The sequence below is a fragment of the Typopeltis vanoorti genome, chromosome 19 (assembly GCF_054136105.1).
Source record: "Typopeltis vanoorti isolate ZY-2024b chromosome 19, IOZ_Tvanoo_1.0, whole genome shotgun sequence".
Taxonomy (NCBI): Eukaryota; Metazoa; Arthropoda; class Arachnida; order Uropygi; family Thelyphonidae; genus Typopeltis; species Typopeltis vanoorti.
The window spans coordinates 32,611,275-33,098,861 of record NC_143567.1 but is presented as its reverse complement, the minus strand read 5'-3'; the positions used below and the strand labels follow the sequence as shown (position 1 = coordinate 33,098,861).

General features: G+C 35.2%; 3 protein-coding genes and 1 pseudogene across 3 annotated transcripts; 1 reads left to right on the top strand and 3 right to left on the bottom strand.

Moving 5' to 3' along the window:
* Positions 1-1,126: 1,126 nt before the first annotated feature.
* On the bottom strand, positions 1,127-234,313 carry LOC150095982 (mannosyl-oligosaccharide 1,2-alpha-mannosidase IA-like). Its single transcript, XM_090409444.1, is given in 11 exon segments — positions 1,127-5,545; positions 21,775-21,947; positions 32,785-32,895; positions 41,432-41,540; positions 53,406-53,521; positions 75,617-75,834; positions 96,453-96,547; positions 98,712-98,792; positions 108,144-108,362; positions 233,635-234,081; positions 234,083-234,313. Coding segments are annotated over 11 exon segments (2,037 nt in total). The 3' UTR covers positions 1,127-5,308.
* Positions 9,239-9,340, bottom strand: LOC150095983 (U2 spliceosomal RNA; annotated as a pseudogene).
* A 17,791-nt stretch (positions 234,314-252,104) lies between the features above and the next one.
* LOC150095981 (transcription initiation factor TFIID subunit 13-like) lies at positions 252,105-284,402 on the top strand. The gene is made up of 4 exons (XM_090409580.1): positions 252,105-252,152; positions 257,151-257,223; positions 270,602-270,699; positions 284,139-284,402. The coding sequence occupies exons 1-4, from the start codon at positions 252,105-252,107 to the stop codon at positions 284,310-284,312; spliced, it is 393 nt and encodes a 130-aa protein (XP_090265706.1). The 3' UTR covers positions 284,313-284,402.
* A 23,253-nt stretch (positions 284,403-307,655) lies between these two features.
* On the bottom strand, positions 307,656-430,150 carry Notum (palmitoleoyl-protein carboxylesterase notum). The gene is made up of 13 exons (XM_090409579.1): positions 429,810-430,150; positions 397,381-397,433; positions 396,972-397,067; positions 390,803-390,863; positions 388,055-388,113; positions 385,876-385,978; positions 385,521-385,709; positions 382,630-382,730; positions 372,946-373,084; positions 372,791-372,838; positions 363,443-363,589; positions 347,160-347,368; positions 307,656-308,436 (listed from the first exon to the last, which is right to left on the bottom strand). The coding sequence occupies exons 1-13, from the start codon at positions 430,148-430,150 to the stop codon at positions 308,114-308,116; spliced, it is 1,869 nt and encodes a 622-aa protein (XP_090265705.1). The 3' UTR covers positions 307,656-308,113.
* Positions 430,151-487,587: the final 57,437 nt, after the last annotated feature.

The following is a 487,587-nucleotide window of genomic DNA, read 5'->3' as shown; positions in this document are numbered from 1 at the left end:
TAATATTCTATCTTCAAAACTAGAAAATCAGGTATGTGTGTATATATGTTACCATGAGACATGCAATTATATCCTACTTCTCATTACGTGTTGGTTACCCATCTATTACTGATTGTCTTAGGTACTCTCCTTAACAGTACTGAGTGAATGTTGCGCTAGAAATTTATATAGAAAATGAATATCTTACCTGTTTTTTGTTGGCACTTTAGTGGTCACCGAATTTCCCTTCTAAGAGATGAAAAGTAAAGGAACATATTATGTTCCTTATCCCTTAGAACCAGAACCATTTTATTATTCTGGTAGAAATTACCATAAGAAAGACATCAATAAAAAAAGGAAAAAATAAATTTAAAAAAAAAAAGGTCTATATACTAAAATTCCCATCATAACATTAATTCAGTACTGTCAAAAAAACAGAAACAAAGACTAAGAGCATCTTTTTGTAAAAAATAAACAATTGTTGGCCAATTACCAATAGTTAACAGGTGAAGGATAAATCATGTTAATACATCACCTTACTGCCAAAAAAATGAAACCTGTGCAAACAAATGATTTCAATCCTTGCAATATGAAACAGAGTCTGCTACTGAAGAGAGTGGTTTAATTTTTTAAATATTCTCTTTGATAAATAGATTTGGATTTTTAATTTGAGGCCTTAAAAGTTTGAATTTTAAATTTCACATATTATGAGCCAAGAATTTTCCCTTGTCTGCTAAAATTATAGGAATAAAAAATATTGTGCACTACAAAGAAGTTTCATATAAGTCAGTTTTAATAATGGGGAAAAAAATAGGTGCCAAAAATATATTTCTTTTAGAACAATCAATCAATCCTTGATTAACATGCAAAATCTTTTCAGGCTACATAAATATAAAGTAAAGAATAATTATAACAATGCACTCTGTTATATAGTGGGAGAAATAAGATGCAACTGGTTCCATTTAAAGGCAGTGACTTCTGGTATCAAATAATAAAAAGTATGCATGTTAAAATACTCTAAAATTAATAAAAACTATTCTTATAAATATCTAATTGATATTAGAATGAGCAACATAAGTCTCTTATGAAAGTTTAGCAACTGCTAATAATGATAAAATTTTGAAAATAAAATTTCAGAATATTCAAAAGCATTTCTATTAATAACTTTATTTTGGCATTTAAACTGAAATAGTCACAGTTTATAAAGCTTGCAAGAATTAATTAATGATGATATAATGAAAATGAATAAATATGATGAAAAATGTAATAACAGATCAAATGTTTCATGGAAGCTTCTTAAAATCATGTTACTAGACTTTCAAAACATTGACCAACCTGAAGTTATAAATTTGTAATATACTCAGATATGACAATGACATATGTTTCTTTTAAGTCCTTAAAGAATAAAAATAACATTAAAAATAGGAATGTGTCCCTTTAACAAGAAGTCCTAACAATCTTTGTCTGCTTTTTTTTTTCGAGTTTTCCTTTAAAATATACAAAAAGAAATAACCAGTTTCTACTTTACTACAATGGTCCCATCAAAAAAATAAAATAAAATAAAAAATAAGCATACAGGAAATGGAATAATACAGTGTGTAACATACTATTAAGTAGTAGTATGTTACACAAATTTAATATATTGCATTATGCAGTGACACAACTGAAAGTGCAGCCTACCAAGTTCTCACCTATAAAATATTATAATTAATTATATAATCTTTCAGAGTGTCTACTGAGAATTATATAACAGTGTTTAATTAAATTTCATGTTTCTCTCATTATAAACTGTTGCATGGCATGATGAAACTAATGAAAGAAAAAAAAAATAAATGAAATTTTTTATAAATTTAAAACAGATGTTTTGTAGATATCATTATGCTAATTGTTTCCAAATATGGGCAGAAATGTTTAGGGGTCTTTACCTATCCAACTTAATTTCAATTTTACACTAATATACAGGGTGCCTCAGAAGTAATCAGACTGCTGCTGGAATAACAGTCACCACAATTTCATTATTAATTACTTTATAATTTATTATTACTGATTATTAAGTGATTTTTATTTAATGCTTTTAACTGACCATTATTTTGATATGTTCTGCTAATAAAATTTTTCTGCCTAAATGTGGATTCTCTGACTGCCCTTTTATTTCTGGGCCACCCTATACAGACCTCCATGTTTCATAAAAATGGAATAAATTAGGAAGAAACAGGTTGATTCAATTATAATACCATATAATTTTTCATAAACACGGAACTGCATGACCTTTCATTATACTATTAGAAAACTAACATTCTGAACACAGAAGCTTATCACTGTTTTACGAACAGTAATTCATAGTGAGGGAATCATATTTAACTAAAATGCAACAACATAAAAGGTCTTAACATAATTTATTCTGGAATTGGGGGGGGGGGGGGGAGTTACTATTGTAATTTAAAATGCACTGAGTTCCATGCTGGAAATAGCTTTAATGCCTTAAAGGTCTAACATCTTCCCAGTGTTTCATATATATGTGTGTGTGTGTGTGTGCGTGCACGCATGCTTCTTCTAAAGCAGTAAGTAGGGAGAGGGATAGTAGTCATGTTAACCAGATGTTTGGATTACCTGATTTTTCAAGTGTGATTCATGTACAAACTGTTTATGAATTTAAAAACCACAATTACCACTTTACTATGACTAGTGAATTAAATTATAATTTCTTCTCCTACAAAAACATCTCTTTCTCTCTCAAATTTTATCACAGGTATACAAAAATTGATATTAACAACAAATTATAATTGTATTTAGCAACAAATTTATAGATCAAGGAGAGAATCATGAAATACATTTTTCTAGGAGAACTTTAAAAACATAAATATGTTCTTCACTCATTTGCATTATTTATTTCAAGTAAAAATATATGAAATGCTAATGTTTCTTGGTCTTGTGAAAGAATTTTGAATTATCACTCCAATACAATTAAATATACAGCTCTATATAAAAAAAAGCATAATACAGTACTTTAGATAACCTATAAATTGCCAATAAAATTGAATTTCATTAATTAATAGTGAATTGGATCATTTAGTGAAAGGTCAACTTTCCCATATTACCTAGTGTAAATTATTTAATCATCTATGTGCTAAGTATTAATAGATAACATTTCAAAATGTGAAAAACTGCGAATGAAAATATTTTTAACCTTAATAAGTGCACAACTTATGGTATACAATGTTATTTTTATAACTATAAAATGCAGAACTTAGAAACTTGTGTGCTTATTATTTCCTATTAACAAAGTAAAAAATGATAGACAGTAATATCTTACTGTGGTTATAGAGGATTTGTAATTTTCTACTACCAATTTACATTCAAACTTATAAAATCTCATCATATTCCTGCTAGAATAAAAGACAAAGATATCTGTGTGTAGGGTGGAGGATAAACTTACCCCCCTCCCACAAATTAACACGACAATATTTATGAATCCCTTCAATAGTTTAAAAGTGACAAAATCTGATGTTGAAAATTCAGATATTAAAAGCATGTAAATAAAAAACATTTTTTTATTAATAAAAAAACCTGAAATGTTTTATAATATGCATAAAACTTCTAGCTGTTTTGGATTCTTCACTTTTGAAACAAAACGGTTTACAATTCCTTGGGTATCGTAAAAAAAACAAGGTGTGAAACGTATAGCAGGAAGTAATTTAATATATGCACACTTTTAAAATTTGACCTTCAATTTTATCAAAGCACACAGACTTGTCAGATTCATAACTATTTCATACTGTGTGAATGTTACTTCTATAACTATACCTTATTTACAAGTACTTCAGAACTATCTTGAATATATATATATATATATATATATATATATACCCACATTTGCATGGTTTATTTACAATGTTAATTTAGTTAGGTTTTTAATGCATTTTTATTTTTGGAGAATGTATGAGTATGTATACCAAAAAAGATAAAAATTATAATCAGTTTAAATTCAAAATTGGCAAACATCAAATTATTCGTTTCATGAGAGGGAGAAGAAAAACTATGTTATGCATTAAATGACATGCATGATTTTAGACAATTTCTCCCTCCCTTTATTTCCAAGAAAAAATACACATGCACATACGGAACATAAAAGAATGTCAAAAATTCATGCTGTCAGGCTACCGTTAACAAAGAAAAGAAAAGTCATTTCTTTTCATTGTTTTTTTTTTTTTTTTTGTACTAATTTAATGCACTGGCAACTCTATTTTGTACATTTGCCAAAAAAAAAAAAAAAAAAAACAGACAACAATTTGTACAAAGTATACACAATTAGTAACACATTATACTATGTAAAATTCTTTAAAAAATTATGTTCCTAAATGTAATGAACAATTATGATATTCTGTCTAGACCATACATTAAACTTCCCTGTCATATTTTTTGGCTAAAATGATGATTACACAGATGAACAGAAGGGGGGGGGGGGGAAATAAACAAAATTTTTATAAACAGGAAAGGATGGAATAGAGAAAAAGAATGCAAGAAAACCGAGTGTACTTCCTAACCCCTCCAATTATTTATTTTATTTTATTTCTTTTTTTGCCATTTGTTTTAATATTTATGTCTGAAGTGTATGCACCCCCTGGAGTGAATAGTAATTTTTATAAGTATTTTTAAACTTGTTCATCATATGAACAAGTTTAAATAATAAAAAAATGGAATGATGCAACTCTTTTTACAAAGCAATTATAGTCTTTCGTGATATAAATTCAATTCTTATCTTTGCTTTTATGAAAAAAGAATAAGAAACAATTTCAATAAAATTAAGTCACTTTAGTATTTCCACTGGATCAAACCTTCTGTAATCTATAATAGAGCATATGTAGGAACAACATATTTAACAAGGATAACTACATTTGAGTTACTACCTGTTTTTCTGGAAATCAGTAACTTCTGTACGGTTAAAAAATTTTTTGAAGGCTATATCTGCAGTCAAAGAACATAATGCCCTCAAGTATATATACACACAAATACGCACACATGGATATTAATAACTATCTATATATTTATATACAGATATCAATATGTATGTGTGAGTGGATAGGTATGTATATGCTTTAATAATGGAAGATTGATGAATCAGGTGACTAAATAATGCCTTAATTCACTTAATGAGATCGTTTCTATGGCAATAGATTCAGATGAAAGACATTATAATAACAGTTTTCATGTTGAAGTTTATGTACATCCCAAAAAACTCTTATAAGAAGAATTTTGTGCACATCATTTGCAAATCACGGTCTTTGAAAACTTTTTTGGTTGAATAAATAAGTTTGAGGTGTTATAGTTATCAGCTGTCAATCCGGAATGCAGGATTCTTTCCTTTCACTGGCAAAGGATGAGCCTCAGTATTTAACACCCACATATCTAAAGGAAGTAGGTCATCTTCAGAAAACAGCAAATACAGGTACTTCAAAGTTTCAGCCAGAAAAAAACTCTGCTGAACATCATCTTTTGGACTATCTACAATATAAACATTCTTGAGGCCTGTATATCCTCCTTCCACTCTGCAGTGCTTTTCTATTGCCTGTAAAATAAAAAATCTAGATAAACTTTTTAGTATATAAAAAAAAATTATCTGTTACTGCTGAAATTATAAAGAAAGGGCAAGAAAGAAAAATTATTATTATTATTATTCCTGACCTTTGTGGAGTTATAGGATTCATCATGGGGAGATCAACACTAGACAGAACAAACGTCTATTGTACCACTCCTTAACTCATCCACGGTTTGCACTTTTACCATCCTCTCAGGAAATGCATTCTATATACTCCTAAAACTCCTCTCCATGCAAAAATCTTACTTCTTACTAGGGATGCACCAAATATTTGGTTAGTATTTGACTGATTCAGTGTGTTTTTCAGATATTCAGCTTCAACTGAATCATGTGTTGAAAATTAATTTTCTTTCTTTATCTGTAAAGAAAGAAACTTAAAAAAATCCATGGTAGAGAGGATTTTAAAGAAATCCATCAAAAGAAAAATTTTGCAGGAAGTTCCTGGCATAGAAGAGAAAAATCAGAGGGGAAAAAAAATGGAGGAAAGCTAGGTATGTGTAGCAACATCTGAACAGACGTAAAGTGAAGATTTTGGAAAAAAACAGTAGATTATTATTATCCCAAGACCCCATGCAGTCAAAGACTCATCTAGGAGGTCCTTTTGTCATACACAGCTCATCACACCATGCCTTAATTAAACACACTCAAATTCTCTGCAGACACCACACTTTCAGGCAAGGCAATGGTGGGAGATCAGGGAAGAACAAGAGGACATCCCTGGATGCTGTATAAGGAGAGTGTGAGCAGGGAGTGAGAAGCAGGTTTTTTGCATGCATAGTTGTGAATGATTATTCCAATCATTCACAACTCTGCATGCAAAAAAAACCTGCATCTCACTCTCTTGTTCACACCCTCCTTATACAGCTTCCAGGGATGACCTTTTGTTCTCCCATTGTTTGCAGTAAACCTCTCCAACATTGATCCTATAACAACCCCTTACTAACTTGTAGGTCTCTATGATATTGTTCCTCTTCCTCCTATCCACTAGACTCTGTAAATTGCATCTTCTCAACTTTTCATCATATTTCACATTCCAGCGATCAGAAACTAGCTTAGTAAGTCGCCTCTAGACCCTTTCCAACATCTCTTCATGCTTTTGATAACCAGGTGACCAAATCTGTGCACAGAAGTCCATGTGTGACCTAATCAAAGCCTTATACAATGGAACAAGAATCTCCTTATTTCTATAAGTCAGTGTCCTCTGCATCATTCTCAGAATTCTTAGTGTTGTCCTCACAATTTTGGCAATGTGTCCCCCTAAATTTCAGATCCTTATCCACTATCACCCCCAGATCTCTTATTTCCTCCAACTCCAACAATATATTCCCACCAAGCATAAATTCTACATCCCATCTTTTTTTTCCCAAATTTTAAAACCTTACATTTTGCAACATCGAACTCATATCCCCATTTCCATGCCCATTCACTCAATTTATTCAAGTCTTCTTGTAAGGCCATAACATCTTCTGTACTCTTCATAGTTTGTCCCAACTTTGCATCATCTGCAAACAACTGAATATCCCCTCCAAATCTTTGCTAATATCATTAACATACAAGTTAAACAGCAATATCCTAAAACAGACCCCTGAGGCACACCACTAGAGACTTTCCTTTTCCTGGATGTCGCTCCCCCCATTCATAACTTGTTACCTATCAGATAGCCAGTCTCCAATCTAATGAACTAATCTAATATCCAACCCCATCTGCTCTAGTTTGACTATCAATCAAAATCTTTGTGAAATCTAAGTATACTACTGTGTATCCCTCTCCTCTGTCCAAGGAAGCTGTCACAATATTGTAATAAGTAAGTACATTACTAAAACCATGATGTCCCTTTAGCAAATCCATGCTGTCCATCAAAGATAATACCATTGTTGTCAACCCACTTCTGGATCCTAGTTCTATCACCTCCCTTATGAAGCAGCACAATCTTACCCTCCTTCTACCCACTTTGGAATTCGACCCAGTGCAAGACTCATATTAAAAAAATATGTCAACTCCCTGGCACATTCCTTCAGAATACATGGTGATATATTATTAAGTTCCACAGCCTTATTAATATTAAGTTTGCTCAATTCCCCATACATCTCTTGCTCACTTACACTCAATCTCTCCTCTCCATTATCAACTGCTCTCAATTTCTCAATGATGTCACATTCACAAGAATGAAAGACCTTTATGAACTGCTCATTAAGTATCTCCACTATATATTCTGCAGTAGTTGTCCTTTCTGTTAATCCCACAATTCTTCTCTCCAGCTCATCATATTATCTAAAAATAATTTTTGATCTGTTCCAGATCACTAGATGAGTAAGAGAATTGTCACTGTTAGAGTGAGCAGAATCTATAGGATGATCAAAATTAAAGTATCCCTGTTTAAGGCCTTGGGGAGAAACATCCAGTGATCCAAATGCTGCTAAATGTTGCAGTAATACATTGTGCATCATGCAGATGTGATATCTGAGAGAGAAGAAAAAAGTACTTCCAAAATTCGTCAGGGGAATTGTAAACACCAAAGACATGGAACTGGCATATCATGCAACTCAGCAGGTGCCAGGAGAGTTTAAAAAGATGGACATTTCCCTTCATTCTGGTTGTTAATACCATCCACAGTGATGAAACTAACCTGGCTCAATGTGCTTTAACAACTACAATGCTGTTGTTGCACTCCATGAATTTTGTTGCCTGAACAAATATCAATGAGGTACACTATCTCCATGTGCTCTGCAAAACCCATATGCAATCCAACAAATTCCTTTGCATTTCCCCAAAAGTTACTGTCTAGTTCAGGTTTACAGCTTTGTTTATCATTAGACCATTCTTCAAAGACATTTGCCAGTCAGGTCATTATCTGCTCAGTTACTGCCAAGAGGTATCATGATATGAAAAACAATTTTGTTATGCTACAGCAGTGCTGGTACATGGATTCAGTCATTTTTTTCATGCAGGATGGGGGCCCATCCACACATTGGTTATTCTGCACAAAAACATCCCAAACCGAGGTGCTCACAACATAGGTTTCCATGGTAGGACCACAATATACAAGCCCCATATTACCCAAACCAACATGCAGTGTCATCTTGGTGCAAAGATGTACAGTGGGACATGGAAGCTTGGAAAGTTGTGTTATAAATGATGAATCATGCTACACCCTCTACCAAGCAGATATTCAGGTTTGGGTGTGGCGAATGCATGGTGAATGTCTCCTACCAGAGCACGTAATTCCAACTATGAAATTCAGAGGTAGTGGTGTAATGGTATGGTTGTAATGCTTCCTACTTTGTGGGGGTTTCTATGGAATTGACCATTGTCTCTTTCAGGAAAACAATGCACCATGTCATAAGGCTGCTACTATAACTGCATGGTTTGTGGATATGAACGTCACCACACTTGACTGGCCTCCACTGAGCCTTGATATCGACCCCAGTCAAAGAGGTGAACTGGAAGTCAATGAATGTCCGTCCCACAACAGTCCAGGACCTCATTACATGCCTTCAAGAAGAAATTCCCAATGATCACTATCGTATGCCTGTGGAAAGTATGCCTTGTAAGATTGTTGCAGTCATCACAGTGAAAGGAGGTCCTACATCTTATTAAGGTTGATGCCATGGCTGTTTGTTCCTCACATTATAGTGTCCGTTGATCCTTTCAAGCCATGTATGAAATGTGTGCCACAAAACGTGTATGAAATGAACCTATATCAAATATTAACCTGATAAGAACAGTTACTACAATCTGATTTTAGCCAAAAGGCCAAGATACAAACACTATAGTACCCATTCACTAAACAATACATGCCCTTATTACATATAATAAAGTAAAATTAAAAACGTAACAAAGTTAATATCAAACATCATTTTATTAACATTTAAGTACAATATTGAAAAAAAAAAAAAAAATAAATAAATAAATTCTTCTCTTCAAGGATCAGGCATTTGTCTGTTTTGGTTTCCCTGGTCTTTTCATCTTGTTGCAGCTGGTCTCCCCCCCCCCTTTGATCTATATTTATCCAATTCTTTTGATACCCGATATCTTTCCATCAAAAAAAAAAAAAAAAATCGAAAATAAAAATTCGAGCAATACAAAAGCAGAAGTGAGGAAATATCTCACCAACAAGGATGTTAATGAGAAAATGAAAAAATTAAAAAATTGATTACTTTGGCTTATAAATGATGTCCAAGGTGAGAAATATGCAATGACAGAAGATATGAAAGAGCTTCTCATAGAAACCAAAAAAAGTGAGAATGTAAAGACTGTGAGTCTGCTACCTCGGAATGACAGTACTGAATTCAGAAGAAGGGTCATGATTGCAAATGAGTCAATGAGAAGATTGTGCAGGAGGAATGGTGTGCAGTTTATAGATGTATTCCTTCTATATATCTATAAACTGCACACCATTCCCAAATGAATATGATGGACAAAAGGACTTGTACATGCCTGATGGAGTGCATCTGAATGGCTTTGGAGTTAGATGTTTGGAGAGTGTTGTTCAGTAAAAGGCTGGAAGTACAAACTTGCAGAAATTAGACATATTAAGGGGAGGATTCAGTCAAGTGTGCGTTCAGCCATCCATGAGACAAATGACTGTGTACAGAAATGATTATGCAATGCTGAATGCAGTTTCACTGATTTCAAATCTGAATTGGTTGGTAATGACATTACATAAGGGTAGCTGTGGATGTAAGAGGATGTTGAAATATCAAAATTAAAGAAGAGGATATCTGGCATTGGCCAGCTCGACCTGACCTTCTTCGTTTTCTTCAGTTGCTCTATATGGGTTTGCTGTTTCTGATGGGTCTTCTCTACTGGTTTCTATTGTAGACTGTATCTTTGCCCAGGAGAAAACTCCTGGCTTTTTCTTTTCACCTCTTCTTTGGTCTTCCTCTTCTTCTTCTTCCTCCTCCTTGTATTTCCATCATCATAACACTTCATCATATTTTTCATTTTGCCTCATTACATGTCCATACCATCTTAATCGTGCTTCTTGCATTTTGTTTGTAATTGCAGTCACCTTTACAGTACCTCTGATGTGTTCATTCCTCACCTGGTCTTTCCTTGTTACACCACACAGTCATTGAAGCATCCTCATTTCTATAGTACTAATCTTGCTTTCATTGGACTACTTCATTGGCAGTCTCCAATCCATACAATATTGTAGGTCTCACCACCATTCTGTATATTTTTCCTTTTAATTTCACTGGAACTTTTCTATCACACAAAATTCCTGACATTTCTTTCCAATTCTTCCATCCTGCCTGAATTCTGTTATTCACTTCCCTTTCCACTTCACCTTTACTATCCAGTATTGAACCCAGATATTTGAATTTATCTACTTGCTTGATGACTTCTCCATTCAGCACCACATCTTTCTCAGTGGCAACATTTTGACAACACACCAAATATTCAGTTTTTCTTCTGCTAACTCTCAGTCTTTTTTCTTCTAATATTCTGTTCCATCTTATCAGCTTTTGTTCCACTTCATCTCTTGTTTCTGCACAAAGCACAATATCGTCTGTATATAGCATACTCCAGGGTGCTCTCTCTCTGACTTGCTCTAAGTATCTATTACTACTTTAAAGAGAAAAGGAATGAGTGCGGATCCCTGATGTAAACCAACTATTACCTGAAAACTCTCTGTTATTTCCAAACAGCTTCTAACTGTTGCTTGCACATTTCTGTACATTTCCTGTATCAATCTAACATATTTTGCTGGTACCTTCTTTTCTCTTAAACTCCTCCATATCCCTTTTCTAGGTACTGTGTCATATGCCTTCTTTAAATCTATAAAAACGACATGTAGTGGCCTTTGTCCTTCCATGCATTTTTCGATCATCTGCCTCCGAATAAATACTGCATCAATAGTTCTTCTTTGAGGCATAAAACCAAACTGTTGTTTTGCAATATTAACTTCTTCTCTCAGCTTTCCATCTATGATCTCCCTTTCCCTTATATATAGGTACCACCACACACTATCTCCATTCCTCAGGAATTACCGCTCGACTATAGATCTCCTTCAACCGATTCCATATTAATTCAATGCCTTTATCTCCTAATGCTTTCCAGCAGGAGCAAATGGTGGTCTTGAAATTCACACTTGCTCTTGTTATCATTCAGGGAGTGAGAAGTGTGATTGAAGTCTGATTAGCAGAATAATGAATTACTGACCATTTAAAACTATATATTTAGAAATTTATGTACATTTAATCATATAAATACAATATTTATTTTACAAATGATATTCTATCTTTTTCAATTTAGCTACTTGAATACAAATTCTACCCTACAGTTCTTCTTTATGAACTGGTCAATAACATCGTCATAAAAAGTTGGTTGTAACTTAATTTTCCCAAGCAACACACACACTTGTAAAGGCTGGCTGAAGCTCACTGGCTACAGCTACTTTGACTGCGTATGACCTGTGTTTAAGACGACATGAAGGGAGCAGAAAAAAGGAATGATGACCTTGATCAATGCTGATGGTAGGAAAGTGACAGAAACAAAAGAAATAGTTGAGTTGCTGAGTTATCATTTTGCCATCCAGGTGGAGATTTTGAAGTTGCTGAAGTGACAGAGATGCACATCAAAATTGATATTGGATGAATGGGACGCCTTCAGTACATTCAAAAATATCAATGTGAATACAGCAGTGGAACTGAATGGCATGTCAGCTTGTGTGCTATGCGAATGCACAAGGAAATTGACAGTGCCTCTGATGGAAGTGTTCAATCTAAGTCTCAGTTCTGGCTAGGTTCCAAGCGAGTGAAAAGAAGGTAAGATAGTTCCATTACATAAAGGTATCATGGCTCGAAAACAGAGGTAGCAAATTACAGACCTATCAATATTTCTGGAGTGATAGTTAAAAGTATTGGAAAAGTTGGTTAAAGGTAAAATCCAACAGTTGGTGGATGAGAATACGATACTATATGGTGAGCAGCATGGTTCTGTGAAACATAGGTCCTGACTTAGTAATTGACTCGCATTTTTATAATAGATGACAGTAGAATTAGATAAGCAAAATGGCTACATCATGAAACTGCTGGATTTTACAAAGCTATTTGACAACATTCTGTCAAATGTTAAGTTCCAGACCACTGTTGTGTAGCAAATCACTGCTGTTTATTTCACTTGTAGAATGCATGTAATGAACACAAAAACTTATTCTCATTATAAGACCATCAGTTTAATACACATATGTACAAGAATGCCAACTAGTTTTGCTAGCATTTTGTCTAGCTTTGTCAAGACTAAAAAAGGTGAAAAAATAATAAATGCAAAAAAACGAAAGAATACAGAACCGTTTACAATGGTTAGGCAACCACATTTGACAGCATTTATTATTTTTTCACCTTTTTTAGTCTTGACAAAGCTAGACAGTATGCTAGCGAAACTAGTCAGCGTTCTTGTACATATGTGTATTAAACCGATGGTCTCAAACACAAAAACTTATTCTGCTTATAGCAGAATAAGTTTTTGTGTTTGAGCTGTCAAATCTGGTTGCCTAACCGTTGTAAACAGATCTGTATTCTTTCATTTTTTTGCGTTTATTATTTTTTCACCTTTTTTAGTCTCGACAAAGCTAGACAGTATGCTAGTGAAACTAGTCGGCGTTCTTGTGGATATGTATTAAATGGATGGTCTTATAATCAGAATAAGTTTTTGTGTTTATTAAAGTATATAAAGACCAAATATGAATAGTCTAAATGCATGTAATGGTTTAATGACATTTTTAAGCAGTCATATGTATGTGCATAAATGGTGTAAATAAATAAAGCACTAATTTACATCAGTTATGAAAAAAAAAATAATAATAATAAATAAATTCTGAGTGATTTTTTGCAAATGTAAAAGTAATTCTTAACTAGTTTGGTCATTAATTTACATTATTAAAAGTTTTTTCATTTGGGAAATAAGACTGTCACCTTTATTGATAAATGCTGTAGCATGGCCTCTGTTTTGTAACAACAGTTGTGCAGCCTATGTCAGTGTTCGATACACCATCATCACTAAATTTAGTAATTTTAACATTGGTATCTAATGTAATTGGTTTATGCATTGTCTTCTTTTCAGTAGAAATTACAGCACCACCCTTACTTTGAATGTTATATGCCATTATTAACAATGATGAAATAAAATAAGAGTTATAAACACTTAATAATTCATAGCAAAACCTCAAACAGAGAAATGCAGCAAGTAATGACATCTTTAACAAACAGTTCATGAAAACTTTGCATCAGATGATTCATGAGAATATCATGTCACTAAAACTGTAATATGAATGAATGAAGCATCATATAAATGAGCATCGAACATAACTGAAAAGCATCTTGTGAATGGACTGTTGTAAAGAGAAGCATCATAAGTCAGGGTATTACTGGAATCCACACTTTTCATACATCGTCTTCCCCGTCCACTCTGATTCCCCCTTTATCCCTGTCTGTCTTGTATTCCTACTCTCTCTCTCTCTCTCTCTCTCTCTCTCTCTCTCTCATTCCCTTCACTAACACTACAAAAAGTTGAAGCAAATGAGAATAGATAAGAAGCTGATAGTATGGATAGGGGATGGCTGAGAGACAGACACCAGAGAGTAGTGTATGGTGGAGCAGAATCTAGGAAAATGAGAGTGACTAGTAGAGGATCTCAGGGTTCTGTACTAGTGCCACTACTCTTTAATTTGTATATTAATGATGTAGGGAAGATTTAAGAGGAGATATTCAGTTATTTGCCAATGGTGCAAAACATGGGGGGGGGGGGCAAGGTGCAATAGTTGATAAAAGTGATGCAGATATTCTGCAGAATGATTTAAATAAATTGGTATTGTGGCCAAAGGATAATGGTTGTCAATTTAGTGTTGCAAAATGTAAGGTCATGCACTGTGAGTTGAAAAGGTTATATACTGTGTATCACACTGATGGTACTAGATCACAGAAAATTGATGAAGGGTAGGGACTTGGTGGAAAAAGAGTTGAAAGTTCAGAGAGCATACTGCAAAAATTGATAAAATAGCCCAAAGGATACCTGGATTTTGAAAAACACATTATTATTATCCCCCTTTATAAGGCTATGTTTTGGCAGCATCTTGACTACTCTGCACGGATTTGATCACCTGGGTTTCCTGGGGACCAAGTGGTGGAGAGGATTCAGAGACAAGTGACAAAAGCTGCTGATAGGTCTATGGAATGCCCCCTATGAGAATAAGTTGAAGTCATGTTGGTTGTTCAGTTAATAGACAGAAAAAGAGGGGATATGATAAAAACGTGTACATTATTAACCTTTTAATTGCTGAGATACTAAATAACCAGTACGGCCCTCCTTGCTGAGTTGTTTTCACAACTATAAAATATTTTATAATTATATAAGATCATGAAAAAATGAACATAAATGATTCATGATGTAGATGTTTGTAGATGATCCAAATTTTCAAAAAATTCTCATTTTTAAATATTAAAATTCCATGTCAAATAATGTCACACACAACTTCAAGTGAGAAACACCTCCCCAAAAATACTTCAATACTTTAGTAGTGTGTGGTAATTTTGAAAGTGTACACATAAGGCTATGCCACATTTGGCACACATATACCAGCTCTCTTTTCTTTTTCTTTGCTCCAGTGTGGTATTTGAACACACATGACAATGCCTAGTGGGATTTGCTTTCTTGGGTGTGGGTGGCACAGGTATTAGGAAATGTCTTTCCCTCAGTCTGAGGGGTTCGTCATCCTGTGATGGTCATCCAGATGTAGTGGTTGGTCTTGGCATGTGGAACTTTTGAAAAATTTCTCTAATGAAAGTCAATTGAAAATTAGCATGTGTAATATTTTCATCAGTATGTACAATTATACAAAATATGTGAATTGAGAAGAGTGAAATCCAAGAGATGGAAAAAGAATTTTCTATACCATTTGAAGGCCTTTCGCACACATTCAAGAGAACTGACCATCATGTCTGTCCTGTCCACAGCCCCATATTCCTATTATAATCCATGACACATTCAGGTTTCATTATTGATGTGTTTGTTGTCCTGTCAACTTTCCCTGATTGTTTCATAGAGTCTGTGTGGAGTGTGGTCAACATATAGACTCTATGAAACAATCAGGGAAAGGAAAATGGATTGATAAACTTCTCATTTATCAATCTAGTTTACCACCATCATATTATCTGTGTGTCTGGATTCTACCTGTCCTTTGTCTAATTTTTTGTTCAGTTTCGGCAATCCTTTCCTCTTTTTCCTAACAGTCCCACATGCATTGATACCATTTTTATGTAGCCAGTCGTACAGAAGAGGGCCAGAATACCAATTGTCTAACCACAATGTGTGCCCTTTCTGCAAATACTTTGTCACTAGGGTTTGCACCACGGCCCTAGAAATCCCAAATCCACGTTCTAGAATAATGTCTGTAGTTGCCCCTGTGTACATTACAAAATCTAACACATATAGTCTCAAGTCACACAACACAAAAACTTTGATCTATGTCTTTTCAAAGGAATGTACTGTTTGAAGTGGAGGCGGCCCTTGAACAGTATATTTTGAAAAGGGATAAATACTTCACTGTAGGTTTTTCTCAGATGATTGATAATTGGTTGTAGTTTGTGTCGTCTTTGTCCTGAAACCTGAGTTTCATTGCCATTGAAATGTAAAATAAGTAAAAGGAATCTGTCCCTGGACATGTAGTCTATGAACTGTGGAGTAGCTATGAGGGGATCCTTAGACCAATATTCTGCTATTGTTAGTTTTTTTTACCCTAGCCATAAGCATTATGATTCCAAAAAATATATATAATTCCTCTGGGGTAGTATTTTTCCATTTTTGCAAATGAGATTGGGGTGCTAGTGGTAGTTTCTGAGTCAAAAATACATAATATTTATTAGTTTTGTCAACAATATGTTGCATTATATGAAGGGGGAAAAATAGTTTGAAAAAATAAAATACAGTTCAACCATCATCTATAATTGCTGAAATACCTGAATTATCATTATCGAATTGGTGAACTGTTGGATGAAAATTTGTATTACGCCACTGAAACAATGAAGCATCAATACGATTTCTTTTTCGCAGATGCACTGGTGCTGGTTCGTTATATGAACTTTCAGTATCACTATTTTCACTATTTTCTAAAAAATAAATATCATCATTGTCACTGTCACTCAAATCTGATAAATCGGAAGGTAAAGTTTCTACTACTTCTATTAATTCCACCTCAGTAAGAGAACGCTGCTGTCTGCTTGTCGAAGCCATTTTTACTAACCCTGGAATCACTGCATTATGTGATCGCCTGGCTCCTATTGTCAAGGACGGCTCTGATAACATTGTGCATGGTCTCACAATTTTTTTACGACGATAGCGCCACAAAGCAGACAGAAGCTTGAAAATTAGTTCCTTCTAATCTAAAGAGATGGCACTATAAGCCAATTCAATTCAAATGCCTTTCACAAACTAAATTAAATGAGTATTATACATTGAAAGTTCAAATCGAGTTAACTCGATCGTAGCAAGGTCGCCATTTTTTCCGCACTCGAGTTAACTCGACCATAGCAGTTAAAGTGGTTCTATAAGATTGGCACAAAGGAAATTTTCAACACGTGATAGAAAGGGAATAACTACAATCATTCCTGAAGATTGTGTAAGAATGTGGTTGGTAAGGGTATGCGGACTAGGTTTTTTGCTTGGGGAATGGTGAATGAGCAGGATGGAATGCCATAGTTGAGAGTGCCCTGACAGTGAATGAAATTTAGGTGAGGTGTGTATAAAGGTTAGTCTGGATCTCTCACAATGAGCCTTCTGACTCTATGGAGTTACCTGTATAATAATAATAATCATCACACTGAGAAGCTCTGTTTTTGCATGCAAAGTGCAGGAGATTTCATTGGTCCTCTATGATGTTTACATCATCTGTTGTTAATGACAAGAAGGTTGCTGGATGCTCGCTGATGTTCTTCTAATGAGAAGAAATATTTTGTGGGTGCATCTATGAGGTTTATGTATTTGCATCATAATCTTGTCCCTCTCTTGTAAAAAAAATTATTATGGTTTCTAAAGAATGATATTCCTCTGAACCTAGCTGACATACTTGGTATTGTTGCTTCAACTCATGTAAGGCTAAATATGGATGAAGCATTTTCGGGTGAACACCTTAAGTTTGGAAGTGAAAAATGATAGTTTGACATATGGAGTGGGATATCATTGTTTAGATCAATTGAAACCAACTTGGTTATGAATCGAGTGTATTATGTCTGTATATATATCTGGCTGTACATTATGTATATGTATGTATATTATGAGTGTACACACACACACACACACCGTTTCACAAATATATAACACCATACCCTACATATCTTTGGTATAATTCCTGAGATTATAGTCTACTGAATGAATGCTGGCCTGGTTGGCTGAGTGATTAGCGTATCTGCTCTCCAGCCAAAAGGCTGTGGGTTCGAGTCCTGCTGTGGGCATGGATGTTTGTGATTGTCTGTGAAAATGCTAATGGTGGTAGTGGGCAGTAGATGGCGTTGGTGTGGATGACGATGGTAGTTGCAGTTCATTGTAGTTAGTGGATTGAGTGGTGGAGACAAAGAGTTGTAATGTGGGTGCTCTCCCTCGATGAGGCTTTGGACTCCCTGGAGGTGTCAAATAATAATAATAATAATAATAATATGGTATGTGATCATGAGATGCCAGAAAGAAGAATAAAATATAGCATACAAGACCAACAGTTGGTATTCAATAATTAAAGTCCACCCCCCTCTCTCTCTCTCTCTCTCTCACACACACACACACCCTTACACAAATATATAACACCATACCCTGCATATCGTTGATATAGTTTCTGAGATTATAGTCTACTGCAGTGTTTCTTAAACTTCAGATATCCATGTACCACTTCCTAAATTTTCATTATTACCAAGTACCCCCCTTATGAAAATAAATAAATAAATAAAGTATATTGCATTGTAAATGTCTATTTTATTTGAATGTATATGCTCATAAACAAAAAATATGCTTTATTTTTAATAGAACAAAATTGATTCATATAATTACTTTTTATCAGTCGCTATCGTATGCTCTTCGCGTTGTTGCAGGCTTGCAATGTACATTCATATACGAAAATTCACGAGTGATCGCCCGTGAATTTGCAAACTATTCAAATGAAGCAGTTATCACAATTTGAGTAGGAGAATTCATATGTAATATATAATTTATTGAGAAATATATACGTTTAAAATAATTCTTTTTTTTCTTAATAATGATTCCATGCGTTAATGATGTATAGATGAAAATTGCCACGTATCCCCTGAAGACCTTTCACGTATCCCTGGGAGTATGCGTACCACACTTTGAGAAACACTGGTCTACTGAATGAATGATATTTCTGTCTGAAGGTTTATGTATAAAAACTGCAGTTTCTTTGGAAGCACTGTGCTTTCATTAACACACCACATAGAATATGTGGTGTGTTAATGTAAGCTGTGTAAGCTGGTGTGTAATGTAAGCTGTGTAAAAGGCACATCAGAGAGTCTTCTTCTTCTGCAGCTTTTCCCACTTAAGTAGGGTCGCTGTTTGTGGTGAGTCTCGTCCACAACTTCCTGTCTTGGGCTGTAGCCACATCCAAGTTCTTCATCCTCAAGTCCTCCTCCACCATCTCCCTCCATCTCTTCTTTGGCCGTCCACCCTCCCCCCAACACACACACACACACACATCCATCTGCATTACCTTTCTTCCCACATACTCTTCCTCCCTCTCATCACATGACCAAACCATCTCAACCTTGTCTCCTGTAGGTTTGCTCCTAAGTTCGTAACTTTTACCGTTCCCCTTATATAGTCATTTCTCAGATGATCCTTTCTGGTCACACTGCACATCCACCTAAGCATTCTCATCTCTGCTATCTCCATCCTGCTGATGTTATTTTTCCTCAGGGCCACAGTTTCCATAGCACACGTCATAGCTGGTCTGTCCTGTAGATTTTGCCTTTTAGATTGATCGGCACCCTCTTATCACATAGCACTCCAGCTATCTCTCTCCAGTTCCTCCATCCTGCTTGTATCCTGCATCCCACTTCCTTCTCAGCCTCACCATCCTCTTTCATTGTTGAACCTAAGTATCTAAAGTCACTGACCTTCCTGATGACATTTGCAGCTCCAGATCTGTCTCCTGGCTGCCATCTACTTTGCAACACATATACTCTGTCTTAATTCTGCTCAGTCTCATACCTCTCTCTTCCAGTACTTTCCTCCAACTTTCCAGTTTAGCTGCCACTTCTTCTCTTGATTCTGCACACAGTATGAGGTCATCTGCATACAACATAGTCCAAGGTGCATCTTCTCTCACCTCCTCCATCACAATATTAAACAGGAACGGACTTAATGCTGACCCTTGATGCAAGCCAACTGTCACTGGAAAACTTTCTATCTCTCCCAGGCAGGTTCGAACTCTTGTCATACATTTCTGTGCATCTCCTGCACCAACCTGACATATTTCTCCGGTACCTTCTTCTCCCTCAGACACCTCCAGACTTCTTGCCTTGGAGTGCTATCATATGCTTTCTCCAGATCAATAAATACCAGCTGTAGCTCCCATTGTTTTTCTCAAAACTTTTCCATCATCTGTCATAACCCAAAGATAGCATCTGTTGTCGATCGACCAGGCATGAAGCCAAACTGCTCCTTTGCAATCTCCACCTCCTTCCTCAGTCTTCCATCAAGAACCCTCTCTAGGATTTTCATTGTGTGAGACATCAACTTTATTTCTCTGTAATTATTAGTCTTGTGCATCCCCTTTACTCTTGTAGATGGGGGACAAGTGTACTTTTCCTCCATTCCTCAGGTATATTTTCCTGCTGACAAACTTTTATTAACAGGTCCCACAGCAGGTTAATTCCCTCTTCCCCCAGTGCCCTCCATGCCTCCACTGGGATCCTGTCAGGGCCCACCGATTTTCCATTCTTCATCCTCTTTATGGCTTCCTTCACTTCCACTCTACTAAAGTTCTGCACCATCCCCTCATAAGGCTTCCCATCTTCTCTGTGAGTCCTTGCATTTTCTTCATTCAAAAGCTCTTCAAAGTATATTCTCCATCTGTTTCTTATATCCACATCCCTCCTTAATACCCTTCCTCCAGAGTCTTTGATCTGTCTCACATGTACAATGTCCTTTGATACCTTATTTCTACATTTTTCCAAATGATAAATCTTTCTCTGTTTCTAATTGATCATAAAGGTCTTGATATGCCATGGCCTTCGCCTGTGCAACAACTCATTTGGCTTCTCGCTTTTTCTCTCTGTGTCCTCTTCCACCCCTGACTCGTCCCACTTCTTCTTTGCCTTCCTCTTAGCCGTCACTGCTTCTTGTACATTATTATTCCACCACCAACCCTCCTTCTGCTCTCTAATCTTTCTGGATGTTTCACCGAGCACCTCAATTGCACAGCTTAGAATTGCCTTTGAATTATGTCTCCACCAATCTTGTACACGTTCTAGTCCATCCGAAATCCTCTCTAACACCTTCTCCCTAAAATGGTTCCTCACACTCTCTTCTTTTAAGCAAAACCACTTAATTTTCTTCCTCCCATGGCTTCCAAAGGTTCTTATCTTCGACTTTATTTTAAATTCTGCGCACAGCAGCCGGTGTTGCTGAGCCACTTGATCTGTTGGGATTACCTTACAATTTTTTACTGCCTTAAGATGTTTTCTTCTAGTCAAAATGTAATCAATCTGTGAACTATTGTTGCTACTTCTAAATGTTATCAAATGCTCTTACAGAAAAAGGAGTTCACAATTGCCAGATCAAACGCAACTGCAAAGTCCAAAATCCTCTCTCCTTCCTGGTTCATCATTTCCACTCCATGGCCACCATGCACCCTTTCACAGTCCCTATTCTGTCTCCCTATGTGTCCGTTCAAGTCTCCTCCGACAATCATCATCTCGTTTTCTTCCAGTTCCCTCATTTCTCAGAGAGTAAATTTTAATAAAATTATAAATTAAAATACTCAACTGAATATTCAGTTATCTTTAATGCCTCCCCTCAATGAACAAGATTATAATGTTCTTTTACTGTTATCCATGACATATTCTACGCTGTGTTTCTCTTTCAAAATTTTACAGCAGGATGAACTCTATTAATTAAATCGCATTATAAAATGTAAGACATATTGCAAACATTAAAATAAAAAGCATTTCGATTTTCATAAAAAATTTGAAGGTTACCTCAGCAGCTTCCCAACCCCAGTCTCGATATTTGGAATCTCGAGTTATACGCCATAAATAGAAATAGGTTTCAATTACTTCTGGTCTTTGAATATAATATTTCTCATTTTGCTTCAAAGCTTTAGCTTCAATGCTGTCAGTAAAACGAAATGATTCAGGTCCCAGCTTAGTGGCTAAATGCATAAAACAAGGATAAAACACAGTAAAATATCTAGTAGCATAAAATTCTGTGATCAAATAAGCATTAGTAAACCATAACTATTCTACAAACACAGAAACTTAATTAATTTAATTCAAATATTACAAAATAAAGAAAGCCATGAAAACTTAACTGTAATCATGCCAAACAGATTATCAGAATCAGATTTTTCAGATGAGAAATTATGGGAATATAACAAGGATCTGTATTTAATTTTGTAGATATGGAAAAGACATATGACAAGGTGTGAAAAGCCATTCAAAACATTATTACATGGTATAAATGATATTTCAAGCAATATATAGTCTATATGTCAGCAGTTAGAATTGAAGAATGTATAGAAAGATGATTTGATGTTAAATCAGGTATGAAACAGTGGTGCACTATCTCAACTGTTATTCATCATCAATATGGATCACATTATGAGGGAAAATGGTATTAGGCCTGATTTCAAAATTAGAGATAATCAACACAGCTCTCTACTTTATACAGATAATGTCCTAAGCAAATCCAGTAATCTTGACTAAACTGAATAACAGTTGTAATAAATTTGGTATAAAAATCACTGATGATATTAGAGTTCTTAGAGATAGCAGATTAATTTGGACAAAAATTGTCAATTATGAAGTTTGTAACAATGTCAACTTTTCATGCAATACTATCATAATATCCTGTATACCCTATGAGGATACATATCAGGAATTTCATGACAAAGATGATGGTGAAAACTTGACTTAAGTAGGACCGTCTTTGAAATACTTTTTTTTTTTAATTCTTAATAGCAGTATGAAAAGTAAATTATGACTGTGGTATATAATTAATTAATTAATACACTGTAAGAAATAACAAGCCATAAATGTGGTTCAATGAAGAGCTTCTAGGCAGGATTTCATTTATTCTTTCTGGTACCTTTCCAGTGTTCTATGTTCTTTATAACATGATGTATCTGCCTTTTCCTCTTCTTTGCTGTAGTTTGCATATGATGAATACCTTGGTCAATCATGCCTCAGAGCATACCTTAAGAATTTCATTTTCCTCTTTCCAATTTCATTCAGTAAGTTTCTTTTAGATCTACTCTTTCAAGTACTTGTTTGTATTTAACCTTTATGCATTTCATCCTATATCATAAGAACTGCTTGCTTTTGTGTCTATCAGGTGGAACCAAACTTGCCTCATTCTGTGTCATTCTGCTTAGTAACATCTTCAGAGCCATCAGTCTTTTTCCATTTCTTTTCCAATATATAAAATTTACAACTCTAAAATTTGAAAAGGCTTGAGAAGTCTCTGTAACAAGACTTCTCAAGCCTTTTCTCCTTTGTAGTACAGAAAACTAAGTTTAATGAGTACAGTCCTTGAAATCAAAGTGAATGACACAGAGAATAAATACTTCAAACAGCAGATAGATCAAAATAAGCACTGAATATACTGCATGGATTGGAGGAGTGTTTTTTTTTTTTTTAAATAAAAGAAATGCCAATATACACACACGGTCAAAGAAATTAGCACACTAAAAAGGAAGCATAAAATTCAAATTTTATTGGTGTAATGATACAGATGAGTGATGCACATGATGACAAAAACAGAACTGAAGGACAATTTCAAAGGGATCTGTGGTACGCAATCCGGTCATCATCAATAGTGCGTTGCACTGCCTCGTGTGGCATTACATACTGCAATACGGTCCGGCATGGTGGCGAACAGATGCCTGATGTTGTCCTGCGGCAGACTGGCCCACACGTGTTGGACGCTGTGCTCCAAATCCCGGATATTGCGGCACGGTGGGAGCTGCTCCCAAAAATGCTCAATATGGGGACAAGTCCAGGGAACAGGCAGGCCATGGAAGTGTCTGTACACGAGGTAGGCAGGCCTGGGCAACCCGAGCCGTGTGTGGACGGGCATTATCCTGCTATATAGCGCTCCTGGTATCCCAGTCAGGAATGGGAGAATGTGGGGCCATAGGATGTTGTCCACATACCGCTGCCTCATCAATGCACCACGTACCACTATAAGGGGTGATCGGCTATCGTAGGCTATGGCTCCCCAGACCATAATGCCTGCTGTGCGGGAGGTGTGGTGCTCAATAGCGAGGTCGGGATTGTGTCCTTTACCAGGGATCCTCCACACCCACACACGATGAACATCTGTCCCCAAGACAAAGTGGCACTCATCGCTGAAGACCGCACGTTGCCAGTCTGTGGTGTTCAACGTTGCTCTCGCCTGGCACCACTGCAAACGGAGTCGGCAATGTTGTGGTGTTAATGGGAGCACACATAAGGGAAGCTGGGATTGTAGATTCGCCTAGATTCGGAAAATGGTTAGTGGGCACACAGGAGCCCCTACATGTATAGTGGACTGGGTCACTGTGGGATCCCTCCGTGCTTGCCGCACGATCCGTTGATCCTCTCTAGCGTTGGTCCTCCTGATCTGACCAGTGCCGCTCTGCCAAAACGTGTTCACAGCTCCCAACACTGTCGGACGGCATGGTCAGAAAGGTTCATGTGCACACCTATACGGTGCACCGACCACCCTCCGGTTTTCAGGCCAATGATCATGCCTCTGTCAAAGTCCATAAGTTGCTTAAATCGACATCTCTGGCATCTACCCGGCATTATTGTCACTCTGTACTCTAGCTTGCGTCAGCCGGTGCTTTTCGCTTTAATCGGCTATCGAACTACACGCCGGCTTTATAAGGCTGCTGGTTCATGCTTGCAGTGCCACCGCAGGGTGTGTGGGCATGCGCAATCACACCAAAATTAGATCATTTCCATACCACCCCACACTCTAGCTATCTGCTTAGTTTCGCCGTTGTACCATGTTTTCTTCCAGGTGCACTAATTTCTTTGTCCGTGTGTGTATACATGATTTGCATTTTAATGCAAAAAAATTTATGTAAAAATAAATCTTTATACAGTAATTTAATGTCAACAATGCATGAATAATACAAAGGAAACAGCATATGGATATTCAATGGAAGGTATCTGATTGCATTCTCTGCCCCCCCCAAAAGGAGGACATAATGATCCTTTTAAAAAATACTTTAAGATTCAAAACATATGTAAGGGAAATTAGAATTTATTAATAACTCCTGTCTATTTTGCTCACTGTAACATGAGAATCATTCAGGGAGAAAGCAAAAGAATTGGTTACAACATTCAAAATATTAACACATGAAAGAAAGAATGAGTCAAACAGTAGGAATCATACTTTCATATATGACTCCTGCTGTTGAGCAGGAGTGTCTCATTTGCAGCTGAGTGAATAAGCAGCAACCTTATTAAAGTTCCAGAGAATCAGGCCAGGTATAGTTGTGTAATTCAAGAAATATAGAGTGAATAACTAATACAATAATAATAGTTTGGGAGGCATTTCTAATTTCTTCCTCTAAGCTTTGCAGAGCTTATCTGAGGAAGATAATAGATGGCGGTGGTTTCGTGGTTAAGTTTCTATACTGGTCACAAGCCAGGTGTTGATTTTACTGTTTGTTGGTATGTGCTTGGAAGGCTTCAACCGCTATTACACATTTTAACCTTTTTTTTTTTTTTTTTTTTTGCAAGTAGGGTTGGATTTGGACATGGTGTGTTTGTTTGTGTCCTTGTAGTGGTGTTTTTGAGAGGGGTTTGTCATAGGTTGTGTGTGCATGAAGGAGAGAGGGAGAGAGAAAAACAGGAATTTCTCTAATTTTCTTTCTCGCTATATATTTATATAGCGCCTGTTTCAGCATTCTCTGTATGTCCCTAGGTTTCTGTCGTCGAATTGCAGTTTGTTTATCATGTCAGGTACGTAGAAGTTTCGGGTGGCTTTGCCATAGCGATTGTTGTACTTATATGTTATATACAGGAATACCTCGATTATCGCAATTCTCGATTTATCGCGGTTTATAATTTGATACCAAAATTCCAATTATTGCGCTCCAAATTCGAATTATCGCGGCCGCGAGATGTAGCCCACTACATATGCAACCAGTTCGAGTCGCCACTCTCCAGGTATCGCTCTCTTGTAGCACTTCGTTTTTCTCCGACGGCACCTTCTCACCACTTACCAGTAACTATCCGCCCTTGCCTGAAGTACATGTGGATATTTATTTCTCTTGTTATTTACCCCTACAATGAATGCTAAAAGAAACAAGGATGATTTCAAGTCTACAGTTATCAAGAAGAAACGTAGAGTGATCAGCTTAGAAGATAAGTTGCATATGATAAATAAGTATGAAGCAGGCATAACCAAAACCAAAACTGCAAGAGAGTACGGTCTAAATGAATCAACTGTTCGCCATATTTTAGACCACGCTGCAAACTCTAGGGCTTCAATCTAGGATTAAAAGAAATTGAAAAAGGTGATGTTCAGGACCTGCTTCAGTCACATGATAAGGAGCTGGATGAAGAAGACCTAATTAACCTCGAGAGAGAATGTGCTTACAATGCTCAAATCGATCATAACGACGAACAAATTGACTTGGCACTGAAAGAATTTACCCTTAAAGAAATGGACGAAATGTTTAGAATTGCTGTTTAGAATTAAAATTTTAAAGAAAAAATCTTGAACGGTGATCCTAATCTCGAGCAATCACTGAAAGTTCGTCAGGAAATTGAAAATTCCATCCATTGCTACCGAGTTTTATACGAAGAAAAAAGAAAGAAAAAATTCCACCAGACAACTCTACACCAATTTTTATCCAAGAAAGAATAATTGTATGTACTTCTTATATAAATAAAGATTAAAGAATAATCTTGTAATGAACCTTCATTTTTTACTTAACACGTTTAACACATTTCTTTTTTACTTGATATATAAAATTTAATTAATAGATTTGAAAAATCCTTGGCATTGATCACCCATTTTACACGCATTATTTATCCTGATTATTGTGGATTCGATTATTGCGGTATTTTTCGTGGTAACAATAACCGCGATAATCGAGGTATATTCCTGTAGTTTGTTGACTGTGGTCTTGTTATCCGATATGTTGTTCTAGTTACTCTACAGGTTGGGCTGTAATGGCATAAGTGTTTCACCTTAAATATTTTGTGTTATGTCTGTGCTGCCTGCATAAGTGTGGGTTGTTCCCAGAATATCAGTTTTACCATTTTATTTTGCAACCATTGTAACCTGTTAAGTCTGTAGTCTGTGCAGAATGCATATGATGTGATTGCATTTCTTAAAATGTTTTCACATAATGCTTTATAGATGTTTATGTGTGTTGGGACTATGTCTTTTAATCGGTATAGTTTGCTTGCTATTATCCAACATTGATCAGCATCGAAGTGAAGTCCGAGATAGCATGTTGTTTTCACCTGTGTGATGGTTGTGGTTTTAGGTTCAGCACTTTGTGTATAGGTGGGTGAATGTCGAATAGTGAGATATTTTGTTTCTATGGGCAGGGTTTGGGGGTTTTTGAATATCACTTGCTTTGTTTTTCCAGGGTTTATATATATATGCCATTTTTGGTTAACCACTTAGTGATTTCATTGATATCATGTTGCATATTTGTGTAAGCGATATTTGCATTGTTGTGAATAATAATAATAATATAGGGTATTTAGCTTTGAAACTGCTTCTGTGGGAGATGTTGAAAAATTTAAGTTTCAGCTAAATTTGATATCTTTCAAGAAGAATTTTCAAATTCAATTACATTTTCAAGGAATAGTGAAGCTCTTTGACACCATGCCAATCTTAATCATAATAACTGTCCAGCAATGGTCTCTTTGTTATAATTCTAAGTGCTCATGCATCCTAATAGTGACAATCACATAGCATCCAGTAGTCTATATGAATCACATGCCTAATTCTATTTAGATGCTGCTGTTTTCAAGCCACTTCAGGCTATCAATAAAAGGGTGGTGATTTCATACTGGACACTGAAAATCATACTATCTAAGCATTCACAAACATCTGCAACACATAGCAGGATTCAAACCCACAGCCTGTTGGTTGCAGAGTAGAAATCCACTAAGCCAAACATGCTAGCATTTGGAGGGTATATGTAAAACATCAGCAGAATGCTGTTGGCTGGTCTGGTTGGCTAAGTTAGCATATTTGCTCTCCAACCAACAAGGCTGCAGGTTTTGAATCCTACCATGTCTTTAGGTGGCTGGTGTAAGACCACCATCCTGATTACTGAAGGCCTGAGGTTGTTTGAAATTTGTTTGTTTGAAAAAAATTATTGGTTGTTTGAAAAAAATTATTAGCAGAGTTGTGCGAGTAGAAAGCGGCTAATTTTTTGAACATGCAGGACAAATTTGAGGGATGGACATATAAAAGAAATGGGATACATTTAAATGGATTTGGTGTGAGTCAGCAAGAGAAATTGTTGCTGCAAGAGAAAATAATGACTGAAGTGAAACCTGAGATATAATAACTGAGATGAAAGTAATGACTGAAAGGAAAACCTGAGGAAGCAAAAGGTGATGTGGAAAAGCAGGAGAGTAGGGTAGGAGAGTTTGTGAATGGATAGGTGAGTGAAGAGAATGAGAGAAAAGGAATGAAAGATGGGGGCAAGGTGAATAGGGGAAACACTGTGTGACAAGTGCAGATGATGGTTTCAGGAGTAGATCTGTGAATGTGCAAGAGGGGATAACATTTAGTTCTGGGGAGAGGTATAATATCAGCAATGATAGAGAGGAATGTATGGAGGAGTCATATCCAAGAAGTGGAGTCAGTGGTACTTGTCACAGAAATGAGACGGTGTGTATGTTTATGAATGCTACAGATATTCAAAATAAGAGTAGTGAAACTGTAACAATGACAGCGTTCATTCTCCCCAAAACTGTCAGAATAAGTGAGACATTGTTGAATGAGGATGACGTTCTGACAGGAATTGAAATGGAGGGATATGTAGTTTTCTGTGAAGACAGACAGGGTGAAAAGGGAGGAGGAGGAGGCTGTTGATGGTAGCAGAGGAGTTATACCCATCCAAAGTGGAGACACAAGGAAAAAATAATGATAGCAGTTTTAAAGAAGTATGGTGCGAGGTGGACAGGATGAAATTTTTAGTAATAATTTTTTATAATTTTTAGATTTGGTAACGTGGAAAAGCAATGAGAAGAAAATGTTAGGCAAATTGGTCTGTAAGAAAGGGGTAATCATTATGGGTGATTTCAATTATGGTAATGCACTCACGTTCATAGAAACCGCATTGCCTGCTGTAACCATGTTTGTTTGTTTGTTTGATTGTGGGGGGGAGTTAAATTTGAATACCTATTTGAAAAGGGATAATAACACAATAATTGTCACTAATAATGAAGGTAATATAACATTTTTATTTCTGATTAATATTTGGTTCTTTTTAGTACAAGATGTGACATAATTAGGAAATGACAACAAACTTCTTGACAAATTTGCAAATATTTCAAAATGGAGGAGACAGTGATATTTTCAAATAATAAAACATAGATGAATTAAATAATCAAAATTTAATTCATCGACACAGTTTTACTAACCTTCAAAACTAAAAATTTACTTTTTGCTGTTTAGTACTTCTTTATTATTATTCTTGTGTAGAGGCTTAAGTGCTGTGAGGACATTATGTTGGAGGTTTAATGGATTTTTTACAACACTCAGAAAGAATTAAATTAGAATTTAATACTCCTATATTTCGTCCTAGTCACTAGGACATCTACGGGGATTACAAAAACAATTAATGTAACATGCACATAAAAACTTACAATACTAAACCCAACCACGTGGGTGACACTAAAGTCCTATCTAGGTGGAGCGCCCTCTAAGGGCGGTAGTAGGTGGCCTGGAATGTAAGGTGGGACCTCTGGTGATGAGTGTTTCCCAAATCTTCGGAAGCTTAATCCAACCGTATTTGTTAAGATTTGGTTGGTTTCTGAGAGCTGCTGCTGCTTCTAAGAAAAGTCTCTCTTTCTTGAATTTGCTGTGGTGGAGCATGGTGGTTTTCTTCCATGATACTCTGTGGATGGTGTCCAAAACATGGGCAGCCAAGCTTTGGGAAACACTCATCACCAGAGGTCCCACCTTACATTCCAGGCCACCTACTACTGCCCTTAGAGGGCGCTCCACCTAGATAGGACTTTAGTGTCACCCACGTGGTTGGGCTTAGTATTGTAAGTTTTTGTGTGCATGTTACATTAATTGTTTTTGTAATCCCCGTAGATGTTCTAGTGACTAGGACGAAATATAGGAGTATTAAATTCTAATTTAATTCTTTCTGAGTGTTGTAAAAAATCCATTAAACCTCCAACATAATGTACACAAGAATGTTTAGTACTTTGTGGGTCCTCCTCTTGCCTTTATTACAGCTTCGCATAAACGGGGCATTGACAAAATTAATTTTGTGATGAATGCAATTCTCAATTCATGGTTCCATATTCTTACAATGGCTTCTTGGAGCTCCTGAAGTGTTTTCATCAGCTTCTCCTTGTGTATTTCAGTCTCCATTTAGTACCACAAATTCTTAATGAGGTTGAGATCTGGGCTGTTTCCTGGCCATGATAGTCGCTGAATCGAGTGTTCATTGAGTCACTTATTAACCCACAACAAACTAAAGCTTTTTTTAAGCCTTAGTATGGTATATATGGTACATTTTAGGGTTATAATAGAATTACTTACACTTTTTGCTCTATAACAAGAGGCAGAGTCATCCTGAAAGATGCAGTTCATTGTTACAATAAAGAGGTCTCTGATAGTAGGCAGCAATTATTTTTATTCTAAAATTTTCTGGTACACTTGTGCATTCGCTAAACGTTTTGTGAAATGCAAGTAACTAACATCATGATATGACGTGCAACCCTAGATCATCTGAGTGGCTGAGAATTTGACTGTTGACACCAGACAATCAGGGTTGAATTCTTCCCCCGATCGTCCTCAAACTGTCTGAGGTCAGCACCCTGCAGGTTAAACTTTTTCTCATTAGAAAAAATTACTCTTTTTCACTGATCAAGGGTCTATTTGGTATGTTCTCTGCACCAATTTAACTAACTGAGTCAATCACTTTTTTTTTAAATAACAAGGGCTTCTTTTTAGAGTGCCTGGCTATCAGTCCCTGCCGAATGAGTCTTCCTGACAGTTACAGAGCTTGCCACAACTCTTGTTTGTTCTTTCCAGTCCCGTGTCAGTTCTCTGGATGACCCACAGTGATTTTTGAGACTGAGCCACATCGATCTTGGCATGATTCAGATAGTGGTACTCTTCCTGTCCCCCCTTCTTTCTTTCAGCAGATCTGGTTTCCTTCACTTTCGACAGCAGCTGTACCACAGTAGATTGACTACAGGACACTCTTTTAGCTATTTCATGAGAGGAATTGTCTTCTCTATTCAAAGTTGGAATCTCACTTTTTCTGTGAGGTGTTAACTGCACATAACTAGCCATTGCGATCTCAACAAAAATGTGAAAACTAGCTCTTGCTGTCTATTTAATGCATAAAAATTCTGATGTAATAGCAGCGAACTATTACATTACACAGAAATCCATAGAAATGATAGATGATGCAGTACAATGAAATAGCTAATGACAAACCAATGAAAATGACAATTTAACTACTAAAAACAATATTTTGTAAAGTGATGTCATTTCTATGAACATGAGTGTATATCAGAATGAGGAATTAGATGGAAAGGAAATCAATGCTGCTCAGTTGCTACTCAGGAACAATCTTATCAGAGACAATAGTTGATAAAGGTGATGTAGATATCTTACAAGATGATTTAAATTGGCAGTGTAGGCAAAGGACAATGGTTGTCAATTCAATGTTGTAAAATGTAAGGTAATGCACTTCAGGATGAAAGATCATATTGATGGTATTAGTTTACCGGAAATTAATGAGACTAGGGATCTGGAGATAATGGTGGATAGAGATTTGAAATTCAGTATTGCAAGAGTTGGCAAAATAGCTCAGAGGATTACTCTGAGGATGCTGAAAAATACACTAATAAAGATAGGGAAGTTATTTCTCTTTATAAGGCTATGATTTGGCCACATGTTGACTACTGTGCACAATACAATTTTCATTGGTTTATCATTAGATATTTCATTGTATTGCATCATCTATCATTTCTACAGGTTTCTGTGTAATGTAATAGCTTGCTGCTATTATGTCAACTGTGTTTCTTGGGGATCAGGAAGTTGTGGAGAGGAGTGACCAAGCTAGTGAAAGGTCTGTGGAATGTTCCCTATGAGGATAGATTGAGGGTGTGTGTGTGTGGGTTGCAGAGTTTAGCAACAGGCAGAGAGGAGATATGATAGAAACTTATAAGTTACTAAAGGAATACTATAAGATTGACACAGAAAAAATTTTTCAATTCATGGGGAATAGAGGGAAAACAAGGGGTTGCACTTGGAGCTGTCTAAGACTGTGGTTAGCAAGGTTGCACATACTAGAGAGAGTGGTGAATGAGTGGAATAGATTGCCGGAGATGATTGTGAGTGCCCCAACAGTGAATAGGCTTAAGGAGAAATGTATGACAGGTATTGTGTTAATGAATAGAGTGGGACTCCTGCAATGAGTCTTTTGTCTCCATGGAGTGCCCATATAAATAATAATAATAAATAATTTCCACTCTTCAACCAACAGACTGTAGGTTTGAATTCCATTATGACACATATGTTTGTGAAAATCTTTAGATAGTAAATGATTTTTATCACTCAGTGTCAGGCTACAACCTGCTTACTGGAGGCCTGAAGTACTTTGAAAATATTTTGTTTGATCTCTAGAGCAAGGTTGCTCAAGCTTTAGACTATAACTTCTCAGAAATTTATAATAGTAATACAAACTAAATAAAACAGTGTTCATTTAATATGAGCCTAGAAACTAGTCTTTAATTAATACCTAATTAAAATTTATACCAAATTACCAGTTCTGTCATATGATTCATGACAAGTATGTGCAACATCTTTTCCCAGCTGAATATGCTGCTGCTTCTGTTCTTCTGGTAAAAACTGAGCTCCATAAGCAAAGAGTCCACCTATATTAAAAAAAAAAGTATTTTCTTAAAAAAAAAAAAAAAAAAAGTAAGAAAAATACATATAAATTGCATGTAAAGGAAAAAAAAGCTTTTATTTTGTATGTTATATGCAGTAGCATACTCAGGATTTAATCTTGGGGGGGGGGGGGGGTCAAGTAGACGATTTGAGAATGCACACTATGCATCGCATACGACCTATGACTGAGCATCTGCAATGATCGCTAATTCATAAGTAGTATAGAAATAGAAGACATGACAGAGCATAAATAATAAAAAAAGAATTTTAATTAGAAAAAGATTTTTGGAAAATTTTCTATTGTTTTTTTTTTTCTTTCTTTTCTTTTTTTGGGGGGGGGATCTCCCCCACCCCCATGGGTGCACCATTGGTTATATGTATATTATATAGTGTATTTTTACAATAAAGTAGGCTAGAAAAAAGAAAATGTTATTAAGAAAATCATAAGGAGGAGAAAATAAATTTACAATACTGTACTGTATTTATCGATACCATAAGTTTATATCACCTGTTTACAATATGAATCATCTGTCTGTCAGTACCTAAATCAATATTGTCTTATGTGATACAAAGCACTATAGACGTTATACATATTACTAATACTAGACATCAAAAATGAAAAGATAATGTGAAAAAGAAATTCATATTAATTTGCATGTATAACGATTCATGCATTGATAATAAAGAAGCTTAGTGTAATTGATACGATTGCTTAACAGTGAATGAATCATATAATTTTATGCAGTCATGATTTAATACTGCATCTTTACTTTGTTTACATTTCTCTTGACTACGAATGGTGTCATGTATGGTCTGCAAGTGTTTGTGTGCATAAGTTTTGATAAATTTTAAATATTTATAATATATTTGTGCATTTTATGGTAGTAAATGATAAAATACACTAGTATCTATATATATTTTATGTATTTGTGACACACTTAAATTTTTCTTAATTTTTTCAATATTTCCAGGTTCATCTGTAAGTTTTTTCAAATTGTCACAAATCTACAAAACATTTTCCAATATATTTATTGAAAAAAAAAACTACATATAAGTGGACCCATGCAGTTCAAACCTGTGTCATTCAAGCATCAACTGTATATAATAATGTGATCTTTTATGAAGATGCATAGTATAATAGCTATGAAATCTTCCAGGAAAAAATCACAAGTCAATACAATATGGTAATGTTAACAAACACTTCATGTTCTGTACATTAATATAACCCCCCCCCAAAAAAAATGAATGTCATATGGAATATTTCTTAATTCTCACATTCTACTGATCTCTCTCTCTCCCTCCCCAACCCTTTCATGTTCTTCCAATCATGATATAGCCTTAGTTGAATCTTAGGTCTAGCTTAAATTGCTTGCTTTATAATTCCACACATCTTAAATTGCGTGTCTTGTAATTACAATTCAGAGGTCTTATGATCAGCAGTCCACTGAATTGTAAGGAGGGAAATATCAAAGATGAGAATGTAGTAATTCTATTCTACTGGTCACCTGGATTTCAAGGGTTGTAGAAATTTAGAAAAGGTATATGGATACAAATATGGACAACAAAGATGATAACAGGATTCTGAAGTAAGATTATAAAGACAAACTAATGAAATGCAACAGTAACAGACAGGATGAGCAGAAAAGGACGATATGACTGAAATAAGTAAGTTGTTGAGAGTTGAGGTTTTGATGGAATTCAAAGCAACTAATGCTATAGGACCAGCATAATTTAGTCTGTAAACTGCATGTATTCTTTTTCTTGCAGCTAGTTTGCCTGTTTAGTGGGACAAAAAAAACCCGAGTTTCAAGATATTGAGAGGGGTACTCGCCCAATAAGCAATGGAGAGATTTTTCAAAAGATAGAATGGAAGAAGGGGAAAAAGAGAACCATAAGTTGCATAGCAAGTTTATATTTTCCAATATTCATATTTTGGTACTCCAAATTACCCAGAACTCCTTCTGTTACACAGCTGTGTTGTGTGATTTTGCAGATGGAGTGAGAAGTATGGTGTGTGTGTGTGTGTGTGTATGTTTATGGAGGTAATTTATTTACAACATGCTACATTGCATATATTACATGTAACTTCTAAATAACTGATTAATATTTATATTAAATTTATATTTACATTTTTCTATCAATATTCATATTTATATTTATATTTTTACAACTATATGTATTCATCTCCACATTTACATTTTTATATCTACATATATTTACACTATATAATTCAAACATTATGGGTAGCTTATATTAAATTATAATGATTGGAAGTTGATCCTATTGGGAAAATTAAATAATTTTGAGTAATACTTTTGGATAAGTATCTGTTTTGACAATGGTCACTTGTCTCCCAAAGTGATGATGTGTTGCATGAGGGACATCTGGATGGAGGCCAGTAGCTGACAGTCATACAGAAAGTGAAGGTGCAGACAATAAATGCATAATGACAATTTCAGAATATTTTATCTGTGTAGGTGGCATCTTAATTTTCCACGTCCCGTTAAACCTGGAGAGTTGGTGTGTATTTTCAGCAGGAGTCTGCTTCTGATACTCGGCAAGAATTTTTTTTGTTGATTCATTTTTAGATGTTTTCCATTCTTCTTCCTCCCACAATTTTAGGTTTATTTCTTCTGTAAGTGTTTTTATAGCAGATTTTGAGTACTTTTGGTAACTTAATTCTAACTGTTCATCTACAGCTGCTTCTTTAGCCAGCTGATCAGCTCTCTCATTTCCTGCTACCCTACTATGCAACCTCACACCCAGCAGAACTTAATTTCTCATCCCTCTAGTGTGAGATTTCTTACAAGATATCTGCTCTATTAACAATAGCTGGTTGCTCTGGTTTTTTATGTTGTGTATAGTGCTTCTGCTTTCACTGTAAATTGTTATGGTCTTTTGATGAGAGGTGTTGAGTCCAATTCCCAGAGATATGTAAGTGAACAAACAAGTTGTTCTGCTTGGTTGTTGGAACAGAGGGGATGTAGTCTAAAGCAATGTTCTTGTATAATGGACTGTCTGTAATATGATATAAAAGAACAACTGATGTTTCCTTCTGTTTTGCTCCCATATGTGGTATATGTGATATTCATCACTTTCAGAGTTTTCCTTCTCCTTAATATGTGTTTTCTTTGCTGGGCGAGGTCACCTACTGTAATGAAGCAGAAGTTCATAGAAGTTTGGATCGATGCTGGCATTTTTGTTATGCGTTACATCTTTCAGAAGTGACTTCACATATAACATAGAATAGTTACATTTTTAGGCAGATCAGATTTAGACCAGCAATAATGCAAGCTGCCTCAAAAGATATTGTTCTATATCCTTTAATTATTTGTATGCCTCTCTAAGGCACTTTTATCTGTTTTTTTAAGTGCATCTATCAAGAGGGAACAGCATAAGATTCTTAAAATTTAATTAATTTTTTAATTGTTTATTAATTAAAAAAGATAGCTGCTATTAGAGAAGATGAAGGGAGAGGGATGGACTCAAAATAAGCTCATGAAGTTCATGATCATTATCAAATTCCTGATATGTATCCTCAGGGGATGTACAGGATAATTATGATAGTACTACATGAAGAAGTTACACCATTATTAACTTCTGATGAATAATTTTCTGCCAAATTAATCTTTTACCTGTCAAGACTCCAATCAGATCTTATATTTCTGTCTTTTAAGGTGCTTTTTTACTCTATCAATCCATCTACATCTTGGTCTTTCTCCGGATCTTTTCCTGCCAACCTGGCAAAGAACACTTGTTTTTCAAATCTTTCCTCTCCATTCTGTTTAAGTGAACATACCACCTGAGATTAGCTCTAACACATTCCTGAATGCTAACAACGTCAAGTTGTTTTCTAATATCCTCATTATTAATATGATACTACAACTGATGCCATCTGTTCACTCCACTAAACTTTCTCAGAACTCTCATTTCAGATGTCTCTAGTCTTTGATCAAGTGTTTTGTTTCTAACCCAGTTCTTGGATACATAAGTTAAAATTGGTTTTAACACTGTCTTTATACAGCTAATTTAGTGTTTTGACTAATATCTTTCTTATTCCATATAAATTTATTCAGCTGACTTCCTACCATACCAGCTTTACTAATTCTGTTGTCTATTTCCATATTTAATTTACCATCTTCACTAAATATTGTGCATAAATAGTTAAAATGTTTTACTTGTTCTATAGGTTCACCAATTTGGCCTGCCACCTGGTTAACGCATCACCTCTCCTACCAACAAGTCGTGGGTTTGAATCCCACCCTGGGCATGAATGTTTATAATTGTCCTTAGGTGGAAGATGAATTTGGCATGCCGGTCTGGCTGGTCGAGTGGTTAGCACCCACTCTCTAACCAACAAGTCGTGGGTTCAAATCCTACAATGGGCTTGGATGTTTCTGATTGTCCTCAGATGGAAGATAAATTCCATTGACTGGTGTGAGACCACCTCCCCACATATTGGAAACCTGAAGTGGCTGAAAAAGTTCCATGTTTGGTCTCTAGAGCAGGGTTTTCGGACAATATAAATATATATATAATTGACAAAAATTAATTTTTTAAAAAAATCCTTGCCCACCCATGGTACAAATGTACTACAGGTTTAATAATAACCTTTTGTGGATAGTAACCACATTATAAAAAAAAAAAAAAAATTTAAAAAAAAAGTTGATGTTTCCAATATTTCTGAATTTTTACTGTCTTTGTCATTTTAACCAAAATTATTACAACAGTTATTCAATTTAGTCAGGAAATCTTGCAGACTGATACTGGGTTTATTCAGAAATATAACATCATCTACATAAAGTAAAGCTAAGATTAATATCACTAATTTTGATATCAGATTTAATACCACTTTCCTTCATAATGTGATCCATATAGATAATGAATAACAGTGGAGATAATGTGCACCCTTGTTGCACACGTGATTTTACCTCAAACCATCTTCCTGTACCTCCTTCAATTCTAATTGCTGACTTACAACTCAAACAAAGACTAAGTATTGCTTGATATAATGCCCCAATGACACCATACAACTGTAACTTTTTGAATAGCTTCTCTCTCTTGACACCTTGTTATATGCCTTTTCCAATCAACAAAACTTAAATACAAATCCTTGTTATATGCCCATGATTTCTCAACTATTTGTCTTAAAGTGAAAATCTGATCCTGAACCTGTATTTGGCCTGAATTCAGCTTGTTCTTCACCACACAATTTTTCTTAGCCATTTCTTAAGTATGCTTGTATAAATCTTACCAGGAACACTCAGTAGGGAAATACCTCTGTAATTCTCACAATCAGTTTTATTTCCCTTTTTTATAGATTGGTACTATGAGAGATCTGCTCCAATCTTCTGGAATTAGAACCTCTGACCAGGCCTTCTGAATTATGCAATGCAGCTCATGAAGTTAAGGATTTTAAAATAAATATGCACAAAAAAAAAAAAAAAAAAAAAATATTTACTAAAACAAAGATCCATAAAAAAAAAATCCAAAATGCCACTCCACAACCTGAACATTGCTACACCTTTGTTAACTCTACTATTATGAAAATAGAACAGATAACTAATTGTTACCTTCCTTTTGCATTGTGGTTATGCAGTGAGATTGATTGTTTCAACATGGCTTAGAATTACCCGCATGCAGAAAATGAAGTCAAAGATCACAGTGCTTAATTTTTCTAATGACTTTGATATTTCTTTTCAATTTCTTTATTCACTTACATAGTGTCTTAAGGTACATGGAGAAATGATTCAGGCTTTTGACCTAACATTCACTCTGTTAGTATATATCTTCCTGGATACCGAACAAATGTAGATGGGCAGGTAATTTGTAGTTTAGCTGACCAGAGTGTATTCTGTATTTGTTAAACAAATTTGTCAATGATGATACAACAAGACAAAATGTCATAAAAGCTGGGAAACTTCCTCCTGGTTAAACAAGACCAGTTGTTTTTAGCAGAGAGCCAGGACAAACAGTGAAAAGTCACATAAAACAAACTCATACTCAACAAAATCAGCAGAATTCAAGATAGGCTTTATCAACATAAGAAATATCAATGGAAAAGAATGAGAACTGGCAGAAGAACTGGAGAAATGCCAGTCCATGCGACTGATGTTACCAAAACAAAAAAACCAAAAACAGATGAAATTCCTCTAAATAACAAATACAAGATGTTATATTCAGAAATGGTGATAAGGGAAAGGAATAGCTATAAAATTCAAAACTAAACAAGAAGATAATCTTTTAAATAGAAGGCAATTTGGAGATGGGTTTGTGTTTGAGACTTAATGGAGTAAAACAGTACTGGGAATGCAATCCATTCAAATAAGGTTAAGGATACCTGATAGTATCTCAAACAGTGAATTCATCTTCCATGGTGAGTTTAATGATCGACAACTACCAGCTGGCTCCCTTTTTCTATTTCCAATAATCGAGATGGATGCTGAGTAATTTGCTATAAGCAATCTTCTTCTTCAACCTTCATCAGTCCACTGCTGGACAAAGGTCTCACCCAATTATCTCCATTCCATTCTATTTTCAGCTTTTCTCATCCATTGCATTCCAGAAATCCTAACAATTTCATCTTGCCATCTCTTCCTTGGTCTTCCCTTTGTCTACCACCATCCATAAGGCTCCATTCTGTCAATAATTTAGGTCATCTTGAGTTGCTATATCATGTAATGTCCAGTCCATTTCCAGTCTGAATGCATGATGTAACTGATGATGATGATGTCCTGTATGCCTGTTCTCAACTTTATCAAATAGGAATGTATCTTGTCTTTAAGTGTCACGTCAAACATATTCCTTTCCATTCTTCTCTAGATAACTTTCAATTTGTGAATTATATTTTGAGTTAAGTTCCAGGTTTCACTGCCATATGTAATTGCAGGTAAGACATATTGATAGAAAGCTTTCCTCTTTAAACTAATGGAAATAACACCTTTGAAGATATCTTTCATCCTCTCAAAAGCCATCCAACCTAGCTGTATTCTTCATTTTTTATTTCTCCTATTTGTTCATCTTTAATTTTTATTATGGGTCACAGATAAGCATATTGATCTACTCTCTCCACTTCTCGATCTTCCAGTATAAATCTTTTTGGTGTTAAATTGCTATTCATCATTATTTTGTCAAATTGGATTGAAGATGCATTTAAGCATCTTCAATCCAATTTGACAGACACTTCAGCTAATTCTCTTAATTTTTATTCTAGGTCTACTGCATCTTCTTCTTCTTCCAAGAGAACTATACTATCTGCAATTATCAATCCTCTATTTATTGGAAAATTTCATTTTTCTTATGCAGTTTAATAACAGACAGGACTATATATGTATTTCAAGGTTTTTATGTATGTTTCTTGTTTTAACAGTGATTCTAAAATAGCTAAGATTTTGATGGAGTCAAATGCATTTTCAAAGTCCACAAAGGCTAAACAGAGAGGTTTATTATATTCATTTGTCTTTTCTATAATTTGCCTAAGACTATGAGCAAAAGTACTGTAATTACAGTACTGTTGATTGAGGTTGTTGCAACTCAAGCTGTTGCATTATTCTGTTACAACAGCTTGAGTTATAAGCAGTCACCTAAAGCAAATTGCTCATCTACCAGCCAAAATACCTGATAATTTTCTCTCACTCAACACTATGGATCTTTTCTTAACTAGTCATTCTTCCAGGTACACTGTTAAGGTGATCACTCATCTTGTTAATTCAGATCATAACACATCATATAAATTTCATCTCTAGTGGAATATCCTTCCCTCAGCCACCTTATATTCTACTCCAGTGATGGCCTCTTGTTCTATGCCCCTTTCCCATTCTATGAAATAGTTAACTGATGAAACGGATATAATTGATATTGATAATATATATTTTTACTATTTATATATTTTTTTCCTATTTTTTTATAAATCAAATTTTAAAAAATATCTAATTCCACACAGACAATATAGTATATTAAATCTTAATAGCCTTAACTTTTGGAAAATCATTGCACAGTTTCTACCTCTCACCATCATTAAGGTAAGTGCATTCCCACAACATGCCTAATAAGAATCAATCCTAATATAGACTAGTATTTATTTGGAGTTTTGGTATCAACATTTTGCTTAGTCACTGGGTTAAAAATCCAAATTTATTCCAGGAGAAAAATCTTGCTTGCCTACTCCAAAGATCGACTAACTCTGGATTAATTAAAAAATAGACCTAGAAAAAAGTTTTTCTAGTAGATAAGTGACTAGAATTAAACCTATAATGGTATTTATTTTGCAGACTGTCACAAGCTATGCAGTTTTATAAGATATAGAAAACTTATATGTAAACCTTAACCAAAACTTTGCAGTTATATATATTACTTAGAAATTTGTTAAATTGATAGGTCTATATAGCATTATTCATTAATATCAACTAATTATATAACAACTGATTGCTCTTAACACTAACATGTAATCATTTATTTGGATAGGGAAAAAATATATGAATCACATTTACTTTATAGCAATTCAATAACATAAATACTTGCCTGAAAAACAAGCTAAATGATCCATCTTGTGTTCTATTCGATCATATTTCATATCTGCCAAATATTTAAGACCACTTTTGGAAGTCTGCAATAATTTCTTTTCTATTGCCTGTAGTTTCAAAAATAACTGTCAGCATATAATTTATTCAAGAAATGTAGTGCATTCTTTATTTACAACAAAGTACCCATTAAAATGCAAAAAATCTTTTAAATTTTCATGTGGAATAGGAAAAAAAAGTATGCAAAAGAGAAGTATTACAAAAAAAAAAAAAATTTACGAGCAAAACTAATATTCTTAAAACTGCTTGTATTTTAAGAGCATTTTTGGATTATTATATATATAAAATCCAAAAATGTATATAATAATTTTCAAATTAAAATGTCTAATTCAGCAAAATCAACCACAGAATGCACAGGAATACATACAAAGAGATACTAGTTAGGATTATGAACAAAAGGTGGCAGAGTTATCAGCTGTATTCTCATTTGCTTTAATCCAGCATGCTGCAGAAATACATTTTATGCACTTCTGCAACATGCTGGACCAGCTGTTTAATGATTTCCAAAGAGTCGACTGAAAGAGTTGACTTTCCATTTTCCACTTTGGTAAATGGAAAAGCATTATAGAATTTATTCATTTTCTAGACAAATTCACAATGAATTATGGAAATCATTAATATTTTTTACTTAATTATGTAACTCCTATTAATGAAGGATTGCAAGCCTATAGTACATTAGTATTGTGAGTGGATTTTTCTTTTCTATTTTTATTAATTTTTCACATAGTCTGGAAATTGTGCTCTAGAGACTGAACATGGAACTTTTTTCAAGCCACTTCAGGCCTCCAATAAGCAAGATAGTGGTCCCACTGGCTGATGAAATTTATCTACTGTCTGTACGACAACCACAAACATCCATGCCCATGGTGGGATTTAAACCCACAGCCTTGATTGAAAAGTAAATGTGCTAACCACTTCGTCAACAAGGCGAGTGACAGTAATGTTACCAATAATACAGCTTCTTCCTGTCCTCTCTCCCTTCTCTTCTTGCCTAAAAAGTGTGGGCTGATTCCATTAAGACACTATAAAACAGCTCCGAGCAGAACAGATTACTGCATTCAGAAAGTAATCATGAAATAATTTAAACATGATCTTTATGTTATCATTTTCAACTTTCTCAATCCACCATAAATTAATATTAGGTTTTACAGAACGACAAAAATTAAAATCTCGGACAAGCAATATTATTATTATACAGTATCTCCATGGAATCCAGAGCCTCATCGTGGAAGACGAGACTCAAATTAACTATTATACACAAAACCTATTATACCTATTATCTCCTTAAACTCATTCACTGTCAGGGAACTCAACTAATTCTGGCAATCCATTTCACTGATTCTGTTGCAAACTGATTCTCTATGCAAAAAATTGGGTGTGCACAATTCTACTAACCACACTCTTACACAATTTTCACGTATGACCCCTGGTTCTCTGACTATTTGTCATATATTGAAAAATTTCCTTTGCATTTGATTTTATAAAACCCCTATAACATCTTAAAAGTTTCTATCATGTTCCCTATTTTCCACATATCAACTAAACTTTGTAACCCAAAAATTTTCAACCTATCCTCATAGGGAATCCTTTCCTTCATGGCTACACAGTGATCAGAATTCATCATAAAAATTATTATTATTATATTAAGAGAGACCTCTAGAGACTCATCGAGAGAGGCCACATACTACAAGCACCAGCTATCATACTTATTCTTCAATTCATTCACACTGCTTGCACTCACAACATCCAATGGCAATCCATTCCAATCATGCAACACCCTATGAGAGAAAAATCTAGCCCTTATCCCTTTCTTAGCATCATTCATTCTCAGCTTCAAAGGATGCCTTCTTGTCCTTTCCCAACTCCATAAATTGAAAAATTCCATCAACTGAAATCCTATATGACTCTTTCAAAAGTTCGTAGGTCTCAATCATATCATCTCTCTTTCTCCTGTTTGCAGTCAATAAATTCTCAATCTGTCTTCATAATCAGTATTCCACAATCCTGATATTATTTTTAACACTCTCCTTTGCACTCTCTCCAATATATCAGAATCACAATAGAAACCAGGAGACTAGACCTGCACCCAGTAGTCCAAGTGAGGTCTCATCAAGGCCTTGTAAAGAGACAAAATGACATCCTTATCTTTACATGTGAATGAATGTTCGTTTCAGCATTGCAATTATCTTTTGAGTTGTATTTGAAATCTTTGCTACATGGCCCCCCCTGAACTTCAACTTCCACTAACACTCCAAAATCCCTAGCTTCGTCAGTTTCTTCTAGCATAATCCCACCAATATAATACGACATTGGATATCTAATCACGCTGAAGTGAATGACTTTGCATTTACTCACACTGAACTGACACCCATTTTCCCATGCCCATATTTCCAGCCTATTCAAATCATTCTGCAAGTACTGCATATCAGCAGCATTCCTGATTATCCTATCTATCTTTGCATCATCAGCAAATAGCTTATGTTGCTTGTCAAATCCTTCCCAATATCATTAATGTACAGAGTGATAGATCCTTGTGGTACACCATTGGTTACCTTAAATCTTGCAGACTCACATTTCCCGTATACCACTTTTTTGATATCTATCAGTCAGTCATCCTCTTATCAATGCTAATATTCCATAACCCAAATGCATATTCTCCAATTTATGCAACAGTCTATCATGCTGTATTCTATCAAAAGCCTTAGCAAAATCCAAAAGATCATGGTGTATCCATTCCCCATGTCTAGTTCAATGGTAACATTGTTACAGAAGGTGAACAAGTTGCTAAAACATGACTTTCCCTTAGTAAACCCATTTTGCTCGCAAAGTACAGATTCACTGTCAACCCATTGCTGAATGTGAGCCCTAACCAATTTTTCCAAATCTTCACCACATTCCTGAGATAACTAATCGGTCGATAGTTGGATAAATCGGTCTTTGCATCCCACTGTGCAATGGAATTACCATACATTCTTTCCATTCCAGTGGAATCTTCCCTGTTCTGAGACTCATATTAAACAGCCTGGTCAAAGGAATAGCCAGTTCAGCTGAACACTCTTTTAGCACACGTGCTGATATCCCATCAGTCCCTATTGCTGAATTCTTATTCGGTTTCTGAAACTGCTCTAATACCTCATCCTCACACACCTGAGTTTCTTCATCCAGTGAAGAGGTAGCAGTGAGCTCAATGTCATGTATACCAGGTTGATAGCTTTTAACAAAATGCCATGTCCACACTCATTACTCGAACAACATCTTCTGCATCTGTAACCCTCATGCCATCTGCAATTAGAAGAGTTATTCTTTCATATTCATTCTTTCTTTTACTTGCAGCATATCAATAGAATTCTTGTGAGTTGTCTTTAGCACACAGAGCCAGTTTCTTTTCATACTCAGACTTTGCTTTTCATATAACAGTTGTGACTATTCTAGCCTGCTGCTTATAATTTTCATAATGCACATCATCCTTATGTACACGGTATTCATTCCACATCATCCTTTTCCTACAAATCTCTTGTTTAATAAGATTACACATCCATTTGACTCCTATCCTATTTATTCTTAGAACTCTCAGGACACATTCTGATATCGCGTCATTTAAGTATTGTTTAAATGCTTTCCATGCACTGTCGATATTCTTCCCATACAGCAACTGATCCCATTCCACTGAAGTCAGTATACTCCTCAGTTGATCATAATTTCCTGCTTTGTAGTTCAGCATGTAATCTTTTCTGAATGGAACATTCATAAACTTAGTCACTTCCCAAGTGAGTACTGCATGATCACTGTCACCAAACAGAGGCAAAATAGTTACATCTTTAACTGAAACACCCTCTGACACTATAATCAAATCCAACACTCTTTGCCCTTGAGTTTCTTCTGTCACATGCTGCTTGAGGAAGTTCTCCCACAACAGCTCAATAAATGCATTTTCATTCTTCTCATGAGATTCTACTGCTACCCAATCAATATTTGGATAATTAAAGTCTCCCATAATGATTACTCTTTTCGCACTCATCTTTTCCATTTGGTGATGCATTTGTTCATCACTAGCAACTGAACCACTAGGTCTGTAACAACATCCCACTATCTAATTGATCTTGTTAGATTCCACCTCACACCAGATGGCTTCAATCTCACTGCCACATGAAATACTGCTGGTAGTAGTACTACAATCACAGGTCTCAACTCTAACTGGATTCAAATCATCCAATATCATCAGCAGCATGCCCCTGCTCTCCTATTCTCTCTATCCTTCCTAAAAATAGCGTACCCTTTACACTCGATACCAGTTAGTATGTATGATTATATGTATTTTACATGCATAATTTTATGAAGTTTTATGAAAAACTTTATTGATAGTATTTTTGCTATAGCCATTATTTATAAATGAATTGCTAATAATTTGGTCTTGTTTAAAAGCTTGTTCATTAGAGCAATATGTTATAGTCTGTTTTTGAGTGTTAATGACTCCAAGTTTTTGTGAAGGGTGGTGATATTAGTCGGTGTGTGTAGGCTTGTGGTAAACAGTGAAGGATAGACTGCCTGAGGGAAAACTGTGACCAGTGTATCCAGGAAAGGAAGCAAGTTCTAATTTTCAATTTCTGTAGTAAATTGTATGCACTCATGCTATTTGTTCAGATGGCTGAGGAAGGTGTTTAACATTTGGCAGCCATCTAGAGGAATCTAGAGCACTTTGCTCAAAAGCTTTCATATGAAAGTTAGGAATTGGGAGGGATAGCGATGAGCTATCTTCTTTTTCATGGCCTTACCTTCTTTTTTGTAGGTAAAAATTATTTTGCCAAACAAAGTAACTCGAACGTAGTAAGTGGGCAAAGAGAGCTGTAACGTTGGATGGAAATTGGTTCTGTAAAAGAAGAATTGTGTCACTGATTAGGATATTTGTGAGAAGGGCAGAAACATCAAAGAAAAGTTAAACGCAGATGATGACCTTAATATCAAGGTCAAAACATCGAGTGATTATTTTAGTCTATATTAAACTGAGGTTTTACTCTAACAAGGTAGTTGTTTCCATAATTTTTATGGTGAATTCTGATCACCGTGTGACCATGAAGATTCTCATAATCTATGGAGAAGTTACAAGCGTTGCAATTATTATGGTAAGCTGAAGATATGTGTTTCACTTTTGATCAGATCAGCTAGCATTTTTGAAGAGATGCAGAGACAGCAATCTTATTCCTGCATCAAGTGCATTAACATCCTGCATTAACTGAATCAAGCTGAAAAAGAAATTTACTTTCACCAAAGTACTTTGTACAGTTCAACACATAACTGTGTGTGTGGATGAACTACAAGATAATTTATACCTGATGCTGGTATTTCAAATGGGAGAATGGGAGGATTCATGTACAGAATAATAATAATTATTATTTTTTTTATTATTATTATTATTATGTGGCACCTCCAAGGAGTCCAAGGACTCATCGCAGGAGGGCACTCTACTCTAATTCGCTAAATACATCTCACCCTCTTCACTATTACTTAATTCTCCTGTTACGACACTACTACTATCATCAACTCCATCTACCACCCATCAGCACCATCAACAGTATTTTTTGTCTGTAAACTGCATGTGTTCTGAAGGTTGATATTATAGCGAAATTGAATTAAAACTTTTTACAAGCTCAGCTTTATGGATAGGCTCACTGATTTACTTTCGATATCTTGTCCAACTCCAAATATCATTTTTTTTTTCAACATTTGTTATCAACCCATATCTCTTTCCTCCTTCAATTAACTTCAGCATTGTTTGCTCTTCATCTTCAATAATGACTAGATCATCTGCAAATCGTAAATTACTGATTTCTGTACCATCAGTATTATCATCATTGTCATTAAATTCCTGATTGTCATCAAATTATATCATAATAATATCCTGTACATCTCCTGAGGCAGAGGCGTAGCTAGCAGGGAGCGGAGGGAGCAGTCCATCCCCGAGCGGCACTTTTGCAGTTAATTCTAAAATAGTCTTGAGAACTCATTTCTAAATATTGTAATACTACTGCAAATTTTCCTCACAATTGCTGTAAGTGTCACTAGTTGTGAGAGGAGTTTTTCTAAATAAAATTGATTAAGAATTACCTACATTACTATGAAATAGACTTCGCCAGTGTCATCGACAATTTTGCTAACAGAAAAGCAAGAAAAATAACAGTTCAGAATGTTGAAATTAAAGTTTTACTTCAAAAATAAACATAGTGTTTTAATTTATTTCCCTATACATCATTATTTTGACTTTTTGTAGTATTTTTGATGTGCGTGTGTAGCTACACTGCTGCCCTGAGGGCATGTACAGGATATTATTATGGTAGTACAACATTTTTTTCCTATGATAGTCATACAAAAAAAGCTATGTTAAACCTGACAAAAATTAGATTTGTCAAAGCAATGGTATTTCCAGTAGTGACGTATGGATGTGAAAGTTGGATTATTAAGAAGAAAGACAGAAAGCGAATTGATTCATTAGAATTATGGGTGTGGAGGAGGCTATTAACAATCCCATGGACTGCAAGAATGACCAATAAGAAGGTTTTAGTGAGTATAAAGGTAGAATGTTTATTGGAGGCTATGATCACTAAACAGAAGTTGGTGTACTTTGGACATATTATGCGAGCTGATGAATCATTGGTAAAGGCAGTTATGTTGGAGAAGATTAAGGGAATGAGAAGAAGAGGAAGAGTGCAAAAGAGTTAGATGGACAACATAAAAGAACTTACCAACTTGAACTTAAAATTGCTAAAAACAAAGACAAGAGGCCGAGCTAGATGAAGAGCCTTTGTTCATGAGCTCACCATGAGTCGGGATGGCACATAACAACAACTACAATAGGAAAAAGTTACATCATTAATAACTTCCTATCAACAATCTTCCTCCAAATTAATCTGTCAAGACTCCAATATTATCAGATCATATATTTTTGTTTTCTAAGGCACTTTTTATTGTATCAATTCACCTAGATCTTGGTCTGATAATTTTTCCTGCCATCCTGGCAAAGAATACTTGTTTGGCTAACCTTTCCTCACCCATTCTGTTTAGGTGACCATACCACCTGAAATTAACTCTGCTAACAATGCAAAGTTCTTTCCTAATATCCTTATTTTTAATATGATACTTCCATTGATGCTATCAATTCACTCCCATAATCTTCCTTAGAACTTTCATATCTGTGGTTTCCAGTCTTTGATCAAGTGTTTTATTTCTAATCAAGCTCTCAGATCCATAAGTTAAACTTGGTTTAAAGACTGTCTTGTGTACAGTTTAGCATTTTCATTAATTTCTCTCTTATTGCATATAAATTTATTCAGTTGAGTTCCTACCATAACAGCTTCACTAATTCTGCTGTCTATTTCCATTTTTAATTTCCATTTTCACTAAAAATTGTACCTAAATAGCCAAAATGTTTTACATGTTCTATAAGTTCTCTATTCAGGATGAAGTTGAAGTTTTCATTGTTTCTGCCTATTTTCATTGTTTTTGTCTTTTTATTGCTTATTTTCATACCAAATTTATTACAACAGTTATTCAGTTTAGTAAGGTAATCCTGCAGACTTGTACTTTATTTAGAAATATAACATCATCTGCATAAAATAAAGAGCTGAGATTAACATCTCCAATTTAGATATTGGATTTAATACCACTTTTCTTCATAATGTGATCCATCTAGATGATGAATAACAGTGGAGATAATGCACACCCTTGTCTCACCCCCTGACATTTAACATCAAACCATATTTCTGTACCTCCTTCAATTCCAACTGCTGATCTGCAACTCAAATATAGACTAAGTATTGCTTGATATAACATGCCATTTACACATATAACTGTAGCATTTTAACAGCTTTTCTCTTGTCACATGCCTGTTCCATTCTACAAAACTTAAATACAAATCCTTATCCCATTCTTTCCAAAAGCAGGATACAGATGCTTGGGGATGCTGGGTCTCCCTGATGGAGAATGTTCAGTATTATATAAAAATAATGAGCAAGATTTTCAATAAAACATAATTTATGCATCATAATTTTGGTTAACCTTGAATTGAAACAAACAGTCTAAAGTTCTGCATGTTACTTTTTTAATTGAAATTATGAAAAAAATAAATAAGTCAGCAAAGAAAGTTTGGCTGGCTTCAATCTTTTCAACTACAAAAAACTTTGCAATCTTCCCTAAAAATTGTACCTAAATAGATGAAATATTTTACTTCTTTTACAGTTCTCCAAATGGCACTGGACAGGACATCTGATGAGAATGTCTGACAACAGATGGACAAAGAGAGCAACAGAATGGTCACCAAAACTGGTTATAGGAAATCAGATAGACCAGCAGTAAGATGGAAGGATAACAAATGGAAATTTATGACAGAGAGATGAACAAGTTCAGTCAAAATGAAAGAAGCATCAAGAGACATTCATCCAGTAGTGGATTGAAGAAAGCTGTTGATTATGATGATAATGATAATAGTTCTCCATTAAAGGTAAAATTTGTACATATGTTCACTCTTATATACCAAGACAGAGAATTTCCAACTTAGAATCTCTGTTTTTGATATTTGGTTAAAAATCTCCCTTCTTCATTCTACAAACCTCATATGTTATTTCTATCACTCTCCTAATGCCACAACTATTCTGAACTTTTTGATTTTCTTTCTTTAAATCTTGATTTTCTCCAGCACAACTTTCATAATAGTGAGGTCATCTTGATCTGTGCATTTGGAAAAGGGAGGTCAACTGATTGCCCTTTTCCAAATGCCTAGATCAAGCAGGCAAAGACAGTGGGACATTTGCTATCATCATTAATCTTACACAAACTGTTTACATTTTTTTTATAATATCTGATAACTCTAACCACTCACTAAACACTACATCTTTTAAACACTAGTAATCCTTCTAAGTATGCTATGAATATTGTAACTTCATGGGGAGGAGAAGAAATCAGCCATCCACATGTCTGGTATGAGATAATCTTCCTAACTTTGATGCCTCATTTATTTGCAATGTTAGGTATTATTGTTTTCAGTCTTCGAAACTAAACATTTCAACAGAAGATATCACTGAAACAATTCTTAATGGTATGAAAACATTTCTCATTCCACATTATAAATTCACATACTTAATATAAACCTTGGTGCTCCGAGAAGTATGCCAAGGTTGTACAAGAGAAAAATTGATATATCACAACTGCCTTTCATTGAAATCTCAATCTTCCTTTCTGCTTATACCAAAGCTCGAAATAATTGCAGGCAAAAACTATCAATACATCTAAAACTTATTGTGAAAAGGCTGAAAATAGAAAACTTGCTGAATGTTGTTCAAAGCAGGCAGGGCCGTCACCAGCTTAGATCGTGCCTTGAGGCAAACAATTAAATATCGCCCCTGATGGATTATAAGACAAAAATATAAGAAAATACAAGAGAAACATTAATGCAAAATGATTGCATAATAACATTAATTAAATGTTTGCTCTATGGGAATATCACACAATAAAACTGTTTATAAGCTCTTCGATATAGTTGCTAGACCAACCAATCTTTCTTGGGTCATTGCTGTTCACAAATAACTTTTAATCAGATTAAGCTTGGAAAAACTTCTTTCTGCACTTGCCAGTCTAACAGGAATTGTTAGCGCAGCGAGGGCACCTACCACAACATGGCTGAACACCCTCGTTAAGCCAGCCTGTGAGGCAAGCTGACTCTATGCTACACCCTGTCGAGGGTACTGAAAGCAGAATGTGTGGAAAGAGAAACAGAGGTGCTGGAGAAAAAAAAAAGGAAGGTGTGAAGACCAACTGAGTAGGCTCACTGGAGAGGTTACAAGACTTGAGAGGTTAACTGGCTCAAGGAAAACAAGAGTATGAAAGGGGTGTGACAATGAGAGAGCAATAGAGAGAAGAAGGTGAGCAAATGGGAGAGCTACAGAAAGAGAGGGAATGAAAAGAAGTCATGAGGGCATAGGCATAAAGGATAGAGAGATGAGATGAAGAAGGGAAGTGTGGAAACTGAATGTGTTAGGGATGCTAGTAAGAGAAAAATGAATGAATGGAGCGAGAGGAACATTGATGTATGGAGATTCAATGATTATGAGTGTGCAAAGTAAGGAAAACAATAGAGATAGAGTATAGTGAAGGCCATAAAGTAGAATAAAAATATGAATGAGATGACAGTAATGGCTGTACAAATAACCTGAGGCAGCTTGAATAAATAGCAAGAAATTTGAGGTGGATGTCAGGGATTGTGCAGCAGAAGAAATGTACACAATCTCTAACATTCACCTCAAATTCTCGCTATCATCCCGAATAAGATGATAAGAATTTGTGGGAAGAGAGGTCTGAAATATGTGGATGGTTGGAGTGCAATGGATGACAGAATAGCTGTGTGCAAGAGACGATGGCATGTGAACACAAAAGAATGCAGGCATTTGTACATTATATTGCAGAGCTATGCACTGAATATACAATATACAAATGCCAGGTGCATTTGGCATTGATTGGTACTGACTGACCCACTCTGTCCAAAGATTATTGGTATCAGTGAAATTTGGTGGACAGAGAAGAATTAATTTCTGTCCTGACGGGGACAGAAATTAAAGGGCATAGAACAGCAGCAGAATAAGAAAGATAAACAGGGTGTTACTTATAGTAAGTGATGAACTGTGTTCCTATGAGGTAAAGAAATAATATTAATGGCTTTGAAAGTACATAGTGAGAGTCAGAGATGGATAGGATAGTATATTTAGTGGGATGTTGCTATAGGCCAGGAAATAACAGGGTAATGAGAAGGAAATGTTCAGCCCCTAGATGATATACCACTGAATTGAATTCAATGGTATTATCATTTAGCGTGTCAAAATTTTCACGAGGCATATCTGATGTTATGACCAACTAACGCAATCAACATTTCACAAATAATTTCCAGTCAGATCCTTCTTTCAAACTGGTATATTATTTATCAGGTATCTTTCTTTCTTTTGAGGATGTTGATCAACTCCCATCCCCTTTCAGTTTCAAGTGCATATAAGGGTCCTTGTTTTTGCAATGTGCCACATTATCAACAAACTGGAAGATCTGCCAACACCCATTTTGAACACAATATATCTTCCACAATTTTGCTCAGGCAGTTCTAGCTGGACCATACTTTGAATACCTTGCACAGAATCAAATGGAAAAAAAATCTATGCTTTGTTCTAAGAAATACAAACATAACAGACTTTTTTTGTTTTGGAATAAGCAGCAGTAGCAGATTTGAAACACAAACTAAATCTTAATAAATGTCATTATGTGTGAAACTTCCCAAAATTTGGTAAACAGTAGTTCTTGGACCTCTTAACCAAAGACTACCTATGCCCCGCTTAGGATTTCAGGATTACAGTCCAGCTTCTTCCACTTATTTTCAGTTGTGTGCATTATTACAATTCTTACATTGTATCCCAGATGATGTTTAAAGCAGAGATGAAATATCAGAACCATTAAATTTGTGTTTCATTTGTTCAATATGCTGTTTTCATTCCATTGTACCTTAACATGAGCTTCAACCATCATCTAAGCCTAAATACTCAATATTTCAAATGGATGATTGGGTTGATTTGTTTAGCTCAGAAGGCAACAAAGATGAATTACTGATGGTTATAAGTGATACATATATCATTAAAGGTTCATTTGCCTATTATTTGGAGCAGAGTAGGATAGAACTGGTTTCCCAGTAGAAAAACAATCTTATCCATAACAACTTGAGATTAACTAACTATAAAAGGTAAAAAAAAATTTTCTATTCATCAATGGAATTCAAGCCTGTCTACATCCACTTTTCACTCAAAAAGACATAATTATCAAATAAATCAAAAAATCTCTTCAAGAAACAAGTAAAAATTGATGTATTGCCTCAAATGATCAAATAATACACTGACCTGTGTTGCATCAAAATACATCTGACGAGCTTGTTCATCTTCATTACCAGACATAACCCATGCTTTCAAAAGGTATTCATAAAAACTATCACCTAATGCTCCCATGGACATGTGATCTGAAATGTATTCAATTATGTTTATTAGATACACATTTTCTCAAAAATATATAATTTTTTAATCATTTTTTAAATTAAATTTTCAATTTAATTCAAATTTTAAATCATTTATTTTAATTAAATCCAAATTTTAATTTTAAATTAAATATTTCAATTTTAATTAAATTCAATAATTTTCTTTAATATTGCAAATATCAACCAGAAACTAACAGCCCATTATCAGTGCATCAACATAATCAAAAGGTGAAGCTAGAACAAAAAATGCTCCTGAAGCTGGTAAACACTATGAAGGGAGACTGAGGAGAAGGAGCTGTTTATCTTTTGTGGATGGCAACCAAGAGGAGATTCTGTTGACAGAGAAGAATGTAGGAACTAAACTATTATTTTGAGATCCTTATCATCTTCATTACCAGACATAACCCATGCTTTCAAAAGGTATTCATAAAACCTATCACCTAATGCTCTTAATGCCGGCCTGGTTGGCCGAGTGGTTAGCATATCCACTCTCCAGCCAAAAGGCTGCAGGTTCAAATCCTGCCATGGGCATGGATGTTTGTGATGTTCTGTGAAAATACTACTGATGGTGGTGGTCGGCAGTAGATGGCACTGGTGTAGATGATGAAGATAACTGCAGTTGGAGTGGTGGAGACAGAGAGCTGTAGAGTAGGCACCCTCCCTCGATGAGTCTTTGAACTCCCTGGAGGTGTTATGTGATAATAATAATAATTATACCAGATGTTTCCTATAACAGAGACAGATGGAAAAACTAGTGATGGCAGCATTAGACCTAAATGGTCCATTAAGCTGATGAAAGAAATACCAAAGATATCAATATATAAGATACTAGGGGGCTCTGCCCCCCCCCCCCCCCCCCCCCGAGTATCTTATATATTGATATCTTTGACTGGTAGACCGATTCTACTTGAATTCTGATGACTCAAATTTTGAAGACTCAAAAGGAGGGGGGGATTCTGCCCCCCTGGCATCTACTTCGATGTTGAAAAACACTAACAAGTAAAGATAGGAATTATTATCCCTTTTTATAAGCATATGATTTAGCCATATCTTTGACTACTGCACTCATATTTGGTCACCTGAGTTTCTTGGGGACCAGGAGATGGTAGAGAGGATTCAGAGATGAGTGACAAGATTGTGACAGGTCAGTGGAATACTCCCTACAGGATAGGTAGGGATATTAAAGGGGTTTTATAAAACTGGTGCAAGTGAAATTTTTCAATATATGACAAACAGAGAACTAGCAGCCATGTGCAAGAGTGTGGTTAGTAGGGATATGAGGACTAGATTTTGTGCGTGGAGAGTGGAATGGATTGCCAGAATTGGTTGCAAGTTCCCTGACAGTGAATGGATTCAAGAAGAGGTAAGATAGGATTTGTGTGTATAATGGTTAATACTGTAAAATAATAATAATATTACAGAACCTTGATTTGAATTTAGATGGTATAACAGCTTGAGTTTTACAAGAAGGTGCTAGGGAAGCAAATGGGGAATTAGCATATCAGAATCACTGTCAAGGTACTGCAAAAGTTGGGTTAAGAGCAAAATACAGGAATGGATAGAGAGAAATGGGATACTGCATGGCAGGGGGAACATGATTCTGTGAACATGTCTCGGCAACCTGCTCACGTTTTATGGTACAGTAACAGCTGAGTTTGATAAAAGTAATGGATTTACAGTGTTACTGCTAGACTTTGCAAAAGCTTTTAACTGGATACCACATGAAATCAGTAAACTGCAGCACATGGGGATGGATATAATGTTGGTGAAGTGCAAAAGAGCATGGTTGATGGAAGATATCAGAGAGTAGTTTATTAAGGAGTAGAGTACAGTAGATGGCCTGTAACTACTATAGGAGCTCTGTTCCTGGGCTGTTACTATTTAATTTGTACATTAACAATATAGGAAAGAATCTGAAAGGAACTATTCAGTTGTTTGCTGATGATGCAAAATTGGATATAGCAATAATTGATATGGATAATGTTAAAAAAAAAAAAAAAAAAAAACTGACATCCATTCTCCTTAACCTGAGCAAAGGAGAATGGATGTCAGTTTTGGGGTGAAAAGATTACCCAGCTGTGTACTACATTGATGGAACTGTACTTCAGGAAACTGATGAAGCAGGGTTTTTTTTTGGGGGGGGGGAGTTAGTGGGCACATACTTGTTTTCTGAAGAATGCCCTGATGAGCAGAGACAAGCAGGTTATTATACTTCTTTATTGAGCCTTGGTAAGATCCCATCTTTATTACTGTGCAGATCTGGTCACCTGGGTTTCTTGGTGATGAGGGAGAGGATCCAGAGGCGAGTGACCAAGATGGTAGCAGATCTATGGAATGAACCTTATGACAGGTTGAAGATTTGTGGGTTACAAAAATTAGTTGACAGGTAGGAAATGGGTGATATGATTGAGAGATACAAATTACTGCAGGCTTTTTACAAAATTAATATGGAGGAAATTTTTCAGAACAGGTCTGGTTGTGGGAGAACCAGAGGCAATCCTTGGAAACTGAGCAAGAATGTAGTTAGTAGGGATGTAAAGACTAGAATTTTTGCTTGGAGAATGGTGAATGAGTGGAACAGGTTGCCAGAGTCTGTTATGAGTGCCATGACTGTGAATGAGTTCAAAGCAAAGTAAGATAGTTAATGCACAAATGTTGAACAGTGCTTGCCATGATGTTTGGGGCCTCTCTTGATGAGTTTAAGAACTCCATGGAGTAGTCCATAATAATAATAATAATTCATTTTTATAAAGCCTCAATATGACCACATCTGGATTACTGTGCTCAGGTCTGGTCACTTGGGTTCTTGGGGATGAGGAAGAGTTGGAGAAGATTCAGAGGCAAGTGATCAAGATTTGATTATATAGAGAAACCTGTGGAGAATTCATGACTAAATTTAACACACGTGAACCACAATAGCAGGTTTTTATTGCGTAAATATTTCGTCCTAGGTATCTTAGGACATCATCAGTACAGTAGAACAATACTAGGAATGACACAAAGGATAGGGCACGTATGTACAATGGAATCCAAATTGTATGCAGTGGCACATTGCGGCCTGAACTTAAATTAGATTAAATTGAAATAAATTAATTTAATTAAATTAAAATTAAATTAAGTTATTTTTACACAATTTTGTATGACAATTTCCCATACTTTAGGGATGGAAAGAACATCATTGCAGTTTAGATTTGGTCTGTGAAGTAGGGCTTCAGCACTTTCTTTATATAAGTGTTCATATTTATATGAAGATCTGTGTAGAAGTTTTGTCTTTTCCCAGTGGATCTTGTGGTTTGGGTTTTCAACTCCGTGTTGAGCAAGGCTTGATTTTTGTGGTTTGATGAGGCAGATATGGTCTTGATGTTCCGAAATGCGTTTAAATACTGATCTGCCTGTCTGTCCATAATAGGAGAGTTTACAGGAGCACGGAAACTTGTATACACCAGGTAGTAGCATAGGTGAAAGTTTGTCTTTGGCTGAAGGTAACAAGTTGTGGATCTGGTTGATGGATTTGTAGGTGGCAGCAAGATTGTGTTTCTTCATAATTTTCGAGAGCCATTCGGAGATGCCTTTGATATAAGGTAGGGAATCCTATGGGCTTGTTCTTGTCTAGGGTCTTATCTCTACACATCAACCTAGATGTGTAGAGACGTTGCTGATGATTTTTTGAGTTGTTTTGAGATTGTATCCATTTAGAGTGGCTGTGTTTTTGATTATTTCCAATTCTTGTTTTAGAGAATCCTCGGAGGAGCAAAATCTGTGTGCCTCTGGTTACCAATGATTTAATGATGTCAATTTTTGAGAGGGATGGTGAGCAGAAGTATGGTGAATGTAGCGACCTGAAAATGTCAGCTTGCAATAGACATAGATGGAGATGGAACTGTCTTCTTTTTTTCTGGATGTGTAAATCCAGAAAGGGGATGATGGGGATTCTTTTTCTAATGTAAATTTGATGCGTGGATGAAGAAGGTTGATTTTATCTAAAAACTGAAGTAGCTCTTGTTCGGAATGACTCCAGACTGCAAAGATATCGACATATCGAAGTCAGAGTTTTGGTTTGGGTTTAAACGCAAGAATTTTTTCAAGTGATCAAGATGTTGAGTGGTCTGTGGAATGCTCTCTCTGAGGACAGATTAAGGGTTGCAAAAGTTGGCTGATAGGGAAAAAAAAAAGAAAAGGAAAAAAGGGGGGAGTAAGAGGGGTTAGAAAGGGTGTGAGGACTAGATTTTTTTGCTTGTAGATTAGTGACTGAATGGAATGGGATGCCTGGGTCAGTTGTAAGCACTTTATATGTTAATGGTTTCAGGGAGAGGTATTGATAGTTTGGATCTCCCACAATGAGTCTTAGGACTCCATGAAGGTGCTCATACAATAATAATCAACAGGGAATCTGTTTACCTATGTCACTCATCTCTAGATAAATAACATGAAAAAGTTAGAGAGTCAGGTTGTTCCTCTTAATATCTAGGATTCTGACTAGGTCTGGCATAAGGTTTTGTCAATTAAGCTCCCTTCATTTGGTCTGTTCCGTGACTTCAACTGGATTTCCAGGCTTTCTGACTGAATGCACTCTATACATGATAGTGGAGGGTTCCTTATGTTCTAACTATGCAATTAATGCTGAAGGTCCATAGGGCTCTATTCTTTCCTCCACCCTATTCCTTCTATATATCAATGATCTACCCCAGTTAACTGCTAACCCAATACACACAGCTCTGCTGATGACAGCACACTATACACCTCCTTCCCATTTGACAAACATTGCACTACACAAATCATGATAACTTTATCACTCTGAATTCCAAACTATGCTATTCCTGTTCTATTGATACTGACATAGTTATCTGAATGCAACTCAGATAACTTTGTCAGTTTCAATCTCTATCATCAAACCTCCCCTGACAAACACATTACAAATATGCCTCTTTGGCATTAAAATAAATTGGATTTTCTCTTTCGCTCAAAGAATTACTTTACTTCTGAACAGCTTTAATGCTATACATATCACAAATCTGTCCACCCACTGAATACTATTCTGACATCTGGATGGTGCTCCTGAGTAAGCTCCTTAAAAATACTTGACTCAATACAAAAGAAAGCAGTCAAGTTAATTAACGATCTATCTTTTGCCAAATCACTCCACTCACTCTCAGACAGGCATTCAGTTTCTGCAACTTGCATCTTCTACAAATACATCCACAACCAATGTTTATCTGAACTGACATCAATAAAAGCCAAGTTTTATTAGTGCTTTTTGAAACAGAGTGTTTCAAACTGGTGATTCTCAGTGAGATCAGAGTAGCTATATGACAGTCATAACATTCTCAATACCATGAAATCACATGGATTCTCATGCATGACACTTAAGTACTGAAAAAAACAGCCTAAAAAGCTTTCCTTGGCCACCACTTAGGACTGGTTGAGCCTTCCTAATGAAGAATTAAGTATGTATTTTTTGATTGTAGCAACGTGTGTATGTGTTCATGGGGCTGGTTTTCATGTTCTGAGGGATGAAAAACCCGAGTTTCTGGGAGAAAAAACCTCTACCTCCGTATGAGACTGGCTAACTCAACCTTTAATCGAAAGAGACCAGATAAAGGTTCCTCGTGTCATGGACGGGAATCTAACCCAGGTCTTTCCAACCAAAGGGTTGGAAATCTACACCGACTAAGCTATGAAGGCTCAATTAAAAAAATAATAATAAATATATGCATTGCCGTCTTAATTATATATCCATTCCCCTTGTCTAACTCAGTAGCAAATATTATTATAGTTTCTATAACATGCCCTTCCCTCAGTAAACCCATGCTGTTCATTGCAAAGTAGAGATTCTCTGTCAACCAATTTTTGAATGCAAACCTTGACCACCCTTGAGCAATGGGATTACCATACATTCTATCCACTGCTGTGAATCTTTCCTGTTCTGAGACTCGAATTATATAGCCTGGCCAAAGGAATAGCCATTTTAGGTAAACACTCATTTAGCATCTATGTTAATCATCCCATCAGTTCCTATTGTAGAATTCTTATTCAGTTTGTGCAACAGCTCTAATACTTCCTCCTTATACAGTGAAAAGGTAGTGTTAGTTCAATGTTGTATATACCAGGTTGATAGCTTTTTAGCAAAATGGTTACTCGTTAGTCATACAATCACTTCTGCATCAGTCCCCCACATATCATCTCCATTCAGTAGAGTTATTCTTTCAAATTCATTCTTTTGTTTACTTGCAGCATAATGATAGAATTCTTTTGGGGTGTCTTCAACTTGCAGAACCAGTTTCCTTTTATACTCAGATTTAGCTTTCTGTACAACACTTGTGGTACAATTAGCCAGTGCCTGCTGCTTATAATTACCATAACTGAAAGCATCCTTATGCACACAGTATTCTTCCTTCCACATCATCTTTTTCTTAGGAATCTCTTACTTAATTAGATTACACATCCATTTCACTCCTATATTTATTCTCTGAACTCTACAGACACATTCTGATATCACATCATTTAAGTATTTTTTAAACACTTCCCATGCACTGCCAACCATCCAACAACTGATACCATTGTGCATACTCGTCAGGTAGTCATAATTTTCTGCTTTGCAGTTCAGCATGTAACCTTTTATAGATAAAACATTCATAAACTTAGCCACTTCCAAGTGAGTACTGTATGATCACTGTCACCAATCAGAGGCAGAATAGTTACGCCATGACAGGATTGTGCCCCAGCATATTCAACAGTTGCCAGATGGGTGGCCAAGTTTAAAATTGGGCATCCTGAGACAACATATGCTTCCACAGCAGTCACACCTGAAAACATCGATGAAGAACATGCCATGATCCTTGATGATAGATAAATACCAGCCAAAAACATTGCAAAGACTCTGAGGATATCCAGGGAATGAGTTGAGGTCATTATCCACCAACATCTGAACATGCAGAAGCTCTCAGCAAAGTGGGTCCAAAATATTTGAAAGCTATCCAAAAGAGAGAACGTGTGCTGTCATCTCAAAGGAGTTTGGATCATTTTGAGAAATCAGGTACAAATTTTTTGGCTCGTATTCATGACTGTTGATGAAACATGGCTTCATCACTATGACCTAGAGACCAAACAACAGTCAATAGAGTGGAGACACAAAGATTCTCCATGGCCAAAGAAGTTCTGAACCCAAAAGCTAACTTGCCATTGTCTTTTGGATATGGATGATGTAATCCTTAACAAATACCTCAAAAAAAAAAAAAAAAAAAAAAGCTGGAAACATTTACTCAACAGCTCTGAAGGAATTGAAGAGGTATTGAAGGAAAGACACCATGGGAAACTGAGCAGAGGCATGTTGCTTTTGCAGGACAACAAACATGCTCATACTGCTCGTGAAACCCAACAGACAATATACAACTTAGGCTTTCACTCTCTGCCTTACCTAATCTATTTGCCAAACTTGGCCCATCTGATTATTTCCTATTCCCAAATTTAAAGAAACACTTGAAAGGAACAAAATTTATCACAGATGATGAAGTCATATCTGCAGTCAAGGACTGGTTTGCAACAAGGGAAAGAGCTTTTTCTCAGAGGATTGCAAATGATAATGCAGCAGCATTGTAACAAGAGAATAACACTTCATGGGGAATATGTAGAATAATGTGCAAGTTACATGGTTCTACCTCAATTCCTTCATGGTGGTTATCACAACTTTTCAGCACACACTCTCATATTTAATCTTGTTAGACTCCACCTCACACCAGATGACTTCAAACACACTACCACTAAAAAGCTGTTACTAGTATTACAGTCATAGGTCTCAACTCTAACTGGATTCAAGTCATCTGATATCATTAGTAGCATGCTCCCCCCCCCCTTCTCTCCTATCCTGTCTATCCTTCCTAAAAATACTGTACTCTTTGCACTCGATACCAGTTAGTATGTCTCATTCCGATAACTAGGCATCCCTAATGCCTAACAATATGAAGTCCCAAGGATAACCATTTTGTGATAGTGCTGTAGCTATTTGAGACAGTTCTGCTTGAACTTCTTCCTCGTCAGAGATAAATTTTCTAGCTCGATTTCTCAACATGTGGATGATGCTATGTTTCTGTGACCTATGATGGTTTGAAGAGTAATGTAGATATCGTCCGGTGTCCGTTGGTTTTTTGTAAATTGACAGTTTGATACTGTTACCTTGACATCATTTGTTAACATCAGGGTTGTATTTAAACCAATAAATAATAAATACATATTGGTTTAAATATGTATTTAAACCAATATATTAACAAAGGCAACAAACTCTACTCCTTTGTTTCTGATACTCCTGATATTCATGTTATTGTTGTTATGTGCCATCCAGTCGTTTGCCTCTTGGTGATTCTGTGAATAAAGGTTCTCCATCCCACTCAGCCTCCTGTCCTTTCTTTCAGTAACACGTTGGTAAGTTCTTCTATGTTGTTCATCCAGTTCTTTTGTAGTCTTCCTCTTCTTCTCATTCCTTCAATCTTCCCCAACATAACCACCTTTACCAATGATTCATCAGCTCACATAATATGTCCAAAGTACATCAACTTCTGTTTAGCAATCACAGCCTCCAAGGAGCATTCTACCTTTAAACTCTCTAAAACCTTCTTAGTGGTCATTCTTGCAGTCCATGGGATTCTTAATAGTCTCCTCCACACCCATAATTCAAATGAACCAATTCGTTTTCTGTCTTTCTTCTTAATAATCCATCTTTCACGTCCATACATCACTACTGGAAATACCATTGCTTTGACAGTTCTAACTTTTGTGGCCTTACTCTCACCTCCAGCTTTAGACAAAGTCTAAAGATGGAGGTGAGAGTAATTTTTGTCAGATTTAACATAGCTTTTTTTTCCCCCCATAACTATCCTTTTAATTTAATCTTCACATCTGCCATCATTTCTGATTCTGGATCCCAGTAAATCATAACTTTTAACAATTTCTATTCTATCTCCCTTTAAATAAATTTGTTTAAATTGCCTGAAGCCATCATTTTTTTTCTGCTGATGTTTAAATTAAGCCTGGCTTTGTTACTTTCCATCTTAACCAATAGATTCAATCGCTCCAGATCTTCCTTAGTTTCTGATATGAGGATTGTATCATCTACATATCATAAATTAATTGTTTTTCTTAATTCTTAATTAATCAATCTTAATTCTTAATTAATCAATCTTAATTCCAGATGGATCTTTGTCTAAAACCCTACTTTCTTCACAAAGTGAAGAAATTAGCTGAAGTTATGGATTAAAAATTATATGTACTAGCTTAACAGAAATATATATAAGTGTGTAATTCTTATTACAGAAACGGGGAGTTCTGTTCAGTGTACAGAACTCCTCGATTCAGTGTATAGAACTCCTCGATTCAGTGTACAGAACTACAGCCAAGATAATGGTGTTAGAAACAGTGATCATTAAATCTTTATAGAATTCAAAGAAGGACGGAGGAAAATTAAAATAACTTTTGTTTCCATAATGAAATACCATGAGTTGGAATAATCATGAAATATAAAAACAGAGGAAAACTAAAAAACTCGCAAAAAACTTTATCAATGTAGAATTTTCGCCTGAGTGCCACAGGCATCATCAGCACAGGATCACAGAACAGCAATTAAACAATAAGAAACAATTTTAAAAAGCACCACCTGAGTAGCTAATGTAAGATAACTAAGCAAGTTAACTAAACAAGATAACTAAATAAGATAATTAATTAAATTTAAAAAAAAAAAATTAAAAATATATGCATATACATTATATGATGCAACAGATTTACTTGGTAATATGATATGATTATAAAAATTTTAATGACTAGAAGACGAGATACCAAAATAGAAAAAAATACTATTTATTATAAATAAATAATAATTAGTATAAATAATAAATGAATAATAAATAGTATTTTTTCTATTTTGGTATCTCTCAGCTTTTAGTCATTAAAAAAAATTTTTTAATCATATACACATATATACACATACAAAATAAAGTTAGGAAAAATTAGGCAATTAAACATAACAGACAATTCTAAAAAGTACCACCAGAGTAGCTAATGTAAGATAACTAAACAAGGTCAATAATTTCCTAATTAAAAATAATAATAAAAAAAGCATACACACACACATATATATATACAAAAGAAAGTTTAGCAGATTTAAAAAGCACCATCTCACATAAAGGAGATCTGTTTAAGTTAGGACAATGAAGTAAGGTTTCAAATGTATCTTTATAAGATGTTCTATGAGGAAACGCCTTTTATGAAGGACTCTTGTCTTGATTCAAAAACTCTATGTTTAGTGCCAATAGTATGCTCTGTAAGTCCAGACTGTTCAGGCTCGGTGTATTTAATCTAAGAATTGTGTTCTTCTAGACCAGGGGTCTCCAAACTACGGCCCGCGATATGATTTTATCTGGCCCGCCAATTGGACTAATTTTTTTAATAAGAATCCACAAAAAAAAAAAAAAAAAAAAAAAAAACATGGGGTGTTGATAGATTTCAAATGTATAATTAAAATTGTGTTCAAAATATATTCCTGAATAGCAAAAAGTAACCGTAATCCAAGTTACGGTCTTTCTGACTGTAAAAGGTCGTTTAAAATGGACTAACAAAGAAAAAAAATTTGAATTTTACAAAATTTTACAAGCAAATTTGAAGACATTTGCATGTAAATTTATCTCTATTTTGGGGACAATGTATCTTTGCGAACAAACTTTTTTCCGAATGAAATATATCAAGTCAAAATACAGGGCAAATTTATCTGATGAACATTTGAAATCACTACTTGTAATTAGCTTCAAAATTTGAACCTGAGTTTAATAAGATTTTAAAAACACAAACACAGTTACATCATTCACATTAATGGTTTTATTATAATTTGTGATAAAAATATGAGAATTTGCTGATAGTGTTCGTTGTCATTAATATACAATAATTTAATCTCACATACTCTGTAATCAGTTTTTATTTGCTTTCAATAAAATTCATATATCTAGTTCTAGAGTTTTTTTTTTTACTATGGCCGGCTGAACAGTGCTGAAGTACCCAATGTGGCCCTCACGGCGAAAAGTTTGGAGACCACTGTTCTAGACAAATAAAAGTAGATCCTCTGGTTTGTCCAAAATACGATAACCCACAAAGGTAGATGTCTGTAAAACTTAGAGGTGGAAGCTTGTCCTTAGGAGAAGAGAGAAAGGTGGAGTTTTTTTCAGATGGGGCCCAAAGCCCCAGTTGAAAATATTCAACAAAACAAAAATATTCAGTGGTTTTAAAACTGTTGCTATGGATTCTTTGCACATGAGGGATAAGAATGCAAGTAATTTCTTCTACATTGGAAAAGGTGGAGATACCATAATTATTAAAAGCTTTTTTTGATTAAAGAATCCTTAAAACCATTAGATAAAAAGATGGAATAAATATGTTGTAATTGTGGTGGAATTTAATATGTTGTAAACATATAGCCAGTATGCGTCTTCTTCCGAAAAACTGAAAAATTTAAGTTTCCATCCAGTTGACGAAGAATTAGAAGATCTAAAAAGGCTAATTGGTTATTTACTTCTTCTAAAGTGAATTGGATTCTGAGATAAAATGCATTTAATTTGGAAAGAAACTGCTGTTACTCAGAGGAAGAGCCATTCCAAACTGCAAAAATATCACCCATATATCTGTACCAATGTGTATGTAGATCTAGGTGAAATGCTATCAAAAATACATTGTTCAAAGTGTTCTGTGAAAAAGTTGGCAATAGTAGAAGAAATAGGATCATCTAAATAGGGTTGCTGTTCTTTCTATTTGTTGATATAATTTGCTTTTAAAGGAGAAATAACCAAAATTTATTACAAAATCAAACAGGTCAACAATATCTGAATGAAATTTCTTCTTGAAGTAATTCAATGATATCAGATAACGGAATATTAATAAACAAGGATGCAACATCTGATCATACTTTTAATATCGGAAGCATCTAGATGCAGGTCCGAAATTTATTTTTAAAATCCATGAGTGTTTTTTTATATATGAGTAAGTAGCAATTCCAAATGAAGCAGCAAGTAAACTGGATAAGAATTTAAATATCTTATAAGTGGAATGCAGCTTCCTCAAGGGCTCACTTTAGTGAGTACGGGCATGGCAAACCCGAGGTACCTGATGCTGGACCATGCCTTACTTCATGTAATATATATCTGTTATATTATTCTGTAGACTGGTCCCTCCTCTTCTTTCTTTGCTTCTTTCTCCTCTCCTTGCTCCTTCCCCCTGATGCTATTAGAGTATTCGAGGGCTAGGGGTGAGTCTTTCCTATCTTGCTAAGTCATTTCGTCTTATGCAGCCACCAAAGGAGGCAAGCTAGCCTCAATAGGTGCCGGTCCCAAGCCCGGATAAATGCAAGGGTAGACGTCAGGAAGGGCATCCGGTCGTAAAACTTCAGTGCCAACTCAAACTATGATTATGAGTCGAAAAGAAAATGATATAAGGGCTAGGGCATACCCCTTAAGCGACGCGCAGCCACATCGCCCTACAGCTGTGAGAAGTGGACGAGGGCTACCGCATCAAGGGCGGGTGCGGTTAAAGAAGCGAGCCCAGCAGGTGGAGAGGATGTTGCAAGTGGGAACACTGAATGTTGGAAGCATGACTGGAAGGGGAAGAGAGGTGGCAGACATGATGAGGAAGAGGAAGTTGGACATTTTATGTGTGCAGGAGACAAGGTGGAAAGGGGGAAAGGCAAAGGAACTGGGAGATGGATATAAATTGTTCTACTCTGGAGCGAATAACGAGGGAAGAAATGGTGTAGGAATTGTGGTGTGTGGCAGAATGAAGGGTGAAGTACTGGACGTGGGTAGAAGGAACGACAGGATCATGCGAATGAAATTGGGTCTTGGAGAAGAGCGGGTGGTCGTATTATGTGTATATGCCCCGCAAGTTGGTTGTACAGCAGAGGAAAAAGATGAGTTCTGGAACGTGTTAGATGAAGAAATGAGGGAATTGGAAGAAAATGAGATGGTGATTGTCGGAGGAGACTTGAACGGGCACATAGGAAGACAGAATAGAGACTGTGAAAGGGTGCATGGTGGCCACGGAGTGGGAATGATGAACCAGGAAGGAGAGAGGGTTGTGGACTTTGCAGTAGCGTTTGATCTGGCAATTGTGAACTCGTTTTTCTTCAAGAGGGAAGAACATTTGATAACATTTAGAAGTGGTAACAACAGCTCACAAATTGACTACATTTTGACTAGAAGAAAACATCTTAAGGTTGTGACAAATTGTAAGGTAATTCCAACAGATCAAGTAGCACAACAACACTGACTGCTGTGCGCAGACTTTAAATTAAGATCGAAGATAAGAACTTCTGGTTGCCATGGGATGAAGACAATTAAGTGGTTTCGCTTAAAAGAAGAGAGTGTGAGGAATCGTTTTAGGGAGAGAGTGTTAGAGAGGATTTCGGATGGACTGGAAAGTGTACAAGATTGGTGGAAACATAATTCAAAAGTAATCCTGAGCTGTGCAATCGAGGTGCTTGGTGAGACATCTGGAAAGATTAGAGAGCAGAAGGAGGATTGGTGGTGGAATAATGATGTACAAGTGGCAGTGACAGCTAAGAGGAAGGTAAAGCAGAAGTGGGATGAGTCAAGAGTGGAAGAGGACAGAGAGGTGTACAAAGAGAGAAAGCAAGAAGCCAAGAGAGTTGTGGCACAGGCGAAGGCCATGGCATATCAAGATCTGTATGATCAATTAGAAACAAAGGAAGGACAGAGAAAAATTTACCAACTAGCGAAATGTAGAAATAAAGCAGCTAAGGACATCTTACATGTGAGGCAGATCAAAGATGCTGAAGGAAGAGTATTATGGAGGGATGTGGACATAAGAAACAGATGGAAAATATACTTTGAGGGACTTCTGAATGAGGAAAATGCAAGGACTCACAGAGGAAATGGGCAGCCTTCTGAGGGGATGGTGCAGAACATCGGTAGAATGGAAGTGATGGAGGCCATGAAGAGGATGAAGAATGGAAAAGCGGTGGGCCCCGACAGAATTCCAGTGGAGGCATGGAAGGCACTGGGGGAAGAGGGAATTGACCTGCTGTGGGACCTGTTCATGAAAGTTTGCCAACAGGAAAATATACCCGAGGAATGGAGGGAGAGTACTCTTGTTCCCATCTACAAGGGTAAAGGGGATGCACAAGACTGTAAAAATTACAGAGGAATAAAGTTGATGTCCCACACAATGAAGATCCTAGAAAGGGTTCTTGATGGTAGGTTGAGGGAGGAGGTGGAGATTGCAAAGGAACAATTTGGCTTCATGCCTGGTAGATCAACAACAGATGCTATCTTTGGGTTATGACAGATGATGGAAAAATATCGAGAGAAACAAAGGGAGCTACATCTGGTATTTATTGATCTGGAGAAAGCATACGATAGAGTGCCAAGGCAAGAAGTCTGGAGGTGTCTGAGGGAGAAGAAGGTGCCAGAGAAATATGTCAGGTTGGTGCAGGAAATGTACAGAAATGTGAAGACAAGTGTTCGGACCTGTTTGGGACAGACAGAAAGTTTTCAAGTAACAGTTGGCTTGCATCAAGGGTCAGCATTAAGTCCGTTTCTGTTTAATATTGTGATGGAGGTGGTAACAGAGGAGGTGAGAGAAGATGCACCTTGGACAATGCTGTATGCAGATGACATCTTGCTGTGTGTAGATTCAAGAGAAGAAGCGGAAACTAAACTGGAAAGATGGAGAAAAGTACTGGAAGAGAGAGGTATGAGACTGAGCAGAAGTAAGACAGAGTATATGTGTTGCGCAGTGGGTGGTGGCCAGGAGACAGACCTGGAGCTGGAAGGAAATGTCATCAGGAAGGTGAGAGACTTTAGATACTTAGGTTCGACAGTGGAAGAAGATGGAGGAGGTGAGAAGGAAGTGGGATGCAGGATACAAGCAGGTTGGAGGAACTGGAGGGAGATGGCTGGAGTGTTATGTGATAAGAGGGTGCCGATCAATCTGAAAGGCAAAATTTATAGGACAGTAGTGAGGCCAGCTATGACATATGCTATAGAAACTGTGGCCCTGAGGAAAAATAACATTAGCAGGATGGAAGTAGCAGAGATGAGAATGCTTAGGTGGATGTGCGGTGTGACCAGAAAGGATCATCTGAGAAATGACTATGTCAGGGGAACAGTGAAAGTTACGAACTTAGGAGCGAAAATACAGGAGGCAAGGTTGAGATGGTTTGGTCATGTGATGAGGAGGGAGGACGAATATGTGGGAAGAAGGGTCATGCAGATGGATGTGCAAGGAAGGCGGAAGCGTGGGCGGCCAAAGAAGAGATGGAGGGAGCTGGTAGAAGAGGACTTGAAGATGAAGAACTTGGATGTGGTGACAGCCCAAGACAGGAAGGTGTGGAGGAGACTCATAACAAACAGTGACCCCACTTAAGTGGGAGAAGCTGCAGAAGAAGAAGAAGAAGATAAGTGGAATGCAGCCAACGACTGGTCTTAATGGAATACCTGGTTTGTGAACTTTTGGAAGACTCTATTAACATAGGCAGCCAACCAAACAAGGTTTTAAGTCCTTTCTTTTATTCTTCATCACAATTAATAACATTATCAATAAGAGAATTAAGTCTGTTTATCTGACTACAGGTAGGATCAGATGTGAGAGGCCTATAAGTTGAATAGTCTCGAAGTAATGAAGATATTTTAATCTCATATTCTCTCCTATCTTGAACAACAACACATCCTTTCCTTTGTTAGCCTTAGTAATAATTAAATCTTTGTTATTCTTCAATGATTTACACACTTTAAATTCAGAAAAAGAAAGATTAGGGCAAGGAGACTTGGCACTAAAAAGAATTTTTGCACATCTTATAAATTAAAGATACCAAGAAATTATATACTTGGTTTAATCCTTTATCCAAGCATAAGCAAACAAAGTTTGCACTATGTCTTATTAGCATTAACCACATCTGTAAGGATATGTGCTTTGCATTATGGGATACTAAGGCAAGTGATGTGAAGTTATTAGCTTCTATATATGAGTTGCCCCAATCCTGAAAATACTTCAGGTGCAAACTCTGTTTGCTTACACTTGGATAAAGGATTAAACCAAGTATATAATTTCTTGGTATCTTTAATTTATAGTATAACCAAGTGAAAAAACTTCCAACAACTTTTACACATCTTCTAAAACCCATCGGATTTGTTTAAAAGCTAGTAGGTCAGTTTTACTGACCTACTAGTAAGTCAACTTACTAAAGCTAAAAAATCTTTAGCACTCTTAAATAGGGAAATCAATTCTATCAAGATCGCTATAGAATCTGTATTAGTGGCTGAAATTTAAATTTCTAACCCTATTCTACACATTTCATCAACTTATGTTTTAATTGCTTCTCACGATAATTTAAAGTTAAGTTTGATTCACCTGTAAGGCACTCTAGAACAGTGATGGCAAACCTTTTTACCAAGGTGCGTCAAACATCTTTTTGTTTTTTAAATATTGACGTTGTTGATGTGCCACTTGCATACATGCATTATAAATTTAACTACATAATCATAGATGGTGACTTATACATATCATATTAGGCTATTTATTTAATAGGACATTGATATAAAATCTATGAATTCATATTATACAATTAATTTAATAAAGTGAAATTACAAACTTACATTACATTTAATGGCTTTTCTGTTGCTGATTACTGGTAGAAAGTTGCTTTATAGAAGGGCTAAAGTGTGCACATTTTAATGCTACACAGGCAGTGCTCAAATCATTGCTCAATCTATTTCTCCCTTTCGATTTGATATTATTTAAGGCAGAAAATAGTTTCACAAGAGTATGTAGAAGAGAAAATTGTTAGAAGAGTTTTAGCAAAGATTTTAAGAGCATGAAAGTTTTTGGGAAGGCTATTCCATACGCTTAGAATTTCACAGTCTGAATTTTTACACGTGGTATCATGCAGACGTTCCCTCTCAAGTTCTAATTCATTTCTAAGAGCAATAAACTTTCTTTTCCAGATAGGATTACACTGGAAGTCGGCTAGGTGCATTTCTAGATCTTTTAAATCCAACCACTCAAAGCCATCTAATTTAAGATCCATGAATTCTGTTTCTAATTTTTCTAAGCCTTTTTTCGACCGGTTTCCGAGTTAGTCGATCTCTGGCACGGGCAAGCAGGTTTTTCCTCCCGGAAACTCGGGTTTTTCGTCCTGTAAACTCAAGAAAATCGACCATAGAACCCACATTATTTCAGACATTAAATATATTGTGTTAGGGTTAGAGACCACGAGATGGCGGCACATTTGAGCCGTCTCTCTTCACTGCGTACCGCTTAATTAGTGATAGCCCTGGGCCATCTGTCTCTGATTGGGTACCAGTGGAGATTGAATTGCCCACTCAGTCTCCAAAAGTTAGATAGGGCTAAATGGCCTCGCCTACTCCCGTATATACGGGAATAAAAAGGCGTTAGCTGATTTTTTTTTTTTTTTTTTTGAATTCTGTTTCATCAGAATACTTTATGAATTGGATTGTTTGTTCCAACATTCGAAATTGCTCAAATCTGTTCAGTTACTGACTTTAGAACTTCGATAGATTGGTTGATATGTTGTTCATGATTTTTGGGGCTGGTTTCATTAAAAAAAATTTTCACTCTTGGGAAATACTAAGAATGAAACATAACATCAACAGATTTTCCAAAACCTTGCAATTGTATATTAAATTCATTCAGGTGCAATGAAAAATCTGTGTAAAACATCAGCTTACCGAGCTAAGCAGAATCGTTCAACTGAGAAAATTCATGCTCCATGCCCTTCGTATTTAAATATAATTTAATTTCATTTAAACATTCAACAAACCGTTCTAGTACTTGGCCATGATTCAACCATCGAATATTATTGATACATTAATGTACACTAATTCAACTTTGCTTAAAAGTGAATTAAATTCTCGTTTGTTTAAAGCCCTGGCAACAATAAAATTAGTTACCTTTGTCACAATTCTCATCACATCATCCAAATACTTTAAGCCTGATTTCGCACATAGTGTCTCCTGATGTATAATACAATGGAAACAAAACCAAGGGATGACCAACATATTCTGTAAATTGTTTGATAAAACCAACATTACAGCCAACCATATTAGGCACGCCACCAGTTGTAATCGAAAATATTTTAGATAAATCTATCTGTTTCTCACGGAACACTTTAACAACACAGTCGCATATGTCTTTACCTGTCATGTTTTGAGGTAAATTTTCTAACTTTATCAATTCCTCATGCATAGAATCACTGTGAACATACCTTGCAATAATAGCCAATCGAGCTGATGACGTAATATCTGTAGTTTCGTCGAGACAAATGGAAAAACAATGGCATGAGTTCAAGTCTTGTCGTATTTGATTTTCTATACTAGCATTCATTGATATAACTCTGTCTCTTTAATAGTATTTCTACTTAATGGTAACTCTTTCATGCGCTTTACAATAGCTTCCTTATTATGAAAGTCCTCAAATAAAAATGGTGCACACTTTACGAAAGCTTCTTTAATATAATCACCATCACAAAGTGGTTTCCTATGTTCAACAGTAGTATGTGAAATACTGTAACTTGCATCTACTAAATTTTAAGATCCTGAAACAACTTTAATTAAAGTCCCTGATTGTGATTCTGGCAGTTTTAGATGTTGCGATATGTATTCTTTGCGTTCTTCAAAAGTTTTTTCTAGGAGCCATTTGTGCTTAGTTTCAAAATGTCTTCTTACATTCCAAGTTCTACTCACAGATAGCTCACCACACAATTTACAGAGAACTTTATCGCCTCTATCAATAACACCATATTGTTCAGTCCAGGCATCTTGGAAGTTTCTTCCACTTCTTTTCTGTGATAATTTTAGTTTTTTATTAGTGCTAGCTGCCATTGTAAAAGGGTTCACAAATTAAAAAAGAGCACAATTATATACAGTGGTAATTAAGCAGTAATAATTAATAAGAACTAACAATTACTGGAAATGAATTATACACCAGCAACTCAAATTACTTAAGTGGCAAACCATGCAAGACTATCACTACTTCATTCAGCAGGGTTGCCAGATTTATTATCGGTACGTTCGTAGCAACCTTGTTACATTTTACTCTCTATCATGCTACTAAATAGCTGCTATTTAGTAGGTTTTGTTGCGACGTCATCGTGAGTTGTTACTATTTGCATTATTTAACAAAATTTACTGAATTTATTGCAACTATAAAAATGTTTTCATTATTTACTCAGATAAATTCAATATATAATGCTGCGAATTATATTTTCTGTTAAAGTGGTTTTAAATATGTTTAGAACTTGTATTACTGTTGTGTCCCATTCTTGTTTATTTATATATTTCCTTTATACTTTACTTTCCTTTATATATCTTATCTTTTTCTTCGCATATCATCACCTCAGTACTAGAAATCTAAGCTCTTGCTCCTCTTAGTATCCTAAAACATTTATTTTTTAAAGCTGCGCCATTTAGGATATTTAGTTTATAAAGAAATTTAAAACAAGAAGCAAAATCATAAATAAGTCTAGAAGTGAAATAATCATGCAGTCGTAACCTTGATCTCGTAACTTAACTCCCCCCCCCCCCCGCCTAGGTTTATACGTTGTTACAAGCGGTGCATTGAATGGCAATTTCAGATAACTGATTATTTGATAAGCAAAAGTATATTAAACTCATAAATACAGTACAATACACTAAATTCTAAAAACTCCAATTCAATACTAAATTAATACAATGTTAATAAGTCTAGCAAAATACAAAAATGAAAAATTTACACTAGCACGTGGGATAAACTGTTATGCCTCCACAAAGACTACACACACACAAGATAAAGGGGCTTTCCTGTTTTAATTTAATTGAAAGAGTTACGCCAACTTAATCAATGATTAAGTTGGCTTAAATCTTTCACCCGCTTAAGCACAATAATATGACACAATAATTCAATTAGACACAATTGGATTATACACATTAATTTACAAGAGTTATGTGGCCTTAACAATTCCGTTGCTACAATGAACTCCACATTCAATTCTTTTGACCTTTCTCAGTTAAGGGTAAATCACATATACTAATATCTATACACATTATCTCTCGTTCAGTAACACTGATAAACTATCAAGTGAGCTAAAGTCCTAGTTCAAGTCTCATTCAAGTCCTTCAAATTGCTTAGTAATACGAACTACAATTACAGCCATATTAAATTAACAGAATTAACATAAAGTGTTAATTCTGTTAATATCACAATACCGTTTGATGAAGCTTTTCTACTAGACGTTACTTGTCTGTGATTCCTGAAGAAATATTCCTTTTGTAGTGGGGCATATTTTGGGTACTTCGGATTATGAGGGCCATCTCGAATGCAGCATATCAGGATTCTTCTAAGGAAACACGATCTATCTGCTGTTTTGCAGTCATCAGATTCACCATGAGGATTTCCACAATTTCTATTGACAATCTCTTTCTTTCAGAGCAAGGTTGGCTTAGTATACAGTAAATACCTTTCTTCCCAACCATGTGGCGTCCTTTGTTCTCGATGGTAGGAAAACGGCACCTAAATCTCACTTACTAATATTCCATGTCGTGGTGGACAGAGGGAGACTCCTGACCGTCACTCAAGAAACTCATAAGGTAACCTCCAAATGAAAACTGGCAAAAGACCTCGTGGGGGAGGGGTTCCTAACCCTTTTATATTATGACCCCTCCCAGCACCTCGTACAAATAAATCCCCCCCCCCCCCGACATTAGGATACGTTTATCGTAACCTGTTAGGGTGGCGTCTCCCTGCTGAAACTTCTACCTTTGGTGGGCCGTGTGCATGCAACTGACCTGTGGCAGTGTCTAAATCGGGAACCGTGACCTTGGATTTTACTTCGGTTCTAGGTAATCCTATGAGTCAGCTTCATCAAACTCTATCAGCTCACCCGATTTTTCTAAGAATTAGCATAACTTACAATCTCTTGTTTCAAGTGTATAACAAGCAAGCCTTTAACATGCACAACTTTTATAACTAAATACTTTTAATTAAATTAATTATCTTATTTTTCTAATATTATACAATCAATGTTCTTATACTAGCTAACAATTATTCTTTTCAATATATTTATTTCATTAATACCTAGATGCAAACACTATTTTCTCATTAAGGTTTCTACTTGTTAAATTGTGATCAAGTAAATTCTCTTATGAAGTTTACAAGGATCACAACTTTAACATTACACAGTCGAGAGACTTGGAATGCATGCATAAACGAATTTCACATAGAAGTCAAATGAAAACTTTAAGTTTAAAATACATAAAGCATGTATTTAAAAGTTTGTATCGTATAATATTGATAACAATTTTTATAATTTTTTATATCATATGACTATGCAGAAATAACGATTAAGAAAGAAAATGTAAACTTAAAATGCTTGTTGTATATAGGCTAACTACAAAATAAAATAGAAATAGGCTAACTATAAAATATAATTCTTTCAATGAACCGAAACCTACCTTCACCTTAACTGAGAGTGATCTTACATGATTTATCGTAGTTTTTTCATCAGAATACCAATATCTTTCAACATCCAAAGTGTGTCACCTGAAACCCCTCAAGTGTGTCAGTGCTGACACGCATGTCATAGGTTCGCCATTACTGCTCTAGAACCAGTATTCATAATGTCTGTGACATGAATAGACTCATCATCAATATTTCTGACTGTCCACTAACACAAGATGAAATTTTTTGTTTTATTAAAAAGGAATGATTCTGCCATTTCTCCTAATAAGGTACCTCTTATGAACTTTTTTCATAGTTGATAGAGGCCTTCAATCCTGATCTCTAAAAACAGCTAACAGGATTCATTTCGAATGTGCAAAAATTCTTTTCAGTACCAAGCTTCCTCATCCTACATTAATTAAGATTTTTAAATGAGTTTCATAAATATTAACAATGGGATTATTCTGAAGTAATATCAATATTAATTAGCATAAAAACTATACACATGGTTGAAAATAAATTACTGTCTTATCAGAGCAGAAATTTATGATATTAGATATATACATAAATCTACTTTCATTAAAACAGAACAACCAATCTACTTACGTTGTCCCCATCTCCCTGTCTTAGGATTTAAGTAATTAGGATAGAGACCTTGAGGTTTTTCCATTTTAACCAGGAATTGACGTATATGATCTACTTTTTCTTTATACACAGGATTATCTATAATGTTACTAAGATATACAAATTCCAAATGTAGTGTACCAAATTCAGCTAAAATAGAACTTGAACTTGATGCCCAGGCATAATTTTTACTGGCACCCCTAAACAAAAAATTCATATCTCAACAAAAATAAGTGAATAAACAACTAAGTTTACAATATATATACAGAGTTACTATAGTCTTTTCTATTTACTTACTAGATTCTACTGAATTGTAATAATTATAATTTCAAATCAAATGATCAAACAAAACATTAATCAAAAACAATTCTGAACCACTAACAGAATTGAAGTCATTATTCCTCACCTGCTCACAGTGCAGGTGAGGAATAAGAAATTTATTGTCATTTTTCTTGAAGAGGTGGAGGGTGTAGTTGGTGGATAACACTTTATGAGGAAGACTGTTTCCAGAGGACAGAGGTAGACAGAACATGTGAGGAAAAGGAGAAGCAGGTTCGGTATGTTTGCAGTAGTAGTAATGAAATGGTACATTGGGAAGTTGTTGCTTTTGTTTTTATAGGTCAAACAAACTGTAGGAATGATTTTTCCCAGTTTGGTGAGCCATAAATGGAAGTACCTGTAGAAAAGACAGAGCAAAAACAGTGAATCTGTGAGACAGTTGAAGTTGAAGTGAGTTCTGTGAGGAAGAGAATCATCTATGAGATGAACTGCTCTCTTCTGGACAGTATCGAGAATTTTTAGGAGCACTACCTTAAACAGGTGAACAGTGTTCTAAGGATGGATAGATCTCCCATCCAGCTACTATAGAGTTAATAGCTGGATGGGAGAAAAACAACATCTTGAATGTAAAAAAAAAAAAAAAAAAAAATTGTTTTTTAGAGGATGATGAAACTAGTGATGTGACTGGATAGGCTGGAGATAAATGTCAGTCGAAGTGGAGAGCTGATCCTGTCTGATGATTTGTGTATTACTGAGGGTAAAGGAAGGTGAGCTAAAATCCTTTTTGCAAGAGAAAGGCAAGACAGCATTTTGATGGCACTGAAGCTGACCAGGTTATCCTTATCCCATTGAAATTTGATATGGAGATCAGTGTTTAAGGCATTGGTTCCAAATGATTGTGAGGCTTAGGATGTCAAAGCACTGCATGTGTTGAATCGGTAGAATGAATGAAGTGTACTATCATCAGCAAAGCTGTGGACAGGATTAGTGATGATTGAGAGTAGGTCATTTATGGGGGGGAGAAGGGTAAGGTGACAGAACAGAGCCCTAAGATACTTCTGCATTGGTAGCAAAGCTTCAAGAGAGGGTGCCATCCAGCATGGCACACAGTGAATGATCAGAGAGAGCCGACTCTTGATTACAGAGGGTGACAGGTAGATCAAAAGAAGGCAGTTTGCATAACAGACCTCAATACCAAACATGATTAAAAGTAATGAGAATGTAAAGACAGCACATATTTCTCTGAACCTTTGCCATAGAAAGACAAAGTTGACCCTTATATCATCACCATTAGACACATGCCATGGATATATCCAATGGTGGGTGATATAGAAGTTAGCTATGGATCTTTTTGGCAGAATCCATACTGGTGGTGGCTGATTAAACTAGTAGGCTTTCAGGTAGTGTAAAAGTTGAGGTGATGGCAATCAGTACATAGTCTGACCAGCAGACTTCTGGCCCTCTTTTCATGGAATACACTGAATAAATGCTTACTCCCCCAAATACATTGGAATAAGTACCAGTTCAGTACAGAAGAGTGAAAAGACATAAAGGATAGGTGTTGCTCTGGAAATGCCATTGTTTGTTTGCAGAAAAACCACAGGAGTGTAAAGTGCTCAGTATCTGGTATGGCCAGAGGCTATTTGCCTTGGTCACCTATGCAGGAACTGAAGGAAAAGAGATGCCAGGAGGACAGCTTTATCCTTTAGGTGCAGTAAGTGGTGCCACACGGATGTATGCAACAGAGTGGAAGCACAGATGAGCAGAAGAGAGGTGGGAGCACATATGAACAGAAAGAGAGGTAAGAGCACAGATGAGAAGGAAAATATATATATATACAGTAGCACTCGGTTATAACGAATTCCATGGGACCGCATATATTTGTTCATAATAACCGTTATTCATTATATCCAAGAAGGATATAACGAATAACAGTTTGAGCGAATTAAAAATGTTTTCAGATTTTTCTCAGCATAGTTATATTGGGTAACATAAATACATATGTGCATACATACATATAAAGAACAAAAATTTATTTTTAAAACTTCACATTTTTATATAAAAAAATCATCAAGCGTGCTTTGCTTTGCACAAGACGCATATTTCATATGTTTTTGGAAAATCGGCAAAGCCTAGATGCTTTAAAAACATAAAGAAACTTCCCGTTGATTATAATTATACAGCGAATAAGAAGGCATGGATGACATCTTCAATTTTCGAAAATGAAATTCGCAAGTGGGATAAAAATCTTCACAGTGAAAACATGAAATTTTTGTTATTGATAGACAACTGTCCTGCCCATCCTGTAGTGGCTAATTTAACAAACATCTAATTATGCCTTGATCAAGTGGTTGCAAGACAGATGTCACATTCAGTGGCAAAAAAAACAAGTTTTATGTTTGTTAAATTAGCCACTACAGGATGGGCAGGACAGTTGTCTATCAATAACAAAATTTTCCAGTTTTCACTGTGAAGATTTTTATCCCACTTGTGAATTTCATTTTTGAAAATTGAAGATGTCATCCATGCCTTCTTATTCGCTGTATAATTATAATCAACGGGAAGTTTCTTTATGTTTTTAAAGCATCTAGGCTTTGCCGATTTTCCAATTACAAGAAGCTTTCTTTTATCGCTACCGGTCACGTTCGCACAAACTAAAAGCGTGAGTCTATTTTTGATACGTTTTCTGCCAATGCACTTTTCGTTTTTAAATTGAAAAGTTTTATCGGGCGTTAAATTATAAAAAAAAAACCCTGCTTCGTCTGCATTATAAATGTTGTTGTATCCATACCTTCGTTTGATGTCCAGCCATACATTCTTGATCCAGTCAGAAACAATGTTTTTGTCAATGGACAACGCCTCGCCACTTACTTTTGCGTAGACAATATTGTTTCTGTTCTTAAAGCGATCAATCCACCCATTGTTGCATTTAAAATCGCTATAACCAAGTTGAACAGCAAATTTTTCGGCTTGAACTTTCAAAATTGGTCCGCTAATAGGTAAGCCAGCGGTTCTTTGCACTTTAAACTACGAACGAAGTGCCTTGCCAACGTCACTTTTATTACACTTCGATAAATTGTTTTCAAAAGCATTCAGAGTCAACTCGCGATTCTTCCAAATTGTTGATATTGTAGATGGGGACAAACCATACTTCTTTGCTACTGTCAGATTTGATTGGCCACTTTCCACCTCCCGTATAATTTCTACTTTTTCGGAAACATAAAATTTTCCATTTGACTCCCGACATTTTTCCACAACCAGAAAATGCATACATATGAAATGTCAGTAAAGGAATGACTAACATGTATTATTCGTTCATTATTCCCGTGAAATGAATTCGTAATAAACATGAAATACATGCATTAAATCAAATGTAATTCAAATATACTTTCAAAATTATTCGTTATAAACATGAATTCGCTGTAACCGTGATCGTTATAACCGAGTTCTACTGTATATGTATGTGTGTATATATATATATATATATATATATATATATATATATATGAAAAAAATATAGATTTAATGACTATAAAACCGAGATAACATATAAAGATTTTAATGATAAATACTACTAGTTTTGGCATATAGCAGCCTTCTTCAGGTATTTATAAAGGAATACTAATAAACATTGAATTATCTAAACAAACTGGAAATTACAGGTACAAACTGCCTCACATAATCGATACATAAAAACGTTGTATTTTTTCAAGTTGTTCCAACTGGCGGGCCATTGTTTATTGCAATTGTGCGTGCAGGTTCACGTGAACACCAATATTGAATAACTGCATCATGGCTATCTGGGATGTTATAACTTAAATTGTTGTTTAAGTGGACCGGATTCAGCAGGATTTCTCTTGATTCAACAATTTTCCTCTCAAACTCATCATCACAGCGAAAGATATTTTCTGATCTATTCCAGCAAACGGAGTGGCTTTGTTGGTCATCATTAGGATTATTTGAAAAAAGAACATGACTGGATAACACAGTTGCATGAGATCTTTTATAAGATATGTCTCTCTTATGCTCTTCTATCCGTTGTTCAATAGATTTGTTTGTTTGTCCAAAGTATGGGATATTGCACAATCGCACCACAATTTATATACTCCAGGGTACTTAAGGTTGTGATGAGTAGGTTTTGGATGGCTGATTAGAGAACGGATTTTAGGAAGTGTGGTGAAGAAGGTCCTGATATTATATTTTTTAAGGACTTTAGCTATTTTTTTGGAGACTGTGCTAAGGTATGGAATGGAGATGCTACCTTTAAAATTAATAGTCTCTGTTTGTGCACTGCCTAGGAGGATCCAGAAGAAATTTCCTACTTGTTTTTTCGGAGTATCCATTTTGTTTAAAAATAAGAGTGAGGTGATTCATTTCTTTTTGTAGTTCATCTTGATCATTTAAGAGAGAACGTGCACGTTCTCTCTTATACTCCCTGGAGTATATAAATTGTGGTGCGATTGTGCAATATCCCATACTTTGCACAAACAAACAAATCTATTGAACAACGGATAGAAGAGCATAAGAGAGACATCTCTTATAAAAGATCTCATGCAACTGCGTTATCCAGTCATGTTCTTTTTTCAAATAATCCTAATGATGACCAACAAAGCCACTCCGTTTGCTGGAATAGATCAGAAAATATCTTTCGCTGTGATGATGAGTTTGAGAGGAAAATTGTAGAATCAAGAGAAATCCTGCTGAACCCGGTCCACTTAAACAACAATTTAAGTTATAACATCCCAGATAGCCATGCTGCAGTTATTCAATATTGGCGTTCATGTGAACCTGCACGCACAATTGCAATAAACAATGGCCCGCCAGTTGGAACAACTTGAAAAAATACAACGTTTTTATGTATCGATTATGTGAGGCAGTTTGTACCTGTAATTTCCAGTTTGTTTAGATAATTCAATGTTTATTAGTATTCCTTTATAAATACCTGAAGAAGGCTGCTATATGCCGAAACTAGTAGTATTTATCATTAAAATCTTTATATGTTATCTCGATTTTATAGTCATTAAATCTATATTTTTTTCAAATGTACAACAACCGAGTAAAAGCTGATCACCACATATATATATATATATACTTATTTTATAATAAACCAACAACTGAGATAGACAAGATGAATAAGTACATGATGATGTTACTGAATTTTGCAAGGTAGAATACCACATTTTGTACAAACTGAAATAAGAGAATGATTGACTAACAGGTATCAGAAAGTGGTATGTGGAGGGTGAGTGATCTAAGAGAATTAAGGTGACCAATAGAATATTCCTAATTTCTGTCTTTGGGCTATATACAACTTGTATATTAATAATCCTGAGAATTCAAAGATTCTTCTTCTTCTTCTAACCCTTTTCATAGCCACTTCTGGTTATAGGTGTCTCCCAATTCTCTCCATCTGTTTCTATCCTGAGCTTTTTGATACAAGAGTTCCAATGACCATCTTCTTTCATGTCTTCCAGCTGAATATGGAAGACCTGAAATATGGCCATCACACCAGTAAAACTTTTGCCCATCTATTGTCCATAAGTCATGCAATGTGTCCCATCCATTTCTATTTCTTTCGAAGTCTGTTTTCTCCAATATCTAAAAACTTTGTTTTAGCTCTTATTTCTTCATTTTTGATTTTATCTCTGAGTCTTATATTTAGCAGACATCTTTCCATTCTTCTTTCTGTTTTTTGCATTTTATCTATTATTGCCTTTTTGATTGCCAGGTTTCTGCTCTGTATGTCATAACAGGCAATACACATTGATTGAACAGTCTTGCTCTGTTCTCAGGTTTTATTTTGCTGTTTAAAAATCTTTAATTTTCAAAAACTGCCCATCCCATTCCTATTCTTCTTTCACTTCTTCTATAACTCCTTGTTTCTTCATTGTTAATAATTTTCCTAAGTAAGGTTAGTTGATTGGTAGAGCCTCTGCTACTAATGGCACAGCAAAAAGTTAAGCAAGTTTGAGTGTGGTTAGTAGTTGGAAGGGATCAATAGTTCGATGCTATTGACACACTCTCCCTTGATGAGTCTTTGCACTCCCTGGAGGTGTCACATAATAATAATACATACTCATCTACTATTTCAAGATTTAAAAATTATTAGTGGCTAATCAGAAAAAGTGATAGACCATTAATGAGAAAGATGGATACTGTGTCCAAAATGACTGGTCTTCAGTGAGTTGAAGTCTTAAGAAAAGCCCACAAAAGAGATAAGAATTTGTGTGACACATCACTGAGGTGCAGATCATCCAGCAGTGAAATTATGGATGAATGTTCGAAGTGCCAGGCCTGAACACACACTCTTTGACCACTTCCTATGCACTAATGACATTCATTCCATGCAGTTTCTTATGCCATAGTACTACTCCAAGTTGCTTCCTAAGTTTGTCATAATTGTCCAGCTTTGTAGTTCTACATAAACCCTTTTCTTTTCTTGACTGAAATTTCTATATGGTGAGCAACCTCCCAGGACAAGACATGGTCACTTTCCCCGATTAGTTACTTCATGTTGGCTGAGAAAAGCAGAACCTGTTTAAGAGGTGGGTTATATATTAATTAGAAGGAAGAATGAAAGTAAAGGGCACAGGAACAGACAAAAATAGGAAAGAAGAGTAATGTGTTCAGTGGTTGGGCTAGAAATAGAATGGAGAGTTAAGGAGTACTTCATCCTTTTGCTTTACAGAATTAAATGTGGAGATAAATGAAAAACGGACTATGTGTGCCTATAACATGGTAACTGAAAGAGAAAGGATGGGAGAACTGCCGTTTTGAAGATGGGATGAAAATTAATATTTTCAATGTTCTAAATTGGGGTTAAAATATATAAGTTCCTCATATTTATGTATTTTAGTTATTCTGCCAAGGACTGCATGAGAAATTTGTGGTTTGAGTATATCCTATATGGAAACTGTTTCAATTTTTGGTTGGGTTTGCACCTGGTTTCAGTTAATGAGCTAACACAATTGTGACATAACTGCCACAATTTCTTCTTCTTTCTCATCTGTCAGATGACAGGTTGAGACCCTATGAATATGTATTTACCCTAATATAAGTCGCACTTTTTCCCCCCAAATAAAAGTTTAAAAATCGTGGTGCGAGATATATGCAGGGATTTTCAGAAACTAGTTTTTCAGGAAAAACTAAATTGACTATAATTTATAATTACTCACATTATTTATAAAATGAATACATTTAAATTTTAATTATCAATGTTATTTATGTGATCAGCTGCTCACTTTTGTCACGCGATATATTGAATTTTTTTAGCAACAATGCTTCTGAAATTAAAGTGCATATAGAAGAATGACAGTATGTTGTGCCCTTCGACTGGAAAAGGCCTAAGTTCGATTTGCAATGTGAGGAGAGGAATCTTTATATGTTTGCCAACCTGGATGGCTCAGTGATTAGCATATCTGCTCTCCAGCCAAAAGGCTGCAGGTTCAAATCCCGCCATGGGCATGGATGTTTGTGATTGCCTGTGAAAATACTAGTGGTGGTGGTGGTGGAGGACAGAAGATGCCGTTGGTGTAGATGCTGCAGCTCGCTGTAGTTGGTGGGCTGAGTGGTAGAGACGGAGAGTTGTAGAGTAGGTACCCTCCCTCAATGAGTCTTTGGTCTCTTAATCCACTCCCGCGCAATCCAAGATCAAGTAGAAGTCAATGCTTTCACTTCCACATTTCTTCAACTGGGTCGTCGTTTCATCTCTATGCATATAATCGGTGTGGTATTAACAAAAGATCACACGACTCAGCAAAAAAGGCAAACCAAAGATTGATGAGGTGAAATGCTAATTCTCTTCAACCAAATTCCAAAATATCTGAAACTGCCATAACAACATTCACTATCTATTTCTTAAATTTTTACGAGAATCTATTTCGTAAAGTTTTAAATTTTTACGAGAATCTATTTCGTAAAGTTTTAAATTTTTGTGCGCGAACTATATGCAAAACGTTTTAATTCCTTTTTTCATAAAGTAAAATCAGGGATGTGAGATATTACGTGAGAGCAAGTTATATTCGAGTAAATACGGTAAGAAATCTTTGCCGTCTGGCTCTATCTCTGGTCATTTCTGTCATCTCTCTGAAGCTTGATAATTGACACTTCCAGAGAATTCAATATTCTCTGGAAGTGTCCAAACTATCTTAATTGCCGTTTAAGAAGTAAATCTATGATATCTTCTCTATAGTTTAATTCACTTGTGACTTGCATATTTGTTTTGTGTCCTGACCAGTGAGTCTTTTTCTTAAGCATTTCATTTTGAATGCTCTGATTTTCTGTATTTCTTTCTAATTGAGTGTCCATGTCTTGGCTCCATATGTTGCCATAGGTACAATAACGATTTTATAGTTTTAGTTTGAGGTTTTTTGAAATGATGTAATTTTTTCCATATTTTGTTTAATTTGTTCATATTAGACCATCCTATGCTAAGTCTGCATTTTGCTTTTTCTGATTCTGTGTTGTCGAAGACTACCAAGATATATAAATTGCTTTACACATTCAAATATAGATTTTCTAAATTTATTGAAATTTTTTCCTCATATCTTCCTATTTTCTTGATTTTAGTTTTGATTAGATTGATTTTCATTCCAAAAGTTTTGCACTCTTCATTTTAAATTTTTATTGTTTTTCCAATTGTGCTCTAAATTTTGCAAGAAAAATAATATTGTCTGAATATTTAATGTGGTTGATATTCGTGCCATTTGTTTGTAGACCTGCTTCTTCAGCTATGGTTTTGCATATTTCTTCAATATAGACAGGAAATAAATTAGGTGAGAGCAGGCAACTTTGCATGACTCCTTTTTCTACTTTGAATTTGTCTGTTTTTATTTCAATAAATTTGACTGTTGCTTTGGTATCTTTATAATAATTCATAATAAAGGTTTGTATTTGTATTTCTGAATTTCATCATCATCATCAGCTAACACCATTTATTCTCCTGTAGGGAGTATTTAACTTTTGGAGACTTTGGGGGGGGGGGGAGTTTAATCTCCACCAGTAGCCAATTAGAAATAGCAAGCCCAAGACTATCATTAATATACCTGGCATATGAAGAGAAGAGGCTAACAAGTGCCACCATCTCATGGTCCCTAATCCTAACACTATGTTTACTGTTTGAATATAGTGTGGGTTCTACAGTTGATTTTCTTGCATTTACAGAATGAAAAATTCAAGTTTCTGGGAGAAAAAACCCACTTGTCCATTCCATAAATCGACTAACTCAGGTGCTTTTTCTCTTTGTCTCTTCATCTGTCTTTTACCAGTCTTCTTCCCTCTGGAAAAGTATCTAGTAATATTCTTTCCAATTTTTTTTTTTTTTATCTCTTGAATTGTTCCAGTTTCAATATTATTTTTATCTTATTTTTAGCAGTCTTTGTTTTTGTTAATTATTTTATATAGTCTTGTTATCGTTATTTTCATTGGCTTCTTTATACATTTTTGCTTTTACTTCTTACCAAGCACAATTTATACACAAAAAATACTCTACTTACATGCAGTAAGTAGGTGGTGTGCTGATGGTGGTCAGTGCTGTTATGTATAGACAAAATATTGAGTAGCAAAGATAGTTGGGTGTATGGAATGGAGTACGCTCAAATGATGAGTTACTGGACTTCTTGGAGATGTCACATAATAATAATAATCAACTAATAATTCTTATTATTATCTGCCTAAGCAGTCACCTGATATAAACCAAAATATAAATGGTCTATATGTTAAAAATATTTTTCTGAAAATGTTACTTATATTCTAATAAAATTCCAATTTTCTGCCTCCTCCTCCTTTCCAGTTTAAAATTCTCTTCCATTTTCCTTTTTTGAAAGACAAAGTACATCTTTGGTCTCTTCCTGATGCATACTGTATTCTTTGCTTATACAGCCTCAACTACTTGAGTCAAACTAGTCAATCATTCAGCTAAGGTTAAACATAAGTTTTAAAAGAGGTAAACCGTGAGTAGACATAACTATACATAATAAATAACGGAAAAACTCACGTAGAAATATTATTTAATAGTATAATTTTCGCCTGTGTGTCACAGGCGAAAATTATATTATTAATGTTTAATTTTTGTGCCTAATTGTACTGAAGATACCTGTGACACACAGGCGAAAATTATACTATTAAATAATATTTCTACGTGAGTTTTTCCGTTATTTATTATGTAAGGTTAAACATAAACAATATATATGAATTACATTTGTGTCCACCAACTTGATATGTCTGGATTAGATGACAATGCTATTAATACAGATCACTGTATTAAACAGCAGGACATAACTTTTCATTAAAATTCTATTAAATTTGCAAAGTGTTCAGAGAATTCTGTGAAGACTTTCTGCATTGATCTCAATAAAGGTGATTCTATGTTAATCCTCAGTTTCAGAAAACAGTTATCTGGAAAATGAACTTTATTTAATACCCTACTATAATGAACGAATACTATAATGAACTAACAAAGAGAGATGTCACTTTCAACTTTAATTGTCATTATTTAACTGATTTGAAAAAGTTTTCATTTGCTCTTAATGATGCTAGTGTTATATTAGAAAAATATAAGCTGTATAATGTATCTTGAATATAACCAATATAACCAAAATTAAAATTGTTACTAAGCTAATATTTTGGTGAAAGAAGTTTACAGAATGCATACCATTTTAGAATGCATTCTAAAATTACCCAATAATTTAAAGCAATCCCAAAACTCTATTAAAATAGGTAAATTTTGTTCTCAGGTGGGAATTCTTCTTACCTCAGTCACTCCCAGCAGTGTATATTATTACAGCATTCATGCTTCCCATTCTCAAACATTATGCCAAAACTGCTGACCTACTGATACAGTAGATCATCTCTTGCCCATCAACTGGAAAATTAAGTGGCAAAAGATGATTATCCCCTTTGAAGCTCATTCAAGTTTACCCATCATTTTAAAGAACTCCTTATGTTATTTCAATAGTATTCTCTTTATTCTGATACAAGTTGTGATGATGGTAAATGTTACTTTCACTGAAATATTACCTTAGTAAACAATTTTACTTTCAATACTGTTTCATGATCAGTTTAGAACAGTTTTATATTTGCATAAAGCACTTTACTTCATGCAGGTGATAATGTACTCCTTAATACATCCAGTGCATCTCAATAGGATTCTCTAACTAAACTAAACAACAGCTGTAACAAATTCTGTGAGGCTGTCTTATGAAAGCCAAACTGAAACAAAATTAACTTGGTATCCATCTCTGACTTCTGAGAAATAATTATAAAGAATAAAAACATTCAGAATTTGTTTCTGTTACTTTTTATAAATATATATATTTTTTTCTTTCCTTTGACTGCTTTAAATTACTGACACTTTTAAAGTATTTTACATTTTACTACTGAAACAACATTCATCATCATCAAATTCTGGACATGTACCCTCTCAAGGGGTGTACAGGATATGATAGGATATGAAAAATTTACATCATTACTAACTTCCTATCTCTAATTTTTCTCCAAATCAATCTATTACCTGTCAAGACTCCACATTGTCAAATCTTATATTTATATCTTATAAGGCATTTTTTACTGTATCAATCCACCTATATCTTGGTCTTCCCTAGGTCATTTTCCTGCCAACCTGGCAGAGAACACTTGTTTTGCTAATCATTCCACTCCCATTCTGTTTAAGTGACCACCATACCACCTGAGATTAGCTCTGCTAACACATTCTTGGATGCTAACAATGTCAAATTCTTTCCTAATATCCTCGTTTTTAATATGATATTGCCATTGATGCCATCTGTTCACGCCTATAATCTTTCTCAGGACTCTCATATCTGTGGTCTCTAGTCTTTGGTCAAGTGTTTTACTTCTGACCCAGCTCTCAGATCCATAAATTAAAACTGGTTTGAACACTGTCTTGTATACAGCTAATTTAGTGTTCCGACTAATTTCTCTCTTATTCCATATGAATTTATTCAACTGACTTCCAACCATACCAGCTTTGCTGATTCTGTTGTCTATTTCCATATTTAATTTACCATCTTCACTAAAGATCGTGCTTAAGAAGCTGAACTGTTTTACTTGTTCTATAGGTTCTCCATTCACAACGCAGTTGACATTTTCAATGCTTCTGCCTATTTTCATTGTCTTTGTCTTTTTATTGATGACCTTCATACCATATACAGTTATTCAATTTAGTCAAAGAATCTTGCAGTCTTCTAGCAGAATTATTTAGAAGTATAACATCATCTGCATAAAGCAAAGAGCTGACATTAACATCTCCAATTTTGATATCAGATTTAGTACCACTTTCTTTCATAATGTGATCCATATGGATAATGACTAACAGAGGGGATAATGTACATCCTTGTCTGACACCAGATTTAATATTAAACCATCTTCCTGTACTTCCTTCAATTCTAACTGCTGACTTACAACTCAAATAAACACTAAGTATTGCTTGACATAATGCCCCATTGACACCATATAACTGTAGCATTTTGAATAGCTTCTCTCTTGGATAACTGTAGCATTTTGAATAGCTTCTCTCTATTTAAGTTTTGTGGATCTTTCCAGATCCATAAAACTTAAATAGAGATCTTTGTTATATTCCCATGCTTTCTCAACTATTTGTCGTAAAGTGAAGATTTGATCCTGACAGCCTCTATTTGGCCTGAATCCAGCCTGTTCTTCACCAAGCTTCTCTTCCACAATCCTTTGCAAATGTTTCTCAAGTATATGGCATAAATCTTACCAGGAACACTCAGTAGAAAAATACCTCTGTAATTCTCACATTCGGTTTTATTTCCCTTTTTATATATAGGTACTATGAGAGCTCTACTCCAATCATCTGGAATTCATCCCTCTGTCCAGGCATTCTGAACTATGCAGTGCAGCCACTATAAGACATACTTGAGCATTTCGGATCGAATATCATCTACTCCTGCTGCCTTTCCACATTTCAGGCTTTTGATGGCTTTTTCTTCAAGTATGGATATGTATTCCTGACTACATGCCTGGTCAGTGTTTTTTAACACTGTGCTATCATCACTACTTGTTTAATTTAGCAATTTTTCGAAGTAATTACTCCATATTTCAAGGATATCTTTTTCTCCTGTTTTCATGTCACCTTTATCATCTCTAATTCCTTTTACAGCACTCTTTCTCTGTTTCTGAGCTTCTTCAACAATCTCCAGAATATCTTAAGAATTATAAACACGTTAACACAAGAATATTTTAATGTTTGCCAAATATTTCAGTCTGAAATTAACAGACTCTCCTCAGTGACTTGATAAGAACAGTTTTTACAAGGTGGAATACAAACAATTGATCATTCAAAAGTAGAACGAGCCACGTGATGTTACATTGCTAAGCATTAAAGAGAGGTAAATTTTATCAGAGTGATGAATAAATTATAGGTATTAATTCACAATTTCATATAACAATCTTAATTTATAAATTCAATTAAAGATAACATTAGACTAATGTAAGAATTAAAGATTCTTTTTTTAAAAAAAAAAAAAGAATGTCACAAATGTCTCTCAATAATAGACTCCAGAATATCTTGCCACCTTGATATTTATTTTCTATGTTCTTACCAAAGTCCTCCCATGACTTTTGTTTAGCTAGTTTTACACAATGTTTAGCTTTCTTACATTTGTCTCTGTATTCTCTAAGAGTACAAGCTGACTTATTTGCCAGGAATGTTTGATAAGCTTTCTTCTTTTCCTTCACTGCCTCTTTAACTTCCTGTGTCCACCATGGAGTTCTGATTTTTCTATCCTTGCAGACAACTTCACCACATGCCTCTCTGGCTGAATCAATCAATATTTTCTTCCGTGCTTGCCACTGAATCTCCAAGGTTTGGTTCCTGTTCACAAACTCTTTCATTTTTTCTTGAATAATGTTTGTGTATAATGTCTACAGTTCACATCTGAGAGCTGCTCAACTTTTATTCGCTTTAAAACTTTCTTACATGTTTGTCTTTTCAATATGAAATTCAATTTTATCCTGCTCAACACTAAATAGTGATCACTTCCAATTTCAAACAATTGAAATAACATATTTCAATAGTAAATAAAACATTTCACTACTGAAATAACATATATCATCCATGCTATTTCAACAGTATTCTCTTTATTCTGATACAAGTTGTGATGATGGTGAATGTTACTTTCACTGAAATATTAGCTTAGTAAAAAATTTTACTTTCAATACTGTTTCATGATCAGTTTAGAACAGTTTTATATTTGCATAAAGTACTTTGTTTATGCAGATGATGATGTACTCCTTAACACATCCAGTGCATCTCAACAGGATTCTCCAACTAAACTAAATAACAGCTGTAACAAATTTGGAAATAAAACAAAATCAGCAATAAAAATACCAAAACTATGAAAATATGCAGGAACATAAAAAAAAAAAAAAAAAAAAAAAAACTTTGGTTGCATTTTCAATAGAGAAACTACAGAACATGTAAAATATTTCAGCTATTTAGACACAGTTTTTAGTGAAGATAACAAATTAAATTTGGAATTAAACAATAGAATAAGAAGCTGGTATCGTGGGCATCAAGTTGAATAAATTTATATGGAATAAGAGAGAAATTAGCCAAAACACCAAACTAGCAGTATACAAGACACTGTTACCCAATTTTAACTGGGTAACACACAACCCAGATTTTAAGTTAAGGATGTGAGAGCTGGGTTAGAAATAAAACACCTGATCACAGATTAAAGACCACAGATATGACAGTTATGATAAAAATTAGAGGCCTGAACAAATGGCATCAATGGCAGAATCATATTAAATATGAAGATATTAGGAAAGTACTTGACATTCTTATCATTCAAGAACGTGTTAGCAGGGCTCATCTAAGGTGGTATAGTCACTTAAACAGAATAGGCAAGCTAAGGTCAGCAAAATAAGTATTTGATGCTAAAACAGTAGGAAGAACCAGAGGAAGACCAAGATTTAGGCAGACTGATTTGGTCAAATGTGCCTTAGAAGACCAAATTAGATATAACAATACTGGAGTGCTGACAAGTGATAGACTAATATGGAAGAAAATTGTTGATAGACGATTAGCTGGTTGTTTGTTTAGGATTTACTGGTGAAGCAACTCAGGTTATGAGGCCAGTACATTATGGCTATTAATTGCATTTGTTTCTATGGCTGGTTTGTCTATTTTGTGGGATGAAAAACCCCCAATTGAAAAACCCTTCAATTGCATGATAAAGGTTCTTCACATCTAGATGGGATTTGAACCCAGATCTTTCTAACCAAGGAAATCATTGATACTGAATGAGCTACTTAGGAGATTAGTAATAATGTTAACTTAATCATAAAGATTGTCATATTACCCTGTAAATTCCTTGAGGGTATATATATCAGGAAATTTATGATGATAAAGATGATGGATATTCCAGTCAAGTATTTCATCCTGATGTTTTCAGGATGAAATACTTGACTGGAATCCAGCTAGCTGACTTTCAGTTGAAAAAGCTCTCATAATTATGTCCAAATTGGATTAAGGCCATTCAATCTCTGGTGGTTGGAAATTTGCATTAAAGTGACTTTAGAAATAAAGATTTACAGCAACTAATTTTTCTTATTAACAAAATGCTTATTCAAACTTCTAATAAAACCATCATCATCATCATCATCATCATCAAATTCCTGCCATGTACCCTCAAGGGGTGTACAGGATATGACAGTACTACATGAAAAAATTACACCATTACTAACTTCCTATCTACAATTTTCCTCCAAATCAGTCTGTTACTTGTCAAGACTCCAACATTATCAGATCTTATATTTCTATCGTCTAAGGCACTTTGTACCGTATCAATCCACCTATATCTTGGTCTTCCTCTGGGTCGTTTTCCTGCCAACCTGGCAGAGAACACTTGTTTTGCTAATCTTTCCTCTCCCATTCTATTTAAGTGACCATGCCATCTGAGATTAGCTCTGCTAACGCATTCCTGGATGCTGACAATGTCAAGTTCTTTCCTAATATCCTCATTTTTAATATGATATTGCCATTGATGCCATCTGTTCACGCCTCTAATCTTTCTCAGGACTCTCATATCTGCGGTCTCTAGTCTTTGGTCAAGTGTTTTACTTCTGACCCAGCTCTCAGATCCATAAGTTAAAATTGGTTTGAACACAGTCTTGTATACAGCTAATTTAGTGTTCCGACTAATTTCTTTCTTATTCCATATGAATTTATTCAATTGACTTCCCACGATATCAGCTTCTGATTCTGTTGTCTATTTCTATATTTAGTTTACCATCTTCAGTAAAAATTGTGCCTAAGTAGCTGAAATGTTTTACTTGTTCCACAGGTTCTCCATTCACAACACAGTTGACATTTTCAATGATTCTGCCTATTTTCATTGTTTTTGTCTTTTTATTGCTGACCTTCATACCATATCTATTACAACAGCTATTCAATTTAGTCAGAGAATCTTGCAGACTTGTAGCGGATTTATTTAGAAGTATAACATCATCCGCATAAAGCAAAGAGCTGACATTAACATCTCCAATTTTGATATCAGGTTTAATACCACATTCCTTCATAATGTGATCCATATAGATAATGAATAACAGAGGGGATAATGTACATCCTTGTCTCACACCAGATTTAACATTAAACCATCTTCCTGTACTTCCTTCAATTCTAACTGCTGACTCACAACTCAAATAAAGACTAAGTATTGCTTGATATAATGCCCCATTGACACCATATAACTGCAGCGTATTGAATAGCTTCTCTCTTGGCACCTTGTCATATGCCTTTTCCAAATCGACAAAACTTAAATACAGATCTTTGTTATATTCCCATGCTTTCTCGACTATTTGTCGTAAAGTGAAGTTCTGATCCTGACAGCCTCTATTTGGCCTGAATCCAGCTTGTTCTTCACCAAGCTTTTCTTCCACAATTCTTCTCAACCGTTTCTCAAGTATACTTGCATAGATCTTGCCAGGAACACTCAGTAGGGAAATACCTCTGTAATTCTCACATTCAGTTTTATTTCCCTTTTTATATATGGGTACTATGAGAGCTCTACTCCAATCATCGGGAATTCGTCCCTCTGTCCAGGCTTTCTGAACTATGCAGTGCAGCCACTGTAAGACTCTTATACCACCATACTTCAGCATTTCTGGTCGAATATCATCTACTCCTGCTGCCTTTCCACATTTCAAGCCTTTGATGGCTTTGATGGCTCAAGACTAAATAGTGATCACTTCCAATTTCAAATCCTCTGTACACTCTGGTGTCCTGCACCAGGGAGAAAACATCACTATCAACAATAACATAGTCAATGAGACTTTTCTTATTCCTAGCCTCTTCTCTCCATGTGAATTTGTGCACATTTTTATGTTGGAACATGGTGTTAGTAATAACCAGTCCATGTCCTGAGCAGAAATCCAACAGATATTTGCCATTATTATTAGCTTTGCTCTTTTCTCCAAATTTTCCCAAAATATTTTTGTATGTCTCACAATCATTTCCTACTCTACTATTTAGATCCCCAACAAGGACCAACTTTTCCTTTTTCATTGTGTCAGTTGCTTTTTCTAAAGCCTCAAAAAATTCCTCCACTTCTACCTTAGTAAAACCTTCTGTGGGACCATAGGCACAAATAAGTCTCATTGTCCAGTTCCCCATTCTCATATTTGCCCACATTACTCTACTTGAGACTGACTGCCATTCAAGAAGATTAGCCTCGTATTTTGTGTTGAATACTATGGCTACTCCTTCTTTTCCTTGATTGTTATTGCCTGAATATAACATTTTGTATTTATTGCTCAGAAAGATCTCACCAGTTTTGGTCTTTTTTGTTTCAGTCACCCCTATTATGTCAATCTGGTACTTATCTAATTCCTCAGCTAGCTCCATTTCTTTGCCATTCAGGCTTCTTACGTTGATAGTACCGATCTTTAACTCTGGTGATGTTGAGTTGGGGTTTGTTTTCAGATTTGTTCCAGTAGCTGACTTTTTGCTGTTCGCCCTGGTTCCCTGGCGAAAACAACGGGGGACTTGTTTAACCGGGCGACGCCCCAGCCGGCATGAAATTTCTAATAAAATAAGAAATACTAATAACTACAAAATATTTCCATATCCATGTCTGTAATTGACATATTGGATTATATCCAACATAAACAAAAAAACAACAACAAATAAACAGGAAAAATTATATTTTATCAGATGTTTTTCTACATACAATCAGAAAGAGCAAAAGATTCATAACTAGGATTTCTTTTTCTTATGCTATATTTTCTCATATATACAGTACTTCTAAATGAGCTGCATACCTCTATTTGAATAAAAGGGAAAAACACTTTTACATGACTTAATAAGTTTTTTTTTTATTTATTTTTTTTTTTTTTAACAATTCCACCCATAAAAGGTTGTAAACCTATAGCATATTGTCACTGGGACTAAGAGTGAGAAAATCTGAGAAATCTACTACAGATACTGAACCTCGTACTTTTCTTAAACATTTCAGCTCCAAGAAGCAGCAAGACAGTGGTGTCACAGCAGGCAATGACAGTCATATACAACAGACACTACCATGCATTTAATGTCATGGTGGGATTAGAACTCACATTCTGGGAATTGGAGACCACTGACAGATCTGTTCAGTTAACCACAGTCTTGTATACAGCAATGTATACATGTTAAGCATAAATTTCTGTGTAATTGTAAGCATAAATGTACATACAATTACACAGAAATCTGAATATTATGTTCTTTATCAGTTTTTTCTTTATATGACTCCCACTTATAAAAGGTTGTACACCTATAGTGCATTAGTACCGTAAGTATACAGTATTTTGGTATTAGTACCATAGGCATAATAAAATAAATAAAAAAATCTAAGGCATTTTTCTCTAATTTCATTAATTTTTTTTCATATTTTTTTCTATTTTTACAATGCTTTTTACTTATTTTTACATTACAACTGCAGCTAAAGCCTCATTCTTTTCACAACTTTGTAGAAATCATGGTTTTCTTCTTCCACTCCCACAAAAGTGTACTTCCTACCAGCAGCATAATTTCCAGTCTCTTCTGCCTCTTTATCTCTCATCCCCTTAGTAAGATAAGAAGTCCACGAAAACTTAAAAACTACTGTCCACTCAATACACATGGTATATGGGAAGAACTTATAAAGAAGACAGTAAATGAGCATATTAGATGTTTAGCAGAAACAAATAGAACCATGCAGAAAAACAGAATGAAAGAAAAAAAAGGGCAAAATGGTGCCGAGTGATTTGAGAATAGCAGTGTATGGAGATTCCATTATTAGAGGACTGGTTAATAAGAGAGTCCATAAGGTCTGATATCCAGGAGGGAGAATGAGCAAGATAATTCATGCTTTGGACAAGATGAGGAAACCAGCAAGAGAATTAGTGGGGACAAATGATTTAAGTGAACTTAAGGAGAATGTAAAGGTGAATATTAGGTGGTTATTGAGGAGAGTGAAAGACAACAGTATAGTGGGAAAGGCTGTCAGTGTGTGGAAGTATAATAATGATGAGTCGAGAGGGAGAGCCAGAACCATGAATGGTATGATAGCAGAACTATGTGAGGAGAAGGGAGTACAGTTTGTGGACATATGGCACATATTTGAGGGAAGAGTGGAATTATACAGACATGATGGATAGCTGCAACCCTCTCAAAAGAGGAGGCCACAGAATTAGATTAGATGGATAGCATTTGAGCTTTTGGAGTGAGTGAGCCAGAGAAACAATGGCCAGATGGAAGTGCTGTGTGTAATGCAAGAAAGAGAACGGAAGTAAGAGATGAAGTGAAAGATTGGATAATGACAACGATACAGAGATCCCTGACGTGCAGAAATAATTTGGTTGATACCATTGTATAATGCTTGATCAGGCCTCATATGGATTACTGTGCACAGATTTGGTCACTTGGTGTTCATGTGATGAGGATATGTTAGAAAGGGCCCAGAGAAGATTCACAAAGGTATCAGTGGTCTTCGGAATGTAGCATATGAGGAACAATTGAGAGAATGTAAATTGCAAAGCCTTGTGAATAGGAGGATGGGGATATGATCAAAACATATAAGTTAGTCAGAGGTTGTTATCAGGTTGACATGGAAGAGATTTTTCATAGAATGGGAGAGGCAAGTAGAACAAGAGGATATCCCTGGAAACTGCATAAGGAAGATATGAGCAGGAAAGTGAGAAGCAAGTTTTTTGCATGGAGAGTGGAATACATTGCCTGAGTGTGTCATGAATGTAGACACATTGAATTAGTTTAATGCATGGTTGGATGAGATTGGATGTATGTTAGTGTACCTCCCACAACAAGTCTCTGACTCCATGGAGGTCAGATGTTAATAACAATGATATACAAAAAGTTAGTCACCTTCAGTGACCTTTTTTTTTTATTTTGAATTTCTGCTTGTACTGTTTTTTTTTTAAAAAACAGAGTATTTAAAAAATGTAGTATGCATTTTTATTTAATAACCAGACATTAAGGCACTAAAATTTAATTAAAGTGAAAATGAACAAACTGCAAACTTACGTTTTCAAGTTTACAATTGCAAATGGAATACCAGTTGGAGTGTTGAAAGCTGGTAATAACTTTTGTGCTATTTGTTCTGCTTTTTCTTTGAACATCTGTATAAAAAAAAATAAAAATAAAGAAAAAATTTAAGGCAATTTATTTTTAATAAATAAATAAATCTTGTCATGAATTGTTCAATTTTTGAGCTTATGTAAATTACTAAAATACCAAGAATAAATATTTGGTTTAAGTCTTGATGTCCTTAAATAAATGAAATGAATATCTGGCTGCAGCACTTGCTCTTTTCATTCATTTATTCTTAAAGAGATGTTCAGATAGGGATGGGGATTTTTTAGACAATAAATCAAGAGTATAATGTCTACAACTAAATGCAGTTCATCTTTCCTTTTCTTTACTCATAAATATTTGGTAACTCAACCATGGAAGATTCAATCAAAACCTATAGTACCAACAGCATTGTGGATGAACCAAGAGTTAAAATAATTACCAGAAGAATGCTCTGTAGTCCACATACAGTTTTTGCCACACTAGTGTAAATTAAAGATACCAAGAAATTATATACTTGATTTAATCCTTTATCCAAATGTAAGCAAACAAAGTTTGCACCTGAAGTATTTTCAGGATTGAGGCAACTCATATATATATAGAAGCTAATAACTTCACATCACTAATATGACTAATATCACAACAAAAATATGACTTCTGCATTACTTCAACCTTAGTATCACCTCTGGGTCTGGCTCCCACTGATGAGACCGCAATAAAGGTTGAAACCGGTTTGGGTAGTGACCCTGTATAATGCATAGTATTATTCATGTCCGCAAGGATATGTGCTTTGCATTATGGGATACTAAGGCAAATGGCTTCTATATGCGAGTTGCTCCAGTCCTGAAAATAAATAATTTCCTCAATCAAATTTGTAGTCTAGCTACCTGAATGTCTTAATAGGTGTCCTATCATGTTACTTCTCCTTTTTTTCTAATGTATATAGTATGTCATCTTTTTTTTCTGCCTTTCTTAATACTTCTTTATCTGTAACTCTTTCTGTCCATGTGATCTTCAGCATTCGATGCCAACACTACATCTTGAATACTAGAAGTTTTGATTTGTCTCTTTTTTGGAGGGTCCATATCTAATCGCAGATCATCCATGGATGTCAGCTTTGTGAAGTGGCTCTGTAGACTGTTTTTGTAGAAATAGGGGTCTTCAAGGTAGATATTGAGTACAGCTGTTACTTTTGCTGGAGCAGCAGTTCTGTGTTGTTTAGACACAATCCTTGTTAGTGTTCATGCAATTTTGGTTTTCAGCCACTATTCTTCTTTGCCAAAGAAGTCTTGCCTTTGTCTATGCAATCATAACTGGAGACTGTTGCTCTTAACACACTGACCAAATGGGTTGTTCTGGTTACAGATGCTCCTACTAAATGAGCTCCCACAATATGTCCTCTTTGAAAGTCTGACAAGTCACCCATTTCACTGACGGATCAGACCTAACTGCTGAACACAACTTTTACTACACCTACATACAACCTAGAGAACACAAACAAAGAAAAACACAACAAATGATATTCATATTTTTGTTTGTGTTTAACAGTGTAGCACACACTAATAACACCCCTATAACAATGGTGTTCACATTATTTTGTCCAAGCCCATATGTATATTAACATATGAAATTTTTATTTTAAAAATTGATAAACACTGAATGTAATAAGAAATATTTTTGAGTGACATGTCGATTATATATTTCAAATAGCTTGGGATATTATATAACATCTCAACTATTTGAGCAGCTAATAAAAAACAAAAAAATTTAAAAACTTACAAAGTCTTCATAAAATCATTCTCTTTCCTGTAGGCAGAAAATTTCTTAAGCAACTTGTTTTGCCAAAAGTACACTGGGTACTTGTGTTATCTTTTTACTAGAGATGAAAATAAATCACTCGCTAAAATTTATATAGAACTGTGGGGGGGGGGAGAGATTACTTAAAATATCTGCACTCCTATAGCAAACTAACAAGACCATTGAAAAAGTTGGCTATAGTGAATTTCCTTTAGAATATCATGGCACCTGTAAGATGCCAAGCCAACCACGCTAGCAAGCACACACTGCTAACATGGATAATCCATTTTCTTCATTTTGCATATGACAGATTCTAATCCAAAAATGAATTGATTTGCTTATTTCATCATTTCTTCTATCAGAAATACAGGAAAGGATGTAATAAAATTAAATTAAAATAAATATTATGCTTACCACATCTCCTGTCAATGCATAGCATGACAAAAGTCCCCCAATAAAGCGGATATTGGTCTCGAAAACAGAAATTTCAGAATTCTGAAAGTAACAAGAGTAAGAATAACATTAATAAATAAGTATAATACGGAATGAAAAGTAGTTTTTCTAAGATAGAAAAAAACTACAGCAAACAGATTAATCAATATTAGGCCAGATAATTTTTTTTTAAATCTCATAATATATTGTCCATCCCTGCACTCATAACTCTCTCACTTTTTCTTCCTCCCCAGTATTCATCTATTCTTTTTCACTCATCAAAATGTTTCAATGAACATTGATGGAAATTATCCATATCTAATTTATGTGTGAATAACTTTCAGAACATAAATATTTACATGCGATATCTACTAATGCTTTTGTGACTATATTACAAATGTCACCAAGTAAAATTGCATGTGCTGTGAGTTATATAAAATCCAAGAACCAGTTATCTTCAAGGTTAGCATTTAATTTCAACTTTTCTTGTAATATCTGATAATTCTAAATCAAACAATCTTCCACAGAATGGAGTAATAAAATTCACTTTAATATCAAAATATGCAAAAATGTGTATCTCTAAACAAAGATGCATCCACTGACAAAATATCCAACTGCAATCAAAAGTACAAAATAAAAATATGCATATGTATATAATACAACAATATACATATGCCACAGTGCAATACTAATTTATTAATCACATTAACAAATTAAGGGGATAAAAATCCCTTATTGTGTAAGGGATTTTTATCCACTTAATTTAATTAACTTTGCCAGAAAAAATAGCTGTTTGGCTTTTCATCTTATACAATAAGGGATTTTTATCCCTTAATTTAATTAACTTCACCAGAAAAAATAGCCATTTGGCTTTTCATCACATTAACAAATATTTCCTTTTACATCTTCAGCATTAGATGAAGAACAAAATACATAAAAACAGTGAAAACACATGTTAAAATAACTGGAACCATTTTAGACATGCAACTGTGTAGTGGCTAAGATAAAATACTAGTGTGCATGTGTGGGTGGGTGTTACAAATAATTATTTAATGCATTTGAGAATAATAATTTCTCAAACTTCAGGATCTGAAAGGCAATCATTATGATTTAAGGCTTCAGCACTTTCTTTGAATAAATGTTATAATTTATAATTAGAGTTATGTATGAGTATTATCTCACTGGATCCTGTGGTTAGTACTGTCAATTCCATGTTGAGCCAGACCACATTTTGAGATCTGATAAGCTGAATATGTCTCTGAAATTCCCAAATTAAAAATTTACCAATCCTGCAACAAAGGTGATATTTCATCTTTCGGAGAAGATAAAATATTGCACATCTGGTTGATAAGTGGGAAGGAGGTGGTGGCGAGTTTGAATTTCTTCAGAATAAGTATTACATGCTCAGAAATGACCTTTAGATTAGGAAGAAGTCTGCAGACTTCTGACTCCTTGAAGGATGGTAAAAGAAACTGCCAATAATTTTTATGTATAATTCTTAGGTTATAAGTGCTGAATAGAGACATTTGTATTGCTTCTGACAATTCTTTCTCCAAAGTAAATTTGAATCTGATGTAAATTTTTAATTTTATATAGAAATTATAATAGTTTGTAATTAGATTTAATGGAATCAATACTGCACAGAGAAATAATTAAACAAAGGTTTAATTATTCCAGTATTTCATTGCTTTTACAGTGTATCTTCTGGGATACAATATTAAAATTGTAATAACCACAAAATAAGTGAAAGATGTTAGGCTACAAGCAGAAAGTTCCAATGAGGAGCACCCTCTATGGGTACTGGTGGCTAGCCTTAGCTGTTGGATGTGAGGTCTAAGAATTAATTTTTCCCAAATCATGGGACGTTTAAGACAAAACATGGGAAACATTAATTCTTAGACCTTCCACACAAAAGCCAATACTAGCCACTAGCATTAGAGGGCACCATCTCTCACACGACATTAGGCTTCTAGTCTAACATCTTCCTTATTGTTTTTGCGTGCTTATGTGAGTGTTATTACAATTTTTACATTGTAATGTACTGAAATGAAATTTTACATTGTACTGAAATGAAGGGATAACATTTGAGACTAAAATATGAATTTCTCAAATTCCTGAGAGACAACTATCTTAGACAGCATGTAAAGGAGGGGACATGAGGATCAAGAGTTTTAGATCTGATCAATTCATCAGAGGATGTAATTATGAGTGGGGTTTGCACCCTCTTCCATTTGGTGAGAGTGATCATGAAGTGATTACTTAGTCTGTGGCTAGCTGTATGAAGACTTCAGTGAGGAAAGGATATATGTAGAAGTACAAGGTTGATTATGACAAGCTTAGGAGAGAGCTTGGAACTATAGCATGGAATGAGAAGTTGAGCAGTAAGGAAATAAATTGAGAACTGACAAAAAAATACTTGACAGCAGCAATGTGTGAATGTATTCTGTATTCTGAAGGTCAAAAGGCTGAATAAGATAGGTGTAAAATGGATGAATGAGGGGATTAAGCATGAAATCTGGAAGAAGAAGGAGGAACTTTGGAGGCAGCACAAGATGAAAATGATAACAATCAGATGCATGAAGCACATAAAGAACAGGTCAGGAGAGCGATTCAGTTCGTAAGGATAAAAAAGTGCAGTATGAGCAGAAAATTGGCAGATCAGGCAAAAAAAAAAAAAAAAAAACTTGTGAGTTTTTCAATATGTGGCAAGTAGAAAGAAGAATGATTATGGTAAGATGATGTAAATGGATGAAAGTGGAAGATTGGTAACTACTGCATAGGACATAATCGGGGGTGTTCAGTGAGCAGTTTATCAGGGTGTTTCATTCTCAGTGTGAAATCAATAGCTCTAGTGTAAAGAATGAAATGAGAGAAGACTTAATGATGAACAAGTAACAATTATATGAGGAGTTAAGTAAACTAGATGTCAATAAAACAAAAGGACTTGATGACATATCACCACATCTCAAGGGAATGTTCAAAGAGTTACCATTAGCCTTGGCCTACCTGTTTAACAAGAGTCTTGCAACAAACAAGTCTCAAAGGAGTGGAAAAAGGTAAAATTGTTCCACTTCACCAAGGTGGTGATAAGGCTAAGGCTACAAATTATAGGCCAGATCTGTATATCTGGAGTTGTAGATAAAGTATTGGAGAGGTATCCTATTTCTGAGCAATAGGATACAAAAGTAGATTGATAGGATGAGTCTTTCCACTCCATGGCGGTCTGGTGTTATTACCATATTTAATCGAATATAACTCTCACTTTTTCCCCAAAAATTAAAGTTAAAAAATAATGGTGCAAGATATATGTAGGGATTTTCAGAAACTAAAGTTTTACAGAAAAAAACTAAATTGACATTTATAACTTTTATGACATTTATTCCTTGGTATTCATTAAAATTTATAATTGCTCACACTATTTATAAAATGAATGCATTTAAATCTTAATTATCAATGCTATTTAGAGATCAGCGGCTCACCTTCTTCATGCGATGTATACAAATCTTTAGTGACAATGCTTCTGTAATTACATTTAAATAAACAGTTTCATTATTGCTTGTCCTTTTATCATTTCGGAATTATATGATCTTTGAGTTTATAACCAGCACTGTAACTTGAACATTCCTCCATATTTCAAGCAAAAATTACCAGTAATTTACAAGACTTGAGATACTTTATGTACAGTCCTTCACAAATGACTAATGAGAAGTGAAAGCAGAGTGCAAAATGGACAGCAATGGTAAACTGGTAGAGAAAGTGCAGCTATGAAGACGTGCATATGATTGGTACAGTATTAACAAAAGATCGTGTGACTCAATGACAAAAGCAAGCTGATGATTGTTGAGCTGAAATGCCAATTATCTTCAACCGAGTTCCAAAATATCTGAAACTGCCATAACAACATTCACTATCTATTTCTTAAAGTTTTAAACTTTCTTTGTGTGCGAAGTATATGCAAAAATTTTTCATTTCTTTTTTCATAAAGTAAAATCAGGGGTGCAATATATATGCAAGGGCAAATTATATTTGAGTAAATACAGTAGTAATAATAATAATTAGTCACATGCTTTTCAAATGGTTCATTATCTTTTTCAGTGTCTACAGAAAGCCAATACACACTGGAACACACATAAACAATCACACTATTATGCAGCAAATATTTGGTATCCTTAAATTACTAACACTCAAAGCAATATATTCAACTAGCTAAACAAAACTCTTGGAAAGACATTAGGTAAGAATATAAAAAATAAATATCAGTAAGGTGACAAAATGTTCTGGAGGCTATTGAAAAATCTCAGAAACTTTTTAATTTCTTTTTTCATAAAGTAAAATCAGGGGTAAAATATACACGAGAGGGCAAGTTATATGAGTTGAATGAAGAGAGAGTAAAAGGAACCATAGATGATAAAGGTGACATCTAAGGTATTTTTAGCTGCATCCTAAGGATAAAAAATATTCTAGATGTGTTGAGTAAGTACTTTAAAACACTGATGAATGAAACATAGAGTGAAAGAACACAATGATAGAAAATATTCAAGAGTAATGCAATTACAGGAGTACATATCAAGAGTTGAGGTAGAAAAGAGTATCAAAGGCCTGAAATGTACACACGTAGATGATATTCGACTTGAAATGCTCCAATATAGAAGTATAAAAGTTTAACAGTAGCTGCGCTGCGCAATTCAGAAGGCTCAGCCAGACAGTTCAATTCTAAATGATCAGTGTAGAGTACTCTCACAGCACCCATCTAATCTACACAGTATTGCTATAAATATTGTTACAACTTCTGCACACCATGAGCTGCCTACAGAATTGCATGAGCCCAGTTCCATTAGTGGCACTGTGAACCACCTATATTCACATATTTATTAGTAGAGAGAGAGATTTGTCTAGCTGTGCGAGTTAACATGCAGTGGAAAAATTATGAGAACCGTGTAGCTGTAATAACACTTCACAAGGTTGGAATGCAGTCAACTGTTATTTTAAACAAGCTAAAAACACTTGAGATCAGTAGGATATTTGTGTATCAGACTATTAACTGTTATAATGATATAGAAGACATATCTGACCACTGCCAAAGAACAGTCAGCAATACTGCTTTAGGACAGCAGGTGAGGATTGTGAAGGCACGCCTCTGCCATAATCCTGTGAGAACGCAGAAAGTGATGTTGAAAGAGACGAACGTTTCACAGAGAACAATGTCACATTGATATATGGTCCAGCATATCACCAATCATATGATGATATGCTGGACCACATATCACCATGTGATTGGCCATCTGGAAGTCCGATCTGAATCTTCTGGACTTGTGGTTGGAGCTTGAGAGAGTAGCCTGCAAGAACAACATCTCAGCATTGCAGCCTGACAGTGGATTTGAAGTGAGCAGTGGCGGTGTTTCCATTGGATGTTGTATATGCCACCATCAATATGTGGCCTCACAAAATTCCAGTGTGCGTGAAAGCAAAAGGGGAAATTTCGAACATTGAATGCCATTATATGCACGTTATACAAGTGGTTTGTATGTGCTGAAAGCTGTAAATCATATAGTTTTCAGCTAAAAACCACATGCAGAACGTGCATATTGCAGCAGTAATAGATTAAAGGTTTATGCACTGTTCAAGTTGTAACAGTATTTATGGCTAGACTTGGTAAAAAGAGGGAAATAAAACAAAATATGAGAATTTTTTTAAACGTAACTCCTATCCAAAAAAAGGTTGTCAACTAACAGTAACTGAAGGTGGGCTCAGGATTTTTTATTTTTATTATTTTCTATTTTTATTATGAAAGAAAATAGCATTAGGCTTAATATCAAAATTGGAAATATTCAACTCAGTTCTTTATGAAGATGATGTTATACTTCAAAATAAATCCAGTGCATGTCTTCTCGATTCTTTGACTTGACTGAATAACTGCTATAACAACTTTGGTATGAAAGTAAGCAAAAGAAAGACAAAGACTATTAAAACAGACAGGAACAATGAAAGCCAGCTGCATCATGAATGGGAAACCTATAGAACAAGTATATTTCAGCTATTTATGCACAATTTTTAATGAAGATGGCAAATTAAATATGGAAATAGACAACAGATTAAACAAAGCTAGAATGAATAAATTTATAAGGAATAAGAGAGAAATTAGTCAAACACTAAAGTAGCTGTAATATCTTGTCTTGTGACAAGACAATACATTATTGTCATGTATCAAGCATTGTCTTGTGACAATGTTCAGGCTAATTTAAACTTATGGAATTGAGAGTTGGTTTAGAAATAAAACAACTGATCGGAGTCTGGAAATGAGAGTTCTGAGAAAAATTAGGGAAGTGGACAGATGACATCAATGGCAGAATCACACTAAAAAGAAGGAAAGAACCTGACATTGTTAGCATTTAGGAATGTGTGAACAGAGCTAATCTCAGAATGAGATGAGCAGAATGAGAAAAGAAAATTTGCAAAGCATATGTCTAATTGCTGGATGACAGAAAAAAGATCTTATGGTTTGTATGTGCTGAAAGCTGTAAATCATTTACAGTTTTCAGCACATAAAAACCACATGCAGAACGTGCATATTGCAGCAGTAATAGATTAAAGGTTTATGCAATGTTCGAGTTGTAACAGTATTTATGGCTAGACTTGGTAAAAAGGGGGAAATTAAACAGAATACCCTAGAAAACTGAAATAAAATATCTGACAATATTGATATCACAACAGATATCCTACTGAAGAAAGATGGTTGTTAGGAAGTTTGTAATAAGGTAAGCTTTTCATGTTGTACTATCATAGTATCCTGTATACATATCTGGAATTTCAGAATGACAAATAGCAGCTTAATATCTTACTTATTTTATTCTTATGATGCTGAGAGTTAATGCTCGTAAATAAATGGAATAAATTATTTCCTTTTTAATAATGTTAATTATGATCTGTTTTTGTGTGATATCTAAAATCAACCTGGACATCATTTTTGTGTTTTGATTTTCCATATCAGTTTCCACTGTCTTACTCATAATGTTATTTATTGTTCTGATCTCTCTCTCACAGGCAACAATTTTTTAAATTGTTGCCTGTTGCAATCATCTTTTAAAAAAAGAAAAACCAAAAACTGTTAATAGGAAACTAGTAGTGAAATACTGTTTCGGATCATAATATCTGGTATATCTGCTGAAGGTATAAACAAGAACCATTAAGCATAATTACTCTAAGACAAAAAAATAACAATAAAGTAAAATAAAAACATCCTAAAATTAAATGCTTGAATTCAAGGAGAGATTGTGTAGATAGTTTGGATCTCCTACGATGAGTCTTCAGACTCCATGGAGGTGGCCATATAAAAATAATAATAATAATAATAAAAACATCCTACAGATGATAAAACCTATCCTGAAATCAAACAAACTCACATCATGATTATTCAAGACCACAAATTATTCACTAGAGACTATTCAAGAAATTTCCAAGTTTCTCATGTCACATCCAAGAGACTTTCATTTATTTATTTATAAAGCATATGTACATCACTTTAACAATGATGAAGAATTAAAAAGAAAATATGTTAGGATGAGTGGTTCAAAAGTGATGTCCCTGCATTTTCCAAAAATGCTTTTGATGCCTAAGTTCAATGTTAGGAAAAAAAAAAAAAAAAAAATTATCTAGAATCAAAATAGATACATTGAAAACTAAATGTAAGTAACTAGTATCCTCTAATATTTGTATTTGAAATTTAATTTACTTAAATATTTTTAGTTTTATCCAAAAAGAGAAATTACTTTTCAGATCCATCTTTGTACCTGGAAATTGAAAATTTGAATGTTTTCAAATTTTCAATTTGAAAACATTCAAATTGAAAGAATTTGAAACATTCAAATTGAAAGAATTTGTCTATAGACAAAGCAAAATTGAAAATTTTGCTTTGTCTATAGACAAATAGAGGGAACCAGCTAGAGGCATCCCAATTTTCTGTATATAACATCATTGAAATATGAGTCCAACACATAAAAAAAAACTCCTATTTATGGCACACCACTAGTAGTTAACATCTCAAGAAATATATTCAAATATGAATACCAGAATGGTGATTAAAACTGATCTTGCCACTTAATAAAAGGAAACAGATCTCTCTGGAATAATAATTATGTTGAATTTAATTAATACTTGTATTCTGTCTATGTCACAAAATCATTGTCTTCAACACAATCAACTAACAAGCATATACATACAGGCTAACAAAAGAAAGTGGTGAACAAAAAAACTATATTCTCAAAAATGCTTGCTTTGTATCTGTGGACACAATTAGATGTTTTCATCATTGGCTGAAGGTCTCATGGTAACTCCTGAATGTCTGGAAGAGGGAAAATCATATTTGTATGGGTTGTCCAGAAGTTTTTCAGGGATGAGGCAAATTACACACAAAATTTTCTCTCTCTTTCTCCCCACACTCTTTGTGCTTGATATCTGTTTCTTTCTAGTAGTTTTCTTCTATTGTAATCTGTAGCAGAAATCAGTGGCATGGTCATCTATTCCTAAGACTTTATAGCAGAAGTACTACTATAGTTCCTATTTTCATCTATCAGAAGAATGTTTTAAGCCATCTCCTAGAATGGCCCAGTTGAGCCATAAGTCAGCAGTCAGTGGAAACTACACTCTCTAAATTATATTTTGTTTTTCCTTAACTTAAAGATCATGTTTAAAGTGGTCATCCTTGGCTTATCAACATTCCTAATTAAGCCTAAAATTAAGTGAATGGTAAACCCTTATATATGTGTCAGAGAGAAAAATTGCTTCTTCAAGCAAATAAATTAAAAATAAATTAATAAAAAAAAGCAAATATATGAACCTTACAAAGCAAAAGTTAAGCAAGCATTTGTTGTTTACTTAACTCATTGTTAATTTACAGATACAGCAAAAAATGAACCAATATTGACTGAAAAGTATTTATTTAGTTTGCAATGCTTGCTAATTTTTTTCTAATAAAATATGCTTAAACTAATAAAACAGAGTTTAATGTTTTATTAGTTTAAATACAGTTTAAACTGAAAATTTAAACTGTATAATAAATGCTGCAGTTAAACGTTTTTATCATAAAGCATAAAGTTTTATCATATGTTAGGGAGACAGTAGGAGAAGAGGTTTTAAAGTGTATATCATTTTTAATTCCATCCTCACAAAAGAAAGTGTAGCAATATATTCATATCCAATGTCCTCACAGTCAATATTTTCTTTTATGTGTGTTGCAAATAATGCTGTGATTTTATGAATACTAATTAAATATAAATAAATAAAACTAAGTTTTACAAGAATTTTAGGTTACAAATCTCTGCTTAATTCAAACATCACATAACTAAATATCTTTATATATAGGGGTGGGGGGGGGGAAAGGATGGAAAACAACCAAGATGAAAATCATTATTGCCTTACCCCTTGATCAAGATTTAGATTTGCTGCAACCCAATCTCGACCTTTCCTATATTCATCCATAAGACCCATAATATATAGTGTATCTAAGCCATCAACAATAGTTGCACCTAACACTGTCTTTCCAAAGATACCAGCTGAATGACCTCGTTTTGAAAGAGGACGTAACTCATTTTGTCCCCAGGCATACTGTACATAATTGTCCCATGCATGCTTCATCATCTGAAAAATAAATAAATAAATAAACACACACAAGCACAGCACAGGTGCATATTATGTGCATAAAGAGTTTCTGTAAATTAACATTAAATTATATTCAGTTAAAATTTTTAATTTAAAATGAAAAAAAATTAAATTACTTTAAATTTTATTTTTTTATTTAAAAAATAAGTCAAAATATTTAATAGTAACATTAAATTTCAAAACATAAAAAGCACTTAAAAGTAAAAATTAACCATGCAAAAAGTTACTTATGGATTTCTACATAACACAATAGCTTTTCTAGTTAGTGAAGGCCTGAATTTCTAGAAATATATTATATTGTATATTAAGATTAGGTACAAAATTAAAATGTACTAATACTGCAGTATTAGGATTTCTGAAATTTCAGGGTCTGTTTTTCTTGTCAGTATTTTTTTTCATATAACATTTTAATTAACTTAATTTTAGGTTTTCTTTTTGCTTATAGGTCTTGTGGTCTTTCATGTGTGGAATCAGATATAAAAAAAAATTCTTCAGAATTTCTTCAAAACCTCTGACTTTTCTTATATATCCTAAAAGAAAAAGAGCAAATTATGACAAATTGATGAAACATGGGGATTAAAGAGTGGTGATTAAAAAGGGATTAAAGAGAGGTCATCATAGGGTGGTGTATGGTGGAGTGGAATCAAGGAGAATGAAGGTGACTAGTGGAGTGCCTCAGGACTATGTACCAGGACCACTACTCTTTAATTTGTATATTAATGACATAGCAGAAGATTTGAAGGGAGGGGTGGGGAGACATTCAGTTGTGTTTGCCAATGATGCAAAGCTAGGGAGGGCAATACAGGAAAACTTCACTTAACATGATTAATTAATCCATCAATTAATGCATGCAAAGTGCAATTGTGTTAAGTGACTACGATAAGCAATAGAAATAATTATAATTCATCCATCAGCTATCGTAAATTTGAAAGGAAAAAAAATAAACTATATTAGAGATAAAACCATCAAAATTAATAAAATTCGACTGCTTAAATTTTTATTTAATGTCAGAACATCTGATTGAGTTACTTTTTAACAAAAAAAATTAAGTAAAGATTATAAAAATCAAATGGATATTAAATCCAGCATCATTTCAAAGCCGAATACAGAAACTATAAAAGTTTCATATGAAATTTTACCAGAGAGCTTATCGGGGAATACACTCGCCAGCATTTACGAGTTGCCCTAGCCAGACCTTATAGGAGACATGATTGCTATGCCCAAGTGTCCCTATATTTGCCTCCTATTGGTCCATTCTGATAGGTTTCACTGGCCTGACAGCTATTTCAAACTGGTTAGTTTTTGTCAGAGACCACTGTTTAAGAAGAGTCTTTTTATAAATTAGGCAACCTGCAGACCAGACCAGATCAGATCCTATGAGTGACCAAAAGATTGTCCAACTCAAAGTTGGTACCACTCAGTAAAGGGCTTACCCTACCACCGAACAGAACCGCTCATATTCCAGGGAAAAGCATCCACCAACAAGGCCCCCCCCCATGGGCCATGCCGGAAAACACTTTCCCAGGAGACACAAAATGCTCTCTCAAGGCAATCGTATCACCCCTTTTCTGCCTATCAACCAATTTCTGCAACCCACAAATCTTCAATCTGTTCTCATAAGGTTCATTCCATAGACCTACTATCATCTTGGTCACTCGCTTCTGGATCCTCTCCACCTCCTCCCCATCTAGAAGAAACCATGGCACCCAGATCTGGGCACAATAGTCAAGATGGGGTCTTATCAAGCTCGGTACAGAGGAACAATAACTTGCTTTTCTCTGCTCGTCAAAGTATTCTTCAGTAACCAAGTGATTTGATGAGCTGATTTAGCCACTTTTGCAATGTGCCCCCTAAACTTCGACTCCCTATCCACCAACACTCCCAAATCCCTGGCCACGTCAATCTTCAATCTCCTGGAGTAGAGTTCCACCAATGTGGTATACTGCTGCTAATCTTTTCACCCTAAAATGCATAACCTTACACTTTGCCACATTAAATTGACATCCATTCTCCTTAGCCCAGTCTTCCAATCTATCCAAATCATCCTGCAAAATTTTGACATCATGTGCATTCACTATTGCTCTACCCAACTTTGCATCATCAGCAAACAAATGAACAATTCCTCTCAGATCCTTTCCTATATCGTTAATGAACAAGTTAAATAGTTGTGGTCCAAGAACAGAACCCTGCGGCACACCACTGGTCACAGGTTGTCTTTTGGACTCTACCCCTGAATAAACTACTCGCTGATATCTCTCCATCAACCACCCTCCTATCCATCTCGCCAACCCTATATCCGTCCCCATATGCTACAGTTTACTGATTAGAATTCCATATGGTATCCTGTCAAAGGCCTTAGCAAGGTCCAGCAGTATCACTGTATACCCAGTGGTGAGCTATGGAAATTTTAACAAAGGGCTCGCATCGTCGAGCAAAAAAATAAATAAAATAAAATAAAATCCGTATTTCACACCAAAACTTTTATTAATACAGCTTGTGTACAAATTCCAATCAAAAAGTATGAGAGGACAATCAACCTCTAAATTTAGGCTATCATTTTTAAACAAATATTTCATGATCTAAACATGAAAATATTTGCACACAATCAACTGTGTTAATTTATCTTACATAAGAAAAAGATTTTTTAACTATCAAAATATAATAAGAATGAAATATTTTATAATCTTTTATAAAACATTTGATTAGCTACTGGTTTTACCATATGACTGGCTACCAGAAGGCAGAAGGGTATAAAGATAGCACATGGGCTTATTTTATTTTCAAACTTGGGTGCATTCATTATAGAGGAGCTGGAACAATAATTCCAAATAATCTGTTCACTGTCGAATAGACTAATTTTTGTTAGGTTACCATATAGTTTGTCGCTTAATATGTTTCAAAAAAAAATTTTTTTTTTGGAAAAAATAAAAAAAGTAAACAAGAAGAATAAGGGGCTCGCAAATTTGAAAAAAATTTAACAAGGGGCTCTTGCGAGCCACTTATAGCTCACCACTGTGTATACCCATTATCCTTATCCGTCACTGTGTTAAAAAACGTAAGCAAGTTAGTGAGGCATGATCTACCCTTCACAAAACCATGCTGACCCCCCATACAGTATCCCATTTTCATCTATCCATTCCTGTATTTTTCTCTTGACTACTTTCTTCAAAACCTTGACAACGACTCCTGATATGCTGATCATATCAGGAGTACTCCTGATGTTGGTAATTTGCAACAGCAGTCTTGGAACCTCCTTTATGCAGTGGAACTATTTTCCCCTCTTTCCACCCTCTCGGGACTAACCCATACCCGAGACTCAAATTAAACAAAATGGTCAAGGCACTGACAATTCTTTAGTTGCTTCACGTAAGATCCCAAGCTGGTATCATCCAATCCCACAGATGTATTCAACATTAAGGTTTTGTAATATACTATTCACCTCCATTTCATTCATCTCAATTCCCGTATAAGCTATTGGTTCCTTCATTCCTGCAATATCACCATCTGGATAATATACTCTTGCAAAGTGCTCGCTCATTAATTCCACTATATCAACTGATTCAGTTACCTCCCTACCATCGGCATTAATTAAAATCATTCTGCCATAGACATTTTTTCTTTTACTTGCAGCATATCGAAAAAACTGTTTGGGATTCTCTTTAGCTTGCGTGGCTAATTTCTTTTCATAATCGGCTTTTGCTTTTCTTACCACACTCGTTACCCTTCTGGCCTGTGCTTTATACTGTTCATGAGCCTGCATGTCACCTTTCTCCTTAAATTCCCTCCACAGGTGTTTCTTTTTTTGCAGTTCAAGCTTAATGGTGTTATTCATCCATTTAACCCCTACTTGATTTATTATTCAGACTCTAGGTATACAGTCAGCCATTGCTTCATGCAAACACTTCTTCACTGCCTCCCATGCACTATCCCATGGCACTGAACCAATCAAACTCCTAAGCTTGTCATACTTAGGAGTTTGTGTATGTGCACTAGGCATACTGACTGTATACCTAGTGTACAAGCTTGTATACGAGGTATACAGTCAGTCATTACCTCCTTCAAACGCTCCTTTACCACTTCCCATGCACTATCAACCTCCAGCCCTTGCAGTTTTACATGCCATGGCACTGAACCAAGCAATCTCCTAAGCTTATCATACTTATCAGCCCAGTAATTCCACATGTACCCTTTCTTAATTGAAAATTCCACACATTTAGCCACCTCCCAGGTCAAGACATTATGATCATTCTCACTATTTTGGTGGCAACATGGTAATATTCATTACAGTCAAATTCTCAGATGCAATTACTAGGTCAAGCACTCTCAAACCCCTAGTATATTCCATTACATGCTGTCTCAGGTAGTTATTCCTTAATAACTGTATAAAATCCAATTCCTTCCCCCCATGTGTCTTCTCCTCCTTCCAATCAATATTACCATAGTTGAAATCCCCCATAATAATTACCCTCCTTCTACTCATTGCATATATTTGTCTGTGCATACTATCTCCACCATCTATTCCATCACCTGGTCTATAGCAGCACCCAAATGTATATTTTGTTCCACTAGTCTCAGTCTCACACCAAATAGCCTCAAATGTGCTCTCTTCACTATCCTGCAGTTCAACTTCAATTCTCCTTGGCTGCAGTTCATCAGCTATCATTAATAACACTTCCCCCCCCCCCATTCTTTTCTCTCTGTCCCTCCTAAACACACTATACCCTTCACATTCTATCCCACTAGCTATATCATCTTCTGTCAGCCATGTCTCACTAATGCCAATAACCTGTGGCCAGGATGAGCCAACCAAGGCCAAAAATTCTTCCTTCTTGTTCCTAATACTCCTGGCATTAGTATACATGAAGTGCAGAAGCCTGTTAGTCTCACCCCTATCTTGATGCCTTATACTAACTATCCCATTCGGATTTGTTGTCCTTCGTACTAGCTCAGGCATATTATGCATATTCTTACACTCAACTGATGTCTGCATATCCACTTCCTTCCCCTAACAGCTCTAGTTTCCCTGATTCTGCACATCCACTTTCACTTCATTCAGCAACACTTTTTCCAGTCTCCGCACACCAAATCCATTCAGATGCAAACCATCCATCTTATATAAGTCCTTTCGCCCATCAAACTCACTCCATACGTCCACAAACTCCACACCACTCCTCCTGCATAACCTGCGCATAAGGTCATTTGCAATTATGATCCTTCTTCTCAACTGTTCTCTGTCATACCGCAGCAACAGATTTGAATTAAATTAATCCCAAATTCACAGTGATTAATAACCTCAGTACTATTTACAGTTGACTCTATCACCTGCCTCCCAAGCAAATCCCGTTTCCCTGTTTTTGACCATTTACTCTATCCTTTATCAATAAATGTTCTAAATGCCAAGCACCCAATCCATTTAAGTGCAAACCATCTCTCTTAAAATACTCCTTCCTTTTATCAAACTCATCCCAGACATTCATAAAATGAATATTCAGTTTCATTTCATTGCAGAAGCTTTTACACAATCTTGACATCATTCCATTTACTATAATTGCTCTTCTGTTTAATTCATCACTATCAAATCTTGGTAGCACACTCATGATCTTTTCACTCTCACTCTTTGCATTCATTGCTATCATTAAATCCTTCAAATCCTGTCTCACAGAAAATCTTTCGCTACCTAGATCATTCGTCCCTATAACTGCAATAATCTCACTCGTTCTATCTTTCTGCAATTTCACAGCATCAGTTATATCCTTAATCTTTGACACAGGATAACACACTTTAATTACTCTACCATCCTTCACACCCTTAATTATAGAATCCCCATACAGCACAATATCTTTTCTGCTCCTTTTTAACTTGACATCCTTTATCCCCACAGATGCTTGTTTTTGTCCCTGATCTTCTCCCACATGCTTTTGTATATTGCTCAGCAATCTCTGTGTATATATTTCTGCACTATTTATTCCATGTACACACTCATTTAATTTGTTACTAAATAATCTGTCATTCTCATTCCATGTCATTCTTAATCCCCCCCTTACTTTCTATTCCATAAAAAACATTAGAACATATTGGAATGCTGAAATATAGACTATACAATTTGGTCAGATCAAAATTATAAAATATATTAGTCATTTAAAAATGTCAGTTCCTTTGTCTCAGGAGAACTTGCACAACACAGTTTACTCCCCATGCTTCTATCAGTTACATTGGGATATGGCTGAATAAAAAAGGAACGTTTCCTATGAGACTGATGGCTCCTAACTGTGAACTCTTGATGATCACTTAAACTTGGGACATTAGACAAACCAGATGTATCATCATATATAACACTAAAACCTCGGTGTTTATACGAGTCAATTAATACAAGCAAAACAGTTGATACATTAGAAGATGTGAAATGAACTGCATTATCTTTCATTTCTACCTTGACATCAGATTCAAGAAATGATAATACCATAGATACACAAGATGATAAAGATGTTAAGTAATCTGGATTGACATCCCTAGCAACTACAGAAGAAATGGTTGACTCAGATGACATATCAAAACCAGAAAATAAAGGATTGATGTCATCACTACCCAAGATTTTGATTGGCAGTTGAGAATTAACTGTAGCATCAGAAATTGAATGGGACAATACACTGGTATGCACACATTCATCTGAATTGATGAAAGGATTGTTGTCATCACTACCCGAGATTTTGATTGGTAGGTGAGAATTAGCTGAAGAATCAGAAACTGATAGGGACACTTATATACACCTCCATCTGACAGTTGGCCTTCAGCATCCAGATCAAGGCCACTTGAATGTTGATTTAGATGACCATACTCATTTGGCAAGTCTGACTACTTATCCTTTAATGATACCAAGTCATCTATAACAGTGTTACTTGAGTTGTCAGATGTTGTTTTCAATTATTTACCCAGTTTAATTTTATTAAGTGGGATAGAAACCATCGTTTCAAGATGTTTAATTTTTGACAACGGCTGCCTTACATTACCTATAGACTTTTTTGGCCATTTGATACTCTTTGTAACGTTCAGATCTAAGTCATCACAGGACTTTTTGACGAACCCCTTGCTGACTCTTACTTATCTGTGTTTCCTTCTTTGAATGCCGTTTTCTTTGGCCAGACACAATATAACTATGCATGATCGGTTTCCCTGCTTCCTAACATTCATTACCTGAAGCTTCCTGCTGTGTGCTTTCCACAGAATCATAGTGCTTATTAGCAACTTCCAAAAAATCTTTCACTTTTAGCAACTCTGCAGCTTTTAACAATGGAAGCATATCCTGTGAAATATTAATTTCTCCATGGTACATATATTGGACCATCAACCTTAAGTCATTAAAGTTTATATCATTTAATGTCACAACAGGATGATTACTTGAGTTCTATAAAAATAAACTGTATAGAAGAGAGCTGCTTGCAGATAGAACTACTCTTTGAGCCTTAAGTCATTCCCTCACACGATAATGTTACACCCACCAAACTTTTACTAGCAAGTAATTTATCAAAAGCACTTAATATATTATCTATGCGATTATGCTCTTTCAAGCAAATTTTCTGTGATCATGTTATCATATTGAGTTCTGAACTAGCATTAAAATAATAAATTCATATTAGGATTCTTTAACCAGAGAATTTCGATTCTTTAAAGTACCATGCCCCTAACTACTTAAAAAACTGCAGGAACTGCCAAAATGCTTCATCAAACACATCATGACACAGACAACATTAAACAATAAAAATACATTGCTTCAAATAATCATCTCAGTATTATACACTTATAATTAATAGTTTTCAATATAATACCAAGTACACATGCTCAGAGAATGACAAGATTAGGCTTAACGACTACCGATACCAATAGCAAGATTTGGCTTAACACCAACAACACAATACATATAGTACATATACATATACACTAACTATATACATATAGTATTTTCATGGAGAACAATAATAAGATTATGGAATTAAATAAATTTGCTCTCATTGTGCTAATTATTACTAAGAATATTAATAAAGTGTAGTCTTTGTATACTATTTATGGATATTTTTCGTTTCAAATCGCTTTGCAATTCTCCAGCATTTGTGAAAACAAAACAAAACAAAACAAAAAATGAATAAATAAATTTAAAAAAATAAATAAATAAACTCATTCCAGGCCTCAGTAACACACCGATTTTTTTTTTTTTTTTTTTTTTAAATACGCTGAAAAGAACGTTACTGTTACGTATTGTTTGGCTGTTATCTCTGGAGGAAAGGGGGGGGGGGAGATGACTGATGGAAAAAGTGCAGAATAGCAGTAGACATTAAAGTAGGTCATGTTATATGAAAACCCATTGCGACTTGCATAGTTGCAAATTTGAAAGACTCTTTATGGAATCAGCCTCAGCCCTATGAAATTCTCCAAACCTCAACAAATTTGGTTGTATGCGACTGCCCCAAATTTGGGAGGCCTACATCAGCAGACCTTCAGCCCAACGGCCAAGAACACCTATTTAGCCCGCTAGAGGGCACCATCTGCACTGTTAGGAGAACAATAGCTTCATCTCTTCATTCCCAGTTTCTGTGTTGTAGTGCCTACGTGCACGTAACTTTTTTTGTAAGTTCCTTTAGAAGATGGCAACGTGACGTTGCCGAAATATCGGAAAATATTTATTAAAGTTTAATTTAATTTATATCCTTAACTACGTTGCTCAATTCCTTAAGTGTTTTAATAATGCATAACCAACGTATAAGCCTGTCTACGAGAATTAACAAATTATTATTACTATGGGCAACTCCAAAAAGTCCTTAGACTCATCAAGGGAGGCCCTAAACATCATGTCCATGACAACTATTTGACATACACACAGTATCTATCATACTTTGCCTTGAACTCATTCACAGTTATAGCAGCCACAACAGACTCTGGCAGCTTATTCCACTCATTTACCACTCTAAAAGTAAAAAACCTAGCTCTAATACCCTTACTAACCACACTCTTGCCCAGCTTCCATGGATAGACCCCTAGTCCTCCCACCACCAGCCCTATTCTCAAAAATATCCTCTGAATTAATCTTATAGAAACCCTTCAGTAATTTGAATGTCTCAATCATATCCCCCCCCCTCTTCTGCCAATCAACCAATTTCTGCAACCCACAAATCTTCAACCTGTTCTCATAAGGTTCATTCCATAGACCTGTTAACTTCTTGGTCACTCGCCTCTGGATCCTCTCCACCTCCTCCCCATCTAGAAGAAACCCAGGTGACCAAATCTGGGCAGAGTAGTCGAGATGGGGTCTTAATCAAGGCCCGATACAGAGCAACAATAACCTGCCTGTCTCTGCTCGTCAGAGACAGGCAGGTTATTCTTCAGTAACTAGGCGATTTGATGAGCTGATTTAGCCACTTTTGCAATGTGCCCCCTAAACTTCAACTCCCTATTCACCAACACTCCCAAATCCCTGGCCTCGTCAATCTCCTGGAGTACATAACTGGTAATTAGTTCACGGAATTAACAACGCATATAAAGTATATTAATTAAAGGTAACTTTAATGAATAACTTTTATATTTCGGCAACGTCACGTTGCCATCTTCAGGAACATAAAGATATGGTATGTGCACGCAGGCACTAACAAAAGCAAATGAGGAAGAAAGCAAGAAACTAATATTGTTCCTAAAGTCCTAATGGTGCCCTCTGGCAGGCTAATTTGGTTGTCTTGGCAGTTGGGCTGAAGTTCTCATAATGTAAGTCTCCAAAATTTGGGGTAGTTTCATGCACCCAAATTTGTTGAGGTTAGGAACGTTTTTTTAGAGCTGCTGATGATTCCTTGAATAATCTTTCGTATTTAAACTTGCTGCGGTGTATTATTTTTGTTTTCTTCCAACGAATTCTATGGTGGGTATCTAAGGCATGGTCTGCCAGCCCAGAGCGGCTGTACTGGTGAAACCGAATGTAGTCTTTGTGTTCTGAAATCCTGATATTTGCTGTTCTGCCTGTTTGGCCAAAGTAGGACATTCCACCAATGTGGTATACTGCTGTTAATCTTTTCACCCCAAAATGCATAACCTTACATTTTGCCACATTAAACTGACATCCATTCTCCTTAGCCCAGTCCTCCAATCTATCCAAATCATCCTGCAAAATTTCGACATCATGTGCATTCACTATTGCTCTACCCAACTTTGCATCATCAGCAAACAAATGAACCGTTCCTCCCAGATCCTTTCCTATATCATTAATGAACAAATTAAATAGTAGTGGTCCAAGAACAGAACCTTACAGCACACCACTAGTCACAGGCCGTCTTTTGGACTCTACTCCTGAATAAACTACTCTCTGATATCTCTCCATCAACCACCCTCCTATCCATCTCATCAACCCTATATCCATCCCAATACGTTGCAGTTTACGAATTAGATTTCCATGTGGTATCCTGTCAAAGGCCTTAGCCAGGTCCAGCAGTATCACTGTAAACCCATTACCCCTATCAGTTCAGCCGTCACTGTGTTATAATACGTGAGCAAGTTACTGAAGCATGATCTACCCTTCACAAAAACATCCCCCATACAGTATCTCATTTTCATCAATCCATTCCTGTATTTTTCTCGACTACTTTCTCCAAGACCTTGACAATAACTCCTGATATGCTGATCGGTTGGTAATTTGCAACAGCAGTCTTGGATCCTCCTTCATGCAGTGGAACTATTTTCCCCCTCTTTCCACCTCTTCGGGACTAAACCAGACCCGAGACTCAGATTGAACAATATGTAAATCAGTAAATGATTATAATTATTTTGATTATAATCATTTACTGATTTACATTATCATTACATATAATGATTATAATGTACACATCTAAGATCATTTCATAAAACATGCATTCTTATTTTGAGTTAACTACCATCGTAAATTGTAAAAGTATAGTTTTATTTATATTCATAAATAGAGTTGAAACTGATTTAATGGTGTTGATAAAACACTGCACACAGAATAATTCATTCACCATAACTATACGACAGAGAAAAACAAGTTCAATATTTTATTCAATGAATAATTATTAACTTGCCAAAAATATTCATGTGCCTAAACTAAAAGGCAGCTAAAACTACTAGTCTTTTGTCAAATGCATAGAAACTCCCAATGAAGAATCTAAATGTGTTTCACATCATTCTAAATAGGTTATGTTTGGTAACAGAAAAGTGCCATTAAAAAGTATACGGCAACTTGGGGTTAACACTAAGCAGTGAAACTGACAGTCTGCTATGTGTGGCTGATACTGATAAATATGTGACTGATATAATTTTCACAGATCAGTGCAGGAATGGATATACCCCTAATAACACACTATTTTGTCGTCCCTAAATTCAAGAAAATGTGTAAAAATAAAATTTTTTAAAAAAAATGAAGTGTTTTTAATACAATATTTTTGGGATACAATTTTGCCAGGTTCCACTGCTGCTAGGCAGTGCCTTGGTTGCTTAGCATGCTACGAAGGCCATGGATTAGTGGCCTGTGGGTGGAAGACACAGGTATACTGTATACAGGTTTCAGAAACCAAATGTAACGGGTTAATCAGACTTCGCTGTTGTCAGCAATTTTAATAGTGAATACTTTCGATAGTATTAATAGTAATAAAGCAGCATTAAAGCTAATTTTCAATTATACTGGTATTTTATCTACTTGGCTGACAGGAAGACTAAATATTTGGTGGAGTCTCTTCATAATGTTATTTTAGAACATGCGAAGAAATCATAAAATGGTGCATTTCACAAGAGCACTCTTATATAGTGATGGCTACTTATTAAAAACAAATATAACTATAGATCTGATTTTGTTTTGCCATAGAAATGGTCCAACTAAATCCAAAATTTAAACTGCCTTCAAACTTTAAGAGATCCTAAATGGAAAATTTATTAAATTCTCCAAAAGCCTTGAAAGAAATTATCATTTCGCCAATAAAACCGATAATAAAAAATAAAATAAAAATCGACTAGTTTTCAACTTACGAGTAAAAATTAATGAAACGCTTTATGAAACTTCGACTTATTTTTTTCTTTATTGGTTTGTGTACTATACACACATCTTCTTTGTCTGATTTTGCTGCTACAAGTAGTAAACTCAATCCGAAATGACTTGACAAATTCCTGTTGAGTTCCAAACTACCACATTTTATTAAAGTCTATCCATTCTGAATCGTTTTGCTTTTTTTTTTTTTCACCAATGTCCTGCTTAGTGGAAGTGTGAAGTGGCTACTGCCATGTTCTTTTCAGAATAATGTCCCAAGTTTCTCCCACTTCTTAGATCGAGTAAGAGTAATCACATTTAACTGATAACCGTTATAAAACCAGGTTTTTTTTTTTTTTTTTTTTCCATTCTAAGACCAGCCCATCCTGGATTCTAACACATTGTCCAGCAGTAGTAACTAGAAATTTCACATGAAATATGCCGATATTTTCAATGCATATATTTACTGAAAAAATAAAATAAAAATTACGATACATAAGTCCAAATGCTGTAAATTACAGTTCAGATGGTCAATAGTTTTTGTTTGCTTATCGTAACAAATTTAATGTACGTTCCATGTATATTTTGATGTGTGTGTGTGTGTGTGTGTGTGTGTGTGTGTGTGTGTGTGTGTGTGTGTGTGTGTGTATGTGTGTGTGTGTGTGTGTGTTTAAAAAAAAAAAAAAAGAAAGAAAATAAAACTTTAGATGGAGCTCCTACTTCTAGCCATCCCGATGCCTGCAGATACAGGCATCGAGATGGCTAGATTGAATTTTCGAAATTATAAACCACGATAAACTAAGTTTTGGCTAGATGGAATTTCATCAACTTTGGGATTTAGAATGCCTATAAGATATCCATGAGATTCGATTCGATTCCGATTACAACCTGCGCAATTTTAGTGGCAAAATTATTCGAACTCATTAATATTTCGAAATTCGTTGAATAATTTGGTATTTAGGATAATTAAAATTAGCCAATCGTTTAAATTTTGTTTACAACTGGACCATTTCTAGACCTGTCGACGTGCGATCTAACTTTTGAAATATTTGGTTTATTATAAAAGTACCACCACTCGACCAAGTCTCTAAATAATGTAACTTGGTCAAAGACATCATGATAATTCTAACGAAAACAACAACAATATCGACAATGGAAAATTCAACTTGAAACTATAAATGCTCTTTGTATATAAACAATTGTAAGAGGTGATTACCCTCACCTATCAGCCGGTGGAGCGGCACATTAGCAAGTAGCCTTGGCTTTTAAAAAATTTGGTTCAAAAACCTCCTGAAGAAAAGTTTCTTTCTTTCTTTTATTGTCATAATTGAACATTTAATCGTAACTCAAGTAAAATTATGTCTACAATATACATATATATGCAAAAAAAAAAAAAAAAACAGCTCTAGATTTAATTATTGCGATTACAAAAAATCAGGAATTACGAATGATGTCACCATACATCAATACACTGATAAATTAAGCATCGCAGATCAGCATCAACTGGGGTGGGGAATTGCACGAAAGCTATCATGCAATGGAGAAGTGAAAAATAATTTATTGTCGATCACCGCCCATCCAAATCCTACTAGATGTGAAATGGAACAAAACGCAGCAACCAAATGGTATGGATAACGTTTCCTACTCATTCAAACAAATGAATTAATAACCGTGACAGATATAGATGATAAACCATTTTGATTAAGAAAAAAAAATCTAAGGATCTGTCCGTTAATCACATGAATAGACATGCAATGAATGTCACCAGGTCAAAAGAAAGAAAAAATAATAATTGTTAATTTGTTAAAATGCACAAAACAGCTACTGAACGCCCTACAAAAAAGTTATGGAAGTTTCTAGGAAAGTGAGTGTCGCCAAAGTACAAGTACTACGAACCAATTCTAAATATCGATTCCATCAAAGATAACTTGCTAAACCATCAAATCGTGCGTGTCATAGATGACTATTTTTCAGTTCATTGACGATTTCTACTTCCAGCCGGCATAGTTTCCTACAAACTGTGTTCATTAAACAGAACTTGGAGCTTATGCGATATGGTTATTAAAAAATAAATAAAAAAATCTTCGTTATCAAAGCAATGTAGTGAATATGAAACGTTTGCATACAAAATGAAAGTAACTGCAAAATTTGCAGTGAATTGCAATTACTAACTGCAATTCAGTTGTCGGTAAAAATATTATTGCAGTTGGATGAAAAAAAAAACTGATTTAAGATCACACCTTGTTTTTTGTAAATTGATTAAGCTATATTTTTTATATGTCCGATGATTATTTGAGTGCTCTAACAAAGAAACTGAAATTAGTTTCTTTCAAAATATTCAAAGAATCATCTGCCATTTCTGTATGCGGCATACTTATACTTAGTGATTTTTATGTTGTATGTGCTACTAGTCCTGAATTTTATTTATTTTTCCGACGTCCTTGATGTGTTCTGACAGGTCTGTGTGTCCCACACTGCTAATTCCACAGGAACAAGCAATCCTGTATATTACCGGTATTTTGAATAGGGAAAGGGGGGGGGAATAAGACTTGAGATCTTGTTTTCCGCGGAGAAAGTCACTTTTATTCCTTGCTGACGCAATATTTTTGAGAACTTGTCTGTGATGTACGTAAGGGAACAATACCGCTCCTCTATATTTCTGTCCATCTATTCGTCTAGGGCAGCGATTTTCAACTGGTGTGCCGCAAGGGGTCTTCAGGTGTGCCACGAGATTTGTAAAAACAAATTAATTGAAAGAAATAATGTAGCGATTTGTGCATTTGTTTATTAGTGTCTGGTCTTCCATCTGCACCTGAATCTCCCTTATTTATATTTTACGAAACTTACGTTTGGTGAATCGGTTTAAAATTCAGTTAAATCGATTAAAAATTAAAAGAATATGTTTTTAGTGTGCCACAAAATTTTAATAATTAGTCAAGGTGTGCCATATTATGAAAAAGATTGAAAATCATGGTCTAGGGGAATCTTTTAGGATGTTCTCTACCATTTTTCTTTATTATTATTATTATAATCATATTCGGAAAAATAAGACCTAGGTGAGTTCATGGCTTCTTTTCTCTTTTATTGCTCATATGCATGTGTGGACTACCGAAGGAGACATTATAAACCCTACCTAAAACCTTATCAATTGCATCGCCAAGTGATTTAAGATAATTTCCCCTTCCTGTATTATGCCATTAGACAAGTCTTCGCCCGCAAGCAGTATTTTTTCTTCTAACTGACCGGTGATCGCAAATATGCTGGATTATATTTATTAAATTCTTCTGCAACGACATCTGAATCCTTCAAAATTGTACACTAGATGAGATTATGCTTAATTCGTTTCTGTTATCCGTACTTCTCTTCCCTTTTTACATATCTATAATAAAAAAAATAAAAAAAAAATTTTTTTTTTTCAGATCAATCTTTGCCTTCTACCTAGTTGCAATTCAAAGTTTGCTTTTATGGTCATTAATTAACAGCTTTCAGTTAATGCTAGTTGCTACTTATATCTAAAATTCTTAATAATTATTTTATTATATCAACACTCTCTCTCTCTCTCCATAGCTTTTTCTTATAATGTTTTTCTTTAATCCAGGTTAATTGCGAAATTTATTCCTAGGGATAAACTTAAACATTAAATTATGCAGGATGTCCCTCGGTACTAATCATGTTGTATTAGTGTCTCTGTCATTAAATAATGTCTCCCAGTTAATACTTCATAATTCTCTTGGGATACTTTCAAAGTCAACTCAGTTTTTTTTTTTTTAATTCCACCCCTGATGCTTTATAATTATTATTTCCTCTTTAGTCTTAATTCCCCTTTCAAGATCAAATGATCTTTCTCACAGAGTTCTAAGTAATTAATATGGTACATCATAAATTCTTTTGATGTTATTATGAAATCCTGGTAGGTCCTCGTACAATATTGCTTTAATATAACTATCACGAAGTCGTTCCAGAAATTTACTATTCGTTGTATTCAGCAGTATTCAGTATTAAGCTCTTTCATTATACCATATTATAATTCCCAATGAATAATACTTTACTTTTCCTTATCTCTTTAAATAACTAGTCCATAATATCACTACTTCACCCACGACAATAACGAACGTCCATCCTCAACTATACAGACTCCATGCTTATTATGAATCACACAGTCGAAATTCCTGTCCTGAATTAGGAATTCAATGCATCATCGACCTGACAGTCTTCCCTGATAGGCAATAATATGCTCCCTCCTCTTACCAATTTGCCCTCCTTCTGACAAGTTATAATTACCACTGTGCACTTCAATGTCATGAACATATTATTAGCCTTCCACGAGGATATAAATCCATGAGAGGTGGCAAAGGCATGAACTCCATGAATAATCCAAATACTTACCTTTACAGTTCATGTAATTACAACTAAATGTGTTCCAGAATATCATGAAAAGAACAGAAGTACTAAGAGACTGTCAGCTGATCATAAACCATTCTCGTAGTGGTTGTGATCGACTGATTCAAGTGCTGTAAAAAAAGGTTAAGTAAACTCTCTCTATATACATACACTGAATAATCATCATTAACGCATATTTGGCTTACTTGTACATATTCTTTCTTTCTCTCTCTCTCTCTCTCTCTCTCTCTCCCTTCATTCTTTAACACTCTTTTTTAAATTATTATTTTATTTTCCTACATACACTTTGAAGGTAAATAACAAGAATTTGATCATGGTGATGATTTTATTTGACACACATATTTACCAAAATACTCAAAATCTTTATTCGTTAAGTTTTGTTTTAAAAAAAAAAAAACCTCTCCATTCAACTTATATAAATCCATCAGCATTTTTTTGCAAATCTCATATCCTTGCATTTGTTTATATTAAATTTTAATCATCTTTTCCCTGCCGTTCTTTCAATCTTAAAATATACAGGATGATAAAATATCATCCTGTAACAAAAGTGACGATATACGATCAACTGGCTACTCTTCCCAGCAAAGAGAGAGAGAGAGAAATGTTAATATTTGAACCCAAATCATTTACGAATATATTAAACAACGATGTCCCTAACTCAAAACTCTTGGATGTCCTCCTCCTAAACCACCTGGTTCTTAAAAACTCCTCTAAATGCCACTTTCCGTTATCTGTAAACCAATTTCCTACCTACTTAGATGGTCATCAATTTGGGGACATTTAATTGGTAAGGTCTTATGTGAAACATGATCAAAGACTTTGCGGAAATACAAATAAAGCACATCATAACCATTATCTTAGTCTATTTCTTTCGCGACCTCTTCATAAAAAAAAATAAGTAGGCTTGTCATAATCAATCTTTCTTTGACGAAACCATGCTGTGCCCTGCGATCCCTATCAAGGATATTCTGGATAAAATTCCTGATTGATTTTTCCACTGCTTTGTCTATAATATTTATTAATGACTAATCTTAGTATTATAAACTGATATTACTAATACTAGTATTGCAATAAGACTCTTACAAATTTCTGAATGTAATATTTCAAAGGCACACTAAAGACGATCAACAGTAAGTTAATTAACCCTGATATATATATACACACACACACACACACCTATCACCAAGAATATACAAGGGGAGGGGCTGATAAACACTTAGAACAAAAATGATATTAAAGCAACTGATATAACACAAGCAAGAACATACTAGTAGCAGAGTTATGAAGGTAACTTATGTTCTTATGTTCTATCTTGTGGTTATATCAGTTGTTTTAATATCATTTTTGTTCTAGGTGTTTATAAGAACTTTTCAGACTCCACTCATATTATCATCATCCCTACTTCAAACCTAATAAATTGCCAAAGCAGCTTATTTACAGTCTTGAATGAATAATTTAGTTAAAGATAAATCTGTTAATAGTTAAACGTCTTCGTTAAGCCAAGACTCAAATTCCCACAATATACGGTTTAATATCTCCATAAAGTCGTTTATATTATTTATACTTCTTCCATATTTGTTTACTAAAAACATTTTTGAGAATTTTATCAAACCTTACATATTTATTATGAAATTTACTTATAGAATATACTTTGCGAACTATTATCATAGCCCTTAAATTTAGCTTTCTTGGAAATTCCTTCTCTTATGTTTTCTAATTATCATTTCCTCCCCTTTAGTCTTAATTCTCGTTAAGATTAAAGTTCAAAGTTCCGAGTTCAAATGATCACATAGGAATTCTAAATAATTCATGTAGTCCGTCACTAATAGCAGCCCATACATATTGCTACAGATAACTAACTGCATATAGCGAAGTAGCTCCAAAAGTTATTATTCGTTGTCAGCAACTCGATCCTCCCAACCATTAAAATCCCCATTAGTGCTTACGTCGCTTATTAAAGTAACAGGGCCCAGAACATTACTACTTCCTCTAATATCATACACGCTTCCACCCCTCAACTTTACAGCTGATGTTTATGAAGCACCACAATGTCCCAACTCCTATCTCGAATAGGAATTCAGTATATCAATAATGTCACAGTGTATTTTCTTCCCCTGATAAACAATACCACCCATTCCTCCTTACCTTATTCGATCTCCTCTGAGAACATAATAATTATCATCACGCACTTTGATTTCAAGAATATCTTCGTTAAGCCAAGACTCAAATTCCCACAATATACAGTTTAATTTCTCCAGTTAATAATTAAAATCAAGCGAATTCATTATTTAAGCTTCGTACATTACTATATAAGAACGTGATATCATTCAAATTACACTAAACATCCTCTTTCTCCTTCCGATTATTACTTGGAATACCCTTCAATCCTATTTCCAGTCTTATACCATAAATTTTCTTCAGTGTCGTTTCTAAATCTTTAAAGACGTTAAATATTTTATGGCCTTACTCAACTCAATGGATGCACCAGTATTAGAACGGATACCACCGCCGTGAAACTATTTTCGATTATACAAACTAATCTATAAATTTGTGAATGAATTCAAGAACAGGTATGACAGCTGGTGTGAGTAATATGTGGCATCCCTCATGAGCCCCTGACTCCTCTTAATAATAATAATAAATTAATAAAGTCATAATGATGTATAGCAAATAGCCTACTTGGAATTCAATTAGCTACCGCTACTCTGACCATGGATTATTCGCTGTCTAATAATGGTATTGCATTAATGAAATTAACATTTTAAATTCAAATTAAGTGGATATCGAATCCAACATTATTTCATAGCCGAATATAGAAACTACAAGAGTTTCATGCCGAATATAGAGACTATACAAGTTTCGGCGGATACAAGCGCACGCCAACCTTTCATGACTCGCAACTCGTAGTAAAGGTGGAGCAAGCTCAGATCATTGTTCTTAGTATTTTCCCATAATGTAAAACACATCACATAGGAGATGTATGATGTTATACATTATGGGGGAGATGATAACATTAGTGAGTAGTGATAACATTACGATGTTATCACTACCCAGACCGGTTTCGATCTTTTTTGAGGTTTCGTCAGTGGGAGCAAGACCAAGAATACTCAGAATGAAGTAATGCGGAACTTGTACTTTACGATACGAGTTGCTAAAAAAGGTGTCACATTACAAAAGGCACCAAAAATTACTAAAAAAGAGAGCTAAAAAGCTTCACTTCGGCAATGCAAAATTATTCAAATTTGAATAATTTTGCATTGCTGAAGTGAAGCTTTTTAGCTCTCTTTTTTGTAGTTAACATTTTTAATTTTTGATTTATCAGCTAATAAGAATAGAATACCAAAAAAATCCTCCTACAGTATTTTAAATAATCCCATTTTTAAATCATTCATTCTTATTAATATAAACATCTCAGAATTAATTTTCAACTTCTTTAAATTTATTATACTGGTTCCAAGAAAACATACTCGAGTAAAATTCTTATGATTGGAATAATATTCCCTCTCTCGCTACACATTTCACTATCAACATTCAAAGAGGGATTAAAAATCTCTTTATCGAAGTCACCCATTTTCACGAGAATCATGACTAGATTTGTCTACTGCCAATAACTTCCTTTCAATCTCGGAACAATTACTTATTCTACTTCTTAAGTATCTTCTACCGAATACTGCACAGCACATTCTAACCCCAAGTAATTTTCTATAGTTTACATTTACATAATTTGTCATCAACAGCTCACTTTCAGTGACTTCCACACAAAGTTTACACTTAGTAATAAATGTGTGGAATAGTGCAGTGCAGCTGTAGTATTCTGCTTTAATTTAGCCCTTGCTAAGCTGTGCTTACAACCTTAATTATTCGTAACTTTTTATTCCTGCAATCATGAGATAGACGTAACATTGCATTTACAATTATCACACGCCAGACGTCCCACCCAAATTCTAATTCTTGGGAATTAACTTCGGTGTGGTTGCTGTTTGATTCCTGCTCATGCCAAGTCAAATAAAAATTTATTGTAATCCTACAATAATTACAATACAGAGAGAATGAAGCATCCTTCATATAAATTCGGCACCACTTTAATAAACTACTTACAAGCTAACTTGATAGCTTGTAAGTAGTTTATTAAATGTGTGGAATAAATACCTTTATGAATCCGGCAAAGTGGAATAAGTTCAATATTTGTTTTCTCTAGCTTAACAACGAACATCCCATATTTTGCTAACAAAATTGAATCCCATTAAAAATAAATAAATAAATAAAATTCTTTTATCAACCAGCCTTGAACTTAGGACTGGTTCGAAATTAGAGGTACACTATAGTTATCTTAATTGCTTACAAACCAATTTGTTTTTAAAATTCTTCTGCCGAATTTTCGACTGCCGATATTTCAGTTATTTTCGGGAAGACTATCGAGGTGTCAGTGATAATAGGCGCTGTTCAAATAATTCTGAGTAGTGCTACTTTGAAAATTCGATGAGAGTGCATCAACCAGTTTTTGGATTATGTATTCAAGACAATTTTGTTTGCCTTATTTTATCATTATAAGTAGATTGCAACCAGACTAAAACGATTCAACAAATCTTAATACAGATCCTAAATACCAAATTTTATTAACTTCCATCCAAGCAGAGCGAATTACTGCAATATATATATAAATAACGGTTTGTCCTGCTCACAATATAATAGTAAGAAAAATTCTTAAAAAGCAAAATGGCACAAATTTCGATACAATTTGTTCAACCAGAGTTTCAGAATAACTTCCTATGGAGTTAGAGATAGACAGATGCAACGAATCTGGAGGTGATTACGCATTTTGCAAAACGCACCTAAAAGTAATCCAACTGAACTCATTAAACTTCTTTCAATCGCAAAGATTATTAAATTCAATCCAACCAGCGTGAAGTTATAGATAGGTATAATTTAAAAACGTTTTGCAACTGCAAGTCAGACTGAAACAGAAATGGGTATGGCTCAACAAATTTCTGTTAAAAGATTCCAAATACTGAATTTCAAGAGGTCACCCAGCCAGGGTTCAGGAATAGGAATAACGTGAGTACGAAGGACAAATAAAATGAAACAAGTTTGCTTATGTATTTTGCGAAAAGCAAAGATAATTACAGGTTCGATGCTGAAAAAAAATCGTTAGAACGGAAATGAATAAATGCATCCTAACAAGAATGCAAAGTCGGAGGAATGAGTCAGCTGTAATCAGGTAAATATTGAAATCTGATAAGTTAAAATACCTAACTGAGAAATTCCAAATGTCATTTAACATAAGTCCTATTAGAATTGTTGCTCTTTTCAATGATCGCAACATCAGAGTGACTTTCAAACCGTTTGATGCATTCTCAAATCTCCTAAGGACAGCAAACACGCGGGAGAATTACAGGATATCATGCTCAATAAGGTTTGGCCTACATAGGGCGGAGACAAGCCGTGGTTTTGAGACGAGAAAGAAGGAATATGTTGGAGACGTTACGCACAAAAGAACGGTGATCCGGTTCACCAGACTTTAACTACTAACAACACAACAAACCGGGATATATTATCCACCATGTCGCATTTAGAAGAAAACTTTTACTCTGAACTTCTCAAAGAATCCGTAATAGTTATCCATTCACACGTGTCTCTGAACATTGATCTTTTAACATGTCGGATTTCAATTTTTCCAACAATAATCTCCAATCTTTGAAGGCTGACAGCTGACGCATACCAAGCGACTTTGCATTCTTGTTAGAGTGAATTTATTCATTTTAATTGTAAAGTTTTTTGGGTTTTTTTTTTACTTTTGAACTCTAGTCATATATTTTTATGCGCTTTTGATGTGACTTACATAAACCGCGAAGAAACTACCAGTTATGTGTGAGCGAAACTAGTTGGTACCAGTTTTTAAATTGATAACTAATAAAAAACGATCTTTCTTTTAAAAAAAATGTTACTTTAGTTGTAAAAACTCAATTCTAAAAAAGAAACGCAACGCACCTTATCAAGATTCTCTTTTCGAAATATTTCCGTACCCCTCCTCCCCACCCCCTTCTTCAGCGGTTGTACAAATGAACTTGCAGAAGATGTTAAAAGAGCAAGCTTTCAAAATTTGGGAAATGCCTAGTTTGTAAATATCGAGCACAAATCTGGCATTCTGGAAAAAATTACAGAAAGCAAGTACAACTATCCTCGTTAATTAATGCTACAATTTACGATGTAAGCTCAATTATTCAGTAATAACTAAAAAAATAAAATGTGTGCGCTGAAATATAATACTGAGCTGATGTGTCATTAATTTTCGGTTACTAAAAGGTATCAACACAACATTTTTTTTTCCTTCCATACAGTCACCGAGAAAACTAATTAGTGATCTTCGCTTTAAATACTCTCGAGTTTATGTTTTGTAATCTGATTACTATAATTTTGCCCATAAAAAAATAGGGAAGTCTTAGTTGTCTCATGGTAAACGAAGCGTTTAGCATACGAGAAAAATGAATATCTTAAAGTTGTTGTTTTTTTATATATTAAAAAGTATTCCCTATTACATGCAAAATGAGCCATATAATCCTAATACAGGATTAGAATATCCGAAAGTACGCCCCACACACACACACACCTACGAGAGAACTTATACACTATACACATAGGCTGTACACACAAAATAAAATATTGTAATTCTTCTGTTTTGTTTGGGTAATATTCTTATAACGAATTCCACTTGTTAGATAAATTATATATATACGCTCTGACTTATTTAATTTAACTTATTTAATATATAGTTTATTTTAACAGGCAGATTAATTCAGGTTGTTTGAAAAGAGAACGCGAATCAAAATACTTTTTCCCGGTTATTAAGTTCTTATTTGCATTGTGCTATGTTAAATCGACATTAATTCAAAATTCTACATGTGATTGCGTGTAGTGCCAAAAACCTCAACCACATCCCGTTTAGATGTACACATCCTGCAGCAAGAAGGTTTACGCCCACAACATAAAGCACGTGTTAAACAGTGTAGGTGCTGTCATCGCAATATTTTTCGCTGGGCACATTTCGCAGAATGCCTAAGTCTATATGTGTCAGTCATCCATCATACATACCACATAGCATGAAAGCGAGTGTAGCAAACAGTAATTTCAGGAATAAGAATCTTCGGAGTTATCTTACACACTTAAATTCAAAGAATAAGACTACTAGTACTTATGACTCCGGATCAATATAATTAGTAAGTTGGAAACGGACATCTGTGGCTATAAAAGTGAAATGATAACATTAGTTTCTTGAGAAACAATAACTGAAATTCAACCAAATTTGTGATCCATTTTTTATTTATTTATCATCCATTACTGCGGCATATACGAAGTTTAATCCAAGACTAATATTATTAGCAAAAGATAGAATCCGAATGGGTAGTACTGACAGATATTAGAGAAGAAATAATAAAGTAATATGAAAGAAACAAGTAATGCATCATTTAAACAAAAAAAAAAAGTGTTCGATTTCGCTAACGAGGAACATTTATCTGAAATAAAAGAGCTTTTCAAGTAAAGGTAAGTCAGCTGGTCCCTAAGTAGGTGTAAGAGATAGTCGTCTAGGATAACTAGGGATTTTCATACCATACACTGACAAACAACGAAAGAAGTGTCAATATCGTAGAGTATAATTGGCTCGCAAGAAGTAATCTGAGTTCAGAGGGCTATTTAAGTGTAGAATAAGGGAACGTCAACGTAGATCTCAGGAGATGTTTAAAGTAGGACGTGAATTTAGACGCTGATAATATAGAGAACCCAATCTACGGTTGAAATATCAAAACGTAGATGGAAAATGAAGCTGGCCGCAGGGACCAACCCAAAAGCAGCACAATTAAGATTAGTAACTATAATAACCTCAACAATATAACATTAAAATTTCTTTATCTCCTTCAACATTGCCTGTTAATCTGGAATCATCCCAGGGAAAATATCTCTCGTATGATGAGTACGATGTAAATACGAAGAGATCCACATCCGACATAACTTGGGAAAGCAAACCCTCCCGGACAGGAGGAAAACATGGTGATAGACATGCAAGCAAAAAACACATCAATCATCCGGCAGTCGCTCAATATGCCATCATATTCATATTCTAGAAATCCTATTACACCAAAGCATTATCTTGCAGCCGTATTAAAAAAGCATAGAAGTTCTCAGCCAACTATAATAAGAGATGGCTTCAAACTGAATAATATCAAAAAATTCCGTCTATGAAACTAGTACTCAAAGATTCTCCATCCCTTCCCCGTAGCAGTAGAAGAAGTGGTGTATCAGTTTCCATTTCTTATATATAACTTTATTCAATAAAGGAACTCGAACTTAGCATCACGCATTTCAACCTGTGTGTGCGCGCGCGCTGTAGTTGTCATTTCAAACAACTGCACCACTTCTTCGAGTGAACACGAAAACAATAATAACCTTAAACTTAAGTTTTCCCCTAACTCACATTAGGCACCAATGAATTATTTAATGACAAGAAAGTAACTAATATTTCTTTCTTTCAAAGAAGAAGAAACACATCAAAAATGTACAACAGAGAATATTTTGTCACCTGTTTTTGTTTTACTAGAGCTTCCGTAGGTCAGTCTGTTTCGACAATTCCTTTAGTTGAAAAGAACTGTGTTCGAATCCCGTTTAGGACACGAAGAATCGTTATTAGGGCTTTCCAATGGAAGGTGAGTTAGTCAGTCTCATACGGCGGTGGAAAAACTCGAGTTTCTCCTCCGGAAACACAGGGTTTTCATCCCACAAAACATACAAACCTGCCAGGAGTACATATACAATTTAAATACAAAATATACTAGAGCCACAGAAGTGACACAGACTACCTTATCCTGGAATAATGGTTAGGAAATCCAAAAGTGATTAGAAGGTTATAAGCGCGCGAGGGCTTATCAAAACCATAGAAAAAAAGATTTTTGTTTTACTTACGCTAATATTCTTGGTAATTCAACCTTCATTATTCATTTTCGCAATGAACAGGAAGGGATAGTATGTTTTACATACTAAATAGATATTTTAAAAGTATAAAATATCTTTTATAAAATATCACACTTCAACGAGATCCTCCATCAATAGATGAAACTGCGACAGGCACCAAGGGCTCCGTAAGGCAGCCTGCTGGTAATTGTGTCGGTAAAAATAACTAAATTAAACGTGTTTATTCAAAAGGTTTCAAGATAAAGCGGATCACCCCCTTCCTAATTCCTTCACTTAACGTGTATAAATGTACAATATATGTATAGGTTTTTCAAATATTACTCAATATGACAAAATTACTTAATATAAATCTTTAAATTAAAAAAAAAAAAATCTGATTATAGCACAGTCATGTATAAGCTCAAGCTTGAATATAACATCCTTTCTCAATTTTCTATGTACAACTTGAGCAAATGTTTAAGAAATCTTTTAAAAAATGGTCAGCCTTCCCTTCCCTTCCCCATAAACGTAATTCAAAACCGTTCATAAAAAGTTTCACACCTGGGGAAGTTCTTTATTTCCCGTTCATTCGAAAAGCGAACATCGAATTCTCCTGACTGACTTACACGAAAATGCTAGTTTATCCCCTCGGGGTATTCTGCTGTCGAATATTGTCCTCATAAGAACACTACAAGTCTAGTTAGACGAGAAAGTAACATGCCTACAAATGTCCGTAAACGTAAACTGCTTTATCGGACAGAAACAGAATTGCTATCTGAAAGAGTAAAAGAAGCAATGGAAGTGTGAGAAAGACGGATGAAAAGCCATCGCAGATTCCGATGAAAGTCAGAAGTACATCACAGCAAAGAAAATAACATTCCAACAGGACACGCGCGCGCAACAGCAGAAAAATAAAGACTGCAGCACAGCAAACATAGTGTGCTTTTTTATTCGTTGGATAGAGACATAAATCGACTTTATTTCAGCTAAACGTTGATGGGATCAAAATTAAATCGGCACTATTTGCAATATTACGTTTGAAATGCGTATTATCTAGATTCAAATCAGAAATACATTATACTGAATGTCAATGTTTGCATACCTTTAAGATATACCGTATAATAGACCCAAGCTATCAGAAACCACGCCGATGAAAAAATTTGTTTAAGTTCTACGCCACACCATCTAATTAAATTACCTTAAAGGAATTTAAAATATTTATGTTCCAAACCGACTACATTTCGAATAAGAAGTTCAAAACTTCTTTTTTTTTTTTTGAAAAATTCAAGAATACTTAATCGTGACAGAGAGCATACATAGAAGTTCGAGGTGAAGTCATCCAATTTCCTCCACAGATTTGAGTGACTTCGACTTGAACATTGAGAATTATCGAGGGTACTGTCGTAAGCGTTGAAGGATGTAGGTAACGGAAATGTCTACTGTTTTGTAATTTGTTTTCTTCTTCGAGATATATATATATATATATATATATTATTTCATCAGCCATATTATTATTCCGTGACATATCCAAGGACACATCGCAGGAAGACACTCAATGCCACGTTGTCTATATTACTTAATCCTCCATCTACATACTGCGTCACTGTCACTATCTCGCCTTTCATGCACTACGCCATCTCACGCCCACTAATAGTATTACTGTCCTAATAGTATGTGATTTCTGGCTGATTTGTCTGTACGCGAGATGAAAATCCTCACCTTCTACTGAAAAAGCTTCAAGGATTCCTTTAGTCATGGCTAGAATTGAACTCAGGTCTTTTCCAATTGAAGGTCACATGTCCCATCGTTCTTCCTACTGTGTTACAGAAGTGCTATATATTTGTACAAATGACGAACACCCTTCCAATCAATTGCAGTAAAGATGACATCACGAACGCTTGGTAAATCACGGAGGTAACCACTTTCAGACTGAAAACACTATGACGCTGTAAATGTATAAGCACTATGAATGACTACAAAATTCCTCTTGAAATATTAACAGAATTTGGCAAAACAACTCTGTCGCAGGTAGAGATTAATCAAATGTAATAAAATCAAAATCATCAGCCGTGCTGACAAATGAGTTAGCTAATAAATGACGATCATCTTCCTCTTTGGAATTAAGATATTGGAAGAACAGTAGAACATGTGAATTTCATATTTTTCCTAAATAGTCGATTAAATTACGAAAAATGCAAAAAAAAAAAAAATCCAAATCTCAATATATCAGTTATGTTGTTGTTATTGAGCCTGATATTAGCATCCTAGTAGACACAAGAAAACTATACATAATGGCTGTAATGGAAGCATATTTTCTCATCGAAAAAAAAATTTAAAAAAATACTGCGATCAGTTTAGTTAAAAATACATGAAAGTGATAAAAATGGATAAAAATCCTTAGCCTACCCCACAGTACAAATGTACTATTGGTTTGCAATTAACCTTTCGTGGGTGGAAATCACATTAAAAAAAAAAATCTCGAAACAAAAATGTACCTTGTGTATAAACAATAACTGATTAACAATAGTTAGGACTCTTGTATTGTGTTATCATTAGCAAATTGCGATAGTAGTTGTGTTATTGAGCCATTAACATCAAAGCAGACACAATGGTTATAACAGAAATATGTTTTCCCAAGCTTCTTGCCCAAAAATGGATAATCCATTCTCCGACCAAAACAGGCTGCGAGTTTGAATCCCGGCGTGGACATGTATTGAAAAAGGTCCATGTTTGGTTTCTAGAGCAGAATTTAAAGACTATATAAAATTAATAAAAAAATAGGGGGGGGGAAAGTCTTAGTCTATCTATGATACTAAAGTTTACAAAAAAAAATAAAAAATTACGTGTGTGAGAGTCGCCCACGAAATTAGGGCATGCTTGACATTTGCTGGAAATTCAATAACACAATATCCGGACACCAAGCTTTTGCGACAACGCACAGGTCAGAAATATCTGTTGTTATTTTTCCACGTTCTTAGTTTTGAATCACTGTAGTAACTTTGCTAAAGTTTCGACTACAAACTTTTGATATTAATAAATTGCAAATAGGTTTCAATGTGTAGTATCTTATGATTTTATTTCTTTTAATAATATTAATCTATAACCACTTCCTATTAAGCAATTCGATGAACCAACAGTCTCGTTTTACCACTGATGGGTTTTATACGAATTTGGGGCATATTTTATCTTCCCATTATATAGATGAAACGGTTCTTTTCTACCATGTAGAATCGGTAAAAGCTGTCTGACACGGAATGACGATTCAATCTTGCTCTGCTTCCTGACAACGCCAACTGCCCGTGCAGAGATTTAGTCGGTAACTTTTTCTAGTTCAGTGAACTTAAATATAGATAACTACAACACATTTTATTTCCGAATGCATTATAACCGCGAAACGAAAATGATAAACATAAACGTTCTTTTCCTTTTAGATGCGCTGCGTGCTACACACAAACAGGTTCCGTGTAGACATAATTCTTGCCATTTTTTCATACATATGCATACAGGAATCCTCAAAATTGTTCTTAAGACAATTTTTATATGAATAATGAATAACGAATATTGTGTTATAAATACAATACAAATAAATACAGATTTACGATCTGCTAGACGAATGGCCGTTGTCAACTCTGTGCATTACATGTTTATTTCATCTACGAATCCATTGTAAACCAGGCAGAATAACAGTCAAGAACAAACATTTACTTCGTCTACACCGAACTTTACAACCTGCTTTCCCTTTACTATTAGTAATAAAAATATATGACTACATTTAAAACAAAAACATAATAATAAGACAGTTAAAAGGTCACATTATACTGAACATCAAAACCTCATCGCAGACTGCAGAATATAAACGATTGACTGCATGTTTCGAGATGCTTAGTCAACTCTTTGTACCCAACAGGATGTGAGTGCGAATTGCGCTATGGCAGAATGGTGGCAACAGTGTAGTGGCACCATCTTACTTATCAGAAGCCTAAAGCAGCATGAAATAGAACTACGTCTTGTCTCGAGTGCAAACTGTTCAGGATATCTAACCGTTGGTCAGTTGAATTGCATCCTTGATCGGGAGCTCTTCTGCTCCTAAGTTGTGGTTAGAATCCCACTGAAGTGGGTAGATGTTCGTGAATGTCTTTGGATGGTAAATGGTCTCTCTCTTTCTCTCTCTCTCTCTCTCTGGTATGATGCTATCACCCTGTATATCAGAGGCCTGGAGTGCTTTTCTTCGTGTGTTTGGTCCCTGGAATGGAGATTCCGAATTATGCAACTCTTAGCTTACCCTACAATACTAATGTACGATAAGTTTACGACCTTTCATAGGTGGAATTCGCATTAAAACAAAAACACGGTCTAATGTGTTAGAGGTTTTCTGCCTTTTTTTGGAAGAAATTGCCATAAATTTAATTATAAAACCTGCGGGCGCTGAATTAAAAATCCTATCTTTCCTCCAATCCTTGGAAGTACTAATTATAATTTTACAAGTACTCTTATTATATAGAGTACTGTGTTGTCAGAAAAAACAATGGGTTTCAAAATGTCATATTTTCGAAATAATAATAATAATAATAAAAGTTATTCAATTCCACGTTGATGGATGTGTTAGCGTTGTTTATTGTGAACACAGATAACAAAAATAGCTGTATATCAATTGTATATTAACTTACAAGAATTATTATTTATTAATTGTTAAAATTGCGTTACTGAAAAGTAGCTGAATTTTCTATAACTATCTCGTTCCCACTAAATTTATGCATGTCTGTTTAGTAACAACGGAGATGAAAACCCTATGAAAACAATACAATTCAAAAACAAAAGTGTTGTATTTTAGTATAACAGCAGACGAGGATGGGAGAGATAAAACATATAAGCACTATCGGTGTCAGAGGTGTAGGATATGATATAGCTCAAAACGATTCACAACCTTGAAGATTATACTTTAAGGACTGCAGGTGGCTAATCACGTTAGTTGTAATCGATTTTCGTAATGCAGGTCAAAGGAGAAGAAATGCTCCATCTATGAGCACTAATTTTTTTAGAAATCAACAGAAACTTTTTCTAACCATTTTTTCAGGCCACCAATAAGAGTATGTGGTTTCACAATGGGGATGAAATTCATCTCCTGCCTAAACGAACAGAGATGCTTATGGCAGGATTCGAACTCGCAGCCTGTTGATTAGAAATCGAGTACGTTAACCACTCAGCCAATCAGGCCGATAAAAAATATGTTGTTGTTGTTATATGCCCATCCAGTCGTTTCCGACTCTCGATGATCACAGGCAAAGGCGCACCCCCATCTCACTATGTGTAAAAAACGACATATAACACAAAAAATCATTATACACTGTGATAGTCTCCAATTTATAAACTACATCGAAGAAGATTAAATGGTCACATCTCTTTTGTTCTGGCATTATTCTTATTCATTTACGTGAAGGGTTGATAGCACCAGTGAAAGTGATAATTACAACCTGAATAGCGCCGGCAGTCTTGCATATCTGCACGTGATTGGAAAATTATATTTGACCGCACAGCATGAGAAACGACAAAGGGTCAACAATGAACTGCGGTTAAGAGTCGGTATTCTTGTGATAGATGATAATGGCAAAACCGACAGTATGGAACGAACTAATACGCTACAAAGTTTCCCACCTCGCAACCCAAGAGAAACCACATGTCCAGGAAGTTTTTTTTTTTTTCTTTATTTCTGTTTGCAGGCTTTCGATGTTGACAGCTGAACAAGGCAATTAGCCGTTATTGAATTTTTTGTTTTATTCCCCTAGGGAAAAATGCTATTTCTTCGTGCCTTTCCACTTTTTCTATCGATTTAGGTGATGCGAGCTGAATGTATAATTGTGTTCAATTAATGTACTAGTTTTGGCGGCGCATTAAATGATCAACTGAATTATGCGCCTACCAGTTGCAGCCAAGGGTGCAGCATTAACAATTATTCACTGGCCAGAGAGTTTATATATTACGGAGCATAAATGATAGCTAACAACAGTTGCAGACGACACTAATGTAAAGTCAGTGAAATTAATGAACCTTCACGAATTTTCGTCTGTCAGTCACCAAAGAAACTTTTGTTAACTGAACAACGAGGTAGCAGATTACTTTCAGTTAATGATTGTTAACAACTTGAACTGCTCCACACACATCCATAATAATACTCTTAGACACCTGGATTTTTTTTTTTTTTCCCAAATATATTTAATCATTCCCATGTAATGTGGAAATTCAGTTATCTACAACTAGGTACTTTTCCACTCAAGCAGACAACAGTGAGCAGCATAAAAGTGAAATCCTAATTTGCTATATCGAACACGCAAAATTTACTGCATTACTTTTTTGGAATAAATTTGTGTGGTAACCTGTTGCAATAATTAGCTATTTCTGCGCGAACTGTGCAGAAGAAATAGGATCAATTTGAATATAATCGGAAGAGATTAGAATAAGTTCGGTAAAAGAAAGAATATTATTGGTGCATTTGTCCCAGTTATTTGTTTACTAACTATATCAGGATCTTGAGGCGATATGAACAATTTAAGCGGTAGCTGAAACTTTAGGCAGACCTTGAGTTGTGGAGAAAGTTGAAAATTAAGGTCTCGATAAATTGTACTAAACAAAAAGTAGTTGGCAAAGTTCCCATTTAGTAACGGGCAGAATGACATGTATTTCCTTGTTGTATCTATAGCTGACGGGGAAAGAGGAAGCAATAAACTCGTCTTTCTTTTGAATTTAACAATTTATGAGTGGTTCTGCACGCGCAGGGTCTCCGCTCTCGAGAGCTCAGTTCTAATATTTTTATATTCAGCATTTAGAAGGGTGAAGTAAACAAAACTGACTTTGGTTTCATTTTGTCATTCGGCAAGAAAATATGTAACGACCGTTACCTCCTGTCGGTAACAAAAGAAATGCCTACGAGATTAAATATCTCAAGACGCAAACGGCACATTTTCGAATTGCATCTTAGGTATCAATATGAAACATACTTTATTATTCCCACATGCTTTATTTTACTAATGCACACTCTGAATTTATTCTGTTTAATGGTTATTTTTTAAAAGTAGTATGGAGGAGGAACTGTTTCTGCTACGAAAAGGCAATAAGAATTTCATAAAATATTTATGTGAATAAGCAAGGTTATGAATGATTAAAATAAGACTGACTAAAGAACTATTATGAATTTTGAACTATTATGAATTATGAATCAAAATGATAATTTAAAATTAATTCTTCTCCTAAATCATAATTCGATGGTCGAGTACATTAAAAAAAAAAAAAAACTCTCTATATAATATAAAAAAAAGTTTTGTTCTCTCTATATATATAATCTGACATCATGCTTTTACCATGAACACAACATATTCTACGTGCAGTAATCAGTGCGATAATCGGTAAATATTTCTGCTTATCATCCAGAAGATATCGTCACTAAATGCTGCTCTTTTTTAAGGCCATGACAAGAAAAACAAATAACTAAAGAGCAGCATTTTAGCGCTATATACGCGCGCTAAGTGATAAACGATACTGCGCAAACACTTGCGGACCTAATATACGACGTCAATAATAGTTTGTCTTTCACTGGGGTATAGAAATGTAAACCTTACCCCACTTACGGCTAAATTTTGCATGGATTCCCATTTGAATATGAGGCGAGACTAGAGATGCTTTGAACTTCTGCTACCGGAATGGTTCACAAGAATTCTAATCGCTACTGGTCATTTTTATTGCGTTTATGGCAATTATCATGTAAGCAGTTTGTCGTAGAAGTCCGTTATGTTTCTTTCCTGTTGCTTTTTCTTTTATTTTGTCGCTTTTTCCAGTCGACAAAAATGACAAGGCTTACTGTGTATGGATTGCATGCATTGTCATCAAAATCTTATTCTTAAAATATATCGTTGAAAACTTGGAATTTACAGTTAATTCATGTAAGCAAATGCCACTACAGAATATTTTTAAGAAAATGGTATACGGAGAACAAAAATGCCAATCAATATAAATAAACATTTTTATGCTCGCGTTAAAAGACTCGTATTGCACCACTCACAACAGGATAGACCGCTAGGCGTGTGCATAAATATATCAGAATATATACATTCATGAAAGGTTGTAAACCAATAATACATCAGTACCATGGGCGAGCTAAGAATTTTTTTTATTACTTTATTTACTTATTGTATTTTTTATTATTTATTTTTACATAGTTAGGAAACCCTGCTCTAGATACCAAACATGGGCCTTTTCCAGGCCACTTGAGACTTCGATTAAGCAGGCCAGTGGCCTCACACTGAGCAACGAAATTCATCTCCCACTTACAACACAGCCACAAGCATTCATGCCGATGGTGGAATCGAACCCGCAGCCTATTGGCTGGAGAGCGGGTATGTTAACCACTCGCCCGCCATTTTTTGCCCAACATTTGAAGTTCCCTAATGTTCTTCCTCCACACTCGTTACAGTTAGTCCCAATAAACATGGTCACCAGCAATTTTTTAAAATCCTATTGAGGCACAACGGTAATAGCAAATAACGATTTAATTATTAAGCTGACGTTATCAGAATGACTGTAAGCAACAACGTAATACTTCTGTCATGCCGAGCATTGCCTACCGAAAGTAAAGTTCATGCAGTAGATAAATTTCGTCGTCCAGGGTTAAACCAGCATCCTACTTATTGGAAATTGTCTAACATGGTTGGAGAAAGTTCCATGTCTGGTCTGTAGAGCTGGGTTCGCGGATTATTCAATACTTTGCCCGTCCGCAATACTAATGTTAAACTTTCATGGGAAAAATCACAATAAAATAATAATAATGTTCTCAACAATTTCTACGTAGTAGCAGTGGCGTAGGAGAAAGCGCCAGGTGCAGAGATTTGCATAAATGTTACTGTAATAAATTTCTTTCCATTACAGATTTGTATGTTTCACATCGCAGTCCACGAAAGAATGCAAATCTAGATCACAAATAAATATAAATAAATAATAGAAAGAGTATATGCTTGCACCTGGTACACCAGAGTCAACGTATTACCTACCAAACACTAAAAATAATCTACGATGGATTCCGACTTAAAATTAAGAATATTGGCAAATGAACTTTGTTTACATCAGACTGGTTTTTATAATTATACATATTTTCATTACATACAATTCGAGTATAATTGTTTGATATATTTAATAATAGCACTACAACAAATATTATTTGAATATAAAATTGAAGTTATTTGCCGAATTAATACATAAATAAACATCTTCCTTAATCAAGAGTAAGCCCCGACATACTACTCATGACTATTATTAAGAGAGACTCAAAATAATGATTGTGAAGTCAACGCGGATATTTTTTTTAATTTTCATTAATCATCATACCACAAACTAGGATGAAAGTGGATTTGAACCGCGATAGACTGAAACGTATGAAGCAGATTAGACCTCTAATAAAAAAAAAACCTTGTGTATATATATATATATATATATATATATACGGTTATAAATTAAATTCTAAAACGATTAATCACAAGGAAGAATTTTTAAAAATCGGTTTACAATATTATATACACGTTCTTTGTTGCGTCCGAATTTTTTAATACAAATACATACAAACAGAAAACTGTTAACTGAAAATTATTAAAACTTCCTAGTTTATGGAATTAAGCCAACAGCTAGAATAAATTATAAGGCCGCTTAAAATAAATGAACAATTTAATGACTGAAGATAAAAATGCACGTAACAAATACTCATATTCTCGAAGAATTTAATGAAAGAAATAAGATGCTTCAGCAGCACACGTATTAATCATTTTATCTGATGACAACAGGCTAAATACGTGATAGTCTAAATGACACCATGAAAGAATTGAGAACAGCCAAAAGAACCCAACCCTTTCATTACTGAGTCCATTCACGCACACTCATCTATTATTCGTTTACCCAGCATTAGTTAAAGGTAAAGATTGCTCATTAACGGTAGAGGTCTGCTAACGAAAGTTTCCCAGAGAGAGAGAGTGAGAGCGCAAATATATAACAGAATACAAAACAACGTTTATCACTTGTATCTACCAGTGTTAGAGTCCAATTTGTTTCAGCTGAGTGAATTTAAATCTCCAAGGACGACTCTTATCAAGTTTCAGCATGTGGAGTATTAAAATAAAGACATTTCGTTCATATATTCTTTTCTTCCCAAATATTCATAGGGGTCACTTATACTGTACGTCACTTATTTCGGTCTATCTACACATGGTGGAGTAAGAAGAAACAGAACGTCTGAAATAGCAACCAACTTACCAACACTAAGCTACGTAGCAGATGACCTATTTTGTTTCCCCCTTAACTATTTGTTGTCATGGAAACATCATATCCATAGACAGACGTAACTATTCTTATTTTGGGGAACGTGATGTTCACATTAACTTGGTATTAGCGAAATACCAAGTGGAGAAAATAGTATCTTTCTCCTATTGCACATTCTGTAATTTAAAGAGACAGAGGACTGGCGCATTATTTTATTGTTAATATCGGAACAGACAGGAAATCGAGATTGCATGAATAACGAGGGTAGTGTCAATTTCATCGTGTCAGTCCAGATATGAGATAACAGGCGCGCTCTGTATGGATGAACTTTATATATATAAAGCATTATATTTCAAGCCATACATTTTAGCATTTTGGTTTAGTTTCAATATGAATCCCAACTGAAGCAACCAAGGCGACAATATATTACGTGTATATGTGCGTTCTCTGGTTGGTTTATCTCTGTTTCGCGAGATGAAAAAAAAAAAAACTTAACCGTCAGATATGATAACCACCACCTATCTCGATATGACAGCTGTTATTAGACACCACATCACTTTCAAAACATATTTAATAATATTATAGTACATTGTATCACATATACTTAATACCAGACCATATCCGTTCACTGGAGAAACAAAAATATCACCTTCCGTTTCTATATACAGTAAAATTCGCAATAATTACAACAATTCCAAAATTGTTTTGAAAACCCGTAAAAGAAGGAAACTTTTATCATATTGTTCAAATGACAATTGTGAAAAAAAAAGTATAAGTAATTGTTTTCTAAAGTTGAGCAAAACTTTTGATGATCATTATTACTATCATTAGCAGAATCGTTATCTAATAAGCAATCTTAGTCTTTCCAAACGTTAATATTATAACAATTTTTATTATGGACGTGAAATAATAACAATACAGTATTCTATTTATTATTACCTATGATCTAGTAATAAACTAAAAACAACAACAAAAATACAAGGTATAATTGATAACATGGGTTGTATCTCTGTTGCAGTTTACTGTTTCTGATCCACAGCAATACTTGCATACATCACTACTTTGAGCAAATGCCATAAGGCGTTCGAACAAACTTGGTACTGTTTCTATTTTCATAGGCATGCGAGTGTGCTTCTATGCATATTGGCCTTCTAATTAAACTCACCCTTTGGTCTGTTTGCAACTAAGTAGCATCCAACATCATAAACTATGAGCAACAAAGAGCATTTGTCTCTGCTGCTGCTCATATTTTATGATGTTGGATGAATGTTGTTAAATGCGCTAGCGAGTTCTAAAGCCCATTTCCAGACAATCTACAATTTAGTAGCAGCCCTTTTTTTGGCATGAACATATCACATCTGCCTCCTCTGCATCAAAAATAAATAAATGAAACAAAAGCTCAATATTGGTTCTTTTTCTATCAAGATTCTCTCACGAAGAGATCCGTTCTGCCATAAAATATTAGTCTCATATTTGCGAAGTGCTTGTCCCTGAAAGCTTAAAATTTATAGGGCCACTCAAGGAAAGCAGTTGTTCGATATTTTTGAAATATATCCAGAATATTTGACTACGTTGGATATTCATTTCGTAAACCGATTAAAATTAAATGGGTCATCTGGTCTTCTATTAAATGATTTAAAATATATATATAACTGTGTTCAATGTGAAACGTGTTCCAAAACATTGACGTCACTGACTACAGCAAAATTCACGATGATATTTTGAAAAACAATACGAAACTCTATAACACATATTATGTAAGTAGAGCACGATGATTTCCTTTAACAGAAGCAAATGGAACTATCGCCTAAGGACCCTCGAAAAGTAGAGTTGCGCAAGAAGAAGAAGAAGCAATTTAGCTCGTCAGGCGTTTGCGAAGAGTGATCATATACTTTTCTGGAACGCTCTGTAATAACAGTGCTGTATTGCATAATTCAAAACAAGGTTTCAAATCTGATTATCTCCATGTTCGAAACGAAAATTCTGTAAGTGGTTACGTACATATTATATAACTCCATGTGTGAAATATATTCAACTTGTGACAAGTAAAAGCAGTATATGAAATTTTAAAAATAACCGTTACGTTTTTAGTCAGAGGTAAAAACATGGGTTTTTTAGTCAAAAACCCATGTTTTTACCACTGTTTTTATGAATATCCATCTCCTCGGTTTATTTTTTATGCGACTGTACAAACAGCTAGATAACAACAGTCTCATGATCCATTCTGTTTATAGCAAGTAGTCTCAGATCGTGTTAAGCTTTCCTCACCCCCCCTTCCATTGAGAAGGAAAACCAACCTGAAATACACAATCTTTTCATATAACAAAACAGTTTCCTTTGTTAGCCAAAACGGAATGACGTCACACTTCCATGAAATATATAAGAAAATGAGGTGTGCAATTTAATTAAGAATGAAACAGCAGAGAGAGAGAGAGCGTGACATTTTCAGTTTATTATTATTATTATTATTATTATTTTGCTGACGTAACTACACATTTCGCGGTTCATACGAGTGACGGTCTAGCTTGGTATGTCTAAAGACAAATTAATTTAAATAATTTTTCTCTGGTTTCTATATAGAATGAGATGCGATTTATTACAACAAACTTGAAAAAGTAGTGAAAGTGTAATACAAATGAGGCAAAACGCAAATCAAGTTAGATATACAAATGATGATGATTTAGTGTGCTGGAGTTTCAGTGTCTGGGAAGCTTCGTCTCTTCTCTTCGGAAAAGTAATGTAGCACTATTATCGATTGGTCGCTGTCTGAGTTTCTTGGTAACTTAATCTCATTCTGAACGGTTATTAAAAATTTAAAATTGTACAATAAAACGCAGAATTCCGCAGCAGGAAAAGAGAGATTTTCAACTAGTTAAGAAAGCCAACAAAATATTATGCGACTGTTATACTAATATCATAATCATCCTTCATAAGACTATCAAAAACAGATATAGTGAAACCCGTTACTGTCAATGTTCGTATCTAATTAGACCAAATGATCATTTGCGTGGAGTGGGAAACTGCTCTGATAATACAATTTATTTGTTAATCACACACTTCAGATCAATACAAAATGAAAAATTTGATTCAAAAGAAATATTGTCTTTAAAAATTAATGAACGTCTCAAATCAGCCATTCAGTTCAGTTAAAGTGGGATGATTACTATCTTGCTAGTACTCGTATTAACGTTATTTTCCGTATGTTCAATTCCAGGTCAGACACAACTAGATGTATATTGTCAAACTTCATCACGCACAGCCTGCTTCATTCCCTCCCACACAACTACGTCTGGAAATAGTAGGAAGTATCACTGAATGGAACACCCCCGCCCCCGTTTTTCATTCTTAACAACAAAATGTAAACTAATTACTTTTCCATATAAGCAGAACCTATTGTTGTTATCGGAACATTACGAGACATGGTCTCACTAAACAAACGAATCCCTCATTATACAGATATAATAATTTTTTCAGCGCGCTGGTAGTTGAAGATGTTTGCGAGTTCTTTGTCATTAATATAATTCTAATATCATGATAGGAAACGATGAATTATACATTATACGAAAATAATAAGTTACTATGATTTCTGTGAGAAATCAACTAGTACGTAAAAGTAATATGCATAACGTCATTTCCGTCTCAAACACGGCATCAAAAGCTTTATATATATATATATATATATATATATATATATATGAAAGATTCATGTCATATATTCTAGGCACAACTATTTCAGCTTCTAGGAGAAAATATCGGCACGCAGCTTACTAGATAAACGGATAATACCCTTGGAGAACTACAAGGTCAATTGACGCACGATATAAGTGATAGTGCACGACTTTGTGGCGGGAAAATAACAAATTGTTCCAGACAATAATTTCCGAAACATTATTCCCGAATCCCATAGGTTCCACAAGAAAATTCGATAAATGTTAAGTTAAAAAAATAAAAAAATGAATAAACACTGCGATATTTTTCGACACAAACAAGTGCATGCTCGCATTTTAGGGTTACACGTCATTTGTATGTGTGCGCAAACGCATTCAAAAAACGTATATATGCATATCTGTTTTTTTTATAAATAAAAAAAAATCAAAACCACTTCTGTAAACAATACGAATTAAATAACATCTCATTTAGAATTGGCGCGTGTCAATCTTTAATAACAGAAGTCTTCTTGATTTTTTTTCTCCCTTTGAAAACAAGGCTGTATAGTATTATCAATCATTCCGATTTCCAGTTAATGAAAATTAATTCTCGATGGGTAAATAATGTTAAAATAAATGAATAACATTGAATATTATAAATGGGAAGAGAGTCACTGAGCTCATATTATAGTTGGAACAACAATGAAACCGAATCACTTCAAAAATTATGGAAAACTGCAGCCTTCAGATAGATCATATGCGAGGGAAGTGCTTTATTTAACTTCAAAGGAAGTTAAACAAAGTTAAACACTTTAAAGGCAGTGTTTCTCAACGTTTTTTGGATCATGACCTACCTCAACGTCTCAAAGATCTTGATGTCCCCCCTCCAGCATAACAGTCAGCCAAGTTCTGAAAAAGTATTTATAAATATGAATAAATATGTACATTTTCTAATTGCCCCCCCCCCAAAAATATTCAAATTGCCCCACGTTGAGAAACACTGGTTTAAGGTTAAAAACAACTACGTCTGATTCCATTAAATCAACACACCATAAACGGCCAAGAATGATGAAAGAGACTCATTTGTCTTCAAGACGCTCCTGATGCTGGTGCGTGCTATGTAGCAAAATATTGATAAACACTTGTCTGGAATTTACTATTCTGACGATATTTTACAAATAAGTCATTCCAAATATAAAGAAAAAAAGGCTACTGTTGTCGTTTCCATTACGACCGAAGCAATTATGACTATTAGAACAGCGTATTATCTAGTTGTGTGTATTCTTCTAGTTTTTCTTCTTCCTGTTTTTGAGAAGATAAAAAAAAAACACCTCTCAGGGTTTTCCAAACAAAGAGCATTCATTGTCAATATCGAAAACTCAGCTGCGGAGCATAAAGATAAAGGCATCGGTTTGCCGAGCGAAAGTGGAGTAGTTAACAATTTATAAATTCTCGATCATGAAACTTGGTTAAACCAACAAATCGGAGAATGAAAGCACAAGAGACACACATTACAGAGGAAACTTTACTACCATAACCGTGTTCATTATAATATTTCATGTCTACATATAAAAATACTTTTAAAGATTACGTCAGGATATTTCAAGAATTAAAAGGATTCCGCGGTCAATCAATTTAAGAAACACTGATCCGGACGCTCAGCCTATCATTCACTTATAAAAGAATAAAAATAATGAATCTAAAAATAATTCTCTGACGTCTCTTCATTCCCCAAAGGGAGTAAGGCGACATTGTTTCAGCCATAACATTTTGGAAGTCAAAGAGACACCAGTGTCCAACTTACATCACCACCGCAATTGAATATATTTCTGCAGTGTACTTGACAAAAGACGATGTTACTAACTTTAAGATATTTAAAGTCGATGTTGCAGAGTCGCAAGGTTAAAAAAACTGCGTCTACGTCTAAGAATGATTAACTCTGCGATTTGGGAAAAAAAAAAAAAAAAACTAAAACGGTTCCTGTAGTCAGTGAACAGAATCGAATTAGTGTGAAGACCGTTATTACGCATGCACCAAAATAAGATTATGGTCAAGCTTTTTGATAAAATGCGATTGTGAAGCGAGTTTTATGGTATGTCAAAAATGATCAATCGCATACTGTGATTCACAAAAATTGTTCTCTTTATTACATATTTAGAAATATGCAGACAACCAAAAATGCGATAAAATGGTTTGCTTTTCAGCTAGAAAGCAGCAGTAATCGTAAGAAGACATATTTAAGATTTTATAATACGATAAAAGTTTTTTTCTTTATTTTTTAGCTTGCTTGTCATGAATTCAGTATAAAATTGATAACTACTATTGAATGATATAATCATGACGCAGAATTGCCCCCCACCAAAAAAATGAGGGAGACAGAAGTAGTGAGTGAAACGAAAGAGCTCAAAAATTAAGAAACGTGAAAAAAAAAGACTCAAAAGTCAGTGAATATCACATAAATAAATAAATAAAAATAGCAATAAATAATTGTACCAAACGATTGGAAGGAACAGCATGGCCTGCAGATATCTGTTTTCTGAAGAGAACAAAGAATCTAAAGGACTAACCATAAATTACAGAACGCGCTTCGGGGAAATGGGAGTTTGGATTGGTAACAATATGTAACAATAAGGAGGATGAAGTTTATAAGAAAGTGGTTTATAAAACGGCAAGTTACTCTGAAGAAAGTGGACCTAATTACATAATGAAAGATAGAAAAATGAATCTGAACACTGTTTTAGGTGAGCTTCATAAAATGCGTAGGCACTTTGTTTCCGTCATTTCCGTATGCAATACGGAAATAACAGATTTAATCAAAAGATAATAATTAGTATGTATACAAAAATATGCTTATGTTAGTCAAGAGAATCATTTTTATAGGCAGAATAATCCCGCACTGAAAGGATTTCTTGAAATCTGGAAATATTTAGGATCGCTATTAAAAGTTCGAATCAGTGCAATCGACCCATTTCTAGCGCCGAAATTAACCCCCCCCCAAAAAAAAGTGGGGGGTGTTATCACGTGACACCTCCGAGGGGGCATAATCCTCCACTGCATGTAACTCATACTCCAACTTCCACACCACCATCTACCGCCCACTACTACCACAAGTTTTTTTTTTTTTGTCTGTAAATTTCATGTTCGTTACCGATTTGTCTAGATGGATTTCCGGGAGAAAAACCCCTCCTGCCTTTGTGTGAGATCGAATAACTCAACTTCAATTGAAAATGCTCACATGAAGATTCCCCTCGTCACGACGAGAATTGAATTCAGATCTTTTTCAGCCGAAGGCCGCAATATCCCGGTGTTCTTTTCCAACTGCGCTACATAGGCGCAATATGTCTAGACTACATACGTTCAAAACATATCGATTTCAATATACGCGCTCAATTTTTTTTTTTTTTATACACATCGGGTTTTGCCTTAATTCAAAAATACTAATAAGTAATTTGGAATACCAATAAGTGGTTTATTAGAAGAGTTCTTTGAAACGCAGATCTATCAGAGACATCATGATGATAATGAAAATGATGAAAATATTGACAATAAAATTCAACTGTGAACAATTTCAAATTGTATTGCAGGTAAACAATCAAAATATAACACTCTCTTTTATCCCATTTTTATTTACGAAACAATTTCAAGTGACGATATTTCTTTCTGGCCTAGTGGGGATTTAATGAAAATTTGTATTCTGAATCACTGTTAAAATGTGTTGCTTCGTTTTTTTTTTTTTTTTTATGCGACTCTCATCCAGTAAAGGTGTAAAGTTAATAGTAATATTAACCGTGGGTGGTTTTTTGTTTATTTTATATAATCAAGAAAACCTGTACAAGAAACCAAACCTAAGAATTCGAACCTATACTGCAACTTGTTGGATGGAGAACAGTTACGCGAGGTACTCAGTTAGGCCGACAACTGTAACTAATGGTAAAATGGGGCAGAGCAAAATTAAGTTTACTGATAACTATATACTATAACCGCTCGAAGTTCAAATGTTGGTGATAAGGAATGGTGTTATATTAGTATTATAAGAATGCTACTGCGAAACGCACCTTTTTAATCTTATCTACAACTAGTTCCTTTGCTGAGATATTTTGATATACAGTTCGTATATCATGGGTTGTATTTATCATGACTGGAAATCATCTGCTGGCCAAGTCCAGTAAAGGCAAACGTTACACACACACATATTCAATATTTGTTTTCAATTATTAGAATCTTAACCAAACATTTTCTTATAAATGTTTTGAGAGACATGTTTATCACTGAAACACTCCAAATCTTTGATCCCGATCTGTATTATCTAGAGAAGGATATATATTATGAAGATAACGTATCCTTGTCTACAAAGAAGTTTAGGGATACTCTTCAAATACTGTACACTGAAAGTAAGATGGAAGTATTGTTACGTTCTTGAAATATTAGTGTGGATTATTTCATATTTAATGCTACAAAAATAAAGTGTTTATATTTCGCATCCGACAGACTTTCATTCAAGGGAGGTACTTATGTTTTGAGACTTCCCTCCCTTCCCTTCTCCTTAAACTCTTAAAAATCGTTTTTCCTGGAAATACTCCCATCCCCCGCACCACTTAAAGTGCATACTAAGCAATTGTATTGATTTCATACTCTCTCTCTCTCTCTGCTTGCTATGTTTTCAATTCAGCAGGTTTCACAAAACTTCTTAAAAATGAACATATCAATAAAACTCTGAATAATGGAAAACATATAAAATTTCTTTCTCTGAGAATTTGAAAATATTAAAAGAAATACGACTACCATCGATGACCTTGGCAGAAGTCTAAAGCAGCTGCTTCTTTAAAATCTAACATATCTTCAATACGATCCAAATGCTTCTAGTTACAAATATCAATAATAAACCAGACATATGTGCAGTCAGGAATTGGAGAAGGAATAAAAAAATATATATCTCAGGATAGCATAGGAGAGGAAGAATACCAGACAAACTTTCTGCTACGAAAAAAAAAAGGGGGGGGAGTAAAATTCTGATACATTTAAGGATTTTAAGAGCGGTATTATCCCCTCTTAATTAAGCTCGTGAGTTCACATTTTAAATTTAAATGAATATATTAATTTTAAATAAGTAATAATGGGCATTACATACGCAGAGCTACTGCCAATGAATACTCTGAAAACTAATAGTAATGAATTCAGCGGGATTTTGAAACAGTTTTCCGTTTGCACAGGACAGATTTTTCAGTTGAGAGATTGGTCATTTATTTGGTCAAAAGTTAGAACTTAATGGTTGACTCAAAACCAAAAACAGAACTGTGTACGACGATCGATGCATCTTATCCAAGACAAACTGGTAATTAGCTGTATAACTATAATTACTATAATTAGCACTGAAGCAGTATCACTTTTATGCAGCAAAGGAATTTATTTTTTGCCAACTAAAGTAGCAATTCTCCTACCAGCCGCAGATTGGCGCTGCATACGCACCTTACTCCACATAGACCTCTTTGTTGAGTTGACTAAATTGCTGTTACGGTTAATTACATGTGTGCTACGGAGGATGTACGGGACATGTTTTGCAAAATAAGCTTACATTGCCTGTAAACCTGCACGAGAACGACAACTGACTTTCAGCTCAAATGCCTTTCCACGCGTTTTAGGAGGAATTCAAATCCAGACCCCCTCTAAGCAGATGCCGCATTGTTTTCAACTGCGCTAGGCATGCACCCAGATCTCGTATGGGTATGTCAAGGAATTGGTTTATAATCCGAAGTTAGATGAGGTTAAAGGATGTATTTCAGTAATGCTACACAGGACCCAGAGGAGTCCGAATACAAGCTGAAGATATGGTGTGTGTGTGTGTGTGCGGCATGTTACAGGAGGTGTACTCGTATAATCCATATAACTTGTAACACCTTAAAATAATAATAATAAACCTTGTATTTGCTCCTGCTATAAAAACAATTGGGTTATAATCTCTAAAATAGCTCTAGCAATATAAGTACTGTATATGTAATCGGGAAATTGCAATTATAAAATTTAAGAAATACTTCTACGAGTAAATAAATAGTCGTGAATAAGGTAACAAGACCAAACCTTGAAGACCCTCCGTAGCTTAGTCGGTAATGACAATGCTCTTCGTCTGGAAAGACCTAAGTTCGACCATCTAGGACGCGAGGAGTTTTCATCCGGCAAACCGACCAGAAAAACACACAAAATTAAGACATAATACACTAGCCTCATCACTTACTTGCTTCAGCTATGATTCAAAACAACCCCATCCAGATCTTGAACCTGACCAATATTCTTGATGTCCTATAACTGCAAGAAAATGTAACGCAATAACTTGAGACACGCTTCTAAATGCATTAAGTCCCCTACAATACTGCACTCCTACTAGGAATGGAGTACAATGTACTCCATTCCTAGTTGTGATTCTCCTACCAGCAGCACACAACTAACGACTGCATTCAATTTAAAAAACCATGGCGAAATGTATTCCATTCAGCAACTGCATGGGAAAAAAGTAAGTGGAGAAAACAAAACTACATATGGTAAAGGATCTGCAATTCGAAAACAAGAATCATGTTTTTTTTGTTGTTGTTGTTTTTAATAGTGACAGCATGGGTGGGCACTAGTCACTCCGGCACCAAAATCCCGCTTCTCCTCCCCTTTTATCATCACATTACCATATATGATATAACAGAATCTACTGTGACAAAAGCTAACTTCAAATGAGTTACATAATTCATAAACCAGTCCTAATTATTAAAAAAAAAAAAAAAAAAAAAATCAAATAACTTCCGATGACAGGTCAGCTAACAGCAATACTATTGTGAGTGCAAACAATGGAAAATAAAAACAACGAATTGCAAACTGTAGCAATTTACTCAAACAGAAACATAAAAGGAGATTAAAAAATGTCTTTGGTTTAAGATAGTATAATTATTATTATAATTATAATAATTATATTAATTATAATTAATTATGGTTATAGTTCATACATTATTTCAAATACAGATGAGAGTATTTTTGTAGTCATTTTGCTAAAAAGATTTCAGACCAAAGTAACTCGTTACGCCTTATTTGAAAATCGATAAGAAAAATGAATTCTGATGGATCCTCAAGATTGGAACCAAATTTGGTGGAACCAAGATTTCTCATTTTGTCCTAACAAACGAACCGTGTTATTTCGAAATGGCAAGTTATTTCTGCTAAACGTTCGTACGCATAAGAGCATCCTCTACGATTAATACGACGGTATAGTAACAACAATGATAAAAGTAGAGTTCGCAGCTTAGTGAGCCCACCACACATGCGTGACTTACATTTCGTTACGGTCCAACAAGGAAGTAATTTCAATGTGTATTTTACAATTCTTGCTTCCAATTGCGTTTTTGCCAGAAATCTGATTTTTTTTTAGCTCTCTCTCTCTCTCTCTCTCTCTCTCTCTCTGTGTGTGTGTGTGTGTGTGTGCGCGCGTGTGTGTGTGTGCGCGTGTGTGTGTGTGCGCGCGTGTGTGTGTGTGTTGACAGACAGTTAAACAACATTAAGCTCATTTTTCCTTTTCATACATAGGAAGAATAAAAAAAACGAACCATAACACAAATACCTCCATGATGTTAAAGCTTGACTATAGAAAAGGTAAATTTTCAGTAGTTTTTATAAAGTGAGCGATTACAAAAATTAAAAATATATATAAAGTATGTTCTGTATCTTGTAAAATGAACACAGACACTCCAGTCATGGAAAAAACATACTCAAAAATTATTTGATTATACTAGGAGCAAAACGGTGATTGTATCTTTTTAATAAAATCTGGACAGGGTTGGTCTGGATAACATCTTCACTGTTCAACCAGTAGGTCGTGGAGGTTCAATGCTATTGTGGCAGGGCTAACAGATAACTAAGAGGCAGAGAATCTATCTGCATACTTTTGTTGCTTCTAGTGCTGCCTGATGCATCTAATTTTCTTTACTTTCCAGATAAATTAAGTAATACTATTCAGTAATAATGTAGCAATTATATAAATATTACCTTATAAAATTATTATTACATAAATACTAAATATTAATTAACCTTATAAGATCCTCTGAATTCGATGTGATGAGGTCTATCAATCAATGAAGGTCCACCGGCCGTCACTGGTCTCGGGGACCAGTGGCGGCCGGTGAAAATTTTAAGTGGGAGTGCTGCACATACAAATAAAATTTTAAAAAAATTCTTTTTTTCCTAATCAGTAACCAATTTATTAATAAATAAATTTACTTATTAAAAAATAGCTTTATTAAAAATATTTCACCTTCACCACGAACAAACACCAATAATAAAAGTTTCGTATCTCACAGAAATAACGAGCGCAATCATACGATATATTGCCCAAAGAGCAGTGTCAAGCGTAAACGAATATCGGCGAGTCGACCTGCAATTAGCGCGATCATTCTCACACTGCGTTAGATCGCAGTGTATTTGTTTCGTGTAACCATAATTGAAAAAATATAATTCTTTTCATATTTTCAACAGTGACAATCGTCATAATTCAGCCTTGTATTTATAATAAATAAATAATTATATGTTATTTTAACAAAATAAAATAAGATTGCAAAAAATAGTTCACCCTTTCGTATCTCACAGAAATAACGTGCGCAAACATACTATACACTGCCCAAAGAGCAGTGTCAGATTCACTAGTTACGTGCAATGAGAAGCGCAAACGAATATCGGCGAGTCTGGCTGCAATTGGTTGAATTTGATAATTCCGACACTGCGTTAGATCGCAGTGTATTTGTTTCGCAATCTAAAGCGTTAATCGAACAATTCCAGTTATTAACTATTCAATCAATGTCGAAATATAAGCTGTAACCTTTAACATGTTGTGTTGCATTTATGTAATGTCGTAAGCACTGTTATTATTTATAAACAAAAACAAAATTTAATTTTTTCATTTTTTCCTTGGGGGTGCTGCAGTGTCGCAGTGCTTATGTACGGGCCGCCACTGCGGGAGACTAACCCTCAGGGTTAAATTCTAACCTTCAACTCACCCAGTACTACAAATATGTTCAATGGCTTTACAACCGTAAGAAGTCTATTAATAAGTGGATACTTCAAACGTAAAAACATTTGAAGAAATGTAAGAAACATCTCGTCAATCGAGCATTAATTCGTTGATACAATTTAACTTTCGGGAAAATCACCATTTCATAACAGAATTCACATCTCTTGCATTCTTCAATAATATATTTATTGATATAACACTTAATATTCATATTATATATATATATATATATATATTTTTTTTTTTTTTTTTTTTTTTCGTTAAAGTGCTTACTGGCGACAATGTTGTTTGGTAGAAAGACCCAGACGAGAAGAACAAAGTAGCGTGGATTTGTGACATTCACAATCAGAAAAGGAAATACTGCTTGACGTAAAACATGTGTCTAACGACTGAATATAGAAGGACGTGATAAGGCTGGAGAAATGGATGGAAATGGATAAGCAGAGGCATGTCAGGGATAATCAATCTCGCTTTTAGTCATCTTCAGTGGCTGAGATTGAGAATCGTGCCTTCTGACGGGAAATTTATAAGCATAGTTTCATTTCAAAAGGGCAATTTATTGCATAAGTGGAAAATTATATACCAGTTAGTATTACAAACAAGGTCATACAAAAACTGCGAATCGTATCTAGGATAACCTTGCTGAGGATCACTTGGTGAGTAGGGCATGGCATGGTTTCTTTAAAGAGACATCAATTATGACAGAACTACTTATTTTTCAGGAAAAGGTCACAAAGGAAATAGACTGAAGTAATGGCTATGATGTGATTTAACTGGATTTCACAGATGAAATCCAGCTAAAATCTGCTGCGCTGGCCTAGCTGAGCAAGTGGATAGGGTACCAGCTCTCCAATCAAGTGGTCCGAATCACCCAGTGAGCATGGACGACTCTGAATATCTTTAGGATGTATAATCTCATAAGATAATCTCATCATGCAGTGCGAGACAACCCTACTTACTGCAGACCCAAAGAAGCTTGAAAACGTTCCATTTCCATCTCTAAAGCAGGTTTCTGGATTATCTAATCCCTCAGAACGACGACCACTAATAATGTAATATGGATCTGCAATTTTTCGTGGGTCTGATTCACATTAAAAAAAAATGTTCGATATAGCAGAATCAGGGAAACTAGATTTATTAAGAAGAGGGAGGGAAGTAGATATGCAGACCTTAGGGAGGCAGTTGAGTGTATGAATGAGTATAATATGCCCGAGCGAATAAGAAGGACAACAAATCAGGATGGGACTAACGGGCTTCTGCAATTCATGTATACTAATCTACATCTAGACTACTGTGCCCAGATATGGGCGCCAGGGTTTCTTCTTGATGGGGAGGATGTGGAGAGGATCCAGAGACGAGTGACCAAGATAATAGCAGGACTATGGAATGAACCTTATGAGAACAAGTTGAAGATTTGTGGGCTGCAGAAATTGGTTGATAGGCGGAAAAGGGGTGATATGCTTGAGACATTCAAATTACTGAAGGGTTTCTATAAGATTAATTCAGAAGATATTTTTGAGAATAGGACTGGTAGTGGGAGGACTAGGGGCCATCCATGGAAGCTTGGTAAGAGTGTGGTTAGCAAGGGTGTTAGAGCTAGGTTTTTTACTTTTAGAGTGGTAAATGAGTGGAATAAGCTGCCAGAGTCTGTTGTGGGAGCCATGACTGTAAATGAGTTCAAGGTGAAGTATGATAGATACTGTGTGAATGTTGAATAGTTGTTCTTGACATGATGTTAGGGCCTCCCTCGATAAGTCTAAGGACTCCTTGGAGTTGCCCGTAATAATAATAATAACTGCTGATGAGCAACCTACGAAACGAACATTAAACTGGCAGTTTTATTAAGAGTCAAAACACCGCATTGATTCATGACAAATATTTAAATTTGTTCCCTTTGATGATGCAAAGCCGAGTAGAACAGTTAATTGTTCTCAATGTTTACGTTCTTTACAATATTAAAATACTGAAAGAGTAGATAAGAAAGTTTAAAATTGAATGTGAAAAAAATGCAAGTATGCATGATTTCATAAAAATTCACGAATTACAAAGATTTTGTTATTTTTTATATAATAGGAAATTCAAGTTCAAAAATCATATTAGTAAAACTCAACAGACTGTAAGGCTTAAGTTAAAATAAGTTTTATTTGTAGGAGAAATGATATTATGATACCGTTTCTCCGGTTAGCATCTAAAATCGCCGATATTTTTAATGGATGTCAAAGTATTCAGATTCAGATAATTAAGTAGGCGGAAGGACTCTATCATGATAATTATGAGAATCGGGTAGTTCGTTGTATTGACATGAGAATTACACACACAAAAACACACGGGAATGGGTGTTTTTCGTGTTACGGAATTGGTCCAATGGTTTTTATTGATACTACCATGAGCGGAAAAGTGTATCCTCTGGTTCTGGATGCAGTTTCATAATGACGGATCGCATCTGTTGCAGCAAGACAATGCTTGCTACACAACAGCTTACTATGGCTTGGTTTAAAGATAACAACGTGCTTAATGAACTAATCTCAAATTCCTCACCTAAACTCTATTGAAGCTGTGGGATGAAACAGAATCATGCGTAAGAGGAATCTTCCCTGCAGACAATATGACTGGCAGATGTCCAAAAAATCCTGCATGAAGAATAGAGATTACTGATGACCTTCTCCGTTCATGATACTATCATGAACGGTAAAGTGTATCCCCTTGTTATGAATACAGGCCAAAGATGGATCTACACTTTAAAAAAAAAAAAAAATGTAACACTTTGATCTTCGTATTTTGTCTTTCTTCTAATGTTGATCTTTTTATCTCTTGCTTCTCAAGCCTCACACCTGCACTTACACACGGCACTGATGTGCTGTAGGTTTTTCCACCTCTCATGTATAGGATCGATCTAAAAATAAATGAATAAATAAAATCTCTCAGGTGTTTCATACTTTTGACAATCCAGTGGATTGTCAAAAGTATCAAATATCAGATGGGTAATGAGTGTTCCATCTTAAATGACTAATCTGGCATAACGAACAAATATGACATTTGACACTATTAACCCTCACTAACAACATTCATTCAAATATCCACGGCTCCAAGAGTTCCAAATCTGGTGCGCGCGAGCGCACACACAGAATTCTGTAAATCGTTTTCTGGTCAGGAAAAACTATGAACTAAAGAAATCGCTCACAAAGGAGGCTGACCACTTATTATAAAGCACGTTTGCTTATAAGCATTTCCTCGGAGATTTCCCAAAACAGAACGATTAACAGATTACCCATACATGACAGTGAGTAGAATCTGTCTAGTGATGAAAAGGAAGTAAAGATCCTTGCAAAGGAAATAAACACATAAAACACTCGACTTAACAACTTCAAACTGGTAAACGGACACTTTACCAGGACCTGAATTATAGTAACTGACGAAACTTCAATGACTAATTACTCATTAAATCCAATGTCCGTTTACTACACGAAGAGAATGTGATGAAAGTGCGGGGAGAAACGCATCATTTTCGAAAAATGGGAGAATTAAAAGAAGTCGATCCAGTAGTTTCAATACCGGAATAGGTAAAATCGATTTCTCCATAGTCTCGAGATCAAACTGGAAACGTATACTTTTAGATGATACTCGGATAAAATAGATGTACTTTCGGCCGAGCAGTACTACCGATGATATTAACATTAAATATTTACTAACAACTGGCAAGATCAAATTAAAACAGTGGGGGATTTCATTTAAAACAACAACGGGAAAAAAATTTATATATAATCTTTTTTAAATATCTTATATCTATTATATATACTGTATAATAGTTAAAGTATTTTGAACATGCCGCAAAAGCTATATGTCAAGAATGGTCTCCAGTATAACAGGTGGCGCTGTATGTAAGGGGGAGAATCTGCTATGAGAGTCAAAGCATGCTGAATATGTACATTATTTACTGATTAAGAATGTTGTGTTTTTTCAAACAGATTCAAATGTTTTAAAAAGAGGATGGCAAGCTATCTTAACATTTTATTCGGTGGTTTACAGATATTGAGTAATTTTACTGGAATAGTGGGAATGTAGTTTTAATGGGAGAGGAAAGGGAGGATTACGAGAGGTAATCCTCCCTCTTCGATACCTTCTGCAATGAAAAGTAACCCTGAATGATTATTACCAGAGGGTGCTACAAAAGTGACATCCCTAGAGAGTGTCATGCAGTGAAGTCACCTACACTCCTGAGACTTTTTAAAGATTACAGTATTTTCGAGATTTTTCTGTAGTAAACAGTTTTAAACTGAGTATGGCCTGTACCTAAAAAGTAAGCATCTATTATTTGTTATTGTCTTTTTCATTTCGTAGTAAAAAAAAAAAAAAAAAAAAAAAAAAAGACTATTCATGTATTTTGTAAATAAATGCAATTAAAACTGCATCTTTTCAGGAATCCCTCTAACGAAAATAATTAAACGTAAACAGATAAACGTAAACATCACTTACGCAGTGAATATACAAAATACTTAGTCACATGCATCATAGGCAACTATTTAAGGATGATGCTGATCACAATGGGGAAAAAACAAAGGATCTTTCGGAGTTCAATAAAAGGCATAATGTGGGTGCCCGTCTGGCTGGAATCACGATTTTGAAAATAATAGAGCTCACTACTGATTTCTCAAAATAGGTTTCTCAAAAGGCGGATATCTCAGGTGTTTAATCAGTGAAAAAATAACTCACATTGCTTATCTAAGAGGCGTAACTGTGGTCCTAAGACAGTCTGTCGGGAACGAGATCGCCGTGGTCTGAGAAGACGTACGGACAAACAGAACTTGTTTGCGGCAATTGACAGAAGCATTTAATGAAGGCTGTCCCCGATCCATATCTCACCGAACTATGCGCAGGGAATTTAAGAGGATCGTTATTGGCAAGTCGCATACCTATATGAAAACCACTGAGTTTCGCGAAGAACCGGAAAGTTTGTCTACAGTCGTGTCAGGAACACCCTGACTGGACACTGGAAAAAATCATATGGCCCGACGAGTCACGGTACATCTTGTTCGGTACCGACGGTAGGCAGGGAGTTTGGCGGAAGCGTTATGAAGCAATGAACCAAGCTTGCCTTGTAAATACAACTCAAGGTTCTGAGGGTGGTGTCATGTTCTATTGGTACGGAACGGGTCCCCTGATATTGCTGGAAAGTTCGGGCGTCCTCCAAGGAATATTTGAACATTGTTACCGATCAACTCCATTCAGCAATGTTGATTTTTTATCCAGCGGGTAACGGTTGTTTCATGGACGACAATGCTACTGTCTATCGCGCAAGAATTGTTGAGCATGGTGGTTCAGCGAGCATGACAGCGACTCCCATCATCTTCCCTGGCCAACACAAAGCCCGGATCTAAACCTCCCATTGAGAATGTATGGAATATGTTAGAAAAACAGATCCGGAAGCAAAGTCCTTTTCCGTCAAATCCGAGCCAGTTAAAGGACTGTCTGGTGAATGTCTAGTATGTTGTAGACGTAGATGCAATCCAACACCCTGTGAAATTGATGCCAAACCACATATGTACTGTAATTCGGTCTAAAGAAGGTTCAACATGGTATTAAATAAAAATTTCTAATCAGTGGCCAGTACGTGTATTTCCTCCTAAATAAATTCTATTACTTTTGTCGTTTTCAACCTAAATTTCTATATTAAATCATGTTCAGTCATTAAAATTATTATAGTCTTATATTCAGCCTTTTGGCATTATTAACAATTGCTCTGGTGCAGATTAACTAGGATACCAAAATAAATAACACATTTGGGTATGATAAAATATATATGTAGCAGATGAATTTCATCATCTGATGTGAATCCATCACACCATGCTTAATGGAGGATTTAAGTGGTTTGTAAAAATTTTGTTTTATCTCCAGAGAAGGATTTCCAGAATATTTTCGGGATGATTTCACTTAGCCACCCACACTATTAATGTACAATATATTAATAATCTCTTTGGTGGATGAGATTCATATAAGCTTATATACATTGTTCTACTCCAACTTACAGAAAAAGTAATATTTTTTCAAGTGGAATGAATCACATCGCACTAATAATAATAATCCTTATGTTTCGTTTACAAAAGAGTCATTTATTGACAATGTCAATAAATACAAGATAACCAAAGATTAATAGCAGCTGAAATTAAAACAGGAAAATATACCCTATTTGATCATAAATGAAGAAATGATGATAAAAATCAGGAACCAATAAAGAAGTATAAATACAATTGGATGGAGTATGTTAAAAAGTGCAAATGGAAAAACTACCCAAACAAGTTCTTTATAAACCATCAAGGAAAGAAAAAAAAAAGACTAGGTCGCCTCATTAAAGAGACTTTGAGGCTGGAACAGGCCATTAATAGGCCTAAATCCTTGAAGCATATGATGATGATAAAATTTCATTGTAGTCTCTTTTCTTAGTTATACACGTGGAGATCCTTTCTAATGTTTTCATTTGTATGACTGTGTCTGAATCAGAAACAAACTTTGGAAAATAGTAAAGAATGATTTTCCTCTTCCCTAAAAATGAGAGTCTACGAAATATATCTCCGAAAGAAATCACAGACCATATCAAACAATATCGTAATCGTGCTCCGTGAAATTAAAAACATACATGGGGGGGAGACAAAAAAATAAAATAAACAAATCATATCAGTTATTTTGTGCGTCTTAATGACAAAAAAATACCTAACTTGGAGTAAGATATGGAATTCTTACCAATGGACAACCTTATTAAGATTTCTGAAACTACTACATCGCGCAAAGGGAAAAAGAATATATTCGGTGTGTACAAAAAATACCAGGATTGACGCGATTGTACAATTTCCTCTAATATTTTGCACAAAGTAAATTTTCGATTATTTTCAATAAAATGGGGGGATAATACGCAGTTTATTTCGTATTTTGCTCTCCGCTTCGTTATTCTCTGATACTGGCATTCTTCGTAGGGCGAATCATATTTCTGATTGAGGTTCATCCTTTAAATCAACACTCAAAAGACGTAACATTTGCTGCATCCATAGGCAGAATCTGCAAATATTATTTTCAGTAAATCATGTTTCGCTAACTATTTTGCGAATTCTGAAACAAAATAAAGAAGAAAACAAATCTACATATGAATGCTTTAATGTCCAATTGGCATATTTTTTCAAGTTTAGTATTAACTTTCGGGTAACCAATCTCAGGTTTGGTTAATCGATTCTGCTGTATTTTAATGGCACGTAACTTGATGAGATACTTTTTTTTTTTTTTACAAATAATTTCTTACTGGCTTGCTGTTCAATGTTTACCTACTATTTCATATAACGTTTTTTTTATTGTTGTGTTTTAATTAGATTCTCTCTTGTTCGTTTTTCTATCAATAACTCAAATCAATTACACGGTCGCATCTTTTTTAAGAATTGAAATTGAGTCAATTTTTTGACATACGCATTTTGTAACACTTTTCTAAAAATTTTGCTGTTTGTAGTATGCTACCGTCGATAATAATAACAATGGCATTTATGTAAACAAGCAAAAAGCGTCTGGTAATAACTGCCTCTTATTTGATTTCACAAACATTGGTGTTGGTTATAAAAGGTGTATAAAAGGTCCTCGGCGTTACAGATTTATTTTTTGCAATTTGAAACACTTCCTCATAATAAGGCAAATGATTTAATTACTTCCTTTTTTGCTTTTCTTTTTTAATGACTGGTATGACCTAGTACACGCCAGGTGAAAACAGCCTATATATAGTGTTCACCATTTCAACATTCTGGAAGGGGGAGGGGGATGCGCGTTATAGCAAAAGGAGGAGGAGCTGATAGAAAAAAAAAAAAAGCTTCTCTTTTTTTGGTTTCAGGAAGCCGCTTCCGCTAAAAAGTAATCATTTTTCCTCTTTGTTCGAATCATCTGATGTCCAAAGAAGGCGGAGGGTTACGGCCTTGTAGGTTTCACAGCTCACTACGATTTCACGCCTATGCTCCGCAAAACAGACCAGGCGTGTGTTATGTAGTGGAACTTAAACATGGATAGTACCCAATTAAGTTCTTGAGAAATTTCTCGGATATAAGCTAATGCATCGGTCCCGAAAGATGACTGTACGCGTGTTCTTTTTCCTGGTGTAATCTATAAAAAGTGCTAATCGCACTATAACATAATAGTTGAGAAGCGTAAATGCATACTGGATATTTTAAGCAGAGGAGATTCAATGATAAAGTGATTTCTATATGATAATATTCACATTCTAACCTAGAAAAAATTCATAAATCGGCTTGAAACTTTAAACTTGAAAGTCCTCAGTGGAGGCCAGTATTAGTGATTGTCCTCTAGGACAAAGTGTGGACATTATGAATCAATGACTAGAAAGTGTTGCAGAAATGTTTCTGAACTCTCGCTTAAAGCGGACATAAAATGATAAAACGAATACCAAGAAGAATGCATGAAATGTAAACTGATGGAAAGAGACCAAGAGAAAGACAACGAAAAAGGTGTAGACCAGATAACAGATTTAGCAAAATGAAAGAAAAAAAAAGAGGGGGGGGGGAGAAAGATCTCTGAAATGGAATAGTTCATAAAGAAAGAATTTGGAAGAATGGGAGAAAATGGACAAAGTTAATCCACCTGCCTGACTTTTCCTGTTGGAGCAGTTATTGCTAAGGCGTGCAAAATAAAAAAAAAATTGGCTAAATTTATTGCTACTGTTTATCAAGGCAAAGTAAATTCAAACAATATTCAAAAGATTTGAAATTATAAAATACGTAAGAGTTTAATGAAGCTTTCGGATTTTTTTCTTCTTATGTTTCATTTGCCTAATAAAGGTTCTCGAACCCCTTCTTGGTCTAGGTGGTGAAACTAAATTATCACTGACGCTCAGAGCTACATCCAGTGATGTGATCTCACCAGTGGAAGCACTCTTACGAAATGTAATTAATGGATAAATTGCTGTTTAATCGAAATGGAAATAACGTAGGCTTACATGCTAAACTGCTGTGTACAAGTGGTGGGAAAAAAAAAAAAAAAAAGCTGAGATGATATTTTAACGTACACGCTTTCATATCACATTCGCAACTCATATCACTGATAACTAATGATATACATACTTAGAATTATTTATAGCACCTGGAAGCCAGGTGCTATACAAACATCCAGTACGTGGGACTCAGTGTTTTGTCAGTATGTAGTACTTCACATCATCCCAAAATTACGAGTATTTTTATTTTTATTTTTTTTTTTTACCTCCTATTTACATGCAAAGAGCAACGACCGGGAACTCAAGTAGGAAGCGCTTTTGTTACAGCACAATGAATACGGCTGTTTCTAATTAGTCCAATCCCCTGAGAGATTCGTATCCTTCAATAATTTCAATGTATAAAAAGAAACTACTCCAATGCTACAACAAAAAAATTAGAGGAATCAGAGCGTCATTTTCTGAAATTAAGTTACTTAAAAAAACAGATCTTCAGCCTAATAGCCTGAGGTTTTTTCTTTTAATTCCTGTCCTGGATGAACTAGTGCTAAACGTAATTTCTGGGAAACAGTTTTTTTCCTGAAGTACTGAAGCTATTTGTACGGCATCAATGAAACTTCACACCATAAATACTTTTTTACAGCTCGCTTTCGCATGTTAACCATTACATCAACAATTCTATGTTTCTCGTTAGATGATTTAACGACAACCATTATCCTACACCATCTGAGCTTCAAGACATAAAAAGCAAACTCACGGTGGAAAAAAATTGAGTGAGAACTACTCACTATCTAGAAATTCTGCTTACTGTATTCTCATAAAACCTGCATCCAAGCACCTTAATTCTATTTTTAGAAGCGCCAATGGCAGAGAAAGACGAAAAAAGATGACCAGTAACTATGCAACTCAATGTCTATTGGCGATGTTATTTACTCAATCCAGTCGCAGCACTTCAGACGGCCGTCCAAGATCTATCAGATTTTTATTTATAATTGCCTTTACATTACATTTTATCCTTTACTTGAAGGATCCAATCAAATCTTCCGTTGAAATTACCGGCGAAAATCACATTTAAATCCCCCCCCCAAGATATATATCTAAAATTATGCTCGAAATTACTGATACCTGTTCATCTTGAAATATGAAAATCATTTTTAAATGCAGCCCGCCAAAGGCGGGCTGCATCTTTGGCGATATACTGTTCTATCCTAGGCAAGACGCTTTCTTAACAAAACTCAGTATCGCGAAAAAAAAGTTTATATTATTCACGATATTTTATAGTAAAAACATTTTTCAAAATATCCTAATACCGCTATTAGTAAATGTTTTTTACAAGCTAAACAGTGTACAAGCTAAAATAAACTTATGAAATAAAAAAAAGGAAAAAAATAGTAAGTAGGTCTATTTTTCAACATAATGACCTTCTCTTTCAATACATTTTCTCCACGGAGTAACGAGCTTTGAAAAGTAGTAAAAAAATTCCTCAGTCTGTTTTCGGAACCATTTTCTTTATCTCTGTATTTTCCTTGGTCATTTTCAAAAATATAAATACCGTGGAGATCTTCAATTTAGGAAATAGCCAGAAGACCAACGTTACCAAGTCCAAACTTTGAGGAGGATGGTCCACAGTTTCATTCACTTCAACGGCTATCAATTCGATCGGATACGGCCTGGACTGGGTAACAAAGAACATAGATGATCTGGTTTATTTCCGAAAGTGAAGGTAAATCTCGTGGACATTCATTCAAAAAATGACAAACAGGTCAAACAGAGATTAAAAACTGCAGAGTTTTACTGTGAAGATTTTGAGACACTTATGCAGTAGACGAAATGTATTCGGGGGGAGGGGGAGGAGAAATTATGTTGAGAAACAGTAAATGAAAATAAATCAGATTCCAAACTATCTTTTTTTTTTCTTTGCTACTGCTATATCTCTTTTTAGATGGGAAGTTATAAGCTATCATAAATGAAAGCATTATTTGCTGACGTCCTTCGTAAAAGGAACAAATGGTAACAGAGTGAGGAAACACTTCTCAGCATCAAAACAGTATCTTTAATCAAAATATCCCATTTAAGACCCATAAAGTTTACTCTATTTTCCAGGAACTTATATAGTATTAGCATTCGATGAACTTATATAGAGCTATCGATGTAGATCTTAAACACTCTACGCAAATAGAAAGAATTTCCTTGTTAAAATAAAATAAAAGAAGAAGAAAAAGAAAAAAAAATGATATATATATATATATATATATATATATCAATGACTGGAAATAAGAGATCTAAGCATGTCATTGAATCTGGTCGTTTTATTATATACAGGAAAGTGATTTCAGCCTGAACAAGTTTTGACACAGCTTGAATAAATCTGCAGCCTAATCGGCAAACACGTGAGAGGTCACTTCGCCGTGTATGAACGACGCATCTCCACACATGGGATCGTTTTATTTAGAGAACATTTCGTGATGTCTTAGTGAACTATTTTATACATCTTTGATGCCGTAAATAATGCAGCTTACGACGACGGCTTTGTCCGAAAAATGTCGAGTACGACCTGTTAATTTCATAAATTTAATTTTAAAAATTCACATTGCTTTACTATGTAAGTTTTTATTCTACAAGTATGAGATATTAAAAAATGATCCGACACAATCATAAAACGGCGTGCTTCACAAAATGCATAAGAACTATTAGAGTTGTTTTGGTCCGTCCGTATAAGATACTGTATTCTTGTGAACCAGAGAAGTTGGCAACTATGGGAAATATTCTAGGTAAAAGTATTATTTCAATATTGAATTTTATTTGTAAACTTGCATTCCATTCTGTGTAAGAAGGATTAACAAGACCTACATTTAGTTCCCTATAGAATAGCTTTCAAATGATTAATATCAAAAACATGTAAGATTTTTTTTCTTTTCTTAAAAAAAAATCGGGCTATGGCATTAAAAGCACCGCATATATAATTGCTTCAGATCATTTCCATACTTGTTTTATTCGCCAAAAGTCTCTTTGAAAATATGCAACGTTTTCGATTAATTTATAAACCTAAAGCACTGCCGTTCGATTATCCGACAAATCAATTATCTGCACTTCGTCTAGCGACGGTTGGTTCGGAAAATGGACTATGCTGTTCAGGATATTGTTTTCCTAATGGCATGCCGTAAACGGGTGGAGCAGGTGAAAGAGTTCAGCAAACATAACTGGGCGACCTGCAGACAGTACTTTCGACAAGACCATTATCTAAATTATTAAAATTCTAGTGCTCTGTTTGTTGCGTAACATAATATAGCTGGTGTCTTGCTGAAGACACTTTCACAGTAACCCAAATGTAATTCAATAACTGCATTACGGTTTAATGCACAGGGTATAAAAAAAAAGAATTTTTAAAAAAATGAATGGTCATTACAGTTAACTCATTAATATAATAGTAAAAAAAAGGATCTGATTATTATTCGATACTTGCATACACTATATTCAAAAGTATTCCAATACCATAATGCTAAAAACGAATTTTTAATAAGAAACCATGGTTCTTCCTCAAACTCATTAACCTCAATCCTTTATTATATAGTTTGTTATTATTTTTTTTTTATCCGCTTACCTACTTGCATTCGCTCGCGTTAATAAGAAAATACATAATGGGTTAGCAGTTGAGTGACTTTTTTTTCTTTTTTTTTTTTTAACCCGACCGATTTAGATTTCTGTATCCGTATAAATAGCACAGACAATTTTTTAAAAAAATTGACCATCTATAACATGACTTTATTTTGGTGCGTTTTGCAAAATATGTTAGATTATATTATAACTGGGATTTTGGATTTAGAGATTTCATTCAAATTTTGTTTGGCGGGGATGGGAGATCTTTATTAAAATTTATTCAGTCGTCCCAATCTTGGTTGAAATTGGACCATTTTTAACGAAAAATTAAACAACTGTATACAATAATTGTTACAAATGCCAAGAACTGTCCACAATACTTAAATCACTGAGTAAAAAAAAAAAAAAATTATAACAGACATTAATACAAAACTAAACTATATTCATAAGAGTATTTCTTGTATAGTGACAATAATTATTCACGAAAAAATGAACTTACTCATTTTGAGTAACGAGAAATGTTTACTTTATTTTATTTATTTTTTATGCTTTGTTTAGCTCTACGTCACTAAAAACTACCCGACTGAGATCATTTGACAAAGTTTAGTAGAGATCCTCAACATCTCCATTAAAATTTCCTGAAAGAGAAATTACTTCATTTCGAATTATTTTTGCTGATGAAAATGGTCCGACATTTTGCCAAATACTGAATTCCAGAAAATCCGTCTAGTGCAGTCAAGGGCGATACGAGTATGAATGGACGGACAAAACAATTCTCAAATATGATCATGTATTATTATTACGTGACACCTCCAGGGAGTCGAAGGACTCATCGCGGGAGGATACTCTACTTCGCTAAATACATCTCGCTCTCTCCACTACTACTTAATTCTTCTACTACCATCAAATCTATCTACCGCCCATCATCACCAACAATAGTATTTTTTTTTTTTTTGTCTGTAAATCGCATGTGTTCTGAAGGCCGATTTGTCTGTACGCGGGATGAAAAACCCAAGTTTCCGAGAGAAAAAAGTCCTGCTACCTCCATATGAGATCGGCTAACTTACTAATCCTTATATGACTGTTTCAATTGAAAAAGCCATATAAGGATTCCCCTCGTCACGACGAGAATTGAACCCAGGTCTTTTCCAATCGAAGGGGCGCAATGTTCCGCTGTTCTTCCAATTGCGCTAGCACTTAAATGGCATCTTACGAAATACATCAAAAATTCGGCTCTGGGTTCTTGTTCTGATACTGAATGATCATCATACAAGAATGCTATTAATTATAAGCCTAAATTTATGGTTGTCTTCAATCATTTCTATACTTTTATTACAAAGAGATTCGAATGAAGTATAGAATGTGTAGTGACTCCTTTAAATCTCTTTAAAATTCCATAAACTACTTGCTGCTATTGGTCTCGGGCATCCCTGTAATCATTAATGTCTATTTTTTTTTCTCCCTGTATAAGTCCATCAGATCTTATAGTTCAGTATTTTGGAAGGCGTCACAATATTGTGTGTGTTATGTGAAATTTGGGCAACATTGAAAAACAACCACAGTCACTGCTGCTTAGGCAATGTTGAATGACGTATTCAGAGACATTTAACACGTCTTTTTATATTTTGAAATGTGGGAAAGATTGGAGAATAAAGAAAACAAGCTATAATTTATCCAAAAGTGAACTTGGGAAAGTGCAAATCAGAATCACACGGAAGGGGGAACCTTGGGGTATCTAAACATGTCGATCATAAAACATCGAAAACACTTCTCATAAAGTGTGCAAATACTTCTTTTTTTTTTCTTTTTTTTTTTTTTTTTGCTTCACCACTAATGTTTGTGTTTCAATGGCAAAGAGAGGGAGTAATATTTCTTGCTTTAATGGACATACGAGAAAAGCAATTAGAATTGACAGTACTGTTAGGAGGAAATAAACCAAACACTTGTCGTGAAATATGTGACAAACACGACGGGGATACTGTTTCAGTAAAAAATTTTACGCACAATAATTTATCGTGTTTGTCACCCTGTACATTTCAACAAGAAAAACTGCACAGAGTGTTGCTTGTAATTAATTTGTACAAATTTTGAAAAATGAAAGAGGTGCATATTGTTTATTGAGTAATAGTAGGTGAGTAACAAAACTTAATAACAAACGCGTGAGCAATGTTACACTGAAGGTATTTCTTAACTTCAAAAGTCAGATCAATTTAAATAGCTTAAATTACATTTAAGGCATCCTTTATAATTATTGCCAATATTACTTTGGGAAAAATTTCTCATCATGGGAAATTTTCATCATTCCAAACAGTTCTTGTTCATTGACTAGCAGCACGTTGAAGAAAATAATGACTGTTCCACAAAGTATTTTCTGTGTTTGATCACAAACTGTCCTTTTTTAACATCTGATATGAAATCCCCTTTTCGGCTCAAAACCAGTTTTGACATCCGGAACAAAAAATTAAATCTTAATCACTAACACCAGGACACTGTACCATTTAGTGCAACTGTATTGGGTTTAGATGCAGCAGTGTTACACGCACTCGTAAAATATACATTTTCATATTTCATGTTATGTTAAATAAGTTGGGCGCCAAAAAAAAAAAAAGAGCAATTTGGCCAAACACATTTTAGTAAAAGTCCGAATAAGAAATTTTCATCATAATCGATCCAACCAGAGTAGCACTATTATATGCGTCCAAAGAGACAAAAGAAACAGGCACTTATGCACTGTTGCAAATTACATTGAAAGGAAATTTATGTTCAAATAAAAAGCAGTGCATGTGTAATTTACAAAATATTCTTTTATAGGATGTAATATCAAAATCCTTAATAACTTTAATAATTTTCTTTCTTCCTTCAATCAGAGCTAAGTGACTCCATCTCTGGTACACCACGCTTTACTGATTGCTCAGGGTAGTTCATATGAACACAGAACGGCACCAAAAGGATGAAATCATCTTCTGTCAGTAACTGTTAAGGAACGTAGAAAGTGTCTGCTCTTAGTGATCGAAAAATGCAATACAGGCTAATCGACAGATGATGTTTCTACAGCTGATATCAAAACACAAAAATAACAATTTCCCAAATGACAATGTGCCGCACTCTCGCCGTATAGGGGAGAGAGCTTCCATAGCTAAAAGAACACAAACATTCGCTCCTCACTGGAAGTCATCGTGGAAAGCACTCCAGTTGAAGAGTACAGTGTAGAAAAGTCGGTGTTCGACGAGTTGCGGTTTCTGCTGCACCAACTCGGTGAACTTCTCATGAATTATTTCCACCGTACAGACCGGAGGAAATCATTAGAACCACCTGCTGTATAATGAAATGTGTGACTGTTGCATCTGTTACAGACGAAGTCTTCGTGTGCAATGTCATGGGACTAATCCATAAGGAACACACTGAGGTCTTCGTAGAGGCCGCTATCTGCAGAAAAGGTTGTTCCAATACGATATTAATTACATGGTCATAATTCAATGTTATATAAAAATACATGCCCATAAGACAGTAAGAATTCCCACTAATATTAAAATTAGACGGGCTGTAAATAGAAAAAGAGTCGGATCAGGGGAAATTCGCTCACAGATAAAGCATCTCGTTAGATGCTGCCAACCTATTGGCTGGGAATGCATATATCACAGATTCACAGTTCAGTATAAAGAACACTGTCATTTTTGGTTTGCTGAATTCAAATTTCCAACTTTCTGCAAGAAGGAAACAGGAATACGGAATTTACCCACCACACACACATGGCAGAGTGACAAAGATAAGTGGTTGTTGGAAATTGGTTCCATGCTGAAGAAAGAAAGAAAGCAATAAAGAGAGAGAAGATAAAAGAGAGCTTATCAACGTATTCCCTAAATCCATTCGTCAGGCCAGTAGTGAACTGAATCTCTCTCCCTTAGACACGATGTACACAAACTTGCAGCTCGTGGAGTACAAGATTGGATTGGCTCACAAATTCGTACAAATAGCAAACTTCACTGAAACGTTTGCTTAAATGTTATCGCAGATGACAAATGTCTCGATCATTTCGCCTTCTCTGATGAGGCTACTTTTCACGTTTCTGGTAAGGTAGCACGCACAGCTAAGGTATTTGAGGAAGCGAAATTCCACAAGAACACAATAGTGCCCAACAATCCCAGATTCTTTTTATTGTAAAAATCACATAATAAACAAGTTGCTAAATACGATGCAAGAGTTTATATGCTAACTCAATGAAAACATTCCTGAATTAGCAGTTTCCAGACGGACTGGAAAAGTAGGTCCGTCCTTGTGTGTTGTTAAGTGCAGGTTAAGCACGTGGGTGAACTGTTTCAGCGAATATCTGTGCTTGCGATTCCATTCCACTAAACAGAAGTTAAAAGATAGGGCTACACGGGGCGAGAGGTTAAACAGCCTTGATACTTGTCGGGTAGCAATAGACGAACAAATGGAGAATTACTGAAAGCCATTGAAATTTTTTAAGATTTTGTATAGTTCAGTGAAGTGAAGTGAAGTGAAGTGAAACCTGGAGATTCTATATGTTAGTTTTCGAAATATATAACTTTAGTATTGATATAAATCTGCAGGGCACTGTAACAGATTGTCCTTGCAACACAAAAATATTAGTATTTCCCTGTCAGTACGATGATAATGATGCCATTTTTGCTCTTACTGCACCTATGGACTGTTGCTTTCATCTGTGTTCTTAATAATGCAACATTGCTTCTGGCCTAATGTCTGAGACCATGCACCAAATGAACCGAATCTTAAAGTGATTCGAAGATTTTTATCTATGAATGCTCTACAAATCACATGTTCGAAAGCAACACGAAATAAATTGATTCGAAGAATCAATTTATTTCGTGTTGATTTCGATCTGTCTCCCTACACAGATAGAATCTGTCGGAATCCAGATCAAGAAGATTAAGGGCAACTCCCTTTGGTTTTGAAAAAGCCAGGTTTAGATTTTAGTCATAATACGGGAGGAATATGTAGGTGGTAGATTTTCCCTCTTAGAATTTTCATCTCACAAAACATGTAAAATCCAAAGAACGTAATCAAAATACATTTTAAGCAATTTACTCCTCAAGAGGGGCAAGTTGCACATGCGAACTGATGTGAGGAATAAGGGAAGAATTTTGAAACTGACGCGCGAATACCAAAGGCGAATAAATATCGATTTTTTTGTGTGTGTGTAGGGGGGGGGGGTTGCTGCATTTTTTCTTCTTTTTTTAATAAACAAAAGAATGCCAAAGGTGGTTTTCACAAGTTTCTATTCATTTGTTTTTGTTTTGCGTGCTTTACTTAAAATTTCGATTATGCTAAGAAATATATACACATTGTTGTAACATAATTCAAATCTGCTGAGATATTAGGGGTAGAGGGAGAAAGATGGTTGTATGACTTCTACTTTTAGACGTGACATCCAACTTGTTGTGCATCAAAAACGTTACGTCAAAAGCAGTATCTGTTTGGTCAAGAACTCATCCTAAATGGAATACTGAATTTGGCGTAGTTTCTTCTGATCATAATGTAACAGTCTCGTTGTTTCCGGGTTAAGGTTGTCCAGTACAGTATGGATGGTGATTAAAATGTACGTAACTACACTTTAATCACTATCCATATGAGGAACACATTCCGCGTTATATTTTTACGCACAGAAAGTGCTTATTTCGTATACCGAGAAATGAATTTTCTAAAAAAGAGTCCCCCCCCCACACACACAATCAAATTTACTAAAAATTGTACCTTTAGTAATTCTGAATCAAACGAATTAAAAAAAAATCTCGAAAGATATTTTAATAAAACCTCTTAAATGCAATGTGAAATTGAATTCGACTGAATTCAATTTCACATTGCATTTAAGAAGTTTTATTAAAATAAAACGCGCTGTTAATCACACACTTGTCTGATTAACAGCGCGGGAGGAAGGGGGGGGGGAGTATTGCAATCACGCTTAACAGGAAGTGGAGTATATGAAACCCACCCTTTATTTATTAGTTCATCTCCTAGCATATTCATTTCACTGAGGTTTACTTGCAGCAGGTACCAGACAAGCACACAACTTACCCTGCTGGAAAACCTGTATATCAATTAACTAGTTTCTGCAGCCTTGACCTATACCTAGAATATCAGGAGAAAACCGTGTCACGTACCCAAAAAGTTTGCAGGTTACATGAAAGGTTCTAAATACCAATATGCAAAATTACAATGCGTGTATTCTTGAAACGTTTTTATGTAGCATTTATTTAGTTTACATATTGTATAAAGAAAAGGGAGAAAAAAAGAATCCTACTCCAATCCAATAATATAATATCCTGTTTATATTGTTGCTGCTACTTCCTTTGAATTTACTGACTCGCGGAAATGTGTCTGACATACTAGTCAGATAACGGACACAACTTGCGAAATACAAATGTCCTGGAATATTTACAAGCAGAGCTGTTGAGCCGGATCCCGGAGACAGAAGTTCTGTGGAGCCTGTACTCGCATCCAATAAAAAATTGGCTCCGTGGCTCAAACTAACTTGGTCAGTCATAATCATGAGGGTGGTATATGCTGTGATGCTTCATGGTATAGTTTTCGTTTCCCTGTTCTTTCTGTTTACTATAGTATTTTAATGTCTAAACCAGTGAGTGGTTTTTCGAATAATACATTTTTTTTTTCTAGAAATGTCCAGTGGTTGCATTGCTCCCTATTCAAGCCAGTGTACAGTGTTTATTTTCAGCTCTAAAAATCATTAATTCAGATTTCAGAGAATCAACGAGGGAGGACTTGCTCGAGTCAATCTTGTTCTTTAGAACAAACTGCTATACATAATTAAAAAATTTGAAAATTCAATTTTTAAGGGAATTAAAGTTAACTTGCATGTTTCAATATGGCAAATATAAGTCAATGTTTTTTTTTCCATAACGTAATAAGTTGTTTTCAATTCATAACTCGTTCATTTTTGTACCTTTTGTTCATTAAGCTAAAGGTCGTGTATTTTTAGCTTATAACGCAGACGTCATTGATTTACATTGTGAATTAGGTAACCATTGCTGACTTCAACAGTTCAAAACTAAATTAGGATTTTGATAATTTAAATGAGCCGGACTTTACCTGTGTCTGTTAATCGCGTGTGTTCACCAGCATGTTTGCCTAGTTGAAAAAAATCAGAAGTAGAACGAGAAACCCTCGAACTAAGCATGAAGTTGGCTACCTCGGACAATAATATTTTTGTCCGAGGTAGGGGGGATGCTACGAAATGTGTGCCGCATATAACACAGAAAATAACTGCATTTGTTGGCGCGCCACCGTATCAAGCACGATACTGAAGCAGTTTACCTAGTTTAGCGGCGAGCTTTCGCAGTTACTTTATTTTGAAAGAGGAAGCAGTATACAATACTATGGGTATGACATTAAGAGTTGCAGTTAGTCAATGGATGCAAAGCTATTCCTTGACACAGTCGCTAAATGTCGTGTCTATATATGAAAAGACTGAGTTCAAAACCCTCCTAGGATGCGGGACTTTCCGCTATAGGTTTTAGTTATCAAGTGTTACGCAGATGGAAGGTCTTTGCCTCCCGGAAACTCGGGTTTGATTTTTAAATCACCTAAGTGCGTCCGTAGATCAGATATATAGAAGATGCCCTTTAGTTGGAAAGACCTGGATTCGAATCCCGTCTAGGATGTGAAGAACCTTTATAAGGATTGAAAAGTTCTTAAAGATTATTCAGACGAACAGGCCAGAAAAAGCAATTAACAGGCAAATTATGATGGCGTCATATCCTTAGTTAACATTTGCCTTAATTTACAAAAAAAAAAAAAAAAAAAAAAATCAATTCGACAAAACAAACTAGCCAAAGTCCAAAAAGACGTGCAATTACCAGAAGTAATATATTGGACTAATAACTTTAGTGAATTCGAGTACAAGTTCAATCAAGCCGAAAGAAGAGTTGTGACCTGCTTTCATATACCGCCCTTCAAAGGAATGGCATAAACGTAACTATCAAAAAGTATTAACTTGCAGTTTAAAGTGGTGTTATATGAGAATATGCCAGTACTGATTTTTTTTTCTTCTTCTTTCTCTTGCATATAGCCTAGCAGAAAAATTGCAAGGAAACAATAAAAACAGTAAGAAATAATATGACAGAAAACAGTGAAAGGCCATTTTTGAAGTATATCATAAATCTGTGAATACAAACAAATATTTATAGGTCAACTTTAATTAACCTCTGAGCTAAATACGAGTATTAGGAATTTTACACTAAAAAGAAGAGGATTGTGTCTACCATAAAGATTCCGTTATTCCAAAATAGGAGTCATTCAAAATCAACTAAATGATAATTTACGATAGAATAGCAACAGCGACCGGGTAAATAAGAACGAAACATGGTTAGGCCCTTTCTAACACCTCAGAAGTATATGAAGTCAAATATCTGTACTACATCCCATATTGGAAGTGAAAAGAGACAGTGCTAAGGTCAAGCCAAACTACAGAAGAAATAATTTTCGTAAAACGATCCATACTGAACAGCAATAAATTCATTCTAAGCTCGCCCACATTACCTCCTATAAAGCATACTTTATGTACTAGTATTGGGCAGCAAGCTTAAACATTATTAGGTGCACGGCAAACAGGAATTTAGAGATAATAATAAAATTGTGATACTTCAAACAGCAGACAAACACATTTCGTGTTCGAGTGTATCCTTGTAAGATTTCCTTTTGTACATAAATACTATAAATGAATTATACGAATGAATCATGGTTATTTGCATGAATCTGGAATCTCTACAGTGCAGCTGGAAAAACGACAGGACGTGCTGATTTCAGTTCGATTCTCGTCACGCGAGAAATTTATATGGGCTTTAGCAACAGGAGGTGAGTTAGATGGTCTCATAAAGAAGTAACAGGGTTTTCCGTCCCAGATAGGCAAACTGGTCAGATAATACACGCTATTAACAGATAAAAACACTGTTTTTATCTGTTAATAGCGTGTACACATTTATTACACGTACATCTATTACACAGTGTAATAGATGTACTTCTAGACGGTGGCGCTTGTAGAGTTGTCTTCCGGATAAATCATGGAATGCCGTGGAGGTATCATATAATAATATTAACATGACGCGTTGTTGTTTAAAGAAAAGTTGCTCGAAAAATTGCTTTCCAAAGAAGCAGGAACTATTTTAATGTGGAAAAAAAAATTGCGATATTTTGCTGGGATAAAAAAGAAGAAAAGAAAACCGCAAATATAGCTGGCAAGACCTTCACTGTTCTCAACTGAGAAATAATCTGCTTATTGTGCAACTTTTTTTTTCTGCACGTAGCATGCGTTAAAACTTTTTTTTTTTTTTTTTTGGTCTCATTATAAAGAAAATGCATACTTGAATACGGGTATTATACAACTGTACGAGAGCTGGTGTCCTTCGATGAAAGAGACAAACCAGTTATGCTTCTTTTCCATGCCAAATTCCTCGTCTTCCTTCGCTACCACCAAAATCACAAATAAATGATTCAGATATTGGCAAAATTCACATTAATCATCGTGGTGACGTGGACTGTCATTCTAAGCAAATAACCGATATTCTCACTGATGTCATTAAGAATAAACAACCAAGGAAGTCAAGAAATTTACTGTAGTAGAAGATTTTTTTTTTTATTTTGTGATCAACTAATTTTCTATGCTAACTGCATCCTGATTTTGTATATCTGCGTGGAATAGTTGTACAACCGTTTATATTTTCAATTCTGTGTTACTTCACCACGTTACGAAAGGCATGCGATATGCGAATGTACTATTGGATGTTTTCAAGTGAAGGCAATAACACAATCATAATGCTGCAGCTTTGAGGGAATTATTATTATTATTACTGAGGAAAATTACGTAAATTAAAAAGTTGTCTGGAATTAACAAATTAAACGATTTTGGACATTTAAATTTCAAACTATTGCACTTAAAAAAAAATCTCTTTAAATGTGAAGACAAAATTTAGTATTTTTGTTACAACCAAACGAAAAGCCATAAAACAACATGTTTTAGAGGGGAGAGTGTGTATTACTTTTTTAAACATTTCCTGAACTCACAATTTATTTTCTAAAATGAATTTTTATGCGTTAAATGGGCTGTTTAAGTTAAATGAAGTATGCGTAATCACAATTTTAAAAAAAAAATGCTAACATCATCGAGATGGGCAGAGGTCAGCAAATTTTGAGCCCTCGCCCCCATTTTCCTACTCTCAAATACAACACATAATATATTGTACGCACAAGCAGCAAAGATAAGCATTTCAGCTCAACAAAGTTTTCGGTAAGAATTTGAGAAAGGGGAGAAAAAAAAAGTACTTGAAGATTTTATACACATTTTATTAATGCGTCTTGCAAAAAAAAAAAAAAAAAAAAATTTCTCCTTCCATTTTATTCTACGTAAAAGTTTCCATTAGCTTATTATTAATAACTATCTTTTGTTAGTAAGTACAATGCACTAATGACGAATCAGAATTTATGCTTTCTGTTTATTAAGTACTAGGCCGAAGCCACAGCAAAAACGACTACGCAGTGACTTTTTGTTTAAGACTATTGCACACTTATTATCGATAATCGTTTCAATATATTTATTTGCATTTGTTTAGTGGATTTTTTTTTTTTCGACTATCGAAATCACGATGAAACTGAGGGCGTCTTTCTGCAGCAAGTAAACCTGACACCTGAAACTTGATGACCTTGCGAATTGCATTTCGTCCTCTGTTTTAGCTCATTTTTTGTGTGTTTTACGACAATTATCTCGCGGATTTTCGCTGTATTTGCAAAGACTTTTCAACCGTCTGAAGGTCAAAACAATGCTTTCGATTTTTAGCATTTCTTTCTTATTAAATCCACGATCACCACATAAAAATTTTAGTCATCAAACATAAGCAGGCTACATTTCTGGAGAAGAATTCAAAATTTCCCGAAGGAAATAACTCGTGACTACATTCCCTGCTCTCCAACCAACAGGTCGCAGATTAGAATCCCACCATGGATGTTTAAGAATGAAAGTCTTTTAGGCCGCCCGGAAAAATTAAAAACCCAGAAGAATCAAGGAGATTTCTCTGAAGCGACTTTTACCTTTGAATGAATAAAAAAGTTCGTCATCTCTAATATAGAATATCATAAATCCAGATATTCCCAAGACTGATGCGATTTCAATTTACGAATTTTAAGATTCGTACACGAGCAAGATGAGTGGTATTAGAGTTAATTGAATTTCGTATTTTACAATGAAAATTTAAAGTAGCTTAAAACCGGCTGGTAGAATATATATAGCATCTCTTCTCTGTCCAAACCTTTGCTGTTCTTGAGCCAATAAACCAACCAAACAAACAAACGCACGCACACACGCACACTCCTCTCTCTCTCTCCCTCCAACAGTCTGTTTTCAAAATCCCACTGAGTTGTAGGTGGTAGATCCACCCTACTTATTTGAGGCCTAAAGTGACTTGAAAAAAAAAAAATAATAATAATTGATCATAGAGAATAGTTTCCTGATTATCTAACGTTTAAGCCCCATCCACAGTGCTAATGTAAAACGTAGCGAGTGGGATTATCATACAAATATATTAAAATATCCAGACAACAGAACAATAATAACAAATTAGTATCAAAATCACAAATGAAGTTACAAAGGGAACAAAATGCCGAAGATTTATGTAAGGGACTCCGCAGTTCATGTACACAATTCAACAAGCATGAAATGCACAAATAAGCTGTTCAAATCCCATAAAAAATTGAGAAAATGAAAATGAGGATTCAAATAAAATTCATTGGTAACTATCTATCTCGATTTTCTTCTTCATTCCTTTAAGTAAAATTGCATGTAATAAATAAATAAATAGCAATTCCTTATTTCTGTTTAATGCTTTCAGCCCAAAATAGCAAATAATAATGTTTTAAAAAATCATAAAAGTAGATCGACGTAAAAGTAGATCGGTATCGACGATGCGCTTTGATTGGGGAGACCTGGGTTCAAATCCGGTTTAGGAGGCCAAGAACTTTATCGGGGCTTTGAAAGTGATTAACAGGTCTCATGTGGAGGTAGTGGATCCCCTCCGGAAACTCGGGTTTTTCATTCAGCAAACCGGCCAGACATAATACACTAGCACCAGAGCCTTAGGTTGCTTCGGGCGTAAATCCAAATCAAAGAAACAAACTATTAGAGGAGAAAAAAAAAAAAAGTGACTGAAAATGTATATATACCGCATATGTCGCAGGTTATTTAAAAGCTTTATAAGTAAAACTATGTATTTTAAATTATTATTTCTTGGTACACCTGATATGTACCAAGAAATAATAATGGGGACAGGACTCAAACAGGAATATCAATTTAATTTATACTTAATGCGTATCAACTTCCAGGAGTGAATTTATAAATATTATAAACATAAAAAGCGAAACTAGAAGAACAAGATATCCCTCTCCTTCGGTTGGAAAAGACTTACGTTGAAATCTCGTTCCATATTATGTTATATGTTCCGTATATTATATTATGAAAGGAGAATAATGTTAACACAGTTAAAATACAGAAATTAAAATTTTTAAAAAATTAATGGTCTCGCGAAGTACACTCAAGCTTGAAAGATCACAATTTACTAATCAAAATAATCTGGGCCTAATATTTGCACAGGACCTACTGAGAAAACAATAGTTAATAAACAAAAGAATCTCTCATGGAGAAAGCGAGGTGTGTGTACAAAAAGAATGGAAAACACAAGGAGAGGAGCAAAACGTGACTGAATTTGATTACTGGTTGTTGTTTTGTTTTTTTCTGAAATTTTCCTGCTAATTGAAGAAACCATATCAGAAAACAAAAATGATGTGCAGGTAATATAAACAGTTTTGACACTTCACAGATAATGAGGATGCGCTTCATTTCGACAAGGCTCAAACAAGTAAACATCTTTCTTAGGTTAGCAAACACACGACAAAAAAAAAAAAAAACTATGTATTTAAATTATTAATGAGATAATAATCATATCCTTTTTAGAAGTTATTTCTATGGAGGCCTTTTAAAAATGAAATATAACAAAGGTGCTTGTTATAATTTATACGCCAGAATGATGGGACTACAATATTTTAAGTATTTTAATCCGATTTATAGTAGAGTCAGAATATTTAAAAATAAAGTGATCCTTCGTAAAAGAAAATAAATTATATATATAGATTTCGTCAAAATAATTAAAAGAATAATACACTGCAACCTAATCAGCATCAAAAAGCGGTTCTAAAAGGGAAAGAGGTGATGGATGCTGAATCATGAAGTCGCTAGTTGGAAAATTAAGAAAGGGACAAAGCTGCGTCTTTATAAAATAACTTATGTAAATATGACCATTATCATAAGCAGTTTTTCAAGTGCTAAAATCATGCGACTGGACTTTATTTTAATGGTTATTGCATCTTCTGCAATAACTATTAAAAGCTCTAAAGATCCAATTGCATACCACTTTTAGGCCTCGGGTAACCGGTAGTGTCACACCAGGATGATGATAATCATCTTCAAAATAAAATCTCAAAAAGAGAAAAGAAATAGTCAACACGTTATCCACTAAGCTACCAAGAGTTGACGGGGGAGGGGAGATTTCAGGCCTGCACTATTATTAAATTCAAAACAAACTCAACAGTTTTAGCTGATAGGAGTAGAAAATATCAACTACTTATTTTGATTCTGATATGGCTAAAACATAAGCATTTTATCTTGTTTTAGGAATGTCAAATATCTGTTTTCTTTATAAATATATAATAAATTCTACAATAAGAAACAGTACTAAATATTATATCCAAATACGCTTTTAAAATGCCTAGATAAAAATATAGTAGTGTAGAGACCCCAAAGAAACTTAAATCCAGAAAGGGTACAGTCTCATTCAAAGATATACACCAGATGATAAAATGTTACTCGCAAGATTCGAGATGTCAGGCGATCACCAACAATGTCATAAATGCAGGAGTCATATAATACAATCCTATTACATATATCAGTTTCGGTGTTCCTTAAACGGCAATTAAAAAAAAAAAATACACTATTAAAGATAGACTAATAACAGAGACTAAGCTTCAAATAAGCTGTGTCGCAACCTACGAAAGCCTTGTAAACCTACAATCTAAGGATTTTTTACTCATTTTATCTTCACAGATTCCGATAAGTGGGGGGCGGTGGTCTCTACCGGTCGATGAAATTCACCTACTACCTAAAGACAATCACAAACATCCACGCCGATAGCGCGATTCGAGCCCGAAACCTGCTGGTTGAAGACCAGATACGTTAATCGCTCGGCCAACCAAGCAGACCAAAGACTCTGAGAAGAAGACTGGGAAAAAAGAGAAATAGATGAAGGCAACATCATGCTAATGATTAGCAATAGAGGAGTTTGAATACTTACTGCTTCGCCGACAATGAAATGACAAAGTATTATTTTTATTTTTATTTTTTTTGTTCAATATGGAAAAGCTAAATGATTTATCCTAAGCATATGTAATCTCGTTTAGAAATAAAAGAATATTATTTTTAATAGCAAAAAAAAAAAGATTTTTTTAACGAACAAGGGAAAAAAATTTAGAGGCCATGTTTTTACTTCAAAACTATAGGACAATACTTGGGTATTTATTAACGCGTTACATGTGAAATGATTCGAGAATAATTGGTTAAATGAGCCGAAATAGCACAGTTATATCCGACTTAGCAGAATAAATTTTTTTTTAAAAAAAAAGTTGTTTTCAAAATATTTTTCCTCGCAAGCTTAACACCAATAACTACTAAAATTCATAAATTCTATTTAAATTATAGCAGAAGCACACAAAAGTTGCTAACTGAATTAACTTCACTCTCGCTTTTGGTGTACCGACAGCAGTTGACTTCCCTACAAATTGCTTTATTCGCTATAATTTAAAGAACTTTTGCATCCGAAGTAACTTCCTAAGAAACTTTTATGGTTGGCTATATATCATGCAAGAATGCACATAGCTAAAATATGCAAGAATATGCACAGTTAAAATATGCAAGAAAGCATCATCATGAATGTAATTTCTTATCAAGTATAATGAATAATCAACTCGGTGGAAACTTCCGACGACTGTTTAATAAATTCAAAGCAGAAATAATTGAACTGTATGAAAAGAAATTAGTCGTGGAAAATTCATAATATTTATATAGACATTACCTTTTAGGGATTATGAAACAAACTAATTTCGATTTATGTTTTTTCTTTTTTTTTTTTCTTTTTTTTAATGGTCACAACCATTGTGTCCTTAAAAATTTTACGACGATTCATCCCTCCCCTTTCAAATAAACTTAGTCGTTTTAATAGTTCTGGCTTAGGTTAGATTTACAGAATCGCCTCGTATATGTTCAATTTTCATGTTTTCGATTAAAATATATGCGCTATCTTTATACGAGGGGGGAAAAGTACACAAATGTTGATGTTATTTTGACTTTTCCAAACTGTAATCTTAGTAACATTACAAAATATCAAATGAAACATTTATTAGAATTACCTGATGCTAAAACAAAAAATGTTTAAATTAAATACAAAAATATAGTCAAATACATATTATCAACAACAAACAATTTATACTCTAACTTAAAAACTACTAATAAATGCATAGCAATACTCCTATTTTTTGTCTCTCAACCACGAAACTTATAGCACACAGTAACGTGGGCGGGCTGAGGATTATCATTTTGACTGAGATTCGCTTTAAGGCCTACATAAGTTTCTTTTTAAAAAAAAAACAAAAATCTCTAGAACATAAAAATATAAATGATTAAAATAAAGGTACGATTAAAAGAATCAATCATATTCCAAACGCACCAAAACCCTTTTGTTTGCAATTGTGATGAAACACAACGATAAGCACGTTTTGCAACATGAAAAACGCCATATCAGTGTTCATACCGATTGCTACAATCATCACTGCTCTTTCTGTACACCTCCTCATTATTTTTATCTTTAAAAAAAAAATAATAAAGAGAGTAACATTCCCTTGTGCAATGAAAATGCAGTTTCTGAACTATATATATATATAACTTCACTGCTTTCAATTACAAACAGGTTTCTGGTTACAAAATGTTGCATACTAAGTACACAAAATTCCTAATATCTAAAATGACAGGTATTAAGATGCGGTTGGACAAGTAGACTAGAATGATGGATCGACTACAGGTTAAGAGTTGCTCTCTCACACACAGCCATGCGTGTGGGATGAAGAACACGGAATGGGAGAGAAAATTAAACCGATGAGACTTTTCTGAAATTCCCCTCCTTTTCAATACCAAGGTTTGGTACAATAAACATCGTGCAGTCGCTTTTCATATAAGGATGATGAGATCTAGATCGTCGTGAAGATGGGTTCATTCCACTCAACTAGTTTGGAGGATGAGTGGGTTTGTATTCCATAGCGTTCAGCTAAGAACAACCTTGCATTTCATTAGTCTACATCATTACTTGCTCATCCGGTTCAGACATAGGTAACTATGCAGTCTGGATTATAAGTCAAGGATTATAAAGAAATGTTGAAATATAAGCGTACTTATTAAGAAAGACGATGATTCCATTATAATAGGAATGGCTGTGAGAACAAATGTAAGAAATATAATATTCAGGACTATGCAAGTAGAATTGAGTAAAGCAAGCAATATAACAGAAATTCAGAGATACAAACTACATTTTATCCCAAATTAAGTGGATATTGAATCCAACATTATTTCCAAGCCGAATAGAGAAACTACAAGAGTTTCGTGCCGAATATAGAAACTACAAGAGTTTCGTGCCGAATATAGAAACTATAAAAGTTTCGGCGGATCCAAGCGTAAGCAAACCTTTCATGATAGGAGCAACTCGTAGTAAAGGTGGGGTAAGCTCTGATCACTATCCTTAGTATTTCCCATAATGTAAAGCATCTCCTAGCGGACATGCATGATATTATACATTATGGGGGAGGGGGGTCACTACCCAGACAGATTTCGTAAGCAAACCTTTCATGTTATGGGAAATACTAAGGCTAGTGATCAGAGCTTACTCCACCTTTACTAAGAGTTGCCGCTGTCATGAAAGGTTTACTCACGCTTGGATCCGCCGAAACTTTTATCGTTTCTATATTCGGCACGAAACTCATGTAGTTTCTCTATTCGGCTTGGAAATAATGTTGGATTCAATATCTACTTAATTTTAATAATTTTGCATCGCCGTAGTGAAGCCTATTGGCTCTCTTTTTCATTTTATCCGTTCTTTTAGTTGACAAAACCGTTTACAGATGGCATTCCATCGACATAATGAGTCTTGTATGTATGGAAGTACCCCGAAAGCAAAACTACCATTGCCCTTTTTCTTTATTCTATGTGAATTCAAACACAAAAGGTAACAAATATAAGCTACCAGAAAGTATGGACTCAACCAAATTAGAATATTCCTCCTTCACATCAAGTCAATATCTCAGAATCCAAATCACTACAGAAAATAACCGTCTGGCCTTTCTATATATCTGATTGATAACACACTTTCCCTTCCCCCTTTCGCAGTATGTAGAAAACGAATGTGTAAAGGCAGGTGCATTCACAAGTTAATCCCACTCCAAATAACGTGATCTTATAAAAAATATATAAAAAGCTAACTGAGTCATCGGAACCTCAGGAGGTAACGACGTTTCCCTCCGGTTGGAAAGAACTGGAATCGAATTCTATCTACACGCGAAGGATCATTACAAAAACTTTTCAACTTAAGTGAGTGTCTCATAAAGTGGTGGATTTTTTTTTTTTTTTTTCTCTCGGAAATTTTGTTTTTTCTAGCAGGACACAATTTACGGATATAATATACTCACCTCATAGCCTTAGTAGCATCGATAGTAATGCCAAACAGACCAACCTCACAACTGAATTAAACTATATCCGCTGCATCTTATCTAATGACTACTATAATTCCGACAGAATTAGCAAAATACTTAGTCCTTCTTTCATACCACAGCCTGCTCAACAAACAAGTTATAGTCTTTGTACCGCTTTCAAACCCCATATCAAGCAGTCTATCCGTTTTCCCAAAAGGCCAGCATTTCTTCTTTCTAAGTTTCAGATTTAAAGGCAAATTTCTTGCATCTGTAAGTTGTCATGTTATGGACAGAGAGGAAGATCTACCAATGTCCGTCTGAAACAACAAAAGAAATACAATGAGGTCACAATTATGGATTGTCAGATCTAGCAGACCATGACACAGGTACCACCCACAAAACCTTTTTGGAAAAAACCTACTATGCTTCATCGCACCAAGTACAAACAGTTTTTTTTTTTTTAAATCATCAACTGCTACTAAAAACAATCTCAATAGTTATGGTTCTGTGAAACTCCCCATATGAACATACTCATTGGTCCTAACGCTTAACAACCGAAGATTCTTACTAGAGCCCATTTTAGGACGTTCTGGATTTAAAGTCTAAATTTTCACTTTTTGTGTTTCCTGTATATTACAGATTTTTATATTATGCTACCCAGTGATGTCCATGTGACGGACGAAATGCCAAAGTCATTAAACAGGTTTAAATCATTCCTATGTGCTGTCTTCGTTCCATTAAATCATAAATAATCAGTTTCGATCAGCACTTAGGCCTAAATACATGCTTCTACTAGATAATGTTGCCATTCAATCAAGGAGTAGATTATCTCCACCCCCCAGTAAGTAGAGGGCAATTAGTTTGTCCTCTACTTACTGGGGGGAGGGGGTGTCAAATGGGATTTCACATTATCAGATATCAACCTAGGTTTATTTGCAAATTTCGGTGTGGTGCCACTTTTGACATGCCATGGAAATTCGTTTCGCCAATACTGATGTACGAGATAAATCAACGCTGCATTTGGTCTAATAAGATTATAGATGAGATGCTAAGTATGAGGTTTATAGAATTTAGAGAAGCATATTTCATACGTGAGGAAAAGGTATAGAATGGTGGTAGTGTGAACAATGGTCAGAGGTAGATTTTTGCGTGGATAAAGGAACGTGTTGCCAAAATAAATAGTGAATGTACCAACGTTGAAAGAGATTAAAATGAGTAATAACAGGTATTGTAGTACCTAGAATGAACTTTTCTTTATATGAATCTCAACCAAGAAAGGTTGTAAATTATATCAGTACGGTGGGTGGCCTAAGGATTGGGTATTTCGGAAACCTGCTTTGGAGACCAAACATGAAATTTTTCAAGCCGCTTCAGCCCTCCAGTAAGCCTGGTTGGCGAAGAAATTCTGCATCCTAAAGGCATTCACAGACAATCATATCCACAGTGGTATTTCTGTTGATTGAAGAGTAGAAAGTGCTAACCAGCCGGCGAACTCGACCAGATGAATCTGACTCTTAATACTTAATATTATTCAGATACTTTCTATAATAACAGAGCTCAATGTCCATTTTAAGCTTTCTTTCGTTTCTTGCATTCATTAACGATGCTCTTGTCATAAAGAAAAACTATTCCTCACACCCTTGCTAACTACACTCATACTCAATTGCCAGAGATAACCCCATGTCATCCCCTCTTGGCATGCATTTACAAATCTGCCGAATCTATGCCTGTAAAATTATTTTCATAACCTGTAGATCTCTAACATATTCGCTAATGTACTCAACTTTGCAGTCCACATTTTATTAATCTCCTCTCATCGTGCAGTCTTGATACTGTGTGAAGCTTTTCCAACTTATTTTTCAACAAACGATTGAATATCCCCTTCTCATCGTTTCCAATATAATCAGCATACTAAATAAACAGCAGGCGATTCAAGGCCGGCAGAACCGTAGGCGCTTTGTCACTCTCATTCTCTAAGACTACGTTCATCCATACCTTTCAAATACCTGTCACTGCCACTCTCGTAACCACACGGCCAGCTTTTCATCTCTCTCTATCCATTAATTTATTCAATAACTTTCCATGTGTTATTTAATTTCCATGATATTGCTCGGCCTCGGAAAGGATACGCCCAGCAATATCATGGTATATCCATTTCACTTATTCAATTCAACTGTCATCTTATTACAAACATGAGTACCAACTCGTATAATTTAGCACTGTTGGACATGTCGCTATTGTTCTTGTATGCGTAATATACTTTGTGTGTGTGTGTGTGTGTGTGTATTGATTTTTATTCCGCGAGTGCTATAGTTCTCTCCTAACAAATCGATCTCGAACACATTTGGTAGTGTAATACATAAGTTATTAGCTAAAAAGTAGGAACTTGATAATTCAGGGAGTTCATCCATTGCTGCTACCCTAGATAAATCTCTGAAGGAAACCCAATAATCATAATTACTTGAACAAGAGCTTCCTTTAACAAAGTCACGCTTCCATTGCATATGTCCCTGTAATCGAAACCGAATCAGCTCCAAGGTCTTAACCAAAACTCCAGAAACACTAATCAGCTGAAAATCTGGTGCCTCTGCTTTAGCACTATTCTTAGGAACTTTGCACGGCTTCCTTTGAATTGTGTGCGCGTTTGCAAGAATTCATTAATTTCCAGACTTTTGTATCTGCTAATGAAACCATGTTTGAAATTATCACTTACAAATATATATATATATATATATATATATATATATATATATATATATATATATATTTTAAATGTCATATAATGAAACAGTAATTTAAAAAAAAATGTTAGCGAAATAGGTCAAAGCTATTTACATTTGTATGACTTAAATTTACAGTATGTACAATCCAGATATACAGGACCTCCTGCTATCTAAAGCTGAGAATTATTTAGAACTGTACCTCAGATAGCGCCACGACCTGTAAAACATATATGAACCGGAAAGCGATCACATTAAGATTGCTTTCTCACAGTTACAATTTTAGAAATTAATGCCCGCACACAATCTATTTCAAAAGAAAGGTACGTCCAAAATGTATTTATAGTAGAGATCTACAACTTGCAGCCAGCCACTTAATTTACTTTGTTAAATGCTAAATTCGCTGATGTACGAAGTATCCGAAAAAAACAGTTAAATTCACATATGCATACTAAGATTAAGAATGCAGCCGGTGATCATCTAAGTTTCGGACGGCTGAGTTAAAGATTAAACGGAAAAATGCATTCCCTCCTCTTCTCTCTCTCAGCCGAATCGAAACATTATACTTCCTAATGAGAAAAACCATATCACACATATAAAAGCCCTAGATCAAGTACAGGAAGTGTCGCTAAGAGCTAAATTAAGAATACATATAAAAAACTTTCAGCCCGAATTAGAAACCCTCAGGCAAAAAGACTAGATAAACTAACTCCTCTTGAAATAAATAGTGGAAATCCATATGCCCGAGGTCACAAAATACGTCAATGCCTAATCTAATGAAAACTTCCAAATGGATGCTCGCAGGTGTTAACGATTCTAAATATCTGAGAAATGATAAGGAAGTGTGCTTTATTTTCGATTTATTGCCTTATACTTCATATTAATAATTAAAGGCCGTTTCTCTCCCTTTCACCTGCTAGATAAAAGCAGTTCCTGAGCCCAGAGAAATTCGTCGAATAGTTAGATAGGTAGTCTACATAGCAAGAATCCTCTATTTCTGATTAGAAAAATTCCTCGAAGCTTTATTCGATTTAAGAAAGATAAATATTCCCATTCAGTGGTTTCGGCATGTATTAAGATAGTATTCCTTCATGTTTCGACAGCTGATCGGTTGTTGCTATCGGAAAATTCTATACACATGATTATATGTCGATCTACTAAACTTCCTATATAAAGTACTTCTATTTGTACTTAAATCCAGAAAACAGAGTATAAGGAAGAAGAATAGAACATTTAGAATGCCGTATATCCGAAATCCCCAAAAGAAAATCCAAGTAATTTTCCCAAAGTATAGTAACGTATGATAATCTTACGGATGGAGAACAATGATATTAAATAAACTGATTAAACGAATCCTTCGACCGGCGCTCCATGGAAATAAAGTTTCTCTTAAATTTAAAGTATTAACGACAGGGAGATTCATGGTGGCTGTATCACTAGTTTAATTATATTTTGGAGAAACCGGTATGGGCATGCCTATTCCCACTTATCTGTAGTACCCAAAAAAAAAAAAAAAAAGATTTATATAAAGAATACACTCATTCGAACACAGTTATAAAAAGAAAAGAATCCACGACGATCACGCCATGTCGACCAATAAACTAACTGCGAATCTACATCGGATTAACAGAAATCTCCCATTAGTTGAAAAAAATACATATATCAAGAAATTGATTAAATCAAATGTAACTGAAATAAAGTGTATTTTGGGTAGACCGGGAAAGCATCAGAAATACGAGCAACGTACAGATGCAGACAATGGCAGAAGATAAACTAAGCTTGGTGAAATAAAATAGATTGAGAAGTAAGACCTTCATTCGGACTGCATGTACAACCGACTCCTGATGCAAAGCATCCAATAACAAGTTTTCATTGAAAACTTGTTATGAGAGAGCCAAAAAAGTGTAATAATGCTGATGCAAAGAAGCAAGGACCTCGATAAAGAAACTAAAACAGACTAAAATGAAATGATAGAAAATTCACTTACATTCAGTCTGGTCTAATGGGGAATTTGTTATTTCTTTGACATTGCGAAGAGAACAGGCGCATGCAGTTATACATCTTTGCTAAAAATCTGAAGCTAATTTCATTCTTCCTCAGTGAATAACCAGTGATTAGTTCTTCTATTTTTAAAAAAGCAAAGGCTAATGCCATGCTTTCTCTTTAGGTATACATTAAACGCATATATTTTGCCATTTTTCCCCCTTTGTTGTTGTTTCCGAGAGCATTCGGCGGTGTCAAAGACGTCAATATGACTTCCTGTGACATGTCACGTTTGTACTTACGACACACCTGTCAAAAGGTGAATAGGGGGAAAACTTCCTATTTTAGAATTTTGAAAATCCAGACAATTTTAAGCTATGCTGCTTTTTTTTTGCACATCACGTTATGCATCATAATCCAAGTTTTTGTACATATGACCGCTTTTCCGTTAAAAGCATCAAACGTTTCTCGTGCACATGCGCGCACAAAGAACTGGAAACCAGGAATCTTTTCCCCTCCCCGTTTGTTCAGGAGTTTCTAAGAATTTAACAATAAAAAGGCCTGAGAAACTAATGATAGCAAGTAAAATAAAAAAAATAAAAAATGAATAATCTTATTGGTAAAGATAATGAAGTATCTGGTGGTGATATCCTGGATATCCTAGTTTTACCAGTGTTGATTATTTTTGTCTTAAAAAATATGACCGCTCGAGGTGAATCCGCTATTTCACTTAACAAAAAACAGTGAATATGAATAGTCTATACACATACGATTTCCGACGTGTTTGATTAATCCAATTACAATAAAAAAAAAATGTTATTTTAAATGTGTCAGTTGCACAAAAATACTCTGATAGCTCATTCTGGCACAACTGATTTCGTGTGCAAAAGAAATTCCTCTCTCGACCCAGCATTTATAAGAAATACAAGAGTGAAAATAATTGCACATATGATAATGAAAAAAAAAATATTAGTTTCACAATAGCATTCTTGTACAGTGATATCATTCGTTATCATAAATAAACATGAAGCCGTTTCAGATGCGTTTCGCAAAAGGAGTAATCATCTATTGAATTTCTTTGTTGTATTTTCTCTACTAAATTTAATCTGCCCAGTTACTAAATGCTAATATTCTGAATAGTTTTTTTTTTTCCCCAAAATATGGAAGAATATCCATCAGATCATAAAACTTACAAAAGTAATTTATTTATAGATTGACAAACGAATTTTCACATTAAGGCTTAGTTTAAGCAGCAAATTTACGTGGAGATTCGTTTGTCACTCTATAAATAAATTAAGTTTTGAGTTTTGTGATTTGATAGATATGTTATAATAATTCCCATGAAAAGTTTCACCTAAATATTACAGTATGACAGATAAATGCGTAAGAGTCTAGTATATATTTACTGAAATCGGAGCCTCTGTAGCTCAGTTGGTTTTGACGGAGCACTTCAGCTGAAAAGAAGTGTGTTTGAATCCAGTCTATGACGAGAGGAACTTTTATCAAGACGTTTTAATCAAATGTGACATACTCAGTCTCATACGGAGGTGGAGAGATTTTCTCCCTTCAAAACAAGCTAACCGGCTCCGTGAACACACATATCTACAGATAGGATGCTACTGCACAAGGAAGGCAACAGGAAACCACTTTGTTATAATAATTTTCTAGTAAAGTACCAGTGCTACCCAACCAAACCACTAGGTTAAGGGAAAATGCAGATACACACGCTGAAATCGAGAAGCAGCAATTACTTTTGAAGGTGAATGTTACATCGCTTTCATGCCGATTCACTGCTTTGATCTACAAGCAGTATTTTTGCGCTATCGATTATAACTCATTTATGGCTATGGAGAAAAGTTAAGAATTACATAGAAAGGTAATAGCTTTTTCATTTTTCTCTAACCCCAATTTCACCACGTGCGCGCGTACACCACACCCAACAACACATATTTACAATCAGGCAGTTCTGTTTGTCCGTACAAGTCTTCGCAAACGACAACGATGAAAGACTGTTTTAGGATCACATGTAAATATGTTACCTCTTAGACAAGCAAGTGGGTTATTTTTTTCCACTGATTAATCACCCAGGATATCTCATCTTGAGAAGCCATTCAGCTCGTCTGCTTTCAAAATCGTGACTCCGGGCACACCCACAATAAGCCCTTTATCGAACTCGGAAAGATCCTTTGTTTTTACCATTATGATCAACCCTATTGACAATTACTGACCAGCAGCAGCATTCTTAATAGTTGCCTAGAGCACGTGGTGACGCAAGTGACCAAATATTTAGCATATAAGCTGCGTAAGTGACGTTTACGTATATCTGCATAAAGGTTTTTAATTCAGTGGCCCGTATGTGTATCTTTCCTTCTGTTTGCAAACGACTGATCTGCCTGTTTCAAGGGGGCATAAGTAACTTCCACTATCTCGCTATGAGATTGGCTAACTCTCCCTCAATTAAGAAAAATAAATAAATAAATGTCATATGACCCTATTGCCTGGTTGGCCGAGTGGAGCCAGAAGGCTGCGTGTTCGAATCCCACCGTGGGCATGGATGTTTGTGATTGTCTGTGAAAATACTAGTAGTGGTGGTCGGCAGTAGATGGCATTAGTGTAGATGATGAAGGTAGTTGCGGTTGATGGAATGAGTGGTGGAGAGAGAGGTTGTAGAGTAGGTGTCCTCCCTCGATGAGTCCTTGAACTCCCTGGAGGTGTTATGTAATAATAATAATTATGCGACATCAATGTCCTAAAAAATGAGTTGGCATTAATGAAAACGTCATCGGTACTTTTGTATTCACATACAATAATGTCGTATACAGGACCATTCATAAGTCCTGAGTGAGATACTGAATCCCTGAGTCGGCACCCCGTAAAAGAGTGAACTACAAATTCACAAAAACTACAATTTAAGTTAACCAGTGATTTCGTTCAGCATGCTAATCAGTGGAAGAGGGTGTACGCTAGTTAAAAAATATTTTGGAAACCTCTATTACTCTCGTAAGTGAAGATCTGAAAACTTGTATACAACTCATGATTCTCTTTTGCTATTTGTTGCAATTCCCATGCTGTAATAACATTCATAAATAATACATTTATGAGTGACTTAATAATGATATTTTGTGAATTGTTTATCTATAATCTCTCATTTATGAATACCTAATCATGATGTTCTTAAAATATGATTAAGAGACAACAGTCTTCAATGAAATTGTAATTATGCCATCCCTTTTTGAAACTTCGGTTCCTTATCATCAACACTTGCCTGTCCTTAATGCTTGGTTTTGAAATATCGGGATTTTCATATAATTGCACGATCTGCTATGTTTAATGAAATCCCTGCTTATATACATAAACGTTTTCCAAAGTATATGTAACAGCATCTTTATTTCTTTCGATTAAATAAATTTTTGTTCTACAAATACTAAGATTTTATCACGATATATTTAAGTCCAATACATAAAAATTTTTTAAAAAAATTGAATGTGAGACTAAGTACGTTTCATTTACAATTGAAAAATATACGCCGTTAGAAGCATCTAAGAAGACACTTAAATATAAGATATCATATACTAGTTTGAAAGAAAACTGTTGACAAGTAGCTCGTACATATCAAGAATTTGATGATGATGATGAAAAATATACGATTATTCAGCATAAATGATATGGAATAGTTTTTCAACAGAAAGCCCGTGCTTCCTCGTATCACGTTATTTTTAATATGCTAATTCACAAAAATAGCGCTGACATACACGGATGAAAGCAGTGTGAACAATAAACACACACACACACACACACACACACACACACACACAGAGAGAGAGAGAGAGAGAGAGAGAGAGAGATCATCTCATATCGTTCCACTATATTCGGATTATTAACTGTTATATGCTAACTGTTTTTATTATTAACTCTTTTGCTAATAAACACAAAGATGTAATTCTTAACCACTGTTTAATAATTAAAAATTAAACCTTATTTTGAAGAGCATTTTATTGCCCTTGAGGATACTGTTGTATTATGATATCGAGTATATTGTGTTCAAGTTTGGAGCCTAATTCTAATCTCCATAGCTGGAGAAAGTGCGGAGAAGAGCAACCAGATTGGGTATGAAATAACGAATAAAATATGTTCAGTATAATGGATGATTGTGACATCAGAAGACGCAGAATTCAACAAGGCTGAGGTCGAACCCAACAAGAAATGAGTTCGAATCCCGCTCTGATCTGGATGTTTGTAAATATCCTTAAAAGCGATAGATAAACTTCATCCTTCATCAAGTGCGGAATCACCATCTTGATTACTGAAGGTGTGAAGTTGCTTGAAAAGTTTCGGAATAGAACTCGTCGACCATATGTAGGACAGGTTTACCATTAAAAGTGTGCAATACAATGCCTTTAATTGTGCATGGTTGTGTTATTTACGTTTGTACAATAGACACTTAAGGGCATTTTGATGACGTTGAGGATCCTTCTGTATTTTGATAGCGATCTTACGTCAATATGCGTTCTTTGCATTAACTAAAATATTTTTGAGAAGTAAAAGAAAATATCTGTTCATCATAATTTCTATATGTACGCTCAATGAGAAGGCAACATACTATGGCTATTTCTACATAATTAGGTTTACATTATTATTAAGGGAAATATGTCAGATACAAGGAAATTACAACTACACGACAACTTATGGGAAGTAATCTAAAATACAATTTCCAAATGGCAAGACGCCTTGCAACTTTTAAAAGTATAATGTACCAGACATACAGGAAAATACTGGAATTCTGCCAAATATACACTACTTGCTAAAGCACATATTAAACAAAATGCCTTGAAATATTAGAAATGAAAATAAATTTTATCATCAACTAATGTAAATATTATTTTTAAAAAATATAGATTTCAGATTTCTGGCTGTTCGGAGGACACTTAAAAGCTGGGACGTCGTCGCTTTCCTTTTACGGTATTAATGCGCTAGTGTCCTGTTCAAATATATTCAACACCATCAGTATCACACCATCTATTTAAAGGTCTTCCTCTATTTCTTTTTTCCTTCTGGTAGTTTAGTGTTATTGTTGTTTTAAGTCTATTCGGTGACGTTTTGTTCAGGTATTGTTATTATTAACATTTTCCACTCTTCATGTAAAGAACTTTTGCTCACTCCTCTGCTCACACCTTCCTTATAGTTTCCAGGAATGGCCTATTCTTGTTATACCCCCCATCTCCTACTCTATGAAAAATGTCTTCCATGTTAACCTGATAACAACCTCTAACTTATATCCCCACATCCCCTCCTATTCACGAGGCTTTGCGATTTACATTCTCTCAATCTGTCCTCATACTCCACATTCCAAAGACCACTGACCACCTTTGCGAATCTTTCTTTCTAACATATCCTCGTCACCAAATCTGTGCACAATAATACATACAGGGTGTTCGGGATAAATTTGACAGTTTCGTAAGGAAAAAGAAAATCTTCTTTGTATCTATTAAATTTAATGAATTGACAAAAAAACATTACAGGCAGAGTTAATTACAATACTATCAACAAGATTTACTCAAAATAACCACCATTAGCATCGATCACAGCTTCAATTCTGCTTCGGAACCTCGAACAAGCTGATGCTACAGTCTCCCTGGGAAGGGCCGCAAAAACTGTTTTAATTTTATCCATTAACTGGGCTTTTGTATTACTGGAAGTGCGATTGGTGTCTTTTTCAACTGCGCCCCATACAAAATAATCCATGGGGTTAAGGTCTGGGGAGTTTGGAGGCCAAACATTTGGACTGGTGAAGTCGTAGAAATTTTCAGACAACCATTTTTGACTTTTCCCAGAGGTGTGGCAAGGGGCCGAATCCTGCTGCCATACATACGGCCTACCATTGCCTACCCTTGTTATCCAGGGCTTGACTACAGTTAGCAACTCCACGAACAAAGCCCGAATTCCAATGCCAGGGTTCTTCAACACCTGTTCCTGCAGATTTGCGAGGAATTCTGCTGTACGAACGCAATCAGATCGTCTGCTAGGGATCTTTCTTCTTGCTACATCCTCGTAGTCACCATTGCAAGTCTCTAGTTCATGCCTGATTGTTTTTACTGTATTCAGGGAGCATTGGGCAGCAGTCGTAATATCCTTATTTTGATGGCGGGCACGAATCATCATGATACAAGTTATTCTCTTCCATGATTCAGGTGGGTTCCAGCTATCCATCCTTTCTGACATCTTGTATGTGAATGAAGAAGGGTCCAAACTTTTAAATGAAGAGAAGTGTGTGTTAATACATGTAACTTACGGAAAAATATAATTAATTACAAATATGTCAAATTTATCCCGAACACCCTGTATAAGGCCTAATCAAGGACTTATAGAATGGCATTATAATCTCTTTATTTCTGCATGTCAGGGTCCTCCGCATCATTACCATTATCCGATGTGACGTCCTCGCAACTTGTAGCCTGAATTTCAGGTCCTTGTCCACTACTACTCCAGATCTCTCATTTCCTCTACCTACTGTAAAGTTTCCCCACCAAGTGTATACTTTGCATCCCATCATTGGTTTCCAAATTTCAAAACTTTCCACTTTGCAAAATTGAACTGACAGTTCCACTTACCTGCCCAATCATACAATCCATTCAAGTCCGTCTATAAGGCCATAACATCTGCTTGACTCTGCATTGTTCTCCCCAATTTTGTGTCATCTGCAAACAGCAGCATATCACCAGCTAAACCCATCCCAATATCTTTAATATACAAATTGAACAACAATGGTCCTAAAACTGATCCCTGTGGCACATCTAGTGACTTTTCTCTTCTGGGATACTGAATTCCCATATACAACTTTCAGATACCTATCTGACACCCAGTCACCGATCCATCTCAAGCCTATTATCCAATCCCATCCGTTTCAATTTATTTAACAGGTTGTCGTATGGCAGTCTATCAAAAGCTTTTGCAAAATCTAAGTATACCACTGTATGTGCATCACCCTTGTCCAAACATTTGTCACCTTATTAGAGTCTATAAGTTAGTAAAACATGATCTCCCTTTAATCAACTCATTCTAACAACCACAGAGAATACTGCTGCTATCAACCCATATCTTTATCCTAGTTCTCACCAATCTCTCTAGTGCCTTCGAAACTTCAGATTGGTCTATAATTTGAAGCCACACCTTTATGCAGTGGAACAGTTTTACCCTACTTCCACCCCCTTGGAACCTGTGATGTTGTAAGACATATTAAACAGGTAGCCAATGCTACTGCCAATTCCCTGGAACATGCCCTTAAGACAGTGATATGTCATCAAATCCTATCGCCTTATTGACATCAAGGTTATTTATTTCCTCAAATACCTCCTGCTCACTCATAATTAAGCCAACCTCTCCTATGTCCTCTACACTTAAGTTCCTCATGATTCCACCTTGATCAGGATGAAAACCCTTATAAATTGATCACTGAATACCTTAACAATGTCCTCTGCAGCAGTTACCATTCTACCACTTTCAGCCATTGAAATCAACTTACCATAAGCATTCTTCCTTCTACTTGCCACATATCTGAAAAACTGTCTAGGATTTTTCTTCGCCTGATTTGCCAATTTCGGCTCATACTACACTTTTGTTGTCCTTACTGAGTCACTCTCCTGGCTTGTTCTTTATACTCTTCATGTAACTGATTATTACCATTATTCGTCTTGTATACTGCCTCCATAGTATTCTCTTCTTCCGGATTTCATGCTTAATCCCTTCATTCATCCATTTTTACACCTACCTTATTCAACCTTTTGACCTTCGGAATACATTCGCACATTCATGCTGTTATGTATTTCTGTGTCAGTGGCCCAAAGAGCATTTATTTCCTTACTGCTCAATTCCTCGTTCCGTGCTATAGCTCCAAGCTGTCCCCTAAGCTTGTCATAATCACCAGCCTTGTACTTTCACATATATCCTTTCCTCACAATTGGCTAGTCTGCATAGGGCTAGCCACAACCCTGGCGATCACTTCATGATCACTCTCACCAACAAAGTGCGAAACCCCACTCACAATTACATCTTCTGATGAAATGTTCAGATCTAAAGCTCCGGATCTTCGCATGCCCTCCTTTACATGCTGAGAAGTTCTCTCTCAAGAACTCGAGAAATTCATTTTCCTTATTCTCGAATGTTATCTCTTTATTCCAATCTGATGATATTCAGCCTGTTTTCTACCCACTACTGGGTGAAGACCTCTCCCATTGCGGGAGGGTTGGATCTACTACCCCCCCATGGTAACTCAGTCCATCATGGGGGAAGTGTTTATGCACTTGTATGAATGAATGTATGAAGGTGAAAGACAATCGTGAACATCCATACCTAGGCGGATTCGAGCCCGCAGCCTCTTAGCTGTAGAGCGGATACGCTAACCACTCGGTGCGTATCCAACCATGCCGGCATCATTCGAATCTATACTACTATAATTAAAATCGTCCATAATAAATCACCCTTCCTTTGCTCACTACCTAAGTTGTGTATACATTTCTTCATCACTACCCTCCACATTCCCTGGCCTATAGCAACATCCAATTAAATATCTCCTCCTGCCAACCTCACACCACACTGCCTCATAACCACTGCCACTATTTTTCTCTTTCATGTCTACTTTATGTAGACATAATTCCTCTACTATCATCAGCAACACTCCCCTCTCTTCTTGTCCTTTCTATCTTCGCGAATATATCCTTCCATTTCTATTCCCATTAGGATATCATCTTCATTCAACCATGTTTCACTGATTCCAACGATTTGGAATACTCAACCAGTGAAACCATTTCATCTCCCTTATTTCTGATACTTCTGACGTTTGTAAATAAACACAGCAATTCACTTTTAGATTTATAACCAATCCTACCGAAGCCACTTGTTAGTTGTGTTTTCCCCAAATCTGCCCTTGCCCAACTACCTTTATCACCGCTTACCACATATCCCTCAGTCTCAATTTCTCCACTCGCATCCCGATCTATTCCATTTCTATGCAGATCATTCCCATATACATACATTCACTACACTTCCAACATCCATTCTCCCTATGCCGTGTCTCACTGTACAACCAGGGGCCCCGCGTTTCCCTGTTCCTCTTGCTTTCCCGTTCTCTCTTCATTTCTTACACTACTACTGATTCCACTGCCAAGCACTTCTGTCTCTTCAATATCACTCTCCTGATCTTTCATTTCATCTCTTTCTTCTGATACTTCCACTTTATCTTCAAACATATACCATACTCGTACATCCACAAACTGCACTCCCTTCTCACAGAATGTATTCGCCCTTACATTCTCTTTATGTCCACTTAAATCATTTGTCCCCAACAATCACAACGAATTCTCTTGCTCGTTTCCACCTCATGTCAAACACATGAATTACTTTGTTCAATTCTTCCTCCTGGGCAACAGACCTTATGGAGTCTCTTTCATTGACCATCCTCTAACAATGGAATCTCCATATACTGCTGAATAAATTTGTTTCTATAATTATCTATTTTTTGTAAATTTGGTTATTGCCATAGTGCTTGTAAAATTTCAGTGTCACTTATCTAGTTGAGTATAATCTGCTGTTCTCAAAAGTTTCGTTTCTGCCGATATTCTTCTCCCCCCCCCCCATACAACAACACTGAATAAGCTTTTATTTCTTTGTACTAAATTTAGTCTAATATCATTAATCATGACTATAATTATAATGTATTTGTGATTTTTTTTTTTTTTCGGATGTATGTTTCTTCAGTGCATCTTCAGTTGCACACAAAATAATTAAAATTATTGACTTGTCCAACTGGTTTGTTATTTAAAATTATTCTGCTTCTTAATTGGCTCCCTTCCTTTACATACCATAGGTTTTATTTTGTCAGAAGATATTTTCATACCATATTTTTGTAACAATCTTGTCAAGGCTGTATAGAGTTCATTATAGGTTCATTTCTGTATTGGCAATTAAGATATTAAATATTTAGTCAATAATAACTGCATATAATTTATTTATTCAATGATTTGATTCTAACTGTATTCTTATGTTATTTACCTCATTTATATATTAAAAAAAAAAAAAATAGCGACAAGTAATATCTCTGCCTTAATACCTCGAATTTTTTTTATCCATTCATAAGTCAGATCACTGGTTTTTACGGTTATGGTATTATTTTCATATATATTACCAAATGCTTTTATTAATTGTGGAAATAATTCAATTTTAGCTTTTCTTTCATGAAGTTTATTTCTTTTTTAATAAAGCAAATACTTTTTTCACAATCTATGAACATGATATGAGTATTTAAAGTGAATTCTCTTGTTTTTCAATTGTTTTAAAGTGAAAACCGAATCAATACATGAGCAACCCTTTCTAAATCCGTTTTGTTCTGCTACGATTTTCTATATAGTTATTTTTCTTCTTAAATATACAAGCTCTTCACCTTGTAGTACAAGGCTGCACGTCAAGCTCCCAACAAAGTCAGTTGTATTCAGATAGTAATTTTATGGCAATTCATACACCATTACACCACATGTATAACTCGGCTTTTATTTCAAGATCCAATGTCTACAAGCAAGAAAGAGGTTTAGTTCTTTCCTTCTTTTTTTCTCTCTCTCGCTCAGACAACAAAGCTAGCGCTAATCATAAGCAGTCATCTTAATTTTCACAAGTATGCATGCACCTTTACGTGGGATGCGCTACGGTAACTTTCCCCTCTCTCGAACCGCTCGTAGTCAAGGCCAAGAAACAAGAGAGATAAGGTCTCCCCTCAGATCCAAAAGCTGACAAAGAAGCCATTCTGCGCAAATGTATGCTCTTATCTCAAGAAAAGCTGTGAACAAAACGTGGGAAGCCCAAGAAGTTCAATGTTACGTTTTCAAAACAACTAAACAAATAATCGCGAAGTTCAGGATTTCAAGTCCGGTTCATTATTATTATTATTATCTAACGATGAAACAAAGGCAGTCTTAAATAAATAATGGCTTCTGTCTGCGGTACCATATGTGAATTCCTGAAATTAAAATAATTTCTTTCACCTTAAAAGATAAAAGTGTTGTTTTCGCAAAACGCATTACACCAAAAATGCACTCAAGAAAAACACATTCTCAACAATAACATGTTGGGAAAATTCCAAATCTTCGATGTGAGGAATTTCAATGACAGAAACACATAAAAAAGAAAGAACAACAGAAATTCAACCAGGTCATTAACAATTTAACTCCTTAATTCTGATCCTGAAATTTAAGAAAAATACATCATTAAAAGCAATCTTTTTGTAAACAAATGCGGATAAATCTGTTAACTAATGAAAAAGTAGCAAACAGGGTATCGGTAAAATATTTTAATAATATGGCTCGTTTTTCCAAATTTTCCATGTAATAATTGGCAAGAGGGGGTGAGAGGGGAGAACCTATGGTAGTTCCCTCTATCTGTCTGTAGATTTTGTTCTTCCAATTTATAAATAACCAGAGTTGATGGCAAAGGAAAAGAGCTCTAAGATATCAGAAGGAAAAACATTTTTTAAAAGTGTTAAGGTGTCAATTAGGGGAATATTTGTAAACAAAGAGATGATGATGTCAAAGCTGACCAATATATCTGTATTATTTAAAGTAAGATTTTCAATTAAGTTTTTAAAATGGGTGGAGTTTTTTTACATAAGATGAGGTAAGACCAGTGAGGGGGGGGGGTCAAAGAGTTAGCTAGCTGCTTTGATAATTTGTAGCAAGGTTTCTTAGTGCTGTTAATATTCCATTAAACCTCTAACATCGTGCAACGATAATTGAAAAAATATAATTTTTTTTCATATTTTCAACAGTGACACTCGTCATAATTCAGCCTTGTATCTATAATAAATAAATAATTATATGTTATTTTAACAAAATAAAATAAGATTTACAGAAAAATAGTTCACCACGAACACACGCCAATAATAAACGTTTCATATCTCCTTATCAAACGTTTGATAAGGAGTCAGACTTGCCAAATGAGTATGGTCATCTAAATCAACATTCAAGTGGCCTTGATCTGGATGCTGTAAGTCAGGTGAAGGTGTATATACCAGTGTATTGTCCCTATCAGTTTCTGATTCTTCAGCTAATTCTCACCTACCAATCAGAATCCTGGGTAGTGATGACATCAGTCCTTTATTTTCTAGTTTTGATATGTCATCTGAGTCAACCATTTCTACCGTAGTTGCCAGGGATGTCAATCCAGATTACTTAACTTCTTTATCATCTTGTGTGTTTATAGTATCATTTCTTAAATCTGATGTCAAGGTGGAAATGAAAGATAATGCAGTCCATTTCACATCTTCTAATGTATCAACTGTATTAATTGCCTGTATTAATTGACTCGTATAAACACCGGAGTTTTAGTGTAATATATGATGATACATCTGGTTTGTCTAATGTCCCAAGTTTAAGTGATTATCAACACTTTACAATTAGGTGCCATCAGTCTCATAGGAAACATTCCTTTTTTATACAGCCATATCCCAATGTAACTGATAGAAGTGTGGAGTAAACTGTGTTGTGCAAGTTCTCCCGAGCCAAAGGAACTGATATTTTTAAATTATTATGGGGGATTTCAACTATGGTAACATTGATTGGAAGGAGGAGAGGACACATGGGAGGAAGGAATTGGATTTTATGTAGTTATTAAGGGATAGCTTCCTCAGACAGCGTGTAATGGAATATACTAGGGGTTCGAGAGTGCTTCACCTAGTAATTGCATCTGAGAATTTGACTGTAATGAATATGACCATGTTGCCACCAACTGGTGATAGTGATCATAATGTCTTGACCTGGGAGATGGCTAAATGTGTGGAATTTTCAATTAAGAAAGGGTACATGTGGAATTACCGGGCTGGTAAGTATGACAAGCTTAGGAGATTTCTTGGATCAGTGCCATGGCATGTAAAACTGCAAGGGCTAGAGGTTGATAGTGCATGGGAAGTGGTAAAGGAGCGTTTGAAGGAGGTAATGGCTGACTATACCTAGAGTCCGGATAGTAAATTAAGTAGGGGGTTAAATGGATGAATAACACCATTAAGCTTGAACTGCAAAAAAAGAAACAACTGTGGAGGGAATTTAAGCAGAAAGGTGACCTGCAGGCCCATGAACAGTATAAAGCAAGGCCAGAAAGGTAACGAGTGTGGTAAAAAAAGCAAAAGCGGATTATGAAAGGAAATTAGCCATGCAAGCCAAACAGTTTTTTCGATATGCTGCAAGTAAAAAAAAAAAACGTATACGGAAGAATGATTTTAAGGAATGCCGATGGTAGGGAGGTAACTGAATCAGTTGATATAGTGGAATTACTGAGCGAGCACTTTGCAAGTGTATATCATCCAGGTGGTGATATTGCAGGAATGAAGGAACCAACAGCTTATACGGGAATTGAGGTGAACGAAATGGAGGTGAATAGTATATTACAAAACCTTAATGTGAATACATCTGTTGGATTGGATGGTATACCAGCTCGTGTCGTACATGAAGCGGATAAAGAATTGTCAGTGCTCTTGAACATTTTGTTTAATTTGAGTCTCGGGTCTGGGTTAGTCCCGAGAGGGCGGAAAGAGGGGAAAATAGTTTCACTGCATAAAGGAGGTTCCAAGACTGCTGTTGCAAATTACCGACCGATCAGCATATCAGGAGTCGTTGTCAAGGTCTTGGAGAAAATAGTCAAGAGGAAAATACAGGATTGGATAGATGAAAATGAGATACTGTATGGGGGACAACATGGTTTTGTGAAAGGTAGATCATGCCTCACTAAAATGTTTTATAACAGAGTGACGGCTGAACTGGATAAAGGTAATGGGTATACAGTGATACTGCTGGACCTTGATAAGGCCTTTGACAGGATACCATACGGAATTCTAATCAGTAAACTGCAGCATATGGGGATGGATATAGGGTTGGTGAGATGGATAGGTGGGTGGTTGATGGAGAGATATCAGAGAGTAGTTTATTCAGGAGTAGAGTCCAAAAGACAACCTGTGACTAGTGGTGTGCCACAGGGCTCTGTTCTTGGACTACTACTGTTTAATTTGTTCATTAACGATATAGGAAAGGATCTGAGGGGAACTGTTCATTTGTTTGCTGATGATGCAAAGTTGGGTAGTGCAATAGTGAATGCACATGATGTCAAAATTTTGCAGGATGATTTGGATAGATTGGAGGACTGGGATAAAGAGAATGGATGTCAATTTAATATGGCAAAGTGTAAGGTTATACATTTTGGGGTGAAAAGATTAGAGCAACAGTATACCACATTGGTGGAACTGAACTCCAGGAGATTGACGAGGCCAGGGATTTCGGAGCGTTGGTAGATAGGGAGTTGAAGTTTAGGGGGCACATTGCAAAAGTGGCTAAGTCAGCTCATCAAATCACTTGGTTACTGAAGAATACTTTGATAAGCAGAAACAAACAAGTTATTGTTCTACTGTGCCCAGATCTGGGCGCCAGTGTTTCTTCTTGATGGTGGGGGGGTGAAGAGGATCCAGAGGCGAGTGACCAAGATGATAGCAGGTCTATGGAATGAACTTTATGAGAATAGTTTGAAGATTTGTGGGTTGCAGAAATTGGTTGATAGGCGGAAAAGGGGTGATATGATTGAGACATTCAAATTACTGAAGGGTTTCTATAAGATTAATTCAGAGGATAATTTTCAGAACAGGGCTGGTGGTGGGAGGACAAGGGGTCATCCATGGAAACTGGGAAAGAGTGTGGTTAGCAACGGTGTTAGAACTAGGTTTTTTACTTGGAGAGTGGTGAATGAGTGGAATAAGCTGCCAGAGTCTGTTGTGGGTGCCATGACTGTGAATGAGTTCAAGGCAAAGTATGATAGATAATGTGTGGATGTTGAGTAGTTGTTTAGGGCCTCCCTCGATGAGTCTAAGGACTCCTTGGAGTTGCCCGTAATAATAATAATAATAATAATATAAGGATTATTGCACGATCATCTGATACTGTACACCAATCAACCTTTATACCTTTTTGTCGCAAATACATATAAAGTTTGATTTTATCAGTATGTGATGCTAGGAACGAAATGGCATTCTTTTACTATTCTCTAATAAATAAATAAAATAAACGGAAGTTAACATGAAACATCCTGTTGTCCATCTCTATACTTTGATTACGCAAAGATGTTCTTAATTTATGTATTTACCTAGCTTGTTCTTAAAAATGTTCAAATTTAAGTAATTAAATATGAAACGCAGGTACAATGCATCAGTAATTGAAAACACATTTCGATTACGTTTTAAGTTTTATAAAGAGGCATAAGTAATGCAATGTCCTTCGCAAAGGATATCCGTTTCAATTTCTTTCAAAGTAAATTAATATAAAAAACGGAAATTCAGTCTGTAAGTCGGACTGAATTTAAATCCTCGTTTTACATGATAAAAAAACATATATTCTTCTTCAGACATAAGCTATAAAGTTTGACCATGATCTCGTAGAAAACTTCCCCGAAGTTTGACTATGACTCCATGCAGGGCTGACGCTACCATTTAGGCAAACTAGGCAACCACCTAGGGCGAAAGCCATGAAGGGGCGCAAAACTTCAAGCTATGCTTTATTCATACTTTACTAAAATATCAAAATTAAATAGTGATATATGATTTAGGTATCGATTCTTTTTCCTTATCCCTCACACATTACACTATTTTACTATTTAACTTTTGGTTCTTTTTTGTTCCTTACCTAAAGGATTTGAACTTACCGCTATTTAAAATTCAGTTAAGATAAATATTTTGACACGTTAACATTTTAAAATATTAAATTTCAGTAAATTTTTTCTAAGCCTTTTTTCGACCGGTTCCCGAGTTAGTCGATCTCTGGCACGGGCAAGCAGGTTTTTCCTCCCGGAAACTCGGGTTTTTCGTCCTGTAAACTCAAGAAAATCGACCGTAGAACCCACATTATTTCAGACATTAAATATATTGTGTTAGGGTTAGAGACCACGAGATGGCGGCACATTTGAGCCGTCTCTCTTCACTGCGTACCGCTTAATTAGTGATAGCCTTGGGCCATCTGTCTCTGATTGGGTACCAGTGGAGATTGAACTGCCCACTCAGTCTCCAAAAGTTAGATAGGGCTAAATGGCCTCGCCTACTCCCGTATATACGGGAATAAAAAGGCGTTAGCTGATTTTTTTTTTTTTTTAAATTTCAGTATTTTATAACTTTTTTTTTTTTGTAAATGAATTATAACAGAGAATTTTCAAATTAATTAAAAAATAAAATAAAAAAGCCCTATTAACTTAACCTGAAAGACAATTATTTTGTTTAATGTCAATTAGAAACATTTTAGTTTATGAAATAAGGGGCGCAATTGTAAACTTTGCCTAGGGCGCAAAATAACCTGCCACCAAAGTGACTCCATGCCATAATCCATACAACGAGGAACCATTCAAGTTCTGTGTTCCGCAGGGTTGTTTGGAAACTATGATTCGCTCACATTTATAATTTTACTACATGACACTTGAAATCTAAATCAAATGGCTACTCTTTTGTTAATACACGCTCTAATATGATTGATCCAGTCCAGCTATAAAAACAGTACTTGAATGTAACTGGCATGCCAGCAGGGGCGGACAGAATCGGCGAGCTACCAGGAAGTTTCCTGTGGGGTGCTGTGCGAAATATCTGTCATCATTTTTATTCAGAAAATACGATCGAAAATAAAAATGCTTCTCAAACTCGACCGTCGAATGCAAATAAATACAATACAATGTAACGAATGCTGGAGTAGCAGCGAACGGCAACAAAAGTCGTATCCCTCACTATTCAAGCACTGATCTACGCATTATTGTGCAATTGGCATAACAAGTCGAATGATAAGAATAAGACATTAGCAGATATGTTTTCACTAAAATCACATCATACTTTAATTATGAATATGGTAAGCCATTCTTCCTTGTCACGGTCAATAAATGCCAATGTTATTGGTTCCTCGCAGTTTGAAGAAACTCAATCATTTAATGCTACAAACATATCTGCACCACAAAGTTCTGTGTTAACATCATTAATATTACCGATAAATAGAATATAAAATATATTGTGAATGGTTAACAGATCATTCAATGAACTTCACGATGTTCTGGTATTTCCACTTACAAACCCAGCGTTGTTAAATTTAGAATCTTTTACTGATAACCCCAATGATTTTGTTTTTGTAGCATAGTTCTTCTCATATTGAAATATGAATGCGAAAGCAATTGTTTCTAGTGCTCCAAAACAATGTCAATTGTTTTTCCAAGTTTTATCCCAAACAATCCAATTTTAATGGGAAATTAAATGACAAAAAAGTTACGTTTTTCGTCATTTAATAGAATAAGAACATTGAAATGGAAAAATTATTTTGTTCATTTTGTCTCGCATTTTTCAACGATTCAGATAATTCTGTATTTATTGCTAAATTCAATGTCAATCACACTAAACATACATGTAACCAGCAAATTGCAGAATACGAAATGTGTACAATTCATGCAAATTCCACTGAAGCGTATATTTTAAAAACTAATCAGCGATCCATTTGACTTTACTCACAAAAAAAGCAAACCGAAAAGTCGCAGCGAAATCGTCAAATTATGCTGAGTATAACTGAAATGATAAAACTGATCGGGAACGAGGGCTCAGCTATAGAGGAAGCACCAATGAGTACATATTACTCAACGAAAATATTGATCACGGTAACTTCTTGGAGTTGCTTTTACTTATTAATCAATTTGATCCGATACTGAAATTACATACTGATGACGTCGCACAGAAAAGCAAACCTGCAGACTTTCTTGTCCAAAACTACTGCAAATTTAGTTATTGATTCCATCACAGTCATGTTCTTAAAGAAAATGTTAGTTGATGGAAGAAAAAAAAATAATGTTCAACATATAAATAGATACAACGTAGGATATTAACTTCATGATCAATGTTCGATTGTGTGAGATTCATGACAAATGCTGTCCACGAAAGTTAATGGCAGTAGTCAACTGGAAAGACTGTACATCGATGTAAAAAAAATGTATTGGTAACTCTACTAATGGAGCCTCCAACATGTAAAATAAATGTAATAGGTTTTCTGCATGGCTTGACAACGAGACAGCAAGATAAAATTCATGCATGATGTGTGTGTGTGTGTGTGTATATACAGTATATATATATATATATATCCATCCTCCGTAGCTCAGTCAGTATAGACGAAGCCCTTTGATCGGAAAAGGTAGAATTTATTTTCACCCGGAAATTAGGTTTTTCGTCCTCCCGAACATGCAAACTTGCCGGTGAACACACACACACACCTACAGACATAGGACACCGGAAGGCATAGAGCTTAAATGTAGAAAAAAATCCTCGACACCGCAAGGTAAAAGAGGAGGGAAGGAATAATAAGCATACATACATCTTCAAGGTCCAGTTTTCCTAATTGGGTTGTGGGGGCAGCAGCTGCAAGAGGAACTTCCAATGGTCACGATCCTCAGCCACCAAGCTCAAGTGTTCTGGTGGGATTCCCAAACGTGTCCACCCAAGGTTTTGGATATAATTTATCCAGCGAGTCCTTGGCCTTCCACGTGGCCTCCAACCCTCTGGCTTGGCAAAGAGGACCTGCTGACGGAGCCTCTCTTGTGGCATTCTGACCAGGTGCCAGTACCAACGTAACTGCGATCTCTCAATAATAAGAATATATATTTTAATTAACTCCCGTACGTTTTTCTTAGATGATCATACCTAAAAATACCTACGTATATTTCTGTGCTCGAATGTTACATTATGATATGCTACATGAAATTTCAGAATCCGATACATTTAACAAAGATGCGAGCCACAAAACCAAAACTATTTTGGATTCTCTCGCCCGTTTTGAAATGATCGAAAACGGTAAATTATTTTTGCAGATTTTGGGGCACATATCTCCATTATCCAAATACAGTATTTCGAATTTAATACGCATTATCAAAGCGTATCAGAAACTTAAAGAAACTGCAAATAAGTGCTTGTGGTATCAAAAATGTGTATCAATGGTAAATAAAGTCTTAGAAATCAGAAACGCAGATATGTTTGTCAAAACAAATTTTTAAAGATAAATGGACTAAGATTAAAGATTATGGATACATATAAAAGAAACTTATCGTATAAATGTGTATACTTTAACAATTGATAAAGTACTTCACTGTTTTAATGTATTAAAAACATTATATTCTTTACAAAGAATCTTCATATTTGGATCCCAACAATTTTTGAAAATGCTTTCCAAAACTAAGGGAGCTATTTAAAATAAATAAATAAAATAAAAAATAGCAACGATATCACAAAAGAAACATTACAAGCAAAAAAGATGCATTTTTCTAAAAAAAAAATTCAGTTCAGCTCTTATTGAAGGTGTACTGTATGAAATAGTCATGTGACAGTGATTAGGACTGCGATGAAACTGTTAGGGCTAATGAAAACTAAATCCTGGAGAGAGAGAGAGAAGGGGGGGGGGGGGAAGCCTACATGCCATGCTATTATTAGGTCTCAACTAAATTTAATTTACACATTGGCATGGTTCAGTCACATTTTTTTTAAACTATAAATATTAAACTTATCTTCAGCCCAAATCCTGTAAAAGATATTTCTCAGAACTAAAATACATTCTAAAAACAGACTGAGGAATTGTCTCACGTAGTCACATTCTGAGTTCGTGTTAATATCATGTCAGGACTTAATAAAATAAACGAGGAGGTTCTTAATAAATTAGCGTCAAAAAATGCAATGTTAAAATTGAGTTCGTAAACCCGTTCTCAAATAACTTCGTCTTATTCTGGTCTGCTGTGTGCCCTAGCAGTAAGTCTAAACATTGCACTTGTTCGGAGTCAAGTCAGAAACTGTAATTAATTGTTGCAAGTCAGTGGGATTTGCTAATAACAAGTAATACAAGAAATGGAGTTGATATAAAAGGTTGATTTGCAGATTTCTACACATGTAATCTGAAGAAACCAACTAAATCGGGGGTCTTCAACGCATGGCCCATGGAGCTCTGTGCCTTGGCCTGCCGGCCATGTTGAAAAAAAAATGGCTACTTAACATTAAAACACGATTAAATAAAAAAATAATTTCAATGAAGCCCGCAGGCCACTAAGCTATACTGCAGTATTTAGAATTGTAAGATGCTTTCCAGATTCACAAGGAATGCTGTGCATTTGATACTTTACATAAAATCCTATAAAAATAAATATTAAATAGACATGCTTCTTCAGCCATCTACCAGCGCCAAGCAGTACTTAAGTACTAGTAGTAATGTCCCAGGTAGATGGCTGAAGCAGTAGTTTGTTCGAGTGCGCTGTCTAGTGTCTTCCAGATACATCTCGAAGGTTCTCGATACTTCGTTATTTTCATATAAATACAAGAGGATCTCATCCACAGTCAGTCATGAACAGTGTGATATTCGTGTATAAACGCACGCAGGTTCGTCGTGTCAGCCATGGCCTATTGTGGTTTTATATTGCCAGACATATTCAGTGGATAATAACCGTTACGCGGCCATTTTGGGTTCACCTTCCATCGCTATGGCGTCTACGAGTAAAAAGCGTAAATCAAGTGATTCTTGTCGGGTTTTTAAATGAAAAGTGGTTCAATTTGTACTTTTTTTTTGTGCTGATCGACGATAAGCCAGTGTGTTTAATTTGTCGTGAGTCAGTGTCAGTATCAAAAAAATACAATAAAAAACGACACTATGAGACAAAGCATGTGTCCAATTTCGATCACCTTCAAGGGCGGCTTCGTGTGGACAAAGTGGAAAGTCTCCAAATTGATTTTAAATGCCAGCAAGGTGCGTTTAAAAGGCAGAGGGAAGAGAGCGAAGCGTGCGTCAAAGTAAGTTATGTAATAGCTGAAAAAAATTGCTAAAAAATCAAAAGCCTTCTTGGACGGCGAGTTTGTGAAAGAGTGTCTCATCGCTGCCGGGGATATTCTGTGCCCAAATAATAAGGAAGTGTTTAAAAAGCCGAGTTTGTCTGGGGTAACTGTAGCACGACGTGTCGAAGAACTTGCCAATGACATTGAAGAAACTTTAAAAAACGGTCGTCCGAATTCACTTGCTTTAGATGAGAGCACAGATGTGAAGGATATAGCACAACTGGCTATCTTTATCCATTGATCCATACTGATCAACAATTCAATGTGCCAGAAGAACTGCTAGCGTTCGTATGAAGGGAACGACGAAAGGCACTGATATTATTGAAGCCGCCAAGAAAACGCTCCAGCATTTCGACCTCAGCTTAACCAACCTCGAGGGTATGGTAACTGATGGTGCCCTTGCTATGGTGGGAAAGAACGAAGGGTTTGTTGCGCTGCTACGGAAAGAACCGGAACTAGAAGGAAACGTTTCGTCCATTACCACTGTTTAATCCACCAGGAGAATTTGTGCACGAAAACTATTGGATTTGAGAATGTCATGAAAGTTATTGTGACTGTCGTTAACATTATTAGAGCAAGAGGATTGAATCATCGTCAATTAAAAGAGTTTTTGCTTCAAAAGTGCGAAGTGGATCACAGTAATGCGGTTTATTATAGTGATGTGCGTTGGTTGAGCAGAGGGAAGGTTCTTAAAAGAGTCTTTGACTTAAGGAGCGAAATACAGCAGTTCATGCAAACCAAGGGGAATCCGATTGCGGAATTTAAATATCCGTAGTTGATGACAGACGTTGCCTTTGGGACCGACATCTCGTTGCATATGAATGACCTAAATACGCGGCTACAATCCAAACATCAACGCACACTCTGTTTGATCACATCAAAGCTTTTGTGGCCAAGCTCAAACTTTGGGAGGCACAACTCGCAAAAAAAGACAACTCATTTTCAGCTTCTCACTGAGTCCAACTGTCCAATTAATTTTGCGAAGTGAGCTCGAAGAAAGATGAAGTGATTTTCGTAACCAAGTCTTCTTTAGATTTATTTTCAATGCCATTCAGTGTCAATGCTGCAGAAATGCCAGGCTCAGTAAAATGGAGCTGCTTGAACTCCAAAACAACTCTTTGAGAGAAAAATTATTCAATATGCCCTTTTTTACATTTCTAAGGACACGTTCCCTAATCTTCGCCGGCATGCTTTAAAGATGTGCGCTTTGTTAGGAAGCACATACTTATGTGAGCAATTCTTCTCCAGAATGAAGCATGTGAACTCTCCCTCGATGAGTCTTTGGACTCCCTGGAGGTGTCAAAATAATAATAATAATAATAATAATAATAATAATAATAATAATAAGTTCAAGACAGGAACTCAGATTAAGGACCAACATCTCGAGAATACTCTGCGCATAGCGACTTCCAACATTGATGCCAACATCGACAAGCTGGTCAAGGAAAAACATTGCCAAGTTGCCCAGTGACATTGTAAAAAATTAATGTTTTCTTCATTAAATTATCTTTTTTCAAGTATTGATTGTATTTACTTATCATGAACCCGACTCCTACCTATGCTCTTAAAGCTGAGTTGTTTATTTAAAGTATCCAATGCACAGCGTTCCTTGTCAATCCGGAAAGCATCTTACAATTCTAAATACCGCAGTATAGCTTCGTGGGCCGCGAGCTTCATTGAAATTTTTAATGCGGTCAGCACTGTCTGAAAGGTTGAAGACCCCTGAACTAAGTCATAAAAAGTGCTTCGGAATGGGGGGATAACGTAAATAACGAAACAGCAAAAAGTTTAAAAAAAAAAAACTCTTAGCAACTTATGTTTATGCACAATCGGCATTTTCATTTCCATCGATTTCTTTGCGGTCGTTTATAAACAGCGAAGAAAGGTGACTGGAGGATTTTTTTTTCCCAGTACATATGTATAGCTTTACGAACGAGAATCAAGTCGCAATTCCTTCATCGTAAGAAACAAGGAACGTGCTTACGGCACATCAAAATGGTTACCCACTTTCCGCGGGATTTGGAAAATCGAAATTTTGCATGGAGTTAGTTTTCGGTGTGCAACCAATGGAAAAATCGGTAAACGGGATGTAAAGTAGTCCCAAATGTTTTTTGAATTTTACTGAGAACTAGAGCCATCTTTGCCAGAAGTTGCCACAATATGCATTACTTTAGTATAGCATTTCTTAACTTTTTATTTTTTTTAAATCCATGTCCTCCCTTTTTCATAAATATAAAATCACCCTACAAGCTAAATCCCAAAATAAAATCCCCCTACAAACTGCCTTTACCAATCTGAAAATTTTATCTGAAATTTCAAACTGAAGGAATGAAAAAATAACGATTAAAATAAATCAAAGCAATAGTAAATACAGAAAATAAGCGATTTGATAATTTTTCCCTAACATTAACCATACATTATTTATTATGTAAGCAATGCTTACATATTACATATAAAATTATAATGTTGAATGTCTTCGTCACAGTTTTGGCAGACCAGAATTATGGTATGCTTTTACAGTATGTAACTAAGGTCACAGATAGCATACTGTATTATAAACATATTACAAAAATAAGAAATTTTACAAGTGAATACTAAGAAGACTAATTTTTGTGCAATTTTGACCAAAAAAAAAAGAATAAAATGGTATAAAAATTGTAAAAGTACCTAACTATAATTCTCTGTTCTAGTTAAATCTCCATGGAATCAAATTCATTGCAGGAGGTCTACATTATTATTCAATGGCAATTTTCATTGAATAATGGAATGAGGATTAACATACTTCTCCTTAAATGTATTCACTAACAAAGCACTCAACCACCTCTGGCAAATCCATTCCACTCACCCTCCCCTCTTCTGCCTATCACATGAATGAAAAGCAACCCACATAAACCTGTCACCATCTTGGTCACCCACTTCTGAAGTCTCTCCACTTCCTCATCCTCAAGAAACCAAATCAATAAGCAATAATTAAGTATCCAAATAAGGGATTACTTTATGCTGATTCCAAGAAAACTACTGGCATTTCTTACTTTAGGACTTATTTTAACTGATTACGTGCCAATTTTACAGCATGATTTTCACTAGATCACATTAATGTGGCTGTAACTGGTCCATACAGCTGATGTGTGAGGAGCAAGATGTACTTCAATATTTACTATGAATAATGAGATGCTACTAGATTCTATTCTATTACACATTCCGAGTGAGGGGCGACCATGATAATGAATGAAAGCAAGAGAAAATTTGTTTCAAAAAATGTCTTCTGTTTAGCTCTTATAGAAAAAGGTGTTACTGTCTGAATGACTCACTATTCTCAGAAATTAACATCACAAAAAATACATTCTACTCTTCTCTTGCCATTAATTGGCAGAATACTCAATCAACTTAACAGCATCCATATAAATAGACAGCAATGCATTAGAATAAGTGAAACAAAATCATTTACATCACTAAAATATTATGGTACTATTCACACACACTAAATATAAGATTTCTAGTCTCGTGTTTTTCCTCTAAGAATGAGAGGGATCTGTATTGGATTCGATTTACACATTACAGTATGAACATAATATAATTTTCATTATGGAAACTCTGGAAAGGGTCCAGAAACAGGTGACTATAGTGGTAATATCAGACTTTGGAATGTGGGTTATGAAGAAAAGCAGAAGAAACGTAAATTGCAGAGTTTCATCATCATCATCAAATTCCTGCCATGTACCCTCAAGGGGTGTACAGGATATGACAGTACTACATGAAAAAATTACATCATTACTAACTTCCTATCTACAATTTTCCTCCAAATCAGTCTGTTACTTGTCAAGACTCCAACATTATCAGATCTTATATTTCTATCGTCTAAGGCACTTTGTACCGTATCAATCCACCTATATCTTGGTCTTCCTCTGGGTCGTTTTCCTGCCAACCTGGCAGAGAACACTTGTTTTGCTAATCTTTCCTCTCCCATTCTATTTAAGTGACCATGCCATCTGAGATTAGCTCTGCTAACGCATTCCTGGATGCTGACAATGTCAAGTTCTTTCCTAATATCCTCATTTTTAATATGATATTGCCATTGATGCCATCTGTTCACGCCTCTAATCTTTCTCAGGACTCTCATATCTGCGGTCTCTAGTCTTTGGTCAAGTGTTTTACTTCTGACCCAGCTCTCAGATCCATAAGTTAAAATTGGTTTGAACACAGTCTTGTATACAGCTAATTTAGTGTTCCAACTAATTTCTTTCTTATTCCATATGAATTTATTCAATTGACGTCCCACGATACCAGCTTTGCTGATTCTGTTGTCTATTTCTATATTTAGTTTACCATCTTCAGTAAAAATTGTGCCTAAGTAGCTGAAATGTTTTACTTGTTCCACAGGTTCTCCATTCACAACACAGTTGACATTTTCAATGATTCTGCCTATTTTCATTGTCTTTGTCTTTTTATTGCTGACCTTCATACCATATCTATTACAACAGCTATTCAATTTAGTCAGAGAATCTTGCAGACTTGTAGCGGATTTATTTAGAAGTATAACATCATCCGCATAAAGCAAAGAGCTGACATTAACATCTCCAATTTTGATATCAGGTTTAATACCACATTCCTTCATAATGTGATCCATATAGATAATGAATAACAGAGGGGATAATGTACATCCTTGTCTCACACCAGATTTAACATTAAACCATCTTCCTGTACTTCCTTCAATTCTAACTGCTGACTCACAACTCAAATAAAGACTAAGTATTGCTTGATATAATGCCCCATTGACACCATATAACTGCAGCGTATTGAATAGCTTCTCTCTTGGCACCTTGTCATATGCCTTTTCCAAATCGACAAAACTTAAATACAGATCTTTGTTATATTCCCATGCTTTCTCGACTATTTGTCGTAAAGTGAAGATCTGATCCTGACAGCCTCTATTTGGCCTGAATCCAGCTTGTTCTTCACCAAGCTTTTCTTCCACAATTCTTCTCAACCGTTTCTCAAGTATACTTGCATAGATCTTGCCAGGAACACTCAGTAGGGAAATACCTCTGTAATTCTCACATTCAGTTTTACTTCCCTTTTTATATATGGGTACTATGAGAGCTCTACTCCAATCATCAGGAATTCGTCCTTCTGAACTATGCAGTGCAGCCACTGTAAGACTCTTATACCACCATACTTCAGCATTTCTGGTCGAATATCATCTACTCCAGCTGCCTTTCCACATTTCAAGCCTTTGATGGCTTTTTCTACTTCAAGTATGGATATGTATTCCTGATTGCATGCCTGGTCGGTGTTTTTTATCACTGTGCTGTCATCACTGCTTGTTTCATTTAGCAGTTTTTCAAAGTAATTACTCCATACCTCAAGGATATCTTTTTCTCCTGTTTTCATTTCACCTTTATCATCTCTAATTCCTTTTACAGCACTCTTTCCTCCATTCCTAAGCTTCTTCAACAACCTCCAGAATATTTTGCCGCCTTCTTGATATTTATTTTCTATATTCTTGCCAAAGTCCTCCCATGACTTTTGTTTAGCTAGTTTTACACACTGTTTAGCTTTCTTATATTTGTCTCTGTATTCTGTAAGAGTAAAAGCTGACTTATTTGCCAGGAACTTTTGATATGCTTTCTTCTTTTCCTTCACTGCCTCTTTAACTTCCTGTGTCCACCAGGGAGTTCTGATTTTTTTATCCTTGCACACAACCTCACCACATGCCTCTCTGGCAGAATCAATCAGGGTTTCCTTCAGAGTTTGCCACTGAATCTCCAAGGTTTGATTCCTGTTCTCAAACTCTTTCATTTTCTTTTCAATAATATTTCTGTATTTTAGTCTACAGTTCACATCTGAGAGCTGCTCAACTTTTATTCGCTTTAAAACTTTCTTACAAGTTATTCTTTTCAATATGAAATTCAATTTTCAATATGAAATGCAGAGTTTCATGGATGTGTAAAAAAGAAACGATATGACAAATGTTTTAGTTGGAGAGGGTATTTTACAGAATATAGAACTGTATTTTACAGAACTGTACATAGCATGAAAGGTGAGATGTCAGAGTGAGAAGTTTTTTTATTTACTTGATAAGGTGAATAAGTGAGTGTTATGCATTACCAAAATGTGTTGTGAATGCTAGGAATACAAGTGAGTTCAATATGACAGATTACTAAGTGGGATTTCCCATGATATAAGCCTGCTGGTTTGTTATGATAATAATGTAAATAATCAATAAAAGCAGCTTCAGTTTAGAAATGTTACTTTTTTTTTTTTTAATCTAAAAATCACTTCAATTTCTTATGTAAATCTCATTGTAAATATATTACTTTGTAAGTCTTCCTCTTAGCCTATCTAGAGTACTTTGATATGCTAAAGTACCATGGATAAGCTAAGGATAATTCAAGAAGCTCACTCTGGCAAATGGAACTTTCTTTGAGCTACTTCAGGCTTCCAACAAACAGGGTGGTGGTGGTCTCATACTGGATGTTGAAAAGTATCTCTGATCTGAAGACTTTCCCAAATGGCCATGCCACAATATGATTTGAAATCCATAACCTGTAATTGTAGAGCAGGGATGCTATGTAATCAACCAACCAGGTCTGGTTGAACTACCACATCTCAGAGTCACTTCAAAAACTCTTCAGCCCTGTTTGATATAAAATAATACTTTATGTTTTCTAATATCTTGCCTATGTAATCTGTCTGATGCAGATAAAAACTTTTAAGCTTATGGCTGAACAAAGCCACTCTTACTAATGCTGAAGTTATTGCAAAATATGTGCACTCAAAATGAAAATAATTCAGTAAAATATTTTCTCATGCTTTAAAACTCCTGTGGATATTTGCTGCACACTCTGAAATAAGTTATAATACACTCAGGAATGGGCATTTCTATGACTTACAAATCCATAGCTGATTGATATATGCAGTAACTTTTATTAGTGAAAACTGAAAGTATAAACTGAACATTTTCTCACAAGAAATTTTATCATATCCCATTCATTCAGTTCTTCATCTTCACAGCAAGCTGATTCCTTTCTGCTTGGGTGAACTTGTATAATTAGTATTAGGCCAGAAATTAATTTAAAAAAAAAAAAGGATTTCTCTAAGTTAAGAGCATAAAAAACAATGTAACTGTTCAGCATACAGAGCTTGTGGTGAAATCACTGTCATAAAAATAATATATTAAAAAAAATTGCCTTCTTAGAAACCTTCCTGCTATACCAAGATACCAAGAAGATACCAAAAAATTATATACTTGGTTTTAATCCTTTACCCAAGGAAACAAAACAATGTTTTGCATATGAAATATATTCATGTCTGAGCTACTTGTATAGAGAGAGACTAATGACTTCACATCACTTGCCATAGTATGTATCTCATAATGCAAAGCACACACCCATTTGGATATGTAAAATGCTATGCATAATGGGAAGGGTCACTACCCAGACTGGTTTCGACCTTTATTGAGGTCTCATCAGTGGGAGCCAGACCTGGGAGAGAGATACCAAGGTTGAAATAATGCAGTCTCATTCAGAGATTTTTATTAATAAAGTGTAGCACCTTTTGGCTACTTGAATATGAGATATACATGACTTTTGCATTATTCAATCCTGGTATCTCTCCCAGGTCTGACTCCCACTGATGAGACCTCAATAAAGGTTGAAACTGGCCTGGATAGTGACCTTCCCATTATGCACAGCATTTTACATGTCCAAAAGAGGGTGTGCTTTGCATTATGGGAAACATACTAAGGCAAACGATGTGGAGTCATTAGCCTCTATATACAAGTAGCTCAGACATGAATATTTCACATGCAAAACACTGTTTTGCTTCCTTGGGGAAAGGATTAAAACTAAGTATATATTTTCTTGGTATATTTAATGTATAATAGAACCAAGGCAAAAAACTTTCAACTTCCTGCTATACCATATATAGCTTCAGTATGCTAAAATCAGACAAATTAATCATGTCTTTTTTTTCAATAGTATATTAACTTTTATGTTTGGATATACAAACATTTTAAAACTTTTTAAGGGTATTATTACAATTTAAGGAAATTATGATAATCAGAAAACCGATGTTATGAGCTGTTATATCTGTGAACTGCTTGTGTTCTTCTAGTGTGTTTCCTTACACTGTAAGATGAAAATAATAATAATAATGGTAAAGTTTCCAGGAGGGAAAACTCTGCCCTATATGAGACTTGCTATCCTTCAACTGAAAAGCCTTAAAAGACATTCTTTACATCTTATGCAAGATTCAAACTCAGAGCTTTTGAAATGGAGAACAGCAAATCTGTATAGCATTCAGTTAACTGAATTTTAACTTGGAGTTGCAATACACCATAACACAAATGGAGTACTTGATTAGCAACAAAAAAAAAAAAAAATGAATAAATCGTGCCCACTGTTCTACATTCACATATAACAAAGTATTTCTGATACTGGTTATTGTCATGGGACTTATAATGCAATCTGCCAAGGATGAATATAGTTACTGTGGCATATTTAGCAATAAAGCAATGCTGATATGTACTGTATTAATTATGATAATATTTTGTTTGTTCGTTTGCTGATTCATCATTTTTAATAAATCAAATGGTATATAACATATAATTTGGGGATTCTTTTTTTTTTTTTTTTCAAACTTGGAAAAAAGAAGTTATAAAGAGTGCCTTATCTCACTAATTTGACACTCATATTTATCTGAAAAGTCCAAAATTGGAAATTCTAATGAATACTGAAAGTCAGATCTACAAATCTGTTTATCACAGTTACTAAACAATGTTAAGCTGGATGTGAGCTATATTCTTGGCTATGCTAAGCCTCAATATTACATATAAATCTACATAGCATCAAAAATATTATTATAACCAAACTGGATATAATGGTAATGTTACAGTAATAATGAATCAAAGAGATATAACAAAATGATAACAAAAATAAATAAATAACCTGTTAAAACATCATACTACTAAAGAAAATGTCCCAGCTAACACACAAACAGAAGGCATATATAAAGAGAAATAAGAATACTTAGAAAAAGGTTACTTCATAGTACAAAGAAATCACTAACAAGCTGATAACAGGGGATAAAATATTCCTTTCATGCATTAGATGACAGGATTGGAATTCTCTTATAAACTTGCCAAGCAGATAGCAATTAATCTCTTTATAAAAAAATTATTTCAAGATAAGTCTGGAAAATTTTATCCAAAAAATTCACATATCATGATCAACTGTGACATTTCCCTAATAGAGTTTCCGTAGCTCAGTCAGTATAGACAAAGCCCTTTGATCGGAAAGACCTGGGTTCGATTCCCTTCCATGACATGAGGAACCTTTATCTGGTTCTCTTTTGACTAAAGATGAGTTAGCCGGCTTCATATGGAAGTAGAGGGTTTTTTCCAACCAGAAATTCAAGTTCTTTGTTCCTCAGAACCAACCCTGTGAAACATACACAGATCTATAGTCATAAAATACATACTTAATCCCTCATTACGAGGGCTCAACCTGTCCTAAGGGATAGGAGAAGAAAGGGAAAATAAATAAATAAACAAAAAAGTTTATTTATTTATTTCCCGTGTGAAATAAATAAATAAACTTTCACTGTTTACAAATATTCATTAAAAGAAACTCTTGATCATACTAACACTTCTTCATCCTGACATTTTTGAATTATTCAAATTAACTATTGTTTTTGTGCCAATTACTTTATATAGAAAGGAAAATTAGATTGCACCACCATAGGCGTCTTCATTTCCTCACTGTATATTCCCCCCCCTTTTCCTTTAACTTTTATACAGAAAACTTAGAGACCAAAGCAATTAGTGATATATGTTGTAGAGTAGTGCCCTTCCTCGATGAGTCCTTGGACTCCCTGGAGATGTCATATAATAATAATAATAATAATATGTATAAAGTACACATTAAAACAAAAATCCTTTATAAATTCATAATATATAAAAATTATAAGAGAAAAAAAATTATTCAAAGTTAAAAATCACAGCTACACGCAGGAGTTTTTATTTTTGTTGTTGTTGCTGTTATCATTTTTTTAAAGTTGATATGAGTTATATTCCTGATGAGACCAAGGCTCAGATGCATTTAAACATCCAGCATCTAAAAACATACTTCACTGTAGAAAAGGAATCTAATGACTACTGACACTTTCCAGACATTTAGTCACACAACTTTTCAGTGTCATTTACAGAAGCCAACACGTACACTTGAAGATATATATAACAAAAGTGCATATTCAACCAGCCCAACAATACAGTGTCCTAAAAAACACTAGCATATAGAGCCAATGACACAGTTCTAATCAGTGAAATTATCTAAACCATTTCTTTGGCCAATGGGCACAAACCCTGTAAAACGGATAAAATATTAAACACCTCCCTACCTTCATGATATACAAGATCACAGCAAAACTATTCCTATCCTCTGATATATTATTGAAAGACTGCCAAAGTACTACATAAATATAATTCCCACATCATTTTTAAATTACACTAATAACCCTTATCAATTTTCCTAAGGAAAAAATCCATTCTTTAGCAGATCCATGTATGTATAAAGTACTTGTACATATTAAACCCAAATTCCTTTATAAATTCATATTATATAAAAATTATAAGAGAAATAAAAAGTATTTTATCTGATGTTAAAAACCACTGAAATATGTCTTTTTTTTAAGTGTAATTCCATAACTGTATTAAAGTGAATGCTAAAACACCATCTCATGCTAAAACAAAGTGCATAATGAAATTCATAATTGCACATTCTTTAAAAAAAGTAGAGTTATACATCTCTTACTTAACCTTAGCATATTCAATTCTTCAAAGCAACAATGGGAGTATGCAAATATTGTTGAAGAAGAGTGTTCATTTTAAGACAAGCTAAAAATTCAATTCAAATTGTGCATGGTAAACCTAAGCAAAATTAAAGTCAAGAAGTTTTGCTGAAATAAAAACCAAAACACCAATAACATAAACAGTTACGTAAAAACTAATCTAGCATTCCCTTAGTAAGTTTTCAGGTTTATTTTAGCTGATAAATGCAACTTTCAAAGGAATCAAATGATAAGTCACTAAAAGTGACTAAAGCTTTCATCCCAAAGGTACTGTATTAAATGTGCATTTTAAAAAAGAACCAAAAAAAAAAAAAAAAAGAGAAAAGAGAGAAAAGTAAAAAGATATTGAAATTGCAGTAATGAAAAAAAACAAGAAAAATTAATTACAGTTTTGAAAAAAAAACAAGAAAAAAAATTTTTATGCTGGACAAATAACATTGTAAGCTGTAGATTATCTGTAGAAATGTTCTTAGAATATCTTAAGCACTTATTCTTGAATTTCAGAACAATCAGTTTAAGCAGTAAACAATAAAAATCAGCTCAGTGTACCTAGGAAGCTTCACGTGTGAAGAAAAGCTCTGCAATTTTGTAATGCCTTGCAAAGGGAAATGCAAAACTGATTTTATCAGTATTATTTTAAATATTTCATTCTGACCTTGCTTACTGGAGGATCTGAAGTGAATTGGCTTAAAAAAAACCATTATTTAAATTAAGGGGATATTAAATCCCACATATATTAAATGGAAATGGGATATTAAATCCCACATAAATAAAGAGCATATTGAATATATTTTTTACATAGTGAGGGATTTTGCAGAATTTGTAAAGATAATAAGAACTAAATTTAATAAATAAATATAGATTTTTTTGCTATGTTTCTTTAAGCTTCATCAATGATGAAGGTCAAAGATGAGGCCCAGCACATTTAACTTAGGCTTTAACCAAAACATTATTAGGCACTTAAGAATTAAAAATACATGAGTATATTTAGGCCTATGAGATTTAAAAATAAAAATAATTACAATTTGATATTAGGATATCCTAGACTTCTGTTACAGAAATTCCATCACTATAAATTCAGATCAGGTTGACATAATCTGAAACATTCATCTTTAAGATAATTCAGTAGTCTACAGATGATTAGTGTTGTGATTATGCTGATTCCAACCAGAATGGTGGTTTTCTAAGCTTAATATAATTTGGATATTTAGATATCCACTTGTCTGCTGAATGACCAGTTTGACCAAAGTAGGATAAAATGCACAAGCATGACACCTGGTAATAGTTAGATAGAAACAAGTCTACTTAGAACACTGATTGTGAGCAAAACTTATAATGCCATGCAGCTCACAGTTTTTAGTACTTTCAGCCCTGGTACTTCAAAATGGCATCAAGTTATAATATACTCAACAACTTTTTTTTTCTTTTTCTTTCCTGGTGCTTGCACTAGAAAATTAAGTATTTACTTAAAAACATAATGGACATAAAATTTACAGTGTTAAATGGTCATAAAAAGTATAAGTGTTAATCATTATGGTAGGCTTTTAGACTATAGTCCTATTAATGCTTAATAGCAGGTAGTGCTATTAAGCAATTAATGCTTAATAGGTTTCCAACCATTCGTTTGAGAGGGCCTAAGTTCGATTCTTGTTGTAAAGAGAGAAATATATATATGAGTTTTTCAATTTAAGGCGAGTTAGCCAATCTCATACAGAGATAGAAAGGTTTTTTCTCCTGGAAACTTCGATTTTTAATCCGTGTACAGATAAATCAGCCTCAAGAACATGCAATTTCAGACAAAATATTAGCGGCAGTAGGCAGTAGATGGTGTGTAGATGATAATGGTAGTAGAAGTTCTGTGTAGTTAGTGGATTAAATGGCAGAGACAGAGAGTTGTAGAGTGCCCTCCCTCAATGAGTCCTTGGAGGTGTTACTTAATAATGATAAATGTTTCAAACACTGCTGATTGTCAATTAAATTAAAACAAAAAACAATATACAGTGGATTCTGGTTATCATATAATTTGGAATTTGGAATAGCATAATTTGGCCCAATTAAACAAAATTGTATGTCAAGTGTTTAAAAAGTATACATTACTGACATAGATAAACTTAAAAAATTGGCTCTAATTAAAGTAAAATATTTGCCATAAGAATAACTTCATTTATATACTTATTAAACACCAATGCTACTCTGCATTGGTGTTTGATAAGCAGTGAATGATGATCGAGCATAGTCTGTCTGGAGTTTTTTTTTTTTTCTTTTCCTCTCTAACTGACTGTCATTAAACAAAATCAGTGTGTACATATTTAATGTAGATATAGTATTGCTTCCCTTCATTAAACAGAGTTGTAATCAGGTAATAAATTTTCTAGAGTGGCATCTTCATCACTTTTTCTTCTAATGTCCTCGGATGTTTTGCTATAATTTTTTCCTCAAAATCTTCATTTTCATTATAGATTGAAGACTACAGTCAATGAATGCAAACACTTCATAGTTTCTGATGTGGTTCATGTCTGAATGGGACATGCATCATTTTCACCATAGGCCATATCTGGCATATCCATGATTGAATGCTTAAAACCAGTGCGCAAAAGTTTTAAATGATCTTGTTATTCCCCACCAGCTATTGGTGAGGAATAAGCAATAAGCCAGCACAAGTAACTTTTATGCTAACCTCCTCAGCAGTTATCAAGAACCAGTAAGTTTTTTCTTGATTTCTGTTGTAATTCCATGTCCCAATTCATAAGCAAATTCTTAAAAAATTCATGTCATACACATTTTTGCATCCACAGTACTAAACTAGTAAACTCTCCTTTCCTTTAAAGCATTGAGGCCTGGCCCTTATTTCCAATAACAGCTTTCATTTATCAGTTCCTGAGATATCGGAACAGTATAGCACCGCTTCTCGATCCATTGCTTTCAATAATCCAAACAACGTAATGTGTTTATAACATCAGGAACAATCCAATGTGACATGATAAAATAGTCTTGTTTTGTCAACATGCAGTGTTAGAAAAATTATGTAATCTTGCTTCAAAAATTTAGTGCTGGTGACATTTGCAATGCTGACAAAACAGGATTTGGCTGGACCAGTTAAATGGCATTGTGTCCCAAATAAACAAAGGAAATTCTTGTTATATTCTTATTTTGTGTTTGTTCCTTCTAACTTGTCCCAATAAAATGGCTACCTGGATTAACCAATGGACCGATTAAACAGAATCCACTGTACTTACTAACCTCAGCGATTCAAAGAATTCTTCAATATCCTTTGTCATTCTGCATAAAGAGAGGCCATACGTTTGCAAAACAAAGCCGGCCTGGTTGGCTAAGTGGTTAGCGTATCCGCTCTCCAGCCAAAAGGTTGTGAGTTCAAATCTAGCCGTGGGCACGGATGTTTGTGATTGTTTGTGAAAATACTAGTGGTGGTCGGCAGTAGATGGCGTTAGTGTAGATGATGAAGGTAGTTGTTGGTGGTGGATTGGTGAAGATGGAGAGTTGTAGAGTAGTGCCCTCCCTTGATGAATCTTTGGACTCCCTGGAGGTGTTATGTAATAATAAGAAATTGCAAGAAAACTGGATCTATAAATCAATATTATCGATATAGAAATTTTTAACAAAGGTATAGCACATTAGTGGATGGAGTAAAGATTAGATAATCTTTAAACCCTGCTTTAGAAACTAGGCATAAATGTTTTCAACCATTTCAGGTCTCCTATAATAGCGTGGTGAGCTTACACCAGGTGATGACATTCAACTACTACCTAAAGATATTCACAAACATCCATGCTACTACAATAGGATTGAACCTACAGCCTACTGACTCTAGAGCAGATACTATCCACCCAACTAACTATATCAGCTTGTGTCAAATGTAAAAAAATTAAGCTTATAAATATGTATTGAAATAAAACTAATAAATAATAAATGCCCTTTGTTCTGCAAAAGTATGGCAGCTCTTTATTCAACTCTAAAACTTTAAGCTTTGAAACTCCTCTATGATCTACCTCTAACTCAAATTTACCATACTTTGCTACTCTTCTACTTATAATAATCTCTAATGCCTGTGTGGCCCTCTGTTAATGTTTCCATAACATTAAACTTCTATAAAAATCATGAAAGCTAAACTTTAATCACTGACTAAAGGAATTATTATATGCCTTTATCTCTCTCTCTCTCTCTCTCGCTCTCCCCCCCTCCCCAGCCATTTTTCTGAAGAGTTAATCTTTGGCACAAAGTAGCTTGTTTTCTTCAGAGAGGACTGAAATAACAGGATGAAGGGAGGGGTTTTGCTAATGATAGCAGACAAACTGAAGCCAAAAAGAGTAGAAGGACATCAGGGGGACAGGGATGCAGAGGGCTGTTCATTTGAGGCTATCTAGTGTGAGATAAAGGCCAACAGGATGAAATATATAATTGGTTGCTGTTATAATCCAGGAGATATGAGAAAGAATGTAGATGACATGTACTGGCAAATTAGTGAGTGCAGGTCAAGTAATTATTATTATGGGGGATTTCAACTATTGGGACACAGATTGGGAGGACGAATGGTCACAGGGAGGGAAGAAAATGGAATTTATACACCTGCCAAGAGAATTACTTGAGGCAGCATGTAAGGAAGGAGACAAGGTTTTGAGTGTGCTGGATCTGATCATAGCATCAGAGAACTTAGAAACCAATCTAGCTACACTATATCCACTTGAGGAAAGTTATAATGTATAGTCTTGACCTGGGAGATTGCCAGACATGCAGAACAACTTTTTATTAAAAATGGGTGCATGTGGAATTACAAAGCAGGTAATTATGACAAGCTGAGGAGTCAGCTTTCAGCAGTGCCATAGCATAAGAATTTAGAGGGGAGAGAGAGATGGTGGTGGTGCATGGGAGGCAGTCAAGGGTGTTTGAAGAAAGAAGTATAAAAATGTCTACCTAGAGTCCGTAGGATAAATCACATGGGAGTTGGATGAATAGTTTCATTAAGCAGGAGCTGCAGACAAAGAAACAGTTGTGGAGGGATCATAAAAGAAAATGTGATCAGCATGCCCATGAGCAGTACAAGGTACAGGCAAGAACAGTGTCATACAGTAAGGAAGGCCAAAGCAAATTATGAGAGAAAGCTAGCTGATGAGGCCAAAAGAAATCATTAAGAGGTTCATTTGCTATGTGGTAAGTAAAAGAAGGAATGACTATGGAAGGTGACTTTAATAAGTGCTGATGATGAAGAGGTAACAGAAACAAACAAAATGATCTGTGCTTAAGTTTTGTTGAGCTGGAGAAAACATACAAGGTGCTAAGAGAAAAGGCTTTCAAAATGGAACTGAAGGAAGTAAAGAAAAAAATGATTTGATGTAAAATCAAGTATAAGACAATCTGGAAATATCAAAACTTAGCTCTTTGCTTTATTCAATTTAGTTCAGGAATCCTGCAGGATTCCTGAAATAAACAGAATAACAAATTTAGCATGAAAATCCGCAATAAAAAAAAAGATTAAAATTTAGAAAACAGTCCAGAACATAACTTGAGCTTCATTCTAAATGAAGAGCCTACAGAAGTAAAATATTTCACGTATTTAGGCACAGTTTTTAATGAAAATGGCAAGTTAAATCTGGAAATAGACAACAGAATAAGCAAAGCTGATAAGGCAGAAAGCCAGCTGACTAAATTTATATGAAATAAGAGAGAAATTAGTCAAAACACTAAACTAGCAATATACAAGACAGTGTTCAAACCAATTTTAACTTATCGATCTGAGAGTTCATTTAGAAAGAAAACAGCTGACCAAAGACTAGAGACCACAGATATAATAGTTCTGAAGAAAATTAAAAGAGAACAGATGTCAGAATCATTAAAAATGAAGATGATAGGAAGGAACTTTACATTTTAGCTTTCTGGAATGTGTGAGCAGAGCTAACTGCAAGATAGAAGAAATTAGAGCCTCACCATCTTATCTTTATACCGCAAATTGTAAATCTCAGGTAGAGATCCATAATAGTCAACATCCTGGAGAGTGATGGCACTTGATAGGATAAGGCAGTCCTAATACCTGCCTAAGTTTAGAACCATTACATTTATTTATGACAATAACACCAACAAAAGTGTAAATCTATGGCACAACACTGAAGGTAGAATTAACTAATATGAAAATCTTGCTCTCAAGACAAAGCATACTATTTCAAGCCATTTCGGGCCTTTAAGTAAGCAGGATGATGGCCTTACATTAGGTGATGAAAATTATCTATCACTCTATGACTTTTATAAATATCCATGCCACAGTGGGATTTGAATGCATTATAATGCAAGCATAATAATAACCCTATTATGTAAAGTGATCATTATTGTAATAGTCATTATTAGCTCAAAACTCAAACTAAATAATATATATATTTTAGTCTAATTCATTATAGCAAAATTAAACATTAAAATAAATTCATTATATTAATGTGCTTTTGCTGTCATTTATCTTTATTTTCTAATGTGTGGATGAAATGTTCATAAAAGTGCTGCTGGTGTGAAATTAGAAACAAATACATATTTAGAAATTTACAACATGTTTTGGATTGAAAACTCAACTAGCACCACATCTATCATGCTTAAACTTATTCACAGTAAGCTCTGGATATTGGTCAGAATAAAATATATATATATTCTGACTCTTTTTTTACAGATCCCAAGAATGTTCTTTTCTATGCCCTCTTGCTCTGCACTCATACATAATTGCCTATCCACTAAACTCGGGGGGGGGGGTGCTTGTCAGCAGTGTGCTCCATATTTTCACCACTGCTCTCTCAAGTACTGACTGCTGAATTTGCTGAGAAATAAGGCTTGCAAACAGTTCTGGCCATAAATGAAAAATCTTCCATCATGCACTCTTGAGCAGAACAGGATTAATGAAAACTACTGCATGATACTCATTCATCCACACTGACTGTAATCATGGAGTGAGTATATATATATATAAAACAGGGTACTAAAAGAAAGAGTTAAAACTTGCAGTGCGCTGTTATAAATGGCTAAGTTACAAAAACTTTAAATAACAGAGTAATATGGCCAATGTGATTTTGCTACAAATGGATTATTTCATGCCCACTGCTTTCAGAAGTGAACTATAGACTCAAATACACAAACATCATTCAAGAAAAGATGAAAGAGTTTAAAAACAAGAACCAAACCTTGGAGATTCAGAGGTAAGACCTGAAGAAAACACTGATTCAAGTCAGAGAGACATGTGGTATAGAAAAATCTGAACTCCATGGTGGAATCAAGAAGTTAAAGAGACAACCAATTAAAAGAAGAAAGCATGTTGGAAGTTCCTGGAAAGTAAGTCAGCTTGTTCTCTTGGAGAGTACAGAGAAATATGTACAAAAGCAAAAGTACTGTGTAAACCTATATATCAAATCAAAATCAGCTAATGCCTTTTTATTCCCGTATATAGGAAGTAGGCAAGGCCGTTTTAGCCCTATCTAACTTTTGGAGACTGAGTGCGCAGTTCAATCTCCACTGGTACCCAATCAGAGATAGCTGCCCAAGGCTATCACTAATTAAGTGGCACACAGTGAAGAGAGATGTTCCATTCCATTCCACAGCTCTACAAGTGCCGCCATCTCTTGGTCCCTAACACTCGTATTTAATGTCTGAAATAATGTGGGTTCTACGGTCGATTTTCTTGAGTTTACAGGATGAAAAACCAGTGTTTCTGGGAGAAAAAACCTGCTTGCCCGTGCCAGAGATTGACTAACTCAGGAACCGGCCAAAAAAAGGCTTAGAAAAATTTCTTCTAGTCACCGACTAGATTCGAAACCAAGAAGTCTTCCTTCGTGCGGTCAAGCACTGTGGTGTGCAAATGCCACATCCACTGAGCTACACAGGCTCCTAAAAACCTATATACATATAAATACACACACACACACACACACACACACACATAAATCAAGGGAAGACTTTGGTAAGAACATAGAAAATAAATACCAGGAAGGTGGCAAAATATTCTGGAGGTAATTGAAGCAGCTTAGAAATGGAGGAAAGATTACTAAAGGAATGAAAGGGATTATTATTATTATTATTTAGGCCTCCGTGGAGTCAAAAGACTCATCGCGGGAGGTCCCGCCTAGGAAACACAAAGTCTATCATACCACTTCTTAAACTCATTGACCATTCTTGCTCTCACCACTCTATCAGGAAATGCATTCCACAGTTCAACCCACCCTCCATGCAAAGAAACACTCCTCACCCTCTTGCTCACAGATGATAAAGGTGACATGAAAACTGAAGATAAGGATATCCTAGATTTTTGGAGTATATTTCTAACTAAATATATTTTATATTATAATATTCATAAAGAATATGCAAATATGATGAAAAACAAACTCACTGCAATCCCAGTATAATCCTGTGAAAAAAATTCTACAACTATTTCATATCTAAAGTATACCAAAAGCATAATGCACCATACTGTTGCATGTACACATTTCTCACAAACATACTGTTGCATGCGTGTGAAAAATGACACTTTTGCTATTGAATTAGCTCCAGTATCTACACAGGCCCCATTGTCCTAGAGATGAGATATCAGTAAACATATAACTAGACTGGAGAGTGAAGCTTCATAAGCATCCTAGAATGTGCTTTGCATTATGGGATACCTAGAGCAACTTGTAAAAATCAAGTATTATTATTATTATTATTGCATAAATGTCTGGTCATGAATACTTCGTATGTAAATTTGTTTGATTCCACTAAAATGAAAACAAGAATATATATATATTTTTAAACTATTATAGACTATCCATTTCAGTGGAAAAACTCTGCCAACTACTCAAGTTTCTATGTTTGCAATATCATTGCAGCCATCATCTCATCATAGAAAATTAGTTAAAACTGTTGCTACTCAAAACAGAATATTTTTTCTTGTACTTATGCAAGTTCAGGATAGTATTTTCACTCCTGTCTAAAACTGCTAAGAGTTTTAAACCCAAATAGCATTGTAGTGACTTGTTGCTTCACTTTATGAGGCCTACAACAGGTGCTTAATCAAAATACAGACATTAAAACATATGAACAAAAAAGTGCAAAAATCTTCAAAAGGAATCAAGATTTAAATGTTATCTGAGAATGTAATGTTATCTAGTAATGTTGACAATATGCAGTACAGTATATGCATCAGTGGGGAGATATGCCAGTGAACAATGCAGCAGCACTCTTAATATGAAGAATTTAAGATTAAACACAAAAACTAATATATATATATACGAATTTCTATATTAGAAAAGAGTTTTCCATGACAGCAAGATTTTTTAACAACAGTGATAATGCCCATACAATAACGTAGTTAGGAAAGGTGATGTAGCACTGCTTCTTCTAAGAACAATATAAAATTAAAATTTATCTATATGTATATGTGAGACTCATCATTTTCAACAGTGCATTAAATTTTTACTAAATATTCAATATTTTAAATGTAAATTTGACAAATTCAATAAACTATATATATGGCAGTTCGGTGCAGGGGGAAGGGGTTCAAGTTGTTGAGCTTCTAGTTCACACCTAATATACAAGCGCTAAATAAGGATCAACTGCTTATAATAACTCAACTTCAACTATACTTATATTTGATATATGCAATCAAAATCTGACTAATTGTCATTTATTAAAAACACCTATTAGGATGCGAAAATTGGAAATGCAGAAGTCGCTAAGGATTCACTAGTTATAAAATAAAGTATAATCGAATAACAAGTTGATATGACATTGTGCTTCCTTATAAATGCAATGATATATGAAACTAGTATGTACCGCAACGAAATGCTCGATCACGTAACGGGCGCGTCATTCATACCAATGATAAACGTTTTCGTGTTTCATCGTTTCCTTGTCTTTCCCATAGCGTCGCTCTTTTTAAATCTATTGTCTGCTTTAAAAAGAACGCATTCCCTAGCTGTCAAACGATATAACATATGGCAGGCCGGCAAAGTTGCCGGCTTCAAATAAGAATAATACTTTCATATTATGCTAGAGCTAACCTTCATTTATAAACAATATGCATATTTGTATACATATTAACAAATGTGTATAAATTCCACAAAATGTTTGCCATATAACTTCCTATATATTTAACTTACCTCTCTAATTTTATTTCTCTTCTCTCTAATTACGGGATCTTTTGGTTCTCCTCCTTGTGTTCCAGGGCCGCCCGGATGATCGCGAACAATATCACCAAAGTTTAAAGCAATTTCATTTACATTTGTATCTACCTGTTTTGGAAGCAAACCATCGGCCAGTTTGTCTATTCCTTGATCCTCAATATGAGGGCCCGGTTGTTGCAAACCGTCTGATAATGAACTAACCTGCTTTAAGTTTTCTTTTCCTTGGCCTTCAACTTTTAATTGCGGCCTTTCTACCTGAGCTTTATCCATATTTTCTTTCAAGTTTTTTAATCTCTCTTTTTCAAGATCTTCTTGAATTTTAATTATTAATTTAGCTCTATCTACAAGTTTATGTGGATCTATATTATTCACATCGTGATGCCTTACGACATTGATGCCTTCTTCATTCTGCGGAGGAGGGGGGTAGAAGAAGATCCGGACCTGCATCTCTGATGTGACGATAAGCAGTATTGATAGAACCAGATCGCAGTTCTGGAAGGAAAAAGAATGTTCCGATGCAAACTGTTAAAAATGTTGCCAACACTAATAAAACAATATATTTTTCACGCAGACGTAACGTTTTCCTTCCAGATGATGTAACGGGAGCACCATTTATATACCTATGGTAACTAGGCAGTATAGAACCCGCCGCCATCTTACATGTCTGCGTGTAATCAGACTATCAACGTGTTTTGCCTAACGTTGTCTCATGATCAACGGCGTTCGTTCTGCCCTCTTGTACTCAAGGTTACCATGCATAAAAGACAAGTTTTTAAAAAATATATAAAATTACAATAGAGGGCACCATAAATGAACTGTTTAAAATCTATATATGTTTCAAATATTTTTAAACTCTCCGATAAAAAAAAAATACAAAATGAAACCCTCTGAAAAGCAACTAGTTAGCCATATCTGCAGGTAGATCTTATAAATATCTGTTACCACATTATACGAATCCAGCACAGGATATGTTTCTTGAGTAATAACAGAGAATCTTGCGTCCACAAAAAAAAAAAAAAAAAAAAAAAGCAGGAAGAAAACAGGAAGACTTGTAATAAATTTTCCAATTTTTGGGTGGATTCTTTTTAAATCCGTATAACATTCTCTTGCTATATTCTTTGGAATTAGGGTTGATAATATTACCCTCTCCTTATGAATTTTGCATTTCACAGCATATCAAGTTATATTTATTCTCTCATCCAGAAACATATGTACTAAGAGTGCAAAATAAATGAAAAGTAACTGCTAAGGAAACATTCTAAATAATGAATGAAGATAGGCTACAGAAAGCGAGTAGCCATATCACTAGCAAAGATTGGATGCGTAATGTTGCTTAGGCCTATACAAGACTAAGTGGCATTAAATAATCGTAATGTAAATTCCAATTACGTGCTATCCAATGAGTGTGCGAAAAAGTTTTTTTTTTTTTAAATCTCCATATGTCATCAAACAACTCACCTTCAGATGAAATAAAATTCATGATCTCCTAGAGAGAGAGTTTAAGCCACAATCTTCTCATCCAATGAAATATCTTATTTTTCCAACTGCACCTGTTAAGTTCCTTTCCTGGAGATTAAATAGTTAATCAATAACTTAAATGATATTCTTCAAGATCAGTGCGCAGCACATTTTGACTGCATTTATATATGGATGTAAATAATGGCATACACGGTAAGAAAATCAATTGTTGCTGATTCAGTAAATAGTGTTTATCTTATGCAAAGGAAAATCAGTTAGTTCTTATCTTATAGCATTATTTCATTTGGTACAGACATAGAAATTTAAGCATACCTACGTCAGTTCAACAAAAGGGCGATATAGAACTATGTAACTATCTATGCATAATACGGGACCTAATAATTCTGTTATTTAAAATATTCATCTCACCAAAAATAAAAATAATTTCCAATTGGCAAATTTCTAAATTACTAATTTCCAATGAATTAGTACAGGATCTTTTCTGAGTTTCTTTTTCTCAGCTGTTTCCAGAAGTAGGCCTGTGTAGGCCATTTCTCGGTGGAATTGATGTTTGCATTCTCTGCGCTAGGCCGCCCGAATATAGACTTAAGTTCAAGTCTAGTCGCCGAATCATGGAAATTTTTCCAAGCCTATATTCGATTGGTTCCCGATTAGTCGATCTCTGGCACAGACAAGCGCGTTTTTTCTCCTGAAAACTCGGGTTTTTCATCCCGTAAACTCAAAAAAATCAACCGTAGAACCCACATATAGTAACATATCCTGTTAGGGTTAGGTACCAAAAGATGGCAGCACTTGTTTGCCAGTCTCATCATTGATGCCACCTATAATTAGTGATAGACACTGGCCAGCTATCTCTCATTCGATACTGGTGGAGATTGAACGGCCCACTGAGTCTCCAAAAGCTAGATAGGATTTAAAGGCTTCGCCTACCTCCCATAAGATAACAAAAGACATTAACTGATTTTTTTGCTTAATAAGTCAGGCTCTCTGTGATGCAGAATGATGAAAAATGAAGATTGGGTGTTTACTAATTTCCAAAAAAATACGACTTATCCTATTGGGAAATAAAACAAAAAATGTTGCAAATTTATCAGATAAATCAATACCACAAATGTAGGTGTGTGAAAGTGACGTTTACACTCTCACTGGTAGGCCGACCAAAGGAAAGGCATTTTACGTTCGATTCTATTAGCGACTAGAAAAACTTTTTCGCCTTTCTTCAACCGATTCCCGAGTTGATCTACCACTAGCGAGGACAAGTGGGTGTTTCTTTCTGGGAAAATCAGGATTTTCAACCCGTGAACTCAAAAATCTCGACCATAGAACTTGTATTATTTCAGACATCAAAAATATGTGTATCAGAGCCTATGTAGCTCAGTGGAAGTAGTTTTTGAATATTTTCTATGCCTTTTTTCGACCAGTTCACTAGTTAGTAAACCTCTGGCGCGGTCAAGCGAGTTTTTTCTCCCGTAAATTCAAGCAAATCGACAATAGAACCCACACTATTTAGAACATTAAAAATATTGTGTTAGGATTTAGGAACACGAGATGGCGGCACTTGTAAGTCATATCTTCACTGATTACTGCTTAAAATTAGTGCTTAGCAATCTCTGATTGGCTATCAGGGATATTGAATGCTAAAAAAAACTGCGTTGCCTATTCACTATAAGGGAATAAAATGCATTAGCTGATTTTTTTAATTAAATAAAATAAATCCGCTAATGAAGACTAATTGGCAACTAATCTCCACCCTTAGCTTCTCTAAGACTCTCAGTGACTTTAATTGCTATCTAAGCAGGGTATTATTATTATTATTATTATTATTATTATTATTATTATTATTATTATTATTATTATTATTATTATCAGCTAACGCCTTTTTTTTATTCCCGTATAGGGAGTAGGCGAAGCCGTTTAGCCCAATAACACTTTTGGAGACTGAGTGGGCAGTGCAATCTCCACTGCCAGCCAATCAGAGATAGCTGGCTCAAGGCTATCACTAATTAAGCAGCACACAGTGAAGAGAGACGACTCGACAAGTGCCACCATCTCGTGGTCCCTAACCCTAACACAATATATTTAATGTCTGAAATAATGAGGCTTCTACGGTTGATTTTCTTGAGTTTACGAGACGAAAAACCCGAGTTTCCGGGAGAAAAAAACCCGCTTATCTATGCCAGAGATCGATTAACTCGGGAACCGGTCGAAAAAAGCTTATAAAAATTTCCTCTAGTCGACGACTAGATTCGAAACAAAGTCTTCTTTCGTGCGGTCAAGCGCCGTGGTGTGAAACGCCACATCAAATGAGCTACACAGGCTCTCATATCATTATTATTTTTTATTATTATGTGACACCTCTAGGGAGTCCAATGACGCATTGAGTGAGGGCTCTATTGCTCTCTCTGTCTACACCACTCAATTCACCAACTACAACTACCATCATCATCTATACCAACGCCATCTGCCGCCTTCCATCACCACTAGTATTTCCACAGGTAATCACAAACATCTATACCTACGGCGAGATTCGAACCCGGAGGCTTTTGGCTGGAGAGCTGATATGCTAACCAGTTGGGACTTGAACCCATGACCTATGGAATAGAATTCCAATGCACTCTCCACTGCACCACAAGGATGAGAGAGAGAGAGAGAGAGAGAGAGAGAGAGAGAGAGAGTGTGTGTGTGTGTGTGTGTGTGTGTGTGTGTGTGTGTGTGTGTGTGTGTGTGTGTGTGTGTGTGTGTGTGTGTGTGTGTGTGTGTGTGTGTGTGTGTGTGTGTGTGTGTGTGTGTGTGTGTGTGTGTGTGTGTGTGTGTGTGTGTGTGTGTGTTTGGGTTTTTCTCAACATAGTAACCCTACCAGGAGGTAATTTATTCCTACATGCTCCATTGCATTACAATGCTTATATTACATGTAGCTTATAAGTACTGATTGACATTTCTATTTATATTTTTGTATCAATTTTCATATTTATATATATATTTTTTTATGTACATATATTAACACTATACAGTATAATTTTCATATAATATCGGTATTTATGTTAGATTACAAGGACTGGAAGTTGATTTTATTAGCAAATTTAATTAATTCTATGTAATACTTTTCGTTAAGTCTCTATCTTGACACTATCCACTTATCTCCGAAGTGATGACGTATTGTATTAGGGGCATCCAGATGGAATCCAATAGTTGACAGTCGTAAAGTATGTGGTCAACAGTCTGTTGAAGGTGTGGACTGTAAATGCACGATGGTGAATCTAGGATATGGAATCTGTGTAAGTAGTGTCTTAGTTTTCCGTGTCCCAGTTAGTAGAGCGGTCAAAAACCTGGAAAAATGGCGTCTTTTTTCAGCCAGAGTCGGCTTCTGATGATAGGAAAGAATTCTTTTGTTTGGTGATCCGTTTTTTGATGTTTTCCATTCTTCTTCCGACATGTCTAGGCTTTTCTCTTTTGCAAGTGCTTTTATAGCAGATTTCGAGTACTTCTGGTAACTTGTTTCTAGCTGCTTGTCTAGCCAACTGATCCGCTCTCTCGTTTCCTGCTATTCCAGTATGCGCTTTCACCCAGGAGAACTTGATTTCCCATCCCTCTAGAGTGAGATTTCGAACCAGATTTCTTGTCTGTTCTATTAATGCAATATGGTTGTTCTGGTTTTTATGCCGTCTATAGTACTTCTACTGTCACTGTAAATTGTTGCCGTCTTTTGCTGAGAGGTGTTGAGTTCTAATTTCTTGAGATATGTAAATGACTGAACTATAGCAAGTTGTACTGCTTGGAACAGAGAGGATGCAGTCTAGAGCAGTGTTCTTGTATAATGGACTGTCTGTTGTATGCAGTGAAAGACCAACCGACGTTCCTTACGGTTTTGCTTCCGTCAGTGTTTATTTGGAATTCGTCACTTTCAGAGCTTTTCTTCTCCTTAATATTTGTTTTCTTTGCTGAGTGACGCTGCTTACTATAGTGAAGCGGACGTTCGTAGCAATTTGGATCGATGTTGTAACTTTCAATATATCTTCCGGAAATGACTTCATATATAAGAGATAATTCTTGTATTTTCAGGCAGATCGGTGTTAGAGCTGCAATAACGCAAGAACGATAGTGTCCTGTATCCTTTAATTATACGTATGGCTATAAGGCGTTGAACTTACAGTATACATTGAAAACAATGTATATCGGAATACTTGCAGTATTCCTGTATACTTTGTTTTCAGCGCTCGTTGGCCTAACCCCCACTTAATCCTTGCCGACTTAGCTAGGAGGTTTATTATTTGTAATTATCGCGTGCCCACTCTGCAATTTTAAAGAGTTCTTCGTTGACCGTTACTTCAAACTGTAAGTCATAGCGTCCCCGAATCATTATCATCGGCGAAGGCTATGACTTTTGTTTCAATAGTTACAGGAAGTCTTAAAACCGAGTCGTAATGGATGTTATAGAAACCTGATCCACAGCAGGAACCTTGCGAACAGCCTCTTTTGACTTTTTTTCGTTACTGTTGTGGTTTTTGTCATAGTTGCTCTTCGGTCTGAGAAATAATTTCTTGTAAGGTAGAGTAATTTTTTAGGGCATTTTAAATCTATTAGTTGATTGTTTATGGCTGGCGACCACGCAGCATCGAAGGCTCCTTGTACATCTAGTGAGATCAGTAGTACGTCTTTTTTTTTTTTTTTTATGTAGACTGTGTTCTGCGAACTCTTTCACCTCCATAATTGCGTCTACTGTGCTGGTCTGTGGTCTGAATGACTATTGATTGCTGCTTAATAGGTTTCTTGAGTAGACGTGGTGCATTATCCTGTTTATTAGAAGTTTTTCTAGTACCTTACCAGCAACGTTTATGAGGCTGATTGGTATGTATTTATTAATTTCGTCGGATGTTTCTTTCCCTGGTTTGATTATAGGTATAATTTTTGAGTGTTTCCATATTAATAGAAATCGTCCTCTTTTTAAGCATTTGTTGTAAACTGTTTTTATGAATTTCGGGAATTCTAGAAACGCTGTTATGAGTATCTTGCTGCTTATCCCGTCTTCTTCAGGAGTTTTTCTTGGATCCATTGATCTTAATATTGACTCGATTTCATTACTTGCAAATGAGTCGTCGTCAGGAATGTTTATATCTGACCATTCTTTGTGTGTAGTCTAATTTATATATGCAATTCCAAGGATTCGATACGGTTGAAACTGTACAAAATTTTTTCCATAATTCTGTGTTCGCGTTTGTAATTTTGGACTGATAGCTGTATTTGGCTTTATAGTAGTTCTGTCTTCTGCTCTCTCTTAAATATTGGTTATTGTATGTCCTTTGATATAGTCGTCTGAGTGCGTTGACACGTTCTCTTAGGACTGTTAGTTCGTCGTTCCATCGATGTTTAACTTCTTGGTTGTTCTGAGTGTTTGATCGCTGGATTTTTTCAGACCTGATGAAAATACAGAAGCAAGGAAGTCTATATCGGTTTGTGCTATGTTCAGATGGCTAGGTTTTTGTCTAAGCTGAACTGTTTTTCGCTGTTCGCATTGAAGTGATGTTCTGAGATTAAGCGTGAAAATTCTCTTTTTAAAGCTTTTATAAATTTCTGTAGGTTGGTTTTCTAGGTGAAGTATTTGACGTTAATGCGATGGTTTTTGTTGTCTATTCCGTTTAAATTTTTGTTACTGATAATGAAACTCATTATGTGATGGTCAGAACAGCTTTCCTCTTCTTCGTATTTCCATTCAGAAACGCTGGGTAAAATAGCGCTGTTTGCCATTGATAGATCGATGAAGCTGCTTCCTATGGTATTTACGAATGATGGAGTGTTACAGTCGTCGTTTAGTATGTGTAGGGAATTCGATGCTATGAACTCTTTTTCAAATTTTTCCCTCTATTGTTTCTGTTTTCTTTAAACCATAATACCGAGTGGGCGTTGCTATCTATTCCAAGTATTAGGTCGTGGGTGGTGGTAAACTCCGTGACCTTGCTCATTTTTTCTAAATCGTGTTTTATGTCTGTGTGATTGTCGGAATACATACTCGCAGCAAAAGTTTTAATTCCTCTGTACGCAATTTCGATAAGTACCGATTCCTCGTTGCTGTGCTGGGTAATTAATATTGCCTCGACTTCGGGGTTTACCTATTGCAACTCTCTTTCTTTCTGATCCATTGGAAAATATTATATAATTACTTGGAAAGCCGCATATTTTGTTGCTGGTGTTGTAGGGTTCTTGTATTAATGTTAGTTCTATATTTTTTTTTCTGTTTATGAGTTTTGTTAGGTTATTTACAGCCTTTATGGGGCGTTGAAGATTTATTTGAAGGCATGCCAGGGAAGAAGTGCTGTTTTTGCTAGCTCTGTTATTGCTTTCTATAATCTGTATTTTGAATTTTGAGCTGTCTATAGTAGTTGTATGTCGAGCAGTCTTTGCTTAGTGCCATGTGTTTGCAGTCGTTTTTGGTTTTGGCAGGCTTGTTGTGATTTTCGCAGTTTATGCAGTTCATCTCTGACTTATTTCGTGGGCACTCACAAGTGCCCACGAAATATTGTTTCCCCCCTGCATTCTCGTGTGTGATGGTGGAATTTATTGTAGTTAAAGCACCTCAGAACACCAACGTACTCTGCAAATTCTCCACAACATTTTGACACCGGTTTTCAACAATTTGATCCTCACCATTGGATTGACTTCAATAAGTAAGTTTCTCTTGTTCGTTTTTTATTTGTCATGAAGAATTTTTGTGTCAGCTTTGTATCGTTAGTGAAGAGTTCTTCATTCTGCATGCGGATTGAGTCAATTCCATTGTTGGTATCAATTTCACTGGGAATGTCATATATAATTAATCTTGGAAGAAATTTCCTACTGGGATTTGCTATTAACGTGTCTTTGCATTCCTTCGTGGTTTCATTATGTAGCAAATCTATGTCGATCTTTTCTTTTGAATCAATTAAGACTCCTCTTTTATTAAGACTTTTCATTTTTGTAATTCCGATTTTGATTTTCCTTGGGTTGACTTTTCCTTTGATGATATTTTTAGTTTCCTCGCTGTTCAATTGAGCTCGGTTTCACTATTAGTTTATAGCATGGGTTGTTTTCAGAATCCTCTTTGTTTTTAGCATTGTTTTTAATGGCATGCGAGTATAGCTGAGTAGGCGGAGATGTGTTAGCCTGTTCCTGGTTGCTTGTAGCAGTCTGTAGTTCCATTAATATTTTAGTTTCGTTTTTCATTTTATTGAAAACCTTCGTTAATTCACTCACTGCGGTTAGTATGTCCTTTTTTAAACCATTCCTTAATTTGCCGCTTACTTTGGCTACGTTGCGCAGCAAATCTAGGGCTTTTTCGAATTCTAATTCGTTCCGTGACGCCATCTTAGTTACCTAAAGTTGCGTTGTTATAGCTTTCCTATTGAACTGCTACGTTTACTAAGGTACAAAGTTTAAGATAATGTACTTACAGTCTCCTGCTTGTTTCTAGAAGTGTCGCTTCCATTGAGTTAGGCTTCAGAGGTTTGTTTCGTGTGACCTTTGTACCTCCCAGTGGCAGCAGTTCGGAGAGGGGAAGGTTTCTGCCCTTTCTGTAGCAGCTAATCCTATTATGATCGCACGTTATCTTTCAGTTTGCTGAACAATAGATAGTCTGACCAGCAGCATTTAGTCCATAAAAATAGAATAAATTTTTCACTCATACGGGCTTAGATATATGAAACAATAGAGTAAATTATTCCCTGTTAGTTAGATCACTGTACAAGCTCAGTCGATACTAGATACATCCAGTTTTCCTATTCAATACCGTATAAAATTAAGATAAAACCTGGAGCGATTTCAGGCACGCCAGCTTCTACTACCAATCTCCAGTGTGTGTGTGTGTGTGTGTGAGAGAGAGAGAGAGAGAGAGAGAGAGAGAGAGAGAGAGAGAGAGAGAGAGAGAGAGAGAGAATGGACAGTTGACATCGTCTTATAGTCTCTAACACCATACATTATAGTTTGAAATAATCTATGTCTTCTAGGATTGATTTTCTTCACTTGTCCACGTCAGGTATTGACTAATTTGGAAACCAGTCGAAGAAAAGGTTCGAAAAATTTTCCCTAGTTATTAAATAGGATTGAACTCAGAACAGTCTTTCATTGAGCAGCCTATCAATAATGGATGCAATGGTCATTTCTATACGGCTTCACAGACATTAGAGTTATCGTTTATTTCAGTATTTTAAAAAAGAAATCTGGTAACGTTAGCAAATTTATTTCCCCCAAGAGGAGTAAACGAGCCATTTATCCCTAACTAATTTTTGGAAACTGAGGCAAGTGGACAGCCAAGCTCTACTCTTTGTCAATCACATCATAGCTGGCCCTAGATTATTAATGCCTTAACCTGACACAGAGAGGAGAGTATGACTGACAACTCCATCTCATCTTATCCCTAAAGCAATATATTTTTCTATAAAATAGGGCGGGCCCATTTTCTTGAGTTCATTAGATGGATAACCCGGCTTTCCTGCAGAAAAACCCGCTTGTCCGGACCCGAAGTCGACTAATTGAGGAACCGAACGGGTGGAAAAAGGCTTAAACAAAAATAATTTTTTAAAGCATCCCGAAATATAACCATTCTAATTGAACTTAGAATGGTGATTCTTCGAGAAGTCTAGTGCTATTGATGAAAGCTCTGTTTCCACAGGGCTACAAAGGCCTTTTTTAATATATATATCAAATCTCTGTCGCTCTCTCTCTCTCTCTCTCTCTCTCTCTCTCTCTCTCTCTCTCTCTTTCTCTCTCATACACACACGCACGTGCGCACACAAAGAGAGAGTATTCCCAAATATAAAGTACCATGTATTTTGCGAAAGACTCATTTCCCTCTCTAACGATTCGTTCTTTTTGTTTAGCTTCACTGCATGAAGAGATAGTTGGTTCAAAATAGGCTAAAACAATATAATATACAGTAATATAACCATTTTATCGCATCAGTTAATTCAAATGCAATATTTTTTTATTGCAGAATTTCTGCGACGCAAATTTTTGCTATTACTGTTTATATATTATGATATATGGAATATATGATATTGGGAGCTGTGTAGCTCACTAGAAGTGGCATTTGTACTCCTTCTCTATGGCGCTTGACAGCACGATGAAAGATTTATCAGTTCGATTCTAGTCGCCGACTGGAAGAACATTTTTCTAAGTCTTTTTTCAACCGGTTCCAGAGTTAGTCGATCTCTGGCACGGGCAAGCGGGATTTTTTCTCTCAGAAACTCGGGTTTTCGTCCAGTAAACTCAAGACAATCAGCCGTCGAACCCACCCTATTTTCAGACATTAAAAATATTTTATTAAGAGATGGCGATAATTATTAGCCGTCTTCTTCATTGCGTACCGATCAATTAGTGATAGCCTTCGGCCAGCTATCTCTGTTTGGTTACCAGTGGAGGTCGAACTGCCCACTCAGTCTTCAAAAGTTAGATAGGGCTTAAACGGCCTCGCCTACTCCCTATATGGAACAAAAAGGCATTAGCTAATTTTGTTTTTGTTTTTGATATTATGATATATTAGTTCAATGACATAAAATCGAAAGTTCGAGAATATACTTTTTTTTTCTCTAATACTAATATATATATATATATATATCACTTGCTATTCGATTCTCTGATCAAAGTGGTTCCTTTAAGCTGCTGTTGAAAATGTATAAAGAAATCGTCAGTTATATGCTTGACAAGTAACGTGATTGTAAAAATGTGATCTTTATTATTTTTTAATTATTATTTATTTTTTTCTTTATTCTTTATCAGAAAATCTGCTACATAATCATTTGATATTTCTGTTGATACATTAAGGAATTCAAGATAGACAGGATAGGATTAATAGTTTCAGTTTGTACTTTTAATCCCTAAATTAATACCATTCACCACTCACTTACTGTTTGTTTTACTCACGAAGGGTTACCTTGCAAGTTGTTACAGGCGATTTAGTATTTAGTATTTAATACTGTATTGAAAATATTCATAGAGGTCATTAGTTTTTCCCTTGACAAATAATACACCTTGTTTTATTTCTTTTTAGCCTAATCACAATCACATATTTATCCCTTGAGATGTAACTTGATAACTTGATTTCTAAACAAATAAATAAACCAATAAAATTGACGGGTGGGTGCGAAATATGGGTGCAGAGAGTACGCAGAACATTATTGCTATCCTTTTATTGACATAAATGCTTCACCCTCACACACACACACACACACACACACACACACACACACACACACACACACACACACACACACACACACACACACACACACGCACGCACGCACGCACGCACGCACGCACGCACGCAAAAAAGCACAGTTTCTGTTAAAATCACTCGCATATTCAGATCTTGTGTAAAATGTTCTGGCATGATTCAAATAAGATTTCCGTCCTCGGATATCTTACATATTATACGTCGGATAATTCATACAGAATTTTGTTTACCACACCACATCTTATATTTGGCTCATTCGAATCTTAGGCATCATTACTTGACGTCGTTCCATTCTAAAAAGTAATTATATATTTTTCAGCAACTTATTTGCTCTCTGAAAGTAAGCTTTAACGTTTCAAAAGTTTATGGGGAAGCTTTTGCATTTGATAAAAACTAGTTGCACGTTTTCTCGAAATCGATCTACCATTTAGTGATCAATTGCAGATGTCAGAGGATAATGAACATAATCACGCTTTAAAAGGATTACTTCCTGATAACGCAAGAAAATATAAAATATCTCCTAACAGATTCTATTAAGTTCCCACTTTCACATTTAGAGCAGCATCTTAGTAGCTACAAATAATATATTTAGTTTAATCCTTTATCGAAGTGTATTGCTCCTGAAGTATCTTCAGGACTGGTGCAGCTCGTTTCAAAGGTGTACTGACTTCAACTCACTTGCCTTAGTGTCCGATAATGCAAAGCGCATCTCTTTGCGGATATGTATAATGCTGTGCATTATGGAAGGTCACTATAAGACCGGTTTCGACCTTTATTGAGATGAAAAACTAAACTTTTGCTCATCATAGGCCTAGAGTAGTTAGTACAGTGGTGCAAGAGAGCCTAATAGTATTAGGAGAAAAAAAGACAGATAGATAGCATGAGAGAGGCAGAGGGGGGGGAAAGGAGACAGAGAGAAGGCCTCAGCTCTTTTATATCATCATATAGCCAAAAACTATCAGTTTTCCTTTTTCACCAATCTGATATAGGTGAACAACCAAAAAACCAATTGAAACTAAAGCGCAAAGATGATTGATTCCCAGGTGGTTAGCCCCATCTAGGTTAACCACTTTGAGTTGGCCTTCTCTGGCTGGGATTGCTTTCCAGTCATCCCTGCAATTCACCATAAGACTACATTAATTTAAGAGGATGGAACCATTTAAAAATTCCTCTCATAGCAAGAATAGACAGAATTTTATCTCCCTTGGTGAATATTGCATAATGTGGGTGGTCTACACCATCATGTGATAAATTTGATATCTCCTAGAATGCTTCTTTCTGAATATAAAAAACGTCTGAATAAACAATAAAATTTCCACAATACAATATTATAAAGCATTTGGACCTCATATTGCTGGTTTTCGAATCCATGTTTTTTCCTAATCTTCCATAAATGGTATTTTAATTCATTAATTATAAAAAATTAAAATTCTCTTCCCATTGCTCACAGGTGGTGAGTATTGTAAAAAAATAACCTGTTCTGTTGTTAATAGTAGCATTCCCAACACATTACATAATCTGTCCCAAATACGCAGTGCAAGAGGGCAACTGTAGGATGAATGTTCTACTGTTTCTAATTCGTAACAGATGTCACAGATTGGATCTCCAATGCTAAAGTACCTCCATTTGATGGCATTGACTGGAAGGCGACCATATGCAATTCTCCAAGCAAGATCCTTCCTGTTAGGGTGAAACAAAAATATTGTTTTCAGTACCCGACTGTGGAACTTCGCAGCGAAAGAGATTAAAGATTACTTTATACCAAATTTTAATTCTTTTCATGGAAAGAATGTCAACAAAGTTTGCACTTGAAGTATCTTCAGGACTTGGGCAGCTCGTGGCAAAGGTGGACTGACTTCGGATCACTTGCCTTAGTATCTCATAATGCAAAGCATATCTCCTTGTGGACATGTATAATGCTATGCATTATGGAAAGAGTCAATACGCAGACCGGTTTCGACCTTTATTTAGGTCTCCTCAGTGAGAGCCAGACCTATAGGTGACACCAAGGTTGAAGCAATGCAGGTCATATTTCCATATACAAGTTGCCAAAAGGTGTCACACCTTATTATTCAATTACTCTGGATTAGAGAAAGAAGGCAAGTGATGTGAAGCCAGTCCCCCATTGCCACGAGCTGCCCTAGTCTTGAAGATACTTCATGCACAAACTTTGTTTGCTTACACTTAGACAAAGGATTAAACTAAATATATAATTTATAGCCTAACCAAGTCAAAAAACTTCCAACATCTTTCTCTAATCCAGAGTAATTTAATAATAAGGTGTGAAACCTTTTGGTAACTTGTATATGGAAATATGACTTCTGCATTGCTTCAACCTTGGTATCGCCTCTAGGTCTGGCTTCCACTGATGAGACCTCAATAAAGGTCGAAACTGGTCTGGGTAGTGACCCTTCCCATAATGCATAGCTTTATACATGACCGCAAGGAAATGTGCTTTGCATTATGAGATACTAAAGCAAGTGATGTGAAGTCAGTCCACCTTTGCAACGAGTTTCCCCAGTCCTGAAGATTCTTCAGGTGCAAACCTTGTGTATCCACAGCAGAATTATGAAGCAAAATCAAATAAAAAAAAAAAATCAACTAAACGCCTTTTATTCCCTAATAGGGAGTAGGCGAGGCCATTATACCCTATCTAGCTTTTGGAGACTGAGTGGGCAGTTCAATCTCCACCGGTAGCCAATCAGAGAGAGCTGGCCCATGTCTATCACTAATTATAGCAGCCACCGATGAAGAGGCTGGCAAACAAGTGCTGCCATCTCTTGGTACCTAACCCTAACAAGATATGTCACTGTCTGAAATAATGTGAGTACTACGGTCGATTGTCTTGAGTTTACGGGACGAAAAACCGAGTTTCCGGGAGGAAAAACCCGCTTGCCTGTGCCAGAGATCGAATAACTCGGGAACAGGTCGAAGATAAACTTAGAAAAAGTTCCTCCAGTCAGCGACTAGACTTGAACCTAGGTCTAACTTCAAGCAGCCAAGCGCAGAGGACGCAAGCGCCACTTCCACTGAGTATATTTTTTATTAACACTAAAGCATCTATGTACAATCAAAATAAATATATATACAACTATTTACAATGTATACATTTGTACATAGAATGCTTATTCTAATTGACATTTTGATTTACATTTCTTGAGGCTACTTCTACTGAGGTTATTTGTATCAACAACAGCACATGTGTACATTTAAAAATAAATATATATACAGCTATTTACAATTTGTACATAGGCTGCTAATTCTATTAGGCATTTTCATTTACTCGTTACAATATACTTATGACACCTGTTTTACAATCGCTGTTTAAATAAGATACAACATCACATGCTCAATTTCTATTTTCCTTATTGTCCTATTGAATTGCTTGAGCTGTTATTTTTGTTGGTATATGTTACATAGTGATTTCAGTCAATTTATAAGTTCCATTATCAGATCAGTCTATTCTCGTTTATATATATATATATATACATACATACATACATACATACATACATATACACCCCCCCCACACACACACATATACATATACATACATATACTGTACATATATACATACATATATATATATATATATACACACACACACACATATATATATACATACATATATATATATATATATATATATATATATACATATATACATATACACACACGTACATATATATTTACACTTAGCTATTTTTTTTTCTTTGGGTTTTGACTTCCGGCTTTTGGTGATGTTAGGCGTAAAATTCATTTTTGCTCTCTTTACTGGGGTCTGTTTAGTATTCCATTCTGATTTCTCTATTTCGTTTTCTAAATCCGTTTTACTTTTTTCTGTAATTTGTGTTACCGAGATGGTTTGAATTATTTCACTGTTTGGAAGTTCATCTTCAACCGGGCAATTATTATTCTTCATTTGTGTTATTCGGAGTGATTTTTTTTTTCTCTGTGGTTTCAGGTTTTGTTACTTTTTCTGAATTTGAAACTGACCTTTGGCTGTTAGTCTCCTCGCCCGCCCGGATAATCCCTTCGTTTGCCTTTAGCGGAGAGTTATTCTCATTACATTCCGCGTGGCCGTGGGTGTTAAGCCCTGGGGTACTGCTCTCATTGACCCGATTATCTGCCTCAAATGCAATACTTGAGGTTATTTCCTGGAAGTCTTCTGCTTTTTCAAGCTCATCGCATGTGTTCTGTTGACTGCCCGAAGGGAGCGCGGCCAACATGGAGGCATATGTCTGCCCTGGACACTGTTTAATATCGTGTCCGATTCTCTAGCATCGCTCACATTTAGATGCTGTACATTCTCTTCTTAGATGACCTACCTGCCTGCATCTGAAGCATACAGGAGGTCTTCCTGGAATGATTACTAAGCCTGGCATTTTAGAAACTTTTATAATGTACGGGATATTTTCTATTCTGGCATCGTCATTCAATGTAATAGTCGATCTTTTTTTGTTGGATAATACATGCGCCCATTCTTTATCTTTTATATTGGATACATTTTCAATACATTCTATTTTACCGAATGATTCAAAGTGCATGCCAACTAATCTATTAGATATTTGGGGGGGGCAACCAATGAATTAAAATATCTAATTTTCTAGATCTCACAATGGGGATAATTTCACATGTATGGTTATTAACATTAAGCGATTTTAATTTGGCAAATTTTTCTTTCAAAGAAACATGTTTAAATGAAATTATGAAAACATAACTGAACTTTAAGGAGCCAAGGTGCCATACATCGGAACCTCTTACCTTGCCTTTCAAACTTTCGATGATATTCAGTTCTGTATATGGGGCGCCAGAAGGATCACACTTTAGGATGCAGGCCTTGCTCCAATCTAGTTCATCTGGGAGATTCAACGATGAGAGAACATCTGAATTGAAATCCTTCGTTGTACTGGCAGCAGGTGACTGAAGGACGGTCGCTGATGCCTGTTCCATTGTGTTATGTAGATTTGTTACTGTAGAGACTGGGAATGTATCCTTCAGAGATCCAGTAGCCTTGATACTTGAAGAGGTATTGTCAGTTGAAACATTTCCTTCTGGTAGTTGTTGAAAGCTAGTAGCCTTAATGCGCCACTTCCACTGAGCTACACAGGCAATCTAAAGAAAGAAAAAAATAAACTCTAAAGGACATTCTGGGTTAACCATTTTATAAATAAATTTAAAAATAAATAACTAGTCGCCGACTACAGGAACTTTCAGTAAGCCTTTTTTTTTTTTTTTTGATCGGTTCCCGAGTTAGTCGATCTCTGGCACTGGCAGGCAGGTTTTACCTCCCGTAAACTCAAGAAATCGACCATACAACCTACACTATTTTCAGACAGTAAACACAGTGTTAGGATTAGGGAGCACGAAATGGAGGCACTTGTCAGTTGCCTCTCTTCACTGGATGCCATGATATTAATGATAGTCTTGGGCTAGCTATCTCTGATTGGCTATCGGTGGAGACTGAACTTTCCCCCTGCAGGCTGGGCCATCCCAGGTCAACAATCAGTGACACCATACTGAGCTTGCAACGCAGGGAGTTAACTTCAAGTGCTACCCACAGTGGACGACCCATCACACTTACCGAAAGCGATCGTAGGGTTCTGCGAAGGATAATATGTAAAAACCGCCATTCGTCAGCCGATACTTCGAATACGGAGTTCCTGACATCGGATGGAACACGAATCTGCACAAAAACATTCAGAACTTAGGCTCACAACATCGACTTCTATGGGAGAACCGCAATATGCAAGCCCCACATTATCGGAACCAACATGTAGCGTCAGTTTCAGTGATGTGAAGAGCGTGTACAGTGGGACATGGAATCTTAGAAAGCTGTATTATAAAGCGATGAATCATACTACAACATCTACCGAGCAGACGGACGGGTGAGGTGGATACCCGGTTAAATTCTCTTACAAAGTGCAAACTGTGGAATTCGGAGTCGGCGGAGTAAGTGAATCTGTTCTTCTGGTTTGGAGTCAGATGTAGTGCCACGAACAATGAACTCTGAGAGGTATCTGAATAATGCAATGCTTCCTACTTTGTAGCGTTTCTACGGAACTAACAATTGTCTCTTTCAGCAAGACAATGCACCGTGTCATAAGGCTGCTACTGCTGTAACTATGTGGTTTGTAGTCATTAACGTCACCACACTTAACTGGTGTTCACAGAGCTCTGATCTCAGCCATATTAATCATCTGGAGGATGAATTGGAGCGTCGGGTGAGGTCAAGGGACGTCCGCCACACAACAGTCCAGGATCTCATCACCTACCTACAGTAAGAATGGTCAAAAATTCCCATTCATCGTTATCGTACACTTGTGGACAATATGCCAGCATTGGATTGCTGCAGTAATTGCAGCAAAAGGAGGTCCTACGTATTATAATAAGGTGAGCGCCATTGCTGTTTGTTTCTCATACTATGGTGTTCATTCGATTATTTCCAAGCAGTGTATATAGTGCTTGAGTTAGAGGCCAAGAGATGAATTGATTTGGCAATCAACTGCCGTCCTTCACCTACACACCCACACATCCTATCCCATGAAATCATAGCTAGCTGTGACTAAGAACGAGGGTGGCTGCCTATCGCTTTTCAAAAGTTAGCACTAAAGAAGTTTCGTGTGCTCCCTTGGGATATAAGGGTTTAGAAGATTTGTTGTATTTATAATTATTAAGTTAAATTATGTACCCAACGGGGGATAATATCAGAAGCAATGCTACATATAGAGATGTTTTCAGCAGAGAGGGCGCTTATATAATTCCAAACATTATGGCTTCAGGATTAGATGATAGTTACGAGCCAGTGTCCACAGAAACGGTAATATTATATATGGTTATTTTTATTCTCTTACATAATATTGAATACATGATTCATTCCGAAAAGATCACCGGAAACACTGTAAGGTCAGTCTCTTACTGATTTTACAGTGATATATAGTCATCCATTGTAGCCAGTAGGGAGAGATATTGAGAATGTAACAGTGAGAGAGATTACGTTCACATTCAGTGGAGGTACTAGGTAGGAGAAAGCTATTTTGATGAAGAGAAATATGTATAGAATAATTTCAAGGATTGGTTATTTCATCTAATTTTTTGTCCGATAGGAAATTGTTTAAAACTTTTAATGTGGTTAAAAATAATGAAGGGTTTCTTTAACGGTTGGTAGCGAAACGTAATAAATTAATAATTTTTTAAAGTTAAGTAGTCTTAGGATATCGCTGAATCTTAAAGTAAATTCAACTGTGGGATTAGATGGGATATCAGCTCGTGTTTTGCGAGAATGTGCAAGGGAGCAGGCAGTGTCTTTGACTAGATTCTTTAATTTAAGTACCAGTTTTGGTAGAATTTCAAGGGATTGGAAAGAGGGCAAAATAATTCCTTTGCATAAAAGAGGTTCTAGACTTCATTAGTAAATTATAGACAAATCAGTATCTCAGGTATGGTGGTAAAAGTACTGGAAACATTGGTCAGAAAGCGAATTCAAGAATGGATGGATAAGAATATGAATCTCTGAGGGGCAACATTGCTTTGTGAAGGTCAGTCATGCCTTAATAATTTACTTTTTTATAACAGTGACAGCTGAAATGGATAAAGGAAATGGCTACACGATGATTCTTCTGGATTTTGCAAAGGCATTTGACAAAATACCACATGAAACACAAACTACAACAAATAGGGGATGGATATGACACTAAGTATGTGGATGAGAGCCTGTGATAGAGGAGCAGAATCAAGGTGACAGGTGGTGTACTGCAAGGTTCTATGTAGGACCACTACTGGAAACATTGGTCCAAAATTGAATTCAAGAATGGATGGATAAGAATATGAATCTTGGGGGGGGGGGCAACATTGTTTAATTTGCACATTAATGATATAGGAAATATTCAGTTTTTTTTACTGATGCAAAATTAGGTAGAATAATAGTTAGTCAAGACAATGTAGAGAGCTTACAGGATGATTTAAATAGGCTGTCAGTCTGGAGAAAAGATAATAGGTGTCAGTTTATTATGCATTTTGAGATGAATTGATTATAAGCTGTGTACCACTTTGATGGAACTGTACTTTAGGAAGTAGATGAAGCTATGGATTTAGAAGTGGTGGTAGACAGAATTGAAGTTGAGGACATATTGCTAAGGTAGCTCATAAGATTATTTGGCTATTGAAGAACACACTGATGTGTAGAGATAAGGAAGTTATTTCTCTTTATAAGGCTTTGATATGTCCACATCTGGATTACTGTGTTCGGGTCTGGTCATCCTGGGTTTCTTGGGAATGAGGAAGTGGAGGAGAGGATTCAGAGATGAGTAACCAAGATGGTGAGTGGTCTGTGGAATGTTTCCTATGAGAATGAGAGTGTGTGGATTGCAGAAGTTGGTTGGTAGGCAAAAAAAAAAAAAAAGAAGAGGGGAAAAGATAGAAGTAAGTTTCTTAAAGTGTATAGGATTGGTGTAGGGGAAATGTTTCAGCACTTGGCTAGAAGATGCATAACAAGAGGTCAGCCCTGGAAGTTGAATACAGGTGCAATTAGTAGGGGATGTGAGGACTAGATTTTTCACTTAGAGTTGTGAATGAATGGAATTGGTTGCTATTGTCAGTTGAGCGCTTTGTCTATGTAAAGTAGCATAAAATGTAATGTAATTCTGTTATTTGACACACTTAACTTTGATTGCAATTATATCTACTGCTCATTAGTTACATTTTTTACTAATTGTGGGATATGTGTTATGCCCATCCATATCACCATCTTCTGGTTCCCATCTGCCATACGGCCGGGGGAGAGTAGCTATATGCTACCATTCTAGGGAGAGATGATTATGAGCAAGGTGGTTTCCCGTGGCCTTCCTTGCCGTAAGTATTTATGACTGTAACCTGTGTGTTCACGGGGCCGGTTTGCCTGCTTGCGGGATGAAAAACCCCAGATAAACTGGCCGAAAAAACCCTGCTGCCCACGCCAAAGACCAGCTAACTTGGCTATGGCTGAGGAAGATCCTTTAGCTCCTCGCGTTGTGGATGGGAATCGAACCTAGGACACTCCTTCCCCAGGCATATGGTTGTTTAAAAAAAAAAAAAAATTAAAATATGAACTCAATTTTTTTTTTTTTTTTTTTTGAAGTTGCATTTTTTTGCTATTGCATATGTTAGATAAAATCATATGGAAGCTGTAGCCGAAGAGTAGATCAACCACTAAAGTAATGTGGGGCAAGATTATGGTAGTAGAACCACTATCTCATGATTCTAAACCCTAACTGGTATTGTTTCTTAAAATGGTGGAAATTCTGCAGTGAATTTTATGAATTGTGGATTGGAAACCTGGGTTTCCAAGAGGAAAAATCCTACTTGCCTGCAGCAAGAGTTTATTGCACTTTGGAACTGGCTGAACAAAGGCCTAAAAAAGATTCCTCTTGTTGATAACTAGAATCAAACCTATAAACCTTTCTGATGGTTTAGTATTACAGTACCAGAAAGATTGCCACAAGGCTGCTATGATTTGCAATTATTTCATAATTCTTCTTCTTTCACTCTGTCTTATCCCATGTTAAACAGGGTCGGCGCACCAATCTTTAACCTTCCTCTTCCAAGTTCTCCGGTCCAGGGTGTCCTTTGGACTCCATCCTTTCTCCCTAAGATCCTCTGTCACCTTATCCCTCCACCCGAGCTTGGGCCTGCCTCTTTTCCTCCTTCCCTCCAACTCCATATACTCCACTCGTTTACCAACATACTATATAATACAAAATATCTGAAATCAGTGTAATAATTAGTTATTGAATTTTATATTTCTCACTGTGCATTTAGGATTCATCGGCATGTACTTCAGGGAGCCCTACAAAGAGAAAATGAAGTGCAAATCATCTGTCCAACTTAACTGTGTGTGTGTGTGTGTGTGGTGGGGGGTGCTTAGTCACTGGCCTAAGGATACAACGGCTTTGGGGCGCCAACATCATTAAAAAAAAAATAGTATTAGTTGAAGTAGTAGTCTAAGCATTGGTGGTACAAGCAGTGACCCCCAAAATGCTCTATATATTCACTTTTTTTTTGGCAATAACTATAAACTGCTTTTAACAATAAACAATTTTATGATTCCTGTCTTGTCTTACAATGCATTGATAAAACTGGCCTAGGGGCACTACATATTGTTATTATTTGACCCCTCCAGGGAGTCCAAGGATTCATTGAGAGAGGGTACCTGCTCCACAACTTCATCTCCAGCATTCAATCACCAGCTGACTGCAACTACACCAACACCATCCGCTGCCAACCACCACTGGTATTTCCACATACAATCACAAACATCCATGCCCATGGCAGGATTTGAACCAGCAGCCTTTTGTCTGGAGAGAAGATATGCTATCCACTTGGCCAACCAGGCTGGCATACCCTCAAGCCGGCACTGTGTGTGTTAGCTCTTTTTATACTAATCATACCAACTTCAGTTGAGAAAAACTGTCATAAAATGTGTAGAAAGCTGCTTAGGTGTTGACGGTTTAACTTTTTTGTGGTATTGACTCTCATCACCACAAGAGCTAAATACATGTGATAATATATTAAACTATAACCTGCTTATAAATAGACAAGGCAGTAACAATCAAATTAAGGAACAATTCAGAATTGTAATGGATGAAAGAACTATGTTCTATTATGGCACTTTAAAGGTGCTATGATAGAACAGTAGTTCTGTGTTTAAATAATCTACTGGAGATCATTTTGCAGAATATTTATTTCCAGTTACTGCCTTAAATAAATTCTTAACAGACAGAAAATTTTATTTTTGTTTTAATCTTATACCCAAGTGTAAGCAAACCAAACTTGTATGTGAAGTATCTTTACATTAGGCTTTTGTATAAAAGCTGTTGACTTCACACCAGTTGCCTCAGTATCCCATAATGCAAGGCACTTCATTTCCGACATGTATGTTGCTATGCATTATGGGAAGGATCACTACCCAGACTGTTTTTGACCTTTGAGTGTCAGAGGGAGCTAGAATGAGGAAGATACTTTTACTTGCTCCCATATGAAAGTTGCAACATATGGGATATGTGACTTCTGCAGAAGTCATATGTCAGACTTTTTAATTGAACCTCAGTATGTTACTAGGATGTACTAAGGAGATCTCAATAAAGGTTGTCTAGTGACTCTTCCCATAATGCATAGCATTGTACATGTCCAAAAGGAAGTGTGTTTTGCACTGTGGATAAAAAACCTTAAGCATAAAAAAAAAAAAAAAAAAAAAAAAAAAAAAACCTTCTACTTTCTACAGGTGCAGTATGCTTTATTTTTTGTTCTGAGGATGCTGGTTTGAAATCCAGCAAAATTATCATCAGCTTATTAAAGTAACATATTCATTATTTTATATATTTATTTATTACATATTATTTTTATTATATTTATTATATTCTTGTGACATGGTGAGTCAATTTAAAAAAAAAAAAGCTATTATGAATTGCTTCTATTTTCTTTTTTAGTATTAAAATAATCAGTATTATAATGGAAATAAACACAAGTGTATTAATTTTTTATCTACATATTTTAATTTCTTATAGAAAAAACACATGTAGATAAATTTTGGGCTAAGCGGGGTTTGTAGCATGATTGCCATTATGATTGGGGAAGGAATGAGTTAGTTTTGAGATATGCAAACACTCAAATTCGGTATGTTTCCAACTTGAACAAAAATTACTATTTAGAAAGCATGTTTGCATATCTCAAAACTGTATTATGATAATTGAAGAAATATACTTGATTTTAGAACTAAAATAATTTTTAAATTCATTATATTTATTTATAATGTAATTATTCATTGTATATTCTATGTCTGTAGTTTGATGATGATTTGATAGAAAATCAGGAGTCTCAAAGTGGGGATAAAAGAAAAAGATTATTTTCCAAAGAATGTGAGTATTAATTGCATATGATATTATTAATGTAATCACCCTCTAACAGAATAAGTCAATCTAAGATTGGAATATTATGGACTATAAGAACTATTCAATTCCTACTTTCTACCTACGTTATCCCTAACATTGCTACCAGATGTATTAATTTTATGCAATTCACCAAGTAGCTTATCTTGAATGATGCATGCTAGTTAAAACTTGGTATTTTTTTTTTTAATTATTTATACTAGATATATATTCTCTACATGTTTTTTGCTGTCTGTTGCTCACAGCATCATAACAGAAACATGTAGAGCAGTGTTTCCTAACATTTTTTGGATCATGCCCCACCTCGACGCTTCAAAGATTTTGATGCCCCCAGCATAATAATCAGCCAAGTTCTGAAAAAAGTATAATATAAATATGTACTTTAAATAAAAAAGGAACATAGGTAAAACTATTTTTAATTTGATGAATATAAATTTTATATTACACTTTGTATATTATAAAACATAAATCGAACTGAACTCGGGAAAATAAAATCCAAGTTAATGTGATCCTTGAGCTTGATGTCTGCTGCAAAGAGTTTTTATTTAAGGTACTGATTTAGTCATTTTCAATCTCAAATCCCCATGGTTTGTGATATCCAGATGATTTCTTTTTTTCAGTAGCAAGTCATTTACAGCACTAAAGCCACATTCAACTAAATATGACAACGGGAAGGGCAACAGTATTTTTTTTTTGCAAAATTAGTTGAATTTCGGTCTTTCGTTTCTGTCTCATCAGAAAGCCATGCCATTGTTCCTTTTATGTTGAATAAAGTTCTAATAGACTCATCATTTTGCTTTTCTGAGAGTTCTTCTTGATACTGTATTTATGTTGACTGCTGTATTAATGATGTCAGCTTTTTTCTCGGAAAGTCAGGGTTGCAACATCGACAATTTATTGCTGACAATGGCGAGTTTTTTGAGTATATCGGTGATGAGGTGACGAATGCAGCATCATTTTCTAATTCCCCCCCCGTGAGGCGTACGTCATGTTGAGAAACACTGATGTAGAGGAAATACATCTAGTATATATTAAAAAAAAAATATATATATATATATATATATATACACACACACACACACAAACACATGCTAGTTAAAACCTGGTATTTATCATTCAAGATATATTCTGTAAGCGTTACATTTGGTATCAAATGTTATTTGATTATAATTAGCATTCAGTTAATCAATGATCGATTACTAGCCTTTCATTACAATTTCTTAGTATCTATTTAGACATAATTCAGACAACAAATCCAAAAAAAATTAATCAGATATCAAGTGCATTGCTTAAGAAGCTGTCAGTTTGCAAGTTATTTTCATTGATACTCTAAAACTTATGAGGATTCCATATTTCAATATACTGCCCAAAATTATGAAGTGTAGGATGAAAAATCATTTAACGTTGTGAATACTGAATAATACCAATAATCATTAACAAATTCCTGCTGTATGCTTTCAAGCCATGTACAAACTTTTTTTCCACTAGAGGTCATGCCAGTAGAATAATGGTTGATCAAATTATTGTCTCTTTGGCATACTGTTTGAAATGTAATACAGAGGTGCCTCGTAGTTCGTATTTAATTTGTTCCAGAAACCCATTCGAACTATGAATCATTCGAAGTCCGAATCAAGATTTTACATAAGAAATAATGGAAAGCGAAATAATCCATTCCCATATCCAAAAAATTTCAATAATTTTTTTAAATTTTATCTATTTTAGGTTTTTTAATGTTAATAACTTAGAAAATAATTAAACAAAATAATCTCATATTTAATTATTACAACATAAAAATAACATTGAATTATATTTTTTTAATATAAAAATCACAAAGACGAAAATAATGCTCCCATTGTTAAGAATCTTCTTTCTGCTTGACTGGAGTTGAGAATGCTGATTCACGTTCTCTTTTTTCTACAGAGATTAATCTATCTAATATTGTATGGCACTGACGATTTTCTTTGATATTTTTAAAATAACCCATCATGTTGTCATTGAATAAGTCGATATTCATGGTCACTATTGTCTTATTAGGGTGCCATTTTTCCACAATAGCTTGTGTTCTAACCTAAACAGAGAACAATTCTTGAAAGGTCAGCATTGGAAATGCATCCTTTGGCATCCTTCTCTTCCATAAAAATTTCTTTTTCCACTTCTTTTTGTTGTTGAAGTTCTTCTGTGCTGAATTCGGTTTTATGATCATCTATTAACTCCTCTACATCCTCATCACTTACCTCTAATCCCATAGCTTTACCCAAAGACACAATTTCATTTACAACAGACTCTTCACAGCTTACTACTTCACTGACTGAAATACAATCTGGCCAGAGTTTTTTCCAAGCAGAAATTATTGTTTTAATAGAAACTTCTTTCAATGCCTTATTGACAATCCTTAAACAATGAAGAATATTGTAATGCTCTTTCCAAAATTCTTTAAGAGTCAGTTCTGTGGCATTGGTTATTTCAAAGTGTTGAAACATAGTCTTAATATACAGTTTTTTGAAGTTTGAAATCACTTGCTGGTCCATGGTTTGTAATAGGAGTGGTATTGGGTGGCAAAAACTTTAGCTTGATGAAACTGAATTCACCAACTAAATCCTCCTCTAAATTTGGGGAATGAGCAGGAGCATTGTCCATCACTAGAAGAGCTTTTAATGGTAGATTACTGAAATAACTTTCAGTAAGATAAGCTTTTACAGTGAAAGCAAATTCTTGATAAATCCACTCAGTGAAACTCTCTGGTAACCCACGCTTTCATGTCGGCCCTTCACATAACACTGAATTTGCTTTTTATGACATTGTTCTTTTTAAAAATGCGTGGATTTTCAGAATGGTAAATGAGCAAAGACTTTATCTTGCAGTCTCCACTAGCATTACCACAAAGCAGCAAAGTAATTCTATCTTTCATGAGTTTATATCCTGGTGCCGTCTTTTCTTCTTTTGTGATATAGGTCCTTTTGGGCATTTTTTTCCAAAAAAGACCTGTTTCATTGCAATTAAAAACCTGTTGAGATACAAATCCCTCACTATATAAGTACTCCTTAAAGGTTTTTACAAATTTCTCTGCTTCTTCTACATCGGCACTCACAACCTCTCCGTGCATGACAACACTATGGATCCCAGTTCGTTTTTTGAATTCATTGACCCAGCCTCTATTTCCTTTAAACTCCCCATTTTCAGTACTGGTCTCAGGTGTGTGTTTCTTAAGTTCACTATGCAGATGTTTGACTTTCTCACAAATAATTCTCTCAGTAATAACGTCACCATGTAATCGCTTCTCGTTTATCCACACTAAAAGGAGTTTTTCCATCCTTCAATAACATATGATCTCCTGGAGGTCAATGTTGTCACACCTTTAGCCACATTTGCTGCTTTTATTGCTTCCTTATTCTTAAGAATGCTATATATTTAATGCTACTTTTAAAATGTTGACTTTGACATTTTAAACATCGTCGCAAGATCCGTCAGACGTGTACCGCTTTCGTGTTTCATGATAATTTATTTTTTTGCCTCAATTGTCGATACTACACTTTTCTTTTAGGTTTTGTTCTTTCTACATTCTTGTTGGATGCCATGGGCAATAAAAAAAAATGCCAAAAACAGTTAAAAATTCTCTACACAAACGTATCGTGCAATGACTAGGCTGTGTAAAGTAAGGAACAATGCACAGCAGACTGAGACAGACACACACTGCGCAGGCACGGGGAGGTGAGTGAGGGAAATTAGTGGGGGAGAAGCATGCCGAAACTGTCTAATGCTATATGACTCTGAGTTCCTGGACTATAGTTCGAACTTAGAAACTCTGTTCGAGCTGCGAATCAAATTTCTTGCATTCTCAAGCGTTTTAACTCTGGAACGTTCAAAGTTAGAAGCGTTCGAGAGTCTGTGTGTGTAATGTGTATACGCCAGATTATGACCTTAATATGAAGGTCAAAACGTCAGGAAATGAAAGTAATTATTTCTAACACAGTTGTAGTCTCCATAATTTGTCTGAAATAAATAACTTGCCACCAAACACTTGTTTTGCTAATCTTTCATCTTCCATTTTGTTTGTTACCGTCAATTAGTCCTGTTCACACACACATACACACACATTCTTAAATGCTAACAGTAGTAAGTTCCTTTCTAATATAATTTTTATTATGATTTGGCTGTTGACATCTGTTCATTTCTCTAATTCTCTCAGAATAATCATATCTCTTCTATCTCTTATCAGTTCTGTTATTTCTAACCTAATTCTCAAATCCATAAGTTAAAATTAGTTCATCATCATCATCATCATCATCAAATTCCTGACATGTACCCTCAAGGGGTGTACAGGATATGACAGTACTACATGAAAAAATTACATCATTACTAACTTCCTATCTACAATTTTCCTCCATATCAGTCTGTTACTTGTCAAGACTCCAACATTATCAGATCTTATATTTCTATCGTCTAAGGCACTTTGTACCGTATCAATCCACCTATATCTTGGTCTTCCTCTGGGTCGTTTTCCTGCCAACCTGGCAGAGAACACTTGTTTTGCTAATCTTTCCTCTCCCATTCTATTTAAGTGACCATACCATCTGAGATTAGCTCTGCTAACGCATTCCTGGATGCTGACAATGTCAAGTTCTTTCCTAATATCTTCATTTTTAATATGATATTGCCATTGATGCCATCTGTTCACGCCTCTAATCTTTCTCAGGACTCTCATATCTGCGGTCTCTAGTCTTTGGTCAAGTGTTTTACTTCTGACCCAGCTCTCAGATCCATAAGTTAAAATTGGTTTGAACACAGTCTTGTATACAGCTAATTTAGTGTTCCGACTAATTTCTTTCTTATTCCATATGAATTTATTCAATTGACTTCCCACGATACCAGCTTTGCTGATTCTGTTGTCTATTTCTATATTTAGTTTACCATCTTCAGTAAAAATTGTGCCTAAGTAGCTGAAATGTTTTACTTGTTCCACAGGTTCTCCATTCACAACACAGTTGACATTTTCAATGATTCTGCCTATTTTCATTGTCTTTGTCTTTTTATTGCTGACCTTCATACCATATCTATTACAACAGCTATTCAATTTAGTCAAAGAATCTTGCAGACTTGTAGCGGATTTATTTAGAAGTATAACATCATCTGCATAAAGCAAAGAGCTGACATTAACATCTCCAATTTTGATATCAGGTTTAATACCACATTCCTTCATAATGTGATCCATATAGATAATGAATAACAGAGGGGATAATGTACATCCTTGTCTCACACCAGATTTAACATTAAACCATCTTCCTGTACTTCCTTCAATTCTAACTGCTGACTCACAACTCAAATAAAGACTAAGTATTGCTTGATATAATGCCCCATTGACACCATATAACTGCAGCGTATTGAATAGCTTCTCTCTTGGCACTTTGTCATATGCCTTTTCCAAATCGACAAAACTTAAATACAGATCTTTGTTATATTCCCATGCTTTCTCGACTATTTGTCGTAAAGTGAAGATCTGATCCTGACAGCCTCTATTTGGCCTGAATCCAGCTTGTTCTTCACCAAGCTTTTCTTCCACAATTCTTCTCAACCGTTTCTCAAGTATACTTGCATAGATCTTGCCAGGAACACTCAGTAGGGAAATACCTCTGTAATTCTCACATTCAGTTTTATTTCCCTTTTTATATATGGGTACTATGAGAGCTCTACTCCAATCATCGGGAATTCGTCCCTCTGTCCAGGCTTTCTGAACTATGCAGTGCAGCCACTGTAAGACTCTTATACCACCATACTTCAGCATTTCTGGTCGAATATCATCTACTCCTGCTGCCTTTCCACATTTCAAGCCTTTGATGGCTTTTTCTACTTCAAGTATGGATATGTATTCCTGACTGCATGCCTGGTCAGTGTTTTTTATCACTGTGCTGTCATCACTGCTTGTTTCATTTAGCAGTTTTTCAAAGTACTTACTCCATACTTCAAGGATATCTTTTTCTCCTGTTTTCATTTCACCTTTATCATCTCTAATTCCTTTTACAGCACTCTTTCCTCCATTCCTAAGCTTCTTCAACAACCTCCAGAATATTTTGCCACCTTCTTGATATTTATTTTCTATATTCTTGCCAAAGTCCTCCCATGACTTTTGTTTAGCTAGTTTTACACACTGTTTAGCTTTCTTACATTTGTCTCTGTATTCTGTAAGAGTAAAAGCTGACTTATTTGCCAGGAACTTTTGATTTGCTTTCTTCTTTTCCTTCACTGCCTCTTTAACTTCCTGTGTCCACCAGGGAGTTCTGATTTTTTTATCTTTGCACACAACCTCACCACATGCCTCTCTGGCAGAATCAATCAATGTTTCCTTCAGAGTTTGCCACTGAATCTCCAAGGTTTGATTCCTGTTCTCAAACTCTTTCATTTTCTTTTCAATAATATTTCTGTATTTTAGTCTACAGTTTACATCTGAGAGCTGCTCAACTTTTATTCGCTTTAAAACTTTCTTACATGTTATTCTTTTCAATATGAAATTCAATTTTATGCTGCTCAAGACTAAATAGTGATCACTTCCAATTTCAAATCCTCTGTACACTCTGGTGTCCTGCACCAGGGAGAAAACATCACTATCAACAATAACATAGTCAATGAGACTTTTCTTATTCCTAGCCTCTTCTCTCCATGTGAATTTGTGCACACTTTTATGTTGGAACATGGTGTTAGTAATAACCAGTCCATGTCCTGAGCAGAAATCCAACAGGTATTTGCCATTATTATTAGCTTTGCTCTTTTCTCCAAATTTTCCCAAAATATTTTTGTATGTCTCACAATCATTTCCTACTCTACTATTTAGATCCCCAACAAGGACCAACTTTTCCTTTTTCATTGTGTCAGTTGCTTTTTCTAAAGCCTCAAAAAATTCCTCCACTTCTACCTTAGTAGAACCTTCTGTGGGACCATAGGCACAAATAAGTCTCATTGTCCAGTTCCCTATTCTCATATTTGCCCACATTACTCTACTTGAGACTGACTGCCATTCAAGAAGATTAGCCTCGTATTTTGTGTTGAATACTATGGCTACTCCTTCTTTTCCTTGATTGTCATTGCCTGAATATAACATTTTGTATTTATTGCTCAGAAAGATCTCACCAGTTTTGGTCTTTTTTGTTTCAGTCACCCCTATTATGTCGATCTGGTACTTATCTAATTCCTCAGCTAGCTCCATTTCTTTGCCATTCAGGCTTCTTACGTTGATAGTACCGATCTTTAACTCTGGTGATGTTGAGTTGGGGTTTGTTTTCAGATTTGTTCCAGTAGCTGACTTTTCGCTGTTCGCCCTGGTTCCCTGGCGAAAACAACGGGGGCCTTGTTTAACCGGGCGACGCCCCAGCCGGCATGAAATTTTGTCATGTTGTACCATCATTTTTTATTTTGGTTTAACCAATAAGAATACAATTTGGTCGGCTAAATCCCAAATTGCCAGCCCATCCTCGTTCGTTCAGTATCAAAGTAGATACCCAACAGGGTGCACCACGAGAAGGTGAGGATTGGACATTAGGTCAGAAGCCCTGGTCGGTTCTCCGCATTCCTTTAAAGGCTATGTGGAGGTCTCCTCTCAGTTATACAGCTTTGACCCTTAAGCACCCCGTTAAAATTAGTTTTAAATACTAAAATAATAGTATACTGTCTTGTATACTATTTGTTTAGTATGCTGTGGCTAATTTCTCTCATTCCATATAAATTTATTCATCTGACTCCCCAGTGTAGCAGCTTTGCAAATACTGTTATCAATTCACTGATTTAATTTAGATATTGGCAACTGAATATTTTACTTGTTCTTTATCAAGCAGTCAGTGTTTTCTGTTCCTACCTATTTGCATAGTTTGTCTTTACATATTACAGCAGACATTCAGTTTATAGTTCAAAAGACTGGTGGCAAATTTCTTTATCAGTATAATGTTGTGTGCATAAAGTAAAGTGTTGAGTTCAATATTGCCAATTTTGATATCAAATTCTATGCCACCTGCTTTCATAACGTAATGTGATCTGTATAGATGATGAATAAAGTGGAGATATTGTATATCCTTCTCTTACATGATTTTACATCAAACTATTTTCCACCTCCTTCAATTCTAACTGTTGTTGATCTGGAAAAGGCATATGACAAAGTGCCAAGAGGAAAGCTCTTCAAAATGCTACAGTTATGTAGTGTAAATGGGACATATCAAGCAATATATATATTCTCTATTTAAGCTTTAAGTTATCAGTTTAGAATTGAAAAAGGTTTCAGGTAAAATCAGGTGTGATAAGGTGCACATTATCTCCACTATTATTCGTTATTGATAAGGATCACATTATGAAGGAAAGAGGTATTCAATCTGATATCAAAATTGATGTTAATCTTAGCTCTTTACTTTATGCAGATGATGTTATACTATTGAATAAATCCAGTATGAGTCTGCAAGATTCCCTGACTAAATTGAATAACTGTTGTGATAAATTTGGCATGAAAATCAGCAATAAAAAAGATAAAGACAATGAAAATATGCATAAACATTGAAAAATTAATTATATACTGAATGGTGAACTTTTAGAACAAGTAAAACATTTCAGTTATTTGGACACGATTTTTAGTGAAAGTGGTCAATTAAATATGGAAATACAGAAAATTAGTAAAGCTGGTATGTAAGAAGTCAGCTAAATAAATTTATATGGAATAAGAGATAAATTAGTTAAAGCTACTTTTAAACTGTACTTGCAGAGCAATGTCCCTAGTCTGTCTGTGACATTTTTGATGTATGGCAGTGAGATTGTGTTCTTGAAATTTTGTTTTTCTACATTGATTGTGGGAGCTGTGTTCATGATTTTCTTGATTGTTTTTGGCTCAAATCTATTATCTATTAAGTATGAGGTTCTGTGTTAAGTAGTGTAATTCCTCATTCCGCTTTTTTTTCCATGCTGGATATGCTCTGTCTCTCAACGTTTTTGTTATACCTATTTTTTGTGAGGGGTGGTGGTGTGCACCTGAATTAAGAAATCTTCCTGTAGTTGTTGATTTTCTGTAAACAGAAAAGTTTAAACTTTTTTCATTTTTTTCTATGAGCTAGCTGAGGAATTAGATAAGTACCAGATTGACATAATAGGAGTGACTGAAACGAAACAAAAAAGAGAAAAACTAGTGAGATCTTTCTGAACAATAAATACAAAATGTTATATTCAGGCAATGACAATCAACATTCAACACAAAATATGAGGCTAATCTTCTTGAATGGCAGGCAGTCTCAAGTAGAGTGATGTGGGCAAATATGAGAATGGGGAACTGGACAATGAGACTTATTTGTGCCTATGGTCCCACAGAAGGCTCCTAAGATAGAAGTGGAGGAATTTTTTTATGCTTTAGAGAAAGCAACTGACACAGTGAAAAAGGAAAAGTTGATTCTTATTGGGGATCTAAATAGCAGAGTAGGAAATGATTGTCAGACATGCAAAAATATTTTGGGAAAATTTGGAGAAAAGAGCAAAGCTAATAATAATGGCAAATACCTGTTGGATTTTGCTCAGGACATAGACTGGTTATTACTAACACCATGTTCCAACATAAAATGTGCACAAATTCACATGGAGAGAAGAGGCAAGGAATAAGAAAAGTCTCATTGACTATGTTATTGTTGATAGTGATGTTTTTTCCCTGGTGCAGGACACCAGAGTGTACAGAGAATTTGAAATTGGAAGTGATCACTATTTAGTCTTGAGCAGGATAAAATTGAATTTCATATTGAAAAGAATAACATGTAAGAAAATTTTAAAGCGAATAAAAGTTGAGCAGCACTCATATGTGAACTGTAGACTAACATACACAAAGATTATTGAAGAAAAAAATGAAAGAATTTGAGAACAGGAACCAAACCTTGGAGATTCAGTGGCAATCCTTGAAGAAAACCCTGATTTATTCAACCAGAGAGGCATGTGGTGAGGTTGTCTGCAAGGATAGAAAAATAAGGACTCCATGGTGGAAACAGGAAGTTAAAGAGGCAGTGAAGGATAAGAAGAAATCATATCAAACGTTCCTGGCAAATAAGTTAGCTTTTGCTCTTAGAGAATACAGAGACAAATGTAAGAAAGCGAAATGCTGTGTAAAACTAGCTAAACAAAAGTCATGGGAGGACTTTGGCAAGAACATAGAAAATAAATATTAAGAAGGTGGCAAGATATTCTGGAGGTTGTTGAAGAAGCTTAGAAATGGAGAAAAGAGTGCTGTAAAAGGAGTTAGAGATGATAAAGGTGACATGAAAACAGGAGAAAAAGATATCCTTGAAGTATGGAGTAATTACTTCGAAAAATTGCTAAATGAAACAAGCAGTGATGACAGCACAGTGGTAAAAAACACTGACCAGGCATGCAGTCAGAAATACATATCCATACTTGAAGTAGAAGAAGCCATCAAAGGCTTGAAATGTGGAAAGGCAGCAGGAGTAGATGATATTCGACCAGAAATGCTGAAGTATGGTGGTATAAAAGTCTTACAGTGGCTGCACTACATAGTTCAGAAGGCCTGAACAGAGGGACTAATTCCTGATGATTGGAGTAGAGCTGTAATAGTACCCACATATAAGAAGGGAAATAAAACTGAATGTGAGAATTACAGAAGTATATCCGTACTGAGTGTTCCTGTCAAGATCTATGCAAGTATACTTGAAAAACGGTTCACAAGAATTGTGGAAAAAAAGCTTGGTGAAGAACAAGCTGGATTCAGGCCAAATAGAGGCTGTCAGGTTCAGATCTTCACTTTACGACAAATAGTGGAGAAATCATGGGAATATAACAAAGATCTGTATTTAAGTTTGGTCAATCTGTAAAAGGCATATGACAAGGTGCCAAGAGAGAATCTATTCAATATGCTACAGTTATATGGTGTCAATGGGCATTATATCAATCAATACTTGGTCTGTATTTGAGTTGTAAGTCGGCAGTTAGAATTGAAGGATGTACAGGAAGATGGTTTAATGTTAAATCTGGTGTGAGACAAGGATGTACATTATCCCCTCTGTTATTCATTATCTATATGATCACATTATGAAGGAAAGTGGTATTAAACATGATATCAGAATTGGAGATGTTAATGTCAGTTCTTTGCTTTATACAGACGATGTTATACTTCTGAATAAATCCGCTACAAGTTGGCAAAATTCCCTGACTAAATTGAATAACTGTTGTAATAGATATGGTATGAAGGTCAGCATTAAAAAGACAAAGACAATGAAAATAGTGAGAATTGTTGAAAATGTCAACTGTGTTGTGAACGGGGAACCTGTGGAACAAGTAAAACATTTCAGCTACTTAGGCACGACTTTTAGTGAAGATGGTAAATTAAATATGGAAATAGACAACAGAATCAACAAAGCTGGTATGGTAGGAAGTCAATTGAATAAATTCATATGGAATAAGGGAGAAATTAGTCTGAACACTAAATTAGCTGTATACAAGATGGTGGTCAAACCAGTTTTAACTTATGAATCTGAGAGCTGGGTTAGAAGTAAAACACTTGACCAAAGACTAGAGACCGCAGATATGAGAGTCCTGAGAAAGATTAGAGGCTTGAACAGATGCCATCAATGGCAATATCATATTAAAAATGAGGATATTAGGAAAGAACTTGATATTTTTGGCATCCAGGAGTGCTCTGGCAGAGCTAATCTCAGGTGGTATGGTGACTTAAACAGAATGGGCAAGGAAAGATTAGCAAAACATGTGTTCTCTATCAGGTTGGCAGGAAAATGACCCAGAGGATGACTAAGATATAGGTGTATTGATACGGTACAGTGTGCCTTAGACGATAGAAATATAAGATCTGATAATGATAATATTGGAGTCTTGACAAGTAACAGACTGATTTGGAGGAAAATTGTAGATAGGAAGTTAGGGATGATGTAAATTTTTCATGTAGTACTATCATATCCTGTATACCCCCCTTGAGGGTACATATCAGGAATTTGATGATGATGAGCACTCATTAAGGTTATTCTTTCTCTTACCATGACATGTTTACCCACCATACAAATTATAGATCAAAGCTCACCGTTTAATTTGAAATACCATGGAGATACCATTGTAATAATATGAGTACAAAGGTCGTTGTCATCTGAGCAATTCAGGTGTAGGCTTTTATGTCCTGTTCCTCCTCTGCAGATGAAGTTGATCTTTCCACCTTAATCTTGGATGTCCGTGATCTCTTCTTCCTGTAGGTTTTTATTTATATGCTAATTTTGGGATCCTATCATTATTCATCCTTTCTATGTGGTGTAGCCAATTTTGCTGATATTCTTCTATTTCTTGTATGATGTTTTCTGTATCTAATCATTCTCTTATTTCTGTGTGTTTCTTTTTATCTAACCTAGTGAGTCCCACGAGAGGTCTTAGAAACTTCATCTGTGCTGCTTCCAGTCTTTGTTTTAGAATTCAAGTTTCACTTCCAAATTTGAGAGATGGTTTAGAGGTCGTGTTATGTGATCTTAATTGAGTTTCTTTAGTCATTTGTTTTCCAAAATTTCTTTTAATTATGCCATTCATTCTATTGTAAATTTGTAGTCTTGCTTCCAATTGTAAATCAGTATTGTATTGCAAGATTGTATTTCCCAAGTATTTGAATTCTGTAACTTGTTCTATTATTTTATTGTTAAGCATAATTTTGAATTTTTGAATAGTGTTTCCACACATTGCCATAGCTTTTGTTTTTGTTTCAGAGATTTTCATTTAGATGGTTAGTTGCAATTTGGAGTTTATCTTCTGAATTTGAAATTATTACTTGATCATCTGCATAAGGTATTGTATTTAGCTGTATATTATTTGTTAGTACAAAGATATATTTGTGGGTACAAAGGTTAATATATAAATTAGTGAAGATAAGCAAAGGTTCTCTGCTACTAATGGCTCACGCAAAGTTAAGCAAGTTTGAGCGTGGTTAGTAGTTGGAAGGGGATCAATCGTTCGATGCTGTTGGCACACTCTCCCTCGATGAGTCTTTTGACTCCCTGGAGGTGTCAAATAATAATAATATATTATTTACCATGGCTGGTTGGTTTGTTAAAGTTGCTACTAAGAACATTATTAGCAAACATCTAGCAAGTAGTGGCACATTATCCTGAAGGTAAATATTCAGAAGCATGATATGGTGTTCCACTGTAGTTGTAGAAATGTACATATATCTTCTTGTTGGAAGGAATGGAGAATGGGTGGGAATCTGATATCCTTTGATATTAGGTAGATTTTTTTTTTTTCTATAAGACTAGATATTTTAACAGTAATTTGTTGCTGAATGAATAATTTACATTGGTCTTGATTTGATTTATTTTACATTTAAATTAAATTTATATGTTTATAGTGAGATGTATGATGTATGGATTTGGAGATGATCAGAATCCTTATACTGAATCTGTTGATCTTCTGGAAGATCTGGTAATTGAATTTATCACTGAAATTGTAAGTATTTTAATACATCTAATCTTTTTAAAGTATAGATATGTTTTCTGTGTATGAAATCATTTTATACCTTATTTTTTTATGCTACATACACTGGTGTTATTTCTTTCCTTTCATACTTTCTTCTGTCTAATATTTGTAAGCAGTGTAGTCACTGATATAAGAAAGAAATTTTGATTTTTGTCAACAAAAAAAGATGTAGTTTATTTTGCAACCCCGATTGCTCTTCCTTCTTAGTACCTTCTGAAAAGAGGATGTGAGGCAAGGCAAGCCAGAGTATAGTACTGATTAGAATCTTTTGTAGGAATAAATAAAAACTTAGATTGGTAATCTTATACTGTTATGTTTTTATTGTACTTCAAATGCATTTTTTATTTTATATTATTTTATTTTCACCTAAAATTGAAAAATCTAGCTTTTGACCAACTGTGTGTGAAACTGCATTAAAAGTTCAACTGTCTTTTTTTTTAGTCTTTTGTTAACTTTGAAACTTGATTTCAGGAATATTTGTTTTTTAGTAATTATATGAAGAGCCAAAGGCTTCAATTTGGTGACATGAACTTTTTTAAGTTAAGGGATATTACATCCCATATTGTTTCTTAACCGAATAAGAAACTCAGAGTTTCATGCCGAATGTAGAACAGTAATACAATTCCTAGGAGCTAAGTTCACATTACGGGAAAAATACCAAGAATAGTAGGGTATGTAAGTTCTGTTCGCTATAAACTTGGTATTAACTAGGTCTACCTATTCACTGATGAGACTCAATAAAGGTTGAAACCGGTCTGGGTAGTGACCTTCTCTCATAATGTAGAACAGTAATACAGCTCCTAGGAGCTAAGTTCACATTATGGGAAAAATACCAAGAATAGTGATCAGTGCTTGCTCCACCCTTACTATGAGTTGCCTCAGTGTTCCACTACCAAATGGGTCAGTTGCACTATCCAGGTATTTGCTTACGCTTGGAATCACCAAACTTTATATAGTTTCTATATTCGGCATGAAACTCTTTGAGTTTCTTATTTGGCTAAGAAACAATATGGGATGTAATATCCCTTAACTTAAATAAATTTGTATTTTAGATTGCTTGTTTGTTTGTTTGGACAAACAAACAAATAAGCAATAATTAATAATAACATTATAAATGTTGGAAAATAACCAACATATATGATGTTATTAATGTTTAAATATACTACAAAAGGGGCCATTTTTCAAAGCATAGCCAGTTGGTTGGCCCAGCTAAAATACCTGCTCTCCAACTAACAAGCTGTGGGTTCGAATTCTGCTATGGCATGGTGAAGAAAAAAATTCAAGCATATGAGCATAAAGCAATTAGAAACCTTGTGAATAGGGAGAACATGCAAATGTAAACATTGATAAACTAATCAGTTTTAACTAGCTTCTTTGTTTGTTTTGTAATTATTTTTTATTCCATGGTACAAATTTGGTTTGTGGTATCTACTACTTCAGATTTCTTCATTTAGTGATATAAGTTTAAAAGGATGAAACAACCTTTAGCTAAAATATTTTAAGAACCAGTCTTTTAAAAATTGAGTAAAAATTAAAACTTTTTGATATTCTTATTATCACCATTAAGACTCATTGCAGGAATCCACACTTTCACACAAAAAGATAATTTAACTGTGCCTGAAACCTGTTCATAGGTTGCTGTACTCATCACATTCTCAGGCAATGGATTCCTCACCAGCTACTTTCTGTGCAAAGAACCTGCTCCTCACTACTCCTTCATTCACATCCTTTTTATAGAGTCTCCAGGAAGGGCCTCTTGTTCAATCCTTCCCCTTCTATTCTAGAAAAACATATCTCCATGTTAAACTAGTAACAACCTCTTGCCAGTTATGTCTTAATCATATCCACCTTTTTTTCTGATCACTAGACTCTGCAGATTGCATTCCTTTGATCTGTTTTTACATTCCAGAGCTATACTACCTTAGTGAATCTTCTCTGATTGCTCCATCTCTGAGATATTCTCCTCCTCCTTGAAAACCAAGTAACTTGATCTGTGCACAGTAGTTCATATGTGGCCTGATCAAGGCCTTGTACAAGGCAATTCATAACCTTTTTCTACTTCTACATGTTAAGGTTCTCATCATTGCCATGATCTTTTGTTATTCTCCTTGCAGTTTTAGCAAGTGATCCTAAACTTCAAGTCTCTGTTCACTCACCACTCCCAAATCTTTCATCTTCTCCACCTCCTTCAAAATTTCCTTATTAATTGTATACTATGCATCTCATACTGACTTACCAAATTTCAAGATCTTACACTTTGTAACACTGAACTGGTAGCTCTGCTCACATAATCTATTCAGATCCTTCTCTAAAAACTTCACTCCCTTTTTGAAGTGGAATAATTTTACTCTCCTTTCACTTCTGTGGGACTCTTCCTGTTGCAAGGCTGTTGTTAAATAGGTATGCTAAGGGCTCTGTTAACTCCCTGGAACAATCATTCTGCGAATTCCCACTTCCTCTTTAACATGTCACATTCATGAGGATGAAATACCCTGACAAATAGGTCAATATCTCAACTATATCCTCTGCTACAGTTACAAATCTATCATTTTCATGTTATTCTCCCATAATCATTCTTTCTTTTACTTGCCACATATTAAAAAAACTCTAGGAATTTTTTCTTGGCCTGATTGTCTAATTTCTGCTCATACTGCACTTTTGCTGCCCTTACCAACCGAGTCACTTTCCATGTCTGCTTTTTGTACTCTGTATGCAACTCATTATCATTATTCATCTTCTGCTGCCACCTCCACAGTGCTTTTTTTTTTTTTCTTGATTGCATGCTTAATTTCTTCATTCATTCATTTTACACCTACTTTATTCAGCCTTTTGTCATTTGGGATACATTCAGACATTGCTACTGTTAATTAGTTCTTGATTAGTGCCCAAGCAGTATCTATCTCCTTTTCACCCAATTCCTCTTTCCACACTATAGTTCCCAGTTGTCTTAAGTTTTTCATAATCACTAGCCTTGTAGTTCTACATATATCCTTTTCTCGCAGTTCTCATGTGAGCAGCTACAATTCCAGGTGATTGCTTCTTGGTCACCCTTGCCAACCGGGGTAAGATTAGCCGCTCCATTCCCAATCACAATCTCTGATGATATAATATGATCTAAGATTCTTAACCATTGTGTGTCTAGGACACACAAGAGTTAAGTCTTTACTCTGAGAATAAATTTATTTACACAAGTAAATATTGCCTAATATAGCTGTCCCACAAAACTCAAATTCATTCTCCTTATGCCCAGATGCTACCTATTTATTGCAATCAGCATTACCATAATTAAAATCACTAATAACATACTCTTCTTTTGCTAAACTAATTTGCTCCACATTTCTTTGTCTCCACCCTTCACATACCCAGGCCTATAACAACAACCAATTAAATATCTCATCCTGTCATCCTCCATCTCAAACCATGCTGCTTCAAAACCACTGCCACTGTTTTCTACCTTGGATCTCAACCTTGTGCAGGCATAATTCCATACTACAGCAGTTCTTCCTCTCTTCACAAAAAACATTATACCCTTCCATTTTTATATCAGGACATTTGTATCTTCATTCAACCATGCTTTGCCTATTCCAACTTGGTGAACTAAATGAACTCAGAATGTTTACATTAGTAATAATATTTTTCTAAGATTAAGGCAATAGATTGTTATTTCTGAAAGAAGAAAACTTGATAGTAGAGTTTTTTTCATAATTAGAATGAGTACAGGAAAACCACGCTTAATGCGATTAATTAATCCATCAATTAATGCACAGTAAGCAAAATCATGTTAAGCAAATACAATAAACAATAGGAATAATTATAATTCATCCATCAGTAGCGTAAATTTGGGAAAAAAAATTACGGTATAAGCTATATTAGAGGATAAAATCATCAAAGTTAATAAAAATCAATTGTTTAATTTTACAAAAAAAATTCATCATCATCAAATTCCTGACATGTAACCTCAAAGGGTATACAGGATATGATAGTACTACATGAAAAATTTACATCATCCCTAACTTCCTATCTACAATTTTCCACCAAATCAGTCTGTTACTTGTCAAGACTCCAACATTATCAGATCTTATATTACTATCATGTAAGGCACTTTGTACCGTATCAATCCACCTATATCTTAGTCTTCCTCTGTGTCGTTTTCCTGCCAACCTGGCAGAGAACACTTGTTTTGCTAATCTTTTCTCACCCATTCTGTGTAAGTGACCATACCACCTTAGATTAGCTCTGCTAACGCATTCCTGGATGCTGACAAAGTCAAGTTCTTTCCTAATATCCTCGTTTTTAATATGGTATTGCCATTGATGCCATCTGATCACACCTCTAATCTTTCTCAGGACTCTCATATCTGCGGTCTCTAGTCTTTATTCAAGTGTTTTACTTCTAACCCAGTTCTCAGATCCATAAGTTAAAACTGGTTTGAACACTGTCTTGTATACAGCTAATTTAGTGTTCCAACTAATTTCTCTCTTATTCCTTTTGAATTTATTCAATTGACTTCCCACCATACCAGCTTTGTTGATTCTGTTGTCTATTTCCATATTTGATTTACCACCTTCACTAAAAATCGTGCCTAAGTAGCGGAAATGTTTTACTTGTTCCACAGGTTCTTCGTTCAAAACACGAGTAATATTTTCAATGATCCAATCTATTTTCATTGTCTTTGTCTTTTTATTGCTGACCTTCGTATCATATCTATTACAACAGTTATTCAATTTAGTCAGGGAATCTTGCAAACTTGTAGCGGATTTATTTAGAAGTATAACATCGTCCGCATAAAGCAAAGAGTTAACATTAACATCTCCAATTCTGATATCATGTTTAATACTACTTTCCTTCATAATGTGATCCATATGAATAACAGAGGGGATAATGTACATTCTTGTCTCACACCAGATTTAACATTAAACCATCTTCCGGTACTTCCTTCAATTCTAACTGCTGACGTGCAACTCAAATAAAGGCTAAGCATTGCTTGATATAATACCCCATTGACACCATCATAACTGTAGTGGATTGAATAGCTTGGCATATGCCTTTTCCAGATTGACAAAACTTAAATAGAGATCTTTGTTATATTCCCATGCATTCTCAACTATTTGTCGCAAAGTGAAGATCTGATCCTGACAGCTTCTATTTGGCGTGAATCCAGCCTGTTCTTCACCAAATTTTCTTCCACAATTCTTTTTGACCGTTTCTCAAGTATACTGGCATAAATCTTGCCTGGAACAGTCAGTAGGGATATACCTCTATAATCCTCACATTCAGTTTTATTTCCCTTTTTATATGTGGGTACTATGAGAGCTCTACTCCAATCATTGCGAATTTGCCCCTCTGTCCAGGCTTTCTGAACTATGCAGTGCAGCCACTGAAACTTTTATGCCACCATACTTCACCATTTCTGGTCGAATATCATCTACTCCTGCTGCCTTTCCACATTTCAAGCCTTTGATGGCTTTTTCTACTTCAAGTATGGATATGTATTTCTGACTGCATGCCTGGTCAGTGTTTTTTACCACTGTGCTGTCATCACTGCTTGTTTCATTTAGCAATTTTTCGAAGTAATTACTCCATACTTCAAGGATATCTTTTTCTCCCATTTTCATGTCACCTTTATCATCTCTAACTCCTTTTACAGCACTCTTTCCTCCATTTCTAAGCTTCATCAACAACCTCCAGAATATCTTACCACCTTCTTGATATTTATTTTCTATGTTCTTGTCAAAGTCCTCCCATGACTTTAGTTTAGCTAGTTTTACACAGTGTTTAGCTTTCTTACATTTGTCTCTGTAATCTCCAAGAGCACAAGCTGACTTATTTGCCAGGAACGTTTGATATGCTTTCTTCTTTTCCTTCACTGCCTCTTTAACTTCCTATGTCCACCATGGAGCTCTGATTTTTCTATCCTTGCAGACAACCTCACCATATGCCTCTCTGGCTGAATCGATCAGGGGTTTTCTTCAAGGTTTGCCATTGAAACTTCAAGGTTTGATTCTTGTTCTCGAACTCTTTCATTTTTTTCTTCAATAATCTTTGTGTATTTTAGTCTACAGTTCACATCTGAGAGCTGCTCAACTTTTATTCGCTTTAAAATTTTCTTACATGTCATACCTTTCAATATAAAATTCAATTTTATCATGCTCAGGACTGAATAGTGATCACTTCCAATTTCAAATCCTCTGTACACTCTGGTGTCCTGCACCAGAGAGAAAACATCACTATCAACAATAACTTAGTCGATAAGACTTTTCTTATTCATGTGAATTTGTGCACATTTTTATGTTGGAACATGGTGTTAGTAATAACCAGTCCATGTCCTGAGCAGAAATCCAACAGGTATTTGCCATTATTATTTGCTTTGCTCTTTTCTCCAAATTTTCCCAAAACATTTTTGTATGTCTGACAATCACTTCCTACTCTGCTATTTAGATCTTCCAACAAGGACCAACTTTTCCTTTTTCATTGTGTCCGTGGCTTTCTCTAGAGCCTCAAAAAATTCCTCCACTTCTACCTTAGTAGAGCCTTCTGTGGGACCATAGGCACAAATAAGTCTCATTGTCCAGTTCATCATTCTGATATTTGACCACATCACTCTACTTGAGACTGCCTCCCATTCAAGAAGATTAGCCTCTTATTTTGTGTTGAATACTAATTGCCTGAATATAGCATTTTGTATTTATTGCTCAGTAAGATCTCACCAGTTTTTGTCTTTTTTGTTTCATTCACCCCTATTATGTCGATCTGATACTTATCTAATTCCTCATCTAGCTCCATTTCTTTGCCATTCAGGCTTCTTATGTTGATAGTACTGATCTTTAACTCTGGTGATATTGAGTTTGGGTGTGCTTTCAGATTTGTTCCAGTAGTTGACTTTTCGCTGTTCGCCCTGGTTCACTGACGAAAATAACAGAGCCTTGTTTAACCAGGCGACGCCTGAGCTGGCATGAAATTTTGTAATGTTGTACCATCATTTTGTATATCAGTTTAAGCCAATAGGAATAAAATTTTGTCGGCTAAATCCCAAATTGCCAGCCGATCCTTGTTCATTCAGTATCCAGGTAGATACCCAACAGAATGCACTGTGAGAAGGTGAGGATTGGACATTAGGTCAGAAGATCTGATCGGTTCTCTGCATGCCTTTAAAGGCTATGTGGAGGTCTCCTCTCAGTTATACAGCATTGATCCTTAAGCACCCCCTCAAAAAAAAATTAAGTAATGATATTTGAATCGTGTCGTGCTCGATTTTTTCATTTTGTGATGCAATTTGTGATACCTGGCAATTGCTTTATCAAGATTTTGAAGCTTCGTTTGATATCAGGATCAGCATCAAACAAAATTTCCTTAGCATACCCAATGTTATTGAAAACTAACTCAAGCTGTTTTGCAGTGAGCTTCTTAGTTGTAACATTCTCTTCTTCGCACTTCTTATCTTCTTCATGTGCCCTCTCTTCTTCTAGTTGAACGAAATCATTCCCGCTTAACTGTTCTGAATTGGAATAATGCAAGTTTCTCACATCTTCATTATCATCATCAAATTCCTGCCATGTACCCTCAATGGATGTACAGGATATGATAGTACTACATGAAAAATTTACATCATTACTAACTCCCTATCTACAATTTTCCTCCAAATCAGTCTGTTACTTGTCAAGACTCCAACATTACCAGATCTTATATCCAGTTCATTAAATCCAAGTTCTTTTCCAGTTGTGCTGATTTCTTCAATAATGTTAGATCTTGGATTTTGTGCATGATAAACTAACATAGGCTTGAGCTTAAAGGCTATGCATTGCTTCCTAATAAAAGCGTAAAAATAAAAATAAAAGACAGTCTTTAGATACTATGTATCCTGGTTGAGATACTTCAATCAGTTTTGGCTAGGAAAGTTTTGGTTGGCATATGCTTCCAAAAGAGACCGTTTTCGTCGATGTCGAATATTTGCCGATCATCATAATCACCCTCCTAAATTATCATTTGCAATTCTTCAGGAAACTTGGTCACAGAATGTTTGTCAGCACTAGCAGATTCTCCAGTTGTTCTTACATTATGCAGACCAGCTCGATTTTTAAAACGGTCAAACCATCGTAAACATCCAGAGTGATAGAAGATGGCCCATCTTGATCATTAAATGGCTTCTATTTTGAGTGATCTGCATGCTTAAAGAACCATTAGTAACTTTTACTTGTTCTTTATATTCTTTGCTCTTATTTAATATAGTCCATACTGTAGAATTCGCTGTATCCCAGGTCTCGCACAGTCGTTGTATTAATTAGCACCACTTTCATGTCTCTTAATGACTTCCAGCTTTTCCGCTTGCAGCAGATAGGCAATAAAAAAATTTTGCATCGCGTAAAAATATCCCATTAACTGATTGATCGCTCGCCTAAAGCGGGAAATAGTATCATTTCACTCAATCGCACTAACTGATTATCACGCATATCGAATTCGCGTTAGCGAGGTTTTCCTGTATCTTATTGTCATACTATATCATTGTATTCTTTTTTTCTTGGTTTAGTTTTTATTATATTTGGTGAATTTATATATGAATGTTTATGTTTGCTGTGACATTATGTTAACTGTATTTTGGTGTTCTCGGTATACAGATTTCTACTGCTGAAATCTGTTATCAGCAGCACTATTGCTAGATGAAGTAGTAGCACTTTCACCCATTTTTGATTTTTAATGCTGTGGCAACTTTTTTCATACTTTTAAAAATGTATATAGAATTAAATTTCTATTTTAATTGCATTTAATTCTGTATAAATTTTTTATTTACCAAAAAAAAAATGCTCTATAAGTCAGGAAATATTTAAGCAAATTAACTTTGCACATGTGCAGCAGGTGCACATTATCGATTCAACTGAATATAGGAACATATGGTAATAAGGGAGCTCAATTTGTAAAATTCTTATAGTTATCTTAGAAGCATATAGTGGAAGAAACAAAGATCAAGAGTCATATTTCATTGTAGCATGAAAGAATTCAATTGTGATGTCATCTTTGTCTCTAATTAGTGAGAGTAATCACATCATCTTGATGTGGGAGTGAGTAGGCAGTTATTTGCAGTCTCAAGGAGAAAAGAATTTTTGTGGAATTACAAGACAGGTGATTATAATAGCCTTGAAAATCAGCTTGATGGAGGAACTTGAAGGAAGAGAGCTGAGTAGTGTATGAAAGCTAGTTAATTTTTTTTTTTTTTTTTTTTTTTTTTTACAACAGAGATGACTAGGGAAATTATGTAGGAATTACAGATGAAAAATACATTAAATTATTTAAATTTATAAGGAAATCGAGATTTCCTTATAAATTTAAAATGTATAATAATTTTAAATTTATAATCATTTTAAATCCGTGTAATCCTGAAAGAAATCCCAATTTCTTTCAGGGTTACATAGTGATCAGTATTCGTTATGAATAATTTATGGAGACACACTACCACATCATCATTATTATTACATACAGGCACCCCAATGGAGTCTGTAAGACTCATTGCAGAAGGTCCATTTCATAAACATTAATCAACAATTACAATATCTGTCATATTTAGTCTTCAAATCATTCACCAACAAAGCACTCTCAGTTGACTCTGGCAATCTATTCCACTCATTCACCACTCTCCAAGCAAAATATCTAGTCCTCACTTCCTTGCTTACTTCACTGTTACTCAATTTCCATGGATGACCTTTAGTTCTCACGTTATTCATGTACTGAAAGATTTCATTCACATCAATCTTATAACTCCTTTCTCCCAAGCAACTTTTATGTCCTCTATCACATCTCCCTTTATTTACTGATCAACTCAGCTTCTATAACCCACAAATCTTTGTTCTCTCCTCATATGAATCATCAAACAGTCCTACAATCTTTGTTACTCACTTCTAAATCTGCTCCACCTCATCCACTTCTCCAAGAAACCCAGGCAACCAGATCTGTACACAATCCAGATGAGTACTTATCAAAACCTTATGAAGTTAAATAATAACCTTCTTGTCTCTGCATGTCAGGGTGTTCTTAACCAGGTAATCCTCTGAGCTGTTTTAGCCACTTTTGTAACATGTCCTCTGAATTTCAACTCCACCAATATCCCCAAATCCCTGGCTTCATCAAGTTCCTATAGTACACTCCCATCAATATGGTACACAGCTAGTAATCTTTTCACTCCAAAATGCATAACCTTACACTTTGCCACATTAAATTGGCATCCATTTTTCTGTGTCCATACTGCTAGTCTGTTTAAATCATCCTGTAAAATATCAACATCATCTATATTGACTATTGCTCTACTTAAATTTTGCATCATCTCCAAAGAACTGAATACTTCCCCTCAGACCATTTCCTATATCATTAATGAACAAATTAAATAGTAGTGGCCCAAATGCAGAGCCTGTGACACATCGCTAGTCACAGGCCTTCTATAGGACTGTGCACCTGTATAAACTACTATCTGGTATCTCTTATTCAGTTCACTAGCTTCATGTCCATACCAATTTGATGGAATTTATGTATCAGGATTCTATACAGTATTCTATCAAATGCCTTTTTTGAAATCCAACAGTATGTCTGTATAGCCATTACCTTTATTCAACTCAGCTGTCACCTTATGGAAAGTGAATGAGTTACTAAAGCATGACCTATCCTTCACAAAGCTATGCTGTTTCCTCCTCTCCTCCCCATACAGTATCCCATTCCTAACCACTTATTCCTGAATTTTGTTGGTAACCAACTTCTCCAATACTTTGACCTGAAATGCTAATTGGCCTATAATTAGCTGCTTCAGTCTTGGAGCCACCTTTACACAATGGAACTATTTTTACCTCCTTCCATTCCCTTGAGACTCTACATGAGCTGATATCCTGTAAAACCTATAGCTCTATTGATATGCAGATTCTGTAATATGGAACATACTTTAATGAGATAAAATAAAACTTGATGTTTTGGCCTTTATATTAAGGTCATCCTCAGGAATACATACATATACACTAGATCACAAGCTAAATCGGTACGTACTACAGTGGGCTAAGTATAACGGCTTTAGTCAGCTGTTATCCATAGTCTGACCTCTGGTGGAGGGAAAAAAATACATAAACGAATAAAGATAAAAAACTAAATTAAAAAAAATACATTTGCAAAACTAGTTTTTAGTTTTCCATGTTAGTTTCCTATGGTCCTGTTCTATTCCCTTTTTTTGTTTGTTTCAGAGATTACGGGATTATTATCAAATATTTATTCTGATATCCAATATGTGGGTTAAACCTGCTTGAACAATTGTTGGAGTTTTTCTTTTTCTGGATGCTATGTGCGTAGATGAACCATCCAAATCCTTGGGACTTTTAAGCACGATTTTTGTTGAGATTTGTTGGTGTGAAATTAAATTATGTAAACTTGTGATCCTGTGCGTGTGCTCCTGCGCACACCTAAGGATGATGTTGATATAAAAGTCAAAACATTGGATCTTATCTTAATCTAATTAAAGGAAGTTCTATAACATGCTGTGTTTTCAGGATTGCATTTGTATGAGGAATATAAGGCTAGTGCAAATGCTATCCTGATGTGAGAAAAGAGGAGACTAGAACTACATTCCAAGGAAAATCATGAGGAGTTCTTTTGTTATGGGGCAAGTTCAAGGAAAAATAATTATGGAGCAGCTGGTCAGGTGACCAGAATAGATAATACAGGAGAGCTATTAAATTATTTTATCAGAGTATTTCTTTCTTGTGAAACAGTTATTATTCCTGCAGGGAGAATGGAAAGGGTCAAGGGATTGAAAGCTAAGTACTCTGAATATTAACAAAGCAATGGGGCACTAGATGATATTTCATTACATGCTTTAAGTGGATGTCTACAAAACTGACAATACTATTGATCTGTTTGTTTAATTTAATTCTTACAACTGGAAGAGTCCTTGAGAAGTGAAAAGCGTCTGCCATTGCATAAAGGGTGGTGGTAAAATGGAGGTGTCACGCTTCAGACCAGTTAGTATTTCTTCTATGGTGACTGAAAAATCAGGAAGGGCTGATATACAGAATCAAAATGAGGATATTATTTATAGAGGTGAGTATGTACTTCTTACCCCTGTTTTAGAGTAGAGCTCCATTCATTAGTCAGTAATGATTATGTCCTTTAGTTGGAAGAGACCTGGGTTTGAATTCTATCTAGGACGGTCTCATAAAAGCAGCCACAGTCATATGAAAGTCATAAGAGTTTTTTTTTGTCCTAGAATCTTGGGGTTATTTTTTCATTCTGATAAACAACACATTTAATTAGCAAACATAATACTGGCCTCATAGCCTTAGTTGCTTCAGGCCATAATTCATAACATTCCAATCCAAGGAGATTTCATATGTGATTTTTCTAGATTTTGCAAAAGCATTTCGAAAGGTTTCTGCACAAGTTAATGTTTAAGTTGCAACAAATCAGTTTAATCAGTTCAGGCTAGTGCAGGGATCAGCAATCTTTTTTTTTTTTTTGGTCAAATAGCCATTTTAGTGAACATGGCATTCAGTCGAATATTTCAAGAGCCATGCCTAAGAAAAAGTCATAGTAATAGAAATAATGTGATACTTCTGATTTAAATTGATTATATATTTGTTTACCTTGAAATCAGTTTTCTATTTTTATTAAAAAAAAAAAAAAATAGAAGTAGACTATCCTCCATTTCTTTTCATTTAACAAAAATTGAACTCATCTCTGAAGAGCACAAGTTGTTGACTCGTGGGCAACAGCTGAATTGGTGGTGTGACATATCAACAAGTTGTGTATGGGGAAAAGAATATTGAGAAGGAAGATTATAAGTGAAATTCCACAGGACTTTGTACTGGGACCATTACTATACAGCTTTTATGCCAGAAATATTGTCACTAGATTACAGGAAATTCGTTTGTTTGTAGGTGATGTGAAGCGTTATTAGGAAACAAGCCAGAAAGGTGAACAGATGGATTTAATTTAATGTAGTTAAATGTGAGGTTTTGAACTTGAGGATCCACAGATGAAAAGTTGCATATTGGTAGAGCTATACCAGAGCAAGCAAGGGAGGGATTTTGATAAGGAATGAAACAGCTTTATTATTTTTAGTATATTTGCATAAGATCTAGGTTCCAATCATAGGTTCTTCTTCACAGATTCTGATACAAACAACCTTTATAAAGGTTTTTCAGTTGAAAGTGAGTTAGCCACTCATACATAAGAAGCAGATTTTTTCCTTACACCCAAATACTCTGGTTTTTCATCCCATAAAATAGGTAAACCAGTCAGAGAGCACATGCACTGAATAGACAGCCTCCTAACATTAGTTGCTTTAGCTAGAATTCCAGCTAAATTAGTGAGTATATACAGAAATCAATTTAATCTGTATATGGTATGCATTCTTCATGTTTGCATCTTGACTCTTTTTTTTTTTTCAGACACATAAGGCTATGGAAATTGGGAGGACTGGAAGGGTACAAGTTGAAGATATAGTATTTCTAGTGAGGAAAGATCCACGAAAATATGCACGTGTAAAAGATCTACTGACAATGAATGAGGAACTAAAGAAGGCCCGTAAAGCCTTTGATGAAGTGAAATATGCGTCAGTTTAAAAATTGTGTTTACAGACTTTTGTAAGTTTTGATCAAGTGTACTTTTGTAAATAATGTTATTGCTATTTAATAAATTTTTATCAACTTCTAGACTAATTTATTGACAATTTTAGTTATCACAATGAAATATTGTATTTTTGCCTTCAGTTGGATCGTAATCTCTTAACAAACCTAAGTAGGGTTATTAAGATCCGGCAATAGTTTTATTTGCTTACATCAATCATTTGAGTTATTTTCTAGTAAAAATAATTGATTAACTCAGTGGATATGCATGTTTAGATTATAAGTACATGTCAAATGTTCATAACTGTTTCTAACTGATGAGATGAGAAAAAAACCAAAGCACTACCAATTTCATCCTATGTAATTCTTTAAATATTCTATAATAATTATTATTTAGAAACAATCAGAATTTTATAAATTTTTTGTAATGAGGTTACACTTTAAAATGTTATAATAAAAGATAAGGCTTGGTTTAGCTCCTTAACTATAGGCTACTCATCTGTGACAAAATAAATTTTGTTTTTATGGTGGCTTTTTTTGCTTTGTACTCTGTTTCTCAGTGCCTTCAAATGGCTTAAGGCTCATTTCTTTCACATAAGGCATCTTAGTACACAATTATGTTAGCATTAGGAATCATCTGAGTTTTTCTGTTGTCTGATAGATGAGTCATTTAGACAAGTTTTCTGTTTTTTGAGATTCAGCTAGGTGCTTTCTAGTTGGCTTAGTGGAAAGCCCTTCCACTTTCCAGCTAGTAGTTCATAGCATGAGTTTGAATTTTACTTTTTTAACATGTCTTTGAAAGTCTTTTGGCCCAGTGTGAAACCATTCATCCTGCCTTACTGAAGGCCTGATATGGCTTGAAAAGTTCCATGTTTGTTCTCTATTGTAGAGTTGCCTTTGGATAATCTAGCCATCTAGCCTGTGGTACTAATGTACAACAGGTTTACAACCTTTTGAGATTTGCATTAAAAAATTTATATGTGGGAAACTTTATTTGCACATATGCTTGAAAATATCTAGTTTATAAGAGCATATCTTATGAAACAGAAATAACAAAAATAAGCATCTGTGATTCAACAGCTATTTTGTTGAAACTGCAATGAAAAAAAAAAAAAAAGACTGGTCTACACTTTTCTAAATCTTATTATAAGATTTAGAAAATGTTCATAAATTCTTTTCATTATATATTTAGGGAGGAAAAGAATTCTACAGACTTGAGCGCGAATAAACAAGATATAGAATAAGGCAATAGCTTTATTCTAGCTCTGAATGAATTTATAAGGCAATTGCTATATACTGATTGCTATCAGAAATTTTTGTTTCATAGTGCAGACATACTTTTTAACTATGATGTTTAGTTTTCAACTTAATAAAGATGTTATCTGGAAGGAATGGTTTAACAATAAAAGAATGAAAGTATAAATATAAAGTATTTTAATTAAAAAGGAAAATTATAAAATATAACAGAATTTTAGAGGCTATTATTCTTTTAAATCTATTGCACTCCAGTTGCTTTACAGTTCCAATAGATTTTGTTCCATTTTTGATTCATTCAATGTTAATGATTGACTTAGAAGTTCTGGAATAACTTTTTGTATTTAAATAAAAATTTTAAAGAGCTTGTGCTACTTTAATAAGTGTATGATTATATAATTTATGATCAATTCCTATGTTTAGGACTTTGTTTTGAAATTATGTATACATACATACATACATACATACAGGGTTTCAAAATAAAGTATCCCTATTCAGAGCAATCTCTAGAGAGAGAACTAGTAGATGAAATACTTTCAAACTTGTGGATACCCTAATCTGATCATGGGGAAAAGACTTATAATAATACAAAAAAAAAAAAAGTTTAAAAATGACTAATAGGGGAAGTATTTTGGTTTAACCGATAAGAATACAATTTGGTCAGCTAAATCCTAAATTGCCAGCCCATCCTCGTTCGTTCGGTATCCAGGTAGATATCCAACAGGGTGCACCATGAGAAGGTGAGGATTGGACATTAGGTCAGAAGCCCTGGTCGGTTCTCCGCATTCCTTTAAAGATTATGTGGAGGTCTCCTCTCAGATAATTGATGATGACGATAATAGGGGAAGTTTGGCCTGCAACCAAGAGAAAATTACATTTACATGAACCAAATGGTATATGATCACGAACTGATTCAGCGTAAATGACAAAGTTATTCGATGATGTTCTATTTTGCTCATTTCATAAAATAATGCAATACAAAAAACATATCACATAGAGCTGCCATATTGCAAGGAGAGCTGGATGAACAATGGAGGCAAATGTGAGGTTCAATGTATTGGCCTTTGTGCAGAAGAGCTGACATACTGCAAGGAGCTGTCAAGGAGAGCTGGATGAACAATGGAGGTGAATGTGAGGTTCAATGTATTGACATTTGTGCAGAAATAATACTAATAGCTAATACTGCCATACAGCATTGACTACAGTGCAATGCAACTGATCTGTCAAAAGGTTTTGCACATGATGTGTGATTTTGTCTTTCATATCTACCAGATGAAGAACTTTGCCCTGATACACCATGCTTTTGAGGTAAGCCAAAAGTCACCAGGGTTAAGATCTGGTGAACACTGTGGCCATTTCTTAGCAAATGAGTGACTGATTACTCTATCCTCTATGAATTGTTGATCTTTGCATTCTTTGTGGGAAGATGCTCCATCTTTCATCAACCCTGTTGTGTTCAAGCATTCTCTGCACTGCAGTTTCTGGATGACAATGTTAGTGTTACTGCTCAACGTCCAGTAACACGCAGCCATGCCAGCGCAGGTCAGAGGTCTGGTTCTATAGATTTCTTCAAAGAAAAACAGCCCAATAATGAATGTGGCCATAAATTCTCTCTGCACTGTGGTCTTTGGTGAATGTAAGGGAACTGGAAATGCACAGGAATTCTCTGTAGCCCAGATATGGCAGTTTTGAATGTTTACTGTTCCAGAAACATGAAATTGCACTTCATCACTCTATATTATGTTCCAAGGCCACTCATCCACCTCCATGCGTGCCTGCCAGAAATGTCAACACAAATGTTTTTCAGATGGTGGCATCTCTTGTTTGCAACTCTTGGCTGTGGATCAGTTTATATGGGTAACATTTTATGCAAAGTTGAGAGAAAGCTAGCTGATGAGGCCAAAGAAACCCAAAAGAGTTCTTTTGATGTGTGGTAAGTAAAAGGAGGAATGACTTCAAAAAGTATTGGTAGGAGGTAACAGAACCAAACCAAATAGTTGAATTACTGAGTGAACATTTTGCAGGGGTGTGCCATCTAGGTGGTGACATTGCAATGCTAGATGTGACATTGACTGATAAGAGAATAGAGGTCAAAGGAATGGAGGTGCTTAAAATAATACACATCCTCAATACAAACAGGGGGATATTGGCTCATGTATTACAAGAACATGCAAGGGAATTATCAGCTCCTCTGACCAAACTATTTAATTTAAGCTTCGGTATTCTGGGAAAGGTACCAATGGAGTGGAAAGAGGGCAAAATAGTTCCATTGCATAAAGGAGGCTCCAAGACAGAAGTAGCAAATTACAGGCCAATCAGCATTTCAGGAGTGGTGATTAAGGTATTGGAGAAATTAGTCAAAGACAGAATTCAGCACTGGGTGGATAAGCATTTGATACTCTATAAGGGACAACGTGGTTTTGAAAAGAGTAGGTCTCTTAGTGATGTTGCTAGACTTTGCAAAAGCATTTGACAAGATTCTACATAGAACTTTATTGCATAAATTGGATCAAATGGGGGATGAATATGAATCTGGTGATTTGGATTAGAGGGTGGCTGATGAACAGATATCAAAGAGTGGTTTATGGAGGAGTTGACTCAAGGAGAAGGCAGGTGACCAGTGGCATACCACAGGGCTCAGTACTTGGTCCTGTGTTAGTTAAATTGTATATCATGATATAGGAAATGATTTGACAGAAAATATTCAGTTTGTTTGTTTTTTTGTTGAAGGTGATGCAGAGAACCTACAGGAAGACTTAAACAGACTAGCAATATGGGCAAAATAAATGGCTACTAGTTTAATGTGCCAAGTGTAAGGTGATGCACTTTGAGAAGAGATCAGAAGTTGTGTTTTATATTGATGGAACTGAACTGCAGGAAACTGATGATGTGATTGTGGACCAGGAATTGAAGTTTTGAGGGCATATTGTGATGAAGGTAACCAAAACAACACATCAGATTACATGATTGTTGAAGAATGCACCAACAAGCAGGGATTGAGAGGTTATTGTTCCCCAAGGCTTTAATAAGGCCACATCTGGACTACCTATGCACAGATCTAGACTAGCAGATTTTGTGGTGATGAAGTTGTGGAGATCCAGAGGCAAGTAACAGATTGTGATAGATCTGTGGAATGCTCACTGTGAGAATAGATTGACAATCTGTAGGCTTCGAAAATTAGCTTATAAGCAAAAGGGAGGAAACATGGTAGAAGCATTTAAGTTATTAAAGGGGTTTCCAGTAGTTAGGAAAGGTGTTATGACTAGATTTTTGGCTTGGAGGGTGATGGACAAGAAGAATGGGTTGTCAGAGATAGTTGTGGGTGCTTCATCAGTGAATGAGTTTAAGAAGAGGTATGATAGGTGTTGTGTGAATAATTGATCTCCCACAATGAGTCCTTCTGACTCCATGAAGATACCTGTAATAAAAGTTCTGCACACCGTTGTGTATGGCAAATCTAATTGTCTTGCTCGGGCATGTGCACTGCATAAAACTATAGCATTCTCATTTGAATGTTCAACAGCTGCAATTGCAACATCTTCAGTCGCTCAAAATTTCAGATTTACATCATCTTCTTGGTTGGACTAATCGAACTATCTCTTCAAATTGATGAACCATACATCGTACTGCATTTCATGCCATTGAGCCTTTTTGCAAATTCTTTAGACTTTGCAAAAAGTATTCAAATGCTGCTGCAGCATTTTCCCCTTCTCTATAGAAACACTTCACAAGTAAGGCATGTTCAGTCCAAGTAAGACCCATTAAGTCGAATGACTGTAGAGTCAGTCTCACTCCTTCGTTTAGACTGCCTTATGGCTCAAGTATGCAAAATTCCCTTTCTTGGTCACAGTGCCATATTTCTCCTAATGATCATTTTTTGGACTAATTTTTTTATTATCAAATTCCTGATATGTATTCCCAGGGGGTACCATTACTTACTTCCAGTCAACAGTTCCTCCAATAATCTGCTATCTGTCAAGACTCCAACATTATTAGATCTTATATTTCTATCTTTTGAGGCACTTTTTACTGTTATCAAACCTTCTACATCTTGGTTTTCCTCTGGGTCTTTTTCTTGCCAAATTGGCAAAGAACAGTTTGTTTTGCTAATCTTTCGTCTCTTATTCTGTTTAAGCAACCATACCACCTTAGATTAGCTCTGCTAATGCATTCCTGGATGCTGATAATGTCAAGTTTTTTCCTAATATCCTCATTTTTAATGTGATACTGCTATTGATGCCATCTGTTCACTATCCTAATCTTTCTCAGAATTCTCATATCAGTGTCTTGGTCTCTAGTCTTTGATCAAGTGTTTTATTTCTAACCAAGCTCTCAAATCCATAAGTTAAAATTGGTTTGAACACTGTCATGTATATATATAGCTAATATAGTATTTTGACTAATTTCTTTCTTATTCCATATAAATTTATTCAGTTAACTTTCTACAATACCAGCTTTACTAATTCTGTTTTCTATTTCCATATATAGTTTACAATCTTCACTAAAAATTGTGCCCTAAATAGCTGAAATGTTTTACTTCTTCTGTAGAATACAGTTGGTGTTTTCAGTATTTCTACCTGTTTTCATTGTCTTTGTCTTTTTATTGTATCAGTATTCAGACAAGATTTATTATAAAAGTTATTCAATTTACTCAGGGAATCTTGCAGACTTCTGCTCAATTTATTCAAAATTATATATTATAAAAGTTATTCAATTTACTCAGGAAATCTTGCAGACTTGCTCAATTTATTCAGAAGTTTAATGTCATCTGCATAAATAGCTAGGATTAACATCTCCAACTTTGACATCAGATTTAATACCACTTTCCTGGCATTAGATGGATGAGCAGTAGTATCAAGCTTGAATTGCAAAAAAAGAAAATGTTATGGAGAATTTACAAGGAGAAGGGCAATCAGGACACCCATGAGCAGTACAAGGCTCAAGCTAGGAAGGTTACCAGCATAGTAAGAAAAGCTAAATCAGATTATGAGAAGACCTTAGCCAAAGAGATCAAGGGTAATCCCAAAGAGTTCTTCCGCTGTGTGGCAAGTAAGAGGAAGAATGACTTCGGAAGGATAACCTTAGTGGGTGCTGATGGTATTGAAGTGACAAAATCAGATGTAATAGTCGAGTTACTGAGTGATCACTTCTCAAAAGTCTATCACCCAAGTGAGGATATTTCTATACCTATAGCAATACCTAATGTGAGAATTGAAGCTAAAGAATCAGAGGTATTAAATATATTGCAAAACTTAAATGCAAACACTGCGGTAGGCTTAGATGGAATATCAGCTCGGGTGTTGCGTGAATGTGCAAATGAATTGTCAACCCCTCTGACCTGGATATTTAATTTAAGTTTGAACTCTGGTATGGTCCCTAGGGAGTGGAAGTTAGGCAAAGTGGTTCCTTTGCATAAGGGTGGCTCTAAAACTGCGGTATTGAATTACAGACCAATCACCATCTCAGGAGTAGTGGTAAAAGTATTGGAAAAGTTGGTTAAAGACAAAATTCAAGAATGGGTGGATCAGGATATGATACTCTATAGAGGCCAACATGGTTTTGTTAAAGGTAGATCCTGCCTTAGCAATCTATTAACTATTCATAATAGAATAACATCTGAGTTGGACAAAGGAACTGGCTACACAGTGGTACTTCTGGATTTTGCTAAGGCTTTTGACAGGATACCCCATAGAACACTGTTACGCAAATTGGAGCAGATGGGAATGGATATTAAATTCGTGATATGGATAGGAGAATGGCTCATGGAGAGATACCATAAGGTGGTGTATGGAGGAGCCGAGTCCAGAATGAGGCAGGTGACCAGTGGTGTGCCTCAGGGCTCTGTGCTTGGGCCAATGTTGTTTAATTTGTATATAAATGATATAGGAAATGGCTTAAAGGGAGATATTCAATTGTTTGCTGATGATGCAAAGTTGTGTAGTGCAATAAAAAATCAAGCTGATGTTGAAAGTTTGCAGGAGGATTTAAATAAGCTGGTAAAATGGGCAAAAGAAAATGGATGTCAGTTCAATGTGGAAAAGTGTAAAGTCATGCATTTTGGGATTAAAAGATTACCAGCTGTGTACTACATCGATGGAAAGGTACTCCAAGAGATTGATGAGGCTAGGGACTTAGGGGTATTGGTAGATAGGGAGATGAAGTTCAGAGGACACATTGCTAAGGTGTCCAAGATTGCACATAGGATTACTTGGTTGTTGAGGAACACACTGATATCCAGAGATAAAGAGGTTATTATTCCCCTTTATAAAGCATTGATACTTCCACATTTGGATTACTGTGCTCAGGTCTGGTCACCTGGATTCCTTGGAGATGAGGAGGCTGTGGAGAGGGTTCAGAGAAGAGTGACCAAGTTGGTGAGTGGTATAAAAAATGCTCCCTACATTGATAGATTGAGAGCTTGTGGATTGCAGAGATTGGTTGATAGGCGAAGAAGAGGGGATATGATAGAAACATTCAAATTACTAAAAGGTTTTTATAGGATTGATGCAGGGGAAATGTTTCAGCTGTGTGATAGTGATGGAAGAACAAGAGGTCATCTCTGGAAATTAAAGAAGAGTGTGGTTAACAAAGGTGTCAGAACAAGGTTTTTTGCCTGGAGGGTGGTGAATGAGTGGAATTCATTGCCAGACTTAGTTGTGAGCTCTTTGTCTGTAAATGAATTCAAGAAGAGATATGACAGATATTGTTTTGCTAGTTTGGGTCTCCCACGATGAGTCTACTGACTCCATGGAGATACCCGTAATAATAATAATAATAATAATACCTGATTTAACATGAAACTATCTTCCTCTACCTCCTTCAATTCTAACAAATGAATTATAGACTGGGTATTGCTTGATAAGTGTCCAAATTACACCATATAAATGAAGCATTTTGAGCGGCTTTCCTCTTAACACCTTGTCATATGTCTTTTTCAAATCTCATCATCAAATTCCTGACATGTACCCTCAAGAGGTTTACAAGATATGATAGTACTACATGAAAAAGTTACATCACTACTAACTTCCTATCTACAATTTTCCTCCAAATCAATCTATTACCAGTCAAGACTCCAACATTATCAGATATTATATTTTTATCTTATAAAACACTTTTTACCATATCAATCCACCTATATCTTGAGGTCTTTTTCTGCCAAAATGGCGGAGAACACTTGTTTTGCTAATCTTTATTTTCACATTCTTTTAAGTGACCATGCCACCTGATATTGGCTCTGCTAACACATTCCTGAATGCTAACAACGTCAAGTTCTTTCCTGATATCCTTGTTTTTAATATGATATTGCCATTGACCATCTGTTCATGCCCCTAATCTTTCTCAAGACTCTCATATCTGCAGTCTCTAGTCTTTGGTCAAGTGCTTTACTTCTAATCCAGCTCCTCATATCCATAAGTTAAAATTATTTTGAACATTGTCTTGTATACAGCTAATTTAGTGTTTTGACTAATTTCTCTCTTATTCAATATAAATTTATTTAATTGACTTCCTGCCTTACCAGCTTTGTTGATTCTGTTGTCTATTTCTATATTTAGTTTACCATCTTCAGTAAAAATTGTGCCTAAGTAGCTGAAATGTTTTACTTGTTCTGTAGGTACTCCATTCACAATGCAGTTGATATTTTCAATGCTTTTGCCTACTTTCATTATCTTTGTCTTGTTATTGCTCACCTTCATACCATATCTATTACATCAGTTATTCAATTTAGTCAGGAAATCTTGCAGACGTAGCAGATTTATGTAGACGTATAACACCATCTGCATTAAGCAAAGAGCTGACATTAACATCTCCAATTTTGATATCAAGTTTAATAGCACTTTCCTTCATAATGTAATCCATATAGATAATGAATAACGGAGGAGATAATGTACATCCTTGTCTGACACCAGATTTAACAATAAACCATCTTCCTGTACTTCAATTCTAACTGCTGACTTACAACTCAAATAAAGACTAAGTATTGCTTGATATAATGCCCCATTTACACCATATAACTGCAGCGTATTGAATAGCTTCTTCTTCTTTTCCTTCACTGCCTCTTTAACTTCCTGTATCCACCTTGGAATTCTGATTTTTCTATCCTTACACACAACCTCACCATATGTGCGTCTGGCTGAATCAATGAATGTTTTCTTCAGGGCTTGTCACTTGTGTATTTTAGTCTACAGTTAACATCTGAGAACTGCTCAACTTTTATTCACTTTAAAACTTTCTTACATGTTCTTTTCAATATGAAATTCAATTTTATCCTGCTCAAGACTAATTGGTGATCAATTTCAAATCCTCTGTACACTCTAGTGTCCTGCACAGGAGAAAACATCACTATCAACAATAACATAGTCAATGAGACTTTTCTTATTCCTTGCCTTTTCTCTCCATGTGAATTTGTGTACATTTTTATGTTGGAACATTGTGTTAGTAATAATCAGTCCATGTCCTGAGCAGAAATCAACAGGTATTGGCCATTATTATTAGCTTTGCTCTTTTCTCCATATTTTCCCAAAATATTTTTGTATGTCTGACAATCCTTTCGTATTCTGCTATTTAGATCACCAACAAGGACCAACTTTGTATTTTTCATTGTGTCAAAAACATTAAAGTATTGCTTTCTCTAAAGCCTCAAAAAAATTCTTCCACTTCTCCCTTAGTAGAACTTTCTGTGTGGAATCATAGGCAAAATCATTGTCCAGTTCCCCATTCTGATATTTGCCCACATTACTCTACTCGAAATTGTCTGTCATTCAAGAAGATTAGCCTCGTATTTAGTGTTGAATACTATGGCTACTCCTTTTCCTTGATTGTCATTGCCTGAATATAAAAAAATAAAAAAAAATCAAAAAAAAAATCAGCTAACGCCTATGTTGTTCCCATATAGGGAGTAGGCAGGGCCGTTTACCCTATCTAACTTCTCGAGACTGAGTGGGCAGTTCAATCTCCACTGGTAGCCAATCAGCGAGAGAGAGAGAGAGATAGCCCAAGGCTATCACTGATTCTTCGGTATGCAGTGAAGAAGGCGGCAAGATAGGGCCTCCATCTCGTGGTCTCTAACCCTAACACAATATTTTTAGTGTCTGAAAATAGTGTGGGTTCTACGGTTGATTTTCTTGAGTTTATGGGATGAAAAACCTGAGTTTCCAGGAGAAAAAACTCACTAGCCCGTGCCAGAGATCGACTAACTCGGGAACTGGCTGAAAAAAGGCTTAGAAAAATTTCCTCTAGTCGGCGACTAGATTTGAACCACCAAATCCTTTCTTCATGCAGCCAAGTGCTGTAGAGTGTAAACACCACTTCTACTGAGCTACACAGGAGCGCCTGAATATAACATTTTGTATTTAATGCTCGGAAAGATCTCACCGGTTTTTGTCTTTTTTGTTTCAGTTACCCCTGTTATGTCGCTCTGGTACTTTCCAATTCCTCAGCTAGTTCCATTTCTTTGCCATTCAGGCTTCTTATGTTGATAGTACCGATCTTGAACTTTGGTGATGTTGAGTTGGGATCTGTTTTAGGATTTGTTCCAGTAGCTGACTTTTCGCTGTTTCCCTGGCGAAAACAATGGGGGCCTTGTTTAACTGGCTGATGCACCAGCTGGCACGAAATTGATGAGTTGTACCATAATTTAATATTGTGGTTTAAGCCAATAAGAATAAAATTTGGTTGGCTAAATCTCAAATTGTCAGCCCATCCTTGTTTGTTCAGTATCCAGGTCCTAACAGGGTGCACCACGAGAAGGTAACATTGGATATAAGTTCAGAAAGACTGGTCAGTTCTCCACATTCCTTTAAAGGCTATGTGGAGGTCTCCTCTCAGTTATACATTTTTTCAAATCTACAAAACTCATAGATTCTTGTTACATTCCCAAGATTTCTCAACTACTTCTGTTAAAGTGAAAATTTGTTCCTGACAACCTCTGTTTGGTTTGAACCCAATTTGTTCTTCTCCAGGCTTCTCCTTCACAATTTGTCTTAGCTGATTCTCAAGTATACTTACATAAATCTTACCAGGAACACTCAGTAGGGAAATTCCTCTAATTCTCATGAATCATCTGGAATTCGACCCTCTGACCAGACCTTTCTGAATTATGCAATGCAGCCATTGTAAAACTTTTATAATTATTATCATAATTATGATCCACATCTGAACAAAAATGATGGATTAATTATTCCAAGAATATGGAGGACCCATCTTTAACCCGTATAGCAACCAGAAGAAAATCTCAATACAAGTGGACTTTAGAAATTATTTAATGTAGTTCCATTTTTATTTTATTTTTAATTTTGTTAAAATTTTATTTATCTATTTATTTTATTTTATTTTTTCCACCAGAGGTCAGGTTAGGGTAAATGATTAACAAGTATTTAGATTCTTCTTACATTTGTATAGTGCAGTGTCATGTAGTTTGTATCTTATATATATATATATATATATATATATATATATATATATATACACACAGGGTGTTCGGGATAAATTTGACAGTTTCGTAAGGAAAAAGAAAATCTTCTTTGTATCTATTAAATTTAATGAATTGACAAAAAAACATTACAGGCAGAGTTAATTACAATACTATCAACAAGATTTACTCAAAATAACCACCATTAGCATCGATCACAGCTTCAATTCTGCTTCGGAACCTCGAACAAGCTGATGCTACAGTCTCCCTGGGAAGGGCCGCAAAAACTGTTTTAATTTTATCCATTAACTGGGCTTTTGTATTACTGGAAGTGCGATTGGTGTCTTTTTCAACTGCGCCACATACAAAATAATCCATGGGGTTAAGGTCTGGGGAGTTTGGAGGCCAAACATTTGGACTGGTGAAGTCGTAGAAATTTTCAGACAACCATTTTTGACTTTTCCCAGAGGTGTGGCAAGGGGCCGAATCCTGCTGCCATACATACGGCCTACCATTGGCTACCCTTGTTATCCAGGGCTTGACTACAGTTAGCAACTCCACGAACAAAGCCCGAATTCCAATGCCAGGGTTCTTCAACACCTGTTCCTGCAGATTTGCGAGGAATTCTGCTGTACGAACGCAATCAGATCGTCTGCTAGGGATCTTTCTTCTTGCTACATCCTCGTAGTCACCATTGCAAGTCTCTAGTTCATGCCTGATTGTTTTTAATGTATTCAGGGAGCATTGGGCAGCAGTCGTAATATCCTTATTATGATGGCGGGCACGAATCATCATGATACAAGTTATTCTCTTCCATGATTCAGGTGGGTTCCAGCTATCCATCCTTTCTGACATCTTGTATATGAATGAAGAAGGGTCCAAACTTTTAAATGAAGAGAAGTGTGTGTTAATACATGTAACTTACGGAAAAATATAATTAATTATAAATATGTCAAATTTATCCCGAACACCCTGTATATGTGTGTGTGTGTTTTTCCTGATGATGACCTCAATACAGAGGTTGAAATGTCGAATGTTACTTTCGTAATGTTAAGTAAAATAATTATTCTAACACATGTTGTCTCCATAAATTCTTCACTATGAAGGGTGTATTATCTCCACTGTTATTCATCATCTATATGGATCATTTTATGAAGGAAAGTGGTATTAAATCTGATATTAACATTGGAGATGTTGGTCTCAGCTCTTTACTTTATGCAGGTGATGTTATACTCTTAAATAAATCCAAGACAAGTCTGTAGGATTCCCTGACCAGATTGAATAACTGCTATAATAAATTTTGTATGATAATCAGCATTAAAAAGACAGACAGTGAAAATAGGCAAAAACATTGAAAACATCAACTACATCCTGAATGGAGGACCTATAGAACAAGGGAAATATTTCAGCTATTTAAGCACCGTTTTTAGTGAAGATAGCAAATTAAATTTGGAAATAGACAGCAGAATGAGCAAAGCTGATATTCTAGGAAGTCAACTGAATAAATTTATATGGAATAAGAGAGAGATTAGTCAAAACACTAAACTAGCTGTATACAAGACAGTGTTCAAACCAATTTTAACTTATGGAGCTGAGAGCTGGGTTAGAAATAAAACACTTGATCAAAGACTAGAGACCACAGATATGAGAGTCTTGAGAAAGATTAGAGGACTGAATAGATGGCATCGGTGGCAGTATCATATTAAAAATGATATTAGGAAAGAACTTGACATTGTTAGCAGAGCTACTCTCAGGTGGTATGGCCACTTAAACAAAATGGGAAGGGAAGATTAGCTAAACGAATGTTGTTTGCCAGGATGAGAAAAAGATCCAGAGGAAAACTGAGATGTAGGTGGATCGATACAGTAAAAAGTGCCTTAGAAGATAGAAATATAAGATCTAATAATGGAGGAGTCTTGACAGATAGCAGTTAAACTGGAGGGAAATTGTTGATAGGAAGTCAGTAATAATGTAGCTTTTCATGTAGTACTATCATAAGATCCTGTACATCCCCTGAGGGTATGTGTCAGGAATTTGATTATGATGATGAAGAAATGAAGATATCAGAAGAGTGCTAGATATTTGCAATGTAAATGAAAGAAAACAAAAATCTAGGAATATACAGAGAATGGAAAGAGCATCTATTTAGTATGGAAAGATATTAGCTACCAAAAGAAATGGGTAAATATAGACAAAGGGAAGGGGGGAGACCAGTGAAGCCAGAACAGGCAAATAGTGAATCCTTGAAGAGAAGTGCAAACAAATATGCTCTCAGTAGCAACTAGTACTAATACATTGTATTAGTGATATGAAAATATACACATTTTCATCTTTTCGAAGAAAAAAATTTACTGAAAAATTACAGTACATCATCATTGTAGAATGAAAATACAACAGTCAGTTTAACAATAAAGGCAATAACTGTGAGTTAGAAGAATAATACAACAATTATTATAGTCATAATGTTATTTTTGATATTTACTAGAGATGAGAATCTCAAGTACTTTTGCGATCAAAAGGCAATCATTCTGATTTAAACTAGTATGGTTTAAAAATTATAAGCCAGAGCAGTAACGTTAAGAAAATTTTTATCACATTGTACACATGAGGCATTCAAGCTTCATTTATTAAAAATTGTGCATATTTCCTCAGAGGATGCTGGTAGTGTGAAGATGAAGGTAACTTGTGTCACGAGCTTTTTAAAAAAAAAAAAAAAACGTAGTAGTAGTAAGGGAAAATATTGTGTTTATTTTATTGCCAACTGATTTTTAAGTTTGTGCTATTCAAATTGACTGTTTTTTGGATGTTTGTGTGGTATTTTGTTAGGATTTTATTGTCTCAGTATTGTCAGTGTTGTATTCGACATGGCAGCCACCAATTTTAGCAATACGTCCAATCCCCAACTATTTAAAGACTGTTATGCACAGCATAGTTGATGCTTTTGTTGCTTGCTATGCATGTGGTATGTACACATCCTGTTTTTTTTTTTTTTTAAATGTGGCAGTGCAGGATGGGAATGTGTATGTATGCATGAAATGTAGGCAGTGGGAGGTAGCAGGAGACATAAGTATCTTGATCTTGGCATATAGCAGTAGTGGAGATGGTGCTTTGGAAATGGGTGAAATTCAGTTTATGGATACCAGTAGTGTGTTGGAGGGCGTTGACAATATTAAACATGTACACATGGATTTAACCTTGGAAAGTGTAACAAATGGAGATAGTTTGTCAGATGGTCATGATTGTGTGAATTAGCAACATCAGAGAGAGAGAGAATAGGGGAGATGAGAAGAGTGGAAATTGCAGAAAGTTGAGAGTGTAGTGGCAAGGTATCAGAGGAAGGCAAGAGAATGGGAGAGAGGAAATTGCAGAAAATCGAGAGAGTGTGGAAGCAAGGGATAGAGAGTGGGAGAGATTGGAAGCTGTAAGAGTCCAGGATGCCAGTGAGAGAAGGATGAATGAATCTGTTTGGAGCCATTATGTATGGAGATTTGATGATTCAGGATGTGCAGAGTGGAGTGCCAGAAGAGTGCTTGCCTGGTAGAATGATAGCATGGCACCGGCAGTGAAGAGGGGTGAAAATGTGGAGGAGATGATAGTGATGGTTGGGACGAATGACCTGAGAGCTAGTGTGAATCACATAGCATGAGGTTTGAGGTTGATATTAGAGATAATGTAGCAGAAATGTGTCCAAGGAAAGATTATTATTATGATTACGAGCAACTCCAAGGAGTCCTTAGACTTATCGAGGGAGGCCCTAAACATCATGTCAAGAACAACTATTCAACATCCACACAGTATCTATCATACTTTGCCTTGAACTCGTTCACAGTCATTGCACCCACAACAGACTCTGGCAGCTTATTCCACTCATTCACCACTCTCCAAGTAAAAAACCTAGTTCTAACACCCTCGCTAACCACACTCTTGCCCAGTTTCCATGGATGGCCCCCTAGTCCTCCCACCACCAGTCCTGTTCTGAAAAATATCCTCTGAATTAATCTTATAGAAACCCTTCAGTAATTTGAATGTCTCAATCATATCACCCCCTTTTCTGCCTATCAACCAATTTCTGCAACCCACAAATCTTCAACTTGTTCTCATAAGGTTCATTCCATAGACCTGCTATAATCTTGGTCACTCACCTCTGGATCCTCTCCACTTCCTCCCCATCAAGAAGAAACCCTGACATCCAGATCTGGGCATAGTAGTCAAGATGGAGTCTTATCAAGGCTCGATACAGAGGAACAATAACTTGCTTGTGTCTGCTCGTCAAAGTATTCTTCAGTAACCAAATCATTTGATGAGTTGATTTAGCCAATTTTGCAATGTGCCCCTTAAATTTCAACTCCCTATCCACCAACACTCCCAAATCCCTGGCCTCGTCAATCTCCTGGAGTACAGTTCCACCAATGTGGTATACTGCTGCTAATCTTTTCGCCCCAAAATGCATAACCTTACCCTTTGCCACATTAAATTGACATCCATTCTCCTTAGCTCAGTTCTTCAATCTATCCAAATCATCCTGCAAAATTTTGACATCATGTGCATTCACTATTGCTCTACCCAACTTTGCATCATCAGCAAACAAATGAACAGTTCCTCTCAGATCCTTTCCTATATTGTTAATGAATAAATGAAATAGTAGTTGTCCGAGAACAGAACCCCGGCACACCACTAGTCACAGGCCGTCTTTTGGATTCTACTCCTGAATAAACTACTCCATGATATCTCTCCAGCAACCACCCTCCTATCCATCCCCATATGCTGCAGTTTACTGATTAGAATTCCATGTGGTATCCTGTCAAAGGCCTTAGCAAGGTCCAGCAGTATCACTGTAAACCCATTACCCTTATCCAGTTCATCCATCACTGTGTTATAAAACCTGAGCAAGTTACTGAGGCATGATTTACCCTTCACAAAACCATGCTGTCCCCCATACAATATCCCATTTTCATATATCCATTCCTGTATTTTTCTCTTGACTACTTTCTTCAAAACCTGGACGACTCCTGATATGCTGATCAGTCGGTAATTTGCAACAGCAGTCTTGGAACCTCCTTTATGCAGTGAAACTATTTTCCCCTCTGAAGAATACCTTGACGAGCAGAGACAAGCAAGTTATTGTTCCTCTGTATCGAGCCTTGATGAGACCCCGTCTTGACTACTGTGACCAGATCTGGGCGCCAGGGTTTCTTCAAGATAATAAGCATATCAGGGCATGCTGCCCTGATATGCTAATGCGGAGTGGAGGAGAAGAGCAGTAATAAGGAATGAGAAGATATTGAGGATGGGAAAAGAGGTGTCTGGAATATGTGGATGTGTGGAGCACGTCTGAGGATAGAAGAGTTATATGCAAGAAATGGATTACATTTGAATGCAGAGGGGTGAAGGCGTTTGGAGAGACTGTTGTTTTCTGGGCAAGTAAACATATTGAGGCAGGGAAACTAGATTTGCTCAGGTGGAATGTAGCAAGGATATCCTCATGGGAATAGTGACTTCAGAAATGAGAGAGTGCACACTATATTACAGAGCCAGGTGAATTATGAGAGGAGTAGTAATGGCTATAAGAATATTGGCAATGCACTGGTTTTTCTGTATACAAATGCTAGGAATATTAGAAATAAAGAGAATGAGTTTGTGGCATTGATTAACTCAGTCTCTCCAGAGGTTGTTGGTATCAGTGAAACTTGGTTAACTGAGGAGATTGTTCTATCAGGGATAGAAATTGAAGAGTATAGCAGGATAAGGAGGATAAACATAGTGGTGGAGTGTTACTCATAAGATGAATTGTGCCCTCTCAGGGTGGAGAACCACACTGGAGATAACACTAATGGCTTTGAGAGTATATGGTATGATATAGATGTTGATACAACAAGATATTTAATGGTATGTTACTACAGACCAGGGTGATGAGCAGGAAAGGTTTAGACAAATTAGTTTGGCAAGTGCAAAGTGAGTGATCATTATGGAGAACTTCAACTATAGCTATATAAACTGGACAAAGGAGACAGCATGCAGCAATAAGAGAACTGAATTTTTGAATTTCTTGAGGGACATCTATCTTAGACAGCATGTGGTGGAGACAGAACATGAGGATCAAGAGATTTGGTCATAGATCAGAGGATATGATTGTGACTGATATGTCATAGTTGTTCCTGTTGCTGAGAGTGACTATGTAGTCCTGACTTGGAGGTATCAAAACAAAGAATTTATGTGGAATTATAAGGCAGTCAACTATCATAGACTTAGAAACCAGCCTGCAGCAGTCCAACGGGTGAAAGAATTTGAAGAAAGAGGAGTCATTAGTGCATGGGAAATACTTAAAAGTTGACAGCAATAGCAGATTGTATACCTCGAGTGAAAAAGATAAAGCAATTTGGAGTCAAAGGGATGACAGTAGAAATAAAAGGGAAATTGCAAAAGAAAGAGATTATGGAAGACAGGTGGAGAATGTTTGCATGAGGAATATAGGACCCAAGCTAGGAAAGTGACTAGTATTGTAAGGAGAGAAAAATTAGGATACAAGAGACTAGTGCTGCAATCCAAGGAGGATACTAAGGAGTTTTTTTCACTATGTAGCGAGTAGGAGAAAAAATGGTAGTGAACAGATTAACTTGCTGGATGGAGGTGGGAATCGGAAGACCAAAGTAGATGATATAATTGAACTATGTAATGAGTGATGAAGTGTTAGAAGGGAGGAAAGAGGATGTATTCTGAATACTGAGTATGCTAAATGTTAACTTAGCACACTTAGAGGCCTAGATAGAATTTCAGCTTGTTTTTACAGGAAGGGCCATGAAACTGACTGTGCCATCAGCTTGGTTGTTTAATGAGTCTTGTAATGGGACAAGTTCCTGGAGAGTGGAAGGAAGATAAAATAGTACTATTGCATAAGGGTAGCAATAAAATGGAAGTGTCAAACTATAGGCCTGTTTGTATTTCTTCTGTAGTTAAAATTTTGGAGAAATTGATAAGAGCTCATATACACAATCTTCAGAATTGGATAGATGAGGGCAATATTATTTATGCAGTCTAATGTAGATTTGTTAAAGAGTGCTCTTGTTTTAGTAATCTGGTAATCTTTTACAATAGAATAGCAAGAGTAGTGGATGAGGGTAAGGCATACACTGTCATTTTTTTGGATTTTTCAAAGGCATTTGAGAGGTTGCCATATGACATATTGCTTTTTTTTAAGTTGCAACATGTGATTTTGGATATCAGGTTAGTGGATTGGATTGGTGATTGGCTCTCTGGTAGATATCAGAGAGTTGTGTATATGGGGAGCAGTATCAGGAAGTAGTAAGGTTACAAGTGGAGTTCCACAGGTATCAATATTAATGTCGATGATTTTGTCACAGGACTACAAGGAGATGTTAAATTGTTTGCAAGTGATGTGAAGCTTGGGTGAGTTATTAGTAATAATGCTGATGTTTCCAGCCTATTCAAATCTTCAAGAGGACTTGAATAGGCTGGAAAGGTGAACAAACAAATGGGGATGTCAGAATATCATAACTGAATGTAAGGTTTTAAAATTTGAGACTCGCAGATGAGATATTTCATACACAATTGGTAGGGTTATACTAGATGAGGTGGAGGAAGCAAGGGAACTCAGGGTGATTGTGGATAGAGATATTAAGTTTTGAGGACATTGCAAAGGTTGTAAAGACATCTCAGAGAATGCAGAAATGTTGAGTAGCACATTGACCACAAGAGAGAAATGTGGTGATCCCAATGTATAAAGCTTTGCATATACACGTATATCGCATCTGCATTTCTGTGCTCAGATCTGGTGACTGGGATTTGAAGGGGACGAGGTAACCTTGGAGAGGGTTCAGTTTCAGATAACAAAAATGATATCAGGACTGCACAATGTTGATTATGAGGACATGCAGAGTTTGGTGGATAGAAGACAAAGGGGACAGGGCATGATCAAGACATTTAAGCTATTGAAGGGTTATGTTAACACTGAGGAGATTTTTCATATGGTAGAAGAAAGAGCAAGGACAAGGGGCCAACCCTGGAAGAGTTGTGGTGAGTAAAAGGATAAGTAAGTTTTTGCCAGCGGTGGTAGGAGCATGGAATGCATTGCCTGAGAGGGTGGAGAATGTGCAGACAGTGGATCAGTTTAAGGAGTGGCGTGATAATTTTGTGTTGACCTTCCACGATGAGTCATGTGATTCCATGGAGGTCAGGAAATAATAAAAGAGATCCAGGACATTACTCTATAACCTTCTGATATTGTGGTCAGCTTTGACATCTGTTTTGCTGAAACTACTTGTCTCCTATCTGGAAACTTTCCTCCTGATGTAGCAATAATATTTGAAGGTGTTATACATTCAGATTATTTCAGCTGACAAAATAAAATCTATAAACAGATTGAAGGCATGGCTATGGGAAGTGCTCTGTCTCCTCTCCCGCTTTTGTTCTTGTTGAAAGAACCTGCTGACAAGTTCGTTTCAACTGGTGGATACCTCATTGTTATCATTATTATTATTCGTGACACGTCCAAGGGGTCCATAGACTCATCGCGGGAGGACACCTACTACTCTCAGTCTTCACCACTACACCGAACCTCGACTACCAATCATCTACACCAACAGTCTACTGCCCATCACCACAACTAGTATTTTTTGTCTGTAAATTGCATGTGTTTTGAAGGGCTGATTTGTCTGTATGAAGGATGAAAAACCCGAGTTTCTGGGAGAAAAAACCCTGCTTCCTCCATATGAGATCAGCTAACTCACATTCGATTGAAAAAGTCCATATAAAGGTTCCTCCCATCAAGACGAAAATCGAACTTGGGCCTTTTCTAATCAAAGAGCGCAACGTACCGTCATTCTTCCAATTGTGCTACGGAGGCTCATTTCACACAAATCAACCTCAGCCTTCCTTCTGTGTTCGCTGTGTAGATGATGTATTTGCTTTGTTGTCTCAATGTGAAAAATGAACTATTTTCTTATAAGTCAAAAATCAAAATTCTTCATCCATGAATCCAGTTCAACTAAGAGAAAAGAGTTCTGGGAGTTCATCATTCTTGGCTATCCTGCTTATCCATACAGCCTCCATTACTTTGTCCACCAGTGTTTATGATGAATACCACTAGTTTTTTTGTAAAAAAAAATTATGTTTATCCTGGCAGGTGCTTTTGAGTTCCAAACAAGAACACCAGTGCTGTATGTATCATAAATCTTGCAAGTCTGGTCACTCATAGCAAGGTTTAAAAATGATAACAAAATGAATAATATTATATATTCCATTCTTATTATAATTAATGAGGTGGAGAAGTTTTAAAGTATTTGTTCAAGTGAGGCCTTATTACTTTGTCCTAATTTAAATCAGAATGATTGCCTTTTGATCCTGAAAATATGGAAGATTCTCATCCTTTGTAAATATCGAAAATAATATTGACTATTTAATTGTTTATTATCTTTCTAACTTGTAGCACTTATCACTTAATAGATTGTTGTATTTGCCTTTTATTCTGTCTCATTTTAATGACTTGTTCATTCTACAATGATATGTACCATTTTCAGTACAAAATATTTGTTGCTTAATTTTCAGTAACTTTCACTGTTTGTATTTCATCCTCTGTCAATATGTCACAAGTTCCATTAAAGTTACAAATAACTGCTTCACATTAACATTTTTATGCTAGACGTACAAAATGTCACAAAACTCTTGATGTTAGAAAGTTATTGAAACAATCAAGTTTTAACAAAAACTGATTTTATTCTATTACACATTATGTATTCAATTTGGCTTTCAATAACTCACCAGAAGTATAATTCAGATATATTGTGGCAGTGATATAATGATGATAGTGTTTAAAAATTTTCACCTTAATTTTCATGGTAACTGTGCTGGTCATTATATCAGTTTTTTTATGTATGTGAATCCCACCATAAAAGGTTGTCAACTCATGCTGAATTAGCACTGTGAAGTGGAGACTAAGGGTTAGGTATTCCTGGAACCTATTGTAGAGACCTGAAATAACTTGATCAAACCACTTCAGGTTTTCATTACAGAGTAGTTAGTTCTCTTACACAAGACAAAGACCATCTACACTTACAGACATTCATTAACATCCATGTCTACAGTGTAATAAAACAATATTCTGGAGGTGGAACCTCCAGATTACTGCATATTAATTTTATGTATTTTGTTTATTAATTTTGTTATTTTTATGAATTTAAATAACACATCAGTATACTTGTCTACACTTGATATAAATATAATTACTTAGCATAAAGTTAATCCATGAGAAATACATGATTGCTTGCATTGAGGCGAGTTATAATGATACATTGAAATTAAAAGTTGCAGGATAGACATGGAACAGAAGTGCATATATTAAAATAGACATTTTTTAATGATATTAAAGGGCAAATGAATTCATTTATATTTATGTTAACTGCTTTTCATTTTTATAAAAAGCTATGAATTTTTATTTCATTTAAAAAAAATAAATTCATTAATTTAAGTAATGAAGAATGAGAAGTTATAAATAATTTAGTGAAATGCATTTATAGTTAAAATGTTCCAAGAGATTTTGGAACATTTTAAAAATTAATTTGGAGCTGCACTGAATTTCATGATGTAGCATGAAAAGAAAAATGACACTTATCTTCATTATCTTTTTGATGTTCACTCAGACATACCTTCTTACAAAGTCTGATGGGGGGGGGGGGGGAATAGCGTAACTTTTATTTTTACTCTGTCTAGATACAATGATGAGTTTGGATAAGTTACAAAATGAGACATATGCACAGAATAATATCTTATATTGCTTAAGTCATTTATGATCAACATTGAATATCAGTTTGTACCACATATGTGCACTAATTGTTTTGTAAATGTTGATAAGATGGTAGCCAAAATGTAGTGAGCCATACAAGTAAGCTTTCAAGTCCTTGGTTTACCACCAACGAAAACACATCAATAGCATGTCACAACCAAATAGTTTTAATTGTTTTCTTCAATCACAAAGGTGTTGGGACATTGAGTGTATTTCATAAAACTAAGCCTTCACTGACATTTATATTTGGAACTCAAAAGCATCTTTGCGAAGCAAACACCAGAAGTGGCTGAAAAAATGGACATCTGGAAAATAAGAATATCACCATGATAGCAGTATAGCTTATCCCAAGTTGAACTGTTATTTTTAGCCAAATACAAGATCCCACTTATCATCTGTAATCACCAAAAGCTCTTTCGTGTGTGTGTGTGTGCGCGCGCGCAAGAGAGAGAGATTTAGAGAAGAACTTTGAAAAACAATGTAACAAGGGAGCTCTCACGCAGGGAAAACTAAATTTGAAAGGTGTTTAAAACTTACTTCAATCTCATATTCTTTTTATCTGACTCTGTATTATATTTCTTTTGTAGTTCATACTGTAAACAAGAGTTAGTATTGTTTTTGAAATATGTAGCAAAGAGAAATAAGACAATTGGAACATCTAACTGTAATTTTATAATCTTGATTACAAAAAATATAACAACCAATATCAGTTTTTATCTGAAATGTTTATTATAGGAAAATTCTTTACTTAATTTTTATTCTTATATCTCCCAGATCTACACTGTGTTTTCAGATTTAAAGAATCATTTGACATTCTCCAAACATAAATATACAAAAGTAAATATAAAAATATCAGTACATTCAAATAAAATTCAAATGAGTACATTACAACTATGTACAAGTTTGTGATATCTGAATTTTACTACTTTAATTCTCAAGATTTTTACAGATCTTCCATCATTTAACATGTCAACAAATAACCAATCATATTTACAATTAAATTGCAAACCATTATATGACAGTAAATAGTCCATGTATTAAAAAGAGAGAGAGAAATTAAAAAAAAAAAAATACAATAGTGTTTCTTAGGGCTTTAATAAATTTCATGTTTTGTACAGTGTTTGTGTAAAATACAAATTAGTTCGTAACCTTGATAACCAAAATGACTGGGTAATGTTTGATTCTTTAAATATTGGCATCATTACGAAAAATATAATAATGCACCGGCCTGTACATACATATATACAATATATCCTGTAGCTATGCAACAAAATCTGGTGTGATCCAGATAGCACTGTCTTAGAACAGGATAAGAGGATAATTTGCTACTTTCCTGTCTCACTATTTGTTAGTTTGCTGTGTTAACATCTGTAATAAAACATTATGGTCCATATCATTAAGAGTTGCCAAGTCCAAACCAAGAGCATTTGCCACACTAGACATATCCAAGCCAAATGACTTGAGAAGCTCAATTAAATCCATATCTTCTCCAGTGAAAGGATTACGAAGCTGTGGGCACTCTCGATTACACTGTGGCCATGAACAGTCATCCATCAACCAATGGTTGCACAGATCCTCATGAAGCGTCCACTGGTGTTGAAGGCGGAGATCTTCCAGAAAGAAAGAGCGTTTTTCACGGCTGCTGTGGCTTGAAGGGGGCAGCACTAACAAAGAATGGGGATAGAGGACAAAGTGGTACTAGTTAGGAGGGAGAGAAGTACAGCTAAAAGAGGTCAATCTCCAGTTAGTGATTAGATTATAATTATGAGACAAAAGAAATTCATAAATGGAATGTTTTATATGAAAAAATGAAGAACATACTGAACTTTGGTAATGTATTCCCAGTTTGATTAAAAAATTTTAAACATAAATTACCACATTAATATGTAAGCATCCATTATTTAAACGTAACATTGGGTTTCATTGTAACAAAATGTAATCATAATGCCACATATTTGAATGCACTGAAGAAATTTCAGTTAAGTTTATACATATAATGATGTGCATGCTAATGTGTAAAGCTGTAATGGCCAAGTTTGTGAGAACACTCATTCCAAACCTTGCATTAAAAAATGAATGGAGAAGGATGTGAATCTGTTTAGTTCTTTTATGCAGTATACATCTTATTGCTGCTATTGACACATAAGTTGCAGTTGTCATAGAACAAGTTAATAGGCTGCTGAATGATCTTGATAAATGGAGATGGAAAATAGCTATAAAATAATTAAACTAGTTTTGAGGCTTACATATCTATGAGTCATGAGTAGAAGACAAATTTAAATAAAAAGTGATGCTTTATTACTTATATTTTGCAAGTAATTTTAACTAACATCATCAGAATAAGATCAATTTTAATGTTTCTATAAATCATTCCTGCTCTGATAATACTTGCTTATATTTCATTAATAATTTTAATAGGTTTAAATAATGCAAATAAAGTGAAACTGGGTGATATATATATATTAAGGAATGTTTGAAGGAATTAATGTTACCTCTCATGTGATTATCAATACAAATCATAAATGTCCCTCCCTCCACTGGAAAAGAAAAAAACGAAGTTAAAAAGAAATCATGATTGCAATATGGTATTGAACGATATGAATTTAAGAATAGGTTTGTTAAGGATAAATTATATGGGGTGCTTAAGGGTCAAAGCTATATAACTGAGAGGAGACCTCCACATAACCTTTAAAGAAATGCGGAGAACCGACCAGGGCTTCTGACCTAATGTCCAGTCCTCACCTTCTCGTGGTGCACCCTGTTGGATATCTACCTCGATACTGAACAAACGAGGATGGGCTGGCAATTTGGGATTTAGCTGACCAAATTGTATTCTTATTGGCTTAAACCAAAATACAAAATGATCCTACAACATGACAAAATTTCATTATGGCTGGGGTGTTGCCTGGCTAAACAAGGCCCCCGGTGTTTTCGCCAGGCGAACAGCGAAAAGTCAGCTACTGGAACAAATCTGAAAACACACCCCAACTCAACATCACCAGAGTTAAAGATCGGTACTATCAACATAAGAAGCCTGAATGGCAAAGAAATGGAGCTAGCTGAGGAATTAGATAAGTACCAGATCGACATAATAGGGGTGACTGAAACAAAAAAGACCAAAACTGGTGAGATCTTTCTGAGCAATACATACAGTGTTATATTCAGGCAATCACAATCAAGGAAACAAAGGAGTAGCCACAGTATTCAACACTAAATATAAGGCTAATCTTGAATGGCAGGCAGTATCAAGTAGAGTGATGTAGGCAAATATGAGAATGTGGAACTGGACAATGAGACTTATGCCTATGGTCCAACAGAAGGCTCTACTAAGGTAGAAGTGGAGGAATTTTTTTGATGTTTTAGAGAAAGCAACTGACACAATGAAAAAGGAAAAAGTTATTGGGGATCTAAATAGCAGAGTAGAAAATGATTGTGAGACATACAAAAATATTTTGGGAAAATTTGGAGAAAAGAGCAAAGCTAATAATAATGGCAAATACCTGTTGGATTTTTGCTCAGGACTTGGACTGGTTATTACTAACACCATGATCCAACATAAAAATGTGCACAAATTCACATGGAGAGAAGAGGCAAGGAATAAAAAAAGTCTCATTGACTATGTTATTGTTGATATTGATGTTTTCTCCCTAGTGCAGACAGTCTTGAGCAGGATAAAATTGAATTTCATATTGAAAAGAATATGAAATTCGTAAGAAAGTTTTAAAGAGAATAAAAGTTGACCAGCTCTTAGATGTGAACTGTAGACAAAAATACACAAACATTATTCAAGAAAAAATGAAAGAGTTTGAGAACAGCAACCAAACCTTGGAGATTAATTGGCAAGCCTTGAAGAAAACACTGATTGATTCAGCCAGAGAGGCATGTGGTGAGGTTGTCTGCAAGGATAGAAAAATCAGAACTCCATGGTGGACACAAGAAGTTAAAGAGGCACTGTGTAAAAACTAGCTACACAAGTCATGGGAGGACTTTGGGAAGAACATAGAAAATAAATATCAAAAAGGTAGTAAGATATTCTGGATGTTGTTGAAGAAGCATAGAAATGGAGGAAAGAGTACTGTAAAAGGAGTTAGAGAGGATAAAGGTGATATGAAAACAGGAGAAAGAGATATCCTTGAAGTATGGAGTAATTACTTTGAAAAATTGCTAAATGAAACAAAAAGTGATAGCACAGTGGTAAAAAAACACTCAACAGGCATATAGTCAGGAATACATATACATACTTGAAGTAGAAAAAGCCATCAAAGGCTTGAAATGTGGAAAGGCAGCAGGAGTAGATGATATTCGACCAAACATGCTGACGTATGGTGGTATAAAAGTCTTACAGGGGTTGCACTGCATAGTTCAGAAAGCTTGGACAGAGGTACGAATTCCCAATGATTGGAGTAGAGCTCTCATAGTACCCATATATAAAAAGGGAAATAAAACAATGTGAGAATTACAGAGGTATTTCCCTACTGAGTTTCCTGGCAAGATTTATGCAAGTATACTTGAGAAATGGTTGAGAAGAATTGTGGAAGAAAAGCTTGGTGAAGAACAAGCTGGATTCAGGCCAAATAGAGGCACTTTACGACAAATAGTTGAGAATGCATGGGAATATAACAAAGATCTATATTTATGTTTTGTCGATCTGGAAATGGCATATGACGAGGTGCCTAGAGAGAAGCTATTCAATAAACTACAGTTATATGGTGTCAATGGGGCATTATATCAAGCAATACTTAGTCTTTATTTGAGTTGTAAGTTAGCAGTTAGAATTGAAGGAAGTACAGGAAGATGGTTAAATGTGGTGTGAGACAAGGATGTCCATTATCCCCTCTGTTATTCATTATCTATATGGATTGCATTATGAAGGAAAGTGGTATTAAACATGATATCAAAATTGGAGATGTGAATGTCAGCTCTTTGTTTTATGTGGATGATGTTATGCTTCTAAATAAATCCACTAAAGTCTGCAAGATTCACTGACTAAATTGAATAACTGTTGTAATAGATATGGTATGAAGGTCAGCAATAAAAAGACAAACAATAGGCAGAACTGTTGAAAATGTCAACTGTGTTGTGAATGGAGAACCTGTGGAACAAGTAAAACATTTCAGCTACTTAGGGCACAATTTTTAGTGAAGATGGTAAATTAAATATGGAAATAGACAACAGAATCAACAAAGCTGGTATGGTAGAAAGTCAATTGAATAAATTCATAACAGAGAAATTAGTCGGAACACTAAATTAGCTGTATACAAGACAGTGTTCAAATCAATTTCAACTTATGGATCTGAGAGCTGGGTCAGTAGTTAAACACTTGACTAAAGACAAGAGACCACAGATATGAGAGCACTGAGAAAGATTAGAGGTGTGAACAGATGGCATCAATGGCAATATCATATTAAAAATGAGGATATTAATAAAGAACTTGACATTGCCAGCATCCAGGAATGCGTTAGCAGAGCTAATCTAAGGTGTTATGGTCGCTATGGGCGAGGAAAGATTAGCAAAACGTGTTCTCTGCCAGGTTGGCAGGAAACGACCCAGAGTATGACAAAGATATAGGTGGATTGATACTGTACAAAGTTCCTTAGATGATAGAAATATAAGATCTGATAATGTTGGAGTCTTGACTAGTAACAGAGGAAAATTGTAGATAGGAATAATGTAAATTTTTCATGTAGTACTATCATATCCTGTACACCCCTTGAGGGTACATGGCAGAAATTTGATGAGGATAAATTATTCTATTAATTTAATCATCTTTTTTTGATAATTTGATGGGGATACTGGATAAGAGAGTGGTAATATATTGTGATATTTCTGAAGGTATTGGCTATTAATAGCTAAAAAATTTCTGTATAAAGGAGCACAATCTAAGAAAAAGAGAAATAACAAATGCAGTTTTCTAGATTCTTAGGCAATTGTTGTATTCTGACAATGCAAAAAAAAGTTTAGAAGAATTTATTAATAACGTAATCTAGAGTTATAAAAGTTGATCTCTTAAAATGAGTTAAAGAGACTACATTATTGGTGAGCAAGTGGGGATGCTGTTTGATATTATCAAGTGCTAGACTTATGACCGAAGAGACTGGAAGGATGCATATTATACTGTTAGGAATACACTGGAAGGAGTTGAAATCTATGAGAAGATGGTAGAGTTTAAAGTTCAGCAACACATGGAGGGGGAGTTAATGACATTTCCATCCATAAATGTATAAATGCTTATAAACCTATAGTGCATTTAGTACTGTGGCTAAGGATATATAATCCAGGTACCTGCTTCTAGGGATCAACATAATTTTTTATTATTATTATAAGCCTCCAGTAAGTAGAGATCTCACATGGGATGATGAAATTCATACTTTTCAAAACTCATGTCATAGTGGGATTCAAGCTCACATCATATAGATTGTAAAGCAGTGATGCTATCCACTTGGCCAACCAGGCTGGCATAAAAAGAATAAAGAAGCTTCTGAGCACAATAATATCTTCTTTTCTCTTTTTATATTTACCTTTTATCACATTCTTCAATATACAGTTTATTTAAATATTCAGGGATTTTATATCTTTAAATTTCAAAATAACTTTCCATTTATTTATTTACTATTTCTTTTAGTTTTTAGTCTTACATTATCGGCTATCTAACCCTGCTTTCCCTCTGTCCCATTCCTTTTCTTGCAAAAAAAAAAAAAATAAATGCTCATGTCCTCTTCCATAACAACAAACAACTCTTGCAGACTTGGTAAGTCTGTTCTTTATACCCTATTTCTCGAAGAATTTAACTGAAGATGGAAAAGAGTGACAGTTTTGAACTAACAAAAAGAATAAAAAGAGATGCTCTTACATCGTAAGCTTGCTATCTTTTCACTAGTCAACTATCTAAGCAACACATGTCTGTATATGCATATCCAGAAAGAGTTATTTATTATGTTTCTTTTCTTTCACCACAACTTCGAGTTAGTGACAAACAATACCCTCCTCAAACACATTTGGTAGTCATACCTGTAATGTGTAGGTATAAATATGAATTTAGATAATTCCTAAAAGTCATGCCATTGCCACCCTAGATAGACTTAAGCCTCCTGGCAAAAAGTTGATAGTAATCTGTTTAGATGCCTACCGTTTTCAGAGCACTGCCACTCAATTTTTTTTTTTTAGTAATTCAAAAATAGACCCACTGTAGATGTTTTTTTGATTGATATTTCTGCATTCCATGGCACTAAATGAAAGCTATTTGCAAAGCTGTTGCATTATCTGTTATTCATTAGTTGGAATTAGATTATTAAAAAGATATATCTTTTTTAATGTTTACTGCCATTTTATACAAATATAACGAATGAGTTTCTCCTTATTTCAAGATGACAACTGAAGTGATCATGTGTTATCTGGTTTTGTGATATAGACATTTGCAGATATGTCTGGTATTCCTTCTCTAATTAAGGAGACAAAATTTTAATGGATTATATCACTCATTTGACTTATAGAATGTATTTGTAGAGAAAGTGGGAGGTGCAAAAGAATGTTTTTGTATGCCAATATCTTGAGAAAATATGGCATATAAGTTTTGTGGAACAGGAATCGCACACACTCAATGCATTGTAAGGGAAATCGTTGCAGATGTAAGAGATGTGACTGAGGATACAATGAGTGTGACAGATGCATGACTGGACTACTGAGTGAAATTAAAAATGTGTAGAATGATTGGAAAGGGTTGAGTGCAGAGTTAGGAAAGGTGCAGAATGGAATTGAGAGTGAATGATTAGTGGAAAGATTGGCTGATAGATGGAAGAGGTGGGGAGAAGAATAGCTTTTGGACTTGTGGTGTAAAGATTGTTGGCAAGAGTGAAACATGGTTGACTGAGAATGATGTTCAGGCTGGAATAGAAATAGAAGAACATATCCAGAAATAAAAGGATGACAAAGGAAGTGGGAATTAGTTTATTGCATGAAATAAAGTAAGAAGTGAGTGGAATGAGTTGCCTTAGATTGGCACATGGACGGATGAATTTAAGATTTAAGATAGTATATTTATGGTAGATATTGTAATAATGAACTTCCACAGCTCAGTTAATATTGACTATGATCTTCAGATGGAAAGACCTGATTCTGACACTGCAAAGAACCTTTACAGGGCTCTTCAACTGAAGGTGAGTTAGCCAGTCTCATATGGTTGTGGCAAAGTTTTCCCTCCTGGAAATTTGGATTGTTTTTTTTTTTTTATCCTGCAAACCAGCCCGAAGAACACATGCATACAGACAATGCATTAACTTCCGTATCATTAGCAGGTTTCTAAGCCAAGTTACTCAATCATAACAGGCCATTGAGATAACACAAAAGTGAAGATAGGATTGTAGTAGTTAAGTGTGAACTTCCCATGATGGGTCTTGACTCCACAGGGATCTAGTTTGTAATAATATTCCATAGACCAAGTTTAATACAGAATGTCATGGATGTGTTTAAGAGTTATGAATGACAGTGAGATGGATCTCCTATACTGAATCTTGTGACTCCTGGAGGTAGTGTAATAATATATTCAAAGGTCAGAAATACATATGTATCTACTTCACAATTCAGCACTGATTAATGTCTCATGGCTGATCATTATACAGGAGGCAGTTCAGAGTAAATCAGTTTTGTGCTCATTCTAATTTGTATTAATTGCTTGGGAAATGAAAGTAGTGTAGCATCAGTGCTGCTGATGTGAGAAATGGCTATAAAAAGTTCTCTAAACTTCAAAAGGGAATACACAAGGAATGTGGAAATTGATTAGTATTCATGTTCAGGTACTTAATAGTTTTTCCCAAATATGGCAGCAGAATTCTTAAAGATATCATCCATGGTGGATTATTAGCTGGTTTCACATTAGGAGTAGCAGCGTTTTTAACCTCTAAGAAACTCAGGTCTTTCATAGTGCAAAACAGGCAAACTGGCCAGAAGAACATACAATGATATTATTATGATACGGTATCTCCATGGAGTTCAGAAATTCATCGTAAAAGACCAGTACTAATGTTTATACACACAAAACCTATCATACCTTTCCTTAAACTCATTTACTTTCAGTGCACTCAACTAATTCTGGCAATCTAACTCATGCATCACTCTCCATACAAAAAATTCTAATCCACATACCCATACTAACTACACTCTTCCACAACTTCCATGGATAACCTCCATGGAAGTTGTGTAAGATAATAATTATTTGTCATATATTGAAAAATTTCCTTTGCATCAATTTTATAAAACTACATTAATATCTTATAAATTTCTATCATGTCCCCTCTTTTCTGCCTTTCAAGTAAACTTTGTAACCCACACACACCTTAATCATAGGAAGCATTGCACAGACCTTTCACCAGCTTGGTTACTTGTCTCTGAATCCTCTCTACCACCTCCTGATCCCCAAGAAACTCAGGTGACCAAATTTACGCATACAGTCAAGATGCAGCTGAATCATAGCCTTAATAAAGAGGGATAATAACTTCTATATCTTTACTTGTTAGCATGTTTTTCAGTGACCAAGTAACCCTTTGAGCTATTTTACCAACTTTTGCAATATGCCCTCTGAACTTCAACTTTCTGTCCATCATTATCTCCAATTTCCTAGACTCATCAATTTCCTGCAATCTTCATTACCATCAATGTGATACACAGTATGCAATCTTTTCAACCTGGAGTGCAGAACCTTACATTTTGCTACATTATATTGACAATCATTATCCTTTGCCCACAATGCCAATTTATTTAAATCACCCTGCAGGATATCTACAATAACCTTTATCAACTGTTGCCCGCCCTAGTTTTTTTATCATCAGCAAATAACTGAATACCCCCCCCAACCTTAAATTTTTCCCTATATCATTGATATACAAATTAAAGAGTAATGGCCAAAACCCTGAGATACTCTACTAGTCACCCTTAGTCTCTTAGATCACTTCATCATATACTACTCTCTGGTGCAATCTATATTCTTTCAACTTTTGTAAGAGTTTTTGCGTAGTATTCTGTCAAATATCTTTACAAAGTCTAACAGTATCATGGTGTAGTCATTTCCTTTATCCAGTTCCACTGTCACTTTATTATAAAATGTGAATAAATTACTACGACAAGATCTACCCTTTACAAAGTCATGCTACCCACTACAGAGTATCATATCCATATCCCTACCTCCCATCCCCACTGTCGGATTTTACCTTTAACCAACTTTTCCAATACTTGAACAACCACTAATATATTCATTGGTCTGTAGTTTGCTGCTTCTGTCTTGGAGCCACCTTTCGCTATTTCTGCTCCCCTTGACCTTGCCAGAGCTGAGACTTAGATTGAACAACTTCATCAGAGGCTATGCCAGTTCTCTTGTACATTCACATAATACATGGGCTGACATGCCATCCAGTCTTACTGCTGTGTTTGCATTGATATTTCTTAATATGCTGAATACCACCTGTTCATCTACCTTAATTTTAACTTGCATCTCTGTCACATCAGCAAGTGCAAAATGATCACTCAACAACTCAATTTCTTTTGCCTCTGTCACCTTCCTACCATCAGCATTGATTAAAGCCATCTTACCATGGTCATTTTCCTCTTACTTGCTATATAACAAAACTGTTTTGGATTTCAATTGTTTTGGCCTGCTTAGCTAATTTTCTTTCATAATCTGCTTTAACTTTTCTTACCATGTTAGTCACCATTCTTGCCTACTCTTTATACTGCTCATGATTATCTTGGTCGCTTTTTTCTGTATATTCCCTGTGGTGTTTCTTTTTTTTTTTTTTTTTTTTTTTTTCCAGCTCTTGTTTTATACATCTTCCCATGCACTTAATCACTACTTGGTTTATCCTCCTGACCTTGGGTATGCAGTCTGATACTACTTCTCTCAAACAATCTGACCACTTCCTGAATGCACTACTGACATTCTTTCCTTGTAGCTTCTCAACTTATGGCACTGCTTCAAGATGCTCCTAAGTCTGTCATAATTACAGCTTTATGGTTCAACATAAACCTTTTCCTGACAAAGAATTCCACATGGCAACTTACCAGAACAAGACTGCATGGTCATTCTCTCCAACTGGAGGTAGAGCATTGAACTTGGTTATGAATATATTTTGTGATGCTATTACTAGATCCAGCACTCTCAAACCCCAGGTCCCCTCTATAACATACTATTTCTGGTAATTATCTCTTAGCAACTGTATAAATTCCACTTCCATCTTGCCCTGCTACTTTTCATCCCTCCAATCTATGTCCCCCATAGTTGAAGTCTCTTATAATAATTGTTTACCTGCACTCATTGTACTAATCTGCTGATGCATAGCTTCTTCCTATAGACCTCCTGGTCTATAGCAGCAATCAACAATATATTTTGTCCTGTTAGCCTCTATCTCACAGCAGACAGTCTCAAATGAACCATCTCCTGCTCCAGACCTAAAATCCTCTTTAATTTCTGATTTTGTTGGTTATAGTTCTTCAGCTCTCATCAGCAATACCCTTCCTCTTGTCCTATTCCTTCTATCCTCCCTGAAAAAATAGAATACCTTTACACTCTATCCTTGTAACTATATAATTTTCTGTCAACCGAGTCGAGCTGACCAATGCCCCAAACTCTTCTCCCTTATTTCTGATACTTCTGACATTTGTGCATATGCATTTTAACACTCTACTACCCTTAGACCCTCTATTTTTTATTTTATTTTTTGTGTGTGTGTGTGTGTGTGTGTGTGTGTGTGTGTGTGTGTGTGTAATGTTTCCCATTCGAATCTGAAACCTGTGAAATTGCATAATCCATTTCTGTACTTGCACTCATTTGTCCCAGGGGTGGATGAACCTACATTTGACTGCATCTCTCTTCCCCCAGGTACTTCTAATTTTCCTGATTTTTCCACTTCCAGCCTCTCACTGAACAACATTCTGTAAGCATCTAACTCTAAAACCATTCAAATGCAGTCCATTAGGCATGTACATTGTCCATCAAAGTCACTCCATATATCTATAAACTGCACATCTTTCCTCCTATACAATCTTCTAATTGACTCATTAGCAATCATGGTCCTTCTTTTCAACTCTGTCTTATCATACCAAGGCAGTATATACAAACATACAGCCTTAGTTGCTTTGGTTATAAATCCAAAACAATCAAATGTGGTGGTGAAATCAAAGAAGCAAAAAAGAAGAGTGAGAAAGTAAAGATTGTGAGTCTGCTACCTTCATATGATAGAACTGAATTAAGAAGAGGATCCAGATATGAGTAGCCATGATTGCTAATGAGAGGATTGTTCAGGAGAATGATGTGCACTTCATAGGTATTGAATGGTTTTGGAGTTAGATTTGCAGAGAGTGCTGTTCTGAGAGGTTGGAAGTGGAAAAATTGGGAAAAGTAGAAGTGCTTGGGAAGGCAGGGGTGATCAAGTGTAGATTCAGCTACCTGGGACAAATGAATGTGTGAAGAAACCAATATGCAATGTCAAATGCAGTTTTACATATTTCAAATCTGAATGGGTTGGTAATGGCATTATTCAAGGGTACTGTGGGTAAAGAGGATGCTTGAAATTCATGCACATGAATACTAGAAATATCAGAAAACCAGGTCAGCTCAACTTGGCCATTGTAGGCATCAGTAGACTTGGTTGACAAAAAATTATATTTACAGGGATAGAATATAAAGGGTATTATATTTTCAGAGAGAATAGAGGGAATAGAACAGGAGGTGGGGTGATGGCTGATGGTAGCTAAGAACTTCAAGCAACAAAAATAGAAGTTAAGGAATATTTTAGGTTAGAGGAGGGAGGAGATGGTTTATTTGAGGTCTATAGACCATGGATTCTACAGGAAGATTTTGATGCTATGCATCAGCAAATTAGCACAATGTGTGCAGGCCAAGCAAGTATTATTATGGAGGGACATAGACTGTAGGGAGGAAAGGGAGCATGGCAAGATTGAAACAGAATTTTTTGAGAGAATGTGCTAAAGAGCTGACAGCTCCATTGACATGGCTTTTTCATGAGAGCCTGGCCATGCGAAAGATGCCCAAAGAGGTGAAGGAGGGTAAGATAGTGCCATTGCATTAGGGTGGTAATAGAATGGAAGTGCCGAACTATAGACCAATTTGTATTTCATTCAGTAGCTGTTAAGATTTTGGAGAAATTGGTGAGGGATCATTTACTGCATTGGGCAGACAAGAGTAATGTTATCTGCAGGAATCAGTGTAGATTTGTTAAGGGATGCTCTTGTTTTAGTAAATCTTATTGCCCTTCATAATAAACAAGTAACAAGAGCAATAGATGAGAGAAAGACATATTCTGCCTTTTTTTTTACAAAGGCATTTGACAGGATGCTGCATGATAAGTTGATATTTAAGTTGTAGCACATGGGTTTAGATGTCAGGTTAGTGAAGTGAATTGAATTGAGGATTGGCTGTCTGATAGCTATATACACAGAGAGTTGTGTATAAGATTGCAAAAGGTTACAAGTGGAGTCCCACAGGGCTCAGTACTAGGACCTGTATTGTTTAACCTTTAAATCAATGACACTGTCAATGTGGTGGGAATATTCTGTTGTTTGCAGATAATGAAGCTGGGAAGAGTTAGTAGTAGTAGTGCAGATGTGGTACCCTTTCAAGAGGATGCGAATAAACTGGACAGGTGGACAAATGTATGAGGAATCAGTTTAATTCAGCTAAATGTAAAATATTAAAATTTGGAATACATTGATAGGAGGCTGCATACTCTGCTGGAGGAAGTGGGAGAGACAAGGGATCTTTGAGTGATAATTGATGGAAACCTGAAATTCAGGGAACATATTGCATAGGTGGTGAAACAATACTGAAAAGGATGTTGACCGGTAGAGATGAATTTATTATTCCATTGTATAAAGTCCTGATTGGACCACACCTAGAGGATTTGAAGGGGATAACTTAAGTGGACAAGAGTGCAGAGGCAGACAACAAAAATGATATCTGGCTGTACAAAGTTATGAGGATAGGATAGACTGAAGGAATGTGGACTGCAAAGTTTGGTAGATATGAGGAGAGGTGAGGGTTGAGTGAATGAGTAGAGATATAAAGCAGGAGGTGCAAAAAAGAAAACACTGTGGAGGGAATATAAAAAAAAATAAAAAGGTGATCAGTATACTCATGAGTATTACAAAGTGTAAGCAAGAATGGTGACTAATATGGGAAGAAAAGTTAAATCAGATTATGAGACAAAATTAGCTAAGCAGGCCAAATCAATCCAAAAGTTTTTTTTTATTTATTAAACAAGTAAGAGAAAGAATGATTTATAGAAGGATGACTTTAATCAATGCTGATGGTATGAAGGTGACAGAAGCAGAAGAAATAGTTAAGTTGTTGAGTGATCACTTTGCAAGGGTGATTGTCCAGGTGGAGATTTTGCAGTTGCTGATGTGACAGAGACTAATGTGAGAATTGAAGTGGACAAACAGGAGGTGCTCTGCATACTGAAAAATATTAGCCTTGAATTCAGCAGCAGGACTGGATGTGATATCAGCCTGTGTGCTGTGTGAATGTGCAAGAGGATTGACAGTACCTCTGACAAAGTTGTTTAATCTAAGTTTCAGCTTTAGAAAGAAAGAAAGTAAGATAGTTCCATTACATAAAGGGTGGCTCTAAGACAGAAGTAGCAAATTACAGATTCAATATACAGATTATCTTAGGAGTAGTCGATAAGGTATTGGAAAAGTTGGTTAAAGGTAAAATCCATTAGTGGGTGGACAGGAATAGCAGGCAGCAAGATTTTGTAAAAGATAGGTCCTGACTTAGTAATTTACTTGAAATTTATAATAGAGTGACAGGAGAATTAGATAAGAGAAATGGCTATGCCATGATATTTACACAATTCATAGAATACTACGTGGAAAAATATTACAAAAGTCAGAGTAAATGGGCAAGGATATGAAGCTGGTAGCACAGGGGAGTGGGTTGACAGACACAACCAGAGAGTAGTATGTGTATGGTGAAGTGGTGGAATCCAGGAAGAATGAGGGTGACTAGTGGAGTGTGTAAAGGTTCTGTACTAGGCTCACTATTTAATCTGTATATTAATGATATAGGAAAGGATTTAAGGAAGAGGGAGGATATTCAGTTGATTGCTGATAATGCAAAATTGGGGTGGGGGAAATAGTTGATAAAGGTGATATATACATATCTTTCAGGATGATTTAAATCAACTGGCATCATGCATGAAGCATTACAGGATTGAAAAGGAGTTTAGAGGATGTATTTTAAAATAGCTCAAAGGATTACTTGGACATTGAAAAAGACCTAATAAGTAAAGACAGGGGTTATTATCCCTGTTTATAAGGCTATGATTTGGCTACATCTTGACTACTGTGCATATTTAATTTCTTGGGGATCAGGAAGTGGTGGAGAGGATCCAAAGATGAGTGACCAAGCTAGTTACAGGTCTCCCTATGAGGATGGGGTGAAAGTGTGTGGACTGCAAAGTTAGTTGACAAGTGGAAAAGAAGAGACATAATAGAAACTTATAAGTTGCTAAAGGGGTTCTATAAGATTGAAATAAAAGAAATTTTTCAATACATGATGAATAGGAAGAGAAATAGGGGTCACCCTTGGAAGTTGCGTAAGACTATGTATGATTGATAAGGGTGTGCAAACCAGATTTTTTGCTTGGAGAGTAGTGAATGAGTGGAATGGAATTATTGCCAAATTAGTTGTGAGTGCCCTGACAGTAAATGAGTTTAAGGAAAGGTTTAACAGATAAAGCATTCACTATCTGTTAATGAGTTCAAGGAGAGGTATGATAGATTGTGTGGATAGTTTGGGTCTCCCATGATGAATCTTCAGACTATAGAGGTGTCCATACAACAATAATAATAAAGGTTAATGTGGATGTCCTATGATGAGTCTTCCAACTCCATGATGATTTCATAATTATAATAATTTTGTTGTTGTTTGTATGTTAATTTTAGCCATAATGCTTTTAGTTATTTCTTATATTGTTATGTACTATTTATGCTGTAGCACTTCTGAGTATACCATGATATAATGGTCAAAACATTGCACATAATAACATTCAGGTAATTAAAGTTAGAAATACCATAAAGTGTCATGAGTTAGAAAAATCCAATTCATAATAGTACTTACAGTATAAACAATACCAGAAGAACAAAATAAATAATTTATTTAGTTACTAATTTTTTGCTGAATTTTAAAACAGCATCTTCAGATTTGTGACACAATACTCAGATTGATGAAGAAGTATTTCAGATTGAACTTAAAAGAACAAATTATCCTCTTTAAGGTATCTTCTAGGGGCCAAATAAAAATAAAGTTAAGTTCAACGTGATCTCAGAATGACTGTATCCTATATTTTAGGTAAATGAATACAGCTATACTCACTGAGATCGAGGATGTTTCATAGCACATGCTGGCTCTAAAAGTAGTCTCTCTGGCCTGTAGTGACTTCCCTACCACACATTCGTCTTCTACCATTTCATTCTGCATAAAGGATTATCTAAAGCATGGTCTGCTATTCCTTACTTGCCATACAGGTGATCACAAAGGTAGGTTTTTATGTTCTTTAAGGCAAATGTTAACAGACCTACTGGTCTGTCCAACATAGGCTAAGTTGCAGGCACAAGGAACTTTATGCACTCGTGGAGATTTTGTAGTTACTGATGTGACAGGATGCACAAGAGGATAACAACGATCCTTTTGAAAATGGATAAAGGTTGTTAGCTGGATATGTGGACAGAGATTATATTACAAAGAACTTTAACTATCTTTACATAGAGAATAGGAAGTTTTGCTATGATCCTATGCATATTATTTGCAGAAGGGATAGGAGGGTTATGTAGTAATTTGTCTGTTTTATAGGGATTGTAGCTAGAAAAGTGTCTCAGAGATAATTGAGTTCTGTGGATAGGTTAGGATGGATGGTGGTGTGACTGCTTATGTAGATACTCTCTGTGTGTGCTTCCTGTGAACCATTTGGTAGTTGTAAAAATAGTGCGTCTAGGGAACACAGTTGCTTGGTTGTTTTCCTGTGATGAAGTGTACTTTGGGGTGTTAGCTAAATGTGCTAAAAATGTATCTGATGTGTCCAAGCTATGAGAACAAGCAGCAAACATATTGTCTGCATACATGGCTCAAAAAGGTCAAGGGCTATCAGTGGTGCATTGGCAAATAATGAAATAATATCAAAGCAGTGTCTGAATGCTTTATCTTATCCTAAATCCTTACTTAGCAAAACTTTATCCTAAAGAATTCAGTCATCATGATCAGCTTTCATATTATTTCATTATTTACCAGTACATCACTGGCAGCTTTGAGATTACTTCATTATCTCCCACAATCCTTGATCTTATCAATCCACATTTTCCCTTACATATTTCAATTACTTAAATTCACCATACACTCAAGTTACTTTTCACATAAAGAAAAAATATACAAACAGCTAAATGGGACTGCAATGGGTTCTCTCCCACCTCCAAGCACACATTTCACTATGGAATTTCTAGAAAAGTAAGCAATCAACAGTCTGGCTGATACAATGTATTTGCTATTTGGTCTCAGCCTATACACATTAGACAGATTTTAAGAGTGTTTAAACAGCCAACATCAAAAAATACATTTCACTATAGAAAAAGAAAAACAGCTATCTTCCTTTGTTGTGCATGCACACACACTAATTATATGACTACCAAATGGTATATTATCTTTGCAAGTGAACACTCAAAACCTATGCACACGTGCAGGAAGGTTCTTACAAAGCAGTTACACTACCATCCAACCAGACAGTACAACAGACCCAAAACACCTATACAGAGCTAGGGCTATTTGTTCTAATAACATAATCCTTGAAACATTCTTGAAATATAATCGTTCAAGATACTTTTTAGCCATTGGCTATAACCTCTCTAAAATAGACAAAATATTACATACATGCATTCTTCATACACCTGACACACAAGATTACAACAAAACTATTCTATTTCTGTTCCCCGATATATAAAGTATACCTGAAAAGAAGGCTAGAGTTCTTCATAAATATAATCTTCATGTCACTTTCAAACCACATATCCAGCTAGAAACTTTTATCCATCATCCAAAGGACTGGCAAACCATGTTCTGAATGTTCCTTCACACAGAATTAAATGGGGAAGAAAAACTGTGCTGCATAGAGAAAATGTTCACAAGAACTGGACTGAATTACATCTCTACTTAAAAATGAATGTTTTCTAGAATGTTATACATTAAATTAACTAACAAAAAACTCAGAAGAAACTATTTCCACTATAGTTGTCCTGGTAAACATGATAAAATGATTAGAATTATATGAGAGGTAAGATTTGGACACTCCAACATATGCTAGGACTTGAAAAATATACAGTCATGTTCATTTTTTTCCTCTTTTATATTTGATATGGGGGTTCTGATATTCAGCCCATTAAACCAAATTAATGTAGTTTCATTATTAATAATAGAAAAAGATGTTTAAAAAAAACTGAAAATTTTGAGTTTAGGTATACTCTGAAGTTAAAAAAAAAAAAAAAAATTAGCAATATATTTATCTTAAATATAATATAGTACTGCTTTGGAATGCTCTTCTTTCTTGTGTTTTTTTTTTTTTAAAGGCAGTTGTGAATTGGTAATTATTACCTGTAATATACTCAATGAAAAACATCAACTGTTATATGAGAAAGACAGAAAAAAAAATAGTATACAGGTATACATATAAAAAGAGAAATTGCAAAATATAAGAATGATCTCCATCCTTATTTGACTAGTTCTAATAATTATAGAACAAATAATAGATTAATTAGGTATTTCATACATCAATAAATTTAAAATTATGCAAAACATATAAAGCAAAAAAACAGTGCAGAACACATTTTTCAAAGTAACAATCTGTTGTTTGTCTCTTCTTTGTATGTTTTCTTAGTTCATATGATAATTCTACCACAGAACTTTTGCAGGTAATAAAAATTACCTGAATTTTATATCATCTCTTTCTAATATATATATCCATCATCTTAGGAACAACAATAACCTTGAAGATATTAAATTATTACTGTCTTCTGGATTCTTGCATCCACGTTTTCTACCTTTCTTCAGTGAGCAGAATGTGAAAAATAGTGTGATTTCCACCTGAATAGAAGTTTAAATGAACATTCCGACACAGAAGCAGCTGTCACTTTGGTGTAGTTTTAGGTTCCCTGAAAAGAAGCTACAACTGACACAACTGTCTGCTTAAGCTACTGCTTGTGATGTGATAGTAATTTATAATTTAAGGATAAATAAACACAAATATAATGATCTTGAAAATACATTGCTCATTAGTCTAATTTAATAAGTCCAAAATGAAACTATAATCATCTTATTCTTTTACTTAAAATATGATAAACTGTTTTCACTTTTTTATAAATACAATTCCTTTTTAAATTGTTACCTAATTCTACTACCACTCTTGAGTGGCTTTTCATATGTTCATATGCATAATAGGATTGGAATCCATAGTCTTTCAAATTACAAAGTGGCATCTTCAGCAGCTATGCTTCCTCTTCTGCCCTGATCAGCTTAGTATCTGGAATGCATCTGCTCTGCAACCTACAGATTGTGGATTTGAGTTCCATCTGTGGCATTATGAAAGCCTAAGTAGCAGATGATTTTCATTGTCTGATACCACTGTGCTTACTAAGGCCTGAAGTGACTAAAATGTACCATGCTTGGTCCTTAGAGCAGGGATTCTGGATTATCCAACTCTTAGGCCACCCAAGGCATAAATAACAAACTTTTATGGATACAATTGACATTAAAAAAATAAGAACTAGATTATATATTTCAGTAAGATGGCCAAATAGTCCAAAGCACTAGACAAGATCTGATCGTTGTAAGAGAGTGTGGGTTCAAACCACATATTGACAAGTTGAATATTTTCAGGTGTGAAATGATTTTCATTGTTTTGCAGTGGTACTTTGATCACCACTCTGTTTACTGGAGACATGAAGTTGTGTGAAAAAAAAAGTATAGTGTTTGGTTTCTGTATTGTCTAACCTTTAAGTCACCCACAATGTTAACTTCTTTTCTAGATTATCTAGCCCTTAACTAACTCACAATGATAGCTTAGTTTATAGAGTATCTACTCTTTAGCCAACCCACACTGCCAGTTTGGTTTCTGTATTATGTAACCTTCTAGCCTACCAACAATGCTAGTGTGCTATAGGTATACATCATCTTATATGCAACACTATTATAAACCAAAGAAAATCTCAGAATGTATAAATATTTTTCAACAAATTGAAATCATCACCAATATAGTACATGGATGAATATTTAGAAAGCTCTCTATGTTACCACAGAAGTTGAATATACAATAGGAACTTGCAGCTTCCTGATGATCTTTTGAAGAAATAGAGGAGAAATGTCAAAAATTATTTGACAGGCTAAAATTAAGGGGATATTAATTCCCACATTGTTTTAAAACCGAATAAGAAACTCAAAGATAGGAATCAGAGAGTTTCTTGCCGAATATAGTAAACTATAAAGTTATTTGACAGGTTTACTGTATGATATTTAACAGTGAACTGGCATTACATTTAGTTCTGCACCCTGAATGGTCAAGTAGATAGCATATCTACTTTCCAGCCAGTCTGTGGGTTTGAATTCCACCATGGGCATCGATTTGAATATGTAAATAGTAGATGAATTTCCACTTGGTGTGAGACCACCACCACCACCTTGCATATGGGAAAGCTGAAGTGACTTAAAAAAAGTTCCAAGTTTTTCTAGAACAGGGTGTCTAAATTGTATAACCCTTAGCTCACCCAAAGTACTAATATTAATGTGCTCTAGGTTATAAGCATGCAGTCCTTTCTTGGCATGCAGAAGTATCAAGGAGGATGAAATTTGCATGGAATTATAAGGAAGGTGATTATAATAGACTTAGAAATTAGCCTGGGCAGTATAGGGATGGAGGTCACTAGTGAAAGGAAACATTTGTTACAGCAGTGGGAAATTGCATAACTTGAGTGAAAAAGATAAAGGGATATAGAGTAAAATGGATGACTAAGAAAATCAAACAGAAATCGCAAAATGAAAAAGAGGTTAAGAGGTAAAAAAGAGGTAAGGCTCAAGCTCAAAAGGCGATTAGTGTAGTAAAGCGAGAAAAATTAGAATATGAGAGGAGACTAGCATTGCAATCCAAGGCATTCTCACAATGTGGCCAGTAGGAAGGGGGAAAAATGACTGCAGAAAAATAACCCTGCTAAATGGAGATGGCAGATTGGTTAACACTAAAATGCAGAGGCTGTAGTAGAACTGTTTAATGATCACTTTATCAGAATGTTTCATCCTCGTGAAGTTGATTTTATTCCTAGATAGATTGCAAAGGTTAGAGGATTAGAAATGAAAGAATATAGGATCTATCTATTCTGGAATGGTTTCCTGAACATTTAGTATTCTGAATGATTACTAGATGGGATTTCACCATGTATTTTAAGGGACTATACTAACCATGCCATTGACCTGGTTGTTGAAGGAAAGTCTTGCAACAGGACAAGTTCTTAAGGAGAGGAAGAAGGTTAAGATAGTTCCATTGCATAATAATGGTGGTGGTAGAATGGAAGAATCAAACTCTAGATTTTGTGTTTCTCCTATGGTTAAGATTTTGAAAACATTGGTATATATATCAGTAACTTGCTCACGTATTATAACACAGTGACGGCTGAACTGGATAAGGGTAATGGGTTTACGGTGATTCTACTGGACCTTGCCAAGGCCTTTGACAGGATTCCACATGGAATTCTAATCATTAAATTGCAGCATATGGGAATGGACATAGGGTTGGTGAGATGGATAGGAGGGTGGTTGACGGAGAGATATCAGAGAGTGGTTTACTCAGGAGTAGAGTCCACAAGACGGCCTGTGACTAGTGGTGTGCCACAAGGATCTGTTCTTGGACCACTGCTGTTTAATTTGTTCATAAATGATATAGGAAATGATCTCAGAGGAACAGTTCATTTGTTTGCGGATGATGCGAAGTTGGGTAGGGCAATAGTGAATGCAGATGACGTCAAAATTTTGCAGGATGATTTGGATAGATTGGAGGTCTGGGCTAAGGAGAATGGATGTCAGTTTAATGTGGCAAAATGTAAGGTTATGCATTTTGGGGGTGAAAAGATTGGCGGCAGTTTACTGCATTGGTGGAACCGTGCTCCGGGAAATTGATGAGGTACGAGATTTAGGAGTGTTGGTAGATAAGGAATTGAAATTTAGGGGACACATTGCAAAAGTGACCAAAACAGCTCATCAAATCACTTGGTTGCTGAAGAATACGATGACAAGCAGAGACAAGCAGGTTATTGTTCCTCTGTATCGAGCCTTGATAAGACTAGACTACTGTGCTCAGATTTGGTCACCTAGGTTTCTTCTTGATGGGGAGGAGGTGGAGAGGATCCAGAGGCGAGTGACCAAGATGATAGCAGGTCTGTGGAATGAACCGTATGAGAACAGGTTGAGGATTTGTGGGTTGCAAAAATTGGTTGATAGGCGGAGGAGGGGAGATATGATTGAGACATTCAAATTACTGAAGGGTTTCTATAAAATTAATTCAGAAGATATTTTTGAGAACAGGGCTGGTTGTGGGAGGACTAGGGGACATCCATGGAAACTGGGCAAAAGTGTGGTTAGTAAAGGTGTTAGAGCTGGGTTCTTTACTTTTAGAGTAGTGAATGAGTGGAATGCGCTCCCTGAGTCTGTGGTGGATGCTGTGACAGTGAATGAGTTTAAGGCGAGGTATGATAGATACTGTATGAATGTCAAATAGTTGTGATGAATATGATTTGGGGCCTCCCTCGATGAGTCCAATGACTCCCTGGAGTTGCCCGTAATAATAGTAATAGTAATACAGAATTGGACAGATAAAGATAATATTATTTATGAAGGCCAACATGGATTTGTTAAGGGATACTCTTATTTTAGTAATCTGGTGGCCTTTTATAATAAAGTGACAAGAGCACAATGGATGAGGAAAATACATACGCTGCTATTTTTCTGGGGTAATTAGTTGTGTAAGGCAAACTGTGCAACCTTTGTCTCAGCCATCACAACTCAGCCATCCTGCCATTCATTATCTCTGCTCTCCTTCTCAACTCACTATTATTATATCTGGGAAACATGCCAACTATTTTCTCTATAATACTATTGTCCTAGGTAGGATACTGTTATTTTAGGCGGGAGATGAATTTCATTGTCCAGTGTAAGACACCACCCCATTTATTGGAGGCCTGAAGTGGCTTGAAAAAAAAGTTCCATGTTTGATCTCTAGAGCAGGGTTCCGGACTATGTAAAAATAAATAAAAAAATTACAAAAAAATATATATATAATTGATAAAAATGGCAAAAACATCCTTAGCCCACCCACTATAGTACAAAATGTGCTATAGGTTTATAATAACCTTTCATGGGTGGGAACCACACACTAAAAAAAAAAAAAAAAATCCTGTATCTTCCACAACTTCCAAGTCCCTTTTTTTTTTACTATCCAAATCATTTGTGCCCACACTTACCCTAATTCTGATGCCCATCTTTTTTTCCTTCCTTCCTTGTATGCAAAGCATCAGATATTTGTCTCAATGCACCACTTGCAAAACATTCTTTATACACTCTTATTCACCACACTTCTAATAACTGTATCTCCATATAATGCCACCCAATCATCCTTGGATACTTACTTCATTCTGTCCACACGGTTAGCCTAGTGGCTATGCGCTTCACAACCATATGCCTGGGGAAGGAGTGTCCTAGGTTCGATTCCCGTCGATGACGCGAGGAGCTTAAGGATCTTCCTCAGCCATAGCCAAGTTAGCCAGTCTTGAGCGTGGACAGCAGGGTTTTTCCACCAGTTTATCTGGGGTTTTTCATCCTGCAACTGGTCCAGTGAACACACACGGATTACAGTCAGGAATACTGACCCAGCCATAGGTCTGATTCGTCATAGGAGATGAATTTCATTGTCCAGTGTAAGACACCACCCCATTTATTGGAGGCCTGAAGTGGCTTGAAAAAAAAGTTCCATGTTTGATCTCTAGAGCAGGGTTCCGGACTATGTAAAAATAAATAAAAAAATTACAAAAAAATATATATATAATTGATAAAAATGGCAAAAACATCCTTAGCCCACCCACTATAGTACAAAATGTGCTATAGATTTATAATAACCTTTCATGGGTGGGAACCACACATTAAAAAAAAAAAAAAAAAATCCTGCATCTTCCACAACTTCCAAGTCCCTTTTTTTTTTACTATCCAAATCATTTGTGCCCACACTTACCCTAATTCTGATGCCCATCTTTTTTTCCTTCCTTCCTTGTATGCAAAGCATCAGATATTTGTCTCAATGCACCACTTGCAAAACATTCTTTATACACTCTTATTCACCACACTTCTAATAACTGTATCTCCATATAATGCCACCCAATCATCCTTGGATACTTACTTCATTCTGTCCACACGGTTAGCCTAGTGGCTATGCGCTTCACAACCATATGCCTGGGGAAGGAGTGTCCTAGGTTCGATTCCCGTCGATGACGCGAGGAGCTTAAGGATCTTCCTCAGCCATAGCCAAGTTAGCCAGTCTTGAGCGTGGACAGCAGGGTTTTTCCACCAGTTTATCTGGGGTTTTTCATCCTGCAACTGGTCCAGTGAACACACACGGATTATAGTCAGGAATACTGACCCAGCCATAGGTCTGATTCGTCAGTTATGCCAGTTCCGGAGCCCAGATAAAATTTGGGGGGACTGAGATGGTGCTGTACCTCCCCGTAAAGGGGACTCACGGCCGTGTATCATCATACGATTATTATTATTACTTCATTCTACTAACCACCTCCTCCTCATTTACATTAGTTAGACTCTTTTTTTTAGATGTTCAATTTCATCCTCCACATGCTTCTTTTCACTCTTCATTTTTCATCAGTTCTTGCCTGAGGTATTCTCTTCTACTCTGCTTCCATTTATCATTACTAGCACTTCCATCCATTTTATGATTACTTTTAATGATATGATTCTCATTTTTGTAATGATACAGACTACCATCACACTTCTCACACACACTAATGCTTTTCATTCACCATACCAGTCCACAAACCTTTCACATTTTTTGATACATGCATATAAAATTTTTGCATATCCATTGAGAAAAACCCAGTTCATAATGTAAAACTCAATCAATCAATGTAAAACGAAAAAATTTTGAAATATCAACCATAAACAGGAAACCAAACAGTAACAACTTACACCAACAAAATTAAGATAACAAAGACCACAAAATAACACTTATATCCAGTCTGACAAAAGCTACACAATATATATTAAAATGTTTTCTTAGGTCATTTAAAAAACATTGCTTCATGACACTCAATATCTGGGCAGGATATCTAAAAAATCATGTAGGCCCTTGAGCCCTCTCAGAAATCCTTGAAACTAAAAGGAGGCATTTAGTGTTATAAGGATTATTATAAGAAGAGAACAGAAGTGTGTACAATGAACGTATACAGCACACAGAAGTGGCTATATATCCTAAATAATAAAGATCATATCAATAATGAAAGAAATTTATTTCAACTGAAGATATTACAAAATTAAATGTAAATTAATTTAAAATTTCTCTGAAGTGAACAACAGGTTATATGAGAGCAAAGCAGTGTTTATTTGTTGCATGGGAAAAGTAGCAACACAAGAAAGTAAGGCCTTGCTGCAACTCTCAACTACTTGCACCACAAGACTAATAAGTGTTATTAGTAATTTAATTTTATTTCTGTCATCACTGTAATTCAAAATTGTGATTAAAACAGTTATGATATTTAAGTAAAAGTACTTTATTATTATTACCCTAAGACCTCATGGAGTCAAAGACTCATCTAGGAGGTCCTTTTGTCATGCACACAGCTCACCATACCACACCTTAAACACACTCAAATACTCTGCAGACACCACATTCTCAGACAAGGCATTCCAATCATTCACAACTCTGCATGCAAATAACCTGCATCTCACTCCCTTGTTTATACACTTCTTATACAGCTTCCAGGGATGACCTCTTGTTCTCCCCTGATCTCCCACCGTTTTCTGTAAAACTTCTTCACATTGAGCCTATAACAACCTCTTACTAACTTGTAGGTCTCTATCATATCACCCCTTTCCTCATATTTGACATTCCAGAGAGTCACCTCTAGACCCTTTCCAACATCTCTTTATCCTTTTGAAAACCAGGTTACCAAATATGCATGCAGTGGTGCATGTGTGGCCTAATCAGTTTTATACATTGGAATAAGAATCTCCTTCTACAAGTCTGTGTCTTCCACATCATTCCCAGAATTTGCTGTTTTGCCCTCACAATTTTGGGAATGTGTCCTCTAAATTTCAGATCCTTATCCACCATCACCCCAAGATCTCTTATTTCCTCCACCTCCAACAATATATCCCCACCAAGCATAAATTCTATGTCCCATCTTTGTTTCCCAAATTTTAAAACCTTATGTTTTGCAACATTGAACTTGCATCCCCACTCCCATATCCATTCACTCAATCTATTCAAGTCTTCTTGTAAGGCCATAAAATCTACTCTTCAGCAGATGTTCGTCCCAACTTTGCATCATCCGCAAACAACTGAATATTCCCATCCAAATCTTTGCCAATATCATTAACATACAGGCTAAACAGCAGCAGTCTTAAAACAGACCCCTGAGGCACACCACTAGTGACTTTCCTCTTCCAGGATATGGTTTCCCCATTACACAACTTGCTGATACCTATCAGATAGCCAATCTCCATCCAATGCACTAATCTAATATCCAACCTCCTCCACCTCTAGTTTGACTCGACTTATCATGCAGTAATCTAGCAAAAGCCTCTGCAAAATCTAAGTATACTACTATGTATCAGTCTTCTCTGTCCAATAAAGCCGACACCTTGTTGTAATAAGTAAGTATATTACTAAAGCATGATCTCCCTTTAGCAAATCCATGCTGTCCATCAAAGATAATACCACTGTTGACAACCCATTTCTGGATCCTGGTTCTTACCAGCCTCTCCAACACTTGAACCACACATCTTACACACAGATAGGCCTATAATATAATTTGATGCTAGAGTTCCAGAGAGTCACCTCTAGACCCTTTCCAACATCTCTTTATCCTTTTGAAAACCAGGTTACCAAATATGCATGCAGTGGTGCATGTGTGGCCTAATCAGTTTTATACAATGGAATAAGAATCTCCTTCTACAAGTCTGTGTCTTCCACATCATTCCCAGAATTTGCTGTTTTGCCCTCACAATTTTGGGAATGTGTCCTCTAAATTTCAGATCCTTATCCACCATCACCCCAAGATCTCTTATTTCCTTTTAATCCATGCTGTCCATCAAAGATAATACCACTGTTGACAACCCATTTCTGGATCCTGGTTCTTACCAGCCTCTCCAACACTTGAACCACACATCTTACACACAGATAGGCCTATAATATAATTTGATGCTAGAGTTCTATCACTTCCTTTATGAAGCGACACAATCTTGCCTTCCTTCCACTCCTTTGGAACTCGACCCAATGCAAGACTCATCTTAAACAAATATGTCAACTCCTTGGCACATTCCTTCAAAATATGTATTGATATATTATCAAGTCCCACAGCCTTATTAACATCAAGTTTGCTCAATTCCTAATATACCTCTTGTTCAATTACAGTCAGTTTTTCCTCATCACCAGCTGCTCTCAAACTCTCCATGATGTCACATTCACAAGCATGAAAGACTTTTATGAACTGCTTATTAAGTATCTCAAATATATCTTCTGCAGCAGTTGTTTTTATACCATTTTCTCCAATCATTGTCATCCTTCCATAATCCTTTTTTTTTTCTTGCTGGCTACATATCGAAAGAACTCCCTAGGATTCTTTTTGGCTTCATTAGCTAACTGCTGCTCATACTGAACTTTTGCAAGCCTTACCAACTGAGTCACCTTTCTTGCCTATTCTTTGTAATCCTCATGGAATTGATTATTATCACTCCTCTTATGCTGCCTCCATAATGCCTTTTTCCTCTGTATCACATGCTTAATCTCTTCGTTCATCCATTTCACACCTACCTTATTTAACCTTCTGATGCATTTAGACATTGCTTCTAATAGACAGTTCTTGAATATCCCCCAAGCTGTATCGATCTCCTTTCTAGCTAACTCCTCATCCCTGCTACACCTGCAAGCTGTCTCCTGAGCTCCTCATAATCACCAGCCTTGTAGTTCCATATATACCCTTTCCTCACACTGCTGGCAACCACCCAGGCAATCACTTCATGTGCCCTCTGTTACATGCTGCTTGAAGTAGTTGTCCCTCAGAAACTCATTTTCTTTACTTCCAGTTGCTATCTTATCATCCCAGTCTATAAGTCTATATTGCCATATTTAAAATTGCCCATAATGATCACCCTTTTCTTTTTTGCTTGGCTAATTTGATTATACATTTCATGGCCACTACCACCCACATTACCAGGTATATAACAACATCCGACTAAGTATTTCATTCTATTCACCTCTATCTCACACCATACTGCCTCCAGAACACTGGTACTATTTTCCTCTTGCATCTCTGCCTTGTATGGACATAACTCTTTCTCTATCATTAATAGCACTCCCCTCCTTCTTTACCCTTTATGAATAAATAATTTAATTAATAGAGACGAAAAATGCGCTCCGTCCATGTCGCCATTTCACAGTCTCTTTGTTCGTGATAAAGTAGCTCAACTAATGGCGAGGCTGCGCGGTGGCAACCACACCACCAGCCGAATCGTTTGGTGGTCTGGCATTTGTTTTACTCACCCCGCCATGTACTCACCTACTTGTTCAGTTTGAGTTAAGCATCGAATTAAGAATCTGAGACAGAATTACCGGATTCAGATATTGAATCTATAATTGAACTGTTGTGTGATACGACACTCAAAGACATCTTCAACACAATACCACTGATGGATTTTTGACTGTCTTGCCATCAAGAGTACCCAATTTTAGCAGAAAAAGTGATAAAATTTCTGATACCTTTTGTCACAACCTATAAGTGTGAAACAGGCTTTTCAATGCTGGTTTTTCTAAAATATAAATAAAGAAATCAATTGGAAGTCGAACCGAATTTAAGAATAAAGTTATCTTTTCCTCCAAACCTGAAGTTTCTAGTTAACAAACAACAGCATCACACTTCTCATTAATAAATTACTTGGCTTTGGTTTAGTTTCTTTATATTTTTGTAAGAGTAAATGCTTCTTTATTATAATAATAATAAATGCAAACTCTATGAACATTCAAATCTGTTTTATTTTACCTATTGCCCATAAAAATTTTAGTGGGTCATGAAGATGGAGTATTAAAATAACTGGGCTACGGAAAAAAAGTTTAAATATAAATATAGAGAATAAAAATAGAGAATTAGAAAAAGTCAAGAAATGTTTAGAAACTTAGCAGGACAAAAAAAAAAAAATAATAATAATAATAATAATCAGAATAAGGAGAGACAGGAAAGCACTGAAGTGGGTAAGTCAATCAGAATATAAGAAAAAAAAATAATATGGTATGGAGATTTGATCATGAAATTTGCATTTTTTTTTTTCCTATGGAGAATTTGTCCAAGAGAGAGAGAGATTGCTCAATCTATAGTACACTAATACCATGGATGAGCAATAAGGAACTTATTTATATTTCATCTGAAAAGCACTGGATTTGTATTCCTTGGGAAAAACATGGCAGAAGACTGTTCCAGAGGGCAGCAGCAGAAGGGATAAATGAAGAAAAGGAGAAATTTATTCTCTTTAACTGTGAGAGGGTGTTGGTTAGCTGCTGCATGCATTTGGACAGGTTTGTAAGAGGGGGAGGGGAATTATTGATGCCAATTCTGATGAACAGTGACCATAGAAGTATTTATAGACATATAGGCTAAGGAGTCTGAACAGCTGTGCAAAAGTGAATGGAGTGTACTAGTGAAAGATGGTTTGTCAATCAAACTGTTTTTTCTGTATAGAATCCAGTACTTTCAGGAAACTCTTAAGGACAACATTCTATTTGAATAGAGATTTGAATATTGTCAAGGATAATAATGGAAGAACAGGGTTCTTTTGTCGTGGGAAATAATGCAGAACTGTGTTTTGCCAGCATTGAAGTTGATATCCAAACCCCATTGATGAATGTTTTGAAGATCATAATTTAAGGTAGTAAAAGAAGTTCTTCAGGTTGTGGTGATTTGTGATTTGCAAGGTTTGTAAAACAAAAAGGAGGAGTGCAATGTGCTGTCATCATCAATACTGTCGGTCATTTATTAGACGAGAGTCTTCAAGGTAGTGTTGTTGGCTGTTGATGGTCCTTTCCATTACTTTAGAAACAACTCAAGTGAGAGAAATTGGATGATAGTTTGAAGGTAAGGATTTGTTACCCTTCTTAAGAATAGGTTGTATATGGACTAGTTTGCAGACTGGAGGATAGATACCAGTGGTATAAGAAAGCATAAATAGGCGGCATAGAGTGAGAGTCAACTCAGACAATTAGAACAACTGAAGGAATGTTATCGGGGCCAGGAGGCATTGTGGTATCCAATTTCAGCAAAATTTTTCTGATCTCTTTTTTGGCAAAAGGCCAAACACTGCATTCAGTGTTTTGGAATGGTTGGCATCAACTGTGCAAGAATTGAAGTAGTATTAGGCAATGGTTTTAAGGCCAATAGCCTAGAAGGCATGACTGCCATTTGGGCTGGATGCAAGGTTCCTGCTTTAAGCTCTCTCAAAATCAGTTTTCAATGTGGTGATAATTTTCTTGCAAATATTCTGGGCTTTGGTGTAGGCAGTATAAGAAGATGGAGTTTTGGATGCAAAGCGATGACTCCATCACTTGCTGATTGAGTCATAACTTCGTGCTTCCCAGGGGTGAAAATTAAATATGTGACAAATGTAATAGAGAAACAGAAAAGAAAAGTAAAAAGAGATGTAGCATTTGTTGGTAATAAGTAGCACCAAATATAGTATAAGAGAATATATAAAAGGACTGCTGGAAGAAGCAAGAAAGGAAATTGAGAGAGTGAAAACTGTTGGTTTATTACCTGGATAAGTGTTTCTCAAAGTGTGGTACGCATACCCCCGTTGGTACACGAAAGGTCTTCAGGGGGTATGTGGCAATTTTCAGCTATGCATTATTATATTTCTCAACAAACAGTGCAATTAGAGACAACTGGGATAAAAAAAATGGCACTAACTAATGTTAATATGTTGCCGGTGTAACATATGGTTTTGCTTGACACCACCCCGTCGTGAACGTGTTAAAACTAATAGTGAATAACACATTAAAACGTGTTATTCACTATAAATATATAGTGAATGTGTTTCATATATTATGGAATTTGGTTGTAGAGAATTAGCATTTCAACTCAACTGTTGAAATGCTAATTTGTCTTTGGTTCGCACGATCTTTTGTTAATACCGCACCAATCACATACACTTTTTCATAGCTGCTCTACGTATCTCAAGTCTTGTAAATTACTGGTAATTTTTGCTTGAAATAATGGAAAAGAAGATGAACTATTTGAGTAGATAACTTTGACGTTGCACACAGGGAAACTGTTCTCGATGCCTGAAGTAGCGAGTAGGAGCTTTTTGGTAAGTCACACCATTTAAAGTTTTTTTTCTGAAAACTTTAGTTTCCGAAAATCCCCGCATATATCTCACACCACAATTTTTTAGCTTTAATTTTGGGAAAAAAGTGCAAGTTATATTCGAGTAAATACAGTAATTTTTTTAGCTTTCAAATTCTTAAGTATGGATAATTGGTTAAAGATTGTATTTATAAAACCCACAAAAGAGAGCAATATAGCAAATACAAGTAGCTGTAAGCAACAAGAAAACGTTGATATTGCATCTGGATCAAATGAAATTCATAAGGGTGTGTCGTCTGACATCTCTAGAGAACCAACTAGGAAGGAGATGAAAAATCTTCGTAAGTATGATATGAATTACTTGAAATATGGATTTTTATGGACAGGAAATGAAGAGGAACCTATTCCAAATTTTATTCTATTAAAAATAAATCATATTTTTTGTTTACATGAACATATAAATTCAAATAAAATAGACATTTACAATGAAATATACTTTATTTATTTATTATTTGATAAGGGGGTACTTGTTAATGATGAAAATTTAAGAGGGGTATGCAGATATCTGAAGTTTGAGAAACACTGACCTAGATAAAGAGTTAAGAAGGGCTATAATAACAAATGATTCAAGGTGTAGGCTATGTAGAAGAAATGGATGCGAGTTTTCGGATGTGTGAAATGAGTTTAATGGATTTGGCATCACAAGACTGTACCTGAAATGGATTTGGCATTATGAGACTGCAAAACTTACTGGGTTGAGACCTAATGCAGAGAGAGGTAGGGAAACTAGATCATCATGGATAAGAATGCAAGTTCAGCTGTGGTATGCACATGTGAAAGTGATATGAACAATAAATGACATGCCATTTACTAGATACCTTGTGAATATAACCTAACATACTTTGGCAGACAGGCCGTTCTGTGAAAAAAAGAACTGATGAACATCATTATTTTTTCGAATACATAAAACCTCAAATGTCTGGTCTGCACAACATAGTACTGACACTAAACACAGTATCCAGTGGGAATGAAGCTCGTCTTCTCCATAGAAGCAAGTTTAAATATGAACACCTTTTCAAAGAAAGTTGCAAAGCCCTTTTACATCAGCCAAATCTGAATTGGAACATTTGTCTCTCTCTCTCTCTCTCTCTCTCTCTCTCTCTCTCTCTCCCCCCCCCAAAAACTTTGGGAGATTCTTATTTTATGTAACCATCAAAAATAGTTTTTAATAATATTATTTATTAATATTAAATTTTTAACATATGGCAACAGTTTTTAATTGGTAAACCACCGACTGCTGTATGTACCTTGTATCACATTTCTTTGATTTGCTTGTTTCTATGCACTGATGATGTACTGTTATTTTCAGTACAAAATATCTGTACTTTCATTTCATTAAAGTTAATTACGGTGATTATCATGTAATTTATTGTTTATAGTCATGCCATAGGTACCTTTAAAGATTAGTGATATGAATTTCATAGATCATGGTTATGTGGAGAAAGGGTGGTCATGGTTGTTTGGTAAGGGAGTGGAAATTTATGCTTTGGATTTAGACCTTTTGAGTAGTATCTGGGGAGTGAAAAAAGAAAATTTCCCAACTGGGCCAAGCAGATTATAGATGTAAATATAAGAAAAAGAGAGATGGTAACTTGTTATGTCCATACACAAAGGCCAGGAGCATCAGCAGGAATGAACAAAGAGGTTCAGTCTATTGCTTTGGTGAATACACTGTGGGATGAAGTGTAAAGGATGATAAGAATATTTTTAGGAAGGACAGAAGAAATTGGGGGGAGGGGAGTATTACTAATGATATCTGATGATTTATGTCTGGTTAGGGTAGAAACACATGAAAGCAATAATAATAATGTTCCATGTAGCAGTGAGCTTGAAACTATTTAGTGACAGATAGAGGCTAGCAGGACAAAATATATGAGGATGTTGCTACAGACCTGATGGGCATTAAGTGAGTAATCATTATGGGTGACTTAAATTATCTCAACATTAATTGGTTAGCAGAGAAAATTCACAAAATGAATGAAGGAGAATTTCTTGAGCTATTGCAAGACAACCTTCTCAAGCAACATGTGAAAGAAGGAACTCAAAGCATCCATGGAAGTTAAGTTTGTGTGCAGTTAAGAAAGGGGTAAGAGCTAGATTTTTCTCTCATAGAGCAGTGAGTAAGTGGAACAGTTTCCTTGTTGACGTGGTGAGTGCATCTAGTGCGAATGAGTTTAAGGGAAGGTATAACAGCTGGTGTGGGTGATGTTCATCATCCACACCAGCTTATTAATTCATTAAGTAAAAAAATTCATCCTAATAGCACTTTTAACTTAGTGCTATTTACTAAGAACTTTCAGAGAGAAGTTCTTGAAACTTATGTTGGAAATATTAATGAAAAGAAATATTTGAAAATATGTTGGTGCTGAGAAAATTAGTTATATGAGTAATGTTGAAAATTATTCAATTTATATATAAATTTTAAATATATACATTAACAATATAACATCATCTTTTCTTCCAAAAAATTTTCATCAATAGGTTTTTGCAGGAATGTGGTTGCCTCACAAATTATTATTGCTTTGAAAGTTCAGACCATCTTAATTCTGCAACTGCCTTAAATCAGAGCTTTGAATTACATTTATTCTTCCCAGGTTCTTCCTCTCTGTCTTTCTCTCTATATATATCTGCCACTTCTCAAAATCACTAGTATCCTCTGAACTGCACATAAAATAATACCATAGAAATCAGAGTGAATTATGAATTATTTATTATGATCCTAATACAATGTTAGCAAATACCAGTAAATGGTCCTCAATAGCATACTCATAAGAATGATCCAATATCTGTGATTGTAAAGACCTATATGCAAATCCTGTCTAGAATGGGAAGAACATGTATCAGACATACTTGTAAAAATGAATAATAGTTTAACATTTAGCATTTTAAAAAGGATTTATTGTCTCTAATATTACAACATCAGAAAGGATATATTAAAAAAAAAAACAATTAAAAGTAACATGTCACATAACATATGTTTACTATTAGTCTTAGTAACAGCTGTATGAGAAAAAGAATGGAATATGTTATTTATTAGGATACACTTTTATTTCCATTGAGCTCTAATAACATATTCTCTTTCTCATGCAAGTATGACTCGGATTTAAGCAGAAATAAATGTTGCTTTTTTTGCCATTCCTTAACATCTGATGATGTCCTTGTTGACAAGCAACAAAATATTAGAAGCAATAACATTTTTTTACATGTTAAATCATTATTCATTTTTATAAGCATGAAGATAAGTTATCTGGCCTCATAATAGTCACTATTTCAAAAATATTTTACAGAACTGTGAACTTGGAAGAATTTGATCAACCTTATCCCAGAAAGAATGAGGTTTTGATAAACTTCATTTTGCTAGTTACCCAAGTACCTCACCATAACAGACTATTACACCTAATACTAATGGAAGATGAAATTATAATGAAACTGAATACAAATAGTAGTGATACCAACAGTTCTCAGATCTAATACGTTTTCCAGTTTTCAACTCCTTCATGGAATCCATCTGAATGCTACCTTTATTTCCAGGTTCAGGACACGAGAGGAGATATTCAGTTGTTTGCTGATGATGCTAATTTAGGAAGAGCAGTGTCAGAGTTCTAATATGATGTTGTTACAAGCAAATTTGAATAGATTGGTGCTTTGGGTTGACCTGAACACCCTGCTCCCCAAAGGGTGTTCAGGTTACTATGACAGCACTATATGATTAAGTTTACATTATTATTAATCTCCTATCAACAATTTTCCTCCAAATCAGTCTATTACTTGTGAGAGCTCCACTATTGTCATATCTAACATTTCGTGCTTCTAAGACACTTCTGACTAAATCAATCAGAAGCTTATACTTAGGTCTTCCTCCTGCCATCTTGGCATCAAATACCTGTTTTGCTAACCTTTGCTCAGCCATTTTATTTAAAATTCTATTTAAATAGCTGTACCACCTTAGATTAGCTCTGCTGACACATACTTGAATGCTAATCATGTCAAGTTCCTTTCTAATATCTTCATTTTTAATATGATTCTACCATTGACGTCATCAGTTCACTCCCCTAATTTTTCTCAGAACCCTAATATCTATGGTCTCTAGTCTTTGATAAAGTGCTTTATTTCTAACCCAACTCTCAGATCCATAACTTAAAACTAGTTTGAACATAGTTTTGTATACTGCTGGTTTGGTGTTTTGGTTATTTCTCTCATTAATATAAATTTATTTAGCTGGCTACCCACCACACCAGCTTTGCTTATTCTGTTGTCTATTTCCTGATTTAACTTGCCATCCATAAAAACTGTGCTTAAGTAGCTGAAATATTTTACTTGCTCCTACCTATTTCCATAGTTTTGGTCCTTTTATTGCTGATTTTCATGCCAAGTTTGTTACAGCTGTTATTCAATATAGTTAGAGAATCCTAGAGACCTGCACTAGATATTTTTAGGAGTACAACATCGGCAAAGAGCTAAGTTTGACATCTCCAATTCTAATATCAGTATTCAATATTTCTTTCATATTGTGATCCATATAGATGATGAATAAGAGTGGAGAATAATGTGCATCCTTGTCTTACCCCTAATTTTGCATCAAACCATCTTCCTGTATTTCCTTCAATTCTAACTGCCGATTTTCAGCTTTAAATATAGTGCTCTGCATAATGTTTCATTCATCCCATATAATTAAAATATTTTTAAAAGCTTTTCTCTGGGCACCTAGTCATATGCCTTTTCCAGACCTACAAAACTTAAGTACAGATCCTTATCATATTCCCATGATTTCTCAACTGTTTGTCTTAATGTGAAAATCTGATCTTGACAACCTGAAGCCTGAACCCAGCTTGTTCTTCTCCAAGTTTCTCTTCTATGATCTTTCTCAAGTTCTTTTCAAGCATGCTTGCATAAATCTCCTGGAACACTTAGTAGAGAAATTCCTCTGTAATTCCTACATTCAGCTTTATTTCCTTTTTTATAAAATAGGTACTATGAGAGCTCTACTCTAATCATTGGGAATTCAACCTTCTGACTAGGCCCTCTGAATTATGCAGCGTAGCCACTGCAAAACTTTTATACTTCTATACTTAAGTATTTCTGGTCGAATACTCCATCTACCTTTATATTTTCAGTTTTTGACAGCTTTTTCTACCTCAAGTACTCATCTTTGTTCCTCTTGAAAATTTTCTAGTACTTTCCTCACTGCTTGATTTGTTTAACAGTCTTTCAAATTAATTACTCCAGACATCTAGGATATCCTTATCTTGAATTTTCATGTCACCTTTATCATCTTTGATTCCTTTTATAGTACTCTTTCCTCCATTTCTAACTTATTCAATAGTGGCCAGAACATTTTGCTATCTTCCTTATATTTATTTTCCATGCTCATACCAAAGTCTTCCCATGACATTTGTTTAGCTGCTTTTACACATAGCTTAGCTCTCTTACATTTTTCTCTGTGTTTTATTGGACATCTGCCCACTTATTTGCTAGGAACTTATAGTATGATTTCATCTTTTCCAGGACTGTTTCTTTAACTTCTGTCTACCATGATGTTCTTATTTTTCTTTCCTTGCAGAAAACTTCACCACATACTCCCTAGTTGAATCAATCAATGTCTTCTTCAGCATTTGCTACTGAGATTCCAAAGTTTGATTCTTGTTTTTCATTTGTTTCATTTTTTCTTCAATAATTTTTGTATAGTCAAGTCTACAATTTCCCTGTAAAAGCTACTCAACTTTAATTCTTTTTAAAACTTTTTTATTTAATGTTCTTTTCAATGTGATATCCATTTTTATCCTGATTAGTACTACGTAATGGTCACTTCCAATTTCAAATCCTCCGTACACTTGTATCCTGCACCAGCATGTTGAAATCACTATCAACAATGGCATAGTCGATGAGGCTTTTCTTATTTCTTGCGTCTTCTCTCCATGTGAACTTTTGTGCATATTTATGTTGAAACAAGGTGTTAGTAATGATTAGTCCATGTCCTGAGTGTCCAGTAAATACCACTGTTATTAGCTTTGTCCTTTTCTCCAAATTTTCACAAATTGTTCCTATACACCTGGTGGGATTCATTTCCTATACTACTCTGCTGTTTAGATCTCCAATAGGGACCACTTTTTCCCATTTTTTTTTAATGTCAGCTGCTTGTTCTAGAAGAACCTTCTGTGGGATTATAGGCACAAATAACTTTCATTGTTCATCTTCCCGTTTTGAAGTTTGTCCACATAACTCCACTTGAAACTGCCTTCCAATCAATTATCTTCATGATTGGAAGGCACTGCTTCCAATTATGAATTCCAATAAAATTACCTTCCTTTCCTTGATCATTATTGCCTGAAAATAACATCCTATATTTATGATTTATTGAGCTCTCACCTGCTTTGTCATTTTGTCTAATTGTTGCCAATGTTGTTGCTAAATGTTTTGGCCAGAGAAAATGGAATGAAGTTTATCATATTGGAGGAACTTTGCTTCTGGAGAAGGAGAAGGCAATGGGCCTGGAAATCTTTATGGATAGGGAACTGAAGTTCAAGGCACACATCTTAAAAGTTTTAAGGGTTACCTAGAAAATTTGTGCTATAATGTAAAGGCAAATAACTAAGATTGTTTCAGGACTCTGGAATACTGAGTATGATAACAGATTGAGGGAATGTGGTCTTCAGCTTGGTGGATAGGAGGAGGAGAAGAGGGGGGGATAATATGACTGAGATGTATAAGTTGGTGAGAGGAACCTGTCATGGATCATCATCTCTCCTCATCCATCCTTGGATGGGTTGAGTCCCCTCCTCCTCCCCCTCCCCCACCAAGGAGGTTTACAGCTAATTAGTACAGCCAGGTTGTCACTCCTTGCTGCATCCCCTAAGGATAATGTTTCTGACTGTACTCCTGAACAGGCAAACCAGCCTGTTCTGGAGGAAGAAAAACCCAAGTTTCCAGGTGAAAAAACCCACCATATGAGACCAAAGAACTCACCTTTCGTCAAAAAAGACAAGATAAAGGTTCTCACGTCACTGAATGGAATCGAACTTCGTCTACACTGACTGAGAAACAAGCTATGGAGGCTTGTCATTAGATACAGGAGAATTATTATTATTACAGGTGATGCAAGAACACGAAGTCATCCCTGGAAGCTGTACAAATGTCATGTGAATAAGGAAGTGAAAAGGAGATTTCCTGCATGGTGAGTGGTGAATGAGTGGAATGTCCATGTGGTTAGCCTAGTGGCTATGCACTTCGCAACCTGGAGAAGGAGTATCCTAGGTTCGATTCCCGTCGATGACGTGAGGAGCTTAAGGATCTTTCTCAGCCATAGCCAAGTTAGCTGGTTTTAGATGTGGACAGCAGGGTTTTTCCTCCAGTTTATCTGGGATTTTTCATCCTGCAAGCAGGCAAACTGGCCCCCTGAACACACAGTCAAAAAATACATACTTAATCCCTCATTAGGAGGGCTCAACCAGTCCTAAGGGGGGTGGTCGAAGAATGGGGAAATCCCACATGAATAAAATAAATAAAATGAGTAGAATGCAACACTGAATATCTTCAAAGCAAGATATGATAGCTCTTGTAGTCTGTGAGGGTTTGACCTCCTATGATAAGTCTATGGACTCCATGGAAACTTGAATACTATTTATTGTATGCGATATTTTTACATGAACATCTCTTGGAAGGTGTGGAAAGTATACCACATAAGCTTATATGTAGTGTAATTTCCATTGCTAAGGAAAAATATCTAAATTGAGAAAATACATCATTAGCTATATATTCTACAGGATATAACTGATGTATTTATAATATGGAACTATGTCACTATGTTAAAAGGACATAGTTCCATGTCGAACATGGCCTTAAAATAAATAGGTCTAAGTGTCTAAGATTTAGTGTTCCTTATAATTCATAATTGGTTAATGATTACATACATTAATCTGAAGACAGATTAAATGTGATTAGCTCTCTAAGTAATTATAAGCTCTATTAAATTCAGCACTATAATATTAAGTATATTATTTTTGTTCTCTATTACATTAATTGCAATATGCATTAAATACTTTTTATACAGTATAATTTTAATGTATTAATAAATATGTTGTATTGTGGTGAGTAACAGAAATCAAGAGTAGATTTTGTACCTAGAGAGTGGTGAGTGAGTGAAATGCACCAATGGAGCATGTTGTGAAGAACGTGAAGGAGCTTAAGGTATGATATGATAAATATTGAGTAAGGCTTCTTATGATTGGTCTGTTGACTCCAAAGATATATTCAATAAAAATGATAATAATTTTGATCTTCTGAAATCATACAGCTGTAATAGTTATTCTGCACATTATTTTAATATTGATATATAGAACAAAGACCACCTGTGCATTATATAACACACCTTCATAACTGAAAAAAAAATTTCCCTTCAATTATGTTCTGGTAAGAAATTATAAAAAATTAGTATTTCATGATTACAAATTAATATCAAATGGTTTCATTTACAAATGTGAATGATATATTAAACTAATTTTGGCAGCAAACACACACACATATACACACACACACACACACACACACACACACACACACACACACACACACACACACACACCTTTCAACAAATTACACACCATTAACAAATTTAAAAACGTAGTTGATCAGTTCTCTAGAAAGTTTCATAAGCAAAAGCAACTTTACTTACAAGATTTTCTTCCATTTTTTTTTCTTTTGTGATTGCGATTTTGTTTTTTTCTTTTTCTTTCTTTCCTGCGTTGCTTTCTTCTCTCAGCTCGTTTGTTATCATGATCACGCAACCTGTGCCCTGATGAATGTTGTTTGTTTTTTTCCAATTTCTCCTCTTTTCTCAAGGGACTTTTGGTAACTGGCATATCAGCCAACATAACAGAAGAGCTTTAAAAGATTTATATATAAATGACATATCATTATTGAAAACTTAACAGAAAATAATAAACTTAATTTGCATTTTAAAACTGATTTGGATTATTCATTAATTTAATTAAAGAAATACTGTGAGCTAATGAAAGGCCCCTTACTTTTAGGAGGAAAAAATTACATGAATCAGTATTTTTATAACAGGCTAAAGCTGTCAAAAGTTGCTTTATTTTTTATAAAATCTAACTTTTGAATGTGACAATTATTATGTGCTAGGATCCATCTTATCTTCATCATAATTTCCCTCACTATATGCTACCATAATGAAATGATGCAATTCTAAATCAGGACAGGCCATCCAATGTCTTTCAGTACAGCAAATATTAAAGTTTTTAATAGCCATTTCAGAACAGAAAGACCTCTCTTTCTGTTCAGATTCATTTCATTTCAATTCTTCACATTGGCCTTGGTGGCTGAAGACTATTTCAGAGATTTCAAGACTACTTCAAATCCCACTGTGGCATAAATTTTCAAGTAGATGAGGCTCACTGATAGATATGAAAACTACTAGGTCTGAAATAGCATGAAAAAAAAAAGGGTGTTTCATTAGATTATTTAATATTTAGCCTATGATAGTATGAATTATTATTATTATTGCACTATTGCATATCCACCTCCATAGAGTTCAAAGACTCATCATGAGAGACCCAAACTATTAACACGATATCTATCATACCTCTCCTTGAAACCATTAACAGACAAAGCACTCGCAAATGACTTAGGTATTATATTCATTCATCACTCTCCAAGCAAAAAATCTAGTCTTCATGCCCTCTAACCACACTCTTAAACAACTTCCAGGGACCTCTTGTTCTGCTCCCTCTATCCAAGTGCTGAAACATTTCCTCTGCATCAATCCTATAAAATCCTTTAAGTAACTTAAATGTTTTTTTCTATCATATTCCCCCCCCCCCTTATTTTTTGCCTAACAACCAACTTTTGCAATCCACAAACCCTCAATCTATCATCATAGGGAGCATTCACAGACCACTCTATCTTGGTCACTTGCCTCTGGATCCTCTCCATCACTTTTTTATCCCCAAGAAATCCAGGTGACCAGACCTCAGCACAGTGATCCATATGTATTAAGTCTTTCTAAAAAGGAATGATAATTCTCTTATCTCTGCTTGTTAGTGTGTTCTTCAATAACCGAATCATCCCGCAAGCTCTCTCTCCATCGCCTTGATTAACTGTTATCCTACCTAACTTTGCATCATCAGTGATATGTCCCTTCAAATTATTTTCTATATCATTTATGTACAAATTAAACAGCAGTGGTCCAAGCACAAAGCCCTATGGCACACCACTAGTCACATACCTTCTCCTGGATTCTGCTTCTCCATATGCTACTTTTTTTGGTATCTGTTCATGAGCCACCTTGTATTCATATTATCAGTTTCATATCCATCTCCATTTGTTGCAGCTTGTGTAACAGAGTTCCATGTAGTATCCTGTTAAACAGCTTTGTAAAATCCAGCAGTATCATCATGTAGTCATTCCCTTTTTTCAACTCAGCTGTTACCTTATTATAAAAAGAGCATAGATTACTAAAACATGACCTACCTTTCACAAAGCCATTCTGCTCCTCATAGAATATCATATTCTTATCCACCCATTCCTGAATTCTCTTTTGACTAAATTTTCCAATACTTTCACCACTAATAATATATACAGTAGTTTCCAACCTTTTATGAGTGGAATTAATTAAGAAATTTAGATCTCATCCACACTGATTATACAAAAAACTGGTTGCTTTATTATATTATAAAAAAAACAAACTACCTCACATGTTGCATATCGGTAGACAATTTTGGTGAAAATGGGATTGATGGACATTCTGGCTCATCTGTCCCTTTAAACAGCTTGTGGAATTTGACTCCTGTATTGGTAATGAACTGTTGTTGCTATTTTATTATTATTATTATTAATTTGGAGGGGAGTGGAAGGATTATGGATTCACTAAGACCTGTAGAAGCAGCATCTGTGTAACAAACAGCGAAATAAGTCACTAAAACATGTTATCAATTAGCCAGGTTGCTCTCTCTTCTGGACATAGTTAAGAATTTTTGGAAAGAGTTTTGGTGGTATTTCACCTCAAATGTAAAAATATTTTAATGTACAGCAGGTTGGGGATTTGTACAATGTATTAAGGAGAAATGGTGTCAAATATAAGAGTTGCCAAGGTATTTTGGAAGCTGAGAAAACTACAGATGTAATATGTTTATGCCAGGAAAGGTTTAGCCCAAGAAGATATATGATCTTGTCTAAGGTATTATGAAAGGCTTATCTTCGATAATACCTTGGATATGACATGATATAAGGAAGGTTTTTTTTTTTTTAAATGAGAAATAAACAGGCCTGAATTCTTCTCGAATCAAAACTGATTAGGCTGTCTTCTCCCCAGTAGAAGATGGCATGGAGATTTGCATTTATAGCATCTGTTGTAGAAAAGCTTGAAATTTTTTGGACAGCACATGGTTTGTTGAATGAGAGGTAGTCAGTGAGCGTGCATTGTTGACAGGAGAAGATTTGAAGTCAGTGTGAGGAGTTTATTGATATATATATAGTAGAAAGAGAATAGAGAGAGAGGGAGAAAACAGACCCCTGAGATGCTCCTGCACTGATGGATAGCTGAAGAAAGTAAGAAAGCATATAGGCCATAAGATAAAAGTTTGCTAAGAGGGCCTGTATGCCAGACACATCAATGCCATAGAAATGCCAAAAGCTTTTCTTGTGTTTCTCTAAACCAGCATTTCTCAACCTTTCCAAGCCCAAGTAAAATGCCTAAAACAATTCTATGGCAATTTTTTTTTTAAATGCATGTGGGGATTACCAATATTTTGGAAAAACTGTTCCTTTTATAACATAAATCTAAAAGCATGTTTTGAATACATATGGAAACATAATTAAGTTGGAAGTAAACGATTAAAAGTGTATCATCACTGAACAAAGTTTTAATTTTTTATTAAACAAATAAAAGGTATCAGTTTCCGATTTGCTGTAGGCAAATGAATGGGTATGTCAGCGCCGTCCCGCTGAAACCTCCATTCATCTGTCCACAGCAACTTTTATATTTTATGTGTTATCCCCATTCATCTGCCCACACTCATTATGCTCATCCCACAACAACTTTTTTAGCGCCATTGGTACCATGAGCAAATGAATGGGGAATGTCAGCGCCGTCCCACTGATACCTTCATTCATCTGCCCACGATGACATTTACCTTTAATCCCCATTCATCTATCCACAGCAACTTTTATATTTTATATGTTATCCCCTTCATCTGCCCATACTCCCCACAACGACTTTTATATTCATGCACTCTCTGATTTGACCTGCTATATGAAACTGTTCCATTCGCTAAGTGCATTGTGAGATGAGGGAAAAATGTTCTTATCTTACTCCATTCATGATAATACTGAATACGAACTTCACATCTATGGATTCCATCATGGATGACATCCCATGTCCTGTCCAAACCATCCCCAGCATATATCCAAAAATTTCACTCAGAACATCCCAAAGCCATTAATGCCCGCTGCCCCATCCACACACACACTTCCGGCTGATATGAATCGCCTTATTTCCCTGATGAGTTTTCCATGACCAGCAAAAAAATTTAAGACATTCTGTTATAGGAGGTCCTTCCTGATATCTATAAACAGTCCAACCCACGATGTCAGTCGCAAAGTGCCATCCACATGGTCAGCGAATTTTCCCGCCAGCGACTGTATATACCATATGCATGTGATTTGTATACTAATCGTGTTATGATGGTGGTTTTAATTATATCCGTCCTGTTTTATCCAGAGGGACAACAGTGGCCATCGTAAATCAGGGAGATTCATTAATCATGTGGTGGTTTTATTTATATCCATCCTGTGTGCTGCTTGTATTCGTTATGTTATGATGTGTGTTTCTGTATAATCCATGACCGTACGAATGTTGTTGTCTGCATGCAACGGATTCATGACCATATCAAATGTCCGTACGAGATACGGAACTTCACTAAATGGGATGCGAGCAACTATCCTCCTCGCCAGCAGAGCTGAGCCTCACTGTGACGTCACGTTGCATAACTTAAATTTCATCACCGATTTTGGAAATGGATTAATTCCAAAACCAGTAACGAGAATAATCGGAAACTGTATTCCAAATAAATAATAAGATATAATTATGTTACTACTTACTTTTAATGAGATGGTTCAGTTTCTTAGCCTTTGCAGAGTTGCTGGATATCTGGCTCAATATTGGTCAACTTCAGTCAAAGATCAGCAAACATACTTTTAAAAATAAAAACAAAATACATTTCTGTATTTTGTTTTTATTTGAAGGAGCGATGAAAATCCTTTCTCACAAAAATAGGTTGTAGCACATGATTAATGAAACTGCATGACGATTTTCAGTGCTGCTTCAGATAATTCGGGAAATTCACTTCTCATTGAAGGTGAGATCCAGAATTGAGCCAAACCAAGATCACGGGATTGCATTTTAAGCCCACTGTCACTTGAAAGCTCAATTAACTGTTCTTTTTTCAATAATGAAAGGTCATTCTCATGACTATAAGCCTGAAATAGATCTCGAACCCACAGAAATTTCTTATAAAAGTTATTCAGAAAATATGTTTCAAAATTCTGTTTCAGAGTTTTGAGGTGGTCACAAACCTTTTCAGAAACTCAGAATCAACAAAAAGATAATTTTCCACTAAAAAAGATTCCAATGTTGGAAAAGGTGCAAATTTTTTATTTATTTAGCATATGATGTACAGGTCTCAGAATAAAACATACAAATTACATAAAACAATTGTAAAAATCATATTAAAAGGGGTACACTAGGTTGAAATGATTAAGCATCAAAATTAAGAATCAGGAGTCAGAGCTTAATCCTTAAATCCCAGATCCACTCCAGGGATTCTAGGGTCAGTTTAAAAAAAGTCCCCTTTAGAACCCGAGAATGAGTAGATTGGGCACTCAAGCACAATGTGATTAATAGTCTGGATCCCTCTTCCGCATTCACGGTTTGGAGTTTCGGACCACTTCCATTTATGCAAGAGATGCTTACATCTCCCATGTCCTGTTCTGATCCAATTTAAGGTGTTCCATGCATGTCTAGGGAGATTGAAACCTTCCAGATGAGATATCAGATTTGAGATGGGTATTTGAAGATTGGAAGTATGTTGAAACCAATACTCTCCCCATGATTCGCATAGATCGAAGTTCTGGTCATTTATTTGTATTGCACTCCTCCAGGTAGGGTGCCTGGATTTCAGTCTTTGTGAAGTATGGAAGGAAATGTCTTGATAGATAGGCAAGGAACTGCTTCCAATTATTTTTATCCATAGTTTTCTTAAGGCTTGGGTCCTGCGGAGCAAGGGAGGGGCTATATTACTGAGAGTTAGGAGCCAGTAGCCAGGAGTAGATCTTAAAGATCCAGAGATTATCGTCATAGTTTGATTCAGCTGGACATTCACTAAAGAAGCGTGTGCGCTGTTCAGCCACACAGAAGCACAATACTCTGCTGTGGAATAGACCAAAGACAGTGTGGTAGTACGCAGTGTGTTGGCATCAGCACCCCAAGAAGTACCAGCAAGTTTATGCATTATATTATTACGAGTTTTTAATTTCCCAGCAATATTTTCTAGATGATATTTAAATGTCAAACTTCTGTCTAGGGTAACGCCTAGGTATTTTGGATGATTGTTAAATTTCACCTGTTTATTTCTGAAGTAAACTTTTGGGATATAGTTGGCCTGGATATTTCTTAAATGAAAGGATGCTACTTCAGTTTTGTTCAGGTTAGGTTGTAATCGCCATCATCTAAAGTATTTATCAAGTACAGCCAGATCTTCAGTTTTTTGGAATGTTGAATGTTGAGTTGCAATGGCAGTATCGTCAGCATACATGAATCTCCATGGTGCTGTCTCTGGGATATCACTAATATATAAGTTAAAGAGCAATGGGGCAAGAGCTGATCCCTGAGGTAGGCCATTTTTAATCTTAAAGAATTTAATTTGGGATTCATTGAGAGATACTTGTATCCATCTGTCTGCTAGTATTTGATTAATTAGGTTGGCTAGTTTTGGTGATGGGATAGTTTCTAGGAATTTTAAGATAAGACCCTCTCTCCACACTGTGTCATAGGCAGCAGAGAGGTCCACGAATACCACTATTTTTTTAAAGGTTTGAAGCCAGCCTGTTCCTGTGGAGTTCTGTTATGTATACTTGAAGAAATTCTGTTGTATAGCATTATTTCGAGAAGTTTCAGGCAGATACTTAACAAGGCAATAGGACGGTAGTTGGAAGCAATTGTAGGGTCTTTGCCAGGTTTTAAGACAGCAATGATTTTAGATCTTTTAAAAATTGATGGAAGTATGCCAGAGTCCAGGATATTATTGTACATAGCAGTAAGCCATTGAATAGTTTTTGGTCCACAGTTCTTAATGAATTCAGGGTAGATGTTATCGAGTCCAGCTGCCTTCCCAGTCCTCAATGAGTTAGTTGACTGGCTAAGTCCTGGGAAGTGAAAGCCTGAGATAGTGATGAAGGTGGAAGATCTGGTTTGAGATTTTTTTGTTTTTGTTTCACCTCTCTTGTAACTATTTTATCTTGAGGATATTTAGTCATTGAGACTATATGCTTTTGCAATGTGTTTTGGATCTATGGCGGGCAGTTTACCAGAAGTCCTTGTATTAGGATCAAGCTTCCTAATCAGGGACCAAGCTTTTTGACTGAAATGAGTAAAATTAAAATTGTTCATTGTTTTAATCCATTTGTCTTTTCTAGCATTGTCAAGTTAGTAGAGAATTCTTTATACAGTTTTTCACTGTCACTATTCCAGCCTGGGATATAATCTCTCCTAAAACCTCTTGGAATGGTTCGTTTGGCAGCACCAATAACAATGCCAACAAATCTATTGTAATTGTTTACAGTGGGCTTTATGAATCTTATTACTGTGTCGACCTGTTTCTTAAAAGAATCCCAGTCAGCTTTGAGAAAGTTACACCTAGGTTTTAATATTGTTCTTATGATTGGAATATTTAGGTCTACTTTATAGATCGATGTTGACTATTTGGAAAACTGTCTAATACTTTCCTAGAGATGGGAATTTGGCTGCCATAATCGTCTGCAGTACAGAAGCACAAATCAGGGTTATATCCTCTTTCCCATCTAGAGGAGAGAAAGCTTGGTTTCTTTGGCATCAAAGATCAGATAGAGGTTTTGATTTTCCATCCAGTTCACTAGTAGGGTACCATTTAGGTCATCCTTTCTATAGCCCCAAAGGGAGTGATGACTATTAAAATCTCCCAGGATTATGTTTGGATGTTGTTGCTGGGACAGTACTTGATCAGGCCATTTAGCTAAGGGAGATTTATACACGTTGGTTATAGTATAACCAGATATTATAATAGATACACTATATATGTCCTTGCTGGTACTTGGTTCACAGATCTTATAATTAGAAATGTCATTATCTGTCTTTTACATAACTAATGCACAATACCAGTTTTTTTTTTCTCGATTGCCTTTATTTTGTCGTAGGCATCAAGAACAGTTAAAGAATTTTCCTGAAGGGAGAGATTTAGTTCATTTAATTTCGAAAAAAATGTTTGAAAGATAGGATAGTGTTGATAACCATGCTTTGTCAACAAGGAGTGATGCAAAATTAGAATTACGTTCATTTGCAAACAATAAAACTTCATGCCTTAATTGAAATAATCTTGTTAGTATTTTGCCCCTGGAAAGCTAGTGAATTTCAGAATGAAAGAAAAGTTGTATATATTCACTGCCCATTTCATTGCAGAGTAATGAAAATAACCTGTTATTTTCATTACTCGATGACTTTAACAGTCGGGCCTTAATAAAATTAACTAGCTTTACAGCATTGTATAGCACAGTTTTAAATTCTGGTGGCATTCCTTTGGAGGCCAACCTTTCCCTATGTCATACATTGTTTCATAAAAAATATATCCGATTAATATCCAGCATCAAGGAAAAGAAAAAAGCATATCAAAAGTTCCTGGCAAGTAAGTCAGCTTGTGATTTTAGAGAATATGGAGAAAAAATGTAAGAAAGTGAAGCACTATGTAAAATTAGCTAAATAAAAGTCATGGAAAAACTTTGGTAAGAACATAAAAAATAAATATCAGGATTGTGACAAAATATTCTACAAATATGTCCAAAGAGGTTTAATTTTCTTTGTATGACTTTTTGAAACAGTCTCTTTTTGGTTGTATCCTTCTGTGTACACTTCTTTATTTCTTATATTCTGAGTCCGTCCAATTCATAGAATTTTACAATAACACTTTCTTTCAAAAGCCATAGAAACAACCCCCAACCATGCCTGCCTGTAAGGGCGCAAGCTCCATCCGAATAGAAGCCCATGCATTTTTCCCACTGGATCCCTTTGTGTATTATGTAATTATTAAGAGTGTGAAATATTTCTTCTCCAGTTGTTTGAGATGACAAAGTTCTACAAAACAGAATATCGTCATGAATGTTCTTATCATGCACTTATCTTACATAGCATATTAACTGTGCATCATCTGTGACATCAGTAGTCTCATCTATTTGTAATGCATAATAAGGGCTCTTAAATCTTTCGATTAACTGAGATTCTACGTCACCTGCCATATTATTAATTCTGCAACCTACAGTGTCATTGAAAGAGGAGTCAAATCAACATCTCTTAGTAACTTGTCGCCAAACATAGTTTTTACCACATCTTTTATAGCTGGAAGTAGTAAATTTTCCCCAACAGAATGAGGTTTCCCTGTTTTCACTATGCGCAAACTTAAGAGATAGATGCTTCCAGTGCCTTGCTATTAATCGAACCCATGGCCGAAACTACATCTTTCCCATGATTTAATGTCGTTGAAATTGACTTTTAGAAGCTAAACATCATAATTTTTAATTTCTAAATGTCAGAGTTTCACAGGTTTCATGCACTCATTTGACAACACTTCATAACATAAAATATTTTATTGCTTCCTTGCTGTTTTGTCAGTTTTGAAGTGAAATGTGGATAACACATGTTCACTTCAAATCTGACTAAACAGCAAGGGAAGGCGGAAGCAATAAACCTATATTGTTGTTCACTTCACTCCTCTGATTATTCGTCATTCTGTCACTACAAATTATTGTAGTGCCAGAAAGATGAGTAATAAAAGAGTGGTGCAGTGAACAACGATATAGTTTTATTGCTTCCATCTTTCAACATTCTGACGCTATTTCTTGTTTGTTTTTTTTAAGTCTCCATTTGATTTCAAGAATTTTTACTTATTTAATTTTAATTTGTTTGGATAACTAAAAATTATATATTTATTTAATTAAGTCTGCCTGCGGACCACCTGTCCCATCATCATGGACCACAGGTTGAGAAACACTGCTCTAAACTATTCTGATTATTAAACTCTCCCAAGATGCAGCTAATGATAGGGTGATAGAGAACTCATGGCTTATCCAGAAGCCATGAGTTCTCTATCACCCTAAAGAAAATCCCTTATGCTGATTTCATGCTGCAGATAGAAAGAAACCTACATGACCTTCCTTCTGATTCAGCTAAAAAATTACATTTTGGTGTGGCACATATTTTTTATATTGCAAAATTGCCACCTTTTAACATTCCTAGATTGGAAATAAAAACTTTACACTCATTAAAAAACAACCATGAAAAATGCTTTATTTTTTGAACATCAGAATCCAAAGAATTGTAATATCATGGATTCATTGGAATATAATTGTAAGATCAGCATTTTTCTCAGAGATTGTTCTACCTATAAACCTATCACTAGAGATCCCACCAAACAAATCACAAGTAAATAATTAAATCAGTAGTTAGACGATGCTAATTCTTTGGATGTTGATGCTCAAAAAATAAAGGATATTTCATGCCAGAATACGATTATATGGACTGCCAAAAATGCATAAAATGGGAATGCCTTTCAGCCAGTGGATGATTTGTGTTGGTTTCCTGCTTATAAAGTGTCAATTTTTACCTAACCTGCACACCAATCTAAACTGGAAAATCACTTTCCTACATTAAGAATACTACAGATTTCATTTCTGAAGTGAAAGACCTCCACTTCGCAGTTCTGACATCATATGTGCTTTGATGTTGTTTCTTTCTTCACCAGTATTCCATTTAAATATAACTATTCAGCTACTCTCTAGGGACTTTCTAGTTGGCATCCTTAAATTATTTGACTTTGCTGTGCCTCTGGATACTTTTCATGGCAAGATAATCTCTACAAGCAACTAGAAAATTGCACCATGGTTCCTCCTTGTCATTGTTATCCAATTATTTCATGAACATTTGGAGAAACGATCCTTCACAACTATCTCCTCTTGTCTCTCTGCTTAGTTTCATTACATTGATGATGATGTGTGTGTGCTATTTGGCCATACTCTTATGAAGAATCAGACACATTTTTAGTTAAAATCAACTTTTTCCCTAGAATAAAATTTATGGTAGAAAAAGAAAATATAGAATCCTTCCTTACTTGGATTCACTTGTAAAGAGGGAAGTCAATGGTGCTCTCTTTTCTTTAATGTTTATGAGAAGCCTATTCACCATAATATACATTCCTCAAGACTCAATTGCATCACTTTTCACAAAAATTTGAAATTGTCAAGACTCTTACTCACAGGGCACATGATATTCTTCCTCTGTTCTTCCAAGGACATTCTCAGCCTAGAATTACATTGTATTAAATACAACTTGATACTTAATGGTTACTTTCCATTCAAATTACAACACATCTTGGATAATTACCTAATGAGATATCAAGAGAATTTTCATTTCTTATATAAAAGGATTACTTGGATTCACTTGTAAAGAGGGAAGTCAATGGTGCTCTCTTTTCTTTAATGTTTATGAGAAGCCTATTCACCATAATATACATTCCTCAAGACTCAATTGCATCACTTTTCACAAAAATTTGAAATTGTCAAGACTCTTACTCACAGGGCACATGATATTCTTCCTCTGTTCTTCCAAGGACATTCTCAGCCTAGAATTACATTGTATTAAATACAACTTGATACTTAATGGTTACTTTCCATTCAAATTACAACACATCTTGGATAATTACCTAATGAGATATCAAGAGAATTTTCATTTCTTATATAAAAGGCACTTCTGAATGCATCTCAAAAGTTTTAAAAAATTTGATTTCCAGACAACTTTCAAGCCAGTAAACAAGATTTCTTATATCCTGCCTTCACAAAAAGATAAACTTTCTCTCTTGGTTCAGCTGGGAATGTACCAGATTCTCTGTTTCTTATCCTATTTTGGCTAGATGCATATTGTAGACATCTGACAATCAAATGTCTGTTTTCTACTAGCCACAGGATCCTATGGCACAACACAAAAATTCTTTACATAAGTCCTTTCAAATTTGAGAGACTCTTCCAAGAATGCTCTGAAGCTGTTTGCAATCCACCTGATCAATTGCAACTGATTGCAGTGACAGTCTAAAAATTTCAGAATTGTTGAATTCTTAATTCAGAATTGTTAATAGTCTAAAAGTTATTCTTATATGTGTATGCAATCCTTATGCAAATATTTTTTCTTACATATGCATTTTATATCCGCTTTATGACCTATTGATTATAAATGTGCTCTATGTGTAATTTTTTTATACCAATATTATAATTGAATTTTTATTTTGGTAAATTTTTCTGTTTAAACTTTCTCTTTATATATATACATATTTGCATTCCTGTAATGAGCCTTGTGCTCTCTTGCCAGTTGGCTTGTTTCTAGTTTATTTATAGCAGTGTTTACCGTTAAGTATTTAGATCAGGTTAGATATTTAATAGCTATGTTTACTATGGGGGTGCTTAAGGGTCAAAGCTGTATAACTGAGAGGAGACCTCCACATAGCCTTTAAAAGAATGCGGAGAATTGACCAGGGCTTCTGACCTAATGTCCAATCCTCACCTTCTCGTGGTGTACCTTTTGGGTATCTACCTGGATACTGAATGAACAAGGATGGGCTGGCAATTTGGGATTTAGCCAACCAAATTGTATTCTTATTGGCTTAAATCAAAATACAAAATGATGGTATGTGACAAAATTTCAAAATTGCCGGCTGGGGTGTCACCCGGTTAAACAAGGCCCCCCGTTGTTTTCGCCAGGGAACCATGGTGAACAGCGAAAAGTCAGCTACTGGAACGAATCTGAAAACACACCGCAACTCAACATCACCAGAGTTAAAGATCGGTACTATCAACATAAGAAGCCGGAATGGCAAAGAAATGGAGCTAGCTGAGGAATTAGATAAGTACCAGATCGACATAATAGGGGTGACTGAAACAAAAAAGACAAAAACTGGTGAGATCTTTCTGAGCAATAAATACAAAATGTTATATTCAGGCAATCACAATCAAGGAGGAGTAGCCACAGTATTCAACACTAAATACAAGGCTAATCTTGAATGGCAGGCAGTATCAAGTAGAGTGATGTAGGCAAATATGAGAATGTGGAACTGGACAATTAGACTTATTTGTGCCTATGGTCCCACAGAAGGCTCTACTAAGGTAGAAGTGGAGGAATTTTTTGATGCTTTAGAGAAAGCAACTCACACAATGAAAAAGGAAAAGTTGGTCCTTTTTTGGGGATCTAAATAGCAGAGTAGGAAATGATTGTCAGACATACAAAAATATTTTGGGAAAATTTGGAGAAAAGAGCAAAGCTAATAATAATGGCAAATACTTGTTGGATTTCTGCGCACAACATGAACTGGTTATTACTAACACCATGTTCCAAAATAAAAATGTGCACAAATTCACATGGAGAGAAGAGGCAAGGAATAAGAAAAATCTCATTGACTATGTTATTGTCGATAGTGATGTTTTCTCCCTGGTGCAGGACACAGAGTGTACAGAGGATTTGAAATTGGAAGTGATCACTATTTATAAAATATATACATGTTTACACAAGAATATTATTTAATTTGCCAAATATTTCAGTCTGAATATTACAGACCATCCTCAGTGGCTGCATAGGAATAGCTTTTAAAAAAAAACAAGGTGGAATATGAACGATTGATCATTCACAAATAGAACGAGCCACGTGATGTCATATCACTAAGTATTAAAAGAGTAAACATTTTTTATCTGTCATGATTAAATTAAAGATATTAATTCAAAAATTTATTCAATAATCTTAAATAACATTAGACTGATATAAAAAATAAAAATTAATGTGTTATCCTGATTAAACTTTCCTGATCAAATATTTCAGACTGAAATATTTGGTAAATTAAATAATATTCTTGTGTAAACATGTATATATTTTATAATCATAATGTCACAAGTATCTTTAAAGAATCAGATTACTATTTAGTCTTGAGCAGGATAAAATTGAATGACATATAAGAAAGTTTTAAAGCGAATAAAAGTTGAGCAGCTCTCAGATGTGAACTGTAGACTAAAATACACAAACATTATTCAAGAAAAAATGAAAGAATTTGAGAACAGGAACCAAACCTTGGAGATTCAGTGGCAAGCCCTGAAGAAAACCCTGATCGATTCAGCCAGAGAGGCATGTGGTGAGGTTGTCTGCAAGGATAGAAAAATCAGAACTCCATGGTGGACACAGGAAGTTAAAGAGGTGGTGAAGGAAAATAAGAAAGCATATCAAAAGTTCCTGTCAAATAAATCAGCTTGTGCTCTTAGAGAATACAGAGACAAATGTAAGAAAGCTAAACACTTTGTAAAACTAGCTAAACAAAAGTCATGGGAGGACTTTGGCAAGAATATAGAAAATAAATATCAAGAAGGTGGCAAAATATTCTGGAGGTTGTTGAAGAAGCTTAGAAATGGAGAAAAGACTGCTGTAAAAAGGAGTTAGAGATGATAAAGGTGACATGAAAACAGGAGAAAAAAAGATATCCTTGAAGTATGGAGTAATTACTTCGAAAAATTGCTAAATGAAACAAGCAGTGATGACAGCACACTGGTAAAAAAACACTGACCAGGCATGCAGTCAGAAATACATATCCATACTTGAAGTAGAAAAAGCCATCAAAGGCTTGAAATGTGGAAAGGCAGCAGGAGTAGATGATATTCGACCAGAAATGGTGAAGTATGGTGGCATAAAAGTGTTTCAGTGGCTGCATAGTTCAGAAAGCCTGGACAGAGGGGCAAATTCGCAATGATTGGAGTAGAGCTCTCATAGTACCCACAAATAAAAAGGGAATTAAAACTGAATGTGAGAATTACAGAGGTATTTCCCTACTGAGTGTTCCTGGTAAGATTTATGCAGTATACTTGAGAAACAGTTGAGAAGAATTGTGGAAGAAATTTATTACTTGGTGAAGAACAAGCTGGATTCAGGCCAAATAGAGGCTGTCAGGATCAGATCTTCACTTTACGACAAATAGTGGAGAAATCATGGGAATATAACAAAGATCTGTATTTAAGTGTTGTCGATCTAGAAAAGGCATATGACAAGGTGCCAAGAGAGAAGCTATTCAATATGCTACAGTTATATGGTGTCAATGGGGCATTATATCAAGCAATACTTAGTCTGCATTTGAGTTGTAAGTCAGCAGTTAGAATTGAAAGAAGTACTGGAAGATGGTTTAAATCTGGTGTGAGACAAGGATGTACATTATCCCCTCTGTTATTATTTATATGGATCACATTATGAAGGAAAGTGGTATTAAACATAATATCAAAATTGGAGATGTTAATGTCAGCTCTTTGCTTTAAGCGGACGATGTTATACTTCTAAATAAATCCGCTACAAGTTTGCAAGATTCCCTAACTAAATTGAATAACTGTTGTAATAGATATGGTATGAAGGTCAGCATTAAAAAGACAAAAACAATGAAAATAGGTAGAATTGTTGAAAATGTCAACTGTGTTGTGAACGGGGAACCTGTGGAACAAGTAAAACATTTCAGCTACATAGGCATGATTTTTACTGAAGATGGTAAATTAAATATGGAAATAGACAACAGAATCAACAAAGCTGGTATGGTGGGAAGTCAATTGAATAAATTTATATGGAATAAGAGAGAAATTAGTCGGAACACTAAATTAGCTGTATACAAGATAGTGTTCAAACCAATTTTAACTTATGGATCTGAGAGCTGGATCAGAAGTAAATCACTTGACCAAAGACTAGAGACCACAGATATGAGAATCCCGAGAAAGATTAGAGGCATGAACAGATGGCATCAATGGCAATATCATATTAAAAACGAGGATATTAGGAAAGAACTTGATAATGTCAGCATACAGAAATGCGTTAGCAGAACTAATCTCAGGTGGTATGGTCACTTAAACAGAATGGGCGAGGAAAGATTAGCAAAACAAGTGTTCTCTGCCAGGTTGGCAGGAAAATGACCCAGAGGAAGACCAAGATATAGGTGGTATAAAGTGCCTTAGACGATAGAAATATAAGATCTGATAATATTGGAGCCTTGACAAGTAACAGACTGATTTGGAGGAAAATTGTAGATAGGAAGTTAGTAATGATGTAAATTTTTCATGTAGTACTATCATAACCTGTACACCCCCTGGAAGGGTATATGGCAGGAATTTGATGATGATGATGATGTTTACTATGTAAGATGTGATGAACTTTCTATACATGTAAATTACATAAAGAGAAAATAAAGCACATTTAATATAAAACATATTGCATGATGAGTATCTCATCACATCAGTATGAACACAGTTACATAAAGCAAAAATGGAATAAAGTTACAGAATGTTTTCTTTTTGTCACTTTCTGGCCAGTCATGGATTCCTAATAATGTCATATTAGCGGCAGAGAGCAGCAGGGGAAAAAAAAAAAACATATTTTGTAACACCTGTTCTCATTCCAATTTTGCTTCATGTGACTACCTATTCTTTCTGTGTGGTCATGCTGATGATCTGCTGAGATGCTTATCATGAAATATACATGCTTTATATTAAATACTTTATTTTGCCCTTGTCACTGAGTATGATTCTGTACTAACAATATAAATAACTTTAGATATCATTAAATATAGTAAAATATTGTGCCTATCTTACCTGGTTGTATTATATACAGGAAAGAGTGGATCAAAAAAGTGATGATTTGGATGATAATGGTGATGATTATGCTCATGGTCTTGTAGTTCCCAACAGCGTAGTGCTTGAGGAAGAGAGATCTGGTTGACAGTAACACATTTCCACTCACTAAATAAATAATTAAATAGTCAGCAAGGAAATGTATTTCAAATTATGAACTGTTCTAAAGCTATAAAGGAAAGTTTTGTCTAATCTCACTACTAGATGTTGAAAGTTTATTTTTCACTTGGTTAGACTATATAATAAATTTAGTTTAATCCTTTATCCAAGTGTGAGCAAACGAAGTTTGCACCTGAAAGTATCTTCAGGACTGGGGTAAGGTGGAGCAAGCTAACATCACTCCTATCTCAGTATCTCCCATAATGTAAAACACATCTCCTTGTGGATATGTATAATGTTATGCATTAAGGGAAGGGCCACCACCCAGACTAGTTTCAACCTTTATTGAGGTCTCTTCAGTGGGAGCCAGGTCCAAGTGGAGATACCAGGCAGAAGCATTAGCAAGGTCATCTCTACCTATAGGAGTTTCCAAACGGTGTGCCACCTTTTTATTAAATTACTCTGGATTCCAGAGTAATTTTTATTAAATTTATTCTGGAATCCAGAGTAATTTAATAAAAAGGTGGCACACCGTTTGGAAACTCCTATAGGTAGAGATGACCTTGCTAATGCTTCTGCCTGGTATCTCCACTTGGGCCTGGCTCCCACTGAAGAGACCTCAATAAAGGTTGAAACTAGTCTGGCTAGTGGCCCTTCCCTTAATGCATAACATTATACATATCCGCAAGGAGATGTGTTTTACATTATGGGAGATACTGAGATAGGAGTGATGTTAGCTTGCTCCACCTTTGCAACAAATTGCCCGGTGTTGTACCACCTTATTCCAGTCCTGAAGATACTTTCAGGCGCAAACTTTGTTTGCTCACACTTGGATAAAGGATTAAACTAAATTTATTATACTCACTACTAGATATGTTTTTCACATTGGTATTCTTTCTCTCAATGAATTATTCAAACACTTTTTTTCACTAAGGATAGGTTTCATGTCACAATTTTCAAAAAAAAGAAAAAAAAAACATCACTTAAGGTTTTGAATTAAGTAAATTTTTCATTTGCTGCCAGTTTAAGATACACAAACACATAATGCATTTAATATTAGTAAAAGTTAGAGGGAATTATAAAGAGTATTGCTGATGTTAATTCCCCTTCATGAAAATCTGAATAGACTTTTAACTAGGACAAATGAGTAAGGTTATAGTTTTAATATTAATAAATGCAAGGGCTGCACTTTGAAATGCAGGGAAATAAGGCTATATCTTTATTTAGGATTGTGGAAGTGGATGAGAGGGTCTTTGGGTGGTGGTTGACAGTGGGGTACAGTTCTGAAGACACACTGCAATGTTACAAGGACTGCACATCATATTGTTGCTATGATAATAAGTACATTGGCAGGCAGGAATAAGGTGGTGCCAATGTATAAGTTACTGGTCAGATCACAAGTGGACTATTGTGCCCATATTTGGTCACTTAGTTTTTATAGTGATGTGGAAACACCAGAGAGTATCCAGAAATAAATTATGAAAGTAATATGAGGACTCTGGAACATTGGTTATGTAGAAAAGTTGAGGGAATGCAGATTGCAGAGTTTAGCAAATAGGAGGAAAAAGGGTGATGTAATAGAGATGTTTAAATTAGTGGGAGTATTTCCCCAAATTTGTACAGAGGGGATTATAAAAAGAGTGAACGTTGAGAAGGGAAGAACGAGAGGCCATCCCTGGAAATTACTTAAAAGTATCGTAAAGAACGGGGAAATAGAAATCCACTCACCCACCACTTTCCACATAAAAAGGAACTTTTTATGTGGAAGGTGGTGGGTGAGTGGAATGCATTATGAATGTGGGGGATGTAAATTATTTCAAGGTTCAATATGATAGACTTCTTGCAAGTTAAAGGAGCCTTCCTTGATGAATCTGCTGACTCTATAGAAGTTACTGCAATAATAATAATAATAATAATAAAGTTTGTTTTCATAACTAGTGAAACCTACAGAAATTCTTCAATTCACGAAAAGCTGGATCAGGGCACTACAGTATTTCTAGCTAAACTTCTTTTATAAAGGACTTTCGACAAATCCTTTACAAAAGTTCCTCATACCCTAAAAGGATTCAAAAACCTTTTAGTCTTCCCATCCATAGGGTACTGTCATTTTCCTCTCAATTAAAGAGGCTCTTAAAATGAATTTCCTCCTGACAAAAAGAAGGCACTCGTATGGATTTTCCCTTTCTTTGCCAACTACCTTGTGGAATAAATAAAAAAAATCCTCAAATGCCTTTTCACTCATCAAAGGTAGTTTTTTTTTGGTGGGGGGGGGACACTTAATATGCATATGAGGTTGAGAGGTTATGTTTTGTAAGCCATATGTGCTTCTGTATTCTGTAATTAACTTTACTAAGTTGCAAAATTAAAAATATGAGTTTCTTTGGGCAATAAAAGCCTACCCTCTGGCACCAATGATTGACTTACTCAGGAGTCAGTCAAAAAAAAAAAAAGAAAGAAAAAAACTGGAAAGTTCCTCTCATTGTTGACCATAATCAAAACTATAATGGTCTTTCTTCTTCAGAACAAGCATGGGTATGACCATGAAGCTAGACGATATTCAAATTCCTGACTTGAAATCCACTTAAGCTTCCACCTGGCTAGTGGTTGATCCATACTTTAGTTTTAGGAAGGACAAATGACAACTGGTGGTAATTGATAATTGTTAGTTATTATTTATTATTATTTTATTAACATCATTAATATTATTTTGGGGAGGGACCACTATTAGTGGAGGCAGTTGATAATTATTACAAGATTCTTTCTTGTGCAACACCAGTTGGATTTTTTAGCATTTCTTGCTTAATTAATAAAATTTATTTTCTGAAGTGATTATTTTTTATTATTATTTTCCATTTGTATCACAATATAAACTTAAAATAATCATTTTAATATATATTATAATTCCAAAAAACACAGAAGTGGCTTTTTCATTACTTAACTGAAAATTTTCAATATTATTTTGCTCTGATTTCTTGATAAATGGAACTGTTGCTCCCTTTCTGAGCATAACACTACTGCATCTGTTTCTGCTACACTAGTAACATATTTGCCATACAGCCACATTATAATGAAAACCATGATCCTTTCCGCAATTTCCAATGACTAGCATCCTTACATCAATTCTTTATTATATATTTATTATCTTTATTTATTTATAAAGATATACTTTATTTATTTATAAAGAAAAAATATACAAATCATGTAAATTCCCTTCCATTCATAAGGATTCATACCATCATACTTCCCAGAAGCTCAGAATTGTTAAAACTCCTCAAAAGGTGTTATTCATATGGTCATCTTACATTCTTTTGATTCTTACATTCAGAAATAATTAATATTAGAACAGCATAAAGATTTTGGTTCACTACCCCAAATATAAGATAGTATCTAAAGTATAATGCATAGCATAATGTATAATGCATAGACCCATTTCCATACTTATATTGAGACAGAATAGTGTTCCCATACTTCTTATCAGCACAAGAAATAACAACAATGAAATAAATAAAATTTAAATTTTATTTATTTCATTGTTTCATCAAGAAAAGTTAGATGTAAGAATCCCAATCTCAATATTTTAGAGATTCCTGCATTTGAATATTCAGTTGTGAGAAATCAAATATATTTATCCAAAACAAATTCATTATCAATGAGGATTGTGTAACTATGCCTCTTCTAATAGTAGAAAGGCAGAATCTTTGAAGTAATGCATAAAAAGTATTTTTGTCACTGAATTTAGGTCCTTTATTTCTTGTAAAAAAAAAAGAAAATAAATTATTGCAATGTTTAATGGACCAAGCAGACAACACAACAAATGAATGAATGAATCATGGGAAAAGTACAATAAAATGCTCACTCAGATTTTGAAAAAGATACAACAGAATTAAATCTAAAGTAAATGATACATGGATGACAAATGAAATCCTGAAATCTGGGAGGGAAAGAGAAATATAGCATAAGAAATCAGTAACATCAAAGTTAACAGGATGTGTAAAGAAATAAAAATGAGCTCGCCGAAAGAAAAATAAAACAAAAACAAGCATTTGTGTAGAAGCAAATAGACAATTACGATAGCAAAATTATCCAAATCATATACCCATAAATCATTTGTAATACAAGATAAATGGAAATAAAACAGATCTAAAAAAAAAGAGGGAGTGGGGAGAAATAACATAAAACATTATCATTATCAAGCCCTGTTTAAAGTGATGATGTGATTCCATTTAAAAAAAAACAGATGAAAGATAATGAATGCATCTCCAATACTAGAAAATTAAATACAGTTATCAGTAAATCAGATGAATGCCAATAATGCACCTAAAATAGATTAGATAAAATCAAGAGAAAGGGAGAGAGAACTTCGGAAATAAGGAGATGATACAATTAACTATTTAACATAGCTTTTAAACGAATATTCATAAAAGATGAAACACCTAACTAGAATAATTCCAATTTTTAATGCTAAAAAGGGGATCTGAAAACAAGTTCGTCAGCTAATGTTTGTTCATTGTGTGTGTGTGTGTGTGTGTTATGAATATTACAGAACAGAACAGAACTGATTTTTAATATTCGTGTATATATATATATATATATATAGAGAGAGAGAGAGAGATAATAAACAAATATTAGGTGAAGAGCTAGTTTTCAGATCCAGTTTTTAACATTAGATAAAATGCAGAAAAATAATGGGAAATCAAACAAGCATTTGCTTTAAGACAGAATAAAACTAATTACAATATTAAATTATTATTATTATTATATGGTATCTCTTTGTGCAGTAGAGATTCATCATAGGAGACCTACACTAACTTTTATACACACAAAACCTATTATACCACTCCTTAAACTCATTTGCTGTCAGGGCACTTACAACAAATTCTAGCAATACATTCCACTCATTCACCACTCTCCATGCAAAAAAACCTAAATTGCACATCCTTACTACAACTTCCCTGGATGACCTAGTTCTCTGACTATTTGAAACATAATGAAACATTTTCTTTGTGTTAATTTTATAAAATTAACACACATTTTACAATATCTTATAAATTTCTATAATGTCTCTTCTTGTTTGCTTATCAACTAAACTTTGTCACTTGCACATCTTCAACCTATTGTCATAGGGAGCATTCCACAGACTATCACCAGCTTGGTCACATATCCCTGAATCATCTACTGCCTCCTGATCCCTAAAAAAAACCCAGGTGACTAGATGTGTACAATAGTCAAGATGCAGCCAAAACATAGTCTTATAAAGAGGGATAATAACTTCAATACCTTTACTTGCTAATTTTTCAATATCCACATAATCCTTTGAGTTACCAACTTTTGCAATATGCCCTCTGAACGTCAACTTTCTGTCCACAATTATCCCCAAGTCCCTAGCCACATCAGTTTCTTGCAGTCCAGTACCATCAACATAATACAACAGTATCAGATTTCATTGCCCAGTGTGAGACCACCACCTTGCTTCCTGGAGGCTTTAAAAAGTTTCATGTGTGGTCTCTACAGCAGGGTTTTCACGCTGTGTAAAAATAAATAAAAATACAAACAAAATATAAAAATAGAATTTAAAAAATTCCATAGCCCACTCACAGTACTAATAACTATAGGCTTACAACCTTTCATGAGTGGGAATCGCATTAAAAAAATAAATTTTATATATATATATATATATATATATATATATATATATATATGTCAGGACTAATTACTGGAGTTTATTAACTGGATATCAAAAATAAGAATTTTCTAATTGGCTGATGTAATTTATGGTAGTTATTATTTTTTTTCCCACAGGAGGTCAGACTAGTTAGATTAATTAGTAAATAGTAATTAGTTTACAACAGTAGTGCAGTAAAATTTGCTTTAATGTATTTTATATAGTCCTGAACTATATATGTGAGAGTGGGACCTCTCACAATGAGTCTCTTGACATCATGGAAATCTGATGATAATCGTAATGTCTGAGGATTTCCTTGATGTAAAGTTCAAAAGAATAGAAATTTAATGTTATTAAAGTTGTTGTCTCAAAATCGTAGTTCATTCCACAAATCTAATATATGTAATATAATATAACATTATGAAATAATAAATAGCATCACTTGAAAGATATCTGTCAACAGCGCTTAATAGGAAAGTTCAAAGAAAAAGGCCATGAAGGTAATCAAGAAGTTAGATCATATACTTGAAAGAAAAATACACCATCACTTTTTGAGCATTTGGGAAATGACAAAAGAAAGCAAAAATAAAAAAATGGAAATTTGTTGTCAGTGGTAGACAACCCTTTCTAGAACTGAGTAAGAAGAACAAAAGGATTCACTTTAGAACAAATTATTGTAAAGTGAATTTTAGAACAGGAAGAACAGAAGAAACTACCTTTCTTTGATATCCTAATAGAAATCAATGAAAAAGAAAACAGATTATCTTTCTCCATTTATAGAAAACCCACCAACACAGGAAGATTTCTTAATGCTGCCTCACACCACCAGCACAGAAGAAAAGCAGAATGAAGAATTACATTATTTAACACAAATCCTCAAAAAAATGGTTTTGAACCTAAAACAATCAAGAAAATCCTCAACATACCTCCTACAAACATCTCACAAAAGCAAAATTTCAAGAACGCAATTACGCTACCATAGATCAAGAATGTTACAGACAAATTGGCCAAATTATTATACAAGCATAACATTAAAGTAGCTTTTCTACTGTTAGAAAAAAATCAAGATTTCTACATCCCCAAAACCTCCACATCACCCTTTAAAAAAACCAGGTGTCTATAAAATTTATTGTTCCTGTGGTATCTTGTTACATAGGCCAGACAGGAAGATCAGGGGAAATCTGTATGAACGAACATCAAAAAGACGTACAAAAAAGGAGGGAAAACACAAATCAGGCCTAGCATCCCACACAACTTCCACCGGCCATAATGTACTTTGGTATAAAATGAACATCTTATATTGAAAAAAACTGTTTCACAAGAAAATTCAAGGAAGCTGCAAATATGATTAGAATCCTAACGCAATGCAACAAAAACCAGAACCTAAGTCAGACCTCGGACAGGGTGAATGTGAACAAGAGAACATGACAACATCCAGCATTGTTCAAACATAGCATGCATTAACGTATGTATAGATACCCCATTCAGATTTTTTAATTTGATGAACAGTTAGATGGCCATAACAACATCTAATGGACTAATTTGAGTAATTTCTCATTTCTTGTGTTTAAACTTTTAGTTACCTGTAACTCCTGAAGAAGTAAGTCAAATGAGACATACGAAACTTGTTGGGTTTGTTTATCTTTATTTATCTTAATAAACATGTGGTTACAATACCAAAATCTTTCTTTTGAACTGCTAAACCACAGAAACCTATGCCTACAATTAAAATCACTGCTGTAGTAGATTAAAAAAAAATTACAATGCAAAAAAAAAAAAAATGCTGAGAAATACATACATTAAAAACACTTAAAATTGCCCATTTTAAAATTAAAGACTAGAGAACATTTTTTTAAACATAAATGGATTGAAATGAGTCTAAAGAACTAATCAAAATTTGAGTTGAAAATTCATATGTGTATTATTGTCTAACTGTAGTAGCATATGCAGGGAAAGGTTCAGGAAGTTTTGATTTGCCATTTTCCATTAAAAAATGCATATGCTTTTCTGCCAATATATGAATATGTTAAATGAAGATTTAAAATGACATTGTGCAAATTTTGTCATATTGGAATTTTTCAAAGCAAGTTGATAGCATGGTAGATAATATTAACAAAGAAAAATGTAATTTTAAAGAATATTCATTTACTTCCTTTAAAAAAAAAAAAAAGCAGATCCCATGGATTTCCACCTACCTTTTTTTTTTTTTCAGGAAAATTCCATGGGGATGGTTTTTCCCAGACAAACATAAAACCAACTTTGAACACATTTGGGGTAATAGTTATATTTACTTCCAGGTAAATGAATTTTGGTAATTTGTGGAAGTTCATGCCACTGCTATTCTAGGTGGACTTATATCTCTCAGCAGAAGGCCAAAACTAATAATGATGATGACATCTAATGAGTATTCACTACAGTATTTATATTTACACTGGTAAAAATAGGGAATATTTTTATACTGTCCAAAACAAGATAATAATAATAATAATAATAATGTCTACTATGTCTAAATAAAATTATACAAGGGGCAGTGTAAAAGTAATGCTTCCTATTTTTTTTTACTCAGAAAATATAATTTATTTAACAGTGATGGCATTCGCATGGATTAATCCTCTTCTTTCATGAACATTCTGCCATTTTTCGACAAAGTCTCTATCATTATGTGAGGTGCTGTATGTTGACCTTGTAAAAGTCTTTACTCTGACACTGGAGCTCTTCACAAACAGATTTCAGCTCCTTGTCCTCTGCAAAATGGCATCTCCTCATGGTGCATCCTTCAGAAGGCCAAATCAAGATCCAGCCAAATATTGCAGTTGTATCCATTGTGCACAAAGTGGTGTGAAGTTAAGCATTGTCATGGAGAAGGAGAACCTCATTCATGTTTCTGTTGGGACAAACTCTATAAATGTTTTATATTTCTGCAACATTTTCATGTACCATTTTGAACTGATTGTGGTGCCTCTTCAAGTTCTGAAAGTCAGACACTTTAAGTAGTTTCCCCACTTATTTACTTTTAAGATATTTTAAGAGGCTTTTAAGACATTTTAGTCAAACATTTCAAGAGTAGCTTCATCACTCTTAAAATGTCTTACACAATAAGATGCTGGGTAAGACATTTTAAGAGTTATGTCTTACCCAGCATCTTATTGTGTTGACATCAACAGCAGTACTGTCTCCATACAGATGAGTATGAATATGAATTTCCATCAGACTCATATCTTCTGCAGTAAGGAACTAAATCGCTACTCACTGCTGCAAACATGCATCAATCACAGCTGCCATTTTTGAACTACTTGTGTGCTGTGCTCATATAACCAACTGCATTGCCACTAACTGTAGTGGAACTAGAGATTATTGGCCACTCAGTGACATGTAAAGTTTGCTGTTGCATTTGAATCGAAAGAAAAGAAGCATTACTTTCTAATGCTCCTCATATGTTTATATGTTGGGAAGCACTGTCCTAGACAAATACCATTCATCTTTCCAGTGGAAAATAAATTCATATTCAACAATAAAAGTATAAATTTTACATCCTCTCTCCATCTTACCTCTTAGTGAGGATCATATGAGAAATACATGATGGTGCAAATACTGCCCTAAAAGAAATTAAAAAGGAGAATAAATACCAGAAAATCAAATCAAAAGCTTATCAAATCAAATGCATGCTTAAATAACTTGACAAATCTGTCAGTACCATACTTACGAGACATTTTGAAGTGAAGCTTTCAATTCACTACCCATCTTGTGAATATAATCCCACTGGGCTTTAGTAACTGGAGCTCCTACGTTATCAGCAGTCATTTGGGCTTCATCAAACAGCCATTGGAACACAAAAAGGGGTGCTTACAGAAGTAAGACAGAGCATTACAAGAATGAAATTTATTAATTAGAAGAAAATTATTTCTAATAATCATTCAATTAACTACTTAAATAAATAATACACTTGTTTCATTTAATTTAATTTAACATCTCTTAATCCAATCAACAATGATACTGTATTTTTCTCTGTATTTTAGGACATAGAATTTTCAAATGAAAGTTTTTTCAGCACATCAAGGTTCTTTGTTAAGTATGCCCAAAAGCATAATGTAACATTCAGTCAAAAAATTATTTAAAAAAAAAAAAAAAGTCCTTTTTATTCCCCAAAGGGAGTGGGAAGTACTTTTTCATCCTAACTTTTTTTGTTTTGTAAATCAGTCTCCACCTTCATTATTATTCAGTATAAGATTAGTGTAATCTCTACTGGTGTGTACAGAAGAAAGTATACAAAGATACAACAACAGGTAACTACTGCCATCTTATGTCATCATATACTGGTATTACCATATGAAATAATCTTTGTTCTACAGTCAATTTTTCTGAGTTATAGAGTTAAAAACCCACAACTCAGAAATTTTCAGGAAGAAAGCAGTATCTTTACCTAAACCAAAAAATCACATAACTTAGGAACTAGCTAAAAAATAATTCTCTGGTTTTTGTTGAATTGAGTAGCAGTATATGTGTCATATCAGAAGCCTCTTTCATTTTCCTGACAAAATTATTGTGGTCTATATAGATAATTTCTATGTGATTCCACTATGATTTTCTTGTGTTGCATGAAAGGCCAGTATAGGCTGTATGATCTCCTTGCCAACTTATCTGTTTCTCTCATGTTTTTTCTCTCTCTCTCTTTTACTCAAACTTAAGATCACTAGGCCTATCATATTGCTCTTTGAAAGCATTCACTGAAGATTCCCTCACAACAGCCACAGACAGCTCCACCCCAACCACAACACACACACACACATACACACACACTCCCCTGAGAAGAACCTGGATCAGATATGCTTCCTAACCACACACATACTCAATTTCTAAGGATGACCCACTAGTTCCCAATTATCCTGTTTGTCCTAAATAGCATATGCCACTAGAATAGTGCATTTTTTAGATACTCAGTTTTAAAGTGGGGATGGGGAGATTTTGGCAGATGAAAAAATCTTCAGTTCTTAGATAGAGAGATGAAGCTACTCTTCTGTCTTGCTGTCTAAATATTGTTGAAATTTTGTCTATTACATATTGGATATAAAGAAGGACTTGCTCCTTTGTCCCAGTTCTTGGTGGTTTCCTTGGAAACTGATGCAAGATGTTCATTATCATTTTTTTATTACATTCATTTTGAGACAGGATCAAACTGTGATTTTAAGTCATTGGTTCCTGTTCTCTTGTGCAACCAGAAATGCTGTGTGCTCTGTTTCATATAGTTTAATTATTCCTAATTTCTAAATCTGAATAATATGATAATATTAAACTTAGAACTGGATTACAGTGCGTCAAATTTGGACCTCATGATAGTTGTAATAATAGTAGTCAATAGCTCTGCAGTAGTTTGCTTGAGAGTCACTTGCATGACCCTTGATAAGTTTTTAACTAAAAAACTTATGCCAGTGTTTTTTTTTAATTATTCATAGTTATTTCATTGATTTAATTATTAAAATGCACCAAAAAGTAGCAAGTAATGAGCATTCCTTATCTATTTCCAAATAGATAGAGATTACTCAAATTGATCTTTTTCTGGTATAAATTATTAAATATACATGGAAAACACGTTTTTTTTTTAAATAAAATCTTGCGTTGGTTAATCAGATGAGTAATGGATTTACATATTCTGTCGATCTTCATTACTTGCCAAATTATCCAAGTAATAATAAAAAAAAAAGGTAGGTTGATATTGGAAATATATATGTTGCTCGTTATAAATGAAGCGTCCAACTTTTTGATAATTTCCTACAGAAAATCATTTAACCTAGAAGTGCAATATCTTTTAACTGAATTGATATGTATTAATTTTGGCATGCTACCATGAAATGAACAAAATATTGGCTGTATCCAGAAGAGAAAAACTTGGGAACTATTACTCTAGTAGCACTATTCATCAGGGCCAGCAGAAGCGGGCATTCAGAGCATGCGGGCGCCGCTATGAAGGGGTGCTGCCGCCAGGGTATGGTTCATAAGTTCAATTTTAAGAAACAAAATTTTTATCATAAAAACAAAAAAATTCTTAGAATGATCAATATTAAAATAAATAAGGCCAGATACACCGAATAAAAATTAAAAAAAATCTGTATATAAATTGTATGTTTACAATTTTGCAGCAAGAGCAGGCTAAATTGCTTGCCTGCAGAATGTTATGTCTACTGCAGTCTATCTAAAGTGAAACGGTGAACAGTTTTTATGTGCAGAAACGAATTTTCGTACAAAACATTTGTTGCTAGGTAACCAGTCATATCATATGACTGGTTACCTAGCAACAAGAGCTACTGACAGTAGCACAGTGCGGACTATTATTTTGTCTCTGTGTCATGTATAATAATTTCTTGTGAGTATAAAATAGAAATGGAATCAAAAATTAAAAAAAAGTTATCCGGTGCACAAAATCATAAGCGTCATGCTGCGAAAGAAGCAGATATTAAGAAACAAACTGGGGCTCTTAATAAATTTGTTAAAATATTAAAATATTCTGATGCAGATTGTAAACAACTCGATACATCAGAAATCAGAGTTGACGAACTGTGCACATCATCCAGTTTGCATGAAAGTACTATTGAACAACACGCATGATCTAAGTGAATTAGATCTAAGATTTAGTTGTAGTTGACCACGACACTAACACATTGTTAGTCTCTGTAAATTTATAAGATCCAGGTGAATGGGGAAATATTGATGAAAAATCACGAATTGTTTTAATTGAAATGGGGCCTGATCAAAAGAAAAATATAATATATCCCAGAGATGCATATGGCCGTAAATTTGGCGACACGTATTATAATAGAAAAATGGAAAACGGGGAGCTCATGCAAAGAACATGGCTCATTTATTCCGGAACTTGAAATTCTGTTTTTTGCTTTTGTTGCAACCTTTTCACACCTACTGAATCAAGTAGTCTTGTAGAAGGTTATAACGATTGGAGAAATGTAAGTACAACTTTTGCATAGACAATATGCAAAGTTTGCAATACACAAATGACAATGTGCAAAATAGACTAGTTTAACTCACATGAAAAAATTCTTAAAATGGAAAGAACTCGATAAAAATTTAAAAAACAAAACTACTATTGAATGCCAGACTCAAAGCATGTATGAAATGATAAAGGAACATTGGACGAGTGTTTTAGAATGCTTGATTGAAATTATAAAATTCCTTGGTGGCCAAAATTTAGCTTTTCGCGGATCATCTGATAAATTATATGAAAGGAATAACGGCAATTTTTTAAAATTAGTCGAACTGTTTGCGAAGTTTGATCCCGTTATGGAAAATCATGTTGAAAGGGCCCTACAAGGAAACAGTAGAGTACACTATTTGAGTAAAGACAGTCAAAATGAAATATTGGAAACTTTAAGTAACACAATCAGGGATACAATTTTATTATCAATTCGAAAATCTAAATATTATTCCATAATTTTAGACTGCACACCTGATGCAAGTAAAACAGAACAAATGACCATTATTATTCGCTTTGTTTCCTGTGACAATGGAATTGTCAAGATCAGGGAAAACGTTTTAGGTTTTGCAGATATATCAGATTCAACAGGACGTGGTTTATGTGCAACAATAATGGAACATTCCCATTGAAGACATGCGAGGTCAAGGGTATGACAATGGGGAAAATATGAAAGGGAAAAAATATGGGCTCCAAAATTTGCTTTTGAACAAACATCCTCGAGCTTTTTACGTACCATGTGCTGCTCATACTCTAAATTTAATCATTAACTATGCAGCCAAAGTGAATGCAGATACAATTAGTTTCTTTGCAATTATTCAAGAAATATACAATTTCTTTTCATTCTCTCACAAACGTTGGGCAATCCTTTTAAAGTTCATAAAAAATTTGACATTGAAACACCCATCAGAAACGCGACGGGAAAGTAAAATTAATGCAATCCGCCCTCTACGATATCAGTTAGGAGAAATTTACGATGCACTTTTTGAAATTTTAAATAATGAAAATTTTAATAAAGAAACTCAGCATGAAGCACAAACATTATGTGCTAAAATAAAGGACTACAAATTTATTTGCTCTTATAACTTGCCATGATTTACTTAACAGAAACTTAACCCTGTGAATAAAATGCTTCAAGACAAAAATATGAACATTACACTTGCTTTAGAATCTATCGAAAACTTAAAAATATTCTTAGAAGAGTATCGATCAGATAGAAATTTTAAAGAAGTTCTAAAAACGGTAAAAGAACTGAGTTAAGAGGTGGATGGAGAACAAGAATTTAAAACTTGTACGGAAGTTCAATGACGAAAGTAGACACGACAATTTGACTACGAGCATCATGACGAAACGCCACAATCGCCAGAAGATAAATTTAGAGCGAATGTGTTTTATACACTTCTAGACGTTGCAATGTGTTCGTTAATAGAACGTTTTGAACAACTAAAAACATATTATGATAATTTCAATTTCTTGTATAGATTACTACAAATTAATAACGAAGATTTACGAAAAAATTGTGACGATTTAGAGATTCTCTTGAAGGACGATTTAGAGATTCTCTCATAAAAACGTAAATGCAATAGAACTATATGACGAGTTATGTGCTTTCCGGGATATTTTTCGGAAGGATAATTTAAATATTCAAAACCCTTTCGATATTCTTAATTTTATTGTGTCCAGTAATTTATCTTTCCCTAACTTTTCAATTGCTTTAAGAATACTATTAACCTTACCTGTTAGTGTAGCGAGCGGTGAACGTTCCTTTTCCAAGTTGAAATTGATTAAAACTTGCTTAAGAACAAATATGTCACAAAAAAGGCTTGTTAGTTTGGCATTAATAGCTATTGAAATTTATATATGTGCGGAATTAGACGTTAAGACCATTATTTCTAATTCTGTGCATATGAAATCAAGAACCCTAAAATTTTAATTTAAAAAATTTCAAGTATATTTATGTAATTTAATTTATTTTCTGTTATTCTGTAAAGATTGTATTTTTTTTTAATACTTATATTGAATGTTCTAATTATTCCTGAATTATTTTCTTATTTTCTCATCTATCTTGAGTTTCTTTTATTTTACTAAAAGATAGTTCCACTTATAAAAATTATTAAAAAATTTTTACTAAGAGTTTAGTAACTTGTAAAATGCGAGAATTTTTTAAACTTTAGTTCAAATAAATTTTAACTTTAATTAAAATTCATTTTAATTTTGTTAGCGGTTCGGGTCGGTGAGAAGGCTATAATCTCTGTATCATTATATTCAACGATTAAAGTGAAGTGGCTTTATCAAAATTTGCTTTAACTTTTGAGAATTTTTTGAATATTCGTGTTTTTAACGATTATCCTGCCTAGTCAACACCCCCGGTTCGTTACATTTAGCAAACCAACGTGTGGCTGTTATGCCAAAATTTATTTAAGAAATTTCAAATAATTTAAATTTTTATTGTCGTAAAAGAACCACACACGCCTGGATCGTTACAGGGGCGCTTAGATAGAAATTGCATGCGGGCGACAAAGACCCTAGCGCTGGCACTGCTATTGATGCTTCTCTATTTTGTTATATTTACTCAAAAATAATTCGGAAAATTAAAAAAATAAAATCATACTTTAATTAAAAATGTGGTTCCTTAATTTCTTTTCATAAGTAAGAGAGAGAGAGAGAGACAGTTGAGTTTCTCAATTTTTTTATTAAATGACAGCTCAGCAATGCAGAGGATATAATGAAAAAGTTCATACTGACAGGAATCTTAATATTATTTAACAGTACACGTTTATGTGATAAATATTTATTTTGTCAACTGGACAAAAAAAAAAAGTAGCTAATAAAATAACACCAAAAAGAGGATTATAACTATATCAAGAGGTTTTGGAACACTTTGTAAACTATAATAATATATGAAATTATATTATTAATAATATTGTTAAATAATATATTTCAAGAGTTTTGAAATACTTTGTAAACTATAAAAGAATATATGAAATCATTTGAAACAATGATCATCAAATTGGAAGAATCCAAAAGCAATGCCAGAATAATAAAAAAAAATTCTGGAAACACTAATACATTGGATTAACAAAACGAATTTATGAGATATCAAAGGATATAAAAAAAAAAAAAAAATACTAGAGAATGAAACATTTACAAAGCGCTGGTTAACAAACCAATTCCCTAAGTGTCCCTGTAAATCTGCTTTCGCTGCATGACATTTCTGCATATCAATGAAGCAAAGTAAACCAATTCTTCATTTTGAGTCCATACTAAGCACTTAGATAAGATCAAAGTCTCACATGCGTACATTGCAAATAGTACACTGAACTCAACTCCTCTTATCCTAGAACAGTGTTGCTTCCGAAAAACTGGAGGGACATATGCTGTATGAACGTTCATATGGCAATATGCAATATGAACACATCTACCATGCCATTATTACAGCTTATACATACGAAAAGTTTACCAACTTACGCTGCTGTCTCCTTACCATAGCACTGTCGTCAGTAAAAAAAGAGCGTAAAAAGCAACTGCTGGGTTTTAGAACAGCAATTCAATATGTTCTTTTTTTAAGTTCTGTAGTCAATTTCCCATGCTAGCTTGGCTGACTGAGTAGTTAACCTATCCACTCTCCTATTAACAGGCTGCAGTTCGAATCCTGCCGTGGATGTGGATGTTTGTGATTGCCTCACTAATTCTGTGTGTGTGTGTGTGGAAACGAAGTTGCGACCCTATCACCTCTTCTAGCACAGACTTCCCTCCGTAAACCCTACGAAGTGTGAGTACGAACATCCTGTCTCCAACAGAAGGCAGTGTGACCAAAGAAAGAATCGATTTCCTAGACATTATTTCTGTCGCAGATACTGCTATCGGTACTGAGTTCATGTCTTCTAACCGGCGGCCTAGGTATTACAGTAATTTCCATGGCGGTAGAAAGACCATTATAGATTTCATTCCAGTCACCAATTATAATTTTTAGGCCTGTTCAGCCAATTCGGGGAAGGGAAATTAGGGATTTTTCCAAGTCAGAGAAAAAAAGGTTACAGTCACAAACTGTTATATCAAGTGACAGTTATGTGGTTCTAGTATAAGAAGAATAAAGAAGGGCTTTCCAACCCAGTGATCGAAATGTTAAACCATATTGTATGTGTTTTTGTGTCGGGGGGGGGGGGGTAACGATCTGAAGAAGAAGAAGAACGCAGCCAACCAGATGCTTTCGTGTCGGTTTGTTCTTATTTGAACTGCTCGTATCACCGAATTTCATCCTACATGACAAACACGTATTAGCTGTCTGTCTGCCGATAAGCACAAAAATGCAAAACGCTTCGTTGTTCCTTTGGTGAACAGGGAGCTTTATTTGGACTGGTGTAACAGTGAGAGCATTGTCGTCACCTGCCAAAAAAGTCTGAAAGCAATATATATTCATTTGGATATTCAAAACTGTTCATAACACTAAATTTGGCGATAGCAAAAATTTTGGCAAAGATTTTTCGATTAAGACTCTAATGAGGAATCTACTGGATAAAACATCATCCTTGACTGATGGGAATTACTGGCACTATATTTTACTCTAAGATAAAAATCTCTTCGGCAAATTACGATTAATTTTATAATTTACAATTTCTCTATTAGGAAAAGAGAAATTTCCGAACTAAATAGCAAGTATAAAGTTATCAACTACAAAAGGTTCATTTTCTGACCGAATAGGTATTGGATTGGAATAACTACCGAAGCAACTATTAATGTGATGAGACTGAGATATTATGTTTTCTAACTGCGTATATTCTTCTGACCAGTTTGTCTGTTTTCGGAATAAAAAATCCCACCTTCGCATGAGACCGACTAACTCTTCAGACGAAAAGCTCATGACCTTTCGCATTTTCTTAAATGATTTTGAATTGTTCAGATTTGAAATGCACGTTTTCAATATCTTAAAAATTGCTTAAAAATTCGAAAAATCATATCTGTCTGTTATAATAATTGATATATTAAAAAAGAAAGAAGGATTTATTCAAGAACAGACGTTACAAACTAATGCAATGAAAGCAAAAATTTTGAACAATAATAATAACGGCAAATGCAGATTATACGATCAGAAAGATGAGCCTGTAGAACATCTAATCAGTGCTTGCAGCAAGACAGCTCAAACTGATTATAAATACTGCCATTAGCATCAAGTGACCAAAATAATTCATTGGCACGTAAGAAAAAAATATGGCTTAACTACTGATAACTGGTGGCAGCATAAAATAGAGACTGTATTGGAAAACAAAACAGCAAACATTCTCTGGGACTTTCGAATACAACCTGATCGGCATTTGGAACACAATAGACCTGACATCACAATTATCGCACATCGACAGGTTTGGATTATCGATATTGCAGTACCCAGTGATAACAACATCAACAACAAAGAACTGGAAAAGATGACTAAATATCGAGGTCTGGCAATCGAAGTTGGCCGGGTGTGGCTTAAACAACCAAAGTCATCCAATAGTTATTGGTTCGCTTGGTGCAACTTCAAAGAAGCTATGCAACTATTTACAGCAATTAAACATCAACGAAGTGACCCCATGTGACCTACAAAAAAAACAGCATTACTTGGAACAGTCCATATTTTACGACGCTACCTGACGGACTATTCTAAGATTCTTGGGCAGAATTTTAATTGTTCTGCATCACTAGTCAAATTGTTGTTTAAATGATATCTTGTTTTGACTGTGTATCAATTCTGTCAATAAAGTAATGATGATAATAAAAGATAATGTACTCCAAACAAACAAACAAAAAAAATGAAAATCGACCGCGAAGCGAATTATCCTAATGTCTCTTTCTCTCTCTCTCAGAGATAGATGGAATAAATGGAATTTCAGTTATACTGAAAAAGAAATGCTGGAAGCTGCTGCTCTTAATTTTAAGAGGCCCAACAGGAAGTGGATAGATGATGATTGCCAGTTAAGTGAAGGATACCAGTCATGAGTCAGATGATGAACTAGTTGGCATTTATCTATTTATATAATTTTAAAAAATTTAAATCATTTTGGATAAATAATAAAACTAATAAAAAAACGAATCTATTCCAGTAAGTGAGGACAGATTAGTAGTCCAGCTAAGTCAAAAATAAAATAAAATAAATCAGATTATTCCCATTTATTGCGAACTGTGGGACGATATTATTCATAATTATAGAAAATGATTCAGCTGATAATTTTAAAGCAAAATTTCATATTTACATAAACTTTTTATATTTCTAATAAGGAAGAGATTGAGAAAGGACCAAAACGTTCCTTAAAAATTATGATTATATTAGGATATCCTTAAGAACAGCAAAAGTTTTAGGTTTTAGAATATTTTTCGAGCCTTTTCTTATTGTTTTTAACCAACGTAGCGAAGTATTGAAGCCACTTTACTTACTCTGGAGAGTTGGATATATCCTGTAGCCAAAGTAGCATCGCCACATATCATTGGTGGAATACTGCATCTTGCATCTTGCTGGAACCTGTCCATTCCATAGCCTGCACAAGTAAAGAAAATATTAATTAATAAATATTAAATTAGGTATATTAAAAAAGAGACTTCAACGCTAAGATTTATAACTACTAATGTGTTACAGATGAACAAACTTCTAATCGGGAACTTGAATCCTTTAATTTTTCTAAAAAATAAGTAAAAAATACAAATATACAGGGCGGCCATAAAATAACTTTCCCTCTTTGGAGGCATCTGTAGCTAAAGCCAATAAACGGAATGAGACCAAATTTTATATTGAGACTTTTGAAGGCATGGGAAGATGGTTTCCGCGAAAAAAACGATTTAGTACCAAAAGTCGCCGATAGGGGAAATTTTGGCGCTGGCGGAGCCGAAAACAAGCGGAAAATGGCATTAAAGGCAGATAAAATTCACGCTTGCTCTTGTTATCATTCAAGGAGTGAGAGGTGTGATTGAAGTCTGATTAGCGGAATAATGAATTACTGACCATTTAAAACTATATATTTAGAAATTTATGTACATTTAATCATACAAATGCAACATTTATTTTACAAATGATATTCTATCTTTTTCAATTTAGCTACTTGAATACAAATTCTACCCTACAGTTCTTTATGAACTGGTCAATAACGTCATAAAAAGTTGGTTGTAACTTAATTTTCCCAAGCAAAACGCGCACTTGTAGAGGCTGGCTAGAGCTACTTTGACTGCGTATGGTCCGTGTTTAAGTAACAGGGTGAGATGACGTTGAGGGAGCGGAAATGGCTATGCGCGCGCATGAAATCAGTGCTGAAGCGAGGACCTGGATGCTCCCACAACCGAGCAAGCCAAGTCAATTATTGCCGCGCAAGCTTAAAACGTCTTCTGTCTACAAAAATAAAAGCCTATATGGAATGCTTATAAATGCATGCATTTATTAACAAATAAATATTACTTCTTTCTCAATTAATGAGCTTGCGCAGCAAGGATGGAGAATTCGCCACTGGTGTGTGTGTGTGTGTGTGAGTGAGAGAGAGAGAGAGAGAGATTAAGCTATTACATAGTTAATTAATATTATCTTCATGGAAAGAAACGAAATTTCATCAAAGGAAATCGAAAAAAAAGGTTTTAAGTATACTACAAAACAGAACTTATAGACTTGTCGCGATATAAAGAATTATTAATAAATTATTAATTAGCTCCTATAATAAAAAATCGATGGCGCAGTTATCTACATAAGATGTTCTACGCCTACATTGTCGCGTTCCATGACATAATCGAGTCTAATGTCAGCACTTGTATACTGAGCATACGCAGTTTGTTTATAAAGCTGCATGGGGATATTTAAGTGGATCCATTGAACTGAAGTCGTCGGTGGCCATGTGTTGGGAAAATTTTGGTTGCGTAATTGTGTAATTCTGCCGTGCACATTTCGCTGAATGTATTTAACAGGAATTATTTTACTGAAGCCACACTATATGAAGGCGTGCCCCTTTACACGAAGATAAAGTTTTGAAAAACTCCTCATGCCTTGAAGAGCAGCGATTACAGGTTGCAATTTCGTGATCTGGCGGTGGAATTTCTACATTAAACTGGACATTGTTCTGCTAGACTTCATTATAAGCAGAATTAATGAAGACGGGTGCCCTGAAATTTGATTTTCAACAATATTATCACTTTCATAATTCGCTTAAATGATATTAGAGTGCTAATATCAACCCAAAAACATCAGAAGGAATATTTAGGGTAGACTGTCAATGAGATAGATGGTGTGTCTAGAGTGTCTGATCTTCAGAGAGTGAAGCCTCCAGAAAAGCATACAACAGGGCCACCTGGCGAGGAATGATATCGCACATCACCGAGTGCCCATAGGGCATTTTGATGTCCAATGAGTAGATGGATGGATGAATGGTACCCAGGTAAAGTCTCAGGGTAAATAACTGGGTTTATTTAAAAGAGCTAGTAGTGATCAAGGCAAGAATCGAGACAAGGTTTAGGATTAACCAGGATCAGACGACTGACAAATTACATAATTTTTCATCATCATCAAATTCCTGCCATGTACCCTCGGGAGGGGGGATGTACATTGTACAGGATATGATAGTACTATATGAAAAATTTACATCTGTCATGTTGTACCATCATTTTATATTTTGGTTTAAGCCAGCCAATAAGAATACAATTTGGTCGGCTAAATCCTAAATTGCCAGCCCATCCTCGTTCGTTCAGTATTCAGGTAGATGCCTAACAGGGTACACCACGAGAAGGTGAGGATTGGACATTAGGTCAGAAGCCCTGGTCGGTTCTCTGCATTCATTTAAAGGCTATGTGGAAGTCTCTCCTCAGTTATACAGCTTTGACCCTTAAGCACCCCCCGAGATAATTTTTTAATGATTTATTATTTTATTAATATAAGTTACTATTAGTTATTATAATACAAATTTCAATTTGTATTATAATTCAAATAAATATGATTTTTGTTGTTGTTTAACTGAAAATGACATGTATTTAAAAAAAAAAAAAAAAACACTGATTAGCATATATAAAATCTAATTCCAAGTAAGGCATGAATGTTTGCAAAATCCTGATCAGGACAACTTTGTATAACTTCTCATATTTACGTCGCTTGTTTTTAAAAGAAAAAAAAAAAAGATTTGTTGTTGTGATTTCAAGTATATGCCATCAAGATGCATGTCATAACTGCATTATCCTCGAAAGGCAGAGTAGAGAAATAAATTTCCATTTCAAAAATCATTATTTTCTAAAATAAAGAGCCAAAAAGGCTTCAGTTCGGCGATGCATATATAATTAATTATATATATATATATATTATTTACCTGATACCCTGTTTAATAGCCTCAATTGGGGCACACGTTTGAGGATCAGTGCATTCTACTGGTTGATATGGTTCGTTGTCTAGAAACCATCCAGAATCTGCCAAACCTCGTACTTTAACCTTGGCGCCTAAATCTCGAAGCATGTCGGAGACCCGATCCAAGTTAATTAATACTCCAGTTCCACCAGCACTGCAAAGAGGCAAGAGAGATTAACGACAAAAGAAATGTCTTAAATAATTGGAACTTTAGTGCAGCAAACCGCATTTTGAATACATCACTATATCTGAAATATGAAGTCTTAGCATTAAATATATTATCTGGTTACATATTATTTATTGTTAGCTGCATTACGCACCTACTTCCTGCCAAGAGCAACATATCTGCAGTTTCAAGTCCCTTGCTTAGAAGTTCTCGAATTACTTCAATGACTATTAGGGAACCCAGAAAAGCATAATCACCTGTGGAAAAAGATGCAAAATATTTTCTAAAAAAAATGTGAGCACTCAAGAAAATATTATAACTAGAACATTATTAACATTTCGTAACACTTTTGAAATCAAGGTGTCTGTAAGACACTTCAAAGTGTCTGTAAGATACCTTGATTCGGATACCATTCCGAATGGAGGATTTTAATACAATTTGGTAGGTGTGATCTTAACTAAAATGATCGAGTCGTTTTAATTTTGGTTTAAATTAGACATTTTTTGAACCAAACAATTCGAAAAGATAAAAAAAAAATCACATATTATAAATTAAAATAACAAACTACGTCGACAAAAACCAAAATTGGCTCCGAATTCAACTGCTGCTATATATAACTGCGAATGAAGTTTATTTGCAAGAATGCTTTTAAAATAATTATTCTTCGAAATCATCTCTTTACTCGATTATTTTGGCAGTAGGCAAGCCATAAGAGCCTTTACCTTAAAATACTAGTTTTAATTTCTAAAAAAGTGTTGATGGCCAATAATAATTTTGAAATGAAAAAGAATATTCAAAACTTTTAAATGCATAATTTATTCTATTTAATAATTTAGTCCTGAGTATTCTATGTGTGAATATTCTATTTTTAATAATTTGGTCGTAAATATTCTATTTAATATTATCTTGAATACTAAAAATGTCACGTTCTTTTTAATATATTCAATATTACTAACAATACAGTTCCGGTTTTCTATTTTCTGACCTATTTTCATGGTTTTCATACCAAATTTGATGCAGGTGTTATTCAATTTGGCTAAAGATTCTAGACTTACTGATTATTTATTTTTGAGAACAATGCGATCTGAAGTTCCACCTTAATATTCCCTCCTATTGGAATAATCAGCCTTAATACCATCCTAACTTATGCCTGAAAGCATCAAAATATCTTTATATATAAATATATTTATATCACTCCCATACAACAGACGTTGCAGAATCCATAGCAAATTGATGTCATGTGTGAACGCAAAAAAATCACTTTACACAACTACGAAGGCTCACAAACACATTTAGTATTCTTCATAAGGTAACATTTATTAATAGAAATTTAGTATTCTGAACAGCTATTATATACTTTTTTCGTGAGTAACTAATTCAACAGAAATTCCTGTTATGCCCACTGATTTCCAAATCAATGTCATAAGAAAAATTTGACTAAAAATAATTACTCGGGATCCAGAATTTCCTTTTCCTCAGTGTTTATGTCATTTTAAGGATATTTAATTCCTTTGTTGTTGTTCCTTCACTTCTAAGCTATCCTGATATCCCCCCCCCAAAAAAAAAACGTTAAACCGTCTTTGCTATTTATCTTCTGTATTCTCCCCTAGTGTTGCCTACTTTTCAAGTGAAAATTGAAAAAAGGACAAGAAAATACATAGTTTCTTGTACATTCCTTTCGCTTTCCTGAGAGAGCGAATCAGGATAGCTGATGGTTAGCATTTACTGCCTTCTAAACACACATACCGGCCACTGAATTAGAAACTTTTATTTTACGTATAGGCATGCAACTAGCAATACCGATTCAGTTCCCTGAACATAGTTCAGTGAAATGGGCCTGGAACAGCCTTCTTAAATGCTTCTGTCAATTGATGAACGCAGGAAATTGTTTGTCTGTACAAGCCTTCTCAGACAGCATCGATCTCGTTCCTGACAGACTGTTTTAGGATCACAAGTACACCTCTTAGACAAATAATTTTGGTTGTTTTTCCACTGATTAAACACTCGGGATATCTCAACTTTTGAGAAACCTGTCTTCTGTGCTGTTTTCAAAATCATGACTCCAGCTAGACGGGCATTCAATAATCATTTGTTCTTCCATTGTGATCCATACTATTGACGATTACCGACCAGAGCATTCTTAAATAGTTGCCTAGAACACGTGGTGAGCAAGTGACCAAGTATTTTGCATATACGCTGCATAAGTGACGTTTACTTACATCTGCATAAAAGTTTCTTATTCAGCGGCAGATAGGTGTACAAACAATGCAAATTAATACTGTATTAATAATAAACTCACATTCTACGTACACTGCGAAAAAGTAACAACATACCTTTTTCTCGCGCCGAAGCAGTGCCACTCCATGAATCACTTGAGCAGTAGGGAACAAGCCTGGAACACAGATAGAATGCATTTAGCTTATTATTTTTTGATTCAGTTGACATTTTGTTGAAAGCATTTTACTGAAAACACATCTTCAATATATGTTCGGATGATGTGAATTTGGATGCCATTTTTGTGTTTAGGGATTTATTAACCTGGGTGTGGAATCAAGTGGAACTTTAATTACAAGACGTCAGCACTAATGGTTCGTTTTCTGAGGACTGGGATGTCGATACTCGCTAATCAACCTTATTAGACTAAAAGAAATGTGAATTCAGTTAATGATGAACGGCAGGGAATCAAAAAAGTAAAGGCAATTTGAGTGTAAAAATAATGCAGTGTGTGTGTCAGAAACCATACTCGCGATCGTCACACTTACTATGTTATTATGTAGATAAACAAACCTAAACGTCATTTCTCACTTGACTGTATCCGTTTTATACCCAACTGTCTCGTTCAGCTGAGGGATTAAACATGTCAACTCCATTTTCCAATTGTACCACATGAACAACATGCATCCTCAAACTTTGGTGTTCAGGCAGGTCAAACCCTCGACTTTTATAGAAAAATATGAGCGCATTATATGGAGAAAAGTACAGTATTTCGTTTGAAGAAACTCAAAAACTTTAATTTAAAATTCTTTCTTATCCATCACCCTACAGTCCAGATCTGTCCCCCTAAGTGATAATCACCATTTTGGTTTCTAAAACAAATGTTCTTTTTTAAGTAATAACGAAATCAAAGACGCATGCATGACTTCAGAACGAATATATTACTTTTCAGACAACATAAAGAATCTCGTTAACAATTAAAGACCGTCAGGTAATGTAAGATTAACACCAAAGTTTGTACATTTTATCTTTCCAGATTTTATTAAAAATAAATTAACTTTACTTTTTGATTTACCATCGTAGTTCGCTGTTGCAATACTATGCAGCTCAGTTAGAACAGCCATTCCAATTACCAACATCTAATTAAGGAATTCGTGCTGTTTAATTGTGGAACTTGAAACTTGGAAATATAAAACTGAAAAGCATTCAGGCACTGTATAATACCGAGTGCTGCTTCAGGATTAGTTTGTTTGTTTGTTTTACCATGCCCAAAAAAAACGAATGTTTAAAGAAACAAGTTTCTAATTAAGTATTCTTCTCAAAATATGCTAATCAGACACTTGAGTTTCTTGATAAAAACTCTTTGTTGGCTTGGTTAAAAAAATATCTCGTACCTCTTCTGCAGTAACCAGGCATGCAACTCAGTCTACAAAATGAGTTGATAGGTGAATTGAAAATTAATACGAAGCAGCATATTTTCTTATTTTTATATGCAAAATTTGTAAACTATAAAAAAAATTAATTATATATGTGTAAAAGTTAAAAAAAAAAAAAAACTTTCCTTTCCACTGACAACTGAAAATTAACCAGAACTATTAGAGTAGACGTCGCTAATAATTTCGTCTTATGAAAAGAGGTCGCGGATAAAAAATGTTTAAGATGACAGTTGGCATCAATCGTATTCAAATTACGGCATGCTTATTTTCGATTATTCATTTTCTTCTTCGTCTTGCAACACAGAATTAACGTTCAGTACTCTTCCCAGTGGATTGCCTTTCCATTTCCCTGATATCGAAGAATCGAAAGTTCTGAACTTTCGCTATAACGAACTTCTACTGTAAATCCAAATGGTACAAATAATAATTACCGAAATAAAAATAACACAAACGAATCATCTCATGACATAAGTACTAGTGAGCGAAAGCTGTTAATAAAAGGAAAAGTAACCTTCAAATTCCAGGAAAATCGAAGTCATGAACACCACTTTGAGGGGGGGAAAAACAGTTTTATACAATACGACAAGGGAATATATAGTACCAAACGAGATCCAAGTTTATATTTTAGCTTTATATATTCTAAACAAATTGTGCTTTTAATTATATCTTCGTAACTGCTCCATGAAACATACTGCATACATTCTAAGAATACCCCTCTTGCAGCCTTTCCACTGATAAGTTGGTATAACATTGGTTCGAACTCGGTGCTCATGTTGATTAACAGCCACCCATTCAACCACTTATGAATTTCGACTATTCAATTCTTCTTAGACAAAAAAGATAAAAAAATCGCCTTGATGAATAGTTACTCATTCTTATGGAAATACCTTGTTTTTAATCTCTGGTTTTCTTTCCGTATGATTCAGTGTAACTGAAGTGTTATTGATAATTCAATAATCCTCTTTATCGAATGGACATGTGTCATATCGTTGTTTTTTTTTTCCGACATATTACAATGCAAAGGCACATGAATTTTTTTGTTAATGTAATGTATGCACTCACTAACTTGACAGTAGTTTTCTTTGTAGAACTCGGGTATCACATGATATTATACATCGTGATACTAATTAGACAGCGAATTAAATTCAAAGAAGAAAGTCAGTGGTAGTTTTATTAGCTTAAACTAATCATAATATTGCATTTAATTACATATTCTTTTATAATTTATAATCAATGTATTAACTGAAATTTTAGCAGTTTATGACGTAATAATCCCCTAACAGAAAAAAGGAAATCAAGCATCATAAACCGATTAGTGTGTGTGTGTGTGTGTGTGTGTGTGTGTGTGTGTGTGTGTGTGTGTGTGTGTGTGTGTGTGTGTGTGTGTGTGTGTGTGTGTGTGTGTGTTTAACACATTAGAATTATACTCACACTTGGTTGGCGTCCCACCAATAAGGATTTTCTTCTGGATTCCCTGACAGAATTCCGTTTACTGAAAAACAAAATGTAAACAGAATTTAAAACCTAAGCTTATAATTATAATACCTTGTATACTTCATAATCTTTAAGACGATTTTTACAATATACTCATAAAACACTCATTGAGGCTTGTAATAGGTGAAGTTGCCTAAAACTTTGCTCTTTTATCTTCTGCAGTGGTTGGAATTAAAATCGGAGTGAGTGAAATGAGGACAGAGTATTATCTCAAGTTAACTGTACATGTTCTTCTGGTCGAGTGGTCTACTTCGTTGGAGATTAAATTCTACCTCCTCATCCTCTGTAATAAGATCGACTAAATCATTTCAATTATAATACCTTTTGAAAAAATTTTAGAAAAGATGCTCTCGTTGTCACTTTGTGGACAGGATTCGAATCCAGGTCTTTCCAAAAGGTAAAATGTCGAGTTGTCCTCGCATCTACTCTACGGAGGTAATCTACCTTCTAGGAAAAATATGCTACAGGAACATAGCATAGAGGAGGAAATTTTTGAACATTATGTCTTTAAAACTATGATTTTAGAAACTCTCTTTGGGGCTATTTTAGAAATCTTAAAATTCTAATTTATGTGAATGCTAAGAGTGCATTAAAATGCACTCTTAGCATTCACAACGCATTCAGGCAAAACATTTCACTTCACTAATAATAATAAAACTCTCCTCATCCTTTTATTCGCCGCTGTCTTGCGCAACTTTCAAAGATGGCCATAGTTCTTGTCTCTTCTCTTCCTTTTTCTCCGTCATCTCTTTCGTAACCATTCCGGTAAATACCTCTCAACATCTTAATCGTCTCATCACCTCTTAGTCTTCTATTTGCAATATTGTGCAGATTTTATGCCTTCATTCTATATCTTCATAGCTACAGTCCTGAAGTTTCTGGCAACTAGCTCTGTGCCCTCTCCAAAGTTTCTTCATCTCCTCCAAATCCAGGTGACCAGATTTAAGCGCACTAGTTCATGATGGCTCGATCAGTGCCTTATATCACTGCTTCCCAAACTTATGGATGTAAAGGCCCCCCTTTAGAAAAATTAAAATATTTCACGGCTTCCCATCAAAAAAACAAAAAACAAAATCGTAATACAGACATATATTATTATAATATTTATTGTATTTATATTTAATACAATTTATATTCAAAATTTTGCGCTTGTAAGCTTTTTTTTTCTTATCAATACCTTTGAAATGAAACTTATATGAATAAGCATATATTTACTAATATTCATTAAGCGCCGAAATACGGAGGAAGCAAAATTTGTGAACCAACATCAATGTGGATTTTTTCCATTAAAATATAAAAAAATAACAAAAAAGAAATAATAAAAATTAAATATGTTGCTTTTAAGATTTAAAAAAAAAAAGATGTACTTAGCCTTAAAACATTTTAAATTTGTTTTCATTATTTCACGCCCCCCCCCCCCCTCAACAAAACTTGCGGCCCACAGTTTGGGAAGCGCTCCCTTATATAATGGGACCACTACCATTTTATGCTCGTGATTAATGCTCTTAATATCACAGCAGTCCTCTAAACTGTCACCACAGCTTTCGTAAATACAGCTTAAAGCATATCTTTTGAATTTTAAATTTCGATTCACCATCACCTCAAATTTCATGCCACCTCCTCCACTTCTTCCAGAATATTTTCACATATCAAGTATGCAGTCTCCGATCTGCAGATCCCATAGTTCAAAACCTTACTCTCAGCAATCTTAAACTGGTATCATTTCCAACTTATTCAGGTCCTTCTGAAAAGCCACTACATAAAATGAGCACTACACTTAATAATATTCTCCAGATTGAGTTATATTCTTTTGGTTTATTAGTTGATCATAAATATTAAAAGATCTACACAATTGTCAACACGTTTCACCAGCTATTCTGTCTGGCTTCTTCGGGACAAGAAAGTCGGTACAATAACGTTTACTAGTAAAAAAAAAAAGAAGAATGGAGTAGCCCACTCAAATCAAGTAAAATTAAAACTGACGCGTAACATCATAAGCATGGAGTTTCAGTCATTGCCAACCTATCGCATATTGGATGTAGATCCAACTACAAAAAATCAAAACGAGACCAATTTCCTATTACGTAATATGACGAGGTTGCCTTCGGAATTACAACGAAGTCTAAAATCTCTACACCCATTGACGCCACGCTTATACGGTGCACAAAGTTGGAGTTCTGCTCGCCCGATTGTCGACGGTAGAAATTCTCCGACATATCTACTAGCTAAATAGCTAGCCGGTCTTTTGAAAGATAATATAAAGAAATCGGATTCCTTCATAAAGAACTCTAAGCATTTCACGGAAAAATTAAAAGGCATCACCATCTTAAATACAGACATACTTGCAAGTCTTGACGTAGTGTCGTTATTCACAAACGTACCTGTTGAAGAAGTTATGAAGATCATAGAAAACCTGTATCCACATGACATACTTCAGCTCTTTCGCCATTGCCTCAAATCAAAGTATTTTAAAGTAAATAATACTATTTATGAACAACTTGATGGCTTAGCCATGGGCAGTCCCTTGTCACCTCCCTGCGCTGATTTGTTCATGGAAAAACTAGAAGCTGATATCCTATCCAAAGCCGTTAATTTGGTGGAGATACGTAGATGATATGTTCATTATTTGGAAAGACACAGACAACACCTTATTTGAATTCCTCGCAAAAAAAAAAAAAAAAAATTTCTTCCACCAGAAAATAAAGTGCACATTAGAGCTGGAAAAGAACAATCAATTGCCTTTTCTAGATACACTAATAAAGAAACAAAAGAATGGACAAATCCAGCTCACAATATATCGAAAACCTATAGACACTGGACGTTACCTACATTTCAAATCAGCTCACCATTATGCACAAAAATTCAGCATTATACATATGCTTAAAAATAGAGCAACCAATATTATCTCAGAAGAAAAAGATCTCCTTGATGAACTCACTCTCATATCTCAAACACTGGTAAACAACGGCTATCCAAAAAAATATAATCCAAAAGATTCTTCATAGGAACAATCCACAGCAACTACCTCCTGTCACACAATATACATCGTCTATCGCCATTCCTTATGCCGGCTCAGTTTCAACAAAAATAGTCAAACTCATGAGGTCTTTCAACGTCAGAGTTGCTCTTAAAGCTGTCAAAACTATACGACACATCTTAAGATCTCCTAAGGACAGTAATACCCTTTACAAAAATCAGATGTATTCAACATCCCATGTTACTGTGGGTTAAATTATATAGGTAAAACTTCAAGAAGCCTAGAAATTCGAAAAAAAAAGAGCATAAAGGAGATGTTAACAACAACAGAACAGACACTTCAGTATTAGACCATCATTTCTCGATTTCTCACCACTCCATCGATTGGGATAACAGTTCCATCCTTATATAGAAGAAGATTTTAGATGTAGAAACTTCAAAGAAGCTGCAGTTGTACTCCGGACAGGAGATAATCTAAACAGAAATCAAGGTATGATAGTGACAGACATCTGGAAAAACCTGATAAATTCTCGTCATTCGCAAATAATTGAAAATCTCCCTGAAGTCTAGTGACAATATCAATGACTTATAGGATGAGCTTACCAGAATTTCATTGCGCGAAAAACTATACAACACGCTCCATGCTAATGATGTTACGCATCAGTTTTAATTTTACTTGATTTGACTGTGCTACTCCATTCTTTTTTTAAAACTAGTAAACGTTATTGTACCGACTTTCTTGTCCTGAAGAAGCAAGACAGAATAGCTGGTGAAACTTGTTGACAATTGTGTAGATCTTGTAATATTTATGATCGATTAATAAACCAAAAGAATATAACTCAATTTGAATGTTAAGTGACCAAATAATTTAACAATAATCTTCTCCCAGCTTTTCTCGTCATCCGCAAATAATTGAAGATCTCCCTGGAGTCTAGTTACAATATCAATGACTTATAGGACAGTAATGGTCCTAGCATTTTTCTTCTTTTTTATATTGTTCCGCTCATACACAACCAACCCTCTAATATACAGTATATCAGGCAGTAAATTGCCAATTCCATACGTTGCAGCTTAAATATCAGCTAATCATGTGGTAACCTGGTTGGCGACGTAAATATACGCATTTCCTCATCAACCACTCTTGTTACTTTATTATCAAAAGCAACACTACAATTAATCATCCAGATTACTGAAACAAGAGCATCTCTTAATAATTCTGTACTGACCTTCACAGATAAATATTACCGTCATTATCCATTCTCCCATCACCCTTATGCAATAGCACTATCTTACCCTCCTTCCACTCCCCAGGAACTTTTCCAGTTACAAGGCATTCATTAAAGAGCCGCGTCAATGGTGCTTTTAGTTCTTTAGCATATTTCTTTATTCATGCATCTGGTAATTAGAGGAATAGGCACGATATCAAGAAAAATTAGGACTCTTGAAAATGTCCACTTCTATTAATGAAAATATGATTTACAGGAACCTTAGTTCCTGGCCACAACAGATTCTGTACGTTATATAAATAATCACCACGTTCTAGATACGAGCCAGACGATAGATTGCAAGATAGAGTACAATAAACAAAGGGAACAATATAAATTACGCAAATAAGAAATCATAATGATAAAATTATAAAGTTACGGTTAAAAGCTGGGAGAAGATTATTGTTAAATTATTTGGTCACTTAACATTCAAATTGAGTTATATTCTTTTGGTTTATTAATTGATCATAAATATTAAAAGATCTACACAATTGTCAACAAGTTTCACCAGCTATTCTGTCTTGCTTCTTCAGGACAAGAAAGTTGGTACAATAACGTTTACTAGTTTTAAAAAAAGAATGGAGTAGCACAGTCAAATCAAGTAAAATTAACTATTTAATATTTGTAGAATTTTCGGCTAGGTTTCCTAGCCATTATCAATACAGTTGAAAACAGATAAAACACAATCAGAACAAATTTAAATTGCAAGCGCGTTATAATGGCTAAGAAACCTAGCCGAAAATTCTAAAAATATTAAAACGTGTCGTTCCATTACTTTATAATTTTATCATTATGTCGTCCGCTCACATCTCGATATTTAGATCTATAAGAAATCATAATGTCAATACGCAAATAATAATAATAATAATAATAAATAAATAAATAAAGCCATGACTCATTGCCAGTTTTGTTTATAATTAATTTATACGAATATAAAGATTTGAAAGATAAATCAGACAACAAAATAGAAGAGATATTCATATCCGGGTAAATAAAGTTCATTAAGTCTCTATATAGATGGCGGTAAGGTACTTCATAACTTAATATAAAATATCAGAAATATACGGTATACAGTTCAGAAAATAATTAGCACAAATTATTACTAAACTTTTCTTAAGAAAATGATTTACAATGCTTTCCATGGAGGCACATATCTGGACAAAACCCAAATATTCGCATAGTGAACTTATACTGTCATGTTGAAGATTTATGATACTGCTTAGTATAATTTATCAATTTTTCATAAGTAATAATTAATCACTTTTAACATTAAGGCGACACTGCGTAAGTAACAAAAATACTGTTGGTACAGAATTAATAAGCACCACCCAGATGTATGATGTAAATTAATTATATTAATTAATTAGGATATGTCGCTATTTTACTTGTGGCAACATGGATTGTGATAAAAGTTCAGTGAACTTTGTTCTGGAATTCAGATCTGGGAAAATTCTTGGAAGATGAATAAGACGACAACCTGGGGTGGGGGGGGGTATTGATTTACTCGAGAATATAGTGGCAATTTCAGTTTAAAGAAAAAATTAAAGAAACATAATAAAATAAAATGAAACAAATTTCAACAAAACAGTCACCTGTATTCTCTCTCTCTCTTGCACATGCTATGTTCAACTCTTAGTAATGGAATACCGTGAGTATTCCCTAATGTTCACGTTATGTTCACACATTAACTAGAATATTAATTATTTTGAAAACGTAACCATATTAATAACTATGGTAGAGTGACGATTACAAAATTGAGACGTAGTGCATTTTACGGGTTTTTTAATTAATTTCAAACTGAAATTATTTAAAATGTACCTATATTTTCATCGCTTTTAATTCTAACAAATTATTTTCATTCTTACCATTCTTCGTTTCCGGCCATTCGATAGAAGACATTAGATTACGAGAACGGTGCCACCTGACATCACAGCTCCTCCTGTCGATGCAATACCAACCACCTATGACATAAAAATAAATAAATGAAATTATCCAGCATGTGGGTGTAGCTTCTTTCCAGTGTTTAGATACCGAGTCAATGTTAAAATAATGTTGACTGAAAAGAAAAACATCCATTAAAATGGATGTTTTTCTCTAGATTCTAGAGAGAGATACCAAGATTTTATTCTAATGTACTGATTTATCTTTTATTACACAGTTTGTAGCTTAAATAAACACCGTTTGTTTTCATAATCGAAATTAAAATGAATTACTTCGATTTCAAATTTTAAAATATTTTGTAGATTTAAAAATCCTTAAAATAAATATACTCACCTTCAAGAAAGACGATCCATCTTTTACTGCCGTGAGATTGCCGTATGTAATAACTGAAAATTGAATCAAAAGTTTTATTTTGAACACAGGCGAGTAATAAAGTATTAACCTCCCAAAAATACAGAAAAAAAAAAAAGAAAAGTGAAAATGCGTGTGCCTATATCTTATCTTCAAAATGAATGCGAGTTTTCTTCAATAAATTTAAAATCAAATAATTACAAACAGTGGCAAAACTACATTGTAATGCGTCCTAATGTAAAATATTGTAATGGAATTCCTACTTCCCCTCCCTTTATTTCACCTCAGTAATCGTGGTTCAGCAATCATAGTATGCCAGAAAACCAGATGTTCTATGCAACACTGCTTCTTGTAGTTGGCTGATCAGAATTAACAATAAAATAAAATTAAAAAACTGTCACGTGATGCATCGCATAACCAATCTGGCCAATAAGCGTCACTATAAAATCCTGATCATTTGCAGCCTCTGTAATTCAGTCAGTATCGATCGCGCCCTTTCGATGAGAAGACCTGTGCTTGGATTCCGTGTAAGACACGAACTTTATAGGGCCTTCCAAATGAAAATGAACTGGTAGGTCTTATAAGGGAGTGAAAGGGTGTTTCTTACCAGAAATTCGGGTTTTTCATTTCAAAAAACAGACACATGAGATTAACAAACATAAAACGCTGGCCTCAAAACTTAGTTTCTTGTCGTAACCAATAGCCAAGATCATCTGAGTGATGAGCCGAGAAGTCTACAGTGGATCAAAGGTTCTTGAACACCACTTTTAATATATAGACAGGAAGATTCATCTACTAACAAACAAAGTTCGTTAAACCAACAACATCCAGTCGAAACTCCACTTCTTGCTGATCAAGTTTGCCTATCTCTGTTGATGACTGAGATAGCCTCTCTTATACATATCATCATATCCTGTCATTTACATACTCCTTCTCTATAAAAAGAAATTCAGTGGTGTAACATCGGGATTCAGGGTGGGGGAGAGGGAGCATGTTATAGACAGCTCCTACTAATCCATCCATTTCGAAATTCGGCATCAAGATACTAGCACAATTTTACTCTACAGAAGAGATATCGTGCTGGAATAGCACTGTATCTCTTTGGCATCTTCCACTTGCACCACTGAGAATGGACGAAGCATGCCCTGATATGTTTTCTTTGTTAATGCTGTTTTAGAAAAATAATGAAATAAAATACTCCAATAATGTAACTAAACATTACCCAGTACCGCGCATTCATCTTAGAACTTTCCCATAACACGTTCGATAAAATGATACAGGTTCTCGGAAAATCCCCAAATCTTTACGTTTTGCGATTTACATTGCAGATGCAAAACATTGCCTCGTCTATAAATATTTTCGGAAGGTATCTGCCATCGCTGTCCAGTCGCATAAACCTTTCCTCTATAAATATCGCGTGAACATAGTCTATCAAAACTAAAAGATAGCTCAAGCAGAAGTCGATTTTTAGAACAGATGTGCTTGAAATTAAAACCCTCTATCTTACAGAATAGCGGAAAATTCTGGGAAGAAGGAAAAGAAACAGTGTTATCAATTGCAAAAGACACTCTAGGTTCCAAACCCAAAATAAACAAACAGTGGATAACCCAAGAAATCATAGCTACCATAGAAGAGAAAAGAGAGGCCAAGATACTTGTAAACCAACAAAACAATGAAGAGAATAGAGAAAAATACAGAGCACTAAAAAATAAAGTTGATAACCTATGCAAAAAAGCCAAAGAAAAATGGTTAGAAGAAAAAGCTAAGAAATGCCAAGAAGCATACCAACAAAACAACCTAAAAGTCTTCCATGATACTGTAAGAGAAATTACAAAGGAATTCTCAGCAAAAGCAGTAACAATGATGAACAACAAGATGACTGAAACCAGGAATATTGAATATATAAGAAAAATCTGGTCAAACCATTTTAAGACTATCTTCCACCAAAGAAACAAAACTACAATGCCAACAATAGAAGAAAATAATGATCACCCAAAAATTTTACAATAAGAAGTTAGATACGCAATAAAACAGATGAAAAACAATAAAGCACCAGGCATTGATACTATCCCTACTAAACTGTGGTCATATGGAGGCAGCATATCAATAGAATATTTAACAAACCTATTCAATAAAATACTACAAACAGGAGAGATCCCAGATGACTGGAGAACTGGAAAGATCATCCCAATATACAAGGAGACAAAAGAGACTGCAGAAATTACAGACCAATCAATTTACTCCCTCACACCTATAAAATATTCATGAGAATTATACAAAATAGATTAAAAAACACCTACGAAGAAATGATAGGCATAGAACAAGCTGGTTTCCGAGGAAACTATTCAACAATAGACCAAATTTTCACATTGCACCAACTAGCAGAACTCAGCTGGGAAGACCATAAAGAACTATATTGTTGTTTTGTGGACTTTAAACAAGCTTTCGATAACATCAACAGAGAAATCCTTCTCAAAATTCTACTAGAAAAAGCAATAGACAAATATATAATACAGTTTCTGATAAAATATTACTCTAAGACAAATGCAATAATTAAAAAGGACACACTCACAACAGAACCCATAGAGATCCAAAAAGGAGTAATGCAAGGATGCCCATTATCCCCATGCCTATTCAACATATATCTAGAAGAAGTTGTAAAGAAAGCAATAGACAATGAGCCTGGAATCAATGTCAATGGTTTAAACATAAATAATATCAAATATGCAGATGATCTCGTCCTTCTTGCAAGAACCCCAAATGAACTACAAAAGTTGATCAACAAGCTAAATGAAACCTGTAAAACATATGACATGACAATAAATATACAAAAGACAAAAGTGATGAAAATAGGGAGGAACAGAACTACCATCTCAGCCACCCTAAACGGAGAACAATTAGAACAAGTAGACAACTTCATATACCTTGGATCAAAACTAACAGAAACAATAGATGAACTCAAAACAATCAAACACAGAATAGCGATAGGATGGACCACCATAGGAAAATTACAGAAAATCTGGAAAACAAACAAGATATCTAAACAAGCCAAAATCAAACTATATGAAGCAATAATTATACTAACAGTCATCTATGGAGCAGAAGCGTGGAGAGGAGAAAAAAGAGAGGATAAAAAACTGCTGGCATTTGAAATGAAATGCTTAAGAAAAATAAATAGAACAAGTTGGATAGAAAAGAACAAACATCACAGTCAGACAAGAACTATTGTATAAAAAGACAATAATAGAAAAAATTAGAAAACAACAACTGAGATGGTTTGGACACACTGTACGCATGGATGCAGATAGACTTCCTAACGTCCTAATCAATACTTTTCCAACTGAAAAAAGAAGACCTGGAAGACCAAGAATTACCTGGCTGAAATTAATAAAGAACATCTCGGGATGCAGAACATATAAGGAACTTTTTCGAACAGCAAGGAATAGAGAAGACTGGAAGATCCTGCTCAAGAGAAGACTCAACCCGTCTTAGACGGAAGAGAAGAAGTAGAAGAACATAGTCTGTTACTGTTTTCTAGAACGTGTAGTATCTGAACCTTGTAGGGAACTGACATGCAAACTGTCTCTGGTAGTGTTGCCATTCTAGACTGTTTCTAGGGTGGTTCCTGTACGCTATAGCGATCTAACAGCGACATAGGTCACTCTTTTTTGGGGAACACAGTAACTTTATTATTATTATTATTATTATTATTATTATTATTATTATTATTATTATTATTATTATTATTATTATTATTATTATTATTATTCAAGAACTTGTAGCCTCCTCTGCCAGTATATTTCAACAACTATTGAGTATGTGATGCTTGTTGATATAAATGACTAATCCCATTTTGTAGCCTCCTCTGCCAGTATATTTCAACAACTACTGAGTATGTGACTTGTTGATATAAATGACTAATCCCATTTAATTTAGGCTAGGCTAGTACACTGGTAAGCGAGATAGAAAAAATTAGGAAGTTGAAAAATAAATATAGCGTAATGTATATCTATGGTGCATAACTTTTTAACTGATGAAGGAGGGGAGCGGAGGGGACTGAAAAGTTCCGATAACCACATAAAACAAAAATGATATTAAAGAAACTGATATAACCACAAGAAAGAACATATCTTAAAATCCTTTAATTCCCGTGGTTCATCAAATTGTAATAATTTGTTCTTTTTCTTTTAGGATATATAAAAAGACATAAAATGAACTCATTTTTATTCTAGGTGTGTATCAGAACTTCTTAGCCCCCCCCCTCCTGTTTTTAATTACGTCCATCAGAAAAGAATAATTGAAAAACAGGCACGATGCGTATAAACCTGTTATAGCTGGTTGCACACAAGCAGATGTTGCAACAACTGTTTCGTAGCTACGCCACTAACAGGAAAAGAGATTTGTATAATGTTTATATTGTTTATTCGTATAATGTTATGGAACATTCATGGAACAGTGATGTGCAATATACAGTCAACTCTGTCTTCTCAAGGTGAGGCTCATTTCCGCCAAAGAGCACTCTAGTGCTATCAGCAAGCAATCCCACTGTCAAAGGATTCCCTCTCTAGTTAGAGAAAATGCCAACCAGACTTACTAGATGATAAACGACCTTCATCGCCCGCGGAAACACCACCGCCTTGCTTATTGGGGCCTGAAGTGGCTTACTATGTTTGATTCCCAATAGGGATTCCCGTTTTTGTCCCCCCTCCCAATCATCTAACCCTTGAAGGGCATGCAAACAGATCCAATACCTTCCCCCATTTCGAGTATCCAACAGTAAAGTAGTTCCACAGGCTGGTCGCCAAACAGCGTACGGGACCGAAACTGATGGTGACCCATTTAGGTTCTTCTCAATCAGCCATTTACATTGCTAGATCATACCTAGACGGAATCTGTGTAGTGGTATGAGGGAGAAGACAAGGTAGAAGCCACGTAAATGCATGAAGACTGATTACATGTCTAATCCTGCTACTGCATGTTCCCTTGCTGTTTTTCTCCTCGCATCTTAAACATCATCGTGAGAACAAATATAAAATCGGCCCCTAAAAATTTTAAGAAACTAAAAAAAAAAAAAAAAAAAAAATCTCTTCTACATTCACTTCACCAACATTCATGCCAAAAACACCAACTTAATAAATATCAATGATGTGCTGCATCACCTACAGGCATTCACACCTGATCTCCTGTTTTTGACCTCAAAATACAGAACATAATAAATATCCAAGTATCTAAGTCATAATAACCACAGTCCAGCTTAACTATCCAAATTATCTATATTCCGTTTGATTCTGCCAGAGGATGACTAATCTTGATTCTCCTCTTTTTGACCTTCTGCAGCTTAATATTTCTTTACATCATTATGTATCATTCATCTGCTATCTCGTTTTCTTGCCATTTTCTTAGCCTTGAAGCTTAATTTCCTTGGTAACTGGAACGTCCATAACTCCAACTGGCTCCTTTCTTTTTCCAATTCCGAACAAGTTGGAAGAAATGCTGAGCTATTTTCAATAGGTAATCACCTGAAAGCAGAGTATTCTTCTACTAATCAGAATCCCAAACAATCCTCTCCGCTCACCCAACACTCGATATTTTAACCAGTTCGCCTTCCAGATACTATGTAACGTAGGTAACCTACACTACGAGTAATTCAGTTTATAACCTTTATAGCTTCATACAAGGGCGTTCAGCTTCAGTAGAATGCCCTTGCCTCAGCCATTCCCAGTCTAGTATCATTTGGAACTAAGACAAAGACAAGGGTTCCGAGACTTTTGCTCCACCTTTCCATGGTCAGACTACTGTTGCCTTTCTACAGATCCTGATACTTGTGATCGTGTGACAGGAATTATCCATGTTGAAATAATGGTTTTCGTTCTAACTTTTTGCACAAGTATCTAAGTCATAAATTTCCAAGAGATGTGACAGGGCACTGTTAGAAAAAAAAAAGCATCTACCATCAATCTACTGCTCTCACATCAGTGGTAATCTATCAATAATGGAAAAGGTCATCAACTGTATATTTTTTCAACATCTAGAAAACTATCAGCTAACTGTGACCACCAATACCGATTCCACAGCAAAGATTCAGAGGATACGTGCTATAGAAAGAAACTTGTGCTGTTGCACTTGACATTTCCAAGTCTTTTGATAATGTTTGGCATCGGGATCTGCTCAGCAAATTGCCATATTATGATCTCGCCTACTTACCTACCATCCTTTATAATTGGATAGCCAATTTCCTCTCAGGTCGTTTACTAGGTGTAATGGTGGAAGGTGTTCTCTCTTCAGATTTTTTTATTAATACAAGTGTTCCTCAGGGCTCTATCATTTCATCCATTCTCTTCCTCATAAATGTGAATAAGGTTTGAGGTCAGCGATAAATGATCCTCTCTCGTAGACCTCAAACCTTATTCACACTTTTCTGATGATGGCATTCCCCATTCCTAATAACAGTACAACAACTTAGCAGTGCTTAAAGATCTGAAGCTTCAAGATCATCTATTATCAGAGTCCTTATAAACACTGATCTCCATGCCTTCGACGGAGTGATAACAATCCACTCATCTTCGATGCTTTCAAAATACAATTTTGTCTTTTTTCTTGCACAAAAATGACCTAAATTCTTCTCCCTTAACATTTGATAATGCTCACCTTAATAGCTTAGACCAGATCTTGTTTTTCGGAATGACAATGACTTCTAGGCTTGCCTATCATATCCACATTACTTCTACAGCATCCTCGGCTTCAAAAAAACTTGACATCCTTTTTCACTCAAAACATTACATTACTTTCATCTAAAGCTACCAACTCTGTAAAAATCACAAATCTATCCAACAGTGGAATACTTCTCTAACATTTCTGGTGGTGAAACTAAGACCGCTCTAAAAATTCTTGATTCTGTTTTAGAATCAAGATATTTGGAAAAATTGTGGAGGAAAATATTTGGAAAAATTATATTTGCGAAAAAAAAAAACGTTCTGAACGATTTTTTCCAAATTTCTAAACTTCCTAAACTAGATGCTGCTCCAATTTTTGAATGTCTTGTCATACTGAGATTTGCACATCTCCGTTATCGATACTATGAAACAATAGGCAAGATATGCGCTGATAGACAGGTGAGATATTTTCACAAGGCATTAAATTAAAAAGGCGTTGATTAACAAATTATTATCGATACTAATAATAATTCAAAACACGATTCAAAGACAAGAAAACAAGAGTTAATAAGATACGTCCTAAATACGTCGCTAAATCCTAAAGAAACGTTTTTCATATCATTAAATCCGTTTGCATGTAAGGTGTCGCGAAATTATATGTTGAAATAAAATGAAAATAAATAGCAAGTAATGTAGCCTCGATCTCTAATTGCAAAACGTTGCGTGGGCCTTTACTTCAAAAGAAAATTGCACTCAGCCTATACGGAAGAAAACTACTTACTCTCTATCCCAAATGTAAAATGAGTACTAGTATGATCCGAAGAGATATCTCTTCAAAAAGCAGTACATCCGCTTTTACTGAATCAACCCCTCGCTATTCAACCACCTTCCCTTCTCCTTTACTTCAAACTCAAATGAAATGTCTTAGCGGATATTTCCGATAGGACATTTTATTTTACAATTCTCTTACTAAATATGAGATAAAAAGGGATATTAAAAAAAATGCTTTATTAAAGTACCAACTTTAATAGAAGCCTTTTTTTTAATATCCCTTTTTATCTCATTCCTACCTTATATTCCCATAAAATAACGCTCCTTAAAAACTTCAATATTGAGGTAATTCCTCTTCGCCTGTTGCTTCGCTTAAATTATGGTATATTCCTAATCATTCATTGAAAGTGAACAAAATAAATGGAAAAACCTTACGTGCTAAAGAAAAGAATAAGTAAATAAAAAATAGATCAATAATAAACCAAACCGCTTTGACAAATTTCTAAATCTCCTCCCCTCCCCTCCCCCCCAAATCGAGTTTCTCCTGTTGAGAATCACTACTTTACTTAAACTAAATAATAATAAACTATGCAAAAAGCAGGAAGCTTTTCTGGGGAAAATCTGATAGCATTTCATTCTGCTATGCAAGAACTATACTGTTAATCAGTACCTCCAGAATTGTAGAAAATCATGGCCGATACCCATTTTATTTCATGCAATATCAGCCAAATATTTCTTTAAAATCATTCACAGTCTTTCTTCTAATCACTCACTCACTTATTACAAAAACATGATACTCTCTTCTTAACTATCCTCTTATTAACTTTCAAGGATTACTCTCCTAGAATGAACTAAACAATTGCATTCTTTATCAAGTCCTTTTAAACCATTTTATCAACTTACACAGATCTCTATCATATTCCTTCTTTTCCGATTATTCGCCAATCTCTGCAATCAACACTCCCATAATCTATGTTTATTTACACACTATAGTCCTAATATTTTAATCATTGTCTATACTTTCTCCATTTTTTCCACTGAAACTCAGAACCAGTCCTGCATGCAGTAGTCCGGGTTTGGTATTCGATTAACTCATATATTAAGAGGAACAATAACTTCCTTCCCACTTCTCAGTGTCCATCTCTAGTCTACTCAAGCGCTGTCTCACTAATTTAACACAGACTGCAATCTCTTCAGTGCAAAATACAAAACCTTAATTTTGAAACATTAATCCGATATCCACTCCCCTATGCGTCCACGCGTATATTCAGGTCATCCAGAATTTATTACCGTTCTTCCTAAAGATACATCATCGGCAAACAACGGTGTATTTACCTTCATGTAAAAGTAGCACTGTTACCGTATATGTCGCGTATAAGACGATACTTGAAGTTAAAAAATAAATTGCTGAAACCAGCGATACTCCGGGTATAGAATATGTGCCTTTGAATTCGACGATGGACACCACTGTCTAGCGATCGCTAGCTCTTGCAACAATTCACTTTGTATCGGTGTTACGTTAGACGCATGTGTAGTATTCTAAGAAGTGTTTGATATGTTAATATAGCGATATATTTGCATATTAATATATTTATACATAAACACTTGTATTCAATAAATGTATTCAGTAGGGTAAGCATGTAGTTGTTTTTTTTCCTGCACGGCTGAAACTTTATTGGTGCTCACATTAATTACAATATACGAAACCCAAGAATGCTGCTATAAACGTAGCAAACAATTTTACCAATCCGACCGTACGTGAACATATCGTTCACAAATTATTGTAAAGAGAATATCTAAGGTGACAGCTATGCCTACATTATATTAAAGTAAAAGTGATGTGTAAGAAGCTGTCAGTGGTAAGCGTAAAATCAGTGGTCGTCTTATACGGAAAGTATAGCACTAAATAATCATTTTGAAATGAAATTTTGGGAGAAATCTTGTACACTGCTTGGAAAGAAGTCAACGGATACCATAGTGTGAGAAACAAACAGCGACGATGCCCACCTTAATAAGATGTAAGACCTCCTTTCGCTACGATCGACTGCAGCAATTCTACGGGACAGAATTTCCACAAGCGTACGATAGCGATCAATGGGAATTTTGGACCATTCTTTCTGTAGGCATGTAATAAGGTCCTGGATTGTTGTGGGAAGGATGTCCATTGAGCTGACCCGTCGATCCAGTATTTCCCACATGTGTTCAATACGGTTGACATCAGAGGTCTGTGGAGGGCAGTCAAACGTGGTGACGTTCATGTCCACAAACCACGCAGTTGCAGCAGCAGCCTTATGACGTGGTGCATTGTCTTGCTGAAAGAGACAATGGTCATTTCCGTAGAAATGCCACAAAGCAGGAAGCATTATATTGTCCAGAATGTTCAGATACCTCTCGTAGTTATCTGGCACCACAAACAGAGATCCGAGGTCAAACCAGGAAAAGCAGTACCCTACTATCACACCGCCACCTCCGAATTTCGTAGCTGGAGTCACGCACTCTGCTAAGAGACTTTCTCCGGGCATCCGCCACACCCGCACCGGTCCATCTGTTCAGTAGAGGGTGTAGCATTATCGTCGCTCCATAACACAGCTTTCCGCCACTAATACACCTTTGCACCACTAATGACGACGCTGCATGTTGGTTCGGGTAACTTGAGGCTTGCAGATTGCGGTGCTACCATGGAAATCCATGTTGTGAGCCTCAGTTCTGAATATTTTTGTGCAGACAATATCCCTTAGTTAAACTAGCCGTAGTTTCGGTTGGAAATGTCTTATTAATCCTTCTGTTCCTTTGGCATTGTGACAAGTTAAGACTCGAAGTAAACAATCACGCCCAAAGTACTAATAACCAATCCCCACTGCTGTGTTTACATCGAAATTTTGTAATATTTTTAAAACCTGACTCATCTCCAGCTGATCCACTTTCATTCTCTCGTCTATAACAATTTTTTTGCGTAATAATTTTCACATATAATGAAATGCTCCATATTTCCTCCAATCTGCTCAGCTATTTGCCTCTCATGATTTGTTTTTTTTACTATATACTTGTCACTTTTCAAGACGTCAGCTGATGCTCACACATCACCTGACGTTCTCTATTTCTTCCAAAAATCAGCTTCTTTTTTTAGGTCATCCCCCCCCCCTTAATGATGATACTTATCCATTTGATTTCCGTTCAATTTACCCTTCTAATTCTGGGAATACAATTTAATATTTTTATTTTCAATATTCTTTGTTTTTCATGAACAATTCACATTTTTCGTATCTGCCATGTCGGTAGGTTTTATTCTGGTAGAAAAAACTTCAGAGAGAATTCTAACCCGCTAAAAAAATCATATGTTTAACACGATAAATCATGGACAATTTAGTTGCCTATAATTAACTAGTTATTATTATTAGTAGTAATAGTATTAAAAACAAGAAAGCTCTCGTCTAGGGGCGGGGGGGGATACGATATGATTTAATTCATTTACTGAATCAATTCAATTCCTGTGAAGTGAGTGAATAAATCTGAGTGAACGATTAGGTTACTGAAGAGAGAAACGTTAATTTTGGTTATCAGTAGGGTATTTTATTAAATAGATTCTTTCATGTACATTACTAATGAAACAATTGCAATATTGCAAAATACCGTAAATTCCCTTCTCAAAAAAGCTGCACAATGTCTTTTTCTTTTGATTTTTTTTTTTTCATGTATGGTAACTAGAGCTACGCGTGCAGAAACGCTCCTAACTCTAAAAGGTAAAAGATGATCCTTAGAGTAAAAGACCATGGCTTAAATAATTCACTAAATAAAAAAGTAAAGGAATCAACTGAATACGAAACATTATTATTATTATTATTATTATTATTATTATTATTATTATTATTATTATTATTATTATTATTATTATTATTATTCCTCTTCACAGGTGGTTTACAAACTACCTCCAAAATAGAAAGCATATCACACGTATCGGATCAAACCGAAGCAGAGAGCTACAAGTAACCTGTGGATTGCCACAGGGAGCTGTACTCTCCCCAACTCTATTCAACATTTACACTCACGATATTAATCAGTTACCACTCAAAGGTAAGATATTCCAGTACGCAACGATACAGCAATAATATCCATCCATAATAACGCAAGCATAGCCCAAACAAATATGCAACATGATATAAATCTGATCATAGACTGGCTCACGAAAAACTCCATACATCTAAACTCAGAAAATACAAAATTAACGATATTCAGAAATCCACTGACTCGACCAGTTGATAACAAATATATAACTATCCAACATCTACTTTCCAACACAAAAAACACACAGAACAGCAAAACCACTACAATCACTCAGGTTGAAACAATACGATACCTTGGAATTTACCTCGATGCAGATATGAACTGGAATAGCCATATAAAACATCTACACAACAAACTCCGAACAATAAGTGGCAAACTCTACAGATTAAAAGACATAGTTCCCATACGCCTAAAAACACTAATATACAAAGCACTGTCCCAAAATATACTAAGATACGCTATAACAACGTATGCTTTCTGTGCACACTACAAATTAAATAGATTAATGTCGCTACAGTACAAAATGACAAAACTGATCTTTTGGGAACAAAGAGAAAATCACGACCTTATAAACATTGCAATGGCAGAACACAAAATACTGACAGTAAAACATTTATGTCACTATGCAGCCTTGCTAAAACATTATTTCGATGCCAACTACAGACAGTTAGAAATACATACCGTATAACAAGACCTCAGACTACTAATTATATCACATACAAATACAATAATCACTACGGAAAGGCCACGCGAAACTTCTACATCCTAGACATGATAAACAAATTACCTTTTGAATACAGAAACCTTACAAACTACAATAGCCTGAAAAGAGCTCTAAGGACATATCACGAACAAGAAACACGCACCCAAAATACCATACAAACTTAATGAAACACAATATATTCGCTCAGGCTTCCAGTTCAGCGACGCATCAGTACATTCCAAATTTATTGTGTGTGGGGGGCGGGGAGTGTGTGTGAGCGTGCGTGCGTGTGCGTGTGAGTGCGCGCGCGCGAATTTCTCAATCATAGATTCCGTAGCATCCTAACACAGCAAAAAAAAAAAAAAAAAATACATAATAACCAACTGGTGTCATCGTCAGATAAGCTTACATTTAAGCTTCGAGGATGAAAGGAAAAAAAAATTAGTTCTCATCCAAGATGTATCATATGTAACCAAATGCATGTAATGTACGTATCACAAGAAAACCAATGTATGTATTATATGTAAACCAATGTACGTATTGTAAATATCACATGTAAACAAATGTAATTAATGTATCATATGTAAACAAATGAATGTAATGTATATAATAATTGTAACAAATGTATGTAATGTATATAATAACTGTAACAAATGTATGCAATGTAAAAAAAAAAAAATATTTTAAAAGTAAATCATGAGTTTACACCGTATGTTTGTGAAAATAAGGACACATAATATTCAGATTGCATATCTGTAAATACTGTTGTATAATCACACCTTTTCAAACTTGGAAAAAAAAATAAATAGTAAACCACAACATGTAATATTATACAACTTATGTAACTCTGAACAATATAATTGTAAATTATTATTATGATTGTTATATAAAAAAAAAACTGTTATCATCATTACTATTTAAATCTCATTATATGTAGCACAAAGTGCTGAACCTTGTAAAATAATATACTGAATAGATGATCATTGTACATATGTAAATATTTGAAAGAACAATAAAAAAAATATTTAAAAAAATATTATTATTATTATTATTATTATTATCAGAATGGTGTCTTCATGGAGTCAGAAGACTCATCGCGGAGACCCTACATTGACACACTAACCATTATTCACACAATACCTATCATACTTTTCCTTAAACTCATTCACAGACAAAGTACTCACAACCACCTCTGGCAATGCATTCCAAACATTCATCACCCTCCATGCAAAAAATCTAGTCCTAACATCCTTGTTACCACACTCTTACACAATTTCCAGGGATAATCCCTCGTTCTCTCCCTTCCTGCACTCTACAGCATATACGTTACTAAAGTCCCTTTAGTAACATATATGCTTCTATCATCTCCTCTCTTACGCCTATCAGCTAATTTTTGGAACCCACAGACCTTCAATCTATCCTCATAGGAAACATTCCACAGACCTGCAATAATATTTGTTACTCGCCTCTGGATCCTCTCCACCACTTCATCGCCAAGGAATTCAGGTGAGCAGATCTGAGCACAATAGCCCAGATGTGGCCTTATTAATGCCTTATAAAGTGGAACAATAACTTCTCTATCTCAGGTGTGTGTTCTTCAACAAGCATGTAATTTGACGTGCTGTTTTGATGTGACCTCCAAACTTTAATTTTCTGTCCATAATAACCCCAAGTTCCTTGCCTCGTCAACTTCTTACAGTTCAATTCCATTAATATAGTACATAGTATGTGATCTCATCATCACAAAGTGCATCATCTTACACTTAGCCACGTTAAACGACAGCCATTTACCTTTGCCCATACCGCCAGCATATTTAAGTCATCCTGCAGGATATCTACATTACCTTCGTTGACTATCGATCTTCCCAATTTCGCTTCATGAGCAAACAAGTTTTTATTTCCTGTCAAATTATTTCTAATATCATTAATGCACAAATTAAATAACAGAGGACCAAGTAATGAGTCCTGAGGTATACCACGAGTCACCTACCTACTCCTGGACTCAGCTCCTCTATAACCCACTCTTTGATATCTGTCCATTAGCCACCCTCTAATCCAAATCACCAGAACACCTTGCATAATTTATATTAATATTTATATGAGGGGTTCATCAGTATTAAATTTAAATGGAAAAGAAAGAGAAATAGAAAAAAAAAAAAAGAGGAGTCAGACAGGGAGATTCTATCTCACCAAAATTGTTTGCTATAGCAGTTGAATATGCTATGAGAAAATTGAACTTGGAGGAAAGAGAGCTGAATATTGATACTTAAGCAGTCTACGACTCGTTTGTGATATCATTCTAATAGCAACATCACCAAAAGAACTATGATTATTAAATTAAATGAAGTAAGGCTGGATATAGGTCTACAAAAAGATATGGCTAATTCAAAAATAACGTATATAGTGGAAATACTAAAGAACAAAAAAAAAATGAAATAAATCAAAGACCGATTGAAATGATGAGTTCATACAAATAATCTAGGATAAATCGTTACAACCATATAGTTGATAATGAAATTTCAGCTAGAATAAGTAGGATGGAAAGTTTTTAACTATTATAGAGAGAGATATTTAAAAGCAATTTACCAAACCGCCTAAACGAAAGATCTACAACCAGTGTGTATTCCCAACCATGACCTATGGTAGAGAAACCTGGAGTCTGACTAAAAAACACCTAGAGAAACTGAAAACAACACAAAGAAACGTGGAAAAAGCCATTTTGGGAATAACCCGGTTAAATAAAAAGAATAATAATTGGATAATGAACATTGCCTTTGTTTGTTATAAACCTAGTTATAAAAGGTAGACCAACAGTAAGACGGGACGATGAGATAACACGATGTTATGGATATTTATGGTGGAGAGATGCACAAGATCGGCCAAAATGGAAGAAGCATGGAGACGCATTCATTCAGCACTGGACTGAAGAAAGCTGTCGATGATGATGATCTAGAAATGTTAAGTTAAAATAAAATAAACTTAACTTTGTAGTAGAGGAGAAGAGACATGCAATTTTACTAGAAGTGTTTTCAATTATGTATTTATTATTATTATTACTATTATTATTATTATTACTTGACACCTCCAAGGAGTCCAAAGGCTCATCAAGGACATCAAAGACTCCCACAACGACCGCCACCAACGCCATCTACCGCTCACCACGACTACTAGATGTGTATTTACAGATAAAATAATACTGCTGCTTAAGCTATCAAGTTTAATAATTACACTAAAAGTGTGAAGAAATGTTTACAAAACAAGCTTCAACCTTTTTTTTTTTTTTTTTTTAGTAAATCAGGATTTTCGAACAGTTGATGTTTTCGGGCAGATCATTTTTCTAAGTGAAAAATAAGTCTTCTAGGTCCTCAAAATTCGGAACAATTCCGATTTTTTGATGAATAGAGAAACGGTATTTTCCTAACGATTCACATTCATATGCGCCTGATTGGTCTTTGAGTCGTTATCGTTTGAAGCAGCACCATAACATCACTCGTTAAGAACAAGCAATAATTCTTGAACGAGGTGTGTTTTGTATAAAGTCCTCAACTGAAAAGATCACGAAGATCTTGAAACCTTTCAAAAATAGAGACTGAAAGAGGTCTTTGTAGGTCATAATTATAACGGACGGCGTGTGAAAGAATGAGAGTTGCCCTGAGAACATTTGGAAACTTTTAATACTCTTGACACTAGGGATCAATGCGTTTTAATATATCCTGGAAAATTAGGATATTTGCTCTTCACTTCTATAATTGGATTGGCTTGTCAAGACAACCTTAAATATAGTTGAATACAAACGGCAATCAAGTAGCAATAAACTAAATGCATTTTGCTTTATAAGATTCTGCAGTTTCAATAATTTAAATTTGGAACAAGTTAATGAATGATAAATGAACGGTTTTAGATGTCGCTAACAAGCAATCATTTCGCCAGTTATATAATTCAAGCTCCCAAGTGTGTGTAATAGCTAGATGCATTCTCATAGAAAAACATCCATTATTCATTTGAAGATTTACCAGCATTAACCGTTACCAGACTCAAGGTCCTCTTAAAAAGAGTAGCTCAGAATTAATATAACCTCTGTAGGGCATATTACTATATTAAATAAATACAAACCTATTAAATGAAGAATCTATCCGAGCTAGTCGGGCCACTTCACATCTGCTAACATTTGAGTAATTGCCCGTCTCGCACCTCTCCTTTGTCGGCAAGTCTAACTTATAGTAATGTTTCACCCAGACCAATTTGACACTACTCTTTCCCAGATACTCTTGAATACACCGAACATCCTATTAATTGAACAAGCTCTCCACTACAGCTCTTCATATCATATAAGAATACCACATCCTTCTTAGCGAAATTATGTTCCAAATCACTTATCAACTTCAAGCTCCTCTTTAAGTATAACTGATTTTTAACAAAATAACTATAGCTTTGCTTTCAAATACATTTATACCATATCCAGTGACTTGCGTATATTTTTTGCGCAGGAGTGGCAAAATGAACTTCATAATGCGACTTTGACTAAATGTGAAATGTAAAGGGATACTTTGGTAGCGTAGTCGCAAAAATGAGGCGACATTTAGATCCTTTGATTGGAAAGTCTTTGGTTCAAAGTCCGTCCAAAACATGAGAAAATTTTATAAGTTTCTTGTATCACCTAAAATTTCCATCTATCTCTCCTAAATAGTTAAATACATAGGTCGATAGAAATTTTATGTGCAAATTTGAGGTCCATTTGTAACTGGCAGTGCATTAGAGATTTCTATTTATGGATTACGTATAACTAATAATCTTGTTGAGCATAACTGGTTTTGTATACAATCAAGTGAAGGGCTTCAAGTCCCAATGTATTTCATGACAGCGTGTGGACTGATTTTAAAATTGTGTCCTGTACTTCTTGCAAATATTTTACATCTTCTACTCATCTTATAAGGTTTAAATGAGATGAGGCTTTTTTTTCTCCCACAAGGACTATTATACAGGTCTACATATCGAAACTTATAGAGTGATGTTTTACAGAGATGATGGAATAAACTTACTATGCCTACGTCCGCTATACTGATCCCAAAAACATCAATTGTTCTGGTAGTGATCTAAGAATCTTTCATAAATCTCATGCATGATTACGCCTTTCTGACAAATACAGTATGTCTGGACTATAAAAAAAATTAAAAAAAAAAACTCAACTTTATCGTAATGAGCTATCCCTTTTTACTAATCTGTGGGTTTAAGATTAATGGATTATTCATTAATTAAAATTTTAAAAATATAATAAATCAGAATATGAAGAGCAGGAAAAAGTTAAAAGTAAGTCGGAAAATGATGCGAGATTGAAGCAATGTGGAAGGGGAAACCCAAATGAGTAATAACATATCAAAAAAGTAAAAAGAAAACCACAAGCAAAACAAAATTTGGAAGGAATTTAAATGAATTTAAAGATTATGAAATTTAAAAATATTATGAGCTAAAACACACGTTCACGCAAGCAAGCGCACGCACGCGCGCACACATATGAAAAAAAAAAACTGTAGTAAAAATGGCTAGCCAACAGTATAAATGACGGTGTGCTGGCTATTTTTAGACACCGTCATCATATAAAAGAATATTCTAAATAGTGTCTGGACTATTTACGCAGACTGTTAATGACATTAATGCAAAACCAAAAATTAAATAATAAAACAGAAACAAAATATAAAACAAAGACGATATGCCCAAACAAAACTGGGCAGTGACCCTTCCCTTAATGCATAGCATTATACATGTCCGCAAGGAGATGCGCTTTGCATTATGGGATACCAAGGCAAGTGATGAGAAGTTATACCACCTTTGCCACGAGTCGCCCTAGTCCTGAAAGATTGTCCAGGTGCAAACTTGTTTGCTTACACTTGGATAATGGATTAAACCAAGTATATAATTTTTTGGCATCTTTAATTTATAATATAACCAAGTGAAAAACTTTCAACAGTGAATGTATATCAGAAATTTGTGTGTGTGTGTTCTGCGGTATGAAAAAAACCACAATTTCTAGGCTAAAAAAAAAAAGGAAAAGAAATCGCTGCCACCCTGTATGTAATAATTATAAGAACAGGAAAATATTATTTGCAGAACTTTATTCAAGTATAACAATGATGGTAAGAAAATATTATTTTAAAGATTTTATTCGAATATATAAAATACTATGATATTATGCGAAGAATCTGTACGCGATAGAGAAAAATTTTTTCGTGCTCCAAATACATTAGTAATGCACGTACTTTAAGTACATGCATTACTAAATGACAGTAAAACCTTTTCAGACACCATAAACAATGTAGGGGCCTTTATTGTTGTACAAGAAGAGAAACTAGGTCCACTTTTGAAAGTACTTTTTTTTTTTTTCCTACGCTCAATCATTGCGTGATGAGTATCGCTTTCATTTCAAGTGTGTGTGACTGACTTCTAAAAACTGAAGTGTTATGAAATGTACGCTATTAAAATATGCTACACAAACACACGAATGCAGAAGCAATAAATCTGTGTTTTTTATTTTATCCAATGTCTGAATAAAATATGATTTCATTTGCAGGACAGGTTTCTAGTATATCATTGGCATTATGCTTTGCGACTCCACGCCAAAAATAATCACTTTATCTCCGTAATGTCATAAATTGCAAAATTATAACACGGTAATTCATTTATGGTAGAAATGGTTGACATTCCCCAAGGCAACGAAATTACTGCTTATAAATCAAAGCAGCATATTCAAACGTTAATTTTATCTTCAGCAGATTTAATGTCGTTTCCCTTTCCCCCCCCCATGTAAATGAGACCCGTGTTTCTGCTTTCACCCGTATTATATTCGATATTAAATACTTATTCATAAATGTTTTATAAACTGTCTAAAGTTTTCTTTGCAAGAATCTGCGTACTCTATTAGATTTTCTTTCTTACACGACGTGAATATTATCTTAGCACTGACATTTAATGCTCGTAAGAAATAAAGTTTTACATATGAACTTACATAATACCACCAGATGGGGTAATAAGCACAAGATGGCGGCAGTTGCCTGCTGTATTATTGCGTTGCCTCTCTACTGTATATATCTACACAGGCTAGAGATCATGCTAATTTTCTGGTGATGATGAAATTGAAGTCAGCTGCCGACTAATTTCCAAAAAAGTTAGTACTAGGAATGCAGCCTTTCTTCATTGAGGAATGGAAATGGGAAGAGGATTTTTTTTTTTTAGCTTAAGTGCTTGATTTGTTACTTCTAATTCTAATATCCAATCCATACATATTCTGACCAGTGCGTACTTAGGATTTAATCTTGGGGGGGGGGGGAGTAGACGATTTGAGAATACACACTACGCATTGCATACGACCTATGACTGAGCATCTGCAGTGATCGCCAATACATGATACCCGTGATCTCCTCTGGCGCGGCTCGGACAAACTTCGTTTGTCCGAGCCGCGCCAGAAGTAGTTCACACTTCTTTCGTTCGACTTGCGTTCACAGCGGCCGTGATTCCCTAGAGCTATAGGGTATTACCACTTTATGTGACCGCTAATTCATAAGTAGTATAGAAATAGAAGACACGACGCAGCATAAATAAAAAAATGAATTTTAATTAGGAAAAGATTTGGGGAAAATTTTCTAGTGTTTTTTTTTTCCTTTTTCTTTGTGAGGGACAGGGTCCCTTGGCTCCCCCCCCCCCGGGTGCACCACTGATTCTGCCTTTACAGGCTGTATCAATTGTTTCCATTTCTAAAAGCCACTGAGGGTCTCAAGTCTTTCATCTTTAGGTATTTTAGAAGTACACTTCAACCTGCATTTTTCACAAGGAAATTTTCCGTGAGTTTTTAACCTTTTGCAATACAACAGTACCCTTTACATTAACATGCAATTTATCCAAATTTCGTTTCTCATTCTTTCTTTGACTACATTTTTAGCACGTTTTCGGTTGACGATTTTTCCCCCTTATCATTGTTATTTTCGTCTTTGTTTGTTTGTTTTTCGTGAACATCGAACGTAGCAACGTCTTTCTAAATTAATCCAATATTCAACATGTTTATAAATTCGATTCGATACAGAATTAACTCTGAATGTTTCCGTCTGAACTAGTATAACTTGATAGTTACACTCAAGCAGTACCATTTTTACCCGTTTCTCTCTTGAATATTCCACTGCTATACCTATTTGTTTTCTACTGAATGGACTTTTTTAAAGTGACTCCCCCCCCCCATCCACGAAAATTTTTAGTAAATCTATATTGCGTTAATACCGTGGGTGGGATGAGGATTTTTTCCCTTTTTTTTAAATATATTTTTTGTATTTTTTACATAGTTCGGAAACCTTGCTGTGGAGAACAAACATGAGAATTTTAAGCCTTTGTTTCAAACTTTTTTTGAGAACGGATACGCTAACCATTTGGCCAAACTGGCCGGCAGTTTGCAAACAAATATAATATATATTTTCTATAGAATAAAAAAAATTTCGAGGTAGAAGTAACGTAATATTTCCATGGGGACAGTAGGTTCTTCTTTTTTAATATAGAATAGTGGAAATCTCAATGCTCTGCATTTGTAAACAACTCACGCTATAAATATTCTTCTGAAATTAAAATTTTTTTTAAAAAATCATGAAAGTAATATTTTAGCGTATACCAAGGGTTAGTATAATATATGATATATATCACACAGCATATGAAAAACAAACAAAAAGAAACAATGCATACTGAATATATTTTCTTGAAATATTTTTATGGATTAATAAAATTATTACACCTATTATTAAATAATACGGTTTTGATTTGTGTTGCCGCATCTCTTGATAATTAGCACAGGCGATATATGGACATATTATTAGTAGTCCGACATTACAGAGAACCCGCTGAATTATATTATGAACAGGAAGGATACACATAGTAATTACATGAACCAGGGATACTAGCTTTTTTTTTTTCGTATTGTAGTCCGTAGTGTGCGTGTGTGTGTGGTGGTGGAGGGGGGGGTGATTCGTTGAAATTTGGTCAGTGGCACATAAAACGTTCGATTTCAACCCACTTCATTTTATTTCGTTTCATTAATCATTACTGAATATGTACACGCGTAACATGTTCACATATTGGCCACTGAATTAGAAACTCTTATACCATGTTGGACCTCTTTTAGCGACTGCCCGTTTTGATCCTCTTCAATTCCTTGCGCATAGTTCGGTGAGATACGAACGAAACAGCTTTCATTAAATGCTTCGGTCAATTGCTGCACAAGTTCTGTTTGTCCCTACAAGCCTTCTCAGGCCACGGCGATCTCGTTCCTGACAGACTGTCTTAGGACCACAGTTATGCCCCTTAAACAAGCAGTGCGGGTTATTTTTCCACTGATTAAACACCCGAGATATCTCATCTTTTGAGAAACTAGCCAGTTCTGCTGTTTTCAAAATCGTGGCTCCAGACAGACAGGCACCCACAATAAACCCTTTATCGAACTCCGAAAGATTCTTTGTTTTTCCCACTGTGATCAACACAGTTGATGATTACTGACCAGAAGCATTCGTAAATAGTTGCCTAGAACAGTGATTCTTAACACGGGGCAGTGGAAGATTTGTAGAACGTTTCTAGTTTTTAAAATTTTGAAATTATTATTGTTATTATTGCATGACACCTCCAGGGAGTCCAAAGACTCATCGAGGGAGGGCACCCACTCTACAACTCTGCCTCCACCATTCAATCCGCAAACTACAACAAACCGCTACCATAATCTACACCACGATTTCCCAAATTGTGTTCCGCGGAAAGTGAATAAGTGTTGCGTGATGTCAGTGACCAAGCCGTGTATTTTTAAACATGGAAGTAATTCGGGAAAGGGAATACCGCTTGTTATGACCGGTCATAAAAATTGCCTGCAAGCCGATTACAGCAATGGGCGGCGTATCCTCTGTTCTCAAAACTGAACGAAATAACATCTGTGTTGCAAATGTTAGTGACCAATCAGCAAGGAAGTATAAAGAAAATTTTTCCGCTCAAATTGAAGATATCAAGGTCGTCTGTATCCGGTTCTCAAATCTAGTAATACTGAATACTTTCTTCGCAAGTTCGTATTGTAGGGCGAAAGTTTCGAAACCGTAGTGCCGTGATTTTTTAAAAGTAATAGGCATACAGATTTAAATTTTAACATGAATAAGAGACAAGGGATCGCCACAAGTCGATTTTGTTTAATTTTGGTCTTGAGAAATCTCTTATTGAAGGTGTTTGTGACACAACAGATTCATCCACCTCTAGCCTACAAAGCGATCTCCAGGATGTACAAAAGGAGGAGAAAACTACCAGCACACAGGAGAAAAAGCCTGCATTCACACGTAAGTACTTATAATAATATTATAAATTTTTGGTGATCAGAATCGGATACGTCAATGAAAATCAACACAAATTAATTTAATGATGTTGGCTGAGGAAACTACAATATGCTACAAGATTTCATTAGTCCGGTGATTGATAACTGATTTAAATGTAATTTTATATTTGTCAACATGTCACACCGTATACATAAGTGTACTAATACTCTTTATGATTATGCCATAATTAATTATTAATACATTACAAAATAACCAAGGTGTTCCGTGAAAATTTCAGGATTTGTGAAGTATTCCGTCGTAGGAAAAATCTGGGAAACGCTGATCTACACCAACGCCATCTACCGGCCACCAACAGTATCTTTCCAGACAATCACAAACATCCATGCCCACGGCGGGATTCGAACCCGCAGCCTTTCGGCTAGAGAGTGCATACGCTAACCACTCGGCCAACCAGGCCGGCAAATCTCTTAAAATAATTATTTTTTGCTCTTTATTTTACTTTGTTTTAAACTTGTATCGTTTTATATTAGTAATCTGAATTATGCAGTTTAATGCTGTAGTTTCTTTTGTGGTGGCGCCACAAGTCGACTTTTTGCTTTTAGCGACACTGCCAGTGTTGACATCTGCCTACTCGACGTGAGAAAAGGGATTTGTGTGAAACAGGATTTTCCACAATGTTAAATAATAAAACGAAACAACGAAATAAACTCCGAATAAACTCCTGCATGTGAATAGCATTGAGTAACACAATTGAACCAAGAATAGACAAATTAGTAGAGAGTATTCAACAACAGAGGTCTCATTAAAATAAATTTAATTAAAGTTGATTTCTGATTTCTGTTTTTTTTTTTTTTTTTTTTTTTTTGTCATTATAATCAGTAAATAAAACCACTATTTTTTTAAAAGTTTAATTATTATTATTATTATGTTACTACAAACTAGGGAACGCGAAATATTTTAGATACTTGGGGGGGGGGGGTCGTGACTACTAAAAGGTTAAGAACCAGCGGCCTAGAATGATGACATGATGATGCACATGGAAAGTATTTTGTCATATGCGCTACATAAGGGACGTTTACGTACATCTGCACAAAGGTTTCCAATACAATGGCCAGTATGTGTAGAAGGACGAGGAAATTGCAATACGTCTAAATTAATTACTTCATATACAAGTTATTGATTGCGGTTCAAATCATCCCTGGTGTGCGAAAAATCGGTTGATAGTTCGCAAGCAGATCATCATTCACAACCCCGTTTTACTACGGTATGATCGCCACAAACGAGTCGTACATGTGAAGAATTTGTAATTTACAGCATACTACGGGCGAAGGGTTAGATATTCCAAGCTCCTGCTCTAGATTCCAAGCCCTTCCAATACGTGGGAGGTAGTTCCACATCATTTGAATAAAATCACCCGACACTAGCCTTCAGCAATTTTTATTAACCCTGTCTAAAATATAAGCTAATATTTGAATAATGTTCCTACTAAATTAAATAACTGGATAAACAAATTCTCGTTTATCCAGTTATTTAATAACCAGGAATTCTCAAATAACCATTGGCTATTTCTATCAGGATAAACCGGCGGAGGAACACCATCTAGGCCACGAGACATTAGTATCCACACTAGACTTCCTTAGTCTAGACCAGTGCTTCCCAACGTTTTTTGGATCATGCCCCACTCCAACGCCTCAAAGATTTTGATGCCCCTCCCCTACTTCTAGCATAATAGTCAGCCAAGTTCTGAAAAAGTATAATATAAATATGTACTTTAAATAAAAAAGGAACATAGGTAAAACTGTTTTTAATTTGATGAATATAAATTTTATATTACACTTTGTATATAAAACATAAATCGAACTGAACTCGGGAAAATAAAATCCAAGTTAATGTGATTCTTCAGCTTGATGTCTGTAGCAAAGAGTTTTTATTTGAGGTACTGATTTAGTCATTTTCAGTCTCAAATCCCCATTGTTTTGTGATATCCAGATGATTTCTTTTTTTTTTTTTTTGTACAAAGTCATTTACCGCACTAAAGCCACATTCAACTAAATATGACGACGGGAAGGGCAACAGTATTTTTTTTTGCGAAACTAGTTGAATTTCAATATTTCGTTTCTGTCTAGTCAGAAAGCCAAGCCATTGTTCCTTTTATGCTGAATAAAATTTTAATAGACTCATCATTTTGCTTTTCTGAGAGTTCTTGATACTGTATTTATGTTGACTGCTGTACTAGTGATGTCAGCTTTTTTTTCTCGGAAAGTCAGGATTGCGACATCAACAATTTATCGCCGACAATGGTGAGTTTTTTAAGTATATGAGGTCACGAATGCAACGTCATTTTCTAATTGCCCCCCCCCCCCCAAAAAAATTCAAATTGTCACCTGTAGGGCGTACGCCCCACGTTGGGAAACACTGGTCTAGACTACGAAAAGTGTGTGTGTGAGAGAGAGAGAGCGAGAGAGAGAGAATTTCTTTCTGCCCGCTAAGACAATTGTGGGCAGAAAGGCAACCTGACTGCTATAGTATTAGCGATGAACGAGAAAGCTCGGCTGCCATTTGGGTAGAAGGCAAGTTGTGCGAAAGTGTGATAGTATTTGTCGATAGTTGTTTTAGTTATGGTCAAAATTATCACGAGAACTTGATAATTTTGACAATACGCTGTAGATGTGTATCTACTCATACACATCTACAGTGTATGAGTAGAAAGCCCTAGTTAAGAAAAAAAATCCAGGGTTTTGGGAGAATGAAGACGATCATCTGGCATTCTAGTTGGTAGATGGAGAAAAAAAATACGCAATGTGTCCTCAGTATTGGGCAGATAGCAAACACATCGTCTATATAGCAAACCCAAAATAAAGGCTGAGGGTGTATAGACGAGAAAACTATCTTCTAAATGTTCTAAATAAAAGGTAGCAAGTGCGGAGGAGAGTGGACATCCCACTGCTGTTCCTTTAATCCTACCGTAAACCTTATTCGGAAAAATAAAATATCCGAAGTGCAAAACTAAGGTGAATAGTTTCGCTATATCCGGTGGAATTGCTTCTGAAAGTAGATGTAGTGTATCTTCAAGAATATTTGTGAAGAGAGATTCTATATCAAAGTTAACCATTATATCAGGTGTAGGGAAACATTTTTTTTTACTTCAACTAGAAAATCGAAAGATTTTTTTTTATATAAATGAGTGAGAGTTACCAATCTGAGCTTTCAATGGGTGTACTAAAAATTTGGCTATTCGATACGTCGGTGAATCTATGCAGTCGACAATTAGACGAAGAGAATGTCTTTCTTGTGTATCTTGGGTAAACCATAAGACGTAGGGGCTGTAGCAAAATAACTCCTAAGTTTTTCTGTGATGCATCCCGATGGATGCATACAACTTCATCTAGTAAAGGCTTACAACTTCATCTAGTAAACAGTTCAGTTTTTCTGAGTTGTCTGTTAGTGGGATTGTAATCGAATTCTTGGTATGTTAATCGATCCCGTAATAAAAGAGCAACTTTTTTTCATAATTAGCAGAATCCATAACAACAGTAGCGTTCCCCTTGTCAGACTTAGTAATAATGATATGACTGTTGCTTCTTAAGGATTGTAACGGACGTCCTGAAATGTTTACTACCAATTTTCTGAAACAGTATGAGGTGCGCTTTGCTTCGTGACGAGAGAATTGAATTTACAATCTAAATGTCGGTTGTGTTTATTAAATGAACGGCACCGAGAATGTGTAGCCACACGGAGAACTATATTGGAAAATTGCGGGTCTACAGTTGAGTTAATAAAATTCCGGCGATCTGTATTGATAGCTAGTTCACGTTTAGCAACTCACAGTTGATTACGGACGAGTGATAAGCTTACGTTGAAATATACACAGGATACTCAATATATATACCCAACATACACAAGAAAGACATTCCTCTTCGTCTAATTGTTGACTGCATAGATCCACTTACTGATCGAATAGCCAAATTTTTAGCACACCTATTGAAAACTCATATCGGCAACTCCCGCTCATTTATAAAAAAAATCTTCCGATTTCTAGATAAAGTAAAAATGTTTCCTTCCCACTGATATAATGGTTAGCCTTGATATAGAATCTCTCTCTTCACAAATATTCCTCTTGAGGATACACTACAACTACTTTCAGAAGCATTTCCACAGGATATGGTGAAATTATTCGAATTTGTTATGCACTCTGGATAGTTTATTTGTCAGAATAAGGTTTGCAATTTGAAGGAACCGCAATGGAAAGCCCACTCTCCCACCCACTTGCTAACTTTTATTTAGAACACGTAGAAGACATCCTTTTCTCGTCCATACATCCTCAGCCTTCATGAAGGTGTATGGACAATGTTTTTGGTATCTGGTCCCATAATGAGGACACATTGCCTACTTTTTAAAATCGAATATAAACAACCCACATGCACGAATTAAATTTAATATGGAAATAGGGAGGGGGGGAATGTCCTTTTTAGATATTATGCTTCTTCATTCACCATCAGGTGAATTAATTACTTCCGTTTATCGAAAGCCTACTTTCACTGTACGCTACATTCAACAGCAATCAATTCACCATTCATCACAAGACTGGAATTATAAACTTTATTGCAACGTGCTTATACTATTATGCTATACGTGCTTCACCTCATCTATTACAGCAGGAACTCAATGACTTCTCAGAAAGGATCATGCAACAGCATTTTAATTCCTATAATCCTAGTTGAAACAAAGAAACATTCGAGTTCCAATTCCTTACATTTCTGGCATCTCAGAACCCATTTCCAGAATTCTTAAGAAATATAATTTAGTGGCTAGTTTTATTCCTATCAAGAAATTATCAGTACGGTTTCCATCTTTAAAAGATAAACTGTCTCCTCTAGCTCTTCCTCGTGTTTACCAAGTTCCTTGTGACTGTCACTGTTCTTATTTTGTACAAACTGGAGGCTCTATAGAAAATAGAAGAACACCAATCTTACATTAGCAACAGTAAATCTGAAAAATCTGTCTTGGCACAGCACGGAATAGAACGCTTGTTTAGAGAAAGCGCGGAGGCTTTATTTCACTGTCCGAACTTAAATCCGAACAACTGCCTCTCTCTATCTAAGATATGGGAAAGTTATTTTAATTACGCATTAATATTTATAAAAGCTAATGAATTATCAATATTGCAATATTTCCTCTGTTATACCATTGCGCTGTTTTCAGTAGAACATCACACGTCTCTTACTTTTTTCAAATCGTTTGTGTTCGTGAACATTGTTCGTGTTCTACTTTGCAATTAATTATGTCGCCACTGATGATGGCCTGTGATATTCAGGCTGAAATATATGGCCTTAAATAAATACTTATCCCTTTTGTTTTTTCGTGTTAACTGAAAAAAATTAGAAAATCAACCTTCAGAGATAAGTAATGCAAAAAAGTTAGGGTGGCTATGGGAACTAGGAAAACAGTAGAGGCAACAAACGAAAGCAAAAAAATGGTAACAAGAAACAAGAAAATTTTGAACTAGAGTAGATCATAAACAGGAGACTCTAGGTATAGTAATATCCGAGTATGGAACTTTAGCTTTGAAATGTACATCAAAAAGAATGACGTGTGGATAGTTGAAGTGAACAGAAGGTGCTGAGGTTGCCAGTTGATGTTCTATTTGAAAGAAATCAAGATTTGATGCATATCATTTAAGTTTAAACTGAGATCCTGAACGATGCGAGTGGATATAAAAATTAACTTCTTTTGTATAGATTTTTGATGATTTTTATGGGATTTTCTTTTATTTTTAGCGTTTTTATATTTTTTGTTAGTGACGTGGATGAGCTGATGATGTTTATGAAGTTTTTTGTTACACTTTTGTTGTTTTTTTATAATGTCTGTTGTACTTTTAGTATTTTTTCTGAGCTGTTTGTTATTTTATTTTGCTAACCTAGGAAAGCAGTCAGCTAGCTTCTTTCAGATATCCTTGGACCACTTCTCAAGCACTCCTGATACAGCCACCATGCAGTTTTTCATGCACACTGTTCAAAACTCCCTTCTCAATCTGTCATAATCATCTACCTCATACTCGTGTTTAACACTAGAATTAAACAATCACACACGATTTGGTTACGGTGTTTAAATGCGTGCATGAGCGCCCATGTAAAGGGTGGTTTAACTTTATATAACTACAAGTTTTGAAGCCAATTTCGTTATATTCTAGACTACCGAATGAAAATCATCAAATGGCCGGGTCGGATCCGCTGATTGTAAATGAAATACCGCTGTTTTAATGCAAACTGTTCGAGTTGAACAATTGAAGTTGAATACGCTGGCATTTCGAAACTTCATCTCCTGTTTCCTCAGTGCTGCATTACGGAAAGACATAATTCTGATGGATAGTTTTGTTTTTTATTAGTGCTTGTCTAGGATTTCACTAGTCCAACAATATTTTGAGTCAAGAAAACTTCAAAAATTATGCAGTTCGTGATATGTTTCTCTATTGATTAGAGATCGTTGTCATTTTGGAGGAAGAGCTTTATTCCTGGGATTAAACTATTTAAAACTATTTAGATTAAACTATTTAAAACTATTTAGATTAAACTATTTAAAACTATTTAGATTAAACTATTTAAAACGGATGTCAGAAATTTCTTCTATTCTGAGACTTGGAATAAGAGAAAAATTCAGCTGGTTTGTTATCAGTCATCCACAGCCTAATTTGGCGGTGGAGCTGCCACCTTAAGGCCTCCAAACTTGCCCCGAGCCTCCCTTCTCTAGTTTGCCTGACCAAGTCATCCACTAGGGTTAGTACCCACTTGATTACTCAGATTCTAGGTTTAAAAGCATGCAAGAATAAGAGTTTATAAAGTTCTGACAAGGCCTTCTCTGCTGTACGGAAGTAAATTATGGACCATAATGACTGCAAAAATAAAAAATAAAATAATAATAATAATAGAAACTGGATAAATGAAATTAATACGAAGGACAGCAGAATATATTCTCTGAAGAAAAAATAGAAACTGGATAATAGAAACTGGATAAATGAAATTAATACGAAGGACAGCAGAATATATTCTCTGAAGAAAAAAACAGGCTACGGGCCTGTTCCAGCCTCATGCGAAAATTGTCATTATTTCTCATTTCTGATTTTACATTTAGATCGCTCCATGAGATTTCTCTGGCTTCCACACACACACAGACGTCCCTTACGTCGAATTTAAACAATATATTTAAAATAAATTTTAATATAATATAATAATATTTAATATAAAATATTTAATATTTAATATAAAAATATATTAAAATATATTTTGTTCCAGCTTCATGCGAAAATTATCATTATTTCTCATTTTACATTTAAATCGCTCCATGAGATTTCTCTGGCTTCCACACACACACATACACACACACACACACACACACAGAGACGTCCCTTAAGTCGAATTTAAACAAAATAAGTTTATCTTTTCGGCGCATTCTTAATCAAGATCTTGCAAACTACATCTCCAATCTCTTAAACGTTTTTTTTTTTTTGTTTGTTTTTGTTTTGACGAAATTGTGGTTTTCACTGTGGTAAAAAACTAAACACACCACAACCAATTTTCAATTTATGTAATTACGCAGAAAAGCAACAAATTGTGTGCGAAAATTATTGTAATGAATGAAGCGAGGTTATGGAGATAGTGAAATATACAATGGGATTTTAATTATTGTTCCCAGTCCTCTTGCAATGATTAATTTTCTCCTTCTACGTCATTCGGATAATTTTAAATATATTAGCTACAAATAAATTGCAAAAATTGTCATTATTTCTGGTTTTGCATTTAAATCACTCCATGAGATTTCTTTGGCTTCTGAGATCATTATTTATGTGCAAGAAATGCTTCAATCTTTTTCTTTGTGTGATGTTGCCGACAAGAGCGAACAAATAGGTAGACTAAGAACTAAGATTTAAGTCGGATATCTTGGACTTAAAGCTTCCTTTTGCGGCTTCCGCCAGCGGGAAGAAAGTTGAACTTCCACTCCACGTGAGCACGTGCGCACCTTTTCGCTGCGGCATTACCAAAAGAGGCGGCCTGCTTTGGAGGATTTTCTCCTGCTTCGGCAATTGCGGAAGGCGGCTCTTGTTAAAAGGTGTGAAGGAATGCGCTCACGCGCGAAACCTAAAAGCACCCATTGTACTTGTTTAGCCTTATCGCAAATGCGATCAGCACACCTGGGTTTTAGGATTCAGCAGATAAACACAGGACTTTCTCAACCGAAAATTACTGTCAATGCCGGAAAAGAAAAAAGGAAAAGCTTAGTGGTTTTCTTAATCCGACTTTTGATTTTTATCTCATAATTGCATTTAATCAGCTGCAATTATAAGGCTGAAATAAATGAAAATATGATGCTTTCCTGCATACATTATGCATTTTCAACTTTTTTATGATGTCTTAGTTGATAAAATATCACATAAAATATTTGATAGCCAATAAAATGGTTGCTAAATAGAAACCGTTTTATTGGCTATCAAACTTCATTTAAACCTATTTAAATAAATAGATGTTAGTTTCGATGAAATGGGAAAAAAATCATCTTATATTGCGTTTTAGAAGTATATAACAAAATAGCAAATGGTTAATTAAAAAGGATATACTGTATTATTATTATTAGTTGAACAGAAGTTCATAACTTTAACTTCAATGACATCGAATGTCTGTATTCGTTTGAGATTTATTAGATCACTTTTTTATGATAATTTTATCCATGAAAAATGGTAAACCTATAAAACATGGCGATGAAATTCTTTTTTTACATATATCCATGTCACAATGGGATTCGAACCTACAATTATCGGCAGTGGTTTAAATACAGATGATTATACTAGTTATTGTGGCTGTGTAGGCATTATTATACCTACCTTGCCAAATTTTTCTATTCGAAAAAATTCAATTTTTTTCTAAGAAAATGCTTTGAACTCTTTGTGATATTTATATATTCTAAATTATATCTCCTCCTTTTTGTCTCCAATGATTAAGGAGTTCAAAGCATTTTCTTAGAAAAATTTTGATTTTTTTTTTTTTCGAATAGAAAATTCTGGTTTATCTTATAATTTCAAAATATGGTTGTGTAGGTATAACAATGCCTACACAGCCACAGTAATTAGAGATAATCATCTAGAAGTAAGTATATAAAGATTAAGAAAAGTTAAGAAAATAAAAGTAAATATTATCTCGAGAAATTTTATGTCTTTAAATAAACTTTTTCTTTTTAATGAAAACCTCAAAAAGACTGACATCATTTAAAAATATCTTCCAACTGAATCATTATTTCATTTTTACCAAAACACGGACAGATGTGGCCTAAAAAACCAAAATGCAAAATTAAACGAAGGACGAAATATTAACGAAGAAAAAGAAAATTTTTGCAAAACATCTTATTCTAAAGCAAGATAAAATCACATTATACAGCACAAAGCTGATTTTTGTTCACGCTTATATAGCCTTGTGGGAATGTTTTGTTGTTGTTGTTGTATATGTTGATTCTAGTTTCCGAATACAAGAATTTTTTCTCCAGGCATTTTCGGCCTTTCTTGGGCGAAAGCCAGCAAGATTATTTTTCAACAGAAATTCAGTTTTGGCACATTTTAATAGAAAAATTGACTACCCAAATCACATTATTTCAGCAATACAAACTGAGATTTATGATAGAAATGGCGACAGTTGTCTACTGTACTTTCTTCTCGATGCTTTCAAAATCATTAGTACTCGTAGCAGTGAACAAAACTATTGTTGACGGCTAAAACAAAGACCAGATTACCACCGATTTCCAAAAGTAAGTTAAGAGTAACGAGTCTATCTTCTCCTTTTGAGGATATAAAAGATAGACGATTTAGTTATTATTATTATTATAGCAATAACGAATCCACATACTTACCCAGCTGGGGAGCCATCGTTGCATGTGATGGATTTGTTCGACAGCAATGTTTTTCTCATGCTTGGTATTTTTCCTGCCCGGCATTCTTGAAGTTCTTTTAGTAACTGTTTTATTAGTTCTAAACCTGGATTGCCCATATTTGTCAGACCCTGAGTGTTAAGCAATGCATTAAGTTCTTGTCCAAGAACTCGAGAAGCTGTAGTTGGAGTTGGATTCGTTTGCGATTCCAGCAGTGGACTAGAAGATATTGTAGTGAGCCAAGTGACTAGTAACCATAAACAATAACTACATTTTGATGGTACTGAGTTCGATAGAACTGACGGTGTAACTTCTGCTTCCATCCCGAATCACTGAGGGACAAAAATGAATACAATCAATAAAAAATTACTGATTTAATTTTTAAAAAAAGTAAGAATATAATATTTTATATAGCATAGAGAGTACTGGAGAACGCAATATAAATAAGAGAACATATACAGAGTATTTACAAATAGCATATAATAGGTATTTATCAGTAATGTATCTCATAACAGATATTTATACTGATGATACGATATACAAATGTGTTCGGAGATTTACCTATTAATATTCATGTTAGAATTTACTCATTTTATTTGTATTTATTTATCCAAAAAAGTTCCTTATTTTTTGTATTTCTAATTTTTAATTAATTTAATAATTTTTTTACTTATTAATTTTCTGTCCCAAGCCCTATTTTTTTAGAATTCTTTCAGATTTATAACAAAACAAGACTACAGCTGATATAAAACAAAGTTCTACTAATTAAAATAATCTGCAACTTCAATGAGTATAAGGCCACCCTAAACAAAAAATAACTAACATCTAATAAGACTAAGTTCGCATGTATTATTTATTATATTCAGAGTGACTGCTGGAAAAAAAAAATTGACACACTTAGGAAAAAGGATTGGGAAAAAGACATGATCTATTTAGGGGATCGAAAAGAATACTCTAAGTAGATCGCTAATGGGTAACAATAATCAAATTACTATCGCAAAGCTTGGAGCGAAGCATATCAATTCGATATGGAATCTTAGTTCTTTCAACGATGAAAAAAAGACTTGAACCAGCAGTATACACTCAAGGCACTATGTCACATGGCACGTAGCCAAATTACCGTGTAACATGAGACCGGAACAGGCCACTTGGCCTAAGCTCATCACAGGAAGAAGAAGATGGTAATAATGATGTCTTTTTTTTTTAAATTAAAAACACCTTTCAGGAATGCGGAGAACAGACTGGGGCTTCTTCCCTAATGTTCGATCCTCACCTTCACGTGGTGCGCCCCGTTAGTAGGTATCTACTGGGTACTGAACGAAAGAAAATAGACTGGTAATTTGGAACTGAATCGACCACAAATGCAGATGATGATACAACATGATGAGATTTCATGCCGGTTGGAGCGTGGCCTGATTAAACAAGGCACCTGCTGTTTTCATCAGTTAACCAGGGTGAACGGTGAAAATTCAGCTACTCGAACAAGCTCCAACTCAACATCTACAAGAAGAAGAATAAACCCAACATAAGAAGAACGGAAGATGGAAAGAAAATCAAACTTGTAGAAGAGGAAAAGTACTACTTGGACATAACTGGTATTACTGATACAAAAACAGGGGAAATCTTACTAAATAATAACTATAGGATGTTATTTTCAAACAATAATGATCACAGAAAGGAAGGAGTAGCGATAGCATTCAATACCAAACATGTAGATGAACTTCTTAATTGGAAGGCAGTTTCAAGTAGAATTATGTGACCAAACTTCAAAATGAGGAGATGGACAATGAAACTTATTTGTGCCTATGGTCATACAGAAGGTTCTTCTAAGGATGAAGTGGAGGATTTTTTCATTTGAACAAGCAGCTTACATAAAGAAAATGGAAGAAGTGGTTCTTGTTGAAGATCTGAAAAGCAGAGTAAGAAATGAATCCTGCGGCATATAGGAAATTTTGGGAAAATTTGGAGAAAAGGGAAAAGCTAATAATAATGGCAAGTATTTACTGGACTTCTGTTCAGGACACGAACTATTCATTACTAACACCATGTTTCAAAATAAACATGTGCACAAGTTCACGTGGAGAAGACACAAGAAATAAAAGAGCCTCATTGACTTGTCATTGTTGATAGTGATATCAACATGGTGATTCAGGATATAAGAGCATACAGAAGTCCTTGGTAATGAACGAAAGAGAATAAACTGGTAATTCCGATAATGAGCAGAGGTCTCATAATACCCATCTATAAAATAGGAAATAAAGCTGAAAGTGAGAATTACAGAGGAATTTCTCTACTAAGTGTTACAGGTAAGATTTATGTAAGCATACCTGAAAAGAGGTTGAGAAAGATTGTGGAAGAGAAACTTGGAGAAGAACAAGCGGGGTTCAAGCAAAATAGAGGTTGTCGAAATCAGATTTTCACTCTTTAAGACAATACGGATCCGTACTTAACTTTTGTAGATCTGGAAAAGGCATACAACAAGGTACCAAGAGAAAAGCTTTTCAAAACGCTACAATTATATGGGGTGAATGGAACATTGTACAGAGCAATACATAGTCTATATTTAAATTGTCAGTCAGCAGTTAGAATTGAAGGAAATACAGGAAGATGGTTTCATATAAAAGCAGGGGTAAATCAAGGATGCACATTATGAAATAAAGTGGCATTAGGCCTGATATTAGAATTGGAGATGTCAAACTTAGCTCTTTGCTTTATTCCTAAACACATCTAGTACAAGTCTCCAAGATTCCCTAATTAAATTGAATAACTGTTGTAATAAATTCGGTATGAAATTAGCAATAAAAATACAACGACGTTGAAAATAGGCAGAAACATTGGAAACATCAGCTGCACTGTGAGTGGAGAACCTATAGATCAAGTAAAATATTTCAGCTATTTAGGCACATTTTTAGTGAAGATGGCAGATTAAATCTGGAAACAGACAACAGAATAAGAAAAGCTGATATGGAGGGTAGCCAGAGAGAAATTAGCCGAAACACCAAACTAGGAGTATCCAAGACGATGTTTAAACCAGTTTTAAGTTATGAACCTGAAAGTTGGGTTAGAAATAAAGCACTTCATCAAAGACTAGAGACCATAGATATGAGAGTTCTGTGAAAAATTAGGGGAGTGAACCGATGGTATCAATGGCAGAATCATATTAAAAATGAAGATATTAAAAAGGAACTTGACATTATTATCATTCACGAATGTGTTAGTAGAGCTAATCTCTGTGTCCGGACAATTTATCGCGGGGAAAATTCTTCGTTGGGAAAATTCATTGCAAGGGAAAATTCATCACAGAAAAATTCATCGCGCGAACTATTGATCGCTGAAAATGTTATTCGCCAGAAAACTGAAATGATACTGCATTGATACCGATATATCAAAAGTAAATGCAGTGCAAGATAAATTTCACAAAGTATAATTTTATTATGTATCCATGTATAAGTCCGCGCGGTTAGCCGAGTGGCTGGTTGCTTCACAATCATATGCCTGGGAAAGGAGTGTCCTGGGTTCCATTTCCGTCGCTGACATGAGGAGCTTAGGATTTTTCTCAGACATAACCAAATTAGCCGGTCTTGGACGAGTACTGCAGAGTTTTTCTCCCCAGTTTATATAGGATTTTTCCTCCGGCAAGCAGGCAAACCGGCCTTGAGAACGTAACGCTTCTACAGACATAGGAACATTGGGAGGCATAGGCCAACCACCTTATCCTCGTATAACGGTTGCGGTTATAAGGAATAGAAACTCTCGACACCGTAAAAGTGGGATAGATCTATGTATTATTTATTTAGATTTTCATAATATTTTTTATTCTTATACAGTGAAAGTAATATTTTATTGATTGGTGAGTTTCCTAATTTCGTTTCGTCTTAAAATGGCATAAATATTCTTTCTTACTTTGATACTACAGATTCTGTTGATGGAATATTAATATTTACAAAATTATAACCGCAACTATTATACGAGGATAAGGTGGTTGGCCCTATGCCTCCCAGTGTAGAAGCGTTATCTTCTCAGGGCTGGTTTGCTGTTTGAGGGAGGAAAAACCCCACATAAACTGGGGAGAAAAACCCTACAGTCCTCGCCCAAGACCGGCTAACTTGGCTATGTCTGAGAAAGACCCTACACTCCTCACATCAGCGACGGGAATCGAACCCAGGACACTCCTTTCCCATGCATATGGTTGCGAAGCAACCAGCCACTCGGCTAACCGCACATACTAATACATAGATACATAATAAAATTATATTTTGTGAAATTTATCTTGCACTGCATTTACTTTTTATATATCGGTATCAATGGAATTCATTTCGGTTTTCTAGCGAATAACATTTTCAGAGAATTTTTTCAGCGATCAATAGTTCGCGCGACGAATTGTCCATGAGATGAATTGTCCGTGAACCTAATCTCAGATGATCACTTAAATAGAATGGAAGAGGAAAGATTAGCAAAACAAGTGTTCTTTTCCCAGGTTGGTGGGGAAACAAGACTAAGAGAAGACTAAGAGGAGACAAGATCTAGGTGAATTGATTCAGTCAGAAGTGCCTTAGAATCATAATATGTTAGGTGTGACAATATTAGAGTGCTCACAAGTAATAGACTGATTTTAGGAAAATTGTTGAGAGATTAATAATAATGTAAACTTAATCATGTAGTGGTCAAGTAACCTGAACATCCCTTAGGAATACATATCAGGAGATTGATGATGATGATGATGATGAATTAAAAATTAATTTTAAGACTTATTTAATCAAAGTTTTGACACTTCTTCCTGTCCAAGGAGCTTGAATTTTTTTGCATGTAAATAATTACCGTACTTATTTTATATATTCAATATTTAACGAGACTAATTATTGACAAATCTGTTTTATTTTTATTTTAAGAACTCGAAAGATGAAATATTCAATTTTAAAAAAATTTTAAATAAATAAATAAAAAAAAGGATTTCGGCAAGAATTCTTCTTTTTTTCTTTTTTTGGAAATCATGGGAACGAGTTAAAAGATTGTGCAGTTCTTTTCTTTCTTTCTTTTCGTAGTTTTCTTTTCTGTTTTTTTAAAGAATAACAAATGAACTAATCGCCTCACTTGGAACTCACAGTGGAACATCAAAGTGGAATTATCTTTAACCCTTTTCGAGATATTTTCATTTGAAATGTTAAAAACTGTATTTAAAACTGTAACTGCTAGACAATTAGATGGATTTCTTTCTTTCTTTTCTTTTCTTTTCTTTTCTTTTTTTTCTTCTTTTTTTTTATTCCCATCGAACCCCAATAAGCAAACAGCCGGGGAATGGCATGCAAGAGGAAGAGTTCCCTAGTATTGCAAGGCAATGTTTCCTTGCACTCGCAGTTGCTGTCATGCATGCGAATTCGATGGACCGGCTTGGCATAAAACATCGGCATTTCACACAGCATTCCGTCTGAGCACTGAGAGATTCTACTCGTATTTTACTTTTCTTTATTGTTTTATGATTCTATCGTGGCAAAACAACAACGTTACTGAAAATAACGGGAAATTTATCTTTATTTACGTAATATAATAAATTTTTGAAAGGAAATATTTGATTTTTTTTTTTTCATTTGACTCAATCTACAAAATGAGAGCTGTGTTTCATCCTATCAGAACTGTCAGTTCGGATCACTCCCTAGTCCATACCGAGAGTCGGCCCTCATTCTTTCGTGATCCGTAAGTAAAAAATTAAAAATTAAAAAAAGGGAAAATATTAAATCGTAGAAAATTTAAAAAAAAACACAAAAGTAATATTATATTTCAAAATGCATTTTAATTTCCTGATAGTAATTGTTCCATTTTTTTTTTCAGTAAAACTTTAATAACTTGGATAGGCTAAAGATAACATTACAGATCCTGGACATTAAACAAGAACGCTCCTTCAGGTCTTTATAACAAGGATGGTGGTGTCACATCGAGTGATGAAAATAATTTTCCACCTAAAGACATTTGCTAATATCCAACGCCACAGTGGGATTCGGACCCAACAGCCTGTGAGTTGAGAGGCAAAACTTTCAATTCCAAATATTTATATTTATATTATAGTTTCAATAACTAATTAATTAGTAAGGCAATATTTTTACAATAATTTCCCTCCAAATCTGAAACTAAATTTGTTCTTTGGACTGAAACACAAATATGATTGACATATGACAACTTTTTAAATGTCATATGTCAAAATACGAAGATATGAAAAAACATAAAATTAAAATAATTAGTTAATGTCCAAATTATTGAGTTGAGTTGAGTTGAGCTCAACCCGCCTGCGGTCCATAAAATCTATTAGGAGTCCGGCAGCAGACTGCCAATCACATACCCCCCCCCCCCCGCATACAATGTGCACGTTTCTTGCTTTATGTATGAAACTGTCATATAGGAAGTTTCGCAATCACAGTAATAAATTTAAATGATTATTCAAAAGTTAACTGTTAACTTCTGAACCTCAGACAGTTTAATTCTTGGGTGTGTTTAGTGAAATGCACTTAAACAAAGATGTTAGGCTTTCTTTTAGTGCTACCAAACAAAAGCAAACAAAAAATAACTATCAAGGAATTCTACAAAAGAAAAATACGTGTGATACATAACAGTTACTTAATGAACACAAAAAAAAAAAAAAAAAAAATTGGCACACAATAGGAATAAGGTTGAGCACTACAGCCACAAATTACTCTAATCACTTAAATCACAGCCTTAAATGGTGAACTGGTTTATCTACATCCAAGATAAACAATCCCTTCATGCAGTAATTATGTATATCGTATATCACAGCAAAACAGGAATCTTCTAATTTGCCAGAGAAAAGCAGGAACTTAAACTTTAAGTTTTGTATTATATATTTTGTTTTCTTTCAAGCTTGGTATTGCTGTATACATTGTTTTTCCTCGCCTGCAAAATAAGATCGATGTCTCGGTAGTATCTATGCTAATAACTCTTCTCAACAATGAAAAAACTAAAATATAATCGGTTAACGTTTTTGACTGCAAAATGCAATCACAAATTGAAAAGCCAATGAATGACAGCATTCATTCTTTCTGCACGTGATATCAGTAGGCGAATAAAATAATCTATGCACTCCGAAATATGACGTAATATCAACTGTTTATATACTAAATATGTGATTTTAACTCTTCCATAGAGCAATCGTTGGAAAGACTCGGATTCGAGTCAATTGATCAAAATATAACATGGGCTGTCTTGGAATCCTATGGTGTGGACAATAAATTGATCCACCTGCTGAAAGATATAAACAGCCAAGCACAAGTAAAAATCAGGATAGCAGGTGCGACTGGAGATTGGTTTGCACAAGACAAGGCGACCCAATATCACCAATCATATTCATAACACATCTGCGAAGAACACTAGATAAGATTAAAGAAGAAGGGGGAGGCATTTCAATAAACGGCATGAAAATAAGCTACCTCTGCTTTGCAGATGACATCCTGATTGAAGAAGCCGCAGCAAGGCTGGAACGGACATTGCAAACACTATACACAGAAGGAAAAAGATATGGACTAAATCAACTTTTAAAAAACTAAAACAATGATATTTGGACAACAGGAGAGTTACCATAGACAGATTTCAACTGGAAAATGTGGAACACTTCGCATATCTTGGATGACACATGACACATGACCTTGGACCCCCCCCCCAAAAAAAAAGAGATAAAATTTAGAATAGCCAGAGCAACAACTATTTTAAAAGCCATGGACAAATGGAAGAGCCGAGTTATAAAGATGCAAACTAAACTGCGCATTGTAGAAACTTGTATCTTCAGCAGCATGCTCTATGGATATGAGGCTTGGGGTACTCCTGAGAGAATCTGAAAGGAGGATATTAGCATTTGAGAGGAAGTGCTATAGAAAGGTCTTGAGAATAAGTTGGATCCAGAAAGTGAACAATGAGGAAATCTACAGACGAATACAACCAAAAAAAAAAAAAAAAACGATTCAAAAAAATAATCAAAAGGAAACTACGCCTCTTTGGCCATATGTGTAGAATGAACGATGAGAGGAATATAAAAATGCTGCTGCTGTTTGGGATGATTGAAGGAAAGAAAACAAAAAAAGAAGACCAAACAGAGAATGGGGCGATGACATTGTCAATTGGTGCGGAAACTCTATACACAAACTGAGTCATCTTGCACAAAATAGAATGCAATGGAAGAATCATATCAAGATGGCATCACACACCTACGGACATTGGACCCATGGTTGTTGTTAATGATGATGATGATGATAGAGCAATCGTTGGAAAGACCCGGATTCGAGTCAATTCTGTTGTGCATTACGAGTTTCTTCAAAGGTACCAAACAGAGGTTTCGTTGGACCAATGAAAAATAATAACAGGACTTCCCACCCCTAGGAAAACAGGCTCCTTTTCAGGCTTCTCTTAAGTTCTCGTAGATCTGCTGATTTCCGAAAGGAAAATAAAAAGGAGTGAATTTTTGCCAAATTCACTAAATACTGATAGAATATCTTTTCCGTGACACAGTTGGAAGAATGATGAGACAATACGCCCTTCGAGTGGAAAAGATCCGAGTTCGATTCTGGTCACCACGAGAGGAATCTTTATATCAACTGAAGGTAAGTTAGCCTATACGGAGCTAGGATTTTTTTTTTTTTTTTTTTTCAGACAAAACAGGCAAATCGCCAGAGAACACGCAATTAATAGAAAAAATAGTCGGTTGTACGTAGTGTATTGAAGACGTGGATATTGCAAAGCTGATGGTTAGTCGTGTAATGTAAGAGTGACCTTCCACAATGAATCTTCAAATTTCGCCGAGATATCATGTAATAATAACAATAATAAATAAGAGAACTAAATACACCAGAAATATGCCTACTGAAAATTCAAGTTAAAGTAAACAACAAAAATAACTAAGAATATAAATCAAAATTCATCATATATTTCCAGCCGATTCTGGGACTTTAATTCGAAAACAGTAGGAATATTTACAGCTTTAACATCCATTGTCAACACTGCTATTTTATGTACTTCTTTTTTTTTTTTTTTTTTTTTTATAATATGCATCGTAGTTCACAAACTTACCATTTGTCAGTTTGACAACGTATCGGTATCTATACCGTACTTCCACTGGTCCAGACATAAAATATCATAGTGTTTCTGAATTAATTTTATAGCCATGTTTACCACGAAAGAGTTCATTAGACTTTGTCGTATGTAAATATTGGTCTAGTAGCTGGGTCGTTTAGCAACGTGTTTCTCCACAATACGTCTCCTAAAACCAGGACTAGCAGTCAGGAGAGCACAAGTGGGTGGGACATTTATGGCAGCGTAATAATGATCTAGAATTAAGTATCCTACGGGTTTTACACGAAGTTTTCCTGACAGTGTTGTTGCAAAGCGGATGATCACTATAACGTATATTAATCACCATACTAGCTCATGAACTCACCTATTTCCATTAATTTAAACGAAGGATGTACCTTCGTCTTATCCTAGCCATCATTACGAAAGAATAACAAGACGACAGCTCTGATACCCGTAAATTTGTCGAACTTTCCTTAATCTATAAGAGTAATAATGATAAGAATATTACAAAACATAATTTGCCGATAATTGCTTTCGGCTATTGGTGCGGAGAATACTAAAAACCGAGATAAAGACGTGCTTTTTATTACAATATTTTTTTTTAAAAAAAAGCAAAAAATATTAAGAGAACTTAAGCATATTAAAAGACTGTTCTGTTTGCGCTTCAAAGCACGATAAATTCGTCGTCATCTCAGACTGAGAGCTTCTTTACATTTAGACAAGGACTTAAAATACTGTCAGATCATAGATTTTAAGATTTTAGTAAACAGATTCTTTCGTCTTTAATTTCAAGTCAACTATCACGAACACACATATATATATATATATATATATATATATGAAAATATTTTTTTACCTTGGGGATAATATATATTAGGGTTACCAAGTAATTTTATAAACTTGGTTTTTTTACTCCTTCTCCCAAGTAAGCAAAACAGTTAAGTTTGCGCCTGAACTTAGTTCAAGTCTAAAAGGTAGTGCAACACCAGGGCAACTCGTTGTAAAGGTGGGTAAAGATCTGATCACTATTATTAGTATTTCAGGTATCGCAGGGTCTAACTACTCACTGAGGAGACCTCAAAAAAGGTTGAAACCGGTCTGGGTAGTGACCGCCCCCCCCACCCATAATGTATAACAGTATACATCTTCTAGTGAGATGTGTTTTACATTATGGGAAATACTAAGAATAGTGATCAGAACTTTACCCACCTTTACAACAAGTTGCTCTGGTGTTGCACTACCTTCTAGACTTGAAATACGTTCAGGCGCAAACTTAACTGTTTTGCTTACTTGGGAGAAGGAGTAAAAAACCAAGTTTATAAAATTACTTGGTATCCTACATACATATTTTTATAAAGAATTGAATGACTAGAACCGAGATTTAAGTAAAAAGGTTTTAATATAAAAACACGACTAGTTTCGGCTTGTAACAGCCTTCATCAGATGACATTATAAAAGAAAGAAAAAAGAAAAAACACTAAACACTGAAGGTTAAAAGACTATGAACAACATAGAGAGTCTCTATACATAATTAGCATGAAAACGTTGTAGTTGTATTTAAAGCTGTTCTTTCGTTTGTTGCATTGTTGGGAGAGTGCGTGCTTGCAGCATCACGTGAACGCCAGTACATGATTACAGCTGAATGATTATCTGGGAGGTTGTAGCTCAAGTTATTATTTAGATGAACAGGACTGAAGATGATTTCTCTAGATTCCACGATTTTTCTCTCTAGTTCATCATTGCAATGGAAGATGTTAGTAGATTTTTCCCAGCAGACTTTGTGACTTTGGTTTTCATCATTAGGATTAGCAGAGAAAAGAATATGACTTGATAATGCACTGGCTCGCTGTCTCTTGTAAGTAATGTCCCTCATGTGTTCTTCCATACGCAATTCGACAGATTTGTCTGTCTGTCCAAAATAAGGAATATCACAATCACACAATATTTTATATACACCAGGGTATTTGAGTTGATGATGACAAGGTTTTGGGTGGCTTATTAAGAAACGGATCTTTGGAAGTGGAGTGAACAAGGTTCTGATATTGTATTTTCTTAGAACTTTTGCTAATTTATGTGAAACTGTACTTATGTAAGGAATATATATATATATATATATATATATTGCCTTTGAATTTGAGTGATGTCTAGGAGGATTAAGAAGGAATTTTTCAATGATTTTCTTGGAATATCCATTAACTTCGAAAGAAGTTTTCAGATGATTTATTTCTGTAAGAAGTTCATTTGGATCATCCAGAAGAGAACGGGCTCTATGTCCCAAGGTGGAAATTATTCCAATCTTATGAGGAGGGAAGTGATGGGACTGACTATGCAGATATCTGTTGGTATGTGTGGACTTTCTATATATCGATACTTTGAGTTTACCAGAAGAACGAGTCAGTTTGACATCAAGAAAAGGCAAGGAATAATCCGTTTCAAGCTCGGCAGTAAACTTAATACTTTGATGTCGGCTATTGAGATGTTCGAGGAAAACCATAAGGGAACATGTCCATGGCTCCAAATAATGAAGACATCATCTACATAGCGTTTCCAAACTTTAAGTGTTAAAATAAAGGAAGAGATAGCCTTGGTTTCAAAATCCTCTAAGTAAATATTAAATAGTAAATACCCTGCACTCGCAAATATTTACTTAGAGGATTTTGAAACCAAGGCTATCTCTTCCTTTATTTTGCGATGGCTAAGTCATAATTGCTCAGGATAATGAGTCTATGATGAGAAATCTGGATGATGTTTACTGCATAAAAGTATAAAAATAAATTTTGCAGAGACGGAATGTTTGGTGATTGGTACAGAAGGTACATATTTATTTAGGCCTACTATTTCGGATGGAATCGAGATATTCGTCACGAAACCAAGAAGATTACTTCAAATGATAGAGTGTCTGACATGTGTGAGGCAGAACAGTCGAATAACAGTTGTGAAGATGGATGGTCTACGATTATATCTCGCCTTTAAAGATACTGGAATGTAGCCATCATGGAGAGATTGATTTTGTGACAAGGTAGTTTAATGGTGAACTGGTCACCAACAGTAAGACGAAAGAAAAGAATGGCCTTGACTTAAGTAGGGGGGGGGGAAGATGGAGCCAGAGGATTACAAGAGGGTTCTTGGAACCATTCACAATGAAGAAGAGAATTATAAGGCAACCACCAAGTAGTGGAGAAGCCTTTAAAAGAAAAAAAAAAAAGTTAATGTAGAAAAGAGTGCACTCATCGCTAGCTTATAAGCACGTTTCATATATGAATCATTATTTTCACATACGCGCACGCACTGTATATATGCATACAGACAGATAAACGGACAGATGCCTTCACTATTGAAAAGTGCATATCGAAAAATAATAATCTCGGAAGTAATGAAAAGAATGGGTTTTCCTCAACCCACTATCAGGTTGATAGTCAACTTGTATAGGGAGCAAGAAGCCACGGTAAGAACAGGTGTTGGATTGACTGACTGGCTTCAAGTTGGAAAAGGAGTTAGGCAAGGATGTTTACTTTCTCCTCACTTGTTTAGTATATATGCGGAGGACAACATGCGTGAAGCATTGGATGAGCTCAGGACAGGAATTAGGATAGGAGGTAGATTAATCAGTAATCTGAGGTATGCTGATGATACAGTACTCCTTTGTAATGACATGGAAGAACTAGGACTAATTCTTGACAAAGTTAACAAGATGAGTAAATAACAGAGGACTTCAACTCAATCCTAGCAAGACAAAGATTATGGTTCTCAAAGGAAATACAAACAGAGAAGCTCTTGAAAAACAAGTATACCTTAATGGAGAAAGAATTGAGGAAGTCAGCAAGTTTGAGTACCTGGGATCCATTATTAATGTGAAGAATTGTTGTTCAGAAGACATCATAAAAAGGTTAGGAATGGCTAAAACAACAGTCAGAGACCTGTCTAAATTCTGGAAGGATGGATCTATCTCCATGAGAACAAAGTTGAGGATTTTGGATGCAGTTGTTTTTCGAACAGCGATTTGTGGATGTGAGACTTGGAACCTAAAGAAGTCAGATAAGAAACGGATATCTGTTTTTGAGATGTGGTGTTACAGAAGGCTTGAGGATATCATATACTGAAAGGTGGACAAATGAATGGGTGTTAGAAAAGATCAGTAGAACTTTAAGGCTCCTTAAGAATACTGACAGAAGAAAATTAAAATATTTTGGACACACAGAAAGGATGGAAGGGGTAGACCATCAATGAGATAGATGGATGGATGGTGCGTGTGGAGTGACTGATCTTCAGAGAGTGGAGGCCGCGAGAAAAGCAACAACAGGACTACATGGCAAAGCCTGGTGTGGCACATCACCGAGCATCAGAGTGACCATACGGCATCTATAGATGCCCAGTGAACATAGAGAGAGAGAGAGAGAGAAAGGGGGGGATGATGAACTTGGGGTAAAATTAATATTTAATGATAAATGTGAAAAAATTAATAATTTATTGTTAGTGTTATACGTTCTCAAACTGAACTGAGAATTTTTATAAGTTGCTAATGAAGTAGGTAGGAATGCATCTTTCAACTTGGGTATTTAGCGATCTCCTATATGTTTTACACTCGGGTAATGTCCTACTGTCCCCTGGTACACTATTTTAGTTCTTTAATCAGAAGCACATCAAAATGGGCAGCCATGTCTGATTTAGAATCTGGATTAAATCCACTGCATTAGTTTCTGTTTAAATTATTCATTACCTTGACGTATGTAAGCAAATTTTAACAAAATATGACTACTGAGTATGTAATGGTATTTATTATCGCCAGTCGGCAAATTAATAGGTGAATAATGGTTTTATGGCAATTTATTACAAATAATAAATACTTATAACAAATGATATGAGGGCTAGGGCGTACCCTTTAAGCGACGCGCAGCCACATCGCCCTACAGCTGTGAGAAGTGGACGAGGGCTACCGCATCAAGGGCGGGTGCGGTTAAAGATGCGAGCCCAGCAGGTGGAGAGGATGTTGCGAGTGGGAACACTGAATGTTGGAAGCATGACTGGAAGGGGAAGAGAGGTGGCAGACATGATGAGGAAGAAGAAGTTGGACATTTTATGTGTGCAGGAGACAAGGTGGAAAGGGGGAAAGGCAAAGGAACTGGGAGATGGATATAAATTGTTCTACTCTGGAGTGAATAACGAGGGAAGAAATGGTGTAGGAATCGTGGTGTGTGGCAGAATGAAGGGTGAAGTACTGGACGTGGGTAGAAGGAACGACAGGATCATGCGAATGAAATTGGGTCTTGGAGAAGAGCGGGTGGTCGTATTATGTGTATATGCCCTGCAAGTTGGTTGTACAGCAGAGGAAAAAGATGAGTTCTGGAACGTGTTAGATGAAGAAATGAGGGAATTGGAAGAAAATGAGATGGTGATTGTCGGAGGAGACTTGAACGGGCACATAGGAAGACAGAATAGAGACCGTGAAAGGGTGCATGGTGGCTACGGAGTGGGAATGATGAACCAGGAAGGAGAGAGGGTTGTGGACTTTGCAGTAGCGTTTGATCTGGCCATTGTGAACTCGTTTTTCTTCAAGAGGGAAGAACATTTGATAACATTTAGAAGTGGTAACAACAGCTCACAGATTGACTACATTTTGACTAGAAGAAAACATCTTAAGGTTGTGACAAATTGTAAAGTAATTCCAACAGATCAAGTAGCACAACAACACCGACTGCTATGCGCAGACTTTAAAATAAGATCGAAGATAAGAACTTCTGGTTGCCATGGGATGAAGACAATTAAGTGGTTTCGCTTAAAAGAGGAGAGTGTGAGGAATCGTTTTAGGGAGAGAGTGTTAGAGAGGATTTCGGATGGACTGGAAAGTGTACAAGATTGGTGGAAACATAATTCAAAAGTAATCCTGAGCTGTGCAATCGAGGTGCTTGGTGAGACATCTGGAAAGATTAGAGAGCAGAAGGAGGGTTGGTGGTGGAATAATGATGTACAAGTGGCAGTGACAGCTAAGAGGAAGGCAAAGCAGAAGTGGGATGAGTCAAGAGTGGAAGAGGACAGAGAGGTGTACAAAGAGAGAAAGCAAGAAGCCAAGAAAGTTGTGGCACAGGCGAAGGTCATGGCATATCAAGATCTGTATGATCAATTAGAAACAAAGGAAGGACAGAGAAAAATTTACCAACTAGCGAAATGTAGAAATAAAGCAGCTAAGGACATCTTACATGTGAGGCAGATCAAAGATGCTGAAGGAAGAGTATTATGGAGGGATGTGGACATAAGAAACAGATGGAAAATATACTTTGAGGGACTTTTGAATGAGGAAAATGCAAGGACTCACAGAGGAGATGGGCAGCCTTCTGAGGGGATGGTGCAGAACATCAGTAGAATGGAAGTGACGGAGGCCATGAAGAGGATGAGGAATGGAAAAGCGGTGGGCCCCGACAGAATTCCAGTGGAGGCATGGAAGGCACTGGGGGAAAAGGGAATTGACCTGCTGTGGGACCTGTTCATGAAAGTTTGCCAACAGGAAAATATACCCGAGGAATGGATGGAGAGTACTCTTGTTCCCATCTACAAGGGTAAAGGGGATGCACAAGACTGTAAAAATTACAGAGGAATAAAGTTGATGTCCCACACAATGAAGATCCTAGAAAGGGTTCTTGATGGTAGATTGAGGGAGGAGGTGGAGATTGCAAAGGAACAATTTGGCTTCATGCCTGGTAGATCAACAACAGATGCTATCTTTGGGTTACGACAGATGATGGAAAATTATCGAGAGAAACAAATGGAGCTACATCTGGTATTTATTGATCTGGAGAAAGCATACGATAGAGTGCCAAGGCAAGAAGTCTGGAGGTGTCTGAGGGAGAAGAAGGTGCCGGAGAAATATGTCAGGTTGGTGCGGGAAATGTACAGAAATGTGAAGACAAGTGTTCGGACCTGTTTGGGACAGACAGAAAGTTTTCAAGTAACAGTTGGCTTGCATCAAGGGTCAGCATTAAGTCCGTTTCTGTTTAATATTGTGATGAAGGTGGTAACAGAGGAGGTGAGAGAAGATACACCTTGGACAATGTTGTATGCAGATGACATCTTGCTGTGTGTAGATTCAAGAAAAGAAGCGGAAACTAAACTGGAAAGATGGAGAAAAGTACTGGAAGAGAGAGGTATGAGACTGAGCAGAAGTAAGACAGAGTATATGTGTTGCGCAGTGGGTGGTGGCCAGGAGACAAAACTGGAGCTGGAAGGAAATGTCATCAGGAAGGTGAGAGACTTTAGATACTTCGGTTCAACAGTGGAAGAAGATGGAGGAGCTGAGAAGGAAGTGGGATGCAGGATACAAACGGGTTGGAGGAACTGGAGGGAGATGGCTGGAGTGTTATGCGATAAGAGGGTGCTGATCAATCTGAAAGGCAAAATTTATAGGACAGTAGTGAGGCCAGCTATGACATATGCTATAGAAACTGTGGCTCTGAGGAAAAATAACATCAGCAGGATGGAAGTAGCAGAGATGAGAATGCTTAGGTGGATGTGCGGTGTGACCAGAAAGGATCATCTGAGAAATGACTATGTCAGGGGAACAGTGAAAGTTACGAACTTAGGAGCGAAAATACAGGAGGCAAGGTTGAGATGGTTTGGTCATGTGATGAGGAGGGAGGACGAATATGTGGGAAGAAGGGTCATGCAGATGGATGTGCAAGGAAGGCGGAAGCGTGGGCGGCCAAAGAAGAGATGGAGGGAGCTGGTAGAAGAGGACTTGAAGATGAAGAACTTGGATGTGGTGACAGCCCAAGACAGGAAGGTGTGGAGGAGACTCATAACAAACAGTGACCCCACTTAAGTGGGAGAAGCTGCAGAAGAAGAAGAAGAATAAGAAGATGGCAATTTATTACAAACAACAATGAAACATATACGACGTTGTATGTTTCATTAATGGCAATTACTAAGAATGGAACATTTAGTTTATCTTTGATGAAAAGATAAGAAATACGAACATTCTGATAATTATTGAGCAGATCTTCAATATTTTCTTGGTTGTTTTCAAGCAGAAAATGAATAATTCACTGGAAAACACAACATGGTTTTTTCTTCTTCTTTCTCATGGAAATGAAGAACAAGTAGTCTAAGTAAGGAAAGGATTACAGACAATCATGAAAAAAAAAGGTCTCTTTTGTTCCTAATTGCATTCTTGTATAATGACACTATTCATTATCACATCTGAAACAGCCGCTTATATCATGTATGCTGCATACAATAATATTGTTTTGCCAAATTTTTCCATTAAGTGATCCAATAAAGTCCGTTCAACCAGAAAGAAGTTGCAATATATGATTTCGATTTTGCCTCTTTGAGTATCTGAAAATTGTCAGAAATTCAACAAAAAATAGAGTACTTCCACAAAACTTTTATAATAATCCCAGATGCCAAATTTCAATAAAATCTATCTTGCCAGAATTTCGAAATAACTTACTTAGGATGGACGAACAAATGAATATGTAAATATTACATATTGCAAAAGAATTTATAACAACGAAAACTGTTTAAGATTTCCAAACCAAAGTGCATTACTTATCAATCCAAAAAATAAAATGAAAATCGAAAAAAATTGTATTTAGAACTTAAAAGATTGTCAATTTACTGGTCACTTGTGACAGGATATTTCAAGCGTGCTGCATACCGCGCATACTTGGCTAGCAACTGATGTAACAATTTTCACTTCGTCAATTGTGTGAAAAACAGTTTTCTATTTCTGGTTCTCTTGTGTAGTGAATAAGACTATAAAACTGTTGGGAGAATCTGACTCAAGTCGAATCTCATGTTGCGCCATGAGCTATCATTTTGCATGATGCTAGGCTACATGTTTCACATGAAGTATCCCAACTTAGGAAAAGTATGGATAATAAATGCCCCCCCCCCCCACACACACACCCCGTCGTGCCGTCCTATGAACTCTCAAGACTTTGATCTGTTCCTTAAGTCGAGAGAGCCGCTACCAGCAAGGCTTCTGCTGAAGTGATCTGACTTATCAAAAAGGTTTGTTGATAGGAATACAAGATGTTCAAAGTTGGGCACCCGCGGGCAGAATGGAAATTATGTTGTAAATGTATTTTGTTAAATAAATGTTTGGTTAAACAGGAGTACAATAACTTAGAAATGACTTTCATAAGTAATAATAATACTAATTAAATAGGTTCAAATCATTATTTAGGCCGGCTGGGGACTGGTTTATAATTTAGAATAAGTGATTTTAATGAGTTGGTTGAAAGTATCACCCTGGTTATTAGAGTCCTGAAGGTTGAAAAGAAATATTATTTTTTTTGTGTTTTGAGCGGTTGTTTTTATTACTGTTTCGAATTTACGATCAAGACAACAAAGAGTACAAGGCCAGCGTATTATACTGTATAACAGTCTGTTAACTACTTGTGTTCTTCTGGCCAGGTTGCTTTTGTGGGAGAAAAACCCTGTCGCCTTCATATGAGACTGACTAACTCATCTTGAGTTGAAATCAATATTCATAAATATTTATTTCAATCTCATAAATATTCTCGTGTCACACGCAGAACAAAAGAGATTATGTGCTAGACTTCTGTATGAAAGCATGCAATAATACGCAAGAAATATCTGACTTATATTAAGTACATATATATTATTTAATAAGTAGATTATATACTATGTTGCCAAAAGTGTCCGGACACCCCGATAGTTCTACAATGCCTCGCCCGTATGACGCAGATACACGTCCGCAACGCTATATAAGCATAGGCAAGTGGGCATTAGCAGTGTAGACATTCTTTGCCGTCAGGATGAGTGGGCATAAAGAGTTGAGTCCATTCGAACGTGGTATGATAGTCGGAACCCACAAGTTCAGTCGTTCAGTCCGAGAGGGAGATTTCTGCCACATTGCACGTTCCCTAGTCTACTGTTAGCGAGGTTAACGTGAGGTGGAAACATGATGGAACCACCAAACCCCTTTCCCAAACTGGCAGGCCCCAGAAACTGACAAATCGGAACCGGCTAGCTCTCAAACGTGTTGTCACAGTAAATCGTCAGTCAGCCTTAGCAACTATCGCAAAAAACTTCCGCACGGATACCAGTGAGAGAACTATTCACCGAAGGTGTTTGCCCTTGGGTTTCATGGTCGTGTTGCGGCTCACAAATCTTTGATTACACCTGTCAATACCCGACGTTGTCTGGAATGGGGCAAACAGCACCGTCATTGGACTGTGGATCAATGGAAGAAGATCCTGTGGAGCGATAAATCGCGGTACACGATCTGGCAATCCGATGGACGTGTTTGGACCTGGCGGATGTCTGCTGAACGATATTTACAGGAATGTCTTGTATCGCCCGTGAAATTTGAAAAACAGCCAGACCATTTTTCCTGCTTTACTTTTATCTTCAGAAGACTGCATCTGATAACGTTTTAAAAACGTCAAAATGCGTCATAAGCATGCTTTGCTGAAGGTCACAATCAATCCAATCAATCAAGGAACTGTCATTTCACTGAATCGTTTCACTGAATGTGTCGTTTCACATTCAGTGAAACGATGTGCATATGACAGTTAATGTCAAGCGAAAGGCTATCATAACAACCAGGATTAGGAAGCATCGATTGTTAATCGAAAACATTAAGAGCATCTTCATGCTTCGAGGAAGCTGAATCCACTCTGAAACCATACTGCGTGTTTTCATCATTAAGATAGTTTGGACACCTCCAGAGAATGTCTTTTCAAAGATTACCAAATACAGTCTTGAATGGAATCATTGGAGGAAGAAGATCAAGAAGCAGACCAAGGTCACAATTATCGATCTTCAGAGAGATGACAGATATGGCCAGAGATAGAACCAGATGACAAACATTTGTTCATAAGGGACTCAACCCATCATCTGACGGATGAGAAAGAAGCAGTGTACTGCACCAATTGTACAAGCGGATCAAAAAATTCGCATAACTCAGTATATGACACGCGCTAAATATCAAATGATGAATGATCTATTTTTTTATGTCCAGTCATCCCTCGACTTACGTCCTTTCGAGTTACATCCGTTCGAAGATATGTCTGTGATCCCATACGCGAATAAATAACATTTTCGACTATGCTTTCAAACAAGATGCAAGCGAGAGAGTAAAGTAAATAAAATTTAAAAAAGTTTCTATTTAGCAGCAATGCATCATGCGCAGTGACAACAGCGCAATTCAGCGGCAAGCGGCACGTGTCTTCAACAGTTCCTCTGTTGATTTTGAGAAGTAGGTTATTTGTGTGTTTATCGTTAAATATTTAGCGATATTTTGTGCAACATGCACCCCCCCTTCACGCCCAATCAAAAAAACCTAGTGAAGAATCACAGAAAAAGAGGCTAGCAATTGATCTTAAAACAAAGTTGCAACTTATAAAACAACATGAAGCTGCTAAGCCCGTCAATGTGATCGCACATAACTTAGGATGGTCTCATTGCACAGTGACGGCCATTTTGAAAAATAAGGATAAAATCGTATAGGCTGTGAAAGGATCTGCTTACATTGAATCAACGATAAGGTCCTATCGGTGAAATGGAAAAGCTACTTGCATCATGGATAGAAGACCTGAACCAAAAGCGCATACCCCTTAACACTATGACCATAACAGCTAAGGCTGTCTCTTCAACATGATGAAGGAGAAAGCAGGGCCCGATTACGACTACGAATTCAACTCTTCTTTCGGTTGATTCATGAGATTCAAGCAGCGTTTTGCGCTGCATAATGTGAAAATGTATGGTAAATCTGCAAGTACCGATGAGAAGCATGCCAAGGAGTCTGTGGAGAAATCGGATAAAATTATTACCGAGGAAAATTATTTGCCGCAGCAAATGTTTAATGTGGATGAGACTCCTTGTTTTTGAAAAAATGTCCGAGCGGATATTCATCCACCAAAAGTAAAATCTATGCCTGCTTTCAAAGTTCTTAAAGACCGTATTACGATTCTGTTGGGGGATTAACGTGGCTGGATATAAATCGAAACCACTTGTGATATGGCACAGTGAGAATCCACGAGCCTTCAAAAACATGAGGAAGCATGCTCTTCGGAGATATAAGCAGTCGTGTATGACTCAAAAATTGTTTGAATTTGCTTTAATCAACTGTGCGAGTGAAATGGAAAGCTATTGCGTGAAAGCAAATGTGGAATTTAAAATGTTATTAATTCTGGATAATGCTCCAGGTCATCCACCTTACATCGGTGATCTTCACCCCAAGATCAAGATCATGTTTCTCCCTCCAAACACTACTTCATTGATCCAACCGATGGAAATGATCAGACTCCCATGCAATTCTGTAAAGCATTCAATATTTATCATGCTATTAAAAATATTGCTGTGGCTTGGGACGAAGTGACCTCTCAATGTATGAGTGGCATATGGAAAAAGACATTAAAAAGGTTTGTGCATGATTTTGGAAGTTTGTAATAGTGGGCCTAGCAAACAATCTGAATCTCGAAGTGAATGATGACGACATAATTCAGCTCATAGAAAGTGCCATTGAAGAGTTGACCAACGAAGAATTGGTCGAACATGGAGGAACAACGTGTTGCAGAAGAGGAAGAACGAGAAAAGGAAGAGGGGAAAAGACAAACAAGAAGATGTAGTTAGCAGAAGAGGTAGGCAATTAGCGATGTTCTCAAAATGGCTGAAGACATGGACCCCAACGTTGAACGCTATTTATTAGTAGAATGGAAGGTGCATGATGCGTTTGTTTGCTATAAACAAATTTATGTTGAAAAGAAGAAGATGAATAAGCAAAGCACATCGGACACTTTCATCAAAAAACAAAAGGTTACACCAAAAGAGCCGCAGCCAGATCCTTCACATAAGGGAAGATAATGAAGATGTGATTGTGGAGGATGATTTGGGTGATTATTCTCCTGTTTTAATGTGGCAGTAACACACAGTACAGTTTTATAATAAGGATTAAAAATTAAAATGACAGTATAACTTATTACGGTTAAGTCCGTAATCCCTATAACTCTGTTGATTTAATGTATCGACTTACGTCCTGCCGAATGGAACAGAACCCCGACTTAAGTCGAGGGATGACTGCACATGAATATCTTAATGGAATATTGCATATGATAATGAGAGAATCTGTAGGTCATGCCTCGGATTATTTAGCTAAAAGTGGGAGTGGTAGGATTTGGTCTCCCGCAAAACAGGCAAAATAAACAGTATCTGCTACTACTGCTGTCAGAAAGGCCGAATTAAGGGGAAACGAAAAGACCCTATTTTGATAAGCATTAAGAGTGCTTTTAATCGTTTTTTAGAAGCCTCATGAATCATACGATATAAGAAAGTTACTACAAAATGAAAACGCTCTGCTTTTTAAGCTGCTTGAAGATTTTGGTTTCTCTCCCTCCCCCACCCGCTTTTTTTTTTTTTTTTTTTTTTTTTTTTTTTTTTTTTTTTTTTACGGTTTTGTCTCGATACACGTGTTTACTAGCAAGACCTGCTCTTGTGAACGGTTGAGAAAGCTACGATGTCAGAGTCGTCTGGTCTCTTCCACGGTCCAGAGCTCTTGGATGTCACTCCGGCGCCATACAACCATAAAGCCATTCCCACAGGCGGTGAGCAATTCGGTACCACGTCCTGCGTAATGAGTGTCAATTAGTATGTGACTACATGCCTCTGACGTCCTGGAGGTAGCGCTAGTGGAGGGGAGAATTAGGGGACACCTTAATGTGTCAAAGGGAGTGTCGTGTACTTAAGAAAAACATGCCAAACCTCACAAGGTGTGTGAAGGTGAAAGCTGAGTAGAAGTCGTAAAATGTAGAAAGTAGCTGACCTTTTCCATTACGAAGTGTGAACGGATAAGAAATAACATCTTCCTTGGCTTCTAGCAATGGATTTCGAAGACCCCACCCTTTTCTAGTACAAAGTATAAGCCACAAACAACACCAAAATACCAATCAGTTATTCGAGCCTGCAGATAAACCAACTCATAGATTCGGTGCTAATTGTTTACTTGTACATAGTAAAAGATTAACGGCTTAAATAGTTCGATAAATATTTTCATTATTATTTAGCCAAAAAACTATCGCATGTTGTATGCTTCTGATAGTAATTACTAACAATCTGTTACTTGAAAATAATTCAATGAATGAGTTAAACGCCACATTACATGAGAAAGAGGATAGACGAATAAACAACTCAATGGTTTCATTCAGATTTGTAGAATTCCTTTTAGAGAGTTTTAATTCCCCAAAATTCCTTTTGTGGAATGAAAAGGGCGTCAGAGAATTAGTTTGTTGATCTGTCACTTAAAACTAAGAAGTTAGGAAATTAAACTTAAGTTAAAACGAAGAAGTAAATTAAGAACTCTCAGCAAGTAAACATTAGAACTAATTATCATAATTTCGGAAGTGTTAATGGTTTTAAGATTAGGATTTTTTTTTGTTTCTATATTCCATTTATTTATTTTTAATATTTTGTAATACAGATTAGACCTCGTCTACGTGCATGGCTATCTTCTATATACTTCGTTGTGACCCTATTCATTTTTTTCTAGTGAACCTAGAAAATTGAGGGGGAGAAAGCACTTTATATTTGATAAGGCTTTGTATAAAAGCATTTTCTTCGCATTTTTAGAACATCCGATTCTTCATTTAAAAAAAAAAAAATGGTGGGAAAAGAGTCACCTCAGTAAATCGTGAACAGACTACCGCCACGTTTTTCATTTATTTTCTCTAAACTGCAGGCAACACTTTTTATTTATTTATTTATTTATTAAACTTTGTAAAGATAAAGTTGTATTGTTAGATAACAAAAACAGATTAAAAACGTGATCTGCATTACATTAAATATTTTATTATCGCATACGGTTTTTCAGGCCTCGAACGGAAATCGTAAAAACCGCTTATTTTCAAATGAATACAAGTTTTATTACATTCCACGTGACTGTTCTGGAAATGTCACAAGTTTCAACGTATCTCTAAAAGTATTCTCCTACGTTACGTAAGCTACTAAAAAGCGGCTAGCGTGTTTGTGATAAAGTTTCCTGATAAAACCTTGTATCTATTCAGGCGTGGGGAAAGGGGAAAAGGAAGAAGAAGAAGAAGAAAAAAAAAAAAAAACCACCCCTTCGGTAGATTACAGCTTCAAGCAGCATTTCAGATGCAGGCCGAAGGGTCGGTGAGCGACCGAAAACTATTTTGAATCGCATTCGGTGGAACTTACACAAGAAACGCAACCCTGCTAACCGCCGAAGCCATGCCGCGGCCTTGCCAGTATAATTAAAGACCCGCATGAATGCTATAATTTAAGGACTTAAAGCAGTTGGCCATGGTGGCGGCACTTTTGAAAATTACGATGATGGTTCCGAGCACGCTTCATAAACAATCGGTCCTAACCTCAGCACGTTGGACTGGGAGCGTGGGCGGCAAGAGAACGCACGCGTGTTGCCGTGCCGTGCCTTGCGCGCGTGTGTGTATGTGTGCGTGCGCGCGCGCGCGCGCGCGCGCGCACACACACACACACACACACACATGCATAGCTATCTGAAGTATTGTTGGCTACGAGAGCTGCATGAAATAAGTCACCCTCTTGGCCTCGAGTACATGCATCCTCATTCATTTTCTCCTAACTACTGCCAACACTACAGGTCCATAATGGGTACCAAGCCGAGTTCTAAAAATTTGATTTAGTCTGATTCATCTAGTTTCCTAACGAGACACAAATGGCCAATTACGCATGATCATTTTTTGTTTCTAGAGAATAAATGTAACAATAAACACGTCAAATGTAGATTAAAATTTTCCAAATGTCTTTGCGGAAACCACGAAAGTAATAACATTAAAAATATGAACGTTGCCTTTGGATAATTTTTTTTTTCCACTCAATGCAGTTTCTGTTGACAATATTGCTATTTTGTCTTTCTAATAGCTAAGAAATTAACAAGACCTCTTTGAAATTAAAAAAAATAATAATAAAAAATAGTGCATCACTACAAATAGGCATCGCAAAGGCATTTGAACCTAGAAAGAATTTATTTTAATATTACATAATTAATTTAAATGTATGCGTGCGTGTGTGTGTGTGCGCGCGCGCGCGCGCAACCGTTTGAACTATGTCGCCAGTAATTATATTGATCTTCATTAGATTTTAAACTTTTTGTGCTTCTATTTCAAGAGCCGAAGGACATTTTTGAGTGAAAAAAAATAACAAAATAAAGAATATGCTCATGAGAAATAGCGTGCGTAGTGTTAGGGTGTGTAAGCCATTTATAAAAAATCGTGAATATTATTCAACAGAAGTTGTAATGTGCAAGCCCTGTTTGGGATCTAGTTTTGTGATTAACTTATTATAGCTATAATTATTAGTTTTGCAAAACGACAACTAAGCTATGATACTTATTTTTATATATGTTATTGTTTACTAAGCTAATATATCATAAATTCAACTGTACTGACAGAAATGACATATGAAACGATTCCCCTACCCCGCCCCCAAGACAAATATAATAAAATATTTCTTATGAAAACTATAAAATTTCCAGAATTATAAATAAACCGAATAAGAGTAAGTTATAAACATCGCATATTTTTACGAATATATCTGAAGAGTTCGTCTCGGAAAAAAATGAAATTCAGTATGGCTGAGGGAAAATCATACTATCCCTCACGAGAACAGTTAAGTTTGTTATATGAAGGGAAATTAAAGAGATCACTACGACCCAGCAGTTCCCCCTACAGTTTTGATCCCAATGTTTCTCTTTTCCAAATATTCTTTTATAACATATCTTTCGTGGAAATCATGACTCATGCAAGTGCTGACGTCAGGCCTAAAATCACTTTCACTAGAAACAACGTTGTCTTCCAGTAAAGACAAATTATAGATATCATGAGCCGTTCGTTGCATTTATATCTATTAATTAAAAACATTTTTACTGCAGTAAAGAAAGAAACTGTTTATATTCGTCACTTTTTTGTCTCTTTTAAAACGCTTCCAGCATTTGAAAACAGTCGCATTTTCATGTGACTTTATCATCATTTTTATAAGCTTAACACAAAATTTCACATTTGCATGTAGTTGGGTTTTTGCTATTGGGAAGACGCTTCCAGAAAGCTAATTATTAAGCAAGCAAAGAAAAAAAAAAGTCATTAGCGTTTACTTGAAACGAAAAAAATGTTATTGCTTCCTTTCGCTTGTCCTAAATAATATGTATTTAAATATTTATTACAAAACACTGGTAATTTATGGAACTTCAATCGACTACAAGGAAAAATACATCTGTTTTTCCATGATCCATCTTGGTTCTGTACCTTCCTTTCTTTCATAAATTGGTCTTTGTTAATTTATCACATTTACTCTGATCGAATTTAATCATCCTTGATGTTTTATTCAAGATTTCGGCATTCTCATCAGTCAAACAGATTGCTGAAGAAGTGGCGGGAGGGGGGGGGGAGGCACTCTTTATAGCAATTGTTCGTTCAGCAGTTCCGAAGATCATTTAGTACGCATCCATAAACGAGCTTAGGATAACGATGAGGCACGTTCATCCTCCTAAGAGGATGTCCTTGAAGGTTTAAAGAACGAGCCGGACGGCATGTTTGATGTCAGTGATCCACAGCTTGGTGCCAACCTTCACGCTATGGCCGCTTCTAGGCCGAGTCGGTACGCTGGGGAGATGACTGAAGCGGGACGAAGTGTATGTAGTCTCCGTTCATTTTGCTCTAAAGGACAACTAAGAACAGCTACGGAACACACATTAAAAAAAAAAATAAATAAAATAAATAAAAAAAACTTAATCACGTTGATTTGGTTTCTAGAAAACGTCCATATCCAAGGCTAATAATTATTAGACTTTGTTATATGGACTAACTACTAAAACTTAATGCATTTTTCATATGTAAACGATGGCTAAACGATTGTTACTATCAATCAGCAAATACATCAACTAATGAATCTTTAAAATAGCGGATTTTATTCAATTTTATAATCTGGTCTCACTGAATACATCTTCCATGAAACTAAATTCGTGGTTAAATTATGTGAATGCGTAGAAGAGCATTAGCAGATTTAGCAGAAATAAATAAGGATCACTAGTAAATAATAATATTTGGTTAACCGATCAAGTGTTGATCAATTTTATTAATTAACTGGACCAACTAGTTTCGCCACACTTATCTGTTGGCATCTTCAGGGCACTTACATATAGGTTTAAACACTCTCACAATTATGCGTAACTGCAAACCGACAAGAATAAAAACTGACTAGAATAATTACAAATAAATAGTATCGAACGTGAGTGAAACACGTATCGCGTGTACAAGATCAGCTAGCTGTTGCTGAGGAACTTTCTGTAGTTTGTATTAAAGTTCATTTCTTCCGTTTTTAAGGTTCTGATTAGGGTTTTCCATATCTCTGGGAGTATTAGGCCTTGATTTCTGTTAAGGTTCACAGTAGAACGGGCGACTGTGGCTGCTTCTTTGAACATTCTTGAATGGTAATCTTCCTCTAAGTAAGGGGAACAGCTTTTGTCCCACTCGATGACATGGTTAGTTGTTGAGAAATGAGACGATAGGCCAGAAATGTCCTTGATCGGTTAACCAAATATTATTATTTACTAATTTATGATCAAGAAAACAACCTTCATGATAAATAAGGATCACATTCAATAAATGGTAATCACTTATTATAATCTTGAATTTTATCACAATTAAAATAGTTGAATGATAAATCAACAATTAAGTTATATTTATAAAATAATATTTTGAGTAAGCTGTTCAAGATTTGTGATTAGCCTAACTAATCGTGTGTAAAAATCTGAAGCATTTTTCATCATTTGAGTAAAATAATTCAATGATAGCCGTCAAGCTTTTCATTTCTTTCAAAATAAATTTATTAGAAGTCTCCGAACTTCTTTGAACCACGGGCCACTTTTACTGTCTAATGCTAAGAGTCGTATTAGTAAAACGTGCGGTGTTTTTTTCGCTGTGTACTTCCTGTCACTTTGTAGAGGCCGCCGCTCTTGTTGTCGTGCTCTAATTCCTGCACTTTTAGAGGACGTTATAATCGATTTTAAAAAAAGAGAAAAAAACCCTGTAAAGATTGTGTGCCCTGTATATATATATATATATATATATATATATATATATATATATATATATATATATATATATATATACGATTATATTTCACGCAATCTCTCTGCATAATAAAATATTTTTGTTTGTTGTTGTTGACTAAATTGAATGTGACGTCATGTTTTTTCCATAGCAACATAGGACTTGGTTGTTCACAGTAAATCCGTGCATGTTTCTGTCATCGTCAAAAAATCTTGTCAAACATTTTCTTTTTTACTTAGTTGTTTGTTACTGGAAGTTTGCTAATTGCAAGTAAATTAAGATGCACATTATATTTAGTAAAATAATAAACAGGATTATATATTAAATACATGATTAATTGTCCTATTGTGACATTATATTAGATTTATAACGCCAAGTTACATTGAGTACGATAGACCACTGATTTTGAAGAAATTGTAAAAATAAAATAAAATAAAATAAAAAGAAATAATTCATGGACTATTTAGGAATGCAAAGAAAGCCAAATACTGAACGCTATTTCTCAAATTATTTTAATGATTATAATAAGTTTTCGAATGACACTTTGAAATTTTTGCTATTAATATAACTTTCATATTATTGCTAATATGCTGGACAAGCAAGAGAAAATTTTAACGTTGCTGGAACTTTTGTTTAGATTCCTGCTATTCTCAATGTAGATAAAAGTGAGATGCTAATACTGTTACTGTATTTATTCGAATATAACTCGCCCTCGCGTATATCTCGCATCCCTGATTTTACTTTACGAAAAAAGAAATGAAAAAGTTTCACATATACCTTGCACACAAAAAAAGTTTAAAACTTTAAGAAATAGATAGAGAATATTGTTATGGCAGTTTCAGATATTTTAGAATTCAGCTGAAGAGACTCAGCATTTTAACTCAACAATCGTCGGCTTGCCTTTGTCGTTGAGCCGCTTTCACTTCTCATTAGCCATTCGAGAAAGACTGTTCATAACGTATCTCAAATGTTGTAAATTACTGGTAATTTTTGCTTGAAATATGGAGAAACATTTAAGTTAGAGTGCTGGTTTTAAATTCAAAGTTACTGATTTTGCAGAAAAACATGGCAATCGATCAGCAGGGCGTGAGATTACAATGACTGGGTTTAATGTGCGATATTGGCATAAACAGAAACTTGCATTACAAAACAGTAAGTCAAGAAAAACATTCCTAGGGCCTAAAAGTGGAAAGTCCTGCATCGGAAGACGAGTTATTTGAATACGTGTTAGGTTTGCGTTAAGTTTTTTTTTTTTTTAAATCATGGTGATCTTATGATTCCGATAAAAGGACAAGCAATAATAAAGCTGCTTTAATTTAATTACAGAAGGCCGGTCGTGTAAATAATGTTGATAATTAAAATTAAAATTTAAATTTAAATGTTTCATTTTATAAAGAATGTGAGTAATTATAAATTACGATGAATACTGAGAAATTTAATTATAAACGCCAATTTAGTTATTTCCTGAAAAACTTTAGTTTCCGAAAATCCCCGCATATATCTCGCACCACGATTTTTTTAACTTTAATTTTGGCGGAAAATGTGAGTTATATTCGAGTAAATACGGTAAGTATATATTTTTACTTACTCATTTTCGAATAAGCAAAATAATCATAAATGAATGTGATAATTCATATTTAAATATTTTCCATTAACAAAATATTAATCGTTACAAAATCTTGAAAGACTGTATTTACAATCAACAAAATGCCAACTGTTAAAAAATTTGGTGCTTATCAAACCATATTAAATTGGTATAATGTAATTTGATAGGCAGAAAAAACTAGATTATATAAAAAAAAAAAAACATAACTAAAAGGCTTTTATAGGACCGATGCGTCTTCGGGCTCCATGGAGATAACCGTCGTATAATAATAATAATTTTTTTTTGTTTGGACAAATCTTTTTTATTTTTACTAGTTTTTTACACTTGTGTTGTTATACCCTTGATGGATACATCATAACACGTATTCTGCGTCCCCATTGCTTTAGCAGGAAGATTTCTCTTGAACTTGGCTCGGACAACACCACTGTTACCGTGAGGTCTGGTTACTTTACCCCAAATGACTCTTAGCTTAGTCAACAATCAGGGATCACTATATCTTGTTTGATGCATCCATTATCACATAAATATGAAATTTTCGAAACATCTTTATTTATTTTATTTTATTTTTTTTTTCTTCAGACGCTATCAATAAATCTGTAATTCTGATTCCAGAGAGGCTCTGTTTTCTACCCTGGCTGCTTCAAATATCGAATAAAATGCCAATAAAAATGCATGCTTCTACCAGCCATTTGCAGTGGCTTTGTATTATTTTTGATTTATCATTTTCTTTTTAATTTCCCAAATGCAAATACCGGAAACTAGTCACGAGATATTAATTGTAATATCTGGTACACTTCTAGAAATGTATACACCAGAAAATGATATTATAGTACAATTCTGGCAGTTAGAAATAGTACTAATTCTAACAGCCAAAATTATTGATTATTACTAAAAACCAATGTCTTAAAGCAAAAAGACTATTTAAAGTACTAATTGCTGTTTCTAAATAACTAAAAAAAAATATATATTTACGTTTCAAAATAAATATTCCAAAATTTCGACACACGATTTGCAAGATAAAGATCAAATTCAATCAGATGATTACAGGCATGACTAGTTTAAATTGTTCTGTCACCTCAATTTATCACTTTGAAACAGTTAATAACTATCAAAATACTAAATAAACTTGATTGGTATAATGTACTAAAGCGGAAAAATATTTTACACCTACCTCTGAAGCAACAAAAGTTAAATCTGCTACTTTTCCTCTGGGGGTGCCATCTCTAACAATGCAAGCCGCATGGCTTTCTGCTCCACACAACTCAAGCAAATCACCATGACATGACCCCTCGTGCAACCCGTTATACACAGGGGTGCATCGAACAATCTGTGAGATTTTTACAACTCGCGCCTTCATATCCCCCGAACTGCTTTGGTGACCTCGTTGGCCGCACCCTTTTATACTGCCAAGTGGCCGGAAGGCGATGCAGTGCCGTGAGATGGGGGGGGGGGGGGTATTTTCCTTTTGTAAACTAAATGCTCTGAGAAGCTTTTGGCAAAGCCCAGAATGTGGTGGGTGTCAGATGTCAAGAACAAGGATTTTCTTGTCAATGCATTCGGATGACCATAGGTACACTTTTTCGATACCGCGAAAAATCCACTCTAAAATCGGTTGAAGTTTAGTGTTTGTGTCAATGTCCGTGTTTCTCACGGGCACGTGGCCAAGTTATAGTGGTGAGTGAACAAGGTAGTACCTGTACATTCCACAAGGCTACCGGGTTCATTCACGCTACTTAAGAAATGGCTTGTCGCGAAGTATTTTGATTTGTTTTAACATCAATGCTTGGTACATAAGAACGAATGGCGCTTAAAATTGGCATGCAGATTAATCTGGCAATTTTCCATTTAAATTCTCGGATTACATTTTTTAATATAAAATATTAATCACTCCCAATAATTATATGAGTACATTGTAGTTAATTTCCGAAGTTATTCCAAATGATCTTGGCATCGTGAAATTAATTACAATAAATAATACAGTAGTGAAACTTTCGCTGTTAAGAATAATTCTTCAAGTTTTATTTACAAGTGTTGGATGGTGCTAACAATCAGACATTTATAAATAAAACTGTATGGATGTAACAAATGATTATCAATAACTAGTCTGATTTTTCTTTCTTTCTTTCATTTCATCGAGATTAGCATGAAGAATCTTTAACATAGCATAACTAATAATAATAATAATAATAATAATAATAATAATAATAATAATAATAATAATAATAAATGGTGGTCGTGAGGAAGGGGGGAAGAGGCGTGATTAAGAACGTCAGTAATTGCACGGTAATCATGAACACAGTCGTCTTCGTCTTCTCTTAAAAGAAATGGATGGCTAAGGTCAGATTTTCAAGTGCAAGTAGGCCTATCTGAAGCTTGTCCAGGTGCTATAATTCTGCTATTATTATTATTGGCAAAAAAAAATTAAAGTGTATAGATAGTGCACAAACACTAATTTTGGGACTTATTGGGAGTTCTGAACTGGCAGTCCTAGATCCTAACATTTAGATTATTCTAATTCTGATTAATCGTTCCTAACAACTGAAAATTAACTTGATAAAAAAAAAAAAAATGGTATCAACGAAATTATCATCAAACAATGCCATACACAGTTTATAACAAATCGGAAAATGATCACAGAATCATAAAATGGCGCATTTCGTTATAGTATTCTTGTATAGAAATAATATTAATTAGCACAATAATTAACCCTAAACCGTTTTTGGCTTATGTGTAGGCATATGATTTTGTTTTGGCTGATTTTGCCAGTACAAATGGCCCGACTAAAATCAAAATTACTCGAAATTGTAATATATAATATCAAATTTCATTAAAATTCTAACCACCAGTGCTGACACAACATCAATTCGAATCATCAGTTTTGGTTTTAGTTATATTGGTGTAACTGAAATCAAAATTGCACCATGTAAACACATTCTAGTGTGTAGTCCAAGTATCAAATTTTATTAAGTTCTCTTCAGACGGAGCAAAGTTATTACTAATTATATGTTCAAAACGTTTTGCTATTTTTCTTTCCCCTTCAAATGGTCCGACTAAACTAAAAATAGAAATAGCAACACAAACACCAAATTTCAAATTTAAAAAAAATATATGGAGAGGGAAGTAGAATTAATAAAAAGCGTACAATAATATCTAACAAAAATTATGCAATACGCTGTCCATAAATACCAATTATAGAGTACAATACAAATCATGGTTCTGTGGCGGTCACTCGAGAACGAGTAGGGATGTCTTCTGAAAAGCAACTGGTGAGAGTCCGGAGATGTCTGATTAGATCAATGCGTGATGCACACAACCTTCCACAAGGGTAGCATGTGCTTATAAGGGGTACTAACGGTAGAGAAGTATTTACAAATGGTACAATTCAAATTAGTAAGGTATAAAATATAAAGTGACAGTAATTTGATACACAACAAGCATTATTGTTATTATTATGAATAGCCAAAGCACAAACTCTCGCGAATTCATGTTTTATACCTTCACATTACATGTTACTACTTATTTGTGAGAAGAAAACTAGAGCATCCAAAAAAAAAAAAAAAAAACGCACAAAAATGAAATATTCTTTAAAAAAAAAAAAAAATTGAATGTACATCCTAATGCTGACATTAATGATCGTAACATAGTACTGGCATTTTCTTTATTCATAAAATTTCTATTATTAATCTACTCGTACATACTTCACCTTTACTGCATATAGTATGTCGTGATATTTTTTCCAGCCTAATTATGGGGTATTAGATATCTTTTCATTTCTTTCTATCTTCAGATTAAAAGCTGAATAAGCCACCATCGGGGATATGACAACATGAACACCTGTTGGCCAATATTAGAATTGTGTCAACTCTTGTTAATAGGCTGGAACTTTGAGAGTTGTTTTCTTAAAGGTTAATTTCTACAAGAATTTTTTTTTCTTCAGATAAATGTTTTAAATGTAGAGATCATCTGTTTCAAAATTACTTTTTTTTTTATTATTTTAGTTCCGTCTAAATTGTTTTGCAATACTGTAGAAGTTAAACATAAAATTTTACATTCGCTCATTTACAAACAGCATCGCGACAACGCCTCACTACACACACTGCAAATGGAAATTATAAAATAGAGAATATCTTCGAATAAACAAAAGTCAATCAACAGTAGCGAAATAATTGATATTTAAATTGAATAAAAATCCGAATAATTATAAAAGCAATAACTTATATTGACTGCCGCGCTATCTAGTGGCGATTTCTTTTTTCTGGTAAAATTATTATTTTTCTTTTAATTATTAAGGCTATTCTGTAGGCATTGTTTCAAAACAAAGAAAAAATATAATCATTCTGTTTTTGTTGTTGTTATAGGAGCGCAATTAGCCCACATTTGTTATCTTTTTTTGTTGTTGTTTAGTTTTTTCGTGTGTATTAGATGAAGTATATCGTCTGCAATTAACATGACTGAAAGCGGAGAATAAAAATTCCGTTTTAAGAAAGCTAAAAAAAAAAAAAAAAAAAGGCACGCTTCGGAGGTGTTTCGGTATTTGCCTTGCTTTATGGACTACGTTCCTGTGTCAATGAAACCGGTGGCGCTATTCTTAACGGTATTTTTCACACTTCGGCGATCATGATAGTTCTGAATGACACCAGATGTTCAACTATTTCAACCATTAAACTCTTGAGACTGCTTTGCCTTACGATAGGTAGAAAATCGTCTACTGCACTTGTGAATGGTAAGTAAATTACTACCTTGCAGAACGCAATAAGAAGAGAACCAAGAGGAAAATAAAAGCAAGGTCATCAAGGCCATTAATAAGACATGTGGGTACATTATAATAAAAAAAAAGTTTAAAAAGAAAAAGAAAAGGAAAAAAAAAGAAGGGAAAGAGGAAGAAGAAGATAAAAAACCAGGGGCGAAAAGATTTATTATGTCAATGGATCATTAATTCAATTAATAGTCATGCGTGGAAGCCAAACGAAGTCATTTCAGTGGCGTGTGAGTAAACAATGGACTGCACGCAATAACAATCAGTGCGAGTACTTCGCATACGTGAAGGAAAATGAAAATCCATGTTTTTACCGTTCACTATATTACATTTAAAAACTAAAGCTTCGACCAACTAAAATATCTCACGTGTACAAACACACATTTTTTGAAATGGAAAACAAAAAAGGAATATTACGGGAGGGGTGCGTTTCCAGTTTCTGTAACGTGCCCACTGGCTGAAAGTGCGATTTGCAAATTCGTGACATAACCGGACTTGAACACAGATCAATCTTACTGCGACTAGCTCATTTCATTCTTAACAACGTAACTTACTGTTGTCGTTGAAAAACGGCTCGTCTTTGTCTTAAATCGACAAACAAACCAAACTCTTTTATTATACAGACACTGAATCGTAACATTAACTCAGATTCCCACGCGACGAGTATTTAGTAATGGCTTTCTTGAGAGCAAACTATCTTCTCTATATTGTAAATACATTGTTTAGCCTAATTATTTGACTTAATAGCAATGTGTTTGTAATACTTGTTAATCCAGTATATTACATCTGTTAATATGTGTGTGTGTGTGTGTGTGTGTGTGTGTGTGTGTGTGTGTGTGTGTGTGTGTGTGTGTGTGTGTGTGTGTGTGTGTGTGTGTGCGTGCGCGTGTGTGTGTGTGTGTGTGTGTTCTGCGGCCAGTTTCCCATATAAGACCGGTAAGCTTACTTTCAATTGAAAAACCCTTATAAAGGCTCTTCGCATTCGAACCCAGGTCTTTTCAACTTAAAGGTATCGCTGTTACCGATTGAGCTATAGAGGTAGCTCAGTTCGAAGAAAATTTATGACAGCTTTTCAACTTTAGATGTATTAGTTTTGTACGATGGTGACAAAGTGTTTTCTTTCCTGAAAAGTTGGTTTCTTCTGTTCTCTTCCCGGCAGAATTGACAGATTGGCCGAAGAACGCATTTTCGATCAATACTGGCAATCAATACATATCGATACATAATATACTGGCAACCTCGGCTGTAATTCAAATCAGTTCAGAACCTTCCCGTTCCTCTAGATTTCGGTTTCCACTTTCCACTCGTATTTCAATTGTATATCAAGTCCCAGCGCATTTTATCTATCGCATAGCAATCCTTAAGACGTTTAAGTCTTCCGAACGCTTTAAACGTAAATACATCTCTGTTCTGTCTCCAAACTCCAAGTTCGGTTTCTACTAGCATTTATGCAGTTCCAAGCATCCACAGAAGCAGTGTTCTAGCCGACCAGATATTTCTGCATCACTGATGATCAGTCCATGTTTGAAATGCTCACACTATCAATAGTCTGACATACTGACATATTCACTTGGTGTGATATTATAGGAAAAATCGCGCATGAGCGAACACACACACACACACACACACACACACACACACACACACACACACACACACACACACACACACACACACACACACGAGGTAATTACCAACCAACTGATAATCATATGAAAACTCGCTGACGTTGTGGACTTTTCTTTATGATGTAAATATTGATTTTTGCTCTCTCTCTCTCTCTCTCTCTCTCTCTCTCTCGCTCGCTCTCTTACTCACACACACACACAGCTGCCGAGTGATTTGTACGAATTACAAAAATATGTAATGATATTCTCTAACACCGCTTTTATTTTCAAAGGAAGTATGTGGAGCTCCTTTAGCCCCAACTTTTGGAAAGCGGCGGGTACCCAGTCTCCAACCTTAGCTGTCACAGCCCATGACTACAGATGATTATGAAGGCATCTAGGCGAGAGTGTGGCAGACACCCGCAGCCATCTGGTGATCAATCGGTTAAAATTGGTTTCGTTCATGGTCGTAAAACAATGTTTTTCGTTCTGTAGGATATTTGATTGTTTTCTTACTGTTAAATCCTCATACACATTGTATACATATTTTCCCTTTCATAATAAAGCCCTACCTACATCTGATAACATTAAAAGTCGTGCACCTTAGGTCACAATGTCAAGGCTAGCCAATTGGTAGCAATACTACTTTTGGGAATTATTACAGAACAAGGTGGCTTCCCGTTGCCTTCCTTCTCCAATGATATTCTATGTCTGTAGATAAGTGTGTTCACGGACCAGGTTTGCCTGAGTACGCTAATACTTAAATAATGCGGTTTCTCCTTGTTCTAGAAGATCAAACACGGTACTTTTTAAGCCATTTCAGGCCTCTAATAAATGTGGTGGTCTCATACTAAACAAAGAAAATCGTCTACCACGAAAAAAATACTTAAGTTAAAATTTCTCTTTAATTTTAAAATTAGTTATTTAAAATTTAATTTTAAATTAGTTAATAACCTAAAATATCTATCTTCTGCAACCATAAGCCTATCTATATCTCAGCATGCCCCTCCGACATGCTAATTGCGGGGGATCAGATTTTTCCACTACGCCAGCATCACCATATTAGCCTAGTATAATCTATCAAGTGTGACATAGAAAAAAAAAAAAAAAAAAAACTAGTAAAACAGCAGAACAAATATTAATAATGCACATTAAAACTTGTAGCTCTGCCATTAACACGAAGATAAAAAGAGATAAATCGTAGGAAATAACTCAGTGATATCTAAAAATATGTGAGCTAAAAAGGTGCTGTTCTTTTTTTTTTTTTTCTTTTTTTAAAGACCGTCTACTGAAAGTGAGTTTTAAAAGAGGCACTTGCGCCCTAGTAACTTGCAAAATAATCGTTTGATAATATTGCAGATTGCATTACTGGTTGTTAAAATCTTATTCTATATTTTTATTTATTTTTTTGGTTTTTCAATAAACTTTAGCATGCACCTGCTCTTTTGTTAAATCATAAACTTATTATAACATTATACGAAGTCTTGTCATAAAGTACGTAACGTATGCTATGAATTCTCTAATTGAAAAATGACGTCATTATCATACAGCGACATAGCCAACTGTGAAATATTTTCCTTTAGCAAGCATTTCTTTTTACAATACAAGTAAAAAAATCTCAAAATAGTTTTAGTAACGTCTTTTAAAAACATACATGGAAAGGAGTAACGTAGATTTGTTGGAATTTCTTCTGCATCAACTCCCAACAAACTTATAACCAATCTAAAGAGGCAACTGTATGTACACTGCATTTTTTTCCCTCTTTTATCTGAAGTGATACATGCCCAATTTCTCGTGATGATACTTGATTATTATATTTAAAAAAAATCCAAGAAAACAAAATTAGTTATTATTGTTTTTTTTTATATGACCAAGTAAACTGTTTCCCTATCTATAATAGATTTCGAGTTTTTCGTAGACGGATATAGCATGCGCGATATCTATTAGAAAATGTTGGTTATTTAGATTTTGGCCACATCCTCTTAGAATCCTCTGCACTTAATGTGTGCGCTGCTGAAGTCAATGTTTCAAAAAACAAAATCTCAAAGGAACGAAGAATTCGTGAATAAACTCTTAGATCAGATCAGTTCTTTCTTATTTCTCGAAGCTAAACTTTTTTGTGGTGTGTAGGAAGGGATGGGGGATTTACAAGAATACTGTATGATTTACGCGCTTAAATATCTGAACTAGATTGTCCACAGCGAAATCGAATAACCCAGCCTATATTTCAGCTGTTGTTGTTTGTTATTTATGAATGCGCCAAAAAATGACTCTGGCTATGAAGCAGCTGGAGAGTAAGTCTGTCTGTTTTCTGATTGCTTAAATATCACTATTAATGTTTTCAGTTACATCCTACTGCCATCTAGTGTTCATTATCTATAAATAAAGATATTGTAATTATGGAAATTCCAATCAGAAACTTAATATTTAGGACTCCCTCTCATTAATATTTTGTAAATTAAAATTTAAAATTAAACTTAAAAGAAGAAAAAAAATTCGCTGTTGAATTCAGACCGCCTTCAGTATGAAGAATCAACGGAAGATACCTCTCCAAATTAAACACTTAAAAATTTTGTTCTTTAAAGTAAAAGTAGTCTTAAAAAAAAAGTAAATAAGTAAATAAGAAAGAAACTCAATTTCTCAATTCCAGGAGAAAAAAATCTCGCAGTCTATAAAAATAAACATATCTATAATGCATATAATCTACAGGACATAATCTCATGTTGTGGTGATTATTTCATATATTCTAACTAATAAAACTATAAATATTTTTCAATTTTATTACGAAACTTTCTAAAAGGCACTGACAACAGCATTTAAATCAGCAAAAATTACTTTAGCTTTTCGATACCGTAATAATATAAATAACTTTCTATCTTACATTATACAAAAATAATTATGCATATAAATAAAAGAGGAAAAAACTTTTATTATTATTACTCAAATTTTATTTCTTACAAAGTTATACGAACTTACCTGGGTTCGATAAGTATTCAATGAAGAGATGATGACCGATCGTAGTAACTATCGAAGTTACCTGTCAAATACGATCATTGAACTAAAATTTTACATCCATAGTGATCGTATAGAAATCAGCCAAACCCAGTTCGTAAACTTTTACTGCTTGCACTTGCAACCAATGAACAGTCAAAACTGAACTCTCCATTCGCGTTGCGTTCCTCTTGAAATGCGCGTTTGAACCGGGCTGGTGGCCAAACGACGTGCGCCGGTGTTTTAAGTGTTCTCCTCTAGTGATTGGCGGGGCGCAAGAATGTCGGCAAGATCAAAGCGATTCCATGTTGACATAATAGTGAAGCTCGTCGCAGTCCAGACATGTTGCACGCGGGCAGTCGGTTAGATGGAGGACTGTAGGGACAGGCGGGCGCCCCCTTATCCGCTACTGTACCACGCACCGACCTATCTATCATACACGAACAGAGAAGGCGGCAAAATCCGCTGTCTGGGAGAAAACACACTCAGGATAGAATAACCGAACAGGGTTGCATGTAGCTGTCATTTAATGCAACTTGATGCTACTGCGACATTTCAGGTGGCCTGATATATGTCATAATGGAAGTTCTAAGTTAGCAGCTAAATATATCATAGTTTGGCAAAAAAAATCCCTAGAGAACACTTTCGAGATTAAATGGTTTAATATGAATACAAGTACGATAATTATAATGAAAAATATACAAGAGCAAACGACAACTGACATAAGCAGACGTAATTAACTGTTTTTAGACAATTTCAGCCAATTACTGAAGGTCAGAAGTTACGTGATTTTCATTGCATATAGGGAAACTATTTTAAGCAAAAGAGATTAACATTTATATGATTCAAAGTTACGGTTATTATATTAAAAACAAAATTCTAATATGTAAGAAGACATTTGAATATTTATGCCATTATGCAGCAGAATGCAAATATGTTTTACTCGAAAGTTTTTCGCGTCTGGAAAGCTTATCAAATTCATAATAAGAATCCAGTTAAATAAATGGAATATCGTTGATTTGAACCATCTGAAAGTATGCTTTCTTTTTCGTAGAATAATGACTGCAATGACATGAATGTCTTAAAAATGCTCATAGAACGCTAAGTTTTTAGATAATTTAGGACCAATTATAACATCCGGAACATGGAAAATTCTGCTCAAAAGAAGGCATTCTTCGTTTGTTTTATTTACGCTTCTTTTATTCGAGGATATGCGGGCTGACTCGTGCCATGATCGCGAAGATTATGACACTCTGGAGTCATGTGTGTATACAACCAAATTCCATTAGCCAACTGGGCAGTGTGTGTGCGCTCTTGCTGAAGAACGTTTGTCAGTTGTCAGTTCTTGCCCCACAGCGAAACTTCAATGGAACCCGCCGCGGAATTTTAAGTGAGCTCCAGAAACGCGAATAGAGCACGCCCTCTAGAACGGCCTCCAGGCCTCAAGACTGTTGTCGGTACCTTTCAAGCGGAGCTTTGGATGTTGAATTGAAAGGCTGCCCGTGGCTCAGCTAAAGCTGATATGCCCTAGTAAAATTCAATTGTGAATCATTGTTGGAGGATCGGACGTGACTAGAGTTTTCTAAAGATCATTTTGCTAGTTGAGCGCTCGCTCTGTCATCAAGCTCCTTAGAGGCAGGGGGTAGTTAGGTTCTCAAGCGTGACCCAAGAGGTCCACCTCTAATAGAACAACGTCACAGTATTCTTTTTGCTTAATGTGGTATATGAAGTACTAAGTAGATGTTTGGGCTGGAGAGGGGGGGAGGGAGGCATATTATTCGGCTTCTCTTGCTTTCTCTTTTCCATTACCGCATGTAACAAACGAGATTTCTGGAGGTAATTAGTGAAATACAATGTTAAGCCTAAAATCTTTTTCTCTGGAGTTTTAACATAATTATTCTCTCCCCCCCCCACCCGTCAGCGTTTAGCATAATTACCTGATTTGTAAGTGAAGCTGTTCGATGGCACATTGTTATTACGACATGGAAGAGCTAAAGGGGTGTACGCAATAATTTTAGAATTTTTGAAAATATGTTCAAGTATTTAAAATATTGAATATTAGCTTACAAGTAAAATAGAACTTATATTATTATTTCCGAGAGAAATATAATATATTTTATTCACAAACGGCATACAACGTTCAAAAGTAGTAGGCTTGATCACATCATTCTCCAACTACCACCCAAAACTTTTTATTAACACTGTAGAGAAGAGATGTTGCAAAATGGATAATAAACTGTTCATAAAGACACATTCCTATTTGTTTATATTAATCTTACACATGAGATGTTGCAGAGCTGCTAGCGCATTAGTACACTGAAAACAAGAGGTTCAGACGAGAGATGGAAAACTAGGGATATTTTTCCAAAGCAGCTGGAGGTGTAGTCCTTAGGAGAAGCGTGAAGAAGGTTGTTCTATAGGAAGGAGACAGGAAAAGAGAAGAGAGAGAGAAGTTTAATGAATCTGAAAGTGGAACGGGAGTATGTTGAGTAGCAGCTGTTATGAATTTAGAAGAAAGAGGAGGAACGGTGGAAGCAAGTTCAGTAGAATAACGACCAGGGGCGACTCGTGCATAGGCACTGCGGAACTGCAGCATCCCCAATTTTTCTCGATATATAAATATATTTATTAATTTATTTATATTTGCTTGTAATATTTAATTTTATCATCAACAATCCTATACAATTCTCTTATTTTGTATAAAAAATAATAAAAATCCATCTTGTAGCACTTAAGAGGGCGAAGGACGGTAGTAGCACTGTGTTTACTACAGTGTCATATTGCTACGCGCGCAAGCATACGCACGTCATAGTGAGATGCGAGCTATTAGCGTAATGCGGCACTGTCCATCGCGCAGTTCCACTGTTGTTTATATGCAGTTTGCGCCAGTAGTAGAGTGTGAGTAGTGCTTATCGTGTTTACTCCGACTCTTTAAATATTTGGACATTAGAATTAAAGACATAACATTTGTTATCGTTTTTTTTTTTTTAGAACATTATTGGGATTATGATAATGGATTTTATTTTTAAGTAATTTTGAATTATACTAAACTGTACAATTTTATCTATAATAAACAATATTTTTTCATGTTTAATTTTTACCATAATTTTGATATATACAAACACATACACAAATATACATACACAAAGTGTGTATGTATATTTCGAAAATTGCAGCACCCCACGATTTCAAGCCACGAGCCGCCACTGATAACGATCATGGTTGTATCTAAGGGATAGGGTTAGGAAATATGTATGAAACGTAGTTGGGTGAACCGGTAAGAAAGGAGTCATCAATTAACTGACCTGCCTTCTTCTGAGCAGCGTTAAGAGTTTTAGGAAAGTTTGGGATGCACATTGCGTCTATGCTATATTTCTTGGACTTTCTTGTACACTGCAGATGCAGGTTGAGTATTAATATAAATGCAAAGACGATATAGAACTGTTTCATTTTTCTGTCATTTTCATCCATCAAAGGTAAGAAATCTATATCGTATTCAGCACGAAGGGTTAAGCATTAGATAATCCCGAACCCATTCTAAAGAACAAACAAGGAACTTTTTCTAAGCCACTTTAATCCTCCAATAAGCAGTGTGATAATGTGAGATCGGACGACAAATATCATCTACTATATAAAGACTTTCACGAACATCTACACCATATTGGGATTTCTTGCCTACAACCTGTTGGTTAGAGAACAGAGATGCTCACTCGACCAACCAAGCTGGCCAAACGCTATTAGATTGCTGATTGCTTTGTAACTGTAAGCATGCGCCCACGAATTTGGTGATTTCTTACTATTATCCACTACGGACATTCAAATCAGATCCATGGAAAACAAACCTGACCTTTTTCTGCCCTACAGATTCACAGAACATTATTTACGAATTCTAAATGTCCAAATATTGGGGACGCTCAGCGTACTAATAATAACAGCATCATGACATTACCTCAACTAAACATATTTAGAAAATCAAGTTTCGTGGAAAATAATAATAATAATATGAACGAAAAAAAAGTTTATAATAAGAGTAACTGGATCTTCCGCCCATCACACAGATAACAAAATCTTATTTATTAATTAGCAATAATAAATGCATAATTCATTCTCTCTCTCAAAATATAATTAACATAAACACAAGTATTCTAGAAATGGTTGTATCTTATTGCTTTCGATATAACTTTTTTCCGCCTTTTCCCATTTAGAAATAAATTGATTATACGATATTCACACCTAATATTCATTGTTTTATCCGACATAATATTCCTTTTTATTCAGCCTTAATTATTTATTACAATACATGAAATTTTAAATTATTTAAATTATTGTATTAAACTTCAATAATTTTTAAACCATACAATATTAAACATATATACTGCTTGGAAAGAAGTCAACGAATACCATAGTTGAGGAACAAACAGCCATGGCGCCCACCTTAATAAGATGTAGGACCTCCTTTCGCTGCGACGACTGCGGCAATCATACAGGTATGTTTCCACAAGCGTACGATAGCGATCAATGGGAATTTTGGACCATTCTTCTTGTAGGCATGTAATGAGTTGCTGGAATATTCTGGGGCGAACGTTCCTTGACCTCACCAGACGCTCCATTTCGTCCCCATGTTGTGAACCTCGATTCTGCATGTTTTCGTGCAGATTCGTGTTCCAGTCGATGCCCGGAACTTCAAATTCAACGTGTGGGCCAATGAATGGTGGATTTCACACATTATCTTTCGTAGCATCTTACGGCCATGTTCGGTGAATGATCCACTTCGGGTACCAGTTGCAGTTGACTCTCTGCGCTTCTATCTTAATATGGTATCACTGACTGTTGACTTGGGATTGCCCAATTTTATTACAAAATGCCGAAATTTTATCACAAAATGCCAAAAGAATAGGCCTGAAGTATGGCATCCTATCTGTGATAGGATGCCTCTTTCAAACTCTGTCATTTCAGTTACCACAGCAGTTGCCTGCGTTTTTCTACGTGTAATAATTGCTGTTTAGAAAAGACAACTCAATCTGATTAGCAGCGTTAATTTACCTCCAAAGCGAAAGGAAAGAAATATTTAAATTAATATGAATTTTTTCCTATATCAATATGTTTGCACTTCGGTAATCTATTAAAATCGAAATTGTCCATGCATTTTTTGCATAGACATTTATGCAAGTTATTTCTTGCATAAATGCAAAGCATTAGAAGGTTTAGAAAAATACATATAGTTCTCGAAGTTGAGAAGACATCCGGAAAAGAACTTCTATCAAATAACAACATAATTTCGAATCCTCTAAAAAAATCTGGCTAGATGGCTGCTTCGTTAAATATCAGTCAACAACAATTACATATTTGAATAGTACAGCAGAACTCAAGGAAAATGGGATGTCTAAATTTTTGAATCCCCACTAGGGCTGTACCTACGCTTTTCCCGAGGGGGAGGGGCCCGAGGCGCTAGAGCGATCCGGGGCCTCTCATTGTTTTTGGCCCTTAAATTGGGCATTAATTTTGGGGCCCCAGCTAGAGCTTCGTACGCCTGTGCATAAGTACAGCCCTTCTCTCCTACCCGCATCCACAAACAGTACTAATGGGTTATGGGTTTTACAAATGTGTGTTCTTCTAACGCCTAAATTCTTTTATTCCCAAAGAGGGTAGGTGGAGCTCTTTTAGCGTTAACTAACTTTCGAAGACAGGTAGGCAGTCAGTTTCTATCCTTCAGCCTTTAATGATAATAACATCAAGCTTTCAATGAACTAAGGCTTTCCTGTGGGGAAAAAAAGAACAGAGACAGAGAGAGAGAGAGATTGACTAACAACTGTTATCATCTCTTGGTCCTAAACCCTAACAATCATATTATTTCCTATAACAGTATGAGTTATATGGCTTTTTTTCAGATGCGGAGTTAAAACCACGAGTCTTGAGGAGAGAAAATATCTTCGTCCTTGCCGAAAGATCGACTAATTCAGGAATTGTCCGAATAAAGGCCTATGAAAAGTTCCTGTAATAGGTAGACTAAAAATTTACAAAAAGAAAATTTAAATTAGCAGACTCTTTTGAAGTCCAAAACAGTTATTGTGGGGGACCAAATAAAATTTTGAAATTTTTAGGAAAAATACTGTTAATAAGGTGACTATAAAGCAAATATGGTCCCACTGTGTTCTTTTCATTCCTTCATTCTAGACAAACTGTTTTTGTGTATGTGTTTAATGCATCAGAATGGGTAAAAGGCACAACTTAAGTGACTCTCAGCATGGTAAGATTGTTGGTGCCAGTATCTAACAATAGACGTTTGTTTATTGTGGAATACTGGCATTTCAAGCCATTTGTTTATTGTGGAATACTGGCATTTCAATGCAGTCAGCTAAGAACAGGTAAATGCAGCTTCAGTGGGCACGTGATCACCAACACTGGACAGCCGACGACTGGAAAAATGTCGTCTGGTTTCACGAGTCCGAGTTTGTACTGTATTGTGTTAATGGCAGAACCAGAACATGAGGCCATGGACCCTTCCTGCCAAGTTGCTAGTTGGCAGGAAGGGTCCAAACATTTCCTATACCTCAGCCATCACCCTGAGGATTGTGGCTTGGGTATAGAAAATGTTTTCTTGGCACTATTTAGGTCCCCTGATAGTAGTCGACCACACAATGTTAAGAGAGGCTGTGGCCTGAATACCACAGCCTATCTTACCATTGTCGATGATCATGTTTACTCATTTATGGCTGCAGTTTACCCATTGTGAAATGGGTACTTCTAGCAAGACAATGTGCCACGCCACAAAGCGCGTAGCGTGTTGAAATAGCTCGAGAAACATGACAGCGAGTTTCCTTTACTTCAATAGCCGGCTCAGTTCCCCAGACCTTAACCCAACAGAGCAGCTCTGGGATGAGGTGGAACGACTTTTCCAACAGCAACGTGCCGCCATCCAATCTGCAACAACTGGGCGATGCCATTGTGATGCGTGAACAAATAGCCCAGAGAAAGAGCACAGAGAGTACAGGCCGTTCTTAAGACCAACGAGGGGGGGAGTCCCCACTCATTATTAAATACTGTTCCTGATAAAGTGGCCACTCAAGGAATGTGTTCAGAGTTGTTAAATGTCATCATCATTAATGCAAAAGGAGAATAATACATTAAAAAAAATACATTTAAAATGTATTTTTTTAAATGTCTTATTCTCCTTTTGCATTAATGATGATGAAAATTTGAAAAAAAACAGTTTAAACGACACTTTTTTTTTTCAAATTTTAAAGCAGTAATTTCGCGGGCAGTGTAGTTTCATATTCGTATGGTTTACTTTTCAAATAGAACATAATATTTTGTTCTGTTTTAGTCAATTGTACTTAGCTGGGTAATAAAAATAACTGGTACTCACTACTTTAATTTATCTTTCCAAAGTATATGATACTGTTGTCAATTTTAACAGATATTCTTACAGATTTAGATATGAGAATTTTAGTCTTTTACAGAATTCCTGTTCATATCTTACTCGTTCTTTGAATACATTATTATCATATCCAATTTTAAAATCAGGCAGGGATCCCATAACCCTCAAAGACAGTTTTTATCACTTTACTTATCAAAATACATTCATTCATTTTTTACTCTGTCATTTGCTATTTTCGCACGGCATACCACTCTCGAAAAAGTCCTAAAAAATTGTCTCGATACACTATCTGATCAAAAATATTCGGACACTCCTTCTTAGTCATGGATATGACTATATACACCACAACTATGGCTGACACAGATATAAAAAGAAGTCTTGTGATCTCCATAGACAAACATTTACAGTAAAATAAGCCGTACCGAACAACTCAGTGACTTTCGACGTGATACTATCATAGGATGCCACCTTTGCAACAAGTCAGTTAGGGAAATTTCTGCGTTGTTGCCGCTGCCCCCAGTCAACTTGCGTGATGTTATTGTGAAGTGAGCAGTGGAAATGGGTTCTATGGAGTGATCAATCACGCTTCACCTTTTGGCATTCCGATGGACGAATCTGAGTTTAGCGGATGACAGGAGAAAGAACGTTGCCTGCCTGAATGTGTTGTGCCAACTTTATGGAAACAACTCTAACAGTTCGGTGAAAGCCCTTTCCTGCCCGCGTCCAGAAAGCGAGGTCTGTGCAGGAATGATTTAAAGAGATTGATTGCCTTGCACCTAGCCCTGATTTCAATCCCATCAAATACCTGTGGGATGAACTGGAATACCGATCGCAGGTCAGGCCGAATCGCCCGACATCAATGATCGACCTCACTAATGCTCTTCCGAAGAATGGAAGGGGGATTACCGCAGCAAGCAATGTACCAAAATCTAGTGGAAAGATTTCCTAGAAGATATTGAAGACTGTTCGAAGCAACTCTATATTAATGCCTTTCATATTAGAGTGAGAGTTGAGATGAGCAGGCGTAGGGATATTTTTGATCAGACAGTGCATGTGTTCTAGATGCATTTAAAAAAAATAACAAAAATTGCCGTTTTCTTAATTTTCAAAAGACAACCTGGGCTGAAGGGAAAGAAACTAACAGAGTGGGGACATTTTTGTTTTACAGCTACTAACTATTCAAGAGTATCTCTCATAAAAACTGCAAATTTTTATTTGATTGCCAAACATAACTTTTTTGGTTGTAAATTCAGCAGTTTTTTATTATTTTTTTTTGTAAACTTTGAACTATTTTTTTCTTGGAAAAAAACACCTAAATTAATCACTGCTCGGTGTACGACCACCCTGTATTGGATGCCTGTAGTGGTTTAAAGTTCAATGTTTGGTCTCAAAAGAATGGTTCCATGTAAAAAATAAATGAAATAAATAACCTATTAGCCAACCCCACGATCCTAATGCACTATAGGTTTACAACCTTTGGATTGGAAGTCGCAATAAAAAAAAAAATGTCCTCGCATAAGCGTAAACTACGCACTTCCCGAGCCTCACTGTCCATCAAAAACTAGCCTGTTGACATTCGTTTTGGACACAGATTCATGACGCAGTTGGTAGCGACTACTCCCTTTACTAGATGCATCTCCGTTGTAATCTTATCTAATAAGTTAAAATCATTTCCAAGAGTTTTTCCACTAAAGAGGTCTCATACAGAGCTGCCAAGCTCTTCCCTTCGTAGTTGTCATTTTGATCAACCCAAACTTTTTGATACTGGAATAAGCAGAATTAGTTATTGTCTGCCGTCAAGAAAAAGCATTTCACTAAACTGTGAATCTTTCCCCTATCCGATGAAACTAAACATCTGATTTGCTATTAAAAATTTTGCATTTCGTATGTAAATTTTATTTTGCATGTGAAATATTATTATTATTATGTGACACCTCCAGGGAGTCCAAAGACTCATCGAGGGCGAGTGTGTCAACAGCATCGAACGATCAACCCTTCCAACTACTAACCGCTCTCAAATTTGCTTAACTTTTTGCGTGAGCCATTATGCAGGAGATACCTCTACAAATGTACTAGTATGTGATCATTCTATAAGAGGTTATAGAATGATATATCAGTTTTGTGCCAAGATGCAAAAAAAAAAAATTAAAAGAAAAAAACACGTAAATTACATATGTGTTTTGGCTTTAAATTACAGAATATTTTTTTCTGTATATGCACTACTATAGTGATTACTGTAACTGGATTATTTTTTGTATTCAGCAGGCTTTTAGGAAGTTCTGCAGCTTTACGATGTAACAGCATTGGAAATCTCACCATTGGCCACCTGCGTCATCAAACATCACACTTTAGTATGAAATCATATTAAAAAAAAAGTGTCATGTTTGGTGACAAGGTGGAGGAGTGAGATTTCCATATATTAATAAATATTTCACCTCCTTTCTCTAAGGAGGTGAAATATCTTTTTCACCTTTTAATTCACCGAAGGGGGCAAGCAAAACTCTTTGGAAATCGGTTAGCAACCAGTTGCTGTTATCACAATAAGTTGAGTGCATTTCTGGCTAGCGTGGCTAGATGAAGGGCGACAAGAATACAGTTTAACACGTTCATTGCCAATCACGCGATATCGCGCGATGCGAGTTCTCACCAAACGGCCGATCATGCGTTATCGCGTTGACGTCGCTAACTAAATAAAAAAATAAAAGAAATTTGCCACCACACGAAATTCCAATCACGCGTTATCGCGTGGACGTCGCTAACTAAATAAAAAAATTAAAAAAAAATTGGCCACCACACGAAATTCCAATTTTCAGCTTGGCAATGAAAGTGTTAATGGATAGGATATTGCTGGCCTGGTTGGCTAAGCGGTTTAGGTATTCTCCAACCAACAGCCTGCAGATTTGAATCCAGCCCTGGGAATGCATGTTCGTGATTGTCTTTAGGTGTGAGTTGAACTTCATCGCCCGGTGTGAGACCCCGCTTATTGAAGACATGAAGGATTGAAAAGGTTCCATGTTTCTGCTCTAGAGAGAGATCAATTTCTCTAGAGCAGGGTTTTGGATTACCTAAAATATAAAGAAAATACAAAAATTATGCAAAATTAATTTAAAAAATGAAAAAATATCGTTAGCTCACTTACGGTACTATGTACTGTAATATGTTTGACCTTTGGCGCGTCGAAGTCATATAAAAAGAGGAGATTAAAAAAAAACACAATTCCCACCATCATGCTTTCCTAATTGTCCGTATAATTTTATGTTCTACGATTGATTTTTTGAATGCTCGGATTAAAATCCCAAGTATCTTTTGAGGGATGAAAATTCTACTTATTCCAAACATCGGTTCACTCGAAAATCGACTGAAAAAAAAAAAAAAAAAAAAAGAACTAGAAAACTTCCGTCTGGAATTGAACTATAAGGTCTTTCTGCTGCTAGTATAACACTATGGAAGGTTGGTGAGCCTATACACAGGCATTTCTTAAAATATTTGCTAGCAAACATTTATCTGAAATAAGGAGACAGCAGGGGCAATAATAATAATAATATCAACTTGCAAAGATTGCATGAAGGAGACTTCACAATGTACGAATGAAAAAATTTATAAAATGAACTGAAAATAAAGTTAAGAGATATTGAAGTCTATTTCGAAAGGTAACATCATATTAGACGCTATTACATTTCTGCTTTTCCAATTAAAGATTTTTTTACTATAATTCCTGTAATCGTTTTAATGGTATCTTCCCACCAATTTTGAATGGCTGTAATCTAAAGCAGTATCGTTTATAAATTCAGATTTTACCATTTCTCGCAGCCTGGTCGGTAGTAACGTGTTGAGATAAGTGCAGTGAAGTCATCTCAAACACAGATAGAAAATATTAACTCTTTTAATGGCCGCAATTGTGGAAGCAGCTGTTTAGTAAAGCCACTACTATTAGAATGCGTGCACTGGTTCGTAATAATAGAAATATCGTAACCGTTATTTCCAACATATTCTGAAATATTTTTCACTTCATACTGAGAAATATAGTAATCAGTTTTTCATATTACATGATCTGATTCACGATATTGTTCTCAAAGCACGTTTATTTTACCTGATTATATTTTCAACTCGGTGTTGGATCCTATAGTTATTCACTTGTTCCACAGTCATATTGCGAAGTTGGTAAACAACTTTCAAACAAGCACGTATCCCATCCACAGTAGTAAAGATAATGCATGCTGATGATAAAAACTATCACGCAAGTAATCGCTTTTATACTGTAAACACTATGACATACTGTAAATTTGTAAACACCGTGGCTTAATGTTTGAAGGAGCATTAGTGCCTTAAATCAACTGTATACAACCTTAGCAGCCAACAAAAATGTGAACATGCAGGGGTGACCCAGGAAACTAAGGAATGGGTACTCAGAAGGGTGATGTGAAAAATCTCGGCAGTCTAATGTATACCAGGAGTTCAAGGAGTCAGTCTGCAAATTAGTACTGCACATGAGATATGTACACTCTTGGTTTCTACAGAAGGGCAGCTGCACATAAGTTAACATCAATTATGGCAATAAATAGTGCAGACTCTATTGGTTTAAAGAACAACTCGACAGGCTCAGAGAAAGTTGAGGTTCGTGTTATGTGAGTAACGTGTCACACTGCACTCTTTTCTTATCATATAGAGAAGTGACGGATGCTTGGCCAACTTGGGGATAGACAGCAACATCCCAACTGTGATTTTTGGTAGATGTTTAATGATGTTTTTCTTCGGATATATGCTCGTACTTTTGACTAATACCTAGTAAAATGAAAGTCGACAGATAACTTTAAGATAATTATTCCTACGTTGAGGCAATCTTAAGTAACAGATCCATATCACCCTCAGTACTACAATGCGCCATGTTATAAGTGCAATTGCAGCATTGTCTCAGGAAAATGGCGTGGAAACATCTTGACTAAGCAGAACAGAGTCAATCTCAATCCAGAAAAACACCTTTGAGAAGAAATGGAACATCAAATGCCGGGGCATAAAACAACAGTTCATGAACTGGTGGTCAAGTTGAAGGGAAAAATAGGCCAAATAACCTGATAAATTATCAACAATTGATGAAGAGTATGCACCAAAGGATGTCATGTGCGATCAAGGCTAAAAGAGGACTCAGTAGTGGCGTGTTTATAACTGTGTGTGTGTGTGTGTGTGTGTGTGTGTGTGTGTGTGTGTGTGTGTGTGTGTGTGTGTGTGTGTGTGTGTGTGTGTGTGTGTGTGTGTGTGTGTGCGTGCGTGATTGCAATTTGGGTTGCTCGGAAATATAGTGATATTGTAATACTTATTTCTCCAGTATAGTTTAGATGGTGACTGAAATGCATCAAGATGAGATGAGATGCCATCCCAATTCTTTTCTGATAATTAGCATTAAGCTTGCGAACTCAATGCGATTTTACACTGGATGACAATGGCGTACACGTCCGCTTTTAGTTCCCCACCCTTCTTTTTGTGTGCGTTCGTTCATCTCTATATACCATTACCCTCCCCCTTCAAGCATTGTGTATTAATATCACTTTGGCACTACACTAAGCAATGCTTAATATCGCAAAGGGGAAGAGGATAGTGATCATCGTGCTGTATTACCATGATAAATACATGCATAGGTATTTCAAAGAGATTATCAAGAGTGCTTAAGGCACTCTAAGCTCTCCCGATAATCATGTGATATGAGTAAATCTTTCCTACATTTAACCGTGTGGATTTGTAGCGTAGCCTTGTCCATAATATAAATATTATATATGCTTGTTTATAGCAAGTAATCAGTCCAGCTAAGGACAAGAAATATACTTGAAGTACTTTTGAAAATCAATACTTCACACACTTTCTAGCTCGACTTTATAGTGACTGCAATATTTTTAATACTGATACCCTACAGATGGCAGCACAGAGCTTTCGCTGTTTTCGTATTTTTCAACTCGAAACAAAACATTTCGAACGATTTCCATAGTTTCAAAATAATAATTAAATCTTAACAAATCAAAATAGTAAGAATATACGTTAGACATTAAAACACTCATGTCTTCTAGTTTAAAACATTTTTACTATTTCGAATGTTTAAAGAATAAACAATCTAGAAATCTAGAAAGCAATTTTTTCTTTTTTTTTTGTGCCTGAAGGGACTCAATAATGTTTTAATACATCGCAAGGTTATATTATATTATACTATCAACTTTACAACTCTGAGATAAAATTATATATAATATTTCTATACTACCATTCCTTAACATAAAGAAGGGAGGTAACAACCAATAAAAATCAAACATATAAATAGCTTTCATCGAAATATGCTTGGAAAGACTAGATTCATAATCGTAATTTTAGGATAAGTATAATATCATCGTGTTATATGTTGAATTTCATGCAATTATAAAATTTTAAATTATTTAACTTTAGATTAAAATGATGAAAAATGCGCAAGTTGTTTCAGTCTGTGACTCTCTTCAAAACATTAAAGCCTTTAAAAAACAGCCGAGAAAGTCTACGATTGATATTAGAATTAGTTCTTCAGAAGGCGTAGTCCATCATGAGTTTCTTCAAAAGGATACTGGAACGGTTGAGAAATTCAATCCAAATTAAGAGACCAGATGAGACTGTGGATGGACATTGGCCGTCACGCCATGACCATGACCATGCACAGGATATCGCAATTAATATCATTAATGATATTTATTGCGATAAAACTCGCAATAAATATCATTAATGCGAGTTCGATTAAATAACTTTCATTCATTCATGTGCTGGATGTTGCACCAACCATACTTCATCATCATCTTCCCCATCTGCCTAAGGCTGGTTGAGGCTATCATGAAAAATGGCTTTTCTGTTCAATATGACTCCACCCAAGCTGTTTAAATTTCTGTAAGAGGACAATTTATATTCTTAATGCGTTGTAACTATTTCCTTCCAGGTCTTCCAAGTGGTATCCTTCCTTCTGCTTTTCCGTTTTGGAGAATTTGAGGAAACTGTTCAGCAGGCATTTTGCACACATGTCCATACCACTGGAACTTTACTAGACCTTTCTTATTCGGCCAGTTCCCTGGCTAGTTCACTTTTGGCAGAGTCGAGTAGCGATTTTACTCCCAAAATCTCGTGTTTTTATCCCCGCAGCTCAACAAAAAATTCACCATAGAACTTGCATTATGAAATAAATACCTGTTAAGGTTTAGGATCACGAGATGGCAACACTTGTCTGCAATAATTCTTATCTGAAAGCCTTGATTTATTGACCTCAGCTAAGTATCATTGAAGGAACCTGACATCATCAATATGTTAGTTAAGGAGCTCTGCTAACTCCCTTTGGGAACGTTAGAGGAATTATTGTTTATTTATTTATATTTGGTATACAACTAATAGTTACTTAGCTGCCTATATTTTATTTTATACTGAAAATACCCAATATATTTTCCAAATACGAAAAAAGATACTAAGCAGTTCTTGCTGTCTTCTTCTTTAGATATTGAATTCGATTCGGTCTACAATACCTTACCGAAAATGACTGAATTCTGCAAAAAAATTTCTTGCATGGCGAAGAATTGTACGAGAAAGATTAACCATATCACTATCAGTTCTACCTTCTTTAAATTTCTGTTTATCTCCATCGCAATCCTATATTGATATCAAAACGACTTTCATGATGTATGTAAACAGGCATACTGCTTAAAACATTCTTGTGAAACATATCCCTTGGTTCAAATTGACTGGATTTTGACTTCAGCCATAGATTCTGAAATAATTAAATATTTAGCTGAGGAGAGCATTGTACTTTTGCAGCTTTTGTCTTCTTATTTAATTTAGTCTAGCCTATTTTTTTTTTTTTTTTCATTGATTCCTGGTTAATTTCGTTTCTTCGTAACGCTAAAGCTTCTAAGATGAACACGGAGTTACTACGTCGGAATGATTGGCAAAGGATAATTCGAGTAGTTCGTCGCAAATTGTACCAAGTGCGTTAATGAATTAATAAAAAGACAGCAAAACAGAATATATAAAAAAAATTCTACAGAATAACTCAGTAAGTCAGGGTTTTACCGCTTGCTATTTTCTATTAGTTAAGATCATCAATGTTACCCACGTTGTACATTCAGTTAACAGTAGTGATGGAATGAAACGGGCAAAGGAATGTTACAGTCACACAAGTGGACTTGTTTATACTGCTCAGATGAGGATTGTGCTGTGGCTTCACTGATGAGTTTGTATTACTTGGAGTTGTAAACTCATCTGAGCAGTATAAACAAGTCCACTTGTATGACTGTAACATTCCTTTGCCCGTTTCGTTTCATCACTACTGTTAACTGAATGTACAGCGTAGGTAACATTGATAATCTTAACTAATAGAAAATAGCAAACGGAAAAACCGTGACTTCACTGACAGTTATTCTGTAGAATTTTTTTATATATATTCTGTTTGCTGTCTTTTTATTAATTCATTAACGCACTTGGTACAATTTGCGACGAACTACTCGAATTATCCTTTGCCAATCATTCCGACGTCGGCTTAATTCTAATAACATTTTATACGAGTATACACATTTTGTATACTGGAATTTTTTGTTGGCAAATTTAAATAGATTCTTTCAGGCATAGCATTTCTGAATAATTATCTATAAAATTAACATTTATGCAACGAAAAATTCTCTTAAATAACAAGGCTTGAATGTGGTTTGTTATTAAATATTACATTCTTCCTATTATAACAGAGTCGTTTTTATACAAACTACATTTAATGTTCGTTTGTGATTGAATTAAAAGCACCATAGGGACAGTCAATCGTGCTGATTCAAAATCTCGCTAATATTTGTTAAATATTTTAATAAATGCCAAAGTTGATCTCACTCGTTAGAATTTCTAATATAAAAATAGAATGCGATTTAAATATATGCTAACTAATTCAGATTGTAATTCGCATTTACACTGCGAATGGAAAGCAAATTACCAATACTAACTACGAAAAACTGGTTGTAATTACTATGCGTTTAATAATTAATGATCATTTTTTTTGTCGGATTTCTCTCTATTAAGCACAATGCAAATGTTATTAATTCACTTAGTTTAGATTAATTTTATATGCTTGAGTTATTACAGTTCAGCGCAGAAGACAAAAAAAAAAAAAAAAATTAGCCACCACGACGCACTGTGACCGATAATAGGTCTAGCGTTCAGTACAGAGCAATGATTAATTATAGGAAGTTCAGCAAAATTGTCCAGAGTGTCGTAGACCATGTCAGCATTAAAATGAAATGGCTAGTAAGAAGAAATGGCGCGGGCCACACAAAGGAAAATAATTTGTTATTTTGATTAACAGCCCTGTCGGCTATCCAAATATTTTAAATGAATCTGTGGAGGTTGGATAAATCGGTTTCCACTCCGAGGGAGATATAACAACATTTAAAAGCCTTTATGAAGCATTTTAAATATTGAAATACTGAAAATTCGCTGGAGATTTTGTCAAGCATTCAAATATTGTATTCGAATGCTTGACAAAATTCAAAAATAACCCTAATTCAAAAATAACTCTCAATATTTTAAATTAACATGTATTGTAACACCAAACAAGAATTTACGACTTATCGATAGAATGTGCATAAACTGGACCATTTCCCGGATAAAAATAAAAATTAATAATTAATTTACTCAAGTTAAATGCCAACCTGGATGGCCGAGTGATTAGTGTATCCACCTCTCCAGTCAAAAAGCGGGTCTCCGAAACCCTCCTTAAGCATAAATGTTTGCGATGTCTTTCATTCATTCATACACATTGATACAGGTAAATATACGCTCTCCCAAGATAGACTGCGTCACCATGGGAGAAGCAGACCCAACTCACCCATCCCCCATTAGGGAGGGAGAGCTTTCTCAGCAATGAGAGATCAGAGGCTTACCTCACACACAAGTTAAATATTAATGAACATTGTCATTAAACCTATTTCTGATTTCCCACGCAGTACAACTATTTTTTTTTTTTTTATTTATAATATAGACTCAGTGTTCATGATCCCCTCCGGTTGAGATCATGAACTAAAGAAGAGGATTGAAATACTGTGTAGGACATAAGGAGCATCTCGAGTCTTTTCAAATGAAGGTGATTTTTTATTTCCGGAATTTCAGATTTTTTTTCTAGGCAGAACAGTATCCTTAGTTGCCTCTGTCTATAATTTTTAGCAACCCAAGCTATCACTTAATTATTATACAGTTTCGGTTATGAGACCCGCTAACTCTAGCTGATATAACATGATAATTTAATAATAACCTCCTTCAATTTTTTATCTTACTTTTATTCTTGACTTTCCTAAAAAACGTAAAGATGTGAGCAGTGTATGACTTGAATACTTTAAGCAAGTGTATGACAAAATGTGTGTTCAAAGCGCGATATTCGTATTGCCAACGATATTGTACATATCCTATACTAGCCTCAAGCCATCAGGGACAACGCTGTTAGAAAAATTAGTTTTTGTATGAGATTCTACACTATTTTAGATAATTGCAATGAATGCTAATATTAATGATAAAAAAAATCTTTAGACATTTTTACTCTACTTATATGTTTCAGGGTTTCGTGAAGATTATTATGATTATCTTACATCATTCCCAAAGAAAAAATACACATTCACCAGTCAGATGTTTATTTTACAAATAACATGTGGACATATTGGATCGTTTCATTGCAAAACCATGCGAGAACTGGATATTCCAATATAAATTCGAAGCGATTCAAATGACAGAATCAACATTTGACCGATGGAATTTTATGAACTTTGGTATTTGTCTGTTAAATTTGTCGAGTTCTTTCAATCAGATCTTCTATAGTGGCAAAATCAGGCAAATCAATACGCCAATAATACATAAGCCAAAAACGGACATACATTCCAATAAATGTGAAATCAGAGCTCTTTGAGTAATTGTAAATCAGTCCCAGAAATCCTGACAGCTCTTCGCGAAAACAACGGAAATAGGCTGTAATGTCGTAACTCCTGAATGGATGAATGGTCAGCTATCTGCTCTCCAACCAACATGCAAAATCTCCAACAGGACATTCACAAAACATCCATGTCCTACTGGACATGGATGTTTTGTGAATGTTCTGTAAGTGCAGATGAATTTTTTGTTTTTTGGAGGCCTAAAATGGGAGGGGGGGGGGTTCCATGTTTGATCTGTAGAGCACGGTTTCCGGATTTTCCAACTCTTTTCTAATTCCCACCGAGTACGAATACTAATATACCATAGGTGGGTGGGATTCATATCAGAAAAAAAATCGATCTTGAATGAACCACT

Bases quoted from the DNA above. Each gene is read 5' to 3' on its own strand.
- LOC150095981 (XM_090409580.1), top strand. From the start codon at position 252,105: ATGGCTTCAGGATTAGATGATAGTTACGAGCCAGTGTCCACAGAAACG. The intron at 252,153-257,150 runs GTAATATTATAT...CTATGTCTGTAG, and splicing joins AGCCAGTGTCCACAGAAACG to TTTGATGATGATTTGATAGA. The intron at 257,224-270,601 runs GTGAGTATTAAT...ATATGTTTATAG, and splicing joins AAGATTATTTTCCAAAGAAT to TGAGATGTATGATGTATGGA.
- Notum (XM_090409579.1), bottom strand. From the start codon at position 430,150: ATGGAAGCAGAAGTTACACCGTCAGTTCTATCGAACTCAGTACCATCA. The intron at 385,979-388,054 runs GTATGTTGTTAC...CTTTTTCCACAG, and splicing joins TGCTTCGGCGCGAGAAAAAG to GTGATTATGCTTTTCTGGGT. The intron at 385,710-385,875 runs GTGCGTAATGCA...GCCTCTTTGCAG, and splicing joins TTGCTCTTGGCAGGAAGTAG to TGCTGGTGGAACTGGAGTAT.